We start from the raw sequence: 551,300 nt of genomic DNA, 5'->3' as shown, positions 1-551,300 counted from the left end.
AAGTTGAAGAAGAAGAGAAAAGAGAGAAGAAAGAAGTAAGAATAACTTATCTTTATAATATAAAAATAGAGAATTGCTACAATTATTCTTTCTAGTAATAAAGATCTGTTTTCTGCATGTATCTCTGATATAAATTATATGATAAATGTATACAAAGAATATCAATAGTATATGTATTGAATGAAGATAATATTACTATATAACACTGTAGTCATTTCTGTACATCTCTGAAAGCTGTTAATAGTTTCTTTATCACTTTATATTTAGTAAGTTAATAATATATTCTGATGCACTTCTTCTTTCATTATTATTATTATTATCATCATTATTATCATTATTATTATCATCATCATCATCATTATTATCATTATTATTATATTATTGCCTGTCTTCATCTCTCTTTCAATACTTATTAAAATTAATTATATTATCTCTCTTCAAATATTCTGTGATTCTGCGGATTATCAAGGTTAGACTGACTGTGTGACTGTGTCTGAAACCAGGACCAGATTTTTTATATTGTCTTATTACCAATTTGACTGATTTCATTACATGAATTTAACATTAGATAGTAGTCTCATACTGTTTCAGTGAGACTTACTGTCTACTCTTATCACATTTTTCAAATGAGATCATGATTTTTACTTCTCAATTTAAATTATTTTTATTGCTTTAAATAACTTTAAATCTTATTTAAGCATTATTAAAAAGTGTTACTTTTTAAAAAATTAAAAATAGTCTAAAAAAATCTTAAAATGTCTAAAAATAGTAACTTTATATCAAGAATGAGACTAAATAAAATTAAATGAGATCACTTTCTTATTTTTTTCAAGTCATGGTTTCATTTTAACATCTGATATATAGTCACTTTACATGTTTTTTTAATAGTCAGTCTCAGTGAGATTTACGCCAAGAAATGTATGAGATCAGATTAAATGAGATTAAATGTGAAATTCATAATCTCAGCAGCCAGTCTAATCAAGGTGCGTGAGCACTATCACAGATTGAAGAAAGAGAAGAAGAAGATGTTTAAGTACAGAGAGACAGATTACAAGACATATTATAATATCTTGAAGAGACTCTGTAAGAGAGTAAAATGATAATAATTTTAAGTAACACTTCTGATAGATTTAGACTGAACTAAGTATAGAAATAATACAGATGACACTGTCTGTAAGAGATTGAAAAAGAAGACAGTGAAGAGTCTTATACAGTAGTGATAAGATCAGAAGAAGTCTCAAGAATGATTTGAGATCAAGATAAAGAGATAGAGAAAGAAGAAGAGTATTACTATAAATAAGCAGTAGCAGAAGAAGATTAAGAAGATATTAAAATAAGAGATAAAGAAGTCAAAACTGATAAGTTCTTTATCAAGAGATAATGATTTTTGATAATACTTCTATTCTCTAATTGATGAGCAGAAGCTGATAGAGAAGAAGAGAATTAAGATCTTATTCAGATCTCAAATGCACTTCATGATTCAGAATATTGAGAAGACAGCTCTGCTCTTTGAGTATATTAATCTACTTACTGCTGAAATGAAACCTGAGACAGCAGACTAGAAAATGCAGGATTTTAAAGCACAGATTGATCTGACTGAGAGAAAGCAGTAGAAACTCTTCTCTGAGAAGACAGTAGTCAAAGATTTTGAGATGATTATTATCTCAGATAAGAAGAAGAAGAAGAAGAATAAGAATAAGAAGTAAATTATAAAAAATAATAAGAAGAATGAGAAAGAGAAGAAAGATAATAAGTAGAAAAAGTTTTTTTCTTTTTATATTAATTAGTTATAGTTCATAACTATTAGTTAATAATTAAAATTAATTTTGAGTTTTAAAAAATTATTATACAAGTTGTAATCAATTATCAATATCAGAAATAATATATATATATATATTTAACTATCATATCACTATAATATATAAGTTGTCAGGTCACGTGATCTGGCTTACTAATCCCTTCACCATATAACTTTTCACAAAGCTAGCAACCTTTCAATCACACAAGCTTTACATCTTTCACAGGTTATGAGACCCGTTTTGCGCAAAATCACTGCCAATTCAGGATTCCTTGTCAATATACTCATTATTTGAACTACTGCTTCATTTGATACACCCATCAGGAGTTAAAATCATCTTATTCTATCAGTATTGATGCATTTGAGATCTTGATAATCAATAATACTACTGCTCACTTAAAAAAGAGACTTGCAGAAAACACATCACATTTGCAAAAAAGCAAGAAAAAGAGAACAATATTGGCAAGGATTCAATAAATGAATATCAAGATGGCGGATTCAATACAATCTCACCCACATACACATTCGCGATCTCACATCCTTTCCACTGGATCAGTTGCAGTTGATGATGATGATTCTTCACACTCACGCTCTGCCAGTGGACATCCTCCTGGAGCCTTTGAAAGTTCCACTGGTGGACATTCTCCTGGAGCCTTTGAAAGCTCCATTGTCGAAACACCCTCTCAATTCGAAGCTGGTTTGAATACAGCTCCTGACACAGTCAGGCCGGCCCCCCGATCTACTCAACAGCTTGATGAAGCTGGTTCTCTTGATGAGAATATTGGACACCCAGATGTCTACCGTTCGGGCGGGGCAATATCAGACCAACAGATGGAACATCTCAAGATGACATTTGAGATAGAGAAGGAGAGGCGTAGAGTCCTAGAACTCGAACTACAACTGGAAAAACTCCGTCAACAGAGATCCTCTACGGATCGACCACAGGATGTCAACAATCATCCTGCCACCACCTCAACAGCTACAAAAGCTACAACACACAACCCGAAGGTCCTACTCAATGCAGCCTGCAAAGCGGCTGCGGCGATTCCTTCAGCGACACCAGGCCTACTGACTGCAGCCCATAAAGAGACTGCAGCGATTCCTGATCCATCAATTGATAATCTATTCATTGATGAGGAAATTTGATCTGAGTGTCCATTATTTCTTGTACCCCACTAATAATTGGTGGATTGACTATGATATCTCCGCGAGAATACCTACCCTTTTAGTGCAGAATACACTGAACTCCCTGGAACTCACAGTTGAATCTGATGATCCTCTGACATCTACAAGGGATATCACTATAGTGGGGGAAGCTTCAGTGAGGGACAGTCTTGAAGACCTACTCACTGATCCCGAGATTGCTGCACTTTCAATCCCGAAAAACCTCACGCGCGTCAAAGCTTTCATGGAATGGAAGTATTATTACAAGGCCTGTGTTAAAGAGGTCAACTGTTTGAAATATACACATTGGAAAGAGAATATAAAGAAGATAGAGGGATAGAGAGATAAAAAATGATATATATCATGACTGGTTTTTCATTGCTACACTTTTTCCAGTCATTTTTTATATCTGTACTTGATTTAAAGGCGAATTTTGTATATAGCATTGTGTATAGTTACTCTGGTGAGTGGGGGTGTCAGGTCACGTGATCTGGCTTACTAATCCCTTCACCATATAACTTTTCACAAAGCTAGTAATCTTTCAATCATACAAGCTTTACATCTTTCATATAAGTATCAACATTTTTTCAATATTAATATTTATAATATTAATATATTTTTAATAATATTATCTGATAATATAATTTGATAACACTCTCTTTTATAATATTAATATATTTCAAGAAATATAACAAAGATTAATCAAGATTGTTTATTTACTTTTATATATTAATAATATTCAATCTGAGTTAGTACTAAAATTATAACTAAGCTAAGAAAGAAGATTATTTTCTCTTATATTAATTCTTCTTATATATATCAGTAATCAGTTATTGAAAATAAATTATTATCTTTTTTAAATTATTATTATATTTTCTGAATTCACTTCTTTTACTTCTTTTACTTCTATTAAAGATTTATAAACTCTTTAAGAAATCACTGTAAATTACAAAGTCTATATTATTTATAATTTAACACAGAATACTCTCTTTCAATTATAATAAATAATCATTTCATTCTTTATATCTGATTCCAGGTCATGAAATTTATGAAAAACTCAACATAAACACTGAGATAAACTATGAAATAATTATTAATAGATTGTATTATAGATTACTGAAGAGTTATCTCTTTACTATAATTACTATAACTTTATTTAGAAATATTTATTATAAACTGATTATAACTCTGAAGAAATTTTCTAACATCTGAAGTCATCAGAATGCAGATAATAAAAGAAAAATAATTAGAAAATTACTACTGAGTTAGTAAGTTACTCTATCAGATAATGATTTTTAGTAATACTAACTTTCTAATTTAAAGAAAATCATGTGAAAATAATTATATATTAGTACTCTGATTTCACAACTCTTATCTGATAACTTCTGTGAATAATTACTTTATATATATATATCTCTGAATCTTTCTCTTTGATTAATTGAAAATTCTGAATTCTGAACACTTCTTCAAATACTTAATTTAAATCTTCATATTTTATATTAATTCTGTCTTCAGTTCAATCTTGAGATACACTATAAAGTTAATATATAATATCTAAAATCAGAGTTAAAGAATCATTGAAGAGTGTCTCTCACAGTGAATGTATAAACTAGTATAAACAATCTTACATTTATGAAAGTTATATATTATTATATTAATGAGAACTGAACTTATTAAGAGATATTAATTGAATTTAAATCATTGATCAGTAGTTATACTGAGAATTATATAATAGAGATATTAATGACTGTGATTGAAAATAACTATTAAGATATTAGTCTCAGTCTTCTTACAATTACAACTGATAATACTGTGAATAACTATACTATGATGAACAGCTTAGAGTAAAAATTGACTTTGTATTTCTGAAATGATAAACAAGATCATATTCTCTACATTGCTTATATAATTCAACTTGTGATACAAACACTGATAAAGAATCTTAACATTGAGATGAAGAATAATGAGATAACTGATTCTTGAGATGAGAATGAGATAAAAGTGATTACTCAAGTAACTTTTATATTCACTTTATAAAAGATAATATTTTTTAATAACACTTTTTAATATTGCTTTTTAATAATACTTTTTAATAATACTACTGTTAATTTTGAATAGATTGACTAATAATTTAAATATCACAGATTCAAAATATTATTAATATGATTTATATCTTCTCTAAATAACAATAATAATTTCATAATATTTAATAAATAAATAAATCAGTCACATCACTGAATATGATACAGAATATTAAAATACAGTGAAGTTTAATATATAAGATAACTATTTAAGCTCTTTAATTATATCAGATGATTAATCATTGAGTGTAATACTCTGATTGAGAAAAGATTTAGATATTGAAACTTTCTGATATAAAGTAAACTCAGTTGAAATATGTAATTGATTTACTGTTTCAGTTTTATAAGACAATAAAGACAGTCTCAATCACTTGTATATTAATACTGCAGTCAGTCTGATAAATGTATAACAGTTTATTTACTTATCTTAAGAAGCAGTTGAATCACTTAAAAAGAAATCCAGTCTGAGATAATGCTATAGTGCAGGCTATTATTACTGTAAGAGATAAACTAGTATATTACTACAGTAAAACTGAACAATCTTTTACAGAGTACTATGCTATAGCAGCTCTACTAGATCTCTTCTATCAAGTTAATATCTACACTTCTCAAGATTGAACAGAGAAGAAATGAGACTTGTATATTAAATTAATCTGAGACTATTACAATATCAACTATCAGAGATTTGAAAGAGCAGATGTTAGAGATATAAAGACAGTGAAATACAATTCTCTAATAAGTAATAATCTTTGATAATACTTCATTATTACATAGAACTATAATACTAACTTTGAAACAGAACTTATATACATTGATTACAACTGAAAATCAGATAAAACTATATATCTATAAAACTGAATTTAACTGCTATTTTCAAGATAATTCAATAAATTTACACATCAAATCAATTCTAGAGTTATGAAAAATTGTTAAGAGTACATATTTAACTGTTATACTGATAATATGTAATATTCTGATAATTTTATTAACAGAGGTAAGAATAAAGTGAAAGTTTAACTTAAGTTAAGATATTTATCACTATTTAGACTGACTGTGTGACCGTGTCTGAGATCAGGACCAGAATTTTTGATAGTCTTATTGCCAATTCAACAGATCTCATTACACGGTTCTAACATTAGATAGTAGTCTCATACTGTCTCAGTGAAACTTACTGTCTACTCTTGTCACATTTTTCAAATGAGATCATGATTTTCACTTCTCAATTTAAATTATTTTTATTGCTTTAAATAACTTTAAATCTCATTTGAGTGTTATCAAAAAGCATTACTTTTTAAAAAATTAAATATAGTCTAAAAAAAACCTTAAAATGTCTAAAAATAGTAACTTTATGCTAAGAATGAGACTAAATGAAATCAAATGAAATCACTTTCTCATTTTTTCCAAGTTATGATTTCATTTTGAGATCTGACATATAGTCACTTTACATGTTTATTTAATGATTAGTCCCAGCGGGATTCACGCCAAGAAATGTATGAGACCAGACTAAATGAAATCAAATGTGAAATTCATGATCTCAGCGGCCAGTCTATCACTATCACTGAGAATAATTATGTTACGCTCCCGGCCGCGCCAAGGCCCCGTTGCAGTTTCACACGGCTCATCACTTTCATACAGATGATTTCATCTTATCTGAACTGGTTTTCAATCACTCTATGACATTATTCAGATATATCATAGAAAGATTTAATTAATGAATATAAGAACCTCACTTCTATACAAGGTCAGTAGATTACTCTTTCTTAACAATGAGATACTGCTGAGATATTGCTTCAGCTATTCTCACTCATGAAATGAAAGAAGAGTATTTACTCATTGTCTATATAGAATAGCTAGATGCTGACTTCTCATTAAAGAAGTCAGTGATTCATTTTTCTTCTACTGAAATATATATAAGAGTTACTGTGTATCTTATACAATCTTCTTAGTATACTAAATATTATATCTGTGATATTCTCACAATAACTCTGTAGTCTATGAGCTCACTATTTAAGCAAGATAGTTAAACTTACTTATATAGCTTCTTAAATAACTATCTCTATATAATATCACTGACTAGTTATTACTTCAGTTTCATCATATTACAATTTGAATTGCTTGACCTGATTATATGTTTGAATCAGTCAAGCTTTAACAGACTGATATAATCTTATACATCTATGCTGAGACTGATCTGATCTCATTCTCTGAGAGAAATACTACATCATTCTCTAGAGTATATATATCTCTATCTCAGCAGAAATCTGAGATTTCTGAAATCACTGCATATTTTGATATAAGCTCTTCAATCACTCTGTCACTGCCGCGGCCTCTACACACCTACATCTATTATGAAGATAGAGAGATTAAGATCAGAGATTCACTGAGATATAAGAGAAATATCTTATCTGAATTTCACAGCTTTATCTGTATTCTTGAACAGAAATTTCACCTTAACCTGAGTCAGTATAATACTCATGAGATATGAGTAATATACACTGTTAATCTTCTTGAAAGTATCTCTACAACTACTTGAGTCATTAAAAAGAGAGAGCTTGAGTGTATTAATACTGTTATAACTTGAAAAGAATTCAAGAACTTTCTACTGAATCAAATTGAAGATCACTGCAATCACAGCTTCACAGTGATACAGCAGTTCAACTTATTATATTAATAAGATAATGAGAATTCTTCTGATTTCAATACAAGATTTGAAGAATATTGAGAGAAATTAACTGATGATTTGAATCAATTAAAAACACAGCTTTATCTCGTGAAGCTGACTTATAAGATGCAGACAATAATATCATAATATCAGAGTTCATTAATCAATTATACTGAGCTTGTTAACCTGACTTTCTGAATCTATTTAAATAATCAATTCTCTGAGAAAAAGACTAACAAGATCTCTTCTAAGTAATCAATAATGAGATCTAAATAATGCTGTGACAGCTTCAGTGTGAAGAAAGTAAAGAAGAATTTCAAGTATTCTGATTCTTCACTCACTGTGAAGAAATGTTAAAAAAGATTTAATAAAGATCTCTGTTTCAACTGTGAAGCTGATGATCACTATATCAGTGATTGTAAGAAATTGAAGAAGAGAAGAAATTAAGAAGATATCTTCTTAAAGTTAACTTCTCTTCTGACAAATGTATTCATGAAAGATAAAGAAGAGAAAGAAATAAAGAATTAATAATTCTCATATCTCTGAGTTTATATTATGATCACAATATATACTCTGAATGAGAAGATATCAGTGAGATATCTACTCAACTCTGAGATGAATGTTAACTTCATATTCTATTTCTTTTCTTTGATAAAGAGTTGAAAGAAGATAGATCTGTCAGATTATATGAAATTTATCAATGAAATAAAATATCATTATTTTGATATAATTCAAGTGAAGTGTGTGATCACAGACTTAGAAGAAATCTTTAAGCAGAGTAGTCTGCTTCTTTATACAGTTAATATTATAGATAAGAATGTCATTCTAGATCTTCTATGATTGAGAGAAAACAATTCTCTCATTGACTGAGTCACTTAGATGTGATGATATCATCTCACTAATGAAGAGATAGTGATAGAGAAATCTGAAGAGTTTTATCAGAAGAATCTTAAGAAAAAGATTGAGTTGATATACTGTGTAGCAGATGATTGAGACTTGAAAATAGATAAAGAAGTTATCACTCTCACTGCAAGATTAGCAGCAGTATCTGTTATTAAAGATAAATATATATAACATCTCTTTACAGATTTTAAGAATGTCTTTTCAGAAAGAGAAGTAGTGAAGTTTTCTAATATCAAGATATAATATAAGATTTGTCTTGAAGACAGTGTAATAGTGTAATTCAAAGGTTGCTTAAGCCAGCATATGATTACAGGCGTACGCCGGCTTCTTATATATTGTAATATCATACACTAAATTAATTAGCAGCTGCTATGGCCCCTTTACACTCATATGTGTATACTAGTAGTTCGGAAGCAGCCGTGTTATTATTCAACAGTCATACATTCTTCTGAATCACATCCTCTCTCACCAGATTCAGTCACACTCACATAATCATATCATACACTCTAGCTTCATGCAGATTAGCTCATCACTAGCATTTCACAATTATGTAATCTATCTCTGATTTGACTAGTGTTCTGTGTACACTCTCACAAAGAAACTTTCACTATATTACATCACTCATTTACTAACTTTTCTCATTCTTCAATCATCTTCTTCATCATTCTTATCATTAAATGTCATCATCATTCAAGATTTCTATCTCTTCTTCTATTCAACTCTTTCTATCTGTTCATCTATCACATTATACATATTTCTGACAATGACTTTCTGTTCTCACAATAAGTATCATTGTAGTGCTCATATCAGGCAGTTCATTAGTAGTAAGTATAATACATTGTGAAACATGATCAGAACTTGTTTATCTTCTAATGATTATCAGAATGACATATTATCATGAATAATACATCTTCTTCATCTTCTCATACACTCTCAACTGTTTCTTCTTCTCAGCAGATTTCTGATTGTGTTTTCTGGCATAATTTTGTGTGAATGCAGATGCTGATATATTTGTTTTTATTCATGTAGAATCTTCATATATTGACAGATTCACATCTGCTGATGATAGTGAACTCAATGTTGAATCATTGATTAAGAACCTGAAGAACATGATAATGAAGAAATTGTTCATGTCATATATGACTGAGTCTCTCATGTCTCTCTCTGTCTCTTCTGTTTCTTTCTCTGCTGCTCTCTCTCAAACTTCTACATCTGTCTCTGTATCTGATTCTCCCGCTCCTGCTACCTCTGTTCCTGTGACTCTCACTCTCACTACTTCTGCTCTCTCTGGTTTTATCATCTCTGCTTTCATTATCAGCTCTCCCTGTTTCAAGGAGATATTGTGTAGACTTGATGAATTATATTTCTCAGTATGTACACTCTTATTCTTCTTATCAATCTCTAGAACAATCTATTGTATGAAGACAGTATATGACACAACTATCTGAAGCTCAGTCACAGACACTGATTATTACATTTATTTTAAATATTTATGATAAGACAATTATTCATTCATCTCAGAGAATCATCTCTCTTCTTAACAGTGTTAAGATTATAAGTCTTTTTCTTTTTCATCTTTTCTTTCTGATACTGATTTTTCTGTTCTTAGAGAAAATTATTATGAGTTTTACTATGCATGAAGTCATAATGTTCACAGATATCAAGAAACTTTTTACAACTGTAAAGTTTAATATTACAGAGACATCTGCTCTGATGAATTTCTTTAGAATGATAGATTCATATCAGTCTATTCTCTAACATCTGTCATTCAACTTCATGATGCAGATGAAAGATATCTGTATTTTCAGAAACAGAAACATGAATGTTGTACTCTTTTACACTCACAGATGTGAGACTTATACATCTTGTCTGAGATATCATTGTGAGAATGAGCTGTTCATATACTGTGTTCTGCTTTCTGTATTCTCTCATGTCTCTCTCTCTCTTTCTGAGAAGTCTTGTGCATATTGTAATTACACATACAACTCTAAGATCAGTGAGTGTTTGTTTGATAACTATTCTCATCTCTGATTTTTCAATTTTCATATACTAATAATAGTTCTTAGTTACTCTGATATCAGAGACTATTCTAATCAAAGATGATAATACTGCAGAGACTACTCTCTCTCACTCTCAAGCTTCTCTCATCACTTTCTCTCTCTTCTCTGTAGAGAAGGTTGTGTGCATATCAGATTATAAGTGTTTAATCTCAGATAGCTTCTGCTGTCATTTATCTGATTCTGTGTCTTCTTCTTCTTCTATTTCTTTCATCTTCATTCTCTCTGTTCTGGCTTCTGATTCTGTAGATTCTGCACTCTTCTTCAATTTCTCTACATGTATGCGTGCGCATTTCTATATTGACATTTCAGTCAATCTTGTGATAAATGACATTAATGTTGTACACAGAGCAGTAGAGAAATCAGAGATATATACAGTATTGTTGCAAGAGCAGCTTGCAGCTCTCAAATCTCTTACAGATCTCAAGTTTTGAGATTTCCTTTATTTTTAATGTTTTTCAGATGATATGATGTTGAAAATAGATTAAACATGTAATGTATAAAAATGAATGAGATGTGTATAATAATATTTGTCTTTTATAGCTGACTCTTACAGTTGATGATCAATTCATTATTTCTATTCTTTTCTTACACTTTTTCTTTATCTGCTAGCTACTACTCTTATGTGACCTCTATATAGTACAGTATTCAGTGACTAGATTCAGCAGCTTTCATCTTTTATAATTCTGTCTCATGTATTATACTGTCTCTCTTCATCTGCTCAGATCACTACAGTGAACAGTCTATTGAAACTAATCTCATCTAATCTCTGAGTATTCTCAGAGATTGAGATGACTTGATTTCATGTGTTCACAGATGTTTCAGATAGTTCATTCTCTGTGATCTCTGCAATTGAACTGATATAAATAGTTAAATTCAACTCTGAATTTCTTTTTCTTCTGTGATCTGACTTATATATAAGTCTGTTACTTTGAGACTGCTCTTTATCACATTGCATCTACTGTCTACAGTGTGTTATTATATAATCATCTACAGTCTCATTACTTATTGAAGTATGACATTCATCTGATTTCTTCATTGCTTCTCATTCTTTTCTTATAATTATGAAAAGATTGAAATAAGTGAGATCATCTAATTTATAAGTATCTATGATTTCTCTTATCTTATGAGGCTTTTCAATTGTAAGTTTCTTCTTTTTCTGTAAGAATAAGTGCTCGCAGGCGATTATTCGGGTGTTTGCAGCTTGGTGTGATATGTACTGTTAACTACTAGAAGTGTTCACAGTAGAAAGATAAAATGTAGAGATCAAATGTATAATAGCATTCAAGCTGAGTTATGAATAGTATTTGTGAACTCCAGTCTATATAGTTGTGTGTAGCCAAGGGCTGCTAGCCCTATTGATTACACAAGAGATAGAAATAGAGATAAAGAATTCATGAGAAGTGAGATTTCTTACATATTCTCTCCTCTCTAAGGCTTTGTCTGTGAAGCCTTTCACTGAGTGACTTCATAGAATCAGCTCAGTACTGCAGTGATACTCACTAAAAACTCTTCATATCTATAAAAATCTCAGTGAGGAAAAATTCCTTGTTACTACAAAGAGAAAAGAGTCTGTCACTCAGTTTCTTATTCTGTGAGATTCTTTATAATCTATAGATTCTTCTCTAACTACTGCACAGATTCATCTTGCATCTTTTATATAGAAGAGTTTCAGTTGACTCTCAATCATTTTCATAAGATTCTTTGTATAATTATTATACAGATTCATCTCACAGATGAATCACTCTCTGTGAGATCATTCTTATTAAAGAGAAATATTTATGAGTTAATCTTTCACTCATTCTCACAAATCATTGTTCTTTGACACTGTAGAATTGTGAGGAATTTTTCATTCTTTCATTAACTCTGTAGAATTGTAGAATCAAGATGTCTACAGTCTGTAATCACTCTTTATAGTTATATAGAAAGATTCAGATCTGCAATTCACAATTACTCTTATTTACTAGAGTGATCTGACTGTTCTGCAGAATTACTTACAGTGTAAGTAAATCTCTCTAGAGTAGTATAAATATCTCAGATCTGTCTGCAGAATCTTATCTTCTTTTCTCTTTTTCTGTAACAGCTCTCATCTTTACAAACTATGAGTATTCTCATTCATTTATAAAGTGTTTTCACTCAGATAATAGAGAGAGAGTGTTTCTGACAATGTCTGTATATTGATTCAAAAACTTCTCAAGAATAAAAATTTTTCAATTTCAACATCTTTACAACAATATCTGACTGCTGCTGAGCTTCTCATGAGTGTCTCTGTGACTTCTCTGATCACTTTTTACTGACTGATGAAGCAGAGATGCTGCTGCTCATGATTACATCTTCACTTTCTTCAGCTCTGTCATCACACCTAATCTTCAGATCAGCAGTCAACTCTCTGCCTTCTTCAGATCAGTCTCTGACTTCAAGCAGCACAGTTTCTCTCTTTGCTGTAAGTCTTCTTATAAGTAATTTCTTACAGATTCTAGCTGACAGTTCTTGCAAAGCTCTCAGTGTTGTCAGTGTCTTCTGCAGTCTTATGAGTCTATGATCACTCTTCCTCTGCTCATACAATCACTGACCAGGCATATGTGAATATGTCTAGATTCTCTATCAATGGTTCTCGCACTGCAGCGCATTTCTGTAATCTTATTATCAATGAGAGATGAGTTTCTGAGTACCTGTAAAATCCAGGTAATTAAGACAATGCAAATGTCATGAATTTGTGACAGAAGTTAGTCTGAACAGATGAGTTCTCTCTCTGTGTCTTAATTGTTTTCAGGCTGAATACTTCAGTATAACTGAGAGAGCAGACACAGCTTCATGAGAGATATCTAATCACATATACAGATGACCAGCTCTCAAGACTCTGTCACAACTGCACATACTCTGATGTTCAGCTTCTCTGAAGTCTGTGCATTTCTGATGATCTTTGCATCAAATGCAACAATTGTCTGTATCACAGATATGATACTCTCTGCTTCTTTGAAGAAAGAAATTAGTAGTTATAAGAGAATTAAGTGTTACAAGTGTTAAGAGTGTGAATGTGAGTTTCCTTTATTAATCTCTAAATTGTGTTCACAGCTCTGTTTGTTTTCTGTTTTTTAACTTTAATAAGAATATGATTTCTTCTTTTCTTGTATACACTGCAGACTGTTCATTTCAGTAGAAACTCATTATCTTATAAACTAGAGTTTGCAAATGACAGTGTTAATGTCTTTATTACAATCAGATTCTTAGTGAAGACTGTGTCATTCTGACTTATCAGAATTTACAGTATAAAAGTCATGTCTCAGCTTCTGCAGATATCTTATCTGTCTGAATGATTCTTAAGTAAACTCATTCAGCTTGTCAGAATACTCTTATCACTGAACCTTGAATCAGAGCTCATAATCTCACTTCTCTGAGTTAATAATTTCTTTGATCTGATATTCTCTTTCACTCTCTAGTACTTCATGAATAGAGTGATGAGTCACAGAGTTCTCTTCTGAGAATTTCTTATATTCATGAAGTAAAGAGACATGAAAAATATTATATATCTACAACTCAGATGACAGTTTCAATCTATAGAACTACAAGCTAACTTTCTTCATAATCTTGTAAGACTCTGTCTATAAGAGATTCAGCTTCTTACTAGATCTCTGCATAATAATGTTTTCTAGACTCAGTCAGACTCTATTATCTTTCTTGAAACTCTTTGTAATATGCTTGAAGTCATAGTATCTCTTCTGATACTCTTAAGTCTTTCTCAAGAATTCACAGACTTTCTCCCAGATCTTCTGAATTCTCTCAGCCTGTTCACAGGCATTGCTACACTCTATAGTGTACTCTCACAGGTTCATCAAGATCATTCATGAATAAGTTTCAGTGAGTATCTCAAAGAGGATTTTATCTGTGCTGACATGTTTTAAGTTGTTGTATATGAACTCTGTAAGTGATAATCAATGCACTCAGTCATTCTGATTGTAATTAACAAAGCACTGTAGATACTGTTTTAATATACTTATCAGATATTCTATCTGATTATCTATCTGTTGATGAAAAGCTGTGCTTAGATCTTACAAGATCTTCAGTATAGTTATCAGATCAGATTAGAACTCTTCTGTAAAAATTAATTCTCTGTCTGAGATAATGTTCACAGATAATTCATGCAATCAGATTATATTGTAGACAAAGATATAAGTCAAATTCTTTGACTTCAAGTTCTTGCAGATGAGTATAAAGTGTGTTATCTTAATAAAGTAATTCACTATCATCAGCACACTGTCAAAACAGGCATCATATATGTTCTTGCTTTCAGAGAGACTTATAAGAGTATTCATTTCTAACTGTTTTCAAGGTTTCTGTGAGATGAGTAGAGAAGTAAGTTCTTTATATGATCTGAACTGCACTACTTATGAATTCTGATAAATAGTACAAGAATTCACTATCTTCTTTATAAGTTCTCATATCTTCAGTCAGAAGTATTTTCTTATAAACAACTCATGAGTTCTAGTATCTATAAAATAACCTGCTAGAGAAGAGTCATGATGTCTTTTAATAAGTTCTATGTATAGAAACTCATTCATAGATACATAAATCTGACTCTCTCTTTACAAGAGATTATTTAAGTCTCTTTAATTCTTTATTTCTGCAGAATTGATCTCTGCTGTGAGCAGTTTCTGAATATACTGAGTATATTCATTCTTCAGTTGCAGTTCAGATAATCTGAATAGAAGATTTTATAAAGACTTATACTCTGTTTCTTCTTACATCAGATCTTCTACAGTGCTTCTCAAAGCCTGCAAACTCTTCAGATTATAGATATTCTCTTCAAGAATTCTCACAGAGATTCTCAGAGTGTTGACTCTCAGTGTTATAGAGAGTAGTTATACAGACTTCTTCTCTCTCTCTTTCCTCTTCTCTTATAAGAGATTGAGAGACTCTTCTGTCAATCTCTTTACAACACTCAGTCTGAGCATCTTACAAAGTTTTTCTATCTTCTCTAGTCTCTCTATATCTGTTGTTCTGACTTTCTTAATATAGTCTGATCTGTAAGAGAGTTCATCTGCTGAGTTCTTAGTTCTCTTAATATATTCTATCTTGAATCAGAACTCACTCAGTCTCTGAGCTCAGTGAACCTGCTGTTGTGAGAGTTCCTTGATTGAAGTAAACTGTTATAAGCTATTATAATCAGTTCTAATAGTAATCACTGTTGTAAGACTCTCAAAGTAGTGATATCAGTGACAGAAGAATTTCACTATTATAAGAAGCTTCTGATTATGAATGTTATAGTTGATCTCTGCAGATTGCATCTTTTATGAGAAAAAGATCACTAAAACTCAGTTCTCATTTAGCTGTAGTTATAAGATTATTTCTAAAATCATAAAGAAGAAGACATCTGTCTTCAATCTGATTAAGAGTAAGAGATCAAAGTGAAACAGTATTACTATATCTATGAATATCTATTTCAATCTTATAAAGATCTTATAAGCTTCTGAGATAAGAAAGTTCTTGTAGTTCTCTCTTCTTAACAATCTTTTCATTCTTCATTTATAGAATGACTTCTTCTTATTTTCATTCTTCAGCATGTCTGTAAGAGTCAAGAAGATTCTTATGAATACAAAGATAAACTGTCTATAGAAATTCACAAAGCTCAGAAAGATTTGAATCTTATGAATACTAGTTAACTCTGATCATGATAGAATAGTCTTAACTCATGAAGATTTCATCTGAATACTATCTGCAGTAATTACATATTCTAGGAAATTAATCTGATAAGCACTGAAGTTACACTTTATAAGCTTAATATACAGTTCTGCTTTATCTAAGATCTTTAATATACTTCACACATGCTCAGTGTGTTCTTTCTTCTTCATAAAGTACATCATCATATCATTCAGATATATTATCATAAAGACATTCAGATATACATGAAGTGTTTTATTGATAAAAGACTGAAATATCACAGAAACATTAGTCAGATCAAAAGACACTATTAGATATTTAAACAATTTCAGTGCAGTTCTAAAGACAGTCTTTCATTCATTCTCAGACTGTATTCACAGTTATATATATACATTAATCACATTCAGTTGTGTGAATATGACAGCTCTTGTAAGACAGTTAATCACATTCTCAATCAGAGACAGAGAATAGCAGCTCTTTATTATCTTGAAGTTCAGATCACAGTAATCTACACATAATCTGAGATCTTTATTCTTCTTCTTTATAAATATTACAGAGACTTCTACAGAGATCTGTGAAGATTGAATAAAGTCATTCTTCAGATTCTTCTTCATATAGATTTATAAGACCTCTGTCTCATGATGAGAGAGCTTATAGATTGATTCTCAGAAGGATTTCTGCTCTTCTATCAAATCTATTATCAGATTCTTCTCACAGTGAGAGAGAAGCTCAGCTGTCTTTACTGAGCTGAATATCTCTGTAAGATCTCAGTATTTCTCTAGTATCTGAAGCTCAGTTTTCATAACTGTGAGATTCTCAGACACTTATAAAGTTATTACATAGATGAGCTTATCTTCTCTAATTAACTCTGCAGTATTAACTGATTCTATCTCTGTAAGTAAGTCTGTCAACACTGATTGAAAGTATAAACCTGACTTACAGACAGCTATGTGTGAATTGTGTCTTTAAAGTTATACAAGTCTCAAGTACATGTTATCTACAATGTCTGTGATAATCACAGTTTCTGTAAATCTTCTTCAGATTTCAGAGAGATCTTACAATTCAAAGATAACTCTTATGAGTCTCTCAGCTCTCAGATCTGAGTTCTCATATTCTGCTTATTATAAGAGCAGATTCTCAGTCTTCATCTTTCAGCTTATTCACTCTATAAGCTTTAGAGATATCACAGTGATCTGAGATTCTGAGTTCATCAATACTTTTCATGCTTACAGAGCAGCAGTATTATAATACAGTCTCTTCTCATAAGCAAGCATTTTCATCAGAAGAGTAACAGATTCAGGTATCAGCTTTAAGACTCTTAAGAAGGCTGTTACTGACTCTGTCTATGACTTCTTAAATTTCTATTTTAATTTGTTCAGACAGTTTGCACAGAGATGTTCTGATTTAGAATAGATAAAACAGAGTCTCTTTTTCTTAATCTCTCTGTTATACACTCTGTTTACAGAAGCTTGTGAAGCTCTCTCTCTCTGCTTAGTAGTCAGATATGAATCTCTCTATATCTTATCATCTTTTTCTGACAAATCTGTTCTCTGTTATTCTGACTCTTGTAGGGCCAGTCAGTGATCTACTCTCTGTAAGTCTGTGACTCTCACAGTGATTCACAAGTGATGAATGAAAGTCATCAGTTTCTTCAGAGTTAAGAACTTAGAGTCTTACTCAATGAGCTTGTTCTGTATATCTTTATTCAGTCTCTTCATGAATATTATCATTCAGATCTTATTTTAGAGCTCTGTTTTCACAGATCTCAATTCATATCATAATTTTATAAAGCACTGTAAGTAGTCTTCATCAGATTTCTCATCTCTTTTTCTAATATTGATAATCACAGTTCAGATATTCTCTATTCAGCTTGTAGAGTCTCTTAACTTATTCTCTAGATAAGTCTTAAGAATAGATCAGTGAGATCTCTCATAATCATTCTCTAGATAATTCAGTCAGTTCTTGACTTCAGTGTAATAGAGATCTGTCATTGTATAGATGACAGCTTCTTCATCTTTCATATCACATAGTCAGACTTGTGAGTCAATTTTAAATACAAACTTACAAAAGCTTTTATAGATTGTGATTTGATAAGTGATCTTAAGTGATTACAGCTTAAGAAAGTTTCTTTTCAGTTCACAGATATCTCTGAAGATCATGTCTAGAGACTTAGTTTGAGAGTGTTTACAGATAGTAAACATTTCTTATAGAAAAATAGCTTAATTCTGTAAAAGATGCTCAAGAATGTTCTTCACTGAGATTGATTTATTTATGAGTTCAGAGAATTCTTCTATCACAGATACAGAGAATGATGTTCTATGAGTGATTGATAAGTTCTCTGAAACTTCTTTTATAGAGATTATTCATGATTTGAGTGACTGCTTCTGAGTGTCTGCAGTAGAGTTCACAGAGATTGAAGTATGTATATTTCTAGTTCTTTCAGTTATAACAGATGATTACTGACTGACTGAGCTTGAAATATAAGAATAAGTGCTCACAGATGATTATTCAGATATTTGCAGCTTGACATGATATGTACTATTAACTACTAGAAGTGTTCATGATAGAAAGATAAAATGTAGAGATCAAATGTATAATAGCATTCAAGCTGAGTTGCAAATAGTATTCGCGAACTCCAGTCTATATAGTTGTGTGTAGCCAAGGGCCGCTAGCTCTATTGGTTACACGAGAGATAGGAATAGGGGTAAAGAATCCGCGAGGAGCGGGATTTCTTACATTTTCAATGCTGATAATAGTGCTGCAGATAATCATAATTCACTCAGATCTTGCATCTTTGCTTTCACAAGTTATAAATCATTGATTAAGTTGTATAAGACTCATCTCTCTGATTCTTTCAATGTGTATATTCTCAGAGAATGTGATTTAAGTATCTTATATAACTCAAACCATCTAGATTAAAACTTCTCAGAACTCTTATTATATATGAGAACTCATATTCTTATCTTGAGACTTAATTTCTTAACAAGTGAGTCTCATATTCTTTTCAACTGAATTGCTCAGTTCAGAAGTAACTTATTAGCTTTTATACATGCATAGCTGATTTCTTTCAATCTTGATTCTATGTTCATGACTGTTGTATCTGCAACTGCTACTGCTGTATCTGTAACTGCTGTTTCTGCTGCATCTGCAACTGTTGTATCTGTGCCTGTTGTGTCTGTGACTGTTGCATTCACAACTGCTGTTTTCTCTCACATCTTTTTCAAAGCATTCTCTGGGATGCGCGGATGCAATCCATACAACAGGTAGAATAATGAACACTTGAAGACTGCATGCTATTGAATCCGCATGATCAATAGCATCTGCCTGAGATATTCATCTTATAGTCTTATAGACTTGCTTACTAGATATTTCATTAGCATGTTACTTAAGATTTCATTCAAGTGTTTCATCTTTCTGTTCATCCGTGGATGATATGATGTTGTTCTACAATATCTTGTCTATAACTGACTCATGAAATACCTCATCACTTCTCTCACAAGATTTGTATTATTATCAGTTAGAATCTCATGTGGCATTTCATAGTTAATATAGATCTCATTGTGTAGAAACTTTACTATCATCTTCTCTGTTATCTCTGAAACTGCTTTCACAACTGACCAGTCAGTAGCATAATCAATAGCAGTGATTATTCATCAATTTTCATTTGATGTCTGTGATAATATGTCTATGAGATTCATCTCTCATTATTTAAATAATTGTATCATACACTTTATCTGATGTTGTGCTTTCTTGTGTTTCAACTCTTTCTTAGATTCTTTTGCAATCTGATAATTCAGGCACTTATGAGTGTATATCTGAATGTTCTCAGTCATGCTTGATCAGTATGCTCTTGATTCAAGTATATTCATAAGTTCAGAGCTTTCTAAGTGACTGAATTCCTTATATATATGAGTCATTAAGTTGTATCTAAATAAAGATTCTAGATAGAGAGCTTCTGTGTATTCTAGATCACAGTAAAGTATAACATCATTTTTCAATTTTCTCAGCTTGAAGTTCAGAAGTATCTCTTCTACTACTTTTATAAGATACTTATTATTCAACATCTTATCATTCTTCAAGTGAGAGATCATGACATTTACTTATTCTGATTTCTTGCATTTTCTCAGTGTATTTAATGTGAACATTTCTTATGTCTGATTTACAGAACTCTTATTCATGAAATCAGATCTGTAACTGATTATGTCAGATATCACTGTGTCTGATTTCTTTCAGTATTTGATATAAAGATTATACACTTGAAACTCTGAGATTTAACATACTAAGCATTTGAAAGGTTTTATCATTAATTATAGATAGATAAGGCTTTCATAATCTGTGATCATCATTGTCATATACTTATTGTCAATATATCTATCTTATAATATCAGTGCATGCTTGATCACTAGCAATTTCTTTTCATACACTGAATAATTGAGCTCAGTGTCTGATAGTTTTCTATCATTATACATCACTGAGTACAGCTTGTCATTCTTGCTCATCTGTAGAAGAGTACCTCTGATAGCTCATTCAGATATGTCTATCTCAATGTAGAAAGATTTATTATAATCTGATTGAATAAGCACTGAGAATATTATTATATATTCTCTCAGTGTGAGAAAAGTCTCTTTGCACACAGTATTTCAGATGATTGAACAAAACTTCTTCTTTCACAGATTTGTATTCATTTCTCTTAAGAGATCTGAGAGTGATGCAGATATTCATGTGAAATCCTTGATGAATCTGCAGTAGTATAAGATCAACTTAAGAAACTATTGTATATAATGTACATTTCTCAGCTGCAGTCAATTTGCTATGACATTCAATTTCTCTGAGATGAGATGTATACAGTCATCACTCACTATATATTCTATAAACTTCAATTCTTTCATTTCAAACACACACTTGATTGATTTGATATAGAGCTTATACTCTGTCAGAGTTATAAGCACTTTATCAAGATGCTTCAGATATTCATTATATGAGTTTGAAAAGACTAGAATGTTATCAAGATATATGAGACATGAGATCTTATTCTGTTTATAAAGAATCATATTCATCATTGTTTAAAAGATAACAGGTGCATTTATCAGACTGAATGATATTATCAGGAATTCAAACTTTTCTTATTGCATATTAAACATGATTCACAGAACTGACAGTTCATCTACACAGATCTGTCAGTATTCTGAGAGAAGATTAATCTTCAATAGATATCAGGTATTTCTGACTGTATTCAACTGTTGTTGAATTCATAGCAGTGAATATTCATTCTTGATTATAAGCTTATTAAGTGCTTGATAATCAATACACATCTGTCACTTCTCACTCATCTTTTTCATGAATAGAACTGGAAAGCCTCACATACTTGATGAGAATTGTATGAGACTATGTTCTAGAAGATCAGTGATCTGACACTTCTGTTCTTCAAGATATGTTTGTGACAGAGAATACACATTCTGATTGACTGGTTTTGCATTCTCTGTGTCAATCTCATGTACAAATCCTCATTTCAGCAGCAATTCTGATGAAAGATCTGTTTGAAAGATCTTTTCATACTTCTTCAGAAGCTTCTTTATACACTTATTCTTCTGTATATCTTTTATCTTGGTTTTCTCTGCTTTCAGGTTCTGTATGACATACAGAATGCTTTCAGATGAGATCTTATGAATTATTCTCTTTGCTTATTGATGTGTAAGCAGATTTAACTCTTCTATATCAGAAATATGAAATGTTCTTCTCATATCAGTTGATAGAATTGTATGAATCATTTTCTTTCTATCAGTCAACTGCATATGATATGTACATCATTGAATCTGCAGATTGAACCTTTGAAATTAATCAAGTCTGAGAATAAGATTGTATTTCATGTTCTGCAGCTCTCATGCTCAAATATAGTAAGATCATTCTCTGAAGTGCAAGAGAACTCTTACATTTATGAGTAATATCAAATATCAGTTATCAGATAATCTTATGCATCAGAGATTCTTCACTCAGTGAACTTCTTTCAATCTTCAGATTATATAATTATCAATATATTGTGTAGAAGCTTCTGTGTCTGCTAATACTTTTGCAGCTATCTCTCAATTCTTATTCAAGTGTCTCTTATACATTAACATTTCAGGTCTCAAGACATTGAGGTGAGTGTTCACTTCCTCACTTACATCTCAGTCAGAAGCCTGCTTTCTCTTGATATTTGCAGAATTCAGAGAGTCATCTAACACAGACATCTCTTTCACTTTGAAGACTTTTCATAGAATATCAGTGAGTGTCTCTGAGCTCACTGATTCTGCTAGTTTTTTAACTTTCTTACTTCTCTTGACTGCACATGCTGAGTGCAATCTTTTGTATCATGATTTTAATATCTGCAGTTGAAGCAAGCTTGATGCTTGTGACACTAAGATTTTCACTCAGAAGATCTCTTTTTCAGGAAATTCAGTGCTTTAATAATAACATTCAGATCTAGATTCATTATATCTGAGTGTGTGACTTGTGTTATAGAAGTCTGATTACTCATTCTCTGTTAAGATATACTCAATTGCAGTATTTTCTGTTGTAATTGACTTGCTTATTCTTATATAATGAGAATGTTATATACTTTCTTCACTGTGTCTGACTGTGAGGTTAAGCATTTTCATTCTGCTCTCAACTCAGATGTAAGATCATGAATAAAGATCTGTAAACAGAAAGATATTAAAAGCTCTTCATTCAATATGAGATAGTGTAAGCTAAAGTGTGTGAAGTATGATGTAAGATTACTCACTTATCTACACTCAGTGAAGCATTTATAACACTTATCTCATATATTCACTTTCTTAAAGTTGTACAAGATTCATTTGAAAAACTCATTTCATATTTATGAGAATGAATATTACTCTGAGTCTGTGAGATTTATCTTTTCATCAGTCATTTATAATGACTTTACTTTTCTGTGTAGAAATGCAGCAGATCTTAAAACTTATTAAAATTCTGTTAACTGTCTATCTGTGAGTTCACATTCAATCTGATAATATGATTATATCTGACTTAGTCAGCTGATTACAGCATCATTTTTTCAGTTATTATTAAAGCTTGATAGCTTCAGCAGATCTCTCAGCTTGATATATTTTATACTCAGATTCTCATTCTGCACAGCAGTCTCTGATAATGTGTATACTTCTGAAGAGATTGTGAACAATTATGATGAGATCTTCAGATTCAGTGTAGTTATCTGTCTGTGTAAACATTCAATCTTCTGCTGCAGATCTATGATCTGATTTTCTCTATTCTTATTAATGATGATAATTGTGTCAGTGAAGCTCTTCATAGTGAATACTTGATTCACAGTGAATACTAATTATTGTTTGACTTCTACCTCAGCCTGTCACTGTGTACACAAGGCCTCAATCTCATTTAGAATTCTTGTACATGTACAGAGCTTTGATTTCAGTTCAGCTATCTCAGCTGCTTTTCTTACTGCTTTAAGTAAACTCTCTGAGAGGTTCTGCATATCTTCTGATTCAGGTAGTAGAGAAGGGTGTTATTTATATCAGCTAGAAGAGGTATTCATTTCAGTGATTTCTTATTGATTATACAATGTCTATCATTATATTACTGTATCATTATATTGTTATATAATTTCTGTTATCATTGTATAACTTCAGTGATAATCATCTCTTTCTTTTATTTCTTTGAGTGAAGAGCAGTCTTCTTTGAATCTGGTTCACTGCTCTCATTTCTTTTTCTCATATCTCATCTATTCACATACATGACATTCATCTGAGTGTGAAGTTTTTCCTCAATAAGCAAAGCAGTATCAATCAGATGCTCTTTCACTCACTACTCTTTATACACTATCTTTTGAGACATTCTAGAACCACACTGGCATGATAACTACAAATCACTTCATAGACAGAATTATCACACTCTGAAGGAGCCTGCACTTCTCACTGGTTTTTAGGTATACTATCAGATGTAATTCAAAGATTGCTTAAGTCAGTGTATGATTACAGGCATATACTGGCTTCTTATATATTGTAATATCATATGTTAAATTAATTAGCGGCTGCTATGACCCCTTTACACTTGTACGTGTATGCTAGTAGTTCAGAAGTGGCTATGTTATTATTCAACAATTGTATGTTCTTCTGAATTATAATAGCACTGTACAGATCTCTTTATAACTTGTCTGTAAAGAAATTGAATATTCTGTATAAATATCTTGAAGAGATGTAATCAAAGAACTGAATACATTCATTAAAGAGTCTGACAGAGGCATCTATACTCTTTATACTCAAGAAGAATGATAGGTTATGTCTATGTGTAGACTACAGAGACCTTAATAAGATGATAGTTAAGAATCACTATTCATTACTATTAATTGATGAGATGATTGATCAATTATCTGAAGCAAAGATATTCTCAAAGATTGATATATAAAATATCTATCATAGAATCAGAGTTAACAAAGATGACATTTGAAAAACAGCTTTTTATATCAAGTACAGTAATTTTAAATATCTTGTTTTATCTTTTGATCTTTGTAATGCTTCAGTCATCTTTTAGATCTATATAAATGAGACACTGTGAGGCCTTATTGACATCTTTTATATAGTATATCTGAATGACATTCTAATCTTCTCAAAATTAGAGAAAGAACATGATACTCATGTTTAAGAAGTATTGAGTCACTTAAGACAGTATTAACTCTATATAAATACTGAAAAATGCTTGTTCTACATACAGAAGATTGATTTCTTAGATTATATTATTGAGATGAATGACATTTCAATGAACAGAAGTCAGGTCTCTGTTATTGAGAACTGATCAGTGCTGTGAACATACTATAAGATGCAGATGTTTCTAGAATTTGTAAATTTCTATAGATGATTTATCTATATATATTCACAGATTACTGTCTCTCTTACATATCTGTTAAAGAGAAGTGTGAAAGATAGGAAAATAAGACTGTTTACTCTCACTCAAGACACTGTGCAGATGTTTGTAAAATTGAAACAAGCTTTCACAGATGTTATAATACTGAATCACTTTAACTTCAACTTACTCAGTCAGTGTGAGACTGATATATCTGAGAATGAAATCTGTGAAATCTTTTTACAGTTGACACTGAAGATCTTTTAATATTGAAAGAATTAGAGAATAATTATCTCTGAAGAAATAGATAATGAATTGTCTGTAAGAGAAGACTTTTTTACAGAGTCTATAAGATACTGTAAATGAAGATCAGTGATCTTCTTCTTCAAGAAGTTATCACTTATGCAGAGAAGATATAATACTTATAATCAGAAGATGTTAGTAATTATTAAATTCTTTAAGATCTAGTGATATTATCTTCAGAGTAATAAGTACTCAGTGTAAGTTCTTACTAATTATGTAAATCTGTGTTACTTCTTAACAACAAAGAGCTTGATAGAATATTAAATCAGATGAGTGAAGCTGCTTTCAAAGTATGATTTCTATATCTGATATTATTCAGATTGACTTAACTCTGCTAACACATTATCTAGATAGTCTGATTATAATATTATTAATACAGAGAAGAATTCTATAAAAGAATCTCTATTATCACTGTAGAAGAAGCTGATTGTAGAGAGTTGAGATTCTCTGAAGCTTAGAAACAGCACTGAAGAGACAGCTGTGTGACTCAGTATAGAAGATGAAAGAAAATCTGAGTCTCTGCAGAGAACTGATACTGAAGATTATAAGCTTCTTATATTATATCTTATAATTATTGAATTAATAAAGAATGAAATGATCTACAATCTTTCAATCTGACTACTTTTAAAATTTATTAATAAGTTATAGAAGAGAAATACCTCTACTGCAGCTTGAATTCAGAAGTTAAAGAAGAAAGAATTCAGTTTGAACTTGAAAGAGACAGACTCTGAGTGAGACAATGTTACTAAGAAATCAAGTCACTGATAACTAGAAGAATGTAAACTTCTACTACTGAATAATTCAGTCTTTATCTCTCATAGCAGAGTGATGCATCAGAAGTTATTAAGAATTCATTATAATAATTCTTATACAGAATATTTCAGATTAGAGAAGACTGAGAAGCTTCTAAAATATAAATACATTTAAGATAAGCTTTAGACAGATATCAAAGAGTATATTGAAACTTACAATATCTGTTAAAAAATAAAGATCTTACAGTATAAGTAATACAGTGAGTTGATATCACTGCCTGTTTCAAAGAGCTTATAACAGAATCTATTAATAAATTTCATAGTTAATCTACTGAAGTTGATAAGAGTCAAAGAATATGACTCAATTTTAATTATTATTAACTGCTTTATAAAGATGATTAGATATATCTCTACTTATAAAAAGATTAAAGCCTCTGAATTGACTGATCTATTTTTAGATATTATTATTTATAATCATAATACTCTGAAATTATTAATAATAGATTAAGAATTTCTCTTCATTAGTAAATACTGATCAGCTTTTTACTATTATCTTATAATAAGATATCTTCTCAGTACTGCATTTTATCTACAGACAGATGATCAGACTGAATATCAGAATCAGATATTAGAATAGTATCTTTAAATATTCTATTTATATTATCAGAATAATTCACTTAAACATCTTCTAATCACTGAATTTGTATATAATAATATAAAGAATGCAATCTTAAAGATATTTTCTTTCTATACTTATTATAAATATAATTGTTCATTACTCAGTGACATTGTGAACAATGTTTCAAAGAGAGAGATAGATAGTCAGAATATTAGACAGATATAAAGAATAAAGTATTTCTCAGTACTAGAAGTAAAAGTGAGATTGACACTTTTAAATAAAATTTATAAGAAAACAGTGAAAAGTATTTATTATATTCAGAAGTAATAGATAAAATACTATAATTAAAAATATCTTTCAATGAAGTTCTCAATAGAGAATCAAGTACTACTTTTAACAAAGAATATTAAGATAATAAGACTGTGTAAGAAGCTCAGTGAGTGATGACTAGAATCTTTTCTAGTAATAAGAGTGATAAGTAAGTAGATATATAAGTTAAAATTACTTACAGAATTGAAATCAATTCATTCTATTTTTTATATTTTTTATTTGAAGCTTTATAAGTAATATTCTGAAGTGAAGCTGTCTTGATCAGATAGTATTAAGATTGAGAATGATACTGAATATCTTATAAAGAAAATATTGAATAAGTGAATATATTACAGTAAGCTTCAATATCTTATTAAATAAGAAGATTATTCATTATCAGAGAATTTATGAAAATTGCTTAAGTATTTGAAAAATACTGAGAAAGAGATTGTAAGCTATAAGATAACTAGTAGAGACTGTTTTATTACATATCAGAGATATTGAGTAAGAAATACTGCTTAAAACTTCTTATTTTTTCTTAAAGAATTTTTTTAGAGATAATCTTACAGTGATAAGCTGATATCTTATAGACTTTATAGTACTCTTCTTCTATCTTCTTTTAAAGAATTTTTTAGAAGTTTAATAAAACTATATAAGTGTAAAATTCCTGAAGCAGTTAGAGAAAAGAGATATTAAGAATTAATAAAAAGATTAATATTATTAATCTGCAGACTACTACTATTTTAATAGAGCTGTAGCTTATTAAAAAAATAAAAAGAGAGATCAGAATCTACTTATTAATAATTATACTCTTATCAAACTCATTCTTCACTGTTGAAGTCTCTGATATTAATATCTTTATCTGCTGAGAAGTTAGTGCTGCAGCACTGCAGAAGAGTATAAGAAATATATAAAAATATTAACTTATCAACTTATAAAGTATCTCAGTTATCTGCTTTAATTGAAGTAAGATTCTCTTTAATCAGTGATTAATCTCTACAGTGCTTTTAACAGCAGTACTGACTAACTTCTTCTTAGAATTAGTCATTCTGAGATGTTTTTTCATCTCAGAGATTCACACTTTCATCTTCTTTTACAGATGAGTAAGAGAAATCTTTTCAGTCTTGATAAAATTCATCAATACTTAGAGCTCTGAGATTCTTACTCTGTACTGCATTCTGAGCAGGGCTCAGATATGTCATGAGAGAGAAACTATGAATTGAGCTTCTCAGAGCTACTGTCTCTGAAATCAAGCTCTTCTCAAGTTTCTCTTCAAATGATCACACAGAGTCATACACTACTGTATTGACTGAGAGAGAGAGTGGTGTCACAATGATGATGAGAAGAATAGAAGATAGACTGAATGCAGACACACTGATCAGCAGAAGAAATGACATCTCACTACAAGGCATGGCAACTACTGCCACAGTTACAAGAGAAGCAGGAGAAGATGTGACAATAAAAGTGATGCTCTTGTGACTCATTGATGCTGCTGTCTTCAATCTGGCTTTCTTAGCAGTCACAGAGACTGCAGCTGCATCACAAAGACATTTATTACTCACTAGAAAATGTCAGAATAAGCTTCTTATTATCTCTCAAGAATGATGCTCTCATGCACTCACTATTGCAGATGAGAGAGAGGAAGAAAAATGTGTCACAGAGAAGAAGAATCTTTTCAAAAAAATCCTGTCACTACTGTTAACTTTGTCTCTAAAACACATCACTTTTGTAGAGAATTTTATATATAGAATGAAATATATTGAAAGATCTGTAAGTCACTTATTAATTACATTTTTCACATTTCAAATTAATATATAAGAAACTCACTTATCACATGTTTAATTTGAATGAAGATGAGAAAAGAAAGATCTATACAGTCAGCAGAAAAACTCATCTATTTCTTTATATCACACACAGTACATGTGCTGTCAATTGATTGATAATCATTACTATATAACAAAGATAATTCTTAATTCAGTAATCTTAAGAATATAGAGACTATACTCTTAAAGAGAAGAGTATTATCATACTCATAGTCATACTAAGACTCTGTTACAGTTTCACACAGCTTATCACTTTCATATAGATAATTTCATTCTGTTTAAACTAGTTTTCAATCACTCTATGATATTATTCAGATATATCATAGAAAGATCTGATTGATAAATATAAGAACTCTGCTTCTATATAAGATTAGCAGATTACTCTTTCTTGATAATAAGACACTGCTGAGGTATCACTTCAGCTATTCTTGCTTATGAAATGAGAGAAGAGTATTCACTCATTATCTATATAGAATAGCTAGATGCTGACTTCTCATTAAAGAAGTCAGTAATTTGTTTTTCTTCTACTGAAATATATACAAGAGTTACTGCATATCTTATATAATCTTCTTAGTATACTAAGTATTATATCTGTTATATTCTCACAATAACTCTGTAGTCTACAAGCTTGCTATTCAAGCAAGATAGTTAAGCTTACTTATACAGCTTCTTAAACAACTATCTCTATGTAATATCACTGACTAGTCACCGCTTCGGTTCCGCCATGTTACAAATTACAAGAAGAAATAATCAAGAAACTTATAATTATAAAATATAGAATTATCAGACAGTTTAATATCTCTGATCACAGTATATTAGAGAAGTGTAGTTTTCATGAGAAAGTAAAGAATAAACTTACACAAGAATGTATTTAGTTATTTAATGTGTTATTAATAATTATTATCAAATTCTGATTATATAAGCAATTACTGAATGAACTAAATGAGACTGAATTTAATCTTCAGTCTTAGTTTCATTCTGATTTTGAAAGAATGATTATCTTTTACAGTTTATTCTGAGAAATTACTCTCATTTCACTGATCTTGAATTAAATCTAGTCATTTTTCATGTCATTTCTCTCAGAAATGATTCATTTTCAGATTTTTTTAAGACTTGATTCTGATGAGACTCACATCAAGAAATGTATGAGATCAGATTAAATAAGATTAAATATGAAATTCATAATTTCAGTAATCAGTCTAACTGTAAGAGTCAGCTGTAAAAAACAAATATTATTATACATATCTCATTCATTTTCATACATTACATGTTTAATCTATTTTCAACATCACATCATTTGAAAAATGTCAAGAATAAAGAAAATCTCAAAACTCAAGATTTATAAGAAATTTGAGAGTTATAAGCTACTCTTATAATAACACTGTACATGTCTTCAATTCCTCTACTGCTCTGTATACAACATTAATGTTATTTATCACAAGATTGACTGAAATGTCAATATAGAAATGCATATACATATACATAGAAAAATTGAAGAAGAGTGCAGAATCTGCAGAATCAGAAGCTAGAATAGAAAGAGCAGAGATGAAAGAAATGAAAGAAGAAGAAGATACAGAACTGAATAAATAACAGTGAGAGTTACTCAGAACTGAATGCTTATAATCTGATATATATACAATCTTCTTCATAGAGAAGGAAGAGAAAGTAATGAAAGAAGTTTAAGAGTAGAAGAGAGTAGTCTCAGCAGTGTTATTATCTTCAATTAAAATGATCTCTGATACTGAAGCAACTAAGAACTATTATTAGTGTATAAAACTGTAAAGATAGAGATAACAATTATCAAATAAATATCTACTAGTCTTAGAATTGTACATGTAATTACAACACATACAAGACTTCTCAGAAAGAGAGAGAGAGACACAGAGAAATACAGAAAGCAGAATACAGTATGTGAATAACTCATTTTCATAACAATATCTTAGACAAGACATACAAGCCTCATGTCTGTAAGTGTAAAAGAGTATAACATTTATATTCTTATTTCTGAAAACACAGATATCTTTTATCTGTATCATAAAGTTGAATAACAGATATTAGAAAATAGACTGATATAAATCTATTATTCTGAAGAAATTTATCAGAGTAGATATTCTTATAATATTGAACTTTACAGTTGTAAAAAGTTTCTTAATATCTATAAATACTATAACTTCATGTATAATAAAACTCATAATAATTTTCTTTAAGAATAGAAAAATCAGCATCAGAAAGAAAAGATGAAAAAGAAAAAGACTTATAATCTTAATACTGTTAAGAGAGAGAATGATTCTCTGATATAAATGAATAATTATCTTATTATAAATATTTAAAATAAATATAATAATCAGTGTCTGTGACTGAGCTTTAGATAGTTATATTATATACAGTCTTTATACAATAAATTGTTCTAGAAGTTAATAAGAAGAGTGAGAGTGTATATACTGAGAAATATGATTTATTAAGTCTATACAACATCTTCTTGAAACAGGAAGAGCTGATAATGAAAGCAGAGATCACAGAATCAGAGAGAGTAGAAGTAGCAGAAGTAGAAATTACAGAAATAGAGATAGCAGAAGTAAGAGAATCAGACACAGAGATAGATATAGAAAATTAAGAGAAAGTGACAGAGAAAGAAACAGAGAGAGTAGAGAGAGATGTAAGAGACTCAGTCATACATAGTATAAGTAATTTCTTTATTATGATGTTCTTTAAGTTCTCAATCAATGATTTAATATTGAGATTACAATCATTGACAGATACAAATCTGTCAATATGTGAAGATTCTATATAAATTAAAATAAAACATCAGTATTTGCAGTTATATAAAATAATCAGAAAAATATAATCAGATACTGCTGAAGAAAAGAGAGTCAGAAATGTATAAAAAGATAAAGAAGATATACTATTTATAATAGTATATTCTAACAATTGTTAGAAGATAAACAAGTTCTGATTATATTTCATAATATATTACACTTACTGCTAATAAACTGCTTGATATAAGTACTATGAGAATGCTTGTTATAAGAACAGAGAGCTATTACTAGAAACATGTATAATGTAATAGATGAATAACAGATAGAAGATGTTGAACAGAAGAAGAGACAGAAATCTTGAATAAGATGATAATATTTAATAATGATAATAATAAAGAAGATAATTGAAGAATGAGAAAAGTTAGTGAATGAGTGATATAATATAGTAAAAGTTTCTTTATAAGAGTATACACAGAATGCTAGCTGAATCAGAAATAGATTACATAATTATAAATACTAGTAATGTACTAATCTGTATGAAGCTAGAATATATGTTATAATCATGTGAGTGTAACTGAATCTAGTGAGAGAGAATATGATTTGAAAGAATGTATAACTGCTGAATAATAACACAGCTGCTTCTGAACTTGCTTACAAATGTAAAGATGTTATAGCAGCCATCAATTAATTTAGTGTACAGTATATAAGAAGTCAGTGTACGTCTGTAATTATATACTGACTCAAGCAATCTTTGAATCACAATATACTGAAGATTATAATATCTTATAACTGAAGATTTTATCATTGTATAGTAATATAGACTGCTGTCTATCATGACTTTCATATTATACATGTTATTAATCACAGTAGATATAAGAATTGTATTCATTGTTATTTTCTGTTTAAATTATTATTATCTGATCTCTTCAAGCTTCTGTTTACAAATTTGAACAGAAGCTAATCTTTTCTCTGTTTTATTAAGATATTCTTGTAGTTATCTTCTGAATCTTTCTTCATTGCAATGTGATTGATGCAGATAGATACTGATTCATTCTTTGAATAAGAAGACACTGATCTTTCTCTTAATTGAAAAGGTATATAGATTAATTAATAGTTAAAAGTGATATGTTCTGATCAGTTATAGTTAATATATACTTTATATTAATATTGATCAGTGACTTCTTCAGAAGTGATCTCAGAAACTCAGAAGTCTATTTAAATAGTAAAGACTCTTACTTATGTATAGATATTTAAGTCTACTCAGTTCATAGTATCTGCATCATTATTATTATTTCTTAATACAGATGTATAAGTATAACATCTTCTATCACTGTTCTGTATACTCTTAAGCTTGATAAGACAGTTATTCAATATTTAGAGCTGTGTATGAAAGTCTTCATAAGTTAAGTCTTTATTTACACTTATGAGAGTCTGTAAGAGTTTAAAAGTTAACATCTTCTTAAGTATACTAATCTTTATTCAATTCTCTTAAAATTGATTATCTGCTTCTAATATTTTAATGTTAAAGTCAGAGATGAATGTTATAAGAGAAGTGTTTCTCTGTTAAGTACTCTGTAATTAATCTAATATCTTCTGTTACATAGCAGTGTCTTGAAACAGAATATCAAGATATTTCATGATATTATCAGATATTTGTAATACTGATTCATATACTTTTATTCATGAATAAAACTTCTGTTTCACATAATTCTTCAATTATTCATTGAATTATTAATCTTAATTAGTTAATAAAGTGATGATATCTTCATCTACACTCAGTTTCATAAGCATTTTCATTCTTTATAATGAGTAGAGAGTGAGATCAGAAGTATTGAAATATATAGAAGTATTTAAGTATTCTTTCAGTACTTTTGTATTTAATTCTGTAGATATTGAAATTACATAAGTTCTTTATTAAGTTAATTATTAAATCTCTTTATATTGAAGTTGTTAAGTTGCATGTATATTAGCTATCTATTACTATTATAATTTCAATATTACTCAGAGTTACTATAATTAGACTGACTATGTAACCGTGTCTGAAACCAGGACTAGATTTTTTGATAGTCTCATTATCAATTCAACTGATCTCATTACACAGTTTTAACATTAAATAGTAATCTCATACTGTCTCAGTGAGACTTACTGTCTACTCTTATCACATTTTTCAAATAAGATTATGATTTTCACTTCTCAATTTAAATTATTTTTATTGCTTTAAATGACTTTAAATCTCATTTAAGCATTACCAAAAAGTGTTACTTTTTAAAAAATTAAAAATAGTCTAAAAAAAACCTTAAAATGTCTAAAAATAGTAACTTTATATCAAGAATGTGACTAAATGAGATTAAATGAGATTACTTTCTCATTTTTTTCAAGTCATGGTTTCATTTTAAGATCTGATATATAGTCACTTTACATGTTTTTTTAATAGCTAGTCCCAGCGGGATTCACGCCAAGAAATGTATGAGATCAGATCAAATGAGATTAAACGTGAAATTCATGATTCTGACAGTCAGTCTAACTATAATATTACTTCTATACTTATATTTGAGAGTTCTCTTATATTATTATTAGACATGTTATTTGTTGAATATATAATATCTGTAAAATCTGAAGAAGTGTAATTATATAAATATCTTATATATTTGAGTGTCAAAACTCTTATATCTTTTACTGATATTCTCTTATAAAATCTTATTACAGAGTCAGAGTGACTGATAAGTAAGCTTCTATCTAAGAACTCAGTATCTGCTTTAACTGATTGTTTCTCTTTCTTATATATTGTTATGTGTTTGAATATCTCTCAATGAATAATTATTTCTAATGAGAAGATGATACATGAATAATTATTTCTAATAAGAAGATAATAAATGTTTTTCTAGTGTAAGAGACCTATACTGAATAGATTGATATAATATATAGATCTTATATAGCAAAGAGAAAAATGTTAAAGAAGGAAAAGAAAGAGAAAGTATGAGAATCAGCAATTAAAGTGAATATTTATACATGTATGTAATGATGTACACAGTGAAGCTTTAGAGTGAAAGAATATACATGTATTTATAGCAGCTGAGAATCAGTGATTGAGAATAACTAAGAATCAGAGTATATGCATTCAGAAGAATATAATTGAAGTGAATATTTATATATGTATGTGATAATGTACGTGGTAAAGCTTCAGAGTGAAAGAATATACATGTATTTATAGCAGCTGAGAATCAGTAATTAAGAATGAAGTGATAGAAATCTATAAAGTGTAACAGAATTGCAGTATACATTATCTGTAGTGTATGCTGATCACGTATTGTACATGTAAAAAGGTAAATCTTGTCTTATTCTTCAAGATGGAGATGAGCGGACACCTCTATATATATATATATACATGCTTGTTTGTTTATTGTGATTGACTTTTACAGAAGAAAGGAGTGAAAGCCTCAGAAAGAAAGAGATGAAAGCCTTAGAAAGAAAGAGATGAAAGTCATACAGAAGAAAGAGACAGAAGCCTTAGAAAGAGGCAGAAGCCTCAGAAAGAAAGAGATAAAAGCTTCAGAAAGAAGTAGAAGCCTCAGAAAGAAAGAGACAGAAGTCTTAGAAAGTAGTAAGAGTGAATATCACAGTCTCTCTGTCTGAAAAGAGATAAACATCTGAAAATGAGATGATGAAAAAAAAGCTAAACCTAATAAGAAATAAGTTAGGCATTTTTCAGATGCGGGTTAATATCCTTCTTATGTAAGAGATGAGTAAAGAAAGAGATTAAAACAATGAGATGATAATGACACAGTGATAAAGAGTCTGAGACAACAAGATGATAGATATTATAGAGAATCTTTGTCTTTCACAGATATTATACAGATATAATGAGATAATAATGAAACAAAGATAAAGAGTCTGAGATAACAAGATGATAGAAGTCATAAGAATGAATAAATAGATAAAAGATAAAGAACTGTAAAATGCAGAGTGAACATAAGTGAAAGAGAATAAGAAAATTGAGAATGATAAAGAGACAGATCTTCTGTTGAAAGACTGAGAGTGATATAAGTGAATAATCTGTAAGTATATAATGTGATCAGTTATCTCTCTCTTCTTATTTTTCTTTTCTCTTTCTTATTATCTTTTCATCATTATTCTCATTATTATAAAAAATTTTCATCAAAATTCAGAGAACTTGCAGCAATGAGTTTAAGAAAGATATTCAGAATATCAGATGTAAAAGAAGTGATTGATCAGATTAATCACCTTGATAGAAGTGACATAAGAAGAGTGTTAAAAAGATTATTTCAGTCATTGAGTCAGAAAGAGTGTAATGCTCTTCTTAAGACTACAGAGAAGACAAATGAAATTGAAGAGTTGAGATCTCATTCTTTAATATCTAAGATAGATTCAAGAAGTGATGAGGAAAAGATGATTATATCTTGTCATCAGTCAGCTAGATTACATGGCCAGAAAGCTGTGAATGAATCAGTGAAGAAATCTGAGAATGAAAGCTTAAAAGATTCAGATATGACTGTAGAGAGATTTAAATGAAAGTTTATCACATCATTCACTGAGCTGAAGAAGTTATAATCTTCAAATATATGTGAGTTCTCTGACAGAGATACAGATGTGAAGACAGCAACTGAAGATAAGATGAAGTTAATAGCTCAGATAGAAGTGAAAGTGAAGTCAGTGATGAAAGACATTCATGAGAAGAAAGATGAAAAGAAACTGAAGCTGACTGAAGCAGATAAATAGTGATGAAGAGATAGTTAAAAGCAATGTAGTATGTTAGAGAATAATGTGCTGAGAAGAATGAAGTGAAAGAGAGTTATTAAAGATGATCAGATATCTTAGCTGTGAGATGTGACTTATATACACTGTCTGTATCATGATGACAAAACTGATCTACACTTTCAAAAGAATGAAAAGCCAGCTCAGCTGAGTGTATCAATAATGCAGAATTCAACTGTAAAAGAACTTGTGAATACTGTGTCAATCATCAAAAGACTTGCAGAATACAGTGAGAAAATGTCATTTATAAACTGTGAATTTTTTATCCTGCTCAGTCAGCAGTTAATCAAGCAGCTGAAATGAATACTCACACAATGAAAGTTGCAGTGACAGATGATAAATGATGACTTGATTACTCTGAGAACAGTCAATCTCAAAGATTCAGCTAATTAGAATATTGTTATTCTTCAAACTCACAGAGAAGTAATCTTCATATCTTATCAGTCTTATACAGCAGATCACAGATGATTTGAAGAGTGTATGATTACTTCTTCAGATAATAACCAGACTTAGCAGAGACATAATACTTATATCAACTATCAGTGAGATAACAAGAGTGCCTGTTATTCTTTAAATTGTCATAGCTGGTACAGGTTTGGAAAAAATGCTGACAATCTGCTGTTTGAGAGAAGTATACTGAGATTTGAGAAGACTGTGAGTGCAGACAGAGATGACACTATCAAAGATAGTAATGCAGATGAAAATGATTTGATCTTTATCTCTGCTGAGAAGACACTCACTCTGTTGAAATGAAAGATCTTGAATTTGATTGCTCTGAAACCTATCAAGCATGTCTGAATTAGTGAGAAAGATACTAGTTCAACTTCTGTCAGAGTGATTAAGAATATCAAGATAAGCAGTGAGTGATAGTCATCAATTTTATCTTTCAGAGATTGAACTATTGACTGTATGACACAGAATCTGAAGATGTTGAAGCAGTCATCTAATCTTGATAAATATAATCTGAATATCATGCAGGCTGCTCAGAAGAAGTTAGACAAGATCAGAGAATTTACTAATATAATCTTAGCTGTAAATGACATCATCAATGACAATTGTTTCTTCAAGCTGTCTAGTGAGACATGCTTCAGTGATCTCATGAATGATAATCTGTCAGTGAATGTTACATTCTGAAATGCATGTCTTACTAAACAGAAGACAAAGCTGCAACATGAGCTTAAGAATAATTGATAAAAGACTTAAGATGAATGTAATAGATGAAAGATCTCTGATTTTACTTTTCTTTGTCCTGTTTTCTTCTTTTTTCTTTTTCTTCTGCAGTCAGTAATTAAAAATAGTGATAATGAATTTTCTTTTCTTTTCTTCTTTCTCTTTTTTTTCTTGTTACTTTTACTCATGATATTCTCTTTCTTATCTGTCTCTCTTAGGCTTGATGTGATCACCTGTGAGGTCTCTTGATTATGAAGACTTTGACAAGATCTGAAGTATTCTTCACAATCATATTGAGAGATTCTTAGATCAGATCTTCATATTCTCTTCACTTAATCTGAAGATATGTTTTTCTTCTCTCTGTACATTTACTGATGATCTTTTTGATTTCAAATTAAGACTGATTAGCTATAATAACTAACTCTGAGAATGAATGTTCAAGATCTGCAGAATGTAGAAGCATTTTTTCCAAATAAATAATAGAAATAACAGAGTGCATGTACTACTTGAAGAAAAGTAGTAGATAAAAGACAATATTGAAGACTTTTATAACAATCTTAAACAGATCAGTCTGCAGAGATAAGATCTTTGAAGATTCTTAAACAGTATATTCTTTTTCATTCTTGCAGGCCAGATTAAGAAAGACAAAGTTACTTATCTTGATAACTGATTGAGTGTGAGAGTGATTGAAGAATTCTGTCATTTTAATCTTTATAAGAGTGTATAAATCTAGAGTGTTCTGCTGTACAGTGTTATAAACTGTGATAAATTCAGCTACATCTGCTGAGACTTCTTTATTTCTCAGCAGCAGTCATCTCAGCTTGACTTCTGTGAGTAATTCAAATAAGAAGACTACTGCTGAGTGAGCAGCTACTGAGTTCAGAGCTCTTTTCACCTGATTAAGTAGAGTTCTTCAAGATGATTTGTACTTGTCTATGAGAAGCACTTGCAAGGTGATTTCAATAGTGAGATTGATTCACTCACTCTGATCATTTAAATGAGAATTGTAGATGATTATTATTCAGCTCTTAATTCTCATCTATTGAAGAATACTCTTTCAAAATTATGATGTGAATTTGAGATCTCTATCTGAGATAATGATCAGTGAGAGCTGTCAGTAGCAGACTACTTCTCTATAGAACTCTTTCACTTATTACAGAGTATCTCATTTCTCTTATCTGATGATCAGAATGATGACTTTCAAGAATTTGTCTGTGACTGTCAGTATTATGTTGCAGCTGTTACTTATCAGTAATTCTGTAATAAAATTAATTGATAGAATCTCAAATGATTCTTTCAGAGATGAGATGAGATGTGATTTCTCTCACTGAAAGTGATTGAGTGACTTAGACAGTTAATAATTGAGATAATATAAGATGTGATTGAGAATCTGTTTATAAGTGTGAGATAAGAAGAAGAATCAGTGTATAATATCTTCTATTCAATGAAGATCTGAGTGTTCAGTAGTATTATAACACATGCAGATAAGGTCTTCTATTAAGGTCTGTATAATACAGAGATGATCATTAACAAAGAATAGAAGACTGTCTTAAAGTGTGAATAAATGATATTTTCTCTCTTACATCACTTTATAATAGATCTTTCTCAAGATTGAATCAGCTAATAGATTCTTACACAATTGATCTTTGATATTATTTGAGAGAGTGATGTCTATGTTAAATACAGCAGTAATGAACTCATTCTTGATTTCATTGACTTACTGAGTGAGTGCTTGATGTATCTTTTCTTAATTATCTTACAGAATCTCTTCAGAATTATCTATGAGAGTGTGTAATTAAGAGAGAGTATTAACATTATGATATAAAGTGTCTTTGTGATAGCAGATTTTTATGCACAGAATATACATGCTAAGAATCAGAGCTTAATTTACTAATTAATTGCTTTGATGACCTGTGGCAGATGACTGAAGAATGAATATGAGTGTAATGTGATCAGTCACAATAATGAATTCACTGTCAAGGTATTAAGAAAGCTTTTTCAGAGCTCACATCAATCTTAAGCACTCTAATTCAATTGCTCAATATCATCTCTCTGCTGAGTTCAATCATCACAATAGAAATAGAATGAGTCTCTCAATCTCATCAGCACTCATCTGATGCAGCATGATCTCTATCTCATGCTATTTACTAGAATTCATGTACATGATGAATAGTTGCTTGAAGTCAGAGTATGCTCTTGTGAGAGTATTCATTAAGGCCTGTTTAACAGTATTGAAGAAGAGTTGAGCCTCTGTAAGTAGGACTTGAAATTGTGAGAATGCTTCAAACTCAATCAATTTGATTCTTGCTGTGTATAATGCTCTTTTCTGACCTGTTCAGAGGCTGTTATACAGCATTCTGATTTTGAGTGTTTTCAGTGCTTCTATCTTATCTGTGTAGAAGTTCATAAAGTCATAGTAGTAGTTGAAGAGGCTGATAACTCTCTTCAGCTCTCTGAGAGTTATAGAGAAGATCAGGTTCATGATAGCAGCTATCTTCTTCTTCTAAGTGAATATTTTCAGTCAGTCAATATGATGGCTCAGTAAACACATAGAGAGATAGATGAAATGATATTTGAATAAGAATATCATCACTTCAGATATCTTGAGAGCAGTGAATACTATCTGCATGTAATGAAGATGATCATTTAGTGAATGTGAGAAGATGATGATGTTATCAACATAGATCAAGACAAATTGTTACAAGAATTATATCAGTATCTCTTCTATACATTGCTGAAAGAATTCAGATAAGATTATCAATCTCATTATAGTAACTGTAAAGTGTTTAAGCCCTCAGTGCAGTGTGATGAAGATAGTTTTAAAGTGATCAGAATCTTCTATAAGCTGTTGAAAGAAGCTCTGATAGATATTCATTGATAAGAACACTATGAAACTGCTCAACAACTGCAGAATATTCTGCTATATTAATAAAGAATATACATTTGAAAGTAATCATAGATTGATCTTCTATAAGTTCACAATCACACACAGTTTCTTTTTATACTAGATCACAAACACAGAGAAAGTAATAGAATTCTTAGTCTCAAGAGAAACTCTCTCAATTCTCTTATTTTAAATAAGTGAGTTTAAGATTTGATCAGCTGCTTCTCAATTCCTCTATAAGAGAGAGTATGATTACTACTTCAGTCTGAAAAAATTATCTTTATTAATGAACTGTAGCAGTATCTTCACATTGTCTGAAAATAATCTCAGATTGAGACTAAAAAGTTTGTGATGTTGATCAATGATCTTCTGAATTATCTTATAATCACTCACTACTCAGTGATCTGATATCTGTGCTTTGACTCACTTAATAAGAGTGTCTGCTGTAAGAATCTGAAGAGAATTATCATAATCTTCTATATCTATCAATAGAAATAATTCTGCATGTGAGATAGAAAACAGAGATAACTTCTCAATTAAATTATTATTAACAACATTGATGTTCACAGTATAGATGATGATTCTTTTTTACTTTTATAACAGAGAAGAATTTCTATCTGCATGAATAGTGTTTCTGATAATCTTGACATTTATAGTATATTTTTCATGAAATATAATACACTTATTATGAACATTGATGATGACTCTCACTGATGATAATATATTATTTACTATAATTATATTGCATCTGAGATATTGCATCAGATGAAATTCACTCTTCAGATGAAAAAGAGTCTCATTATCTGTCTTTAGAGTGAGAGCTGTTAATATGAATAGGTTCAATTCATTTGTATCTGAATCAACTTCTTGAATGTGCACACATTGATTATATAACAGAGTAGCTGACTGACATCAGAGAAAGAATAAGCTTACTATCACTGCATTAATAAGCAATATATCCGCATCTGTATCAATACAAACTGAGAGATTGTCTCAGAGAGTATTAATAAGAATAATAAGAAAGATGTAGAGTAAGTACTGCAGTCTGCTAATATATTCTCAATCACTTATAAGAACATCACACACTGTGATAGTGTATATATCAGTATTAAACATACTCAGATAATTATCTGAGAGAGTGTCTGTGAATAAGACAGATCTCTCAGTGTCTAACTTATTATCTATTTTTTTAACTTACTATCAGAATCTAGACTGAGATCTAATTATAATAGATTATCATTCTCTTCTCTATTACTCTTTTATTCAACTTGATTTACTAGATTCTCTTTTCTAAGGCAGCAGTTGATGTAATAAGAGCTCTCACACACATAGCACTCTGCTGTGAGTGCTGGTGATTTGTTCTCTGCATGTCTAATCAGCAGTCTGCTCACTGTGAGAGTGCTCACAGAAGAAGTCACTGCAGAGTTCACAGCAGATACAGATAACTTGATAGTTTTCATATATAATCTAATTAAGAGAGTCTGATAAGAGTGATGATTATTATTTTAATTAATTTATCTGAAGTCTTATATATATTCAGTGAATTGAGTTCTTTGATCAGTTCAAGTATATTAGATAACTGACTCATTATCTCTAATTCTTCTTCAGAAGTTATTCAGACACTCAGTGAGAATAAGAAGTGTAATTAGAGATAGATTTAACTTCAACTCTTCTTATAGAAGTCTCTTCATTATTATAGAGTTGAAGATTGAGATGACTTATAGTAAGTTAATCTTTTATGAGATATACAGTGTTAATAGCAGCTCATCTGACTTCTTAAAGAAGAAATGCAGTTCTTGAGCTTTTATTCAGACTTTCTTCTCAGATAGCTGAAATTCTTGTCTTAGCTCACTGATTATGATGAGAAGAGAAGTGCTTATATTCTTTCTCATTTCTATAGATAGACTGTTGTGTCATTCTAATATCTGTTTCTTTAAATATAATGAAAAGATCTGAAGTACTGCATCTTCTCTCTTCTATATAATGATAAACTCTAGATAACTGATAAATGTCATTACATCTGCTTCTACTGAATTAAACAGTATAATATCACCTGCTCTCAGTCATGTCAGATGTTCTCATTTATCATCTTCAGTGTAGTAAACTATATCATCAATCTGCTATGAGAATGAACAGAATCTATTATCTAGCAGAAAGTTATTATAATTACAGATGAGACAGGTCTCTCTCTTTAAGAGTACTATAAGTACTTGCTCTCTGCAGACTCAATTCTCTTCTATATCATAGATGAAGCACAGAATATCTGTCTCTCATACAAAATTGAATCTATTTCTTATCATGTTTGAGTGATGAGTTCTGTCTCTGAATATATCTCACTCAGTATCACACAGCTCTCTTGAGATTGTGAGTGTCTGCAGGGCTCTAGAGAATGGTTTAAAGCCTTTATTAAATAAGATATTCAGTTGCTGAGAGAATTCAGTGAGAAGATTATTATTTTCAACTTGAATCAGTTGTTTCTACTGCTGTTAATTTTCATGCTGCTGCTCTTATCTCTGAGCAGTGAGTACTACTTTCTTTATACAGAAGTTGCTTCATATCTCTGTCAGTCAGCTTCTTTTATCTATTAAATACTGAAGATTGTTCTGAAGCTTGTTAACACACTCATTAATAAGAGTGATACACTTATTCAGCTGATTCTGCTACTGATTGAGTCAGTATTCACACTCATTCAGCTCACTTTCTCACTGAGTCAGCTGAGACTTCAGTTACTTCAACTTCTCAATTGTATCTAATACAGCAGCTTCATTGAGAGAGACATAACTCTGATTATTAAACTTAACATAGCTTGAAGCTATTGATTCTCTTTCTTTTATATACTTTATAGTCTCTGTATGAAAAGTCTGTAGTCAAGAATTAATAATATTCTTTCATTCTGTGATAGAAACTGAGTTAAGAATCATCTTAACATTATTATAATATCTGATAAACACTTTCATAAGAATATTCTCTGTCTTAATATGATTATATAATATGACTTAATTCTTGATACTATTATATTATTCATTTGTATTCTGTCAGATCTTTATGATTATAACAGTGTATTTCTTCACTATCATCTACAAGTAGACATGCTCAGTGTCAGATCTCTGAGCAGATTCACAGAAAGCTCACTTCTCAGCAGACTCATTCAGCTCAGTAGAGTAGAGCAGCTAATGAGAGCTGCTTCTAGTGAGATATTCATTCTGCTTCATTGCAGTGTGTAATAGATGTGTATAGAGTAAGTCTATTATAACTGAACTGATTATCAGCTACAGTGATGAAAAAAGATAGAGTAGTTAATCAGACTGATTATTAGTTAACTGAACTTTGTTATCTACAACTCAGATCAATCATCAGTATTGTATCTTCTTAAAGATAGAAAGAATGTAGAGAAACTAACCAGATTAATTATCAGTTAACTAAACTTTGTTATCTGTAATTCAGATCAATCATCAGTGTTATATCTTTTAAAGACAGAGTAGAATCTAAGAGAACTGAGAATCTTATTCTTAATGAGACATGCTATCAAATTATAGTATATATCATCTGTAGTGTATACTGATCATATATTATACATGTAAAAAGATAAATCTTGTCTTATTCTTCAAGATGAAGATGGGCGGACATCTCTATATATATATATATATATACTTATTTGTTTATTGTGATTGACTTTTACAGAAGAAAGAAGCAGAAGCCTCAGAAAGAAAGAGATGAAAGTCTTAGAAAGAAAGAGATGAAAGCTATACAGAAGAAAGAGATGAAAGTCTCAGAAAGAGATGAAAGTCTCAGAAAGAAAGAGACAGAAGTCTTAGAAAGAGACAGAAGTCTCAGAAAGAAAGAGATAAAAGTCTCAGAAAGTAGCAAGAGTGAATGTTACAAGAATAGTCTATATAATTAATCAGACACAGTCTACTACATTTAAAACAATAAAAATAATTTAAATTGAGAGGTGAAAATTATAATCTTATTTGAAAAATGTAATAAGAGTAGATAGTAAGTCTTACTGAGACAGTATAAAACTACTATATAATCTTAAAACTATGTAATAAGATTAGTTAAATTGATAATAAGACTATTAAATATTCTGATTCTGATCTCAGACACAGTTATATAATCAGTTCAATTATATCAAGCTGTAAATATCTGAATAATTGCTTATAAGTACTTATTTTTACAGTCTTTCACTAACATTCTCTTTGTGAGATCTTGTTACAGAGTCAGAGTGACTGATAAGTAAGCTTCTATTTAAAGACTCAGTGTTCACTTAACTGATTATTTATTTCTTTATTATTACATGTTATTACATATTTAAATATCTTTTCAATAAGTAATCATTTCTAATAAGAAGACAATTAACATTTTTCAAGTATAAGAAGTCTACACTGAATAGATTAGCATTAAGATATAGATCTTATATAATAAAAGTGAAAAATATTAGAGAAGAAAAATAAAAGAGAAAGTGTGAGAATCAGTGATCAGAGTGAATATTTATACACATATGAGATAGAGCTTTGAGGCGGAAGAATAGGAACTCCGTGGGTTCCTCAACTGAGAATCGGCGACCGAGAATCGGAGCTTTCAGCAGGAATTGGCCCGCTTCACTGCTGATCAGCAGATTTAGAGAAAATAAAATAGCTCTAGTAAAAAGTAAGAGTCTTTCTGAAAAAGGTGAACTACTCTTGTCAAAATATTGATGCAATGTTTCTTAAAAAGGAAAATGTGCTATTCAGGCTATAATCTGTAGAATAGTTGAAGGTTGTATTGATAGATCTATCTACAAAGAGCTTAATATAGTGGTTGGTCATGTGATCTAGGGAGATCGCCACAGCCAATAGCCGCAACGGCCGTAACGGCCAACAATCTGCGAGACAAAACGAGGTCGGGTGGGGCACTTAGCGAGGTCAACTTTTCTGCTTCCTGGCATACGAGGGGATAACAGCATATACACATCACTACTCTTCAATCTAGACCGATCACGCCTTAGGTTATTCTGCAGATAGATTCAATTTTTTCCCCAGCGAGTTCTTTAGTTTATTTATTATTCAGCTGGGGGGCGCTGTTCGAAACAGGTTCGTTCGTTCCGACATGCATCTTAGTTCTCTGGGAATTGGGAAAGGGAAGCACAGTTTTCTGTTTGAAGGGACGGTATTGGGTGTTGAGCATTGGATTGAGCATTGGGGCGTTTTGACTTGCATTATTCGGGGCGGGGAAAGGGATTTTGAAATAGACTGGATGGAGGCTTTTTCCTGCGGCAAGTGATATGTGGAATGACGTCGGGGGAGGGTGGGGGTGAGAGGATGGTTGGTTTTTTTTTTTTTTTTTTCTTATTTTCTTATTTTCTGGTACTTTTTTATTTTATTTTTTATTTATTTTATATACTAGCTTTTTTAGGATAGATATGAGGAGGAACTGAGCTAACAGTTATATATCTTACCATTGCAGGCTGTCGGATGTTCGATTTAGCAGGGATTCCGGTGTGTACAGGAGTGTTACGTCATCGAAGACGCATCAACAGATAATCCGGTCCGCCACGCAGTCCGCGGATCAAGGATAATCCGGGCGGCGGGCAGGGACTAGGGAGAGTTTTCTGCCGGCCCGGGGGCGGTTCGAGCCTTGTCTCTTGAGTTCTGGTTAAGTTGAGTGAGTTAGTTCAAGGTCAGGTCAACATCAATCAACGTCAGCCTTTGGCCTGGGGATAGATACACACTTGCAATCCATCATCTTGTGGCCGGCAGAGAGGCATCTGTTACTCTACCACTCTGTTTCTTTCCTCTCCCCTATTATCCTGATCAGCTGCTGCTTCCTCCTCTTCGTCCTTTCCCCCCCAACACCCTGGGTTCTGCAGGCTTTTACCGCCGTCCACGCCCCGGGTAGTCCACCGCTATCCCGGGTTGGGGCTAGTGTGGGTGTCGCTGCCTGTGTCTGTCTGTCTGTCTGCAACCACCGCCTGCGCTGCTCTTCTTGCTGCGGTACAATAAACATCCAGTCGAGTTCGCTCTGGCTGCAAAGACAACTACAGCCTATCGCTCTCTCCGCTCGTTCCCCTCCTTCACGACAACGACGCCAACTGCTACAACTGATATATCCCATTCCTCCTTCACACTCCCCTCTCTGCCTTGCCCCCTTTCCTCTCCTTTTCTCTCCTCTCCTCCCCCATCTTCTTCCCCCCTATCCCCTACATTCCCCTTGACTCGACTCTATTCTCTAGCGTCCCCAATTCCCCCCTCCCCCCTCCCCTTTACCCATCTCTCACCCCTTCCCCTCCTTCTCAAGGGGGCCCCGCTGGGGTGAAAAAATAACAAGGTAAAAAATAACAACAATCCTCCTCTAAATACCCGAAAAGTAACGAAACCTTGGGGAACATAATCGATCGAAAAAAGAGGACAGTTGATAAACCATGCCGGCGGAACTTTCCGCTGAGGCTATCATCGCCATGTCTCCCCACCCGGTCCTCGACAATCCCGGCGAGAACAACAAAAAAAATAATAACAGCAATAATATCGCCACCACCACTGCCTCCATGACCCCGCCTGCCAGCGCAGATGGCGAAAAGATCTCCTCCTCCTCGTCCGTTGATCATAATAATACCTCCCCCTCCTCCGCTTCATCGTCGACGTCCGAACTCTCAGACATGGAACTCGATTCCAATTCCAATTGCAATTCCAATTTAAATACCGGTGCCAATTCGAATACCGCCACGGTGCCCGAGTCGACGACGACGACGACAACTGCGGCAGATGAGATTCATCCCGATCATTATTATGGCGGTGGGAAGATTCCGGTTTTTAAACCTGTTAGTGCTTGCTTTCCCCATCTTCTCATATTTTTATATACATAGCGATAGGCAAGGGTGGCTAGCTTGGCTAGATAAATAATATCTGTACCATCCGTTCGATTTACGTTGCCATTATTTGCCCTCGAACTACATTATCGTCGGATGATAAAACGAATCGCCAGTGTTATAATATACGTGAAGGCTGACACCTTTGTTTCTGACGGATGATATATAGACAATGGACCAATTCCGCGATTTCTCTGCTTTTGTTCAGAAGGTCGATAGCTACGGCATGAAGTCTGGAGTCATCAAAATCATACCGCCAAAGGAATGGTGAGTTCCGCTTTTCATTCTCCTGTATTCTTGTTCCATTTTTATCTCATCTCCTTCTACTTCACCTTGCGTCTTTCCTATTCTTTATTAAAGGTCGGAAGTATCCAACGGGAGCTTCTCTGCAAATCGGGTGATTGGTTACGGGCCACTGCACGTGTCCGCACCTTGCTTGAACGTAGCTTTCCGCTGCTGTCACCAATTGGCTCTTTCCCGCTCCGACTCCGTCTCGATCCCGCCAATTACCCGTTTACACCTGAGTTTTCGAATCCTTCGCCCTACTGTCTCATTTCGAGATATGTTCGTGAGACTGTAACTGTATGCTAATTTCAATCTTAATAGGACCGATGCCCTTCCCTCCCTCGAAGAATCTGTCAAGACCATCCGGGTGAAAAATCCAATCATGCAGGAATTCCACGGGTCACATGGCACATTCACACAGGCGAATATCGAAAAACAGCGCTCTTATAATTTACCACAATGGAAATCGCTCTGCGAGGAGAGCAGTCACCAACCCCCAGCCCGGCGGGGCGAGCGACGGCGAAACCAGGAAAAGGTGAACCGCGGCGCTACGAACAAAGCACAGTCGAGATCCAACTCACAACGACGGAAACCTGGTCCCAAACCTAAGCGTGTGGAAGTGGATAAACCTATGGAGGAGTCTTCAGAGAACCATGTGGATAAATCAAAGCCGGAAAGCCCACCCACCCCTGTCTCTCCGGAATCGAAACCCGTAGAAACCAGAACAGAAATACTCAGTGATGGGGAGTCGCTGCCCGCTCCCAAACCGAAAGGAAGACAGCCCAAATCTGTCTCTGCCAGGAGAAAATACAACCGCGGCGATGCAGCCGATTACGTCGATGAAGAAGCCTTTCAAGATTTTGACTACCGTCTTTCTGGTACAGAGGAATTCACCCCTGAGCGATGTGAGGAACTGGAAACCGCCTATTGGAAATCCTTAATGTACAACAATCCCATGTACGGTGCGGATATGCCTGGATCCCTATTCGACGATAGCGTAACGTCGTGGAACGTGGCCAAATTACCCAATCTTCTTGATGTGCTTGGTCAGAAGGTTCCTGGAGTCAACACTGCTTATCTATATCTGGGCATGTGGAAGGCCACCTTCGCCTGGCACCTGGAGGATGTGGATCTGTATAGTATAAACTATATCCACTTTGGCGCCCCAAAGCAGTGGTACAGTATATCCCAGGAGGATATGGGAAAGTTCGAAGCGGCTATGAAGAGTGAGCTTCCAACCCTGCCTTGATATCTTATTTTTTTGTCTTTTTGCGGATTGGTTTATATGCAGCTCCTGCATCTCCCTTCGCTACAAAATTACTCTTGCTAATTAAGGCAAAACTAATGATGCAGGTGTCTGGCCATCGGATGCAAAGAACTGCGACCAGTTCCTTCGCCATAAGACTTACCTGATCTCGCCATCTCTTCTCAAGTCGCAATTTGGCATCTCCGTGAACAAGATGGTCCACTATGAGGGCGAGTTTGTCATAACTTATCCTTATGGGTACCATTCGGGATTCAATCTGGGCTACAACTGCGCTGAATCTGTGAACTTTGCGACCGAAAGCTGGCTGGACTATGCTCGGGTCGCGAAGAAGTGCCACTGCGAAGCTGATAGTGTCTGGATCGATATCGGTGAAATCGAACGAAAACTGCGGGGTGAATCAACACCAGAATACTATGACGAAATGGGGAGCGATCAGGATGAGATGGATATGGACGGGGTGTCGGATCTACTTACGCCCCCTCGTAGCGTTCCTGAAAAGTCTGGGACTCGAGTCAGGAAACGGAAACGGGAGGCCCAGGAATCGAAAGCTAAGCGGGCTAAATTGCATGTGACTGGTCCGAAGAAGATCCGCTGCGTGCTCTGTCCGAACAGCATGGATTACGAGGAACTTCTGGCGACGGAAGATGGTAAATCTCATGCTCATCGGAGGTGTGCCACTTACATCGAAGAGACGACAATCCTCAGGGACGATTCTGGCACTGAGGTTGTCTGTGACGTCGATAAAGTTCCCAAGGCCCGCCTGGGTTTGAAATGTTTGTTCTGTCGCGAAATCAACGGCGCATGCTTCCAGTGCATGCACGGAAAATGTACCAGAGCCTACCACCCCACCTGCGCTCTGCTTGCTGGTGTACAAGTGGAGTATGGAGCGGTTGCAGTGATGGCTGATGACGGCCTTGAATATTCCGTGCCCGGGGTTGATTTAAAATGCAAGTATCATCGACCGAAGAAGTATGCGTATATGCAAGGAGAGACGCTGGATTTGGACCCGAAGTTGACCCAGGTGGCGAGGAATATTCAGGCGGGGGAGTTGGTGCAGTTTCAGGCTGATAAGGAAATTAACGGGGCTGTTGTGCTTGAAAATCGACCAGTGGAGAGGTCCGTGCTTGTCAAGGTTTTGCCGAGAGGGTATGTTTGGAAATATTTTTCTGCTCCTTATTTGAAGAAGATGATGATCACGACAGACGATAGGTTCTTGGTGCTTGCTGCTAACATTCATTGTTTATTTATTAGTGATGTGATGGAATTGCCGTATAGATTTTTGCTCATAGTGAAAAAATCTTCGTTCCCCCCGCTCCCAGCCGGAATTAAACCCCTGCCATCCCACCTTGCGCGAAAACCAGACGCCAAGAAAGATTTGACTTCGTCCCTCCCGTCTCCCGGTACTCCATTTGGTGATGCGCGGTTTGTCTATCAATGGGGCGAGTTTATTTCCGCGAAGCCTCCGTTCAATTCATCTAGTACAAAAGTTGATCTATCAAAGCCCGAGCAAATATGGTATTATCTAGGGAAGTCGTCGACGGAGTGTCGTGCACAGTACACCGAAAACCCCGATAAGTTGTCGCACAATCCCCGGTCAAATTTTTTGGAGAGTGTAAAATCGCTCAATGCTCCCGTCGCGACAACTCATCACCACCCCTCGTATGCCCGCAATTACCCCTCCAGCCCATTTACAAGGCACCCAACCGCACCACAACGCCCCACAGTAACGTCTGTTTCAGTTTCGCAACCCACACAAACCGCAACGGCCAAACCACAACCCGTAAAATCGCCTACTGTTGCTACTACCACTACTACTGCTGCTGCTGCTGCTACTGCTTCCACCACCACCAATACTACCGCCAATATTGCCCATAATTTAATCAAGTCTCAACCAGTTAAATCTTCGCAATTCATATCCCAGTCGCCCACTTCACACCCAACCAACTCTCAACTGCCAATTGAAAAGTTACAACCGCCGGAACCTCATAATAATAACCATAAAATGTCAGTATGGGCTGGTGACATCACATCCCAGTTCACCATGGCCAGACGTCTTGTGGCTTCGATTACAGATCACGCCAACCTTCGCGCTGGATATACCATTGTCAATTCCGACTTTGTCGTCCAGACGCTTCTGGGACAGGCTGGTTCGGTACTTCCCAAGAATGGAATGGAAAAGCTCAAGACGGCAATGTCGGAATCTATGGTTAAGCCCAAAGGCAGCAATCAAAATATTAATAATAATAACACTAATAATAACGACGCTGACTGCGCGCCGTTGCAACCGTTAAACATGAAGGCAGATGAAGTAGATCACCTGCTACGGATGCTGCGGTTTGCTCTTATGAATCTCACCCCAAAGGGGACAACGGTAGCTGAAAAAAAGCCCCCGGAAGAAAAAGCCCTGCAGGAGGTACCTGTTAATGAACCCTGCGGTCCGCGGCCCAAGTTTGAAGGGAAGTATGCTTATCTCGACATGCAACGGCACCAGTCGGCTACGTGTACCAATCGCCATATGCGCCTGGGTTTGGGTTTTCATACTATCCTCGGCGGGAGTATAATCTAATTGGTGAGGTCTTTGCAGAGCCGAAACCGTCATTGGCTATTCAGTATTTTGACGGTCTTTCCCGGGAGGATAAGGAAAAGGTCATTGAGGCTTGTGGGGTGGATGTTACGGTTCCAAGAAGGAAGATACGCATGCAAGTACCGACTGTGGAGGAGCATTTGGCGCTTGACACTGGCCCCGGTAACCACAATAATCATCATGTTGGGGTCCTGGGTGTTGGCGTTTCCAGATTCGGACAACAACCATCTTCATTATCCTCGACGTCGTCATTCCCTGTCCCGTCGTCTCTAGATGCCATGACTCTCGACGATCCTCACCACCACCTCCACGGCCTCCACAACCACGCGCAAAACCACAACCACCTCTCCGTATTCGACATGCACATGTCCATGACCATGCCCCTCCCCGCCACTGCTGACTCCCCCGCTTCTGCCTCCGGTTGCTCGACCTTTGGCCGGCCCCCACTCCGTTACCAATCCCCACACGATTTCTCCCTCCACATCGAGCACGAATCCTCCATCCTCCCACGCCATCTCCAGCTGCATGACCACGACCTCTTCGGCGACCAACAGGCGAACCAGCGCTTCTGGCAGCGCAGCGTCGGGCCGTGGGTTGATGGCGATTGCGGCAATAGCGATGCAGGCGGTGGCGGGAAGTTGCCCGTTGATGGGCGCGAGAGGGATGACGAGCATAGACCGTTCTTCGGACCGCATGAGAGGCCGGCAGGGTTTGGGAGTGCTGGGAATGATTATGCGTCGTCGGACTTGGATATGGGGAGGGGTCCGGGATCGTTGCACAGTATGGATATGGCTGGGTTTGGGTTTGATGGGCCGGACGAGGGGGGAAGTCCTTGATTAAGGAATCGGGTTATTTTTGGTTTTGAAAACCACATCATCCGCTCCGCCCGGTGGTGTCCCGTTTACGTCTTTTGAACGACGTGCTAGCCCTCCTTGGCATATTGGAGCTCCGTTGCATGACGGTTTATGCGCAAACAAACGCTGTTTATGCGCCAGCGCTGCTTCATTCCTGTCTATGAGCGAGGCCCACTGATTCCGTCCTTGTCCCCGCGTCCGGATCCCCGCCAACCCATCCACTTTGCTTTCTCAATGGGAACGAGAATAACGACAACGAAAATAAAAATGAATTTATTGCCTATTTTGTTTGCCTTGCTTGCGTGCTTGCCTGGTTGCGTTTTTTGAGTCTTTTTCTCGCATGCTTCGTGGTGCTGCGCATATCATGATATGTTATGACATCTACTGATCTTCATCTACCCTGAGGTCCTTGGAACCCCGTTCCCTACACCCTTATTTAACTTGTTGCAATCCGGGGTTCTGCATCCTGCATTCTGCACTCTGCGCCGTGGGTGTTTGTTTGATTTGTTTGCCTCGTGTTGCTTCTTGCATATTACAATACTGAAAACGAAAATTCATGAGGGAAACAGAAAAAAAAATAAAATAAAAACACACATAATGTATAGATGATGCCTGCTTGTTTGGTTTCGCTCGTTCGTTTTTGACCCAAAAAAGAAACACTCACGACCGATATGATATGACCCTCCGTCCCCGCCCAATCTGTGTAATTCATTCCGCATTGTCGAATTTTTTACTTACTACCTGCTACACTCGCCCCTGATATTATGCCACGTTACACTATTCCATTTGCATGTGCTACGAAGCACTACGGACAATGGACAAATATCAGAAACAGCCATTCCACAGACATATATACATACATACAATGAGATGAGAAACGATTTTTGCCCCCCCTTGTTTTTAATGATCTTGGTATTTTTGAGATACGATTCTTTCTTTTCCCCGCTTCTTCGGTTTCCTTCGTGCTTGTGACATGGGGATGGACAGGTGTGAATGAATGGGGAAGAACGAGATAGGAAAGCAAAAAGTGGAAAATACAAAATATTCACTCTTCCCCCCCTCCCTCTTGCCCCCTACCCTTCTCAAAACGCTACAAATTCAACATTTAACACAACCCACACCTCATCGCCCCATTGCATCTCAACATAATTTCCGATTCTCCTCCTTATTACATCCCTGTTGTCTATGCGTACGATATTCCCCAAACAAAAGCTAGCTCTCTGAATTCGCTCTCCCCATCTCCACTTCTTGCCCCCTTCTCTCTCAGATGAGAAAGTTTTCTTAAAAAAATGTTTTTCCTTTTTTGGCCGTTTCTACCATTGCCCTATTGTTGCCTTAAAAGAAATAAGCTGTTTACTTGATATCCCAACCCCCGGCTCCTTTTTTGCCCTTTATTTGCGGTTTGGCCAGGTTTGGGGCATGGAGGTATGGGGGTGACAAAAGATAGGAAAAATGGACGACTGATTTGGCTGGTACCGCACTATGAGCTAGTTAGATAGATATTTGGCCGTTTTTTTCTTTCATTCTTTCTTTTTTTTTCAAAAAAAACATTCTCCTTTTTCATTTTTATTAACTATATGTATACCTTTTAGCTTAGTTAGCTTAAGAGGAAAAAGGAAGAAGGAAAAAGAAAAAGAAAAAGAAAGAAAAAGAAAAAAAGGGCGCCTGTTTCTTCAAGGCATTTATTTTATACTATTAATATTACTACTTTTCAAAAAAAAAAAAAAAAAAAAAAAAAAAAAAAAAAAAAAAAAAAAAAATATATATATATATATATATATATTTCTTGGTTCTTGGTTATTATTTTGTGCTTTTTTTAAAAAATATATATATAATATAATGTGTATATTTTCAGGTGATTTTTCACTTCAGTATTGGGGAGATTAACTGAAAATTTGTCAAAAAGAAGAGGCAGATTGATATATATATATATATCACGTAGGCAGTAACTGTGGTCAGAAACGGTGACTTCGTTAAACAGCTGTTGATATGCTGATTATCATTGTGTATACTGTCAATATTCATTCGTCAACAATGTCATGGCTTTTGCGTGAAGACACAAGGGAAAAATAAAAATAAAAAAAATTCAAAGGGGGGTTGGTTTATAAAGTGCTGAACATATATTTTTTCTCTTTTGCTATGTCCTCCATTCCCCCTTTCTTTTCTTTGCCTAATATGTAAACAGTCTGCACTGAGGAACTAAAAGATTATTTTAGCTGTCCGTTATCCATTAGATTTCAGAATTTCAGAAAGAAAGAGGTAACTAGGGGAGGGGCATATCATATCATCATCAGGGATAATCAGGGGAGCTTCATAGCTCTGCATCACCGATTTGATTCTCCACATACCTACCCTAACTACCCTACCGCCTTCGCCATTTCGACAATGAGCTACTTTTACATGAACGGCCAGTTATACTTTGGCACGCCACCGGCCCAACAACCTAGTGCGCAGCAGCCGATGATTCCCGGCCAGAACACGAATGCCTTCGGTAATCAGGGGCCCGTTGCGTATGGAAACCAAGTCCCCGCACAGTTCGTAGCTCCCGTGCCGTATAACGGTAGCGGTAGCGGTAGCGGTAGCGGAGTACAGCATCAACGATATGCACAACCACAACCACAATCACGTCCACGTCCACGTCCACGACCACCTCCACAGCCAAAACCACATCCAGAGGAGATCAAGCAGAGCATTTCGGCAGTCCATACCTTCTGGGCCAACCGCATGGCTACCACCTGCCACGTCTGCCGCAAGAAACTCATCACCCGCAGCTTCGACGTCGTAGCATGGATTAAGCGCTGGACCAGCGTCGCCGGGCGCAACCGCGACAAGGCAACCCTGATCTGCGCAGCGGAGTGCATGAGCTGTGGTGGTGATGGTGTCCTCACATGCCTGGGCTGCGGGAAAAAGCCGAACAAGGACGCTCCTGTGCGCAGTGTGCAGAGTTATTATATGCAGTGGTGCTGCCGGCTGGGCAGGATGTTTATCATCTGGGTCATGCTGGCGCGGTATGACTTGATGGAGATCGATATGCAGCATTCCGGCGCGGCGGCGGACGGGAAGGGAAATAACAATGCCGCCAGGATGGCCGGGACGCTTGATTCGCGGGGCGTGGGGTACGCGGCTGAGCGCTCGGGGAATTTCAGCCCGTTTATCAACTTGTATTATTCGGGTCCGCCGCCTGCGGTTCTTGAGCGGGCGATCGAGTTTAAGAGCGAGGATGCGAAGATGGACGGGGTTACGGAGATGATGGCGGGGATTGTGACGGAGCTGATCCCGACGTGGAACAATAGGGATTTACCGCCAGAGCTGCACGCGATGCTGCAGCTGACCATGCTCATTGATCGGGCGACGGATTTGCTGCGCAATGACTCCATTGAGGAGGTTAGCAAGCGTGCGGGGGTTTACTCGAGCGTGCTCTGCTTTGTACAGAGGATTGGCGAGCATCCTGAGCTTAGGGATCTTGTGCAGGGACAGCGGTACTGCAAGCTTAGCACCGCGGGCTTGCAGGCGATATGTGATGGTTTGGAGAAGGATTGGGAGAAGGCGCTGATATTGGGTGAGAAGATCCCGTCTCTGGCGGAGAGGCTGGAGCAGTTGGCGAAACAGAGCGAGATCATCCAGAGATACACTGCTACGAAGTGCATCAAGTCGACGCCGGAGGGGAAAGTGATGATGAAATTGTGTAACGAAATAACGGCTATTTATAAAGCGATCGGTGGATCTACAGGTGCAGGAGTTGCGCAACAGGGAGCAACGATGAAGAAAACGGAGTTATTCGCTGAGGAGAAATGGGTGAAGTTCCACAAGGAGCGTTGCCTCCTTCGAAACGATGCCGTGCTTCGGCATGAGAATAGTGTATTTGCGTCGGCCGCGGCTAAGTTGACTCTCTGCTCGCCGGGTCGCATGAAGAAGTTGGTCACCGATATTGCGGGCATGTCCACATCGTTGCCTCAGGGGATTTTTGTTCAGGTGGGCGAATCCCGGCCTGATGTGATGAGGTGTCTGATCATGGGCCATCCCGATACTCCTTACGCTTATGGTCTTTTCGAGTAAGTATAGTCATAAGAGCCATAGCGCTCTCTAGCCCTCTCCTTCCGCCCGCTTGATAATGCGCGTGCGCTGTGCTAATTCTTCGTGATGAATAGTTTTGATATATTCTGCGATGAGAACTATCCAAAACGACCGCCTTTAGTGCACTGCCGCACGGCTGTGAACCATGCGGGATTGAGTCCAAACCTCCACGACGATGGGAAAGGTACGTTCCAAGAAAAAGAAAAGAAAAAGCAATCTCCACCAAAATTGAATTTTCCTTTTTTTTCCCCCGCTGACATGACATGATACGCATATATTTAGTCTGCCTCTCACTGCTAGGGACCTGGAAAGAAGGCGACCAGGCCGCACAATGGCAGCCCGATAAATCAACCATCCTATCCGTCCTCATCAGCTTGCAGGCCATGGTCCTTTCCGAGGATCCGTACCGCCAGGAACCCGCCCACAGCGGCGAAGTAGGACCACAGGCTGACGCCCAGGCGCGCAAATATATCCTCGACTCCAGGCCGCTGAACGTCAAGTATGCAATGATTGACTGGTTCCGGGAGCCGGGCAAGCGCAACGGGATCTGGAAGGATGTCGTGCGGGCGCATTTCCGCATCAACAAGACGCAGATCTTGCAGAAGGTGAACGGGTGGGCGCGGGAGGATTCGAGGATTTCGAAGTGGCGTTCGTCCCAGCAGAGCACCAGAGCGTTCACGTTTCAGCAGAGGGTTTGGAACTTGCCGGGGGAGTTGAGGAGGGAGTTGGATAAGTTGGGTTAGGCTGAGGGATTCTGGGTGCCTTTTTCCTTTTTTTTTTTTTTTTTTTTTTTTGCCCCCTTTTCTTGCATGCTTCCTATTTGTTGTTCCTGCTCTTGTTCTCATTTTAAATGCTCAAAAGACATGGATCTGGTGCTAGGTTGGAGTGAAAAAGCTGCCCTCTAACTGGGATAGGAATTAGCTCTTGTTTGTGTTTTCCTATGTGAATAGTCAGCCACAATTATATTAATTGCAGTATAAACGGATTTTATGAACATCAGAAGGGTAGCAGTGTTTATCTGGAGATTTACCGTTGCGCACTTTTAATATATGGCAAGGCCGGATCATAGTCAGCAAAGGTCGCTTGACAAATGAACATCCTCAGTAGACAAACGGAAGCTGAACTAACTATGCCTCTGAACAGCCCGCTGGCCTCTCCATGTCTTCAAAAGGAGAGAGTTGAGTGGGATAGATGTTTCTTCCCAGCTTGAGCACTGAGCTATCTCCAGGATCACAGCAATCCCACTCATTCAAACCCACAAACATCCCTCTCGGTTTCAGCAACGACAAGAAAAGCCACCCGGCCCTAATCTCTTTGCCTATCTCATCAGCTCCCCAACCGGCCCGAGTTGGTGAGGGTCTTGGAGTCAGCCACATTTCCTTTCCTGGGACCAGCACGCCCTCTCCCATCTTAGCGCCCTCGGATGGCGTTGGTTTGGCTGGTGCTTATTAGTTACTGCTTAACGGTCAGTAGCGGAGACTCATGGCGTGATGGACACCGATCGTTCGAGATGGTAAACCTGGATAACGCCTCCAATGCAGGAGTATCGAAGCCTGTGTAGAAGAGGCTGCGAAGAGGCTGCGGTAGTTGAAGTCTCATAGCTCTCCTAGGTCATTTTTCAACTTTAACGTTAACTTATGATATAATCACCGAAAGGAGCCACTTATTTTTTGCCCCCGAATCTTGCTGTCCCGTTATTCTGATCTTAGTTTTGCAACATTGCAACGCAAACCACAGGGTGATGCTTTTTACAAGGAGACAGGCCTGTTCCTGCTGGGGATTGTGACTCCAAAACGGCTTTAATCAGCATCAAATCCTTGCGATGATCAAATAATTCAGCCCTTGCTTGACCCTTGCTCGCCCGATTTTCTTCGACTGGGACAAGGGACCAGCAGCTCCGTGCACCAAGTTAACTATCTGTTTTTGTTTTGGGTCTGTTTTAGTGCTATCTCGAGCTCTCGCTGCGTGCCTGCGACTGGAATACCTTGCCCGCTCCCTGCTTGCTCGTTGACCACCTCCAAGCTTGCAGCAATAAAGTAATATCTCCGACTCCATCAATCTGCAGCTGCCCCCCTCCCAGACAAAACATCTCTCCGTCTCGCTGCTGGATTCAACTGAGCTGCTCGAACCTCTGCCGTCTGGGTCTCTGGGCGGCCAACTCCAAGAACCACCCCCACCCTCCCGTCGCTCCACCAGACCTAACATCTGGCACATGCGGGGAAGGTATACGAGGCCCCCGGGTATTCTTTTTGCTCCACAGCTCGTTCTCTGGGGTTTGATATCGGTTCAAAAACAGGCTGATTCCCCCCTTTGCGACGAGATTCCTGCCCTTATTATTGTTGAACGCAGAAATTCTCGACATTCTGTCGCTTCATTTTTCGGAACCCCCTCCCTCCACCGTCTCCTTTTCCCTGATATTCAACTCCGGTCATATTAGGTATATTCCAGTTGCTACTAGAGTCTTGCCGATATGGAAGCAGGACAGGCCGATTCTGGCTCGGCGGATGCGAAGGCGGATGCTGCGCTGGAGAAAATGGGTTACAAAGGAGAATTGCCGCGACATCTGGGCATGATGAGTGTATTGGGATTGTATGTTTTGTTTGCTCTAACTATCACTGTTCTGATTTTTTTTTTTTTTTTTTTTTTTTTTTGGAAAATGATATCCCACAAGGTACATGGTGCCGGGGATTACAACACAAGCTAATAAAGGGGAATGAAAATATTCCCGTTGTGTGCAGGTCCTTTGCTATCATGGCCGCTCCATTCGGTCTAAGTACAACGCTATATATCAACCTGGTAGATGGACTCAGCGTCACTATCCTCTGGGGCTGGGTGTTTGTCACGCTCATCTCCATTGCCATTGCCGCATCCCTTGCTGAAATATGCTCGGTTTATCCTACAGCCGGTGGTGTATACTACTGGAGCGCAATGTTGTCCACAAAAGAATGGGCCCCGTTGATGTCATTTATCGACGGCTGGCTGACCCTTGTGGGCAATTGGACCGTCACTCTCAGCATCAATTTCTCAGGAGGCCAGTTAATTCTCAGCGCAATTTCGCTGTGGAGAGAGGATTTTGTCCCCAATGAGTGGCAGACTATCTTGATGTTCTGGGCTGTGATGCTGGTTTGCGCTTTGGTGAATGTGTTTGGGGCAAGGTATCTTGACCTCATCAACAAAGTCTGCATATACTGGACGGCGGCAAGCGTTGTGATCATCATGGTCACGTTGCTGTCGATGGCGAAGCAAAAGAACCATGCCAGCTTTGTGTTTGGGCACTTCGACGCTTCGACGAGCGGCTGGTCAGTACTTCTGATTTACTCCCCCGAAAATCTCCTTTAACAGCATTTAAACCGTCTCTTTCCAACCACCAATACTAATTGATCCCTCACACCAGGCCGAGCGGCTGGGCTTTCTTCGTCGGCTTACTCCAAGCCGCATACACCCTAACCGGCTACGGCATGGTAGCCGCAATGTGCGAAGAGACCCAAAACCCGCACCGCGAGGTGCCCAAGGCCATCGTGCTATCCGTCGTAGCAGCTGGTATCACCGGCCTCGCTTACATCCTCCCAGTCCTCTTCGTCCTCCCACCCGTCGAGCTGCTGCGGGCCGTCGCTAACGGCCAACCAATCGGTCTCCTCTTCAAGACCGTAACGGGTTCCGCAGCCGGCGGCTTCGGCCTCCTCTTCCTCATCCTGGGCATCCAGCTCTTTGCCGGAATCGGCGCCCTGACCGCCGCCAGCCGCTGCACGTACGCCTTTGCGCGCGACGGCGCGATCCCGGGCTCCAGGCTGTGGCGTAGGGTCAGCAAGCGCTTCGACGTGCCACTGTGGGGTCTTATATTGTCGACGCTCGTCGACTGTCTGCTGGGGCTGATATTTTTCGGCTCCAGCGCGGCGTTCAACTCGTTCACGGGGGTCGCGACCATCTGCCTTTCGGCGTCCTATGGGGTGCCGATTCTCGTCTCCGTCGTGCGCGGGCGGCAGAAGGTGCGCAACGCACCTTTCTCGCTGGGCAGGTTCGGGTACGCTATCAATATGGTGGCGGTGTCGTGGATTACGCTGGCGATTGCGCTGTTCTGCATGCCCATCTCCCTACCCGTGACGGCGTCGACGATGAATTATGCCAGCGTGGTGTTTGCGGGGTTTGCGACGATTAGTGTTTTTTGGTACTTTGTGCGGGCGCGCAAGGAGTTTACGGGCCCGCCTATCATGTTGGAGGGTGAAGATGTGAGGGAGAGTGCGGCTGTGATTCCGGAGAAGATTTCGCCGCATGTTGAGGAAGGGCCTGGGTCTGAGGCGCGGGATCAGGCAGATATGAAGACGGAATAGTACGCTAGGTTCCATCGATGGGGGTTTGATGACATTGGGTTTGACTGTTGGCTAGACGGCCGAATGCTTTCAGACGTGAGTTTTGATCAAACAGGTTCTATGTACGCATAGATCTTATCCAATTATGTATTTACCATTAATTAATGAACATCCCGCTGTACCTTTCATTGATCAATCATATGATGACGGCACCCCATAGCTCGAGCCACTGTCCATTCCATCCCTGTAGGGCTTCACTGTAGCTTGGTTCTTGAAATCTTCCATCCCATGTTAACGTCCCTGTGCGAAGCATACTTATGTAGAATAAAAAGAGGGCGGTATTTCAAGGATTTGATATTTACACCCAGAGTCAGGCTATTTATACCTGAAAAAAAAACCACTAACGTTACTTTTTTGTAGGTTTAGTGTATACACAGTCTTACATACAAAATTACTAGTGTTCCAGAGTAGACCTTGAAGTTGAGAAGAACTCTATGGTGTTTTACGTACTGTACAATTCTCTACATCTCTACGTAGTAATTCTCAGATTTAGAGCTGCCAGGTCTGAGCTCTTACCATCTAGCCACACCTGGCACTCATCTATATAGTGTGGCTTACTTGCTTGTCCCAACTTCTGAGCCTCTCAGACTCTCCACCTAGGCTATAAAACAGCTGACTTCTTGCTAGCCACACCTGGGATCTATCCTTATAGTGATGGCTCACCTGTGCCTGCTCCCAGCTCCAGAGTCTATCAGTACAATTCCTCTAACTGTAATAGTAAGTCTGAGATCTCTGGAGAAGCTCAGAAATCAGAGCAGGCAAGGTAGACACTATATATAGATGAGTGCCAGGTGTGGCTGGCAGGAGTCAGCTGTTTTATGATCTTTTTGATCTAGATAATATTATATTGTATGAACTGCAGGCACTGTACAGAATAGCTGAGGAAGAGAGAGACTGAGGGAACTACATTCAAAGACTGGTTATTTTGTGTGTAATATCATGTACACATTAAAAATATAAAAATAAATATCACCATCTCAAGCCCCTGCGTGCAATTCGGACGTAACCCTCAGATCCGGGACGCCACACTTGGCCTTATGCCAACTAGCCAGGTGTTCCGAAAGCGAACATGTGCAGATGAACAACCGTGGAATATCGTGCTGCCTGACAAGTCCAAAGGGGAATTTCCAGAAAGATAATATGTGTCTGTGTTCCGTATGCATGTATCCCCGCCGCAGTGTTCAGTTAGCATCCCCGGCTATGTAGTAGATTAACCAAAGCAAGGGGTAGCTGAGATGAGACCTCCCTCCTCAGAAACTTCCCCAGGAACTTTCTTTTCTATCGAGTTCCCGTTTTGGGAAATCCGAATCTCACATCGTTGGTTTGTTCTTGCAATGAACAACCGGCCAGAAACCGGCCACAAATGAGCAAGCAGTATCCCGGTTTCGGCGCCGCGCCTTTGATCAAACTTGCCCAATTGTTTTCAAACTTGGCGGCTTTTTGGTCGACATCAATATGCCCAATTGTTTTCAAACCTGGGGGGGGGGGGTGTCTTCTGGTCGGACCTCGGATAGCTCGTTTGGTAAGCTTGTTCGCTAAAAACTGACTTTGTCGTTAGCCGGCGAAACTACCCAGATAGCTCGCTCCAAGAGTCCTACTTCCGCAGGCAGGATGAGCTTCTTGCTTGGAACACGAGCTGCTACGCTGTAATAAATCCTGCTAAGGTGGTGGGTGAAGAATAATTCCGTGATAGTGTTCGCAGTGATGTCGTTTGCCCAGACGGCTGGCATCATATCATGCCCTGCGAGTTATAGTTAACCACTGAAGCTTTCGCACGCTGGGTATCATCAGCGTCTCGCCTTTTGCCGTATTCTGTTAAGAGGATCAATTGCTTTCAATTATGCTTCCTGCCATTTCACTCCGCACATTATCCTTCTATTCCACTCTGCCCCGCATAGTGCTCGAATATGTGGCCTTCTACTCCTCGAGAAAGTCTATTTCGTAAATAGACAGATGCCTAGCTAGGCAAGTTGTGGCTTGTCCGGGGATTATTTGTCTCTTGCAATTGTTGTTTTGCCCCTCAAGACCCCAGTGAAGTGCGGGGGGAAGATGGCGTTGGGCCGTTGTATTGTTGTCTATTCCTTTATCCGGGCGTGTTATGCAGGTGTAAGTTATCTATCCCGCCGGCCGGGAGAAACCAAAGCAGTATCTTGCTGTTTGGACTTTCTCTTCTTCTCACTCTCTCTCCCTTTCTCTCTCTCTACAATCTCCCTTTTTCATCAACATAGCTCCGGAGGGTATTATCATCAAGAGTAATACATACCAGTTTGCTACGTTAGCTAGCCTCTTATTGCACGCTGTGTGCTGTTCTTTCTCATCATCTTATCTTCTCAAACTCTCCCCCGATATTCCCTTCGTTGAATATCTCTCTATTTGACTGGCTCCCATAACCAAATCTACCTGGATATCAAGCACAATGTCTCCCACTGGACAGCGAGTTGCCCAGGTTGCTGGCATGCTGGGCGCCACAAAGTCTCCCGATGAGCTTCCCTGGAATCCTGATCATACAAAACTGCCCCTCCGCAAGAACCTGCCAAAGGTCCCCGGTGCGCCTGATGGTGCTGCTTGGGTCTGGGGCAAAAATGACTATGTGCGTGGAGCGCGCCTCTCTTTCTTAATTGGCACTTATATCAGATACCAAACACGGAGGACTGACATGCTGCGTTTTGTTTTGTTTTTTTTTTTTTTTGCGCCAAACAGATTGGTAGATTGAATCTGCTCACGCCAACCCGAGTCAAGGCTGCAGCCGACGAGATCAAGACGGGGGAGATTGTGCCTCTCAAGTATGCAGTTAAACCTCACCACTCGAATCAGAGCTTGATCCCTCTGCTGTCTAAGAGGAAATTCATATAGCTGACTGAACTTGTCATGTCACAGCCTTCCGTTGAACGTCCCGGAGCAGCCAGGATTTGGCCGCGAAAAATTTGTCCACTCTATCAAAGCCCTGGTCCCGGGAATTGCGTATGACGACAATTACCAGCTCAACACACAAAGTGGAACGCAGTGGGACGGCTTTAGACATGTATGTGCACTGCTTGTTATTTATATGTAATAGGTGCATTTAACACTAACATATGCATCGTGCACAGTTTGCTCACATCGCAACCCAAACATTTTACAATGGAGTAAGCAACACATTACTAGAAAGCCCCAAAGCAATGCAAATTCCTATTAACACGCCCTCCCCAGACAAAAGCAGACGATATCGTCGGCCCCAACGCCAATCACAACTGCAGCATCCACCACTGGGCAGAACACGGCATCGCCGGCCGCGGCGTCCTCCTCGACTACCGCTCCTACGCCAAAGCCAACAACATCACCTACGACCCATACACCCCGCACGCCATCACCTTCGAAGAACTCCAGAAATGTGGCAAGGCCCAGGGCATCGACATCCGCCCCGAATCGCAAGGCGGCGACATCAAAGTCGGCGATCTCCTCCTGATCCGCTCCGGGTTCGTGGAGGCGTACCACGAGCGCAGCCCGGAGGAACGCTCGCGACTCGCCCTGCGCGGACACGGGAAAGGGGATGGCCAGCCAGATGCCTCAGGCGAGGTCGAGCAGTATGCAGGCGTGGCGCAGGAAGACGCCATGCTCGATTGGTTGCACGACTGTTACTTCGCGGCTGTAGCGGGCGATGCGCCTGCGTTTGAGCGCTGGCCGACTCCCGTCGAGTACTACATGCATGAACATATCCTTGCGCTCTGGGGCATGCCGTTGGGGGAGATGTGGAATTTGGAGGCGTTGGCGGAGAAATGTCGTGAGAGGGGGCGGTATTACTTTTTCGTGACTAGTGCACCTGCGAACGTGAAGGGTATGTTACTTCTATTTTATTTTATTTTATTTTTTTGTTTTCATGACCCCCACATGCATGGCCCAATCTATCTCCCACCCCCAGCTTCTACCTGCATGCTCTTTTGCTCTATCATTTTTTTCTCTGGCTTTCACTCTACTAATCAACCCTCACTAGGCGGCGTTGGCTCCCACGCAAATGTAACCGCAATCTTCTAAATTAGAAATAGGAGGAAGAATGGAAATGGAAATGGAAAACAGAGCAAGGAGGGAGGCCCAGAGGTCAAGCGATTTAAGCACGGCGAAAGTGGAGTTGAATTTCATGGTAATGTTATTCTACATCTCAATTGGGGGGGTGGCAGTGTCCCTTTTTTTTCCTTTTTCTTTTCTTTTCTTTTCTTTTTTTCCCGGTTCGATATGGTATGCGATAATGTAGTAGCTAGGTACGACATACCTACAGTTCTTTTTTTAGCCTTTATGCAACGGTGTGTATTTTGCATTTGCATATGTAACTAGACTGGGTTGGCCGCAGTCGGCCGGCGGCCCTGTTGTATGTAGAATGCTTAAGTTACATATTGTGGATGATTGGTTGTATTACCATCTCTTGTTCTTTCTTCGCAACTTTGTTTTATGTTGCTGCGATACCTACTTCCACTGAGTCAGGACGAGATGTTGAAATATGTACGGAGTAGCGTGTTTCTATTTTGTTTCCCTGCGTTATGCGCTGTTCGAGCGAGTTTATTGATATTTAACAACTATATTTGTTCTCGTCGTATGAAAGGATCAAGGGCCGCAATGGATGATGCCCAAAAAGTCAAGCTTAGATCTCAAAGGGCAGGGTTATGCAGTAATTCTTAGAACTGTAGTAAGAAAAAAAAAAAGAAAAAAAGAAAAAAAAAAAAGAAAAAGAAAAAAAGAAGAAGAAGCTTCAAATGTAATTCTAGAATAACCTGTATGAACTATATATGATAACTGTGAAAGATATAATGCTTGATTGATTATATATAGTGAACACTAGCTACACAGAAGTTATATGATGTGAAAGAGCATGTGAGAAGATGAATAGACCTTACATCTTCACCCTCTGTTCAACAACACAAAACCACCTGCTACTCTCTCTTCTTATGAACATGGCTTTGTATCAGACAAATTGTCAGAAAAGAAGAGATCATCAATCTCTACAGTTACAGAGTAATAATGATGGCCTGTTTGTTCAGAAAAAACTACTACATAATTCTTATAAATATCTCTCTCAAAGATATCATCTCTGTGAGTAAATCAAGTCTTCAATAAGCTGTGAAATAATTACGAGTTCTATAAAATATCATTATAGATAATAGTTATATACAGCTGTCACTACAGCTATGTAATTCAACTAATAGTGTATAATAAGCTGAATTTCGTGCTTTTTTTTTTTATGAAGTGTGAATCATGAATAGTTTATCGGTGCATGTATATACTCTGTTTTGATACAGAGATTGATAACAGACTTGATTTACTCAGAGTCTAGATTGTCAGACAATACATACTGTATAAATAAGTGTAATTATCATTCTTCAAAATGAAAGAGTTTTGTATACTGAGTGACAACTTGGTTTGAGCTTATAAGGAAGTGATATGATTGTTTATAGTAGTAGGAACTTTGCCTTGGATCCAAAACTAGTAAACTCCTTGGCCAATGCTCAGACTGTCATAGACTATCTAAGGGTCACACAACTGGGCCTCACTACTGAAGAAACCAACAAAATGCCCAACACCACCAGTGGCGGTTATTCCTGGAGAGACATCAACAATGTTGGTGACTGGTCTGAATTCACCTACGCCCATGTTATGCAGCGCTATGGGAACTTGCTTCAGTCAGCACAGATTGCGGGCGAACCACTGCGAGCTAGTTTCCAGCATCTTGCATCTCAACTTGCAAATCTGCATCTTACTCCTATCACAATTGACATAGGTGATCCAGCGCAGATCATAGACAACTTCCAACCAGACATAGCATTTTTTCAAGCAGATAGCACACTTAACTCCTCCCCAAATCGCTGCCCGGGCGACCTGAAAGTGTCATGGAAATGAGCATCACACTGGGCAACGGCGTTATCTGCAGAAGATCGCAGGGAATATAAGCAGGTCCTGTCTCAGGTCAACTTTTACATGAAACAGCACAACGCGCGTTACGGCTTCGTCTTGACTGACACTGAGTTGGTACCGATTAAAAGGCTGGATGGGAATGGCAACCTGCTGGTGGCACAGCCTATATTGTGGGAAGCGAGAGGACAGGGACGCTTAACTATTCTTCTGGGACTGTGGTTTCTTGGGATGTTGGGGGTAGCGGATGATGACTGGCGGCTTTGATAAATAGTCTCGGGCTCGACAAGAGTTATAGAATTTCTGGGAGGGATTGCATTGCTAGTAGTACTTTGTATTTGGGCGGAGGCCCTTCTTTTGATCATCTGCCTGTGAAGCATGTTAGCCGCAGGGATAGGCAAGAAAATTAGTCGTCGGCCGCTCTGGGGAACTAACAAGCTTCACTCCAAAGCCTTTGACACACTCAGTTTCCTCCTTAATCCAGCCACGTTCCTTGTCTCCAAAGTATGTATTGCTAGGATAAGTGATGGCAACATCAAAATCAATCCAAACAACTCTCTCTGGGTCGCCCGGAATGATGAGAATGTTCTTAGGATAAGTATCGTTGTGTTCAATTAAAGTTGAATGAATGTGTTGGATGCTGATGACAGTTTTGTTCATACACTCTTTGCTGTAAGTAATACAGTTCATTATCAAGGGACTCAGTAGGTACTCGATCAAAATCGCACTTGGGAGACCATCGTCACGTTGAAAGGCATCAAGGTGGGGTGCAAAGCTAGTTGGGTTTAGAGAGAGTATAAAGCCGTAAAACTTTGGCACGTAGCCGCCATCACATATTCCAAATCGTTCCAGATTGCAATACGCCCTGATCTCGCAACGAGAGCGATTCAAATCACAAACACCATCACTGGCATATCCGGGATCGCCATTGTTATGGAACTAGATCAGTGTCAGAGTGATATAGGGTTAGGATCCACCCATGCGAAGGAACATACGACTTTCAGAACACGCGGCTTGCCGTTGTAGTGTACATGGAATATCGATGATGTCTCCGAAGCTTTCAGCTCTCTGATGAACTTTGTCTTCAAAGGGTCAATCTCAATCTTCAAGTCTTTATTGAATCCTGTCTCCTCCTGGTAGATACTGCCTGCTGGGCCAATCGCCATGATGAAAGTGAAGTAAAGGAGATGGCAGCTGTTAGAGCGTTTGGAATCCGGTGGCCACTTTCAGGGATGAAGACGAAAGATTCTGGAGGGTGAGATCGTGATGTGATGGAAGGAGGGAACAAGTTTTCTGCTTCCTGTCATTACGGCCGACAACCCACTAGCAGACCCTACGAAAAGCCTGGAGAAGGTAAACACGCCCCCGGCCCCTTGCCCCTTTTCCCCTACCTAGTTCCGTCTAGAACAAGTCTAATCGCGCGGCACTTACTACGCCACGGGGAGCAAAGCGGATCTTACTACTCGTAGAAGGTGACAAGCTTCATCGAGGCCTGAAGTACCTTCAGGAACAGATATGTGATTTGGAAGGCACTTCCAGTCGTGGATGGCGCAGTATTGCGAAGCGAGTGAGCTTTGGTGCGGGATTTTCCTTCTTCCTTATTTTCTAGCGACTCTCCTGCTTGAGTCTACCCCCAGGCAGAGTGGTTGGTGTTGGAGTGATGGTTGACAGATATGCCGATATAGCCATCACGTCGTCTTTCATGGTGGTACTCTGTTGAGCCTCGCCAGAATAAAATCCCCCTGAACTAATATCCCATGAGGTAGATGGATACCATGAGCCATATAAACAATCCCATTTGACCGAACGATAGCCAACGGCGCTTCCCTCAAGCTCTCAGAGTGTGGGTCAATTTGATCAAATGGTTCTCCTTGGGAGTCTTCTTTTGAGCTCTAGTAAGGTTGAAAGAGTCCGACGTTCATTTTCTCAAGGGATTGAACTGCCTTCGATTTGAAGCCCTTGGAATACAGCGACCAGGCTAGGTCCATTTCAGCCGGAATGAATATCTCTTCAAGCCTCCTATGATTCAGAAGCATCCAGCTTGTTTTGAACATGCGAAGTGTAAGTTCTCTGAGAATAAAATCTTTTTGAATCGCCAAGACCATTTGTTGGATGACAAGGCTGGAATCCTTGTTTGCCATTTCATTGCCTGATCGGTTGTGCTTGATTGCAGTGTGACATATATTTGAAAAGACTGAGCATAAATTGTCTTTTCAAAAGGAGCCTTCGATAGGTTCAAATCATTGTAGAAAGAGCTTCAAAGTTGAGTAGACTTGTAAGAATCAGGATGATAATCTCTGATGACAGAGTTGTAATGCAGCAGTCTGTTCCTTGAAAGGATTCGCATAGATTTAGAGAATCCATTGTTAGAGGTGGAAATCAGAGAACAGATGAGAAAGTAGTTAGTATACCTGGTCATGGTGGCAGCTTTATATCTTCAGCTATCTTGGCGCATGGCCATTGAACTTGGAGAATTATGCATTTTGATGAGCATCCTCCAAGGTAAAATACCCTTCCGTAAATTGAGTGGCAGCCTCTGTGGGAAGGTCAATAATTTATGAAAGGTTAGTTAAACCTAGGAGGCTAGGACCCAAGGACTAACTTTTCCATGGTTTCAAATCACGCTTATTACTTATAGTCTCATCATCAGTCCTTGGTTTCAGATACAGTCACAGCTAGTGTGTCTATCACACCTATCTTTTTGTTGCTATAGTTAGGCATCTGACTGCACACTACAATTATTTTCTTTTCTTCTTTCTTCTTCTTTTTTTTTATTTATTTATTTATTTATTTATTTATTTTTTTTTTTTGAGATATTTAAATCACCCGAAAATAGTGAATAACTACATAATGCAGAGCAGATTGAAAAAAAGTAATAAGAATGCATCAATTGATATATAATAAGAAATAAGATGATGTTCCATATTTTGAATGAAGTAAGTACTAGTTATATGTTATATGACAAGAATTCCCTGAATTGACAGCTTTTCTGTTTAAAACAGATCTCATAATCTGTGAGAGATATAATGCTTTGATTGATTATATATAGTGAATGTTAGCTATGCAGAAACTATGTATATGATGTGGAAGATTACATGAGAAGGCGGATAGGCCTGACAATAACAATAGCAAATTCCATGATATCTGGATTCCAGTACGGTTGCTTACCCACGTTTGCAAAAGCTCAACAAACGAAAAACATTATGATACCTCAGGTTTCACAACTTTGCCTTCCCAGTTTCCTCTTTCTCTTCCTCCCGAGCCTTCTTCGCCTGCCTCGTGGATTTCTCAATCCTATTTGGCCCGATAAATCCAAACAGATATGCACCAATCTTGCGCATTTGGATCTCTTCGGAGCCCTCCGTAATGCGATAGCGACGGAAATGACGGTATATGTGCTCAAACGGCTTGTGACGGGAGTAGCCGTTGCCGCCATGAATCTATTTTTTGTTTAAGAAGAAAAAAAATTTAAACCACGCGTGAGCAGTTCCCCTTTCAGGCAAACGCATCGCAAAGGGGTATTTATGAATATTATAATTATATTACTTACCTGAATAGCCCTATCCGCCGCCTGACAACACAACCGGTTCGCCCAGAAGTTACACATGGCCACCTTGTGCGTCAACCGCTTCTCAATCTCCACCCACGGCTTCTTGGACCCTGGCACGGGCGAGTCGATATGACCCCCACACTCCGCCGTGACCTGATCCATCTCCCACCCCGTGCGCAATATCAACAATCTCAACATCTCCACCTGCGTCATCAGCTCCACCACCTGGAACTGAATCGCCTGGTTATCCGAGAGCGTCTTTCCCTTGCCCCAAATCTCCCTCTCGTTGGCATACTCGATCGCCTTGTCGAGACAGAAGCGCGCAGCCCCGCACGAAGACGCCGCTTGCCGGATCCGGTTCTCGTGCACGAACGTCTGTGCGATCGCAAGACCCCTATCCAGCTCCCCCAGCACCGCAGAGCGCGGCACGAAGACGTCCTCTAGAGCCACCGTCGCGTGGTCCGTGGGCATGTTAAGCGTCCATTCGTAGCTGAGGATGTTGACGCCCGGTGTCTCGCGTGGCACGAGGAAGGCGGTGATCCCCCGTGCCGAGCCCGGGGCGCCGGACGTCCGCGCGAAGATGATCATGTGCGTACAGTTGTGCGCGCCCGTCTGCCACTTTTTGGCGCCGTTGATTACGAAGCCGTCCACGGCGTTGGCAGCGCCTGAACCTGCCGGGTATTCTCGCTGAACGGGACGGGCAGCTGTCTCCATGAAGGTGGCATCACTGCCGTGTTTGGGCTCTGTCAGGCCGAAGGTCGCGCGGAACTGACCCTTCAGGTGGGCGGGGATGAGCGTGCTGCGCTGCTCTTCGTTCCCAAAGTGGTGCAGCATGAGCACGATTGGGAAATTGCCGATGACGCTGTGTTCGTTTTGGAGGTCGTTTGCGAGAGAGACGCCGCCTCCATAGACTGGGTGCGAGGCTAGGTGGTAGCGGATAGCGCACATCCAGAGGTTTGTGTTCGGGTTAGCTTGCCCACCGTATATTTTGGGAAGGGAGAATCGGTAGAAGCCTTCTTGGTCAGAGAGTTTGCGTGCTTGGGCTAAGATATGAAAGGGGAGCATTAGTACTATGTTTGAATATGTAATAATAGTATTTGTTCCACAAGAAGTTATATCTTATAGGTGTTTGTCTAACCTAGTAACGCTTCCCATTCTTTACGTGGTAATCCTCCATTATCCCAATCAGTTCGTGCATGTTCTCGTCGATAGTCGAAGAAACGATTGTTATCCCTAGCATGCTGTAAGGGGAGGATGGTGTTCTCGATGAATTTGTCGAGGGAGGAAATGTAAGAAACCAGATCTGCCGGAAGATGGAAATTCATGCTGCTCTGAGATTGCGACATGATAATCAAACTACGTGGAAACAATTAAAGAAGTGAAGCTTTTGATCGGCGGCGACAGGTTTCCTAATGTTTATGTAGCAAAGATGAGCGAGGGCTAGTATGGGAAAATAAAATCTCAGAAGAAAATAGTATATTAGAGCCGCTAGTAAAAACAGAGAGTTAACAATAGAAGCACGTAATTATATCGTCGTCGTCATATCATCATTGCACTGGGAAGAGGCCTGTTATTGATAGCTTTGCCTGCCGCCGGAAACCGTCCCCCGCAAATTTAGGGCGATTGGAGCCGAGCCGAGTCTTGCTCCTCGGTGACGTTTCCGCTACTTCGGCTATCAGGGGCTAGCGCCAAGCGTTGTTGCTTGATATTTTTGAACCAAAACATTTGTTTCGAAGCAATTTCTTGAAAGACTTCTATGGCAAGATCGATGAATAATAGTAACAACTGGGGAAGACTCATCAATTATATTAATGAGCGGTTTGATCTGGATGTGCATGTATATGGTTCCTGTCAACAAGGGACAGGAAGTGATGATCTCAGCATTTAGAAAGAAAGTGACAACTGAAAGCATCGAATCCTTGAAACTCATCCTTGAAATTGTTCTGCAACTCATGGCTCTGGCTTGCTGCTATCAAAGTTCCCACACGTTTGCCTGTCAGGTCTCCATGCAGAAAACGAGTTGTGTCTATCCGGACAATGGCAGTCTGTCTCTTGGACGTTGTTGCCAAATAGCCGCTGAGAGCTTTGCGCTTATTTTGGTAGTTAGCCGCCAACAATCGCCAACCAATCAGGAGGAACTTTTTATAAACAAACCTTGAAACATCTTCTCCCTCCGTCAAAATACAGAGGGTTACAGTTGAATGTGGTGCAAAAACACTTGAACATGATGCTAACTTCAACTGGAAAACAGCTCAGCATGGGTTCGAACCCTTAAAACTACGGAGTACATACACTAGACACGTCTCACAGATCATCTTTATTTATAACACGTCATGATATTGATTTTTCATATTTCTCAAGACTCTAATTATTTCTAACTCTTTCTAATTCTAATTCCAATCTCTCCTCTAATCTCCAAGCCTCTAATCTAAACTAACTGAGTGTTGAGGGTTGAGAGGAGGGAAAGAGGGACAAGCGAGAATGTATTATTAGTAACTAATATTAAAGTACGGAGTAACTAACTTGAAACAAAATACAATACAAGCATGATGGATCTAATGTAACTAGTTATACTAGATGTATTCCCCTTTTTGCTTGCCAAGTGCTTTTTATATCAATACAGAACAGCCTCTTTCATCAACAAGATGAAAAAAGGCCAGCTCACCCTATCAAAAAGTGTTATTTGCATGTACTGGTGTGTTGCTCACATTATTCCCTATCACTTCTATACAGGACAAAACTTTACAACTTCCAAACCCGCAGTGATCACAAAATCTTTGACCAATCATCGCTAAGTTGACCCTTCATTCAATCTTTCCCAACCAAGCCTGTGCATCTTGTAGCTTCCTCCTCATTTTGAATACACAGGCCTAGCCATCTTGCAGAGAAAGGGATATGTAACATATGATCTTCTTTGCAGATGCTCCCCCCCCGGGGGAATCTCAGTAAGTGTCCTTTTGTCCAGTCAGCTATTTTTCACCTTGACTTGTATTAATTTAGAGAAGGAATGAAAAGGGCCCAATGGTTCCCTTCAATTTTTCCTCCAGTCAAAGAAGCGACCTGTGGCAAATGCCAGCAGAAATAGCCCTCCACTTGGGAAGCTTCATGGAGATGGATAGTTTAAATGCCTTGATACAGACACAAAAATGGTTCGCCAGCATCCTTCACACAATAACTCTATTTCTGCGGTTTAGGTCTCCAGATAATGAAGAGGTCAGTCATTCATGAAAATCCTGACTCTCCTGGCGGAGTTTTTACCACGGGATCTTTGAATGCCTTTCAAGATGGAAATCGGAATTTGTCACCATGCAATTATTGAAAATGGGAGGGCTCATGTTCAGTTGCATCCCTTACAAAGACCAAAACAAGGTATATTTCCTGAGGTATTATGCATGTGATGGCGGCAGCAGGCAATGTGGAAATGGTGGATTTATTTGTGAAGAATAATTACAACGTCACTGAAGAGGACGGGGAGGGACGGACGGCGATACACTGGGCCATTCCTGACAAGGCATGAAGCCGTGACTAGAATGCTTTTGAAGGCGGGCGCAAATCCTACCCACGCAGACGAAATGGGTTTAACACCCATCATGCTTCAAGTGAAAGTACATAAGTCCCAATCTATTCTCAACATATTGATTGAGTCAGCTCAGAAATCCGGTAATGATATTTTTGGAGAGAACTGTGAAGGGGAAACTGCATTGTATGTGGCCGCAAAACATGGGAATATTCGATGCGATGCAGCTATATCTTGACCTCAGGGCTGATGCCTTGAAAAAGGACTGTTTGGGCTATTATCCGCTGTTAAGGGCGATTGAGAGCATGTCCTTAAGCCTTACTCAACCTATAGTTAGTTCAAGCAATGGTGGGAACCTTTAGCGAAGTTTCAACACCAAATTCTCTGGATCAAACGCCTCTTCACTTTACAGTGGAGTTTTCGCTGGAGTGGCTAAATATTTAGTAGATTTCGCTTCTGGTCGCAGGAGTAGATATGGCCGTTGGCGATACGGATATTTAGGCAAACTGGCGTTTGCCTCGCTATCTCACAAAAAAGTAGCTGTAGTATTCTTAGCTTGTTGATTTGGCACGGAGCAAACCCTTATTACTCCCAGGGGAGGACGTGTTTTGAATCGCCAATAGAAATTATTTTCCGAAGAACATCACCTTCAAGGATCACGGGTCGACTCCGACTGCCTCCATCCATCTTTGATCAGACGTGGACTTTGGCGTGTGAAATGCAATCACATCTCGCGCTCCCGTCGTTTGAGGCAGAACACGAGGAATTTGCATCCAGCCATGTACGGTCATGCCATATTTAATAGCATTGAGAGCTACAGCTCCATGGCAGGCCTCGATTCCCACCAAACCGCGAACCAGTGAAACAACGGAAAGATTGATCCAGAATATCATCTGTGTGAACGCCAGCAGCCAGACTTTTAGCCAAAAGACACCCAAGGCTTCACTCCATTGCATTACGCTGCCTAGAGCGGAAAAAAGGGGGTTAACTACGGGGACATAATGTTTATTCCGCCAAGTACAGTGGGGGCCACAGCACACCCGCTCGAGGCTCAACGATGTCATTGAAGGGCTTCTCATTGCAGACCGTGCGGAGGATGCGCTAATAGTTACATGATGAGGATGGGGGGGTGTATGGCATTGATAGAGATCGTGAGGCAGAGACGTGCTAAAAGGTGTTTTTTTCTCTGCCTCGAACAGGAGCTGGTTATGGAGCAAAACCCTCCAAGTGAACCGTTCCAATGTCGGTTTACTGGGTGGCTTTTGCTATTACTTAACTACATACAAGTGCTTAAGTTAGGTCTTAAATAGTACGCGGGGAGGTAGATGGGTCGTTTTTCGGAGGGCCACCAATTTCAATCAAAGGTTCATAGCAAAAGGGCATGTAGAGACGATGACAGAAAAATGTGATCTCCGTTTTTGCTTCCCCAAGGTGACCCGTAATTTGCAAATATTTGTTCAGCAAACTGGTGGTGCTGGACAAAACGAAGTACAATTCTTTGAATCCTAAGTGAAATATTCTACCTATAACCATTTAACCATGCCGTCTACCACCCACGCCAGCTAAACCATACATCCTGCACTCTATCCCTCTCGGCACCTTCCAAGCTCGAATCCACCACCAGCACGTAGCTAAACCCAGCAATACAAATACAGCAATGATTCGGCCAGATGCGAATCTTCTCTCCAATCTTCAGCGGCCGCACATTATCCCGCGGGCCATGCCAGGCCAGAATCCCATGTTCCTGGCTGATGCGGTCCATGATCCACCCTTTCCGCTCCCCCTCGGGATCATACCACCCGGCCTCCGCCGTCCGCGTCCCCTCCCCGTCTTCCAGCCAGGGCGTCACGACGCCCCAACCGGGATAACTACGGCACGCTTCCCGCCCGAGACATAAGCTACCGCACGCGGCGAGGGCCTCTGGCTGCTTTCTGTGCGGATACAGACTGCCCACCTCTGCCAGGACGGTGATGGCGATGTCTGCGAAGGAGAGGTTGGATGAGGACGGGCGGGCGTGCGCGGCGAGCTGCTGCATGTCCAGCGTCACGTAGGCGCCGGCGTGCAGCTCGATGTCACACGAGGCCTTGGTGCGGTCAAGTAACTCCTTGACGCGCTTGGTGGTGGGATCAGGCGTCGCGGGGCCGCCGGTGGTGGTGGTGGTGGTGGTGGTGGTCGGGGTGAGGTTCTGGGCAGCGGTGGTGGTGGGCGTTGCCCCGACGGAGAGCAGGAAGCGGCGGCCAGCATATTTGCCCACGGTGCATGCGTGGGCGGCGGCGACCGCGGACCGCTCGACCTCCTGGGCCAGGTAGTCCATGGCTTCGTTCGTGCTGTCTGAGCTGTAGCTGTGGCCTAGGTGGCTGTAGAAGCCGCGCAGGGATATACCGGCGCTGCCATCGTGCTCGGCGGTGTGGATGGCTGCGAGGAGATCTTTGAATTGCTGCGAGTCTGGGGCGATGCCGGCTCTGTTGTTTCCCGTGTCGAGTTTGATGAAGACGCCGAGGGTGTCTGAGGTGAGGTCTCGGTATTGGGAGAGGAAAGGGATGATGTCTGGATCATCCACGAGCACGGATATGCTTGATTTCCCGAGCGATTTGCCGAGGGCTACCAGCCGTTTGAAGCAGGAGGGTTGAACGGGCAGACCATAGATGAGCTATGGAAGGGTATTAGAAAATTTAAATGTTCAAAACGCTGCAGAGAAGGTGGCCTTTTTTTTCTCCTCACGTCTGTAGATCTGCCGTTAACTTTGCATTCCTCCAGGTACGGCTGCAGCTGCTCAGCTTCTGCGAGCGTGGAAACCACCAGTCGAATGGGATCGCTCTTCTCCCCTACTTGGAACTTCGTGAGCTCTGTGGTCTGTTTGGGAAAGCATTCAGCCAGAAATTCCAATTTCTTATATATATGTATATGCCATGCAAACCTGCGTAAAAAGCCGATATCATATCTTGACAGCCATGTTATGGAATTGGATTCTTCTTCATGGTGGTAACATACCTTGTGAGTTTTAACATGAGAGCGGAAAAGAACGCCGAGGGCATCTGCAGCGTCGAGCATGAGCTGGCAATTCCTGCGCGCAACAGCGACATCTATAATGGCCGCTGGGCCGTCGATGTCGCGCAGCATCCGGCCAGCATACTGGGCTTTGAGGGCGTCGCGCGAGGCGTTGGGGTAGTTGGTCACGCCGGACATTGTGAGGAGATGGGATTAGATACAGCCGATGTCTTTTTCCTTTTTCCTTTTTCCTTTTTCCTCTTTTCTTTTCTTTTCTTTTCTTCTTTTTTTTTTTTTTTTTTTGTTTTTTATTTTTCTTCTTTCGTACAGTCTACAAGAATAATGAATTTTTATTTTGAATTGAGAGATTGGTGGTTGGTTGGCAGTTTTGTCTGCTTGATATAAAGAGGGGATGGTAAAGCAGCTAAAAGCTATGTCCGATGTGTCCGGCAATTCTGCCCCGCACCTGAGTTCAGCTGTATAATTTATAACTAATAAAAGTTAGTTAGGAGTTACAGGACTTGCTTGGATTAGAAAGAAAGAGAGGACTGACTGTCTGCCACAGAAGCTTGCTGTCGTCATATCATATCTCTATCTCGTAGTAATGTAATGTAGTTACTTACTTAACCCCCACGTCGTGCCCGCTGCGTGGGAGAGATTTAAACAGTTTCGTGATTCCCACTCGCCTTCTTCTCCTTGCCACTACTACTTGCCCCTCGTTCTGCCGACGAGGGATCATCGAACTCTCTTCTGCGCAAAAAAAAAAAAAAAAGAAGAAGGCTTTTTAAGAAACTATCCTCTCCAGCAGCCCATTATCCCTCATTGTCATTTCTGAATAGCCCTTTAGCACCATCCATTCTCCCTCCCTTGATCCATCCAAGCCATAAATAAAACATGGCATCCGCAAAGCAGGTCGTCCTGACCGACAAGGCCCCCGCGCCTATCCCCGTGCTGTCTCAGGGCATTGTTCACAACGGAATCGTATACTGCTCTGGCCAGGTGGGAATGGACCCGGCCACGGGCAAGCTGGTTGAGGGTACAGTTCAGGATAGAACCGTATGTTACTTGTTCTCTTCTTTCTCCTCTCTCCCTCCCCTCTATCTAATTGATAGTTGATTCATAAATTATTTTTTTGACCCCTCTCGCATCATCGACAACAACAATAGCTTGCGCGGGGGTTGGTTCGACTGACTGTACTGTACTGTATATTGCTAGGCACAAATATTCCGCAACCTGAGCGCTGTGCTGGAGAAAGCTGGCTCCAGCCTAGAGAAGGCCATCAAGGTCAACGTCTTCCTTGCCAACATGGAAGACTTTGCCGCCATGAATGAAATCTATGCCCAGTTCCTGAGCCAAGAGCCTAAGCCTGTAAGTGGTCTCTCTCTCTCTCTCTCTTATGTTTTGGGTTTCTTTTGTTTTCTTTTTAAAACAAAAAGCTGACGGAAATTCCTAGGTGCGAACCTGTGTGGCTGTTAAGGCACTCCCGCTGGGCACGGATGTTGAAATAGAGTGCTCTGCCTACATATAAAATGTGAACATTTTCCTTTTCTTTTCTTTCTTTTTTCTTTCTTTCACAGCGGGGGAAGAAAAGAAAAAAAAGAAAAGAAGAAACTGAAGCGGAAAGAAAAAAAGAAATATGAGATCACACGACCATATGTTTGTTTGGGAATTATTAATAATAATAGTTTCAATATCTGCAGTGCGCAAAATGCTTCTGTATTACCTAGTCAAGTGCTTTTTTTTTTTACTTGTTTGAATAACTTCATACGCTGTACTCCGTACTTACTCATGCTATCATGTCTCTAGGAAGGGAGGGAGAAGTTGGAAGCAGCGAGGAAAAAAAGGAGAGGGAAAGCTCCCGTGTTCAAACACGAGGGGAACTCGGCGACTAGTTAGTTAGCTGCAGCTTCAAACGTCTTCAACGTCTTTTAACGTCTTCAACACATAAAAATAACAACACACAATCAAAATCAATTGGCAGTTCTAAAAAGATGTCCGGTCCAGAACTTATTTTTCCTTCCAAGGATTCTCCATGTATTCCTCCATTCCTCCTCTGAACTCTTGAATATGTCATGCAGCTCCCATTCTATTCTCCCCTTCTCCCCCCGCACTGCCCATGCCCTGAACAAATGAGTGGTTATTATTCCCCATCATTCATCACCTATCTCTCTCTCCCAGGCTACACAAAGCTGAAACAAAAGCCTGCGCTTCCACAAGCTACGCAGTAGCTAGTTGTGCAACCACTAGTTAACCCTCTCCCCCATTTCCCCGCCACCCCCATATGCCCGCCAATAACAGCACCACCAGCAAACTCGCCTGATGGTTCGCCCACAATCCCTCACTAATTACTAGGCCCCGTCCAGCCACAAACGACCATAATTGGCGCGCTGGGGGAAAACTCCGCTACGCTGTTACCGCCGATGTGGGCTCGGGGCTTTTCCTGCCCACCAGCCAACCTGAACGGCGTGGGGGTCAGATATGTGCTTCCCCAGCCGTGGCAAATTGCATCGGGCATTTTCCCTATTTACATAATTTTCGGTCATCAGGAGACGGGCTTTTGGGGAGAGGGGAGGGATGGATGGGGGTTCTTTGAATCATAATGACATCCACATAGCCGGTCGGACCCATCATCCATCATATCATGCCATGCGGACTGAGTGACCCTTGGCTCCTTTTTTCCTTCAAACTTCCGTCGAACCCCTGATGGAAATAATGGCTCTTGATCAAGCACCCCCCTGATTCAACTCTCCATTATTCACTCCGGTTTTTTTTCTGGTAGTTAGATATCTCCTCAGTGAATCTGGTTCTACTATCTATTGCCGACTTTGTTTCCCCGGTTTTCTAGACTCGGCAGGAATTATCTGGTGGTTTGTCTTCCAACTTTCAACCTACTCATCTACTGTAACTACCTAGTCCTTACCTCAACCTCACCACTTCTCTCTCTCTCTCTCTCTCTCTCTTTTTTTTTTAACATTCGCTTTAAGGGACCACTTTCTCAACCACCCCCCATTCGTTCCCCTCCAATAGAGATCTTCTAAATCTCAACCCTCGTTTTCCAGCATCTTATATCCTTTTATAACAAAAATAAGAAAAATCGCAGACGATTGAAAACCTCTTTCCTCTGCGATTGTCAATATGTCTCCAATATCCACTCATAAAGAAACCCGCGAAAACGGCAGCGACCGACCCCATCGCCCACTGCAACCGGGCGTCTACGTGCCAACCGTATGCTTCTTCGAGGACGAAACAGAGGATCTCGATACGCAGGCAATCGGCAAACATGCCGTCAATCTAGCACAAGCTGGCGTGACCGGCCTGGCCGTCCACGGCTCAAACGGCGAGGCCGTCCATCTATCCAACGAGGAACGCATCACGGCCATCGAAACCACCCGCAAAGCACTAGATAGCGCCGGCTTCCCCAACATGCCTCTCATCGTCGGCTGTAGTGCACAATCGACCCGGGAAACGATCAGGCTCTGCCAGCAGGCCCATGCGGCCGGTGCTGATTACGCCCTGGTTCTCGCCGCGTCGTATTACAAGGCGCTCCTGCTGCCAGATTCGGTGCTGCAGTTCTTCCGTGACGTAGCGGATGCGTCCCCGCTGCCGATTATCATATACAATTACCCTCCGGCCGTTTCAGGGCTAGATTTGGACTCCGATACCATCATCGCGCTGAGCGAACATCCCAATATCATCGGGTGCAAATTCACCTGCGGCAACACGGGTAAATTGAACCGCGTTGCCGCCGCCCAAGGAAGCACCAACAACAGCAACAAATCCTCCCCAGCCCCCTTCCTATGTCTCGGTGGCTCAGGAGACTTTACGATACAAACGCTCATCAGCGGGGGATCAGGGATCATCGGCGGCATTGCCAACATTGCACCCAAGACGTGCGTGCAGGTAATGGATCTGTATGCGCAAGGGAAGCTGGCGGAAGCGCGCAGTGCGCAGGAGGTTTTGGCCCGGGGAGATTGGGCGGCTATTCAGGGGGGGGTGGTAGGGATTAAATCTGCGATGAAGTCGCACCTGGGGTACGGTGGGTTCGCGCGCAAGCCGCTGCCCAGACCGACGGAGTCGATGCAGGAAAGCTATAAAAGGGAGTTTAGGGAGCTTGTTGAGTATGAGCGCTCGTTATAACGGGGTTATTTACTCTGTTTTTTTGATTGGATTCCTCTTTTGTAACTAGTTTTCTTGTTTTTTTCCCCTTTTCTTTTGAGAGTTTGGAATTCCTCTTTATGTTTTAAAGCATATTTACGTGCGCCCAGTGGCATTCATTAACTCAGCATGTTGCATAAAATAAGATTCACGGCCTTTTTACTCAATTGGAAGTATTCTCCTATATGAGAAGGTATTATTTGATCTTCAGCCAATGACTCCTTTTCATTCTGAAATTTTTATACTTTAAGAATATCAAAAGTATAAATAAATAAATAAAATATAAAAAATAAAAAGAAAAAGAAACCACCCCCATTGAACACCCCAATCAATTCACCCCTTTGCCCGAACAATAATAACAAATGACCAGGGATAATATCAACCCAACCCGCATCCATTTTAAACAATTTTAGAAAACCTCGCCTATTTCCAAACGCGATGGAACTAGTCCTAGTCCCTGTAACTTACATAGTAACTAAACTTCCAAGAAAATTCCACCCGACCAATACGAATGCCGGCCCAGAACCCACACCCCCCCCCCCATTCCCCCCACGCACCCTAAGCAACCCCACGCACCCATCCCACGCCCGCAATCCACCAAGAATTCCCTTGCGCCCTCCTATCGGCATAGACAAGCCACACACGGCTAATCCATCGGCGTTCTGATGATGGGCTTGAGAATGGATAGGATAGGATGGCTGATTCAGGACTCGGTCGGGTTCGCTAAAGTATGTATGTATGTATGTATATGCACAGTACATCGCAGGAGAGAGAGAGCTAGGAGGGAGGGAAGGGGAGGGTGGGTGGGTTTACATTTACCGGCTGTGGGGGGATTTATGCAAGTATGGTTGGTATAGACTACATAGACTGTAGTATAGTACGATATGATATGCCAAGGTAGGTATGTAGTTGTAGGTCGTTCAAAGACACACCCAGTCAACCATCCAAGTCTCCAATATCATAATAGGCCACATGCAGTTGCTGAGAGACAGCCAGCCCCTGGACTTTTCATAGATAGTTGGTTAGCTGTTAAGTTAACTACCAAAGCGTCCTTGCACCACGCGCCGATTCGATCCATCACGTTTTCAAGAGAAATTCCGTCAAAAACTGAGCAACCCGAAAAGGAAAGTAAGTATTCTTTGCACACTCACTCACCCGCCGCCCTGTAAACATCCCAGTCCAGCACCAAGCGTACTGTGTACGTCCAAACCACCCCCCATCCCATCCCAAGAAGTGATCTTCATGCCCGCGGGGTCAACAAGTGAAGCGGCGCGCGCGCCGCTCGTCGTTCGGAGTTCTCCACTCCCTCTCTCACTCAAAAAACAAAAAAAAACCCTTCGATTCTGCAACAGAGAGGGAAGTTAGTGATGTAACCCGCAAACCCGCTCGGGTGGACTTATTGCCTGAAGGAGAAGCAGATACGACGTCGGGAAGGGAAGGGCAAGACTCAAGACTGTCAAGAATGTCAAGAATGTCAAGGCATGGGGGCAGACAATGAGCAGTTTATTTTTAGACTTATATTCCCTGGGAAGTTAGGGCTAGATTCCCAATTTGGTATTGACATACATAACTAAAGATCTACTGGCTGAAAGGTGAGACTCCCATGCGACGAAACTGCGTAGTTTTCCAGGTAATAATGTGAAAATTCTTGGAGTCAATCGGCTACAATCTTCTTCTTCTTCTTCTTCTTCTTCTTCTTCTGGCTTAATTTTCCCCTTGTTTTCTACCCGCAACGGTGGTTCTATACGCGGCGGAGGATAGCAAGCTCTAATACCCGTGGACACTACCTAAGCTTTCCTGAGAAATCAAACACTCTAACCCCCAATAACAAAAAGCTTAGCTCCCACAGTGTTTATACTAGTATTGATTGAGCTTCGCGATGGGTGTGAGATTTTGGACCGTGAACAGACAAGCAACCTCAAAAAACACATCACCGACATCCTGTGGCTGGTCACACGAAGCACGGGGGGGGGGGCTCGGCATATCCAACAGCGAGCAAGGCCAACAACTCCTTTAGCGCCGACAGCTTTAACCATCATGAACACATGAAAAGACCTGGCTGTGATTACATACCAAAGGGCCAAAGGCACACGCCATACATACATACATACCCCCCACGTCCTTTTGTCGGTGGGATGCCATGGGATTTGATCCAGTTCGTACGCCGATATTTTTGGAAATCGTGTTTGTTGCGAATGAACTTTTCGACATCTTTCCCCCAGAAATGTTTCCCCCACACTAGAGAAGGCGTGAACGCTGAATTTCAGCGTGGGGGGAGGAGGAGGAGGGGGGGAGGGGAACGGGAGGGGGAACCTCTGTCGCAGGGGCATATGTGAATCTGCAAAGTATGAAAGTTTTGGCTAGCTTCGCCGGGTAAGAGATGGATGCCCAACACTTGTTGTTGGTAATTGTCAGATCAAGCTGGGGGCCGAGAATCAGGGTACGCGAAGATTCACGAGCACAACATATGGATACATGATTATTTGGGGGTCGAGTGGGTTGCCAACTTGCCAGCAGCAGCGGTTCCACTACATACAGTATATGCTTTTGCATCAGCCAGCGAGCGGTCGGCCCGAGGCTGGAGAATCTTTTGGCTTTAATAACGTAGAGACTATCACGTCGTTTCATTGCCCTACCATCGACGCTGGGAAAATATCATTCTACTGTTCTAGGAATAAAAAGGAAAGAAAAAAAGGGAGATAGAAAGAAAAGAAACCGAATAGTGTGAACAAACAGAGCAAAAAGCAAAAAAACCAGGGAGAAAGAAAAAAAAGAAACAACCCACTTCCATCTCTGTCACAATGCCACCTCCATACCCGCTGCACGAATCCGTGGCCTCAAAAATCCACCCGGAATACGTCGCTTTCTATAACAAACACATCATCAACCAGGAACAGGTACATCTCCGGTCCGTTGCTGCCTCGCGCACTTCCGGCGTCCTAATACCAGGCGCTGGCCCATTGATACCAGTGGGAAAGCAAGAAGACATCGCCATTAAACGCAAGGAGAGCGAAGGCCCAGACGTGAACGTGCGATGCTTTACGCCGATCGCGGACAAGGCGCCGGAGGGCGGGTGGCCAGCGCTTGTTTACTTCCACGGCGGCGGATGGGTGCTTGGGAATATTGAGACGGAGAATGTTGTCTGTACGAACATTTGCGCCAGGGCGCAGTGTGTGGTTATTACTGTTGATTATAGGTTGGTCTTTTTCTTCGTTTCTTAATTGCGTGCGAGAATGATAGTACTTTTTTTTTTCTCTCTTTTTTTCTTTTTTTCTTTTTTTGTTATACTAAATCCCCGCTCGTCAGACTCGCTCCTGAAAACCCATTCCCCGCCGCCGTGCACGACTGCTGGGAAGCCCTCCTCTGGGCCTTGGCAGAGGGAGGCAAGCATCTTAACCTGAACACCTCGCGCATCGGCGTGGGAGGCTCCAGTGCAGGCGGCAACCTCGCCGCCGTTATGACGCATCGGGCCGTTGCACGCAACTTCTCCCCATTGAAAGTGCAGCTACTCAGCGTGCCCGTCATGGACAACACAGCCGACGTCAGCAACACCCCCTCCTACCGCGACTACGAGCACATCCCCGCACTCCCCGCCGCCAAAATGCTGTGGTATAGACACCACTATCTGCCCCAGAAATCAGAGTGGGCGAACCCGGAAGCCAGCCCGCTGTTTTATCCCGATGACTCGCCCACTTGGGCTAGCGTGGCGCCTGCAATCATCATGGTTGGGGAGCTTGATGTGCTGAGGAGCGAGGGAGAGAAGTATGCTGAGAAGTTGAAGAAGGCCGGCGTGCACTATGACCTGCATGTTATGGAGGGAATGCCTCATCCGTTCCTGGCGATGGATGGAGTGCTGCAGGCGGGCAAGGACTCGATTACATATATGGTGGAGGGTTGTAAGAAATTCCTATAAATTGGTCTTCTGCAGTTGGGAATACCCATTCCTCTATTGTTTTTGTTCAACTAGTTTCTAAAAATGCATTTTGCTGTCCCTTTCGCTTCTCCTGGGCCCCAAAGTGATGTGATTTGATGTCCCCAACCAGACCAATTGTTCTGTTAAGCTTTGGGGGGGCACATTTTTGGGCCGATGAGGCTGGCGAACTAAACGCATTGGCGTGATTATTGCTTTTTTTTTTTCAGCCAGTTCAGTTGCTCTCTCAATGGTAACTACGCTGCGTACAAGGACGCGGCAGCATTTTATATCCCCAGAACTAGCTCGCAAAACGAAACAGCAATATCAAAAAATAATCAAAAAATCTCCCTTGCTGAAAATTGCCTCGCTGGCACTTTTTCTTGTTCATGTCTAGAGAATAATGGGCTGCTCACAACCACATCCTTGAATTAAATAATGCAGATATATGGAACCGGTGTGGATTAGTTTTACCTCACACCCCAGTCCATTACAATAATAAGAGGCAGAGCGAGCGACGAGGGGAGTCTTACCGCCTGTGACCCCCAGCTAACAATATCACAAAGTAGACTGACTATCCAGAATGAAACATGCCATGCATACAGATTACATTCCGGCAAGTGTTCTCTTTTTTTTTTTTTTGTCTCCGTTCAATGATGAGGTTGTGATGAGGTAGGGTAGCATCAAAATGAATGCAGAATGATTTTTTTTTCTATATTTTTTCCCCTCCAAGATGGACACTGTTACAGTATATATATGCGGTATCCCAGTGCCCTGCATATGTTGACAATTGCTATCAATATAGTAGTAATTTTACTATCTTTTCTCTTTGAAGAAACCAGGTTAATTGATAGTACATTACATATATGTGTATGAACATGCATGAACAGAAGAAGATAAGAAGAGTGGGAGAAAGCTGTAGCAGATCTGCATGAGCGAGTCGGGTGGGATTCAATCTGGAAGTTGAGCAAGGAGTGAACATGGGCCTGACTGCAGATGCTTTTTATTTTATTTTATTTTATTTTATTTTATTATTTTTATTTTTATTTTTATAATATTTTATTTTTATTATGTTTAACTTTTATTCTTTTTCTTGTATGAATAAATATCATATCAATCCTTTGTCCATTTCTATCTCGAGTATACGGCGGAGTATAAAAATTAAGGCTTTCCAACCCCCAAGCAGCACCCCACGAAGCACTAAGCAAGCTCGGATCACTGGAGACAAGGCTCAAAATTTCTCAGCAGCAGGAGATTGTCGTGGAGGAGGTAAAACTCGACGGACGGAGTACTTTTTTTCTGGCGTTTTTCCCGTAAGGTTACTTGATGATGTTGGGCCACCTCGTTTCATTCTCTGCTGCCGAGCGTTCTTGGCCGCCAGGGAAGGGAAGAAGGAAGATTCAACTTCCACCACCACCGCGTGTTCTCCCCACACCAGCGCTAGCTAGGGCGCCCCCAGCTGTCTGGCCTCCAAAACGCGGAGTTGGATCCTGGTCTACGTTTCCCGCCGTCGCAGAAAACCGCTAGAAGCGCCCCGCTTGTCTGGGCGTACCAATCAAACCATTAGCCGGAGACATTGACTTCGCTGGTATCTTGTTTGAGGGAAACTGTTCGCCGAATAGCTCTTCTCCCCCGCAAACGGTACCACTCCAGGGGGAAAGTAAATTGACCGCCTGCCAGCGATACTCTCGGCTGGGGGGGAAGGGAGGGAAAATGGACCCCCAACATCTGCCTCTTCTCAGGTTTGGACGGGACGGGACTACGAAAGGTGGGCTGCATACTCCGTACATGATATGATACATGTGGCAACCTGGGCGTTTGACGGGCCTCGAAGCGCACAGCTAACTAACCCCCACGCCCGCCGTCATAGCTCTATCTCAGCTAGCTTTCAGCCTTCAGGATTTCTGATCAACAATATCTGACTGAGGAAGGGAAAGGAGAGAGAGTTTCCGCTCATCCACCTCGTTATCACCCAGCAGCTAGAGCGGAAGGGAGAGAGACTTATTCGCTTACGCTGCGAATCTCCTCGTGTGTCTGTCCAACACCATTGGATAGTAGCCTGGGAAAAAGGGTGTATCTTTCTCTCTCCTCGACCTAATTCCCCGTGAATAGGAAGCTTGGAAGATCGTAAGCTAGGGCGAAATAATCATCTGTCGCGTATATATAAATCCCCCCAGCTCTCCTCCCTTTTTTCTCAATCCTCGTGGCCTTTCAGAGTAACAACCTTGCTCTATATCTTTGCGAAGCAGAGGCATTGATCCCTGGCCATCAACTCCCCCACCTCCCCTCCCCCCTACATCCTTTGTCTTTCAGTCCCCCTTCAGCAAATAATTACCTAGCTACCGAACCACCGGTACAGGTTTATTATATTATTCAAAAGAGACTCACTCGTCCTTTTATCTGCCATTACAAAAACCCTATCCGGCATCAATCCGACATGACTTTGGATAAACCAGCAGCAGTCGACCACAAGACTGCGGTCGATGACATTTCCAAAGATGAGCTGGCTTACGAGTCCGCGGGCCAGCTAGAGAGGAACTCATCCCAGGGTGACGGGAAATACGATGAGACCACTGCGGTCATCACGGACCACAAGGCAGAGCGAGCTCTATGCAGGAAGTTTGATGTCCGCCTGATGCCTGTTTTGGCTATCATGTGTAAGTGAAAACGAAAAGAAAAAAGAAAAGAAAAGAATTCACCCCAGAGCGCAATGGCATCCGCGAACACTGTCGAGCTGACCATATTTGATTAGATCTATTCAATGCGCTAGATAAAGGCAACTTGGGCAATGCCCAGACCGATGGTTTGAGCACAGGTAAGGGGCAAAAAAAATCCCATTATCCGCCGCTCTGTCGGTTCCGTTGAAACACAAAAATCAGAAACTAACGGCTAGAGGAAAATAGATCTCAACTTCAAGGAGGGCCAATACAACCTTCTGCTCTCCATTTTCTTTGTCCCTTATGTGATCTTCGCTCCACCAGTTGCTATGCTGGGCAAAAAGTTCAACCCTGCCCGCGTTTTACCCATTCTTATGTTCACTTTCGGCTTAATGACTCTTCTCTCCGCCACCGCTAAGAACTTCAGCGGCATGTTCGCCCTGCGCTGGTTCCTTGGGATGGCAGAATCTGGCTTCTTCCCACTGGTGATCTACTATTTGACGACTTTCTACCGACGTGGTGAGCTCGCGCGTCGTCTCGCGCTCTTCTATGCGGCGTCCAACATCGCCAACGCCTTCTCGGGCCTGCTCTCCTTCGCCGTCTTCAGAATCGAAAATACCTCCCTGGAGGGCTGGCGCTATCTCTTCCTCATCGAAGGAGCCGCCAGTGTTATCTTTGCAGTCTTCGCATACTGGTACCTGCCCCTGAGCGCTGCCAAAGCGAAGTTCCTCAACGAGCAGGAAAAAGCCCTGGCCTTCCACCGCATCCAGGTCGATTCCAGTTCCGTCGTCGACGAGAAATTCAGCTTCCGCGAAGCAGTCCGCATCTTCAAGCAGCCGATCTCATATGCCTTCCTTGCCGTCGAGATCTGCCTGGGTATCCCCATCCAATCCGTCGCCCTCTTCATGCCCCAAATTATCCAGCGCCTGGGCTACTCCACCGTGAAAACGAACCTGTACACCGTCGCCCCCAACTGCACCGGCGCCGTGATGCTTCTCGTCCTCGCCTTCTCGTCCGACTTCGCCCGCATCCGCTTCCCCTTCATCGTCCTCGGCTTCGTCCTCACCTTCACCGGCTTCATCATCTACGCTGCCATCGACGACGTCCAGGCCCAGATCCAGGTGGCCTATTTCGCCTGCTTCATGATGACGTGGGGTACCTCTGCCCCCTCCGTGCTGCTGAGTACATGGTACAACAACAACATCGCGCACGAGGGCCGCCGCATGATGCTTACCTCCGTCGGAATCCCGCTCGCCAACGTCATGGGCATCGTCAGCAGCAACATCTTCCGGGAAAAGGACAAGCCCAAGTACGAGCCTGCGCTGATCACGACCGCGTCCTTTGGCGCCGCGGGCGCGCTCATCGTGGCCTGCCTGGGCTTTTACATGTTGTGGGATAATAAGCGCCGCGACCGCCGGCAGGGCTTCAGCATCAAGGCGCGGGATGTGTCGACGAAGAAGTTGAGAGATGGTCCGGCTTCGGAGGATTTCCGATGGTATCTGTGATTTGCTTCCTGGCTTGTTTTAACATTTTCTTTTTTCGTCTTTGAACTATTTTGATGGGGTTGATGGGTTGTCTTGTCCATATTGTTACTTCTCGTGCCGGGTTGGGTGGGTGGTTTATTCTATCTCTGATGATTCTCTGTTCTCCTATCGAGTCAGTTTTGAATCGCCCAGCGGCGTGGAGTGTCTTGGAGAGAGCTGCTTGACCTGTCAACGAAATTTTGCATCAAAACATCTGATTAGTACAGTATGTAGATGAACGTGGGCCGGCCCTTTTTAGGGGGTGGGATGGGATGGCTCAGCATTCTTAATTCAGTTTAATAAAAAATCAGCAGTCACTCACCCAATCGCTCTTTTGATCTTTTTTTTTTTTTTTTTTTTTTTTTTTTTTTTTTTTTTCCCATGACAGAACAAAAAGAATGTGAAAACAAACAAAAAAAATTCAAAATCATTTAAACCAGTATTCATTCAACAAACCAACCAACCCACTCGTGATAAATGGATCGCTAGAATCAACAAAGTCCAATTCTCAACACCAAAACTCAAAACACTATCCGGGCAATGAGAAGAGTAAGGAAACTCGGACGGGCTGGGAAAAAACCACCAGACAAGACAAGAGGAAACTAAAAGGTGAACAAACTGACATGTTCGCATCCTCCAAATACCTATACTATATGGCCCCCCCCCGAATCCAATCAACATCAAAATTGCGCCAGCTCCCAGACCATACATACATGTTTGTCCCACTGCCCCAAAACAAGGGGGGGGAAATTTTAAAAAAAAAAAAAAAAAAAAAAAAAAAAAAAAAAAAAAAAAAAAAAAAAAATTCAATCAGAGAACATCTATCTATCTCCCTCACCACCCTTCCTTATAAACAACCCCCCGAAAGATGACAAGATTTACTAACACATTTATTTTAAAATGCGAAATAAAGCAATCAATCCCACAAAACTCACACAAGGAGCCATCCATACAAAAAAAAGACAGAAGTGAGAAACCGCTCCCCTAAAAGGAAACCCAGCGACACCCATCCTCCACCACACCACGAGCAAACAAGAAAAAGAAAAGAAAAGAAGAAACAGCCGACCATTCACAAAAAGTCCTCCGGCCAGTCAAATTCCTGCTGGTGCTGCTTTACCTGCCCACGCCCCAACTGGCCCCCCATTTTCTCCCTCTGCATCTCCAGCCGCCGTCGCGCACTCGCGCCAAGCACGATATTGTGCGGCAGCGGCGGGACGGGTGGGATGTCGTCGGCATGGGCATGGGCATCGGCATCGGCATCGGCGGAATCGGTGTCATTTTGATGACTACGGTTGTGGTCGTGTCGCGGGCTGTTGCCGGTGCGGCGTGATTGGTATTTGGGAGGGGGAGCGTTGGTTGTGGTGCGCTGTGTGCTTGTAGGTGTGTCTGTGTCTGTGTCTGTGTCTGTGGTGGTGGTGCTGTTGTAGGTGTTGTGGGTAGGGGTAGGAGTAGGGTTCTTGGTTGGGAAAGTCGTCGAGGAGCGGCGGCGGCGGGGGGTTGTGGGTTTTGGGTTGGCAGGGTTGGGATTGGGTTGGTTATTGCTGTTATAGCGAGCGGCGGAAGCGGCGGAAGGGGAAGGGGTATTTTCCATGTGCGAAGAGGATGGGAAAGAGGACGATGGCGCGGATTTCTGGAGTCTGTGTTTTCGAGTTGCTGGGTTCCGTTTCGAGACTGACGAGGACTCGAGGGGCCTTGTATGCTCTTCTCCTCGTTCTTCCTCTCCTTCTTCTGGATATGAAACCGCGCCGTTATCGCAATGTTCCTTCCCGTGGATGTCCGATGCCAGTGTCGAATTGCTCGTGTGTCGCGAGCTTGTCGCAGGCGCTACGATCCTCCCTTTCCTCGTTTTCCTGAGTCTATGAGGCGACGTACTTTTATTTCTATCCTCTGCATCTAGAGCCCGAGGGCCTAGTGGTGTTGCGCCGGTAAACAACGTCCTATTCGTCGGCTTATCCGCCATCTGACCAAGCAATATCCGCTCGGAGGGTAGTGAGGGCAACGCGCCGGGGACAAATTTCTTCCTCTGTCCAACTTTGATCCCCTCGCGATGTGGGGGAGGTATGGGCGGCGCAGAATCGAGTTCTCCATCGTCCTCAGTTACATTCATGCTCGCACTGCCATTCGCGCTTGACATTGCGCTTGCACTTCTACTCCCATTCTTGCTCTCGTCGCCAATATCGACTAGTTCTCCCGACACCATACTCAACTGCCTCTTCGCCCGCTCCAGCTGACTTTCCAAATTACTAACCTTCTTCCTCAACTTCCGCTGCTTCTCCAGATGCCTGCGAGACACCTGTTTTCGAACATGTTTAGAGCTCTCATCCTCGCCATCATCATTGATAATAGCATTATTTTCCTTATCGATGGAATCTCCACGCTTCGGGGTTAACGGGAGATTGATATATGACGCAGCTTTACGCAAATCCTGAAACGAAGCGCGAATCGCCGATTTCGACGGGCTGAGGAGGTTATCCTTGCTGAAAGTAGAAGAAATGGAGCGAATGGGTTTATGTTTATGCTGTTGCCGAGGCGTTCGGGCGGCGAAGAACGGATGTTTTGATTTCTTGACGCTGCCCTTTTCCTGGCTTGGATGTCCCCTGTAACTTGCCGAGGTGCTTTTCACGGTGCCTTGGTACCCAGCAGCCTTAAGTTCTGCATACGCTTTCTCGGCCTGTACCTGGCGTTCTGCAAGGATTTCCTTGTGCGTTTTGGGACCAGTCGACACCGATGGAGTGGGGGCCTTCGTCACGTCCTGCGGCCCATTCCAGATCTCTGAAACATTATTCCACACGCCAAAGGGGTTAAATGCCGAGGCAATAGCTTGTCCGAATCTGAGGAGTCCAGATTGTTTCGCACTTGTTGTATCCGTGGCCACAGAGCTCATTGAAGTTGTAGTTGCAGTTGATGATGTATACGAATGGCCATATACCGGGCGGCTGCCGGACGTACTAATGCTCCCTCCAGTGCACTCTTCATCGTCACCAGTCATGTATCGGCCAATGGCATCATCTACATCCTCTCCAATGTAATTGCTGGGCGGCTTTTCACTGACGCGATCATTCATACTGCCCTCGAGGAATCGAGATCTGCGCTCTCCCTCCGCAGTGGCAGAAGCAGACTCAGTGGCAGAAGCAGAAACAGAAGCAGAAGCAGAGACGGAGCGATAACCATTCTGCGACTTGCCCTGAGACTGTCTCCGCCTCGAGCGCAGACGAGAGTTCGTCGAATCCTTCTTCCCGCTACCAGGGATCTGGCTGGGACTCACGTTGACTTCTCTGCTCTTCAACAACCATTCATTCGAGCGCATACGCTTTGGCGACGATTTAGAAGTGCCGTTGCCGTTGCCGTTCCCATTCCCATTTCCATACTGGGGTGCAGGAACTTCTAGAGTGTTGGTAGTAGCATCGTTTTCGATAGCATGCAACGGGCCCTTTGGGGTATCATCATGATCGTAGTGGTAGTGGTAGTCGTAGTCGTAGTTAAACACGAGACTGGTGTCATTATTTGCGCTGACTAGTTTGCGCTTTGCAGATGAGTTTCGCCCTGCAGAACCATTGGTAGCATCCGGACTAGTAGCTGCACGGCCAGTTCCGAGATGCCGTTCAACATAGCGGTGAGAGGGAGTTGAATAATAATGATGGTGTTGATCATTCTGCACGGGATGGGATGGATGGGCGTTAGCACAATATCAACAAATAAAATACAATAAATACCATACGAAAAACAAATCCACAAAATCAAATCAAAATCAAATCGAAATGAAATAAAATAAAAAATAAAAATAAAAACCCCACTCGGCCCAAACTTCCAAACTTCAGTGGGGAAAACAAAGGAAAAATAAAAATAAAAAGCTCCAGTTCAGAACCAGGCCAAGGATAGGAGAGGAGGATCCTTAGGAGGCTTTGAAATCCCCACGCCTTCGAATGGTTCCAGTAACGTTACCCCGGAATAAATCATAACATGGCCCGTTTGGGTTCAGACCAAACCATGGAAAGAAAGAAAGAAAGAAAGAAAAAAAACGAAAACCCCGCCAAACAAATCTAGACAGAAAAGTAAATAAATAAAAAATAAATAAAACCACCAACCTGCTCATCATCCCCGCGACCCCTCGCAGCCATAGGCGGGGAGTAGCGCATCTCTGCATGCAGTGCTGCACTTATCTGCTCCTGCTCCTGCTGCTGCTGCCCTGCATAATTCTTTGTCTCCGTAGGCCTGTTCTGATGGCTGCCGTCGTCCCATTGTCGTTCCTTACCCATAGCTGTGGCAGTTCGGCAAACAGACAGCACAAGCACAAGCACAAGCACAGAGACAGGGACAGAGACAGAGACAGAGACAAGAGTCAATCAATCAATGCCTTTGGTTATGCAGAGAGGGAGCAAACACACAGCTCTCATGGACAGGACCACCTTCATTCGCCACTGCGGCGAGGTTGCTGCTGGGTTGAATATAGTAGAGAGAGAGAGAGTGTGTGTATTTTTCCTTGGATGTTCGAACGTTGTCGAAGCGCAAACTTGTGGTGAGTGAAAAGACAAGAAAGGAGGATTTCGACGGAATATATCCCGTATGTTAGTTAAGTTAACTACTTCAAGAGGGAAAAAAAGGGAAGAGGTAACTAACTAACTAACTAATAAGAGGTGTGTGGGAAAAAAGGAAACAAAAGCGCGCTAGAAGATAACAAAAAAAGAATAAATAAAAATAGAAATTAGAAGTGCTGGAGCTGGTGCTGGCGCTGGTGCATGGAAAATGGAAAATGGAAAATCACCAAAGCCAGACAAGCCAAAAACAAGCATCGCGAGTCAGCAGCTGGCCAGGAAACAGAGAGAGAGTGTGTGTATGTGTGTATGTGTGTTATGTTATATAATATAATATAATATGTTATGTTATGATGCTAGTCTACAACCAATCACTAAGCAAGGACTGAAGAGTAAACAACCCCTCAATCACTACAACACTGGAAGAGCAGGCAGAAAAAGGCAAGCAATGAAAAGAGGTAATAACAGTCTCTCTCTCTCTCTCTCTCTCTCTCTCATACACATACATACACACACACCTACAGATTTACTGTGAGTGAAAAAGTGCATTCTTGTTGTTGTGTGTTGAGTTGCCTGGTGATGATGAAAATAAAAAACAACATCAAAAAACAACCCAATCTCATAGAACTATTTTTATTGATTCAAATTGTTAGTATTTCCTATTCTTCAGATGAAAGTGATTTGACTCAGTTATTATAACTACCTACTACAGAGTAGAGGCTAATAATAATAATAATAATAAATGATGAAATGAGGAATAAGATTGTGATAAGATTGTAATTGTGTAAATAATCTCTCTATATATTATAGAAAAACCAACTTTTCTGAGTAAAATACTCTGTAACATGACCTCACATAATATCACATGCACTTTATTAAAATGAATTCATCTGAACAGCCAGCTCTGCAGTCTGTACAGCTCTGATATTAATTTTCATTCTTTTCTTTACAGATGTTCTCTACTATATTTACATTCTTTATACTCTTCTCTACATTCATTTCAATCTATATATTCATTAATATACTTATTTCATGCACTGCTGCTCAGTGTGTAAGAATTCTCATTCTCTCAGTGTGTTTAAACAGTCTCAATTCAATGCATTATTTTATACATACTCTATGTACTATCAAGCTCAATATTATGCATATCAGTCATGTTCAGTTCAAATCTCTTATCTGTCATTAAGAGATATAGCTGCTTTTATACTTAACTTATAACAAGTTAAGCTGTCATACTGTAATACATATTATGAAGATTATTCATCTCATCTATTTCACACTGTCAATCATATCTTCAAGAACTGTAATAACTGTCAGACTCTTAATCATGAATATATCTGTAATATTAAACACTGTTATTTAGCAGCTACTGTAGCAGTTGCTGCAGCAGATAAGTCTGTTAATTATATACATGCAGATTTATTAGAGTAGTCAGCTCTCAATAATCTTAACACTTAAACTAGCTTAACTATCTCTGAATCAGCTGTTAATTCTTTAATCACTCACAGCTGCTAGTCTGTTCTCTACAGCTTTCACTTCTACATCTATCACTGTCAATTACTTAATTTTAACTGAATGAATATCTGCTACTCTGTCTATAGAGCTAAGCATTGAATTGATAAACATATATATAAGTTATTAAAGATTCTTTCAGTGTTTTTCATATACTGTGTAAGAGATACTGTAAGACTATTATCTGTTAAAGAACTCTTATCAGAGTTATATAAGCTGTTTAATAATAATATAACTGATACAAAGTATTTCTATAAGTATATTCAGAACTATAACTCTGCTCTAATATTTACATCTTTTAAGTATAAGCAGAATTTACATCTGAGTCATCTGACTACTGACAGCTCAGTGTTATTTTAAATACAGAGAGAACTCTATCATCTGTAAGAATTATTAGAGTCTGAGTCAGATAATAATATCTGTTTTATATAAATTTAAATTCATAATTTATAGTTTGATATAAATATTGTAAATGATGCAGACTCTGTTATATATTCTAATATATTTAATTATATCTATATTGCATTATTTACTGTTTATTCATTTACTTTTTCATATTCTTCTATTATATTATTAACTGCTAATATTTCTAAGATTAATTCTTTTATTCAGCTTTATCAGTCTGTATGAGAGATACTACAGAGTAGCTCTATTATATATATTAGTTTAAACTCTGTTATACAGCTAAAGATAGATAATAACTATCACTGTAAGAATCTATCTACTGTCTTAGAGATTATAGTTATTATACAGAATACTTCTAACAGTATCTATCATTTCTATATCATTCTTCTAACACTATAATAACTCAGTACTGACTTGAGTCTTACATGTATTAACTCTTATAGTTTATTATATCTTTTACTACATTACATTCTACTTTTTTCTTCAGAAGATCACAGCTGATATATTAATATAAATATACTTATATATCTCTCATCTGTCTGCAATGACTCTGATAATAATGTTGATAATACTATTAAGAATGAAGATGAGTATAGTAGCTATAGTCTGACTCTGTGTATATAATATATATATAATCTTTTTCAATGAGATGATGTTGATACTTCTCTTTTTCAGATCAGACATCTATTTCAGCAGTATTTAATTAATATCTATATAAATATTAATGAATAGCAGTTAAATTAAGTCTGTACTCATCAATCAGAAATCTGTGCAGATTAATATAGTGATATATATAATACTATACAGATAGATGATACAGACTGTAAGCAGCTTGACTATTATATAATATTATCTACTTCTCATACAGACAGTGAATATTTTATGTATAAACTGTTTCAGAATTCTATGATAATTGTTTTCAACTACAGATACTTAACTCTTTTCATTACATTCACAGCTAATTCTGAGTGAAAGAAGATTACTTATAAGTTACTCTCTGATCAGACTGCAGTGAATTATTCAGATTTAATTATATATATTTTTACAATGAAGGTTTTTCATTTTCTTGATATTCTTAAATCTGAACAGCTGTTCAGACTGATGTTAATCAGAGTATGAATAATTGAATATTAAAAATATAAACTATTTTATATATATCTATTAATCTGACTAGAGAACTCTGAGCAGTTTTTATAATCTGAGATAATTGATGAGATTATATCTGCAGAGCTGTTAAGCACTGCTGAGAATATAGACAGATTGAGTGAATTGATCTGTAAATTTATAATTCATGATTTATATAATACTGACAGAGTGAGCTTCTGTCACAAGAATGACAGATGTATAAAATATTTTCTTCAAGCTTTTCAGAGTGCTACAGCTGTTGAAGAGAATGACTATTCTCTATATAGATAGTAGTATAATTCATCTATCTTCTTCAAATATACTGTTAATAACAGTGAGATTGTAATTGACAACTGATGAGTTATTTCATACAATCTCTATCTTATCTGTATATATAAAGCTTATATAAATATTGAGATCTGTGTCTCTATTGAAGTTATTAAATATATTAATAAATACATCTATAAGAGCTTGAATTATACTACTCTTTATATCATTGACTTTAATGATGAGATTGATATTTAACTGTATAAGTATTATATCAGCTCAACTGAGACTGTATAATGTATATTTATATTCTATATACATCAGAAGTTTTCATCTATTGAGATGTTATCTATTCATCTATCAGACTGTCAGATGATTTACTTCTCTGAATCTGAATATGAAGATTATGAATATATGATTGATTATTTGATAAATAACATATTTAAGTTCATAATATTCTTTATCTACAACTGTTCATATTCAGATACTCAGTATCTCTATCAAGAATTTTCTCATTATTTTATTTAGAACAAATGTAACTGAAGATGAAAGAGCTGTGTGAAGAGAAGATCAGTTAATTATCTATCTTATCTTAGTTTATATAATGATGAGATATTCTTTTTACAGCTGCTTCTTATTAATATATATAATTCTCTGAGCTTTGAGACTCTGTGAACAGTGCATGATGTTTACTATTCTACATTTTATATAGTATGTCAGATACTTAATCTTCTGTATGATAATAATGAGTGAATTATTACATTTGAATCTGCTGTTATATTTACAACTGCTTACTATATACAGTCAGTATTCATCACTGCATTGATTCATGAGAATGTTACAGATTTATCTGCTCTCTGAGCATGTTTCTGTCATACTCTCTGTAATAATCTTTTACATCAACTGTATCAGATGAATTCAGACTGTATTAATAATACTTCTTCAGAAGATTTATATTATAACTATAGTCTATTTCTTATTCAGCAGCTTCTGCATGAGTTTAATAAAACTCTTACAGACTTCAATCTTTCTGTATGCAGCTCTGTATAAGATAATCTTATTAAAAACTGACTACTTTTTAAGAAGCAGAATTATAATCTTATAGAGAAAATCATCACTGTGAACACTCTACAGATGCAGTTGAATAATGATTAATATTATACATATAATTCAATTCTGACTGTAATAGAATTACAGTTATCTCACTATTTTATACAGAGTTTAGATAACACTGATAAAACATTTCTTTACAGAGCTCTCTATAGCTGTTTATATACAGATGAAAAAACAGTTCTTTATATAACTTTCTCTAGCATTGCAGCTGTTCTTTTATTATATAATAGAATAACTCACTCATGTTTTAGCATTCTGATTGAATTGAATGTAGATTCTGTATCAAAGATAACTATTCACAGTGAACTGAGCTGTCTACTGCAGACTGTGAATTTAATTATTTAAAATGAGCCTCTCATACAGTACTGCTATTATATGAAGATTGTTAATCATCTTCTTCAAGATTTACATTTATCAGATAAGCTTTTTAATGATATCTCTGTTATATTTAATAATAATTTTACACAGACTCTATCTATTATATTATATAATAGCTGTGCTGCAGTTATTACAGCTTATCTGCAGTGTTTATATATATAGCAGTAGTTAACTGTACTGTACTTGATAAGAAATATAAGACTTACTGTGAATAATAATAATATAATATTTATGAATTGACTTGATTAAATATCATATAATCTGAACTGTATTAACTGTATTAATCTTTCATTATATATTCATCAGACTGCTAACATCAGTATACTGTGTAAGAGAGTGTTTTCTACAGCTGAATTTAGAACTGCAGCAGTTCACTCTAATTACTTCAAAAGCTGTGTCATTCTCACTGTATTAAATCAGAATGTATTTCACATTAATGAATGAGTTATAACAGCTATATCAGAGAACATTTATATATTCTATACTGCAGATATAGCTTATACAGATAATCTGACTCTGAGCTGTAAGAAGTTCTTTTATAAATATCTGACTGTTATTAACTGTTCAACTCTGTCATTATCTATATTAAGATTGAAAGTGAGCACTTCTATTATACTTCTGTGTAATCTTCAGCTGTCTGAAGAGCTCTGTAATGATATAAGAATAATTATATAGCAGATAATAATCTGTTTACTTGAGATGAAGATTATATTCAGTATGTATAAGAGTTCAGTTCATATACTGCTGTGAATCAATCTACATACTTAATCTGTTAAGATTTCATTTAATATAACTCACTGTCAGTTTTCAGTCTGTTCATACTTTGTAATAACAATTAACAAGTCTCAGAGACAGTCTCTTTCTACTGTTGATATTAATTTCAGAAACTCTGTATTCTTATATAATCAGCTGTATATTGTACTTTCTCAAACTACAGATATCAGTCAGTTGACTGTTCTGCTGAATAAGAATAATAAGAGATATATATTAAATAAGATATATTCAGAGATTCTACAGTTTCTTAATTAATTCTTCTACTACTGCTGTTTTTTCTTCATTATCTACAGAATGTCATTTTCAGATATTAAAATAGAGGTCTTTGAATATGTAAAAAACTGTCATTTCAAATTGATACTAACTATTAAAAAAAAGAAAAAAGTAATAATATCTTATTAGACTCATACAGTCTGTTCATATCATTCTCTATTTTTCAAATTTTTTAATCTGTGATTCAAAGGTTGCTTAAGCCAGCGTACGATTACAGACGTACACCGGCTTCTTATATATTGTAATATTGTATGCTAAATTAATTAGTGATCACTATAACTCTCTTTACATTTATACACTAGTTTGAAAGCGGCTGTGTTATTATCTGACAGTTATACATTCTTTCAAATCACATTCTCTCTCACCAGATTCAGTCATGCTCATATAATCATATTATACACTCTAGCTTCATATAGATTAGCTCATTACTAGTGTTTCACAATTGTATAATCTATTTCTGATTCAGTTAGCATTCTGTGTACACTCTTACAAAGAAACTTTCACTATATTACATTACTTATTCACTAACTTTTTCTATTCTTCAACTATCTTCTTCATCATCATCATTATTAAACATTACTATCTCATTCAAGATTTCTACTTCTTCTTCTATTCAACTCTTTTCATCTGTTCATCTATCATATTATATGTGTTTCTGATGATGATCTCTCATTCTCATAACAAGCATCATCATAGTGCTTATATCAGACAGTTTGTTAGCAGTAAGTATAATATATTATGAAATGTATATGATCAGAACTTGTTTATCTTCTAATAATTGTCAGAATATACTACTATGAATAACACATCTTCTTCATCTTCTTATATACTTTCAATCTTTTTCTTCTCAGCAGGTTTCTGATTGTGTTTTCTGATATGATTTTGCATGAATGCAGATGCTGATATGTTGTTTTTATTTATATAGAATTCTCACATGTTGACAGATCTGTGTTTATCAGTGATAGTGAACTCAATGTTGAATCATTAATTAAGAACTTGAAGAATGTAATAATGAAGAAATTATCTGTGTTATATATAACTAAGTCTTCTGTGTCTCTCTCTGCTCTCTCTGTTTCTTTCTCTGCTGCTCTCTCTTAATCTTCTACACCTGCTTCTATGTCTGATTCTCCTGCTTCTACTACCTCTGTTTCTGTGACTCTCACTTCTGCTACTTCTGCTCCCTCTGATTTTGCCATCTCTGCTTTTGTTATCAGCTCTCCTCATTTCAAGAAGATGTTATATAGACTTAATGAATCATGTTTATCAGTGTGTATACTTTCACTCTTTCTATCAACTTCTAGAATAATTTATTGTATGAAGACTGTGTATAACATGACTATCTGAAGCTCAGTCACAGACACTGATTATTATGTTTGTTTTAAATATTCATAGTAAGAGAATTGTTCATTTATATCAGAGAATCATTTCTCTTCTCAATAGTGTTAAGATTATAAGTCTTTTTCTTTTCATCTTTTCTTTCTGATGCTGATTTTTCTGTTCTTAGAGAAAATTATTATAAGTTTTACTGTGCATGAAGTTGTGATATTCACAGATACTAAGAAACTTTTCATAACTATCAAATTTAATATTACAGGTATATCTACTCTAATGAATATCTTCAGAATGATTGATCTATATCAGTCTATTCTTTAGCATTTGTCATCTGACTTCATAGTGTAGATGAAGAATATCTGTGTTTTCAGAAATAAGAATACAGATATTATACTCTTTTACACTTATAGACATGAGACTCATACATCTTATCTGAGATGTTGTTATAAGAATGAGCTGTTCATATACTATGTTCTACTTCCTGTATTTCTCTGTGTCTCTCTCTCTCTTTCTGAGAAGTCTTGTGCATGTTGTAATTGTGTATACAACTCTAAGATCAGCAGATGTTTATTCAGTAACTGTTCTCATCTCTGATTTTGCAGTTTTCATATACTAATAATAGTTCTTAGTTGCTTCAGTGTCAGAGATCATTCTGATTGAAGATAATAATACTGCTGAGACTACTCTCTTCTACTCTTAAGCTTCTTTCATTACTTTCTCTCTCTCTTCTGTGAGAAAGATTGTGTGCATATCAGATCATAAGTATTTGACTCTGAGTGACTTTCACTGTCATTTATTCAGTTCTGTGTCTTCTTCTTCTTCTGTTTCTTTTATCTCTATTCTCTCTGCTCTGACTTCTGATTCTGTGAGTTCTGTACTCTTCTTCAATTTCTCTATACATACACATGCGCATTTCTATATTGGCATTCCAGTCAATCTTGTGATAAATGACATTAATGTTGTACACAGAGTGATAGAGGAATCAGAGACATGCACAGTATTGTTATAAGAGTAACTTACAGCTCTCAAATTTCTTACAGATCTTGAGTTTTGAGATTTTCTTTGTTTTTTGACATTTTTCAGATGATGTGATGTTGAAAATAGATTAAACATGTGATGTATGAAAATGAATAAGATATATATAATAATATTTATCTTTTACAGCTGACTCTTACAGTTGATAATCAATTTATTATTTCTTTTCTTTTCTTATACTTTTTCTTTATCTGCTAGTCATTACTCTTATATGATCTCTATATAATACAGTGTTTAATAACTAGGTTTAACAGCTTTCATCTTTTGTGATTCTGTCTCACACATTATACTGTCTCTCTTCACCTGCTCAGATCACTACAGTGAATAACTTATTGAAACTAATCTTACTCAATCTCTGAGTGTTCTCAGAGATTGAGATAGCTTGATCTCATGCATCTGTGAATGTTTCAGATAGTTCATTCTCTGTGATCTTCACAATTAAACTGATGTAAACAGTTAAATTCAACTCTGAATTTCTTTTTCTTCTGTGATCTGACTCACATGTAAGTCTGTCACTCTGAGACTGCTCTTTACTGTATTGTATCTGCTATCTGCAGTGTGTTATCATACAACTGACTACAGTCTCATCACTTATTAAAGTGTGATGTTCATCTGATTTCTTCATTTCTTTCCATTCTTTTCTTATAATTGTGAAAAGATTGAAATAAGTGAGATCATCTGATTCATAAGTGTCTATGATTTCTCTTACTTCATGAGACTTTTCAATTGTAAGTCTCTTCTTTTTCAATGCTGATAATAGTACTGTGAATAATTATAATTCACTCAGGTCTTGCATCTTTACTTTCATAAGTTATGAACTATTGATTAAGTTGTATAAGACTCATCTCTCTGATTCTTTCAATGTGCACATTTTCAGAGAATGTGATTTGAGTATTTTATATAGCTTAAATCATCTAGATTGAAACTTCTCAGAACTTTCATTGTATATGAGAACTTATGTTCTTATCTTGAGACTCAATTTCTTAACAAGTGAGTCTTGTATTCTTTTTGATTGAATTGCTTGGTTCAGAAGTAACTTATTAGCTTTTATATATATATGACTGATCTCTTTCAATCTTGATTCTGTGTCTGCAACTGTTGTTTCCTTCTTCATCTTTTTCAAAGCATTCTTCAGAATGCATGAATGCAATTCATATAATAGATAGAATGATAAACACTTGATAACTGCATACTGCCAGATTTGTGTGGCTAATAGCACCTATCTGAGATATTCATCTCATAATCTCATAGACTTGCTCACTAGATATTTTATCAGCATGTTGCTTAAGATTTCATTCAAGTGTTTCATCTTTCTGTTTGTCTGCAAATGATATGATGTTATTCTATAATGTCTTGTCTGTAACTGACTTATGAAATGCCTCACTACTTCTTCTACAAGATTCACACTGTTATCAGTTAGAATCTCATGCAGTATTTCATAGTTGATATAAATCTTATTATATAGAAACTTTATTATCATCTTCTCTATCATCTCTGAAACTGCTTTCACAACTGGCCAGTCAGTAGCATAGTCAATAGCAGTGATTATTCATCAATTTTCATTTAATATTCACAGCAATATGCCTATAAGATTCATCTCTCATTATTTGAACAGTTGTATTGTACACTTCATCTGATGTTATACTTTCTCATATTCTAATCCTTTCTTAGATTCTTTTATAACCTGATAATTCAGGCACTCATGAGTATATGCCTGAATATTCTCAGTCATACTTAATCAGTATACTCTTGATTTGAGTACACTCATAAGTTCATAGCTTTCTAAGTGACTGAATTCCTTGTGCATGTGAGCTATTAAGTTACATCTAAATAAAGATTCTAGATAGAGAGCTTCTGCATATTCTAGATTGTGATAAAGTATAACATTGTTTTTCAATTTCCTCAGCTTGAAGTTTGAAAGCATCTCTTCTACTACTTTCATGAGACACTTGTTATCCGACATCTTGTCATTCTTTAAGTGAGAGATTATAGTGTTCACTTATTCTGATTTCTTATATTCTCTCAGTATATTTAACATGAATGTTCCTTGTGTCTGATTCATAGAACTCTTATTCATGAAATCAGGTCTGTGATTGATTATATCAGATATCACTGCATCTGATCTCTTTCAGTATTTGATATGAAGATTATACACTTGAAACTCTGAGATTCAATGTGCTAAGCATTTGAAAGGTTTTATCATTGATTGTAGATAGACAAGGCTTTCATGATTCATGATTATCATTGTTGTATACCTGTTGTTGATATATTTATTTCACAATATCAGTATGTGCTTGATTACTAGTAATTCCTTTTCATACACTGAGTAATTGAGCTCAGTGTTCAATAGTTTTCTATCATCATACATCATCAGATGCAGCTTACTGTTCTTACTCATCTGTAGAAGAGTGTCTCTGATAGCCTATTTAAATGTATCTATCTCAATGTAGAAAGATTTATCACAATCTGATTGAATAAGCACTGAGAATATTATTACATATTTTCTCAGTGTGAGAAAAGCCTCTTTACACATGGCATTTCAGATAATTGAATGAAACTTCTTCTTTCACAGATTTGTATCTATTTCTCTTAAGAGATCTGAGAGTGATGCAGATATTCATGTGAAATTCTTGATAAATCTGTGATAATATGAGACTAACTCAAGAAACTGTTATACATGATGTATGTTTCTCAGTCATGATCAATTTACTATGACATTTAATTTCTCTGAGATGAGATATATACAGACATCACTCACTATATATTCTATGAACTTTAACTCTTTCATTTCAAACACACACTTGATTGATTTGATGTAGAGCTTATACTCTGTCAGAGTTATAAGCACTTTATTGAGATGCTTCAGATATTCATTGTATGAGTTTGAAAAGACTAGAATGTTATTGAGATATACAAGACATGAGATTTCATTCTATTTATGAAGAATTGTATTCATCATTGTTTGAAAGATAGCAGATATATTTATCAGACTGAATGATATTATCAGAAATTCAAACTTTCTTTATTACATATTAAACACAGTTCACAGAACTGATAGTTTGTTTACACAGATCTGTCAGTATTCTGAGAGAAGATTGATCTTTGATAGATATCAGGTGTTTCTGACTGTATTCAACTGTTGTTAAATTTATAATAGTGAATATTCATTCTTGATTATAAGCTTGTTGAGTGCTTGATAATTAATACACATCTGTCACTCTTCATCTGTCTTTTTCACAAATAGAACTGAAAAGCCTGACATGCTTGATGAGAGTTGTATGAGATCACATTCTAGAAGATCTGTGATCTGACACTTCTGTTCTTTGAGATGTATTTATGACAGAGAGTATGCATTCTGATTGACTGGTTTTGCATTCTCTGTGTCAATCTCATGTATGAATCCTCATTCTGATGACAATTCTCATGAAAGATCTGTTTAGAAGATCTTTCTATACTTCTTCAGAAGCTTCTTCATATACTTGTTCTTCTGTATATCTTTTATCTTGATTTTCTTCACTTCTGAGTTCTGTATGATATACAGAATGCTTTTAGATGAGGTCTTATAAATTGTTCTCTTTGCTTGTTAATGTGTAAGCAGATTTAATCCTTCTATATCAGAGACATGAAATGTCCTTCTCATATCAGTTGATAGAATTGTATGAACTGTTTTCTTTCTATCAGTTAACTGCATGTAGACTGGCCGCTGAGATCATGAATTTCACATTTGATTTCATTTGATCTGATTTCATACATTTCTTGGCGTGAATCCCGCTGGGACTGGCTATTAAAAAAACAGGTAAAGTGACTATATATCAGATCTTAAAATGAAACCATGACTTGAAAAAAATGAGAAAATGATCTCATTTGATCTCATTTAGTCTCATTCTTGACATAAAGTTACTATTTTTAGACATTTTAAGGTTTTTTTTAGACTATTTTTAATTTTTTAAAAAGTAACACTTTTTGATAACACTCAAATGAGATTTAAAGTCATTTAAAGCAATAAAAATAATTTAAATTGAGAAGTGGAAATCATAGTCTCATTTGAAAAATGTGACAAGAGTAGATAGTAAGTCTCACTGAGACAGTATGAGACTACTAACTAATGTTAAAACCGTGTAATGAAATCAGTCGAATTGGTAATGAAACTATCAAAAAATCTAGTTCTGGTCTCAGACACGTGTGATTCAAAGGTTGCTTAAGTCAGCGTATGATTACAGGCGTACGCCGGCTTCTTATATATTGTAATATCATACACTAATTTAATTAGCGGCCGCTATGGCCCCTTTACACTCATATGTGTATGCTAGTAGTTCGGAAGCGGCTGTGGTATTATCCGACAGTTGTATGTTCTTCTGAACCACATTCTCCCTCACCAGATGCAGTTACACCCACATGACCATGTTGTACACTCTAGCTTCATGCAGATTAGCTCATCACTAGTGTTTTATAATCATGTGATCTATTCCTGATTCAGCTAGCATTCTGTGTACACTCTTACAAAGAAACTTTCACTATATTACATCACTCATTCACTAACTTTTCTCATTCTTTAACTATCTTCTTCATTTCATCATCATTAAGCATCATCATTATTCAAGATTTCTATCTCTTCTTCTATTCAACTCTTTCTATCTGTTCATCTATTACATTGTATACATTTCTGACAATGACTCTCTGTTCTTATAACAAGTGTCATTGTAGTGCTCATACTGAGCAGTTTATTAGCAGTAAGTGTAATGTGTTGTGAAATGTAGTCAGAACTTGTTTATCTTCTAATAATCATCAGAATAATATATTATTATAAATGATGACACATCTTCTTCATCTTCTTATATACTCTTAACTGTTTCTTCTTCTCAGTGAGTTTCTAATTATGTTTTCTGACACAATTTTGCATGGATGCAGATACTGATATGTTTGTTTTTATTCATATAGAATCTTCATGTGTTGACAGATTCACATCTGCTGATGATAGTGAATCTGATATGAAATTCTTGATTGAGAACTTGAAGAACATGATAATAAAGAAATTGTCTGTGTCATATATAACTGAGTCTTCTGTATTCTCTCTTACTTCTTCTACTACTTCTTTCTCTGCTACTCTTCTCTCTGTCTCTTTCTCTGCTACTTCTCAATCTTCTACACTTGCTTCTATGTCTGATTCTCTCACTCTCACTATCTCTGTTCTCATGACTTCTACTTCTGCTACTTCTGATTTTACTATCTCTGTCTTCATTACTAGCTCTCTCTATTTCAAGAAGATATTGCATAGACTCAGTGAATCATATCTCTCAATATATATACTTCTACTCTTCTTACTAACTCTCAGAACAATTTATTATATAAAGACAGTGTACAATATAACTATCTAAAGCTCAGTCATGAACACTGATTATTATATTCATTTTAAATATTTATAATAAGATAATTATTCATTTATATCAGAGAATTATTCTCTCTCTCAACAGTGTTGAGATTGTAAGTCTTTTTCTTTTTCATCTTTTCTTTCTAACACTGATTTTTCTGTTCTTAGAAGAAATCATTATGAGTTTTACTGTGTATAAAGTCATGATATTCACAGACATCAAGGAACTTTTCACAACTATTAAATTCAATATTATAAGTATGTCTGCTCTGACTAATATCTTCAGAATAATTAATCTGTATCAGTCTATTCTCTGACAGTTGTTATCTGACTTCATGATACAGGTGAAGAATATCTGTGTTTTCAGAAACAGAAATATAAATGTTATACTCTTTTACATCTGCAGATATGAGGCTTGTATACCTTGTCTGAGATGTTATTATGAGAATGAGCTGTTTGCATGCTGTGTTCTGCTTCCTGCATTTCCCTGTGTTTCTCTCTCTCTTTCTGAGAAGCCTCATGTATGTTGTAATTATGTGTACAATTCTAAAATCAGTGAGTATTTATTCAGTAATTATTATCTCTGCTTTTGCAATTTTTGTATGCTAACAATGATTCTTAGTTACTTCAGTATCAGAGATTATTCTGATCAAAGATGACAATGCTGCTGAGACTACTCTCTTCTGCTTTTAAGCTTCTTCTATTGCTTTCTCTCTCTCTTCCTTCTCTGCTGAGAAGATTGTGTGCACATCAAGTCATAAGTATTCAGCTCTGAGTGACTCTCACTGTTATTCATTCAGTTCTGTATCTCTCTCTTCTGTTTCTTCTGCCTCTGTTCTTCCTGCTCTGACTCCTGGTTCTGCAGATCTCACACTCTTCTTCAATTTCTCTACATATACATATGCGCATTTCTATATTGATATTCCAGTCAATCTTGCAATAAATGACATTAATGTCATACACAGAGTGATAGAGGAATTGAAGATATACACAGTGTTGTTATAAGAGCAGCTTGCAGCTCTTGAATCTCTTGTAAATCTCAAGTTTTGAGATTTTCTTTGTTTTTGATGTTTTTCAGATAATGTGATGTTGAAAATAGATTAACATGTGATGTATGAAAATGAATAAGATGTGTATAATAATATTTGTCTTTTGTAGCTGACTCTTACAGTTGATGACTAATTCATCATTTCTTTTCTTACACTTTTTCTTTATCTACTAGTCACTACTCTTACACAACCTCTATATAATACAGTATTTGATGACTAGGTTCAGCAGCTTTCATCTTTTGTAATTCTGTCTCACACATTATACTGTCTCTCTTCACTCACTCAGATCACTACAGTGAATAGCTCATTGAAACTAATCTCATCTGATCTCTGAGCATCTTCAGAGATTGAGATGACTTAGTCTCATGCATTCACAGATATTTCAGATAGTTTGTTCTCTGTAATCTCTGTAATTGAACTGGTGTAAACAGTCAAATTTAACTCTGAATCTCTTTTTCTTCTATGATCTGACTCATGTACAAGTCTGCTACTTTGAGATCACTCTTTACTGTATTACATCTGCTATCTGCAGTGTGTTATCATACAATCAGCTACAGTCTCATCACTTATTGAAGTGTAATATTCATCTGATTTCTTCATTTCTTTTCATTCTTTTCTTATAATTGTGAAAAGATTGAAATAAGTGAGATTATCTGATTTGTAAGTGTCTATGATTTCTCTTACTTTGTAAGACTTTTCAATTGTAAGTTTCTTCTTTTTCAACACTGATGATAGTGCTGTAGATGATCATAATCTGCTCAGGTCTTACATCTTTGCTTTTATAAGTTGTAAATCATTGATTAAGTTGTATAAGATCTGTCTCTCTGATTCTTTCAATGCATACATTCTCAGAGAATGTGATTTGAGTATTTTATATGGCTCAAATTATCTAGATTGAAACTTCTCAGAACTCTCATTATATATAAGAACTCACATTCTTATCTTGAGACTCAATTTCTTAATAAGTGAGTCTCATATTCTTTTCAATTGAATTGCTCAGTTCAGAAGTAACTTATTAGCTTTTGCACATGCATGACTGATCTCTTTCAATCTTGATTCTGTGTTCATAACTGTTGTGTCTGCAACTGCTGCATCTGTAACTGCTGTTTCCTCTCTCATCTTTTTCAAAGCATTCTTCAGAATGCGCGGATGCAATTCATACAACAGGTAGAATGATGAATGCTTGATAACTGCATGCTGCTGAATTCATATGACTAATAGCGCCTGTCTGAGATATTCATTTCATAATCTCATAGACTTGCTCACTAGATATTTCATCAGCATATTGCTCAAGATTTCATTCAAGTGTTTTATCTTTTCATTTATTCATGAGTGATATAATGTTGTTCTACAATATCTTGTCTGTAACTGGCTCATAAAATGCCTCACTGCTTCTTCTACAAGATTCACACTGTTATCAGTTAGAATCTCACACAGCATTTCATAGTTGACATAGATCTCATCATGTAGAAACTTTGTCATCATCTTCTCTGTCACCTCTGAAACTGCTTTCATGACTGACCAGTCAGTAGTGTAATCAATAGCAGTGATTATTCATTGATTTTCATTTGATGTTCACAGTAATATGCCTATGAGGTTCATCTCCCATCATTTGAACAGTTGTATTGTACACTTCACCTGGTGTTACACTTTCTCACATTCTAATCCTTTCTTAGATTCTTTCACAACCTGGCAATTCAGGCACTTGTGAGCATATGCCTGGATGTTCTTAGTCATGCTTGGCCAGTATGCTCTTGATTCAAGTACATTCATGAGTTCAGGGCTTTCTAAGTGACTGAATTCCTTGTGCATGTGAGTCATCAAGTCATGTCAAAATGAAGATTCTAGATAGAAAGCTTCTGCATATTCTTGTAAGAATAAGTGCTCGCAGGCGATTATTCGGGTGTTTGCAGCTTGGCGTGATATGTACTGTTAACTACTAGAAGTGTTCACAGTAGAAAGATAAATGTAGAGGTCAAATGTATAATAGCATTCAAGCTGAGTTGTGAATAGTATTCGCGAACTCCAGTCTATATAGTTATGTGTAGCCAAGGGCCGCTAGCTCTATTGATTATGTGAGAGATAGAAATAGAGATAAAGAATCTGTGAGAAGCAGGATTTCTTACATATTCTCCTCTCTCTAAGACTTTATTCATGAAGCCTTTCACTGAGTGACTTCATAGTCAGCTCAGCACTGCAGTGATACTCACTAAAAATTCTTCACATCTATAAAAAATCTCAGTGAGGAAAAATCCCTTATTATCACAAAGAAAAAAGAGTCTGTCACTCAGTTTCTTATTTCATGAGATTCTTTATAATCTACAGATTCTTGTCTGACTATTATACAGATTCATCTCACATCTTTTATACAGAAGAGTTTCAGTTGACTCTTAATTATTTTCATGAGATTCTTGTGTAATTATTACACAGATTCATCTCACAGGTGAATCACTCTCTGTGAGATCATTCTCATTAAAGAGAAACATTTGTAAGTTAATCTTTTATTCATTCTTATAAATTATTGCTCTTTAACACTGTAGAATTATGAGAAATTTTTCATTCTTTCATCAACTCTGTAGAATTGTAGAATCAAGATGTTCACAGTCTGCAATCACTCTTTGTAGTCACATAGAAAGATTCAGATCTGTGATTCATAATCACTTTTATTTACTAGAGTGATCTGGCTGTTCTGTAAGATCACTCACAGTGTAAGCAAACCTCTCTAGAGTAGTATAAATATCCCAGATCTGTCTGCAGAACTTTATCTTCTTTTTTCTTTTTCTATAACAGCTTTCATTCTCATAAACTGTGAGTATCTTCATTCATCTGTAAAGTGTTTTCACTCAGATGACAGAGAGAGAGTGTTTCTGACAATATTCATATATTGATTCAAGAACTTCTCAAGAATAAAAATTTTTTCAATTTCAATATCTTTGCAAACAATGTCTGACTGTCACTAAGCTTCTCATGAGTGTCTCTGTGACTTCTCTGATCACTTTTTACTGACTGGTGAAGCAGGGGTGCTGCTGTTCACAACTGTGTCTTCACTCTCTTCAGCCCTGCCATCACACTCAATCTTCAGGCCAGTGGCTCACCTCATCTCTTTCTCAGACCAGTCTCTGGCTTCAAGCAGCACAGTTCCTCTCTTTGCTGTAAGTCTTCTCATAAGTAATTCCTTACAGACTCTAGCTGACAGTTCTTGTGAAGCTTCTGATGTTGCCAGTGCCTCCTGCGGCCCTGCAGGTCTACAACCATCTTCTCCCTGCCTGCACAATCTCTGACCAGGTATATGTGAATATGTCTAGGTTCTCTACCAATGATCCTCACGCCGCGGCGCATTTCTGCAATCCCATTGCCAATGGGAGATGAGTCCCCGGGTACCTGCAAAATTCAGGTAATTAAGGCAATGTGAATGTCATGAATTCATGACAGAAGTTGATCTGAGCAGATGAGCTCTCTCTCTGTGTCTTCATTGTTTTCAGGCTGAATACTTCAGCACAACTGAGAGAGCAGACACAGCTTTATGAGAGATATCTGATCACACACACAGATGACCAGTCTTCAAGATTCTGTTACAACTGCATGTACTCTGATGTTCAGCTTCTCTGAAGTCTGTGCATTTCTGATAATCTTCATGTCAAATGCAATAATTATCTGTACTGCAGATATGATACTCTCTACTTCTTTGAAGAGAAAAATTGATAGTTGTGAGAGAATTGAGTGTCACAGATGTTAATGATGTGAGTATGAGTTTTCTTTGTTTTTTCTTTATTGATCTCTAAATTGTATTCATAGCTCTGTTTATTTTCTTATTTTTTAGCTTTAATAAGAATATATTTTCTTCTTTTCTTACATATGCTGCAGACTGTTCATCTCAGTAGAAACTCATTATCTTATAGACTAGAATTTGCAAATGACAGTGTTAATATCTTTATTATAATCAGGTTCTTAGTGAAGACTGTGTTATTCTGACTTATCAGAATTCACAGTATGAAAGTCATATCTCAGCTTCTACAGATATCTTATCTGCTCAGATGATTCTCAAGTGAACTCATTCATCTTATCAGAATACTCTTGTCACTGAATCTTGAATCAGAGCTTATGATCTTGCTTCTCTGAGTTAATAATTTCTTTAATCTGATATTCTCTTTCACTCTCTAGTGCTTTGTGAACAGAGTAATAAGTCACAGAGTTCTCTTCTGAGAATTTCTTATATTCATGAAGTAAAGAGACATGAAAAACATTGTATATCTGTAACTCAGATGACAGTTTTAATCTGTAGAACTGTAAGCTAACTTTCTTCATAATCTTATAAGACTCTATCTGTAAGAGATTCAGCTTCTTACTAGATCTCTATATAATAATGTTTTCTAGACTCAGTCAGACTCTATCATCTTTCTTGAAACTTTTTATAATATACTTGAAGTTATAGTATCTCTTCTGATACTCTTGAGCCTTTCTCAAGAATTCACAGACTTTCTCTCAGATCTTCTGAATTCTCTCAGTCTGTTCACAGACATCATCACACTCTATAGTGTACTCTTGCAGATTCATCAAGATCATCTGCAGATGAGTCTCAGTGAGTATCTCAAAGAGAGTTTTACCTGTGCTGACATGTTTTGAGTTGTTGTATATGAACTTCATAAGTGATAATTAATACATTCAGTCATTCTGATTATAATTGACAAAGCACTGCAGATACTGTTTTAATATACTTATCAGATGTTCTGTCTGATCATCTGTCTGTTGATGAAAAGTCATGCTTAGATCTTGTGAGATCTTCAGTATAGTTATCAGATCAGATCAGAACTCTTCTGTGAAGATTGATTCTCTGTCTGAGATAATATTCACAGACAACTCATATAACTGAATCACATCACAGATGAAGATATGAGTCAAATTCTTTGACTTCAAGTTCTTGTAGATGAATATAAAGTGTGTTATCTTGATCAAGTAATTCACTATCATCAGCACACTGTTAAAGCAGGCATCATATATGTCCTTGCTTTCAGAGAGGCTCACAAGAACATTCATTTCTAGCTGTTCTCAAGGTTCTCACAGAATGAGTAGAGAAGTAAGTTCTTCATATAATCTGAACTGCACTACCCGCGAATTCTGACAAATAGCATAAGAATTCACTATCTTCTTCACAAGTTCTTGTATCTTTGATCAGAAGTATTTTCTTATGAGCAGCTTATAAGTTCTAGTATCTGTAAAATGATCTGTTAGAGAAAAGTCATGATGTCTTTTAATGAGTTCTACATATAAAAACTCATTCACAGGTATATAAATCTGACTCTCTCTTTATAAGAGGCTATTTAAGTCTCTTCAATTCTTTATTTCTGCAGGGTTGATCCCTGCTGTGAGTAGTTTCTGAATATACTGAGTATATTTATTCTTCAGTTGCAGTTCAGACAATCTGAATAGAAGATCTTATAAAGACTTATACTCTGTTTCTTCTTGCATCAGGTCTTTCACAGCACTTCTCAAAGCTCACAAACTCTTCAGATTATAGATACTCTCTTCAAGAATCCTTGCAGAGATTTCCAGAGTGTTGACTCTCAGTGTTATAGAGAGTAGTTGCACAGGCTTCTTTCCTTTCTCTCTTCTCTTCTCTCACAGGGGATTGAAAGACTCTTCAGTCAATCTCTTTACAACACTCAGTCTGAGCATCTTACAAAGCTTTTCTGTCTTCTCTAGTCTCTCTGTATCTGTTATTCTGGTCTTCTTAATATAGTCTGACCTGTGAGAGAGTCTGTTCACTGAGTTCTTAGTTCTCTTGATATGTTCTATCTTGAATCAGAACTCACTCAGTCTCTGAGCTCAGTGAACCTGTCACTGTGAGAGTTCCTTGATTGAAGCAAACTGTTGTAAGCTGTTATAATCAGTTCTAACAGTAATCACTGTTGTGAGGCTCTCAAAGTAGTGACATCAGTGATGAAAGAATTCCACTATCATGAGAAGCTTCTGATCATGAATGTCATAGTTGATCTCTGCAGGTTGCATCTTCTGCAAGAAAAAGGTCACTGAAACTCAGTTCTCATTTGACTGTAGTTATGAGACTATTTCTGAAATTGTAAAGAAGAAGACATCTGTCTCTAATCTGATTAAGAGTAAGGAATCAAAGTGGAACAGCATCACTGCATCTGCAAATGTCTGTTTCAATCTTGTAAAGACTCTGTAAGCTTCTGAAATAAGAAAGTTCTTACAGTTCTTCCTTCTTAACAATCTTTTCATTCTCTGTTTATGAAATGACTTCTTCTTATTTTCACTCTTCAGCATGTCTGTAAGAGCCAAGAAGATTCTCATGAATACAAAGATAAACTGTCTATAGAAATTCACAAAGTTCAGAAAGATCTGAATCTCATGAATACTAGTTAACTTCAGCTATGATAGAATAGTCTCAATCTGTAAAGATTTCATCTGAATATTATTCACAGTGATTACATATTCTAGGAAATTAATTCAGCAGACACTGAAGTTGCACTTTGTGAGCTTAATATACAGTTCTGTCTTATCTAAGACCTTCAACACACTTTGCACATGCTCAGTGTGTTCTTTCTTCTTCATAGAGTACATCATCACATTATTCAGATATATTATCATGAAGATATTCAGATATACACAAAGTATTTTATTGATGAAAGACTGAAATACTGTGAAGATATTAGTCAGACCAAAAGACATCACTAGATATTTAAACAATCTCAGTGCAGTTTTAAAGACAGTCTTTCATTTATTCTCAGACTGTATTCACAGCTGTGTATATACATTGATCACATTCAGTTGTGTGAATATGACAGCTCTCATGAGATGATTGATCACATTCTCAATCAGAGATAGAAGATAGTGACTCTTTATTATCTTGGAGTTCAGGTTGTGATAGTCTACATATAATCTGAGATCTTCATTCTTCTTCTTTACAAATATCACAGAGACTCTCACAGAGGTCTGTGAAGATCAGATAAAGTCATTCTTCAGATTCTTCTTTATATAGGTCTGTAAGACCTCTGTCTCATAGTAAGAGAGCTTATAGATTGATTCTCAGAAGAGTTTCTGTTCTTCTATTAAATCTATTATCAGATTCTTCTCACAGTGAGAAGAAAGCTCAGCTGCCTTAGCTGGGCTGAACACCTCTGTGAGATCTTGATATTTCTCTGATATCTGAAGCTCAGTTTTCATGATCATAAGATTCTCAGACACTTACAAAGTCATTATATAGATGAGCTTGTCTTCTCTAATCAACTCTGCAGCATCAACTGCTTCTATCTCTGTAAGTGAGTCTGTCAACACTGATCAGAAGTATAAACCTGACTCATGAATAGCTATGTGTGAATTGTGTCTTTGAAGTTATGTAAGTCTCAAATACATGTTATCTGTGATGTTCATGATAATCACAGTTTCTGCAAATCTTCTTCAGATTTCAGAGAGATCTTGCAATTCAAAGATGACTCTCACAAGTTTCTCAGCTCTCAGATCTGAGTTCTCACATCCTGCTTATTGCAAGAGCAGGTTCTCAGTCTTCACCTTTCAGCTTATTTGCTCTGTGAGCTTTAGAGACATCACAGTGACCTGGGATCCTGAGTCTATCAATGCTTTTCATGCTTGCAGGGCAGCAGCACCGCAGCACAGTCTCTCTCTGTGAGCAAGCATTTTCATTAAGAAAGCAACAGATTCAGATGTCAGCTTCAAGACTCTTAAGAAGGCTGTTACTGACTCTGTCTGTGACTTCTCAAATTCTTATTTTGATTTGTTCAGACAGTTTGCACAGAGATGTTCTGATTTAGAACAGATAAAGTAGAGTCTCTTTTTCTTGATCTCTCTATTATGTACTCTATTTACAGAAGCTTGTGAAGCTCTCTCTCTCTGCTTAATAGTCAGATACAAATCTCTCTGTGTCTTATCATCTTTTTCTGACAAATCTGTTCTCTGTTGTTCTGGCCCTTGTAGAGCTAGTCAATGATTCACTCTTCACAGGTCTGTGACTCTCACAGTGATCTGTAAGTGATGAATGAGAGTCATCAGTTTCTTCAGAGTTAAGAACTTAGAGTCTTGCTCAATGAGCTTGTTCTGCATGTCTTTATTCAGTCTCTTTATAAATATCATCATTCAGGTCTTATTTCAGAGCTCTGTTTTCACAGATCTCAATTCATATCACAATTCTATAAAGTGCTGTGAGTAGTCTTCATCAGATTTCTTACCTCTTTTTCTAATATTAATGATCACAGCTCAGGTGTTCTCTATTCAGCTCATGAAGTTTCTTAACTTATTCTCTAGATAGGTCTTGAGAACAGATCATCAGAATCTCTCATAATCATTCTCTAGATAATTCAGCCAGTTCTTGACTTCAGTGTAATAGAGGCCTGTCATTACATAGGTGACAGCTTCTTCATCTTTCATGTCACACAGCTGGGCTTGTGAGTCAATTTCAAATACAAACTTGCAAAAGCTTTTATAGATTGTGATTTGATAGATGGCCTTAAGTGATTGTAACTTGAGAAAGTTTCTTTTCAGTTCACAGGTGTCTCTGAAGATCATGTCTAGAGACTCAGTTTGAGGGTGTTTGCGGGCAGTAAGCATTTCTTGTAGAAAAATAGCTTAATTCTGCAGAAGATGCTCAAGAATGTTCTTTACTGAGATTGATTTGTTCATGAATTTGAAGAGTTTCTCTGTCACAGATGCAGAGAATGATGTTCTGTGAGTGATTGATAAGTTCTCTGAGACTTCTTTCACAGAGATTATTCATGATTCAGGTGACTGCTTCTGAGTGTCTGTAGTAGGGTTTACAGAGGTTGAAGTGTGTGAGTTTCTAGTTCTTTCAGTCATAATAAGTGGTTGCTGACTGACTGAGCTTGAAATGTAAGAATAAGTGCTTACAGGCGATTATTCAGGTGTTTGCAGCTTGATGTGATATATACTGTTAACTACTAGAAGTGTTCATGATAGAAAGATAAATGTAGGAATCAAATGTATAATAGCATTCAAGCTGAGTTATGAATAGTATTCGCGAACTCCAGTCTATATAGTTGTGTGTAGCCAAGGGCCGCTAGCCCTATTGGTTACGCGAGAGATAGGAATAGAGGTAAAGAATCCGCGAGGAGCGGGATTTCTTACAATTCTAGATTACAGTAAAGCATAATGTCATTTTTCTTTCTCAATTTCCTCAGCTTGAAGTTCAGAAGCATCTTTTCTACTACTTTTATAAGACACTTATCATCTGACATCTTATCATTCTTTAAGTGAGAGATCATGATGTTCATCTATTCTGATTTCTTGCATTCTCTCAGTGTGTTTAACATGAACATTTCTTGTGCCTGATTCACAGAACTCTCACTCATGAAATTGAGTCTGTGACTGATTGCATCAGATATCACTGTGTCTGATCTCTTTCAGTATTTAATATGAAGATTATACACTTAAAACTCTGAGATTCAACATACTAAGTGTTTAGAAGGTTTTATTATTGATTGTAGATAGATAAGACTTTCATGATCTGTGATTACTGTTGTTATATATCTGTTGTTGATATATCTATTTCATAACATCAGCATGTGCTTGATTGCTAGCAATTTCTTTTCATACACTGAGTAATTGAGCTCAGCATCTGATAGTTTTCTATCATCATATATCACTGAGTGCAGCTTGCCATTCTTACTCATCTGTAGAAGAGTATCTCTGATAGCTCATTCAGATGCATTCATCTCAATGTAGAAAGGTTTATCACAATCTGATTGAATAAGCACTGAGAATGTTGTTACACATTTTCTCAGTGTGAGAAAAGTCTCTTCACACACAGTATTTCAGATAATTGAATAAAACTTCTTCTTTCACAGATTTGTATTCATTTCTCTTAAGAGATCTGAGAGTGATGCAGATATTCATACAAAATTCTTAATGAATCTGCAGTAGTATGAGATCAACTTAAGAAACTGTTGTACATGATGTACATTTCTCAGCTGTGATCAATTCACTATAACATTTAATTTCTTCAGAATGAGATGTATACAGTCATCACTCACTACATGTTTCATGAACTTCAACTCTTTTATTTCAAACACACACTTGATTGATTTGATATAGAGCTTATACTCTGTCAGAGTTGTAAGCACTTCATCAAGATACTTCAGATATTCATTGTATGAGTTTGAAAAGACTAGAATATTATCAAGATATACAAGGTATGAGATTTCATTCTGTTTATGAAGAATTGTATTCATCATCATTTGAAAGATAACAGATGCATTTGTCAGACTGAATGATATTGCTAGGAATTTGAACTTCTCTCATTATATATTAAATATGGTTTGTGAGACTGACAGTTCATCTACACAGATCTGCCAGTATTCTGAGAGAAGATTAATTTTTAATAGATATCAGGCATTTTCAACTGTATTCAACTGTTATTGAATCTGTGACAGTGAATATTCATTCTTGATTGTAAGCTTGTTGAGTGCTTGATAATTGATACACATCTGTCACTCTTTATCTGTCTTTTTCATAAATAGAACTGAAAAGCCTCACACACTTGATAAGAGTTGTATGAGACTACATTTTAGAAGGTCAGTGATCTGATACTTCTGTTCTTCAAGATGTGTTTGTGACAGAGAGTATGCATTCTGATTGACTGATTTTGCATCCTCTGTGTCAATCTCATGTACAAATCCTCATTCTGACAGCAATTTCAGTGAAAGATCTGTTCAGAAGATCTTCTCATGCTTCTTCAGAAGCTTCTTCATACACTTATTCTCCCACATATTCTTTATCTTAGTTTTCTTCACTTTCAGGTTCTGTATGACATACAGAATGCTTTCAGATGAGATCTTATGAATCATTCTCTTTACTTATTAATGTATAAGCAGATTTAACCCTTCTATATCAGAGATGTGAAATGTTCTTCTCATATCAGTTGATAGAATTGTATGAACCATTTTCTTCCTATTGATCAACTGTATATAGCATATATGTCATTGAATCTGTGAATTGAACCTTTGAAACTAATCAAGTCTGAGAATAAGATTGTATTCCACATTCTACAGCTCTCGCGCTCAAATATAGCAAGATCATCCTTCAAAGTGCAAGGGAACTCTTACTCTTGCAGATGATATCAAATATTGATTATCAGATAATCTTATATGTCAGAGATTCTTCACTCAGCAGACCTCTTTCAATCTTCAGATTATATAATTATTAATATATTATGTAGAAGCTTCTGTGTCTGCTAACACTTTTACAGCCATCTCTCAATTCTTATTCAAGTGCTTTCTATACATTAACATTTCAGGCCTCAAGGCATTGAGATGAGTATTCACTTCATCCTTGCTCATATCTTATTCAGAAGCCTGTTTCTTCTTTGCATTCACAGAATTCAGAGAGTTATCTAACACAGACATCTCTTTCACTTTGAAGACTTTTCATAGAATATCAGTGAGTGTCTTCAAGCTCACTGATTCTGCTAGTTTTTTGACTTTCTTGCTTCTCTTGACTATGTATACTGAGTGTAATCTTTTGTATCATGATTTTAGTGTTCACAGTTAAAGCAAGCTTGATACTCACAATATCAAGATTTTCACTCAGAGAATTTCTTTTTCAGAGGATTCAGTACTTTAGCAATGATATTCAGATCTAGATTCATCATGTTCAGATATATGACTTGTGTTGTAGAAGTCTGATTATCTGTTCTTTACTGAGATATACTCAATTGCAGTATTTTCTATTACAATTGACTTACTTATTTCTGTATAATGAGAATGTTGTATGCTTCTTTCACTATATCTGATTGTAAGATTAAGCATTTTCATTCTGCTCTCAACTCAGATATAAGATCATGAATAAAGATCTGTAAACAGAAAGATGTTGAAAGCTCTTCATTTAATATGAGATAGTGTAAGCTGAAGTGTGTGAAGTACAATGTAAGATCACTCACTTATCTACACTCAGTGAAGCATTTATAACACTTGTCTCATATATTCACTTTCTCAAAGTTATACAAGATTCATTTGAAAAACTCATTTTATATTTATGAAAATGAATATCACTTCAGATCTGTGAGATTCATCTTTTCATCAGTTATTTATAATAACTTCACTTTTCTGTGTAGAAACACAGCAGATCTTAAGACTTGTTGAAATTCTGTTAGCTGCCTGTCTGTGAGTTTGTATTCAATTCAATAATATGATCATATCTGACTTAGCTAGCTGATTACAGCATTATTTTTTTAATTATCATTGAAGCTTGATAACTCTGACAGATCTTCTGACTTGATATATTTCATGCTTGAATTCTCATTCTGCACAGCAGTCTCTGATGATGTGTACACTTCTGAAGAGATTGTGAACAATCATGATAAGATCTTCAGGTTCAGTGTAGTCATCTGTCTGTATAAACATTCAATCTCTTGCTGCAGGTCTAAGATCTGGTTTTCTCTATTCTTATTAATGATAGTGATTATGTTGATGAAGCTCTTCATAGTGAATACTTAATCTGCAGTGAATACTAATTGTTGTTTGACTTCTGTCTCAGCCTGCCACTGCATATGCAAGGCCTTGATCTTATTTAGAATTCTTGTACATGTATAAAGCTTTGATTTCAGTTCAGCAGTTTCAGCTGTTTTTCTTACTACTTTGAGTAAACTCTCTGAGAGATTCTGCATATCTTCTGATTCAGATAGCAGAGAAGAATGTTGTTTGTATTAACTAGAGAAGATATTCATTTCAGTGGTTTCTGATTGATTGTACAATATCTATCATTATATCACTATATCACTGTATCATTATATTACTATATCATTCTATCACTATATTATTATATGATTTCTGTTATTATTATATGACTTCAGTGATGACCACTCTCTTCTTTTATCTCTTTGAGTGAAGAGTGATCTTCTTTGAATCTGATTCACTGCTCTCATTTCTTTTCTCACATCTCATTTGTTCACATACATGGCATTCATCTGAGTGTGGAGTTTTTCCTCAACAAGTGAAGCAGCAGCATCAATCAGATGCTCTTTCACTCACTGCTCTTTGTATACTATCTTTTGAGATGTTCTAGAACCACACTGGCATGATAACTATGAATCACTTTGTAGGTGAAATTATCACATTCTGAAGAAGTCTGCACTTCTCACTGGTTTTTAGACATGCTATCAGATGTGATTCAAAGATTGCTTAAGCCAGTGTATGATTACAGGTGTATGCTGGCTTCTTATATATTGTAATATCATACACTAATTTAATTAGCGGCCGCTATGGCCCCTTTACACTTGTACGCATACGCTAGTAGTTCGGAAGCGGCCGCGGTATTATCCGACGGTCGTACGTTCTTCCGAACCACACACGGTCACATGGTCAGTCTAACTGCATGTGACATGTATGTCATTGAATCTGCAGATTGAACCTTTGAAATTAATTGAGTCTGAGAATAAGATTGTATTTCATGTTCTACAGCTCTTATACTTAAATATAGTAAGATTATTCTCTGAAGTGCAAGAGAACTCTTACTTTTACAGGTGATATCAAATATTAATTATCAGATAATCTTATACATCAGAGATTCTTTACTCAGTGAATCTCTTTCAATCTTCAGATTATATAATTATTAATATATTATATAGAAGCTTCTGTGTCTACTAACACTTTTACAGCCATCTCTTGATTCTTATTCAAGTGCCTCTTATATATTAACATTTCAGGTCTTAAAGTATTGAGATAAGTATTCACTTCATTATTCTCATCTGCATCTCATTCAGAAGCCTGCTTCTTCTTTGCATTTGCAGAATTCAGAGAATCATCTAACACAGACATCTCTTTCACTTTGAAGACTTTTCATAGAATATCAGTGAGTGTCTCTGAGCTCACTGATTCTGCTAGTTTTTTGACTTTCTTACTTCTCTTGACTGTATGTGATTCGGAAGAACGTACGACCGTCGGATAATAACGCGGCCGCTTCCGAACTACTAGCGTACGCGTATGAGTGTAAAGGGGTCATAGCGGCCGCTAATTAATTTAGTGTATAATATTACAATATATAAGAAGCCAGTGTACATCTGTAATTATACACTGACTTAAGCAATCTTTGAATCACATCTGATAGCATGTCTAAAAATCAGTGAGAAGCACAGACTTCTTCAGAGCATGATAATTTCATCTATAAAGTAATTTGTAGTTATCATGCCAGTGTGATTCTAGAACATCTTAAAAGATAGTATATGAAGAACAGTGAGCAGAAGAGTATTCAATTGATACTGCTTTACTTATTAAGGGAAAACTTCATGCTCAGATGAATGCTACATATAAGACATGAACAGATGAGATGTGAGAAAGAAGATGAAAGCAGTGAATCAGATTCAAAGAAGTCTGCTCTCTACTTAAAAGAAGAATAAAAAGAGAGAGATGATTATCATCGAAGTCATATAATAATAACAGAAATTATATAATAATATAGTAATAATGATACAGTAATATAATAATAGACATTGTACAATTAATAAGAAATCACTGAAATGAATATCTTTTCTAGTTAATATAAACAACATTCTTCTCTGCTATCTGAACTGAAAGATATGCAGAACCTCTCAGAGAGTTTACTCAAAGTAGTAAGAAAAGTAACTGAGATTACTGAACTGAAATCAAAGCTCTGTACATGTACAAGAATTCTAAACAATATTGAGATCTTATGTACACAGTGACAGACTGAGACAGAAGTCAAATAACAATTGATATTCACTGTAAATCAAGTATTCACTATGAAGAGCTTCACTAACACAATCATCATTATTAATAAGAATAGAGAAAACCAGATCTTAGATCTGCAGTGAGAGATCAAATGTTTACATAGATAGATAACTACACTGAATCTGAAGATCTTATTATGATTATTCACAATCTCTTTAGAAGTATACATATTATCAAAGACTGCTGCACAGAATGAGAATCTGAGTATGAAATATATCAAGCTGAGAGATCTGCTGAAGTTATTAAGCTTCAATGATAACTGAAAAAATGATACTGTAATTAGCTGATTAAATTAAATACAATTATATTATCAGATCAAATATAAACTTACAGACAGACAGTTAACAGAATTTCAACAAGTTTTAAGATCTGCTGCATTTCTACATGAAAAAGTGAAGTCATTATAAATAGCTGATAAAAAGATGAATTTCACAGACTCAGAGTAATATTCATTCTCATAAACATGAAATAAGTTTTTCAAATGAATCTTGTACAACTTTGAGAAAGTGAATATATAAGACAAGTATTATAAACACTTCACTGAGTGTAGATAAGTGAGTAATCTTACATCATACTTCATACACTTCAGCTTATACTATCTTATATTGAATGAAAAGCTTTCAACATCTTTCTATTTACAGATCTTCATTCATAGTCTTATACTTAAGTTGAGAGTGAAATGAAAATGCTTAATCTCACAGTCAGACATAGTGAAGAAAGTATACAATATTCTCATTATATGAGAACAAGTGAGTCAATTGTGACAGAAAATACTGTAATCAAGTATATCTCAGTGAAGAATGAGTAATCAGACTTCTATAACATAAGTTACACACTCAGATGCAATGAATCTAGATCTGAATGTCATTGCTAAAGCACTGAATTCTCTGAAAAAGAGATTCTCTGAGTGAAAATCTTGATATTATAAGCATCAAGCTTGCTTCAACTGCAGATATTAAAATCATGATACAAAAGATTACACTCAGCATACACAGTCAAGAGAAGTAAGAGAGTTAAAAAACTAGCAGAATCAGTGAGCTTGAAGACACTCACTGATATTCTATGAAAAGTCTTTAAAGTGAAAGAGATGCTCATGTTAGATGACTCTCTGAATTCTGCAAACACAAAGAGAAAGCAGGCTTCTGACTGAGATGTAAGTGAGGAAGTGAACACTCATCTCAATGCCTTAAGACCTGAAATATTAATGTATAGAAGGCACTTAAATAAGAATCAAGAGATGACTGTAAAAGTATTAGTAAACATAGAAGCTTCTATACAATATATTAATGATTATATGATTTGAAGATTGAAAGAAGTCTGCTGAGTGAAGAATTTCTAATATATAAGATTATCTGATAACTGATATTTGATATCATCTGCAAGAGTAAGAGTTCCCTTGCACTTTGAAGAATAATCTTGCTATATTTAAGCGCGAGAGCTGTAGAACATGGAATACAATCTTATTCTCAGACTTAATTGATTTCAAAGATTCAATTCACAGATTCAATAATGTACATGTCATATATAGTTGACTGATAGAAAGAAAACAGTTCATACAATTCTATCAACTGATATGAGAAGAATATTTCATATCTCTGATATAGAAGAGTTAAATCTGCTTATATATTAACAAGTAAAGAGAATAATTCACAAGATCTCATCTGAAAGTATTCTGTATATCATATAAGATCTGAAAGTGAAGAAAATTAAGATAAAGAATATATGAGAGAACAAGTGTATGAAGAAGCTTCTGAAGAAGTATGAAAAGATCTTTTAAACAGATCTTTCATCAAAATTGTCACTGAAACAAGGATTTGTATATGAGATTGACACAGAGAATACAAAATCAGTCAATCAGAATGCATACTCTCTGTCACAAACACATCTCAAAGAATAGAAGTATCAGATCACTGATCTTCTAGAACATGATCTCATATAATTCTCATCAAGTGCATGAGGCTTTTCAGTTCTATTCATGAAAAAGGTGGGTGAGAAGTAGCAGATGTGTATCAATTATCAAGCACTTAACAAGCTTATAATCAAGAATGAATATTCACTGTCATGAATTCAATAACAGTTGAATACAGTTGAAAATGTCTGATATCTATTAAAAATCAATCTTCTCTCAGAATACTGACAGATCTGTGTAGATGAACTGTCAGTCTTATGAACTATATTTAATATGTAATAAGAAAAGTTCAAATTTCTAATAATACTATTTAATCTGATAAATGCACCTGTCATCTTTCAAATGATGATGAATATAATTCTTTATAAATAGAATGAAATCTCATATCTCATATATCTTGATAACATTCTAGTCTTCTTAAACTCATATAATGAACATCTGAAGCATTTTAATGAAGTGCTTATAACTCTGATAGAGTATAAGCTCTATATCAAATTAATCAAGTGTGTGTTTGAAATAAAAGAGTTGAAGTTTGTAGAATATGTAGTAAGTGATAGCTGTATATATCTCATCTCAGAGAAATTGAATGTCATAGTGAATTAGCTATGACTGAGAAATATATATTATATACAACAGTTTCTTGAGTTGATCTTATATTACTGCAGATTTATCAAGAATTTCATATAAATATCTATATCACTCTCAGATCTCTTAAGAGAAATAAATACAAATCTGTGAAAGAAGAAGTTTTATTCAATTATCTGAAATACTGTGTGTAAAGAGACTTTTCTTACACTGAGAGAATGTGTAATAACATTCTCAGTACTTATTTAATCAGATCATGATAAATCTTTCTACATTAAGATAGACACATTTGAATGAGCTATCAGAGACACTCTTCTACAGATGAGTAAGAACAGCAAGCTGTATTCAGTGACATATAATGATAGAAAACTATCAGACACTGAGCTCAATTACTCAGTGTATGAAAAGAAATTACTAGTAATCAAGCACATGCTGATGTTGTGAAATAGATATATCAACAACAGATATATAACAACAGTGATCATAGATTATAAAAGTCTCATCTATCTATAATTAATAATAAAATCTTTCAAATACTTAGCATATTAAATCTCAGAGTTTTAAGCATATAATTTTAATATTAAATACTGAAAGAGATTGAACACTGTGATATCTGATGCAATCAGTTACAGATCTGATTTCATAAGTGAGAGTTCTGTGAATCAGACACAAGAAACATTCACATTAAATATACTGAGAGAATGCAAGAAATCAGAATGAGTGAACATTATAATCTCTCACTTAGAGAATGATAAGATGTCAGATAATAAGTATCTCATGAGAGTAGTAGAAGAGATGCTTCTGAACTTCAAGCTGAGAAAATTGAAAAACAACATTATGCTTTACTGTGATCTAGAATATATAAAAGCTCTCTATCTAGAATCTTTATTTAGACACAACTTAATAACTCACATGCATAAGAAATTCAGTCACTTAGAAAGCTCTGAACTCATGAGTGTACTCAAATCAAGAGTATACTGATCAAGCATGACTGAGAACATTCAGATATACACTCATGAGTGCCTGAATTATCAGGTCATGAAAGAATCTAAGAAAGAGTTAGAATATGAGAAAGTACAACATCAGATAAAGTGTATAATACAACTGTTTAAATAATAAGAGATGAACCTCATAGACATATTACTGTGAATATCAAATGAAAATCAATGAATAATCACTGCTATTGATTACACTACTGACTGACTAGTTATGAAAGCAGTTTCAGAGACAATAGAGAAGATGATAATAAAGTTTCTATATAATAAGATCTATATTAACTATAGAATGCTGTGTGAGATTCTAACTGATAACAGTGCAAACCTTGTGAGAGAAGCAGTGAGGCATTTTATGAGTCAGTTACAGACAAGACATCATAGAACAATATCATATCATTCACAGATGAACAGAAAGATGAAACACTTGAATGAAATCTTGAACAACATGCTGATAAAATATCTAGTGAGCAAGCCTATAAGACTATGAGATAAATATCTCAGACAGGCACTATTGATCACGCGGATTCAACAGCATGCAGTCTTCAAGCATTCATCATTCTACCTGTTGTATGAATTGCATCCGCGCATTCTGGAGAATGCTTCAGAAAAGATGAGAGAGAGAGCAGTTGCAAATACAGTAGAAACAGCAGTTGCAGATACAGCAGGAACAGCAGTTGCAGATACAACAGTCACAGACACAGAATCAAGATTGAAAGAGATCAGCCACACATGTGCAAAAGCTAATAAGTTACTTCTGAACTGAGCAATTCAATTGAAAAGAATATGAGACTCACTAGTTAAGAAATCAAGTCTTAAGATGAGAACATGAGTTCTCATATACAATGAGAGTTCTGAGAAGTTTCAACCTAGGTGATTTAGACTATATAAAATACTTAAATCACATTCTCTGAGAATGTATATATTGAAAGAATCAGAGAGATGAGTCTTATACAACTTAATTAATAATTCATGACTTATAAAAGTAAAGATACAAGATCTGAGTAGATTATAATTATTCACAGCACTATTATCAGCATTAAAAAAGAAGAGACTTACAATTGAAAAGTCTCACAAAGTAAGAGAAATCATAGACACTTACAAATCAGATGATCTTACTTATTTCAATCTTTTCACAATTACAAGAAAAGAATGAGAAGAAATGAAGAAATCAGATGAACATCACACTTCAATAAGTGATGAGACTGTAGTCAGTTGTATGATAACACACTGCAGACAGTGAATGCAATATAGTAAAGAGTGATCTCAAAGCAGCAGACTTGCACATGAGTCAGATTACAGAAGAAAAAGAAATTCAGAGTTGAATTCAACTGTTTATATCAGTTCAATTGCAGAGATCACAGAGAATGAACTATCTGAAATATTCACAGACATGTAAGATCAAGCTATCTCAATCTCTGAGAACACTCAGAGATCAGATGAGATTAGTTTTAATGAGTTATTCACTGTAGTAATCTGAGCAGGTGAAGAGAGACAGTATAATATATGAGACAGAATCACAAAAGATAAAAGCTGTCAAACCTAGTCACTGAACACTGTATTATATAGAGGTTGTGTAAGAGTAGTAACTAGCAGATAAAGAAAAAGTGTAAGAAAAGAAATAATGAATTGATCATCAACTGTAAGAGTCAGCTGCAAAAGATAAATATTATCATACATATTTCATTCATTTTCATACATTACATGTTTAATCTATTTCCAACATCACATCATCTAAAAAACATCAAAAAAAAGGAAATCTCAAAACTCAAGATTTATAAGAGATTTGAGAGCTGCAAGCTGCTCTTATAATAATATTATATATGTCTCTGATTTCTCTACTGCTCTGTGTATAACATTAATGTCATTTATCACAAGATTGGCTGAAATGCCAATATAGAAATGTGTATGTGTACATGTAGAGAAATTGAAGAAGAGTGTAAGACTCACAGAATCAGAAGTCAAGAGAGAGAGAGTGAAGACAGAAGAAATGAAAGAGAGAGATATAGAACTGAATGAATAACAGAAGCTATCTGAGGCTGAACACTTATAACTCAGTGTACACACAGCCTTTCTCACAGAGAAGAGAGAGAAAGTAATAAAAGAAGCTTGAGAGTAGAAGAGAGTAGTCTCAGTGATATTATCATCTTCAATCAGAATGACCTCTGACATCAGAGTAACTAAGAACTATTATTAGTATATAAAAATTACAAAATCAGAGATGAGAATAGTTACTGAATAAACACTCATTGATCTTAGAGTTGTACATATAATTACAACATGCACAAGACTTCTCAGAAAGAGAGAGAGAGACATGAGAAAATGCAGAAAGTAGAACACAGTGTGTGAACAGCTCATTCTCACAATGACATCTCAGATAAGATGTATGAGTCTCATACTTATAGATGTAAAAGAGTACAATATCTGTATTTCTGTTTCTAAAAACACAGATATCTTTTATCTGCACTACAAAGTTAAATAACAGACATCAGAGAATAGACTGATACAGATCTATCATCTCAAAGAAATTTATTAGAGCAGATATTCTCACAATATTAAACTTTACAGTTATGAAAAGCTTCTTAATATCTGTGAACATCATAACTTTGTACATAGTAAAACTCATAACAATTTCTTCTAAGAACAGAAAAATCAGCATCAGAAAGAAAAGATGAAAAAGAAAAAAACTTACAATTTTAATACTGTTGAGAGAGAGAGTGATTCTCTGATATAAATGAATAATTGTCTTATCACAAATATTTAAAATAAATATAATAATCAGTGTCTGTGACTGAGCTTCAGATAGTCATGTTATACACTGTCTTTATATAATAAATTATTCTAGAGATCAGTAAGAAGAGCAGAAGTGTACACACTGAGAAATGTAATTTACTAAGTCTACACAACATCTCCTTGAAACAGGGAGAGCTGGTAACAAAAGCAGAGATGATAAAACCATAAGTGACAGAAGTGAAGATCGCGGGAACAGAGATAGTGAGAGTGAGAGAATCAGACACAGAAATAAGTGTAGAAGATTAAGAGAGAGCAGTAGAGAAAGAAGTAGCAGAAGAGATAGAGAGAGATATGAGAGACTCAGTTACATATAATACAGATAATTTCTTCATTATCACATTCTTCAAGTTCTTAATCAATGATTCAACATTGAGTTTACTATCATTAGTGAATGTGAATCTGTCAATGTGTGAAGATTCTATATAAATAAAAACAATATATCAGCATCTGTGTTCATGCAAAATCATGTTAGAAAACACAATCAGAAACCTGCTGAGAAGAGAAATAGTCAAGAGCATATAAGAAGATGAAGAGAGTGTATGAGAAGATGAAGAAGATATGTCATTTATAATAATACATTCTGATGATTGTTAGAGGATAAACAAGTTCTGATCATATTTCACAACATATTACACTTACTGCTAATGAACTGCCTGATATGAGTACTATAATAACACTTGTTATGAGAACAGAAGGCCATTGTCAGAAATATGTACAATATGATAGATAAACAGATAGAAAGAGATGAACAGAAGAAGGAATAGAAATCTTGAATAATATAGTAATATTCAATGATGATAATGATGAAGAAGATGATTGAAGAATGAGAAAAGTTAGTGAATAAGTAATATAATATAGTGAAAGTTTCTTTGTGAGAGTGTACACAGAATACTAGCTGAATCAGAAATAGATCACACAATTGTGAAATGCTAGTGGCAAGCTAATCTGCATGAAGCTAGAGTGTATGACATGATCACATAAGTGTGATCAAATCTAGTGAAAGAGAATGTGGTTCAGAAGAATGTACAACTGTCAGATAATAACATGACTGCTTTCAAACTACTAGCATACACATACAAGTGTAAAGAGGTCATAGCAGCCGCTAATTAATTTAGCGTACAATATTACAATATATAAGAAGCCGGCGTACGCCTGTAATCGTACGCTGGCTTAAGCAACCTTTGAATCACATGTACACACTGAGTGCAATCTTTTGCATCATGATTTTGATGTCTGCAGTTGAAGCAAGCTTGATACTCACAGTATCAAGATTTTCACTCAGAGAATCTCTTTTTCAGAGAATTTAATGCTTTAGCAATAGTATTCAGATCTAGATTCATCATGTCTGAGTGTGTGACTTGTGTTATAGAAGTCTGATTACTCATTCTTCACTGAGATATACTCAATTACAGTATTTTCTGTTATAATAGACTCACTTATTCTCATATAATGAGGATATTATATGCTTTCTTCACTGTGTCTGACTGTGAGATTAAGCATTTTCATTTCACTCTCAACTCAGATGTAAGATTATGAATGAAGATCTGTAAACAGAAAGATGTTGAAAGCTCTTCATTCAACATAAGATAGTATAAGCTGAAGTATATGAAGTATAATATAAGATTACTCACTTATCTACACTCAGTGAAGTATTTATAATACTTGTCTCATGTATTGTAAGAAATCTCACTTCTCATGAATTCTTTACCTCTATTTCTATCTCTTGTGTAATTAATAGAGCTAGCGGCTCTTGGCTATACACAACTATATAGACTGAAGTTCACAAATACTATTTATAACTCAGCTTGAATGCTATTATACATTTGATCTCTACATTTTATCTTTCTACTGTGAATACTTCTAGTAGTTAACAGTACATATCATATCAAGCTGCAAATACTTAAATAATCATCTGTGAGCACTTATTCTTACATTTCAAGCTCAGTTAGTCAGTAATCACTTATTATAACTGAAAGAACTAGAAACTTATATACTTCAATCTCTGTGAACTCTACTGCAGATATTCAGAAGCAGTCATCTGAATCATGAATAATCTCTATAAAAGAAGTCTCAGAGAACTTATTAATCACTCATAGAACATCATTCTTTACATCTGTGACAGAGAAATTCTCAGAACTTATAAATAAATCAATTTCAGTGAAGAACATTCTTGAACATCTCTCACAGAATCAAGCTATTTTTCTATAAGAAATGCTTACTGTCTGTAAACACTCTTGAATCAAGTCTCTAGATATAATCTTCAGAGACACTTATAAACTGAAAAGAAACTTTCTTAAGCTGTGATCACTTAAGATCACTTATCAAATCACAATCTATAAAAGCTTTTATAAGTTTATATTTGAAATTGACTCATAAGTCTGACTGTATAACATGAAAGATGAAGAAGCTGTTATTTATATAATAACAGATCTCTATTACACTGAAGTCAAGAACTGGCTGAACTATTTAGAGAATGATTATAAGAGATCTCACTGATCTGTTCTCAAGACCTATCTAGAGAATAAGTTAAGAGACTTTATAAGTCAGACAGAGAACACCTGAGCTGTGATTATTAATATTAGAAAAAGAGGTAAGAAATCTGATAAAGACTACTTATGATACTTCATGAAATTGTGATGTGAATTAAGACCTGTGAAAACAGGGCTCTGAAATAAGATCTGAATAATGATATTTATAAAGAGACTGAATAAAGATATACAGAATAAGCTCATTGAATAAGACTCTAAGCTCTTGACTCTGAAGAAACTGATGACTCTTATTCACTACTTATAAATCACTATGAGAGTCACAGATCTGCAGAGAGTGAATCATCAACTGACTCTGTGAGAATCAGAATAACAGAGAACAGATTTATTAGAAAAAGATGACAAGATACAGAGAGATTTGTATCTGACTGCTGAGCAGAGAGAAAGAGCTTCATAAGCTTCTATGAATAGAGTGTATAATAGAGAGACTAAGAAAAAGAAACTCTGCTTTATCTGTTTTAAATCAGAACATCTCTGTACAAACTGTCTGAATAAATTAAAATAAAAATTTAAGAAGTTATAGACAGAGTCAGTAACAGTCTTCTTAAGAGTCTTGAAGCTGACATCTGAATCTGTTACTTCTTCAATGAAAATGCTTACTTATAGAGAGAGATTATATCATAGTACTGCTGCTCTGTAAGTATGAGAAGTATTGATAAACTCAGAATCTCAGGTCACTGTAATGTCTCTAAAGCTCATGAAGTGAATGAGCTGAAAGATGAAAACTGAAAATCTGCTCTTATAATAAGCAGAGTATGAGAACTCAGATCTGAGAGCTGAGAAACTTATAAGAGTCATCTTTGAATTGCAAGATCTCTCTGAAATCTGAAGAAGATTTGCAGAAACTGTGATTATCATAGATATTGTAGATAATATATACTTAAAACTTATATGACTTCAAAGACATAATCTGTACATAGTTATCTATGAGTCAGGTTTATACTTCTGATCAGTGTTGACAGACTTACTTATAAAGATAGAATCAGTTAATACTATAGAGTTGATTAGAAAAGACAAGCTTATCTATATAATAACTTTGTAAGTGTCTAAGAATCTCACAGTTATAAAAACTGAGCTTCAGATATTAGAGAAATACTGAGATCTCACAGAGATATTCAGCTCAGTAAAGACAGCTGAGCTTCTCTCTCACTATGAAAAGAATCTGATAATAGATTTAATAGAAGAATAGAAACTCTTCTAAGAATCAATCTATAAGCTCTTTCATTATAAGACAGAGATCTTACAGATCTATATAAAGAAGAATCTGAAGAATGACTTCATTTAATCTTTACAGATCTTCATGAGAGCCTCTGTGATATTTATAAAGAAGAAGAATAAAGATCTCAGATTGTATATAGATTATCACAATTTGAACTTCAAGATAATAAAGAGCTGCTACTCTCTATCTCTGATTAAGAATGTGATTAACTGTCTCACAGAAGCTGTCATATTCATATAACTGAATATAATCAATGTATATACACAGCTGTAAATACAGTTTGAGAATGAATAAAAGACAGTCTTTAGAACTGCACTGAGATTATTTGAATATCTAGTGATGTCTTTTAATCTGACTAATATCTCTATAGTATTTCAGTCTTTCATTAATGAAACACTTCATGTATATATAAATGTCTTTATAATAATATATCTGAATGATATAGTGATGTACTCTATAAAGAAGAAAGAACACACTGAGCATGTGCAAAGTGTGTTGAAGATCTTAGATGAGGCAGAACTGTATATTAAGCTTATAAAGTGTAACTTCAGTATCTGTCAGATTAATTTCCTAGAATATGTAATTACTGTAGATAATATTCAGATGAAATCTTCATAAGTTAAGACTATTCTATTATAGTCAGAGTTAACTAGTATTTATGAGATTCAGATCTTTCTGAGCTTTGTGAATTTCTATAGATGATTTATCTTTATATTCATAAGAATCTTCTTAGTTCTTACAGACATACTGAAGAATGAAAATAAGAAGAAGTCATTCTGTAAACAGAGAATGAAAAGATTGTTAAGAAGAAAGAACTGTAAGAACTTTTTTATCTCAGAAGCTTGCAGAGCCTTTGTAAGATTGAAACAGATATTCACAGATACAGTAATACTGTTTCACTTTGATTTCTTACTCTTAATCAGATTGAAGACAGATGTCTTCTTCTTTATAATTTCAGAAATAGTCTTATAACTACAGTTAAATAAGAACTGAGTTTCAGTGATCTTTTTCTTATGAAAGATGTAACTTACAGAGATTAACTATGACATTTATAATCAGAAGCTTCTTATAATAGTGAAATTCTTTCATTACTGATATCACTACTTTAAGAGTCTTATAACAGTAATTACTGTTAGAACTGATTATAATAGCTTACAATAGTTTACTTTAATCAAGAAACTCTTACAACAGCAGATTCACTGAGCTCAGAGACTGAGTGAGTTCTGATTTAAGATAGAATATATCAAGAGAACTAAGAACTCAGCAGACAGATTCTCTTACAGATCAGATTATATTAAGAAGATCAGAGCAACAGACATAGAGAGACTAGAGAAGACAGAAAAGCTTTACAGAATGCTCAGACTGAGTGTTATAAAGAGATTGACTGAAGAGTCTCTCAATTCTCTGTGAGAGAAGAGAGAAGAGAAAGAGAAGAAGTCTGTACAACTACTCTCTATAATACTGAGAGTTAACACTCTGAGAATCTCTGTGAGAATTCTTGAAGAGAGTATCTATAATCTAAAGAATTTACAGGCTTTGAGAAGCACTGTGAAAGATCTGATGTAAGAAAAAACAGAGTATAAGTCTTTGTAAGATCTTCTATTCAGATTATCTGAACTGTAACTGAAGAATGAATATACTCAGTATATTTAAAAACTGCTTACAGCAGAGATTAACTCTGCAGAAATAAAGAATTAAAGAGACTTAAATAGTCTCTTATAAAGAGAGAGCTGAATTTATATATCTATGAATAAGTTTCTATATATAGAACTTATTAAAAGGCATCATAACTCTTCTCTAACAGATCATTTTACAGATACTAGAACTCATGAGTTACTTATAAGAAAATACTTCTAACTGAAGATGTGAGAACTTGTGAAGAAGATAGTGAATTCTTATACTATTTATCAGAATTCACAGATAGTGTAGTTCAGATTATATGAAGAACTTACTTCTCTATTCATTCTGTAGAAATCTTGAGAATAGCTAGAAATGAATATTCTTATAAGTCTCTCTGAAAGTAAGAACATATATAATGCCTGCTTTGACAGTGTGCTGATAATAGTGAATCACTTCATCAAGATAACATACTTTATACTCACTTATAAGAACTTAAAGTTAAAGAATTTAACTTATATCTTTATTCACAATGTGATCTGATTGCATGAGTTATCTGTAAACATTATCTCAGATAGAGAATTAATCTTTATAGAAGAGTTCTGATCTGATCTGATAACTATACTGAAGATCTTACAAGATCTAAGCATGACTTTTCATTAATAAACAGATAATCAGATAGAATATCTGATAAGTATATTGAAACAGTATCTACAGTGCTGTAATGTGACGGAACCGAAGCAGTGACTAGTCAGCAGTGTTATATAGAGATAGTTGTTTGAGAAGCTGTATAAGTGAGCTTGACTATCTTGCTTAAATAGTGAGCTTGTAGACTACAGAGTTATTACAAGAATATCACAGATATGATACTTAGTATACTAAGAAGATTGTATAAGATATGCAGTAACTCTTGTATATATTTCAGTAGAAGAAAAGATAAATTACTGACTTCTTTAATAAGAAGTCAGTATCTAGCTATTCTATATAAACAATGAGCAGATACTCTTCTCTCATTTCATGAGTGAGAATAGCTGAAGTGATACCTTAGCAGTGTCTTATTATTAAGAAAGAGTGATCTGCTGATTTTATATAGAAGCAGAGTTCTTATATTCATCAATTGAATCTTTCTATGATATATCTGAATAATATCATAGAGCAGTTGAAAACTGATTCAGTTGATCTGTGAGATGAATGAAATTATTCACATGAAAGTAATGAGCTGTATGAAACTGCAGTGAGGTCTTAACACAGTCAGAGACATGATAATACTCTTCTCTTTAAAAGCATAGTCTCAATGCTCTCAAGATTACTGAATTAGAAATTATCTTTGTTATATAGCAATGATTATCAACTGATTTGACAGCATATGTACTGCATATGATACAAAGAAATAGATGAGTTTTTCTGCTAACTGTGTAGATCTTTCTTTCTCATCTTCATTTAAATCAAACATGTGATAAGTGAGTTTCTTATATATTGATTTAAAATGTGAAAAACATAGTTAATAAGTGACTTACAGATCTTTCAACATATTCTATTCTATGTATGAAATTCTCTGTAAAAGTGATGTATTTTTAGAGACAAAGCTAACAGTAGTGACAGAATTTTTTAAAAAGATCTCTTCTCTTTATAAAATATTTTTCTTTTCTTTCTTCTCAATTGTAACAGTGAGTGCATGAAAGTATCATTCTTGAAGAATAATCAAGAGCTTATTCTGACATTTTCTAGTGAGTAAACATCTTTGTGGTGCGGCTGTGGTCTCTGTGGCTGTCAAGAAAGCCAGGTTGAAGGCAGCAGCATCAATGAGCCGCAGGAGCACTGCTTTCATTGTCACATCTCCTTCTGCTTCTCTTGCAGCCGCGGTGGTTCTGCCGGTCAGTGTGTCTGCATTCAGTCTGTTCCCTGCCCTCTTCATCACTGTTGCAACGCCGCCCCCCCCCTCAGTCAATACAGTGGTGTATGACCCCGTGTGGTCATTCAGAGAGGAACTCAGAGAGAGCTTGATTTCAGAGACAGTGACTCTGAGAAGCTCAATCTGTAGTTTCTCTTCTGCAGCATATCTGAGCCCTGCTCAGAATACTGCTGAGTTGAGTCTGCAGAGTTCTGCAGTTTCTTTATCTTCTCTCTATGAAGAGACTCTGATATAACTTCTGACTGACACTGCTACTTGTCCACACTGCATCAAGCAGCTGAAGAAGAGAAGGATTTTATATACTTATTTCTTCTCTCACTCTTATTATTTCTGTTATATCTGTAACAATAACTTCTATCTCTCTGTAAGTATTATCTCATAGAAAGATATTATATCAGCTCTGATAAGAAGTCTAAATACTCAAGTAGTACAGAGTAAGAGTCTCAGAGCTTCAAGTATTGATGAATTCTATTAAGACTGAGAAGATTCTTTTTACTTATTTATAAAAGAAGATGAAAGTGTGAATCTCTGAGATGAAAAAATATCTCAGAATAACTAATCTTAAGAAGAAATCAGCTGATACTGCTGTTAAAAGTACTATAGAGATTAATCACTGATTGAAGAGAATCTCACTTCAGTTAAAGTAGATAACTAAGATACTTTATAAGTTGATAAATTGATACTTTCAGTATCTCTTATACTCTTCTACAGTATGCTTCTCTGTAGTACTGCAGTGCTAACTTCTCAGTAGATAAAGATATTAGTACTGAAGACTTTAATAATGAAAAATAAGTTTGATAAGAGTATAATTATTGATAAGTAGACTCTGAGATTCTCTCTTTTTACTTTTTCAGCAGGCTGCAGTCTCACTAGAATAGTAGTAATCTACAGATTGATAATATTAATCTTTTTTATTAGTTTTAAATATCTCTTTTCTCTAATCACTTCAGAAATTTTACACTTGTGTAGTCTTATTAAACTTCTAAAAAAAACTCTTTGAGAGAAAATAGAAGAAGAGTACTACAGAGTCTATAAAATATCAGCTTATTATTATAAGATTATCTCTAAAAAATTCTTTAAGAAAAATGAGAAGTCTTAAGTAGTATTTCTTACTCAATGTTTCTGATATGTAATAGAGCAGTCTCTACTAGTTATCTTATAGCTTACAATCTCTTTCTCAGCATTTTTCAAATACTTAAGCAGTTCTTATAAATTCTCTGATGATAAATAATCTTCTTATTTAATAAGATATTGAACCTTGCTGTAATATATTCACTTATTCAATATTTTCTTTATAAGATATTTAATATCACTCTTAATCTTAATATTATCTGATCAAGATAACTTCACTCTGAAGTATTACTTATAGAGCTTTAAATAGAAAATGTGAAAAATAGAATGAATTGATTTCAATTCTGTAAGTAATTTTAACTCATATATCTATTTATTTATTACTCTTATTACTGAGAAAGATTCTAGTCATCACTCACTGAGCTTCTTATATAATCTTATTATCTTGATATTCTTTACTGAAAGTAGTACTTGATTCTCTATCAAGAACTTTATTAGAAGATGTTTTCAATTATAGTATTTTATCTATTACTTCTAAGTGCAGTGAATGCTTTTCACTGTCTTCTTATAAATTTTATTCAAAAGTTTTAATCTCACTTTTACTTTTAATACTGAGAAATACTCTATTCTCTATATCTATCTGATATTCTGACTATCTATTTCTCTCTTTGAAATATCATCTGCAATGTCACTGAGTAATAAAGAATTATATTCATAATAAGTATAGAAAGAAGATATCTTTAAAATTACATTCTTTACATTATTATATATAAATTCAGTAATTAAAAGATGTTTAAGTCAATTATTTTAATAATATAAATAGAATACTTAAAGATACTGTTCTAGTGTCTGATTCTGATATTCAGTCTGATTATCAGTCTGCAGATAAAATACAGTACTGAGAAGATATCTTATTATAAGATGATAGTAAAAAGCTGATCAGTACTTGCTAGTGAAGAGAGATTCTTAATCTGTTATTAATAATTTCAGAGCACTGTAATCATGAATAATAATATCTAAAAACAGATCAGTTAATTCAGAGGCTTTAATCTTTTTATAAGTAGAGATATATCTGATTATCTTTATAAAGCAGTCAATAATAATTAAAATTAAGTTATATTCTTTAACTCTTATCAACTTCAGCAGATCAACTATGAAATTCATCAATAGATTCTATTATAAGCTTTTTGAAATAGACAGTGATATTAACTTACTGTATTACTTATACTATAGAATCTTTATTCTTTGACAGATATTATAAGTTTTAATATACTCTTTGACATCTGCTCAGAGCTTGTTTCAAATATATTTATATTTTAGAAGTTTTTCAGTCTTCTCTAATCTGAAGTGTCTTATATAAGAATTATTATAATGAATTCTCAATAACTTCTGATACACTGCTCTGCTATAAGAGACAAAGACTGAATTATTCAGCAGTAGAAGTTCACATTCTTCTAGTTATCAGTGACTTAGTTTCTTAGCAGCACTGTCTCACTCAGAATCTGTCTCTTCTAAGTTTAAATCAGATTCTTTCTTCTTCAACTTTTGAATTTGAGCTGTAGTAGAGATATCTCTCTTCTATAATTTATTAATGAATTTCAAAAGTAGTTGAATTAAAAGATTATAGACTGTTTATTATTATTATTATTATTATTATTCTTCAATTATAGATGTATGCAGTCAGAGACTATGACATCTACCTGAGAACTTTAGTTCTCAGGGTTTTTTCTATGTCTGTAAAGTTAACTATTATACATTCATCAATTTCAGATATGCAAAATCAGAAAATTCCAGCCCAGAATACAAAAACTGTTTACAAATTGCAGTGTTTTAACATCTTTTGATACTTTGAAATCATTTGACAATATCATGACAAAAGAAAAGAGAAAAAGAACACAGTCTCAAAGATAGACACATTAAATAAATAGATAGAAAGAAATTGAAAGAAAAAGATAAAGAAAAAGATAAAGTAAAGAGAGACTATAACAAAACAAATTATTAAAAGAGAGTGTATAGCTGTTTTAACAGACTATATCTGATTTATTTCCTCCTCTTCATACTCAGATAATTCTGAATTTAGCCATTTTCTTGTAGCTGCTTGAGTTTCTGATAGAAAGTCTATTAAGTATTTAATTCCTGTCTCAGTTGAGAATAAGAATCTCATATTTAATTGATTTAGATCATACTTCTCTTTCAATCTGGCTCTGAGACTATTGTATAATGCACAGTGCATTACAATATGCTCAGGATTCTCATTTGTATTGCAGAATGAGCATTCTATTGAGTCAAATCTATCATCAAATCTTTGTATATAAGATTTGAAATAGCCATGTCCTAGTTTCAGCTGTATTATAGATGAGAATATTTTCTTTTTACATTTAATTGAACAAGATTTCCACTTGGGTTTTGTTTCAAATCTTGAATAATGTATACTCTTCTTTTGTTTCTGCCAGCTTTCATTCCACTTGTCTAAACAAGATTCTTTTATTTTTCTCTTTATAAAAGACCAGGACACAATTTTTTGAATAGATCTGCTTAATTCTGCACCCTTTTTTGCAGCTGAATCAGCCAGTTCATTACCATGAATATTCATGTGAGCAGGAACCCAGTGTAGATGAATTATCAGCTTTGATGTTCTTCTCTTTTGAATTTTCAAAACAGAGTTTAAGATCAGTTCAAGATTCATTTGATCATTATGAATCTGACTATTTCTAAGTCTTTTTAAAGCAGCTTGACTATCAGAGAATATTCATGCCTCTTTCAAACAATTTCCTCTTTTATGAGATTTTATTTCAATGAGTTTGAAAGCTTTCACTATTGCAAATAGTTCAGCATCAAAGACTTCACATTCAGAGCCTAGATTCCAGAAATCTGAGATAAAATTAATATTATCTTCAGTATAAGCAATGCCTGTGCCTAATCTATTCAAGTTCTCATTTTTTGAGCCATCTGAATAAACCAGAATAGAGTCTTTTATATTGATTGTAGAAATTCTCTTCAAATGCTGTTCATATTCTTTCTCTTTTGATAGTTCACTTATTTGTAAGTCTATAAGAGATTCAAGCTTTTCTCTCCAGGGAGATAACTTCTCATGATCAACTTTTTCAACATTTAAAGAAGAAAATTGATTTTTAATCAGAGAGCATAGTCTGTACAGTTGAGAAGGCATTTTCTTTGAAGAATTATTTTCATTCCAATCAAGAAATCTATTCCAATCCAGTTCATTTCCAGAGTTAATTGGTGGAAATGAAGAAGAGACTCTTTCTCTGATTATATGATTTGAGCTTATCTTTACAACTCTCAGAGCATAGTTCATACAGGCCTTTTCAAATCTAATAGCAGAAGGAGGAATTGAAGCTTCAATTTCCATTGCTTTAATAGGAGATGATTTGAATGCTCTCAGAATTCTTCTCAAGGCTCTGTTTTGCAGACTTTGAAAGAGTTCAGTGAAATTCTCTTGATTATTCCACCAAACTTGAACTCCATAATCAGCTACTGATGTGATACAGGCTATATATAACTGTCTCATAGCCTGAAAGGATAGACCTCTCTCTGTATTTGATAGTCTGATTATGTTGTTCAATAGTCTTTCTGCCTTGACAGTTCTTTGTTAAATGTGATATTTAAAATTCAACTTGGAGTTTAACCATACTCCTAACCATTTGACATTTACACTGAGTTTAATCTCTCTATTTAAAAGAGTTAGAGATAGTTCTTTCTCATTGAGTCTAGAAAAGAAATGAATTAACTCAGTTTTATCTATATCAAATTGAATTTGATTGATATCTGCTCTAACAAAGATTTCCTTTGCAGCTTCTTCAATTACTTTCAAATTCTCTTTGATAGTTTTTGAGCTGTAGACTAGACCAATATCATCCACATAACTCAGAGATTGCACTATTCTCATATTTCTATTTTTGAATAGATATGCAGTGTATATTGCAAATAAAATGGGTGAGATTGGAGATCCCTGTGGTACTCCTATTTTTATCTCAGTCTTGTCTTGTTTCATTCCATCAAAGAAGAGTTGTATAATTCTTTTAGATATAAAACAGTTAACCCATTTTATTAGAGAAAGTGGCAGTTTTAATATCTTCAATGTCTGAATTAACTTTGACTTTGAAACATGATCAAATGCTCCCTTTATATCAATAAAAACTGCAGTTGAGACCAGACCCTCATGCTTTGCTATTTGAATATCATGAACAACTGAGAGAACAGTGTCAATTGCAGAACACTGTTTTCTATCTCCCATTTGTTCACTGAATAAAAGAGAATCATCTATAGAGCTTATAAAAGATAGTCAAGTAGCTATTATCTTTTCTAAAACCTTTCCTAAACAGTTCAATAGAGATATTACTCTATATGACTTAGGAATTGAAGTTTTTCTATTAGGTTTTGCAAGAATCACTCCAGTGGCTTCTCTCCAGCATTCAGGATGATATTCATTTTTCAAGAGATTGAAAAAGAGCTCAAAATATTCATTCTTTAAGTAGGAATATGTATTTTGAATAATCAAGTGATTAATTGAATCAGGACCTGCAGCAGTTTTAACAGAACTTGAGAAGATAGCTGACTTTAATTCATCTTGTGTAAGATCAGGCCATTCCCAGTCATTTTCATCAATGTAGTTGAGAAGTGATATATTCTCTTCCTCTGAATCTGAATCTGAGTCTGATGAGTTCTGAAAGAGAATTCTCATGAAAGCTTGACATTTTTCCTCAAAAGAGTTTGCTGTATATGATTCATTCTGAAACTCATATTCTAAGGCTGGAAGTTTTGCTACACTTCTTGTTTTAGTATAGTTAAAAGCTTTAAAAATTTCCTTCCCTTGTGCTTCTTCAAGAAATTTATTCCAGCAGTCTGTTTTAGCTCTTTTGATATCTGAAAAATATTCATTTCTGACAGCTTTGAACTCTTCATCAGATATTACATCATTTTTCCAATCTCTTCTAGCAGTAGCTAATTCTTTCCTTTTAGATGAGATATTCTCATTCCACCAAGGTTTTGAATACTCAGAAGATTTTCTTTTTGAAATATTATCTCTAACACTTGTTAGAATAATAGATGTAATAAGCTTCACTCTATTCTCAAGCATTTCATTTGAGATATCTTGACCAGAATTCCAATATAGCTCATTCTGTCTTTCAGATTTTAGCAGTTTTATACTTTCTTCAACTGCTTTCCAATCAGCTTTTTCAAAGTTATACTGATTAGAGAGAAGAGGATTTTCACTCATTTGTTTTTCACTCAGTTCAATATCAAATTGAATAATCTCATGACCTGATCCTGATGTCTCATTTGAATCAATAAACCAGTTTACAAGTCTTCTTTCCATTAGATTTTGTGACATGAAGGTTAGATCTATAATAGACTTCTGTTTCATGCCTTTTCTAAAGAATGTTTGTTGATCAGACTTATTAACCAAATCTATTGAATGCTCAAAGGTTCATTCAATCAGATTATCAGCTCTCACTGCTCTCTTGCATTCTGAATTCCACCAGGGATGATGTGCATTGAAATCTCCTGCAATTATAGAGTTTCTTGATGAAGTTATGTTCAGAAATCCTCTATCAATTGTCCAGATATTGTTATTTTCCTTCAATGACTTTTCATTATAGATATTTATGAGCTGTATAGTATCAAACTCATTTTCTTTATCTATAATATCACCCACCAGAATATCAGGGTCAGACATGATATCAAATCTTAGATTAAATTGATATCTTGATCTCTTTCTTCCATAGATCACTACTCTTGACTTTATCTCAGACTTTTGAGGTAAAAAGCAGTAGTAGCTTGAATGAGAAATAACATATTTTTGCTCAGCATCAAAATTCGGCTCCTGAAGCAGTATAAAATCAACTTTTTATTCAAATGCAATTTGAAGACAAGAATAAATACAATTTGAGTTTCTATTCACATTATTTTGAATAAATGTGATTTTTGAAGAGTTTTTAAACTTTTTTTGTTGTTTTTGTTGTATATTCATACTAAAAGAGAGTAGAGTAGAATCTAATCACTATCATCAGATAGTAGATTATAACTGTTCTGAAAAGTAGAAATCTCAACTGCTTGCATTATATCTAGTTTATCACCAGAGTCATTTCTCAATTCTCTAATCTTAACAGGAGTTTGAGGATTCAAGTTCTGTTTACATTTAGCTGGAGAGTTGAAGTTTGAAGACTTAGATAGTTGAGAGTTTCTTCTTTTTGAGCTTGCAGTTGTGAGTTTACTGGCTTGACTCTTCTCTTCAGTTCTAGATTGACTTTGAGCTTCATCTTTTCTCCAGTTCTTTTGAGTTCTAGGAGCAAACATACATTCTTTTGAGCTAGATGCATGTTTTTCTTTGCAATTAGAGCACTTAAGCAGAGTGTGTTGACAAATTTCACCTCTTTTTGAGCATGTTTCACATTTATGCTCACTAGTTTTGTGATCTCTGGCACAGAATGCACATTTTGAGTCTCTAAAACATGAGATTGCAAAGTGTCCATATCTTTGACAGTTTGAACACTGTGTTTGAGCTTTGAGGTTCATCCTTGAGTCTTTGTATTCATGAACTCTCATTTTCAAACCTGCTACTCTTACTTCAGAGATCTTTGACTGTTCAAGTGTTTTTGTATATACTAGAACAGAGGCATTTCTCCTGCTTTGTCTGAACTCAATTGAATTTAGTCATACAGGCTCCTTTCTCAGTTGAATAGAGTTGTATTCTTCCAATTCATTTTTGAGAAGTAGCATTCCTTCTTCACAGTCAAAAATTTCAACTGGAATATCATGAAGAATGAATTTGCCCCACTTTTCATCTCTTTCAGATAGAATTGTTGTGTTTAACAAAGATTCTACTGCTGACTTCCAGAGATTCTCATTCTGAATAAGGAATTCAGCACTGAATTCAGGCATTGTAGTCAGAATGATGGAGTTTCCAAAGAATGATGGTTCAATTGAAGCTATAACTGGTTTTTGAACTTCAATATCAGTCATTAACTGAGAAAAGAACTGCTGGTTAATTTCATTTCTGATTCTGAAAATGAGATTTGAGTTTAGCTTGTTTCTTTGCAGAATGTCCTGGTTTGAGACTTTGAGAATAAGTCTTCTATTTCTGGAGATTTGGAAGTTTTTCTCTTTTTGCATTTTCTTTTCCACTTTTCTATGAATAGAGGCATGAGCAGTATTCTTCTCAGTTTTCTCAGAATTTTGAGCAGGTTTTGAGACAGTAGGTTTAGAGACAGCAGGTTTAGAGACAGCAGATTCAGCTGCTTGAGCATATGTTTTCTTCTGATTCAAAGAAGGAGAAGAAGAAGAAGTAGAAAAGAAAGAAGAGCAAACTGAAGAGTCAGTGATTGTATTAGAAATTTTCAAAGTTTTTTGAACTGTGTTTGAAATTCCAAGTTTGAACTTGATCACTTCCTGTAGTTGTCTAGTCTGAGCATGAAGAATTAACAGAACTTCTTCATTCATCTCACTCAGACACTGCTTTTCAAGAATTTTACTTGCTTTTTCAAGTTCCTGTATTTCAAGAACTTGTTGTTTCTCTATCTCTTCTTTCTTTCTTCTCTTCAGAATTTCAATCTCAGGAATAGCATTTGAGAAAGCATCTTTTTCCACATCAACTGAGTGTACTTTTGAACTCATTGTTCTTACTCAATGAAAAGTTGGTCAGACTAATTCAATTGAGATATTTATTAAACTCTTTTGAATTGAAAAGTTGGTCAGACTGTTTCAATTAAGAGGTTTCTAAGTCTGTTTTCAATTGAAAAGTTGGTCAGACTATTTCAAAAGAAGAATAAAAGACTTTTGTGTATAAAACACCTGATTTTTTTCACACTAGTTCAGTAACTAGGTTAGATTTTTGAAGAGAATCTAATAAACTAAAATTGATTTTTAAGATAAATCAATAAAATCTTTACAATCTCTTTCTTGGGATACAGTGAGGAAAAGTATGATATCAATTGATAGTAAACCAGATGATATGACAGTTTTTGAGAGAAAAACTGACAAAAAATAAATCAATTTTTTGAAGAGAAATTGATTAAAACTATTCAATTTTATTCTAAATTATTCAATTCTCCTCGCACAACAGGTGTGCAACTCAAATCAGTTAATAAAGAGTGTAAAAAAGAATTAAGTATTAATGAAAGCTCTTCAGCCACTGAAAAAGTAATTCTTACTTAAAAGAATATGAAATTATGACAGAAAACAACTCTGTTTTTAATTCTTTGTAAGAATATTGTGTAAAACCCAGAGAAAAACACCTTACTTTTTTAAGAGAAGTAAAAAACTATTTCTAAAATCTTTTTTTTGCATTAACTGCTGCAGAAGAATGAGATAGAAACTGCTAAGATATGCACTACTGTATACTCCCTACCAAGACTTTCCCTCTTCAGGGTCTTGATATTATAGAGAATATAAGTCTGTTTCTATATGATAATATAAATATTGCCAGCGGGATGTAGAGGAACTGGTTATTTATATCTCAAAATAGAAGACTTTGTCAATGATTATATCAATATAGAGTTAATTCTCAAATTCAATAGAAACCTAGTGTTGCTGTTCTCAATCCCTTGCAGAATCTATTGAATATTGAGGTATTAAAACTAGATTTAATATATCTCACTGTGCAGGGATCAAAGGCTCAGTCAGACCTTGGGGTATACTGATTTTATAGTTGTTGTGTCTGCCGATTATGTATTGAGTACAGTTGCTGAGGTATCTTTTTGTACTTTTCTGTCGGGGATGGGCCAGATTGAGAGGGGTGGTACGAGGGCGAGACTTGGCGTTGATGTTCAGATACACTGAAGACAGACCGCGGAGGTTGCACTTCAGAAGTGGCCGTTGGTTATGTGCTTGATATTATCGCCGAGGTATCTTTTTGTATTTTTCTGCCGGGGATGGGCCAGATTAGGAAGGGCGGTACAACGGTGGGACTTGGCGTTGGTGTTTTGGAACATCAAAGATGGACAGGGTTTTCGCGGAGGTCGCTCCTCAGATATCTCCACAACTACAGATCGGGGATCTTCCAAAATCGAGAAGATTGGTGCATATGGCTAGGTCTCTTCACCTTACAATTTGTATGGCACTTTGGCCCGGGGTTGTGGTGTGGTAGGGGAGAACGGGGGATACTCCCACACAGGAGTTTTGAACAACGTCCGGTTCACGTTTGGCTGGATAACTCCACCACCACACAGGGTATGCGGTCGGCGATGGGGTCAGAATGCTCGTATGATCGAGGGCTTTTCGATGGATCTATCGGCGGGTTCTTATTCGAAAAATCGAGCGAGTTCGTGGTGATTATAGACTGTTTCATTCTTTGTCAATTCAATGATTGTAAAATATAATATAAGAAACTCATGATCTTCAGTATCAGTTCTCTGCAGAGACTCAGATTCTCTTTCATCTTCTATACTGAGTCACACAGCTGTCTCTTCAGTGCTGTTTCTGAGCTTTAGAGAACTCTAACTCTCTGCAGCCAGCTTCTTCTGCAGTGATGATAGAGATTCTTTTGTAGAATTCTTCTCTGTATTAACAATATTATAATCAGACTATCTAGATAGTATATCAGCAGAGTTAAGCTGATCTGAACAGTATCAGATATAGAAATCATACTCTGAAAGCAGCTCTGCTCACCTGGCTTGACATTCTGTCAAGCTCTTTATTGTCAAGAAGTAACACAGATTTGCATGATCAGTGAGAACTTACACTGAGTATTTACTACTCTGAAGATAATTTGCGGAGCGAAGCGAAGCAAATATATGATGAAAACCCTGATCATTAAAAGTGAAGAATTTCCTTTTTGAGGTTCTTGGCGCGAATACAGCTCACTGATTGATGTAGAATTAAGTGAAGCGTAATTCTGTGACATTGCACTATTATATCATCTACTCTGTACAGATTCTTGAATAATAGATCATGCATCTCATCAACTATCTACTCTATACAGATTCTTGAATAGATAATGCATCTGATCAACCATCTCTCATAGATTCTCAAGAATGAATAATGTGTCAAAAGTCTGTGTTCACTGCTTGCAAAATCAGTCTCTTGATTAATTCATTCCTTTACAGTGTTCTACTACTTCTACAGCTGTCTGTCTTCAATATCACACTCAGAGAACTTAGATATTGTAATCTTCTCTCATTACATCTTTTCTATCACTGATTATCTCTTTACACTGTGTAGAACTGTAAATGAATATATATAGTGAAATCAGATTCTTCTACAGTGTCATGCCTCTGGCCGCGTCAAGGCCTCACTGCGGTTTCACACAGCTTATCACTTTTATACAGATGATTTCATTCATTCCACAGGTCATTCAAACCAGTTTCCAATCACTCTATGACATCATTCAGATATATTATAGAAAGATCTGATTGATGAATATGAGAACTCTGCTTCTATACAAGATCAGCAGATTACTCTTTCTTGATAATGAGATGTCACTGAGGTATCACTCCAGCTATTCTCACTCATGAAATGAGAGAAGAGTATCTGCTCATTGTTTATATAGAATAGCTAGATACTGACTTCTTATTAAAGAAGTCAGTAATTTATCTTTTCTTCTACTGAAATATATACAAGAGTTACTGCATATCTTATACAATCTTCTTAGTATACTAAGTATCATATCTGTGATATTCTTGTAATAACTCTGTAGTCTACAAGCTCACTATTTAAGCAAGATAGTCAAGCTCACTTATACAGCTTCTCAAACAACTATCTCTACATAACACTGCTGACTAGTCACTGCTTCGGTTTCATTACATTATATACAGTTACAGATTCTATGATAAATGAGTCTGAACTCTCTCTATTATTCTAGATATATTAATACTTTATATAATCAATAGTAGTCTCTTAAGTCTGTGAACAGTCTATTGAAATAGATATATTATCAGAGATTAAGTTTTATCACTATGAGATTCATAGTTCTGATGTATCTTCATTGACAGCAGTCTGTAAAAAGAAAACTATTATTCAAAGAGCTTACTGTATTATCAGATGTTCTCTATAATATCTCTTATTAACTTTATTCTTAACTCAATTAAGAAAACAGCTGCAGTCATTATCTTTGATAATTAATTTATCTCTTAGTTCTGCAGATCTCTCTTCAGTCTTTTATCAATCATCTATATTATCATTTAACTCATTCTCAAGTCAACCTTATTTCACTTTACAGATATGCTTTTACTACAGTTACAGTTCTATCTCTTCTATTAATAAGCTGTAAAATCAATCTTGCAGAGTCTTCTGTTTTGAGCTTAGCTCTGCAATGTCTTTGTACACAGAGGCTCGTATGCATTAAGATATTTTATCACTAGATCTTAAAGAATTTGACAATTACTAACATCTTCTGATCATGAGTATCATACCTTCTCTGCATAAGTAATAACTTCTTGAAGAAGAAGATCACTGATCTTCATTCACAGTGTCTTATAGACTCTGTGAAAAAGCCTTCTCTTACAGATAATTCATTGCCTGTTTTCTCAGAAATGATTATTCTCTGATTCTTTCAATATTAAAAGGCCTTCAGTGTCAACTGTGAAAAGATTTCACAGATCTCATTCTCAGATATATCAGTCTCACACTAACTGAGTAAGTCAGAGTTAAAGTGATTCAGTATTGTGACATCTGTAAAAGCTTGTTTCAATTCTGTAAACATCTGTGCAGTGTCTTGAATGAGAGTAAACAGTTCTATTTTCCTGTCTTTCACACTTCTCTTTAACAGATCTGTAAGAGGGACAGTAATCTGTGAATATGTATAGATAAATTGTCTGTAGAAATTCACAAATTCTAGAAACATCTGTATCTTGTGATATGTCTGTGATATTGATCAGTTCTCAATGACGAAGACCTGACTTCTATTCATTGAAATGCCATTCATCTCAATAATATAATCTAAGAAATCAATCTTCTGTATGTAGAATGAGCATTTTTCAGTGTTTGTATAGAGTTGATACTGTCTCAAGCAACTCAACACTTCTTGAACATGAATATCATGTTCTTTCTCTGTTTTTGAGAAGATTAGAATGTTGTTCAGATATACTATGCAGAAGATGTTAACAAGATCTCACAGTGTCTCATTTATATAGATCTGAAAGATGGCTGAAGTGTTACAAAGATTAAAAGATAAAACAAAATATTCAAAATTGCTGTACTTGGTATAAAAAGCTGTTTTTCAAACATTGTCTTCATTAACTCTGATTCTATGATAGACATTCTGTATATCAATCTTTGAGAACATCTTTACTTCAGATAATCAATTAATCATCTTATCAATCAATGATAATGAATAGTGATTCTTAACTGTTATCTTGTTAAGACCTCTGTAGTCTACACATAGACATAGTCTATCATTCTTCTTGAGTATAAAGAGTATAGATGCTTCTGCTAAACTCTTTGATAAATGTATTCAGTTCTTTGATTGTGCTTCTTCAAGATATTTGTGCAGAACATTCAATTTCTTTACAGATAAGTTGTAAAGAGGCCTGTATAACATCATTACACTGTCTTCAAGACAAATCTTATATCATATCTTGATATCAGAAAACTTCACTGCTTCTCTTTCTGAAAAGACATTCTTAAAATCTGTAAAGAGATGTTGTATATATCTGTCTTCAATGATGAATACTGCTGTTAATCTTATAGTAAGAATGATGACTTCTTCATCTGTTTTCAAGTCTCAATTATCTACTATACAGTATATTAACTCAATCTTTTTCTCAAGATTCTTTCAATGAAACTCTTCAGATTTCTCTATCACTGTCTCTTCATTAATGAGATAGTACTGTCATATCTGAGTGACTCAGTCAATGAGAGAATTGTTTTCTCTCAATCATAGAAGATATAGAATAACATTCTTATCTATGATATTGACTGTGTGAAGAAGCAGACTGCTCTTCTTAAAGATTTCTTCTGAGTCTGTGATCACACACTTTGCTTAAATTATATCAAAACAGTGATATTTCATTTCATCAGTAAATTTCACATGGTCTGACAGATCTATCTTCTTTCAACTCTTTATCAAAGAAAAGAAATAGAATATGAAGTTAATATTCACTTCAGAGTCAAGTAGACATCTCACTGATATCTTCTTATTCAGAGTATATATTATGATTATAACATGAACTCAGAGATGTGAAAATTGTCAATTCTTTTCTTTCTCTTCTTTATCTTTCACAGATACATTTGCTAGAAGAGAAGTTAACTTTAAGAAGATATCTTCTCAGTTTCTTTTCTTCTTCAGCTTCTTATAATCACTGATATAGTGATCATCAGCTCTGCAGTTGAAACAGAGATCTTTATTAAATCTTTTTTAATATTTCTTTACAGTGAGTGAAGAATCAGAATACTTAGAATTCTTCTTTACTTTCTCTGCACTGAAGCTGTTATAACACTGTTTAGATTCTGTTATTAATTACTTAGAAGAGATCTTATTAATCTTTTTCTCAGAGAATTAATTATTCAAATAGATCTGAGAAGTCAGATTGATAAGCTCAGTGTGATTGATTAATAAACTCTGATATTATAATATTATTATTCACACCTTGTGAGTCAGCTTTATGAGATAAAGCTGTATTTTTAATTGATTTAAATCATCAGTCAGTTTCTTTCAATATTCTTCAAATCTTATATTAAAATCAGAAGAATTCTCATTATCTTATTAATATAATAAGTTGAATCACTGTACTGCTGTGAAGTCATGATTGCAGTGATCTTTGATTTGATTCAGTAGAAAGTTCTTGAATTCTTCTCAAGTTATAACAGTATTAATACACTCAAGCTCTCTCTTCTTGATAACTCAGGTAGTTGCAGAGATGTCTTCAAGAAGGTTGACAGTGTATATTACTTATATCTTATGAGTATTATACTGACTCAGATTAAGGTGGAATTTCTGTTCAAGAGTACAGATAAAGCTGTGAAATTCAGATAAGATGTTTTTCTTATATCTCAGTGAATCTCTGATCTTAATCTCTCTATCTTCATAATAGATGTAGGTGTGTAGAGACCGCGGCAGTGACAGAGTGATTAAAGAGCTCATATCAAAATGTGCAGCAGGTTCAGAAATCTCAGATTTCTGTCAGAGTAGAGATGTATACACTCTAGAAAATAGTGTAGTATTTCTCTCAGAGAGTGAGATCAGATCAGTCTTAGTACAGATATATAAGATTATATCAGTCTGTTAGAGCTTGACTGATTCAAATATATAATTAGATTGAGTGATTTGAATTGTAATATGATGAAACTGAAGTGATGACTAGTCAGCAGTGTTATATAGAGATAGTTATTTAAGAAGCTGTATAAGTAAGCTTAACTATCTTACTTGAATAGTAAGCTCATAGACTATAGAATTATTGTGAGAATATCACAGATATAATACTTAGTATACTAAGAAGATTATATGAGACACACAGTAACTCTTGTATATATTTCAGTAGAAGAAAAGATGAATTACTGACTTCTTTGATAAAGAGTCAGCATCTAGCTATTCTATATAGACAATGAGCAGATACTCTTCTCTTATTTCATGAGTGAGAATAGTCAGAGTGATATCTCAGCAGTGTCTCATTGTCAAGAAAGAGTGATCTGCTGATCTCATATAGAAGTGAGGTTCTTATATTCATCAATCGGATCTTTCTATGATATATCTGAATGATGTCATAGGGCGGTTGGAAACCGGTTCGGTCAGCCTGCGGAATGGATGGAATCATCCGCATGGAAGCGATGAGCCGTATGAAACCGCAGCGGGGCCTTGGCGCGGCCAGGGGCGTGACAAGTGCTTTGTTAATTATAATCAGAATGACTGAGTGCATTGATTATTACTTATAGAGTTTATATACAACAACTCAAAGCATGTCAGTATAGATAAAACTCTCTTTGAAATACTCACTGAGACTCATCTGTGAATAATCTTAATAAACTTGCAAGAGTACACTATAGAGTGTGATGATATCTGTGAACAGATTAAGAGAATTCAGAAGATCTGAGAGAAAGCTCACAAATTCTTGAGAAAGACTTAAGAGTATCAGAAGAGATACTATAACTTCAAGTATATTATAAAGAGTTTTAAGAAAGATAATAGAGTCTAGCTAAGTTTAGAAAATATCATTATATAAAAATCTAGTAAGAAGCTAAATCTCTTATAAACAGAGTCTTATAAGATTATAAAGAAAGTTAGTTCACAGTTCTATAGATTAAAACTATCATCTAAGTTGTAGATATATAATGTTTTTCATATCTCTTTACTTTATAAATATAAGAAATTCTTAGAAGAGAATTCTGTAACTCATCACTCTGTCTATGAAGTACTAGAGAGTGAAAGAGAATATCAGATTAAAGAAATTATTGACTTAGAGAAATAAGATTACAAGCTCTGATTCAAGATTCAGTGATAAGAGTATTCTGATAAGATAAATAAGTTCACTTGAGAATTATTCAGATAGATAAGATATCTGCAGAAGCTGAGATATGACTTTCATACTATGAATTCTGATAAGTCAGAATGATGCAGTCTTTGCTAAGAACCTGATTATAATAAAGATATTAACACTGTTATTTACAAGCTCTAGTCTATAAGATGATAAGTTTCTACTGAGATGAACAGTTCACAGTGTTTGTAAGAGAAGAAGAAATCATATTCTCATTAAAAGCTAAAAAACAGAAAATAAACAGGGCTGTGAATACAATTTAGAGATTAATAAAGAAAAAATAAAGAAAATTCACACTCACACTCTTAATATCTATGACACTCAATCTTCTCACAACTATTAATTTTCTTCTTTAAAGAAACAGAGAGTATTATATCTGTAGTACAGATAATTGTTACATTTGATATAAAGACTGTCAGAAATGCACAGACTTCAGAGAAGCTGAATATCAGAGTATACACAGTTGCAGCAGAGCCTTGAGAACTGACTGTTTATATATGTGATCAGATATTTCTTACAAAGCTGTGTCTGCTCTTTCAGTTGTACTGAAGTTATTATTATTATTATTATTCTTCAATTATAGATGTATGCAGTCAGAGACTATGACATCTACCTGAGAACTTTAGTTCTCAGGGTTTTTTCTATGTCTGTAAAGTTAACTATTGTACATTCATCAATTTCAGATATGCAAAATCAGAAAATTCCAGCTCAGAATACAAAAACTGTTTACAAATTACAGTGTTTTAATATCTTTTGATACTTTGAAACCATTTGACAATATCATGACAAAAGAAAAGAGAGAAAGAACACAGTCTCAAAGATAGACACATTAAATAGATAGATAGAAAGAAATTGAAAGGAAAAGATACAGAAAAAGATAAAGTAAAGAGAGACTATAACAAAACAAATTATTAAAAGAGAGTGTATAGCTGTTTTAACAGACTATATCTGATTGATTTCCTTCTCTTCATATTCAGATAATTCTGAATTTAGCCATTTTCTTGTAGCTGCTTGAGTTTCTGATAGAAAGTCTATTAAGTATTTAATTCCTGTCTCAGTTGAGAATAAGAATCTCATATTTAATTGATTTAGATCATACTTCTCTTTCAATCTAGCTCTGAGACTATTGTATAATGCACAGTGTATTATAATATGCTCAGGGTTCTCATTTGTATTGCAGAATGAGCATTCTATTGAGTCAAATCTATCATCAAATCTTTGTATATAAGATTTGAAATAGCCATGTCCTAGTTTCAGCTGTATTATAGATGAGAATATTTTCTTTTTACATTTAATTGAACAAGATTTCCACTTGGGTTTTGTTTCAAATCTTGAATAATGTATACTCTTCTTTTGTTTCTGCCAGCTTTCATTTCACTTGTCTAAATAAGATTCTTTTATTTTTCTCTTTATAAAAGACCAGGACATAATTTTTTGAATAGATCTGCTTAATTCTGCACCCTTTTTTGCAGCTGAATCAGCCAATTCATTGCCATGAATATTCATATGAGCAGGAACTCAGTGCAGATGAATTCTCAGCTTTGATATTCTTCTCTTTTGAATTTTTAAAACAGTGTTTAAGATCAGTTCAAGATTCATTTGATCATTATAAATCTGACTATTTCTAAGTCTTTTTAAAGCAGCTTGACTATCAGAGAATATTCATACCTCTTTCAAACAATTTCCTCTTTTATGAGATTTTATTTCAATAAGTTTGAAAGCTTTCACTATTGCAAATAGTTCAGCATCAAAGACTTCACATTCAGAGCCTAGATTTCAGAAATCTGAGATAAAATTAATATTATCTTCAGTATAAGCAATGCCTGCATCTAATCTATTCAAGTTCTCATTTTTTGAGTCATCTGAATAAATCAGAATAGAGTCTTTTATATTGATTGTAGAAATTCTCTTCAAATGCTGTTCATATTCTTTCTCTTTTGATAGTTCACTTATTTGTAAGTCTATAAGAGATTCAAGCTTTTTTCTCCAGGGAGATAACTTCTCATGATCAACTTTTTCAATATTTAAAGAAGAAAATTGATTTTTAATCAGAGAGTATAGTCTGTACAGTTGAGAAGGCATTTTCTTTGAAGAATTATTTTCATTTCAATCAAGAAATCTATTTCAATCCAGTTCATTTCCAGAGTTAATTGATGAAAATGAAGAAGAGACTCTTTCTCTGATTATATGATTTGAGCTCATCTTTACAACTCTCAGAGCATAGTTCATACAGACCTTTTCAAATCTAATAGCAGGAGAAGGAATTGAAGCTTCAATTTCTATTGCTTTAATAGAAGATGATTTGAATGCTCTCAGAATTCTTCTCAAGACTCTGTTTTGCAGACTTTGAAAGAGTTCAGTTAAATTCTCTTGATTATTTCATCAAACTTGAACTTCATAATCAGCTACTGATGTAATACAGACTATATATAACTGTCTCATAGCCTGGAAGAATAGACCTCTCTCTGTATTTGATAGTCTGATTATGTTGTTCAATAGTCTTTCTGTCTTGACAGTTCTTTGTTGAATGTGATATTTAAAATTCAACTTGGAGTTTAATCATACTTCTAATCATTTGACATTTACACTGGATTTAATCTCTCTATTTAAAAGAGTTAGAGATAGTTCTTTCTCATTGAATCTAGAAAAGAAATGAATTAACTCAGTTTTATTCATATCAAATTGAATTTGATTGATATCTGCTCTAACAAAGATTTCCTTTACAGCTTCTTCAATTACTTTCAAATTCTCTTTGATAGTTTTTAAGCTATAGACTAGACCAATATCATTCACATAACTCAGAGATCACACTATTCTCATATTTCTATTCTTGAATAGATATGCAGTGTATATTGCAAATAAAATGAGTGAGATTGAAGACCTCTGTGATACTCCTATTTTTATCTCAGTCTTGTCTTATTTTATTTCATCAAAGAAGAGTTGTATAATTCTTTTAGATATAAAACAGTTAACTCATTTTATTAGAGAAAGTGGCAGTTTTAATATCTTCAATATCTGAATTAACTTTGACTTTGAAACATGATCAAATGCTTCTTTTATATCAATAAAAACTGCAGTTGAGACCAGACTCTCATGCTTTGCTATTTGAATATCATAAACAACTGAGAGAACAGTGTCAATTGCAGAACACTGTTTTCTATCTCTCATTTATTCACTGAATAAAAGAGAATCATCTATAGAGCTTATAAAAGATAGTTGAGTAGCTATTATCTTTTCTAAAACCTTTTCTAGACAGTTCAATAGAGATATTACTCTATATGACTTAGGAATTGAAGTTTTTCTATTAGGTTTTACAAGAATCACTCCAGTGGCTTCTCTCCAGCATTCAGAATGATATTCATTTTTCAAGAGATTGAAAAAGAGCTCAAAATATTCATTCTTTAAGTAGGAATATGTATTTTGAATAATCAAGTGATTAATTGAATCAGAACCTGCAGCAGTTTTAACAGAACTTGAGAAGATAGCTGACTCTAATTCATCTTGTATAAGATCAGGCCATTTCCAGTCATTTTCATCAATGTAGTTGAGAAGTGATATATTCTCTTCCTCTGAATCTGAATCTGAATCTGGTGAGTTCTGAAAGAGAATTCTCATGAAAGCTTGACATTTTTCCTCAAAAGAGTTTGCTGTATATGATTCATTCTGAAACTCATATTCTAGAGCTGGAAGTTTTGCTACACTTCTTGTTTTAGTATAGTTAAAAGCTTTAAAAACTTCCTTTTCTTATGCTTCTTCAAGAAATTTATTTCAGCAGTCTGTTTTAGCTCTTTTAATATCTGAAAAATACTCATTTCTGACAGCTTTGAACTCTTCATCAGATATTACATCATTCTTTCAATCTCTTCTAGCAGTAGCTAATTCTTTTCTTTTAGATGAGATATTCTCATTTCATCAAGATTTTGAATACTCAGAAGATTTTCTTTTTAAAATATTATCTCTAACACTTGTTAGAATAATAGATGTAATAAGCTTCACTCTATTCTTAAGCATTTCATTTGAGATATCTTGACCAGAATTTCAATATAGCTCATTCTGTCTTTTAGATTTTAACAGTTTTATACTTTCTTCAACTGCTTTTCAATCAGCTTTTTCAAAGTTATACTGATTAGAGAGAAGAGGATTTTCACTCATTTGTTTTTCACTCAGTTCAATATCAAATTGAATAATCTCATGATCTGATCCTGATGTCTCATTTGAATCAATAAACCAGTTTACAAGTCTTCTTTTCATTAGATTTTGTGATATGAATGTTAGATCTATAATAGACTTCTGTTTCATGTCTTTTCTAAAGAATGTTTATTGATCAGACTTATTAACCAAATCTATTGAATGCTCAAAGATTCATTCAATCAGATTATCAGCTCTCACTGCTCTCTTACATTCTGAATTTCACCAGAGATGATGTGCATTGAAATCTCCTGCAATTATAGAGTTTCTTGATGAAGTTATGTTCAGAAATCCTCTATCAATTGTCCAGATATTGTTATTTTTCTTCAATGACTTTTCATTATAGATATTTATAAGCTGTATAGTATCAAACTCATTTTCTTTATCTATAATATCACTCATCAGAATATCAGAGTCAGACATGATATCAAATCTTAGATTAAATTGATATCTTGATCTCTTTCTTTCATAGATCACTACTCTTGACTTTATCTCAGACTTTTGAGATAAAAAGCAGTAGTAGCTTGAATGAGAAATGATATATTTTTATTCAGCATCAAAATTCAGCTTCTGAAGCAGTATAAAATCAACTTTTTATTCAAATGCAATTTGAAGATAAGAATAAATGCAATTTGAGTTTCTATTCACATTATTTTGAATAAATGTGATTTTTGAAGAGTTTTTAAACTTTTTTTATTGTTTTTGTTGTATATTCATACTAAAAGAGAGTAGAGAAGAATCTAATCACTATTATCAGATAGTAGATTATAACTGTTCTGAAAAGTAGGAATCTCAACTGCTTGTATTATATCTAGTTTATCATCAGAGTCATTTCTCAATTCTCTAATCTTAACAGAAGTTTAAGGATTCAAATTCTGTTTACATTTCACTGGAGAATTGAAGTTTGAAGACTTAGATAATTGAGAGTTTCTTCTTTTTAAGCTTACAGTTGTGAGTTTACTGACTTGACTCTTCTCTTCAGTTCTAGATTGACTTTGAGCTTCATCTTTTCTTCAGTTCTTTTGAGTTCTAGGAGTAAATATACATTCTTTTGAGCTAGATGCATGTTTTTCTTTGCAATTAGAGCACTTAAGCAGAGTATGTTAACAAATTTCATCTCTTTTTAAGCATGTTTCATATTTATGCTCACTAGTTTTATGATCTCTGGCACAGAATGCACATTTTAAGTCTCTAAAACATGAGATTGCAAAGTGTTCATATCTTTGACAGTTTGAACACTGTGTTTGAGCTTTGAGATTCATTCTTGAGTCTTTGTATTCATGAACTCTCATTTTCAAACCTGCTACTCTTACTTCAGAGATCTTTGACTGTTCAAGTGTTTTTATATATACTAGAACAGAGGCATTTCTCCTGCTTTGTCTGAACTCAATTGAATTTAGTCATACAGACTTCTTTCTTAGTTGAATGAAGTTGTATTCTTTCAATTCATTTTTGAGAAGTAGCATTTCTTCTTCACAGTCAAAAATTTCAACTGAAATATTATAAAGAATGAATTTGTCTCACTTTTCATCTCTTTCAGATAGAATTATTGTGTTTAGCAAAGATTCTACTGCTGACTTTCAGAGATTCTCATTCTGAATAAGGAATTCAGCACTGAATTCAGGCATTGTAGTTAGAATGATGAAGTTTTCAAAGAATGATGACTCAATTGAAGCTATAACTGATTTTTGAACTTTAATATCAGTCATCAACTGAGAAAAGAACTGCTGATTAATTTCATTTCTGATTCTAAAAATGAGATTTGAGTTTAGCTTGTTTCTTTGTAGAATGTCCTGATTTGAGACTTTGAGAATAAGTCTTCTATTTCTGAAGATTTGAAAGTTTTTCTCTTTTTACATTTTCTTTTTCACTTTTCTATGAATAGAGGCATGAGCAGTATTCTTCTCAGTTTTCTCAGGATTTTGAGCAGGTTTTGAGACAGCAGGTTTAGAGACAGCAGATTCAGCTGCTTGAGCATATGTTTTCTTCTGATTCAAAGAAGAAGAAGAAGTAGAAAAAAAGAAAGAAGAAGAGTAAGATGAAGAGTCAGTGATTGTACTAGGAATTTTCAAGGTATTTTTAACTGTGTTTGAGATTCTAAGTTTGAACTTGATCACCTCCTGTAGTTGTCTAGCCTGAGTATGAAGAATTAACAGAACTTCTTCATTCATCTCACTCAGACACTGCTTTTCAAGAATCTTGCTTACTTTTTCAAGTTTCTGTATTTCAAGAACTTGTTGTTTCTCTATTTCTTCTTTCTTTCTTCTCTTCAGAATTTCAATCTCAGAAATAGCATTTGAGAAAGCATCTTTTTTCACATCAACTGAGTGTATTTTTGAACTCATTGTTTTCACTCAATGAAAAGTTGATCAGACTGTTTCAATTGAGATATTTCTAAGTCTGTTTTTAATTGAAAAGTTGGTCAGACTGTTTCAAAAGAAGAATAAAAGACTTTTGTGTATAAAACACCTGATTTTTTTCACACTAGTTCAGTAACTAGGTTAGATTTTTGAAGAGAATCTAATAAACTAAAATTGATTTTTAAGATAAATCAATAAAATCTTTACAATCTCTTTCTTGAAATACAGTGAGGAAAAGTATGATATCAATTGATAATAAATCAGATGATATGACAGTTTTTAAGAGAAAAACTGATAAAAAATAAATCAATTTTTTACAGAGAAATTGATTAAAACTATTCAATTTTATTCTAAATCATTCAATTCTTCTCACACAACAAGTGTGCAACTCAAATCAGTTAATAAAGAGTGTAAAAAAGAATTAAGTATTAATGAAAGCTCTTCAGTCACTGAAAAAGTAATTCTTACTTAAAAGAATATGAAATTATGACAGAAAACAACTCTGTTTTTAATTCTTTGTAAGAATATTATATAAAACTCAGAGAAAAACACCTTACTTTTTCAAGAGAAGTAAAAAACTATTTCTAAGATCTTTTTTTTGCATTAACTGCTGCAGAAGAATGAGATAGAAACTGCTAAGATATGCACTACTGTATACTCTCTATCAAGACTTTCCCTCTTCAGAGTCTTGATATTATAGAGAATATAAGTCTGTTTCTATATAATAATATAAATATTGTCAGTGAGATGTAGAGGAACTGGTTATTTATATCTTAAAATAGAAGACTTTGTCAATGATTATATCAATATAGAGTTAATTCTCAAATTCAATAGAAATCTAGTGTTACTGTTCTCAATTCCTTGCAGAATCTATTGAATATTAAGGTATTAAAACTAGATTTAATATATCTCACTGTGCAGGGATCAAAGACTCAGTCAGATCTTGAAGTATACTGATTTTATAGTTGTTGATGTGCTGTTGACTCATTATTCACTGATTATGTATTAAATGCTGTTGCTGAGGTATCTTTTTGTATTGTTCTGCTGGGGATGGGCCAGATTGAGAGGGGTAGTACAGGGGTGAGACTTGGTGTTGAAGTCTAGATACACTGGCGGTGGATCATGGAGATTGCACTTCAGAAGAGTCTGTTGATTATGTGCTTGATATTATCACTGAGGTATCTTTTTGTATTTTTCTGCCGGGGATGGGCCAGATTGGGAAGGGCGGTACGAGGGTGAGACTTGGCGTTGGTGTTTTGGAACATCAAAGATGAACAGGGTTTTCGCGGAGGTCGCTCCTCGGATATCTCCACAACTACAGGTCAGGGATCTTCCAAAATTGAGAAGATTGGTGCATATGGCTAGGTCACTTCACCTTACAATTTGTATGGCACTCTGGCCCGGGGTTGTGGTGTGGTAGGGGAGAACGGGGGATAATCCCACACAGGAGCTTCGAACAACGTCCGGTTCACATTTGGCTGGATAACTCCACCACCACACGGGGTATGCGGTCGGCGATGGGGTCAAAATGCTCGTATGATCGAGGGCTTTTCGATGGATCTATCGGCGGGTTCTTATTCGAAAAATCGAGCGAGTTCGTGGTGGAGCGGTTGCTTGGTAATATCTCTGTTAAACTATTTTGCAACAAAGTGTGTGTCAACTCAGCAGTATTCTGAGCAGAGCTCAGGTGGCTGCAGTCTCTACACACCTACATCTATCATAAAGATAGAGAGATTAAGATCAGAGATTTACTAAGATATAAGAGAAATATCTTATCTGAATTTCACGGCTTTATCTGTACTCTTGAACAGAAATTCTGCCTTAATCTGAGCTAGTATAATGGTCAAAGAACAATGATTTATAAGAATAAGTAAAAGATTAACTCATAAATGCTTCTCTTTGATAAGAATGATCTCACAGAGAGTGATTCATCTGTAAGATGAATCTGTGTAATAATCACACAAGAATCTTGTGAAAATAATTGAGAGTCAACTGAAATTCTTCTGTATGAAAGATATAAGATAAATCTGCATAATAATCAGAGAAGAATCTGTAAATTATAAAGAATCTTATAGAATAAGAAACTGAGTAACAGACTCTTTTCTCTTCACAGTAATAAGAGATTTTTTCTCACTGAGATTTTTTATAAATGTAAAGAATTTTTAGTGAGTATCACTGCAGTACTGAGCTGATTCTATAAAGTCACTCAGTGAAAGACTTCACAGATGAAGTCTTAGAGAGAGAGAGATATGTAAGAAATCTCACTTTTCATGAATTCTTTATCTCTATTTCTATCTTTTATATAATCAATAGAGCTAGCAGCTCTTGACTATATATAACTATATAGACTGAAGTTTATGAATACTATTCATAACTCAGCTTAAATACTATTATACATTTAATCTCTACATTTTATCTTTCTATCATATATACTTCTAGTAGTTAACAGTACATATCACACCAAGCTGTAAACACCTGAATAATCGCCTGCGAGCACTTATTCTTACATATGTTCACTTTCTCAAAGTTGTGCAAGATTCATTTGAAAAACTCATTTCATGTTTATAAGAATAAATATTGCTTCAGATCTGTGAGATTCATCTTTTCATTAGTCATTTATAATGACTTTACTTTTCTGTGTAGAAATGTAGCAGATCTTAAGACTTGTTAAAATTTCATTGACTGTCTGTCTGTGAGTTCATGTTTAATCTGATAATATAATTGCATCTGACTTAGTCAGCTGATTGCAGTATCATTTTTTCAGTTATTATTAAAGCTTAATAACTTCAGCAGATCTTCTAACTTGATATATTTCATACTCAGATTTTCATTCTGCACAGCAGTCTCTGATAGACTGGCCGCTGGGACCATGAATTTCATGTTTGATCCCATTTGATCTGATCCCATACATTTCTTGGCGTGAATCCCGCTGGGACTGGCTATCAAAAAAACAGGTAAAGTGACTATATATCAGATCTTAAAATGGAATCATGACTTGAAAAAAATAAGAAAGTGGTCTCATTTGGTCTCATTTAGTCTCATTCTTGATATAAAGTTACTATTTTTAGACATTTTAAGGTTTTTTTTAGACTATTTTTAATTTTTTAAAAAGTAACGCTTTTTGATAACACTCAAATGAGATTTAAAGTCATTTAAAGCAATAAAAATAATTTAAATTGAGAAGTGGAAATCATGGTCTCATTTGAAAAATGTGACAAGAGTAGACAGTAAGTTTCACTGAGACAGTATGAAACTACTATCTAATGTTAAAACCGTGTAATGGGAGCAGTTGAATTGATAATAAGACTATCAAAAAATCTGGTCCTGGTCTCAGACACGGTCACACGGTCAGTCTAGTCTCTGATAATGTGTATACTTCTGAAAAGATTGTGAACAATTGTGATAAGATCTTCAGATTCAGTGTAGTCATCTATCTGTATAAATATTTAATTTCTTACTGCAGATCTAAGATCTGGTTTTCTCTATTCTTATTAATGATGATAATTGTATTGATGAAGCTCTTCATAGTAAATACTTAATTCACAGTGAATGTCAATTATTATTTGACTTTCATCTCAGTCTGTCACTGTATATACAAGATCTCAATCTTGTTTAGAATTCTTATACATGTATAAAGCTTTGATTCTGATTTGATAATTTCAGCTGCTTTTCTTACTGCTTTAAGTAAACTCTCTGAGAGATTCTGTATATCTTTCAGTTCAGATAGCAGAGAAGAGTGTTATTTATATTAACTAGAGAAGATATTCATTTCAGTGATTTCTTGTTAATTGTATAATGTCTATCATTATATCATTATATGATTTCTGTTATTATTGTACAACTTCAGTGATAATCACTTCTCTCTTTTATCTCTTTAAGTGAAGAGTGATCTTCTTTGAATCTGATTCACTGCTCTTATCTCTTTTCTCACATTTCATCTATTTATATACATGATATTTATCTGAGTATGAAGTTTTTTCTTAATAAGTGAAGCAGTATCAATCAGATGCTCTTCTGCTCACTGCTCTTTATATACTATCTTTTGAGATGTTTTAGAATCACACTGACATGATAACTATGAATCACTTTGTAGATGAAATTATCACACTCTGAAGAAGTCTGTACTTCTCACTGATTTTTAGACATGCTATCAGATGTGATTCAAAGATTGCTTAAGTCAGTATATAATTACAGGTGTACACCGGCTTCTTATATATTGTAATATCATACACTAAATTAATTAGTGACCGCTATGGCCCCCTTTACATTCATACGCTAGTTCGGAAGCGGCCGCGTTATTATCCGACGGTCGTACGTTCTTCCGAACCACAAATCAGAGCTGTAATATCTGTGAAGATACTCTGTTAACTGAGCTGAGTTATCTGTAACAGATTCACAGTCTTACTCTGCTTTTTATATAAATACTTTATCTCTTTCTCTATTTTACAGAGCTGATGCATCTTCACTCACAGCTGTAATAACTTTAACTTCATAGTCTTACTATTACTTATCTCATCATTCTTCTCTTTATTCTTCAGAGCTATAAATATTATCTGTTTCTTTTTAATCAGATTGAATAACTCAGTTATCTGATCTGACTTTATACTGACAGTCTGCTTCTTTTTCTTTCTCTTTCTCTTCTTATTCTTCTCTGCAGTGATTATATTGACAGAAGTAGTGATCTACTGATTCTCTGTTATTTACATATCAGCATATATATTTTATATATACATTTTACTAATAAATTTATATACTGTAGAGATAATTCATTACTTATCAGACTATAAGCTACAGTGTTTACTCAGTGAATTATAATGATAATTTATACAGACTCTCTTCAATATACTGAAGATTATAATACACTTAATAAATAGACTGTGATTCTTCTCACATGAGCTGCACAGTGAGGTGATTTTAATATCATAGCTGTGAGTAAGTACTGATTCTATATTTATTACTCTTTTTAGCTGAGACTTAAAATTCTTCTCATACAGTACTATATTTCTCTTAGACTTTATCTCTTACAGCTGTGTAATAATTTTACTATTATTCTTAATAATCTGTTCTATCAGCAGCTGTAGCCTATATTCAGATATTTATATATTAACAGACTGCTGATGTGACTGCTGAGAAGCAGGTCTAGATGAGTTGATAGACTGCTGAGACTGCTGAGTCTCTAGAGCTTACTGAGCTTATTCTATACTATTATTAGCTGTAATTTCATCATTTCTGAGCTGTTTTTTTTTTGATTTTTTAATAGTTCTCTACTTATATTCAGTCATTTTATCTGCTTCAATGTTTTAAGAATTGATAGATGTAAATTATAACATTTCAAATGCTTACTATTTGATTGTAATTACTATATTCTCTACATGAGCTGTCTGATATTTAATTATACTTTACTTAGAGCTTCTACATTTACTCTACAACACTACTACAGTGTTATTCATTTTTTTCATCTATGTAATTATTCTCTATTAATATATTAACAGCTGTGAACTACATGAAATTCATCTATACAAGTCATATGCAGTTGTTCATATCTCATTTGTAATGTGGCGGAACCGAAGCAGTGACTAGTCAGCAGTGTCATGTAGAAGTAGTTGTTTGAAAAGCTGTATAAGTGAGCTTGACTATCTTGCTTGAATAGTGAGCTCATAGGCTACAAGGTTATTGCAAGAATATCACAGATATGATACTTAGTATACTAAGAAGATTGTATGAGACATGCAGTAACTCTTATATATATTTCAGTAGAAGAAAAAGATAAATCACTGACTTCTTTAATAAGAAGTCAGCATCTAGCTATTCTATATAGACAATGAGTGAATACTCTTCTCTTATTTCACAAGTGAGAATAGTCAGAGTGATATCTCAGTGATATCTCATTATTAAGAAAGAGTAATCTGCTGATCTTATATAGAAGTGAGATTCTTATACTCATCAATCAGATCTTTCTATGATATATTCATATAATATTATAGAGTGGTTGAAAACTGATTCAGACAGTCTATGAAATGAATGAAATCATCTGTATAAAAGTGATGAGCTGTGTGAAACTGCAATGAGGTCTTGATGTGACTGAGAGTGTGATAATACTCTCTTCTTTAAGAGTATAGTCTCTATACTCTCAAGATTACTGAATTAGAAATTATCTTTATTGTATAGCAACAGTTATCAATCAATTGACAGTGTATATACTGCATGTTATATAAAGAAATAGATGAGTTTTTCTGCTAACTGCATAGATCTTTCTTTTTTCATCTTTATTCAAATCAAATATATAATAAGTGAGTTTCTTATATATTGATTTGAAAGATAAAAAATGTAATTAATAAGTAACTTACAGATCTTTTAATATATTCTGTTCTATATATGAAATTCTCTGCAAAAGTGATGTATTTTAGAAGCAAAGCTAACAGTTATAACAGGATTTTTTTGAAAAGATCTCTTTTCTCTATGACACATTTTTCTCTTCTCTCTCTCATCTGCAATAGTGAGTGCATGAGAGTATTGTTCTTGAAGAACAATAGAGAGCTTATTCTGATATTTTCTAGTGAGTAAACATCTTTGTGATGTGATGATGACCTCTGTGACTGTCAAGAAAGTCAGATTGAAGATGATGATATCAATGAGCTGCAGAAGCACTACTCTCATTGTCACATCTTCTTCTACTTTTCTTACAGCTGTGACAGAAGTTGCTGTGTTCTGCAGTGAGGTATCATCTCTTCTGCTGACTGATGTGTCTGTGTTCAGTTCATTCTCTGTCTCTCTCACCGTCATTGTGACGCTGCTCTCTTCAATCAACACAGTGATGTATGACCCCATGTGATCATTCAGAGAGAATCTCAGAGAGAGCTTGATTTCAGAAACAGTGACTCTAAGAAGCTTAATTCATAGTTTCTCTTCTGTGGCGCGCCTGAGCCCTGCTCAGAATACTGCTGAGTTGAGTCTGCAGAATCCTGCAGTTTCTTCATCTTCTCTCTGTGAGAAGACTTCAGTGTAGTCTCTGATCAGCACTGCTACTTGTCTATACTGTGTTAAACAGCTGAAGAAGAGAAAGATTCTATATATCTGTCTCTTCTCTCACTTCTGTTATTTCTGTTGTGTCTGCAATAATAACTTCTATCTCTTTATAAGTATTATCTACTCTACAAGAAGATATTATGTCAGCTCTGACAAGAAGTTCAGATATCTAAGTAATACAGAGTGAGAATCTCAGAGCTTCAAGTATTAATAGATTCTATCAAGACTGAGAAGGTCTCTCTTACTCATCTATAAAAGAAGATAAAAGTGTGAATCTCTGAGATAAAAAAACATCTCAGAATAACTGATCTTAAGAAGAGATCAGCTAATATTACTGTTAAAAGTACTATAAAAATCAATCACTGATTAAAGAGAATCTCACTTCAGTTGAAGCAGATAACTGAGATACTTTGTAAGTTAATAAGTTAATACTTTCAGTATCTCTTATACTCTTCTACAGTATACTTCTCTACAGTGCTGCAGTACTAACTTCTCAGTAGATAAAGATACTGATACTGAAGACTTTAACAGTGAAGAATAAGTTTAATGAGAGTGTAATTATTAATAAGTAGACTCTGAGATTCTCTCTTTTTACTTTTTCAGTGAGCTGCAGTCTCATTAGATTAGCAGCAGTCTGTGAATTAATTAATATTAATCTTTTTATTGATTTTAAATATCTCTTTTCTCTAACTGCTTCAGAATTTTTACACTTATATAGTCTCATTAAACTCTTAAAAAACTCTTTGAGAGAAAATAGAAGAAGAGTGCTACAGAGTCTATAAGACACTGACTCATTACTGTGAGATTATCTCTAAAAAATTCTTTAAGAAAAATGAGAAGTCTCAAGCAGTATTTCTTACTTAATATCTCTGATATGTAACAGAGCAGTCTCTACTAGCTGTCTTATAGCTTACAATCTCTTTCTCAGCATTTTTCAAATGCTCAAGCAGTTCTCATGAATTCTCTGATAATGAATATTCTTCTCATTTTACAAGATATTGAAGCTTGCTGTAATATGTTTATTTATTCAATATTTTCTTTATAAGATATTCAGTATTACTCTTGATCTCAATATTATTCAGCTGAGACAGCTTCATCTCAGAGTATTACTTATAGAGCTTCAAATAGAAAATGTGAAAAACAGAATAAATTGATTTCAATTCTGTGAGTAATTTCAACTCATATATCTGCTTACTCATCACTCTTGTTACTGAGAAAGATTCTAGTCACTACTCACTGAGCTTCTTATATGATCTCATTGTCTTGATATTCTTTACTAAAAGTAGTACTTAATTCTCTATTAAGAACTTCATTGAAAGATGTTTTCAATTATAGTATTTTATCTACTGCTTCTGAGTACAGTGAATGCTTTTCACTGTCTTCTTATAAATTTTATTCAAAAGTTTCAATCTTGCTTTTACTTCTAATACTGAGAGATACTCTGTTCTCTGTATCTATCTGACATTCTGACTGTCTATCTCTCTCTTTGAAATGCTGTCCGCGATGTCACTGAGTAATGAAGAATTATATTCATAATAAGTATAGAAAGAAGATACTCTTAAGATTGCATTCTTTGCATTGTTATATATGAATTCAGTGATTAGAAGATGTTTGAGTTAATCATTCTAATAATATAAATAAAACACTTGAAGATGCTGTTCTAGTGTCTGATTCTGATGTTCAGTCTGATCATTGATCTGTGAATGAAATACAGTACTGAGAAAATGCCTTATTATAAGATAATAGTAAAAAGCTGATCAGTATTTGCTGATAAAGAGAGATTCTTAATCTATTATCAATGATTTCAGAGCACTGTGATCATGAATGATGATATCTAAAAACAGATCAGTTAATTCAGAGACTTTAATCTTTTTATAAGTAGAAATATATCTGATTATCTTTATGAAGTGATTAATAATGACTAAAATTAAGTCATATTCTTTGACTCTTATCAACTTCAGCAGATCAACTATGAAATTTATTAATAGATTCTGTTATGAGTTCTTTGAAACAGGCAGTGATATCAACTTGCTGTATTGCTTATATCACAGAATCTTTATTCTTTAACAGATATTATAAGTTTTAATATACTCTTTGACATCTGTTCAGAGCTTGTCTTAAATATATTTATATTTTAGAAGCTTCTCAGTCTTCTCTAACCTGAAGTGCTCTGTATGAAGATTATTATAATAAATTCTTAATAACTTCTGACACACTACTCTGCTATAAGAAATAAAGACTGAATTATTCAGCAGTAAAAGTTCACATTCTTCTAGTTATCAGTGACTTGATTCTTTAGCAGCATCACTCTGCTCAGAGCCTGTCTCTTTCAAGTTCAAACTGAACTCTTTCTTCTTTAACTTCTGAATTTAAGCTGCAGTAGAGATGTTCTTCTTCTACAACTTATCAATGAATTTCAAAAGTAGTCAGATTGAAAGATTGTAGACTGTTTTATTCTTTATCAATTCAATGATTGTAAGATATGATACAAGAAGCTCATAATCTTCAGTGTCAGTTCTCTGCAGAGACCTGAGTTCTCTTTCATCTTCTATACTGAGTCACGCAGCTGTCTCTTCAGCACTGTTTCTGAGCTTTAGAGAATCTCAACCCTCTGCAGCCAGCTTCTTCTGCAGTGATGACAGAGATTCTTTTGTAGAATTCTTCTTCATATTAATGATATTATAATCAGACTGTCTAGACAGTGTATTGATGAGATTAAGCTGACCTGAATAATATTAAATATAGAAATCATACTCTGAAAGCAGCTCTGCTTATCTGACTTGACATTCTGTCAAGCTCTTTGTTGTCAAGAAGTAATGCAGATTTGTATAATTAGTGAGAACTTACACTGAGTACTTACTACTCTGAAGATAATATTATCAGATCTTAAAGAATTCAATAATTACTAATATCTTCTAATTATGAGTATTATGTCTTCTCTATATAAGTGATAATTTCTTGAAGAAGAAGATCACTGATCTTCATTTACAGTGTCTTATAGACTCTGTGAAAAAGTCTTCTTTCACAGATAATTCATTGCCTGTTTTCTCAGAGATGATTATTCTCTGATTCTTTCAATGTTGAAAGGCCTTCAGTGTCAACTGTGAAAAGATTTCACAGATCTCATTCTCAGATATGTTAGTCTCATACTGACTGAGTAAGTTGAAATTAAAGTGATTCAGTATCATGATATCTGTGAAAGCTTGTTTCAATTCTACAAACATCTATATAATGTCTTGAGTGAGAATAAACAGTTCTGTTTTTCTGTCTTTCACACTTTTCTTCAACAGATCTGTAAGAAGAGCAGTAATTCATGAATATGCATAGATGAATCATCTGTAGAAATTTGCAAATTCTAGAAACATCTGCATCATATGATACATTCACAGTGCTGATCAGTTCTCAATGACAGAGACCTGGCTTCTGTTTATTGAAATGTTATTCATCTCAATAATATAATCTAAGAAATCAATCTTCTGCATGTAGAATGAGCATTTTTCAGTGTTTATATAGAGCTGATGCTATCTCAAGTAACTCAACACTTCTTGAATATGAGTATCATATTCTTTCTCTGATTTTGAGAAGATTAAAATGTTGTCTAGATATACTATGCAGAAGACATTAACAAGGCCCTGCAGTGTCTCATTTATATAGATCTGAAAGATAGCTGAAGTGTTATAGAGATCAAAAGATAAAACAAGATATTTAAAATTGCTGTACTTGATATAAAAAGCTGTTTTTCAAACATTGTCTTCATTAACTCTGATTCTATGATAGACATTCTATATATCAATCTTTAAGAACATCTTTGCTTCAGATAATTGATTGATTATCTCATTAATCAACAGTAATGAATAGTAATTCTTAACTATCATCTTATTGAGACCTCTGTAGTCTATATATAGATGTAGTCTATCATTCTTCTTGAGTATAAAGAGTATAGACATCTCTGCTGAACTCTTTGATGAATATATTCAGTTCTTTGATTACACTTCTTCAAGATATTTATACAGAACATTCAATTTCTTTACAGATAAGTTGTAAAGAGACCTGTACAGTGCTGTTACACTGTCTTCAAGATAAATCTTATATTATATCTTGATATCAGGAAACTTCACTACTTCTCTTTCTGAAAAGACATTCTTAAAATCTGTAAAGAGATGTTATGTATATCTGTCTTTAATAACAGATACTGCTGCTAATCTTGCAGTGAGAGTGATAACTTCTTCATCTATTCTCAAGTCTCAATTATCTGCTATATAGTATATCAACTCAATTTTTTTCTCAAGATTCTTCTGATGAAACTCTTCAGATTTCTCTATCACTGTCTCTTCATCAGTGAGATAATATTATCATATCTGAGTGACTCAGTCAATAAGAGAATTGTTTTCTCTTAATCACAGAAGATCTAGAATAATGTTCTCATCTATTATATTAACTATATAAAGAAGCAGACTGCTCTTCTTGAAGATTTCTTCAGAGTCTGTGATTATACACTTTGCTTAAATTATGTCAAAATAATAATATTTCATTTCATCAGTAAATTTTACATGATCTGATGAATCTATCTTCTTTCAATTCTTTATCAAAGAAAAGAAATAGAATATGAAATTAGTATTTACTCTGAAGTTAAGTAGACATCTCACTGATATCTTTTTATTTGAGATATGTATTATGATTGTAATATGAACTCAGAGATATAAGAATTATCAATTCTTTTCTTTCTCTTCTTTATCTTTCACAGATATATTTGCTAGAAGAGAAGTTAACTTTGAGAAGATATCTTCTCAGTTTCTTCTCTTCTTCAGTTTCTTACAATCACTGATATAGTGATTATCAGCTCTGCAGTTGAAACAGAGATTTTTATTAAATCTTTTTTAACATTTCTTCACAGTGAGTGAAGAATCAGAATACTTAGAATTCTTCTTTACTTTCTCTGCACTGAAGCTGTCATGATGTTATTTAGATTCTGTTGTTAATTACTTAGAAGAGGTCTTATTAGTCTTTTTCTCAGAGAATTAATTATTCAAATAGATTCAGAAAGCCAGGTTGACAAGCTTAATATAATTAGTTAATGAACTTTGATATTATAATATCATTGTTCACACCTTGTAAGTCAGCTTTGTAAGATAAAGCTGTGTTTTTAATTGATTCAAATTATCAGTTAATTTCTCTCAATATTCTTCAAATCTTACATTGAAATTGAAAGAATTCTTATCATCTTATTAATGTAATGAGTTGAATCACTATACTGCTGTGAAGTCATAGTTGCAGTGATCTTTAATTTGATTCAGTAGAAAGTTCTTGAATTCTTTCTAAGTTATAATAGTATTAATATGCTCAAGCTCTCTCTTCTTAATAACTCAAGTAGTCACAGAGATGTCTTTAAGAAGGTTGACAGCATATATTACTTATATCTTGTGAGTATTATACTAACTCAGATTAAGGTGGAATTTCTGTTCAAGAGTATAGATAAAGCTGTGAAATTCAGATAAGATATTTCTCTTATATTTTGAAGAATCTCTGATCTTAATCTCTCTATCTTCATGATAGATATAGGTGTGTAGAGGTCACAGCAGTTATAGAGCAGTTAAAGAGCTTATGTTAAAATGTGCAGTAAGTTCAGAAATCTCAGATTTCTGTCAGAGTAGAGATGTACATACTTGTAAGAATAAGTGCTCGCAGGCGATTATTCGGGTGTTTGCAGCTTGACGTGATATGTACTGTTAACTACTAGAAGTGTTCACAGTAGAAAGATAAATATAGAGATTAAATATATAATAGCATTTAAGCTGAGTTGTAAATAGTATTCATGAACTCCAGTCTATATAGTTGTATGTAGTCAAGGGCCGCTAGCTCTATTGATTACATGAGAGATAGAAATAGAGATAAAGAATTCATGAGAAGCAGAATTTCTTACATACTCTTCTCTCTCTAAGGCTTCATCTGTGAAGCCTTTCACTGAGTGACTTCATAGTCAGCTCAGCACTGCAGTGATACTCACTAAAAACCCTTTATATCTATAAAAAACATCAGTGAGGAAAAATTCCTTATTATTACAAAGAGAAAAGAGTCTGTCACTCAGTTTCTTATTTCATGAGATTCTTTGTAATCTACAGATTCTTCTCTGACTATTATACAGATTCATCTCACATCTTTCATATAGAAGAATTCTGGTTAACTCTCAATCATTTTCACAAGATTCTTATGTGATTATTACACAGATTCATCTTACAGATGAATCACTCTCTATGAGATCACTCTTATCAAAGAGAAATATTCATAAGTTAATCTTTTATTCATTCTCACAAATCATTGCTCTTTAACACTGTAGAATTGTGAGGAATTTTTCATTCTTTCACTAACTCTGTAGAATTGTAGAATCAAGATATTCACAGTCTGTAATTACTCTTTATAATCACATAGAAAGATTCAGATCTGTGATTCATAATCACTCTTATTTATTAGAGTGATCTGACTATTCTGTAAAATCACTCATAGTGTAAGCAAACCTCTCTAGAGTAATATAAATATCTTAAATCTATCTGCAGAATCTCATCTTCTTTTCTCTTTTTCTGTAACAGCTCTCATTCTTATAAACTGTGAGTATTCTCATTCATCTGTGAAGTGTTTTCACTCAGATGACAGAGAGAGAGTGTTTCTAACAGTGTCTATATATTGATTCAAGAACTTCTCAAGAATAAAAATTTTTTCAGTTTCAATCTCTTTATAAACAATGTCTGATTACTACTAAGCTTCTCATGAGTGTCTCTGCAACTTCTCTGATCACTTTTTACTGACTGATGAAGCAGAGATGTCACTGCTCATAATTATATCTTCATCTCTCTCAGCTCTGTCACTGCACTCAATCTTCAGGTCAGCAGCCAATCTTCTGTCTCTCTCAGATCAGTTTCTAGCTCTAAGCAGTGCAGTTCCTCTCTTTGCTGTAAGTCTTCTTATAAGTAATTTCTTACAGACTCTAGCTGACAGTTCTTATAAAGCTCTCAGTATTGTCAGTATCTTCTACAGCTCTGCAGATTTATAATCATCTTCTTTCTGTCTGCACAATCTCTGACCAGGTATATGTAAATATGTCTAGATTCTCTATCAATGATTCTCACACCACGGCGCATTTCTGCAATCTCATTGTCAATGAGAGATGAGTTCTCAGATACCTGTAAAATCTGAGTAATCAAGGTAATATGAATATCATGAATTTGCAATGAGAGTTAATCTGAGTAGATAAGTCTTCTCTCTGTATCTTCATTATTTTCAGACTGAATACTTCAGCATAACTGAGAGAGTGAACACAGCTTTATGAGAGATATCTGATTACATGTACAGATAATCAGTCTTCAAGACTCTGCTATAACTGTGTATACTCTGATATCTGACTTCTCTGAAGTCTGTGTATTTCTGACAGTCTTTATGTCAAATGCAATAATTATCTGTATCATAGATATAATACTCTCTGCTTCTTTGAAGAGAAAAATTGATAGTTATAAGAAGATTGAGTGTCATGAATATTAATAATATAAGTATGAGTTTTCTTTGTTTTTTCTTTATTAGTCTCTAAATTGCATTTACAGTCCTGTTTATTTTCTTGTTTTTTAGCTTTAATAAGAACATGTTTTCTTCTTCTCTTGTATACACTGCAGACTGTTCATCTCAGTAGAAACTCATTATCTTATAGACTAGAATTTACAAATGACAGTGTTAATATCTTTATTATAATCAGGTTCTTAGCAAAGATCACATTATTCTGACTTATCAGAATTTACAGTATGAAAGTCATGTCTCAGCTTCTGCAGATATCTTATCTATTTAAATGATTCTCAAGTGAACTCATTCACTTTGTCAGAATACTCTTGTTACTGAATCTTGAATCAGAGCTTATAATCTCACTTCTCTGAATTAATAATCTCTTTAATCTGATATTCTCTTTCACTCTCTAGTACTTCATGAATAGAGTGATGAGTCATAGAATTCTCTTCTGAAAATTTCTTATATTCACAGAGTAAAGAGATATGAAAAACATTGTATATTTATAACTTAGATAATAGTTTCAATCTATAGAACTATAAACTAACTTTCTTCATAATCTTATAAGACTCTGTCTATAAGAGATTCAGCTTCTTACTAGATCTCTGTATAATAATATTTTCTAGACTTAGTCAGACTCTATTATCTTTCTTGAAACTCTTTATAATATACTTGAAGTCATAGTATCTCTTCTGATACTCTTGAGTCTTTCTCAAGAATTCACAGACTTTCTTCTGAATCTTCTGAATTCTCTCAGTCTATTCACAGACATCATCACACTCTATAGTATACTCTCACAGATTTATCAAGATTATTCACAGATGAGTCTCAGTGAGTATTTTAAAGAGAATTTTATCTGTGCTGACATGTTTTGAGTTATTATATACAAACTCTGTGAGTGATAATTAATATACTTAGTTATTCTGATTATAATTGACAAAGTATCACAGATACTGTTTTAATATACTTATCAGATGTTCTGTCTGATCATCTGTCTATTAGTGAAAAGCTGTACTTAGATCTCATGAGATCTTCAGTATAGTTATCAGATCAGATCAGAACTCTTTTATAAAGATTAATTCTCTATCTGAGACAATGTTTACAGATAATTCATACAATCAGATCATATCACAGATGAAGATATAAATTAAATTCTTTAACTTCAAGTTCTTGTAAGTAAGTATAAAGTGTGTTATCTTGATAAAGTGATTCACTATCATCAGCACACTGTCAAAGCAGGTATTATATATATTCTTGCTTTCAGAGAGACTCATAAGAGCATTCATTTCTAGCTGTTTTCAAGATTCTCATGAGATGAGTAGAGAAGTAAGTTCTTTATATAGTCTGAACTATACTACTCATGAACTCTGATAAACAGTATAAGAATTCACTATCTTCTTCACAAGTTCTTACATCTTCAGTCAGAAGTATTTTCTTATAAGTAACTTATAAGTTCTAGTGTCTGTAAAATGACCTATTAGAGAAGAGTTATGATACCTTTTAATAAGTTCTATACATAGAAACTTATTCACAGGTATATAAATTCAGTTCTCTCTTTATAAGAGACTATTTAAGTCTCTTCAATTCTTTATTTCTGCAGAGTTAATCTCTGTTATGAGCAGTTTCTGAATATACTGAGTATATTCATTCTTCAGTTATAGTTTAGACAATCTGAATAGAAGATCTTATAAAGACTTATATTCTGTTTCTTCTTACATTAGGTCTTCTATAATGCTTCTCAAAGCTCACAAACTCTTCAGATTATAGATACTCTCTTCAAGAATTCTCATAGAGATTCTCAGAGTGTTGACTCTCAGTGTTGTAGAGAGTAGTTATACAGACTTCTTCTCTCTCTTCTCTCTCTTCTCTTACAGAGAATTGAGAGACTCTTCAGTTAATCTCTTTATAACACTTAGTCTAAGCATTCTGTGAAGCTTTTCTATCTTCTCTAATCTCTCTATATCTGTTGCTCTGGCCTTCTTAATATAGTCTGATCTGTAAGAGAGTCTGTCTGCTGAGTTCTTAGTTTTCTTAATATATTCTATCTTGAATCAGAACTCACTCAGTCTCTGAGCTTAGTAAATCTGTCACTGTAAGAGTTTCTTGATTGAAGTAAACTGTTATAAGCTGTTATAATCAGTTCTAATAGTAATCACTGTTACAAGGTTCTTGAAGTAGTGATATCAGTGATAGAAGAATTTTACTATTATAAGAAGCTTCTGATTATGAATGTCATAGTTAATCTTTATAAGTTACATCTTTCATAAGAAAAAGATCACTGAAACTCAGTTCTCATTTAACTATAGTTGTAAGACTATTTCTGAAATTGTAATGAAGAAGATATCTATCTCTAATCTAATTAAGAGTAAGAAATCAAAATGAAACAGCATCACTATATCTGTGAATATCTATTTTAATCTTGTAAAGACTCTGTGAGCTTCTGAGATAAGAAAGTTCTCACAGTTCTTTCTTCTTAATATTCTTTTCATTCTCTATTCATAGAATAACTTCTTCTTATTTTCATTCTTCAGTATATCTATAAGAGTCAAGAAGATTCTCATAAATACAAAGATAAACTGTCTATAGAAATTCACAAAGCTCAGAAAGATCTGAATCTTATAAATACTAGTTAACTTTAGTTATAATAGAATAGTCTCAATCTGTGAAGATTTCATCTGAATATCATTTATAATAATTATATATTCTAGAAAATTAATTCAGTAAGCACTGAAGTTGTACTTTATAAGTTTAATATACAGTTCTATCTCATCTAAGATCTTCAACACACTTTATACATGCTCAGTGTGTTCTTTCTTCTTCACAGAGTACACTATCACATCATTCAGATATATTATTATAAAGATATTCAGATATATATGAAGTATTTTATTAATGAAAGACTGAAATACTGTAAGAATATTAGTCAGATTAAAAGATATTACTAAATATTTAAACAATCTCAGTGCAGTTTTAAAGATAGTCTTTTATTCATTCTCAGACTGTATTCACAGTCATATATATATATTAATTACATTCAGTTATGTGAATATGATAGCTTTTATAAGACAGTTAATTACATTCTCAATCAGAGATAGAGAATAGCAGCTCTTTATTATCTTAGAGTTCAGATTATAATAGTCTATATACAATCTGAGATCTTTATTCTTCTTCTTTACAAATATCACAGAGACTTTCACAGAGATCTGTGAAGATTGAATAAAGTTATTCTTCAGATTCTTTTTCATATAGATCTGTAAAATCTCTGTCTTATAATAAGAGAGTTTATAGATTGATTCTCAGAAGAGTTTCTACTCTTCTATCAAATCTATTATCAGATTCTTCTTATGATGAGAAGAAAGCTCAGCTGTCTTAACTGAGCTAAATATCTCTGTAAGATCTCAGTATTTCTCTGATATCTGAAGCTCAGTTTTCATGACTGCAAGATTCTCAGACACTTGTAAAGTTATTATATAGATGAGCTTGTCTTCTCTAATCAACTCTGCAGTATTAACTATTTCTATCTTTATAAGTGAATCTGTCAACACTGATTGAAAGTATAAACCTGACTTATAAACAGCTATGTGTGAATTATGTCTTTGAAGTTATACAAGTCTTAAATACATATTATCTATAATATTTATAATAATTACAGTTTCTATAAATCTTCTTCAGATTTCAGAGAGATCTTGCAATTCAAAGATAACTCTTATAAGTTTCTCAGCTCTCAGATCTGAGTTCTCATACTCTGCTTATTATAAGAGTAGATTCTCAGTCTTCATCTTTCAGCTTATTCACTCTGCAAGCTTTAGAAACATTACAGTGATCTGAGATTCTGAGTTTATCAATACTTTTCATACTTATGAGATAGCAGTATCACAGTGCAGTCTCTTCTTATAAACAAGTATTTTCATTGAAAGAGTAACAGATTCAGATGTCAGCTTCAAGATTCTTAAGAAGACTGTTACTAACTCTGTCTATAACTTCTTAAATTTCTATTTTAATTTATTCAGATAGTTTATATAAAGATATTCTAATTTAGAATAGATGAAGTAGAGTCTCTTTTTCTTAATCTCTCTATTATATACTCTATTTATAAGAGCTTATGAAGCTCTCTCTCTTTACTTAGCAGTCAGATATAAATCTCTCTGTATCTTATTATCTTTTTCTAATAAATCTATTCTCTGTTATTCTGACTCTTACAGAGCTGATTGATAATTCATTCTCTATAAATCTGTGACTCTCACAGTGATCTGTAAGTGATGAATAAGAGTCATCAGTTTCTTCAGAGTCAAGAGCTTAGAGTCTTACTTAATGAGCTTATTCTATATATCTTTATTCAATTTCTTTATAAATATTATTATTCAGATCTTGTTTCAGAGCTCTGTTTTCACAGATTTTAATTCATATCATAATTTTATAAAGTATCATAAGTAGTCTTTATCAGATTTCTTATCTCTTTTTCTAATATTAATGATTACAGCTCAGATATTCTCTGTTCAGCTTATAAAGTCTCTTAACTTATTCTTTAAATAGATCTTGAGAATAGATTATCAGAATCTCTTATAATCATTCTCTAAATAGTTCAGCTAGTTCTTAACTTCAGTGTAATAGAGATCTGTTATTATATAGATAACAGCTTCTTCATCTTTCATATCACACAGTCAGGCTTATAAGTCAATTTTAAATACAAACTTGTAAAAGCTTTTATAGATTGTAATTCAATAGATAGTTTTAAGTAATTATAACTTAAGAAAGTTTCTTTTCAGTTCACAGATGTCTCTGAAGATTATATCTAGAGACTTAGTTTAAAAGTGTTTATAAATAGTAAGTATTTCTTATAGAAAAATAGCTTGATTCTATAGAAGATACTTAAGAATATTCTTCACTGAGATTGATTTATTTATGAGTTCAGAGAATTTCTCTATTATAGATATAGAGAATGATATTCTATGAGTGATTAATAAGTTCTCTGAGACTTCTTTTATAAAGATTATTCATAATTCAGATGACTGCTTCTGAGTGTCTGCAGTAGAATTCACAGAAATTGAAGTATATAAATTTCTAGTTCTTTTAGTTATAATAAGCAGTTGCTGACTGACTGAGCTTGAAATGTAAGAATAAGTACTCACAGATGATTATTCAGGTGTTTGCAGCTTGACATGATATGTACTGTTAACTACTAGAAGTGTTCACAGTAGAAAGATAAATATAGAGATTAAATGTATAATAGTATTTAAGCTGAGTTGTGAATAGTATTCATGAACTCCAGTTTATATAGTTGTGTGTAGTCAAGGGCCGCTAGCTCTATTAATTACATGAGAGATAGGAATAGAGGTAAAGAATCCGCGAGAAGCGGGATTTCTTACAATACTCTAGAGAATGATGTAGTGTTTCTCTCAGAGAATGAGATCAGATCAGTCTCAGTGCAGATATATAAGACTATATCAGTTAGTTAGAGCTTGACTGATTCAAATATGTAATCAGATTGAGTGATTTGAATTATAACATGATGAAACTGAAGTGATGACTAGTCAGTGATATTATATAGAAGTAGTTGTTTAAGAAGCTGTATAAGTGAGCTTGACTATCTTGCTTGAATAGTGAGCTCATAGACTATAAGATTATTATGAGAATATCACAGATATGATACTTAGTATACTAAGAAGATTGTATGAGATATACAGTAACTCTCATATATATTTCAGTAGAAGAAAAAGACAAATCACTGACTTCTTTAATAAGGAGCCAGTATCTAGCTATTCTATATAGACAATGGGTGGATATCCTTCTTCCATTCCATGAGTGAGAATAGCTGGAGTGATACCTCAGCGGCGCCTCATTGCCAAGGAAGAGTAATCTGCTGATCTTGTATAGAAGTGGGGTTCTCATACCCATCAATCGGATCTTCCTATGATACATCCGCATGATGTCATAGAGTGGTTGGAAACCGGTTCGGACGGCCTGCGGGATGGATGGAATCATCCGCATGGAAGCGATGAGCCGTGTGGAACCGCAACGGGGCCTTGGCGCGGCCGGGAGCGTGACATTGTTCTCTATTAATATATTAACAGCTGTGAACTACATGAAATTCATCTATACAAGTCATGTGCAGTTGTTCATATCTCATTACATTCATCTGAGAGATTAAACAGCGCGTTTTTCAAGCTGAATAAGCAAGCGCAAGCGAGCGATTGAGGCTTGTAATAATAATAATAATATAGTACAATACATACATAATACATAATGTTTGATTCCCTTGATAATAATGAACTATTTCTCTCAGCCCAGCCTATGCATGTATTAAAATAAATACCGCAACTCACTCAAACTATCAATAAACTACAAAGTTATGAATTGATTGGTGTATGTATATTTATTCCTTTTAAATAATATTTTCAAAATATATATATATATTTCATTTTATGTATTTTTTTTTTACCAAATCTCATTCATATACAATTTCATCTCTTTCTGAGAAAAGAGGAAGAAGAAGAAGATGAAGATGAGAAGAGAAGAGAAGAGAAATACCTGAGGAAAGAAATGAGGTGATAAAAAAAAATGATTGTTACCTTAGATAGAGTAAGTAGAGTAAGGTATACTTAGATAGTATGCAAGAAACAGCAGAACTTTGAGATGAGCTAGATAGATAGAGCCACGATAAGAGTAAATAACAAAATTAAAAGAAAAATTAAAGGAAATGGCAAGAGTAAATAAAAGACACCAGGTAGAAGTAGAAGATAAAAAAAAAAAAAAAAAAAAAAAAAAAAAAAAAAAAAAAAAAAAAAAAAAGGAACAATTAGCCCACATACCCGGGAGTCCCAGGTATGTACATTACAATGGCCTGCCGTGCTTTTTTTCCCCTCTCTTTTCGTCCAGTCCTCTCTCTCCCCATTCTCCCCATCTCTTCTCTCCAGATACAAGGCCTTCATAATTGCAAATAATGTAGATAAGAAACAGAAATTTGCCAATTTGCGATTATCATTGTGACGTGTGTGGGAGAGGGTGTGCGCGTTTGCCGGGTATGATGTATACATATATATATATATAGTGCGATGGAATATCCTCCACCACAAACGAGCGGGCGGGAGTAGGAGAGGCAAGGGGTTGGATAAGCAGGGGTAAAAAAAAATAACACAGACCAACAAATAGGAAACTGATAACTGATAGGAACAGAGCAAAGAAAATAAAGGCAAGGGAGGAAGAAAGGGGGGGGGGGGGGATATATGAACAGTTAAAACAGTGAGGGGAAGGGAAGAATACATGGCATGTGTGTGTGAAGAGAGAAAAAAAAAAATTGAACGAAGGAAACGGGGGGTGTTGGGGGAGGTGTGAAACACTGGAGTATATTTGAGATAAATAAAATGAAATAAAATGACAAGTAGATAAAAAGATAAAAGAAAGAGGAAGGAAGAAAGAAGGAAGGAGGTGGTATCCGACAGATTGGTTGTTAAGTTAAAAAATATAGAATGAAAAGCCGCGTAAGATGCAAAGATGCGAGATGGGTGTGGTAGAGGAGAGGGGAATAAAAGGCTAGCCGAGAGATCCGGATAGATTTGGGTTCGGATGGATTTGAGGGGGTTTGATCGATCTTGGGTTGATAAAGATACATATCATATCACCTTGGAAAGTTCAAAGGTGGCTTTTATAAATGATGTGGTGGTTGTTTCGAGTCGAGATAACGATTTCCGTCGGTAGTACCGGAGAAGGAAGCTGGAGAAGCGATTTCTGTGCCCATAATCGAACGACGATTTGGGTCATTTCCCTCTCTTATTCATTCCCCATCCATAGAACCCCCTCCCTCAATACAGCCAACTACCAACCCCCCCCCCCCCCTTTTTTTTTTTTTACTCAAGAAGAGGACACACCTCCGCCCGCCTAGGAACCAAATCCAAATCGCGCGGAGTATTAACCTCCTTCCCCTTCGAATTCGCCGACGCGCGGTGCTTCCACACCGTCCGCCCATCCGCCCGCCGGTACATCATCACCTCGTCGTCAGACCCGCCAGACGTCTCGCTGAGTTCGCCGCTGCCCCTTTCGTCGCCGGACATGACAGGCCGCTGGCCGTTGCGCAGGGGCTGGTGGTCGTGCTCGGAGGTGTCGCGGGTGCGCTTTGCGGGGCCGGGCTTCTCGTCCAGGACCCAGCCGCGGCGGGTGCGCGTGGCGCTGAAGATTGTGTCGTCGGCTTCGGCGGCGGGGTCGATTTCGACGGAGAGGCAGGATGGGGTTGGTGGGAGGATTGTTGGTTTGGCGGGAGTTCGGTGCGGGGTGGTTTGTGCTACTCCTGCTGAGGATGGGGGTGGTTGATGTTGATGTTGATGTTGATGTTGTTGTTGTTGTTGATGTTGTTGTTGTTGAGGAGGAGGAGCGTGGAGGAGTTGAGATGGTGGGTTATAAAGTTTTGGATCTGCGAGGCGTTGGTCGTAGGACATTTGCTGGTAGGGGGGGTGATCCATTGATGGGTTCATGGGCATAGAAGGCTTCGATTGGTCGTATACATCCGAGTGAGGGCTGGTAGGTGGGTACTGGGAATATTTTTGCCCGAGGGGGTCGTACTCTGAACCGCCAGAGATTTGTCGGGTATGTACGTAACCAAGATGGGGAGAAGGATAGGCAGTGGATGGTGCAGCGGGGTGTGCGGCGGCGGCGTGTAGTGGCGGGGGAGGAACGTGATATTGTGCATGGGCGCCAAAGGATAGAAGTAAGTGCGGAGCTGCGGTAGGGACAGGAGAGGGTTGCTGATGAGATGGATGATGGTAGCCGTACTCGGGACTCGGTTGGACCTGTGGTGGTGCTGTGGGGTATCTGTAAGGGTCGTCGATGGAGGCGTTGCTCGTCGAGCGTGGACGTTCGATAGGAGTTCCCGGGTATGGATCTGGGGTGGCCCTATGCCTGTCGTCGTAGGCACCATAGTCCTTGTTGGGTTTCGGTTCGCGACGACGCATACGAACATCGCGGCGGATCCGGACACGGCAACCTTGCTCTGCCACGATGCGACTCAACGTGGTACTCTCGGCCAGGCCAGGGAACTTCTTCGCGCTGTAAACGGTGAACGGGACGGATTTGACAACCAAACGGAAGTGGAGGAACTGATGCGGTGAACGGGGTTTCGACGGCGTGGACGGCACCAGATGGTGCTGCGGGTGGTGTGGTACTAGTCCACCTTTATCGGCATGCTTGGGTTCCTTCATTTCCTCATACAAGTTGAAGTTTAACCGGTACAGGCCCTCGTGACGGACGGAAAGATCAGGGAAGATGAAGTATCCCGCCTGGGTTGGTCGATCCAGATATGCAATGCCCGCAACGGGCACGCCTGTCAGCACGGGACAGGAAGGGGTCTGCGTCTGGACTCTGCCATGGGCAATTGGTCGTGCCCACTCGAGGGTCGCAAACAGAAAGAAGTTGGCATTGTAGCTAAAAGTGACATCTGTTTTGTGCTGATCATTTAGGTCTGATTCGTACACGCGCAATTCGACCACTGGCGGCGGGTCAACAGGTCGGCGGTCCGCAGAGGCTGGTGGAGATAGTCAGCATCCAACCGTTAATATTTTCGCAACATCTTTGACGACTCACATTTCGCTCCAGCACCACATGCTCTGGCGCGCTCAGGCTGCTGAATGACCTTGAGGTGGTAGGTGAGTTTTTTGCCCTCCTGGGTGACGCGAGACATGGTATGCTCGGTCTCGTTTGGAGGGTGTAGGATAGACGCCTTTGTAGCCATGACGGGCAAAAAGGAGTCTGCTATATATCAAACGAAAATATCCTATATGACCTGATTAGTTCTCTGACTTCCACAGACGAATGGTATAGAAATGAAGAATTGAAAAATCAATAAATGGACTTTTTTTTTTGACAAAATAATCATAATAATAATTGTCGATCCGATAATGAAGTATTCAAAGTGAAGATCGAGTACCAACCACTACCACATCCGCCAGAAAAGCAGCTGAACGATAAGTAGATTATCGATAGATGATAAAGACCGATTCAATGCGCTATCGGCTGTGAAGTGTTGTGCTATAATTGTCACAACGCCGACAGGGTCTGGATACAAGCAAGTAGAATTCAGGAGCGATGCAAACAGCGCATACGAAAGACGTTTGGGCGTGAACTTGAATGTGGTTGAATGTGGGGATGGCGGACAATAAGGAAATAGGGAGAACGAACGGATAACGGTCGGAATAGGATTTGGGATGTTTTATTATATTTTTTTTCTCCTTTTATTTTTCTTCTTTTCAATTATATTTTCCCGGCCCTTTTAATTCTCGAGCATGGTTTTTTTGTCGAGAGAGAGAGAGAGAGAGAATCAGATGATCATTTGCATCAGCGCACACAACAACAACTCGGGGTGGCTATGTTATGCTGTTGTTTGAATAGATTTTGTAGGAGTAGGAGTAGTTGTTAGTTGTAGTTTGTGTATTGTCGCTTGTGTTTTGGTCGTTGTTGTTGGATGTTCAAGAGACAGGATTGCCTGACATGGAGAAAAAGAAGGAGGTAGAAGAAAGTCTTCGGAACAAAAGAGAATGAATTGAAAAGAAGAAGAAGAAGAAGAAGAAGAAGAAGAATCAGAAGAAGAATACGACGACGACGAAGAAGCGACGGCGGCCCTGTCCTGTAAGTTACTTGTACCCGCCAGAATTGAGGGCGAACGAACAGGCCTACACAGTTAGTCCGTGCAAGCCTCCTGCTAGCTAGGTTCTAACTAGCCCCGGTCTCCCCTAGTAATAAAGCGCCGGCGCCGTAATAAGTTTACGGGTTTACGCGTTAAAGTGTCTAAAAAAGAGGAGAGAAGGAAGAGGAGAGAGGAAGAGGAGGGAGGAGAGAGGAGGAGGAGAGGAGAGGCGAAAGAAAGGGTCCAAGAGAGCTGGGATTCGCCTCTCGAATGCAGCTAAATCATGTCCGGCTGGAATGGAATACACCTAGTATCAAGCACTTATTATTTATATATAACTAAGTTTCATCTCAGCCTGTCTGGTCGATTCGATGCAAGGGGGGAAGGAAACAGAAGAAGGAAGCGGAAGAGAGCTCGGCAGCTGCTGATATTTTCAGAATAATTAATTCCTCATCATTTTTGTTGTTATCTTCTTGTATAGCTTGTCCTGCCTGCCTGTACGCAGTAACTACTCCATATGATGATAATATTCTGATTCTCCCATTTAATATCACTTTAATATCACGGGGTGATAATATTAATTAACATGATAAAAGATACTGTACCTGTATTAGAGTAGTAACAAAAAGAAGCGAACTAACAACATAAATTACAGGGACTTTATCCAAACCCAAATGTGAGACGTCGTCGCTTCCATCAATCAAACCACGTTTCTCATTTATTTAATATTATTCATATAACTAGTTAACTACACGGAGTACACACTTATTCTTCACAGCGTAGTTACATCTCGGTAAAGTATTCACGGTTCGGTTCCAAGCAAGTGGAGTTGGGGCATTCCAGATTCCAGCAACCCTTGTTTTTTTTCCTGTTTTTCCTTTTTTTCTTTTCTTTTTCCCTTTTTTCCCTTTTTTCCCTTTTTTCCCTTTTTTCCCTTTTTTTCCTTTTTTTTTTTTTTTTTTTTTTTTGCTCCGTCCCAAGGCCCCGGGTCCAACTTGTGCCACCGGCCGGTGCAACCTGTCCGACCGCGAACCAAAATCAACCGAACCGAACCATTCGTCACAATCAAAATCAAAAATCAAAATCAGCTTATTATTAATTATTTAGACTTCTTGTCCCGATTGCGCATACCATACCATACCTACCACCTCGCCTCGCCTGCAGGAAGCCCGGTCGGCGTTCCACTATGCCGTTTCTGTGCAACTACTCCGTAACTGGTTATTTTTCATTTCGCTGTTGGACCCATTATAATGATCACGGGGAAAAGAAGATGGGAAGACATTGGGATTTCTGTACATATATATTTAATATTATTATTGATATTATTTGATTAGAGAATACACAGAATATCCTCATCTTAGCAGAAGCGAGTATAACGGTAATAATAATGCTGATACGGTATATGGTATATATGCATGGCCACCCACCCCCCCCCTAGCCCTCCCTAGCCCGGACTGGACTGGACTCCGGAACCCACCACCCGCCAACCCGCCAACCCGTCCAACCCCCGTCCAACCCGTCCAGTCCGGCATCCGCCTTTCTCCTGACAACCCACACAACTATTTTATTATTAAGTCTGTTCACTGCTGGGGACTGGGCGCCGCCACACTGGGCCATACTGGGCCATATGGACCACACGGGACCACATCGGGCCACCACATCGGGCCACACCGGACATCTCTCCTTCCATGATTCGCCATGATTCGCCATGTCAGGTTATTACAACTTACAGCCACCGACGACACACTAGTAGTAGTAGTAAGTAAGTACCTACTACTGCGTAACTATGGAGTACTAGCTAGCATGGCTAACCCGACCTTACTCCGCACACATTCCCCCCCGTCACAAGGTCTGCCCACCACCCCGGGGGTAGGTATGGGTAGGTATGGGGGAAGCGGATGAAGTTGAACGTTGCTTGTGGGATTGTGGGATTGTGGGATTGTGGGATTGTGGGATTAAAAATAAAACCCCCCCCCTGCTACTCTACGCATTTCTATCTGACAAACTATTTTCTCCACACCACCCACCTAAAGTAAGGCTCTATTTATTATTGGATTTCTCCAGTGGGCTCTTCATTTCGAGAAGATCTCATACATATCGTCATTTATTATTATTGGTGTTACACATCAAAGATCGGAGGGTAGGGTTAGGGAAAAAAAAAAAAAAATTCAACCACCCCAATACACGCAGGATACGATATCCCACGGATCTCCCATTTAATAAATTTTACTACGGAGTAGTTAGTTAACTACAGCAACTCCAAGATTATTATTCTTGCTCACTCACAATCACTTTGTTTCCAGCCCTGTCAGCATTACAAAGAAAGTACTATGTATTAATATTGTTTGTTATGTATTTATTACGCAGTACAGTACTGTATTCCCTAGCTTCCTGTTCTTTTGTGGTTTTCTTTGTTCCCTTCCCATCCCATCCCATCCCATCGATCTTTTGCATTTTGCATTATCAGGGCTTGAATAAACTCTATCCTCTGCCGCTACAATTACGCTTGTATTAATATTTATTATTCCCCAGACACTACTGATAGGCAGAGAGCAACAATAATAAGATCCCATCACTCTCATTCATGCAGTGGCTTGTTTGATTCACCATGCTGCTGGGATGATGGGGGTTCATTGGGGGTAACTTAATCTTTTTCCTTTTTTATTGTTTTATTTTCGGTGCTTGTGCTTCTTATACCATACCATACCATACCATCCATACCTACGGAGTTATCTATCCTTCCAACTCCACTCCCCGCCTTGTCGAACGGTAAGGCAAGGTTACTACTGTAAGTAGGAGATATTAATTACTCTTCTTCTTCTTTCCCCCTCCAGAGAAACATATATTTCTATTCTTCTCTTCTCTTCTCTTCTCTTCTCGTTTATCTGATTCGAAACTGTCCGTGTGGACTCTCTCTGTACTGTACCTGCACTTACTTACCTAGCCTGTTTCGAACCTGGGGGGGGGGTATCATATGTTCTCCTTACCTAGGTATTGCATGCGCAATAATATTCTAATAATATTCTGTAGTTTATGTATGCACGTGTGCAGGGTGCCACATTCCTCACAAATGTTATGGAGGAAGAAGCTGAGCCAGCCTTTATTCTTGAATCTGGAAGAAGGCCATATATATATATGTATTTACAGATACCGCCCCCTCCCCCCCCCCCGCTTAGGGTTCCTTAACCGCGCGGGAAAAGTCGGTTGGAATGAGGATTTTTAAAAAAGGAAAAAAGGAAAAAAGAAGAATAGCAGAAGCAGGCAGGGAAGAGAGAGTATCTCTCTCTCTCTCTCTTTCTCTCTCTGTGTGTGTGTGTGTCCTTCCTCCCAACATGAAGTCAAAATTAGACAAATCTCCCACCTCTTCTCCTCCAACAAGGATCAAGGATCCGAAGCCAAGACGGCTCCACCTCACCTACGTACGTTCTTGAAACTCCTCAACACATAACTATGTAGTTTTCCATTATTATTATTATTATTATTCTTGTTTCTGATATGACATGGACCCCCCACCATCATCAAAAGCTGTACCGTACCGTGCAATGGCCGCCCGGCTCTTCTGTCGCGTTCTAGACTTAGAGCCAGGTCTTGGAGAACGGGAGAAACTGGAGAATTCCTTTTGTCTTTCTTGGCTTTAATTCTCATGTCAAGCTTGATTTGATTTGATTTGATGATTGATATATGTTGCCTGTTTTCACCTGGGTCTTTGGAACAGTGGAACCTGTTAAGAAGAGAGTGCCAGAAGAGATTTTAGAGAGAAAAGAGAGAGAGAGATCAGAGCCATGAGCAGTAACTAATCATTATCAGAATTTATTAGTTTATTCAGCACATGCAATATATACTAATTCATGTCTTCTGTCATCTTTACTCATTTTCATGTTTTTATATCACTAGTTGAATTTTTGATCAGAGTCTTGTAAACTTCTATATGCTCTTCTCACTCATCATGCACCCACCTCTCAGATTCAGTGCAGGAATTTACATCAAAAATTGTATGTTCAGCAATCACTCTGAAGAAGTTGTCTGGGTGATATGAGATATAGCTGAATCTGTGTAGATTGTGCTGCAAGCTGTGCATAACTATCATATATGTTAAAAAATAATCAGAGCATGATTCTGAGCAATCAATTTTGTCAAGTTACTGGTTTTCTCTGTAAATGTATGCAAAGAGTTGCTTGTTTGTTTCTTTCCTACATGCACCGTTGCTGAAATTAGTGCTGAATTATAAGCTAGAGAAACCCCGCTCTGCTCTCCTGTTATTGTCGTCCATGTTATATCTATAATACTATGTGTATATGTATGCACATGTATGTACATGTAACATCATGTAACATGTTTGTCATAACCGCGATCCGCACCCCCACTGCTCTGTTTTTAGGTCCGCGCTCTATTCCAAGCTGGCGGGTAAGTATGCAGCTTTGTGACGTCTGTTATTAGCACGGCTATGGAGTATACTCTGGCATAGGTGTGCTTTTATCTCGCGCAGAGAGAGAGAGAGAGAGAGAGAGAGAGAAAATGGAACAGGATATAGAGATGGGTTGGTAGAACCTTTTCATGTCAACCCAACCCGTACCTCGCACAAAGGAGGCAGATAGATAATCGGGCCATAGCGGGCCGCTTCCGTCCCGCTGGGGAACGATTTGATTTGGTGTCATCATTGCCGATGGATGGCCAAGCAAATACTCCGTACATCCATGTAATTATTATGTATACACAGTATGTTGGTAACCTCCTGTCCGAGTTTGGTTTGGATTGAAACGCACAGTTTGAGCCTGAGTGTTGGGTCCTTTTTGTAGGTTGCAAATGATGTGGCACGTTGCGATGTAGCTTCTTTCCTGAGCAATGCCTACAGCATCCGAGAGTTGCTGCCATGAGCAATTGATTGTAGCGGAGAACAAAAGGTGTTTTGTTTCTAGCGCGGTGATCGAAGCCAATGCCACTGGATTGGGATCTTTATCATCCCGAGAAACGTTGTCTCGGGAAAGGGATCCTGGCAAGATAGAACAAAATTTCAAATAAAACCGGGCCCCCCCCCCCCAGTAGTAGCCAGGACTGAACCAACCTCCTGGGATTTATTTTTTATTTCGCATAACACTAACCGCATCCACACCATATCTATATCGCCTTGATTCCGGCATTTATTCTGCTCAGTTAAAAGAGAGAAAGCAGAAGGAGGAACAGAAATGTACATCTTGCAGCAGCTCATGAATGCTTCATGAAGCCTCTCTATCCATGGGAATTTTCCCGCCTTGCGGGCGGGTGGAGTGGTTTTGGCCTCCGCTTCAACACAAAAGTTACCCAGCGAACTGGTGTTTTCTCACCTGCTTATTTTTCCTTTCTTTTCCTTTCTTTTCTTTTTTTTTTTTTTTGTCGCCTGGACACTCAAAAATGAGGCATGCATGCGCCGTATCACAGCCGAATATTTTAGCCACAGTGTGTGTGGCCTTGATGAGAGCGATTGGCTCAAGCAGACCAAGGCAGACAACAACATCAAAAATCCGTGCTTCAAGGAGAGACTTGGGCCAATTTTTCTCCTACAATGAATCAACATTATTACTACTGGACACTCTCCGCAAAATCGGCCGTGCCAAACAGGATCGCAGCAACAGGCTTGGGATGGATTGAGCTATGTATTGTCCCATTATCGGCTCTACACAATATATTGATATAACTACATGTTTCTATGAATTTAACAATTTTTCCCCGCTGATGTTTTGCCATACGACATGAGGAACCTTGCACGCCAACCTGGAAAATATGTAGACTACCTACTGCAGACTGTACTCCGTAGGCCGGCCTATGTCGTTCCCATGGAATGCTCCTACCCGCCCCCCGCCAAGCAGTCAAAAATCCGTTGAACTCAGCCTGTCGGAGGAAGAGATATCAAAATGGAGAGAAAATCGCCCTTGGCTGGCGGTTTATTTGGTGGGAATGCCATTGGCAAGCCGGCAGCGGTTGTGCCAGACCAGACCAGCCAGTGTGCTCTGTCTCATCTTATCTCTTTTCTCTCTGCCTACCAACACTTTTTTTTTTTTTTTTTTTTTTTTTTTTTGGGTGGGGGGGAAGGTGACCATGGAGACATCCCTTCAATTGGTGCTACATTGGATATTTATTGGAATATTTATTGCAAAAGAGTTCAGCACCTGTTGATATCAAGCAGTAAATCCACCCCCATTCATCAGAACCCGATGGTCCGAATCGAAATCTGTTGATGATGATCTCGTCCTACCCCATCCTTCAAAGTCTCACGGCCATTAGTCCAAACAACAATCTACACAGGAAAAGAGCAGAGCTCATAACAATGTTTTGGACATCTCTTGGATGAACCTTAAAAGTAGCAGGCGGATCCAATCGAGCTCCGTGTTGCGCCACAAGACATCGGAGAAACGCAGATCTAACGGCCTTTTGCTAAAGGACATATGTGTGGACGTTTCCCACAGATTTTCGTTTTCTTATTAAAATTAATCTGTGTCCATTCGTTACTGAGGCAAATTAATATATTTTTTTGTTGTCCTGCTCGCTGTGCTTTTTGAAAACTACATAATCCGTCCGGGGAAACCTCGGATATTGGAGAGCAAAATATCGCGGCCTCCTTATATTGATCTATCCGCGTTCCCAACCCCACAGGAACTGGATATTCCATGCAGATTAACCTCTACTACTGAGGCGATACCATTGAATTTAAATCCCCGGTTCAAAATAAGGCATCGAAGAAGCGACCACATCCCAAGGGCCGTTTCCGCAGTCCACGGAATCCACGGAGTCCGCGGTCGCCCGGGAACAGATAGGGGGAGACTGCAACTATCAGCCCAAAGGCGCATGAACAAATAAATACCCGCGAATCAGGATATATATTTATCTATCTAGTCGTTTTTGCAGTGTCGGTGCATTCTTTTCCTTTTGCTTCTGGCGCGCAATTTGAAGAGAAAAATTAAGAATGGCGGTTCAGGAGGCCAAGAGGTACGTACTGCACAACTACGCGTTTAGCAGTACCCCCGTAATTACTTACTCGCATCTATACCCATCTCCCCATCTACAGAACACTTTGCTTTCCAATAATTACGAGTTATCAAGTGTATGTATGCTAATGTTGAATTGGCAAAACTTAGTGAGCTTCACCAGGGCAAGAAGGAAACCAATGGCATCCAGCCGGATAGCACGACAAAAGACGCAGGGACATCCGCGAGCAAACTCGATGATGAAGCCGAGTTTGAATTTGGAGGTGTGTTGGGTGCGTGCGTCATAATGATTGGATCCCCCTTGATCATGTACTACATGTACATCGGGGCAACGTTCTACGACGGCCAATTTCCCTCCCGCGCAGAAGGTCAGAGCTTCAGGGAGTTCCTCGCACACCTCGTGGATCTCGTGTACACCCATGCGTTCCCGCATCGCAAAGCTTGGACGATATACTGGACATTGATGGTGCTGGAAGGCGCAGGTTATCTTCTGCTCCCTGGTGTGTATGGCAAGGGAAAGCGGCTGCCGCACTTGGGCGGCAAACAGCTTGACTATTACTGCTCAGCTATCTCGGCGTGGTACTTGACAATTGCAGTCGCTGTGGGTTTGCATGTATCAGGAACCTTCAAGCTGTATACTCTCATCGATGAATTCGGACCGATAATGAGCGTAGCGATCTGCTCTGGGATTCTGTTATCATTTGTTGCGTACTTCTCGGCCATCGCGAGAGGTGTGCAACATCGCATGACCGGATCTTTCTTTTACGATCTCTTCATGGGAGCAGAGCTCAATCCACGTTTGTTTGGACTGTTGGATATCAAAATGTTTCTCGAAGTCCGGATCCCGTGGTACTTCCTCTTCCTTTTCACCCTTGGGGCGGCTTTAAGGCAGTATGAACAGCTCGGATATGTGTCTGGAGAGGTCGGGTTCCTCCTCATGGCCCATTTCCTTTATGCAAATGCATGCGCAAAGGGTGAAGAACTCATCATCACCAGCTGGTATGTTCTCATCTGCGTTCCTTGACATTATTATGTCGCTTTATGTCAGCTAATGCATCTGGTTAGGGACATGTACCATGAGAAGCTTGGCTTCCTGCTGATCTTCTGGAATATGGCCGGCGTCCCAATGACGTACTGCCACTGCACAATATACCTCGCGCAAAACAATCCGTCAGACTACAACTGGGGGCCTTGGGCCTTGGCATTCCTCTATGCTTCGTATCTCTTTGTATATTGGGTGTGGGATACAGCTAATAGCCAGAAGAACGGATTCCGGGCGCGGGAACATGGTGTCGTGGTGAATCGCAAAACATTCCCGCAACTCCCATGGAAATTTGCCAAAAACCCACAATGTATCCGCACCAAGACAGGAGATTCTCTTTTATGCAGTGGATGGTGTAAGTGCCTTTTTCCTTCCCCCCCCCTTTTTTCCCCCCCAATCAGCTGCACATGCAATTTCAACTCACACGCGAATTTCTCAATAGTCGGACTGGCCCGCAAGTTGCATTACACCTGTGACTTCTATTTTGCTTTCTGCTGGGGCTTAATTACCGGGTTTAACTCGCCTTTCCCTTGGTTCTATCCGGTATTTTTCACCGTGATGATCATCCATCGGGCTCGAAGGAATATCCATCGCTGCCGCGCAAAATATGGCGCAGCTTGGGAGGAGTATGAACGCCGCGTTCCGTATCTATTTATTCCGGTAAGTAATCCAAAAACTCTGTTGGTGACATTAACTGAAGCTAATTTTTGGGCAAAGTATGTCATCTAAATGGCGGTATACACCCGGCTCAGAGCGAAGGTGAAGAATGGTATTCCATGGATGTTTTCAGCTGGCTTTACGTTGTTGTGGAAACCACGCGCAGGGAGGAGAACTGACAGCATTTGATGATTGTATCTTGATGATTGTATCTTGCCTTCGCTTTGAGTTGTTCATTTCATGTACTGTATGGAGGAAATGTTAATTAAATAATTCTATTAAAAGCGGTACACATACCGTTGATGGTTTTGAAAATGTCTCGAGAAGGGAAAGGGGAATTGTAAACTATAGTGATACATTGGAGGCGATTTATATATCGTTATACGCAGAAATTGAATCCAGGGTTTTTAGGCCATTGGCCCGACGTAAGAACTCGGTAGATTTGACATTCTGGTCCAATCCGGGGCACGCAGCAACACCTCATGGTTTGCCTGCAGCCATATCCCTTGAGCCCCCGGGGACCCCGGGGGGGGGGGGGGGGGGGGGTAATGGAACTTTGAGACCGCTACGCGGTTACGTAAGGTTCAAGCTGAGCATATCTGTCCCGGGCCTGTTCGTACCAAGGAAATCATTCAAAAAGACAGAAATATCAGCACTGTCCATGTTAAAATCGTGCATATCTTCTGGCCAGGGGATATCCGGGAAAGTGATCTGGGTCTGGCCATCCGTCATAAAAGGTAGTACAAGCGAGCCGTCGTCTTGGTGTTCGAGGCCGTTCAGGGTTAGTTGAGAATCAATCAAGGACTGGGCAATGGTGAGGAATGCTTTGCATATCTCGTAGAGATGTTGGGAGCCACGGGAAAGATCCTTAACCAGTTCAAGCGAGCCGACGGTTTCTTTGAGTAGGGAGAGCTCCTCTAAGTCTCCGGCGGCAATTGCGTGGGTGAAGACGATGACGAACGGGGTGAAGGAAGGGTAGAGAAGGATCCTAGTTACAGTTAATGGTCGTTTTTAGTACCTTGTATCTGGAAATTCAATTAAGGGCGGCTAACCAGGTTACGTATTCAGCCTGCTTGTGGCTTTTGCGTTCACTGAAGTAGGAAAAGCACTTTAGGTGACTCTGTAGACCGAGCTTGGCTGCCTCTAAACACTTGGAACTTATAGACATAGCATTCGGCGACATCTGGGCGCGGTATATGACGGTTAAAACTGAATAGGTGATGAATTCAGCGCAGGCCGCCATTCCCTGCAATGAATCCGCATAATAGCCACCACTGACGTCGATCTATAAATGTTATCAATAGGGAGCTACGGAGGACAGATGAGAGAGCGTAAGCTTGCATACCCTGAGGAGTTCATTTCGCACTTCAATCAGCTCGATAGACAACTGTTCCATCACCCGCATTTTTTCCTCCGGTGACGATTGCGATGCTGAAACAGAATATAGCCTGTCATACACTCGGCCCTGAATAGCTGAAAATTTAATGATCACATGAGCCATTAGATCCCAAGGGCTTTGATGGGGGTCAGTTGACGGTATGAATACTCCGCAATCGATATCATGGTCTTGAAAATGTGATGTGCGGCCAAGGTTAAGAGAGAGGTTTTTGTCGATCATGTACAATCTCCAGAAAACGTGTCGCTTCTCCTCCGCAACGGGGAAAGGATCGTTTTTCAATTCCGAATTGCTGTGATATCCCATGCTTTGACACATATCAAATGCGATTGACAGATATGTCCAGCAAAGCGGGTGATTTGATTCTTCTTGACACTTAATAACCTGTTTTGACGAGCGAACAATTAGCCAGGGCCTGGCAGCAAGGGAGTGTGAATGGGAACTTACCCCAATGAGCAGAGCCTGGACCTTTTCAAGGGTCGGGCCGACAAACATTTCGTAAGATTTCAAACCCTGCACAAAGCTTTTCTCACAAATGTCTGCATATAGGGTGCAATCAGATTGAGACAGCGAACTGTCCCCACTGTGCATGTAGTCCCGAATGATGAAATAAAGCAAACCATGCATAAGGGTAATTGACCCTGCGGTGATCGGTTCAGAAGGAAAGTAAACTTTCTGACATAGTTTTTCGATCTGGAGGTAATCTCTCCAAGAGTTGTTCACAAGAAAGAACGGCGGTTGCTCTGGATGTCATATTAGCTGCTCAAATTTTCTCTCCGGCGAGGTTTTAGGCTTCGTTCAAACCTTTGACTCTCCTGATGAGAGAAATTACGAAGGCCACCGGAGGCAGATTTAGATTCGATGCGGCTGTGCTTGCAGTTTCCGTCGATTCAGAAGAACGCGGAGATGGATGGTGCTTATCTAGGTTACTTTTTAGCGAGAGGAGGGCTCTATAGACGTTCTCGTCGAGTTTGCTCCCGGGGACTCTTGCAACGGATATATCTGCAGCCTTCTTGGCTAGCAACGTTGCACTACCAAAGGACGATTGTCCTTCAAATGCAGCTGTCGTTATCTCCAACGACGACTGGGTGGATATGGAGGGTGAATGATGGTCTAACGAATTCACAGAACCGGGGGCAGAACGATGTGACAACTCTTGAATGCTCTTTTCGACCGCAGAAAGGCGGTCTTCTATCAGCTCCCAGTTTCTCTCGCTGGCTTGGTTAATGCCGGAAGCCCCTGAAGCGGCATTCTGATGGCTGGCATGCTGGTTGGTTGGAGGAGCGCGAGGCCGTTCTGTTAGCCTTGAAGATGCGGCCTGGCAGGGGATGCCGAGTGTGCCGCAGCTGGAACATGGAATGGCTTTGTCACATTTGATCTGAATGAAAATGTTAGACCGACTCCAATTAGAACTCACTCCATTAGCTCCTTTGAAGGGCAGTTGGGTTCCCTCAACCTCATACGACCCTTGCGGTAAGACGCGTACTGAAATTAGAAATATCGCACCTTTCTCAGCCGACAATTTTCGCACTAAAACACAGAAGTTAGCAAATGTACAGCAGCCTCAAACATGAGTAACCAAAGGCCAATATTACCGCGCGGGCACGAAAGGAGCGCGAAGCTGAATTGGCTCCGTGTGACATTTCCAAAGCTTAGTATTGCCAAGATCCGATCGAGGCGGAGGGCAAAAAGTGATCGCTCGAGAGCTCGAGTTCGATGCTCAGGACGGATCTGTCTAGACTTTTACAAGAATAAAACGCATATGGCTAAATTTGTTATGCATAGTAGATATATGTAGATAATTTAAGCATGCGCGATTGAAATGTTGAAATATCCCCGGTCAACGCTAGGGACGACGTTGGGGCTTACCTCACGTGAACATGGCCGTTAGGGCAGCCACAGCGCATCAACTCAAGCGGCTAAGGTTCAGGGCCGTTATATGTGTACATGTACGGAGTACAAAGCCTGTAGCAAATATAATGAGCCTCCTGTTTACTGTAACAAAACCCCAAAATCAAGGGTACAGTACATCTCCTTAAACCCCTCTACTAAACATTGAATTTGTCATGAAACAGGGCTAGAATGCTCCAATCCCCGGTCATTCAAAGATATATATAATCTGCATAAATACGCTGTATATATATCCGCTCAAAACCACCCAGAATCTTCAGTTTCCTCTGCCTCCCTTCTTTTGAGACTTATCAACAATCTCTATCCACTGAGACTTCACCCCCCGATTAGCCAGCGCAGCTTCCACAAGTTTCCGATGATCGCCCTGAACCAACACACTCATCACCCCCTTCGCCGCTCCTACGGCTTGCGAAACGCTCGTGCTACTCGAGCACTTCTTCTGCAGCTCATCCGCCAACAGCTGCGGCGTGGCACCGAAAGGTTCTAAGCCGGTAATCTTGGTAACCACCTTTGAGCCCGTGCGCCGCTCGATGGTCACTGTGACTTTGGGTCCAGGGCCTGCCTTTGGCTTCACGTCGTGGAGCGTCTGGCCGGGCTTCAGCATGGCGTGATAAGGGGCGCAGAGCGAAGGGTCTTCGAGGAGGCGCCGGAGGATAGCATCACGTTGGATGGTGCCGCGTTTGAGAATTGCGAGATCATCGGCGGAGGAGGAGAGGATGGTGTTGCTGATGAATGGGTTGAGGGATATAATGCGTGGGTTCGTGGGGGAGATTATGGGAGGGTCTTGGGCTGTGAGATAATCGTTGAGTCGTTTTGAAACGTCAGCGGTCGTGTAGTAGTTATTCACATCGCTGTTCGACAACGGCGGGAATAAGACGGGGGTAAGTTTTCCGCTTGGTCGATATAGTGTTTTCACGGTGAATGACTGCCCCGTTGAAGAATCTTTGTCATTTCCTCCCAACGAAATAGATTTGGCAGCACTTTCTGAGCTATTCTTTTTGGGAAGTTTATATGGAACGAAATTGACAACTCGGGTGTCATCAAAATCCACATCCAAAATTATCGTCTCGCCGCCGCTGCGGTCTTTAGCTTTAACCAGCTTTTCCTTGTCAAGATGCTTGATGAATTTCTTCACATTCTTCCACGATGTCTTTTTAATATTATAAAATTGAGCTTGATGAGGTGAGAATATTGGTAGGAATGGCGTTATCAGGTTAGATATCAAGAAAGACGCTTGGATAGGTAATGCAATTCCATGGTGGGGTGTGGATGGGTTGTCAATTTTATGTTGGTAAAGGCAATAGAGGAATGCGTTGTGAAATACCGCCTCAATTTCTGCATAGCAGTTAGATTTCCATATCCGTATACCCGTGCAACAAAGCTGAGGAAAAAAAAAAAAAAAAAAAAAAAAAAAAAAAAACCCCATACCTTTGGTAGTCGGTTCCTCCAATTGTTCCTCTGGGATCGCGTTGTCTTCCTCCGCTTTATCCCCACCCAGCGATACACCGCCTTCTTCCTCACCGTCGACATCAACATCACCTTTCTCATCTTCCAACCTCAATTCTTCGAAATCCTTTTCCACTCTGGTGCCATCATCCAGCCAACCATCAATATGCTCCGGCGACGGCTGACCGGGTCTTCCCAGAGTACCCCAACTCCACAGCTCATCCCCTTCCCACGTCACCCCTTTAACAGCATGTCCCTTCGCCCCCTGCACCTGGCCTAGCCCAGCCACGTCGATTTCGCACACACCCACGAACGTCGGCACACTAGGCTTCGCCAAGCTCGCGACCGCGACTATTTCCCCCTTGACTGCCCGCTCAGGAAACGGTGGCCCATTGGCTAAGCCTGGAGTCATCAGATCTGCGCCCCCGTATAGCTTATCCATCACTAGACTTGGGGTATGCAATAAAGGGACGAGGCGCGGGTGGTGCCATAGTGTATAGACCGTAGGATATAGACGTCCATCAGTGCCTGCACCTTGCTCCGGGCGTACCCAGAGAATTCGCTCGTCGCCACCGTCAGCATGTGAACCGACATAGACCGTGCCCTGGACAGGAGTCAGGTCGGGTCCTGCGGTAGTCACAAACCGCGCGGACATGGTATTCTCTGGGAGAAGGGATTTGCGGAGCGCCGTAAGGCTGGTTGCGGCATCATTTTGCGGGACCTCAGGGTGTTCCTCTTTCGAAGGGGCAGCGGGGGTGGTGGGTATTTCGATTTTGAATTGTTGGATAATCTGGTCTGCTATCTTCCGCCGGTCAGAAGAGCGGAGAGGGGAGAGTGGTTTGAACTGTAGTTTTTCTATGTTAGCAAGGAAGACGTTCGGTGGTGCGGGCCAGAGCGTGATAATGGATGACCATGAGGGGTAGGCTTGAACAACTTACAGTGGGTTTCTTCTTGAACATGGCGAAAGGAAGGCTTTGTGTTCCGTTTTCACGTGGTTTGGGAGAGATGAGGGGAAATGAGAACGTTCAAACCGCGTTATAATTTCCCAAGCTTGACTATGCAAGCTGGTGAATTGTACTTCCTAGCAGCTATGGGCAGGGTTCACAAACAAAAACATTGGTGCTCTAGCGGGGGGGAAGGAAGCTTCCAAACAACAGAGTAGGGATGCTGACTCATGGGCGTCGTGGCTAGTAATGTAGCTGGCCGAAACTCCCCACTAGAAAGACTGAATCGAATGCAAAGAAATAACGGCAACGGGGAATTGATTGATTCTATTACTCAATGGAGCTGATTTGAAGAGATATATTCGAACAATAATTCTCGTTGTCGTATTCCCGTTATTACTCTAGCACCCGTTTCGATAACTACTACATCTACTTACAGATTACACGGGGATTAGGGTCTGGTTCCACACTCCACTATGATATAAGACGAAGTTGAGGGCTGAATCGGACCTGAATCAGACAGGGTAGCATAATGAAAATAGTTCTAGCTATATGCAGAAAGGCAAAACTCCAGCTAGTAAAAAGAATGGAAATCGTCGAAACACATTTAGATTCCGGCAAACACCTGTCAGCGACGACGGTTAAATTCGCGAGGATGAGGTCTTTGCAATCGTTTATTGTACCGCGCTGAACACCGTCCGGTGACTGTGGGTATGGCAGGCGCACTACTCGGGACGCTAGGAGTCGCATCGGGAGATAGTGTGACTATTGGCGTGATTGGCGTGACATCTGCCGTGGCAGTAGGGGAAGCTGACGGACTGGGAACTGGGGCTGAAGGCTCGCTTGGACCTGGGCCTTGATCATTTCCAGACTCTCCGCCATTGAACAGGACTGGACCAGGGATTTCATAACCGTTCAACGGATTGTAGATATTAATTTTGATACCAGGGTCGGTCGATTTGTAGAGGGTGGTTGCACGTTTTCCCTGCGGGTTGGCGGTTCCACTACCTGTGATTTTCAGATTGAAACATTGGGGGTAATTTTGGGCGCCATTATCTTCGTGTGCAGAATGAAGGGCAATGATCTCATGTCGGAGAACGTAATTTCCCGGGGCGATGGTCGAGGGAATAGTGAGTCTCCAAGTGTTGTTGTTCGCAATTAGATCGTCGGATGCCCATTTACCCGGAGTTTTGCTTCCGTCGACTAGGCCAGCTTCTTGGATTTTAAAGAATTCCAGGGAGGTTTTGTCAACCTTTGAGCAGTCCCCGTTGCAGTTGGCCAAGTAGTCAAGAACGGGGCCATGGTGGCTTTCTGGCCACTCCGTCCATTGCAATTCAATAGTGCTCCCCGCAGATACTTCCGCAGTTGCAGCTCCTGGCTGGGCGTCACGGTGGCAAATGATATTAGGGCTAGTATATGAACTTCCATCCACGAATCCATTGTCGGTTGCGGTAGTGGACCAGCCGGCAACGGCCGGTGGGTTTGGTATGTAAGGGTACTTGCCAATTAGGTAGCCTCCAATGCTAGAGAGGGTTAATATTTTTCTTTGAAGAGGATAAATCCGAAATCACATACTAGTTGCCATCAGCAAGAATTCCTGTAACCGTTCCATGGGCGTCAACAAGAGCGAGGGACGCAAGAGCCCAAATAAGGGCAGCAGGTTTGAAGATTGACATGATGTCAAGAGGGTGCTTGGGGCAGATGTAAAACGATTGACGTAAAACAAGTAAGAATCGAAAGATGGTGTGAGAGAGGAACTTAAAGCTTCAGTCAATGAGGCTTGTGAAGATCTAGATGCCAACCTGGGCGTGAAAAGAGTGTGGTAAAAAACGAAGAAAGTAAACACAGTTAATTGGAACGAAAAATTGAAACCTCTAAGATGAGCGGAAATAGGAGCTTTATATATCAGTAGATGGAGCAAACATCCGCCATCACGGGTTTTTGAATGGATCCGATACGGCATAAACCGTATCAAGAGTAAAAAAAAAGCCGAAGAAATGGCATTCACAAACGGCTATAGCGGGAGTCAGAACATCCAATTGGTGCCCTGGGAGTTTTCAGAGACGTCGTTTGGGTAAGCCCTCGGAGGATTGTGGTCAAAAACCCTGGGATGGGGATTTCCCCCTCCAACCACGATGCCTGTACTCCGTACATACATATCCCGAGCAGTTGGCGCCATCATTGACCGTTGGGAGAAAGTAAGAGGTCCCACATCAGCATGTTATGGGCCAGTGACAAGATACGGCCATCGATGTATCTGGACCACATCAAAAGAAACATAACATGAAACACTCGGAAACAGTTTACTCCGTACTAATGGGGTAGCTCATCCACATCGGACGGAGCTTCTTGAAACAGGGACCACGCTTTAAATCCCCATTGACTCGAAGAATAGGAGGAACGTGGGAGGCTTAGTGTTTCACGCCAACATGACTCGGCTTGCCCAGTGAAGAGGGAGAAGGAGGAATTAGCTGTTGCGCTTGCCGCTGGGCTGAGAAAATGGATCGTGCTGGAGTTCCAGTCCTCCTTAACGATGTACGGAGTAAGTTACAGCACGTTGAAATTCAGGGGTGGAGTGGATGAAGGAGGCTGAAACCAGCTGGTGTTCGGCCCGACCAATGATCCGCACATCGGCAAAGGCAATCCAATCCGTTATCGACAATAGGATACTCTACTCTATACTCATACCATGAAAAAGCGCATAGCTGTTCTACATCAAAATAACTCAGCCGTTGAGCTGGTTTAATTACCGCCGGTACAGACAGCTAACTTACTGGATTCCTCCAACTGTTTAAGGACGTGCCGTGCGGGTTCTAGGCTTATTAACAGTTGAGCCAACACTTGAGCATGCTCGCTCAACTAATCAACCGGGTCTTTTCAGGTTCAGCGCTTGCTGACGACAAGTCAGTGTTGTGGGTTTATTTGGATGCCGCACAGTTTGAAGCTGAGTTGAAGTCAACAAGCACGGAGATATAGCCTTTATCACCTGGCGCCTACCGAAACACAACATCCTCAGAAACTGCTCTGGTGTTAGCTGATACTACTTCTATTCTTCTTCATTTCTTCATTTCTCGCTTCTTTCAATTCTCTAGATGCAATTTGGCTATGGCGTTCCATTGGAATTACCTTGAGCATCTCTGAGCGAGATGGCTCACATAGATAATAATATTTCTGTGTGAACAAGGGCGGGCAAGCGTGACAGAGGTGCACTACTTCCAAAACTGCTGCGGCAGCCGTGCCTATTCTGTTGTTATGTTGTTCTGAAGGTGCGATGATGCTCTCATTACATATCATGAGAATCATATATCAATTGGACCGTTGGGCACACATCCTGTAGGCGACCCTCTGTTTGAAGCCTCCCGATTCAATCATTTGATATGAGGGTTCCACATATCAATAGTCTCTGATGGCTGACCGTTCCTTACTATTTCTATGAGCATAAAATGCGTTTATTTCATTCAGTTACTCGATTCGTCTTTCACTTCATTATCATTACCTCTGTCACAGCCGTGCCTCTTTTCAAAGACAGCAGGAAGCTCTGCGGGGGACCTTCTAGCATTCCCAACCTAGATTCCGAAGAATTGATACAAATTGATTTAGACCATGTTGCGAGCTCTTCGTTTTGGAATACCGGCAATCACAAGCCAGATAGCACCCTAGATGCAGATTCTGGGGGCACGCCTGGATACAGTCCGATTCAGGCGCACCTGGGCGAAGCTTTTCCTCCTCCAATAATCCCCTGGACCGCAGAAAATGCTGATAGGCTTTCGAAAGCCAACTCTAACAATACGGGACTCTACTATCGCGACCAAGTTGTAAATCTCACGACCTATCCATGGAGCACGATCGGCCGGGTTTCCTTCCAGCGCTTCAAAACCGATACGGGAGGGTGGTGTACGGGTTCCCTCGTGGGGAGGAATCTCATACTCACTGCCAGCCACTGCTTTCCGTGGGGGTATGGTCGAGATCGATGGATGAGATTTTCACCAGGGTATGGCAATGGCTCTGAGCCATATGGAAGCTCCTACATATCGCGATGCCGCGGGGTGAAAAATACATTCAACGTCACCGGAATTGACTATATCGTCTGCCAGCTGTGTGAAGCGCTTGGGGACCGGGCTGGTTGGATGGGTACAAGGTGGTGGAAGGATGCGGATTTCTACATGGATCGGTCATGGAGGAGTTCCGGATACCCGGCTGATGCGTTTCAGGGGGATGAGCAGATGCTTTTGGCGGATATTAGGCTTCTCGACGTTGATTTCCATGGGCGTCTTGGGAAGGAATTGGAGGCTAGAACGTTTGCCTCACCCGGCTGGTCTGGTGGACCGATGTGGGAGTATATTGATGGGCAGCCGACAATTGTGGGTGTTTGCAGTGGGGGAGAGAAGGATTGTAGTGAGGAGGTTGGCAGTTGTAATGGTATGGAAGACTCAAGTTCTTACCATGATGTCTCTGCAGGAGGGAAGCTTATGACCGATCTTGTCGCCTATGGTTTGGCCCATTGGGATTCTGCAGGCTATATGGAATGATCTCCTGCCGTGACTTACATACACTGCCGGTCCGGGTTAATGGCATCGGTTATGTTTCATGACTCAGTATAGTCATTGTTACTTAGCAAGGGTCAACTGTACTTACATCCCCGGTTTCCTAATTGGAACGTTTGTCCCTAGATTCCTTCGGCTTCTAACAATGAATTCGATTTTATTCTTTTTTGCCTTTTGCCTCTTTCTTCTCTACGCAAAGCAACCAACCAGTTTATGTAGTTTGTTTGGGCGTAGACGTGCCGTAGAGGGAAAGCTTCAAATCATTTTGCAAATTAGGTGTTTCTCTATGGTTAATAGATAATTAAAGATAAGATTTTATCAAGCATTAATCCCCAAGGTAAAATGGGAACTGCTCATCAGAACCTCGCAATAGCAAAAACATCACCCTTGCAGTGCCTGCTTCCCACTATCCTTCCTTCCCACCCTCAACTCACGGATGAGGATGCTGGATAGCAATCCCAACGCACTGAGGACGGTGATAACAATCCACACAGTCCTTATGACGCGTTCATACACACCAGTAATCGCCCTCCTTTCATCAACCACAAGCTCCAAATTCTTTAGTGAAGGGATAAAATTCACCGCTGCACTCCCATCACTAAGCGAGGAAAGCGCCTCGGGCAGAGGTAAAAGCCTCGCAACATCAACCGAGAACGCGTTCGAAAACACGCGTGAACCGAGCGAAACGCCCACGACTGCTCCGAGCTGGCGGGCGAAAATAAAATTGCCCATCGTGGCTTCGGTTTGTTGTTCGCCATCTGTTCGTTCTTGTAACGGGATACCTAGGGCAGGGAGCAGGATACCTAAGCCCATGGCGCCAAGGACTTGCAGACCAAGCCGGCTGGCCGTATTGGTTTTGCCATCGAGGAGGATTAGGATGCCGATGCCCAGCGTAGTGAGGAACCAGCCGGTCCATATGAAATAGTCATAATGGTGATGCAAATGCCTACTTGCGAAGGTAGTGGCCAATGCCATTACGGGGACGAGAACGGAGAGAGGTAGCATGTTGGTAGCTGCAGCGACGGGATTAAGCTGGACGGTGGCTTGGAGGTAAATCGGGATGAAGAAACTAGTTGAATACAAGACTGCGCCGTGCATGAAGGCTCCGAATAGACTGACAAATCCGCTCCTAGTAGTGAGGAGCCAATAGGGGAATATAGGTGTGCGGGCATAGCCTTCTCGGATGATAAATATGACTAGGAACAGGATGCCGAGGGCTAGGAGGACGACAGTTGCGATCGAGTCCCATTGGTCCTGTGAGCCAGTCCAGGTCACCCCCACGGTGAGAAGGCTGAGAGATGGTATAAAGAGGGCTATCGCGGGCCAATCGATTTGGCCAAGCTGGGACCGGAGGGGACATTTGATCGGTTTGAGTATGCGAAATATGAGGACAAGCATGATAGGGATTGCTAGGAGTGGTATGTTGATCCAGGGAATCCAACGCCAATCTACATATTCTGCAAAGGTAGCCCCGATCAAGGGACCTGATGCGAAGCCCGCTGCCCAGATAAAGCCGAAGATAGTTAAGTAGCGGCAGTGTTCTTCTGGCGTTGTGAAGTCTCCCAGAATGACCTCAGACAGTGTTTCTAGACTACCCGCGCCAAACCCTTGCAAAGCTCGACCAACGATAAGGACATATATGCTTTTAGAGAAGCCGGCTATGACGGAGCCAATAGAGGAGTATAGGAGGCACAGGTAAAGAATCTCCTTCCTCCCAAAAATACCGGACAGTCCCGTGTGAATTGGTTGGGATAATACGACCGTGAGGAGAAAAGATATTCCTACCCAGAATGACTGGCTGGTGCTGGCATTAAATTCTCGCGCAATAGTCTGAAAGGAAGAAGAGAATTAGAATTTCATGCTGTTCCCAGAGCGTAGTTTGTATGAGTATTATTTTATACGTACTGGAAGAGCAATAGGTAGACTAGTCGCATCCAGCGCACCGACAAAAGCCACTATTGCCAGAGTAAAAAATAAAAGTATAGATTCCCACTCATTTTTGCCCAGCTGCTGAGTTTCATCTAACGTTGACGGAGGAACATTACTCGGTATCGATGACAGAGGCGCAGGCGGTGCTAACTGCTGAGTAGGGTCATGCAGAGCAGGAAGCGGCGGAGTGATATTCCAACTAATTAGCTCCTGCGAGCATAACGACTCTTGAGACCTATTTGGAAGGGGGAAATCCTCAGGTCGGATCAACTCGTCTGTGCTCTCGTCCATGTCTTGCCGTACATATGTCGATACTTTTCAAGTTCTTATGAGAACTGGCGAGCGACATTCGATAGGATATATAAAAGTACATGAAGGGTGAAAGTGGAGCATTAGAATGTTGTGTCAAGCTCTTATTCAAGCTTTTTCTTCAAAGAGAGCTTGTAGGTAATGAAGGGACTAAAAATAAATTGGCAAACAGCCGTTCATCATTTGACTCGTTTGGTATATCTCTTTCTGATGTCGTAGACACTGTCCTGTTCGGCGCCTGTCATAGCAATTCCCGGCTGTGACACCACACTGGGAGCGTTCTCACAATCCCAGGATCGACTGGTGGAAACGCTCTTATCATAGTGTAGCTCAAAGACAGGGGAGGTCTTCGCTTGGGAGAACTTAAAGCCTTCGATTCGATCCACCCGAGCCTGCGTAATGCGCGTATATATGCGATGCAGCCCGGGATAAGCTAAACAAGCATAGCTTCTTTCTCCTGCTGTACTTACTGCTGGTTGCCGAAATAACGGCCACCTAGTCGCCATTGCGTGTGAAATGAGATAATCTCGGAGCCGCTAGGTCTATATCCGCAGCTATGCATATGTTTCAAAACATTGTGGCTTGTTGTCTTCCTACCTTCGATTGATTTTGCACCTTTCCCGATAATGGATAGCAAGCTTCTGCGTGTGAAGGCCCTGCTCTTCTGAAGCCTGGAGAACCAGGCGCCTCAAGTTCCGTTGCTGCACGCGCCGTAGAATGCGCATCGCCTCGTGGCAGACGGCAGACGGCAGGGAAACACAAGACGCAAACTAGTTTTAGACATCTCGGAATTTTTTTTCTAGTATGTAGCTTAGCTTTTGGTTGTGAAGCTGGGCCCCGGTAACTAGCTGGAGATAGCAGTCCCTGAAAAGAAAGCCCTCTTTTGCCTTGCCCCCTACTCGTTGACACTCCTAGTAGCCAAGGCAGTAACATACTGAGGGCTGTTAATAGCCTGAGTATGCTAAGGGTTAATTGCTGTCAGGCTCCAGTTCGACATTCCTAGAACTGGAAGTCTGATGTCAACATATCATGTTGAGCGATATAGAGGCAGGTTGAGCTGACCGACATTTTTTGAGCTAAATGACTAAAGCCCATCCTTCGAGAAACGGGAGAAAAACGTGGCAAGCTTGCAATTTGCACCTCTTATCGCGCCTGAGTCAGAGTGTTCTATGTTGAAACGGCTCCTGGCTGCTATTAATTTCCTTGATGTTAAGGAACTGGGCGTCGATAGAGCTGGTTTCGAACTCACCATGGTTCCTTAAACTTAGGACCTCGGGTTCCTGGGTTTAGTTAACTGAACCGAGGCGAACATATTGGATCTACCTCGAAAAAAGGAAGAAAGAAAAGACTGGAAACGTCCTCCTTTCCAAGAGACAGCAGTTGGGAAATGTAAGGTATCCTCACATGTTTAACAGCAGATTAGTAGCTTCACTCCACTATGTGCCTCCATAAAGGTTTGTAGAGTACAGTATATCCTAGCCCACGTTGCAGAATTGAACACAGTTCTGGATACCCGCAAATCGATATCGAAGGAATCCACACCTGCCAGACATGAAAGAGATTCCGTGGCCAGGGCTATCAGGTTCAACATCATAGTTCAGAGCATGGCATTCGCGCGATCAGGGGGTTAATCGTGCCAACCTAGTTGGCTTTGGGTGTTGTGACGGGGGCCAGGTTTCGACTTTCTTTTCTGATACGGAGTACTTATATCCATATCACTCTATAGATTTCGGGAAAGGTTTTTTCTACGGCTAGCTCAAGCTCACAATTTTGAACTGAATGTTGGGGTATTTTTCTGCTTCTGTATCCCGTACTGTACACACAACGTGCGCCGCACACGATTAGTTGGAATCCCCTCTATAGCAATGGAGAAACCACCACTTCCACAGGTAATACGAACTGAATCCTGGCTCGAAACAACGTAGCAGATTATCTCCGGCACTGATTAATCTGTATGGGTTCATGAGATGAAAACACAACGAACTAGGTAGTTCGGTTCTTGCATCGTGGGATTGGGCCAGCGCTGCATGGTCGCATACCCTGACAGAGAACTGTGTCAATTCCAGCTTCGAGATTTTGTTTTCTTTCTGGTTGGCTGGCCATCTGACAGGTCGCATTGGTTGGCTGCTGGTTGGTTCTTCAATCCCAGTGGTTGTGGGTTTATTTAATGGCGCTTGGGAGTTTGTTGGCGGCTGGTTGCCGTGGCATCGCTAGGGTTGCAGCGGTGGGGGAGAAGCCGAAGTGGTTTCTTGCGGATTTGCGATCGGTTTGAATCATGTTTCCTTCTTTTTTCTTTTTTTTTTCGGTTAATTTACTCAAAATACCTTGAAGGATCCGGAATAGGTTAACGACGTTTGCTTGATAATAATAAATGAGATTGCTGTAGATCGGGTTGAATAAACAACATTTCAGCGGAGTCTGAGCCCATCTGGCGACAAACAATCGCTCTCTTGAGTAACTACTTGGTAACTATGCCCGCTCCTTGTCACTATGTCTAACTATGGATAATAATATCATCCATCATGAGGCATTGCATCGATCGCATCCATCTATTTCCTATCTCATCGATCCCTACCATGATTACATTGCCTTTCCAGGCGATCCTCAACAGAAGCATGTATACTCCGTATATGTTTACGAGCTGACAGAACGCAAAGTCATCCATGCGAAGCCGAAGCGTATATCACCACCACTTTATACCCCAATCGATATCCCATTCGTACCCGATATAATATAAATCAATCGCTCCATCCCCGCGGGGTCCTTACCCGCCGATTCACGACGAAGAAGCAATGCGACTACAAACCCTCTCACTCCTCCCGCTGCTGCTCCTGACCCCAGCCGGCGCCGATAATACCAATTCAGACACCTTTCCCTTCTATCAACCGCAATTCAACGATAATACTAATACTAATACTAATACTAATAATAATAATAATAATAATAACAATGCAAACCTCATCCTCCTCGATAGCCGCAGGGCGAAGGAGGCCGCAGCACTGGCAAAGCGACAGGGGACTTGTCCAGCTGGATTCAACAGCTGTGCCCTCCTCGGTGCGCCGGAGGCATGCTGTCATCCCAAGGCTGTCTGCTCGCGCGACGATGCGAATATCATCGCCTGCTGTCCTAGCGGGGCGGCGTGTACGGGCCGTTTGTCGGGTGCGTATATACATACCACCCCCCCCCCCCCCATCATCTCCACTCCCTCCATTCTATACCTGACAATCCATATACAAACCACAACAGACTCCGCCCAAACCTCCTCCTCTGGCTTCATGTTCCCCCAACCCGGCACCTCAGCAACCACCACGCCCCCAACAGACCCCACCAGCACCCGCCCAGTAGTGCCCAACGCCCTCTTCCCCTTCCCCATCATCCCCACCACCTTCTCAAACCAGGACGCCTGCGTCTCCGCCTACACAGACTGCCAGGTGCAGTACTCCAGCTGCACGGCGTCGCTGGGCGGAGTGAATGGCGTGACGATTGGGGGTGCGGGCGGTATAACTGTACCAGGCGTGCAGCCGACGGCCGGGAATCCGGTATCCGTGTGCTCTAGTTTGAGCACGGAGGCGTGTCATGGGTTGCAGGTGGGGTATTGTACGGCGTTTAGGGATGGGGTGGGATCTGGGTGTGTTGCGGCGAGGGGCGGTGGTGGGTTGTTGTATGATATTGTGGTTGGGGTTGCGGTCGCGATTGCCGGGATGGTTGTTTAATATTTTTCTTTCTATATTTTGCTTTACATGACGATGGGTTTTGTTTATAGTTTTGTTCCTGATTATTTTAGCTTTTTTTTATTTTCAGTTTTTTTTCCCCATGTTCTGCTCTTTTACTCCTTCTTTTCATTATTGTCTCTTTCTCATCAGTGCTGAGAGCTAAGGATATATTACCATGGCTCCTGACGACAATTGTATATGTGAATATTTTATAGCTTCCAAGTGGAAATTCTTCAGTACTTACTGCCTTTGGCTACTTTCTATTTCCAACCTTTTGAATATCAGATAGTCCCAGTCCCAGTCAAATCATCCATATAAAATATATGTCCGGCTCTACCCAGTTCCTCCTGTTGTTTTGTATATGGACTCCGTATGTACATTACATATAACATTCATAGTTGGGCGCAGGAGGAGGTAACAAGGCCAGCCAGAAGATTCCTGCGTGCGGTAGGTTCCCTCTGCGGCCCGTGCTCCCGCGAAGTTTCCACAGCGCCCAGTCAGTCAGAGACTCAGAGTTTGCTGTTTACGCCAGGTTAGTTACATGTCAACCGTCAACCTTACCTTGGAACAAGACTTCTTGGAGGATAACGTTCTTATGTGATAGATTACACACAATATCCTCCAAGAATAATGTGGCACACGTGACTGCAGTTGCCGGAGCAATCATCAACAATGTCACCAACCTCACTTCATCAATATAGTAGTAGCGTTGAAGTCAATGAAGGGAGGAGGGAGACATTCTCCTATATTCTATGTACTCTACTCCGTACAGCCCACTTGCTTGCTGTCTCTGCCCTGGCATGTTCCCAGTGGCCATCTTTTTAGCTCCGACTGTCTCCAGGCCCTGGCATGGCAGGGTCCTATCAAGTTGACAATGCAAGCTCGCTTTCCCCGCCCGCCAGATGGCGCACCAGCAATTGACACAACACACAACCTCCACCGCCGGCGCATAGAACGAACGGTTGCGTCCGCAATCATCTAATTTCCCCTGTCATTTATCGCTCTTTTATTTATTTTCATTATTATGATAATCTCACTCCACTAATTATACGGAGTATAGGTTACTGGGGTTGGCTGTTGGTTTGAAAAAATCCGGGTGGTTGGGTTGGGTTAGCTACCACTACGCAGTAACTAAGCTTGGACGATGTGAAGGAAGAAATGGTGGCTGGGAGCGGACGAAAAGAAAAGGGCTGGGTCTTAGACAGGACAAGACAAGACAAGACAACTGATATCGCCCATCACTTTTTTATTTTTTTGTCTTCTGTATTGTTCCTTGATCTTGTTTTCTCTCTGTCTCTTTTTCTTTTCTTGTTTATATTTTCCTGGCTTCTATTGTTCGTTCTATTTGAACTGGTGTGTCCAGACTCAACCAAAGCGCATTGACAGCGAGAACTGAGGGAAACTGGATATCGATAAAACACCCCACCTCACCAATTATTTACCTTCACGATCTTCCTATAGCAGTTTGCCGCAGGAATTCTGTTCAGAAAGGCCCAGTTGGGTTGCTGGTTCTCTAAACCCAAGCTGTACTTGTACAGTGCTTGGTGAGAGAGACGACCATCATCTCATACTTTTTGCGCTTGCCTATACTTCTCGCAGATCCGGCCGCCAGCAGCAATGCGCCGCCTCAGGATATCTTCAGCGGCCTTAGCTATACTATCAATCCTCTCGCAATCACCTTCATTAACGACACACGCATTCCCATTCCCCCTACATTTCAACACCGGCCTCGCCAGTCGCGATTGCAAGCCCTGCGGCTTCTACGGCCAAGAGTGCTGCACCACTTCGCAAATCTGCACCACAAACGCCAACAACCAAGCCATCTGCATCGACTCCACCTCTGTCGGAAAACCCCGCGCTACGGAGGGTCAATGGGAAACATTCACAACCACATTCGTCCGCACAGACCTAGTCACCGTGACATCGGTGGGCAGCAGATTCATTGCCGCCCCGACCTCCAGCAGCCAGATCCAATGCCAACTCGAACTTGGTGAATCCGCCTGCGGCACCATCTGCTGCACGGCCGCTCAGGCATGCAAATCTGAAGGCCAATGCGTCGAGGCAGGAAGCTCCCCCTTCGATCCCACCGTAGGGCCTTCCCCCACCCCTCCCTCCAGACCAACCAGCTCGGGCGACGCAACCATCACCACCATGCCGACCGCAACCGTCCCCTTCCTCCCTCCAGTTGGCACAGACGGCAACCCGCTGCCACCGCCAGCAGCCTCGACGGGCGGCGGGGGACTCAGCGGTGGCGCCATCGCAGGCATCGTCATCGGTGTCATTTTCGGCGTCCTCCTCTTATTTCTCATCTGCTTGTCCGCGTGCGCCAAAGGCGCCATCGCGGCGATTCTGGCACTGCTGGGGCTGGGCAAGAAGAAAAGAGAGAGCGGCTCCAGTACGACACATTCGTTCTCCGATGGCGACGGGCGACCTGGCCGTACCTGGTTTGGGTACCGCCCATCCCGCCCGCCTCCAGCGCGGTACTCGAACTCGTACTCGTCTTACACTGAGAAGTCGAAGAAGTCCGGCCTGTTTGGTCTGGGGAAGTGGACGAGTATAGGGCTTGTTCTGGGCGCTCTGGCAATTTGTCTGGGGCTGCGGAGTAAGAAGAAGCAACAATCGCCCAGTTCAGGTTATTCCGATTCGTACTATTACTATGATTATAGTAGCAGCAGCAGCAGTAAGTGCCAATCTCTCACACTTGTTTAATCTGTTTATGTGTTTTATAGAGTTCCCCTTGATCCATGTGCTCACTGCTGTTGGTCTCCCTTTTTTTAGGTAGCTCACCACCGCCCAGATCAAAGCGGTCGAAGGTTCCTTCTTCAAGATCGAGGTCGAGGTCAACGAGGCATTGATGTTGCTCTCTCTCGCCACCTCTTTTCTACTCTCCCCCTTTCTCCGATTCTGAAGCTTTGCCCTGGATGAGAAACCTGTCCACCCCACCGCTGATCAAGTCGAGGTCCCTATAAATCTTCCCAAATAACCTCATGTGGAGATCCTTTGTCCCCTATTTCGTCTGTCTTTTTTCCTTCTCTTTCTATCTATTTCTTATGTTTGCCAAGGGAACGGAGTTTAGGCTTTCTTTGTTCCTCAATGATACAATGGGAGACGAATCACTATTAAATGTTATTTTTTATGAAACGACCTGTTCCGAATTTGATGTATATAATGTTGGGAACCCTCTTCTCTTGTTTCGTACTTTTTCTGCTGTTATGGAGGAGATCCTTTAAGGAGATAATGGATTATAGATATACGCCAGTTAATGGATTTGACGGTTTTATGAATCTATGGGATATGGGATGCTTGAGGATATGGGAAATAGGATTATGTATGTAACTATGGAGCTGGGATGGAGTAAATATATACGAGGTGTGAAATGATGCTGTATTGAAATCCTCCTAATATACGGAGTATAATAATCGCATGTAGCTCCGTGAAACCCCTAGCTAGGCGAAGGTTCAGGCGCTACTCGGATCATTAGTCATCCCGAGCCGAGTCAGCGCCGAGCTAGCCGCCGTGAGCCTCCCTGACCGTCACCGTCACCGTCACCGTCAGCATACGCTTCTTCACACCCAGCTTGCTGCTTCCCTAGCTTACACACCTCCAACCGACACCTATATATCCTTCGTCTACTTGCCATCCCAATCATCTCCCTTCCTCCCTTCACCCCCTGTCACCCCTAGGAGCGTCTCCTAAAAGCTACTCACTCGGGGACAAGCTCCCCAGGGTGGTGATATTTTCCCCCCTGCCCCGTTTTCGCAATGCTACAGGCTCAGTCCCAGCACGTCTTCTCGCACCAGCACGGACAGTATCCCCACACCGCCGCCGCCGCCGTCGCCACGGACGCTTCGTGGATCCAGCAACAACAGCAGCAGCAGCAGGCCTCCCACTATCAGCAACAGCAGCAACAGCAACAGCAACAACAGGCGCAGTCCCAGCAGCCCCATCCCCAATCATCCCTTGCTGCGCAGCAGCATGCTCAAGCGCAGGCCGCAGTTGCCGCTGCCGCTGTCGCCCAACACCAACATTACAGTCGTATAGCTCTAAATAATAGCAACAACAACAACGGCAGTAGCAGTAGTAGCAATAACCCTGCCGCTGGTGCAAATAATAGCCAGGTTACGCCGTCGTCAGGTGCGGATAGTGCAAGTGCTGCCGCCGGGGGTGCTGCAGGAAACATGGATGGCGGTATCAGCGAAGAGAACCGGAGGGTGCTCGTGTGGGTGGCAGAGCTTATGGATCCGGCTCGACGGGAGACGGCCCTGATGGAGTTGAGCAAGAAGCGGGAACAGGTGCCTGAGTTGGCGTTGATAATATGGCATTCGTTTGGTATGTATTTTTTAAAAATATATTCATGGATGGCGATTGATATTGTTTTGCTGCCTGTCTGGCTCGTTTGGTTATGTCTAATTCTATTTGGTTGAAAGTATACTGATTCGGGCTTTTCTTTTTTTCCGGCGTGTTTGGAACAGGTGTCATGACGTCTCTGCTACAGGAGATCATATCCGTCTACCCGCTATTAAATCCATCGCAGTTGACTGCTGCGGCTTCGAATAGGGTCTGCAATGCCCTTGCTCTCCTACAATGTGTGGCGTCGCACAATGAGACACGCACGCTTTTCTTGAATGGTACCAAATATCTTTCTTCTTCCCCTTTCCCACTCAAATAAAGACATCGTGAGAACCGCTTGCTGACTGGGCATATTCGAAATAGCCCATATCCCTCTCTTCCTCTATCCATTCCTCAACACGACCTCGAAATCCCGCCCCTTCGAATATCTCCGTCTAACCTCCCTTGGCGTGATTGGCGCCCTCGTGAAAAATGATTCGTCAGATGTTATAAACTTCCTCCTCACCACCGAAATCATCCCCCTCTGTCTCCGCATCATGGAGACAGGTTCGGAACTCAGCAAAACCGTTGCCATTTTCATTGTACAAAAGATCTTACTAGATGATATCGGCCTTGCATATATTTGTGCCACTTATGAACGTTTTTACGCTGTCGGGACTGTCCTCAGTAATATGGTCACCCAACTTGTCGAGCAGCAGACCGTTCGGTTACTCAAGCATGTTGTTCGTTGTTTTCTTCGGTATGTCGTTACCACCATCCTTTTTGTCATTTTCCCCCCCGTTTCACCCGCGCTTCTTGCACCCAATAATGGTTTTGCCGGTCTAACTCTAATATCCACTAGTCTGAGCGATAATAACCGCGCCCGCGAGGCCCTCCGCCAATGTCTTCCAGAACCACTTCGTGACGCAACTTTCTCATCAGTCCTTCGGGACGACGCAGCCACCAAACGTTGTCTAGCGCAACTTCTGATTAACCTATCTGATAATGTTGTCGACGGCGGCGCAACTGGGGCTACCATGTAAAATATCAAATATCAATATCTAAGGGAAAGCGAAAAAAGAAAGAACAGGACAAAACTTAATAAGAAAGGGTTTTTTTTTTCTATTCTTTCTCGATGTTTTTATATTCTTTTCTTTTTATATTCTAACTTTTTTTTTGTGCCGTTTCATTCCCGCCGCTGATGGTAGTGAACTATACATAACTCCTGATCTGATAATACTTACCTGCGGAACGAGAAAGACAGACGAAGGGGGCCAAAAACGGAAAAGATTGGAGAGGGATTCGAAGTGGTAATTAGGTAGCCCACAACAGACACCTAAAGAAAAACCGAGAGTGAGAGGGAGTTGATTCATTTACATCTCGGCGTAGATTATGCATAACAGGGCCAAGGCGGATGGGATATAAACAACAACAGCAGCAACAGGGCGAAACAGTGAGGGAAGCAAAACACAAGGAGCAAAATGAGAGGGCGGTGAGGAAAAAGTAACATTGTTTTTACAAGGGAAAACTGCAGAAGCATGCTATTCTATTTTCTTTTATTTTTCTTTTCTTTCTGATTTTATTTTGATTTTTATTTAAGTGAGATTTTTTATTAGTTTTCGATGAGAGATGAGACATTTTTGTAAATAGATATAAATATAAATAAGTGAATGCAATATATTTTAACTGAGTTGAAAAAAAGAATAATCTGATTTAACTTAATAATAAAATTTATTAACTAATTTAATCATGCTTTAAAATCATTTATAAACAAATTGTGTTTCACTGTTTTTAATATTGAAAAATTTTCAAACTATCTCTCTATTTATTAACTATAGAAAAACCAACTTTTCCTTATCTCAGCGGGCTCAGACCTCTGGCTCGGTTTGAACGGGTTGCAGCATTATTATTAACTAGTTAATCCGGCATGACACTAACCTACTTTTGATACAAGTCATGTGCTCAGAGCAATCCTCGCCAGAGAGTCTGAGAAGAAATGGTTCCATCTTTAATGGAGATTCCTGAGATTTACAAGGATTTTTCAGATTCTTCAACTTTGACTTTCTATTACTATATACTCACATATCTTTGAGATTTGAAAATCACCTTAGCTTATAGCTAAAGAGAAGAAGAATAGAAATATTTCTTTAATATTTCAAAAAAATCTATATTTAAGATAGATGTATACTCTTGAAAATGATCATATTTTTTGATCTCAGAATTTCTAAGAGCTTTTTTTTATATGAGAAATTGAATCAAAATTCCTGTGTTTAAAAACACACTGATCAACTTTGAGATGATACTTCTATTCTAAGAACTTGAGATATGAATATAAAAATCAGATACATCGCGAGAACATTGTTATTCTAAGGTTTCAAGATGATACAGAAATGATGAATCTATGAAGTTGAGTTGAAATTCTCTTTCATACTCAGAGTACTGAGCAAATCCTTCCTGTGTTGCTAACAATCAGAAATCATTTCTTCTCAGATGCTTCACAAGATATCATCACTCACATGACCTGATTTTACTATTTGAGTTAGCTTATTGCTTATTTGAGGTTAGCTCATAACATAATCATCAATTCAGTGTTAAAACAGTAATAAATATCTGGAGAAGCGTCTGAGCTTGCTGAGATAAACTTTTCCCATGTAAAAAACGCTGTAACAAGACATCACATGCATCTTATTAAAAATATTTGAATGTTGCTCTTCAGCTCATACAGCTCAGATCAATCTTCAAATCTTCATTCTTTTTTTCATTCTGCTCTTTTCATACATTCTCAGTATTTACATTCCTTATACTCTTCTCTATGTTCATTTTTGATCTCTGTGTTCATGGCATGCACTGCTACACTGTGTAAATGCTCTGTAACATCTCATGTGATGTCATGTGCATTTCTTTGAATTCATGAATGAAATTGAACAGCCGGCTCTGCAGCCTGTACAGCTCTGATTAATCTGATAATAGCGATAGAGGTGATACAGGGTGGAAGAGGGTGGTAGGGGTGGTAGAGGGAGTGAGAGGTGGAAGTGATAGAGGGAGTGAGGGGTGGAAGGGGTGGTAGGGGTGGTAAGGGGGGGGTCGGGAGAGAGGGTGGAAGTGATAGAGGGGGCTGCGCAAGCAGCAAAGCGAGCGTAAGCGAGCGTTTGATGCTTGTTGATGTGATTTAAAAATATATAAATTAATTCCACAGTGAATAACTTCTTGGAGGATAACGTTGTTGTGTTGTAATCTAACTACGCGAGTTACACTAAATGAATAGGTTGGGGTGGCACATGACTAGAGTAGGTGTAGTAATCACCAACACCCCCCCTTGCTACACCATGGCCTATGAGCCGCCACCCGAGGCCTCCCCCATCCTCAAATCTTTCAAAAATGCAATAATAATTAATTACATCAATCAGACCCTGATTTCCTCATTAGGAAAGGCATCCGTACGGCAATAACTGTAAAAATCAAGAAATACATGCAAAATCCATTGATCTGCTGTATCATCATTACTATTCAATCATTCCTTCTTCTCAATTTCCTGAATGTCAACCCTCTTGACAAATTCTTCAAATGCAGGCTTCATCAGTGACTTGATGAGCCTGTCAGCTATATTCACTGTAGAATCAACATGTTTCATCATGATTTCCTCTTTTTCAATCAAATCATGAAGAATATGATATCTAATCTTGATGTGATGCGATCTTCATGTTAAGGACTCCTCTTTTGCTAGATCAATTACTCCCTTATTGTCAACTTGTAGATGTGAGCATATTTTCACTTTTTCATCATTCATCAACTCAGCATCATATAACATATCATTCAATCAGATTATCTCACAAGCTGTCTCACTAGCTGCAATATATTCAGCTTCTGTAATTGATTTGATGATAGATGTCTGTCTCTGTGACTGCCATGAGATTGATGACCTGTTAATCAATATAATGTAGCTGATAGTCAATTTGTATTGAGGATCTGCCCTCACTCAGTTCAAATCACAGTATGTCACAGAACTCAGGCTCACATCACCAATCTCCTTTCTGTATAATATGCCATGATTTCTCATCTTCTTGACATAACATAGGACATGCTTCAACACTGCCCAACATGCCTTGTGCAGATGTGAGTTAAAATGTGAGAGATAGTTGACCGCGAATGCCAGGTCTGGCCGGCTGCTTGAGACTAAATATTGCAATGATTTCAATCCTTGATGATATCTTGTAGCTGTAAAGTCATCATTCAATCTCTCTCTCTCATCAGGTGAGAATTCCAGTTGTATGCTGGCTGCTATTGAGGTGTCAGTCAGATTCATCTTATTCATGCTGAAATCTTCAAGAATCTCCTCAATATAATGACTCTGTGTAACTGCTAGATCATCATTTCTCTGATATTTGATCTTCATCTCAAGATATGACTTGGTCTCTTTGACATTCTTTGTCTCAAATCTCTTTGCAATCTCTCTCAATACTCAGTCTAATTGCTGTTCTTGAGATTCTGTCACCTGATAATTATCAACATGCAATGTCAGATAGATCTTGCAGACAGAGTGATATAGAAATTCATCATTATAAGGTGATATCTTGAATTTCAATGTGATGAGATGTTTCATTGCTAGAAAATATCATATTCTCACAGCTTACTTCATTTCATATAGACTCTGACAGAGTAGTCTCATCAAGCCTTCTCTGTTATACTTAACATCTATAAGTAGTTGCATATAGATCATCTTGTTCTGTGATAGTATGTCATTCAAAAATGTGAATATATAGTCAATCAATTTGACCTTTCATTCTTTAGCAGTTGATATAGTAAATAGACTATGTGATGTAGGCCCTGATATCACTGCAGTATACAATCTTGTATAATAAATACTCTGCTGTTGCAAGAACTCTCTAATCACTCAGTGAGCTCTAAAGTGAATGATTTCTCTCTTATTGTTGAATTTCTGATCATATACTCATTTATCTGTAAGAATATTCATTTTCAGAGCCTTCTCAATGACAATATATGTCTTCTTCTGTTCAAATATCTTAATCTTCTTTTTCATTACTTCATGTTGTGGTTCGGAAGAACGTACAACCGTCGGATAATACCGCGGCTGCTTCCGAACTACTAGCGTACGCGTACAAGTGTAAAGGGGCCATAGCATACACTAATTAATTTAGCGTATGAGATTACAATATAAGAAGCTGGTGTACGCCTGTAATCATACACTGGCTTAAGCAACCTTTGAATCACATCTGATAGCATGTCTAAAAACTGGTGAGAAGTGCAGGCTCCTCCAGGGTGTGATAATTTCATCTACAAAGTGATTTGTAGTTATCATGCCAGTGTGGTCCTAGAACATCTCAAAAGATAGTGTACAAAGAGCAGTGAGCAGAAGAGCATCTGATTAATGCTGCTTTGCTTGTTGAGGGAAAACTTCATGCTCAGGCGAATGCCATGTATGAGACACAAACAGATGAGATGTGAGAAAGAGAATGAGAGTGATGAACCAGATTCAAAGAAGTCCACTCTCTACTCAAAAGAAGGATAAAAGGAAGAATGATCATCACTGAAGTTGTACAATGATAACAGAGTGATATAGCAATATAACAATATAGTAATATAATAATACAGTGATATAGTGATATAATGATACAGTGATAATGATAGACATCATACAATCAATGAGAAACCACTGAAATGAATACCTTTTCTAGCTGATACAAACAACACTCTTCTCTGCTACTTGAACTGGAAGGTATGCAGAACCTCTCAGAGGGTTTACTCAAAGCAGTAAGAAAAGCAGCTGAGATCACTGAATCAGAATCAAAGCTCTGTACATGTACAAGGATTCTAAATGAGATCAAGGCCTTGTGTACACAGTGGCAGGCCAAGGCAGAGGTCAAATAACAATTGACATTCACTGCAGATCAAGCATTCACTATGAAGAGCTTCACTGACATAATCATCATCATCAATAAGAATAGAGAAAACCAGATCTTAGATCTGCAGCAGGAGATTGAATGTTTACACAGACAGGTAACTACACTGAATCTGAAGATCTTATCATAATCATTCACAACCTCTTCAGAAGCATATACATCATCAGAGACTGCTGTGCAGAATGAGAATCTGAGTATGAAATACATCAAGTCAGAAGATCTGCTGAAGTCATCAAGCTTTAATGATGACTGAAAAAATGATGCTGCAATCAGCTGACTAAGTCAGATGCAATTATATTATCAGATTGAATGTGAACTTACAGACAGACAGTCAATGAAATTCTAACAAGTCTTAAGATCTGCTGTGTTTCTACACAGAAAAGTGAAGTCATTATAAATGACTGATAAAAAGATGAACCTCACAGACCTGAAGCAATATTCATTCTCATAAACATGAAATGAGTTTTCTAAGTGAATCTTGTACAACTTTGAGAAAGTGAACACACAAGACAAGCATTATAAACACTTCACTGAGTGTAGATAAGTAAGTGATCTTACATTATACTTCACACACTTCAGCTTACACTATCTTATATTGAATGAAGAGCTTTCAACATCTTTCTATTTACAGATCTTCATTCATGATCTTACACCTGAGTTGAGAGCAGAATGAAAATGCTTAATCTCACAGCCAGGCACAGTGAAGAAAGCATACAACATCCTCATTATACAGAAACAAGTGAGTCAATTGTGACAGAAAATACTGCAATCAAGTATGCTTCAGCAGAGAACAGATAATCAGACTTCTATGACACAAGTCATATATCTGAATATGATGAATCTAGATCTGAATACCATTACTAAAGCACTGAATCTCTCAAAAAAGAGATTCTCTGAATGAAAACCTTGATGTCACAAGCATCAAGCTTGTTTCAACTGCAGATATCAAAATCATGATGCAAAAGATTGCACTCAGTGTGCACAGTCAAAAAACTAGCAGAATCAGTGAGCTCAGAGACACTCACTGATATTCTATGAAAAGCCTTTAAAGTGAAAGAGATGCCTGTGTTAGATGACTCTCTGAATTCTATGAATGCAAAGAAGAAGCAGGCTTCTGACTGAGGTGTGAGTGAGGATGAAGTGAATGCTCATCTCAATGCCTTGAGGCCTGAAATGTTAATGTATAAGAGGCACTTAAGTAAGAATTGAGAGATAGCTGCAAAAGTGTTAGTAGACACAGAAGCTTCAATGCAATATATTAGTGATTATATAATCTGAAGATTGAAAGAGATCTGCTGAGTGAAGAATCCCTGATGCATAAGATTACCTGATAATCAATATTTGATATCACCTGCAAAAGTAAGAGTTCTCTTGCACTTCAGAGAATGATCTTGCTATATTTGAGCGTGAGAGCTGCAGAATGTGAAATACAACCTCATTCTCAGACTTGATTGATTTCAAAGGTTCAATCTGCAGATTCAATGACGTACATGTCATATGCAGTTGACTGATAGAAAGAAAATGATTCATACAATTCTATCAACTGATATGAGAAGGACATTTCACACTTCTGATATAGAAGGGTTAAATCTGCTTACACATTAACAAGTAAAGAGAATGATTTACAAGACCTCATCTGAAAGCATTCTGTATGTCATACAAGACCCGGAAGCGGAGGAAACCAAGATAAAAGATATGCAGAAGGATAAGTGTATGAAGAAGCTTCTGAAGAAGTATGAGAAGGTCTTCTGAACAGATCTTTCACTGAAATTGTCACTGGAACAAGGATTCGTACATGAGATTGACACAGAGGATGCAAAACCAGTCAATCAGAATGCATATCCTCTGTCACAAACACATCTTGAAGAACAGAAGTGTCAGATCACAGACCTTCTAGAATGTGGTCTTATACAACTCTCATCAAGTGTGTGAGGCTTTTCAGTTCTATTTGTGAAAAAGATGGGTGAAGAGTGATGGATGTGTATCAATTATTAAGCACTTAACAAGCTAATGATCAAGAATGAATATTCACTGTCACAGATTCAACAATAGTTGAATATGATTGAAAACACCTGATATCTATCAAAGATCAATCTTCTCTCAGAATACTGGCAGATCTGTATAGATGAACTGTCAGTCCTGTGAACTGCATTTAATACACAATGAGAGAAGTTCGAATTTCTAGTAATGTCATTCAGTCTGATAAATGCACTCATCATCTTTCAAACAATGATGAATACAATTCTTTATAAACAGAATGAAACCTCATGCCTCATATATCTCAATGACATTCTAGTCTTTTCAAACTCATACAATGAATATCTGAAGTATCTCAATGAAGTGCTTACAACTCTGGCAGAGTATAAGCTCTACATCAAATCAATCAAGTGTGTGTTTGAAATGAAAGAGTTGAAGTTCATGAAACATATAGTGAGTGATGACTGTATACACCTCATCTCAGAGAAATTGAATGTCATAGTGAATTGGCCGCAGCTGAGAAATATACATCATGTACAACAGTTTCTTGAGTTGGTCTCATACTACTGCAGATTCATCAAGGATTTCACATGAATATCTGCATCACTCTCAGATCTCTTAAGAGAAACAAATGCAAATCTGCAAAAGAAGAAGTTTCATTCAATCATCTGAAATGCTGTGTGTGAAGAGGCTTTTCTCACACTGAGAAAACATGTAATAACATTCTCAGTGCTTATTCAATCAGATCATGATAAACCTTTCTACATCAAGACAGATACATTTAAATGAGCTATCAGAGACACTCTTCTACAGATGAGTAAGAACAGCAAGCTGCACTCAGTGATGTATGATGGTAGAAAACTATCAGATGCTGAGCTCAATTACCCAGTGCATGAAAAGGAATTACTAGTGATCAAGCACACACTGGTGTTGTGAGATAGATATATCAATAACAGGCATACAACAACAGTGATCACAGATCATGAAAGTCTCATCTATCTACAATTAATAACAAAACCTTTCAAACATTTAGTATGTTGAATCTCAGAGTTTCAAGTGTATAATCTTCATATTAAATACTGAAAGGAATTGAATGCAGTGGTGTCAAATGCAATCAGTCACAGACCTGATTTCATGAATAAGAGTTCTGTAAACCAGGCACAAGGGACATTTGTGTTAAACATGCTGAGAGAATGCAAGGAATCAGAATGAGTGAATGTCATGATCTCTCACTTGAAGAATGACAAGGTGTCAGATGACAAGTGTCTTGTGAAAGTAGTAGAAGAGATGCTTCTGAACTTCAAGCTAGGGAAATTGAGAAATGAAAACAATGTTGTGTTTTACTGTGATCTAGAATATGCAGAAGCTCTCTATCTAGAACCTTCATTTAGATGTGACTTAGTGGCTCGCATGCACAAGGAATTCGGCCACTTAGAAAGCCCTGAACTCATGAATGTACTCAAATCAAGAGCATACTGGCCAAGCATGGCTGAGGATATCCAGGTGTATGCTCACAAGTGCCTGAATTGTCAGGTTGCAAAAGAATCTAAGAAAGGGTTAGAACACAAGAAAGTGCAACATCAGATGAAGTGTACAATACAATCATTCAAACAATGAGAGATGGATCTCATAGGCATATTGCCGCGAACATCAAATGGAAATTGATGGATAATCACTGCTATTGATTACACTACTGGCTGGCCAGTTGTGAAAGCAGTTCCAGAGGTGACAGAGAAGGTGATAGTGAAGTTTCTACACAATGAGATCTATGTCAACTATGGAATGCCGCGCGAGATTCTAACTGATAACAGTGCAAACCTTGTAGAAGAAGCAGTGAGGCATTTCATGAGTCAGTTACAGACAAGACATTGTAGAACAACATCATATCACTCACAGACAAATGAGAAGATGAAATGCTTGAATGAAATCTTGAGCAACATGCTGATGAAATATCTAGTGAGCAAGCCTACAAGATTATGAAATGAATATCTCAGGCAGGCACTATTAGTCATACAAATTCAGCAGCATGCAGTCACCAAGCATTCACCATTCTACCTGTTGTATGGATTGCATCCGCGCATCTCAGAGGATGCTTCAGAAAAGATGGGGGAGGAAACAGCAGTTACAGACACAGTAGTCACGGATGCAACAGTTGCAGATGCAGAACCAAGATTGAAAGAGATCAGCCACACACATGCAAAAGCTAACAAGTTACTTCTGAACTGAGCAATTCAATTGAAAAGAATACAAGACTCACTTGTTAAGGAATTGAGTCTTAAGATGGGAACATGAGTTCTCATACACAATAAGAGTTCTGAGAAGTTTCAATCTAGGTGGTTTAGATCATATAAAATACTCAAATCACATTCTCTGAGAATGTATGTATTGAAAGAATCAGAGGAACAGGTCTTATACAACTTAATCAATGATTCATAACTTGTGAAAGCAAAGATGCAAGACTTGAGTGAATTATGATCATCTGCAGCACTATCATCAGCATTGAAAAAGAAGGGACTTATAATTGAAAAGTCTTGTGAAGTAAGAGAAATCATAGACACTTACAAATCAGATAATCTCACTTATTCTGATCTTTCCACAATTACAAGAAAAGAATGAGAAGAAATGAAGAAATCAGACAAATATCACACTTCAATAAGTGATGAGACTGTAGCTGGTCATATAATAATATACTGCAGACAGCAGGTGCAACATGACAAAGAGCAGTCTCAAAGCAGCAGACTTGTATGTGAATCAGGTTGCAGAAGAAAAAGAAATTCAGAGTTGAATTTAACTGTTTACATCAGTTCAATTGTGAAGATCACAGAGGACAAACTATCTGAAATATCTGCAGACACATGAGACCAAGTCATCTTGACCTCTGAGAATGCTCAGAGATTGAGCAAGGTTAGTTTCAATGAGCTGTTTGCTGTAGTGATCTGAGCAGGTGAAGAGAGACAGTATAATGCATGAGACAGAATCACAAAAGATGAAAGCTGCTGAATCTAGTCACTGAACACTGTATTATATAGAGGTCGTATAAGAGTAGTGACTAGCAGATAGAGAAAAAGTGTAAGAAAAGAGATGATGAATTGATCATCAACTGTAAGAATCAGCTGCAAAAGACAAATGTTATTATACACATCTCATTCATTTTTATACATCATATATTTAATCTATTTCCAACATCACATCATCTGAAAAACATCAAAAACAAAGGAAATCTCAAAACTTGAGATCTGCAAGGGATTCAAGAGTTGCAAGCTGCTCTTATAATAATATCATGCATGTCTCTGATTCCTCTATCACTCTGCATACAACATTAATGTCATTGATTGCAAGATTGGCTGGAATGCCAATATAGGAATGCGCATGCATACACATAGAGAAATTGAAGAAGAGCATGGGACCCACAGGACCAGAAGTCAGAGCAGAGGGGACAAAGATGAAAGAAATAGAAGAAGAAGAAGGTGCAGAACTGAATGAACAATGAGAGCCACTCAGAGCTGAATGCTTATGACTCAGTGTGCACACAACCTTCTTCACAGAGAAGGGAGAAGAAGTGACAGAAGAAGCTTGAGAGTGAGAGAAGGTAGTCTTGATGATGTTGTCATCTTCAATTAAAATGGCCTCTGGTGCTGGAGCAACTAAGAACTATTATTAGCATATGAAACTGCAAAAACAGGGGTAACAATTACTGAATGAACACTCACTGGTCTTAGAATTGTACGTGTAATTACAACATGCACAAGGCTTCTCAGAAAGAGAGAGAGGGACATGAAGAAATGCAGGAAGCAGAATGCAGCATGTGAACAGCTCATTCTTATGATGACATCTCAGACAAGGTGTATGAGTCTCACACCCGCAGGTGTAAAAGAGTACAACATTCATATTCTCATTTCTGAAAACACAGATATCTTTTGCCTGCATTACAAAGTCAGACAACAGATATCAGAGAATAGACTGATACAGATCTATCATTCTGAAGGAATTTATCAGAGTGAATGTCTCTGTGATGTTGAACTTTACAGTTGTAAAAAGTTTCTTGATGTCTGTGAACATCATGACTTCATGCACAGTAAAACCCATAACAATTTTCCCTAAGAACAGGAAAATCAGCATCAGATCAAAAAGATGAAAAGAAAAAGACTTACAATTTCAACACTGTTGAGAAGAGGGGTGATTCTCTGATATGAATGAACAATTATCTCATCATGAATATTTAAAACAAACATAATAATCAGCATTCATGACTGAGCTTCAAATAGTCATGTTATATGCAGTCTTCATACAATAAATCATTCTGAGAGTTGACAAGAAGGGCGGGAGCATACATACTGAGAGATGTGATTCATTAAGCCTATGCAATATCTCCTTGAAACAGGGAGAGCTGATAACAAAAGCAGAGGCAGCAAAACCAGAAGTAGCAGGAGTGAGAATTGCGAGAACAGGGGTAGCAGGAGCAGGAGAACCAGACACAGAGGCAGGTGTAGAAGATTGAGAAGAAGTGGTGAAGAAAGGAACAGAGAGGGCAGAGAGAGATGTGAAAGACTCAGTCATACATGGCATGGGCAATTCCTTCATTATCACATTCTCCAAGTTCTCAATCAATGATTCAACATTGAGTTCACTATCATCAGCAGACACAGATCTGTCAACACATGAAGATTCTACACAAATAAAAATAAACATATCAGCATCTGCATCCATGCAAATTGTGCCAGAAAACATGATCAGAAACCTGCTGAGAGAGAAACAGTCAAGAGTGTACAAGGAGGTGAAGAGAGTGTACAAGGAGATGAAGAAGATGTGCCATTCATAGTAGTACATTCTGGCAATCATTAGAAGATAAACAAGTTCTGATCACATTTCACAACACATTACACTTACTGCTAACAAACTGCTCAGTATGAGCACTATGATGACACTTGTTGTGAGAACAGAGGGCCATTGCCAGAAACATGTACAATGTGATAGATGAACAGATAGAAAGAGTTAAACAGAAGAAGGAGTAGAAATCTTGAATGATGGTGGTGTTTGATGATGATGAAAGAGAGAAGATGATTGAAGAATGAGAAAAGTTAGTGAATGAGTGATGTAATATAGTGAAAGTTTCTTTGTGAGAGTGTACACAGAATGCTAGCTGAATCAGAGATAGGTCACACAATCATAAAACACTAGTGATGAGCTAATCTGCATGAAGCTAGAATATACAACATAGTCACATGAGTGTGACTGAATCTGATGAGAGAGGATGTGGTTCAGAAGAACATATGATCATTGAATAATACCGCAGCCGCTTCCGAACTACTAGCGTATGCATATGAGTGTAAAGGGGCCATAGCATACGCTAATTAATTTAGTGTATGAGATTACAATATAAGAAGCCGGCGTACGCCTGTAATCGTACGCTGACTTAAGCAACCTTTGAATCACAATGTTAATAGTCTCAGTCTGAGCTTCTCTTGACTTTCATCAGTGTAGTTGATTGATCTGTCAGAATACTTAGAACAGAATCATTCTCATTAATAAGATCTTCAGACTCTTCATTCATGACAAGCTGTGTCTTATTATCTAGAAGATAGATTGAATTAATTGCACTCTCTAAGTTCTCATTGACAATTATCTTTAAAATATCTGGCTTTTCCTTTGCTAGGTGTTATAGTAAGCAGTGCTGTCATTCTTCTCTGACATTCAGAATGTTCAATTTATTAGACAATTCATTGAATTCTCTCACTGTATTTACAGGTGTATTTGCATTCATGTCAAGAGCTTCATCAAATATGACATCTTATACAATCTCAAGACAACATGCAACAGAATCTCATACATGATATTGATGTAATTCTTAATATTCAATCAGCTGTCATTCTCTGCTGTCAGTTCTATCTGTGAGCTTATTCAACACTTTCAAATTCTTCTTGTAGACCTTGCACTCTCATCTCTGTATTCAATGAACAGAAGGTTGCACCTCAGTCCATACTTCAAAAGATGTAAGTGATGTTTCTTCCTTGCATTCAAATATCTTTGTTAATGTTGAGAATGTGTTGATCATCATGATTACAGCTTGTATTACTTCATCTCAAAGTTCTCTTTCTAATTCACTATTAAATAGTAGGCTTTGTATCTTTTCTGCAACTATTTGATTTGCATGTTCTGCTGAGTCATTCAATTGTGATGTGTCAGATGTAGTCATTTCATATGCTATTTCTTTGCTCTGACAGTAGACCTTAAGTTCTTGACTTTTGAACTCTTCTTCATCATCTCAGTGTAGAGTTTCAACTTGACATTGTGTAGTTGTCTCAATACCTGTGATGAAGTTCATTAATCTTACAGTAGATTCTCTCTTTCTCATCATAAGAATTGCTCATCTATAACAGGTTGTATCATCTGTTATACTTAATCAGTAGCTTACACCTCTTCTAGTGAGAGTGTTATTTCTGTTGAAAAGTGTTTTTCCACTCTCTGTCAGATCAATGAAGAATCTCATTATCAGCTTAACAGCTTGTGTCATAGATGCAAAGATTGAACATGTCATTTTTACCTGTACACAGATCTTGCAGAATGACAAAGCTCTGTCACTCTTTATTCTCATTTCTAGTTGTGAATCTGCTGCTATTTTTGTGATATTCATGAGATTCAGATGTTCTAGCTTTTAATGTCATTGCATCATTGTAAGTTTTATAATCTTTGTATCATTTCTTTCAGATAGTGCTAATATTGTGTCATTACTCTTTATCTGCAGTGTATTCACAGGTTCAAAATCATCATTGAGTATAGCAAATCAGATCAAGTCTCTGTATATAACTGACCTTTTCATCTCATAGATATCATTCTCATTTAATCTTGCTGTAAATGAGAATATGTGATTGAGAGACATAATCAACATAGCATGATTATTCTCATATATCAACTGCTTATAGGTATAACTCTGATGTATAAGCTTATTCATACTCATGAGATTCACTTCTAACTTCAGAACATAGCAGACATCATTTAATAGCATATTCATCTCTTTCACTGAAATCTTCATATCTTCTATAGCTGCAGCAGGAACCACTGTTCTGTCTATTATTTTCAACATTACTTTCATCTTCTGAGGTTTTGCCATGACAAGATCTCTGTGAGGTGTGATATAAGCACTTAATTCAGAGTCTAAAATCCAGGTATCTTTTTCTGTCTGATCACTTGCATAGACCTTTTCTTTGATGCAAAATACTTGCTTCATAACATTGTGAATAGAAGCAGTACCTGTATTCTCTGCATTCTTGTCTTTATTCTTATTTCTATTTGTATTGAAGTTTGAAGAATGTTTCTCAGAGTATTTCTTTCAACAGTCAGTCTGAATATGATCAATCTTTTGATAATGATAGCAGGTTCTCACATCATTATCTCTATGTTCAGATTTGAATTCAGTGTTCTTATTCTTGTCATTGTCTTTCTCTTTGTTCTTGTCTTTCTTATTCTTATCTTGCATGTTGTTGATAGAATTTCTAGATATATCAGTATTTGCTTTATTTGCAGCAGAGAGCTGCAAAAGAATATCATAGCACAGGTCTATAAAATCATTCTCTAAGAGTTGAGTATTATCTTTGTCAATTTGATTTATTCAATTTCTTATAAATGAGACTCAATCTCTGTTAACTTCTGTAAGCAGTCTGTTGAAAAACATGACATTCAGAATCTCATATTCTAGACAGATATAATCAGTTCTTATGACAATCAGATGTTCAATGAAAGCTCTGTCAGATTCTTTGCTTTTGAAGATTATTTTAATAAGCTCTTTAAATAAATGAGTTCTGTATACAGCAGACCTCTCAGAAAAGTTATTCTCTATAATAGTTTATAGAGCATAAGCTGATAATTTAAACTTCTTAAGTATAGTGAAATGAGTCTTAGTCTGTGAAGCAATTGCAGATCACATATAATTATATAATCAAAGATTGTGTTCTTTTCAGAAATGTTGCATATTCATAGTAACATTCTCATCAAAGCTATTATCTTTAAGAATATCATCAGTTTCAGACTGCTCTGCAGTCAAAAGAATTTTCTCTCTTCATATTGAGTAGTTAATGAATTCAGTGAGAATAATCAGTCTTTTAATAAGTCTTACTTAACTTCTGAATTCTTCAAGAACTTTTATTATAACAGATATCTTCTCTTTTCATTGAAGATATTCTATCAGATCTGCTCTCATCTCATCATCTGCAGAGTCATCTCTACTAGTCTTCATCTGCTCAATCTCATGCTAAAGTCTTGCAATTTCTAGTCTTATATGAGTCTTCTTACTTACTGAGCTATTATTGTTTCAGTCACTTGAGCTCTCTGCATTATCTGACATCTCACTGATAATGTCTTCAACTGAGTCTTTGTATACATTGAACTTATCAGACTGTTCTTCTGTGATGATTTCATTCAGCTCAAATGTCTCAGAAGCTGTCTTCTGATTTGTTATTGATATTGACAGTGATCTGTGATCTTGTGTTTGCTGCTCTGGCATTTTCTCATTTTTCTGTCTTGAAGGCATGTATTCTTTTGTTAAGTCAGACATCCCCCCAGATCTTAGATTAATCATGAGTTCAATCACTCAATAAATCATCTAGGCACGCTTGTAATGACGCGTGGAGATGTCAATTGCATGTTATTTTGCAGCTTTTCATTGTGTAGAGGGCTTCATAACCTCTTGGAGGATAACATTGTTGTGTTGTAATCTAACTACGCGAGTTACACTAAATGAATAGGTTGGGGTGGCACGTGACTAGGGTAGGTGTAGTAATCACCAACATAACTAGTTAACTACATGCTGCTGACCTCAGATATGACTAAGCATGTCCCAGACGCCTCTCGACATCAAAAAAATACGAAAAAAGCTCCGAGGCCGCATCTCGCCTATCCCCATCCCAACTTTTGGGTCTTTCCGTGTTTCTTGTATTTCCCATAGCTTCTATTATACATAGTCTTCTCTTCCATACAATTCCTTAACCAACATTTCTACGGTCCATAGACAAAAAACAGAGCTGGCAAAGGAAGGCAAAAAGTTGCTTGTGTTTCATCTTTCTTTTGTCCCTTTGCTTTATTTAGTTGATCCATTAGCTACCCTGCCCGCCGCGCCAGTTATCGACCACTATATACTCCCTCCCCCTAGCCTATCGATCCGCGCCGTCCTCTCTTCCCCCCCCATATAAGGACGAAACAAGATCGGCATTTCGCGTCAAACCATCTCATCAGTCGTTTGCCACTGCAAATTCCTGCAATGGTCTCGCGAAAACGTGCCAGGGAGGAGGCGGAGGAGCAGCAAAGTACCCGCGTTGACGCTAAAAGGAGCGAGCGGCTGCCGTCTTCGTCGTTGCAAGATGGGCAGGAACCTGGCCTGCTTCACCAACTGCGCAACATGTGGGAGTTCTCGAATCTCATGCAGTATATTTACACCTTTGGGAGGGTGGTGAAGATTACGGATGACATTGATATAGATGTGCGTGACTACATTCTCTCTACTTCGTTTTCAACTATCGATAATTACGGTCCTTTTAGATTCCTTATTTCTACCTCGCGCTCTATAATCCCTAGGTTGTTATTGGCAAGGAGGACACTTTTGCTGACATGTTTTATCTTCTTATATCGCTTTAGGGACTGGAAAACGAGTGTCTCAAGCCTGGGCCTTCAGCGAAACTTCTCGATATCGGCCTAGCTCTGCTGAAATTTGTCTCGTCCCATCGCGGACTCACGTATGGAATTCTCGCCCCTCCCCTCTCCGCTTCGCACAGACCGAAACTAACTAACTTTTCTTTGCTATTCCCGGGACTACAGATTGGAAAACTTCGAAGAGTATACGAGGAGGCAGTACCTAGCGAAAGCACCCTCCCGGAACCCGTTCGGTGACGCGGAACAGCCGATAAAGTTTAATGATCTAGATATTTTCCAGCGGATACGTATCTTGCAGCAATTATCGGTATGGACCTTTTGGAATCCAGATCGCATGCGCGAACGGATGCCGGAGCAGAAGGAAATGGAGCAGGTTCAATGGGTATGTACAAAGATCCTGGTTCCCCCACTCCCTCGCCCGTGAAACAGGCTGCAGGTTCTGAGTGAAGACTGATTGGGTTTTGAAAATAACAGCGCGTGGATGAAATTGGATATGATCGCGACGAGCGACTTTACTACGTGCTGGACGACAATAGACTATATCGTCGAACCGACCCTCCTATTCCCGCAGCGCGAGCCGCGAAACCAAAGGCCAACAGCAAAAGAGGGAGGGCACTAGCACGTGCTGCAAGGAAACGAAAGCTTTCAGGGCTGCAGGATGAGGAAGACGAAGAATCCAAAAATGAAACAAGTGGTGTCGCCAGGCAGGATTCCTCGTCGGGTGGCTATAAATGGGAATGCGTTGCGATCACTCTTGCTCAGTATAACGCCTTCCTGGATACGATTAGAAAGTCGAAAGATCCCAATGAAGAATTCCTTCGTGAACAGCTTATGGAGAATGTCATCCCCGTCATTGAGAAAGTGGAGGAAGCTCACCGGAGGAAAATTGAGCGAAGAGAGAAGGAACTCCTTAACATGCAGCTTATGGCCAATGCTAAGCGCTCTAGCCGAATTGCAGGCAAGCAAGAAAGGGAGCGTCAGGAAATGGAGGCAGCCGAGGCAGCACGCAAACGAGAAGCTGAGCGGATCGCGGAGCTTAAGGAGATAGAGAAACAGAAGAAGATTGAGAAGGAGCGTTTGTATCGAATGATGACGCGTGAACAGCGTCTTAAGGACCGCGAGGAGAAACGGAGACAGCACGAGGAGGAGCTGGCTAAGATAGGCGAGGAAGCGCAGAAGATTGAGAGTGGCGAGTCGAGGATGTCTGAGAGGCAATTGAAAGCTGAGATGGAAAAGCGCAAGAAGGACCTCGAGGCTTTGCAAAATGAGGAGCAGTGGATTTTTGATTGTTCAGGCTGTGGCGTGCATGGGGAGAATCTTGTTAGTTATTCTACTCTGCTGCTTTCATGATGTTTGTCGTTTCTAACATGTGATATACAGGATGATGGCTCCCATATTGTCGCTTGCGAGAAATGCAATGTTTGGCAACATATCAAATGCCTGGGAATCGCGCAGGATGAAGCTGAAAAAGACGATTTCCATTTCGTATGCCGTGACTGCAAGCGACGCATCGCGGAGGCGAATCTCCCTAAAATCCCACCGCTAAAGTTTCGCGTTGGTGTATCGTCCTCTCCGCCGTCTAGTAGTAAGCCAAAGGCCAATGGCGAGAAACGTAAGAGACAGGATACCTCTACCTCACCTTCAGCCAAGAAAACCAAACGCCCATCTACCTCTCCTGGACAGCTGCCTGCGACTCTGCCTCGGACTCGGATGGATCCCTTAACGAACGGCTATCCTTCCTCTCTCAACCAGGGACCGCTTCTACCACCCCCTCAAGCCAACACTCTACAGCCCGGCCAGCAAGCGTTACCGCCATCCCCACAACGTCCACCTCCGCAATCCATACAGAATGGTTTCTACCGTCTACCGCCTGTTCCTCAGCCGGTTTCAAATCATCTACCTCAATCAAACTCAACATTGGCTCCATCCCCTTTCCCTCCATCTAATATACCGTCAAGTGGCCTACCGCGACACCAACAAGCTCCTGGCCCTGCTCCGCAATTTCTTCATTACCAACCCCCTGGGCAGCATACCGTCTCAAAAACAAGCCCCTTCTCCTCTCAGCATCCCTCATCAACTTCGACCCAGGGAGGCACCGGTCGCTTCATCTCCCCCATCCAGAACCCCCCCACCATATCCCCAACCCAAGGAAACAGAGACGTTGGCCCTCTAGCCGGCTTCCCACCTTCCTCCACGATTCCAAACATCGGCCCTCCACTCCCCGTCGCCGCCTCGCCACATGTGAATAATAACGATTTTCAATCCCACACGCACACTACCTCCACCTCTCCCTACTCCACAACACAACCTGCATCTCGCCCCTCCCACTCCACAGCCACAACCACAAACGCCATCGTCACGCCATCCCGAGACACCTTCACCCATACCTCTCCCCCTCCCCAACACCAATATCACTCCCAAACCGCCCCTCCCACTTCAGGCTTAAGTCCCACAAAACAGCCCCCAGCACATCCGCAACCACCGCTCCCAACCACGACCACGACCACCTCCTCCCCCTTCTCCTCCTTCCGTACCTCCATAAGTACCACCGCTGCCACACCTACACAACCGCCCATCCTACCACCCGTTCAAAGACTCGAACCCAGTCCCAAGCTGATGGGCAGAGCATCGCCCGACGCCCCCATCCGTGCCCCTGTCAAGAGCATGACGCCTGAACAGGAGGATCGGAGGCGGAGGGAGGATGAACTGGCGGCAGCGGCGGTAAGGAACAGTCAGAGTGCTGGGAGTAGTCTGGGGCAGGCCCTGGCTCAGAGAGAGGGAGAGAACCACGTGCCTTCTTCTGAGGTAAAGAGTGAGGCTACAGGCCCTGGGATCCACCCGCAGGGTAGCTTTCTTGGTCCGCAATCTTAGCCCCAACGGGAAAGGTAGGAGGAGCAGCAAGGAGCTGGTTCTGCGGCGATGCAGGCGCAGTCGACGGAAACGGCGGGGGATAATCAGTGAGGTGGGTGGACGGCTGCGTCTGGTAGATATGGATATAAATATATTGATTGATACTGCACTGCACAGAATTCTAGGATAAGATTGGATAGAGGGAATACCGTCTTCTCCCTGTTTTTGTGCGCGAAACACTTTCCCGTTGTTTCCTGCATTTCTGTTGCATCATGTTGTTTCTTTTCCTCTCCCTCCTCCTCTTCCTTGCTATTTACTTTGTCTTGAAGATGGCGCCATCAGTGTGAATTTGAGGCGCTTTTAGTAGAAAAAGGACCCTCCGAGGGGAAATAATTAGTTGATCTTGACTCTTGACCTGAGGGGAATGCGGATTTCTATTTTATTTTGGATTTCTTTTATCTTGCTTTTTCATTTGGTGTCGCATGTCGCGATGGAAGAAACCTTATTTTATTTTATATTTTGGACTAAAAGTTCAATGTAAATCAACCTTTTCCCCACCCTTTTACATTTTCATTCACATGCTGCAGGGCAGAAAAGTGAAAAGTGAAAGCAGCATGCTAGATATGAATACATCCCGATACAGAGAATCTGCCCATCTCTCTTTCGCCGGCTATCTACCCATCGTTCACCCCCCTTTTTGTTGCCGTGAGCGGGGGAGAAACATCGCTCTCAGGGCCATTTATTCACTCACTTCGTGTCTTGATATGATCATCTCATGCAATCGTCTCGTCTCCCTTCCTGCGATTTTTTCCTCCCCATATTCTCTCACTGTTTCCGGGTCCCATTTTTTTTTTTTTTTTTTTTTTAATTTTGGTTTGTTTGGAAATAATATATATCTACTCTCGACATTTCTGGAATGGTTCGGGCCCCTTAATTACCAGCAAAAAAAGGCTAGGAGTGATTGAGCTCTTTTGCCCCAGTGTCCTACATATGAAATGTATACATTACACCTCATGTAACGTACAATCAGTCCATTTTTCTAGTAATGTTTATAAAGTGGGATGCAACGAAAAGGAGAGATATTAACTGAAGGGGCGCTTTCATTCTTCGGTCCGTGATATTATTTTCATAGTTGTAATTGGATTGGTAGGAGGTGTGGGATGGGTGGAGGAGTGAGGATGTATTTTGGCTTACTATATAGGCCTGAGTTTCATTTTGTGTGTATATATCGCTTTATGATTTACGATCTTGTCTAGAGATGGATGGTAAGACTGTTTCCGCATGATATTAACTGTTTGTTTTACCACTCTGTCTAATCTATTAGTTAACTATAAGTTTGCAAAAGGGCGATCCTTTTGAGATATCTATTGACTGCCAAAGGGGGAGTCGTTCTCTTTGCACGCTTCGTAGGTGGCGGCTGGGTATCTCACTCACTCACTGGGTTTATTTTTTGATACTCTTTGATTCCTTTTTCTTCATATTCATTTTAGCCTCACTCCCTCATCTGTATTTGTCAATATATGATTACTTAGTTTTAGCGGACTTCGCAAGCTAGTTTGTTCATTCTCATTTACTATTCCCACTCAGCTTTCACAAGCAATATAGGACTAGACTCTAGACTAGGTATGTATCGCCTCTTCCGTATTTGTTTGCTACTGAGAAACAGGCGGTGAAAAATGTAATGAAGGCAAGGTGGTATAGGCGACAAGAAGGGCCAGGAGCACACATGCCAATGCATGCACATGAAGTTCGAGAGACGAGGCACGAGGAGGAGGTAGGTCTACGCGGAATACATTTTGGGACTATCTTCTCGCTTCATTTTCAGGGATAATATACATCGGCGACGGCATTCGCCGCTTAATGTGAGGCGAGGGGCTTTTCTTCGGCGTGTCCTCTGCGCTCCATTCTCAATTAATTCCCTCTCACCTCCCCCCATCCAACCCCTTCTCCCTGCGTCTCGGTCTCCCCGAGCAAAGCTGATGTCCTCTGCTGTCCCTGTCCAAAATGGAAAAGCCCTCAAAAGCAAGATAAAGAGTGGTATGAACTATATATAAAAATCTTGGTTCATGTGAAAAAAAGGAAAACAAGCGCCAACTCCAAAAAGGAAGACGATGCGGACGGTTGGAAACACAGGCACACCATGCAGGTAACACAAGACTCGCTCGGCAAGCAACCGAGGGTTGGGCCTCTTCCCTGACAAATGGGATTGGGTCCGGGGATTTTATATCTGCCGACATCATGGCCGGCCATTAGGTGAAAATTCTATCGACGGCTGTACCACCAACGCGTGCAGGCCGGAAGTCCGAACGAAGCACGAAAGTGGGGAGCGCTCTGCTCTGTTGAGCTGGGCGAGCGGGGTGGCTCTCGGACAGGGAAAAGAGAAAAAAAATAATGTATAGGATAAAACTAGGGAACAGATAAATTTTGCAGCAGGATGAAGGGGAAAGATGAGGCAGAGCGCGAAGGAAAACTAATGCAGGCAACGGGAAAAAGATGCGCCTCGCAGAGCAGGGACAGGGGAACCTACCCAAATCCACAGGGAGGGAGGGGAAAGGAAAGCGTAGATATCGGGTATTTTTATTCTGGGCCTGTGTTACGTGCAGGATTTTGCATCATTCTTTTACCTTTCCCAATTGCCTCGAGAGCAATCGTGCTTCAAAATATGGTCACTTCCCGGGTATGTATTTATGGTTGCCTCGCATTTCCGTTTCTCCTTTTGAGTCACCTCAGAGCTGGGCCCCCTGTTGCGCCATCCACAAGGGGCTCCAACCCTTCTATCAGAGGTAAATGGATTAAAATATAGAAAGGCACCTCAGAGCTAGTTACGCGCGGTACCACCATAGCCAACGAGGTTGAAACACTGGCCATAGCGTGTGTGGGGCGGGGGCAAATATGTTTACCTTCTGTTGGCAGGAGATAACAGGGTGTTTGATAACTGTATAATATGTCTGGCGTCGTAAAATCGACAAGTTGGCTGTTGGTATCTCGGGCCCCAACCTTTGCGAAATAAGCCCAACAAATCCCATCGTTAGCTCGTGCTTTAACCCATACTCAAAAATATGAGAATAGGTAAATGGGGGGAGCTGAGGAGAGGGACTTTACCTATGTAGGTAAACACTGTGCCTCACTAGGCTCATTATTCCCCCGCAAATCGGTGTGCTACCGTTATAGAAAGCGCTCCCATAGCTCTTGAAAAAAATAGGCTTAGTTTCGGGCATTCCGCTCCTGAGTGGGTCTCTGTGTAGTTGTTTTTCGTGTTAGGATCTTCAAAATGGTAGTAAAAATCGATACGCAAGGTTGGGAGGGGTGGGGGGTAACAATTGGAAACCCAGAGCGCATCACTGTTTACGAGATTGAAAAGAGAAGGTCACTTTGAGCCCTGTGCTGCGGGGTTCACAAACCGTCAATGACATCAAGAGGAGGACTTCCCCTGTAAGATATAGCTCGCGTCAAGCTATTTTGGCATTATCCCTGGGGGGATAAAAAAGAAGGGGACTCGTTGGATATATCCCAACAGCTTCTCAGATCTCCCCTGGTGCGTATCATTTGTCGCCATCAAATGGTCATATGGTATCAATCGCTTTGCCTCAATCAGGTGCCCACACTGCTAGCACTCTATTAGGGTCCGGAGAGTAGTGAGATGGGTTATAATCCATCATAGCTGCGCTGTGATATGGTGTGGACCCTGTCAGCATTGTTGCTCGGGCGCCTCAGCGGGCAAGGCTCAACAAGCCCCGAGATTTAACCGCGGACTCGAAAAATAGATTCGCGACGCTGCCGCACCCAGGTCCGTGATAACCCTGTCACCCAGCTGGACACTAACCACAAGAGGAGACATTCCCTACCCGAAACGCGACTGTGAAGCCCAGGAGCACGCCAATCGGATGGGGCTTCTAGCGACTCGGAGCCAACTCGGGCAGAACTAGGATGTCGAAAAGCCCAGGGCGCGTACACACCTGGTGACTAAACGGACCCTTGAACCTAGTTGAAATGATACCCAACAGTGTTTCTCGACGCAGAGACCGTCGTCTAGTCTGTCTAGTCTGATATGATATTTGAGGAAGGGCCGTTTGGTGTTACTTCTCCCCAGCGCTCCACAGACGCTTGCCGAAGCCTCACCCTGGCTGGATATGTTGTGAACAGTGCTCGCTCACAGCTTTCTATTGTGAACGAACACCCACGCGCCCTGGCTGAGGAGGTTGGGGCACAAATCAATCATTTCTTTCATAACGTATCGCTGACTATTGAAGGTTGATATTAGGTAGCTAACGATGCTCTGCTTTCTCTTTGCAGGGGTCTGATATTCCTGGATGATATATTAGCCCTTGCTCTCCATAGTGAGTGATCTGAAATAAAATGCTACCCAGGCCATGCTTATTAGGGCATCCTTGGGCGAGTAAAGCAAGTAAACCTGGAGCAGTTCGATTTCCCAAGGGGAAGGGCGCTTCTCGTCAGCTCAATTGCCTTGGACAAACAGAAAGAGAAAGGGTACAATACAAGTAGCTGACGATATTCTCCCTTCCCTCCGAGTCTCACAATGTAACGACCATCTGGCCTAACTAGTTACTGCGTCACCACAAGTGCGCCCCTCTAAACTGGTGGTACGACATGTCCATATTATTATTATTAATAATGCTTCACCGTCGTTGAGGGAATCACTCAAACCAATCAAGTTTTCTCCATTCATCTTCCGCTCTCTCACCGCTTAGAAGGCACCTTTGGAAGGAAAGGCGTCTCTCTCCCCTCCCAGCATGAATCGCCACGTCTATCTATCTGTCCAAATGCATTGACTTGCAATCTTGCCTGCCTACTACATACATTCCAAAAAGCGTAAAGCGTTCAAGGGACGACTCTAGTCCGTCCTCGATCACTTGCATTTTGCCTAACCGTTACACAATCCAGTCGTTTGAGCATTCTCGAATGGAAAGAAAAGAAACGAAAACGAAGCCATAGCCATCGCGGGGATATTCCCGGGGGAGCGTCTTTTGGAATACCACGGAACTGATACATTAATTATTAGTAGTTGGGTTTGGGACTAGCAGCAAATCAAATAATTAGGTCCCGACTGTCTGGCGCAATTCAGGAAAAAAAAAAAAAAAAAGGGTTCGCTATTGTCGAGTCCAGGTTGCTGCTATTGTGATGTCGGGGTCGGGGACTCAGAAGGCGGGATGGAAAATCAAACGACGAGTAAATAACGCAGCTAGTTATTTCGCCCCCACCGAACCAGAAGAAACGCGTTTTTCTTTCGTCAGAAGGCAGAAGAGAAAATGCAAACTTTTTTTTTTTCTGGTCTTAGTTTCGAGTTATCATTATAATCCGATTGTTTGAATCAGCGGCACTTTATTGTGACAGAGCCTCGGGATCCCTCTCAAAAATTGAGGGGAAAATATCAAAAAAAAAAAAAAAAAAAAAAAAAAAAAAAAAAAAAAAGTAAAAACTCGGCTGTCCCAGTGATGCAGGAAGTAGTTAACTACTGGTAAAATGACAGCTTGCGTTTCGATCTGTTATTGCTTCTGTAAACAAAGTCTATCAGCAAAAAACGCTGTCTGCTAAGCTTTGTCTCTTACCAAGGATGTACTTTATTTAACTATTCTCCGTGCTCTGGCAAAAGGTGTGACATAATAAAACCAGTGGTTGCTAAGGTAAAAACTACAAGATTGTAGAATCAAATTAACTATGTACAGTATGTCGCGTCTTCCAGGGACGCGAAAATAGGAAGCAGTTTAAGTATAAGTTGTGCAAGAAGAAATAATTTTTAGTACGGAGCACATGAGGGCGTAATCACGGAGCTTCTTCTTTGCAATGCTATAGTTACTTGTTCCATATTCCTTGACCCTAGATGTGGATATATGAAAAAAAGGAAGAAGCAAACGGCTTATTATTAGCAGAACTTTTGAAGAATCAATAAGCAACGTAGATTCTCATGCCACCACCGCCGGATCTCGAAATCATTTTAGCCCATATTAAAATAAGGGGGAAAATATGCCGACGCCGACAAGGGGGACGATGCCCCTAGCAACCCCGTTGTACCCTAACTACCCCCGTGGAAGGGAGGAAGCCTGCAGTCCGTTTTAAAATCCCCAACCCCGGCTAATTCTTTCTCACATATCCCTACAAGACCGTAAAGAGTAACTTACCTCTGTACACTTCTCGCAAATGTCATCTACTCCCAAGTATCATATTTGGAATCTTTCAAGCGACTAATTTTCTCTAGAGTGAAATGTGCAATGTTTTGTATGTGCCGAGTGGGCGGCGAAGAGAGCATCTTGCGCTCTTCAGTGGAGAACAACTTTGGAGGGGCCATGGAAAAATAAGCCACGTATAACTAGTGCAGTAAGTTACGTACATATGGTACTCGACGGGTAGCATGTGCAATGTCTATAAAAAAGAAAACATGTACGGAGTACGCGCGGTTCAGATCCGGGGTTAGAGTGAAAACCAAAGAATTGACCACCTTTCTGTACTTGTTCTTCACCTCATTACGGAGTAGTATCTCCTAAAATTTGGATATTTAGGTAGAATTGAGGGAAATCACACAATTTTGATAGGTGCCTACAGATAGATCAAGGATCAAAAATACAAATTTCATTCCTCCGCTGCCAATGAAATGAGAGGAAGTTTTGAGTTCACAAGACTGCGTCGCTTGGCTCGCTACTCAACGCGGTCGGCAATGAAGGAACTTAATAATAAATGAAGAAGGAAAGAAAAGAAAAAAAAGAAAAAGAAAAAAAAAACCGAATCGATCAACAGATAACTACTATGAAAATGATCTATCATCTTTTTCTTCAAATCGCACACCTGTGTCGTTTCCTTTAAAATCCGATATCGGGGTATGTATTCCCGACACCAGAGCCCGCCCCCTCCCTCCCGTTGTCTCCTCAAGTCAATTCGCCAGGGCGATCTGTACGTAGCCGTGACACTCTCATTTGGAAAAGCAAATAGCGGAGATAGTTACAACCTGGACTCAAGGCCGCGATGTAGGTGGGAACCACAGAAGGCTCGATTAGAGTTGGCCACGCTAACTTAACATGGTAAAGCGCGGCGGGAGCGAGTCCCCGCTGATCCACGAAATCTCATTCGATCGATATTGGGGCGATCGTTTGATGCTTAGCAATGTTTAAATTTGATTTTTAATCTCTCTGTTGGAGGCTTATTAGAGCGCGGGGTGGTGTTGTGTAACATCTATCAGGGTTGTTGTGGTTGTGGTTGTTGTTGTTGTTTTTTTTGTCCCCTCCTACCCTACCTTCTTCTCTTGCAGCGATAACTCGCGCGAAGGGGGTTGAAGTGGTTGGGAAAAGGAAAAGGGAGCCAATGGGGACCAAGCTTTGGTGGCCTAAACATGAGTCAACCGTTGCTGCTGTGTAATTAGAACGAAGAAGTTAGGTGAGTAATTGCAGGAATGCGGAAGGATAAGAGGGTGAATCAGGCTCTGGGTGATGCTGTGTGGATCTGTCTCACAGGGCAGAAGCTAACAGGCCTATTCAAAATACTGTCAATGCGACTGACGTGCATGACACAAGCACACGACTATCCTTAGAATAGTGAGAATAGTGAGGAGCGGCAGGCCGTGGGGTCTCCGCTGTGGTCTGCCTGGCAAGGTGCAGACGTCATCTAAGTCGATCTTTGCAGGATGGGAGATTGTTGGATATGGGAGAAACTCGGTAAATCGGAGATCTTGCTGTCAACCAAGGCTGACATTATATTCGGGGTTGGAAGATGTTGCTAATTTCACGATTGCACCGAGGTTGTTAGGGTGTTAGGGATGTAGTAGTAGAAGGGCATGGATTTTGCAGGCATCTCTATTCAGGTAACCCCAGTGAGTATAGGGAGAGATAATGACATATTCCACGCAATAAGTGCAGGGGCAAGCTTTCGTAGCTTGTTACTCGATACACCATAATAAATCCCTGCATCTGGAAGGGTATCAAGCCGCTTGAGAGCAGTTATACACTAACAGATTTCTTTACTTTTAGTTTGAATTCCGGCGTAGCTGTGATAAGCCCATTGGCTTAGATCAATAGCAAACTGAAAAAGTAGTCACTGAAAATACTAGACCTGTTAACCTTGGTCTAGTAAAGGGGCAAACAATGTAAAGGCGGAATGGTGGAAACAAAAACTAATCCTGTAGAGCGGCGGCGAATTGGTCAGCCTACATACAGAATGTCATTGCCATGGGGTCACAAGCTTCTTTTCTTGCAATGCATCATGTTTTGTACTTAAATTGCAAGCCAGTGATTGTTCCAGGAAGCCAACGGATAGATGGGATATCCAACACATTGAAACTCTTGTGAAGTCATACAAAGTTTGATATTGCACTATTGAGATGAACCAAAGCGTTTCCGATGTGATTCTGCTGTAGTGAAGATGGCGAAAGGATAATATGCTCATCTGTCAAGTATAAAAGTTACTGCTGTTAAAGTGCATCTCTTTATCGGAGAAGTGCATTGGCTGCCGCCTTGATGCTCCAGCCAAAACTGCGGCGCAGATCAAGGAGCGACGAAGTTCCCACAGGGCGTCTGAGACGACCATGGCAAGTGACCAAAGGCGAATCAAACTTCAAGGCAAAAAAAAGCAAAGGAACCCCCCAAGTATAAGCATAAACCGCCACAGCAGGTGGTGGGTTGGTGGTGGGTTTGGATCCTCTTGTTAGAGAATCTTAGAGTAGCAGGGCCCGTGGTGTAGATTTCTTTTCTTTTTTCTGCGGGGTGATCTGTGTCAGAACTGAGAGATTTTCGGGAGGCTTAACTACTCTGTAACTTTAGGTACCGATATCCTCCTCCGTACGGAGTACATCCAGCCTGTGTCTCTATTTCTTTGATATTCCAACATCAACGTTCGTGTCTCAACTTGAAACACCCGCAAAATCCTTGTCAAGCTCACGTCTGTAAGACTACTGAGAGGCAACGTAAAACATCTAGAATACAACATGCCCTAGGTTCCGCCCTGATGCGCCTGGCAGAGCATATTCAAATCCCGGATGCTGAGCCGGTAGTTACTGACATAACTACACGTGTTGCTGGGTTCATGGATGTTATTTACTTTAGTTTGCCTGCCCCCCACCGCAGCCGTAAGAACAAGCAAGGATCAGGGGGGGAAATCTGGGATCTCCAACTAACTTCGGCGCGCGTCCAAAAGCCAACACCACCCATGAAGCCATGGGCGATGACGAATTTCTTAGACCCGGAAGAGCTTCTTCACTTTACAAAACCGAAAGGAGAAGTCTGTCTCCCTCCGTGAAAACCCCCGCATTCCTGATGTCTGAACCAGTTCCTCGATTGTTGCTTTTGGTAACTGATGTCCGAGACCTGCACGCTGGGAATCAAATCTTTCCTTGCAGCTGGAGCTATGGCGCCCTGTGTCTACCAGGGGGGGGTTAGGCTAAGAATCTGACAGTTCTATGAAGATAGGAACAACGATGCAGGGTTCCTCGGGCTCACAGCCCTAGTGGCAGATGTGTAGTGGGTAGGCAAATTCTCAACTTCCTGTATGTGCCAGGGATATATATTCATGAAGGGCCGAGAGGAAAGAAGGTTATCATGGTGAAGTTTTTTGAAGCTGCAGATATTCGATGTGCCCCATGCGAACTCACCCTGCCTAGTCGCGAGTCTGCCAACAAAAGTCGTGAGCCGTAAAAACTTATGTCCAAAGATATTGGCTCGGATAAAATAATGGATGATGTTGCAAAGCAGCTGCCGTATACAGTACAGGACATCCATTCTTCCGTTCAGATTTCTAGATATATCATATTACGCCTCCAGCAGCCGCGCGGCCTGTTGGCCTATTCAATACTAAAATAAGAGATAGCCAGTTTCCTAGCTTCTATTTTCCTCTGCGGCGGGACCAATAAATAATCACCAGCTGCTCTGTTGCTCTGTTAGCTGTATGGTTGATCACACCAGTTCCTGTAAGTTACTGGATGGAACTGCATGAGGGAGTTCATACTTGAAGATAAATAACCTTCGATTTTGGATGGAACACTTTCCATGCTTAATTATACTCTTTTTCTTTCCCCTTTCGGTGATATATTACTCACATCCCATTATTTCCTCGAGGGGGAGGAGGCGCCCGTTGGGGTTCTCAGAAAGTCTACTGATTAACAGCTACGAAGTATGTAGAGTGCGTAAATAAGCTATCTAGGTGCCTATATTAACAGGCTAGATGGGAAGTTATCGACAACCGAGCAGGACAAGCTTTAAAGTCAAGGTGTCCCTGCAGGCAGTGCTAAGTATTGGCCGCCACGCTTGAACAGCTGGGGCACTGTAGTGCAACGGCCTTATTGATGTCCTAGTAGGTCATGGAATCAAGGGGATAAAGTGCTGGAGGCGCTCGAGAAACGTTGGGGAAGCCTGTTCGTGGCTTTATTTATTCTCCCACCTGCTTTGGTTGTACAGTACTATAACCATGTAACATATAGATATATAATCCTCATATAGAACATAGTTCAACGTTATTCCATATAAAAAGCAGAATAGTTCGCATACCTCTACCGCGAAGATCATTATTCAGTAGAACTTCTTCATGCTCCCCTGCCTCCTCTATTGATCTGCGGCTATAAATAAATAATACAGCCATTGTCAGGAAATGCAGGGACTGTACATACATATATTCTAATAATGGCTGTGGATATGATAGGGATGGATAATCATGTAAATCACAATAGTTCATAGTTTTAAAAACATATGGCCGTTTCAATTAACTTCAATTAAGACATGGACCCAGATTCTATGGTAGGGATGTTCAATATCTGCAGCAGCAACCGAACTGTCCTTCTTAAAAGCACGGTACTGTACCTGACAACCTTCCACAACATCCGCATCCATACATATAGCTACGTATACATATTTGTGACTATATATGTCTCAGAATGCACTGGGTGTAGTCAAGTGTATGTATGTACGTAATGTACGTACGTACATACTTCTCTAACACTTCTTCTATGGGAGAAAGCATTCTCTAAAGTCACATATAGTTACTTGACCACCATATCTGTCTCTTAAAATAGATTTATTTTGTCTCCTGTGCCAGACGTACACAGGTTTTTTAGAATCCAGGGTACACAAGATAGATAAGGCACCAAGTATTCCATGTGTGCGTGAACTCCTGGTTGTCGCCCACACAGCAATGCATGGACGATACTTTTGGTACCATTATGTATACATGTATACATACAGGCACAGGCATTGATGGGCGAGTATCCATGGATATGCGGCATGGATCATGTGGCCCGGATGTATGTACAGTACACTAATCCGCAGTACGCTGTAGCTACAGATTTTACATTTTGCTAATCTCACAATACACGCTGGCGCTTCCCGGCCCTTGCTGAATGTTGTACATACATACATATACGTGCCACAGCTTTCTGGTATTTCTAACGACGACCCTGACTTTATTATAGCTCTGGCCACAAACTGTAATAATACTTTAGCATAATTAGCATAATGAAGGGTATCATAAAACTTAGAATGGAGCAAACAAGGAAGCGAACTGCAACGTGTACAATGAGTATTCACTATTGTCAGCTTCAGTTGCTGCTACGCCTGTGTTGATTTCTCGAGGAACTGCGCAAATATATATCGAAAAAGCAAGGAAGAAAGAAAGAAATTACAGGGAGCTTTTGGGTTCAAGCCGCACAACTGAGAATACCGTAGCGTGGATGCGGGATAATTTCTGGCTTTCCCCTCCCCCTCCCTCCCCCTCCCCCGGAAATAGACGCCGGTATCCCTCCTACCTCCCTCAGGTACCTAGCAACAAGCTGACCAGAGGTTGGCTTATCGCCCAGGTCAAGCAGCCGGAATAGATCAAGTCTGAGGTGTTTTCCGAATCAGAGTGTCTCAGATGGCCCATCCGGTGGGTTTCAGTATATCCCGCCGTGGGGATGCAAGGAAGGGGGCGCCTGTAATGTACATGTACATACGTTACATGTACATATTTTCCGCGCAATAGGATAGTAGAATCGGGAGCCAAATGCGGCGGGGGTCCCAGCCAACCTCCTCTGTTACCATGCCGTCTTAGGAGAAGAGAGAGCGAAAAAGTTCGCACAACCCCTAGCCACCTACAAGGGTGCTTAGAAGATATCCATCCATGTGTAGCTCTTCCGCAGAGGCAACCATGGCAAGTGACGTGAATCCGATGTAACCAGCTTGGCGCTGTGGGTAGGGTAGATGGGATGTCGAGTGGGGATATAGGGATGAATACTCCGTACTGAATGACGAAATACTCTCCTCAGTCTTACTTGCATAGCTGAACGCATGTTTGTGGAGTATGTGATTAAACAAATCAAACCCCACCAGCATCAGCGCAAAGATTAACATGACCTGGAGGTTACGATGTGACAGGAGCGTGACTTCTCTTCACAACCTTGCTCCTAGGATGAACTGTACCCTTGTCCAGAGCCCTGTCAAGCAGGGGCTGATTAGGTAGCTCAGACCAAAATTAACTGTTACTTGCTCCGCAGTCATGCGCGCGAATCGCCGCAAGCTCCTTTAGCCGGAAGAGGGAAACCATATAACGAACTAACAGAATGTTCAGTCAAGGATTGTATACGCACAGTACATAACATGGTCGGGGAGGAGCCGGTTCCGGGGGACCTAATTGAGGAGTGCATATTGTTCCGGCCAACGCGCGCTCCCATCTTGATGATGTGATGTCTTCGTTTCAAACGAGGGGAGGTAGTTAGTGTCTGTCCATCGACAATCGCTAACCTTCTAACAAATATCACCAAAAATGCCGACAGGAAAATGACACGGCGCAAGCAAGGAGCCTGTAATCCACGTACCGGGTAACTATCGTCCGTGAGCCACTCCGCCAAGAGGAAGGATGAGGGGTCTTCGTTTGGGAGTTTAGACTCATAAAAACAGCTTTTCGGTGTTTCTTTTGCAGCCAATGGTGGGGATTCATACTGTCCTGTCCGCATTTGTCAAGGGTCGAATAACAAGGGTTTGGGGGCCGCACAGATGAACACATTCTCTATATTTTTCCCGACGACTTCTCGCTAAAAAAGAAGGGGGAAAAAGGGCGAAAAGAGATAAAATTCGCGCCCAGCCATCATCCCATTAGACTTTGGGCAACTGGTGGGGAATGGCAGCTCACAGGGGTAAAAAATCGCGATGAGGGGTCGATTTTTTCGAGATGGAACCCTCAAAACGGAAAATTAAATAGAGAGGGTTAATCTAGATGAGCCCTGCAGTACATATCCCAGCGAACGGGTAATTGTGTATGTACATGTATGTATATACGTACAATGGCTCCTGAATTTTCATTGCCTATCTAGACAGGACGTTGACCTCGCTTGTCTTGAGTAATGATAGGGGGAAGTACGTTGGCAGTTTGCCTTCACCTCTCCTTTCCTTATCCCCACCCCCCGATACCCCGAAGGAAGAATACAATAGATCCCCTCCCATTTTTAGGTTTTTTTTTTTTTTTTTCCTTTTTTTTATAACTATAGTTAGTTATATATTTGGTCCGGGAATATAAATTTCTTTCCCATGCACGCCGCAATTAATTTGCAGGAAACTTCGGCGAAGGCGCTCGGAAAATTTTCGCGGTCAGTGGATCTCTTTTCTTCGCCGACATTGAACTAGTCGCACACTTGCTGAGTTGTCAAGAAGACATACTATGCGTAGAAATAACAACAATACATATAAAAGGGCCCAAGAAGGATTAGGGGAAAGCTGCAGGAACTGCGGATTAGCCCGAGTAGGTGCTTATGATGGTTAGATGATATATCCAGAGTCTTTGCACCGCCCCCAGCCCCCCCCCCCCTCCCCCAGAATACCTGGATGAGAAGCGGTATAAAAAAATAACAAATCTTGGCAGAGAGCTAAATACACGGTGATAGACGGAGCGTAGCGAAGGCGAGACAATTGGATTATTATTGGGTGTAACCGGACTAGACGACGTGGTGTGTGAAGCAGCTCAAGATACGACGCAGAGCTAATGTAGGCACGGTTCTCGAATTGTCGGCGACCAGGCCTGCCAAGCAACCACAGTCGCCGACATAACAAACAATTTTTAGGACGATGCAGGTGAAATTGGGGTACATGGAACAGAAGGACAGGAAGCACAGATTTACGCTGAATTTCCGGGAGGCAGGCCGAGTTATCTGCAGGTCCATGTCCTGAATCCTGATAATCTTTCTCTTTTTTTTTCACCCACGAACGCGATCTATCTTGTAGTTTGAAGAGCTCTCTGATTTATGAATGACTAAGCTGCCAAGTTCTCTGGCGGGGCGGAAGGTTGGACCGTCACTACGCTACTAGACTCAATGCAGTTTAGCGGGGTGATTGACATTGTCAGCCAATCACATGGCGCGGTTTGACCCGACAGTCTGGTCCAGCGCTCCCACGCCAAAACCGCGCCAAGATGACGAGCCGCAGACGTCACGTCGAGCCAAAAAAAGGCCATTTCGTACGACCAACCACAACGCAACCGCCTCCCACCCAAATACCGGACGAATACACCCCAATACGGGGCCCAGTTATCGACGGGACGGGGCTTTCAAATTAGGGCCAGTTGGAGGTTGCGGGCTTGGGTTGGTTTTTGCAGTCGGCGCCTCTTCGTCACCTGGGCCAATCAGACCCTGTCGTGTGAAGTAAGGTGTCTCCAGTGTGCTTTTATTCGCCAGACGCTGTTCTTCAACATCAGTGCGGGGGCGGCGGTGCGGGACTACAGACTTCTCTTCAGATGCCAGCCAGAGCACCGCGGGAGGCGAATGTTTTTTCCCGGCGACTATTGTTGGGGGTGGCCGGGCTGGTCCTTCAGCTGCTTTGGATCCTGCCTATCCAATTCTTACAGAGGCTACATGTATGTATATGTTGTGTGCACATCTACACCTCCTGCTAAGGACGGTGCAGGGAGGGAGGAACTTCTGCACATATATCTCGATAAGGAACCCCTTCTACAGCAATCGATGAAGCACCGACTACTCCGTACCGCAGTTGTGCGTTTCGAGTCAATAACTCACTAGATGCGCCTTTCGCCTATTCAGTAGTACATCTCCAGCTAACTTGGATATCTACTAAGGCGTCCAGACTTTTTGCACTGGAGCTACCATGTCTTGGCGATGTTCGATGTTCATCAATAGTGTATGATCTGCTACGTCTAGATCCCTTCCAAAAAGCAGGTTTTGTTACTCTGGACACGTTTAAAGTTCTCAACGCTCTGCGACTCCTCATTCAGAACCACTTTTCATTCGAGATAAGCGGCCCAGTTTGAGTCAATCCGCCACGATTCGTATCAGATCATCTCAGTTCCCTTTTCCCAGTGTGAATTTGGCCCGTTGGAAAGCGTGTCAATGGCATATATGTGTATGCCGCTTGGAATAGTTCTCTAATATATGAACCAATGCGCTGCTAGATCCGCTGGTCCGCTTCATTCAGTGCTTCGTCGATTTCTTTGGTGCAATCGATCACATTATGTGAAATTGGTGCTGCAGGGTCAAATGAAGAAAAGGAGCACTTGTCATGACAGGTTGACAGGTTCGGCTATTATTACAGGGGTTCTACACTTCCCGATGTATGCCGGGAGGGAAATAGAAAAAGGAATCAATAAGCAAAGAGCAACCTTCGCAAATTGCTATGACCTAATTCTATTTAACTTTTATCTTCAGTGAAGAGACAATCCGTGGACGTTTATAGAGTCGACATCATTAACTATTCCTACCTTACATGATACAACGACCGTGCCGTGCCAAATGTTTGTCGAGTATCTGAGTTGATGCTATCCTTAGATCTCTGGTGCATATCATAAACCTTGCACGAAACCCTGACCCTCGACCAGCTAGCGACCAATAATGGCTCAGCAAGCCCAACAAGTAAGTCTGGTGACTTGGTTTCGCACAACTACGCCACATCGTGATGAAATCCGTGGTGCATTCAACCCCCCAAGAAAACTCCCAGGTACGGGCATCTCTTCTCCAGTCCATGAACGAATGGCTCCTTCCAACTTACCCTAGGGTTGCTAACGCTATTATTATGTCAGGCCTCTGGATGCGGCACAGATCATAATTTGAACCCCGCAAAAATTAAGTTCAATTCGGGCTGGGCTTGTGGTCGCCGTGGATGATCTGATATCCGGTTTGATTTGAGTTCCTAACGGAGAATTCTTCCTTGAATCCCACACTGTCATTGGTGGTGTATTTTCTCCCTCTTGACATTTTCTCTGCTTTTCAGGCGGGCCCTTTTCCCCGTCTTCATGATCAACAAGCCGAAAAAAAAGAAAAAAAAAAAAAAAGGAATGTCTCATATCCACCTGCCACCTTCCGTGCTGCTTAGTGTAGTTCCCGAGACCCTCTCAGATATATCGCCGTCCAGAATCCCGTTCTAATAAGGTCTAAAATGACAGATGATCGCTCTGCTCCTACCTTCCCTTATTAGGTAGCTAGACACGACCAATTTTCAGATCTCCAGGTTGCAGAACAAGATACGAGAATCGAAGCCCACCCATTCCGCATCACAAAACCACCAGATGGGCAGGGGGGCGGAAACCACTTATACAGCGTAACGCATTTCACGAGGGAGAAACGGCTGATTTATTGAAAACTAAGCTGATAAATATTAATTACCGGACAGCCTGAGATACTAACCCTTACAGCAATGATACACGCTTACATTTGAGATAACCACCTGGCTATCCTGGTTCTATTGGCTTCGTTGGGCTCTCATTTCGCCAGAAAGCACATGACATGCCCAATATTCCTAGAGCTCCTCATGCCGATTCCACGGGCGCACAATGTTATATAGTGATGTACGCGAGTATATACGTGTATGCTTCTATCGCTAAGGATTATCCCTGTGAGAGAAAGCAGAAAACGATCCACGCTGCGAAGACGGAGAAAAATATGACGCGAAAGACGACCAAAACTCGAAAACTACATCGCCGTTGGCAGCTGGGATGTGAGATTGACTCTTCCTCGGGTAGAGTTTACGCTAGGCAAGCCACAAGGCGATCGCCCCAATACAGAACCGGTAAACTAAAAGTGCCCAGGCGCTCTTTTATTTATTTTATTTTCTATTTTACTTTCTGCGTCTCTTCCTTCTGGCTGTTTGCGACTTTGCTGCGAACCTGGCTAGTAAGGACTCTAAGGAGGGGGACAAGGGGAAATCATGGGCCGCCATCATTTGTGAACCATAGTTGAGCTTCCCTCAGCATCCCTGCCGCCGCCGCGGCCAATGCCTGTTGGTTTTAAGCCCCCCGTAAAAAGTTTAGGGGCGTGGCTTTTTGCGGCAAACAATATTCCTGGACCAACAGGAGAGGAGGCCGCTGCGGTTGGAGCAATAATTGTCTCTCCCTGCCTGCCGCTACTGATGCTGCTGCCAGTTGCCCTCCCACTCCTCGCCCACATCTGGGACCTTTCCCATCATCTCCCCACTACCCACAGAAATAAGAAAAATAAAAAATAAGGTCTGATGGAGTTATGGTTCGCCTTATGCTGCATCTGCTGGCCCTGCGTCTGCGGTTAGCATGGGTCAAACTCTGTCGTTAGTATATGGCAGAGCAGAGGGCAGGCATAAAACTGAAATAAGTACTCTGTATGGGACCCCCCCGGTTGGCTCAACTCGTCTGCTGCTGCACTGTAATGCGAATCAGTGTGGGTGTAAAACCAAGCAGCTCTTGTCGATCTATCTTTCCCATATCAAAACCACTGTGCACCACTTCTTCGCTCCTGATTAATAGCCAAGTACCACCATTCGATAGCCACACACACAACACACGTATGCCTTATATATTCTTAATATATTGCTTCTAGAACTCCAATCTCAAAATACTAATAACACTAAAAGGGTTGCCTCTCCCTTCATATATCCACCCACCCCCCCAACGTCGACGTTTTACCCAACATTTCCCCTCACAAGCTATACTCCCTCTACATCTACCCAAACTTCCCACCAACTGAGTAACAGATCCTATGTGAAACGGCAAGAAACAACAGAGTCATAAAACAAAACCGAAACGAACAGATAATCACAAAGGAGCTATTTCAGTATTCCTCACCTTTCTTGTCTTCAACAACAGAAACCATTTTGCTGCTTCCGTATGGTTAGTACAAAGATGCTTCTTCCTCAGCCCCCTCGATTCTTCCCCCCGCCCCTTCAAAACAAAGAATTGACGGAGGAAACATTTCCTTTCCTAAACCCCCACCAATCCATGCACACTAGTAGTACCTGCGCTGTTTCCTCTCGCTTTAAATGACAAGGTTCTGATTGCTAAACTTGTTTAAGTCAGCTCCCTAGCCTGTTGCGTGACTCTGAACCATTGCTCTTCCAGAATCTGTCAGATATTGATCTGAGCTGTTCCATACAAGAGCGGGTGACTGCAACAGCTTCATCTATAAGCGGTCTGAAGCTAGCAAGCTCCAATTTCTGTTCAGTATCTCTTCTTGTTCGACATTTGCCCTTTGCATCACTGTGCAAGGAAGGGCATAAAAAGTGGGCTAGAACGAGAGAACATCACAAAAATAACATTATCGCCAACTTTCTTTACCCCAATATAATCCACCTTTTCTAAAACAGCAACAACAAAAAAGACCTCCAGAAAAGCGCCAAAGCTACCGTTCTGGAGAACCGCTACCATACTCTACTCCGCTTTAACCAACCCCCTACTTGGCTATCCGCATCCGGAAGGATTTTCTGTCGGAGATAGTTGCAGAATTCGTCGCCTCCCTTCTCGCCAATCAGTCCTCCTTGCCCCTCCGTACCAAAAATAATCAGCTCCACGCCACTTCAGGGACCAGGTTTCAGTAAACCGGGACGGCTCGTTCTCTAATTAAGACGGAGCCATAGTCTCGATTCCACCAGAGAGAAAAGGTTGTGTAACGGTTCATCTTTTAAAAACCTCAGAGAGCTTGAGTTCTGGGGAATGCAATAACACCGCACGGCTCCACCCCACCAGAATACATAAAACTCCACATACCGGCTGAAAGCTGTTTAGTTAGGAATCTCGTCTCCCAACTTTCGTACCCATCCTACCACAAGCCTTTTGGTTCCTAGCTCTGCACTCTACCTTCAGCACCATTAGCTTGTGCAGTTGCTCATTTTAGCAGGATAGATTGGCCTGCAACGTCGTCGATATAGTTGCCCTGGAAAGCAAAACTGGAACTTCCACTCCATTCAACAAGCAAAGGTATTTCGAGCAAGAAATGTCAAATACCCATCCGCCGTCGCCTCCGCTGTCAATAGACGGAGAATTATCCCGCACCATCGGTGTCTGTTCAATCCAGCAAGCTGGGTTGCCATTCTTCCAAAACAGATTGCAAGTTGACAGCCTATACACGCAAATGACGCCATCTCCAACTTTGCAGTATACCCGTATTGAGGTTGACCCTCATCGAGAACCAATAATTGCTGTAAGTAACTCAATTGCCTCACTTTGGCCAGCAATCTGAAGTACTGCGCGTGTCTAACGATTCTCTAGGGTGATTATGGAGTTCTAGGCCCGTATAGAAACGGAGATGAGGTTGTTTATCCCCAAACGGTAAGCTCTGAGCAGCGGCGCTGAATTTGATTTTGCTTAATGCTAACCAACATGCCATAGGCACCTTTGCGCACACCGGAATCACCCTTGGGTTCGCCGAACCGAACTGTTTCGCGTCCTGCCTCTGGCCGCACTAACAAGACGCGCGTGCGGAGGATCGTAAGGATGCGAAAACGAAATGTTGCCAAGCGGGGTGGCCCTGACGAAATTCTTGTGCCGCGGCCGTTAAGTGAATTGACAAAGGGGATGCGAATCCCGGTGCGAAATATGGAGCTCCATGTGATGCGATCCACAGAACAACGCCAAAAGGAGGTGGAGAAGAAAAATGGCAAGATCGCACGGCCGATGAATTCATTTATGTTGTATCGCTCAGCATATGCGGAAGCAACAAAGGAATGGTGTGCTCAGAACAATCATCAGGTAGTCTCGCGAGTAGCTGGTTTGAGTTGGCCGAAGGAGCCCAAGGAAGTAAGAGACTACTACGAGCGACTGGCCAACATTGAACGAGACAACCATGATAAAGCCCACCCGAATTACAAGTTCGCTCCAAACAAAAGTGCGAACACCCCCAAGAAGAAAAAGGCATTGACCATGAAGGAAGAAGAGCATAGCGATGTCAGTGACCATGGTATCACAATGGCTCCATCGTATCAAAATCCAGTGAGACATGTGTCTGGCGCTTCATTCCAAGATGGCAGCTTCCGAAGCCGCACTCCCACTCCCATTGATCGCGACAGCTCATACGACAGCCGTCAGGGAACGCCATTCGAACAAATTGGGGATGTGTATCTGAACGGTGACATGAACCGATCATCATGGCAAATGTCGAACCCTGGCAGGCCGCATCCTGGCATGTTCTCTCCTCCCGAACAACAACATTATTATCAACCATCCATCCACCAAAGCACCCTAGGCCCTAATATCGAAGACGTGACCTTCAAAAAGATGGGCGTTCCAGGCATGCAGTATGACGGACCAGTAGCTTTAGCCGGTCTTCCAGGCAACGCACACCCAGACTTGCTCCAACAGCAGCCGCTCCCACAATCAAGGACACCAGTCTCGCTCAACGTGTTACAAGTCGATCCCCAACTTTTCGAATTCGATGGTCAACCTAATCTGTCCTCCAGCGATGGAACCAGCTACGAGGGTCCGATCGACATGTGGCAAATGCCTAACGTAGAGCAACAATTTGCCCGGAGTGGCCTTCCTAGCCAGGAAGACGAACGATATATTTCACAATCCGGTTTCCATCCCGGTCTACAACAACCCATGGATGGGCGAGAGGTGTGGAATGAAAACCAAGTTGATGCTGGCGGACAATTTGAAGACTGGATCAGTACTGGTCCTCCATTTGAGTACGGTAACAGCCAGCAAAAGCATCTTTGAAAATTGTTTCTCCCTTTTCCGTGCTTTCCCCATATTATATTTTATGGGGTGGCCATGGTAGATGCGGGCAATGTTAATAGATCTCGTGTTTTTCTTCATCCTCGAATCCCCACCTTCCATTCTGCCGATGTACTTGTTTACTGCATTTTTATTCTCCCATCTTTTTTTTCACTTAAGTTTCTCATCAATTCTCGAGGCGCCAATATGGGTCTGGCTTCTCTTCAAGTTCTTGAATATTATGTGGAACCTTCTGGCGTTGAAGAGGTCGTGTCGGCTATTTGATTGATTCCTCCCCTCTTTCTTTCTTTGTCTTCCAACTTCAATTTTGACGCACGTTATGTTCACTGACTGGGCGGATTGACTGTTTGATATTTTATTTTTATTTCGCGGTGTTTATTTCTTCGATGCCGATTTTATTACTTACTGCTTGGGTCCATTTTTCTTAATTACAGGCGGTTGGGCGAGAAACAATTTGGACAGGTCATTATTGGGATCTCAATATCATGCGTAAAAGGCATGTACTGTACTGTAGCTTATTATTAATTAGTGCTAATGCGGTTAATCGAGTATCATAATTCCAAACGTCTAAGCCTGGTAGCACCGCGTCTTTTCTTTCAATGGCAACGCAGTCTTGAGATCTCCTAGTTTTGATAATAGGGGGAACTGGTGCGTGCAACGGACGTTCCTTTTTCCCTTTCCCTGCGATTACACTTCATCAGCCGGCACATTTCAGCAGACATAATATATTTCCCAATAATAGCACACGCTAGAATGAAGGGTTTACCTTTCCTCCTGCTACGTAGCAAGTCAGGGGAAGGACATTTGCCTGCAGTGGGCAGTCGTCATTCAGATAAAGAAGTGTTTGAAACCTGCAACAGGCTACATATGCCATGTTGCAGAAGTGAAGTCAAAATAGAAACATAGAACAAAAGAATGGCAAAGACATGCTAAAAATGATGAATGTAGATAATGATAATAAAATGGGGATAAAGAACGCCCGACTGACTGGAAACGCAAAGAAGTTGCTTCCATTGTGATTCTTGAATGTGGAGGTGGAGTAGTTACGGAGTAAATAAGTGCGGCTCCCGACTGCTGGCTTTTGGCTGGAGAGGAGGGTCTTGGCACCAGAACCAGGGAATCAACCACCACCGCATCGCAAAACTATGCAGCCCCGAAAAACCCCAGACCACAACCCCAGGATGTCCGTAAGAGCTACGTGAGATATCCCAACAACCTATATACAGCTCCTATTGTTCTACACACTAGAATATAGAAGCATTCCCCTGCAGAAAGCAGGTCGATAGCTGCATAAGTTGCCCGTAGCGGTTCAGGACCCCGAACCATTTTTGGAACCTAAACCCCGAAATACCGAATTTGAGCACAATGTACGGAGACCTGGGTAACAAACTGGTAAGAAAGCCATTCTATGTGCGAAAAGTCATGTAATTTCCCACTATCTGCATATCCAGAGAGAAAGCAGCCCCGCGCTGTATGCTAATTCGATCAAATTCTGAGACTATCAGGTCCAACATGCCAAGCGCATGCAATCCCTCTCCCACCTACCACCATACCAGACAGAAATGGTACGCTCGGTGGCGCGCGAGGTCCGCGAATTGGATAAAGATGTAGCGCGTATCTTGGAGCCCTTCGAAGGCACATTCAACCCGTCCGAGAACCACGCGACCGCCTGCGCTCTGCTCGTGCATCATTTGTCGATGCGACGGAATAAAAGATGCCTGCTTGCCTACCACCGCGCACGTGCGGAGAAACTGGAAGAGTTCTGCTGGCAGGGTCGTGATGTGCTAGATGAGCAGATGCAGCAAGGTGGTACGGGTGCTCAGAGTAGTGGTGGCCATGCAAATTCCCTGAGTCCCGAGGAAATGGAGTACTTTCGCCACTACAGTGATATGCTTGCGGCGTATAAGGGACAATGGATTGATATTGACTTGACGGGTAGCCTGGAGCCGCCAAAGGATCTGTTCATTGACGTGCGCGTGCTTAAGGATGCGGGTGAGATTCAGACTGAGTATGGGTAAGTGCAGCGTCCTTATCATTCCGTACTACTCTGGAGCATGATAATTGCCTCGAGAGAAATTGAATTTTGGGAAGGAGCCCGAGCTGAGGCCTTCGCATTATGCTCTTTTTCCGTTTACTAAAATTTTGGCCTTTGGCAACAGTGCTATTACGTTGACGAAAAACAGCCAGTTCTATGTCCGGCTGGGCGACGTTGAACGGCTCATTGCACAGGGATATCTTCAACGATTGAGTTAACATGTAGGACTGCAAGCTATGCATTCCCGAGGACGCATTATTTTACCTGTCCTTACTACCCTAGAGGTGGATACAAGAACATTCACAAACCTCGCTCGGAGACAAGGCTTACCCCTGGGCACTTATCTGATTTCCCCGGGAAGATCTAACATCCCATTCGGTTCCTGTAGTTCGATTCACGCGCAACTACCTTACGAAGTGGCATTCCGGTGCTGCCGCCCTAGCTACTCCCGCGTCTGTTTAAGGCGGCAGATTTAGAAATGGCATGGGAAGGCATATTTGCAGATTCCTACCAAGCTCTACTACCGAAGCATTCTGCCAATTTTTGAATCATATCATTCTATTAGGAATAAACGTGAAATAAGCAGCGAACCTTTTTGTCGACACAAGAACCAACATTGCTTGCAGGGAAGGCTATGTCAAAGCATGCGGAAAGGAGGTTTAGTCGATTGGGTTCAATCGCATTGAGCTGCGCATGGTTCTAATAACGTTAAAGTGATTCATCTAGTATAGTATACGATTTGATATTAATTTACCCCAAATTGGCCAAAAACCTTATTCCTTCTCTTCACTTCAAAAATTGATTTTGCTCCTGGTAGGTACACGACTCAAACATTTTCGACGGAAATCAGACTAGGCTCTATGAAGTGAAGTAAAGGGTTAGTTCATTCCATACATTATACATATCTCCGCAACGCACGCAATGGAATCGCTTCCCTTCAGGACCCTTGCCTACAACATCTTGCATTTACCAGATATACCTCATCCCCTTCAGTTCACAGAGCCAAGGTTCGCGAAAATTTCCCGCTCAAGACTTAAGGGAACTAAACAGGCAACAACTTTCCTACACAGGGTTTCTCGCCACCAAAACGGAGAGTGAGGTTAGGTAAAAAAGAAAAGTAAACAAAATGGGGAGCCTCAATGCTGCACAGCTGCGCTCCGGTATACAAAGCTCTGACCACATGGGGGTTTTAAGCTTTTGTGGTTAGTTACAACAATTTAAGCTTAAAAAGTTTATTTAGCTAGGGCCTGCTGTCAGAGATAGATTCACGGAGTATCGCCGTATAACTTAAGTGTTTTAACATTCTCCTCTGAATCAATGATAATGTTTGTCAATTTTTTATCTGAATCCACTTGCTTTCAATGTGATTTGCCTCTCATTTGCAAGACAGGGGTTACTCGCAGTTATGACATCATAGATATGTGAAAACATCACAACCCCATGAACTCATTATGTAGAAACAAAGAACAGGAACTGCTAAAAATTAATGGAGACAGTACTAAATAACTGTCTATCTAAAATTTGCCTTCTCTCAGTATGTAATTAAAGTGGTTCAGTTCATGTTAATCAGAACCTCAAACATTGACTGGCATGTATACATTTACCAAGTGGTTTTGATCTCAAATTCTGTCATAGACATGAGAACATTGAGACATTGGTCTTAGGTAGTTAACAGGGGGTCAAAATTAAGTATTCGCATGCAATGCCATTGCCACGGGATTAGGAAACGCTGAAATAAACTATTTTAGGCCGCGAAACATCGGTTCATCACCCCACATTCACCTGTTTTCTTTATTGTTTAAGAAAAAGCAGAAAGGAAAGTAAAGCTTCCCCGTCGTCCCTCAACTTCAAAACACCAAAATAAGGAGACAAAGGCTCTTTCAATATGGGTAGTTAAAACTGAATTATTCTCACGAAGTATTCTGTAAATTCAAACATATTGAAGTGTGAAATATTTGTCAACTTTTAGCTTGCTCGTCTTCTCTGACAGCGGAGAAATAGCCCCTGTCGCATGGCACCCTGCAGCTGCAGGGAGCTAGCTGCCAGATTTGCCTCTCCAAGATGCACTAGGGCAAAGCAGCTTCTATTTGTAAATAAAGTACTTCATCTGCTGGAGAAAAGCTTATCACAACACGCTGCCTTTTCTGCTGGCCCACATCCGTGGGAATTTTAGAAGGTAGAAGCCATGTAGCAATGACTAAATTTCTACAATAAAGTTCTTTAAAGTATCTGATCTTTTACCAGAAATTTCAAGCAGCAACGGAATGGTTATTTTTTTGCATTAGCTTTTTCTTTTTTAGTTTGGCGGCGGGGCAAAACCGAGGTGGAGCGGACAGATTCCAGACCAAGATTTACAGCTTTTGCTTTTCGATGACTGACAACACCAATAACAGCAAGATTCTACCTTTCCCACGTCGCGAATTTGTTCGACTCCTTCCAGTTGGCGCAGCCTTGACGACAATCTCCCGTCGGTCGAGCCCCTTGACGACCTCTAAATCTCTAGGAAACTTGTTACGGGTTAACTTTACTGCTCCTCCGTGCTCCTACGACACATGTTCCGTCGTTTCTTCCAATCGTACTCGAGGGAAGTAGACTGGTTTCCCAGCCTCACGGATGTATTCGGAGCAAAGTTAAAATAGTGATCAGGTTTTGTGCAATTTATTGTCCGGTTCCTGGATGCCGGAAACGCGCCTGGCGGGGTGAGACCGCAATATGACGTCTGACAATGCGGGAATGCGGCGACGAGCTTCGCAGTCTTCAACCCAACCACATCCACGAGAAGTACAGGAGGGTTTGATGCGTACACAAATAGACGAAAGAAGCGACAATATCCCTGTCTCCACGAATAATCCCCCTAATGGCTCTCAATCAAACCATGGGGAGGAGGGCAACTCTCTTCCCCCGATGTCGTACTCCACATCTTGCAACGAGAGAACACCTCTCCGGTCGTTTTATCACCGATCCTTTCGAGGGTCTTTAGGTGAGCTTCACTCTTTTCTTTACTAACAATCGCTTGTCTCAGATATCGTACTAAACTATTTGGTTTTATGTTGCAGATGCCGGTCAATATTCATCTCATGGCGTTCGAGAAAAAACGGCGGAATTGGCGTCACTGGCGTTATCTCACGGGGAGCGAAATCGTACCAACTCCCCTTACCTAGAGCTACAAATGAGCATGCCAAATAATTTTGACATGTTTGTTGATGGTCAGCGTGATAACAATAGGTCGCCCAGGAACCTATGTCAACCGGGGCGGATCGAAGAAGTCTCTGAACCACAGTCTCCAACAGGGGCTTCTCACCCGTCTCCAAAATATAACACTTCCGCCCTTACTACGATGATCCGTGATGCTCTACCGAGTAGAAGTGATCATGGTGTGAGTGAAGAGCTCATCCCGGAAGATTTCTCGCACTCGGCTCTCACGTTATCGCGCGATTCAACAGTGCCAGATGCAGAACGAACTGCGCTTCTCCTTAATGCATCTCGAACTAAGAGTCGGGATTACGGCACAGCCCCAGCTGATGTTGAAGGCCAAATCACGACACATAAGCCTTTTGATAGATTCCGTGTCATATGCAGAAGGGGAGGTGCCTGGTGCCGTGGTCTGAACCCAAAAGCCTGGGACAGGGAAATAATATGGCAGAAAGCAATAGTTCACCCTACCACGTTTCTCCCGGCCGTATTTCTAGGCCTTCTACTCAATATTCTGGATGCCCTCTCTTACGGAATGATTCTTTTCCCTCTTGGTGAGCCGCTATTCGCTCACCTCGCCCCGGATGGCATTTCTATGTTCTACGTCAGTACGATTGTTTCTCAGCTTGTATACTCATGTGGCGGTTCGATTTTCAAAGGAGGCGTTGGCTCTGAAATGATTGAGGTGGTTCCCTTTTTTCATAAAATGGCGTTTATCATACTCAATAGGGTTGGCAAGGAGAATGAGAAAGCAGTGCTGGCGACGACCATCCTATCCTACGCCATCAGCTCTGTGCTAACAGGATCTATCTTCTTCCTTATGGGAGCATTCAAACTCGGATCATTAATTGGGTTCTTTCCCCGTCATATTTTAATCGGATGCATCGGTGGAGTTGGGTGGTTTCTTGTCGCTACAGGGGTTGAGGTATCTGCACGTCTATCCGGCAGCCTCGAATATAACCTCGACACATTAGGAAGGCTTTTCCAGCTTGATACGATTTTTCTTTGGACACTACCTCTTGTCGGCGCTATTGGTTTGCTTGTGATAAAGCGATTCGTCAAGTCTAATTTTCTTGTCGGTGGTTATTTCGTATCTATCGGTGTTATCTTTTATTTTGCCAAGTTTAGTTTCAACATCCCGTTAGAGACCTTGCGGGACCGTGGCTGGGTTTTCGACGCTCCATCCTCGTCCGAACCGTGGTACCATTTCTATACCCTATATGGTGAGGATAACTACTATTCACCCTCTCGAAGCTCGAAGTCTACCTAGATGATGACGTAGCTAACAATCGTTAAGACTTTTCTGTTGTCAATTGGCCAGCGCTTGCTGAAACTATTCCGGCTATGTTGGCATTGACATTTTTCGGCGTTCTACATGTACCCATCAACGTCCCCGCTCTAGGTATCTCGACTGGCGAAGACAACTTGAACGTTGATAGAGAGCTTGTCGCACACGGTATATCTAACGCAGTGTCAGGCTTCTTTGGCAGCATTCAGGTAAGTGAAGGTGGTGGGCGTGGTCTGGTATACCCCATCGAAGCTTTACTAATTCCATATAGAATTACCTCGTGTATACAAATAGTTTACTCTTTATCGGCAGTGGCGGTAATAGTCGTCTGGCGGGCGTGATGTTGGCCGTCGCCACATTTGGCATCATGCTTGTGGGGCCGGGAATAATTGGATATATCCCGATAGTGGTCGTCGGTGCACTTATCTACATGCTTGGAATAGAACTAATGGAAGAGGCACTGGTGGGGACTTGGGGAAAGCTACACACACTGGAATACATTACTGTAAGTCTGTTTTTCTAGCAATGCTTTTCTACACAGTACGATTCTATGTCGCGTTCGCGTCTATTTACTGATTGGCGTGCGATAGGTGATAATAATAGTTGTTACTATGGGAGCATGGGACTTTGTGATTGGAATAGTCATCGGTATAATCCTCGCCTGTGTAAATTTCGTCCTCCAAACGTCCCAGAAGTCCGCGATAACAGCAACGTATTCCGGCCAGGTAGCCATATCTACTGTGAGGCGGCATCCTTTACATGTCAGGTTCCTCAAGGACGCTGGTAAACAGACTTTTGTTATTAAGCTTGCAGGCTTTCTATTTTTCGGCACAATTGTGAGCGTGGAGAACCGTGTCCGGGGCTTGATCGAGGAGAAGACGTTCAGGGACCAACCTATACGCTTTCTTATTCTTGATCTTAAACGTGTCAATGGATTGGATTTTTCCGCCGCCGAGGCTTTCACGCGATTAAACAGGATCCTCTGGAAACGGAGGGTGCATATGATTATCTGTGGTATTGACGTGGAAGGCGAGGTTGGGAAAAGCTTGCAGAATGTCGGTCTCTTTGGAAAGGAGAACGAGGTGGAGATATTCGAAACCCTAAACTCTGCATTGGAGTATTGTGAAAATGAACTGCTGAAGGTCCTATATCAACGCAACGTCAGTATGACAGGGACTGACGACCGCACTCCTCCTCGATTTTGGGGTAAGTTCATGGAAACTCAAAGGCATAGCTTTAATAGAAAAAATCTATATCTAACATGAACGAAAACCAGAGGTATCCCAGCCTCAACCTCATATACCCCCAGATACACTATTCAACTCTCCCCGAGGCCACTACCTCCACGAAGTAGCAACAACAACCCTCCGCGAAGAAGAAGCCAACCCCCTCTCCGGCCGCACCACCTCCCAAAACTGGTCCTCCTTCCAACAACCCCTCCCCCTCCTCCTCCAAACATTCCACGGCCTAACCCAAAAAAACGAAGACTTCTGGTTCCCCGCCTGCACCTACTTCACACGCGAAGTCTTCCCTGCCGACTCGGTCCTCTACCGCGAAGGCGAGGCAGCAACAAACTTCTACCTCCTTGAATCGGGCATGCTGCGGGCTGAATACGAGACGCCGCAGGGTAACTATTTCGAGCTCATCGTTGCTGGACGGCCGTGTGGCGAGTTACCGTTTTTCGGCGAGACGCGGCGCACGGCTACGGTCAGGGCGGAGAGGGATTGTGCCGTGTGGCGCCTTGGTAGTGAGGGGTGGAGGGTGTTGAGACGGGAGGAGCCGATGTTGGCGCTGGAGTTGATGAAGGTGTGCTTTAAGCTAACGTCGGAGAGGATGGAGAGTATCACTGCGTGAGTCCATTTCTCTCTTTTTTTTTTTTTAATTCTGTGGTGTTTTTCGCTTCTATAGCGTGTGTGATTTTTCAGGTTAACGAAGCTAATCGTCCAACCATAGATACGTCCTCACGACTGCCTAGTCAGCCAGCGTCATCCAGGTGTATTTATTTATCGTTTGTATTTTATATGCATAGAGAGGGTAGGTTGCGTCGTGTACCACTCATTGATTTTCTTTTGCTTTCACGGACGTGCTACATGGAAACCCTGCCGGGGCATGTAACTTAATGTATGTACGGAGTACGGATTATGTATTTACAAATTACGAACTGTACACATCTTTAGCAAGTGTATTCTTACCAATGGAATGTGTTTAAATGGAAGGGGGAAGGAAGGTGAGGGAATATCTCTATACCCCCAATGGTAATAGTATCTATAAATCAAATCGGTTAAAGCCCTATTAGATAACCAATGAGTAGTGGTAGGAAGACGGTGAAGCAGAACCAAACGAAAATGATGCCACTGAGTTCTTGATGTTACGTTTATACAGAGAGGCAGGCTTCAGCGATCTTCACACGAATACTTAGTAGTTGTAATCTCTAGAATCATTTAGCAATAAGCAAATAATAAAGGGATCTTGATTTTTCGCTCTTCTCTTAGTTTGCTCTTCTTCGTTTTCGTCTTGATCTCATTTTTCAAATTTATTAAAAAACAAAAAAAAGGTAATAATAATAATAGATACAATTTAAAAAAAGCATACAGGGAGAAGGGTAAGAAGAGAGAGATAGGGGGAAAGAACAAACTGAAGAAGATAAAAAACCTAAAACCTCCTGTCTGATGCACGCGTGAGATACAAGATGTTTAAGACGGCAACAACCATACCCCCTGGCTTGTGAAGAATTGCAGTACAGAAAAAACAGTGAAATAAGGAACAAGAAAAAAGAAGAAAAAACCGTCCAAAGTATCCGATCAAGGGCGCCTGCAAGTGTTATGTTTTGTGTGTCTTTGATTCGTGGATAGCTTTTATAGTAACATTATCATCCCTATGGGGTCGTCGTGAGAATTCCAGCAATCGCACGGGGCTGGGGTAAATAGATGGATATGACAGCATAAGTGAAGCCGAAGAGCAAGAGGGAAAAGGAGGGGTGCAAAAACTCAGATTAAAAAGCATCTCAAAGAGCAGAAAGGATGTTTGACTGTCTGTTCGTCCCAAAGGGCATGGCAACAACGCGTAGCAAGGAGCTGATAATTTTCAGCTTCAAGGGATCTACTCTTCCTCACTTTCTTCCGAGTCATCTTCGTCGTCGCTGGTCTCAGGCATTTCGACGGATTGTACTGTTGAAAAGGATATTGTTAGTAATTAATATTTCTGATGAAAGCGAATAGGAGGATATTAAAGGTAACATACTAGGTTGTGAGTAACCTCCTCTACCGCCACCGCCACCACCCTGGAAGCGGGAGATGGTGCCCTCAATACTATTGATCCGTGCTTCCTGCTCATACTTGCTCATAGGCTTATTCTTCTTGGGCTTCGGTGGAGCCACAACGGGAACAGGTTCGGGTTCCGGCTCATCAATTTCCATAGCCGCTGGTGCATGTTTCTTCACGAATCTTAGAAGCACAAGGAGAACCTCGTTGGGTAGCTCGTCGATATCAAGTTCAATTTCCGCTTCTTTGGTATCCTGAGCATCATCCTCAAAGTCAGTTTATGTTGTAAAGAGCAATTCGAAATGTCAAATAAAGTGCGTACCTTTAATCCAGGGACATTTGACTGAATAATTTTAAGCGCCTCGGTCATTCTCTTTTCAGGCAAGCTGCTAATACCGTGAGAAATAATTTGCTTTTCGCGATACGTAACCCAATGCTGCTTCTCAGGCTTGCTGGATTTCGAAGCGCTCTTCTTATCCCTCTTCCCAGACGAGCCTCCCGTTGTGCCAGAACCCTTCTTACTGTCCTTCTTGCCAGATTTGGATTTGCCCGATTTCTTCGAGCTACTGGGTGGGGTCTTTTTCTTCTTTTGAGTAATTGCCTCTACTTGCTTAGACATCTCCGCAATTTGTTTCTGAAGTTGATTTAATTTCTCCTGGTCATTGTCCTCCTCACTATCCTCACCCTCTGATTCACTACCGTTTTCTGACGTGCCAGCGCTTTGGTGGCCAGAGGATGGTTCATGAGCTTCGATCCATCGACGCTTCTGGCTCCATTTGTTATCGAAGACCTCCTCCAAACTCTTCCCAGCATTGTAGGTCGGATCGCCAGGGATGTTGAACTTGTAGCAATTTTTGAATATTAAACGGATGTCAGCCTCCATCTCCTTGGCATTCTCGTACTGGCCGGTTTGCAGCCTGGTTTGGACAGTTTGTAAATCCATGGGTTTCTTAATTATACTGTGGTATGTCGGAATATTCAAGGCCACTGGGTCAACGGGGTAATAGAACGGAAGGGCGATGGGTTCATGTTTCTTTTTATGGAGCTCGTCTAGTACCTCCTGACAGAACTTCAGTTCCCACTGATATTTCTTCTTCTTGGGCTTTGCGCTGTAGGGTAGATCGCGATTTTTTGGAGGGTGGATAGAACGTTTTGGCCGCCCATCCGCGGTGGTGGAATCGCGGCGGATGAGAGGCAAACCCTCGGGTCCAAGCGCAAACGTTGTTGTGGGTGACGCCGCATTTGTCGGTCGCGCATTGTTTCCAACCGCTCTTGAGTCACGTCGAGCAGGTTGAGTTTTTGTGGGCGCAGTAGCCACTTTCTTGGCCTTCTTTTGAGCAGGGCTTGTTTCCACTTCATCTGGGCCAGGCAGTTTGGCCAAATGGCGCTCGAAGTTCTGCTTGAGTCTCAGGCCTTCCACGCTAACCATATGCTCCGGTCCATTGAAGGTAACGGAGTTGTCAATCATCAAGTCGAAATCAGAAATAACTGCAGCGAGCGAAGCATAGGACCCTGATTTCAATTTCTCTTCAATGGTTCGCAAATCCATGGGCTGTTTAATAATAAGCGGGTAGTTTGGGATATTCAGCTTAACAGGGTCTACCGGTTCACGGAAAAATCGGGAATCATGTACACGCTTCAAACCCTGAATGCATCGGACCAAGAATTTCAACTGTTTTGTGGTGAGAGGGGCTTCTGACCGCAACGAATCACTGCCTGCACCCGCTGGTACCGGTGGCAATTCGGGAACTTTAAACTCTGGCACAGCAGGTGCAGCATCACCTGCAGTATCATCCTTCTTACTTCGCTTTGGGGCCGGTTCCTCATCCATATCCTCATCCCTCTCCCGCGTTACCTTAGTGGGAGACACAGGAGGGGCATCTACCATCTCCTGGTCTGGTTGGAGTTGTGCTGCGACCGGTGCTGGCATGACAGGCTCAGGTTTTGGCTCTTCTGATTTTGGTGCTTGTGATTCAATGGAGCCGGTGGTTGCAGGAGGAGATAGTTGTGAAGTTTGGGAAAGAGATGGCATGTTAGTTTGGGTAGGGGCTGTTTGAGAAGGGATAGTTGCAGTTTCGGGAACAGGGGGAGGAGGAGGGGTGGGAACATCTGAGGAAGCGGGTGCTTCTTCCCTTTGAGCTGGCAGTGACGGTTGCTGTTCATTCGTAGAAGACGGGAGAGATTCATTCGTTGACCCAGCAGCTTCTTTCGACGTTGCGTCTACGGGGAAAGGCTCAGTTTCTACTTGTGATTCTTTCGGTTGGGCACTCGTGGTTGAAGACGCTTGCGCGCTGGCAAGCTCAGAAGAAGCTTGAGGAAGTTCATCCAAATCCATGGATTCCTTCGCAGCAACAGGGGTCGTTTCTGGTTTCAAGGCAGCTGCCTCTTTCTCCGGTTGTGTGGCTGGCAAATCTAAATCTACCTCTGGCGTAGTCTGTGACCCAGGATTTGTCGACACTTGAACGTCTGCTGGTGGAGCTGTAGCTATTTCTTGACTTAGTGGTGATTTGGGGCGGGATGCTTCGAGTGGAGAAAGGGGAGAAGCAGTATCGGCAGCCTCAACTTTAGTGGTGCCCACCACCCCATTACCGTTTACTACCGGCGAAAGAGGTTTGTTTTCATCTGTAGCAGCAGGCTCCTTGACTACCTGGGCTTCAGAAGACATGGTTTCAGAAAGCCTCACGGCAACTGTTTTCGTTTCTAGAGTCGGGTTACCACTATTGTTTTGGTAGGTTACGGCAGTTAGCCTGAATGATCCCGCCACGTCTCTAAAGCATTCATGGCAGCAGTACAAAGAGGTATATACGGGATATATAATAGAATAGATAGATACAAAGCAAAATATAGAAACAGATATAGGTAGAGAGAGAGGGAGAGTACTCACCCAAATAAGTTCGCATCAAGAGAAACCTGATCAACAACGGGAGGTTGCTGGGGCTTGCTCTCCGCGACAGCAGTGTCTGGGGGAGGAGTTGCCATGACCATCAGCGACGATCACGTGAGGCAACACAGGGGGTGATAGATGAAGGGTAAACACGCGCGCGCCCTGGCCCGCCGGGAAATCCGAGCACCAGAGAAAGGAGAGGGCGGGATAGAGTCCGTCTTGGATGAAGAGGATAGACAGGACGTATTAACGCGTCACGGAGCAAATAGAGTAGACCAATTGAGAGAATGCGCGACTCTGGTAAGCTTGGCTGGCTGGGCGGGAAATCTGATATTAATCCCGACTTTTGATCTTGTTGTTTTGTTTTTGGGCCACAAAGCTATGGGTCGATGTCCCCTATCTCTAATCTAAGTCAGAATATTATATTAGACTAGACGCGACAGAGTTATGGTCAGAGCCATGCGTGGATAAAAGAGACGTTGTATGTATGAGAAAGCAGCCGGCAGCAGCAAAAGAAAATCAAGTAATATCCACTAGATATTAGTAAACACAGGGTACAATGATTGAGAAAAGAATAATTTCCCACAACAATGTCTGCTTTTCTGTTGCGTGATTTGTTGTTGACAGTGGTTTCAATAGGGGGTGGTTGGCGAGACAGTAGTGCCAAAGAGGGGGGGAAGCAGAAAAGGAAGAAGAAGAAGCAGAGCGAAGGATGCGCAATTTATATTGCCAAGAAAGTTGACGGGAAAGCTTGTGGCCACGTGGAAAGATGACTAAGCAACAGGCAGCGGAACAGAGCAGAGCTGCTGGAGAGCGAGGTAAAAGAGTGCAGGTGATTGGCTAGGAATGAAGGAGGGAAGAGAGGAACACTCCGTGCACTGACAAAAAGCCAGCGGAAAAAAAAGGTGATGCGGAGAATCCCGCTGCTAACCAGAAAAGGACAAGGCAGGAGCGGAAAAAGCTACCTAGGTAACTGGTAGGGAATGTACTGTACATGTACGGAGTACATATCAGATGACAAAGAGACTGGAGAGTACAGGAGGCTAGGAATCATATGGGACGTGCATGTAAGTGTGTGTATGAAGTGTCCAAGTTATACAAAAATTATTATGCCCTAGAATTATTCACGGGGCAGCACTTAGAGGAATACAGTCTCACAACAACAAGGCAAGTCAGGGTGGTCGGCCTTGCAGCTGGGCAAATAAAAAAATACAGGCCAACTAGGAAGTGGCAATAAGCGGTAGAAGACAAGGGGCAATAATACGAACCGAATTGATAAATCTGACAGTGCAGAAAGGCCGTGCGCGTAAGGATACAAGCCGCGTTTCTAGGGTTGGGCTGGGTTGGTGAGCAGACGAAAGCGTGGCGATAAGGGAGATAAAGTGCGTGACGGGAAGACGCGAGGCGAGGAGGCGAGCAAAAAGAGAGACTGAGGAAACAGAGGGGATGCTAGAATCCTTAAGTACGGGCAGTCCTCTCGCTGCCAGTCCGTGCCAGGGAACCAGAGCAGTCTGTCCCGCTAGCCTCGGATGACGCTACTAAAGGCGGCGATCCTTGTTGATGCCATTCTGCCCGCGTTGATTGGCTGCCACGCGTCATCCTGGTCTTGGCGTATGTTCTCATTGGCTATAGTGCCCTCCCCTTTCCGAATCACACGCCCCACCATCCCTGTTCATATTGTAATTTTGCTCTGCTTTTCGGTATTTTGGTTACATTCTGTTTGCTGCTTCTGGCCTGTTTTCAAGGCTTCAACGCCGAAACAAAACCGCTGATACAAACACAGAACAAAAGTTACCGCCTTGCCACAGCCACAAAATAGATGACTGTATCACTGACTGTTCTCTGTATTGACGTAATAAACATGTCCTGCAAACCCCCCGTCCAGTCCATGACATGCATCCTTGATACACACATAATATTGTTTTTTTAGGCAGCGCAAAATTGATCAATTTAAGATGTGATACATACACAATATTTAACATTCCATGCATGTTTCTTGTCAGAAATAAACCACAAGGAGGCGACAGGATTGTGCAATCCAGGAAAACCTGGAATTACCTAGGTATTCCCCCCATGCGGAATAATAATAATAGAACAGTCTGCAATTAGGGCTTAGCCGGTACCTTTTTTCCTGCTTTTGATTTCCTAGGGTTTAACCCCGACACTTCTCCGTTTTTGACTACTCCGTATAGAAATAATATAATAATGCCGTGCGGGCAGGTCGCCAAATTCGTATGCCAAGATTTTTGGCGGAAAATCAAGTGCCTGGCCAACCAATGAAATTCGTCCACTGGCTGTTCGCAAACTTCCATGCTTACTTAATACGCGAACTAACAGGAGGCTACCCGCCTTGGAAGCGCGTCCTTCTTCCGCTCTATATCCGCCCGCTGTGCCTGTTGCTTCATCCTTTATTCATCCTCCTCTTGGAGCAAGGCAGACCTTTAACCTGTCCCAGCCTGAAACACTGCTGCAGAAACTGCGTATCATTGGGAGTGGAGAGGCTGATTTATACAGAATATATCAAATCATTCCCGAAATTGTTATCAGAACCTGGGAGGTCAATGAGCAGTACTCAATCCACAACATCTATATATTCAGCGCTCAGATACCGGTGGAACTTGATTTCCAACACTTAAAAATCATTTCACTCTATATGTGAATGAGTAATTTTTGTTCACCTCTCTTCATTTCTCTTTTCTTTCAGAAACAGGCAACCCCTTGCAGATACTCTAGGGTAGTTACACTTGCACTTACACATATACCCACCTTCACCCACACTTGCCCACACATTCAGTCATGTCACAGTTGATCAACCTGAAAGACAAAAAAAAAAGACAAAAATCCAGCAACAGCACCAATCATGCATCCTGCAATGTCTCCATCCCATCATGGCTGCCACGCTGCAATCTAAACATAGATAACTAGGGATTGATTACATCACCAAATGCAGGTGGTCTGGCCCACTTACCTAGGCACCTAGGTACCCCCAACGGAGCTTTTTGAGCGATGTGTGTGTCTGCGCAGAGAAATCTTTATCCTATGAGGATATCCTTGGAACCTCTGCGTTTGTGTGCGTGTGAGGCCACCTCCTCCTCCCCGCCCCAGCGTCAGGTTTCATGGGCCGTGGGATGCTGATGATAGTTTCAATTTCCCCGAAACTTCCTCTTATATTCTCTTGTCCTGGCAAAAAAAGGATAAATTTATCCTTGGACTGTTTTACCTTGCTCCCCGTGATTAATATACGCTGGAGGTTTACTGGCCCGTCCTTCTAGGTCTGTAAACTTTGTCAACCATTGGCTTTTCAGGGAGTGATTTCGCAGTGTCATTTCACTCGGAGCATGAAATTTGAATGGGTGGTTGATGTTCTTTTTGTTCTTCCTTTCATTCCTTTGTTCAATGAATCCTGAATGAACAAAATTTTACAATTCATATGATACATTATCATCTGTCTTGAAACTAATGGCTTCTGAACATTCACAATCATATCAGATGGGGCGTTTTTCCCCTCTATTCATTTGATTCCTTAGTGAGGATGGAATGAAGGCAACTTGCTGTTGAGCGACAGGAAGGCCAAAGATATTCAGCTTTTTGGAAACATTTTGTTAGGATATCAGGAGATTGATAAGAATTAACAGGATGTCTGTGGCAGGTAATATGAGCGAGAACTGGTTGCTGCACGGATAGGGTGGCCGCCTGAAACAGCGAAAGGTGAGGACGTCGCAGGAGCTAGCATTTACCTGCCCACCTGGCATAACCACAGGAAACAGGAAATGACTAGTATTTAACTCCTGCTTGGCTTCTACTCGCTTATCCTTCTCTCCTTTCCATTCGCGAGGCAAAAGAAGCTTCCACAAAGGCAACAATATCATCAATGCCTTCCGGCTCCCTTATCCGGTGTCCTTCATTATCCGCTCCAGAGTGTTCGACCCAATCCACATGCAGCCCGATTTTGGTTTAAGTTTCGACATGCCTGTCGACCTAGTTCAACATCAATCCACGCATCGTCTGTTCCGTGCAATAATAGAATAGGCGTAGACAACATTCTTTCAACGCTGGGCTGTGGTGATCGCTTGAGTTCCCTCGCATGCAATGATATCAAGAAGGAATTTTGGGACCATACAACCAACTTTCATTCCTCGCTGAGGCAATGGTCGCATCCAGAGGAATTTTCGAAGATAAGTGAACATTAAAGTCATTCGTAGAAGGATAACCTATCATTCAATCACTAATCAGCTTGAGTCAAGACTCCACTTTCTCTCTTGCCATACCAGACACATTCGGCCGGAGAGGAAAAGCTTAGGGTTGGGTACATTGCATAGACATTCGGTCATGAGCACGTATTAAATAGCAGCGACCAACAAGCTTGGTATCATCTAATCAAAGGCACAGTCCAACTTTCCCAGTCATTGATGAGAGCAATGTTGCTAAGGCAAATGTAATGTAGTGTACTTGGTAATTAATCTCTATGAAGGGGTCGGCCTCGGAATAACCTTTCTGTCCCTGGCGGCATTCTGACTAATCTGGTCTATTACTTGGCGCTAACCTCGATCCGGCCAGGCGCGATATTTTTCAGCATCAACTTTTTTTCACACAAGCAAAACATCCAAACGCGGGAAGTACATGTGTTGAGAGAGAGGAATATAAAGAGAGAGAAAGAAAAGAGAGTTTTGCCAGGCGGCCGGATTCAAACATCCCATCCACTCCACCGTATAACCCCGGTACAGCTCCCGACAAATTTGCGGATCTGCACATTCCGCTACTCTCCTCCCCCTCTCCGCCTCCTTCAATCCCTTACCGCATCTCCCCCTCGACATATCTAATATAAAAACCATGGGGACCAAGAAGGGCTCAAGAGGCCCCGTGTCGAAAATCTCCTCGGCCGCAGCTCCATCAGCATCACCCTCACCTCTCTCTGCAAATAAATCTTCCATCCTCCGCTCCGCATTCTCCCCATCCGAGTATCAACTGGCGCTTTTTGCATCTGTCATCCAGGGCCTTGACTCGCAGCATCTCCGCGTGCATGAGATAGGTTCGGGCCGTCTACATTGCGAGCATGCAGTGAATCCAAGAGAAGCCATCACTTCGCTGGATTGGGGGTACTATGGTGATTCTCATCAGGGCAGAGATCGCGATCAACATACGAAGAAGAAACGCAAGCGCAGCTCATCTGGGGTAAATGGCATTGTCAATGCTGATGGCGATAATGCGAGCAATGTGGCTATTGCCTTTGGTACAAGTTCGTCTGATATTCGAATGTACTCGCCCGCTGAAGATAGGATCGTTGGGACTCTTTCGGGCGGACATGAAAAGGGTATTAGGGATTTTAAGTTCACGGTGAACAATCCGGGGGCTGAAGGGTGGAGTATTGGTGGCGACGGGAAGCTTGTGCAGTGGGATCTAAAAGCTGGCCGGAGTATACGGTATGCTATGACTTCTTTCAATTTCAATTTCCGTTGTTCGTCTCCTGCTGGCAACTGAAAAAATTGCTTTCTCTAACAACGTATGTTTCTTTAGAGTCATTTCTCTGCCGTCAGCTTCTGTCTCTGCGCTTGCGCGGCCCGTTCCATCCAATCCTCCTATCCTATGTGCTTCACAAACGCCGTATCTAATAGGCCTTGAAGGCACTGATGGTGTGGTCTCGTTCAGTGCCATGAAAAACTCCATCCATACACTAATACCGTCTTCCACTGATCTTGGAAATCTCTCAGAGCAATTCCTTGCTTCTGATTCTGACCGTTACATCAACATCTTTGATATCCAGAAAAAGAAAATCGCAAATACTCTAGTGGCTGAGAGCGACATAGATCAATTGGCGTTCTATTCGGCCCCTCAGAAGGGCGGCCAGGGTAAGGATAGTAAGGAATCTACAAGATCAGATCAATTGCAAAGACAGTTTCTTGCTGTAGTTACGCAGAATGGTGTCATCGAATTGTTTTCTAAACCCTTTCACCAACTCCAGTCTGCCGGTTCCGCGCACAGTCTGAAGCCGCGAGGAAAAGCAATGACACGCCGTGCGGAAGCTGTAATTAAGATTGTCAGACCTGATAAATCTCGAACAGTGGTACCTGTCGCTTCGGTTAGCTTCCAGGGACCTGATTTGGTCGTTGCATGGGCTGAAGGCGGTGTTAACCTGGTGTTTGAAAGGATACGTTGGCAAGACGAGGATACAGAAGAACTCGTGTTCCAGGGAGAGAAGGAAATTATGCGCGGCAAGTCCGCATCCATGCTTGGATCCGGAATGATGAATGGAGTCAAGAATGTTGGTAGGACTCAAGTGGATGAGTCCCATGCAGTTGTGGAACAAGGCGGGGTTGCAGAAGGAATCCCCATGGAAGAGGAGGGCGAGAAACAGAGAACCCACATTCCAGTCCCCAGTGATGATGAGGAAGAAGCCTCTGATGAAGAGGATGAAGATGAGGACATGGAGGAAGAAAAAGAAGACCCCGCACAACCCAAACACGCGTCAGAGCCCGCAAAAACACAAGAGCAACAGGAAGATATCGACATGGTGGACGCCGACGCAGAAGAAGGTGGCGAGCCCTCCTTCGGCGAACTTGTCCGCGCCCACGCCGCCGAACCCATCGACGTCGAAGCAGAGCTCGACGACGCAAACGCAGATATAGACGCCCACACCCGCGCCCTTACCTCTACAGCCAACAAGTCCAACACCGCTCTCCAGCTCCCCACCGGCCTCTCTCTCTCCACCGTCCTCTCCCAAGCTCTCACGACGAACGACAACTCCCTTCTGGAATCCTGCTTCCACACCACAGACATGAACATCGTCCGCGCCACGATCCAGCGCATGAATTCGTCGCTCGCTGCCACCCTGCTCCAGAAGCTCGCTGAGCGCCTCTCCAGCCGCCCTGGCCGCTACGGCCACCTGCTCGTCTGGGTGCAGTGGACATGCATTGCGCATGGCGGCTCGATTGCGGGGAGGCCGGAGGTGCTGCGCAAGATTACCGCGCTGTTTAAGGTGATGGATCAGCGGTCGGCGAGTTTGCCGTCTCTTCTGTTGTTGAAGGGGAAGTTGGATATGCTTGATGCGCAGCTGGGTCTTAGGCAGAATCTGCAGCGAGCTGCTGGTCCTGGTGGTCGTGGCCGTGGCGCCGGCACGGTGGGTTCTGAGGAAGATGATGAAGATGATGTTATTTATGTTGAAGGCGAGGAGGATTTGGTGGATAGTGAGGATGAAGATGGAGATGGACTCAGACGCATTAAGGGCACTGCTGCCGCTGGTGGTGTGGCTGCGAAACGAGGCGTGCTCGGTGCGGGTCTCGGCGATGGAGAGGAAGAGGATGATGAGGACATGCCCTTAGCTATTAACGGAGTGGCATCCGATGAGGAGGAGGAGGATGGTGAAGAGGAGGAGAGCGAGGACGAGGAGGTAGAGTTATTTGATGATGAGGCAGAGGAATCTGAGGATGGAGAAGGTGCCGGTGGGGAAGATGATGAGGAAGACGATGAAGACGACGAGGATGAAGGGAGTAGCATGGCGGACTTTATTGCGGGTTCTGAGGAGGATGAGTCTATTGATCTTGCTCCTACTTCGTCGAAAAAAGGGAAGTTAAAACATGGAAAATCGCGAAGATAGATGCATAGAGATTATTTTTTGTACTTTGTTTCTTCCCTGTTGTTACCTCACCCATTTGTTTTCTATTCATCCTGTTTCAGGTATTTTTTTTTTATTTCTTTGGGCTTTTTATAAACACGGTCCATTAAAATTTGGTTCTTCGTTCAAGTTTTGCTGGCAGTTGACTAGCTCCCACTCTGCATGTACGTAACTGGTCTTTGGCTCCTTAGTATCCTATCGTGCCTCTCTAGGTATGAGATTTTACTTATATAATTTCGAAATAAATATAAACCTAACTCTGATAAATAGTCTGTTTCCAACTCCTTCACAGCGTTTAAAAGTAGGTGGTTCAGTCTAACCCGGAAAATTTGAAGATATATTTATTTTAACCCACACTCTAATTCTCACCCGGTGCTAACTACAAGACAAAAAGAGGGAGAATGAAAACGACCCGAAAATTGATAAGAATAACATTGATTCCATAACCATCTATACCGGAGCCATTAGCCATAGAGAATCTAAGCTAAGAATGCAGAAAATAATAAGTCCACCCAAGAACGCTGAATCTAGGAATGACTAAGGATTAGTCGGCAGGATAGAGAAGGCCCCAACCTAACAAGACACGTTCAAATCCTAGGGCTTCAAAGAAGAAAAAGTGAGCGGAAAAAACAGGGTATGACTTCACAGCGACCCCGCCGTCTAGGGGAACAAACAAAACGCGATATGGGGTATTTATCTAATAACCTCGCTTCCTTCCCGGTCAATCCCCTCCAAACTCTCCAGTATAGGACTCCCGCCCAACTGACCAGTGGCCCCAGCCGTACTCTTCTGTGACCCACTCCAGACCTCATGGAACTTGACGCACTCGTCGCTAGAGGCCACTATGATGCATCCCTCTTCTGCAGTACGGGACCACCACGTACCGCCTTCCCGATACGCGACACGTGGTCTTGTTATCGGGCTGCTAGCGACTATTGTAGAAGTAGTATTTACGGAAGAGCCAGTAGAATTAGATCGGTTAGAACCATCTCCCGTCGCGGGGTTGTGGGGTGCTGCTATGACTGTAGAGCTCGACGATGAGGTCGAAGGTACACGTTCATCCGCACCAGTGTGGGTCATATCATTGGGACCTCCGGGATAGCTGATCGCCCACAAGGCACGACCACAATCATGCGAGTTGTCAAGGTCCGTGCTACCAGCTACACCATCAGGAGCTGGGCTCCAGGGGATAGCTACCACTTCCTGACAACTGGGCCATGCGAAAACAGCTACACGGAACGGGTGTTCCGGTTGCGCATATCCAAACGTGGCTGCGATCTCCCGCCGTGTCTTGCTCCAAATGAGGCTTGTCACCTGAGCATGGACGTTGATCGTGGCGAGGCAGGCTCCTGATCCTGTATGGAAGAAATGGATGCAACGATCATTTGACCCACCCCCTGTGGCCAAAAGTGATGGCTGCCAAGGCGCAAAAGCGATTGCCTTCACCGCGGCAGAGTGGTGAAATTTGTATTTCTGTCGGTTGGCTGGTATAAAAATAGTCTGATGCTGCCTAGATCCTAAAAATCCAGCTTGTCTTGGGGCGGAGTCCTGTGCAACTCCAGAGGAAGGCGCACTACTGAGTGCATGGGGTATGGAAAACTGATTGAGCCGGCCCCAGTCGAAGATACGATTTAAATTCGAATGATAAGGGAAACGGGAAAGACTGCCGCGAGCTTGGGGCGATGCTGGTGGATTTGTCGTCTCTACGGAGGAGCTGGGTTGTCCATTTCTGTCACTCTTGCCTAGAATATCCGGAATATCAAACAAGAGGCAAGCGTTATCATTGCCTCCGGTTGCAAGATATTTACCATCAGGGGACCACACCATGCCGCATATTTGCTGGGTGTGCGCAGAGATCTTTGCAATCAACGTTGTCGCTCCGTTCCACCCATGGCGATCTCTTGTTTTCGAATCTGGCCATTCTACAGAATAATACCACACGTTACCTGCATCGTCTCCAACAACCAAATCCTCGGTATCAACAACCAATCCTTGAAACCTGGTTGACTGTCTTTTGGTTGTGACTTGTTTAAATGAGACGCAGGAAACAGCAGTCCGTTGGTAAAATTCAAATCGAACATCAGTATCGAAAGTGCTCCAAAGCGAAACTTGACCACCGTGTCGACCAATAGCCAAAATGCTTTTACCCCCTTGAGGTGAAGAAAAGGAAAGAGAAGTCACATAGTTTGAAGCAAGATGAGGCGCCAATGGTGGGTATTGCACGCCGAGAATCTCTGACCAGAGGTACACACGGCTACTCAGTCCAACGGCCAGCAGGCGAGCAGTATACGAATACGCGAGGGTAGAACAGTAGAAATCGTCACGCAGAAGAGGGGCATCGAGAACCCGGAAAGGCGTCGATGGAACTGCAGATCGTGCTGGTTTGGACGTACTTTTGTGCACTACTATTTTTGTCGAGTTAATGAGAGTCAATTAGAATGCGCCTGTCTCCTCGGATACAATCTTATATTCTTCCATAAATATTTTCGGGAAAATGTGAGATGCGAGATATCAAAAGGGAATGGGATGATGCGACAGGTCCTCCAGGAGACGTATAATATCCGTAAATATGATGCATGTAAGTCGAGCTGTTAAGAGAAAAAAAAAAAAAAAAAAAAAAAAAAAAAAAAAAAAAAAAAAAAGAGGAAATAAAATCAAAAGAATTGGGGATGCCGGTAAGATATTGTGGAAACAGAGGCACACAATACTCACATGTATTGCTATTTGCTCGTATCCAGCTACTATGCTTCCACACGTAAGGAGAGTACTTCTCAAGTTGAGCGGCTTCTGCGAGATATCCCGGATCCATAAACAGGGAAGGGTCCCCAAAATTCAGGACTTTATTTGCCTGGTCGATATCTAAAGCGGTTGCAAGGCGAGATTCGTGACGTTTGAGGTGCTGAATATGCGTGTCCTTGTCCAGAAAGTTTGCAATGTACATCGGGGCATTCGTCCCGGTTGAAATAAGCCCTCCGCGGCCATTGTCGACACCCACGGGTGCACGTCCGGTTGCAGCGGCTGTGCCTCCCACATTCCAAACCGCCCCGGCGCTGATCTGGCGCTGGTTTCCGCGGCCAGCCGGCCTGTCATTCCTTGCGTAAACTGACGTGTCGCTAACATGTCGCGGTAAGTGATGAGGAGTATCTCTACGGTCCGACGATCGACTTGACCTAGAGAGACCAGCACGTCTCCTTGGCTGGTATGGAGCAAACGGGTCTGCTCTAGGGTCTCGTCGCCGTAGCAGTTTCTCTCCTGGAGAAAGCAAACGCGGATTTTTGCTTAAGCGGAATGCAGGTACATCTGTAGCATAAGGCTCACGAGCTGGGATAAAGCGGTCTGGAGACAAGAACCTCTTGCGAGCAACTGGTGATGGACTTCTGATTAAGCTCCGCCTTCTCTCAAGTGTGTTGAGTAAGCCGGAGCGGACTGGGCTGTGATCTACCTCGACACCGTCTGGTTTCTTCCCTTGGCTGAAGTAGCTATCACTTAAGGGGCTAGTGATATTGCGGCTGGATCCAGGACTGGTAATTGATTCTAGAGTGGGCGAAGGAGAGGAGTCTACATTAACCTGAGACGAAGTGGGAGAAGACGAACCCAACGATTGGGCTTCTGGGGAAGACGCTGTGGAGGCTGGCCCAGATATTGTTTGTTCAACAGGAGAATCAGGGACGAGAGTTAAGGAGAGACTGTCGCCATTCCTGCTAGAGCTTAACTCTTCTAGTGACTGGCATCTCGAGAGCATTGCTGCCGCCCAGGCAGAGGGGCGCCGGCTGGCTCCACCATCAAATCACTACGTGAAATGCGATGTGATTGATAATAAAAGCAGCGATGGCGACAAAGAAAGACAATATGTACAGCATTAAAGATGGTGTGATAGTTTCCTGTAGCTAACAATGCTAGTTAGTAGTATGTCTGTGGAATTTGTTGACCTGTGCAGCGTAAAGCGGGAGTAGTTATGGGAGGATATGAGGTGGATCGAGCTGCCAACCGGGCAATGCCCCTTCTGCCATCCGTCTTCTGACAATAGCTTCTTGCGCTTCGTCCTCCATTGTAGCTGCTTGTTACTGCGCGGTATTTGCCTTGTTCCTGGTTAGTTCCTGGAATATTTTATGTTGTGTGTTGTTTGTTTGAGGTTGAGATGAGGCTGAAGTTGGACGGCGATGGATGAATGAGGGAAGTCGTCGCGGAGGACAGTCACGTGCTGATAGCGAGTTGCGGCTGGCCGATAAGGGAGAGTCAACTGCTGGCAATTTCCTCCTGCTTGTTCCCATCCACTGGATCTATATCTATATAGTATGTCAGGGTTAATATATACAGAATATACCGGATATTAAATTATATATTTATCATGGCAAGTGTAGGTTTTCCCTAATTTTCCTCACCTCGCGTCTTCCAGCTAACCTCGAAATGGTTTTTGACTAGCATGGAGTCCCACGTTATGACACTTCCAGACAAAGGACGGAGGGAGCGCGGCAGAAAGAGCTCCAGAAGATACGGGCATATAATGAACTTGTCCGGATCGTGAATTCACAGGTAAACGCTCACTTGATTGTAGATACGGAAGACAATGCATAACCAAACATACTGACACTGTCAACTAGAGAGCAGAGCGCAATTTCAGTACAGAGGCCTTGAACAAAACTTCAGAACTGCTCACTACCAATCCAGAATATTATACGATATGGAATACGCGGCGCCTAATACTGCAGCATCAGTTTTCTATGGCTACGTCTTCTACAGATGGAGGAAATAGCGATGACCAAATCAGGAACATTATCAAATCCGATCTTCAATTTCTGTTCCCCCTTCTTCGGGGGTATCCCAAGTGCTACTGGATCTGGAATCACCGCCTCTGGGATCTAGAGCAAACCACGCTCCTGCTTCCGGCTTCTGTCTCCCGTAGTTTCTGGCAGGAGGAACTTGCGCTCGTGGGCAAAATGCTCAGCCTGGATAGTAGGAACTTCCACGGTTGGGGATACCGTCGACAAGTCATATCGGCACTCGAAGAGTTGGCTTCCAACGATGATGCAAAAGAAGGTAAAAATGACAGCGCACCGGCACCGAAAAGCATGGTAAAGGCTGAACTCGACTACACAACCAAGATGATTGGTACTAATCTATCCAATTTCTCCGCCTGGCATAATCGAACGCAACTTATTTTACGGCTGCTGGATGAACAGGCAGCTAGCAGTGAGGAACGGCAGAGGATGTTGGATAATGGTAAGCCAATCTACTCATCGAACGAACTGGGTTTATACAATTCATTAGATTGCGTTGATTATTAACACAGGACACCACTCAACCCTTCTTGTGGGACACTTAGAGCTGAAATTGATCCATCGGGCTTTAATCGATCCATATGACCAGTCGCTGTGGTTCTACCACCAGAATCTGATGTGCACTTTTGACCCACCGCTGGCTTCGGGAACGATGGCACCAAATCTTACGGATGCTGAGCGGTTAAAATATCTTGAGAACGAGGTTGAGGCTATTACTGAGATGTTGGACGGAGAGGAAGACTGCAAGTGGATTTATCAGGCTCTCATTAACTGTGGCGCGATTATTTCTCGCGTCGAAGGGGGGATGTCGACGGAAATGAAACAGCGAATTTCTAGATGGGTATGTGAGCTAAAAAGGCTTGACCCACTGAGGCAAGGGAGGTGGCTGGATCTGGAGGCCTCATTGAGCCTGTAAAAGCGGCGATGTTTCATGATACACCAAAACACACAAGGTAACTACTGTACATACATTCCACTGCATCTCCGCTGGATGGAATGCGTGGTATTGGATTTATTTTTTTATTTTTTTATTTTTTTTAAAAAAAAAAAAAAGTTTTAGACGTGTGTTTCATGGGCCGAATAAATCGATAATCTGCATCTAGGTGCAATGTATGTCCAGTGTTGAAGATTTAAGTTTCCGGGCCGCCGGATCCAATCAAAACCAAACCAATAGTTAACCAACGGCTTTGGGACACCTCTAGATTGTTGTTATGTGTGCGCATTTGTATACATTCTCCTATTATCCAGACTGGACAATTGTTCGACCTTTGGGGACAAAGAGAGCGGCAACAAGGCCAAACAGATGTACTCGATCTCCAACTGTTGGTAGTGGTTAAGTAAACTCACTCACTCACTCACTCACTCACACAAATACACACACACATGCAGTTGTTTCAATATAATAATAAAATAGGTTAGCCAACATTATCTTGCCGGTTGAGGCTCCGAGGAATCTGATGCATGTTCCCGATCGAGTAAATTACAGCGTGGGCGCCTTGTGAAAGATACATATATATATATATATATATATACCCGCCCCTGGATAACTACCAGTTTAGAGGTACACACACTTGGGCAATCTGATTTTCGAAAAAACAGACGAAGTAAACGTACAGCATGGGTATATTTTGACAGAGACACAGTTTCAAAACAATAATATATCGCGAGGCGACCAGGACTTCGGCTTCAACAGGTGGCCAATATCGTAAGACCAAGCCTCTCTCAGACTAGGCCATTGTTCCTTAATTGCAGATGTTTCAAGATGCCTCCGTCCCTCGTCGTCACTCTCCCGCCATACGATACGCTGAAGACACAGTAGTAGTAAGTTAGCTAGTAGAACAATGGATGGTTTGACTGCTGCTCTGTCGTAAGTCAAGTCGAGTTGGAGAAAACGCCGCCGCCGCCGCCGCCGCTGCTGCTGCTGCTGCTGCAATGTTCCAACAACCCAACATCAAACAACTCCTCACCACCACCACCACCACACAACAGTCTATCTAAATAGTCTAATAACCACGTCGTTCCATTTCAAGCACCGTGCCTGGCGATCTTCGCTTTTTCTGCTGCTTTTCTTTTTTGTGCTCATCCCATTTCTTCTTCTTCTTCTTCTTCTTCTTCTTCTTCTTCTTCTTCCTTTCTGTGTTCACTTCCCTCTTGACTGATCTGATTGATTGATTATTGCTGAAACGCAATTTCTCGAAAGCACCGCCCGCCTTGTGCAGTATTTAAAATAAATAGTACCCGAAGGCTATTTTTTGGGTTGTTCTCATACGCAAACCAACCATTCCATTCCTCCTTAATATACCTGTCCATGTGGAGTTAATTTTAGTTCATCTTTCTTACCCCATCCCATCCGCTGTACTAAGAATTTAATTTATCCAATCTGGTCGAAACAAAACTGTCTATGGACTCCGCCTTCTCTACTTCTTAGCAAGGCTTAAATATTGTGAACGACCGACATCTGCTACACTACATGCACACGACCAGCCATGGTATCCAGCAGCGCGGAGAATACGGACTATGAAGCTGTGGGCTACAATTCCCCCTCTCTCTCCCTCCCAATTGCCCGTTTATCCGTTTATGCTCCTGTTAAACAACTAAAATAGAATAGAATAATTGCTCATTATAATATTCGTCTGTAGGATGCCTTCGAAGACGCACAAGATACTGCTGCACAACGTCCCGAATCCCCTATTCCCCAAAGCGCTACCCGCTCTCTAACCGACCGTCGACCTTCCAATGGATCTCTGACCACCCCGCGCGCCACCACCCACCCTCCCTTGCCCATACCAGAGATGAAACCGAGTGGCCAGGATGATACGCTCTCACCAGTATCTCCTGTGGGAGGTGACGAGACCCCGAAGAAACAGAAACCTGCAAAATCACCCCTATTAACTGCTCACCGCCTCTCCACAACGTCTCTCGATGAAATCAATTTAGCTGCGCCAAAGGAAGGGGACGAGGACGAGAAAACGCAACAGCCATCCTCAGACTCGTCAACTGGCCCTCCCCCCCTTCCCTCGAGAGACTCCCAGAAGCAAACTGGCCGCCTACAAGGTTTCTCCGCTTCCCTCCCGTCCGTACCGTGGGGACCCCCGCCATCAACCAAACATCAACCACCCACAACCCAATTAGCGAATCCACCCCAACCCTCCCGGAAACTTACTAGTCCGTTTTCCTGGCTTTCGCGGGCTAGTACGGGCGGTAAAGATGTAAAACCCTCCTCCGGGTCTGTGGATAGCCGGAGAAACACAGCGGCTTCGATATCGACAGTGGGTAGCAATCCTGAGTTGCTGGCCCGGTTACAGGAAGGCAGTGATGGGGATTCCGCGAGCCTGGATTCGAGGAGGCAATTGCGGAACAGCTTGAGAGACCAATTCAAGCAGCTAAGAATGCGGAACGAGGGTGTTTCTGATGAAGCAGCTAGTGTCACCTCTGGCCAGGATGATGGCCGAACCAGCGTCATTGGGAGTCCAGCAAGCGGATCGGATAGGGGTGAAACTGGGCTTGCTGCTCCATCTGCTTCATCCCCTGTGGCAACATCCCCAGGTCTGCCTCCAACCGTCAATCCGAACCTAGCTCCTGGCACCGTCTCTGGTATATCCTCCTCCGCAACCGATGCCTCGGCTCCTGTTGATTGGGAGCTATGGCAACATATCGTCAACCTGGGGCCGGAGGCCCTTAAAGGATCCAATGCCGAAGAGTTGAATGCTGCTATCAAGAGAGGTATTCCGCAAACGATCCGTGGAGTTATTTGGCAAGTTCTTGCGGACAGTAGGAATCCCGAATTGGAGGATGTGTATAGAGAACTCCTAGCGCGGGGCACGGAAAAGGATCGAGATCGCTACTGGAGCATCAGCTCTGCCATAACTCTTAGCGGCCAAGGGAATGGAGTGTCCAAGGATAAAGAGAAGGAATCACTCACCTCTTCCCGGTCCTCAGTTGATTCCGGCCGTTCGAGTCCCACAGCTAACTCAACCAATGGCGTCGTCTCTCCCCTTTCAATACCGGAAAAGGATTCGGAAACGGTATTAAAAGCACAGGCAAGTCTCGAAGCCGCTCGGAAGAAAAAATCAAAGGAGGATGCCATCGCTCTTCAGAAACTGGAGAAGGCTATCAGGCGGGACCTGGGGTCGAGGACAAGTTACTCGAAATACTTCTTATCACAGCGCAACCAGGATGGTTTGTTTGGACTCTGCAAAGCCTATGCACTATACGATGAAGGGGTGGGCTATGCTCAAGGGATGAACTTCATTGTTATGCCTTTATTATTTAATGTAAGTGCTCATTGGTTTTCATTCCGGCGAGGTATGATTTGTGACGTATTATCATTCTAACATGGGATAATAACAAAACTAGATGGATGAGGGTGAAGCATTTACTCTTTTGGTTAAGTTAATGAACAAGTACCGCTTACGAGATATGTTCATCCAAGACATGCCAGGGCTTCACATGCGCTTGTACCAGTTCGAGCGCTTACTAGAGGATCTGGAACCTGCCCTGGCTTGTCATCTACGTCGACGTGGAGTTACTCCCCAGCTCTATGCGACGCAGTGGTTTCTGACATTGTTTGCATACCGATTCCCGCTACAACTTGTCCTCCGCATCTATGATTTGATCTTCGAAGAAGGGCTAGAGCCCACAATCCTCAGATTCGCTGTCGCGATCATGCAGCGGAATACCGAGGCATTGCTAGAGATGAACGATATGACTTCGCTGACTAATTTCCTAAAAGAAAAATTATTCGACGTCTATATCGACCAACAACCTTCTGCAAGTTCGATTCTCGAGTCCGGTTTCTTCGGCAGCTCTGGTTCCTCGGACAAAGAGGTCTATCGTGCTGATCTTATGGTCCAAGATGCATGCGCTGTCAAGCTTTCGAATGACATGATCAAAACGTATACTGCAGAGTGGGAAGAGAAGGTCCGCGTGGAAAAGGAACAGGCTGCTGAGCTTGAAGGGTTAAGACACACTGTCGCAACACAGGCTGCTCGCATCCGCTTGCTTGAAGAGCGCGCGGAGAAGTCGGACACAGAACATGTGCAGCTTGCGTCCGAACTAGTTCGCCTCAAGGTGGAGAATGAGGAGCTCAGGGATGCCAATGAAAGTTACAAGGTTGAGGTTCAGGAGCTGAAGATTGTTATTGACCGACAACCTGCCGAGTTGGAAGAAACGCTGAGGACCGAGATGGATCGGATTATGAAGCGGAATATTGAGGTGCAGAACGAGAATAGGGCGATGGAGGAGCAAATGGCTGAGATGGAGAAGGATCTGGTTGATACGAAACTGAAGTGGGCGGAGGTAAGAAATCCCTCTTTTTCCCCCGCCTTTCATTCAATTTTTTTTTCTTTCATTCTTTTACTTTAGTTTCTTGTTCTTCTTTCCTACTAACCAGCTATACACATTTATTGTTGTAGATGTCCGAAGAACATGAAAGCCTCAAGCAAAAGTGGGTTGACCTACGAAAGGCCCTTGGTTAATAACGGGGAAACCGAAAGTCAAATATCTAGTCCCCCTACCCTACCCCTTCCCTCCCTCCTTAGCGATACCACTTGCATTGTACCCAAACTTTCTCATTTTATTACCCTTTGCACATCCACCACGGCTTCATAATTTTGCATCCTATCAACCGTCAACATAAATACATACGTTCATAGATAACAGTAACAAATACCTGCTTCCATCTGCAACACCACCGCGTCACACCAACCACAACAACCATGAGCTACGCAGAATCGCTGACCATTGCACGGTACCGGTACGAATTATTCCAACATGTGTGCATTTCTTCAGAATATTTTTTGAACAATCAATTGTTAAGACTTCCCAGTCTTCTCCGGGTTTTGCTCCTCATTCCTCCTTCTTTCCCTACCATGTTAACACTTTTTTAATGATGTCTTGCAATGCGATCCTTATGCTCTTCCTTCTTGGTTCTTTTATGTTTAAAGCCGAGTCTGGATTTTTTTCCTGTCTGCCTTTTGCCGTCTCCAAATAATTACGGAAGTAGCGGGGCCCGTTGGATGCGTTGGATCGATCTACTTACGCACTCGGTACATTACCTTCTCAACTGAACACCCACCACACCCTTACAGGTAGCCCATCAGCGATTTTTATTTTCTTCACTGCCATGTAGTTTTGTATGCTTGTATGTTATTCTACGTTCGTCTATGTCATGTCATCCATCCATCCATCCTGTTTCTACTTCTTCAAGTGCTTTCCTTCTTTCAATTCCACTCTCCTTTTTTTTTTTTTTTTTTTTTGTTATCTACAGTGTCTTGCTTATATCTCCCTACATTCGTTCTCCTCTATGATATTAGTAACTTGCTATTTGAAAGATTTTTGAGACGGAGTATTCATGCCGTATGTTCCTCTTTTATTTTCCTCTTTGTATTTCTCTGTACAGGCGCTTCTCTGCGCTTGTCCTACGACTTACTGCATGCACTATTCGGCAGCCACGTTCGGTCATGCACACCGTCGTGCATAAGCGGGGATATGGGGCCAGTGTTGCCCTCAATGACACCACCTAGATGCAGATGGAAGAATTGAGAAAAGGGGATTCGAAGAGAGGAGGTTAAATAAACACTTGTCGGAGTTGGAAATACAGTACCATGATGCTCTTGCTCTTGTCTCTAGATTTCCAAGACAGCTCGTACATTTATTCCCTACCGATCGTTCCTTCGCAAACCACTCGCTGTTTCTACGGAACCCACAACCAACAAGGACACACACGTGAAAAGCTGAAAATCGAAAATTGACCCTACTCAAAGGTTCCCTCTAGCCGCCTGCTCCCTCTCAAATGCCTCAAACAAACTCTTAAAATTCCCCGCACCAAACCCATCAAAATTATTCCGCTGAATCACCTCCAAAAACACCGTCGGCCGATCCAGCACATGCTTCGTGAATATCTGCAGTAGGTACCCTTGCTCGTCGAAATCTATCAAGATGTTCAGCGCCTGCAGTGAATCTATGCTTTCTTTGATGACTAGGCTTCCCCCTTTATTGCCGTCCGTGTTCCCGGCACCGATGGCAGCGAGGCGAGTGCGCATCGCATCATAATATGTTGTGGGCACGGATAGAAACTCTACGCCCCTTTTGCGCAAATTGGTTACAGTGCTGATGATGTCGTGGGTGCGGAAGGCGATATGTTGCACCCCTGAGCCGTTGTAGTAGTCGACGAATCTGTGGATATTAATATATTGATACTCATTTTTGCCTATGGATGAAATGGATATTGGATATTATTGGGCATGATTTTTTCTTACTCTTCAATTTGTGATTTCTTCTTGCCCACTGCTGGCTCGTTCAGGGGCATTTTGATGACTTCGTTAGGTGATGCGACGACGATGGAGCGCATGGCGGAATAGTCGGAGCACATGGTTTTATCGTCGACGGTCCAGTACCGGTGGAAGTCAAGACAGTCTTCGTAGCTAATATATCCGGTTAGCTGCCGCGTTCTGTCCTTTTCGCTCTCCTCAAAACTAAACTGATATATATTGGGATTTCATCGTACAATTTCACTGCCTTGTCCAGCCCATTCCACGGCTGATTCCCAACACAGTGGTCAATTTCAATAAACTCAACAGCAGGCAAGAGCTCGTTGATCGCGTCCCCCTTTTCCACTTGCACATATCCAGGCATGAAGCATCCCCTATAGCGGTCCCTGTTAACCAGGGTATGTGTCGTGTCCCCATACGATTTGATCGTAGCCAGCTCTATCTTCCCACTCCCGGGCTCCTCGCCCCGGATGATCGTAGGTCTCAGCACAGAAACCGCGCCATGAGCCACAGCCCTCTCCCACTTGGACCTAACGTTCGCATTGACCTGAAAAGCAACATCCTTTACCCCGTCCCCATGCTTTTCCAAATGAGCATGGATTTCATCAAGCAAGACTTTCTCCTCGTCGGAGATCCCAAAGCTGCTTGTTTCATCCTCTGCCAATTTCCCGCAGACGGGAGAGGTCATGACAAAAGTAGCACTGCCATTCGAGATGACATATGAGGCCACGGTGCGCGATCCTGTCTCCGGGCCGCGATATGCGATTTGGTTAAAGCCCAGGCGAGTGATGAAATATGACGCTGCCTGTTTCGCATTCCCCACGTACCAAGTGATATGGTCGAAACCGTAGTACTCCGGACCCAATATGGAGGGAAAAATTTCACCATTTTCGGTGCCTGTGGTATCGAAACTCAGGGAGCGGGTCATGTTTGGGAGAGAATTGTATTTTCAAAAAAGGGTATTTTTATTTTATTTTATTCTTTTTTCTTGATAGAGGTATCTATTGCGGCACAATTGGGAAGATCAATGTCACTAGAACTTCGACCGGATGTGTTCGGGAACACCCCTCGTTTTATGGACGGATTAAAGCGGGCTTTTGGGATGGTAGGTATGATGGCGGGATTGGTGTCAATAGGAACTGCGCGAAGAACACGAGGCATATCTAGGAATTTTCATTTGAGAAAATGCAGGGGAGGAAACCACGCACATGCCTAATATAGACAGAACATTCATTGAATGTAGGCACAAGTTTTCTTTTTGGATATTTCGAGCCAGCAAAGCTGCTAAATGAAATGCCGGGGCTGTTGTGAAGACGCTGAGAGAAGGATGCCCGGATCTCTCCTTCAACAAACCTCGTACATGTATGTATGTACATGTACATGCATATCCAGCCCTGCAAGTTTGAAAATGTTCAGTATATAGTGGTATAGCGATTCCTTCTGTCCTACACTCGCAAACTTTGTTCAAAGGAAGCGAGGTTGACGATTGAGAAAGTCAAAACCTTCGCGCTTACAAACATTCCAGCCAGCTCGGGTGGGCGTTTGTTGCAGCCATCCACGACACATATCAACCAAACAGCCCTGTTTTATGTATGAATAGACCCTCTTGCAAATCTTTTCTTCACCCACTGCAGGACTAGGTTATTCTTCCTGGCCTGAAAGAGCGGTGAGCGGTGAGAATTAAGATTGTCGCAAATGAGATTGCATTGCATTCTGGTCCGGACATGAATCTGTTGGGCAGGTTTTATTGGAAAGGAAACAGGTTGAATTGAGGGATTCGGAGAATAGAACTATATTTGTATATACATACAGGTTGTAGCACACTTAAAAAAAAAAAAAAAAACGAATCGTCATGCATATAAGTAACACTGCACATAAAGATTGCCGCCTGGGGACCGTTATGAATGTAACCTGAGCATCGTAATCATAATCATCACCATCATCTACCCTGAACAAACCCGTCCGCTACCGTAGCCTACTCATCTGAAGAAACCGGCTCCGGCCTTGACGAGAATATGATCTTGTGCCTGATCACATCGACAATCTCCAATTCATCACAGCTATCACATTCCTCATCATCTGAACACTCAGCATCCAATATCCCCTCCGCCCGCAATCTTGCCTTCGTCCTCCTCCCCTTCATGCCGCCCGCCGTGCTCTCCTGACTCGTCTCCTCAACCCGTTGGATAGCCGCCAAGGGCCTCGGAAGTTTCTTGACCTCCCCTGTAAGCCGCTGGTGCCGGCCGACGTATAGATAGACACGCTTCATCCAGGAGCTATCATTTGGATCATTGTCTGCGGCGTCATTGTAGTCCGGGAATATCAGGCGGCCAATGGGTGTCCTATACTGCTTTGGCGAATCGGCGAGTCCGCTGGACTCAAGATCCATGTTGAGGGTATCTGAGTCATTGGCCGCACATGGGTCTGGTAGGTTTATTGTGCCCTGCATCTCTAGTATTGCGAGTCCAGAAGGTGTTTGGAGGAGTTGTGGGAGCGGGTTGTTGGGCTTCTCTGACTTCGCGCCTCGTTCAGATGGCGGATGAAGGCGAACTGTTGGCATGGTGTGTAATTGATATGAGGATATATTGATATGAGGATATACGACACGAAGCCCCGGTTTTATGGAGAAAGAAGTAGAGTAGCTTATTCTGCTGCTGGTATCCTTAGGGATCTTATCTCTCGATATATGACGACGCAGTGTTTTTCTTCTTCCTGTGCTCGAAATGAACAAGATATCTCGGGACTTTTTCGTAGTTTAGATCTATGACGTCGACTTGTGCCAAACATGACAAACTGAAAAGTTTCGGAGATCTGCCAAGACTAACTAGCTAACTACCGAGGTAAGATATTCAAGACCGACCTGGGTCGCTTGGAAGGATTATGGAGTACTTATTACAGAATACACAATTAATTGATATACTTTGAATATACGGAAGTACAATTGCAATAATGGATAGGTAAAGGATCTGATCATACCCTTTGTATTAAAAAATAGTGGACATGTATAAATAAGACAGGCAGTCACAATGAATCTGCCCCGGGAAGCATTGGAAGATTCGCACCTTGAATTGGAGGGACAGGAGTAACTAAAACACCCCAAATCCACTAAGATCATCAAAGCATCTCATAGATAATGTTCTTTAGTTTTAGAAAGACAGCAACCTAAATATAACCTAGCTGCCACAGGAATGAAGAACACCCTCACAGAGAAATCCAGTCAGACAAGTTAACACCCCTTGGTCTGGAGGCGAGAGGTTTTGTAGTCAAGAGAGAGAATATGGATATAGCTCCTTGAACAAAATGCTGCTTACTGAAAATGAATTATGGGTCTATATCACAGAATATTTTTCTTCACTTCAGGTTCCCAGGACTTTTGTGTCAAAAAAACAGTTGTTCGCCTTTCAAATATCAACAAATGAAAGTCATTCAACTTTAATTCAGTAGTACCCTTCTCTTTCGCTAGACTTTCGTTTTTGGAATTGGAGCCTCCCAGCTCTTGTTTCTTGAGAAGCAGCGGGTCGGTCAGAAAGGGCGAATACAATCTTCAGTGATTAAGCAAGGGTTAGATCAGAAAAACAGCAAACATGGCCCTCCAACCTCTACTACTCTTTAACAGCCGCCTTATGAGCCATCGAAAGGCAGAGCTATCCAAAGAATTCGACTCTGTAAATTTCCTGAACCTTCTTCTATCACGGGCGAGATATGGGCCTTAGGCATCCATTAATAGAACCAGAAGGAAACATCCAGATACAACGCGGCGTTCTTGGATTGAATATCAGACATTGCCTATAAAGTAGGCAAGGCTTTCCTCCCACCTCCCCAATTTTCAAGCTCTGAGCCACGGCTCTTGTGTGCTCGGGAACAGTCAAGTTTAAGGTACGGGGACAGGTCCCATGGGCATTATATCAGGTTGCAGAAGCTAACGGCGAATATTGATATGCAGTTTCCCATAGCCCAGAATTAAATGGGCAGCGTTCGAACCCAACTTAACAACCTCAACACCAACCCTTCGACCGCTGTAAATCGCTCCCATCATCGCCGGACTGAAGACGCCAACGCGGCAATCATGAGCCATACGGCATCTCAAACATGGTTGTCAACCGAAACAAGAGAATTCGAAGCCTGGGTGAGGGTCCGGAATACGATGATGTACGTCGCGCCAAAATCCCCCTTTACGCCAAGGACCTTTGGGGCATGGATTTCCCATAGGCTCGCGTGGATGGAGGAGAAGCATAGTCGTCTTTTACGCCAAGCTCTCAGAAGAGCGATTGAAAGGGGACGGTGCGAGCCGGTCCAAGTGGGTCCGGTCCTTGGAGGAAAGAAGTTACCAGACGGGCTGGCCTTGGTTCTCGCCAGAGAGACCATTTGGGTGCCTCGGAGGGCCTATCCCAGTATTCGTGACTTGGCACCTTGGCCTAGCTACGAGGAGTTCAAGCACGAGGGCGATGACCGGAGCAAATCTGGCTATTGTCGATTTCCTCCATTGCCCCGTGGCCATGGGAACGAGACCGTCAACTGGAAACAGCGTATGCCAGTAAAGCAGCATCGATTCGACGAAGTCGGCCGACCGGCCTTAGGCGCAGGGAGTGTCCGCCTTCAGTATCTTGAAGGTGAGATCCTGAGGCTTGTTGGTAACGCGTTATTGGCCGAACTGGGCTGGTTGAAACGGTCATATTACTGCATGGAGGAGATTGACAGTGGAGGGTTCGAATGGTTGTAGGAATGGAGGCAGAAACAGAGAACTTTTCTCAGAGCACAGAATATCTTCCTAACCTGAAGAATATCTCTCACCGCCACTCCAATATTCTGTCCGCGGAATAATAAGGAGTTGCCCTGGAATAGAACGAAAAAGACCGTAAATATCCTGTGCATTTGTTCGTACGGATGGTGGTTTCACAGTTTGAACCTTAAGGGCTTTTTTTTCAAAACATTTTGTGAGAAGCGTTGGGAAGTTTCGACGATTTCATCTCCATTTTCTCAGCAGGGACGTCGGAAGTTTAGCAGTGTCCAGCCAGGTTTTTTGGTGAAATTTATCATGTTTACTTGCAGTAAATCAACTTATTCCGTGTTACTCCATAGCCTTCCTGGTCAGAGTGGCCTTTCCAAATAGTGTTGAAGCGCTCGACAAAGGGAACCCCATCTCAATACATCCATACCACCTCAATGATTCCACACATCTCGAAACCAAGAAAAGTACAGTGCTGTGGTCGCTGGACTCGTTAATCCTGGCCTGAGCTTCGGTTTGACATGTTCCCTAGAGGGGTCTTGTTCCATATTAATGTGCAATCCAGCCAGCTTTTTGCACGACCCGGGTGAGCCGCACCATAACAAAAATGGCTTTTGGACAAGGGCGTCTCCATTTGAAGGTATCCAAAGGATCAAAAATTGGGAAAGGGTTAATCAACCCTTCCTAGAGGGATTGCAGGCATTCTCAAGTTCCTTCAAGCCTCGAATACCATCGTCAACAGCGTTGGTGGCAACACCAGCAGGCTTGTTGAATTTCCCATAGCGTAGTTCACTTAATTCCCCCACGGTAGAACTAAGTTCTGCGAATATACGCGCAGCTTCGGCATCTGCAGCTTCAATTTCCTGTTCCATCGATGAGCAAGCTTTTCCCATCTCTGGCAGAATGGACGCCAATGTGTGCAAATCTTCGGGGGAAATTGCAGGCTCTCTTTGACCGAAAAGCTGGATATCCATCTCCATTTCTAGTTTATCGGTTTTGTCCATCCCACTTACACCGGTAAGTTGCTTTGCATTTCTCAGTTCTTCTCTTTGTCTCTCGCCTCTCTGAATTTCTCTGTCGATATTTTCCCTGACGAGATCAAGATCCTGAGAGCGGATATGTTGTAATTCTCGATATAGGACCCTTATCTGCGGGTGGGACCGGAGATGCCTGGGGAATAACTCTGTGAATTTGCTCAAAGAGATGAGGGTGGGTAGAGGAGATGGGGAGAGAAGGAAATTTGACAATATTGACACTTCGGAAGGGGCCATGATGGGTGAATGGCGAGGATAATAGTGAAATCCCAGGCAGTTCCCGAACACAACTCCAACGGGGCCGAATTTACTTCCAACTTTTATCCCAACATAAATTGTGCAGTTCAGTTCTTGATAACCAGCAATAGAACAATCCAAACGCGCATAGATCTGAAGCCCAGAAAAGAACAGATAACACCAGTTAGTATTTTATCTTAGGAAAACGTAAGAAAGCCAGTTAAATGCCTTCCTTTGAATAGTGCATTGCGTTGTTGTCTCTCCTCTCCTTCGCGCTCTTAGGAAGAACTTGGGGGGGGGTTGTTGGTTTGACGTTTGCTGCGGACGCTGACATAATATCCGAGTCATCAACGCGGTTTAGGGCAAAGTTACAGGGTCGTAACGCCCGATACAGGGTAGGTAACTAATACCGGCGCGCGTTGGCTACGAAAAGATTCTCAAGGGGAGCAGCAAAAGGTGAAAGAAAGGTGTACGGAGTAACTTACTCCGTAGTTATATATAATAATAATAAAGGGTCCGTCTTGTCCGTCTTGTCCTCGTTCGGTTGAATATCCAAATATCCAGACATTTCTCTCTCTGAGCCACCGCAGCAAGAAAGAAGCCACACCTCCGCCTGTTGGTTTGATTCTTCCTCTGCCGGCCATCGTTCTCTCACAACAGAACTGTCAATACGAACATTTTGGAATCCTTCTTTTTGGGGTTGCCCTGCTACGTGGTGGTTGCTCCTCTTCCCGTGCTGACGTTTTCCACCCTGTTTCGTAGCTGCTTGTCTATCTGATTGAGGCATTAGTAGCGTTAACTGATCCTGTTTCTGAATTTGCAACAGTGTTTATTATTGCCTTTCATTTGTCCTTTGTCGCAGTGGTTTATTTTTTTGCTTTCGCGAGTGTGGCCAAATACCCCAGCTTGCTACGTACCCCAGTCCTTTCATCCGTTCTCGGGCTGCAGGACCCAGTATAGAAGAGGCTGTTGAGAACTGCAAAACTAGCCACTGAAGCGGGTATACTTTTGTTGCTGTACTACCTACTGTCATGGCGCCAGCAAATCACCCGATTTATCATAAAGATGAGAAGGTTTTCTGCTTCCATCATGAGATTCTCTACGAGGCGAAGATCCTTGAGGTCAGATTGACCGATCCAGATGACAGGAAAAGCCCTTACGAGTATCGGGTCCACTACAAGGGCTGGAAGAATACGTATGCACCCCTGTCTATCTTGCTTTTTTGAGATGAAGGCAGTTTTTTTGTGCCGTCTTGTCTTTCTGGATGCATAGCTAACACGAATGTGACAGGTGGGATGATTGGGTTTTACAAGACCGCTTACGCAAAGCAACTGAAGAGAACAGGGAACTTGCTGCTACGCTCCGTCGTGATGTGGAAGCTTCGATGCGGCAGCGGACTAAACAGTCGTCCGCGAAAAGGCGCCGTGGCTCCGACATGAGCTCGAATCGAAATAGCGAAGAAAGGCATTCATCCACCCCTGCCAGAGGCACCAAGCGATCAAGAGATGCGGAAATTGAAAAGGTATGTAGCCCATCTTTACCTTTCATGCTACTTAAGAGATACTGTTTCGATTTCGCTGTGAAAGTCACCCATATCATATTTTCGGTATTGCCTGGAATCAGCCAAACCAACAATTTATGTGACGTGTTGACTGATGATTTGCCACAGGAGGAACATTTTAATGCGCGCCCATCAATAAGGATAGTGATGCCTGATACTCTGAAGGCACTTCTCGTGGATGATTGGGAAAACATCACGAAGAACATGCAGCTGGTACCGCTTCCTGCAAAAGTCCCAGTGAACAAAATTCTGGATACATATTTTGAAGAGGAAAAAGTCAAGAGAACTTCACAGGCACAAGTGGATGTGCTGGAAGAAGTGTTATCTGGCGTGAGAGAATACTTCGATAAATGCCTTGGCCGACTATTGCTATACAGTTTTGAAAGAGAGCAATATCACATCCTGCAGAAGAAATGGGAATCTGCGGCCGAAGGTTTCGTGGACAAGGGACCTTGCGATGTATATGGAGCGGAACATCTAGCCAGATTATTCGGTAAGACTTTCTGTTCATTTTATCAACTAAGCTAACCCTGCGCCGCTACCAAAATATTCCAATGCTGTTTTCCAGTCTACCTATATATGCAAACTAGAACTGACACGTATTTCATTTCTTTTCACAGCCTCGTTACCTGAGCTTCTCGCGCAGACAAACCTAGGCCAAGAGTCCACAAACCGTCTGCGTGAAGAATTATCCAAGCTCGCGATATGGCTAAGTAGGAACTCTGAAAAAATGTTTGCGACCAAATATAAGAGCCCCGGCAACGAATATATCGACAAAGCAAAGGGCATTTCAAACCCGGATGCTCCCGGAACTGCGACGTCCCGCCTCTTTTAATCCTGTTCCTTATTTTATATATATATTTTTTCATACAATTTGGAATTTGCACGCTATCGCTGCGTTTTTACGGAGAGGGAACTTGCAAGTCGATGCCTCCCTCACAATGGAAGAATGACCCCTAGCATTACTCTCAATATCCTGCGTTCAAATTCCGATATGTAAGCAGGTTTTATGATCGTTTTACTGGGATGGCGAGATATGAAAACCCTAATATGTTGCATCTTGGATGTTTTGCCATTTTGTTTCGAAAGAATCCAAGCAAAGCGCAGGGAATTGTGAAAAGATGGCAGTTCGCCCAGGCACGTGTGATCAAAAGGGCACCGTGAGGCACAATTTCTATCCTTTCTTTCAACGCCCTTTTCCTAGTTTTTCAATCAGGCTTTGCTATTCACTCGATATTTTTATTTAATCCTTTACTTTCCCTTTGCTTTCCCTTCGCGTTCGCTTTGCCTTCGTATTTTTCCCCCGTGGTTTTTATTGGCGTTTTTAGGTTTATATATTATATATTCGATGCAAGATCGAGGTGTGGAAACTTCAGGGTAGCTCATTTTTTCTTTGACAACTCACGGAAGAAAACTCTCCCTCCCCTCCTTCCTTGATTTTATGTTTTTCTGTGCGAATGGACGATTTTCATTACGACAACTTTAAGTTAAATGAACATTGATCTATATTGGTATGATTGGGGCTTCAACACAATCACCCTACACAAACCATCCAGGCAAAATAATGCCATGGGAACGGTAGAGGCAGCGCGTAAGACAGAATTGTAAACCACAAAATAAACCCTGAGTATAACAACCGGCTTCTCATCGCAAACTTGCACATACGAGAAGACAAAATCTTAAAACCGCGAAACACGGAAAATGTAGCACTCAGTGCCAAACATGGATTGGGTGCGCACGAACGTCCCCGGACACAACGACGCAAGTCTTACTTGACTTGCTTACCACCACCACCTCCCCCTCCTCCACCGCCTACACTCGTATCCACAAGGACCGGCGTCTGCTCCGCCTTCGACACAACCACAATCCTCGCATCCTCAACCGCGCAGCGCGCAATCCGCTTCAACTCCGCTTTCCAATCCGCCTCCCTCCACTTCTCCCACAGGTTCAGCCCTTCCTGCGACCGGATGCTCAGCGTATCATACCCTTGCTTGATGATCTGGTGGACTTCGCGCGGACTGAGATTTTTCTTCTTGCCGGTGGCGAGGATTTCGGTGCTGGTGGTTGGGGAGGTGGGTGTTTGTGTTGCTGTTTTTGTGTCCTTGGGTTTATCGGCGAGGAAGAGGAGGGAGTGGAAGTGGGAGGCGACGCTGATGAGGGTGTCTATTGAGGGTGTGGCGGAGTCAGTGGAGGCTGAGAGGGCTGCTGGTGAGGAGGAGGAAAGGGAGCGTTCGTATGTATCTTTGAAGCGGGCGAGGATGGGTCCTGTCTCGACGACCTTGTAAAATAGGTCGTCATAGGACGCCGGGTCTGGGAGGAAGGTGTCGCCAGCGGATATGCAAAAGGCGATTAGATCAATCAGGGAGGTGGCGAGGTTGTGGATTTGAGGGTTTGAGGTGAGGTCCTTGGCGTAAGTCGTCATGAAACGGGTGAGGGTGAGCAGGGTCCGCCAGAGCTCGGACCAGTGATATGCGAGACGTGTTTGGTTTGAGGAGACATAAGTAAGGAGACGGAGAAGGATGGAGATTGTGTGACTGTTCAAGTCAATGAGTTAGTATATAACTGTGTTGTGGCTAAATATCCGAGGCTGGTTGGGATACGCACCAATATAAGGCGACGTCGAGTTCCCTGCGGAGGTTATGGTTAATAGTATCTATCATGATGTCGAAGATGACGGTTGCGAGGATCCTTTCTCCCTGTATCAAGGGAAGGTAAGGTGCTCGTTGGCGACAAAGCCGTATAGGGCGCTTCATCTCCTCGCTACAGATCTGTTTACATAGAAACGGCTCTTCCACGAGTATGCGAAGTGAAAACAAGGTAGTCTCCGCATAAAGAGTAACTCTTGGCGATCGATATGCATGTTGGAGGAGATACGAGGTAAGTGAGAGGAAACTTGAAAACGGTGATTCTTCAGAGCGCTTTTCTGGCATGAATGAGACAAAACTGAAAGCAAACAGCTTATTCGCATTGATGAAATCGTATATCGCAAGTAATATAGTCGCTTCGGGGCAGGGACTTTAGGTTTGTCAGAAAACCCCTGTCCTCGGTAGTACGTGTTGTAGGAGAACCAAAAAAGAATATACTTACAGAACTCCAAAGCGTGCTTTAGCCTCTTCCGGAGTCAACGGCGTCTTAGCTCTGCGACTAGGCGCCAGAACCCCAAGGCCAAAGAAGGCCAAGGTTGAACTCAAGTTCCAACCCTCAGGAAGATCATCCTGGACGGCAACGTACCCGTTCCGCAAGGCAGTGCATGTCGCACCAGCTCCATTGACTATTTTCTGAATGGTTGATTCATTTACAAAGTCATCAAGTCGTAGCTGGTACGGGTTCTGGAATTCAAACTTGTTGTAGTTTGATAGAAGCCCTAGAAGCACAAATGGTTCAAAGATTTGAGTGCGGGTATCTGAATCATGCACAAACTATAAGTAATCTGCAGTCAGCATATATGGATTAGAAGATTTGGAGCCTATATATATAAGAAGCCTTTGTCGAACCTTCATCAGGGCTGGAAAAATATCCCTATGCATAAAATAGGATATAAGACTTGTTTTATACCCGCCGCTGGTCATTGATATCGCGGCTTCAACAGCCTTAATACGGATCTCGGCTATTTTAACGTGAGGTAATCAGCCGGGTTCTTATTATATGATAAAGCATAATGATTGAGTTTTTCGCATGTAATATCATACAGGTGGCTCCATTACGTATGATCCCGTCCAGGGCAGCGACAAAGTCAGCGATAACATGGTCGACTTCGTCAATGCCAGCGAGAACAGTGATGATATCAGAACTCGGGTTGGTGTACTTCTTAGTTAAGACGCCACCTAAGAGAGTTGTCAAGGTCTGTTTTGTGAAGCTCTCAGTAAGTCTTTTTAGGCGGGTCATTCAGAATGCAGCCAGGCTAACCTCTAGAGCCTGTAGATTTGATGGAGATTTTCCAGAAGCTGCCTCCTTTACGGCCCTGGAGAACAGCTGTTGAGTGTGAAACTAGGGGTTATGTTAGTCAAGTCCTCAACGATTATGTACGTGAATATGCAAATAGGCACATACGTGGATTTGCAAGATTTCATCAGGACTGATACCGTCCAGTATCTGGCTCAGGCGGACCCTCTCCGGTGGGAGAAGAAAGAACTCTCTCCAGAAACCTTCTGACGGTTCCGCATATTCAGGATTCTGTAAATCATTTGTCAGCAGATTCGGCTACAGTGGCTATGAATAATAACAGCTGGAACATACAAGAAATAGAGTTTCGTATAGCTTGACGATCTTTGGCTGGAAGGTGTCCGGTCTGGATTGCTGCGTCAGAGGAGAAGCTTCCATGATTTTTGGGGAAGAGGATGCCCGACGGTTGTGTATTGTCAACGTCTATTAATGGTGAACGAATAAGATCCAGGGAATCGAATGGCGTTCATTATCCCCAGGAGCAGAGCGCTCAACCGCGGAGTTGGTGGTAACAAGCCTCGAAATACCCGCTTTGTCAGCATTAGCCGCGCGATAACCAACTGGCGTCATTTGTGCCACACCACCTCGCCACACACATGCCCCAGCCACCAACCAGAATGCGTTGAAACCCAACCATGCTGATTGGTGGATTTGGGCTGAAGATCATTAGTCACCCGCCCCCGGACCGTCTTATGCCGAGTCCCTTTTTGTCTGATGCTGCATTTATAAGTTGAACCTAAAACCCCCTTCACTTCCCATCCCAACAAGCTGACCTCCAAGGACACATTTCTACCATAAACCAGGTCTCATTTTCCATACTCGCTCACTCCCTTGTACCAACATCCCTTTTGGGGCTGTATATACCTTATAGACTACTGCCAATTCGTCTTCTACTGCAACCATGTCGTTCTGTTCGAGTCTTCACCCTCCAGTGACATCATCTGGCCTGCTCAGATCAGTCACCACCAAGTTGGCTCGACGACGAGCATGTCATCTTAGCCTCCGATCGTTCTCCTCACACGGCTCATCTAATTATTCCTCGAAACGAAAATTACAGACCGCAACCGCCTATCAACCCTACTCTCTTCCAGACTCTTTTCCCCCGCCCGCCCGGAATTCGGGTAGCGCCTCTGAATCCTCAATCACTGTCAAGAATCCTGTGCTCAGCAAATGGCAATCAAAATCAAATAGTCAACCACAGCCACAACAACCTAAGAGCGATGAATCCGTCAAAGAGACGAGTACAACCAGTTCCTCTGAAACCGAGGCCCAAAAGTCAAAACCAACATCTCCCTCATCACCATCAACCTCCGCCTCCGCCTCCGCAACTGCAACCGCCACTCCTGCAGCGCCTGCGCAATCTGAAACACCCAAAAAACCGCGCCGCGTGAGCAGACTGAAAGCCCGCAAAATCGCCATGCACATCACTCCCGAAGCTATTGTACATTTACGACGTCTAACCGACCAGCCGGATCCGAAGCTAGTTCGAGTTGGCGTAAAGAATAGAGGATGCTCAGGCTTATCTTACCATCTGGAATACGTGGATAAAGCCGCGCCATTTGATGAGGTGGTGGAGCAAGACGGAGTTAGGATCTTGATTGACAGCAAAGCTTTGTTCAGCATAATTGGTAGCGAGATGGACTGGCAGGAGGACAGCCTGGCTAGCCGGTTTGTGTTTAGGAATCCTAATATCAGTAAGTATTCTTGCTCCTCTTTCGTCTCAAGTTTCGATACAAACATGTATGTATATAGAGCCATTTTACTGACAGGTGTTGTTGCGACAGAGGACGAATGCGGCTGCGGTGAATCATTCATGGTGTAAACGCTAGTTGCAACCAAAGATTTCTCTTCTCTTACGTATTGGGATTTTGTTTTATAGGTGCATGCACGGGCGTTATATATATCTCCCGAGTGGATTAATATCCGGAAATTGGATTTGAGATCTTTTCTTTGCTGTTTTAAGTCTTATGATAGCCTTTGATATTTTTGTTTATACATATATGCACTTTTTGAATATACCCGTCTCCACTACCTGCACATCTCGTTCTAGAGAAATTCTTCCGCTCTCCCCCTTCTTATTTCTTTTCTTTATTTATTAATTGAAAGCCAAACTAACATGGTTGAGGTTCGCGACATATATATATATATATATATATACGGCTAATGTGGAACAATTCTGTGGGATGGATGGTTAATCTCTTGATATTGGGAGGAGCTAGCTACGCTACTATTAGCGCAATATCATTAGTGTAGTTAACAACTAAAGCTCTTAGCTAAATTCTATATAATTTGATTTGTTGATACAGATTTACTACATATAGGATCTTGGTTATAGCACTTGATCGACTCCAGAAGTGCAACCCCATTCAAACATATCAACCGTTTCTCACTTACGGAAAAAGCTCCCAATTAGGAGGAGGGTGATACACTGCCTAATCGGTTATCTTGGCTCATCTACCTCCTCAACACCCATTGTAAGGTGGAGGAGAAGAAGAACAAGGACTAGTAGAAGAAGCCGGCTGCCACTACTCCCACTAAGGCATTGGACCATCGCCCGCGTCCGGAGAAGGATGACGATGATGGCAAAGAGGACAGGAAGTCATCTAGCACCAAATGATAGGCAATTTGATGACGTTGCACCGTCTTGAGCGCTCTGACCCAGAAGAGGCCAAGAAAGTGTATTTCTTTCAATTCATAGTCCTTTACCAGCTTAACAAAGGGCTATCAGACTGTGTCAAGATGGACACTGGGTGTGTGGATATTTTCAGTTACAACTACATTGTTGTTCCGATTAATGAAAATATTCATTGGTATATGGCGATCATATGCAATTTGCCAAATTCAACCGATGAGACAACCTCCCCTGTTGATGTTTCAAGCACCAAGGAAAATGGTTCTCAGTAGGCTGACATCATCATTTTTGATTCCCTGGGAAGCCGGCGAAGTGAAACTATAAGAATTCTTCAGGAATATGTTATAGAGGAAGGCAAGTCGAAACGATCACTTATCATCAACAGCAAAAACATAGAAGGTATGGCTGCGAAAGGCATACCACAGCAGTCTAATACATTCAACTGTGGCCTTTACCTTTTGGCATATCTTGAGAAATCCATTCAAAACCCGGGTGATTTTGTTACCAAGCTCCTTCATAAGAGAACGAATGAGGATGTTGACCGGTCAATGTTGAGATCTGATCTATTTCGCCAGCGCCTCCAAGTTGTCTTACCGGCTTTATACAAGGAGCAAGATGGCGAAGATGGCATGGATGCTGAGCGACTGTTGATTGTTGATACCGAGCCACTGAATAATATCCTGCTGTGTGGATGAACTGGCACCGCGCCATGGGACGATGCTTCCACTTTGAGTGGCTTTAAAAGACTGAGGACCTCAAGGCGTGTTGCAGGCTTCTTCCTCCAAACTTGGCTAGGATTCCCACAGTTATACAATGACGGCGCGCCGCTATACCGTGACATGACAAATGCAGACCGCTGCATGTCCTAGATAGTTTCTCCAATCCACCTAAAAGCCTTAATTTGCGATTGAATCGCAATGGTCAGGACCGCACTCGGCGATGGCATTAGTGGAGATTACAGGTGCGAACAGTAAAAAACCATTCCGGACATTTGTCATTATTTACCAGCAATATCATCCTACCGCAAAGGACTTCTCGCCGCCATCCCTGAAAACACCTATGACCAATCTCCTGCAACAACATATTTAACAATTGAGTTGTCTTTTACAGGTTGGGATCAACTCATTTTCTTGGTTTTATCATGGTCCTAGGAGCTGAAACACGAAACCCAGTCATGATATGTGCGCCACATCCGCTTGCGTCAATGAAGGGTGGAAATTTTTTTTGGGCTGTACAACGTCGAGGTTTGTTGTCGCTATTCTTGACTTGTTTTTTCGAGGAACTACCCCTGCCATGGTTATTACTCGACCATGTGGGGAAACAGAGGCATGGGAAAAAGCGGAGGAGCCTGGCTCACTCCTGGTCTGTCCTGAACCACCACTTCCTCACTACCATCGGCGGGTAGGGGTCGAGCATTTATACCCGCTCTGGAACTTCCAGGGTATCCTTTCCTGGTCAGCCCGATCAAATTGGACATATCCCTTGCGAGAGAGGTCTGGCCTGGTGGGGGTGGTGGGCACGGGAGAGGAGTGATGCTAGGCCGGCGGTGGGGGTGGCAGGAGCCGCGAGAGCCCCGGACCGTCATTCCTAAAGTAGAAACCATCAAACCCCTCCCCCCCCCCCGTTAGAGGAGGCGGGGAAGCGTGATGGAGCAAGGACTCAGGAGAGAGGGAGGGGGGCTGGCGGGGGCGATGAGAGGGAGGGGCTAATACATGTCAGTCTCCAATTATTAATTAATATCTTATGTTAGACTTACGGCGAACCAAGAGGCAAGCGGGCAGCAGCTGCAAGGACATGAGCTTCGCTGCTGGGAAAGCAGGGGGTTCCAACGAACAAACGCATCCATGCCGGACATCAGCGCTCGCCTCCAACACGTCCACCATTGCCGCCATCATGCTTTGGCTTCGAAGTCTGTGGATTTGGCCCTACGGGTCAATGATCTCTGCCTGGTTTGCATTTTCTCTTTGCAGTGGGTGCCTCCAGTGCCCCTGCACCTCTACCTTCCCTTGCCCTCTGGCATCGCGCCACGGCCTCGAACGATTCTATCTGCCGATAGGGTCCATATCTTCATGATATACCAAGTGAGAATGTGGTAGCTGACGGAGTTTCTAGGTGCCCTCTTGTTTCTCAGATCCTCTTGTCGCCATCCTGGTCGACGTTCGCTCTTTTTGGACTGCGCAATCTGGGAATACTGCGCTGTACCGCGAGATCATGGGTCTTTGAGTCGTCGAGTTAATGGGATCTTTCGAGAACTACCTGGAGAAGGAGGGTTTCTTTGCCACGTTGGCCGACGAGGAAGTGCGGATATGCTGGCCCTAGTTTCTGGAAGTTTTGTTACCGCTTCCGCGAATACGCCTGCCCCTGCCCCTCACTCTGTGCTCTCGGTGTTTGTGTCTCGTCCTGACGCAATCTCAACTCCCCTCGCGCCCGCATACGCGCTTCTGCCTGGCTTCGTCCCGGTACCTGCAAACTCGAAGTACAGACCAGACCCCCCTGCCCCAGCTATGCCGTCGGCGGAGGTGATCGAGCTAGGCATCGCGATGCAGGCGGCGAGCCCACCTCCGCAGTTCCTTTATGAGATGGAACCCCACGAGTTTTGTTACCGCTGTGTCTGGAAGATGGAGAAGTACCCTCCCACTGAACCCTGCGTGTTGGGCGGCCGGCGCTATAAGTGTGCTCATTGCAGCAAGGCTTGCCAACCAAGTGGACCATTTTCTTCCTATGCTCGGTTTTTAGGGTGTGGTTTAGATCCCCACCTCCTCCACTCACCCCGCCGTCAAGGCCGTGTTTGTTGCTTGGGAGTAAATATTTATATAGCTTGGGACCGGCGGTTATTTTACCGTGCCTCGAATTCCTGTAGATCTTCTTGAGCACCTTCAGGATCCTCCTCAATCTTTTGCCAGGAATCCCTCGCTTGGACTCCAGCCTTTCCATAGTTACGAGATATTGAACCTTTTCATAGTATTTGTGTTTATCCAGGATCTTCTCAACTTCCTATTGGGGCAACGCCACCGAGGCGGCCACTGCTACAAGGTCAATTTGATTTCTCCGCAGTAGAGGGAGGGCAATAGGCTGCGTAGATAAACAATACGTGCTTTCAATTATCCATGACACATCACTAGAAACTCGACAAATATTAATTTCAGTAACTTGCTTCGTATAAGGCCTCTCATCTGGCCGAGTTATTTGCCACCCACGGAGTTGAGATAAATATATTGTCACGTGATTATATACACGCTCAGCCAGTGCGCGCTTCATCGGCATGAACCGATCTACAACTTTATAGGATAATAAATGACGAATCGTCATGGTTGAGAGTGAAGAAAAAAAAATATCCAACAAGAAAAGAATATGACTCCACCAACGCAAATGCATCAGAAACTACCACCAAAGTAAAAACAATTAAACAACGCCTCCGACGAAACGAAACAAACAATGACAGACCACTTCTCCCTCCTGAGTCTCACAATCCGCTTCTCCTCCTCAATCCCAGACGTCCTCCTCGAAATCCCCGACCCAGCCCACCTGACAGCCGCAGGCCTCAAACAGCTCATACGCCAACGACTCCCGCATGATCTCTCCACACACCGCCTCCGCCTCATATATGCCGGCAAAGCTCTCGACGATGCCTCCTCGCTCGCCTCCTCGCTAAACATCGCCGCTACCCTACCTAGGATTAGGGATGAGATCACCTCGTTCCCGGTACCGGATTCCTTCTCTCGCGCAGGAGATGGAAGGGGTGGTGGTGGTAATGGGAGTGGGAAAGACAAGGGCAAAGCACCCGTGCGGGACCCCCCCGCGCCACGACTACGGACCTACATTCACTGCTCGATTGGTGATATTATCCTCTCCCCAAAGGAGTTAGAGGCTGAGGCGCAGCTGGCGCGTGTAGCGGAGGAAAATGATAGTGCAAAATGGGAAGGCAAGGGGTCGGACGGGTCATCCACTCGGCTAAAACCTTCGTCTGCCGCTTCATCCTCCGCCTCCGCCTCCAACATCCTACCCCCACCACGATCGTCGACATCGGGCAGTTTTGCAACTTCTACTTCCGCAACCGCACCACGTGGTACCACCTCGCTCTCGCTTTCGCCCTCCTCCGCTACTGATCACGTCCAATCTTCATTAACCGCCAGCCGCCCACCACCCAACGCGCCCGGTCCCAGGGGCTTCGACCGCCTGCTAGATGCAGGCTTCACAGCGGCAGAAGTCTCCGCGCTGCGCTCGCAGTTTCTCGCCCTCCAGTCACTCTCGCATACGCCGGATACGATGCCGTCCGGCGCAGAGCTACGACGGCTAGAAGATATATGGATGGACGAGGGAGGTTCTGCGGGCTCTGTGGAAGGAGAAGGTGGCGGCGGCGCGGGGGCGGCTGGGGGCGGTGGTAGTGCGGGGATTGCCAATTATGGAGTCGGCTCAACGTCGGGGGCGGCGGGGCCACTGGATGATATGTTGTGGGGATCTGTGATGGGGTTCTTTTGGCCTGTGGGGTGTGGGCTGTGGTTGTTGAGGGAGCAAGGGGTTTGGAGTTGGAGGAAAGGGTTGGCGGTTTTTGTGGGGATTGTGGTTAATTTCGGCTTTGGGGTTGTGAGGTTTTTGAATTGAGGGTCGTTGAATTGCATTATGTTTATCCGTAAATGTTTTTTGGTTTTGTGTTTTATAGCGCTTTTGTTTAATCCCTTTGGTTTTGGCTGGAGCCATGACTGGATATGTACTCCGTAGATGATAGATGATAAAGCATTAGATACCCACGCATCTAGCATAGTTTTAGCTCATAATGAATTCATAACATTAATATATCGTGTGGCGGGTTGTCTCCATCAGAATCCGCTCATCTGGTACGTAAAAGGGAAAACCAACAGGGCTATAGTAGGAGTAGGGAATACCCGTATCATACAAAATCGCAAATGAATCAGTAGTGATATATAAAATGACTGGGACAAGTGGGAAAGCAGCAAAACAAGGAGACAGTTCGCCCAAAACACCGCAACAAAACACGTGCAACCATGTATCCCAAAGGAGAACGCTCAGTGGAACTTGCTATATACAACCGCAATGATAAGAAGGACTAATACGGTTATTATGGCGATGGTTATCACCCGATTCGTAGCCATCCTATTCACACAAAAATCAGTTACGCCTACGGCCAACATGTATTTAATTGTGCTCAAAATTGAGGGTGTACTACCTACGGGCCATCCCCCTCAGCGTCTTTACACTGCGATCCACGTAGCCTTCGCTCTCCAGTAAACCAGCTCTGGTGTGTTCGATGGTCTGCCGCTGGACGTATAGATCGGCTAGGGTGTTCCGTCCAATATCTTCTGTCTCCTGCGCTACTCTCTGGCTATCTCTCAGGCGAGCAGAGCTCCGCTCTAGCCGTTCTGTACCAGATAGTAACTGCTGTCTTTGCTCCAGGTGGTGGTCATTTATCCCGTTAGGTTCATCTGTGTATCGGTCGCCAAAGAGCGCTCTGCGGTCATCAGAGAGGGACTTAAGTTGGCGCTTGACGTCGTCGATATCTGTAACGAAGTTGCGGAAACGGGCGTTCACTTTCGAACGGGTTGCGGAGGGGATATTCTCTTTCTCTATCCGCATTTGATCTATCTATACGTTTTGAGGGGGCTCGTGTGTGAGTAAATTTGTTTGTCATCCGGAGATCCGGGACAGACAGCGACTGATGATTAGGTCACGAAGTCACAGGACGGGGGCTAAGGGAGTAGGTATGAAATAAATTTACCAGTTCAGTGGCCTCCTCTAACGCCCTCTCTGCTTGTTTGATGGCCAATTTCCTTTCCTCTCCTTGCGATTCAGCGATCTGATCGAGTTTCTGATTCAGGTCTGCCTGGACGAGCTTAAGCTCAGCTTCATAGCTACTGAACAGCTCTGAGCCGGAATCTGTCTCGAGGGGCCTGGCCATTGCTTATATATCTCGAATGCGAAACGGAATATCTCGTAGGAAGTGCTGGTAGACGCGGCTATGACGGATGCCAGACAGATGGGTGGATTGGTTTGTTCCTTCCTTGTTGTTGTATAGGCGAAGTTTAGGATGGCTAGGAGATGTTGAAGCGTTTGAAGCTTAATTACTGTCGATTCCAGATCCCCCAGGCTCCTAGATTAATGACTGGCTTCTGCGGGATTGTATATAGATGTGGTGGTATACTTGTTGAGTTGGAGACTTGCGAGTTGGGAGATGAACCAACCCCAGCCACGCCAAGAAGGGTAACTAAATAAATAGGCGACGACATAAATACATAAAACTACTTCTGCAAACGACTAAAAATTGGTTGACTATCCTGTATTTAAAAGTACCTCTGAATCTAGCCGCACGTGATCCTACTTCCATCCATCTGCCCGGCCTGGAACCTTTGCAACATCCAGACATGAGACAGCTAGAACGGTGTTTGGAACGTGCGATGCAATCTCTTGCTACAATATCCTGTAACTACTTACGGAGTACAGAAGTAGAGAGAGAGATCAGTGTATTTCGGTCTATTACTAATTAGAGTAATATATAGTTATACTATTCCTCCACCTTCCCCTTCACGAGACGTTGCGCGCCGGAGCATCTTTACCACAAGTCGTCGAGACATACCAATGCCTTTCCATATGATAGAACTTATCTGCACTTTAGCCTGGCGATATTGCGCGATTGCAGTGTTTGTATTCGTCGCATAGATTGTCCTTGGTTCGCCAATACGGAGAGCGTCAAATTTTGCTGAATCCGGCACGAATCTTGTCCAATGGCCAACCAGTCAGCCATATTATATTGCTGGCAACACTAATGATATTTCTGGATGTGATCTTTCGTTTATTCCGATACCTGCCGAGCACATCACAATGACTTCCAAGAAAGTTGCCATTGTTGGCGGGGGTTGTTCCGGTCTTGCTGCCTTCTGGGCCTTGAAAGACTCAGGGCATGAAGTCCATATTTTCGAATCCGGGAGCAGATTTGGAGGTCCTACGCATTTAGTACAGTACGAGCAGAGAGGAAAGACTATTGGGATTGATACAGGACTTGTTTATTTCAAGCCTTCCACTTCACGTTAGTTTGCTTCCGTACCTTGAGCCTTCCTTGTCTTAGGAGCTTACTTGGGAGGCCAGCAAATCTATATGCATTGCTGCAGGAGCTACAGATACCTTGCCACGACATAGAATTCTCAATCGCTTCGACCCAGCTCGGGGATTTATTTGAATGGAGAACAGCATCCCCCTTCGCAATTCTTTCCCGAAACCTGTTCCGGTTGGATATGTGGAGGATGTTGATTGATGTTGTGAGATTCAATCATTTTGCCCTGGATTCATTAAGGGGTGAACAACCTGTCAAAAGACAAAGGTCGCGAAAATGGAAAAATATCCAGCAACCTTACCAACATGAGCAATCCCAGAAGAGCATCGGCGCATATCTGGCCACCGAGGGATATTCGAATTCTTTCCGCGATAATTACATAATTCCACTTATTGCAGTTTTATGGAACGTCCATAATGCAAGGGATGCACTGGAGCTTCCAATAGCGCTACTTCTACGTTTCATGGCGAACTGTGATATTCTCCGGAGCTCACTATGGTGGTCAGAGTGGATGATTGTAGCAGGAGGCAAAGCTGATTTCGCGGCAGCAACCACCAATATCTCAGCTACTGAGAGAGTCCATTTCAATACGACAATCAAATCAGTTAAAACAAGTGATAGACTCGGTTGGTTGGCAGTGCAAGGGGAGCAAGGCCGAACGGAATATTTCAATCATGTCATCATTGCGACGTCTGCCCATAACGCTTTAAACCTGATATCCGCGGATGCGACTGATGAAGAGGTCCGGGCGTTGAGCGGATTCCAAACAGCGAGTTCTATCGCAATCCTACATTCCGACACGGCGGTAAGTTCCAACTCTTCCCCCTTTTGCGTCCACATGTCCGAGCTTGGACCGTGCCAATCGACATTTTGCTCCGAAACGAGTTTATCTTTCATTCCACACATTTAGCTAAAGATGCTATTCGCCATCGATAGTTGATGCCGAAGCGAAAACGTGTGTGGGCCGCCTTTAACCTCATTACAAAATCCTCCCAGCGCAACCCCCCCGACACCAGTCAATTCTGCACCTCCTTTCACATAAATCGGCTGCAAGGACTCTCGGAAGAAATCTTCGGCCCCGTCCTCATAACTCACAATCCCATATCTCCTCCCCACCCACTCCGCGTTCAGGGGATATGGGAATACTCGCGTTTTACGTTCAATAACCGAGCGTTGAGATCACACAAGTTGCTCCAACGGATCCAAAATACGCGCGGGATTAGTTACTGTGGTCCGTGGACTGGATACGGGCGGTACGAGGATGCGGTCCGCAGTGCGTTTCAAGTAGCTGTGGACCACTTGGGAGCTGAATTGCCGTTCGGGGTCTTGGGTGATGACCCCTTTCTTCCTTCTTACCCAGACGCTATGGAATGGTCGCAGGTCGAGGCTTTGGCCAAACGGGAAAGGCTAGCTAGGTTTCTTGTTAGGTTTCTGTTGGTAATTTACTGGTTTTTGGGGATTGTGAGGCGGGTGGTGCTTTATTTTCATCGGGCTTGGGAGAGGGGGGACAAGACGAGAAGAGAATAAAGGCGCGGCAGTGGAAGATACCCAACGTGAGAGTATATCGGGCCCTGGCTGTCACTTGTCTCAACTGCAACAGGGCCGTATAGAGAGATTTCAGAAGTAATTTCCTTGAGAAGGGTTGGTCTTCGTGTATTAGATTTATTATGTTTTATTTTGACCATCTAGAATCCCTTCTTTTACTTTCCCACCACCCTCGCATAATTATGGAATAACATATATAAAAGAACTTATTATGGGACAAAGAAAGGGGAGAAAATTCTCAGCCTTGTCCAAGTTAAAAAGAATTGTAGGCTAAAACAAACTTGTCGGTACAACATCGAAAAGCAAATAAGATATCACATCACATCATATTAGTATAAAAAAATAAAATTGAAAAATCACGAAATAAACCCAGCAGCACCCCCACCCGAAACAATCCCCGCACTTCTCCTCGCATCAATAAACAGATCCTCACACTCCGCAATATCCGCTTCCTCAATCCCGCTAGCCCTCCCACTTACCCGCGCCAGGATGCTCGCCGGCGTCAGCAGCTGCAAAGCATAACGCAAACTCACCTTACTTCCGTGCGCCGCGACTCTTTCCAGCGCCGGCTCGCTAATGGTCAAGCCCTCTGTCTTGGCCCGCAGGCGCACGATGGTTTTTATTTCTTCGGGGTTATAGGCGTGGGTGGGGATTATGAGGAGGCGGGCGAGGAGGTCTGGTGGGATTCCGTGGGCAGCGACAATGTCGCCTGTGCCGCGTACGACGGTGTTGCCGCGGTTCGAGGCTAGGATTACAATGGGTGAGATGGAGGATTCGAGGGCGCGGTTCAGGTAGGTGAAGCATTCTATGTCAAGCATGTGGACCTGCGGAAGGGAATGATTGTTAGTCTGGATGGTTTCTTTTCTTTTCTTTTCTTTTCTTTTCTTTTCTTTTTTTTTTTTTTTACTCGTTTTGGGTATTTCATTGGGGCGGAAAGGTAAAACTTACTTCATCGATGAATAAAACGCCAGGAACCAATTCGGCAACCCCTTGGTCAATATATCGGTTTACAACCTTGTTGATTTCCTGACGCAGTTTGTCTGTGATTTCCGTCTTTTTGGGTTTCATGAGCTGACCCATCATGCTCATCACATCTTGCCCACCTTGGGGTCTGGCATTGGCAATATCCAAGTCATGGAGCGTGACGTCTTGTACGATCTCCTTCTTCTTGTGGACGTCGCCCTTCGGGACAGGAACGTATTCCTCAGCCTCTAGATCAAACTCGGTGGCATAGGCGTCAGATCGTCCAACACGCTTGCACGCGCCAGTGTTAGCTTCGATGTATATGACGTCGCCAACGGCTACTCTTTCTTTCTGGATCGCTTCGTAGATGCTAGGGTCGAGTCGCAGCTTTTTCGTCCCTCTGTAAGATTTGAGTCCGATTATTAGATGGCTTATCGTCCTTCCGTAGCCTCCCAATGGGTTTTCTGCTTCCTCTGGAGTAAGTTCTGTTACTTCTCCTTCGTATACCTCCTTTGTCTCGCGTACCCGTAGTCCTACGCAGAGAAAAGTTAGCTCAAAAACCAAAAAGTAATTTATCATGGAAATTATGCAAAAGTTATTACCGATTGCCCTTCGAAAGTTCTCCATGAGAGCTTCGGTCTTCTTGACCTCCGCTGAGAAAACTTCACTTCCCACGATGGGACAAAAAGGTACTTTGGTGCCCAATTCTTGCGACACAGCCAGCGCCAGGGCGGTTTTACCGGTTCCCGGCCCGCCCGCAAGCAGGACTGCTCGCCCTGCTATTTTCTTCGCTCTTATCATATCGACCACTACACCACAAGCCTGGGAGAAATACCGCAGTGTTACGGCTGGCAAAACAAAAAAAGTTCGACACGGAAATGGTCAAAGAAGATTCCAAACTCACCTCTCTCGCGGCAGCCTGTCCAACAAAACCAGCACTAGTAGGTTCAGCAGTGCCATCGGGCCGTAATCCTAAGCCTTTTATATGGGTGTGCGCTGCCGTTCTGTTCTCGCGCGAATTTCCTTTGACCTCACTGATCTGAACCATGGTGGTAGAGGTCTCTGCTGAGCGCAGATGAGCTGATGGTTAGGAGCAATCACAAGGTTGAGAATAATTGGCAATCACAAAATTAAAAGGGTCGTGGATAGTCCGTGGTCAGAGTTGCAAATAAAGACGACAGTTATTTGAAGCTTCCTCGCGCTATTTGCTTCTGGATGGTTTTGCGGCCTGGAGCAATCGATTAACTAAGTTAGTCTGGCTTAGCTAAACAAAACTGTAGAATGACGCTAGTCCGAATGAACCCTAGCGCCGAAAGTTGCAAAAGTCGCTCCAAAGCAACCATCATTCAGTCCTGAATATTCAATGCCGACAGACCGTTGTCAATCGATCTCACCCATAGCAATACTCTTTGCCTACAGCCGTTGACCTCCTAGACCTTATCCGGTTCGTGGGAGTGTAGCCGCACATCCAGTCAGTTCTCCCACTCCACTGCCATGCTTGGGCTTTAGCACAGCATGGTCGCGACAATGTCTCTCCACACGACCAAACCATTCGCTCTCTCCGCCTCCCGCCCTTCATCCTTCCTCCAAGCATTCCGCAATCTCTTCTGGACACCAACTCGCTCCCTATATGTTGCTACAAACCCACCCAAGTCAATTCCAGAATATCCCTACGGCCCCGCCCGATTCTACAAACAATCAAACACAGGTCTCTACGGCGGCTCTAGAATCCAATTCGGAAACAAAATCTCCAAGGGCCGAAATAAGGGAAAGACAAGACGGACATGGAAACCCAACATTCGCCACGAAGAACTCTATAGCGAAGCCCTAGGGAAGACTTTAAAGCTCAAAGTCCAGCATCGCGTGCTGAGAACAATTAAGAAGGTGGGGGGCTTGGACCAGTACCTCTTAGGCGATAAACCGGCTAGGATAAAGGAATTGGGTGTTTTCGGGTGGAATCTGCGGTGGAAAGTGATGCGGTCAAAGGCAATGAAGGAGAAATTTGAGCAGGAACAAAGGGAACTAGAATTGAAGGCTGCTGCAGAATTGGAATCCGCCGGACAGGAAAAGATAGCTGTGCCGCGGAGCTCAGAGTAGTCGAGCGGAAATTTTCAATTTGGATGGGAATGGATGTGTGCCTTTGAGTTGATTGATGTGTCGGGAGGGTATCTGAGTCTAGGTTTATCTTATCTGTTCAACTGGTGTAAATCGTCAGCCTTGCGCTCTGGTGGTGGCAGGATGGGGCGGTAGATGGCTGGAAGATATCTCGCACTGATTGTTCACACACTTACCCCTGCTTACAATGGGATGTATATTAGACTATGTATTTTTTGATGTCGTGGTAATCAATTAATTTCTTTCTTCTCCAAAATGTGAGCGTCCAATCCTAGATGACTACCGCATCTGCGCCCCTTGGGTGGCACGCAAATTTCACATATGTGCTAGTACTTTACAAAATTAACTTTACAATACCAGAAAGCGTAGTCTCGCGTATTCGTGTGCAGTCCATCCTCGGTTTCAAGACTGGGATCCTTGGAATGCTGCATGGCTAGCTGGAGATGATGTTCTTCGAATGTCTCAGATATTCGGATAATATTTGACAATATATATAACCCTGACAAGATGCCATAAAACTGCTTGCCCTCTCGTGGCGCACAACTCAGGTAAAGCAAATTGGAATCAATAAACATATAATAACTAGAAAACCTCTGAACACACCACATCAATTATTATACAGCTCCAGTAGTCCAAAACATTCTGCTGGATAGAGAGCGGAGAATCTTGTTGTTCCGCCCCGAGGCCCGTCTTCATCTCGCATCCTCAAATTATTATGCAAGCGCGAAGCTCTTAACAACGGCCCAGAGACCAGGGAAAAAAAAAAAGAACCACATGTCAAAGTCTTCCAAGAGGAGGGTTTGATTACTGTTGTCTCCCAGCATCCCCGTAGCTGGGGGAAGGAGTTTGAATTTCAGGAATTTTAAAATATACAGAAGATGCAGTTCGCCCTACCCCCGCGCAAGCCTTCGCATAATGTCTCGTACACGCGCCTCTCACACACCTCCACTCGCCGCAAGTTGAAAGTAGCTGCTGTATTGGCAGTTGTTGCTTTCTCGTTCTTTTTCTTGCTCTCTCGCCTTTTCTCCTCTTCTTCGTCTCTTGCGTCTTCGGGAGAGGTCATACCAACCGGGGAGACGAATATAGTAATTGTCACGGTTTTGGATGAGGAGAAATTCAGTGACAAGTATATTCAACGCATTAAGCATAATCGGGAAGATTATGCTAAGCGTCATGGTAAGAATAATGCAAGAAGCTCTTTGGCAGTGAATTACAACGTGCTAATAAGGAGATAAACAAACAGGCTACACAAACTTTTTCGCCAGTACAAGAGAATACCTTCCCTACCTAGACGGCGCTCCTCGCAGCTGGGCCTTAGTCCCTGCCCTCCGCCATGCCTACACTTTGTATCCGAAGGCATCCCATTTCTTCCATATTTCGCCGCATGCCGTCATCATGAACCCTTCCCTCTCCCTGACTTCCCATATCCTCGATTACAAGCGGCTGGAATTCCTTATGATCAAAGATAAACCCGTAGTGCCGCCGAGTAGCGTCATCAAGACATTTAGTCACCTAAAAGCAAAAGACGTGGACTTCATCATCAGCCAAGATGCGGAAAATCTGTGCCCTGGTAGCATGATCCTGCGGCGAACAGACTGGACTCGCTACTTTCTGGATGCGTGGTTTGACCCCTTATACCGCAGTTATAACTTTGCAAAAGCGGAAACCCATGCTCTGGTGAGTGTTCATATTGCCATGTATCTGTGAAATCCAACCCGCAAACGCTTCCGCAACCATAACTACTCTTTTACTAACCCTCTTTTCTTTCCCATCATAGGATCATATCATCCAATGGCACCCCACCCTCCTCGCAAAATTAGCGCTGATCCCACAACGTATTCTCAATTCTTATACGACGGATTCTCCTTCCTTAATGCCAGACAGCCTGTTCAACGACGGAGACTTTATCGTTCGGTTTTTGGGTTGCGATGCCCCTGAACCCAAAAAGACTTGCGAGCAGCAGATGGAGATCTTTTGGACGAAATGGGCCCGGGAGACAAGTAACGCGAATAGATGAGTGTAAAATTTTCTCCTCTTCTCTTTCTATTTCCTTGCTTTGAAGAATGTACTCTGTATGTCCATGAAAAATGCTGGCTTTTTCCTATTATCTAAATAATATCTGTCGTCCATTGGGCATCTTTTTCCCTTTCCCTTTTTTCCCTTTTCTTTTTTTTTTTCTTCTTTTTCTTTTCTGTTCGTTTCATTTCATTTACATATTTGAGTTTTCATGATTGGTTTAGAATTTTACATAAAGATGGAAGGAGCTCAGGATTCAGATCTAGAACTGCTGAATGGCTGTATCCTGGAGAAATTTTTTGCTCTTATGTATTTCTAAGGTAGTTTGCTACTCTTTTATTCTGTCTACTCTTTTAGACTACTATATTCTACAAGAACCTTAAGCCACCGCCGTGGTTAACTAGTAACGCTAGATATCCTCTATATACCTACCGTCCATCCGGTTAGCTGGCACTACCCTATCCTATAGTGATCAAACATCATAAGGCATACTGTACGGCCCAACCTTACTGTATACGTGTGAACGCTTGCTATAAGATAGCGCCTGGTACCATCCACCTTTGTGACTAGGTGGCTTACATCTAACCCCCCTTCAGGTTTGGAACCAGCAACTGGCGCATCGCACGATGTATAATACCTACCTAGAAGGCCAAGGCATTGGACACGAGGTTAGTATTTCAAATTTCTAGAGTAGAACCAGATACTCGCACCACGAATTAGCCCGGTTCCAGGCCTCTTATCCCCTGGCGCCTCTCTCTCGCCCCTTCTCTTATGTCCTGTTTTTTTCCTTTTTACCCTCTCTCCACACTCCTTTCTTCTCTTTTCATTTACTTTCTTTACCCCAGATATCTCGCTGTCCTGGGCCTGACAACCCCCAACAGGGTCTAACACCCTGCAGCAATCTGTGCCCACCTGTAATGGCACCACAAGCAAAACCTCCAGGAAGGAGGATAATTTGTACATATAATGTAGATAGGCATAGGCAACTAGACTCCGTCTGGCGGTAGACTAGCTACCGTGCTGGCGCGCCTGATACCCCTAGGGAGGTTTTGTGACCGCGGCGGACTGATTAGTCAGCCCCTGACGGTTAACTACTTAGTTTCTCTCTCTTGCACTTTCTTTATAACCTCACGTATACCGGATTTTACCTGGGCAAATAATATCTCACCTACAGTGACCAGCAAAATACCAGAAACACCTCGCGCGACCCACCCTAAAGTACGCCGATTATGGGGCATTATCCACAAATATCTGAGATTGTTCTCTGAGTCTTATTGTCGCTGGGTCGGGGCTACTTTTGATAATCAGATTGCTCAGCTTCCATTTGGGCTGATTCTGAAGTGGTCTGATGGTACTCGGTTAGAAGAAGTCTTGACAATGTAGGTCGCCAGAAGAGCAGGTCTCCCAGTTCCGAAGGTGATCTGCTATGGAGACCATCCAGATACTCCGCATGCTCCAGTATCAATTCTGATGACTCGTATCCCCGGCGATGAACTTGGTCGAGTTTACAAAATCCCAAGTGACACTGAGCGAGATTCGATCCAATTGCAATTAAACGGTTATTTAGAAGCAATCCGGAGATGGAAAAGTCCATGGGGGGAGAACAGAATTTGCTCTTTGATGAACACAGCTATTAGGAGCGTTCGCGTACCTAATCATCTCATTGGCCCTTTTGAGTCAGAACAAAAGTTCAATGAATACATGAATACCTCCGGAGCACTGCTTGGTCAGGGGGATTCCCATCAGAAACAGAATACAACAACGCACTTGATTGTGCTAGAAAAGTAGATTCAATGCCTCATCGTATCGTTTTCACGCACGGCGACCTCAAGCACCATAACATCGCTGTACAAAATGGACAAATTACAGGCTTTTTGGACTGGGAGTCAGCAGGCTGGTGTCCTGAATATCGGGACTTTACCACAGCCCTCAGGTTCATTCCGAAAGGTTACTGGTGGTACAACTTTGTGATAAGGCTTGGGGGCAGCTCATACATGGCAGAACTGGATTGTTGAACAGGCGTTGACTTCTCTAACAGTTGATTCATATTCCGGTGACATAGAATTGAGAAGGGCAACAGGGTGCATATCACCAAAAGCCAACTTGTCGAAGAAATTCTGGCTTATCTAGCGGCCATGGAAGTGACGGGTTGCAGGTTCGAAGCACGACCAGCTTGATAAAACTTGGTGGCCGTAGATGTGAGAGCAGCTGCCTTTTGAATGAGTCTGCCTGCTGGCTCTCTGAATATCTATGAATGTCAGAGAGTTTGAAGGCACCCAAGGAAAGGGATCTGTAACATCCGCAAATGTTCTTCGCAGTAAAAAAACCCAAACCAAGTCAAATATTTTGAACACATTCATTTTTTCTGATAGAGTTGCCTAGGGTGAGTTTATCCAAATTTCCAAAACCCATTCAAATGTCTTGCATCATTCCTGTGGTGTCCGGCATACTGAGACCCGCCACAGGCATAGAATTTCGATTGCAAGCCACTAAGTAGATAATGATTGAGAAAATCGCTGTATCTACCTGGCACCAAAGGGTTTCACAGACATTCCAGGATGCTATTTACGGCAGCCTATCATTATCTACTACAAACAATATCTAGCCGTTCTACACCATCTACTTCCCGACCTCGAAGGATAGGTAAATAGTAAAAAATGTCCGGTTTGCCCCCAATAATCTATCCACGGATGATACAATGTTCTATCTATATCACACAACCCAACGGTTTTGCATAAAATGGATGAAAGCGAATAAACTATGTTTCACGAATGAAACGAATGAGAGATAAATTTACAAACATTACTTCAACTAGTTATAGTACATCTGTTCGCAAATTGATCTTCCCCGGCTAATAAAACAGGATTGTTTCACGTTGCATAATATACACCGACGCCGAACACATATTTTTTTTATGGATTAAGAAAGGTTGTTACCCGAAGACAAAGGACAGGCCTCCTGCTGACCAATGTCACAATCCGAGCCTGCATTAAACTCAATCATGGCCACCTCGTCCTGTCCCACCGACAAACACCACGCCGTCCAACCCCTTGCTGCTATCCCCAGACAATGGTCGACTGATTTGATCCCGCGTCTAGGTAGCCAGTCGACAGCGTTAGTACCACCACCCACAAGCGGAAAGCACCAAGCTCAGACAATGCCCGGCAGCATGGCGAACCGCTTCTTCTTATACTTGTCACCAAACTCTTTGCGATACGAGCGCTCCTTCTGTTTCGCCCAGGTAATCATGGGCGCACACGCAACAATGATAAAGAGCACCACGCTCCAACTCAACCCGCTGACCAGATACATACCGACCCATGCAATTACCTCGAATAGGTAATTGGGGCACGTCACCCAGTTAAACCCGAAGCCATGCGGGATGCCCCGTTCGCTCGTGCCGGGCCGTCGGAGGTTTCGGAGCACTATATGTGCATTTAGATTTGCTAGTTGGCCGAAGGCGAATAAAGCTAGGCCAGTGTAGAGTAGGAATGGGTTTGCAGATTCAATCGTTGTAGATGCGGCATTGGAGGTTGGTGCGTAGACCCAGTAGGCGACGTTAAGACCTGAGAGGACCCAGTAGTGCGCGCTATTGCGGATGACGAAGACTGCGGGCATGGTTGCGCGGCCGAAGCGGTGGAGGAAGGCTGTTTCTAGTTCGCGTTTCACAAAGTGGAGGAGAATGAGGGCGCAGAACAGAAGTTGGTAATTGGTAACTTGGGGAGGATTAGGGGTGCGATAGATTTTGGAGCGCATGGACTGCATGAGGAATATTGGGTGGATGAGGAGTGGGCCGAAATATTCAATCAGGTAGACGGTTCGCCAGCCGAGTTGGACTCCTGGATATGATGTCAGAGAGATAATTCTCGCGGGGAATATGTATACGTATTGAGCATCCTAAGATGGTAGAGTGAGAATGCAAGAGGGAACAAGGGAACTGAGGTAATGCGGACCTAGATCTTTTATGTAGATGGTGCTCTGATTTCGGAGGCCGGTGGAGTGTACAGTGGCATCGCTGTTGTTGCGGATGACACTCCCATCGCTGGCCTTGGTGACCCTAATGCGGTGTATGGAAAGCCCGCATCGCGACGCGATGGTGTTATATAGCTCTGACCCAGTTGCGTTGGGCTCGATTGACAGCTCTTGAGGAAGTTTGGCGATTGGATTGCCTGTCGAGAAGGTGATTGATTATATTGTTAGCTTTTGATACGCTTCTATAACTTTTGGATATATGGGCGTGTAAGGATATATCAAACTTCGGGGTACCCTCTAAGTTTGAACACACCTCGCGGCTTGATGCTGAGAGTGATATTTGAAGCCATTGGAATACAGTCTCCTTCAAGTGATCAATGAATCAACCAGAAATCGTACTCTCTTGGCCTGACAGTGCTTGCCTGAGACTGGGAACATCAACGAGTTGGAAGGTTACTCGGTTCCCGAGTTCAAGTTGGCCCCAGCCAGTAACTAACCTTAAGGGAAAGAGTTCACGTGATGGACCCAGTTCTGCTTGGCGGCTCTCGAGGCATCCTAATCCGGTTACGGCAGTCCTGGAGCTCATTGCCAGTTTTATACGGATAGCGCAACATATTATGAGGTTCTCTAAAGCTTTTGAGTCTAACAAGTGGAGGAGGTAATTCAGTGTTAGATTCATGCACCCAGTGGTGATCTCATTGTCATCTCCTTTGTCATCCAATCTGTTGGCAGGGATAGATAGAGCTGTGGCATGACATGGAGGGGATGGGCCTGGATAGGATATTTCCTTGATTCGTTATTGGGTGAAGGCAATGATAGCTTCATCGTTATCCAGCAAACCAAGACGATATCTGGTGACTGCAAGGGAGCCCAGTTGCCGAACAGTATGCCTGGTGAGCGGCATTAGCAACTAGAAGTGGAGTGCATAACTATATCTTCCCTTCACACCTTACATCTTGCTTCTTGAAGCAAAGCACGGAACATTGCTGATTCAAATACTGTGACATCCGAAAAACGTATGGCACACAGCGTCAGGTTAACGATCTCAAGGGCAAGAGGTTTTGTACCGACACAAGCGGGGTTGTGCCCGACGTTGGTAGGCAACCGCTCAGCTCAGACTTGTTCTACTTATTTATAGACTAACTTCCATGGATTGTTGACATTACAGCTCGAAGGAGCGTACCAATGAATTGCCCACATTGCTTCCCAGCCAGCCATAGAAGATGACCAAACAATCGCTCACTGATTAATCTGATGAACTGAGTTCGCCCAGCAAACGGATAGCGCTCTAAGTGAGGTTAAACTGGCATTTAACGACTTCAATACCCGAAACACCTGGGCAGGGGACAGTTGCCCCCAATTTAGCGGCTGAAAGAAGGGACCACCACAGCCTTGGATCCTTGGTTGCATCTTATTAAACCCTGAACATGATTTTGCGCCTTCGTTGTCCTCGTATTTAATAGCCTCCTTTTCTTTTCTTTTCTTTCTTTTTTTTCCTTCCTGTTTTGGGATATCTTTTAGCCTCTTTCATTCAGCCTGGTGGGTGAGACGAACCTCCTGCCGTCGCTGACAGCCGCAACTGATGGACTCTGTGCCCATGACGCAGGCGGGGAAATCGCAAATCTGGCCCAGATATGCTTGTACGCAAAACTCCAACCAACTTAGCACCTAGTAAGCTCAAGGGATTGTGCATATCCCAGGCCTGCATTCCTTCCGCCAATCCCGGATTCAAACTGGCGATGACAAACGGGATCTGCGTGCGTCTGGAACCGCCAGCCCTGGATCGTCCGATGGTGGATCTATCTAGTAGACCCGCTGTCAGCCTCGCCATCAAGGAAACAGGATTCACTCGTTCTGGAGTGCGAATGTCAAATTTCCACTGTATAAATGGATCAACGAGTTCCATATCGTTGATTCGTGTGTGTTCTTTGATTTCCTTAGACGAATAGCTCTGCTTCCCTGTCTCTGTGCTCCCGCGGTATTTGGTGACTGAGATCAGGACCTTTTGTGTTGCTTTCTAAAATCGGATCACGTCCCTATTTGCTCGTCTGATCCAGTGGTTGCTCATATTTCGGTAAGTCATGCAATGTCTAACCATTATCTTCGCTGCCGTGCTATTGCCGCTCATTTGCTGCGGTTCATGTCTTCAGAAGCATCATCATGAGCCCCTATGTGTGGAGAGTGCATTGTAATACCATGTCTCAATGCCCTGATAAAACCTTTATCTCTGGCTTCATGTGCTAGGGTGACCATATGACACATGTCGCTTGGAAGAAACTTAGAAGCCCTCATATACCTGCTTTTGTTAGGCGTTCAGATAGCTTCCATCACCACCATCACCATGACTCTAGGATTGAAGCAGTGGGTAGCTAACATCTGCATCAGAACTCTAATCTTCCCTATCGTTGCCGCTGTGAAGATAACGTCGAGAATGACGGGATCTTCTGGGAACGGTTCTCTCCGCGAAGAGATAGAAGATGGCGTGTCAAAACTTAGTCAACTCATCCGCGCTTCGTTGCGGCCGCTGCCTACCCGAACTGGGGATGGAAGTTATATTGACGAAACGCCGCCTGAACCGACTTTAATCGATGACCTGAAGAAAGTCGGCATTAAAGATCTCGATACGCTGGTTGATGTTGTTCGAAATGCTGCGACGGGAGAACCAGTCAATGATAAGGATTATATCATGGAGAGGGTCATCCAGGTAAGGCACAGCCGCCAAACGAATAGTTGCCTCCAGAGATTCATTCTGGATATTTAGCTCGCTTCCTCGTTGCCCTCCAGATCACCAAATGCAGATAGGTTGAGCAACTCTCTTCTCTCTTTGCTTTGGAACGATCTAAAGCATCCGCCGTTGTCGTAGGTATCTATTCGAAACCTTTCCAGAGGATTTTTTTTTTTTTTTTTTTTTTTTTGACGGATTATATGTAGTTATCTCGGCGAAAAGTATGTTTATCGACAGGCAGATGGTTCACACAATGTAATTTGGTATCCATTACCTGAACATTTCGGCATTCGAAGCTAAATGAGATACAGAACATCCTTTGGCCACAAATCGGAGTTGCAGGTTCTTCATATGCGAGGACTGTGCCATCGAAGTCCGTTCAACCAGCAGTGCTCCCAGACCCGGGGACCCTTTTCGATAGTCTGTTGGTTCGGAAACAGTTCAAAGCTCATCCTAATAAAATATCGAGCATGCTATTTTACCTGGCCTCTATTATTATTCATGGTAAGTTATTATTATCTGTGTCAATGATTTTTAGGGTGCTTACATAGCAGCAGACCTATTCCGCACTGACCGTGGTGACTATACACGTTCCCTTACTTCCTCTTATCTTGACCTTGCTCCGCTCTACGGGAGCAACCAGGAAGAACAGAATACAGTCCGATCCTTCAAGGATGGGAAGTTGAAGCCGGACTGCTTTTCCGAGACGAGAATTTTAGGGTTTCCACCCGGTGTTGGCGTGCTTCTCATAATGTTCAACCGTTTCCATAACCATGTGGTTGAAAATCTGGCTTTAATCAACCAAGACGATCGCTTCTCGAAGCCAGCTGAGTCGAGTGGGAAAGCATACGCCAAGTACGATAACGACCTTTTCCAAACTGGCCGTTTGATTACATGTGGGCTGTACATAAATATTATCCTGAAAGATTATGTGCGCACGATTCTAAATATCAACCGGACGGACAGTGATTGGAGCCTCGACCCTCGTTCTGAATCTATGAGAGGCCTTTTCGGTACTGAGATCGATGAAGCAGGTGGGAACCAAGTTTCCGCAGAATTTAATTTGGTATATCGGTGGCACTCCTGCGTTTCGGAACGTGATGACAAATGGACTCAAGACGCCTATAGAGAGCTATTCGGCGATGATACGGACCCGAACAAAGTAAGCCTATCTGATTTCCTAAGGGTTCTCGGCAAATGGGAAGCTGGAATTCCGAACGATCCTCTAAAGCGACCATTTGCCAAACTCACCCGTGGATCAAACGGTTTATTCGACGATGACGACTTAACCAAAATTCTCACGGAGAGCATTGAGGATTGTGCAGGGCCGTTTGGCGCTTCACAAATTCCCGCTGTCTTCAGAGCGGTTGAAATTCTTGGGATTAAGCAAGCACGCTCTTGGAGACTTTCAAGCCTCAACGAGTTCCGCAAATATTTCAATCTCAAACCTCACGAAACTTTCGAGGATATCAACTCTGACCCATATATCGCTGACCAACTCAAGCATTTGTACGACCATCCCGACAATGTCGAACTCTACCCTGGGCTCATTGTCGAAGAAGCTAAAGAAGCCTTGTTACCGGGAAGTGGCCTATGTGCTAGTTTTACTATATCTCGGGCAATTCTTTCCGACGCTGTTGCTCTGGTACGAGGTGACCGCTTCTATACTGTGGATTATACTCCAAAGAATTTAACAAACTGGGGCTTTAATGAAGCAAATTTTGACAACACCGTTGACCAAGGGCACGTATTCTATAAATTGTTCCTCCGGACATTCCCCAGTCACTTCAAGCCGAATTCAATTTACGCCCACTTTCCCTTAGTGGTGCCTGATGAAAACAGAGAAATCCTTACAACGCTGGATTTTGCCAGCAAATACTCATGGGACAAACCGGCGAGGATTCCCCATCCAACCATGATCGAATCGTATGCTGCATGCGACGCGATCCTTAAAAACCAAAAAGATTTCAAGGTTACATGGGGCGAGGCAATTGAGTTTCTGATGCACAAGGAGCGCAATTCGTTTGGTAGAGACTTCATGCTTTCTGGAGATGAGCCACCCAATGCGGCCTCCAGGCAGATGATGGGGAAAGCCTTATATCATGGCGAATGGGAGGCGGAGGTTAAAAAGTTCTATGAACATATTACGCTCAAACTACTACTCGAAAAATCGTACAAGATTGCTGGAGTCAATCAAGTGGACATTGTGCGAGACGTCGCCAACATCGCCCAGGTACATTTTGCCGCGAGCGTCTTTTCACTTCCACTCAAGACAGCAGATAACTCACGCGGTATATACACCGAAGCCGAACTTTATATGATCATGGCGCTTGTGTTCACTTGCATCTTCTTCGACGCGGACCCTGCAAAGAGTTTCCCTCTTCGCCAGGGAGCTCGGAACGTTACGCAACAGCTTGGAGATATTGTCATGTTAAATGTGCAGCTGATCAAGCAAACTGGATTCCTCACGAGTGTTGCTGAACGATTGTATGGAAACGATATCCTGATGGAGTATGGGGTCCATATGATTCGCCGCTTACTCGATACCGGCCTACCTCCTGAGGAGATCGTTTGGACACATATGCTTCCAACAGCAGGTGGTATGGTAGCAAATCAGGCGCAATTATTTTCTCAATGTCTCGATTACTTTTTATCAGAGGAAGGGTCTGTCCACTTGCCAGAGATCCATCGATTGTCCAAGTTGGATACCGCTGAGGCTGATGACCTTCTTTTGAAATAGTAAGTTATCTTCCCATCAAGGTCGCCGTGTTTTGTTGCGCCTAGCTGTGTATTAATTAGGTTATAGTTTCCTCGAGGGAACTAGGCTTCGATCAACGGTGGGCCTGTATAGAGAGGTTGTCACCAAGTCAACTATCAAGGACGGCCTAAAAGTGTTGAACTTGGAACCTGGAGATCGTGTTGCGTGTAACCTGGTAAGACAAAAGCAACCTGAGATCCATTGAAATTATGATGCTCATCGTTTTGATTTAGGTCAAGGCATCTATGGATCCGAAGAAGTTCCCTGAACCCAATAAAGTTGACTTGACGCGGGATATTGACTCGTATATCCATTTCGGACAGGGCCCTCATAAGTGCTTGGGGTTTAATATCTGCATCACCGGACTAACGGCGATGCTAAAAACGGTAGGCAAGCTGGAGAACCTGCGACGAGTACCAGGTCCCCAAGGGGAGCTCAGGAGGATCCCAGGGCCTGGTGGCATTAGCAAGTATTTAGTGCCGGATTATACTGGCTACTTTCCCTTCCCAACAACCATGAAGGTACAGTGGGATGAGGAACTACCACCATGTGTGGGTTAAGATCTCGTCAAATCATGTTTGGCCATTTTACGTTCCGGGCGCTTTGCAGCTTTATTCTTCTCGGGTATTTGTATGTATCTTTTAGCTCTTGAATAATGAAGGGCTTAAGTTATCAGCAAACTTTATCATCTGCTCATTCTGGGATGGACGTAATCGCATAACTGTTCACCATGCCGTGTGCTGGCACAAAAATACGACCGCAACACTGGTGGAAGTTCAGAAGCAAGAGGGTGGTTAGTAATGCCGTTTTGCCTAGGAAAGTTGGTTTGGGGGCGATGAAGTCATCCCACTTGGTGTAATAATGGGTGATTGGACCATCTTCATTCTGAGCTTCGTAGAAGTTCGAAGTCCCATATCGATTCGCGGGCAAAGATGCGATATGAACAAGGGTCTTGAGTATATATCAACAACAACACAGCATCCAGCGTCTCACAGATGATGTGTCAGGCAAACCGAGATGAGGTGCGTGGAAGTTTAGTACAGCAAGTTTACCGCCGAGAAGCTCCGTTCTGTGTATTTACCCGCGTAATTTTACGCGGTGACAAACAAGGCAATAATAATTTTGGCAAACCAACATCCAACCGACGACTCCTAACAACGCCCAACAAACATCTCTTCTTCACTCCATCGCCACGATCCCCTCTACCATCAAGCCTAGGCTCAGAGTCAGTGACTTCGTAATTAGGATAAAGTGCTCAAGCTTCTGGGAATACGACCTGCACTCGTTCTCCCCCTGCTCACAATTTGGGCTTGTCTTTACCCGTCACGTTTGGCCCATACCTGACTGAACCTGATCGATTGTCACCTTTGCTCTCTAACCGACCCGATCGACCTGAGCTATCTACTCAACGCATCAGATTCTTGCTTCTTAAGTCAGTATCTTATCCAGAGACCACTAACAGCAGGTCCGCAAATCAAGGATACAAGCCCCTAAATAGACCCCCCTCCTCAGTCAACCTTGTGGCGACGCAAGGCCGGTCAAGCAACACTTCTAGCGGAGCTTCTCGACCTCTACCACCACCAGGCTCCTGGTAGTGCGCAACCTCCCATGGTGGACTACAGAGCTATATTCTAATATGGGGAGAATAAAGAAGGTGGCGGGCCTTAAACATGAGGCTACAATCGTAAGTTGTATTCGCCTTGTCGTTTTTATATCATTTTCCTTCTTACCTCAGGTTCCCCACCATATCAATTTTATACCCGGCGGGTACGGGTATTGGAAATCTTGATTTGAGTAGGGGCACTTCTTTTTTATACTAATATCTTTTTCATTCTCTATAGTCTCCCGCCTTAGCTACCTTCGTTCAACAAACCACTAGCGTTGACATTCCGGAACTTCCTTCACATCTCTTGACCTTCCCTCGCCGATGGCCGTTCCCCCGAGGCGATCTCTATCATTGGATTGTAGTGCTGAACCGGTTTGATGCGATCCTTCAACAAGTGGTGGAAAAGTATGACCTCCATTTAGGCCCACAGACGAAGCCTTTTGGCCGCTTGGTTCTTCACGATGCATGCGTCTCCGCCGGTATTGCAGCAACGACCCAAGAGTCTGAAGCACATCTGGACAAGCTTGGCTTTGGGCCTGAAGGAGATCGAGAGTTAGTCGAGGCTCTCCTATCGTTCTCAAGACTGCTGCTGGAGAAATGCGGCAATCGGAGCCTATACAGCAGCAGCGATCGCTTGAATGACTTCTTGAATACCACGTCACTTTCCCTTCTTCAGAGTACGCTCCGTCTTGGTGTCAGCTTGGCCCAGCGATACTTTTCCAGACAACGACAATCGAATAGTACTCATTTCCATCAGAGCTTACTTGCCACACACTACAATATTGAATTGGAGCGTGTTCAGAAGCTTGCTGCGCCGTTTCCCAAACCTGCCCCTGCTAAGCCAACTGATAGTTCATCTATTATTAGCCTTAAGGGAAAAGAAAAGGCCACCCAGGTGCAGGTTGGCCGTCGGAGTTCCGTCACCAAATGCAATGCGAATGATCTAATTGCCCTTACTAAGGAGCCGTCTGATGCCTCGGAGCCCAATGGGATCCCTGCTCTGGCCTGGGAGGAATGGGCTAGTATTAGCATGTCGTATTACACGCCCTTTTCGGACACTGCTGAAGTTACCACTTTGGCAGGAGCCGGGAGCACCCCGAATCCCCAGCATGCCCCCGCGACCCCGACTCCTTTGCGTAGAGCTTCTACTCACCCCAGCTCAAGATTGAGTAGAAGTTCAGCAACGGATGATTCACCAACCGCTCCACTAACCAGCTCTCCAATCTATAAATACGAGGAAACAAATAGAGGAATTAAAAATCTAGAGATCCCAAGCTCGACGATAGTAACCACGAGTATTGAGGAAGTTTTGCAAACGCATCTGGAGGAACTTCCAAACGACGCCTCGAAGTATGAGTTGCTACAACGACTTCGTGTTGCATATGCTCTTGCAACTTCCGCAGAGACCAGGCGTCAGATTCTTGCCATTAGAGTCCTTGCAGTCACAAACTTGGCATACATTTATCCGGAAACTCTCTTCCAGCAAAAGGTCCTTAATCATGATTCTGATATTCCGAAGCGGCTGCAACTTGCCTATCAGCTTGCCGAGTTTGTGCACCTCGGTGTCGCAGGTGATATTACCGCTTCAACGCTTAATCAGACCTTCGCGCTCAACTGTCTCGACGCTCTGGCAAAACATAAATCCCGTTCTGCGGATGTTTGCGCGGCCCTTAGCGTGAATGTTAACCACGGAATTCTCATGTTTCTCACGCGCAAGGCTGTTGCAGACCTGGCCATCGAGGAGAACGCGGACGACCCACCTGAAGCTGACGACTGGAGAGAGACTCTGTTTGCACTCCTTCGAACTCTTCCAAATGCTGGCACGCGAACTCCGGAGACTCTCGTGGCGGCCGGATTGATTCCTCTGTTTGTCGACATCTTGAACCTCCGGACGGATAAAGCAAGAAAAATATATCCCCGAGTGATGGAATTCTTGGATACTTTTGTTCATTCTGTTCGAGATGCGTTGGCAACATTGGCTGGAGCCAAGGGTTTCCATGCGATTTCAGATCTAATCTCTTTCGAGACAAAAACGTCGTTCGATTCGGTGGCTAAGGATGCGGGAATTCCGGCACATTTTAAGACGCCCTCCATCGATTACCAGATTCCCTACTTCCAGCAGCAATCCCTGAGGTGGTTATTCAAGTTTGTCAACCATGTAATGCAACATAATAGTGGTGGATTTGAGCGTCTACTTCGGAATCTCATCGATTCGCCTCCACTTCTAACGGCTCTTCGTTTGGTCCTGGAAAACGCCCGTGTCTACGGGTCCCATGTATGGAGTGGCGCAGTGAACATTATGAGCCATTTCATACATAACGAGCCAACCAGCTACGCTGTTATTGCCGAAGCTGGGTTGAGCAAGAGCCTCCTCGAAGCAGTGACTGGCCGGCCCGTGCCGAGCGATACAACAGATGTCAACACTGCCGCTAGTGATATTGAGAACAGTGATCATGCCCCAGCCGAAACCCGACCCCTGTTTATTCCAGCCCGTGCAGAAGCCGGCGATCATGAGACTCTCAAGTCTAAGATTGTCAGGGCTCCGGATCGCAAGCTTGCTGAAGCAATTTTGCCTTCAACCGAAGCTATCGTATGTATCCCCCAAGCATTCGGGGCTATCTGTCTGAACCAAGGAGGTCTAGAGTTATTCCGAAAGTCAGATGCCCTTGAAAGCTTCTTTGATATATTCGAAAGTCCAGAGCACGTGAAATGCATGAAGAATGATTCGAATCTTGTTCGTGTTTTGGGTGGCTCATTCGACGAACTCGTTCGACATCACCCCCCTTTGAAGTCTGCGGTTATGAGTGCTGTTCTGCTCATGGTTGCTCGCGTAGCCCAACATTGCAAATCCAAAGCATCTGAACCTGGACTTGGTGCGAAGCTCTGGACTGAAGGAGAAGATGGAAAGCTTTCCATAGCTGGGGGAGCTTCTTCATTGCTTGGTGATATTGGCTCTGCTTTCACTTATACTCTTGGTAATCAGCAACCCCCTTCAGAGGCAGAGCCAGCGGGGCCAACAGAACCAGCAGATTCTGAGATGAGGAGTGTCACAACGACTCCCGGGGATGGAAACGCGTTGACACCTGCGAAGAAGCCGGAAAATGGCGATTTCAAGGACCTTGATGCGCATGGGCTTTCTGTTCCCAACTACATGTTCCCTGTTGTGAAATTCCTAAATGCTTTTTTCGAGAACCACACTATCTGCGCCAGTTTTATCGAGGCAGGAGGGGTGGAGTATGTCCTTGATTTTGCCACCCTTCAGAGCCTGCCATTCGATTTCCATAACACGGAAGCGAGTCAGCAGCTAGCACAAGTAATCCACTATATGGTTGAGGTGAAGCCTCACCTTGTGCTTCCTTCGCTTCTGAAACGGACCCAGGATGCAGTTGATCGTTTAGCTCCGTTTTGGCGACAGTCTAGTCAAACAGGATTTTTTGCTCCTTTGACAAACCCATCGAAGCAAACCGAGGATACTGCCGAAACTCCAGGATCCGAAGATGTGAAGGCTAAGGGGGCCTATTACACAAAACATCTCGTCGCAGTCCATACTCTTACAGATATCCTCCGCGAAGCATATACACCGCCGATCTACCCAACCCGTCCTAGCCAGCAGACATCTCCGTTTGTCCAGGTAAATTTAGCTGATAAATATGTTGCTCTTGTCAAGCGACTTGGGTCCTTGCATTCGGCTTGTGTCTGGGAAGAAATCTTGCTGCAGAAGGATATGCCAGAATCTTGGAATGAAGCCACTAGAGTTCCTGGATATGGGTTTGATGGAGAGGAAGAAATTGAACCGCTAAGTACTTTACCCGTAGATGATGTATCAGAGCCTGGGGATGTGGCCACTGAAGATGCAACTGGAACAACTGTTGCTGGAACGGACCCTGCCCATGGACTTCCCAACGGCGAGACCACACGTCGAAGCGCGGTTACTCAAACCTCTGTTAGCTCAGAGAGGGGTGCGACATTTAGGAATGTGAAAACTCTCCGTTACCTGCTCAGTTCTCTACCATCCTCTATAACTGGTTTCTTCCAACTTTTGGGTCATGGTCTCATCAGCAAACGGCGAATGGATAACTATCAACGGCAAAAGGCCGGCAACGTTGCTGATGCGATTGCTTCGATGATTCTGGAGCAATTGAACCTTGACGCGCCTAAGAAAACAACCTGTGTAAAAGACCGGTTTTCGTATCTCATAGTCATATTGTCGTCGTTCTCTCAGTTACTATTTGATAGTACGCTTTTCCCCCGTCCAACATCCTTTCTTTTTATTTTTTCTATTCGTGAAAAATGCAACTAACTTACTTGTAGCTACCGCTGAGCGTCCACATTCTCATTGCCTGACGATCATTCTATCGGCTTTCAAGAAGCTAAATGGGATCCAGACAATGAAAGGTTTGTGTGGTTTATTCCTGAATGAGATTAAGAACCTTGGCCCTCAAGCTGGGCAGGATAGTACTTCAAAAGATGTTCCTGCACGTCTGGCATCTGCTTATGGAGGGATTAAGATTATTCTTAATTTCTTTTCCGAGATGACATCTGCTCAATATATTATCGACTCTACCCAGACTCAGGCAATGGCCAGCACCGGCGGGGACCGTGACCGTCCTGACTATTTTCTTCCAGCGCAATTCTTGGTTGAACTTCGAATGGAGGTCATACCAATGGTGCAAGAAATGTGGAGTTCCGGGTTTGTGGAAGAAGCGTCGAGCTCTATTCTGAAATCTCTGATTGACATTCTCCGCTCTGTCCTTGAAGGAGAATATGAAACGGGAGCCTTCCGTCGTGGTGAAAGCCTTCCTGCCGTTTCAGCGGCGACTCCAAGAACCTTCACGTGCCATAGGGAGCGTCTGTCCACACTAAAAGAAAATGGTCATGACGAAAATCTTGCCCGAGAGGCCCTCTACCGCTGTAATAACAGCGCGCCCGCTGCCGAAGAGTACTGTGCCAGCCAGAAGGGTCTCCGCCCACCACCTAGGAGCCCAGTCCCTTCTCATGAACTAGAGCAAGCGACAAGTAGTAGTCCCTCGCTCCGTGACAGCATCTTTACCAACCTTAGCACCTCGCAACCGCCATCAGACGGCACTCAGATTTTGTCTGCAACCCCATTCGATATCGCCTCATTGTTTCCCCACCTTACCCAACCAAGTCCAAACGTCGAGGAACGTGGAACAAACCAAGCAGAGAGTGCAGCAACTCAAGCTGCCCAGAGTGAGGATACAACGAGTACTGGTGGGCTGCTCGCAATGAGCATTGATAATATTCTTAACGATCAGGGAGGATCCCCGGCTGAAGAGAGGAGCATGTCTGCTCAGCGCGCGGAGACCGCTCCTCAACCTCCACCAACTAGCCAACCGGCTCCTTCTCCAAAGCGGCGGGAGGTAGTAACTGTTGAAGACCTGGACAGTGAACGTGATAACGTCCGAACCAACCTCATTGAACGATGTCTCGATGTATTGAATGGTCATCACGACATAACTTTTGAGCTCGCCGATCTTATTGGGTCTGCAACCGCCAGGCTCCCTGACCCGGTCAATTTTCGTCGGGAGGTTGGTGAAACGTTGATGCATTTCCTGATATCTCTCCAGATGGAAGAAAATTTCCAATCATCAGGAAAGAAAATAGCGGCGTACGCTGGCTTGTTAGCCTTGGTACTGCAAGATAAGGATGTGTATGAAGCCACTCTTGAAGAGTTGAAGGAAAATTTCTCGAACCTGCTTGGCTTTATCCAAATCCCATCCTCTTCCGCTGAAAAGCCTACTGATGAATCATGTCCGTGGATTCCGCAAGTTTTGCTCATTCTTGAAAGAGTCCTTTCCGATGACGTAACGCCACCTTTAATTCGGTGGAACCCACCAAGTCCCGATGGGTCTGCCGGACCAGAAGAGCTAGCACAGCTTGAGGAACCAGTTATTCCGTTTTCTGACAAGATGGAGCTTTTCGAAACAATGGTTGATATTCTCCCTCGAATTGGCAAGGACGAAACACTCGCGCTGTCTGTTTCTCGCATGCTCGTCATCTTGACCCGTGAAAGGGATATTGCCGTACGGCTAGGAGAAAAGCGCAACCTTCAACGCCTGTTTGTCATGATCAAGCAATTAGCTAGTGGTTCAGATGACAGACTTCAGAATACATTTATGCTGATCTTGAGACATATAATTGAAGATAACGATACCGTTCGTCAAATAATGAGAAGTGAAATTGTTGCTGGTTTCGAAAGTCGATCACCACGTCAGACGGACACCACAGGATATGTGCGCCAATTCGCCCATCTTATATTGAGGAACCCGATACTATTTGTGGAGGTTACGAATGAGAAATTAAAACTACAGCGGTACGACTCACACCAACGACCACAACTCCTGGTCCTGAAATCCGAAGCAAATGATGCGGCTTCTCGGCGAGATCAGGGCCATTCTAGCCAGGAGGACAATGAAGGTTCTAAGAAGCCAGAGTCTGCCGGACCTCATACTGAACCTCAAGATGGGCAGCCAGCTGAAGGCAAGGAAGCTAGGGAGGACAAGGAGGGTAAGGAAGGTAAAGATGGCAAGGAGAAGTGTAAATCAACTGAGCTCAAGGCGCCCGTTGTTGAAAATCCTGATGGGGTGATCCACTACCTGCTCTCCGAATTACTCTCTTATCGCGATGTCGACGACAAGGAACCACCCGCAGAATCTACAGAGAAATCACTACCCCGCACAGAGTCTCAAAGCGATGTAGAAATGGCAAGTGGACCAGCGTCGCCAACTTCATCTACTTCGGGGACACAGACTAGCAAGACTCCCAAGAAGACTGAAAAGCCTCAATTTAAGGCAGACGAGCATCCAATCTACATTTACCGCTGTTTCCTATTACAGTGTCTAACTGAGCTTTTGTCCTCATATAACCGAACAAAAGTGGAGTTCATCAATTTTTCGCGCAAAGCTGACCCCTTCGCCACGACCCCTTCGAAGCCACGCTCCGGTGTTTTGAACTATTTACTGAACTCGCTAGTTCCTATCGGGACACTGGATCATGGAGAATCTATCCCGTTCAAAAAGCGGGTCAATACGTCTAATTGGGCGATGCGGGTGATAGTTGCCCTCTGCACCAAGACGGGAGAGTTTGGCGGGCCATCCAGACGTCGCACTGTTGTAAATGACGACAACGAACCTGAGCTCCTATTTGTCCGCAAGTTTGTCCTCGAGCATGCCCTGAAATCCTACAAAGATGCCAATGCTTCGACTGAACCTCTTGATGCGAAATATGCCCGACTTCTTAGTTTAGCCGATCTATTTGATAAGATGCTCTCAGGGGGCACAAGTGGAGATGGCACCACGCATTTTCCTTCGTCTACTCGGCAGGTTGCGAAAACTATGTTTGAAAAGAATTTCATTTCAGCCTTTACAGCGTCTATATCCGATATAGATTTGAATTTCCCTCCAGCAAAGAGGGCTGTTAAATACATTCTTCGACCGCTGAACAAACTAACACAAACTGCAGTCTTGTTGAGTGAAACATCAAGCATTCCAACCATGCCAGGGCAAACCGATGAAGATGATGATATATCCTCGGCGACCTCTGTATCGGATATGGAAGATGAGCGGGAAGAAACCCCCGATCTTTTCCGACATTCTACGCTTGGCATGTTCGAACCAAACCATGAGGAGGGTACTACTAGCGAAGAGGACTCGGAGGACGATGAAGAGATGTACGATGACGAGTATGATGAAGAAATGGATTATGAAGAGGATATGCCGGAAAACGATGGAGAGGTCGTTAGTGACGAAGATGAAGAGGATATGGACGAGCGAGGGCCTATTGAAGGTTTGCCTGGGGATTCCGGTATGGATATTGAAGTCCTCATCGAAGGAGATGACGATGACGACGACGATGATGACGATGACGATGATGACGACGACGATGAGGACGATGAAGATGACGACGAGGACGAAGAAGGTTCGTCGGCCATGGACGATGACTTGATCGCGGGTGAAATCACTGGAGACAATGACAACGACAGCCTCCAGGATGGAGACGAAGGTGAATGGGAAAGTGAAGATATCTCGGACAATGATGAGGAGGAAGACGGTATGAATCAACTAGAGAACGAACTGGGTGATTTTGCTCAAGGAGACCACGGGTCTAACTTGCAAAATGTGTTACGGATTCTAGGGGAGCAAAATAGAAACCGCCTTGATATTCACCGTCTTGAATTAGATATAGGAATGGGAGAAGAACTTCATGACGACCTGATGGACGACGAAATGCAGGATGACCAAGGTAAGATTCTCATTCTTCCCACTCCTAACTGTTTGCGATGTCCTCTTACGATTTCCATAGACGAGGATGACGAAATTGATGAGCTGGAAGGGTTGGACGAAGTGGACGACGATGAAGACCTGATCCAGACCTTCGGTATGATATTATTTTTCTCATGTTATTTGTGTTATTTTTTGCCTTTTATGTTTACTTTTGAAAGGGAGTTCTTGCTGATAATATATGATACAGATTTCGATCACGCAGGCCAATTTATGTTGCATGACACTGATGCATCAATGGATCACCGCCACGCGCCTCATGGTCGATTCCGTGGAATCCCTCCCCCTCCATGGAGCATGTTTTCTGGAGGCCTGGGAAATCGTCACGGTATCGTACCTATCCAGGGTTATAGAACCCATCGGAATCAAATTCCCTCACGTGGAAATGACGATGGGAGCAATCCACTGCTACGTCGTAACGACCGCCCTACGGACGTTGCGCCTGGAGCTAGAGGTCCTCCCGAAGCTTTGAGTGATTGGGTCCATGCAATTGATCCTAACCACCAAGGGCGTCTTCTCTCGATGGATAGCCCGGTTACATTCATGAACGCAATTATGCAAGCTCTCGGTCAAGGTGGCGGTGGTTTTGGTGTGGTTAGCCGACCAGAAGGAGTCCGTGTTCGTCTTGACCAGCGTCCTATTTTCACCAGTCGTATCCAGGATTTGTTTGGCGTTAGTCGACCCCAAGCGACCACTAGACGTCCTCGTGACGATCCTTATCAAGCGGTCACATTTGTCCTATCGACAACCTCGACTCGTTGGCAAGAAGAAGCACGACTCTTGTTTAATAATTCGTACTTGGAGAAAGCCCAGCGGGTTGTAAATTCCCTCCTTAAAGTTCTTGTTCCCCCGGCTATTGAAGAAGAAAAAGTTAGACAAAAGCAATTGGAGGAAGAGCTTAAGCGACGAGAGGAGGAGAGAATCGAGCGAGAGCGTCAAGAACAACTCGCGAAGGATGAAGCTGAGCGGGAGAGAAAACGGAAGGAGGAGGAAGAGGAAGCGTTAAGGCGTCAAGAAGAAGCTGAGAGAGCCGAGAGAGCCGCTGAAGAAAGTGCACAGCAAGCCGCTGAACATCCTGAAGGAGAGCCTATGGACGGTGTGCAGCCTACTGAACCAACACAAGAACAAGCCGCTGCTCCAGGCGAGGGCGAGGCTGCGGCGGCCGGCCCTTCCGAACCTGCGCCCCGGGTTCACACCACAATCCGCGGTCGCCAACTTGACATTACTGGAATGGATATTGACCCAGAATATTTAGAAGCACTTCCTGAAGACATCCGTGAAGAGGTCATAATGCAGCAACTCACTGAGCAAAGATCACAGGCTGCTGCATCCGGCGAAGAGCCAAGCGAGATAAACCCGGAGTTTTTGGAAGCGTTACCCCCTGATATCCGTGATGAAATTCTGCAACAGGAGGTCGCTGATCGTCGACGACGTGAGCGAGAGGCTGCCCGTCGAAATGCAGCTGCAAGTGGTGGCGCAGCTGCTCCGGATGATATGGATCCTGCCAGCTTCATTGCTACGTTGGATCCTTCCCTAAGACAAACCGTACTCGCTGATCAACCCGAAGAAATTCTTGCATCTCTTGGTCCTGAATTTGTCTCGGAAGCGCGCGCTCTCACGGGGCGAAGACTTGCTCAGTTTGCCGATATAGGCAGGCTAGACCAGCGATCGCGACCTGACGCTGCTCAACGTGACCATGGAGCCAAAAAACCTCAACGCCGTCAAATTGTCCAGATGCTCGACAAGGCTGGCGTAGCTACCCTCCTCCGTCTCATGTTCATGCCTCTGCAGGGAAATGCACGGCATCATATCAATGACATCCTTCATAACGTCTGCCAAAACCGCCAAAATCGTTCTGAGGTGCTAAGTCTCCTGCTTCTGATTCTCCAAGATGGAAGCGCGGACGTTTCTGCTGTCGAGCGCAGTTTTGCTCATTTGTCGCTGCGTGCTAAGACCCCAACAGCGGCGCAGCGGACCCCACAGTTGAAGCGAACGTTGTCATTGCCAGTTCCTGGTGCCAATAATGACGTCACGCCTTTGGTTGTGATTCAACAGTGCTTGGGAGCCCTATCTTTCCTCACGCAATACAATCCCCATATCGCATGGTTTTTCCTCACGGAGCACGACACAGCGGCGTCCCTCAAAATGAAAGCGCTGAGGAAAGGAAAAGGCAAAGAAAATAGAGCCTCTAAGTTCGCGCTCAACTCACTCCTGTCCCTGCTTGATCGCAAGTCGATCATGGATAGCCCAAGTTGCATGGAACAGCTCTCAAGCCTTCTCAGTAGCATCACTCAGCCATTAACGCTCCTCCTACGAAAAGACAAGGAACGGCATGAGAAAGAAACCAAGGAGAAAGAAGCCAAGGAGAAAGAGGCCAAGGAGAAAGAAGCGGAACGCACCGAAGCCACTGCTGAAAGTACACAATCTGCGCAACCCACCGAGGCTCCTCCCCAGGAAACTGAGGGCACTCGTACTGCCGATGAGACTGCTCCGCATAGTGATACAACGATGGCTGATGCTGGACCCACAGAGCAAGGTCAAGATCGTGCTGAAGGTCAAGAAGAAGCGAGTGGGTCATCTATTGAAGAAAAGGCAGAACCTTCAAAACTGGCTGAGGAAGAGAAGCAGAAGAAGCCTCGTATCCCTGAGCCTCCTGTGGTACCAGAACACAATCTTCAATTAGTTGTCCGCATCCTTGCTGCCCGAGAATGTAATGGCAAAACTTTCCGAGAGACCCTTTCGACCATCAACAATCTCTCCGCTATCCCTGGAGCCAAGGAAGTGTTTGGTAAAGAATTGATTGCCCAGACACAAGCTCTAAGTAATTCAATACTGGGTGATCTTGGCGAACTTCTTCCCCATATTAACCAAGCGGAGACTGGTATCGAGGTGCAGGGCATGGCGCTTTCCAAATTCTCTCCTGCTAGTTCGGATCAAGCCAAATTACTCCGGGCCTTGACTGCCCTTGATTATCTATTTGACCCAAATAGGCTTGACAAGGAGAAGTACAGCGAGCCCGAGTCGTCTAATAATGAGGATGTTTTGAAGATACTCTATGAAGGTACCACATTCGGACCTCTGTGGGCGAAGTTAAGTGAGTGTTTGCATTCTATTCGACAGAAAGAAAGCATGCTCAATGTGGCCACGATACTTCTGCCACTCATCGAATCACTTATGGTTGTATGCAAGAACACCACGTTGAAAGATGCTCCTCTCTCAAGACATGGACGGGAATATTCCGTTTCTAGTCCCCCACCCGAGTCTGGAATGGAAGCCTTATTCTTCAACTTTACGGAAGAGCACCGCAAGATTCTCAATGAGCTTGTCCGTCAGAATCCTAAGCTCATGAGCGGCACGTTCTCTCTTCTCGTCAAGAACCCTAAGGTATTGGAGTTTGATAATAAGCGCAACTACTTCACACGTCGGATACATTCGCGTGGCAGTGAAATCAGACATCCCCATCCTCCTTTGCAACTCTCTGTTCGCCGAGACCAAGTTTTTCTGGATTCCTTCAAATCTCTCTACTTCAAGACTGCCAACGAAATGAAATACGGCAAATTGAATATTAGGTTCCATGGCGAAGAAGGTGTTGATGCCGGCGGGGTCACTCGTGAATGGTTTCAGGTTCTAGCACGTGGCATGTTCAACCCCAACTATGCCCTATTCATCCCTGTGGCTTCTGATCGCACAACATTCCATCCAAATCGCCTCAGTGGAGTGAATCAGGAACATTTGATGTTCTTCAAATTCATCGGAAGAATCATCGGCAAAGCTCTATACGAAGGACGTGTGCTTGATTGCCATTTTAGTCGAGCCGTCTACAAGCGTATCCTCGGCAAGTCTGTTTCTATCAAAGATATGGAAACACTCGACCTCGATTATTACAAGTCTTTGCTGTGGATGTTGGAGAATGACATTACTGACATTCTTACTGAAAACTTCTCCGTCGAGTCTGATGATTTTGGCGAGAAGCAGACAATTGATTTGGTTGAGAATGGTCGCAATATCCCAGTCACACAGGAGAATAAGGAAGAATATGTACAACGCGTGGTTGAATATCGCCTTGTTGGCTCTGTCAAGGACCAGCTGGACAACTTCTTGAAAGGTGAGAAACTATCGTCATACAACAAGTGCAGTTTTGGGTGTATTTGAACAGACGACTAATGTCTATTTTTTTTACAGGATTCCACGACATTATCCCTGCCGATCTTATTGCTATATTCAACGAACAAGAACTAGAGCTCTTGATTTCCGGGCTTCCCGAAATTGACGTAGATGACTGGAAGAATAATTCTGAATATCATAATTACTCCGCATCCTCACCTCAGATCCAATGGTTCTGGCGTGCAGTACGATCATTTGACAAGGAAGAACGTGCGAAACTTCTTCAATTCGTCACTGGTACTAGTAAAGTCCCGCTCAATGGCTTCAAAGAGCTTGAGGGTATGAATGGCTTCAGCAAATTCAACATTCACCGAGACTATGGGAATAAGGACAGGCTGCCTAGTTCCCATACATGCTTTAACCGTAAGTGTAATTCCATTGTTCTCACAAGTTTGGTATGAACATCTATCAGCTAACTTTGGATGCAACAGAGCTCGACTTGCCTGAGTATGACAGCTATGAAACCCTACGGCAGCGGCTTTACACAGCAATGACTGCAGGCAGTGAATATTTTGGTTTCGCGTAGAGGGAGCAAAATTGTGTACTTGTCGTGAATTTTTGTGTTTTCTGTTGTTATTTATTTCCCTTCTGATTTTTTTTTTTTTTTTTTCCCAGCCTCTTTCTTTCCAAAATCCCCTAACCACAGATATATCTTTGTCATTTCCATTTTATGACCTATGCACTATGCATTTGTTTATTCAAAGCATCTGGCGGCGCGCTCACCTTGATATTTTGTTTTGTCACTTTTGTTTTGTTCACTTTCTGTGTTTTTTTACCCTGATTCCAAACTGTACACTCGAACGGCACGGGTATTCGATTTGTTCTATATCGGAGGGGAATGGACGGGATAGGGGAGACTGTACTTCCAGTTTTTCTTTTCTTTATACTCCAGGTAACGGGGACCACGTTTCACTTTTCTCTGTCAAGATTGAGCAGGGATGCAGTCTAGCAACGGAGGAGAGGAGGTCGCCAGCCGGAGTGCAGGCCAGCTGCCGTGTCTACTTTCGCTCATTGCTGTTGATAGCCACCGCTCAATCTATCCCCTTGACATCCATGTATCTAGCTTAGCACTCTTAGAATTAAAAGTAGAGATCTCTTCCATGTTTTGCCTATTGAATTTGACATTCAAGAGATGTCGGCTAAGTTACCGAATCGGGCGCTTGCTAGTCGGTATCACGCCAAGACCCGGCAGCAGCAGAAATAGAGTTTTCCCGTGAACTCGGCGGGAAAAAAAAGATAGGCGGCATCAAACGGCCTTCAACCACCACAAACCTAGCTATATATGTTTCGACCTCTCCCTGGAACTCTTCTCTCTCGTGCAGAGGCCCTCTGGTTCTGATATCACACATAGGGGCAAAGGCCATACTTGTTCCTTGAACTTTTTTTTCAGATTTCCCTTTCAAGTCTGCGGCAAAGTGTGAGAGACCGAGCCTACTTACTATAGCTACTCACAAAATGGCGACGAATTCTATCAAGCTCTTGACGGGCAATAGCCATCCTGAGCTTGCTCAGCTCGTTGCGGATAGGTATGTCTGTTCATTTTCGCTATCCATCTGTGTACTTTCTTTTCTTTTTTCGTTTTAGTGAAGTATCGGAGAATATAACCCCCCGCCGCTGCCTCTGATATTTTATTTCTATCGCATTTGTTTTATACTCACTTAAAATTTCTTGAGGCTTATGTTTTATTGATTGATCGCCTTTCTTTTTTCTTGCTTATATGTTGCCCCTGCGTGAAGCGAACTTGGTGACAGTATGTGTATATGGACTAGGACGTTCTATCCCTTACTCCCAGTCCGTCGGAGCTGCGCTGAGAGATGCCCAGTCACTGATCTTACTTTTGGTATTTAAGTTTGCGGAATGGTCTATTTTTTGCTTTAACTCCTCTTGCAAATGGAATATCTTTTACTGACTGATTATTCGATGCGGCTCTGTGAGGGGCTTGCTACCCTCATATCCGCTGCTTGAGTGCCTGCCGGCAGACTTGGTATTGAATTGACCAGGGTTATGGTCCTACAATATTCCAATCAGGAGACTAGCGTGACGATTGGGGAGAGTGTGAGAGATGAAGACGGTATTTATCCCTTTTCCAGACTTCGGGGGGTGTACCTTTCCCACTCCGTTGGAAGACGTACTTCCCAGAATAGTGCCTCTCATGAGACGCAATACTATCCGCCCATTTTGCGGGTTATTTGCAATGCCATGGAAAGCAAATAGCTAGTGAACTAGTAGATACTGACCTTATGATAGTGTTCATTCTACAATCCACCCGTCCAAATGATATCAATGACGGACTCATGGAACTCCTCATCATGATTAATGCCTGCAAAACTGCCTCTGCGAGACGAATCACAGCCGTAATCCCCAATTTCCCCTACGCCCGCCAGGATAAGAAAGACAAGAGCCGTGCACCAATCACTGCAAAGCTTATGGCAAACATGCTACAGACAGCAGGCTGCAACCACGTCATCACCATGGACCTCCACGCAAGTCAGATTCAAGGTTTTTTCAACGTGCCTGTAGACAACCTCTATGCAGAGCCAAGTATGCTACGATGGATCCGACAGAATCTCAACGTTGCCAACTGCGTAATCGTCTCTCCTGATGCCGGCGGTGCAAAGCGCGCCACTGCCATCGCTGACCGTCTCGATCTCCAATTCGCGCTCATCCACAAGGAGCGCGCAAGGCCCAACGAGGTCTCACGCATGGTCCTAGTCGGCAACGTCAAGGATAAAATCGCCATCATCGTCGATGACATGGCTGATACCTGCGGCACGCTTGTGAAAGCAGCCAGCACGATAATGGAGCATGGTGCCAAGGAAGTCGTTGCAATTGTCACACACGGCATCCTAAGCGGCAAGGCGATCGAGACCCTCAATAACAGCCAACTGACGCGTATTGTGGTTACTAACACTGTTCCGCATCAGGAGAAGAAGGAACAGTGCGATCGCTTGGAGACCATCGATATTAGCCCGACGCTTGCTGAGGCATGCCGGAGAACGCACAACGGCGAGTCTGTTAGCTTTTTGTTTTCGCATGCAGTGTCATAGCACCCCTTTCCCATGGCTTTTGGTTGGTTTGGTTGGTCATTCTTTTTGAGGGTTTACTTTTGTCATGTTGGTGTTATCTATTGCTTCTTTTTATTTATTTTTCCAGTAATACTTCCCACTGTTAATATATGCCCACCTGAGTTATGTTGATAATTACGGCATCAGCCACAACAGCAGCCAGATCAGCGCTCACAGAACAACATAAGCAGGCGTTTTTTATGTTATACGCACTTTTCTTGTTTTTGTTTCTTCATTTCCCGCTGGGCCTACGAGTGGTGGCGGACATCCTGTCTTTCTGTTCCATATTTCAGCCGTCCACCCCTTCCCACCCAACAACCACGAATACCCACAGCATCTCATGAAGTCCATTGGTTCCCCTTTGATGCCTCAAGGACGCCCGTACGATATATCATAGCAATTATACTGCCCCACAAAAAAGGACATGACCACAATATCTCAATTAAAATGGACTATGGGAAAAGGAATGAATACGAATAACTCAAGTCACGAAGTAGCGAACCGGCGCCTTTTGAGCTCTGAGGCTTTTCCGAAAGATGCAAGCTTACGGAACCTATGGAATCAGCGGAAAAGCCGTTTACAGACCATGGTAACGGATTAGTTGGGCCATAATATGATTTATATATTACTAGAATGAGTTGCGCGGGCAACCTAGATCATAGAGATCAGAAAGCAAGAGCTTGATGAAGAACAAGCTTCATCTAACAACAACCTCTTCACAACCGGATAGCAAATCATCCCTCCACACAACATTAATATATTTTAATGATTTCATCAAAAAAATGCTTTCGACACTGATTTTCGTCATATATTGACTTCATTTCTCTCTATTTCTACTCCTACATCTAACTTGTCTTTGTTGCCAAGTTCGAAACTCCTACTCATGATACCACACCCGGATGTCTTGCACTAGCCAGGGCCAGAATGCCTAGGTATCTCCCAGCCAGAATATGAGCGTTCCCAGAAAGTTCACGAGTCTCTGACACTGGATTCCTGCTACCCACTCTATCGAGATTTGACATCTGGTAAAATCGCGAAAAGGCGGACGCCTTAAAAAAGTACATTGGCAATGATGGCCGTATAGTGTAGTTTTATGTAGTAACAGTGATCTCCTTTTCTTTCGCTTCCAATAGTTGAAATTTCCGGATTGATTTTGGCTCCGTAAGCTCTGCCTCGCGTTGGTAGGAAAGGGAGCTGTAAACAGTGTAACACCGTGCAATTCGGTTAGATGTGTTCAAGCGTGCCACAACGAAGATGCGGTATGCATATGTGGAACGGGCGCTTTCCAGGATGTCGACGTACGAATCGAAGTATCTAGTTGTCAATAGAAGGATTTGGCGGAAACCTAAAAAGAAGTTTTGGATTTTTTGTGACGTCCCTTTTGCACCAATGGGGACCAGAGGAAAGGAAGAAAAAGTGAAAATACTATAACATGCTTTCCTTAGTAGAAGAAAAAAGAGAAAAAGGAGAAAAAAAAAAACAGAACAATTCCCATTTGTGTATTGATTGATTTGCCCAATCCCACCACGCCATCTCATCATCAAGCATCATCCCTCGAGTACTTGGTTTTCGTCTATCGAGTTCAAACACATGGAAAAACGACTCCCACGCCCACTTCAACCTCCCCTGTCTCCGCTTGGAAGACCCGTCAAGACACCTTCTCTCCTTGACCCCCGAGCTACCATTACTTCCGCATCGACGACGCTCTTCGCTTTCGGAGTTCCACACGCTTGGCCTTCTCCTCCTGAACACGGGCAGCCAGAAGCTTGGCGTAGTCGTTACTAGATTACCAGGAAAATATAATATATTAGTATATTTTCACACGAGAGTTCATTTTCATCACCTCCATCTAGCCGCGGTGCGCTAGAAACCAGAGTGCAGGATAGGGTGTCCAGCTTACGCTTGTTCCTTGGCAGCCTCAGCCCGGCGGCGCTTGAGGGCGATCCGCTGGCGCTTGCGTTGGAGGCGCTGAGGGGTGACGAGACGTTGAATCTTGGGGGCCTTGGTGTATTCCTTTCCGTTCTTGCCGGTAACGGTGCGGCGGATGACGAATTTTCTTACATCATCCTTCTTGTCGAGACCGAAGAAGCTGCGGATCTTGGTGGCACGCTTGGGGCCAAGTCGTTTGGGGTTGACGACATCTGTGAGGCCGGGTAGTTCGCCTTCGCCCTGCTTGACGATGCTGAGGGCCAGAACACTGAGGTCGAAATTGGTAATGGCTGGAAGTCGTGCATTTGACGCGTTAGATTTTTATTTTCGTTGTTCTCACAGGGAGCAGGGAATGGATAATTATATACCTCCGCGAACACTCTTGCGTTTTCTCTCTCCCGTTCGGCGGGGGCGGTAGCAGCTGTTTATTCAGATTAGTATACTGAAGCTCCTTGAAATCTCAAATATGGCTTGGGAATATTACCTGTGTCCATCGCTGAGGAGCAGTCTAACACGGGTTGGGACCAAAACTGCAGCGAAAAATATGTTATCAGTTTCCAACTTTTCATCCCCTGGGCTCCAGTTATCCCGTTCTAGGTCGAATCAAAACGTACCACCCTGCTTCATGGGGAAACCTATTCAGCTCAACACAAGTTAGCAAACCAATTCCGATATATATATATATATAAATTCCAAAATCTTCTTCCCCCCAGAGTGTATTTCGTTTCCGCCCGTACCTTGCTTGTCATTTCCACCAGTGATTCTGAACAAATATCCTTTGAATTCATCCCCCAGAGAATCGCCGGGAATCTATAAAACACCATCACAAAAAGAATCAGCACAAGAGCCCAATTCAAAATAAAATCCCCCCAACCCCCGGATGACATTCCGCCTGTAGGAACGCCGTAAGGGAAGAGGATGCGGAGGTAGAGGGAATTGCTGACTTCGGCTCCCATGCGCTTCTCCATGAACGGCCGGAGTTTGCGTTCATCGTCAATCTCGATCAGTTTCTGGGACCCATTGGCTGGGTAGGATATGTTGAGCTTCATCTTGACGAAGGTTCCGCGGTCAAGACGGGAGGCGCAAATTTGTCGGTCGGTCGGAAGGTTGAGGTCGTCGTCGTCGAGCGTTCTGGATACCAAATCTTTTGTGGTGGGTTTTGCTGGTTGTAGCGAATTTGCTGACTGTGGGAGGTTGACTAAGCGACGCTTAACCGCAATGGGATGGTCAAATTATATAAGCAGCCCTATCCGCCAAGATTAGTCGTTTTGGGCTAGTAAGCACATGATATCAACCGAGCCTCTAGAAAACTGTATAGCATAGCTCTCCTTAATTTAGTCGCGACGCGAGCTATTATTGAGACAATAAAATATATAAATATCTACTTTCTCTCTAAGACAAGTGCAACTCGTTTCTGTACTAATTTTACAGGACATCTCTAAGAGACCATGAAGGACATTGCTTTTTTCCTCTAGTCTTGCCAGAGACCGACGATTACTTTTATCCCTCCTTTCAATTATACCATAATATAGGCATCCCACCTGATCACATTCTGGTATCAGTCTCAATTGACCTGTTGAGTTCTAGCAGTAGTAACTAGTGTACTCCGTACATAGGTAAATAAACCAGCAGCAAAAGCACACGACTTTTCAGGGATGCGGAGCGAGCGGTTGATAGAGATTTGGAGAACCTTAAAAGATTGGAGTTAACTAACATCTTAGGCTACTCCAGGCCCTATTTTAGGGTGAGTGGCTGTCGTTCTTGGCATCTCACTTAGCTGGCTTTAACTAACTACCTCCAACTAACTAACAACATGTATGTACAGCGGTGTTCAAGAAGTCATCAGTGCACCAGGGGCTCAGCGCTAAGAGTCTCACTTCTTCTCTTCTTGATTCTTCCATCATTCAACACAAGCATCAAACGCTCGCTTACGCTCGCTTTGCTGCTTGCGCAGCCCCCTCTACCACTTCCACCCTCTACCTCTACCCCCCCCTTACCACCCCTATCACCATCATCAGATTAATCAGAGCTGTACAGGCCGCAGAGCCTGCTGTTCAATCCCATGAATTCAAAGGGGTGCATGTGACATCATGTGAGGTCATGTTACAGGGCATTTAGCAGCACATGCCATGAACACAGAGATCAAAAATGAACATAGAGAAGAGTATAAGGAATGTAAATACTGTAGAGAATGTATGAAAAGAGCAGAATGAAAAAAAAGAATGAAGATTTGAAGATTGATCTGAGCTGTATGAGCCAGAGAGCAGAGCTAAGCATTCAAATTTTGTGAGATGGTTAATCTTCTATTCATTATCAGAGGAGCTAGCTACATTATTTTACATATGAGAGATCATGTGTAGGCGGAGCAATTGCTAGGACAATGCCACTGAGCAAAATTGATAGATAGAACAGATGATTTGATTTATATAAAACTCTGATTTGAATTCTATAGAGAATCTCTGAGCTATTATAAGACTAATTACACAGAGATTGAAGACTGTGATCAAGACTAAGAATGAATTAATTAAATATTAAAGAAGAAGATGTATGTAGATATTTTCTATTAATTCTAGCTATCTAAATCATATATACTCCGTACGCTGTATAAAGATATAATGGGTGAGTACTCTGTAGAATAGATATTATTGATGCCGAGCCCCTAAGTTAGTAGTTAACTACAGTACACAGATTTTCTGGACACTACTGTAAGTTACTGTAACTAGTTACATCCTAGCCAAAAAGAACATCAACTGCAGAATTCTTCTGGAACCTCTCTTTAGATCAAGACTGAGTGACAACCATCCATGTTGCATGATGTTTGAATGCTCTTAGCAAGCTACAAAATAGAAGCCATTCATCTTGAGCTTCTACAAAAAATCTGGCCCAATCAAGACTTTTTTAACTTTCAAAGTGATCATCTCTCTCATTCACAGAGCAGTTCTCAACAACCATTTTGTTTCCTGCTTCATTTATTCCATCCGGTGGGAATATTTTTTTCCCTCATGATTTAATTCATAATTGCTCATGGTCTACAAACTCTCTTGCTGTTCATTGGGCCAAATTCAAATCCCCAACTGGTCATCAAAAGCTGTCTCAAACCTCTTCCCCACTCCCGCGGCTAGGATTATGGGACATGCACTGGCTAAGAGTAGCATCAGTTAGTTCCTTTCTTTTATCTGTCAGGCTCCGTAATTCCTTTTAGACATGCGTTTTCAAACAGCTCTCATACGCTGGGCCAACAAGCAGGATACACTATGCAGCATGCTCTACCCTTTGTGGCTGGTGCATTTTTCCAGGACCAACCCTTCTCCTCCCGGAAGACCCAGTTCGAACCGATTCGCTTAGAGGTTGGCTGTTTCTGGTGGTTCGTGGGGTGATAATAGTAATGAGAAGATACGACAAGATTTGCGCTACGGAAGAGTGTACCAAATGGCTTTCTTGCGAGGTACGAATTCGACTTCTTGATCGTTGCGCATCATTATTTATCATTGTTATTCCGGATGCGTTAGTCACGGGCTAAATTTAGGTTGCTTTCCTTTAGATCTTTGGTCTCCACGGGAATATGGCGGAGCATCATCTTACTCCGGTGCTGGAACTGACATTGACGAACATCAAAGGGTGTCAAACACTAGCTGGGCTAGATCGCTGGTTGCAGACCTGATCCAACCCGCCGTTGGATGATGGAGGAGAAAGTAAATTACATATTACATTGAAATTACCAGGCTATCGAAAGAAGACACGGCAGGAGTTCACTATCCTCGCCATATCGGTTACCATCCAGGATACTTGGGCGATTATTCGGGCAAGCGTACAACTTGCGAAAGAGTTCGTTCGACCGAGCGTAAGTTCCATATTCAACTAACTCTCAGTCAGGGGAGGTAAATAAATCACAAATGACATGAAGTTGATCCTTTTGTCAGCGGCAAATGCGGCATATATTTCTGCATTCACAGGAGCGGAAACGTTGGTCGATATACCTTATTGAAACCAACTCTGGCATCCCTAACCTGGCATGCCAGTGACATCAGTGGGCTAATTGACCGAGATCGAATCTTATGGTAAAAAGGGCATGGTTTGGGCCAAGCTTATCCAGGCATGCGAACCTCGCAGGGAATTATTATTCCGGGGCCAGGAAAATTCTTTCTCGGTAGTTATGGAAAACAATCCTCTTTAGGTAATTATGAGACTAAGCCCTTGAGATTAACTACCTGCGAGCCGAGGTTATTGGACGCACTCAGAGGATTATGCTAAATATTTATCCATAGCAATGAGATGCATCTTGGGCCAACAGCACGAAGGCTGTTAGTCGGGATTATTTGACGCTGTTAATACCCTGTAGCTCTACCAAGAAGACCCCTCGGACTCATGAGCCCTTGTCCCAACCGCATCCTAGGATAAGTTGCCAACCGCCTAAGGAAAACCCTTTGCAGAATCCGCAAACGACGCAAAAGCGGGCCCATCTCATTCAAGAACCCCTTCCCGCTCAGCGTAGGAAATCATCCGGGATCCATCGCTGCATGTCTTATTACGTGATGTGATCGCGGCCGGTTTGGGATACCTGGATAATCGTTTTTGTTCTCAATCAGCTCGCCTAATTTCATTGTCGCCAGAGCAGACATTTTAAGATTTAAGATCGAAGTTGGACACTTGGAGAATGAAATGAGAAGTGATGAATCGGCAAAGACAATTTCATAAACATAACAAATCCTCCTACCACCTCTATGTTTTCAAGAGCTTCCGAAGCTCCATGCTCTTTGTTGATAAAGTCGACGAAAAATGACGCGCATCTGCTCCATTATTTGTACCACTCTCCCCTAATATCACTCTCACTTCCTGTTGTCCTGCGCTCTCCACTAGTCAAATGCGGTCTATCCAATGACCCTTTGTAAATTCTCTTCGTTGGAATCAGCAATTCTTCATCGCATTGTTGCAGCTCCGGCTTGGTTGGATGTCTCAGCTCAAATCACCTCTGCAGTTTTCCGCTTTCATCAGTGAACCTGGGGACAAAGGAACCAAAACAATAGCTTAAGTTTATGGAGGAGAGTACGGACAACCACGCTGCCTGTTCTTTGCAGACTACAGCCCAACGACTTCGATTGTTTGCAACTGTTGGGTTGCGCAAACTAGAAACAAAGAAGAGCGACTCTTAGAATAAACCAAACGTCCGTTTTGCTAACAACAAAGGATTTGACGCTCGTGAAGCGTCCCTATTCGCCACGTTCAAGCTTAATTTCTTACAGAAAACAATTCGTCCATTCGGAGTACAAGAGCTCAAGCTATGTGCTTTCATTCTCTCTCGTTCATCGTGTCTTCTCCGTACCGCTTCGATAATATCTTGATATCTATTTTTCTTCTTCCTTCGCTATCTTCTTTTTCACCCTTTACTTTCCTTTCCTTTCGTTTCTTTCTACGTTTTCTTTTCTCTCGTTTATTTTCCCTTGCTCTAACGCTCATTCATGTCTTGGGATCGAGTTCTTCCAAAACCCCCCGCTCTATACTATGATCCCATCGGACGTGATTTTCCGACGCGGACCAGCACCCCAGTGGACCATCAAATTATGATAGACAAATTCTCCAAAATTGCGGATGAAGAGAGTTGTCACCAATCGGTCGGTCTGGAGAGCAGAGCCCTGGGAGCTTCTCTCTTAAGAGCCACAATCCCAAGTCCCGAAACTTCCGTATTGGCTGAGGTCCCACCCCTAATATCACCAATTGCCCGAAAGAGACCTTGTTCCTTAATCACATCCGAGGCTGCAAGACAGGAGCGATCCGCATCTTCAAGCTCCTCAAAATCCACATCATCGAAAGAATCATCCAGCCTGCAGTTTTGCCTCTGTCAGCCCGATCCCAAAATCCCTCGCCCGAGAAATGGTCTGTTGGTTTTGATTTCTTTGTCATAAATTACGTTTCTTTTGGCATAAGAAGGGGCGGAACATGTATTCCGCATTATCTTCCACTTTGATTCGATATGTTGGTTTAACTGTGTTAATATGTTAATTCCCCGTTCATTAGCTTTCATTCTTTTCCGCCAACATTTCCAAGCCTCTGTCGTTGCCCAAAATCCTGGCCTTGCAAACCCCGACATATCGAAGATCATAGGTGAAAAGTGGAGGACTCTTCCTGTAGAGTCGAAGCAAGATTGGAAGAATCTGGCTGAGGTGAGAAATTCGAAATTCTTATTTTCGTTGATAGTTTCCCAATTATAAAGTAAAATGCAAAGGCAAAGGGACAGGTTCTGATAGTGGACTAGGAAGAAAAAGCTCGGCATCAGCAGCAGTACCCGGATTATCGATACCAACCTCGCCGCTACGGCAGAAATGGTAGCAATAATGCCGGGAATAGCTCAGGGATTAGCAACAACCCAACCGGTGCTTCTGTATGCAACAGATGTGGCGGGCGTGTCATGAATCCTCCATCTACTCCGAACACACCATTTACCTCGTCCGGCCCAAGTCCGGTATCTTCCACCTCGTCCTCGAGTCAGCCAATTCAGTCTGCGCAACGAAATTTTCAGGAGCGACGGTCTAGGGATGATATTGGGCTCCCAAGCCCTATCCAAGTAACAAGAAGTATGGATCGCCGAGTGGCTGTCCGTAGCCAACTACGTGAAGAGCTTATACCACTGTCACCTGACTTCAAACGACGTCGTTTCAATGGGAATGGTATATATGTTCCCGTGGTGCGTGATATGAGTCCCGAGTACCCTTATTCACCTCGAAGAACATCCCTTCCACGGCCCGATAGTTTGTATCCCAGAGCTCCTTATTCATCAGGAGTTACTCCACCTGGTCGACCTTACCGGCATGGTTCAACTCAGCAACCACCTCTCGACCATAGTCTGACGTTGCCACCGCTTCAGACAATGTCTCTTTCGCAGCAAAACCAAACCAATGTTGAGGCCAAGGTGATGAACATATCGTATCTCAGCAAGATCAAGGTTCTCGCACGAATTTCTCCTCCGGTGAGGTCGTGCGTTTCCAAGGGCAGCTCGATCAGACGGGGAGCTTTAGTGGCAGTCGAAGGACAAGCGCAAGAATCTGTCCAGCAGATGATCCAGCATCTGGAAACTACCTTATTGAAGGATGGCAAGAACGTTGCCCGAATTTTTAAAGGGCCAGAAGCAACCACGCAACAATTCAACAGTGACAAGTCAGGAGATTCCCGGGATCCAACAGTCCAATATCTCGAAACAATATCCGCCTGGCACACAATATCCAAGGAAATTGTGTCTTTTATCAACGGGACGCCAGAGTCTTCGTCAATGCCGACTGGGCTGGATGAGCCAGCCTCTGGCATATCCCCTCAATCCATCGTCCCAAAAACAGCCCAACTCCGCATTGGCTCTCCAGATGGATTTTCCCCTCCCTCTGCGCCAACACCGGCGCCCACACCCACATCCGTGTCCGTACCGGCAACCGCGATGCCTGCAGAATCGGAATCACCGTTCCACATTGCCCTTGTACCCGGCTACCAGCTAACGACGGCTGATCTTCACGCATGTTCCACGCCCATCAACGACTTTTACACTCCCACCGACCATTGGCAATGGATGGCCTCGCTTTGGCGCGGGTGCGCTGGTCCTGATGTCACCGTATTAATACGAGACTGCGATAAAGAAGAGCTAGACAAAATCGGCAGCAACTCGGTTGAAAATTTTGAGGAAGCTCGAACTCTAGTTGTGCGGCGGTTAGCTAATTCGGCGCAGGGGGTTGAAGGGAGGGTGTTGAGGGAGGTGGGATTTGAGGTTGAGAAATTTTTGAGGAAGTAATGTGTTTTTTATTTTAATATACTATTTTATTGACAACACTAGGCATTATTGATTCTACCTGGGTGACTTATTAATCACGCAGACAGCCGAGATCTAATTGCCTCTTTTTCCCTGCCCATCGGTTATCTCGATTTCCTTCTCCCACCCGGCGCCTTCATTTATCAGTGTTTCCAAAAATCCCAAGACTGCTTTCTGCATGCAAATGTGCATCGTTTTCTCCAATGTTTTCTCAATGGTTTTCGCTATGCAGTAATTACTTTTTTCTCCCCTTTGTTCCCCTGTAAACAGAACGGCATAATTTACTAGGTGTGGGGCCCTGGATTTGCAGGATCATTTGTTTTAATTTTTTTCTTACCTCCATCCATCAGATCAGTTCTCTCATTTATCTCCTGAGCATTGCGACCCTTGATGGCTAATTCGTTAGAATCTCTTGGTTCGACCGCTTTTCCTCATCTCCTTTTCCTCCTTGTATTTGTAGACTACTGCGGCAAAAGAGCTCAGTCACCACCAGCGCACTGCTGGTAGAAGGGCCGATCAACCCGGGACCCCCAACAGTATTGTGGCCTGACTCCTGTGATGTTCTTGTGGTTGGTGTTATATAACTCTGCAATTATTACTATTAACTAGTAGTAAAATACAGAGAATCTAAAAGTTAAAACAATTCCTTACACACTGTACAAAATCTACACGAGGTCTAGACTCTTTTATTCTGCCCAAGGCGGTGAGGTCGGCATTCACTCTTGCAGGCAGCCCTAACTGCTGTCAGCAACAGCTCGCTGACAAGCCGCAGTTGACATGACTAACAGAACAACACATCCGCTCCCCGCTAGGTGATGTTAATTGAAGACAAGGGACAGTATGTTGGACGTTTCTCTTTTCTCTCAACTTATCCGATTGGAGCGTCCATAACATGGCTCCGTTCCGTTGACTCAGGACCCCTTCTCAAACTCCTCGCAAGGCCGCTGATGAGCCCATAATCGACGAAGATTTTCAAACTGTGTCTGGCTTCTCTTCTGTCATACTGACCAGAAATGAACTTCTCTGGCATTGATCCAGTTTTGCCAACAAATGGCTTGTCACAGGTAGGTGTATCCAATAGCTACTGAGCCTTAAAAAAATTCATATTGATGTTTATCAAATGAACAGGATTCTCCGCTTGCACAACAGCTCCAATCTGCGATTGCAGATATCCTACCTGATGAGCTGGCTGCGCCATCATCGTCTTCATCTACTCAATCGAGGGCCACATCCCCTTCCGCACCCTCCGTTACTTCGTCATTCGGATCATCCCCGCCTACACCACACCACCCTGTCACTAATTTGACCCTAGAAAAGGAGAATTTACTGGGTGACTTGAACCACTTTATTCCCGTGGGGATTTTACAAAGATGCGATGAGCTAGACAATAATCACGAACCCAGAGTTATAGACCAAGAATCGGTATCTCCCTACCCCAGCGCTGCGCTCTCGCAGCTGGAGCAAAATAATTGGATTCGAACTTCTATTTGCCGCAATAAGAAATTTGCTGGGTGGAGTGCTATACGTATTTATGTTCTTCCCGATGACATTGGTAGGAAACACATCCACCGATCCAGCGGGGTGTTAAGGGGATGTTTGAAAGTAGTGATGTCAAAGGTGGATACATCGGCGACGGCATGGGAAGGTAATTTCGATCCCTATGCACAACCAGCGCCGAGATCCACGGAGGTAGAGTCATTGTTTTATATCTTTAATACTCTCGAATCACCAACCCCTGATATTGACAAAGTTTCCGACCCTCATGCAAGAGCTGCGATCGAAGAGGTTCTTTGGAAAGAAGGGGACTACGTTGGCGGATCTGATGAAGACACTGGTGTTATTGGCCTGAAAACTCCCTTGTATGCTTATCAGCGCCGTTCAGCAGCGTATATGATTCAAAGAGAGTCCGAGCCAGCACAAATGCTGGACCCTCGTTTACAAGCACTGCATGGCCCAACTGGACAACCTTATTATTATGATAAAGAAGAAGGAAACATTCTTCATGAGAAACGGCTCTACTCGGAGGCGTGTGGCGGTAAGGCCCTGGTTCGCCGTCTCCTTTTTTTTTTGGTGTGTTGGAGACCTACTCACTCATAGAACGTACAGGAATTTTGGCGGAAACGATGGGCTACGGCAAAACTCTGATATGTTTGGCCGTTATACTTGCAACGAGGGGCCATTTCCCTCGCATTCCAATTCACTGTATGGAAGGCCTTCACCCCGTTCGTGAGAAAACAGCATCATTACTTGAAATGGCTGCAGCAACCGCAGGGCGTTTCTCCCTCCCGTGGAAGTCGTACTTTGAGCGGTTGGAGGCTTCGGGAATGCATTTTGAAAAATGCATATCAGCCTGTGAATCCAATCGTGGGAGCTACGCAATACTTAGGCCACCTCAGAGGTATAAAAGCCGAGAAGTTGCACTGAAAGTGACACCTACCAAATTACGGCTGTGTTCTGGAACCCTTATCGTCGTACCGCCAAACTTGGTTGACCACTGGTTAAGTGAAATTGACAAGCATACGCAGGGTCTGAAGGTACTTGTTCTCCGGGACAGTCGCCGTGCGACTCCTCCTCCAGAGAAATTGCTTGAATATGATATTCTTCTATTTTCAAAGTCACGTTTCGAAAAGGAAGCTGGTGGTGGTGGACGTTCTTCAGGTTTTGCACCAGAACCGCGGAAAGCTTCCCCATTGAAACGTCTACATTGGCTTCGCATCATAGTCGATGAAGGTCATAATTTTGCTGCCAAAGGTGCACGAACCACGGCCGTCCATGCACTTAGTCAACTGCACGTTGAGCGACGTTGGGTTGTTTCAGGTACCCCTTCACGTGGCCTATATGGCATTGAAGTTGCCCTAGCCTCACAGGAGAGTGTGGAAGGAGGATGTGAGAAACAAGGAGATGCCTCATCCATTTTGCAGGCTCGAAAAATGTCAACCAATGTCATGGAAGAAGAGCTAAAGAACATAGATAAACTCCGGTCAATTGTTGTTGACTTTCTTGCCTTGAAGCCTTGGTCAAACTCAAGAGCAGAAGACCCAGCCAGCTGGGCAAAGTATATCAAACCTGTTGGGCTGGATGGGAATCGCAGAACTTCTCCGTCCCTCCGATCTACGCTTCAATCACTTGTGGTCCGGCATCGAGCCGAGGACGTAAACAGGGATCTAACGTTGCCTAAGCTGCATAACAAGGTGACTTACTTGGAGCCAACTTTCTATGACAAAATGTCTTTGAACCTTTTCATATTCACACTTACGGTCAATGCAATCACCTCTGAGCGGACAGGTGAAGATTACATGTTCCATCCCAAGAATCGCAAACATTTAGCTGTCCTCATTAGCAATCTGAGACAAGCTGGTTTCTGGGCCGGTTTCGAGAAAAATGAGGTACAAAAGTCGGTAGATTTTGCCCGGGAGTATCTCGGGAAGAACACTCACAGGATTGATGCAGGCGATAAAAGGCGACTGAGTGAGGCAATTATCGTCACCGAAAAGGCAATAAACTGCAAGTCTTGGGATGCTCTTAGTAAGTTTACTGAGTTGGGGATTTTTCTGGATGAGTTCCCAGATCATGCACGCGCCGAATGGGCAATTGATGCCAGCAATGGACATTCTGAGCCCTTACTCCTTGGGATCTCACAAGCCAGACATGCACAAAGGTTTGTCGCTTCACACCTTTGTGCTTTTGACCCTTCTGAAGGTATCGCTGGCGCCGGAATCCGGGCGCGAAGTCAAATGAAGGAGCGAGGGAATGTGCCTGATAAAAAGCCCAATGATAACCTTGTTCACCGGCCAAAACCTGAAGGAATTGAAATTTCGCTGTCGAAGAAATCATTCTCTCTGGGCCGCGTCAAGAGACTTTCTCCCGAATCACCCCTCAATAAAACTAAGCTAGTTGCTACTGCGTCAGCCAAACTCACGTATTTACTAGATAAGGTGCTTGAATTTCAGGAACAGGAGAAAATCATTATTTTCTATGAAGGGAATAACACGGGCTTCTACATTGCAGAAGGACTTGAAATTCTCGGTGTCGAATTCCGAATTTATGCAAATACTTTGAAAACGCAGACCCGATCGGAGTATCTCTCACTGTTTAACGAAACGGAAACCGTACGGGTCCTACTTATGGACCTTCGTCAAGCCTCCCACGGTCTTCATATCGCGTGCGCCTCCCGAGTTTTCATCGTAAATCCAATTTGGGATCCAAACATTGAAAGCCAAGCAATCAAACGAGCTCACCGCATCTCGCAGACCAAGCCTGTTTATGTGGAGACCCTTGTTCTTAAAGGTACGCTCGAAGACAGGATGCTTCGGCGACGGAAACAGATGTCAACTACCGAATTGCGGCATGCGGAGAAAGATCCCCTAGATGACCAGACGATGAGCAGCATTATTCAAAATGAAGAGGTCATCCCTATCCCCGAAACCGATGCTTCTGAAAGACCTGCATACCTGAAAATACCCGTCGGTTTTTTTGATCGACATACCTTACCCATTCCTGACGATTACCAGGAGGTTGAGCATGTATCGCCAGTCTCGTTGCCACATTCCCCATCAGCACCGGCGCCTGTTAAAGTAGCGACTCCCACTAAGAAAAGCAAACCTTCCAACGATTTCCCTTGGCTAGAATCAGATGTCCAGTCGTCATCGAATTCTAGTCCAAACATACGTAAAAAGAGACGTTTGAACGGGCATTTGGAGACTATGAATGGTATTATTATGGAGGCTCCTCGGACCAGAACACCACCCTCCCGCCGCGATCCAGTCCCGCAAGTTGTGCTTCATACTAATTAAGGCGCATCTCCGGCTGATAACACTCACGCTTTTCCTGTATTGTATGATGGCCCAAGTGATACAGCTGAGGATCTGCCTCGTTCTGAGGAGGATCCTGAGTCACACCTTTTCGAAAATTTATTACCTCTGCGCTGGCTTCTTTATTAACTCAGAGCTCTTGCTTAAACTAGCGTGTCGGTTCTTGTTTCACTATTACGTTTTTTTTTCTTTTGTTTTAAACTCTGCCTGGGGTGCGGCAGCTGGACGACTCGTCCTGGCGTTAGGTGGTGTTCTGGATGTGGATATGGATATGGATATGGGTATGTATGGGTAAGGTATGGGTATGGTTATGGACATGGATCTGAATCCGAATATGGAATCTGAGTTCTAGGACTTTGAAGCCAATCATGGTGGCAGCGCAAAGTGGGGGGCTGATATTTCTCAAGTTTAAATACTACCATATATTTCCCATTGTACCGCACTACGGCAGCCTATATATAATATAGTGACATTTGGGTCAAATGGATATTTTTTGAGTATTATTTTATACTAGTGTTACCATCGCACATTGGTTCTAATCAATGCATGTAACGATAGTTATCTATGTGTATCTTGACCTTACTTACAATGCTTTATTAAACGCGTGGATACAGGAGAAATCCCCTAAATAGTAATTGTATTAGCTGTGGCTTCCGCAACAAGATTAACCGACAACATCCAAATCTTAACATGGACTCCAGTATGGTCGGGAAGACATAACTACCTGCACTCCTCATATTCAGTCAGAAGCAAAGTATGCTAATTTCCAAGCTCTCATCAGTCAAAAGATTCCCATATTGGTCTATTGCTTAACCTTGAAATCTCTAGCGACATGCTATAGCCCATATATGTAGTTACCCCGCCGACATCCAACGTCAAGCAAAACATGACCTCCTCAGAACACACTGGAAACGAAGCTGCACCAGGCCAACCCGCTCACAGACAAACAATTGTCGTAGGGATATCTGGACCATCGTCGAGCGGGAAAACGACCCTTGCCCGCCTACTTCGGACTGTGTTCACACCAGATTCAAAACTTGGAGGCGGCGCTGGGAATGCAGTTTCGGGAGCAATTGAGAACAAGGAGGCGGAGAGAGCGGACAGGGACAGGGTTAAGGATAAAGAAGCCCTGATGGTGTTTATCGTCCATGAAGATGATTTTTATAAACCAGATGATCAGTATGTGCTGTTTCACCCGTACCCCCTCCCGACTTGCATCAACATGGGAAATTGGGACCTAGATTTACCCTCACATACGCATGTACTGTACAATGGACTAACAATAGTTGAATGCACTGTACATCTCGGCATACAGAATACCAATGACAACCACCTCATCGGGAAAACGTGTGCAGGACTGGGATACCATCGACGCACTTGACATTCGACAACTGGTGTCTGTACTCTCCTACGTACGCTCCCATGGCATTCTACCACCCCGGTTAAAAAGCAAAGAGGACCTCAATGAAGTTACAGATTCGGATGTTGGAGAGGACACGATTCGTCGCATTCAAGATGACGTTGCGCGGAGGATGGAATGCATACTCTCAACAAAATCTGGGAACAATTCATTGCCCTTATCACTCGCGTTTCTAGAAGGATTTCTGCTCTACGCGCCACCGGATGATGAGGAACATCCCCTTCGGGCCGTGCATGATAATATACATGTGCCCTTGTTTCTGCCTGCTACGTACTCTTTACTGAAGGAGCGGCGGGAGAGTAGAACGGGATATGTTACTATTGGCCCTGCACCTACGCCGAAGTCGGATGAAGATAGTAATAATAAAGATGGATCTACAAAGTCAAGTCCAGATGTCATTGGAGATATTGAAAACGATGAGCCCATGCCACACCAGAATTTCTGGACGGATCCACCCGGGTACGTTGATGATATCGTTTGGCCGCGGTATATAGCCGACCATCGGTGGCTCTTGCTTCGTGACCCGGGTGTGGAGAGGAGTGAGAATGAATTGAAAAAGGCTGTAGGAGAAGGCGAGTATATCAAGGAGGATGCTGGAGTTTTGGTGGCGCCAGGAAAAGGAGGGGCTGATATCACGGAGTTGTTGGAGTGGGCCGTGAGAGAGGTGTTGAGTGTGGTTGAGCGGGAGGTGAGGGCACGTTAAATGACTATATACTTGTTGGAAATTCAAATAGACGGAGAGTAAGTTACGGATTATATTATATTGTTCTGAATATGGTTAGAGAATTTGTTGAGGGTGTTCTAGGAGTGTTTTTACGAGCGTTGATGGCAGTTGGAACGGCCGCAGTGAGGCTGATTTGGAGCCTCTAGCAGAAGTCCCCGACATTGCCGATGTTGCGATCGCCGATCTACGGTCTCTAGAGGCTTGGGCTTTGAACCTGTTTCTGGAGGTTTTTGATCGAATCCAAACCCAGAACCCCAGAGGATGCCCACCAGCCCACTGTCTGCAAAACATATCAACATTTTGCTAAAGCTAGAGGATTCACGATCAGCTCCCGTCACCAAACGTTAGAGAGCCAAATACTTCCTGAAGGGAACGCAGAGCTCGAGAAGGAGATGGAAAAAAAAAAAAAAAAAAAAAAAAAAAAAAAAAAAAAAAAAAAACTGCTGCTAAGCCTAGCGCTAAGCTCAAGCTAAATATTTAAGGAAAAGGGGCAACGCCGACAAGTTGAACCAACGAAAATCTTCATCAGCTCGTATTGAGAAGACCAGAATCGGAGGTGATGACCAACGACAACCGCGTTTCTCAATTTTCCAAGGCTGTTCATTTTTTTTATTTTATATTTTGCAAAGTTTTCATTTCTCTCCATCATTATGTTTCCGATTCCTGCTTCAGCCCTAGCGCGTGGGAATTTTATATTCCCTACAGATAATCAGCATTCAAAATGGGTACACCGCGAAATCTCTCACTACAAACAGCCGCAACACTGATTCTACTACTTTTCAGCAATCAGATCCACGCTCAGCAGGAAGATAGGCGCCCTCTCTCCTCCCCTGATGTAGGATGGCGAATCACGACCGTATCTGGGAGCAAGTCTGCTAGTATGCTCAATCTAACCCGACCTTTATATCGAGGGGTATATATGACTCGAAACAACTAACACGGTGATAGTGCGCGTGGTCTGTGATCATGAAGACACCTTCACGAAGTCGGGTAGCTATTACACTTGCTGCCCAGCATCTGCGACGACTCCCTGTTTGCTCCCGACAACTTGTTCTGGCAACACCCTTCTATTCCCAGGGGCCAAGACGCGGGACTGGTATGTACAATATCCATTCCCATGTCTAAACAACGGCAGTTCCCTAGAAATCGTATAGCCGGTATTTCGTTCTGATTTTGTATCTGGCAACAGTAAGAACAATATATGCGCATCGCTTCTTATATACGAAAGCGCACCATCTCAAAATCTGCTCGGAACGCAGCTGGTCTGCAGGTATGATCAGCTCGGGGATAACACTCCGTGGAGTGTGTATAGGAATTTTCCAGACACTACTACATCTGGTACGTAGATACTAGTATTTGTTGTTCCTAAAATACTAGATCCGAACTGGACTGTGAGAATTGACATTTTCTTGTTACGGTCCAAGCTACCCAATCCACAAAGACGAACGCATCACCCGCTCCCACAGCCAGACCACCAATCATGACAGACCCAGGCAACCCCCCCGAAACCCCATCCACCAGTAGCAGCAATAAGATCTGGATAGCTGGCGTGGTCGTTGGGGTAATAGCCCTTGGCTGCCTTATTGGGTTGCTGGGCTTCTGCATTGCCCGTCGCAGATTACAAAAACGGCCGACATTATCCAAAGACGATGACATGGTTCCTGTTAACACGCCCTCTGTTGATGATAAGGATTATATGTATAAAGCTTACCAGGGAGCGGAGCTACATAACCACGATCGAGCGGAACTTCATTTTGACCAGAGACCGGTGGAACTAAGTCATTACGGGAGTAATGTGGTCGAAATGCCGACACAGCATGATCGGCACTTTGTGGCGGAATTAGACGGGGCGCCGGTACGGCGGTGATATCATCTATATTTACTTTCTGCCACCTTTGTGTCCCTACTTCTATGATATTCACATGAGAGGAGTTTTTGGAATATAGATCGAGATGGAACGGTGGTTATAAATGAGTTAGATTGTCTGCAAAGGTAGACTCAAAGATGGACAAAATGTATTGGATTAAAAGCAATAGAGCTAATATATGTAAAGCTGGGCCTTTCTCGCACTCCTGGATGTCTTAGCACAGCGGAAATCAAGGCCTGGAATTCAGGTATACTCCGTGCAATGTATGTATGTACTCTGTATCTGGGATTGGAAACTAGCTCAAACCGCGTAAACCTAACCGACCTGACCCTCGATTAGGTAATATCTCGCCTTGGCATTGACCAACAGCAAAAAGTTCAATCTTCGTGAATAGTGCTGACAAAGTAAAATACTCCGCGAGCCGAAGTCAATAGGAAATAGAAAAGAAAAAGTGAAAATGAGAAGAAGAGCGTGAGCGGAGCTGATTGGTTGCGGGCTTCTTCTTCCTCTCATGCGATCAACGGGCTGCCTGAAGTTCGTTGGCTGATAGTTCCTGCGCACTCATGCGGCTGACAGGTCGCCAATCGATCAACATCTCGACCCGTTGCATTCCTCTCGTGATTTAGGTTGAATTGCTAACAGTCTGTGTTCGTTTGACGATGCTCTCTCATAAGGGGACGAGGCTTTTTGGCGTGGTCGCCTTCTTTGCCATCTTCCTTTTGATCCTGTCCAGCACGCCCTCAACCCAGCTGCGGGAAGTAAAGGAGAAGGCGGGCGCCTACGTCGAGAAAGTCCCAAGACCAAGCCTCCCAAATATACCGAAATTCCCGAAGCTTCCAAGTCTTCCAGACCTTCCAGACCTCAATAACCTCCGTTTATCCTTCAGTCCTCCTACCCACAAGCCTCCAGAACAGACGAACAGCACCAGCGGGGAGTCGAAGTGGTTCAGTGACTGGAAATGGCTGAATCCATTTTCATCTCTCGTAACTTTGGACGAAAACCGCTCTGTCCTCCCGCCATTGGCCTCTAGGCGGCCAGTATTCACTTACTACAATACCAAGAGCAGGAAGCAGAAAGGTGAAGCTGAGGCGGATAGACAGCTACTTCTGACCTGGCGCCGCGCGTGGTGGGCGAAAGGATTTCATCCTATCGTGCTGGGACCGTCGGAGGCAATGAACAACCCTAGATATCAAGCGGTCAAGGCGAAGGAGTTGGGTCCGGAACTTGAGGAAGATTTTATGAAATGGCTCGCATGGGGGAGTATTGATACCGGTATTCTTGTGGATTGGAAATGTTTCCCCATGGCCGAATACGATGACAGCTTATTTGCCTCTCTTCGAAGAGGAACTGCTCCGGAGTACATTACTCGATTAGAGAATTTGGGCACGTGCCTATTTTCAGGCGAACGGGGTCGTGTAAACGATGCTATAGAAGCTGCGCTGGAAAGGAAAAATTTGAAGGATGCGACTGATATGATTGATGTGGTGCCGGATACGCTCTTCAGGGTCGAGAAGTCGACCAGCCTTGCTTACTATGAGCCTGGCCTTGTTGCCCGTCGGTACTCCCCCATTTCGGAGAAGATCAATGAGAACCCGGCGGTTGGCAAACTTGCTTTGGTCGATCTAATCAACCTACACCTACAAACCACATTCCAAAATACATTCGACTCGGGAATCTCAGTCATGAAGCCGTTTCCTGAAATAACATCGGTTCTCGTGAACCCGGCTGTCAAACTGGCCGGCTTGCTTACTCAGTGCGCACCCTCCATAATCCAAGTGACTTGTCCACCTAATAATCTGGCGTGTACCCCTTGCGCAAAAAATGCATTAAAAATATTGCAACCTAGCGGCTACATTAACAACTCCGCAGTCTATACCATCGGCGTCCTCCCTCATCCCTATACATTGCTAAGTCTACATAGGGGCTCCGATAATATCACTGTCTCTTACATCCGTCGCGAGACTGACCGTGACACGTGGCTCATAGAGGCTACGAAAATGCTTCTTGGTACAAGCGTTGACGGCTACTCCCGTGTGGTTCCGTTCAAAAGCATCGTTGCAGGGCGTCATGGAATTTCCCGAAGCCTGTGGTTTACTGTGGAGTCATTCCCCGCCAACTCCAAGGAAAGCACGCTACCATCAGAAACCATTGATGATCTAGACTGGCATTTCGGCTTTCGTATACCGCGTGAGACACCGCGTGAAAAAGACAGCCCGCAGAAAACTCTCATGGAGGATTTCCCCGGGGGTGATGAGGTAAAAATCAAGACGGAGTTTGATTTGATTGGGAAGGCAAGAGGGGTTTTGAAGAGCTCTAAGAAGGAGGACAAAATGATTAGGAGTGTTTCGGAGGCGTGGAACCTGGCGGACACGGAGGTTTGGCGGTTTGTCCGCGCTTTTAGGTATGTATTGTATTGACTCCGCCATCTTCACCCCCTGTGTTCAGCCCTAGGTTTCATATATATATATATATATATATTTTGTTCATCTTCTCTGCATACTTATTAATTTTCGTTTACAGAGCTAGAAGCGTCGTCGAGAGGAAAAAGTGGGAGGAGGAAGAGAAGTGGTTTGCGGGATCATAGCCGAAAGAAATATCTACGTATGCGACACATTTACCAACGATCTACTTCCTATTATATACATTCCTCTTTCGACAATAATGTGTATTTGTTTTGACTTTATATTTTTCTCTTGTATTTATATATGCTTGGTTTCTTCGTCTTGGGCCTTGGGCCCCCTTCCCGACGATGTATATTCAAATTTTTTGTACTTAATATAGAATTTTGGATAGAATTCAAGCCTATGAGATGAGCGCGAGCTTGTAGCTCCAGGAATGGCAAGCAGGTTTATGTCTATTTCCCTTTCGTTTATATTAGCTGGCGGTCTGCCGCCGGCCGGCCGGCTTTCGGCTCTGTGAGACGCTTTTCCGCTACCCGATACTCTTTGCTTTTTCTTTCTTCTTTTCCTCATCTTTCCATTGCTAGCTTGATTGCAGGCTGTTGGCTGACACCATTCTCTGCTTTGGTTAACCCTGATCAGTTGGGGGAAGGTTGGGTTCGTAATTTTTTACCCGCCGCTAACATCGAAAGAGCAAAGGTAAATTCTTTTCTCTCCTCCCACTCCCCCTGCAATGTTGACGTGACGTCATTTTAGTCTTTCCATCTGCGGGTAATCACGTGGCCCGGAGCCGGCCTTCAGCAGCCGCTATGTTCATTTCCCCGGACTGTGGCGATCCCCGCCTGGGTAAGTTAAGTTACCTGGCGCAGGTTAGTCGGCTGGCGGCTTGTCTTATTAAGAGCAGCACTGCACTGTAATTATCGAGTCCCACTACGCGGGGTAACTTCTGCGGGGGAATGTAGAAGAATTTTCAAACACAATATGTAGAATATTTGCAAAAATACTGCTTACTTGTTTTTCTGAATAACTACTGAAATGAAGTAGTCTGTGAGGGTTTTATTTGCATTGTTCATTTTTCATTTTTCATGATTCTGAATACATTGCAGCATCTGATTCATAATATTGATCAGTCTGCTCATTTCTAGAAGTGCATGAGTATGAGTCTAACTGAGTATCTAATCTGTAAACAAACATAAACACTATTGAATTTTCTGAGACATCTACAAAGAGTTCAATTACAGTCACTGTCTCTCAGCTAGAGTCTTATAAAAAAAAAAAAATTTAACTACTTACTATATTGCTAACAAACACTCAAATTGAGCATTATATCCTCATGGGAGGCATCACAAGAGAACAAAATAGAAGAAAAGAAAAGAGAAGAGAAGGAAACAGGGGTAGTTTAGCTATTCAAGCTCAAAAATCCTCCTGTGTCCTCCTTGACATCCTTTTTGTATGTTCACAGTTGTTGTAAGATAGACCATTTCACCATCTCTTCTCTTCCCGGATTCAGCTCGATCCTCTACCACCGAACTGTCCGGAGTAAGAAAGAAAGAACCTGGCTATGGAAGAACATGGCGGATATCGCTCCGGGCAACTCAGTTACCACGATTTCAGTAAAGTGCGTATTTTTTTTGTTTTTTTGTTTTTTTTTTTTTTTTTTTTTTTTTTTTTTTTTTTTTTTTTTTTTTTGGGCGTCGAAATATAGCTGTGGTCGCTGCTCGCCAGGTCGCAGGATTCAGTAGCCGTAACTAGAGGTTGACATGGAGCAAGTTTGCAATAGCGGCTTGGTAGCCTGGACACGCAGTCCAATCTGAAGTCGAAGGATGATATCAGATTCAGTGGTTTTTGAGCTGGGCAGTTCGGAGCCTGAGCTCCTCGCTCAGTACATCAAGAACTGGCTCGGGTGCGGTTTTATAAACCGGGTGACGAACACTGGCGACGACACCGTATTTATCCTTGCGAGCCAGGTACTCTCACTCCTTCATGGAGTTTGACTTTTGACAGCTAGGTTAGCAATGCTCAGAGCTCGCACAAGGGCCAGAAATTGGAAACATTGTACTGTATATGTAGCTGACTCTCTCAATCATAACTAGAACTGTTCGATTCCAACGGCAATGGTAAGCTTGACGATGGCTAGAGATATACATATATATTGGCCTTGGAAATGCTGCTGCTCCAGAGTAAGGGATTCAGCCCCTTAAATTTATTATCAAAATAAAATTAATATTTACCCTGTAATTTATATATTAGAAGTCATTTACTATAGACATTTAATTTCTATATAAATATTCTAGGTGTTGTGAGGTATTAAATGTGTTGATGAGTGATGAGTATCACCAGTTCTGCAGTCACGGTGGATAACTAACTTACAGTATTTACATCGTACTCCTAGATATTCAAATAATTTTTTGCAATACTTAATCCATAGTTATGACGTAACTTTATTATTATTAGAGTAGTTAGTTAAATCTTACAGATAATAATACTACAAATTTGTACCGAGTAGGTACAATATTTATTTAGTGGTTAGAATAACGATTCCATCCATCCACATAGAGCTAAATATGCTAAAAGCAGCGGCAAACCCCACCCCATCTTCTCCCAAGGAGCAAAATGATTGAGTACAGCACGTCCCCCTCCTCACTCTTGGACGGGTTCCAATATCACTCCTTGATGGCTGGCGCGGTTCCTTAACTTACCTGCATATTTCGATATCTACTTTGCTTTGCACTCTTACGAAGCTTCCAGCCATCGCGCACAAAGCTATGACCTAGCTGGTCTTACACTCTCCCGACGCGATGACCATATATATACCCTACGACGTAAACGTGTACACATCATCTACGCACATAAACAAATACTACGACCATCCTTTTGTTCAGGATCGAATGAAGCTTCCCCCTATTTACAGTCAGGAAAAGCAAGAAACATGGCTCCTGCTATCCTCCAGCTCCCCGACTCCTCCAGAGTCCTAAAGCAGACCCCTACACTAGCCGCCGTAACAGAGAAATATGACAGTTCTCTCCGATTTTATCTCAACGGATCAAAGGTTGTGCTGGAAAATGCCGATCCTGAGGTCACCTTGTTGGAATATCTTAGGGGCATCGGGCTGACGGGGACCAAACTGGGATGCGCAGAGGGCGGGTGCGGTGCTTGTACAGTGGTATGTACAGGTGATGTTTATATAATATCTCCTCTTGGATGGCATATGTTAATGTTAACGGGCTGTGCCTTTCCAGGTGATCTCGCAACTGAACCCCACGACCAAGCAAATATACCATGCATCCGTCAACGCCTGCCTATCACCGCTTGTCAGTGTGGATGGGAAACATGTCATCACAGTGGAGGGGATTGGAGATGTGAAAAGCCCGCATGCCGTTCAACAAAGAATCGCTGTGGCGAATGGTAGCCAGTGTGGGTTTTGTACGCCGGGTATTGTCATGGTAAGATGTTATAACTCCCCTTTTTTGGTTGATAAAAAGGGTTACGCATGCCCTCTACTGCGCTCTACGTGCTGTGGCTTTTAATCGCATTCACTAAATAATTCATATTTTGGATAACTAGAGTTTATATGCTCTGCTACGTAATGACCCCGCTCCGTCGGAACATGCAATCGAAGAAGCATTCGATGGCAATCTTTGTCGGTGTACTGGATACCGCTCCATCCTCGACGCCGCCCAGTCATTTTCTTGTAGGAAAGCAAGTGCCAACGGCGGGCCAGGTTGTTGCATGGAAAAGAAACAATCGGGAGGTTGTTGTATGGATAAGGATAAGGCGTCAACAAATGGTGAGATCAGTAATGACGACAGTGTCGCAATCGAGAAGTCCTTCGATGCGCCGGATTTCATCCCCTATAAACCCGATACTGAGTTGATTTTCCCTCCGTCGTTACAAAAGTATGAGTTTAAACCGTTGGCCTTTGGAAACAAGAAAAAACGCTGGTACCGTCCTGTCACCGTGCAGCAGTTATTGGAGATCAAGGACGCTTGTCCATCTGCCAAGATTATTGGGGGGAGCACGGAGACACAGATTGAGGTCAAGTTCAAGGCCATGCAATATGTCGACTCAGTATATGTTGGCGATATTCCAGAGTTGAAACAGTACGTTTTCAAGGACGATTGCTTGGAATTGGGTGCGAATGTCACCTTGACGGATTTGGAGGCTATTTGCGATGAAGCGGTTAAGAGATATGGACAAAATAAGGGCCAGGTGTTTGCTGCAATCAAGAAACAAATCAAGTACTTTGCTGGAAGGCAGATTCGCAATGTTGCCTCGCCAGCAGGAAATATCACAACTGCTTCACCGATATCCGACCTAAATCCAGTTTTCGTTGCAACTGACACGGTCCTAGTTGCAAAATCTCTAGAGGGAGATACGGAGATTCCGATGGGAGAATTTTTCAAGGGATATCGAGCTACGGCTTTGGCAGCCAACTCTATCGTTGCATCGTTGCGGATCCCCGTAGGCCAGGAATCTCGGGAATATCTCCGGGCGTACAAGCAGGCAAAAAGAAAGGATGATGATATCGCCATTGTCAATGCTGCTTTGCGGGTCTCGCTCTCGGATTCAAATATCGTGACAAGTGCGAACCTAGTATACGGCGGCATGGCCCCAACCACCGTCCCTGCTAGGCAAGCACAAACTTTCCTTGTCGGAAAGGACTGGGCTGATCCCGCCACACTTGAAGGTGTAATGAATGCTTTGGAAATGGATTTTGATCTTCCATCCTCAGTTCCGGGTGGGATGCCAACATACAGGAAAACTCTTGCGCTGGGGTTCTTCTATCGGTTTTACCACGATGTGCTCTCCAGTATCCAGGGGAACACCACCACGGTCGACAACGAAGCGGTCCCAGAAATCGAACGAGAAATATCCTCTGGTCAGAAAGATCATGCAGCTACCAAGTCATATGAAAAGCGCATTTTGGGAAAGGAGGTACCCCATGTCGCTGCTCTGAAGCAGACTACAGGTCAAGCCCAATACACAGATGACATCCCCCCTCAGCACAACGAACTCTACGGGTGCCTTGTCCTTTCCACAAAGCCTCGGGCAAAATTATTAAGCGTCGATTTCAGCCCTGCTTTGGATATCTCAGGTGTAATCGACTACGTCGATCACACCAGCCTGCCGAACCCAGAAGCAAATTGGTGGGGCCATCCAAGAGCTGATGAGGTATTTTTTGCCGTCGATGAGGTTTTCACAGCTGGTCAGCCCATTGGGATGGTTCTTGCTACGTCCGCACGATTGGCCGAAGCGGGTTCACGAGCTGTCAAGGTTGAGTATGAAGAGTTACCTGCCATTCTGACCATTGAGCAAGCGATTGAAGCAAACTCGTTTTATGACCATCATAATCCTTATATTAAGCGTGGTGACACAGAGGCTGCCTTCGCCACAGCGGATCATGTTTTCACTGGCGTCTCAAGAATGGGCGGGCAGGAGCATTTCTATCTTGAGACCCAGGCGTGCGTGGCTATTCCCAAGCCAGAGGATGGGGAGATGGAGATTTGGAGTAGTACGCAAAACCCTAACGAAACGTGAGTTCGTCTTCTTTTCTTGTAATTTCTAGGAGATATTTTAGAATGAACTTATTAACAATTTGCATAGGCAAGAGTATGTGGCCCAGGTCACTGGGGTTGCATCTAACAAGGTTGTATCGAGAGTCAAACGACTTGGCGGTGGGTTCGGAGGGAAAGAATCTAGATCGGTTCAGCTGGCTGGTATCTGCGCAGTGGCTGCCTCCAAATCTAAGCGCCCCGTTCGTTGCATGTTGAATCGTGATGAGGATATTCTGACATCCGGTCAACGACATCCGTTTCTCTGCCACTGGAAAGTCGGTGTTTCAAAAGAAGGAAAGCTATTGGCGCTGGATGCCGATGTTTATGCTAACGCGGGCCATACCCAAGACCTGTCTGCTGCGGTGGTTGATCGATGTTTATCGCACATTGATGGTGTCTATAACATTCCTAACGTTCATGTACGTGGGCATGTCTGCCGTACAAATACGGTGTCCAACACTGCATTCCGCGGCTTCGGTGGACCCCAAGGCCTATTTTTCGCTGAGACATACATGTCAGAGATCGCGGATCATCTGAACATCCCCGTGGAAAAGCTTCAGGAGATAAACATGTACAGTCGAGGGGACAAGACGCATTTCAATCAGGTTCTCAATGCCGATTGGTACGTGCCTCTCATGTACCAGCAGGTTCTGGACGAGTCGGATTATGCTTCCCGTCGCGCAGCGGTTACGGAATATAACCGAACTCACAAATGGTCCAAAAGAGGCCTTGCTATTGTTCCAACAAAATTCGGTATATCGTACACTGCCCTATTCTTGAACCAGGCTGGTGCGTTGGTGCATTTGTATAATGATGGTAGTGTCCTTGTTGCTCACGGCGGCACCGAAATGGGCCAAGGCCTGCATACCAAAATGGTCATGATCGCAGCAGAGGCACTTGGTGTTCCTCAGTCCGACGTCTTCATCTCTGAAACGGCTACCAACACCGTGGCTAATGCATCTCCCACGGCAGCCTCCGCAAGCTCTGACCTCAACGGCTATGCAGTCTTTAATGCCTGCGAACAGCTCAACCAGCGCCTCCAACCATACAGGGAAAAAATGCCCGACGCGACGATGAAACAGCTAGTCAAAGCAGCGTATCTTGACAGAGTAAATCTCACTGCAAACGGTTTCTACAAGACGCCCGACATAGGCTATACGTGGGGCGAGAACAAGGGCCTGATGTTCTACTACTTCACCCAAGGAGTTACGGCAGCTGAAGTCCAGATCGATACGTTAACAGGCGACTGGACGCCGCTGCGCGCAGATATAAAAATGGACGTGGGACGGAGTATAAACCCAGCTATCGACTACGGACAGATCGAAGGTGCCTTCATCCAAGGCCAGGGCCTCTTCACGACAGAAGAGAGCCTCTGGCACCGGGCCTCGGGCCAGATTTTCACCCGTGGACCGGGCACGTATAAAATCCCCGGCTTCAGAGACATACCGCAGGTGTTCAATGTGAGTTTGCTCAAGGATGTGCAATGGGAGAATCTCCGGACCATCCAGCGATCCAGGGGGGTTGGCGAACCGCCGCTTTTCATGGGTAGTGCTGTCTTCTTCGCGATACGGGATGCGCTGAAGGCGGCACGGAAACAATGGGGGGTTGACGAGGTGCTTAGCTTGAAGAGTCCGGCGACGCCGGAGAGGATTCGGATTAGTTGTTGCGATCCGATTGTGGAAAGGAGTCGGGTGAAGGATCAGGGTGATGGATTTTTTGTTTCCATTTGAACCACGGTTGAAGAATATTTATATATATATAACGCTGATTACGCAGGGGATTTTAACTCCGTGATAGGGGGTTTTTCATAATTTTTTTCCTTCTCTTCTTTCTGTCAATAATGAAATGAAACTGTAGGAGGATCAATGTTGTGTTTATTATAATCTACCTAGTGAGGTTCTCTATATAGAATGTGAGACATGGGAGTGCAGTAGCTGGGGCAAACTATCAACAGAAATTATCTATGATATAATGAGCTAGGGAATGAATGATAAGATGCCTAGTTCTGATGATCATAATCGAATAACTTGTCCCGCCACAACCCATTTGCCTAAATTGGTTAGTTAGGGTAGGCGGAGTTTACTCTTTTGACTTTCGACAGACAGCCACATCTATGTACGGACTGGACGGACTATGTACTACTAACTTACACAATTCAAGCCCTGTACGGAGTACATCTGTACAGAGATTCGAGGGTTGAAAGGCGTACGTACTACGGATCTGGTATGCCTCTAGTTCCTTTCCATAGGGCAGACCCTTTAAAACCTTTGTCCCCTTTGCGAGTTAGGGCATTCGCATTGTAGGTAACATTCCCGTTGAGTGGGGGCCTCGGGAAACACTGATATCAACTTATTTTAGTGCAGTATCCATACCATAGTCGTCCATACTACTCCGTACGGGTTTGCACTCTGCAACCAAGCCCGCCCGGTCTTTATCGCTAGGGGGTGTTTAGACCGCAAACCTGGGGAGACAAGCAGCTGGATACACCAACTCCGCCAGACTTTTACACTTCTACCAACCCACCCTGCATCGAATTGGCGGGGGTGGCTCAAGCTTCTCTCTCTGTTTCTCTGTCTTTATCTCTGGGAAAACTGCTGCTCTCTCCTGGCATACACGAGTGTACTCGCTGTCCATAGAGATTTTGCCGTGGGCAAAATCTTCGACTCCCAATGTCTACATATCCCAACTGACGATGTCGTTCTGGTTTTTGTTGCCTTCCATGTATTAGTACTGCATTATTCTGGATTTTAAGCACTCTCTCCCCTCTGGGATTCGAGCAACTTCGCCACGGCCGCCTTATCGAGATTCGAAGTCGCCACGATTTCATAGGGGGAAGCGCGCTCTCGCGTTCTCTTCTCGTGACTTGACAGGCTGTTTATTGGAAGAACATGGCTCCAGAAAGCCATGTGCAAGCTTTGGTGGTAATCACGGTCTTCCCAGCCATAAGCCTTGCCCTGTATTTTCTCCAGGTATTTGTTGAAGAATTGGGGATGGGGTGAGTGCGCCCAAATACTAAGCAAACCCATTCTCTCTATATAGTTGGCCCTCAGTCGCTATTATGCATATTTCTGGCAAACTAATACTTATGTGATATTGCCGATAGATGATATGTTTGTGATAATTGCAGTGGTATGGATGGAAACCTTTCCCATCCCAAGAAAGAATGACTTTTCACCATCTAACTGAAGAAAATCTAGGTTCTAGCGATAGGGATGTGTGCGACCAGTTGGGGTGTAAGTCATGCTTTGCCTATGGCTCTCCTCTGCTGCTTCTCTCTCCTCCTTTTCTTTTTTTCCGTTTACAGGCCCCAGATTAGATTCTATCGTCCCTCTAACTTGCAGGTATAGATACGATTCACACCAAGCAGGGGTATCCACCTGAATATTTTCCACCAGGGCGCGTCCCATACACCATTAAGGGCAAGCAGTACAACCTTGCAAATCAACTCCTCTATTTTCCTATTCTCACCTGCGTGAGGGCATCTATCTTTGCTTTCATCCTCAGTCTGAGAGGCCTTCTCAAGTACGTCGTACTAACGCTTCGTATCTTGTTCGTTGTCAACCTTTGCGCGGGGATCGCTATCTTCCTTGCCAATCTATTCCAGTGCAGACCTGTACAGTATGCTTGGGATTCGGAGGAAATGGATCGTAATGCTCAGCAAGCTGCTGGGGCTGATGAAAATGGGATGAAAGATGGAAAGCTGGTCAAGGGGGGAACTTGTCTCCCGCAGAGAGGCTTTTTTCTAACAATGGCACTGATTACAATAATCCTGGATGCCTGGCTTTTGTCTATTCCATCAGCTATCGTATGGGGGATAAACATGACAAGGAGGCAGAAATTTATGGTTGTGATTGTATTGAGCATTGGAGCTGTGTATGTTATCCTTCTTACCCGATTGATCCCAACTGCTGAATCATTTTGCCTCAGTGACAAATTCTCACAGTGGTCCCTTTCTTAAACCACTATGCAATTCCAGAAATCAAAACCAGCTAACTCGTTACCTCTTCTTACCTTTCTTCCGCTAGTGTGACAGCCTTTTCAATCGTACGCGCTGTAATAGTCGTTGAGAACTTTTCCAAAACCCCCAGGGAACAAATATACGATACCAAATACACATACGCCAACATAGAAACAAACTGTGCAATCTGGTCCGCAGCAACCCCAGCATTAAAATCGCTTATTGCACGACTATTTCCCCGATGGTGGGAAACACGGAGGACACCATATCCCACGTCCTCTAACCAGCTACCACACGCCTCAAGTCTTCAAACCTCAACCACCCCGCTCGCAGGCAGCTGGAAAGGATCTCAAGTTGCATCCAGCAATGATCCCCAGTCCCACCCACTGGACTCCCTACCTCCATTAAGGCGCAGCGACGACAGCGAGGCAGAGCTGCGGCGCTTCGAGTACGACACGAAGGTTTCGACCTTGTTCCGCACGGGACAAAACTATATATATTCCTGAGGACCAGTCGTCGAACGGGGCGATGGCGATACATTCTAGTTCCTCTAACAGGCGTCGCCCCACTCGAAGCTGGCGCCGCCGTCGCCGACGAATAGGAGCCATTTTGGCTCAATCTCAACGCAGGGTGATGGGGGAAAGGAAGAGGGGTGGCCGCTATCCCCTTCGCCTACTCCAACGCCAGTCGTGCAGGGAGCGGTATCGTCTTCCTTACAATCTCGGGGGTGGGAAGGGGGGTAGGTGCCCGCCGGGGCGGGATGGGTAGATTTGGACTCTGTATATGTTGTGATTTATTAGCAAGCGGGCTGGTTTTACGGCTTTGGAATGTTCTGTACATGTAAACGCAGTGTCAAATGTTTTTATTTTAGCCTATATATATTCCCCAAATTATAAATTAATTATATGACCATGGATGGCACAACAAGAGCAAACCCCTTCAAGACCTAAAATCGAAAAATAAATACAACGAAGGACAAAAAAGAGATGTAGACTACATTTTTCATTTTTCATTTTTTATATATTTTTTTTCTTCTATGTAGCTAGCTCCTACAAGATAACAACAAAACCCATCCTGGCCCATCAAATATAGGAGTCCTCTCCTGTGCGGCCGCGATAAAACCCTTTCAGTATAGAGAGTTGAGAAAACCAAAAATAAACATATCGGGCAATGGTGTTCATCCTGAGGAGGTGAAAGGATGTTTTCTGTTGAAGTGCAGAAGTGTAGAAGTGTAGGAAGAAGAGGCGTAGTAAGAAGGGAGGCTGGAAAAGCCTTTGGATGGACAGTTATGTAGCGGGCTCCCAGTCTCCCACCATTGTCAATGCATAGTGCATCATAACAAGATCATGGGGGACCCAAATGATTTCAAAAAAAAAAAAAAAAAAAGAGAGAGAGAGAGAGAGAAGGGGAGAGAGAAGGGGTGTGTGCGCGTGCGAAAAGCAAAGAAGAAAAACTTCGCTGGAGGATGCCGCCTATCGCTTCAAATAGTAATAAGTAAAGGGGGAAGGGGACATCGAGGGTAGATTTGTTCGATATTTAGATGATTACTTCGTAGAAGTCAGGGAGAATGAGGAAGAGCGGGTAGAATAATGCTTTACAAAAAGAGAGAGACGCCGATATCTACATATGCAAGTTTACATGCTCTTAAAAATATTTCAAAAAGAAAAGAACCAACCACACGGAAAAGAAAAAGAAAATAAATAAATCTGAAAATACGGAGATGGCTTCATCTCTTGACATCATTCACATACTCAACCTCCCCATAGCTGCTCTCACGCGAATGGCCTCCACCATCCCTTCTCAACTCCCGCTGGCCCGCAAACCCCAGCTTCTGCTCCTGATAATAATCCTCTGCATCATGAGCCCGATTGAAGCCTTGTCCAGGAGAGTCGTGCCTTGTGCTGCATACCGGTGCAGATCTATCTACCATTCCAGGATGAACATGGGTTGGAGTTGCAAGAGGAATGTCACTGAAACCCGCCGCGTCTCTGGGCAAGGTGTCAGGGTGGGGGAATTCAGAGTCACCATTTCCGTCGCCGCGGGTCTTGTCAGGGCCGAACCAGAGCGTAAGTGCTCGAATGATCGCCATCAGAAGAACGGCAAACCATATGGATATGATGACACCGGATATGATGGCTTCGGTTCGGATGCCAGATTCTACAGAGTCTGTGACGCGCTGGACCACCTCTCCGATCTTGTCGGCAGTCTTATCGCCCGGGTTCGCGATGAAACTGTCTGCGGTTGAATCATTGTCCCCGGCGAGCTTCTCGATGGCACCTAGGGAAAAAGTGTCCTTGGGCATGTTGGGGAAATCCACGTGGGCATGTTCAGATACCCAAGTCAGACCCTTCTGAATTCCCTCGATCTTCAGGCCAATGAGGCAGTGCAGGACGTCCTTGATTGGTTCGTAGAGGATCGTGCCACCAAAGGTTCTATTGAGGAGGTTGCTGGTTTCGTCGACGAAGATGTTGAGGGTATTGTTAACTGACCCTGTGGTTTGGTTTACCCAACCAAAGACCTTTTGGTTAATATCGTTGTTCGTATCGTCGATGACGCGGTTGGTGCCGATAGCCCACTGTTCGGAGGCATTATTAAGGGCAAAAACGACTTTCTCAGCAAACTTGCTGACGTGGTCTGTGAGGCCGGGAACTTCATTTTTCACGGCCCTCAGGAGAATGGCTTGGCAGGCGCATGAGAAGAGTCCGGCAACACCTAGGGAGAGTAGGAAAAGTGCTGGTGGAGAGGTTACGTAGGCAACGATCCATCGCACAAGCACCTGCCTACGGGGTGCACTGAACCGGCTTGCGGCTTTTAGGCCAGCTGTTGAGGCGAAGGGTCGCGAAACGATGTAGACGACATCCATAGGGTCATGAGCATCTCTTCGCACCAAGGATGATCGTTCTTTCATACCGTGCCAGGCTCGTATTTCACGATACGCCATTGGGACGCAGACCAGTATCGCGCCGACCACTAATACGCCAATGAATATTTTCTTGGCCGTTCCTATAAATGACGCCAATTTGTTGAAGAATGAATGGATACCATCGTCGTCATTGCAAAAGCTGAGCTGCTCCTTCGGGGGTACTGGGAATACGGAGCGGTCAAATTTATATTCGTCGATTTCGTCTCTGATGAGTTTTTTCACAAGTTCGAATGGCGTGCGGAGGGCATTGTTTGTAAAATTGTTGACCTCCTCAAAATTCGGGATTTTTTCTTTCAACTTATCTAGGTCATCAGTCAAAGAGTCTGGTAGTGACAAATCTTCTAGCTCCTTGATGGGCCCACTGAGGTCGACTTTAGGAATATCGGCGCCCAAAAGGTTGATGGTATTCCGAAAGCCGTTAAGTGCATTCTCTACGAAATCGACTCCATCGCTGATTCCCTCTCCGATCTTACCAACTATATCATCAAGGAACTCAGTTGCCTTTTTCAGAACCTCGATGGCAGCATTCATCATTCCAGCAACAACCAGCGTGATAAGGCAGACGTATGTTGAGGTCATGACGTTGACGAAGAAAACAAATATTTCTTCAACTCCGGTAATAGTAAGTTCTAGCATCGACATAAGTCCGTTAACCGCTTTCTCAACGCCTGACGCGGTCAGTTCATTTACACCCCTTGACATATAATGAGGCATTGAGGCCATAGCGCTGCCCACGGATTCCACGCTTGAGCAAGCAGATAAGGCTTCTCTCTTTGCGGAGGTCAGGTTCCCATCCAGTGAGCCGATGGCAATGAGTACCCGAGCGAGAATAAGCAACAACAGTATGGTCCATCGGTTGAACCAAATTTGTGATAACCGAGATCGTAGTCCAAGATAAGGAGTAATGGCGCCTGGGGGTGGTGATGGCCGGTAGCCATTTTCGAATGTATTAGGATCCTGCTCGCCGTACGGAGGTAGACCAGGGGTTCGTGACCGTGGAATGAATCGTGAGAATTTCATGATAGTTAGGTTAAACGGCCTCAAATCGTAGGCAGGTTACGACCAGCGCTGTGTATATTGGTTGAGAAGTAAGCGGTTCCAAAGAGAGGTGGTTGGAGGTACTCTGTTTAAGAGATATGAGGAAACTTCAAGATAGAAGAAAGACAATATTAAAGAAAGAAAAATTAAAAGAAGAAGGATCCCATTACGGAGGGAAAAAAAGAAGGGAGATACACAAGAAGTGAAGGAACAGTAGAATATAGTGGAAGTCTATCAAAAGATTATTCCCGAAGCGATTCGAGATGGGTATTGTTGTCTATTCAGGTTTATTGAATGGGCCAGCCAAAAATGAAAACAAAAGAAATCCGTTAAAGGAAGAAAAACAGTGCAACCCTCAAAGACAATGAGGAAAGGAAGAGAATGCTTTTGTTAAAAATTTGTTGTGAATACCAACACAGAGGGGCAGTCAACAAACCATATATTGGAAGACTGCCAAACAAAACTGTGGTGGAGCGAGCACTGTAGGCACCGTTACAAGCCGTAGGTGACTCCCCACAGAGCTCCTGGCAAGGGCAAGAAAGCAAGCTCAGTGGTGACAAGCATTCTTTATTTCGCCGTAGGCACCCTGCGAGCAAATCAGTAGCCACCATATTGTTTTGAAACACATTTGAAGTGTCTGAAGAATCGAACGTTCTCAAGCATGCGCCGGCTGCTAGTGGCCAGTTCTGGCTGCAAGGCGGCGGTCCCAAAAATACCAGAGACTTGTTGGCGCCAATGCTAGAGCGGGCGCAAAATATTCCCACCAGACCAATCGTAAGTTGGGGATCTGACATGCTTGGGCATATCTGCGACCAGAGGTTTCTGTCTCCATTTCATAGCCAGGCGCCAAAAGTTGATACCCGATTCTATTTTGCCCTGAAACGCACACAGCGCGTACAGCGACAGCAACACAATAAGCCTTGAAATATATGGGATTTCCCATGATAGAAAGCGGAGTTTCAGGATATTTCCAGTTTCCGACGGGATTTCTAGTCCTTTGTCACTGGCCCAGGTGAATAGCCGCTCAATGGCTATTCTTATTCTCTGGTCGTGGGGGTCGTTGTCGTTGTTTGTTCATGTATGAATCGTTTCAGGAAATTCACGGCGTCCAATGAAGCGGGAAGTGCCAAGTGATTATATAATCACGGCGGCTCAAAATTAAACTCAGCCGATGATGTCATGGGGTGTGGGTACCAAAACGCCATTGGCTATGTATATAATTGATATATCATTCTTCCATCAACAGTATATAGTAGCTACATGTACACAGCACAGTTGAAATACAAAAGAAAAGCAGAAAATGGGGGAAGATGTGGGAAAAGTACAAGGATAGAATTAACTCCAGCAGTCATAAAAAATAAGTTACTATATTAAAACCCATATCCGCCAAGTTGAGCTATCCGTTGAAAATCTTCATTTTTGTTTTTGGCCCAAATAGGAAAGAAAACGTGATAAGACGAAAGGAATACAGTAAAACTGGAAGTGAACAAATTGACGTAAAGGAATATGAAGGGACATTTGCGGAAATTTAGATCGACGACAGCATGCTTCACGCGTGCTCCACGATTTTGCGGATGCCGGGAATCAGATGTTAATGGGGGGTAGGGGGTATCGCAACGGAGGTAAAAGTGCTTAGGCACATTTTACCCACTTATAGAACGAGGAACCTTGCCTGGCAATGAGCCTATGAGACCCCAGGAGGGCCAGGCGGCTCAGACTGACCAGGTGGAGCTTGCGTGCCTTGTTGCTGTGCCTGTTGTTGCATGGCAGCGTACCACCAAGCAACATAGTTTTGATAACCTCCCCACTGAGCATAAGGGTCCTCCCCTCCGCTAGATTGAGAGGGGGGTTGCTGAGCGGGAGGTTGTGTGGCTTGTCTGTTCTGATCCTGGAAGTCCTGGTAATGCGGCTGCGTCTGGCGCTGCTGTGGTCTGGCATATCGGTCGCCATACGAGTCATCTCGCCGTTGAGGTTGTTGAGAACGAGATTTGTATTCCTGAGCAAGGAGTTAAGTCAATACCGTTCACTGAAATTATATGGGATTCCGGATGGGTTTGTTTTCTCTTCTTCTCTGTTGCTACTTACTGCACTGTCGATTTTCTCCATGATCATTCTCTTTGCCTCTTCGATGGCGCCCCGGCTCCCAACCAAAGTCACTTCCCGATCAGCATCACGGCCTACCGGGGACTGAATATTGATTCTGCAACCAGAAATGGCCTGCATTTCTTTAATTGTATCTCCGCCTGTATTGGATTTGTTAACAACAGAAACAACTGGGGAGACTAAAACAAGGCTGTAACAATACCTTTTCCAATAATCATTCCAACTGCATCTGGCGGAATAAACATCATATCGTTGATCTTCTCCCCGCCGGGCCCACCTCCAGATGGATCTCCACCAAATGGTGGACGTGTTTCGCGCTGTGTCGGGTTCGCAAGCTGTCGAGTATCACTCTCGACGATTTCGAGAATCATATTCTTTGCTCGCTCCGTAGCCTCAGGAGACCCTATCAAATTGACCGGGCGAAGCCCGTTAATGCTTTTATTCTCATTTACGATATTCACATGGCACCCGCTTCGCTCTTGGAGGTCTCTAATAGTCTCGCCTCCTCGGCCGATAATAAGCCCAACCGTCCGGTCAGGAACCATGATCCGTACGGCATCCTCGTCGTCCTGGGAAGGCTGACTCGCAGCTTTAGGTGGCATGTGGCCTGGGCGGTCTGCCCTAGCACCGGATCGCGACGCACTACTCTCACTGATAATGCGCGTGATTTCCGCTTTCGCATCACCTCTGGCGGCCCTGCTTCCTGTGATTTTGCAAGGCCTGACTGTACTGCTGGGGTCAGCATTATCCAAAAACTGTATCCTCGTTCCAGTTTCCGATTCGATTCTCCGCAAACTCTCGCCCTGGCGCCCGATGATTAGGCCAACCAAGCTAGACTCAACGCTAATGGTTTCGATATTTTCGTCCATACTGCCCGGTCTGCGACCTTGTGGAGGAGCCCGGTCATTTGCTCCCCAATATTGTCTCGACGATGGTTGTGGGGAGTACGATTCCTGTCCCCGCCCGCCTGGGCGGGGCGAGAACGAACGCTCCCGTGTATAACCACGCTCACTCGTACTAGCGCGCCTATCAGCGCGACGCTCATCGCGATACGGATTGTAATTATCACGGAACGTATCACGCGTAATTCGCGGAGGGCTTCTTTGTGGAGATTGCGAACGATGATAGGATCGTGGGTCGCGTCGTGAATCTACTTCCCGAGGAGCCCCGGACAGGGTCCTGGGTCAGCAAAAAGGGACACAACTGGCTCACAGAACAAGGGGGAATGCAACTACAACAACAGAAGACCGGAACCTATATGCGCAATATCATACCTCTGTTTGGGTCGTGTACAATGCCTTTCTCGGCAGCAATCCCTCGCGCTTTGGCAATTGCGTCTGCGATGCTAACTGAGCCGGTGTTAACAGGTTTGGCGCCGCTGATATCTAAACTCCCGGTATTATCAGGGGGTGGTAAAGAGTAATTGGCTACGTTTGCTGATGTCGCTGAGTGGTGGTAGCTTCCTGGGTATGTGTTTAAGGGCATTTGCCCTGGTTGAGGAGAGGATGTATTTCCAGCGGCGCTCGTAGACTGGTGGGCAGCTAGCACGAAAAGTAAGGCAAAGGTAAGCAGATTGTCCGAGTCAAAAAAGCAAAAGCAAAAAAGAACGAGGATAAGACTATCACTCCGACGAAGATGACACTGGAATACCTAAGGCTGCCAGAATCTGGGAAATATTCTGCTGGTCACCCATGATCGCATGCCGTTCGAAAACTGGTGATGCAGGGGCAGCGGATGGCGAAGAGGTGGAAATATTTTGCAGGAACGTAGTATCAATTTGGGCCACCAATCGCGCATGCAAATGTAGACTGCTAGTCAAATTAATACTCGAAACAAGCGACCGGATCGGTGACTCTTCCGCAGATTCGGTGTAACTGGTCTCTCTGTCGTCTGTCGTCTGTCCCTATCATGTTTTTTTCTCCGTCTCTCGAGGGGAGAAAGACGACTGGTCGATGCCAAACTCAAAGGAGCTTAGCGCGCAGTACAAGCTCGGCACAAAGAAAGCATCAGGGAGAAGAAATAGGGTCGAAGAGGCAAGAATTTGAAGTAAGAGAGCCACAGGTAATCAGGTTAAAAATGCTAAGGTATCTTCTGTAAGAAGTCACCTGTCTAGACAAATATTCTATATAACTAGCTATTTAAAAAATATACCGAGATGTTGTTAGAATCGCTTGTAGATTTAAGTTTCTCAAAATTCTCAAGTCCCACGACTACATAGATCCCGAAAATAATTTCTATCCGAAATCATGAACGGATGATGTACTTCTTAAGTCCACGTAAACGCTCCTTTGCAGTCTCCAAAACGTCATCATTTTTGCACACAGCAAATCTCAGATAATCCTCAGCGATATGGGCGTTGGTGTCCGTATAGAATTCTGTCGGTGGGATAGCCGCAACCCCAACCTCTTGAATAAGGAACCAGGACAGTTTGAAATCGCGGGGGCGGTTTGCAACATGTGGAGGAAACGGGTAATTTTCCGGAAGCTTGACGGCAGCCATGTTTACAAGGACAAAATAGCCCCCCTCCGGGTCAGAATACTAATGCGGGGAAATATTAGTATCAAGGAGCTGCTGAGCTGTTGAATCCCAATGTATATCACAACGGACGAATCCCAAACTTACAGGAATACCAAGCTCATCAAACACTTCGCAGAACTTGTCCATTTTTGCTCTCATTTCTGCTCTACTTTTGTCCCAGAATCCAACTTCGTCTGCTTTCTCAAAACCAACGGCTGCGGCTGCTTGCAATGGTGCAACACTACTATAACAAATCCTAGTATGTGCTGCTGAAACATATTTTATAAGATGCTCGGGACCAATTAAGTAGCCTACTCTCCAGCCGGTTGCGTAGAAATTCTTTCCTGCCGACCCGACTGTCAGCGTGAGCGCGGCGACCTCGGGAGACAAGGTGGCCATGCGCGTAAATGGGACGTAGTAAAGGCGATCATAAACTTCATCAGAGAGTATTATGATGTTGTGCTTAACACAGAGCGCAGCTACTTTTTCAAGCTCCGCGCGCGAAAAGACTTTACCGACTGGGTTATGGCTGTATATGGTATTAAAAAGGATTCTCATATATGTCCGGCGGAAATACATTGACATACGGAGTGTTAAGAACCTAGTTAGAAGGGTCAGAAATGAAAGGAATAAAAACCTGGAAAATCATCGGCAGGGGCGATGGGCAATATCACAAACGTACAATCATTCTCGTTTTGGAGTTGATAGTTCTTTCGAGTTCATCGAAATCTATTGTCCATTCCGCAGCCGAAGAAGTCCTCGATGCTCCATCTTTGGGAGGGTGTAGAGGAACATATCTTATTGTCCCTCCGGGCATCTCAATATTGCTTATATATCTATTAAAGAGTCAGTGTCCAGGAGCGGTGTCAATGTGGGGATGGGGCTGGGGAGGAAGAGCGCACTGATCGAAGAACGGCTCAAAAATAATCACTTCATCTCCTTCTTCAATAAATCCCATGAAGGCGCTCAACATGCCTATATATTTACCTATTAGCTTGTCTTTTACTTCAATTTCAGACGGGAGTTAGTGAAGTCTAACCCTCATTGGCGCCGGTAGTGATTGTCACTTCTGTGTCAGGGTTGAGTTCTCGACCAAAGAAAGGAGAATATGCAGCAGCAATGGCTTTCCTGAGCCGTGGAACACCCTATTTAAGTATTAATTTGGACATTCCAAAGCACAGAAAACCTAAAATTAATGAATTTGGAAAGGACCTTTGTGGGCGCATATTGATTGCATTCGACCTTGTCCAGGGCATCTTTTGCTGCATCGATGACAAACTTGGGGGGATTATAACCACTGGAGCGAGGATTTTTGAAGCCTCCATAAGTTTCAATTCAAATTACGGGTGATCCCCAGTACAGCCCCAAGCGCATACTCACAAAAACCCTTGACCCATATTTACAATGGGTTGAACTGGTGACGCAGCCGCAGCTTCATTGACAATTGACCTAGGAATGACAGTGAGTAGAAAATTCCCCAGAGACATCCAGCCGATCAGGTGTACAATACCAGACATCTTGTCTCTGTCCTGCAACCCGGTTCGCTGGGCGAAAAGGATCCTGCCGTGCTTCGGCTGAAGACATCCCTCGAATTGCTGCTCTGGAGATTGGGGAGGACTGTGAGCAACCTATGTTTTGGAGTGAATGTATGGAGTGGCGTGCAGGTGCAGAGAACATTGCCCACCAAGGGGTTAAACATTCGAACACAGGCCCTTACGAAAGCAAGCAACTAGCAAGCCTACACACAATATCAACAAGGACAAAAGGTATCAAGCTCAAATATATCATTATTTGAGCTGACGCTTGGATAGCATGGGAAGCCTGGGCAGAGGGAGCCGGGATTATGATAGTCCGGAAGATTAGTCATCAACCTTTCAACGTCAACGCGTTCCACGCCGAGCATCTCTTTCACTCCAAGCGTCCCGATACAGACGGATCTTTGATCAACTCTCCTGCATGTTTGATAGTCACAACAAGCTGGCATACCTGTGAATTACCCGGGCAGGGCTGTGGGGCATTTTCAATTATGGTCAAATGTCCAATTTGCGAAAAGTTCGTGAAAGAAACCAAGATCAACTCCCACCTTGACTCCGATTGCCAAAGCTTCGTTGACGTCGACTCAAGCCAAACAACTGATGGCTCTTCTCAAGGAGCTCAAACAACTCTTCCTGTCTCGTCATTTTTCCAGAACTCCGTAAGAAAGGCGGCTCCTCTACCAATATCGAAAATAGACGGCCTGGCAACATCTCCTACACCGACCCAAAGTCTCAAGAGGAAGCGATCGTTCGCGGATCACGGTGGTCCGCAGCAAGATCTAGACCGACCTAGAAATGCTAAGCCGGATTTTTTGGAGGACGGTGGCTGCACGACTAAGCGGAACCGGACGTCTAATGCACTTAAAAATGCAGCTCCGCTAGCGGAACGTATGCGTCCACAGACATTAGACGACGTTTGCGGACAGGAGCTTGTTGGGCCATCAGGGGTGCTTCGTGGGCTCATTGAACAGGACCGGGTACCAAGCATGATACTTTGGGGTGGTGCTGGAACAGGGAAGACGACTATTGCGCGCGTCATTGCAAAGATGGTCGGCAGCAGATTTGTGGAAATCAACAGCACCAACTCTGGAATCGCTGAATGGAAGAAGCTATTTGCTGAAGCAAAGAATGAGCTCAGTTTGTCTGGGAAGAAAACCATCCTTTTTTGTGACGAGATCCACCGATTTTCCAAATCGCAGCAGGATGTTTTCCTTGGCCCTGTTGAGAGTGGTCAAATAACGTTCATTGGCGCTACCACCGAGAATCCTTCGTCCAGGATCCAAAATGCTCTGTTGTCGCGATGCCGCACGTTTACTCTCGCGAAACTCACAGTCGAGAATATCGTTTCGATACTTAATCGCGCGCTGGAAGTCGAAGGCTCCAATTATTCTCCCTCTCCTCTAGTAGACGACGAGCTAATTAAGTATCTCGCCGCCTTTGCTGATGGGGATGCTCGAATATCCCTCAACTTATTGGAGCTCACAATGGACCTGTCGCGCCGTGAAGGAATGACTAAGGAGGATCTTAAAAAGTCTTTAACAAAAACACTCGTCTACGATCGGGTCGGTGACCAACATTATGACACTATATCCGCATTCCACAAGTCCATTCGGGGCAACGACCCTGATGCCGCTCTCTATTATCTGGCGCGAATGATTCAATCCGGGGAAGACCCACTTTACATCGCTCGACGGCTAATCGTAGTTGCTTCTGAGGATATTGGACTGGCCGATAATACGATGCTGACGCTTGCAACCTCTGCGTATACCGCAGTGGAGAAAATTGGCATGCCTGAAGCTCGCATTAACCTCGCTCATGCGACGGTCGCCTTGGCTTTATCTAAGAAGAGCACAAGGGCCTATCGGGGCCTTGGCAACGCGCTAGCAGTGTTAGAAGAACCCGGGATGGCTGGCTTGCCAATTCCCATCCATTTAAGAAATGCCCCGACAAAGTTGATGAAAGAAATGGGGTATGGGAAGGAATACAAATATAATCCGAACTATGTTGATGGAAAAGTGGCCCAAGTCTATCTTCCTGAAAAGTTGCTTGGCAAGAAATTTTTAGAAGATCACGATCTTGGACTTCAGGTAGATACAGACCTCTCTGATAGCTTTGAATACTAATATATGGTCATAGCCAGGGCATGAGAGTAAATGATGGATAGAAGTGTTTGCGATCTACATTTAACCCAGGCACTAACATTGGCAAACCATATGAGGTCATCTTCATAATCTTTGTCATGCTTTCATCCCAGCTCCACGAAATTGTTGCCAAAACAAAGAACTACGGTCTGTATTCTGCTAGACGGGGCCGATGAGCAACCTACTGTAGGTTGATGCTGTTTGCTTTAGATATTTCAATAATCCCTACGACCGCCGTGGTTCGCGCAAGGGCAAACGTCGTACCCACCGACGGTGCTAGAAGTCGACATGGCTTCTCCTTCCCAGCAATATACTCACCGCCGCATGCTTTAACCTGAGTTTCTATTAATACCATTGTTTGTCGTATACTTAGTCTTCAAATTGTTCCTTTTATTTTATCCTTTTTTCAGTTTGAACGTTGTTTAGATCAAAGAACGACAAGATGATCGGGTTCAACAATGAGTTTCATCGTCAGCCGTACCACCAAGCCAATTTGGCCCCCAACTCTCCTTAACCGTCGCTGAGGCCCAGAATCATTTACCCTTCCGCCAGCAGTAGCAGGTGAGTAATTGGGGGCATTATTGCCATTTTATCTCGTTTGAATTTGTTCAGCGCTTTAGCGATCCGTGATCTCATCCACCTACGTCCAGGTTACACTAACATGCCCCGCCACGGTACAAGATTGCTAGTTCGCAATCTCCACCTACTCCTGAAGTGGATGAATCTATATCGTACCAAGCCTCATTGGAGGGCCATAGATTTTTCTAGGATACACCCAGGCGGGTAGAAAATCGGGAATCCTGGTCCGGTCCAGGCCAGTCGAAATACATGCGGATGCAACTGTAGTGGTTCCCGCCCGTACAGTGTAGTGGTAGACCTCCTGGTGAGATCATAACAATCCATCCCAACTGAGAACACGTTGCTATTTCCCGTGGGAAATATAATACTTTCGTGAGAGCTAACAAACAATTGAAAGAGTCCAGGACCTGGTTGACAAGTTCCAACTTTGTGGTACAGAACCCGTCGGCACAGGTCATTTTATATATTCGACGTCACCAACCGGATCCGTCTGGTTTGGTGCTACTGGATCCAATACATTCAGATTTGCCACAGAGCCATTTTCACCTCCCGAGGGCAGAGAAAGGTCGATTGCTCACCAGCATAGGTCGGGCGATTCCTTTTCCACCGCTGCACCATGCTGACCGTCGCAGCGAGCATTATGACATTTTTCTGATGGCAACGAACATTTTCCCCTCTGTTTCATTCCTTATTAGCATTACATGTACCGGGCTCCATATATTATCTACATACTATGATGTAGTAAAAACTACATCCGTGGATCTACTAGTTTCTCTCGCCAAACTCATCTCCCAACTTACCGATGATTTCAGTTCAAACTTATGCACCACACTGCGACCGTCAAGATCAAAGCCGATTCCTCAGAATATCAATATTGCCGTTAACGTATACCATCAGACCCTAGTTTCTTTGCAGCACTTTCAGCCAGGTGGCGTGATTCAAGAGATATTTTCGGGTATATTAGCCCCAAGTACCGTCTAGCCTTTCGTTGATAGAACGCCTTTTATCTGCGGGCCACTTTTTCAATCGTCGTACGGCAATACCTCCTTTTGGTTCCTAATTCCTTTAACGTAGCAATTTATCTTCTCAGTGGAGACAAGGAGTCGGTTTCAAAAGTGATTGAGTGCGGTTGCTTCGTCTGGCATCCAAGATCCAAAATTTACTCTCTCACAATTGCTCACTTGCCATGATCAGGAGAACCCTCTGGTGAAGGTTCCTGTCATGTGCCCTTCGCATGTACAAATAATGACCCTTCGTCATCCCCGTGATAAGGCTTGCGATCCCCTTCCGATGTCGATGTCGAACCTCCAGGCATCGAACCTGCGACTAGCGGGAGCTCTCGACAACAGATTCTAGGAGCGATGGACTCCTCATCGTGCACTTGTGTGGATGATGATCGCCCAGACTCCTTTAGCTTCGAACAAGAGCTCTCCGTAGAAATATATTTCAAAACAGACGAATTTATTCGATACCTTGAGGCGGGCTAAAGGGGGGCTATCAGTTGATTCTGGTAGCTTAGGCAAGGCCAGTCCTCGCCTTCAAACTACCGGAGACGTCTGACAACGTCGCTTGAACAAGTCAAAATATCTACGAAAACATTTCAATGTTTATTTAGACTTCATTCCCTTTCGTTACATACCCAGGCATCAGCCGTGGCTGGACCACAGGCCATGCCGACATACCTCGAATACGCACATAGACTATTTGCATTCCCATTTATCTACTTGATCCTGATGAGTGGGCTCTCTTCCCTTTATTATCATGTTTTCTTACGTCCCACTTACAGAGCTTGCATCTCCGCGATATGCCATGCAGTCTTCCCTCCTTTTCTCGTTGATCTCATCGCATTTCTATCCTTTGTCTCTCTCTTACTTGCTGCGCTTTTTGAGCCCTGTCCGCAGAGGTTTACGGTACAATAACGGTTTACGGGATGCTATTATGGTAAAATATCGGTAAATCGGGTATATACATGGAGCAGCATGGGTATCGGGGAGACTTTACCTTTGTATATTACGTATACTTTCGTCAGGGTGTTTTCTTTTTGTTTTTACCACATATCGCATTGCATACCAGCTTCATAGCACTTGGGACAAGTTCCCGCACATAATAGATGGAGAGAATAGTTTACTTTTCTTCACTTATTACTATCCGACTAAAAATATATGCCTACCCAAGATGCCTTTTTTTATTCTACTTCTTCGGAGTTGAGCATAACATCACGTGCACTCGCGTCGACCGCGGCTGCATCTCAAAATGCGCAAAAAAAGTAACCACCAAAGCCTCATATAGTTCCATGTCTTACACAAACAAGACATAGAATCTCCATTCCCACATCGACAAACCTCCATCAACCAATAAATCGTCATTATACCTCAAACGCTCACTTTTTCATGGTGTCCATTGCGTTTTTCAACCGCTCCAAATCCTCACCGCCATCAGCCAAAAAGAGTAAACAATAAATACCATTAGATGGCCTCCTCTTCCGCACATCCTTCGTTCCCGCCGCGATCATCCTACGTCGGCGGGAAACTCCCCGACAGATCTTTGGGCAATAACCACCTCCCATTTGGTGCTTCAGTTCTCTCGCGACGGGATCGGGGAGACTTTACGGGCGGGGATGGCAGCCTTTCAAAATCAGCGCCGGCCCCGCCAGCACATGCACAACAAAACCTACATCAACAGCATGCACAAACCAATAACAACCCACTCAATGAGTTGACGGAGGAACAGAGGGAGGAAATCAACGAAGCTGTAAGCAAAAATGACTAGCCACGAAACCACCCACCTCGATCCCTCCACCCGCTAATGAGTAATCATCAAATTCAGTTTACCCTCTTCGACCTCGACCGCGACCGCCATCTCGACTACCACGAGCTCCGCGTCGCCCTTCGCGCACTAGGCTTCACCCTCTCCAAACCCGACCTCATCTCCCTCCTAACAACCTACGGCGTCCCACGCAATTCACAACAATCATCACAACCACCCTCGGCACAACAGCAACGGGTAGCGGGCCAGCGGGGTGGCCCCAACCCGGAGCAGCCCCCACATCCATCCAGCCTCCTCATGCCCCTCTCCGCCTTCCAGACGCTCACTGCGCGCAAGATACTAGAGCGGGACCCTCGCGAAGAGATTCTTAGGGCCTTCGAGCTGTTTGATGAAGGCGGGAAGGGGTTTATTGATCTGGAGGACTTGAGGCGGGTGGCGAGGGAGTTGGGGGAGACGGGGTTAGAGGAAGAGGAGTTGAGGGCTATGATTGAGGAGTTTGATTTGGAAGGTGTGGGAGGGGTGACGAGGGAGGGATTTGTGGGAATTTGTTTACAGTGAACATTATTTCTTTTATTTTTTGGGGGGTGTTGCGGTTGGATTTTTATGTTTCTGTTGTTGGGGCTGTGTGCTTCTTCGTCTTTTGACTTGCTTACTATGTATGTAGGGTTTTGGATGCGGAGTTTCTCTTACCTGTTTCATTTTAATATTACTTCTTTCCTTGTTGTATATGGTCCTCCTTGCCTTGGGCGACATCCCACGTCTCGCCTCTGATGCGTTCTCTACACTTCCTATTATTGTATGGCTATTATTGTATGGCTGGTGAAAGCCTGCTGCACCGGTGCATTCATCGATAGTCGCGGCCCGCGGGTCTAGGCCGGCATTTCCAGGGTGATCATCGATCATCCCCATCACCTCAAGGATGGGGAGCCTACGACCTACAGCTGATGTGAGATCAAACTGGAACACAAGATGCAAGTGCAGAGCCATGCAAGGATGGTCCACCAGGTGGATACATAGGCCGCAAAGGAGGGAGGATCGGTGGGCGGTTGAATCGGCTTGATTTGATCACACATACACATACATATACAATATACAATCATTGGGAGCAATCACGAGCTTGGTGCACTAGCAGGCTGGCACCATTATTAAGGAAAATCAGCTAGGCCCCAAGAGATACAATACACCAAATTCATGGCCAATGGGACTCATTCAGCAGGAGAATGCCGTAAGAATACAATCAACCTTGGGTATACGTGAATTTCGGCCGTTGAGCACGGAAGGGAAATGCCCCAGAGAATGGGTGGGCAGATAGGGGTCAGGGGTCAGGGAACCCTTTCGAGGAACCTGAGTAGCACGGATGCATGATATCATGTATATCAGGGTCTCTCAACCACCACCTCTCTAATTGCGTTCCAAAGCGTCTAGGTCGGACATTAAATGGAGAAGAAGGGAAGAAGGAAGGAAAGGAGGAAGGAAAGATTCAATTGCAAATGTCAATTCTTCGGGAGCGAGTGCCCCGGGGGTATCAAACTATTGGAAGGTTGCAGGATTAACATGAAATTTCATGGATATCCTAGGGGATATAAACCATAAGATCTGTGAGACTTTCGAAACGGGGCCCTTCGGACTATTATCTCTAAGAGCGAAATATCAGTCTGATATATTTTATGTGCTGAGAATATACGGATTAGTAGATAGAGTAATTCTCAGTGCTAGGCTCCCCCACCACCAGCCCACTCTGATACTCTGGTGGTAGAGGGGCCGAACACACCTAGAGGCCCGACGCTCATAGTATAAAAGTGTGTATAGTGATTAGTACTATTAAGAGTGTTAGATCATCTTTCTGTATATTGTTCTAAATCTGACCACTGGATTCACAATACTCCGTACAAAAACCCCAACAATGGGTATTGGTCCCAAAATCAAAGCCAATGATTTCCAGAAAAGAAAAGAAAAAGAAAAAGAAAAGAAAAAGAAAAAGAAAAAAAGAAGAAAAAAAGAAGACTGAGGACCTGGAAAACAAACAAAAATAGCAACGAAAAAAAAAAAAAAAAAACTGGAATCATTCAATGTATAACTCTGAATCAATATATGTGTACATTACAATGATATATATGTGAGACTGAATCAATATTCATACCAACCGCCCGTGGGAACATAAAACGGGGTTTGGCAAAAGAAAGGGGCAAAAAGATGGAAACCATATGCAAGTCAGGGATGTGGGTGTGTATGTACCTATATGAGTGGTGAAATAGCAGACAGGACGTAAATGGTAAGTTGCAGCAGCCGCCAGAAAGGACAAACTAACAAAATTACAAAAATGTGAGAAAAGCAAAAATATGCATTTGCCGGATTGTGAGAAAAGGAAAAAAAAAAGAAAAAAAAAATTGAACATGATAAGAACATCAGGAAATGCAAGGGCGACACCGGTACAAATGAACAAGTGGGGAAAACGCCATACACCCCGCAAAGAAATTAGGCTAATACAGAAATTTAAACAAAAATCTAGTGGCCGTTATGCATATCGAACTGACGGCATCCTTCCACGGGCCGCTGCTGTGCTTCCGTATGCTGGTGGTGGAAACGGTGGTTCGATAGGGGGAACACCTGGACCCCCCGGGCCCGGGCCTCTTTGTGGGGGGTATGGCATGAAAGGATCTACCGGTTTGGGCTGCCTGAATCCTGGGATCCCTCGTGGCGGCGGAGAAAACACAGCGCCCTGGGTCATCGGGGCCATAGCCTTCCGGTGTCGAGGTCGTCGACATCGTCCTATTATGCAGCTGAATATGGAGAGGAGGATCAGGCCGCCAAGGCCGGCTGCAAGACCGATAACGAGGGTCCTATTGTTATCGATCCAAGACCTGAACGTAGAACCCTCGCAGACACCCTAGTTGGAAGGAATACGTTAGTATGTATGGAAAATCGTTGGACGAGCGAGTGTTAGATGATAGTACTTACGTTTTTACACCGTCCACCAGAGGCACAGGGCGTTCCGTCAAGGAAGTTCTGCCTGAGTGATGAGCAGGTGTTACGGGGAAGTGATGGAGAAGAACACGCTAAGATACATGTCTGGTCGTCGCAGGCAAATGTGTCGTTCCCGTCGAGAAGACTACCCATCAAGGTTCGGCATTGATGATCTCTGCTCGTGCATTGTCCGCTAGCACAGGCAAGACCATTCCCACAATCCTTGCCATTAGGCGCGCTTTCATCTGCAGGGCAATTCCCCGAATTGCCGGTACACTTTTCCTCCGGATCACAAGGGCCAGTGCTAGGCCGGCAAACAGTGTCACTGGATTGGAACTGGCAATTATTGCAACAGTCCTCGTTTGAATCGTCACAGACCGCACCGTCTTTGAATTTGCATGTTTGGGCATCACAGCAAGGGTTGTCTTTGCATGAAGCTTCTCCACCGCAATCACAGTCCTCACCTTCTTCCACGATCCCATTGCCGCACTGGCTTCCCGAGATTGTCACCACGCCACGGTTATTCACGAGACAATCTGACCGCACGCTATTTCGCCCCATGCTCGAGCAAATATTTCCGACGGTACAAGATGAGAATTGCGTGATACCCCGGCGGGAGGTGGGATTCATGATGAATCTTTCATTTGCGTCACAGGAATTTCGGGACAAAGGGCAGCATTGAGAAGTAAGTGATTGCGACTGCGCGCATAGAGACGCATCGCAATCATGGACAGCTCCAAAAGTGTGTCCAACTTCATGACTTTAGAACAAAAAATAGTTAGCTATGCATCTCAGATTGCAAACTGAAATGGATAGGAAGCACTTACGCGAATACTTGCCACTCGTTTGTTGTGCGGGCGACCACATTAGCTCCTGTTACAACTTGCGACGAGCTGTTACCCGGATCCGGATTACCACGGACTTCACTGTTGCACAACTGCCCGAGCCAAGCAAGCCCAACTTCGGCGCTAGTCCTACAGTTGGTCATAAGGGTCCAAAAGGCAAGGTCGTCGTGTTGCCGCCCACGCCAAGCCGAGAACAGGTTGAGCCGTTGACTAAGGGTATGACCATTGCTGCCATCACCGCAGGCGGCATTCCATGCGGATGTAGCTGGAGGAGTGGCAGGACACTCTGCTGGGACAACAGTCAGATTTTTCAGGCCGAGGGAGATGTTGAAGGTGTCCTCATAGAGTTGGGATGCAGAATTGACGACAGTTATAATGTTTTCTCTCGCTTCCTGGTTCTGTGAATCGAAGGACTGAATGTAAGAACAATCAGCCGCCACCCCAATCAAAGCAACCTTCCTTGTGGATGGACAGCCTGCAGTGCTTCCAATACTTGATACCAAATTCACCCCGCCAGCATTCCCACCTTCTCCTGGCACGTCGAATTGTCGTCGATTCAAGCCGAAGATATAGTCCAATGACATGGGACTCCAGGGGCTGGTGTCCTGCTCGGCAGCTCCGCGGAAAATGGGGTGCTCAGGGTTCGAGTTAAACGGTAGATCATCAGCTTGACAGGAACGAACTTCGACCGAAGATCGTTTAGTAACATCATCATCTTCCATTAGATGGCCCATATCAGAGTCCCGGAAGACTATCATATATTCCGCGGTAGTGTCGTCCACATTCTTGTCGAGCACGTGTTTTGATTGGGTATAACTTGATCTCAGTAGAATATTATGGTGGTCGTGATTGACCGTAAACGCCCCTTCAAAAAGAGGGTTGGGTCCATCTTGTTTGATAGTCACACGGGCCCAACCCACCCGCTCCCAGTTTCCATCTCCAACTTGAATCCAGGACCAGCCTCTGAATACCTTGTGATCTCGTCGCTTTATGAATTCTGATCTCTCAACATTTCCAGCTTGGTCAACGAAATGCACCTGTGCGCCGTCGGGAAGTATATCATGATTAGGTTCCAAGCTAAGCTTTAACCGCTGTTGTCTCTTATGGAGTTCGAAAGTAATATCAAAATGTGACAGTGCATTTACTCGATGGGATGGGGTATGGATAACAGGTTGTTCGACTAAGGAAATATAGGCGATGTGATCTCGTTTTTCGGAGCGTGCTGGACGGCAGAGGAGAGGCATTGTTAGCATCGTACAGTATTTCAAAACGAACACCCAGCGGGATTGAATATAGGATGGAGCGTACCATCAACATTAGAAACAAGAATTGCTAGGACACTGGTTAACAATGGAACCAGTCCACCGAAAAATCGCATATCGAGAGGAATCGGGCGCTACGACTCAAAGGCCGTGCCAAAGATGGTCAGAACGACTTGTCGATCAATAAAAGCGTTCCTCTCAGCACCCTTTGGATCGAGAACAGCAAAGAAAATACGAGATAAATATGGCAAAGCCCGCCAAGAGGACAAAAACTGAAGCCCCGAAAAAAGGTGAAATGAAAATGATAACGGGATGTGAATATTTGTTTTCCCAGGGCTGAACAAGTTCGATGTCAACAGGAGAAAAGAGGCGGAATACAGATATTCAAGAGATGCGGTCAGAGGGGGCCAAGGAGAGCAGCCACAGGCGCCGCCTGCCCAGTGGGGCAGCCACGAAAATCGCAGAAAGTAGCGCTGTAGAGAAAAGCCAAAAGTGCTGAGGTGGGACCAATGATGACTGGTGGTTTAACGGGGTGTAACGTTATCCTTGCAAACGCGCAGGCTGAGGAGGGAGTACCGAATCCAAGGCCTTGACTAGATCGATTTATTCTTGTCTCAAAGCGAGCTTATGGATGTAATAATATTATTTCTATGTTGTCATAAAAAATCCAGCATCCGGGAGTCCCGCGCGACTGTGTAAAACTGTCTATAATGTGTGATTATGAGTTCTATGTTCCCAGAACAAAACTGTGTCGTGCAAGTTGCTTGCCCTTGTTATCGATTCTTATTGTATTTTTGTTCCCTTCTACAGAGTAAATAAAAAAGAGGGAAAAGGACTTCGCGTCCGACAGGTCTCGGCGAACCCGGGAGCAGGATCGATCGGTCTCTTTCTGTCAAGGTGCGGAATCACATGGGGCTTGTTCCGGGTTTTCGATTTTGCCGCAAAAACTTGCTGATCAAGATCCGATGAACTAGAGAGCTTGCGTTGAAAGTCTCTGGTTGCCCGAGTGTGGCGCAGCCCGTGGAGCGTGTCTTGTAGGAGGGCTACGTAATGTAGTTAATGGATGGATGCCTTGGCGGAAGCGGCGATAATGGAGAAAAGAAGAGGCGGGGCAATTGTGTTTGGAATCCTGGAAGAGAGGGAGACTTTTGGCATTCAGAGAGAACGAGCGAGGACGGAGAAATAGGACGCAGTCCTCAGGTAGAGAGAACAGAACGAGAGGAGGAAGATGGAGAGAAAAAGAGAGCGACGGACGTTGGGCCTGTTGAAAATTGAAAACCAAACCGGTGAGGTGAGGCTGAAACGCGGAGGCCCAGACTTGCGGTCCACTTTCGATCACGTGCTAAATAAAATTAGATACGCTAGTCACAATTCGCGGGGCTATCCTGGCCCAGCAAACATTAGTAATATATGTTCTAGATATAGTGACAGGTACATTTTAAATGGGGTAACTACTGTATTGTGGAGTTTGACTTATTATTCCAAATACAGAGTTATTACTGCGTAGACAGAATAATATTAATTAATTAAATCTCTACTCCGTACTCGCTGCATTATCTGCTCCATACAATCTCTTTGATGCACAGCTCTGGAATTGAACATAGGTATGGAAACAATTAATTAATTAATTGGAACCTCATAACTAATTATTACCATGACAAAGCATTCCAGAGTTATAACACCCATCCTATACCTATTTCATCAACATACTTCACAATAGAAAGTTTCTTGTATCCGATAAGCTCATCCTGACCGAAGAAGAATCCACGGATGTAACTTGCTGGCTAGGTAATCTTGGAAGATGCAATACTGGCCACCCAGTGTACAACCGCCTAACTACGGGCTAGGTTACCTTAGATAGGGTAACGGTTAAAGGCATGGATTGGCGGTGACATTCAACGGCCCTGGGCATGAACCATGGGTAATGTACTTACTCTACCTACTGCAGAGTATTTGAAAGCGATTGATTAATTAGTTAATGAACCAAGATCCAAACAAAAGAAAAGAGTGGTTTGTGGTTCAAAAGGAGGGGAATCTCTGCAGAATCCCTGAGACGCAGATTATCGTCCCAAGCTCTCATCAATATATGAAACTTTTTTCTTCCCTGGAATCTTTTCATTTTTCCTCTCTTTTTATTTTTGTATTCGTATTCTCTCCTCTGCTAAGTACTATGCTACTCAAGCCCTTATTAATATTCTTTGTGTGAGAGCCACATCTATAATGCCCACATTTCCCATGTCCTTCGCCCTATTTATTGTCCAGGGGCTATTTATATTTCAGTAAGTGTATTGGATCAGAAGTGTCCATAACGAAATATCTAAGGGGGGACTTGTTTTTCTGTAAGCGCTTGCTTCTGTTCCAGGACCAGAAAGGGGATTGGATTCAATATTGGACTGGACAGTGAAGAAATATCTTTGGGTAATTTGTAAATAACTGGATAATTCCTGAATATATACATATTCTTAACATCAGAGCAGTATAATAATAACCAATCATACTTGCTAAAAGGAGATGTAAATGTAAATGTAAATGTAAAATATAAATATAAAATAAAAATAAAAATAAGAAGATTACACGAGTATGTTCTGATACTTTCAAGAGATGTGTAATTCCTGCAACTAACATAAGTACCGTACAACTGACACAAATGATGTTTTGCAACTTCTCCATCTCTCATCACTTTTTATAGAACATCACCAACTCAAGAATCACCTGCTCTGAGCTCTGCAACTTGCTTCTGCTTGAAAAAGATTTGGAGCATAAATTTAAGGGTGGTGTTCATGTCTACAAAATATACTGATAGAAGTGTTTTCAAAAAAAAAAAAAAAAAAAAAGGGGGGGGGCTAACATACAGAGTTGGAAATCAAATAAGTTGGAAAAAAAAACTCAGGTAGTCCGGTCTTTTATTTTAGTGATCAATTAGGGACAAACAGAATGATACACCTCATGTGCCCGGAGGGCGAAATGAGGCATCAGCGCTCCGCAGATGGCACATTCGGTCATCATGGCATCGCCGTTACCTAGTATATCTATATCTCCTTCGTCTCCTTCGCTATCCCACATGTCATCAGGATCAGCAGCATCACCACCGCCATCATCGTCGTTGTTGCCAATGGTAGTAGACTCAACCGTTTCCCCTCCTAGTAACCCGCCATCATCCCCATCCCCATCCCCATCCCCATCTTCACCCCTCCACTCCCTCAACACCCTCTTCTGACTCCGAAACATCCTCCCAATATCCCTCCCGGCACCACCCTTCCCACCCACCCCCGCAACCATAACCATATTCGTCACCGCAATGTTCATAACGCATATCTTCCCCGCGCCCGATTTCTCAGGGTGCAATCTACGAAAGAGCGGCAGGATGGTTTCGTTCACGAGGCGCATGGCTAGAGGGTCTATCGTTGGTACTACCATGGCTTCGTGAACTCCAGCACGGGGTTTGTCATCGTTGTCGTTGTCGTTGGTTTCGAGATGAGTATGATTACGATTATTGTTAGTAGTAGCAGGAGTAATAGTAGTTGTAGTAGTAGTAGTAGTAGTAGTAGTAGTAGTAGTAGTCGTAGTAGTAGTTGCAGTATTAAGCAGCGAAGAGAATATATATGTCGGCATAGGACAGGACCTAGACACCCGTCCCGCGCTGAAATCGCGTGCCCCGTCCGGGAGCGGGGGCAGGCGGATGCGTGTAGATAGCCGTAATGTGCGCGGGTGCGCAAGCCAGCGTCTCTTTGTCGATTTCCCTCTTCTACTCTTCTCCGGCCGCTCTGGCTCTGACTGTACACAGTCACCATCACAATCATCCCCATCCTCTTCTCCCTCAACCTCCTCAGTCAAGTCCACAACCATCCGTCTAAGAAGGCTCCCCGCCAGCGCCACCAGCTCCCCCCTGACCACATCCAACCCTTCCAACCGCCCATCCCCATACGAATCCTCAATGCTAATCTGCGTAGGGACAGCCCTGGCCCCCGCAACGGGGCTAGGGTCGATGCCATGGAGCAAGCCCCAGATCTTCATTCCGATATCCTTGGGCAATGCCCCGCTACCGACGCCCCCACCGCTACCACTACTAGTGCTAGAAGAAAGTAATAATAATTCATTCAGCGTCAGCGGGCCCATGTTCGGATGTAAGCGGACATCTTTCACGGTGACGTAGTCAGCTTTTGACAGCTGTTCATATATACCTGATGAAAGCTCGCGGCCAAGAACATGTCTACGGATCTTCTGGGCGATTTTGAAGCCGATGCCAGGTATAGCGCTGATATCATGGGCGTCGAGGAAGCGGATGATGTTGCTCTGTTGTTGGGCATGTTTTTCATCATAATCATCATCGTCGCCGTCGTCATGGTCAAAGTAAGCATCATCGTCATCATTGGTGGAATTATAGGGGGGTAGGAGAGTTGTCTGGTTCCGCGGCTTGTGGACATTTCCTGCAAGCTTTGCGAGGAGCTTGGAGGTAGAGATGCCCACCGTGGCTGTGTAGCTTTTGTGTTCCTCGAGTTGGTGACGGATGTAGCTGGCTAGATGTGAGCCCAGGATTAGGCGTTGGAGTAGTTGTAAGTTGGCATTGGCATTGGCATTGTTGCTATTGGGTGAGAACGGGTGTGTCTGAGAGTCTGATGTGGCAGATGGGGCTGAGCCATTGAGAGAAGTATGAGGGGTTTGGCCGGAAGGGGGATATGAAGGCCCCGACACTGTCCGCGCATCGTATGCAAAGCCCTGGGTTGGGTCTGTCTTGTCAAGATGGAAAAAGGAGCTGGATAGGTCATTGTGGTTGAGAAGGTCGATGTTGTAGTCTACCAGGGAGGTGACATCCAAAAATACCTGCGTAGACCACCCATCAATAATCCTTTCTCATCAGAAACGTATGTATCCTCAATGGAACAAGCCAAAAGAAAAAAAAGCGCATAAAACAATGTGGACACCAATCAAATTCCACTTTCCAGTAAACATCCGTATTAAGCAAAACAACTATCCAGGATGATGGATGGATATAAAACTCACCTCATCAAACCCCAACCTCTCCACCCTCCCACCCCAACCCGAAACAAACCCCCTTAAAAACGAATAGATCTCCTTACTTGCATCACGGAATTTGGTCAAATCCTCGCCCGGCACGATGACCACATCCGGACACACCTTCTTAGCTTCCTTGATCAGTTGCAACTTGCGTAAGCCGCGACGGCGAGCCTCATAGTTGCAGGTAACGACAATCTGCTTCTGCTGGACGGCCAGCGGCAGTGATTTCAGGGCGGGATTTTCCGCTTCGAAAACGGAGGCGTAGAAACAATCATAATCCTAGTGTGTTTTTGGAGAAAGAGTTTCGTAAGAAAATGTACTTGGTTAAATTGGATTTTTTTCCCTTCTTTTTCTGATTTGGGTAAATCAATACATGCACACATGTCAGTTCGCATTGCCCCGGAACTGCGTGATAAATGGCAATGAGGTACAAGTTTCTGATTAACTTATTCTCGGCTTTTTAACGAGCCGTGTTGAAACATATAGACAGAGGTAGGGGAGGGGAATTTTAAGCTTGTCTCTTCTGCACAAGAGAGAAGCTAAAATCCGAAGCAGCTCAAAAGAGAGGAAGAGGGGAATCAAGGAGAGGAAAATAAAATAAAACCTAACGCACGAAAGACATGTATATTAAATTTTTCCAATAGCGAAGAAGAGAAATGAAACGAAAACTGCAGGGACCTACTAACAAAGTGCAAGATAATCCTACTATCATCTCTGCGCAGCGAGACGGCATTCTGTTTTTTTCGGAAGAGGTTTGCCATGACTGGAATTTTCTCTCCTGTTCTTCTTTATTTTTCCTTTATTTTTCTTTTTCTTTTTTTTTTTTTTCTTTTTCCTTTCTTTTTCTTTTTCTCTTTCTTTTTTTTGTCTACCCTCGGATATAGACCAGGATAGCAAAAGAAAGAGAGGGCAAAAACCAACCAGCCCCGGCCCAATAAAATTGCGAGACGGAAAAAAGGAGGCAGCACTTCCTACCTAGACAAGATGGCTCCTGTCCATCTGCATATGGATAAATCGCCGAAAAAACAGCCTCGGGATGGGGTGGGATATTTTCTCATTGGCTGTGACTGCGTTGAAAGAGAAAACGTGGGGTGGCAATTGAGTAAGCAAGGGTTAGGGGGGAAGTTCAAGTTTGTTAATCATGCAAGTATCTACGGAGTACTATGTACACCGCCGTTGGGATGGAATGCAGGGTTACCTGGAGACAAAGGGAGTCTCGGCAAACACCCGCAGATGGATGTCTGATGATGGGCAGAGGAGGATGATGAAGATGAAGAAGATTAGGGTTTAGAAGAGAAGGACTTGGGATGTTCTGCGAGGCAAAGGATAGCGGAAAGGGTTTGTTTCACGCTAATAATAGCGCGGGCGCTTGGAGAGAGAGACAGATAGAGATACTATGCGTAGAGAGCGAGCGGAGGATCAGGAGGACAAGGTAGCGGAGCGGACGATGCACGTCGCGGAGGAAAAGTCTAGATGGGGAAGATTCTCACTCCAGGCTTCTCTGCAGCCTGTACAGTATACAGAGTAGAGTAGTATGTACAGTAAAGCCAAAAAGAGGATGACTCTGCCGACGGTTGGGAGATCACAGGCAGGGGAGGGGGTTTGAGGGAAGAGCAGTAGTGTACAGCGTAAGTGGCTGCAGTAGAGTAGTTAGGTAGCAGGGATAACTACGCTCGCTGTACGACGCTTATAGTTAAAAAGCTGCTCTACCAACTTTCACATACTCCACTGGATTTGATTTCCCGTGAGATGCAAGAGAGGACGGAGTAATGTTAGCGGTATCTTGAGATGTTGGTCTTACAGACGATATGATATGATATGATATGATATTGATATGATATGATGTTTGGTGGTGGCTTAGGGCAAAATTCCTAGGTAGGCAATCCACTTTCCCGATCAGGGATGGACAGCAGTGCCACACTGTGGCTGACGACAAGTGGCTGAATGCAAATCGCCACGTGACCCTGAGCGAAAAAATAGTTAAAATTATACACAGCAATAATGAAGTCAAGGGGTTCCATTTATTCTTCGCGACTAGTAATCTAGTAATAATACATAGTAGATGGCAATTCCTAATATTTTGCTGGGCTGGCGATGGCAAGATGTATATTTCTGTGTGTGAAGTTGGGCCGGCCTGGTGGGAGCTACGCCGAGATACTTTTAGAAGGCGGAGTTTGCTGGGGGCTACGCTGCTAGTGCTGAGAAGCAGATGTACCACGATGTACCGTACCGGATCGTCGCGGCCAAGATGGTTCAGTTGTATTTTTAGCGTGGAACGAGAGACACAATACTAAGAAAGAAAGAAAATACAATAATGACACAATTATTAATGGACGGGAAATTGGTTGAGCTCAAGATAATAAATAATAATAGAGATTATTCGACAGTTTGGAAAAGAAGTGGCCGCATAATCAAGTCAGGTCTTGTCTATCTGTCCAGCAGAAGTTTGTATGTAGTATGTATTTTTATATATTTTTATATTTATTAACTATATTGATGACTTTTTCTTGGATATTTATAGCAGCGCCCATCGCAACGTTTGTTTCTATTCGGAGAGCGATCTGCCTTGAACAAAATATCCTCCAGCAAGCCGCCAGGCCTTGGATGTTCCAGGTTCCGGATGATGCTCCACTTGCTGCGCTAACAGCCACAGTAACTTATAATAATAATAGTAAGAAGTACGGGGAGTCGCCTGTACTCCGTACTGTGCGCAGCGTAGTTCCTCTGTACGGAGGGATGGTTATGCGAATATTGTAGTATGTAGTTAGTTATTAGTGGTTGAAACTCAATCAAAGTGCGAAGAAGAGAGACAAGACCGCGGGCGATAAATAGTTAATATTATTCTGAAACAATAGAATCACCATGCCGAATAGCGAATAGACAGGTAGAGAGAGAGAGAGAGAGAGACACCAGAACAAACAGTGGATATTGTATCTTAAATTGCCTGTTCTCCCTTCCAAGCCATAATAATAATTAATATAATAATGTAAAGTAGTTACTACTTGTAACTAACTTAATTATTATTATTGCTGAACAGATAGATGTTTCTGTTCTGTTTCTGTTGCTGCTGCTGCTGCAAGCCCTCCCTCGTTCCATCACATCCGATCACGAACTAAGAGCCAACACTGATACGATACGGACGGTTAAATAAAAACCTCTGCCAGAGACCCCTCCTTGTCTATTCATTCCTCTTCTGCTATCTTCTCTCTCCTCTTCTCTCTTCTCTTCTCAAACTTGTCCATCTATCTATCTATCTGTCTATCTATCTTGGATCTATCCGTATATCCTCGTGAAGCCGTACGTATCGTATCATCGACTCTCCTCCGCCCTCCTCTCCCCGCTCAGCCTCCCAGCATCTATCCAATATCCATCTAAATCTCGGGTTTTATCTTCCCCCACCCTACAGACCTCGGGGTTTGGGATTAAGAATAGGCCACTTATTAACACCCAAGGGAGTAGTCTAGGACTGGTCGGTCCCTCTCCCACAAAGCGCCATCGCGGCCGTCGTGGTCTTCATCAAAATATCGCCATACAGCCATACAACCATCAAACAAAACTCCTCCATCACTCCCGAAACGGCCATAGCAGCTGACGAACCTTTTCTCTTCGCACATACATACAGACGGTCTCTGTTATTTTTATCCTCGCGCCTCTGTCGTCACCCGCTTATTGCTATTATTATTATTATTGTTGTTGTTGTTGTTGTTGTTGTTGCCATTTGTTAACTTATTCTCCTGCCTGCTACTGGTCTGCCGTCCGCCTTATTTACCTTCTAATATGGCCCCAGCTTACGACAGACCTTAGTCGCAAAACAAGGGGAACAAAAACTGAAAAAGAATTATACAGATAAAAAAGAAGAAAGAAGAGAAAAGAAAAGAGAAAGAAAAGAAAAAGAAAAGGAAAGGAAAAGAGAGAGAAAAGGGAAAGAAGCTGCAGATCCCCTGCTATACATTCATACGACCTGAACTGCCATCATGGCGCAATAGAAACAGCTCCCCTCTCGCAACAAAAGACACCATGCTTATTCCTAGCCCAATTGCTATCTCTCCCCTTGTACACTTCCTCCATGCCTCCGTCGGTGTGGACAGCTTCTCTTGAGCCTGAACAGGGTGTCCTCGCCTCGCTCTCCCACTGGATATCCTCCCTCTTCAAAATGCTCGCCATTTCTCTTAACCCAAAGCCGCCTCATATCCAATCCCCAGACTCGGATGATTCTCCGCCAGACGATGCTTCGACCCGCTCTGAGTCTATAAACTCTTTCACTCCCGCTCCTCCCCCGCCTCCAGCCGCCTCGACTTCCGTCTCATCTTCTCCTTTGCCGCCGCCGCAGCAGGAATCGCAAACACCTCCCGATACGCTTGTGAAGCCACCCGTCCCCCCTCCGATATCTACCAGCACAAGCCATGCCTCCTCCAACGGTAGCAGACGGCCAAAGCTATCACTCCAGACCTCGTCACTTCCAATGACCTTTGGCAAATCTACAACGGCGCTTTCTCTAGCCCTTTCAGCAGGCTGTTCACAGTCCCCCACAGTACGGAATACATTTAGCAATGCTTACGACGGATTTAGACGCCCGCCATCCTCATCAACAACTGGCGCCTCGTCCCCAAAATGCTCCTCCCGCGCTGGAAAACGAACTTCGTCTTACCTGTGCAGCTACCAAGGAGTGGATGACGAAATCCCTTACAAACTTCCACTAGGGCTACGAAGTATTCTGCGCAACTCCCCGCTTCTTACGTCCGCATCGCTACGACGGGCCCCGCTCGCTGCGCAAGGTAGTAATGGCTCTGTCAATGGACATAGCGGACGCAGGGTGTTCTTCCCTGCGAAAAGACAGGTCAAATATCGCTGTCCGCTCGACGAGGAAATTAAGACCACCCGCTATACTGCCAAGCATTCAGATCTCCTATCCCTAGATTCTCCATCTGGACCCTCAGATGTCTACACGTCATCAGACGAGAGTGAAGAGTCAGACTCATCTCCATCGCAACCCCGTTCTTCCAGCTTTTCAGATGACGACGAACCCATTGCGCCGCCTCCCGCGGAAGAAAATACGAGGAACAATATTATCGACCGCAACGCTAGTGAAGACGGTGGCGGTGCTGTTAAAAATAACAACCCATCCCCGGCCGCCGTCGAGCGCCCACGGACCGCTAAGCGGAAACATTCCACAAGCGAGCGACAAATCAGAGCAGTAGCGCTTCGAGACGATCTAGCCAGTTCCGGCAGCAGCGCATATGGCTACCGCGATGACACTCCCAAAACTTCCCTCCTCCACCAGCGACGGAAGCGTCAGCGCAAATGGAGATGGACCCTGGGGCCGATTGAAAACGGAACCGCGCAGCAAGTTAATGATATTAATACCAACTCCAGTAACAGCCCGGATCCCGACGTGGCAGCGACGGTGACGGTGCCGGACCTGGCAACTTCCGTGACTGCATCGAATTCTGCGCCTGAACCAAAATTAATGGCCGTTCCCACGTTGAGATGCCCGTCACCAAAGCGGCGGCCAAGCCCGCTGGTAAACACTACTACTCACCCATGCATAGACCCACTCGCGCCGCCACAGGATGGTTTTCCCCAGGGTCCCATGTGTGACATTCTGCATGAAGCTTCCTCCCTGCCCCTACCTGAGAGTCTGGGATCAAGCCCTTTTCCTTGACCGAAACACCAGCTGGAAAAAACAAAGAGGGAAATTGCCGCACGGTGGGATTCCCCCTATACTACCGACCTATGCAAAATTGCATATCTTGGCATTACACATACACACCGACATTACCTATGCACCTATATACTAACATTACAAGCGCCTGCATTGCATTTTGCATTACTCTACCAACGAAAGCTTTCTATATACCCCATCTAATCTATTTCCGCCTTCATTCCCCATCGTTTATTTTAGCGTTGATTTACGGCAACGTTCTATTTTTGGGATAGGGGACCGGGATTCTGAACGAGCCTGGACAACACGAGCCAACGAAGCAAACGAAAACCGAGAACGAAACGGATGAATTGTTTAAAATAAAAAAAGGAATATACCACTATACACTATCGAGCGCGGAGTGTTCTTTTCTTCTCTTGTTTTCTACTTTTACTCTACTTTTACTTTTACTTTTTATTTTTTTCTTTTCCTGAGAAAGAACCTTACTTCTGTACCTTATTTCGTCCACCTTCGTCCAACGAGGCGCCGGATACACGAATGGATATACGAACTAGGATGAGGTACTCCGCTACATGCTATGCGCTATCGTCATATCAAGGCCAAGGCGCGCTGGCACTGAGCGATACAGAACACCAAAATTTCCGTCTATAGATGCAGTAGGTCTAGGGGCTTGGTGGGCTGCGGGCTGATTTCGCGATGGCAGCGGAGGGGAGGATGGGTATAGCGGGGAAGACGAATCTGAATACACAACCATATCCCTATCCCTATCCCTACCATCATCATCTAACCTCCGTCCATCTACTTCTCGCTGCGCTGGTTCGAATGAAGAAGGAAAGAAGGGAAGCACCAGTTGACCGGCCGGTTGCATGAAACAAACCAAAAAAAAAACCCCACCTATCTTCCTCCAGCCGCCAGCTCTCTACAAACCACCCAATCATCCAATATCCAAATAAAGCCCGTCGGTAATAATAGTTTTCATGGCTTCTAACATTGGTTATCACTCTCCGCGAATCCACACGATTTGATTCTCCACTTTTTTCTTCTTTTCTTTTTTTTTTCTTTGCCCTGTGCTGTGCGTCGAGCTCCAGCCTCCAGCTGGAGAAAAAGGAAAACTTGGCCCACGGTTGTCAGTTTCTATATTTAGTCGCGCAACTGCCTCTACTCAATACACTTACTAGCTTCCCCACCCCAACCTTTACAAGGACTGAACCGCCCGACTCGTTTATCGTCCCCGTTTCTCTTCTCTTTTATTTATTTTAATTTATATATACACAATTTTATTTTTAGGCTTTTTATGCTATCTATTTTGCTATTTCGATTTACTATTTTATATATCTTCTTCTTCCCTTCTTATATTAAAACCCCTGTTTTTAAACCCGCTTTCTTCTTTTCTACATACATTTCTTCTCTTCTCTTCTTATTTACTTGTTTACTTTTTCCATATGACTTCCCACGTATTTACGGAGCTACTGAGCGAACGTTTTTTTCTTCCTCTATTCGCCTTTTAGCGTTGATGCATGGACTTTTATTTTTTGGGATATACACCTATGAGCGGGCAATGTACGCATTATGCGCAAGCAGTATGATGGACGGGACAGGGGTTCATAGTAAAAACCATCATATCATAAGTTAGTTATATACTATTATTACCCTTTTGATATACGGAGTTTATATATATATATCTTTCTTTTCTTTTCTTTTCTTCTTTCAGCCCTCTTCTCAATTCGAGGTGGATTGATCATCATTAGTGTTTCCGGCAACAGCAACTCTGTTTTTCAATATTAATAAGTTCCCCAGAGTGTTCCATTTAAAGCTCGCGCAACCCAACCCTCTAGTTAGTTAGTGTATTAAGTATCACAGTATAGTTGTGATACCTATGGCCCCCACACCTACGGAGTACTCTATAGAAGCTATTGAAATTGGCATGCATCTTGTAGTCGTTAGCTAGTTAAATACTAGCTTGCTTGTTGGGTTTCGGAGGAGGGGGGGGGGGGGGGGGGGGGGGGGGGGTTAAAAAGGGCCCCCCCCCCCCCCCCCCCCTTTTTTTTTTTTTTTTTTTTTTTTTTTTTTTTTTTTTTTTTTTTTCCCCTCCCACACCAAAAAAAAGGGTTTTTTTTTAAAAAGGGGAAGAAATTACCCCCCCCCCCCCCCCTCCAAACTGTAATAATAGTCCTCTCTTCTCCTCCCCATCGTTCACCTCCAAACTTTGCGACCCCCCTTCCGTTTCCCCAACGGGGGTGGGGGGGGAAAAAAAAATCCCCCCCCCGTGGGAAAGCGCGTCAATTGTGCCGGAGCCGGGGGGCATTCATAGTTAATCCCTTTTCTCAGCTATACATTTGGGGGGAAAAAAAAAAAAAAAAACCCACAGGGGCCCCGGGGGGGGGGGGGGAGGTTCCTCTGTGTAGGCCACTGACTGGGCAGAAGAGCTCCATCACCACCAACCAGGCTTAAAACTGGTAGTTAAGGGGGCCGAACCATTTGTATCAACATCCTTCTTATTTCAGTCAGCTGCCTATTCAGGAAGGCGGGGGCGGATTACCATTCGATTGACTCTAGCCCGAGCGCCGGATAGATATTATCTCCCCAGTTGCTAAGGGGGTCGGGGGAGCTACGTGCTGTACATAGCTAGCGGGCTGGAAGGATCACACAGGGCATAGCATAGGAAGGTAGCTTGGGGGGCCAAAGTGTGGAGAAGATGGGGAAAATTCATAGAGAATATATTTCGCGTGTGTGGTGGGCGGATGAGCCCTCGGTAAATTTAATATTTGACAAATTGATAGATATTATTGGAAATCGTAACGTGATAGAAGGATTAAAATAGGTACAGTACATATGGAAGGGGATAAAAAAAGAAAGGGGAAAAATAAAATAAAATCATTGCATGAAATGCAAGAGTTCAAGTAGGATAAACGAATATTTCCCACTATTAGCGAAACTGCAGTAGTTAACTGTAACCGTAATCCTCCCATTAACCGCCTACCTCTGTCTCGACACTAGGTTCCCTCCCCGTCAGCCCGCCCGTAAACTTCTTTTTAACCTTCTTCAGGGCGAAAGAAGCCTCATCCTTCGCAAACGCCGCGTTACGCGCTGGCTTCCACTGCATAATTCCCCTCTGCTTGCGATGCTCAGTCCGTTTATTTGCCTTGTTCCCGATGCGTTGCGCACGCTGCTCGTTGGTCTCTAACGATCTTCGATTGGTATCCGTGGTGGTGAACGAATCGGCCTCGTCCGCGTCAGTTCCGGATTGGTGATGATGCTCACTGTGGTCGTCGACGGCGTTTTCATTGATATCATCGCGTGCATGTTCAGGAAGATTTTGCTCCCGGCTGTTTGTTGCATAACCTGAATCCTGTCTCAAAGACCCTGAGTGGGAAGCCTCCGCGCCCTTCCGTTCCTCGCCTTGCATAGACGACACTGAAAACCGCACATGGTCCTCGACGCCTATGTCAACGAGGTTACGTCGTTGGTGATCGGCAAGCTCATGGGGATCAGTGCCGAATGCCTCGTTCCAATCGACCCCGTCGGCAGTAATCCAGCGTTTTTGCTCGTCCGCACTTGCTGCTCGGAGGATATCACGCTCTTGGAGGAGAGACTTGTCATGCAACTCTTTGATGGAGTCTGGTAATTCTCTTGAAACAGTTTGACTCCGTACTCCTTCGGATATGCATGCTTCCCACGTCTCAAATGTTTCACGGGAGTCGTTATCCTGAACAAAACGGCGGTGGCTTTCATCAATACCCGGGGTGAATTTGGCTTTGAACCGAAGACGCCCTATGATGGTAAGGTCTTCCAGGCCTGGAACTTGTTTCTGTTGCCAGTTTTCTTCAGTGATATAGTTCTGCGTCAGGCGCGCTTCGTTCTTTGTGTTCCAGATCGGGATATCGACGTCCGTGTCTTCGTTATCAATGCATTGATGAAGCCAGAAGACGGCGCAGCCCGGCTTATCCCCTTTGTGCAGCTCGAAAATGATTCCAGACCTATGTCTATGTTTGACTGGTAGGTGGATCCGATCTTTCAGCTCTTGAGAGCTGGTGTCGAAGTACATGCCCTTGCCGCCCTCAAGAGTACCGCACGCTCGTCGGGGTAGCGTACCAATACTCCCACTTGTTCGTACCCTTAGTTTGGCATGACGATGATAATCCAGGGCGGTAATGCGATCTGATGTAATCTGGAAAGACCCGACGTTCCAACCGAGAAGAGGAGGCGGCAACCTTGTTTCGACACTTCTGAACAAAAGAGAAATTCGAATACGTCCGAAGCCAATGCCTCCATCCAATGGATACCAACGGGTTACTTGGGAACTGGTTTGTAAAATAGCAGACAGTTTAAGGGGCACAACACCTAGAATTGGATCATGTTCCCGGTGTCTTTGGTCCCGGACCGTAATGGTAACAATCGCGGATCTCCAATCTCGCACAAACTTTTCTGTTCCTGTATTGAATATGGGTTTGCTGCTTACAGCTTTTGCTCTGGTGCGGTAAATCTGGATCCCAAACGGTTAGAATACGAAGAGATCAAAGTTAAGCACAGCAAGGAAGGCGACGACATACAAGCTCATCGTTCAAAAGGATTGTACAGTAACTAGTTGGAAGTTGCTTTCCTTCTTCATCTGTACTTTCTCCATATGGTTTTGCGGGTTCGTACTCCCTATTACTGCTTCGGCCGTTCGCAAAACTCCCTTTAATGTTTGCTAGGTCCAAATTAACGATTTGGTGAATGACAACACTGCAAATACCACTTGGCCAAAGCGGATCTGGAGGTGTATGGGTGACAGCATAAGCTTCATCAGTGTCAATAGTACCCTTCTCATCTTGCAGTGCTGCATCATCCTTCATTGTCGCAGGTAGATTTGGATCCCTCCCATCGGTCCGAAGAGCCGGTCGGAATTGCGGTTTCCCGAAGTATCCTACCTCCCAAACAAGCTCCCCAGGCATCTCAGAGCCAATATCCATCCCTTGAAGCTTGGAAGTTAGCTGGTACATCTTTCCCGGGTGCTTCAACATCTTCTGTATGGAAATTTCGACTTTTCCAACAATATCATCAGCAGTATTGCGATCAGAATCCCATAGCTCGACACTGAGCTGTTCGTCGGCCTTAATGAGCTCTGGTGTCACTAGAAGGGCGGCTGACTCTTCCCATACTGGATTGAGATCATCGGTGATGACTCTGGTACAATACATCGGCTTTCCGTATTTTGAAAAAGATAGATTGATGTAAGGGTCGCTACCTCCACCGTCGGTGCCTCGTTTATCCTGTTTGCTAAGGCCTGTGGCTCTGTGTATCCTGACCCACATAATTCCTAGTGCCAGAGTATCCTTTTGTATGGTATCTCCTTGTAGTAGCATGCGTAGATCCATACACATCGATTTTGGCGCAACATACATGCTCGCAGCAGTTTTGATGGCGTAGTTCACAAAATTGGAGATCAGCGGCAAATTGAGGATATTTACTCCTCTCTTGACCATTGGGACGCAACCGGCCCGGACATGAGGGACTCCCATCAAGCTGAATGTCAAGGTTTTAGCGAAGGGCGGGTCAGGAGTCATCTGTAATCGAAGCCTCACAGTGCCAATGAGCTGGATTAATTCGGTGAAAACTGGCAGTGGAACCCCGAAAAGTCCCTTGATACCCAGGTAAAATACCAAAAGCATATGCATATTGGCAGCCTTCGAGGAAGAGCTTGTACCGCTTGGTTTAGCGTGGTAAGCAAACGAGCATTCGAGGTTGTAATGGGAGCCTCCTTCCTCATCAGCAGCAGCTTCTTGAGCAGATTTTGTCTCCTTGTTGTATTCATGCGCTGCGTTTTTGAGGTCCTCCACTTGGCTATCTGGGAGTGCTCGCAAGCTGAGGATCCGAAATGGGTTCGATCCTTGGTCGATCTCAGCCACACGGACATTCTCGATTATTCCCGGTACGGAAGCCTGCATAATATCCTCGATAGTATCTGCTACGCTTGCGAACATGTCTGGATTTAGGAGACCCCAGACTATTGACAGAAACGTATTCATCCATTCAACTGACTCTGGAATTAAATTCACTGTGGCCTTGAATAAGATCAGTAATAACTCAATATACCATACCTGACTAGAATTACATACCGTTTCCCCGCGACGTTGTTCGCTGCTCCATTCCATATCTCGTCCTTTGCGGATGATATCCTGCATCCACAGCCATACTCCAGAGGTAATACAGATAGCGAGAGGAATGAGCCCTTTGAGTGAGCCACCGATCAATTTACCCGGAATCACAATACCACAAAAAATACACAGAGAAAGCACCGTCCCACGTCTTTCCAAAGCCTGGTACATTGGCTCATAGCTGACTGATGGAGTAGGATGAAACAAGATGTTGGTTTTCTCTCCATGGATTGGCACATCAGATGTAGTGCCTTCGGCAATAGGATCTGGCGGTGAGACGAGGTCTTGAATTCGTTTGTATTCTCGCAAATCTTGGGTGGGCTCTGTTTTAATAGGCTAAACTTCACAATAAGTTATTGAACCCGGGATCAATGAATTTGGTGTTGAACATACCGTCTCCTTCCCCAGATTTGCATTGGGTACGGAAAGCTTTTAAAGAGAGTCGTTAGTTGTGGCCTTGCAGAAAGTGGAAGATAGAAAATACCTGTGGCTCTTTAACTGTGGCCATGAATTCATCTCCAACGTCATCAATCTCAACTTCTCTTCCAGTTGTCGGGTCTATTACTTTGCGCCCACGTTTCCTCGGCTGCAAAGGGGTATGGGCTGTCACTTCCGTATCCTCATCTTGTTCGCCATTTTGCTTCTGCTTATCCTGTCCCCTTTTTTGCTTGAGCTTCGCCGCTTCATCAATTTGCCTATCCCTCTCCTCCTTTTCCTGGTCCAAGTTACGCAGGAATTTTTGGACTGTGGGAATCGGATTGTTTGCGCCCCAATGCCCACCAGGGTACCTTTGAGTTTCACTTGTCATATTGACTGGCAAAGCTAATTGATAGAATGCAGAACAGAAACGCGTGATCGGCTGCTGGACGAGAAGTGGTTATCAGGACTCGTCCTCGACCTCATCAGAGAAGAAGGTCAAATAATCCAGCTAACATCTATAAGGAAGAGGCTAGCCCAAAATATAGTCTTGATAAATAATATCGAATTGGCGCCATTGAAGCTTTTCTGGTAGCAGAGACGTCATCGTGGCGATTTTAGAATAGCCTTGTGGGATCCAAGGTTTACTACCGCCATCAATTGGTACAGCCCTTTTAATTAGTATAGGGACCAGTAAGGTATCAATCTGCCGCACCAATTCAAAACAATAGCCAGGATTCCTTGCATCCAACCCAAGTGACGACGTTCATGGCGATCAAATCCGGGGACGGGTTTCTGGTTAGGGTTCTTGACCCACGTGACAAAATGTCCACTTCAGCGTCATCGGCTGAATCCCAATCTGAGCCTGATATTGAATAGTTACATTACCTGCGCACAAGTTTATATCGATGGATATAGGTATTGCACCCACCTATAGGAAGCAAACAGATTCTAGAGAGCAGAAGATCCACTTCCAATTCTCCCTCCCTGATGCAGAAGGGAAAACCGGTACCAGCCAAACGCTTCCCTGGCAAAGACTTCTTCCCTGTCTGGTTTGGTCGTCAGGCGGACATTATGTGATTATCACGCCATTAGCGTGGATGCCAAACCGTTCTGGAATTTCAAGCATTGGGGTAATATCTAAAGCTGAATGAAAAAGTTCAGAAAGGTTTCTTAGGAATCGATTCAATTCCTTTAAGAATAATGGAGGTCTTGACACATGGAGGAGCCTATCCCTGTTCTTGCAATGAGAAAGATATATCAGATTGCATAACTTAGGTAGACCTACAGAACATCGCATTGCTGTCAACAGCACGGACTAGAGTATGAGTAAATATTCAAGCGTGTAGTTTGAACTTGTCCAGAGGTTGGTTATGTAGAAAGAGCTTGGAGTTGATCGCTCTTGGCAGCGTCCACGGGTATTTGGAAGTAACTAACTTATCATGTGACCTCAGTAGCATGATGCCAAGTAGGTATCGACGATGAGCTTTGTTGGAACATCTCACCAAAATTCGTAAGACATCGAAAGACGAGCTGACTTTTAAATAATATCCGGACCTATATACCCTACTTACCAACCACAATGTCAGCAACAGAGGAATCGCCAGCCCAGCGGGCAGCTCGCCTCCGGCGTGAACGCCGCGAAGCTAAAATTAGAGCAGATGGTTCTGCGAGGCTCGACAAGATCACCAGTCTCAGTGGACGGACACCTGCAAACAGTAAGATATATATCATCTCGCGCCTGAAAGTGTCAGTTCGTGGGTTTTAACTTCTAACTCAATTGAATAGCATTGAGGGAGGATTCTCCCGCCTCACTTTCCGATTCTACCCCAACCCCCGAACACCGCCCACATGCACCGCCGAAATCCATTTCCCCTCTACCTCCATCGCCCAATGTCGAAGATCAGACTCCCGAAGGTCTCAAAGCACAGGAAGAGTATCTGCGGGCTCTTTTACGCTCACAACAGCCTTTGGACCAACAGACTCCTGAGCAAAACCCAGCGGCTTTGCTAAGCAGCTTATTAGCTGGAGGACCAGCTGGCAGCGATACCTTCCCTGGCGGCGGAGAAGGCCCAGCGTTTAATCTAGCCGATATTGCTTCCGGCTTTGGTGTTCCACCATACCTAGCCAAATTCTTCTTTGGCGGGAATTCGCAACCTGCTTCGCCGGCGGAGCAACGGATTACATCCATTTGGAAACTCGTACATGTGGTGTTCTCTCTAGCAATGGGCATATATTTACTCAGTCTGTTCCGGTCCTCTGTTTTGACCTTCGGACCGAATCCTCCGCCTCCTGCAACTGCCCAAAATCCGTTTGTACTGTTCTTGACTGGGGAGGTTGTGTTGTGTGGAACGAGAGTTTTGACACGAGCTAGAGACGGCGAACTCAAGAATGCACGGGCTTGGATACAGATTCTGAGAGAGCTCGTGAGGGATGGGAGAATTGCAGTGTTTGTCCTTGGTGCTGGGATGTGGTTGTTTGGTGAAGAGAAGTCTGAAGATAAGTCATGATGTTTATACGGCCATAATGCGAAATGTCTAAATATTTTTACGAACCAAATGCTAGCCTCTGGGCGATTTTAACAGGAATATGGATGAATATCCAGCCCCCTGTTTACGGAGTAGTTTTATCCACTTCCTAAGCAGAAGAAAAATCTCCCGCGTCATTTCACTCGATCTAGCACACCCTGGATTCTGGTGCTTTTATCCTATTTTTAGATCCGGAGAGGGCGAATTCTCGGGAGCTCTGGGAATACATCAGTCACATGTTGCAAAATAATGTAGGCCGTGCACCCCAGAAAATTATTAGAAAATGAGTTCCTTGTGAGCGTTCTTTGCACGCATGTAAATTCCAAATCAGGTTAGTGACATCTCATTGTGACTCTCATAGGCGACAAGCTAGATAACTATGCACCCTCCACTTATCTCAGCAGGCTCAGACGGTCAGACCTCTATTCTGCTCAGTTGCAGATATTACCTGAGTAATTCAGCATGACAGTATATCTGGGGAAAAATTATATATTTTCAGAGAATATTGATATTATATAACTTTGAATTTCAATTTCTATCATTTCTGTATTTAAAAAAATATAAATTAACTTTGAAATAATACTTCATATATAAGAAATAAAAATATGAAAATAAAAAAATTAATATTATTAAAAATATTGATTTCTCTAGATTTTAAAATAATACAGAAATAATGAATAGATAAAGTTAAATTACTACTCTCACTCTGAGTCACTCATAATTAAGATATAGAGTAAATTATTTCTATATTTCTGAAAGTCTGAAACTGTTCTTTCTCAGATGCTATGTGTAGTAGTTTTGTATTTTTGATCTATTTGAGTTTAGCTTATTGTCTATTTAGGTTTAGTTTCAAATAGTGACGTGACTAATCATCAATTAAAACAGCAATGAGCTGCACAGTGGCTGAGCTTGCTGATCATTACAGAGTAAGTTTCCAAGAATATCTAGAGATTATCCAATTTATAAACACCAAGATCTGACTTTACAAGCTCTTTGGATAGTGCAATTTAAATAATTACATGGTGGTTATTAAAACCCAGCTTGTACGTGGCAACTTAGCAGTTAAGGATTTTATGTGCGCCAATGTGCGCGCAGCTCTTGCAAAAATCCCTCTAATGGTCTCGCCTGTCCAGTGTCATCATCATGCCTAGCCTCAAGGTCTACCCTAAGGCACACGTCAATGATACGGGGACCTTCGTTTCCCATATCGACGGAACGGGCTAAGTCATAACCCTTCGCTTACCCCTTCTCTTACCCCATCGTGGGGTAAGCGAAGGCACGTGTATAACTTTTCCTGCTGAGTATTAATTGAAGTTTAACGGTACCCTACCCGCACCTTCACAACTTGGGTTAATTTTGAGAACATTCCTGGGCAGCAGATGAATGACGTCGGGCGTGGTCCTTAGATCGCAATATAAGTGGTCCACGGACCCAGGATCTGGAATCAACTTGTCCATCCCATGTAGTCCGACTGAGACTTCTGGAATGATAACGGAATGCCCAGGCACGATGCTCAACTGACCCTCTCCGCCCCGATGCTTTTGTCGGACGGCTACCCCAGGCAGATCGGATCAGAACTAGCGGACCTATCATACAAATCATATAGATCTGGGAGAGCATTCATTAACTACGGTAGCTAGATGGGTCTTGGGCCAACACGGTCGTGAAAATATGTAGCTCACTGGTCCATATCAAGATTACTCACAACTCTTCAGAGAGGATGGGCTTCTATTGGGCAATGTAACCGCTTGTTTCGCCCCAGAGGTTTGATCTAAATAGCCTAAATAGCTTCACAGGTACAGCACGTTGAAATATCCCTCTTGAAATCGATTGGCTCCAATGGCCACTCAAAGCATTCGCGAGGAGCTGGAAGAGAGGAGATTGGTGCAGATACCAACCAGGCACTCCCTTCTGGGAGTTTGTAGAAAACCCGGATGATATAGCTTTTTGAAATCATATATTTGCATTGTGTCAATGTTCACAGAGTGCTATTTTTAGGAGTCATTGAGGCTCCGTAGCTAGCGTGTGTTGGGTGCGGTGCTTCTATGGATTTGATGCTTGGCGCAATGAAATCATCAAACCTCTGAAGTGCAACTAATCATGATGGAGGCAAAACTATAGCACCCACGAGTCAAGCAAACTCCTTTTCTGTGGGTGCTGCCTACTAATACCTCGTCAGCTTTGTCTTACTTCGCTTGATGCTAGCTAGGGTCTGACACATGATGGAATTCAATATCTGCCTGCTTTCCTGGTTGCTCACTGTCCAGCAGCAGCACAGATCCACTCAGGACACCAGGGAAACTCTCTCTGAAAAGTTCCAGCCACAAATCACTCGGGATATTACAAAAAATACCTTTTACACAGCGAATATTGTAGGAGGATCAATGTTATTGTCTTATAATCTAGCTAGCGATTAATTACAAGATTCAGACTCTAGTTTCCTGATTAGGAGGAATAGGCGCCTGTACAGCAGTAATTGTAAAATTCAATGCACAGCACACGAATGTTCCCCCCATCTCTGTATTTCCATTACAACAACCCTGAACTCTGAAATCATTTGCTCCAACTTAGGAGCTTCCCCCCATTCTATATAGAGAATGTAGAATAGCAATGAACTTGACAATAGTAGTATTACCTCAACTAGGGGCTTCAAACAACAGGTATTCTCAACTCGAGAATCCGAATTTGACAATTTTTCTTGCTCCAACTAGGAGCTTCAGGTAATGATCACCTCAGCTAGAGAGTGTGATGACAATGAACTTTGACAATGATATTTATTACCCCAGCTAGTGATTCTGAACAGCAGTTATCTCAATTAGAGACTCTGAACAATGAGTATCCCCAACTAGAGAATTCAGACAATGATTTTTCTTGACTCTTTTGATCTAGCCATCGTGGCTGATTTCCCTTGGTCATGGGAATCAGGTGTCTCTGTTAGAGGACTTCCAATTGCCTCATCTTTGAGGACTTTCAATGCCTCACGTTCAAGGTCTTTCTGGTGCCTCTGCTGCGGACTTTCCACTATTGTAGGACTCACAGAACCAACCTCTAGGCTTGAGGAAGAGCAGAATAGCGTGTTTGGCAATGCTTTAGAATGGATAGCAACAAGGGTCTCATAACCTGGAGGAGGATCAACATTATTGTATAATGTGGGACACGTGACTGCAGCAAGTTAGCCGGAGCAACTACCAACAGATAGTTATTTCAAGACTTGGCTTACGATATCAACCCGGTCTAACAGATGCCATGATTCGATGGTTGTGCTAGATCCCGCAGAAACTGCGGGGAGTGTGGAGTAACGCTCCCAGACGAGGGGATAGGGTGGCGCGCTACTAAAACGCTCTAGCGTCTTTTCTCCTTCTCGAATGCTTCCATAAGGTTAGGCGCGCCGACAGGAGAACATGGAGGACAATCATGGGCAACTACGCAGGTTGCACTTAGACGGCTCATCAAGAAGCTGGAGCTTGGTCGGGTGTATCATCAAGCTTCATCCCGTCCCTCTTGGGAGTCTTGGACCACAGCACAGTGTCTAAACCCTGACTTGGACGTTTGTTTAGGACGCAAGTCCGTGGTATGATCAAGGTTGCCCGGGATATACTATGAAACGGAGAGGGAAATACGGCTCTTCTAGTTTCCCCCGGCTGAGATTTCATGTGCATGTCTACATCTCAATTTTCTGAATGAAAGCGACTACAGGAACCCATGCACATGAGTATAACCAGACAGCCTCCCACAAGAACCCCACAATGCTGCCAGCCGGGTATCATCCATCTGTCCGTAGAAGACAATTGAGCTAACCGAACGTAAACAGGTTGTATCGAATACAGTCTTATGAAATGGTTTGTAACGGTTCTCGTCCTGTACCCTAGTGGCCGACAATGAGCAACAATCGCCCAAGCCACACCTTGGGACGGCCTTTGTCCAAATTTAATAGTGCAGGAAACCCACCAACTTTGCATCTGTAAGAGGCAATGCCGCGAGTATGGGTTGGATCAGGTCGGCTGGGATTTCTTGGAATGAAATTAAACAACGAATAGCCGCGTGTCTTCCACTTCCCCCAGCCCTCCCTGCAAGCGCTATGTTTCAACCTGCCTCGGCCTCCCCTTTCCCTTAAAAATGTGGCAAGCAGCCTCACTTGCAAGGTTCATTCCCCATCTTCTCCGCTAGTCACTGTAGCCAGCTTGGTTTGAGCAGTGCGAGCCCCTCCAAAGCTTATGCCACAGCGCGCTAAAAACGGCATCGGGGAGAAATAAGCATTTTGGAATATCAGGCCGAGAAAATCGGACCGCGAGGAGGCTTTTGGATGGTTGTTATTTATTGTGAATTGTTGCCCACCGCTTGAGGTATGTAACTCTCGTACATGTACGGGTACAGTACATTTCGGGAATGGTGATCAATATCGAGTCGGAAACTCCAGGATTCTAGACAACCCCTTGATTTCACAGCGGACACCGATATGCGGGTGGATATGCTTCCATGAGCAACCACACAACAGCACAAACAAGTACAGTACCCGACCATTCCCCGTTTGTATTTTGGGATATCCAGCTAGGGATTCGACGAGGCTAGCAAATTCGATCAAAACATCGCCCCACCCCTGCATTATTTTTGGTTTCTCCCACGACAATGAATGGCAAACAGACCAGGGAGGTCTGCAATATCTCACTCAGCCAGGGAACATCAGCATGCCTACCAATAACCGTTTGGTCGAGTCGCAGAAGTTTTCCTGCAAACTTCGCAAGCTCCCCGATGCAATTGTCATTCGCGCAGCCTTGGCGAAGAATATGATCGGGCCCGCAGGCCACTAGCACTGCTACTCAGCAACGACTTGTATGCTGCCGTCGCATGGTAATGCCTGGGGAAAATTTTGTGGAGGAGGGTAGAGTAAGTTTTGGTTTTTTTTTTTTTTTTTTTTTTTTTTTTTTTTTTGCTTCCTCAGCTTCATAGAATGTCCCACGATAGATAGGGCATCATATCTTGATATATTTGACTTCTTTTCACTTTTTTCTCTGGTTTTTTTTCTCTGGTTTTTTTTTCTCCCTTGGCCTCTTATTTTAGGTAGGACAATGACGAACTCTTGGAACTGGATGTGGCCCCTCGGCTAAAAACCAAAAACCAGGGGCGGCGCAGAACACAAAGCCCAATCGCATCATCCCGCCTAGTGCATCTGCATGTACTCCGTACATGTACAAATGCTGCCCTGTCGCTAGCCCGTACCCCGCCAAGGTCATCGTGCCATGGGCCATGAGCCACGGCTGATTCTTATCGGGCGAAATGCTTGATATGCGTTGCGTACACGGTACGATGATATCCCCCAAAATCACCGATACCGGGCAAGAATGCCAAGCGGTTATCACAACCACCAAACGTTTTTGATGGTGGGGCATAGAGGCTAGTTAACCTCTTTTTTTTTTCCCTTTTTTCCCTTTTTTCCCTTTTTTTTTTTTATTTTTTCTCTTTTTAATTTTTTGGTATCTATCGACGTTGCTGAGCTTGCTGCTGCCGTCCGTCCAACATATGCACTGGGAAGGCCAAGCTGTAGATTGCTTGCATTGAAAATTTTCAATTCCATTTTCCCGCTGCTGTGTATGTACTCCGTACTCCATACAAAGTAACCATCGATTGTACCCGACGGCCCGTCCCCCCCCTAAATAAGCTTCCTCGTCAGGGGTTCACCATGAACAAATTTACATGCCTGGGGAGCCCGGAAATAACTCGGAGAACGGGCGAACAGCAGGGATTGGACTCCGTACTAGGTGCTACAGTGCTTCACAGTAACTCTGTACACCCGCCTGTGCTGTTGTGCCAACTGAAAGTATAGTATATGGCTACAAAAGATCACTCTGGGATATGTGGATATGTGGAGGATCGTCGCCATTGGAGATGGTCTTCGGGTGTTTCTGCTCCATAGGATTCTCATCTTTTCAACCATCACTCGCTGATGGGGACAGCACAGCAACCTGGCCGGCGGTGTCTCGCTGTTTGATGGGAGGGAGCACGACAGGCAGCATATAGCATGGTGGGACAGGGACACGGTATCGGGTGTATTGTAAATTACCTGACCAACGTAACTTATAATTTCTTTTTTTTTTTCAATTTTCTCCCTCCAAGAATAAGTTACAAGCAACCCTGTCACGTAATGTTCGGTACGTACAGTCCAAGCTTCCCTCCGCCTACTTACCCCCCGGGCAAAGTTACAATAATACATGTCGCCAGTTTCCTCCTTTTATACCACCGCTGGTCCTCCCTCTCGATTCGAGCGCCGGCTTCTTCTTCTCCCCTTTCTACGACTCGACCTCTGTCTCTTCTGTCTCACCCTTCAATCTTCGACTTACAATCTCCCCTCTCCCCTCTTCCCTCTTCCCTCTCTCCTCCTCTCCTCTCCTCTCCTCCTCTCCTCTCTCCTCCTCTCCTTTTTCCCCTTCTCCTCTCTCTCCTCTCTTGCGACCGATCCTGTGTTTACACTTTTGCGCATTTCGTACCCCGCATTCCCGGTCAACCGGAAATCACTAGTATATCTACCCTCCAAGCCCACGGCATACTTTATACAGTCGATTCGGGAATTTCTAATAACATTTGGCCGCAATGTCTGATGGTCCCATTACGCCGCCTAAGGCGCCAGTAGTAAGTGATTGCCCCTTTACTCAATGGACCGGCAAACTGCAGTTTTCGACCTGGGGGATAGATCAGAAAATAATACTAATTGCCTGTTCCCCGACGCAGGTTGTTGAAGCCCACGAGGTTGACACTTTCCATGTCCCCCAAGCTTTTGTCGAGAACCATCCTACGAGAACCCATCTAAAGGACCTGGACGAGTATAAGAAGCTCTATGAAGAATCGATCCGTGACCCGCATACTTTTTGGGCACGGCTGGCCCGTGAGCTCATTACATTCGAAAAGGATTTCGACACCACCCGCAACGGCTCCTTTGAAGGCGGAGACGTTGCGTGGTTCCTTGGTGGGCGTTTGAACGCGTCGTACAATTGCGTCGACCGCCATGCTATCAAGGATCCCAACAAGGTGGCTATCATTTACGAGGCGGATGAACCCAATGAAGGTCGCACTATTACATATGGCGAGCTCCTGAAGGAAGTTTCCCGGATGGCCTGGGTGCTGAAGCAGGCTGGTGTTAGAAAGGGGGATACCGTGGCCATTTACTTGCCTATGATTCCCGAGGCCGTGATTGCGTTCATGGCGTGTATTCGTATTGGTGCGGTTCACTCCGTCGTTTTTGCTGGGTTCTCCTCGGATTCTCTCCGCGACCGCGTCTTGGATGCCAAGTCGAAAGTTGTCATTACCACAGACGAGGGGAAGCGTGGTGGGAAGCTGATTGGGACCAAGAAGATTGTTGACGAGGCCCTCAGTCAATGCCCGGATGTCACAAACTGCATTGTGTACAAGAGGACGGGCGCTGATGTGCCGTGGACGAAGGGCCGAGATTTGTGGTGGCATGAGGAGGTCGAGAAGTATCCCAACTACATTCCCCCTGAGTCAATGAACTCGGAGGATCCTCTCTTCCTCCTGTACACATCCGGTTCGACTGGGAAGCCCAAGGGTCTGATGCACACGACAGCTGGTTATTTGGTTGGCGCGGCCGCAACTGGCAAATATGTGTTTGATATTCATGACTCAGACCGCTTCTTCTGCGGTGGTGATGTTGGTTGGATTACGGGGCACACCTATGTCGTATATGCTCCTCTGCTTCTTGGATGTGCAACTCTGGTGTTTGAGAGCACGCCGGCATATCCTAACTTCTCCCGTTATTGGGATGTTATTGAGAAGCACAAGGTGACCCAGTTCTATGTTGCCCCAACTGCTCTGAGACTTCTGAAGCGTGCTGGAAATGACTACATCCACCACAAGCTCAAGAGTCTCCGTATTTTGGGTTCTGTTGGCGAACCAATTGCGGCCGAGGTGTGGAAATGGTATTTCGAGGTCGTTGGAAGGGAAGAGTGTCATCTTATTGACGTATGTTTTGGCAAAAATCCAGTGTTGATGAAAAGTATTCCTAGCCTTGATTTAAGCATTCAATTCTAACATTGAAGAAAATAGACATACTGGCAAACTGAGACCGGCTCCCACGTTATTACACCCCTGGGTGGCATCACGCCAACGAAACCTGGCAGTGCTTCGCTCCCCTTCTTCGGCATTGAACCTGCCATCATTGACCCGGTATCGGGAGAGGAAATCAAAGGTAACGACGTTGAAGGTGTCCTAGCCATTAAACAGCCATGGCCCAGTATGGCCCGCACAGTCTGGGGTGGCCACAAGAGATATATGGACACGTATTTCAATGTCTACAAGGGCTTTTACGTAAGTCATATATAAGAAGGAGATCTTCCACGGTAACAACCCTTGCTGACGATTCATTTTAGTTCACTGGCGATGGTGCTGGACGTGATCTTGACGGATACTACTGGATCCGAGGCCGTGTTGACGACGTTGTCAACGTTTCTGGCCACCGTCTGTCAACTGCAGAGATTGAAGCTGCTCTTATTGAACACTGTGAGTCGGCTTGGAACCAAAGATCGCAACAATGGCATTTTAAGCTAGAACAAACATGCTGATAAATAATTCCTTCCAAAATAGCTGCTGTGGCTGAAGCGGCTGTCGTCGGTATTGCGGATGAACTCACCGGACAAGCCGTCAACGCCTTTGTCGCCCTGAAGGCCAGCAGCGACAATGTCGAACAACTCCACAAGGATCTTATCATGCAAGTTCGCAAATCGATTGGGCCATTTGCTGCTCCCAAGGCTGTATTCATCGTTGATGACCTGCCGAAGACTCGAAGTGGTAAGATCATGCGACGAATCTTGAGAAAGATTCTTAGCGGTGAGGAGGATAGCTTGGGTGATATCTCGACTGTAAGTCCCTCTATCTTTCCTTCTTTTTTTTTTTTTTTTTTTTTTTTTTTTTTTTTTTTTTTTTTGGGGGGGGGGGGGGGGCGGCTTGTGAAGGGAATACTAATCGGAGTTACTTTAGCTATCCGACCCAAGTGTTGTTGCGAAAATCATCGATACTTACCATGCTTCAAAGAAGAAGAAGGGTATTTCTTTTGTTTTCCAAAATCATGAAAATAAAAATAAAATGAATGAATAAAGCGAAAGATATACCCGCGGACACGCCGTAAAACGAATAAATGATGGGGGAGTATTGGAGTGCCACAGAAGGGAACTAAAAGGGGCCCCAAACCAACACAAAACACCAACGGAGATAGATGGCAGTTTTTTAGTATTATACACCTCCCTGTCCTTGCTTGGTTGTATTGAAGCCACCTGCTATTATTGCTTTTGTGCTATTTTTTTTATTTTTATATTTTTTATCGCGAAAAGCCTGAATTGCGTGCCCCACCGATTTTATCTTTCCCTGTTACGATTCTTATTAGATATGTATGGTTAGGCATGTGGTTAGAAGTTGACCTTGTTTAGTTGGTCATGGTTTTTAGGCATTCCCTAGCCCATTGTCGCGTGGACTGAGCGTGAAGAGTCGCCTTGTCCTGTCCGTAGGTGGTCATGATCTTCTGAGTCTTATGTTCACGTGTGTATTATGATTCATCGATAGATTACAATGGAGACCTGGTCCAGTATATTTATTTATTTACAGCGAACTATGATTATTATATTTGATATCGGACATGCATCTGCCAAGGAAGATACATGGCTGAATGCTGCCTAGCGCCGACACGCTGTCGATTTTAGGCATAGCCGCGTCACCTGACCCGAGCCTCCTTACCTCAAACAGCCAGCTAAGCGATGCGCCCGCTGTTGCCGCAAACTCGCGTGTTTGCCTTCTTCACCCGAACAAACGTCTATCCTCAACCTCAGCTTCACCCACCAGCTTCACCCTTCACCACCTCCCCCGCCTTCGTCTTTTTTTTCCTTCTCCACAGCTGTGGCAAAGTCACAAATCCCCTCGACTCCTCTTTATTTAATCTTGCTAAATCGCATTTTCTTTCTACTCTCTTCTATGATCTTTGTTGCTCTCCATCAAAACACAGAGTTTTCGCCCCTTCTCCGCGTTTCAGCATCATCGCATCTGCTTTGCTTCGAGTCGTGAACTATATTTCGCCTCCAAGCCCATCCCTCCCAGGCTAAAACCTAACGACTCTTTAATATATCTACCTTCGATAACCAGCTTCGACCCGTTTTAATCGTTTATGGATCGGCCCTGTTGACGTGGCGGAGAACTGATATTGTTCTTCCTGTAAAAGCGAAATTGCGCAGTTAAGTTATAGAGAGAGAGAGACACCTAAAGCCAGTCAGTGTTTCGTCATGGCTTTCAACACAGGCTCCTCCTTCGGAGGGTTTGGGACGGGAAATCAGCAGCAGGGAACTGGATTTGGATCCGGAACAGGATTCGGTGGCTCTTCGACTGGAACTGGTAGGTTATATGCCTCTTCCTCCACTCCCTTTGTTTGCCATTTTGCTTTACCCTCGACTTCTTCTCACCTTCCCTTCCCTTACTTTCCCTTTTCAATGCCCTTTTTCTTTTCTTTGGTGGATACGGAATCTCTACTTCGGCGAAACTTTGGCGGCAACTTCCCCGGATCTTGGTTCTTCCCCTCTCGTCTTTCGACTTATGTCGACAAGGATGAACCCCCGGACGCCGCTGGAACGCCATGGAAAGGAAGAGGGAAAAAAAAACCAAGAAAGCAAGAAACAGAAATTAAGCAACCAGATGTCCGTCTGACGCGATTTTACCAATCGTCTAGGCTTCGGAACAACATCGTCCCCCTTCGGCGGCACAGGAAATACAGGCAGTGCGTTTGGAAGCACTTCTGGCGGCTTCGGCTCAGGAGGAGGTACGTCGTTACCAGTCTACCCGATACTCGACGTAGATTTTTTATGTTTCTTGAGCTCTGTCTTTGGCAAACCAAATCAGCCTTCTTTGACTTTCTCCGGTCCATGCCAAAAATGGCCGCGCAAAACCCAAAAGTGTGATTTTGCATATTGTTGCTTGTTTCGAACGCTATCCTTCTGGGCGAACCATCCAGGATTGGTCAAAGTACATTCCTTGAAATATCTGGCACAATCTCGGCGTGGACTCACTTATCTTGTCGAGGATGATGCCGCTTTGATCTTGGTGTTTCCGAAGGATAGCCTTTTCCCTACATTTTACCGCTTGTCCACCAATATATATATTACGAATATGTGTTTGCTGGCCTTGCGATCTTCCTCTGCTTCATATTTTATTCAAATGGACACTGTGAACTGACCCCGTCTTCTTTTTCCTCTTCTCCAGGATTCGGCACGAACACTGCACAATCAAATCCTATGTTCGGATCGCAAAATAAAGGATTTGGAGCTGGAACTACAACCACCGGTGGCAATCTTTTCGGAGCGTCCAGCACACCTAGTACGACGTTTGGCGGTTCAGGCTTTGGAAGTGGAGGAACGGGATTTGGAGGCACTGCTACTGGGACCACTGGCACCGGCGTTTTTGGGAGTACCCAGCAACAGCCACAGCAAACCGGATTTGGGAGCGCTGGCCAGGGAAGTTCTATGTTTGGTGGAACTGCAACCGGAGGAACTGCTTTTGGGCAAGCTGGTTCTGCATTTGGCGCGAGTGGTACTGCTTTGAGTGGTGCTGTTCCACCTGCCGAGGGCACAGCAAATCCTCCATTCAGCGCATACACGGAAAAGGATCAGGGTTCCAGCATTACCAGTCATTACCAAACCATAAGCGCGATGGCGCCATATTCCAAGTATTCCTTTGAGGTATGCTTTTTTTGGGCGATTTTTCCGCTTTTCCTACTTGCTGCTTCCAGTTACTAACTAGGAAATAGGAACTTCGAGTTGCTGATTACCAACACGGGCGGAGATATGGCACCACCACTGGACAGACGGGATTTGGATCCTCTGCTTTTGGGGGGTTCGGGCAACAACAACAACAACCACCAACTACCGGAGCATTTGGCGCCTCGACAACAACCACCCCTTTTGGAGCTGCTGCTACGACTGCTCCAACCGGATTCGGGCAAACTCAGACAACTGGCTTCGGCACCGGTACATCCAACCCACTATTCGGTGCATCGAAACCAGCCACTTCATTATTCGGCGCAGCCACCACATCGCAACCTAGCGGATTTGGTACCACAGCAACAACCGGAGGCTTCGGCTCAACGAGTAACCTGAGCGGTGCAACGCTTTTCGGAAGCGGCACCCAACAAAATAGACCCGCTTTCGGTGGCACAGGAAGCGCGTTTGGCGGATTTGGGCAACAGGGTACAACTACAACTAGCGCTTCGCCATTTGGCGGTACAACGGCCACGGCCCCCGCTTTTGGGCAGCAGCAAGGCCAACAGCAGACGACCGGTACCGGCTTCGGATTCGGACAAACTCAAGCCCAAACCCCAAGTAAACCCTTATTCGGAGGATTTGGAGGCACAACCACCCAGCAACAGCAACCAAGCACGAACCCATTTGGTGGCGCAACTACCGGCACCTCTGGGTTATTCGGTCAGACTGCCCAACAACAGCCTCAACAAGGTACATCCCTTTTCGGAAATACCGCCAATCAACAAACTGGCACCACCAGTCTCTTTGGAGGTGGTAATCAGCAGCAGCAACAGCAGGAACAGAAACCAAGCCTATTTGGTAATTTAAACGCTGGGCAGACCACCACGGGAACTACCCCCTTTTCAGGCTTCGGGGCCCAAAATACACAACAAGCTGGCACAAGCCTCTTTGGAAGCCAAGCTCAACAACAGCAGAAGCCAAGCCTCTTCGGAGGTTCCACTACGCAGCCTGCTTTTGGACAAACCGCCAATGCTACAGGCGGTGGCACCAGTTTGTTTAACTTGGGAGGAGCGGGCCAGCCTCAGCAGCAGCAGCAACAACAACAGCCTGTTGGAGGCTTCGGAAGCAGCTTGCTAAACCAGTCGCAGCAACCTCAACAACAGCAGGCTACTGGTTTGCAGGCTTCTCTTCTTGACGGAAATCCGTACGGTAGTCAGTCGATATTTTCCGGTCTGCCACCTCCAAATGCCCCATCGCCAGGCCCATTGGCTACTCCGTTGTCTGCTACCATCCGCCAAAAACAGCGAACACCCTTGCCAGTTTACAAAATTTCACCTAGTGCTGCCAATCGTCTCATCACACCGCCAACTCGTCAAGGTTATGGGTTTTCTTACTCCACTTATGGCACACCATCCAGCAGCTATAGTACTCCGAGTGCTTTGAGCAGTAGCCTCCTTGGTGGAAGTTTACGTGGCGGCAGTCTTGGACGTAGCTTCAACAAAAGCATGTCCACTAGTAATCTCCGGAAAACCTTCGATGGCAGTACGGATAGCATCTTGTCCCCTGGCGCATTCTCAGCTGGAACCTCACGATACTCGAATGCAAATCTCAAACGGCTTACCATTGATCGTAGCCTTCGAACTGACTTGTTCTCGCGTTCCACCCAGTCGCCTTCTCTTACCAACGGCGAGGATCAAGGATCAAGCAAGCTCAAGAAGAAAGTTAGCTTTGATTCTCAAACTACTGGCGGAGATTCTGGAGCTGAGGCCGATGGTTCTGTTGTTCGTGTTGAGACTGAGAGCCCTGAACCGACTGCAGAGGAGCTGGGCTTCTTGCGCTCATCTCGAAAGCAACCCGCTGGAGTAAATGGAACAAATGGCACGGTCAAGGATGTGAATGGCGTCAACGGAGCTGCCAGCAATGTACCTGAAATGGAACAGGTTCGAGGCAATGAGCTTTCTATTGTTCCCGAGGGGCGTGAGCAAGATGGCGCAGCTGTTTCGCCCCCTGGTGAAGTTCCTGCCAAGGCTCCCGGTGGTGATCCCAAACCTGGGGAATACTGGATGAAGCCTACTCGATCTGAACTTAGCAAGTTACCCCGAGAACAGCAGAAACGCTTTGTTGGCTTTACTGTCGGGCGTGCGGGCTGTGGTTCTGTCACTTTCGATGAGCCTGTGGATCTTACTACTGTTGATCTCGACTCACTGTTCGATAAGTTTATTAAAATTGGCACCCGGTCAATTACAGTTTACCCCGATGACGTGACTAAACCACCTCGAGGCAAAGGCCTAAATGTCCCTTCCACCCTACGAATTGAAAACTCCTGGCCTAGAGGTAGGGATAAGAAAGCCCCGTCGCACATGACGAGCGGCCCAACCTTCGATAGACATGTCGAACGATTAAAGAGAGTTACGAATACCGAGTTTATCGCCTATGAGAAGCTTACTGGAACCTGGGTGTTTAAAGTGCCTCATTTCACGACTTATGGCCTAGATTATGATGACGATGATGATGAAGGTGAGAACTTTGATCAAAGCACTTTGAGTGCGCCTCCTCCTGACACTCCTACTCCAAAGGCTCAAACCCAAACTCCCACACAGTCGTCCTTCGCAAACTCTGAGTTCGATTCCACCATCTCTCTCAACGAGTCGTACATGGATGATTCCACAACCGGAATGGAGGACGATACGTTTGAGTTCAAGAAACGGAAGCTTGTTCCTGGGGCGTTTCTTGGCCAGGGCGGGAATGATGGGGGAATGGAGGATCAAGCGATGGATACCGATGAGGAGGAACTGGACCAGGACTCTTTTTTAGATGACGACCGTTCCAGCGCATCCCGTTCTGAAACCGGCAGTCTCGAGCAAACCAATAGTCAAGATGGTACGGAATTAGAAGGCCTATCCGAAGACGACAATGAACTGGATGTGACAATGGTCGGTGCCTTTCCTGCACCTGATCATTCCATGGAGCAGATGATGCACAGCAGTCCCTTGAAGCCCACTACTACTTTTCAGCGACCAGATCAGCAACATGGATCTCCGTCTCAGGCGCACCTTGACTTAGGCGGAAACTGGGCCGAGCAGTTGCAACGAACCATTAGCCCCCGAAAGCAAAATCGACAGGCACTTCGTGAAATTCAAGGAAATGTGTTCACAGACCTAAATAATGAAGACGGTGGTAGTACCCCAACGAAATCTACCAGACCCGCTCGGGAAACTGCAGGCTTCGCGACAAGCATAGATCTTATGAATTCGCTATTTCCACAGGCAAAAAGTAGTGGTGGACAGGGGAGACCGCATAAGGATGCGAAGGCTAAGGGTTTCCAGGTTTGAACTCCCTTCTTTACTGATGTTTGTTAATTTGAAATTTTTTTCTCTTTCTTCGTTTGTTGTGTTTTTTCACCCTTCCTCTCGACTTGGCGACAAAATTGTATTTATGTATCCTTCCCCTTTGTTTTTTGGATATTATTTTGCGTTCTGCTTCTTCGTACCTAGGTAGTAAATCGAATTGAAGAAATCGATATGCTGAATCCTCTCTCTTTTTTACTTTCTAGTGGCCTTATCCGAAACAATCCAAAACAGTTGGCGGTAATGTCAAGGACATGTCTGAGAACGATATTATGTTCCATAACTCCTTTAAGCCCAAGTTTGGTTGTATGGATAACCTTATTTGCCCGAGAATTCCTGGCTCCATTGGTCGATCCGAGGCGCCGTGGAACCAAGCAGGCGCTCTTTCTTCTGATGGGAGAACCATTGTGCTCCATAAATATGACCAACCAACTTCAGTATGTGATAGATAGCCTATGATATCCAATTTGGTGATGTGTACCCCTGCTGATTTATAATGCGTTTAGCCCCCAAGTACCTTAGATGAACAAAAATCCAGAACCAACATCCTCGTTATTGATAACGTACCTTTTGCCCGATTGTCCAAGGCAGATTTTTCCGCTTTGGCGGACACTGTCAGAGATAATTCCCCAGCGGGCGATTTAGAGAGACAAGTTTGGCAACTTGCCAATGTTCTCTTCAACGACGACATTCACGATGATATATCGGCTGGGGTTCCCAAAAATTTGCGCCATCAATATCTCCATCGTATCAAGAAAGACAGACTTAGTCGGCTCTGGCAATCTATCATACGTGACCGACATTCCAACGAAATTGCCAATATCGAGTCTCCTGAAGAGCGTGCAATTGCTTACCTTTGCTCCAATCGCATTGATGAAGCTTGCAAAACTCTTGTGGAAAGTAGAAACCTTCATCTAGCGACCCTCATCCCGCAAATTGGCCGCAATAGCACAGTGCGCCGTGATATGCAAGAGCAGATCGAATCATGGCGTAAACATAATGTTTATTCTGAAATGACCGAGCCCATTCGAGCCCTTTATGAGTTGCTTGCTGGAAATTGCTTGCGGAGTGATGGAAAACCTGGTGGCGCCCTTGAGGATAGAGCGTCAACTTTTTACCTGTCTGAGCGCTTCGAGCTTGACTGGATCCAGGCGTTCGGGCTTCGGCTCTGGTACGGTATTGACGAAGGGGCTTCTATCGAGGCTGCCGTAGAGCTATTTCACCACGATATTACCCATGGAAATGAGCCAGCATACCCCTTTTCAGCTGTATCTGGAGATTCTAGTCGTGATGACCCTCTCGAGTCTCCTCTATGGGTTATGCTGAAATCATTCACGGCGGTCGTGGGCCGGCAGGAAAATCGCAAAATTCCGCCAATCCATCTGCCTGAAGCAATTTTGCCAGACGCGCTTTCCGGCACCCCCCTGCGTAATCGGTTTTCGTTCCAGCTATTCCATCACTTACAGGCGTTGATGGGACATCTTGATGCAGCGGTCATCAACGAAGCTCGAGGGGATCAGTTAACATGGGATTATGCCTGGGAGCTCGCAGCGCTCGAACAATTCCCTTCAAGCATCTTCGTCCTAGAACATCTCCTAAACTCCTCCCAGCGAGAACGTAGCATTAAAGAGCTCCTCTCTCGCTTTGCCGCATGGCTTCCTGTCCGCACTTTCGACGATGGAACCCCAAACCCCTTGTGGAATTATATCGTAGGCGACCTCCAAGTCCCCACCAGCTGGATCTGGGTAGCCAAGGCACTATATGCCCGAGCCCAGTGCGATCCGTCGAGCGAAGTGCAGTACCTCATTAACGCGAAACACTGGAACGAAGCACATGAGACATTCCGCCGGCTCGTCGGGCCCAGGACGGTCATTGAGCGTGACTATGCGACGCTTGGAACATTGCTTTCTGGATTTGGCGAGTCTCCTGAGCGCAAGGTGCGGGGTTGGGTTACTGGTGGAGCCATCTATGATGACTTCTTGCATCTGATCACGGCCAAGGGTGCACGACGTGAGCCGTCGCGGTTGAAGAGGTTGGTTTCTGCTCTGGCGGCTTTGGGGCTCAAGATGGAGAGTGAGAAGGGTAGGGATATGGATAAGGATGAGAATAGGGATTCACCATCGTCCGCCTCTGTTAGTTTGGAGGAGACGGTGGCATTTAGGGAGATTAGCCATGTTGTGGCTGGGTGGTGTGCAAGGGACACTAGAAGTGTGAGTTTTCTCTCTCCGCGCTCCTTTTTTTTTCGTTTCGTGTTTTTTGTTTTGCACAAGTGGGAAAATAACGGCGAACTAACCTTATATATTCAGACTATCGAGCCCTCAGCTATTCTCAATTTGCTGCTGACACAGGATACTCGACTCTTGCACACAGCGGAGATGAGCAGGCGGTATTACAATATAATCATGGCCACTGCCCACTGAGCGGTTTCTGTTCGACTTATGGAACAGCAGGAATTAATGTGAAATGGGTACATGCCATAAAGGTTTTTTTTCTTTTTTTGCTTCTTATTGGCAAGCGGGATGTTTTGATAGATTGGTTGTTTTCACAGATGGATTGATGGATATTTTACTTTCTTGTGATTCTATGAAAGTCTGTACGCTTGGTTGGCAAATGCATTATTGCCTTCGGCTTGTTCTATTATTTATAAAATCTGTAGTTATTTTTAATATTTTTCTCTCAAGCATGTGCTTTTTGAATTAGATAGTTCTATAACCATAAGTTGGTTTCTGTTCACTGCTCTAGAACGTGGTTAGAAATGAGAGAGAGTAATCGGTATCGGGAGAGGTTACACCTTAACTGACCATTCTGGGACCAAGTAGATCTATCTATATATTTATTTCACTAACTCCCCTGTCATAGGGCGCTTCACCACAATGTTATTTCACACAATGGGTTTCTCAAGTTCAATGTGCAAGTGAATTTATTGTGGAGCGCCGCGTAGGCACCGTTGGCATTGCTGGCACACAGGCACGATTAGCCAACTCTCTCTCCTCCTATCTTGAAATTTGTCCTGCACGCTGCGCTCCATCCCAAGTTCTGAGTGAGCCTGGGCTGAAAAAGAAAGGTGGTGATATCTACAAGAAATGAAGAGTGAAACCATCTGAGAATATGAGTATCTTTTGTACTTCTTTTAGCCTTCGGTATCAAAAAAAGGCAGGAACTTGTTAGGGTAAATGAGAAAGGGAAACTGAAATGCGCAGATAAGCGAGCAGAATAAAAAAATGAGAAAAAATGAAAAATGAAGAAGAAAAATGAAGAAGAAATGTATAGCACAAGCACAAATAAAGGAAAATATCTAGTCAAAAGTGGGAGGTGCATCTCCTTCCAGTGAAGTAGTGAACGGGACATTCATCTCCTAGTCGAGTAGTGAAGAGGTGGTGATAATGTTTATCCATAGCAAAAAGCGCTCTCCCATTACCACTGCTCTCGTTCACGGAGATGCTTCAAGCTAAACCTAACCCTCGTTCCCCCTCCAGGAACCCAAGCCACTATAAGTATATATTACATTTACATACGTCCTTTATTTTTATTGACCAGGAGAAATGAGCTTCCCCTCCACACGCGCCTGTGGGTCCCAACCGCCAGCAAATGCCTGCTTGCCACCATGTTCCTGCTCATACTTGCGTATTCTAGCCTCGAGCTCTGGTCTGAAATGACGAATCAGGCCTTGGATGGGCCACGCGAAAGCCTCGCCGAGAGCGCAGATGGTATGGCCTTCAACCTGCTTCGTGAGCTCCTGAAGCATGTCGATTTCCCGTTCGCGAGCCTGGCCGCTCTCGAAACGCTTCATCATCTGGTAGGTCCACTTGCTTCCCTCGCGGCAGGGTGTGCATTGGCCGCAGCTCTCGTGCTTGTAGAATGCGGACAGGCGCGAGATGGCGGCCACAACGTCGGTGGATTTATCCATGACGATCACGGCTGCGGTCCCAAGGCCGGATTGCGCGTCCTTGAGAGCGTCGAAGTCCATCAGTTGGTCATCACAAACGTGCTTCGGAAGGATTGGAGTCGATGACCCGCCTGGAATAACGGCGAGGAGGTTATCCCATCCCCCTCGCACACCACCGCAGTGGCGTTCAATAAGCTCGCGGAGTGGGATGGACATTTCCTCTTCAACGGTGCATGGGTTGTTGACGTGCCCGGAGATACAGAATAGTTTGGTTCCCTGATTTCGCTCACGCCCGAACGAGGCGAACCATTTACCTCCACGACGGCAGATGGTTGGCGCCACAGCAACCGTTTCAACGTTGGCGACTGTGCTGGGGCAACCGAAGAGACCGACGGCAGCCGGGAAAGGGGGCTTCAGGCGGGGTTTTCCGGCCTTTCCTTCAAGGGACTCGATCAAGGAAGTTTCCTCGCCGCAGATATAAGCGCCCATTCCCCGGTGAAGATAGACGTCGAAATCATAACCGGACCCGCAGGCGTTCTTGCCGATCAAACCAGCCTGGTAAGCTTCCTGGATGGCGCGCTGTACAGAGGTAGCCTCGTTGTAGAATTCGCCACGGATATAGATGTAGGCGGCGGTAGCATTCATCGCACGTCCAGCCACGAGACAGCCCTCGATAAGCTTATGAGGATCCTTTCGCATAATTTCTCGGTCTTTGCAAGTCCCCGGTTCGCCCTCGTCAGCATTCACAACAAGGTATCTAGGCTTATTATCTTTATCCCAGTCCTTGAAGTTCATAAAAGACTACAAATATCACCGATTGAAACGTGCGATTGGGTCAGCATAACGCACCACCGGTATACAGCACTATGCACCGCAAAGTTCGGCGATTCAAAGTCCACGTACCCATTTCAAACCAGAAGGGAAACCAGCACCACCTCTACCTCTTAGCCCGGATGCCTTAATCTCCGAAATAATCTGAAAAGCCATCAGTTCGCAAGTCCTTGAAAACGCCTAAAGCACTCCAGTTCTACAACCCCGGAAAACGCATACCCAGTCATGTCCCTTCAACATAATTTCCTTCGTTTTATACCAATCGCCGAACTTCATCGCCGTTTTCAAGTCCGCGCCATGATTGCCATACAGGTTTTGGAATATCCGGTCCTGGTCTTTCAGGCCACCGTATGCCCGGGGAGGCGGTGTTGCAGTTGCATCTTGGACAGTAGCAAGGCCTCGGTGTTGCTGCTGGTTTCGTCGAGGTTGTCGGGCGGCCTGGGATGAAGCGAGGTAGGAGGATGAGGTTGCTGCCGTGTGAAGTGTGCGAGGAGTAAGGTGGGAGAAGGAGTGTGTAGAGGGAGCCGCCGCCCGAGAGATCATGATGCCTCCTTGTGCTCTCCAATTGAGCCGATAACAATGCGGGGGAAATTGGAGGGAGAAGGAATTGACGGGAGGGAGAAGAGATGGCGGTTGTTGGACGTTGTTTTGCCGTTTCGTTCTGGGTGAATTTGGCTGATGGAAACTCGGGATGGGGTTACTTTTGCGGCGGATGTGATTGGTGCAGTCGAGTCACGTGGGTGCAGCTTAGTCACCGCTACTTCGGCTGCGGCAATTTTGGGAAGCGGGTAGCAACCTTAAATTGGGGAGGATTGATGTCTGAAAACATGGTGGGCGTTATTGTCATTGATATAAATTTGAATTGAAGGTTCAATGGGAATTGGCTAAGGGGAAATCAAATCCAGAAGCTCAAGATGACGTCATGGAATTTAAAAAAGAAAAATAGATCAAAATCCAGTAAGAAATAACTCTGTAAACAACAAAACAGCGACACAGCTAAAATCCAACACCGGGGAAGCAAAATATGCACAAGAGGAAATAATGAGGAAGGTATATACAATATATGTTGTACAGAGTCAAACCACTTGTCTCAACCAATGGAATGGAGGAGAAATATAATCGGCTTTCTTTTTGGGTTTATAATGAGTAACGGGTAACAGGGAAGGGGGATAGCAGGGAAGTACATGATGGAAAAGCCAGCATCTTGGGGATGGGGACAAAACGCCTCTTAAAACAACACCCATAAGCAAAAGATTAAGAAAAAAAGAGAAACGAAACGAAACGGCAAAAAAAGAAAAAGAAAAAGAAGAAAAAGAAAAAGAAAAAGAAAGAAAGAAAGAAAGAAAGAAAGAAAGAAAAAACAGGGGCGGAATGCATCAAACGCGTAAGACAGTCATATATGCCAAAAGGAAATGGATCATTATTTCCTTCCCGGTACCAAAATCTCTACAAGGCCATCATCCTCCTCGCCATCGCTGCTGTCATGTCGATCTTCTGAGCCATGCAGAATATCAACACCGGCACCCCGGAACCTAGACCCCGATGCACTACTACCAAAGGGTACGCTTCCGAAGAAGTTGGAATAAGCCAACGGCTCTCCAACCAGCGTCTCGTCCTCCTCGTCGGAGTAAGCTGAGACAAGCTCCGCATTAGGCCCGATTATATCACCCATCTCATCCGCGTCTTCATCATCTACCTCTAACGGAAGTCGAACTTTCCGTTGTACCGCTTCTTCGGTCGACGGGTCGTCGCCGTCGTCGGACGAGTTGGACGAATACGAGTGAACTTGGGGAAAGTTAGACAGGAAAGATGGAGGGGATGACGGCCCTCCGTATGTCGCAAAGGGGGAAGTAAATGGGTCGTAAGGCGACGTATTTCCCACTGCTGACGAGTCAAATCCCTCATTCCTCTGCGCGTGCGATCCGAAGCTATCTAGGATAGATTGAAGGCCAAAACCGTAGTTCACTGATTGGCCACTGTTGCTTGAAGAGGGAGCTTCAGTCTGCTTAGAAATGTCGCCCGAGGAAGGCGATGAAATGGCGGCTTCAGCCCGTTCCTTTTGAGCTGCTAAGCGTGCGGCTAGTTGAAGTCGAGCTCGGGATGGTGGAATGTTCAAAGGCGCAGGCGGTGATAGCATGGGGATCGGTTGGCTTGTCGCATGGGAGCTTTCCTGTAAGGTTAAATAGAATTGGTTAGCGATAATGCACAACGGAAGTTAGGTGTTGCTTAATGCTCCTGTTCCTTCAGAAATACAACCCGGGCGCTAAAAATAAAAGTAGAGAAGCGAAGTTAGGGTAACCATCAGTATACTATCCTTAATCAAATCCTCAAGACTTGAGTACCAACAATTAGAGAATTTTTGTTGTAAGGATTTGGGAAATAGGATGAGAAAAGATCAGAGTAATCAACAACCACCTAATGTAGCCAGAAGAAGTATCTGATCCAATGGGAACAAAGATAATTGTGGTATGAAGGTCTAGGAATGGCGAGCAAGCAGCCTTGGTGTCTATACATATTTGAGATAGCGCCTTGTGCAAAAATATGGAGCCTTAAGAATGAAAATAAAATCGCTCGATATAAACGACCGTGAACGACCTCATGCCAAGGTGCCATACAATGTGCCATGGAGGCTACAAAAGTACAGTAGTAGCCCATATGTCACCAACACACCGCTCCAAAACATCGAGTTCGGCAGCATGAAACGAGGTTTGTTGGTAAAAGGTTGCCATCATCGGTCGGTCATATCAATGTCCTGAAAGAAAGATTTACCCACATTATCAGAGCCGCTCTCTGCGCTAGTTGAGGGGCCTTTTCTCGCACCATCTTCATATTCTGGGTCCTCCATTTCTTCATCCTCGTCATCGCTCGAGCTTCCAAATCCACTGAGCAAGGAGGGGCCGCCAATTCCGCCGAAAAACGCACCACCCGAGGCACTACCTTGATTAACAATGTCCAACCCTTCGAATGTTGCACCGGGGGCCCCTCCGTTCAAACCGGCGTTGGCTAAGGCCGTTGAGGCCGTGAATCCCTGTGAGGCGTTGACTGCATTAAGGACCGCCTGTCGATGGCCAATGGACATATCGGGCCTAACACCCCCCAAAATTGCGTTATCCCGTTCTCTGGTTTCAGACAGAGTTCGTTCCACATAATCAATCCAATCAGGGTGGAGGACATTCTCCATTACCGTCGCAGACAACAATTCAGGAGGATGGCGTTCGCTGAACTTTACGACTTCCTCTGCGATGAGAGTTAGATGGCCCATGTATCCTAATCTCATGTTTTTCGTCCGTTGTGCTTCGTCACTTCGACGTTGGCCCTGAACAATCTGTTCCGTGATATGGCCCGATTCGAATAGGTCAATGGCTAAGGACCGGTTGAAGCCACGATCCATCGGGCCGTTGAATACTTGTTGAACAACATCATATACCACGTTATGGAGGAAGTTGTTCCATGCAAATCGGAAAAAGAATGACTGTTGCAGTAAGTTAGCTACTATACTGTCATGTATCAAATCCGAATTAGACTGTACATGTACCTACCAGTATCGTGGGTATGACTTTATGTTCTACAAACATTATCTTCAGATAATCCCCTACCACTGGCTGACCGTCGGTATCTATTTGGATATGTGGGTGTGCAACGTTCTCTCCAGCATCGCCCATTGTTATCGACGGGGTTAGAGAACTAGTTACGCCACTATTATCGAAGGTAGTTGAAGTTTCCACCTTCCCGTCAGTCCCTTCCTGGCCAGGTGGTTGTGTTTCCCCTTTTGGCGGAGAGTCTTTTGCGGCGAATAGCGGTGCAGGTGTATCCTCTAGGTGCGGAGATAGCAATGAATCCAGTTCATGATCTCCTTGACTACCACCTTGTTTTTCCGAAAGTTGACCTTCGGGCAGGCCAAGAGTGGGAACTTCAGTCCGAGGGGAGGAGGCATGCTTCTCATTAGGGCTATGCTGTTGTTCGGCGTCAATCTTGAAGCTTTCAACTTTTTGGGTGAGGATGGATGCGGTAGGTGATAAAGGGTCGTTAGCTTGAGATGGAGAAAGAGGCTGAATAACCTTTGCATCCAGGGAGGTCCCTTGTTCCGGTGGGGTTAGCGGTTCATCTACAAAGTCATCGCTAATGCCTAATTTAGGTGCATGTGGTGGGATACTTGTAAACGGTTCAGGCCCAGCTTTCGCGTTGTTTTCCCCTTCAGCCTTCTCGTCGAAATCATCCTTGACATCGTCTATCAATACTCCGGATGAAGCAACATCTTCGAAACCATCCTCTTCACCAGCCTGAGACGCGTCAAGCCGTTTGATATCCTCAGGCGAGCCGGAACCAAGTGCAGATGGGGAGATACCATTTGCGAACTCATTCGTGTTGTCAGCATATTCAAAACCCGAGTCATCCTCACCGTGGGTGAAGACACCTTGTGCTCGTAGACGTTCACGCTCTGCATCACGTTTCCTGATATATTCATCGCTTCCAATTTCATTCAATAAACCCATATTACTACAATGGAGAAGTTCGGCCATTAGTTCGCACGTCTTGAATCTGTCAAACCCCAAGGGTTCAATACTAGTTCCCCAGGCGCTGTCGAGACGGGGTCTTTCAACAACTTTGTGCTGACCACCTTCGTTCACTGTGTGTTGTGAACTGAGTATCAGGTTCATAAAACCAGGCACATTCTTCGCAAACATGCGCAAGAGAGTCCCAAGGTATATAGGATCATGAATCGTTGGGGGTGAGTCCGGGCCACCAGCATTTTCCGGGTCGTAATCAGAGTTGTTCTTGCGGATCACTTCAATAACAATCCCAACTCCGACAGTAAGCGGGTTTCCACCCTTTAACATTGAAGATATTAGAACTTCCACGCAGGGCTGGGAAACTAGTTGGCGCGTCAAGCTGTTGGGTCCGATACAAGACTGGTCATTTTGCGCCGCGTTGGCAGAAATTGTGATGATTGCTTTCAAAAAATCACCGGCGGATGTCTGAGTCGAAGAGGTATGCTCCGTTGAGAGGCAAGACAACAGGGATGGTATCAGGTCCTGTGATTGCAGCCACTAAATTTGAAACGGTTAGTTAGGTTAGTTCTATTCTGGGCGGGTGTGCAATGGAACAATGCTGCTCACCTCAACAACGCCCTGGCCACCCTCCATCCTTTCAAGGCTTATAATCTTCAGAAGCAAATCCATAATCATTGGGTTATCCACATGTCGAAGGAGCGTGGGCACTACACCATCTAAAGACTTGATGAAAGCGAGCATTTCTTCTGTCTTTTTTTCAAGAAGAACTTCATTCACCTTGGTAAAGTACCCGGATTGGAGTGGATCAAGCGGCGCTTCCCTCCACAAGAAGCGCCAGAAGTCCCGCAGATATCCTTCATTGAGCATCATCGATTCTATGATCGACCAGGAGTTGGACGACAAGATTTCGCAAGCAATGTAGCAATATTTCAAACGTGACTTCTCCGCATTTTCTAGCTCTTCGATGTCGAGACCGGAACTTAAACGAGTGGGATTATCGTCGGCGTGCTCTTGTCCCTCTTCCTTGGCTTTCTCCGATGAATCCGCAGTCACTGCCGCCTCTTGACCTTCCGCTGATTCTCCCTCCCTATCCCTCTCCTTTTCTTCTTGCGCACCGTCATCGTGGTCATCTTCGTCATCTATCAGACTGGGCGAAATTACGTAGTCGAGCAATCGTTTCAAGACATTATCGTCACGTAGATATTCTATGAGTTTTGTATTATGCTGTTTGAGCTCTTGCATAAGCTCCGACTCATCGAGAACTTCCTCGAGGGAGACATCTGGCTTCTCAAGGAGGGTATCGATGGCGGAGATATTTGCATATCCGCCAAAACGCCAGAACATGATGAGTTATAATTATACCAGAGACAAAAACGGGAACGATACTTCATTGACGTCAGGGAAAATGCGAGGTGATGTGTCGGCGACTTCTCTATTTTTTGAAACTTTTTCTTTTTCTTTTGATCCCCAAGTATGCTTCTGAATCCGAGAATCTATGCGCAAATGTTGCTATCCGCAAAATAACGATAATTTTGCAAAGTATCAAGCACGGGATGCGAGGTGTACAGAGGGAGATATGGGTATTATGGTGGCACTAAGATCGTGGGGAATTTCGAGGATATCGTAAACGTGTTGGATAGGAATAGAGCATAGAAATATGGACGAGGCGGCCATGCGCTATGCAAAAATGGTATATCGGTATACGAACAGGGCGCATGGGAAAGAGGTGTGGTTGAAGATGCAAGGGGGGCGGGCTATTTAGGATGCTGACGTGAATGGGGGGAAATGGGGGGGGGTTGTTGAAGAAATGGCTGCATGCATGTGCCGGAAGAAGGGTAGCAACGTACCTTCGAATAAGAGAATGACGATGAAGATGAACAAGAATAAATAATTAAAAGTAGCCTTGCCTATAGAGCTAAGGCCAGCAAGAGTCAAGAACGGGAGGTTGGTATCGTGTGAGCGGATGGATGGTGAGGTGAGGTCGGCAAGTGGCAGTTGTGAGATGTGCTGGCGTTGGCGTGGGTGAGGCTCAGTCCAAATTTTCTGCCAAATATTGAGATGACGGACCACACCGCCGCGCAAAGCAAATATTTTAACTCCTACTGCAACGACAACAACAACCACAAGAGTGAATACAATTCTGTCACTGGGCACAGCGGAGAAGGATAGGTGCGAAATTAAACAGATATCGTATTCTGTATACATTGCTACTAAGGCCTGGTTGATATTCGGCTACATCATGTCTGTCTGTCATGTAACCACCAACCGCTGTCTAGACCAAACTTCCACAGCGCAAACCGCTTCGGAACAGGGTCCTACAAAATCCCTTTCTTCCGCATGAACCAAATGATCCCTTGAAAAAACAAACTTTTGTTGCGGCTCCCAGCGGATTGGCTTTTGAAGCCAACTTAATGTGATACTAGTTGTCATCTTGATCGAAATCAAGGACCAAGTGGGATTTTTTTAAGATTTGTATTCATAAAGCTAGTTGCAAACCCAATGTTGAACTCTTCTTTAATGAGAAACAACAAATGAAAAACATATAAATTCCTGCTTTCTCTTGCGATTTCTTCCACGTTGAGACGGATCCGTTTGGCGTTTGATCCATGGCTTGGCAGGAGTCATGTGATCCGGCCCTGACATCAGTTGATCGCCAGGCATCATCGGTTCAGATGAAGGATAATAGATAATGATATCTTCTTCCGATGCAGTAACAGGTTGGACAGGACAGCATGTGCCAAATCCAAATTTTTTGCAATAAACTTCATTTCCACTTATATCCATCCCTCCAAAGCTATAACCTACGTTAGTAGATTCCTTCAGCCATCCCTACCTACCTTTCCCCTTTCCATCCCTCAATACCCCACCACCTCTCCAAACACCAATAGCAGCGGCCACATAAACACCAAACAACCAGCCATGAACCGGCTATTTGGTACCAAGACCTCTGCTCCGAGACCGACACTCGATTCCGCAATCTCAAATGTGCGTTTCTTCCTTTCCCGCCACCCAACCCTACCACCCTTTTCGGAAGTGCCACCGAATTGTAAACACTTATTAAAACCAACTAACAGGTCGACAACCGCGTCGCAAGCATAGACGTCAAACTCGCCGCCCTAAATGCAGAACTATCCTCCTACCAATCGCGAATGGCCAAAATGCGTGACGGGCCTGGGAAGAATGCTATGCGTCAAAAAGCGCTGAAGGTCCTACAACGGCGCAAGCAATACGAAGCCCAGCGCGACCAACTCTCTCAACAGTCATGGAATATGGAACAAGCAGGTATGATGCAGGATAATCTGAAAAACGTTATGACGACTGTGGACGCGATGAAGACCACGACCAAGACACTCAAGCAGCAATATGGCAAGGTGGACATCGACCAGATCGAGCGGATGCAGGATGAGATGCAGGATTTGATGGAGATTGGGAATGAGATTCAGGAGAGCATCAGCCGCGCATATGACGTGCCGGAGGACGTGGATGAGGCTGAGCTTGATGCGGAGTTGGAGGCGCTTGGGGAGGAGTCGATGTTTGAAAATGTCCTGGGTGAGGATGCGATGCCGGCGTTTCTGCAGGATGAGGTTGGGCCGCCACAGTTTGTGGATGAACCGCCTGAGGAAGGGAAGGTTAAAGAGGCTGCTGGATGAGATGGCTATGTCTGGTCTGTTTCACCTTTCTGGAAAGAGACTTCAGTACCCTCTTCCCCGTCCATGACCTGGTTTTAAATTGTGCTTTGTGTTATTCCGAGCCTTGCTTCAACGGTTTTTTTTTTTTTTTTTTTTTTTTTTTTTTTTTTTTTTTTTTTTTTTTTTTTTTTTTTTTGATAGCATTATGCTTCTTTGGCGTTCAGATTACTTACCTCTCTTTTGACGCGTTTCAAAATTATGCGGGATGTGGTTTAAGTGGGAAACCATCTTTAAGTCAGGAACTCACACATACCTTCATACCACTATTGTAGTGGAATTCAGTGGAATACCTGGTTCTCATTTCGTTAAGTGGCACTCCTAGATATAAATAATACGTATCCAACCTTGTTCCAGCTATATGAGGGTTTTATTAATGCAATAGACATGGCTCATTTCACTCCCGCTCCCTAGAGCCCACGCTGGGTACCTAGGTAGCTCAATTGTCAATCTTCAAGCTTCTACGCCGCCATCTAGAGACATCTGGATGATCTGTAAGTTCTGGTATTCCAAGGCACTCTCTTTCATAAGATTAGGAGGACCAGTTTAAGACACATATTCGATATATAAAAGCGTTCTGACACATGAGCAACAAGTCCAATTAACCACCACCCCATTACTTGGGCAACTCAAGTCAATAGAAATACGGTTTGGATTTTGACTGTTACTGGACTAAATGAGCCGTTAGAGATGGAGCATGTTTATTGGAAAGGGGACGCACGAAAAAGGCCCGTCTATCTCGTCCCACTTAAAAAAGATATTCAGAACAAGCTACTTGTGCTATTATGTATGCATGCTTGAAATTCGTCTGTTGTTTGTCTGACTGTCTGCCGCCGAAATCTCCAAGTAGTCCCGAGCAGCAGATATATTAGGTCTATTGGCTATCTAAGCGCGTAACGCGTTAAAGGCGGAAGAATCCTTGCCAGGATCCGGTTGCTGGATGGAAGAAATGCTGCTAAGAACGTAGCATACCAAACAACAGATAGTTACTGAGGTCAGAGAATTATTGGTGACCACTCATTTAATCTTGATATCGGATTCAATCACGCCTCTGCATTTCCTATGTATGCGTTGTTTCTCCACGCAGGCTTTTGTTGTGCGCTAAGTCCGCCGCCGCCGCCGCCAGCTGTTATCGGGGTTTGCCCTCAGTTGCTGCAGCAACGCCGGAACACATGTTTCTTCCGTCATCATAATGAAGCCCATCCTTGAACACCGCTCACCGATTCATTTATTATTGTCATGGGGGTCCTTAATATTTGTTAATTTCCTGTTCTGTTGACTATTGTGTTTCTTACTTTGACTTCCTTGCGTCTGCCTTCAAGAGGATGAAGCATTGATGGTCGAGTTTTCCCATAGCTGCCTCCATTCGGACACAGTTGCGGGCTTGTTTACTTGAACCTCTTCTTCCTTCTCATTATCAATCGTGTAAATATCTAGATTACAGATATTGCATTCCATTTCTGCTTCATTATAGCTTCATTTATCGTGTGCTACTAGATATTGTCTAAAGCGGAGTAAGTTAACACCAGCATATCCAATGCCTGTCTTGTTTACATTGTGCCCCCAATACTAATATCATTCATTGTACAGGACCCCGTGAAGACGCAGAATGGCGGCCTCCATGCAAAACGCGGGCATTTTTGTTGACGAGGACTCGAGCCAACCAAGGGCTTCGGGCCTGAGGTCCATTTTCCCCTCAAAAGCTCACAAGAGGAATCATTCAGCCGGTAGTGCCCCTCAAAACAAGCATGCGGGCATGCCCCCTCCCATGTTACCTCTCGACCATCCACACTCCCATATGCAGCGACCGTTGTCTGAAATATCCCATAATCGCGATGCCCCAAATAGCCCCCGTTCCCGTCACAAAACCCCTGAGGGCACGCTGGATTATAGTCTACATAAGAAAACTAAGAGCTCCGTATCATTGAGGTCACTTATGAAGGATTTCACATCACCTAACAAACCTCCATCCCCAGAGGTAACCTCTCGGGAAAAGAAGGCAAAAAAGACAAAATCTTCTACTAGTTTGTCGGCGATTTTCAGAAGGTCCCAACGTGAACGTAAGGAAGATACTTCCAACAAACAGCAAAAAGACAAGGAAAATATGAATCCTCCTCAGTCACCTGGCGCAGAAATTTCGCCAGTATGGACTCATTTCCGAAGCCCATATCAAGAGCATCAACCAGACCAGGGTAGCAACCGCTATCTGCCACAGAGAGGACGAACCTTAGACGAAGAAATGTCGCTGTATACTCCTAGGGGATACTCGCCATCCAAGCAGAGGAATTTTCACGGCCATCAACTACCGTCTCTAACGAAACGCCCTGATACAAAGGCAAGGCCGAAGTCAGAATATATATTACCCGGTTCTTCATCCTTTAGAGATATGCTAGCCTCCGTGCAACGTTCAGGAGCTTCCAGAGAACAACAGTGGCAGAAAGGAGGCAATAGCCGCACAGCAAATCACGTTCGTCGCGGATCTCCACCGGGATACGCGTTGGAGGAGCGGCGGGAATCGGGTGGAAAGCGTGGGTCTCGGGTGTTAGCAGCTATCACAGCATTCAACGCGAAGGAAAAGGAGACCGAGCCACAGAAACCCTTACACCCAGAAGGGATCGATGGAGCTTTCGAAGCACTTCTGGTAAGATAGACGTTCCGAGAATGAGACAATGATAATGATCTTCTAACTGTTTCATTTGCGGGGAAAAAAGGATTCTCGGAATATTCCTCATAACATGCGCGATAAGATGCGCTCTTTGGATGCGAGTATCAAAGCTGATTTCATACGGAAGCATCATCTTGATCTTTGCACGGCTGGTTCATCAAACCCTACCAACGATAGAAACTCATCGAGTGGTTCTGCGGACGGGAGAAAGGGTTCTAACGGTAAGGGATCCAGATCCCGATCCCGAAACCGTCCATTTTCAATTTCAAAACCGGACATATCCTCGCCTAAAAAGAGCAATGAGAACATGGCTGCTCATAAGCGTCCAAAGTCCGTTGATTTATCTCGGCCCGTATCTTCTAGAGGCCTATCTAGTTCAAGCTCAACGACAGGGCTAGCGCCTCAGGTGCAGCCAGACCATACAGCTGATCCCACTGACTTTGTTCACTACCTTCGAGAGGTTCAGAAGCCAGAGATAGTGGAAGTGGGCAAGCTACACAAACTCAGAATACTTTTGAGAAATGAGACAGTGGCATGGGTTGACGCCTTTATCTCGCATGGAGGAATGGATGAAATCATTGAACTTTTGTACCGGATCCTCAAAGTGGAGTGGCGGTGCGTATTTTACCATCCCTTGAAAATAATATCTGATCTTTTGAAAATGCTCACTTACATTTTTCATAGGGAGGAACACGAAGACGCCCTTTTACACGAAACCCTTCTCTGTTTGAAAGCACTTTGCACGACATCATTGGCTCTCCGTCATCTTTCGTCGGTCGAGTCTGTGCTATTTCCAACGCTTTTGCATATGCTCTTCGATGAAGAGAAGAAAGGCCCAAGCGAATTCACAACCCGGGGTATTGTTCTTAGCCTGCTTTTCACCCACCTTTCGTCCGCATCTCCCGACAATCTAGTGCCTCGGGCAAAAACGATCCTAGCGTATATGCGGGATCCGACTCCACCAGAGGAATCCCAGCCGTTGAACTTCATTGCAAGTATTTATCAACCGCGTCCGTATCGGGTGTGGTGTAAGGAAGTCAGTAATGTGACTAAGGAGGTATTTTGGATATTCCTCCATCACCTCAATGTTATTCCTGTCGCAAAAGCTACAGGGGTTGATTCTGAACCCTACGGGAAACGCTATTTCCCCCCTCCTCGGCCCCCAGTCCCCGCTGCCCCTTATGTTGGTGGGGTCGAATGGGATGCCACCAACTATATCGCAAACCATCTCGATCTGATGAATGGTTTACTTGCAGCTTTGCCCACTGCTAGTGAGCGCAATAATCTACGAGCCGAACTTCAGGCCTCCGGCTTTGAGAAAGTGATGGGTGCCAGCCTACGCACTTGTAAGGAGAAATTCTACTCCTCTGTGCACGATTCACTCCGTCTTTGGGTTGCCGCGGCAGCAGAAGACGGGTGGGAGTTCCAATACGTCCGCGAAGGTCCACCCCGGGGTGTTTCGGAGTCTGCCCCCAGAAGCCCCATCAGGGCTACCCCGGGGTCTCCGAAAAAGCGTGCAGGGCTAGTGAGCGACGAACCACCCAAGTTAGATCTCGCAGGTGGTCTTGAACGTGAAGCGGGCGAAACTAGTGACGGTTGGCTGTGACTTCTTTTATCTCCTGGATAAAAAAGCCCACATTTTCATGCTGTGGTGTCTTCATATTTCGGGTTCTGGACTCCAATTACGACCCTTTTCCTTTGTATATTTTTCTTTTCTTTTTCTTTTTTTTTTTTTTTTTCCCTCATTGTCTACGGCGTTTTGGTTTTTGGATGGTGACTTCTCTTTTCAATTTGAATTTCTCCCGCTAATGACTAGCAGAGCTCCCTTTATGTTTTGGTATGCTGCTTTTGCATATGGGAATGATGTTGATGAACAAACGCACCGCACAAATTACATGTCATGCCTTCTTCTTGTCAGGAGGCATCAATGAGTGATGAATGAATGGAATATTTAATGACATTCCAATTCTTCTAACGTGACTGTTTATGTTTGATATCCTGCTTCTCTTTTTGAGTTCTATTACCCCTTCCCTGATACTTTTTATAAATATCATCATATTCTTAACCGTATAAGGGAATAGGTCCTTACTTAAACCTCTTATTTATTTAGCTGCACCCGTCAAACAAACCTCTGTCAATTGATCTCGTGTGTTCTAGATATAGTCCAGTTGAGCAACTCTGTTCCTTCCATCTAGGCGGCAGAGTAAGTAGCGCTCTCTGAAGAGCTCTGTACACTAGTTCAATTCCCAAAAATCTAGAGCGAGCTGCAGTAAAAGAAAACGCATTCCGCGGCATTCAAGTGGATGCGCAAAGTTTCCTTAAGCCCCGCATTCCCGGCAGTCATGAATACCTCATCCATTTGGCGGAGAACCGTTGAGGGCTGGCGGTCGACTTGTTGGTCGGATTCACGCCCTTCCAGATCCTTCAACATTATTATTATTATTATTATTACCTGCCATCGTCCTGCCGAGGTGTGGAGGTGGTTCAACAAAGTTAAAAATAGAGGGGGGAATCGACAGATACGATAGTGGGAATGATTACATTCTCGCCAGTACGGAGTATAGTATGCACGTTTGTTGAGTTCTAACTGTAGTTATATCCAAGGTAGATAGATATCAGCTGACATTTAACGACAACATTCGTGGACACGACAAACCTGTCAGTACCCAGAGCAAATGTCGCCGCCATAACGAGCTAGAGAATGGGGTCCTTTTGCTCGTGAGTCTTGCTTCTATCGAAGTGCAAGGGGGAGCATAAATTAATTCCCTATCTCGGGCAAAAATGTCACAGACAATGCCCGGTGCTGATGCCAGCCGCTACATTATTGGAGTCAGTCGCTTGTTGTTAGTCGCAAGCCGCCACCACCGCCGGCCACTCAGATGTCGTGTAACTAGTTAGTTAGTTACCTCATAGCTGGGGATTGAGCCAGCTTTCCAAGACGCTATTTTAAATCCTCCGGATTTCCTGCATCGGTCTTGACACTTTAACTGGGATAGCTGCGTTTTGGACTTTTCCGTGCATCGTCGCGTGGCTGCTTTGTCCGTCCCTAGCATAGTATGCAATGCAACTTGGGCTACCACCGACCGCACTGCATGAATCAAATGTCAGGGCCTCTTCCTCGCTCATTTGCACACGGCCTCATGCCCCTAGTGCAAGGAAAATTGCCTGTGAAACAACCCAAGCAGTCAGTCAGGGTCAGCATAATTTATTTTTCTTTTTTTGGAATTCTTTCGGAACTATACGACGGCTCCACCCCGCATTTTGCTAGGTTGTGACAAGGTTAAGAATTAAGGCTTAACTTTCGAGCTAGCCTCCACGTTACTGAGTGTCAAGTGCTCTGCAAATCCCTGCATCCATTTCCCGAATTCGATCTCGAAGTTGAGGAATGTTCACCTCGGAAGCAGGGCATTGGACTCGCGCTAGCATACAACTTCTCCTTTACCATGAAAATAATATGGGACCCGATACATTTCCCCCTATCATCTCTGGGGTAAAACGCCATTCCATCACTCCATATGCCGCTCATTGGCCGTAGCCAGAATCGAGAAGCTGAGCAGACGAAGACACCGGCCTGCCACCAACCTTGTCCCTCGGCGCCCTATTCTCGCAACGACCTCTCCTTGGCTGGTTAGGAGATGCTGTTTCTACAAAAGCGGGGGTTGTAATACCTGCATGTTGCCAACCAAGGCATGAGCATTTCTTCGGCTCTTTCTATCGTTTGCGGAATGTTTGGTCACCGTAAAATCAATGGTTTAAAAGCATTGCTGTCGCTCATATCCGAAACTGGCCATGCCTTGGACAATGAGTTGGAAACAAACATCAGAGCATCTCGAACTTTCACGAGAAGGGTTGTCCACTCAAGCGTATCCCCCTTTACCAACTTGGTATTCCCCTATCATACTGTTTTCTAGCCTTTGCCTCTTGAATTGAACATTTTCGCAACTTGGCTCCAATTGTTGAAACAAATATGGCTCAAGCTTCTGAGGTGGACCACGAGAAGCGTGAGGATAGTTCTTCTAGGGAAGAGCAAATCGAGATTGCCGGGGCGGATGCCGATGAAGCCATAGCAGCCAATGAGAAAGCCTTGATACGCAAAGTCGACTGGCGGCTACTTCCCATCCTAGGAGCCTTGTATGCCATTGCGCTAATCGACCGTGTCAATGTATGATTCCCCTTTTATCATCGGTTTTCATTTTTGATACCGCTTGCTTGAGCAGGATGATAACCACTTTCTTTCACAGATATCGAATGCCCGCGTGGCCGGGATGCACAAGGAGCTGGAACTTTACATAGGCTCACGATATACCATTGCCTTGCTTGTGTTCTTCATTCCGTACTTCCTTTTCGAGGTAGGTCATACAAAAGGAAAAATTTTTACTTTTTTTTTTTTTTTTTTTTTTTTTTTTTTTTTTTTTTTTTTTTTTCTTTTGATGCTTCCCCGTACAAGAATAACACCGCTAATCCTGCTATTTGGTGATCTGTAGCTCCCTTCGAATATCGTCCTTCGAAAGGTTGGAAGTGCCAACTGGCTTGCCTTCATTGCCTTCGCATGGGGGTCTTTCATGTTGGGTCAGGTGCGTGGCTAGCTTCGATATTTCAATTTTTGAACTTTGTATTAACTTTTTTCTAGGGGTTCGTGAACAGCTATGAAGCTCTTACTGCGCTGCGCTTCCTCTTGGGGTTCTTCGAAGCTGGTATACCTCCATACGCTCAACCATTGACATGAACAGACATTGTGGCTAACCTTGGCAATTTTTCATAGGATTTTTCCCTGGCTGCGTGTACCTGATCTCTTGTTGGTACGTTCGGTATGAGATGCAAACACGGTTCGTATACCTCGTTTTCTACCCTAGAAAAACTCGAAGGCCGACATAAATGCTTACTCCGTGCTAGACTTGCCGCATTCTACCTATTTTCCGTCCTTGTTGGAGGCTTCTCCTCTATTCTCGCATATGGCCTCATGCAAATGGAAGGGCTACAAGGCTACCTTGGCTGGAGATGGATTTTCGTAAGCCTTATGAAGAAATTCGGGACTAAATCCCATGAGGACCAGCTAACTCTAGATATGCATCAGATCATTGAGGGTCTTATCACTCAAGTGGTGGGAATCGTTTCGTGGTTCCTTATCATTGATTTCCCGGACAAGGCTCAAAAGACAGGTTTCCTGACGGAACGGGAAGCCGATTTTATCAAAAACCGCATCGAGAAAGATCGGGCTGATGCCTTGAACGACCCTCTAACCTGGGCGAAGTTTGGAGAGCATCTGAAGGATGGGAAGCTCTGGGCCTTGTAAGTATTCAGGCAGAACGTATCTAAAGACACAAATATTCGCTAACCGACCGACCTACAGTGCTTTCATGTTTATGTCAACTACAACCCCTGCGTGAGTTTCCGCTGTATGGATGGGAGGGAAGACTGGATAGACATTCTAACCGTGTTCTTTTAGATACGCTTTTGCCTATTTCTCACCAGCCATCATTCAGGTAAGACACATAACCAGAACACACTACCTGGTTTACCCGTCCAAGCTCACAAAATATAATTTGGCAGGGCATGGGATATAGCGGCGGCATCGCAAATCTCCTCTCCGCACCGCCCGTAATCTTCGCAGTTATCTCTGCCTACTCCTTTGCCTTGTTGGGGGATAAGTACCGCCTTCGTGCCCCCATCATCGCTGCGCAATGCATCATCGGCATCGTCGGCCTTATGATCACCGCCTACCACCCCAAATCCGGTGTTCGCTACCTTGGCATATTCCTCGGCACCGCCGGGTGTCAAGGAAATATTCCTGCCATCCTCGCCTACCAATCTAACAATATCCGCATGCAGTCGAAGAGATCTGTTGGAAGTGCACTGCAGATTGGGTTTGGCGCGATCGGGGGCATTATTGCCTCGACGACGTTCCGTGAGGTGGATGCCCCCAAGTTTGTTCCCGGCCTGTGGACAACGACCGGCTTGCAGCTCCTCGTTCTGGCGTTGTTGGCTTGTACAACTTTCCATTTCTGGCGCAGAAATAAGCACGTTGATGCAGGGACTGCGATGAAGCCGATTGAAGGGCTCGAGGGCTTTAAATATACGCTGTGAGCAAAGGGATTTGATTTGTTGATGATTTACATAAGGCTTACAGTGGGAATATGACTTTCCTGGGAGGATAAATTACTAGCTATTTACGTCTACTTATACCAATAATATCCAGAAGTTATTATTGGATTTTATTATTGATTTAATCGGAGATACCAGATGCAATCCTCCATGTTCCAGCATGCTCAACATCAACCAGAGCTCTCTATCCTATCCTCTCTCATGCTCATCTCATACCTAAACCAAGAATGAAAAGATATCTCGTACACTTCATGCCCAAGCAAAACGAAACAAGATTCTAAACTAATGTACATACAAAACCCACTCTACCCAAGGTAAATTACCCCGCTGAGGAGTTCCCCCGCAAAAGGGTCCCCTCCCGCCATAAACCCCGCAACGTATATTTTTAGAGCTTTATCCTCACGGAAGAGTTCACTTGTAAGTGAAAGTGGAGGGATGGGGTTCGTACACCCGAATTTACCAATCTTGTCGTCTCTTGGAGCGTATGCCATGACGCAACACGCCAAAATCGAGAGAGACCAGGATTGCAAGAACTTAACTGACCTTCCTGGAGATGGATGTGGGTTGGGTTGTTGACTAGATTCCAAGCTTCTAGGAGCTCAGCCAGCCAGTTCTGTGTACAGCCAGATCGTCTTAAATACATGAAATAAAATAAAATAAAATAAAGGGAAAAAAAATAGCAAGTTATATCTGACTTTAGTTCACATTTGGATAGGCCATACATATTCCATCCATATCAAAGCAGAAATTTCTATACGTTGCGGTGTCTTCAAAGATCAAGAATTAACTCTGTCAATTCCTCACCATCTATGTCCATGTACTCACGTCCATACATACGGAGTAGTGCAGCAAAGGACTGTCTGTACCTCCTAGCCGAATAAGAGCCGGCTATCATCCGAGCTTGTTCGTAGCGTGAGGAGAAAGGCGGCTAACTAACTAGTTAACTTACCAAGGCAAGCAGCGCTGTTCCCGCTATAATGTGGGGTTTCGCAAGCGATGTTCTCAAGTAATGATTAATAATACTCTATAGCTAGTTAGTAGACTCTTCGAGCCTCACCTTCGTCCTTACATCGTGGGGTTGGATACGAGCCGTATAGGTAAGCGAGTGTGAAGACGGGAAGTTTGTCCCACATCAATATCAACATTTAGTAAGTTAGACGAGGCTTCATTATTATTCGCTCCAGCCCACATACTTTTCACACAAAGTCCAGTCAGCAGTCCATTGGCTACGGAGTACAGCGTGGCTCTGGCTCCGGAATTCTCTTGGGATGAGTGAAGCTGCTGAGCCCGTACAAAGAGTCCCATCACAGTAAGGAAAGAAATATTTTCGACCTAGTGGTCAGTTGGCGACATCCATGTTTTTGGATTAAGTTGCTTATTTTTAGTCGGATAATATATATGTAGGGAGATTGAACACCGTTAGCCAGGCTTCCCAGATCAAAAGGTGAATTTTTAAACCCCTATTCCAAGGATACGTCACTATATATACATGTTTTTTCCCCTCAAATATCTATTAATACATATGGACGTCCCTTCCGCTCAACTCCTATATAATATCTAGGAGCAACTCTCAAGAGTCACTTTTAGCGGCCTTTGGAGTAGGCGTGGTAGGCTCCTTTTGAAAAGAAGGTGGGGAAGAAGTTGATAGCAGACCCTGCAAGAATTGATGAACATAATCTCGGATCTATTGCAGAAATCCGCAAGGGATTTCGGTTAGTTATCAATTGTACAATTGTACGGATGGATCATGGACTAGAAACAAAGAAGGGATACATAGATACACTAACCGGTTGAAACGGATTAACCTTCTCCCCTAAATCCATGAACATAACACAATATACCAAAACGTCTAATCCGGCCGGCCCCCAAGAGGAGTTAGGTCAGCATATATTTTTTCTATTCCACAGTTTCATTCCCACGATGTACAAGAGAGCCCCATAGAGCCTTTCTTATAACTTGTAGATGTTGAGGAGACGGGGAGCATACATCCAATAATCGCCCACTGTACCAACTTCGTCCACTTCGTCCATGTAGGCCGCGCCCACTTTAGCTTTGCCCGCCGCCTGTATTTCCGCTCTAATCTGAACTGCTGCTTTGGTGATAGCTTCGACATATCTGGTGGCCATATTCGCTTTGCGCGGTGTGGGTTTATGTATACCGTTGATGGGTTCTCGCTATTGATGTTGCTACTGCTGCTGCTGGCGGTTGGGGTTGAGCTATCATCTGGGCGATTGGTGGATTCAAGTGAGGGTGACGTTGAAGTTGAGGTATTAAATGCGCACTTTTGTATGGAGAGGAGAGTCGGGGGTATGGCGGGGGAGGAAGGGGAGGAGGAGGGTTGGCCGCTTGGCCATCTGGTGGAGAGTGAACGACATAGGTACGGCGTTGAAATATAGGAGCTCTATATTGGAGCGAGTTAGTTCCATGTATCTAAACAAATATATATGTTTGTGCTAAGAACGTGTATACCGCTCTGCTATTGAGGAGGGGCCGACTCCATCTTGGGATATTGAGGCTTGACCGGGCGGATATTTGTGTCGCAAAGCCTGTGGTCGCTCGGGTGGCTAGACCCGGCGCTCTTGCAATTGACATTGCAAAGTTATATATTCCAATTAACCACCAGAATACGCTATGGCTTCAAGTTTAAGCGTAGACGTGTAAAGACAAAGATCACTAAAAGCGGTTGTACAGCAAAACGTTCAAAGATCTGACGTTGAATTCCAGGCCCTAAACAGCTCGGCGGGTCTTGGCACGATGCTTCCTAGGCCAAACGCTTCAGGAGCCTCTAGTAGGTGTCTAGTTCTGCGCCGTACAGGATGGCGGGTTCAAATCATTTGGATTATTAAACGACTGATGGGCATATATCCATCGGGTAAATAAGATACTCTGCAATGACATTGTACATACATGCATCATCCAGACTTACCCTGCGCGCAGCAACCGGCTTGCCGCGATGCGAAGATTGGTCTATCTAGAAGATACTTTCAGATATTATATGATGAATTCGCACTTCCACTAGCCCTTATATTGACAGGGTTTAAAATATAAACATAGTTGATCATGTGCCAGTGAAGAGTAGTCAAGGAAAACAGATCTCAAATTAGCAGCTTTGTTCCTCAAGTGCTACTGGAAAAATTCAATGAAACCCTCTTTCAAAGTTGCATGTGCTACATTTTTTTTTTTTTTTTCAGAATACATTGAACAAGCGTCACATGAAAGGCCAAATATTCCCTCCCACATTTTCATATTTTTACAAGGGCAAACTGAATAACAAACCTTAAAACATTGATCTTCGGATTAATCTCTGGTTAGGGGTGGAGCGGGATTTCTGTCCCAACAGCAGAATGTTAAGATGCATATCATAAAAGTGCACAGCAATCACTTATAGAGAGCTAGGATGAAATGCAGAGAGAATGAGTGGCCGAAGCTGGGCACTGGCTTACTGTGTTTATTCAACATCATCATTGCAAGAATTCATCCATTTCAGCTGCTTGAAATAACAATTTCATTCTCCTGATAATAATTCCTGGTGAGAGAAAGCGCAAATTTTCACATGTTAGGGCTTGCGGCTAAATGTGATTAGTTACATAACTGGTCACGTGCAACTTTAACAGCTGGAACAACTATGATCCGAAGAGCCTCGGCATTCCCCAGTGTGATCAAAGACATGGGACACGGCGGATATAAAATAAACCATCCCACTCGTAACTCTCTTCCTCTGGTTTCTGGTTTTTCCTTGTTTTCAATTTCTCCTGTTCCTTCTTCATCTCCTTATACTCTTACTTTGATCCTTTTAATCTGTTATTTTGAACCTCCTTCTACAATATACTCACCATGTCTCAAGGTATGTGATCATCTCCATATGTACGCCTACGTCACTGTGCCGCCTCCAAAAGCTGACATGGACAACCTCCTCGTAGCATCACAACGTCTCTCACAGGTCACTTCGCACCTTTCCGGCAAGGGCGGAGTCTCGACTATCACCTCTAAGCACCCGGATGATATTGTCGTGACCTGCGCCCTTCGAACTGCCATCACCAAGGGTGGCAGGGGTGGCTTCAAGGACACTCCCGCATCCGACCTCCTGGCCGGTGTATTCAAGTCCTTAATTGAGAAATCCAAGATTGACCCTTCTCTGGTCGAAGATATTGCCGTTGGCTCTGTCTTGCCTCCAGGAGGAGGAGCTACTGAGTTCCGTGCTGCCGCTCTGGTTGCCGGGTTCCCCGAAACAGCAGCTGTCAAGGCTCTTAACAGACAATGCTCGAGCGGGCTCCAGGCCATTATTGATATTGCAAATGCCATCAAATGCGGCATGATTGATGTTGGCATTGGCGCTGGTGTCGAGAGCATGTCTCAACAATATGGGTAAGTTGCTCTTGCTTTAGTAGCACACCTTGTGTATAAAACGATACCCCCTGAAGTAAATCAAAGGAACGTTGACTAAAACCATCCCTCAGCCCCGGTGCCGTCTCCGAATTCTCCGAATTGCTCGAAAGCCATGAAGAAGCCGCCAACTGCAAAGTGCCCATGGGTGTCCTCTCCGAACAAATGGCGAAGGACCGCAACATCACCCGCGTCGAGCAGGACGCTTTCGCCGCCACCTCCTACCAAAAGGCCATCAAGGCTCAGGAGGCCGGCCTCTTCGATGAAGAAATCGCCCCACAGACAGTCAAATTCGTCGACCCAAAGACAGAGAAGGAATCCACCATCACCGTCTCCCGTGACGATGGCGTGCGCGCCGGCATCACTGCCGAATCGCTCTCCAAGATCCGCCCCGCATTCGCAAAGGACGGCAGCATCCACGCTGGTAACTCGTCACAGATCTCCGACGGTGCTGCTGCCGTCTTGCTCATGAAGCGCTCCACCGCAGAGCGTCTGGGTCAGAAGATCATCGGCAAGTACGTCACTGCCAGCGTCGTCGGCGTCAAGCCACTCCTCATGGGCATTGGACCGTGGGCAGCCATCCCCGTTGCGCTAGAGAAGGCGGGTTTGTCCAAGGACGACGTCGATATTTATGAGATTAACGAGGCGTTTGCGTCGCAGTGTGTGTGGTGCGTGAAGGAGTTGGGATTGCCCCTGGAGAAGATTAATCCCAAGGGCGGTGCTATTGCCTTTGGACACCCGCTTGGCTGCACGGGCTCTAGACAGGTCAGCACGCTCCTGACGGAACTGAGGAGAACGGGGAAGAAGATTGGTGTCACTAGCATGTGTGTTGGTACTGGAATGGGTATGGCCGCTGTCTGGGTTGCGGAGTAAGTTTTGCTGGTTATAGATAACGATTTTAAAAAGGGGGAATTCGTTGGCTAGCGCCTAGCGGTCATGCGGGTTCTTCCAATGCATTCCAGGTACCTTTTTCTTATGTTCATTTTCCTAGAGATGGTTAGAGCCAAACTGCTCATCATTGCTCATCATTGCTCATCATTGCTCATCATTGCTCATCATTGCTCATTCATGTTCTTCCTTTTCACTCTCGCACTTTCTGTTATACAGCTATTCTTATGGGTTGATGTATGAGTATATACAGTTATTTATTTATTCATTTATATATTTTTCAATTTTCGGTTTATTTAGAATTTGAAGACCATCATAGTAAGATGGAATGATCCAGACTATGCCTACATCCTACTAAGGAACTACAATACTAATAGACTGGCCGCCGGGACCATGGACATGTTTGATCTCATGTCTGGTCCCATACAATTCTTGGGTGTGAATCTCATCGGGACTGACCTACACTTAAAATTCGAAAAGTGACCACTTTTCAAAGCACAGAATGGGACCATGGCTAAGTTGTAATAGGAAAGTGGTCATATTATATATCATTCTGTCCCATTCTTAGCATAAAACTACTACTTTAAGAAATTTTCGGACTTCTTTTTGTACTATCTAAAAAAAATTTAATTAATAAGTAACAATTTTTGATAAATCATAACACTCCAATGATATTTAAAGTAATTTAAAGTAATAAAAGATCAGGCATTGAAACATAAAATTCATGGTCCCATTTGATGAATGTGACTAGGACTAGATAGAGGTCCTGGTATCCGTGACCGGGAACAATCAAAATAAATTGAGAAAGGGACTATGGAACATTTGGTCCTGGTCCCAGGCACGGCCACACGGCCGGTCTAAATATTTACTGATAAACACTTGAGAACTATCTCATATGTGCGTTATTGCAGAAAACTATATACAAACCCCCAACCAAGACCTCCAGCAGATATGTTCATGAAAAAGAGAAAAAAGATATGAGAGCACAACAAAATACTTCAGTACTTCAGGTTACTTAGTTGAATGCATGCTGCGATGCTTTTCAAAAGCATCGAAGACATTTGCTCCATTCAGTACATCTTCCTTGACCTTCTCATCCGCCGCAGCAAGTTTGGGCACCAAGGCCAGTACTTCGTCGAGGAGTTCAGCGGGAATCACCGCAGTTCCTTCAAGGGGGTCACAAAACGCGATGTCGCCCTGGGAAAGAGATTATGATTATATTATGATTTTAGGAAAAAAGGAAGAGTATTCCCTACCGGAGAAACCGTCACCCCGCTTATATTCACCGGCACATTTCGAACACCCGGTTTGGCCTCTGCGCTGGTGCCAACGGTGGATGTTGCGCGGGCCCAGATCTGTTATTATTTGCTGTTAGCTGAGGCTTCATAATTGTTTTAGGACCAGACTGCATTAAAATAGAGATGGATTATATTTTCATATTAGCATAAAAAAACTAGGGGGCTTTCCACACTTACCTGGAGCTGTGTACTCCGCAACTCAGCCAGGTCCCGCACTCGGCCATCCACAACCACACCCTTCACTCCCAGGACTTTCATTCGCGCTGCCATTATGCCGCCGACATTGGCGCAATATTGGCCTGCTGGCTGTTCGATAAATACGACAGTACCAGGCTGGGCGCAGTCCACCCAGTGGTGGCGCGGTGGGAAGCTGTGCTCCTTTGATGGTGATGTATCTTCAGGGACAGGATCATCTTTAGGTATGAATTTGAAGGTAGACACCGGGGCGATTATTTTGGGTTGGTTTTCGAAGTTGATCCGCGAAGGGGAGAAGGGGACTTTTTTCGTAGAATTATTGATTTAGTTATTCTGATAGGTATGAATAACGAACTTCCTCTTCCTTCCCTTTTGAGCCAATGAATAACAACTTCAATGGGAGATGCATTTGAACTGATAAACCCGATATGGTCTTCTAGCATCATTGAAATTCGGCATGGAAATCTGGGAGTGTGCAGTACAAAGGCGCGCTCACCAAGATCAGCGAGGAATCCCGCCCGAGCAATTTGACCATTTGGTACTTTTTGGATTTTCAGAAGAGCGTCTGAAACCTTCCGGTTGAAGTGAGTCTCGAGCTACCACATGGTTGCACGGGATAAATTTATATAGAAAATTACATACATCACAAACCGAATACTCCTGCAGAGCATTTAACTTCGCCTCGAGCGATTCTGATGTCATACTGCGCAGCGGGGGAGGGATTGATCGGTTGATATCAACGGACTAAATATCAGACCAGGAACCACACTAACTTCGAAAAGACTTGGGGGAACAAATTTCAACACAGGCGGGCGGTGGTAGTTAGTAGGGTCCTGATCTATGGGACAATGTTCAGGAGATATGCAACTGTCGTTGTTCTTTTCTATTCCCATCTCAAGGGCATCGGAGGAGCATTTCTTGTATGTATATAATGTTGAGCGATGCAGAAGTCGTAGGAAAGTTAGTAGTAGGTAGTTAGTGTGTGTTATGAGTTGTTCTGCGAGACAGACATTGATTGTTATTGTTATTGATTAATAATTAACTATTCTCAGATACGACAAAGAGGGGGGCATTCGTTTGGGTGGGTTCAAAACAAGGATTACAATATGTCATCGGAATATTCCTAGTTATAAATCATTGAGAGGTTTCAATCTAGACTAGGCCTTTGCTTTAAGAATCGATCTTTATTCTCCCTCCCTTTTCTGAAGGTGATTTCTCAACGCCACCCAAGAAACAACTAACTAATAAATAAATAAACGAAAGTACGAGGCCCCGCGAGGCCGTTGTGGATTATTTAACTAGCGATTAGCGCTGTTTAAATATTTGAACGGAATGAGCACCGCGACATGGAATATTTACCTCCAACAATTATTAATATTTATGCTAAAATAAAAGCGCCTGAGGGAACCGGTCTTCTGAGTCTCTTGGATATCAAATTATTTTAATATATAGATATATTGTGGAATTAATAAACTGGACCTACGGAACTCAATTCACACGCATAATATGGCCTCTGAACACCCTACCTATACCCGCGAACAACTCGCCAAGTATCTCATCTTTATCTACAACTGTCCAGTAGACCAAGGGTTGACCAAGCTGTCTGAGCTTGAAGAACTTGTCCAAAGGGACCCTCTGACGGCATTGACTGTGCTCCAACAACGACAGCTCGCCACCGTAGCGTTTTCCAATATCGTTTTGCATTACTCCCAACACAACACCATCTCGCTGGACCCTGACCATCTGTTTCATAAACTTATAGAGCGCGGTCTAGGTGGCTATTGCTTGGAAAACACAGGACTCCTGGCCATAGTGATCCGTTCGCTGGGATATCAGTTTTATACTACTGCGGGAAGAGTGAGCAAGGGTTACGATTCGCCTTCCGCTGCTAGTCAATTTCATGGATGGTGAGGAATTCTGAGAAAAATAAAGAGTGTCCCCGACATGAGCTAGACGAGAAAGGGGAGAGAAAGGATCAACTGGAAATTATCCAGACCCCTTTCTGTTGTGATATAAGTTAATAACTTGATTGGTATATGCAGGGGCCACATGATACTAGTCGTGGCTATTGATGGGAAGAAGTACATGGTAAGTCTCTACTCCTCTTGTGCTCGAGAGACATTTCTACAGTACGGGACAGTGCTTAATGATTGCGGCATTAGGTGGATGTTGGATTTGGTCCCAATGGTCCCACCCGCCCTCTCTTGCTAGAGGAGGATAAACCCGCCACGACCTTCGCCCCCGCGCAAATGAGGGTGGTCAAAAGCAATATCAGCGCAAATGTGGACCGTAGCCAACGGCTCTGGATGTACCAAACAAGGCCAGACCTAGAAAGCGATTGGAGAGACGCCTACTGCTTCTACAACATTGAATTCCTGCCACAAGACTACGAGATCCTGAACTTCTGGACGAGCCAACACCCCACCAGCACCTTTAAGCAGAAATTCATCTGCACCAAATTTCTTCTCAGTGAAGCGGAGGACGACATCATCGGGACCCTGGCGTTAACAGGAGTTGATGTAAAGCAAAATATCAACGGCAATGTCGAGAAGATCGCGATTCTAAATTCTGAAGCCGATAGAGTTTCTGCATTGGAAAAATGGTTTAATGTACATCTCCATCCAATGGAGGTTCGAGGAATCAAGGGTTCGGTGGTGGAAATTCAGACATCGACATAAACAAGACGAGACCACACTGCTAATGCTCCTCTTCAAATGCAGAATACGACTGTCTTTCCTCATTTGATCTTGTAACGTAACAAATATGTGTAGTTATGGCAAAGTATAAAGCGGAAAAAAGGAATTTCTTTTAGAAAAATCGTCTCTCGGTCTAGTTATATGGTCAGCTCTGGTTACCTCGAGGAGAAAAAAAAGGACAACTGCAGTATCCCTTCCTTACCTTCCATGGATTGTTAACCTCGAATCCCACCGGCGCTTCATGGTTATTATCCTGCCCTCTAAATATCCCCGTGATCCGCTGGTCCCGTTCCATCACTAAAGAATGTCAGTCTTCGCTATCCGGCGGAGATTGTGCGCATACGTACTTTGCTGTGAAAAGGTCAGCGAATTATCCTATCAATGGATCGCAAAACGAAAACATACCTTATCCCACATATCTATACCCCGTCTTGGGTTTTTTCTTCCGTTTGAATAGTACTTCACTGTCGACAACCCGAACCCAGTGACACCGAACATCTAAGAGTGGTGAAGTGAGTATCCGTTCTCCGGTAAGTGTCAATGGAGGGTAGAACCTACCACCACGATAATCCCGTAAGGGAGAAGGGCTTCAAACGGAACGCCCATCGTTGTAGAATGCGCTTCAAGACGATAATAAAAGGAAATATAAGACCCAGCCCCTCCTGAGAAGCCGCAATTGCACAAAGAAACGCGGAATTGAGAAGATGTGTTGCAGCCGGGATGGATGGAATGACGATGGTTTAGAGTGAGCCAAATGGAGTTTAGCGCTCAAAAGGCTTGGCGTTTGGTGAGTAAGCAAAATTCGTCAAGCCAGACCTCACCCAGCCAAGAGGGGGCTCACAGAGATAGAGCATCAGCTGGCAAAAGAGCAGACTGAGGAATGAGCCGGCTGTGATTTACGCGTCCGGTCGTTAGGTGCCGTAAGTACTACTGTGCGCTTTTTCTCTGGTGTTCTTTCTTCCCAGTTCCCAGCGCGTTTTCCCGACAATCCGCGTGCAACCTCAATGAAACTTCCAACTAACATATACCGCCATGACTTTCAGAAACTTTGATTTACTACTTATAGCCTTGATCGCATGGTCGGTTTTTACGCAGACTGGTGGTTTATAGATCTCGTTGATTGTGGCCCACGGCGTTGCTTCAGACACCCGCATCTCCACCGCTGGGGGCGCAAGCCTCCGTCACAGAGGCCTCCTATTTTCTTTGACGACATATAAAAAAAAAACAAGCTGTGCAGTCATCTGCCGACCCGAGCAGAGTGGCCCAATGGTCTAAGCGCATCGTCAATCTGGCGACTGCAGTAGCTTATACCATGGCGGCGACTGTGCCGGCCGCATACGGAAATACTAGCATCGATCGACAGCCAGACCTAGTGGATAGTGACCAAGATGCCGAGGGCGATGAGGATGATGAGTTCTATCCAAGTCTCCCCCAAACGGCGCCTACGATACCACAGGAAAATGTCGATATTCCTTCAAACCTTGGGAAAGACGTGGAGACAATCACAGCGAGTGAAAACGAGGCGAATAGAGAAGATGGCGCTGGGGGAGTGGATAATCCTGAGGCGGACCATAAGGATGACATTGCCAATATAGATGGGGTTGCCGACGCGGATAGGGATGGAGACGAAGAGACTGAGGCTATCGGAGCGGTGAAATTTCCAGATGGCGATGCCAAATCTGACAGTGATGGTGAGGATGATGACCCGAATGACCCGGATGTCGAATTCGAAAACGAATCCAACGGAGTCAAGGCAGATTCCGATGACGATTCCTCTGAAGGATCGGAAGCAGATGAGGAGTGGGAGGCCGAAAGTAATGACGTGGAAGATGCAGAAGCAGATGCATCAAATCCCAACAATTGCATGTAAGTTTAAAAATACGCATCCATAAGCAAGCAAATAATTGCTAATTACATACAGAGTCTGTGGCCAAGACGAAGAACACGATCCCAGCGAAGAGTTCGAAGAATATTTGTCATGTGCTGTTTGTCGTGATCATTGTAAGTTTCGATAGGTTTAAAAAGCTTGGCTCGTGCCCCTGACGAAATTGTGGAGTTTGAGGCTAATCTATCGGCCCATAGGTCACCGCCAATGTGCGCGAGAACGAGGAGCTTTAATTAACGACGAAGGTATTTAAATTTTTTAAAAAGGAAGAAGAAAAAGAAAAAGAAAAAGAAAAAAAGAAAAAAAGAAAAATCTCTTCTCTCATCTCTGCACTTTTAGCTCCTTGAACAATATAACTAACTTGTGAAATTTATTAGATGCTGAAGATTGGAGGTGTCCTGGCTGTGTTAGAAGCAAACTAGAACCTGATAAACCTGAAGAGACGCCATCCCGGCGAAAATCAGGCACATCAAACATTGCACGAGATCTACTACCCGCTCATAGCGAAGCTTTAGGGCCGGAGTCCCATTCTATTTTCAGCTCGTTAATAGTCGACGATGATCCCCTGGATGGCTCTAGGTCGCTTCGGAAGCGGAGGGCATTCGACGAGGGTCCAGAAGCGACTACGGTTACCCAGAAACGACAAAAGAAAACGCCCACCAGATTCGAGGGGATGATTCCCACTCCTCTGCCCAGGAATATGAAAGCAGTACAAGCGTTGATCGAAAATTCTGCAGAGAGCACCCTTACTGCCCGCCAGTCGAGATCACGACGAACGCGCAAAACCGAAAAGCCCCTTTGTAATGTTGTTCAGCGTCAGCCAGGAAAGATCATTCTTTCATTTCACCTAAATAGTACAAAGTTAAACAAAATCTTGAGCTCCCGGCCAAAACTAAAAGTCTCAAGACGAAGACGTCCGAAGCCACCGCCAGCGGTTGAACCGCCCCAGCCTCATTTTCACCCCATCCCCCCCGCGACATACAGCGCTCCCTTTTACGCCTTCCACGATCGAGAAAACGATGAGCTCAAATCGAAACCCTACGGGGGAATCTTATCAGAAGCTGACGCTGACACGTCAAAGACACTCCCCCTTGCTGCAGATCGAGAGAAGTTCGAGGCCGCTCGTCAAAAAGCCGAAGAAGAATGGAGACAGAAAATGGCTGCTGTCGACCAGTCCGGTGACCCAGCACCACGTGCCTCACAAAAGATCTCTGGTCCACCAAGCAAAATAAAATACATCAGCTTTGGTGGCTACGAGATTGAAACGTGGTATGCTGCGCCTTATCCAGAAGAATACAGTAGAAACCGTGTGCTCTACATCTGCGAATTCTGTCTCAAATACATGAATTCGGCGTTTGTTGCCTGGCGCCACAAACTGAAATGCCCGGCGAAACACCCTCCGGGGGATGAAATATACCGAGACGGATCGGTGGCTGTTTTCGAAGTTGATGGTCGCAAGAACCCCGTATACTGCCAAAACCTTTGCTTGCTTGCGAAACTCTTCCTAGGATCCAAAACGCTGTACTACGACGTCGAACCGTTCCTCTTCTATGTCATGACAGAATATGATGAGTTAGGTTGCCACTTCGTTGGCTACTTCAGCAAGGAGAAGAGGCCCAGCTCATCAAATAATGTGTCATGCATCTTAACCCTCCCCATCCACCAGCGGAAAGGTTATGGCAATCTCCTGATAGACTTCTCCTATCTCCTAACGAGGGTGGAACGGAAAACAGGGTCACCAGAAAAACCACTCTCAGATCTGGGTCTAGTATCATACCGCAATTATTGGCGTCTGGTCTTATCATACCAGCTGCGAAATCAAAAGTCTCCCGTCAGTATTGCCGAGCTGTCAGAGCGCACCGGGATGACAGCAGATGACATCGTGTCAGGCTTGGAGGGATTGCGGGCCCTCGTACGGGATCCCCAAACAAAAACGTACGCCCTGCGACTGAATTATGCCTATTTCGAGGAATATATTCGAAACTGGGAGAAGAAAAATTACGTACGGCTCAATCCAGATGCACTTGTCTGGACTCCCTACCTTATGGGTCGCAGCAACCAGTCACACTATGACCGAGCACCGCTACATACCGTTGCCCCGCGCGATGAGCCCGATGTGGACGGCGATCTGGATATGGAAGGCAACAGCGATAGCAATATGTATACCAACCGAGCAGAAAATGTGAATGGTGATACAAGGAGCATGCAAGATGGTCTCGTCAACGGACACCGCCAAGCCAGATACGCATCGCCCCCTTTTGAACCCCCTGGACCGCCATCAATGAGTGTGATGCACTTCGATGACCATTCGTCAAGGCAAACAAACGGCGCCAGAACCCCGTCAGCGTCGTCCATGATACAGAATCCAGCAGCTGGAATCCCGCCCACGCGGTTCGAAATATTTCCCCCCATCCAAGGAACAGTTGTCAAACGTCGACCAGGTCGGCCATTCGGCTCAACTCGTGCTAATAAGTTCAAAGGACGCACGACTACAGCCACTGCTCCCACTACCGCACGAACAAGTGGCCGCAGTACTCCAAAGCGAACCGCCAGCCAGGCTACGGGCACTCCGACACCTTCGAGTCGAACAAGTGGCCTCCGAAGGGGGCGAAGTAGCAGGCTCCTTGACGCTAATGATGCTAATGAAACTATGGGTGATGGTATTGAAAGCAGGGAGGACGGTGAACTTGAGCAATTGGAGAAGCCGGAGCTCGAATCTGCCGAGATAGAGACGAGCGCTATGGAGATTGGTGCCAGGGCTACATCTGAGTCGCTTGGCGGTTCGAGTAGCAAGGGCAGGGCTACCGGCGCTCTCGAGAATGGCAACACGAATGTCGACAAAGTTGCCTACGCTATCACACCATCTCGAGTCAACAAAGGCAATAAGTCCCATGCGACGGATTTGGATATGGTGGACCATGAAGGTGCCCAGGAAGCTAACCAGGGGGCTGACAGCAATCACCAGTCGATCGATGGCATTGATGAAGATACCTGAGAATAACTTTCGACATCCCTTCCCTTGTCGACGATGGAGGCTGTTTCTCTACTCGAATCAGCGATATATCTGATATTTCTGAATGTCATAACGTTGCTGGAGCTTATCACCATTCGTTCTGACTTTTCTTAGGGCGCAATAAGGAGTTTTACGTTGGTTCATGTGGAGGTTATGGGCATGTTCAATGATATTCTCCTTTATTTCCTTTTATACCACTGTTTTATTTTTATTTTTTATTTTTTCTCTGTGATTTCAGGCTCATTTCCCCTCCAGTTACCGGAATCATATCATTCTGTTTTTCTTCTGAAATGCACGCCCATTTTCCCATTTCGGGTTTCGCACCTAAAATCGTCATTGGCGTCTCGTTTTGTGACATTCGCCGCACAATTCATCCGGTCTGCTATTCCGCCTACGACCCTTAAACCGATCTTCTCCTCCATGCACTTCTGTCACCCCTATCTTGTAACAGACACATATCTCACTATCCTCTGTACTTTATTATTATCATTAACTGGTCCTAGTTTACATCAATTTTGAGCCAATGGGATATTTTGGCACGTGGAATAATTTCGACGCATCCATCTCTCTCTCTCTCTCTGCTCGCTGCTTGTTCTTGGTTTCAGGCCAACTCCGTTGGTCTTTAGTGGCAGCTAATGATGTTACGTTAATACAGGCTCTAATAGTTGACCCCCACATATAGGTAGCAAAGTAATCTAGCACAGCATTACTCTTCTGTTCCTCGTACCTGCGTCTCGAGCTACCAAGTTACCAGGGTTCCATGCTCGTAGCCTTCCCTCTGTTTGTGCGTGCGATAATCTTGTCACGAAAGTTTCTTTTGCTCACTCGAGGGCTTGCATCCTTCCATTATTTGATATGCCGAAGTCATTTTTACATTTTTACTTCTTTCTCCCTTTTTGTTTGAAACCCCATGCGGGGTTTAAGGTTTGGCTTAATCTTCAAGTTCCAAGATCTAGCAAACAGGTTTTGATATATATATACCCATACACATGAACCGAACCCCAGTTAGCCAATGGCGGGAAGGGTCCAGAGTTTAATCGCTTACGCCTATGATTAATTATCCAGGAGACAACCGGTCGGTCCTTGAGAAGGTCCTGAGAATGTCCTGCGTCATGGGTAGAATACACAGGAGGCTGTGTGGATTTGTAGAGTAGATAAGATGTGCATAGAGTTCTGTATAACTATATTTTGTGAATGGCAGGAAGCCGGAATCAGGCGGGATGATTGACTTCTTCGCACTGCCCTTAAATGTCCCACACACACACACACACACGCACACACACACACACCTTTTTGTAATAAACACCCGGGACATTCCGCACACGTAATGTACTTACTTGACTTGACACGATAAGAGAATGTCGCCATCACTTATTCATTTGTTTCAGGGGCTTATCCCTTATCTGATCTGAGTGGTTTGTGAGAAATGTTCAAATAAGAGTCAAGTCCACAATTATTCTGCGCCTATGGAAAAAAGTCCTGTTGGGAGGCTCGTTGACATCCAAGAGTGGCTGGATGGTGTAGTTGGTTATCACGTATCGCTCACATTCCTTGGTCTGCAAAGCGCAAGCTTAGTCAGCATACCACATGTGCCGATAAGGTCCTGGGATCGAACCCCAGTCTAGTCATTTATTTCTTTTAGTTCTTTATTTTTTTTTTTGATTTCTTTTCTTTTCTTTTCTTTTGTCACATTTCATATTATATGATTTTTTTCTCTATCAGATCATATTTTGCAATAAGGAACCTCATGAGCGGTAACGGACTATTCTCGACGCTTTCACATCATTGGATGCGATTTGGGTTGAAAGGGGGGCAAGAGTCGGAAAGCGAGACAAAGAAATGATGATGGGGGTTGGATTTTAGCGAATGAGCGTCAGCAACAAACCTGTAGTTAAGTTGTAAGCAACTATTTATTTAACAAATGAATGATATTCAAATAATGGGAAGAAAAAACCCCACCCCCCTTTTATGTCCAGAAAAATGACCATCCCAACATTGAACAAAGAAAATGGAGTGGAGGAATGCGTTCTCTTCTCTGTTGCCGCCCTGCATGGTCCTGCGAGGCTAACTACTGGAAAATTCCGACTAGTTATTATTACCTAACTGCTGCTGTTGTGCTGCTGTTGTGCTGCCAGACTGGAGATGTATCTTCCAACCGAGCACATTAGGCGCATGCGGGATCAGATCAAGATCCTGTAGTTATTTAGTTATCTGTCATTGCCCTTTAGAGGCAGTTTTGTTTCTTGACAGCTGACGGAAAAGTGATATATATCTTCCCCTCCCCTCTTTTTCCGTGCATACATACTGCGTTGTTGACAAAAACTCTTCATATCAAAAATCCCTATTCCCGACGAATAAGAATAATATAACGATACACACAAAGAATCAACAGAACACTTATAAGCTCCTGGGCGTTAGTCAATATCCTGGTTGACTCCCACCCAACCTAACCATATCTGCATCGACAGCCAAACCACAGTTCGGTCGAGCTATCCGAGGAAGCCTGAATCATAGTTATTCCGTGGGGGGGGTTTCTCCCTGCGTCTTGTTACCCATGGTATTCTCCCGTCGCTAGGAACTCAGGCTTCTTATTCGCCCTGTTCTAACTAAATAAGTTTTGGGCTGTTGGGATCTTCACCGATTTTTCTGCTAATGCAGAGCACTGGGCATCGCGCATGTTTGCTTTTTTATCCGCTTTTTTACATTCGCGCGTACGGATGGAACTACGACGGTTGTGTGGGTAGTTATTATTATTGAGTATAGCCGGATATATCCGATAGGAGGAATCACTCAAGAGATCTCTAGAAGCAGTACAGATTTAGATTGCTGCCATTTATTTTATACCTGCCCAAAATCGGGTATATAAAGATGCTGTAGCATCAGGACACCTTTACGCTGCGTATTTAGCACGGTGGAGAAGTGACGTTTTTTAACGCCAGCTAGGAGGAATATCTCGTACTCAGCTTCCTCGGGAGCATTTGCTTGCTGCATCATCAAGATCAAGTCCATCATTTCTCCGCACCAACGAGATAATTGCCCGGATAAACTCCCCTTTCTGCTGCAGTGTGGTGATCTGCTGATCAGGAGCTGGTGAGATACAATATCCAGTACGCCGAGCCTTTGCAAGATTAGCGCCAAAAGCGCGTATATAGGAAGGGGACATCACCTATCCCTACCCTACCATGAAGAAATTTCGATTCATTAAATGTTTTATATCAGCCTTGGCTTTCGGAGAAGTCGAGGATTCCCTGTTTAGAAACTGAAACATACTGAAGCTTGAAATCAGCGGGGCAACAATATAAAAAATCCCCGCTATTTCATTGCCTGTAGGATCGACTGGGAACCTGCGTGGTTAATTCTCAGCTGCCATCTAGAAAGCCCTCCAAGCCTATAGAAACATTCTACATCATTTAAGTTGTCTTGTTGTTTGAGCCAGCGAGAGGGGGGCATCGTGGCCAGACCAGACCTGGTCCAATTAGCTCAGGAATCCCAGTTGAACTGAATAAAAAAAACAACTCAACAATGTAAGGACCAAGATATTATGTTTGAGTTATTCATCCGTACCTGGACCTGAAGGAAGTCTTGCATTGAGGAGTGCTTTTTCGTGCATCTGGCTACTTAAAAGCTCCGCCGCGTACACTTTTTTTTTGCTGCCATTATTGGGACGCGGTGGACATTCTCTAACCTCTGATCCTGGTAAACTCACCAAGTTTTACTTATTAGTATCCGGTCGACTACTAACTAAGCTTCACCGTGGACCAGGTTTGAGGACTGGGCTACGTCTGCGAGACCTAAGCGAGACAAGGAGTCAATAATTTTCAGAATAGAGCTTGCTCGATTGTTTCGTCAATCTGAGTGTGAGATATTATTATAAGGGAGTGAAGACTTCGCTTCTCGGCTCTCTCTCTCTGCTCTCTTTTCTTCTTTTATTCAACTTTGCGCTATTCCAGCCAACGTAGCTTTCCGGCATTTCACAGAGATGTCGTGTCCGTTTGTCGAGCAACGATATCGTAAATACCAATGTCTCATACTGATGTTTTGTAAAGAAGGGAAAACAAGTATTTTCTTCCCGTGTATCTATCCAACGGGAGTGCAGGACATCCGAAAATAATTAAACAAGTATTATGAGTCGGAAAACGGCAATGCATTGTGCATTTGTATTATATACACATTTCTCCAGTCTGAACGGGTTTAAATCGCTCCAGCCGGCCTCAGACCATAATAGTTTCCCTTCTAGTAATTTGGGACGAATATCCAAATATATTGTGTGAAGAGAACTTCGGCGTGGTGGGGGAGCTAAACCGTCATGCCCTTGTGTGGAGGAAGTCCTCCGTAAAGGTCATTCATCGCAAAACTTCCAAGGTTGCGGTCGTTGTCACCCACCATCAGCTTTATTATTAGCTTCGAAGTATTAAGTTAAGTTAGTTGGTCCAAACGGCCGAACATGCTTGAGAGAAGAATCCACAATTGCCATCGTTCCAGATTTCTCTTTTCCACCCACCCTCAGAGAAAGCAGGATTGGCCAAGCCGACGGCGCCGAAGATGGGGTCTCCATTGACTTTTAAGTTCAAGGGTCGGAGAAAGCAAGCAAAGAGGTTAATAAGATGCTCGCTAGCTCAATTCTGGAGGTTCAAAAGGGGATTTATGTACACCCACCCGCTAAAAGTGAAGCTGAGACAGCTTATTGATTCACAAAGAAACTGCCTCTCTGTTGAAAATCATAGAAATATAATCAATAGTAGAATTATATATTCCCAATCAATTCTGCAAGTCTCTCTGCAAGTCTCTCTGCAAGTCTCTCTGCACGCTTCTTCTCTATGACATTTCTCTTTGAGCTCTCTGAATCTCTGCTGTTAGCTCACAGATCTGTTGTTCATGGTTTTTATAGTTATTATTAGTTATACGAAGCGTAGAGCTGCCAGGACCTAGCCCCCTAACCACCAGCCAAAACGACCCCGGCACCCACCTACGCTGTATATAGCAGTAGGGGGCTTGCTTGCACCGATTCAATCATTCTATTCACTACTGAGTTTAAGAATCATTAATAGACAATTTTTTGAAGCAATCTCTGCTTGCAACTGATAATGAGAGCTTCTCTATTTCAACTCTATTGTTTTATAATGTGCAGCAGACAGAACAGGCAGTTTTGAAGGATTCTTGAGCAGATGAGGATTATTTGAGAGATATAGAGATTGTAGATTTGATGCAGAGAGAGGCCTCTGGGACTAGAGTGAAATGTTGATTTTTTAGTCACTATTTTCATTCTTTTGAGGGGCCCTAGGCTAGAGCAGAATGTTGATTTTTGAATCACCACTTTTACCTATGTCCATACTATACTATGCATATAAGATTTCCAGTTATTTAATATAACTACTACATAATTAATGGAAAGTCAATTACTGAGCCATGTCTATTCTAAATCAGCAGGGGTGTAACTACTCCGTAGTTAACTATCAATTATGGCGGTGTATGTATAAATTCCTGTTCAAAGCCACCAGCAGGTAGCACCGCCAAGGTATTGTTAACAATATAGTCAAGGTTGAGGGAAAAAGCAAAAGAGCAGGGCTGGGAATGATTGTTATCATGCTTCCAGGCAGACATGCACTCATTGGTCAGTCGGTCTTTGGGGGGGGGTGGGGGAGGGGGTTTCTTGAAATGAAAGCGGGTGTGTCATTGATACACTGCCATCAACATGCTCAATGATGGGATTTGCATTCAATAAAGGGCAATTGGCCCATACGGTCCATTTTCTCGATTCTTCATGTCGACAATCTGTTTTGAAATCACCGGGCAAAGCATGACGGGAGGAAATGATGATGTTGGTCAGCCCGAAACGACTGGGTTCGAGTTTAAAAAAAAAAAAAAAAAAAAAAAAAAAAAAAAAAAAAAAGAGAGAGAGAGAGAGAAGGAGAAATAAAAAAATTTCACAAATTTCGCACGAGGGGGTCCGATAAATCGGCCCAATTAGAAAACTCAGAACCACATGGTCATTTTGGCATTTTGGCTGTTTTCGAACTCGAATATGTATCTATCTCATCAGGAAGGAGTCGCCTGATATCTAACCTGACTGACAGTTTGTACTGCGTATACGTTGAGAAGCTCCTCTAAGCCCTAGGTTAGGCCTGGTTACGAATCTGCAAGTGTTGCGGGTCGATCCCAAGATAGGAGACCTGTCAGTTGCAACGGATCCATGGATTCGTATAAGGTAGAAGCATGTTTAATTATTATGTATCCACGGATTTGGCGACCTCAGATATCTGTTCAAGGCTGTGATAAGGAGTTATTGAGACTCATTCTGGCGCTGGCAAAAGGTTGAAATAATCATAGATGTTGGCTTTTAAAAAACGGGTTTTCATCCTTGATAGATTTGAGGAAATAATTTATTCACCTACATTGCTTGGAAGCTTGAGTCTTTTCCCGCTAATTTTCCGGTAGGTAAAGGTGCAGGATGACGGACGGAGAGTTCCACAGACTGACTTTATTGAGCGGCGATGAATGGGCCGTTTATCACACGATCTTGTGACCGATACTCGCGGTCTAACGACCAATACACATTGTCTTAGCGGAATGATGGTGACTTCATGAGGTCAAAGCAGGTCTTAGAGCAGGGCGGCCTTGGGCCCCTAGCCAAAGTCCTTAAAAGGGGTCTGGGAGACAAATTGAAGTGAGTTCGTGAATACACGCTGAGGGTTATATCCATCTTAAAATCTCTATCGCAAGCACATTCGTTGTTTCCATACACGCACTGTACTCTGTTTATAACTGAATAGAAAGAGGGTACAGAGTATAGAACACTAGAGTAGTAATGTTTGGAGATCATGACTATCGGCAGAGGCCTTCGCCTACATCATTCGAAAATGTACAGACTGTAGACTTGTCGTAGCTGTAGGAAACCGGCATTTGTCTTTGGCCCCTTTCGGGAGGTGGGTGACACAGGATTCGTTGGGCTGATTCATCGGAGTTCTGTGAATATGCCGATGGGTTTGACTAGCCACAAACTCGATGATATTCGAAATGGATGCAGTCGCTGCTTGGGTATGATTGGCTGTTGGACTCTACTAGCTGTAGCCTGCAGGCCAGTCTGACAAGGTGAGGCTGCTCCTTTTCCATCAACCCCCCATCGCTGGATCTAATTTTTTGGCTGAGATGGACAACCTTTCTCCACTACCAGCTGTCAACAGGCTAACATCTTAGGAGCGCTCCATGCTCCGTTTTGTGATTGCGCTTGCACACATCGAATTTGGGAGGCGGATGATGCGAAGCGCGAAACGATAATTGCGAAGAAATTAGAACACATTCGCGCTCCGTTGATCTATGGATCTGCAATGGCCAAAGGTATTCTGTTCGACGCTTAGGTTCTGAAACCTGTTTCGGCCATGCTTTCGGCTTCTTGGAACTCATGCCTTCTGGGCTCGAGTGTCTGGCATGGTGGAGGCACTAATTGTCCTGGGTCCGGGAGCTTCACGGTTCCAGCACAATAGTGAAGACCCATCTGAAATTACCACGCGAAACTAACCAGCAGTTCCCGGGCGCCATCTCCATTCCGACCCAAGTTCATCGTCTCGATGTGGATAATCGTGTAGAGCTTAAAGAGATTTCTCCGACCGGACAGGACGATTATTCGTGATCCTTTCGTTGGCATGTTTACGAGCCGAGCGGCAATGCCAAGAGTGCGGTACATGTCGAAACGTCAATGCAAGGCAGCTCAAGCAGTCGGTATGTAACTTGGTTTTGGCCCTCCAGAACATTGGAAATACACAGTCGATGATGCCAATAATAGTGACCCTCATAGATCACTTGAAAATAGTATGCGCTCTCGCTTTGCAGGACTCGCTGAACGTCGATTATGAGGAAGGGGCAGCAGCCTTGTTTGCGCTCGAGCCGCCAAGCTACACAACAGCGCGCGCTCTGTTTGTGCTCAAGCTTCCTAGCATCGTATTGGTGTCATTCGTATTTTATTATTGACAACTCTGTGGACTCAGAACATTATTATTCATTAATAATTACTTACAGCTCCCAAGGTAACTAGCATGAGGTCCAGCGCAATGCCATGCCCCTCGAGTTTGAAAGTCTCTCTTTTAGTCAAATAATTCCAGAGGGTGTGTTCGCGGCCAACTCAACCCGAATTTCAAGCTAAAGCCTGTGCTTTGAGATATCACTCGTCCCTGGACCGCATCTTCACTGGGAAATGTGATGTGATCTGCCCAATAAGATGTGATTTCCTGCATCTGGCCGATCCTTTTCGTCGATGTTTCCAAGCCCCAATGAACAGGGGTCTGGAGCATTGACTTCATTCCCATACTGCAAGGCCAGTAAGGAGCCAACATGTACTGTACATACATAGAGGAATGATTCTGTCTTGCCTTGCCGACCGTTCGCCCTGACCAACAGTGGACATTATTGGAGCCGTCGTCTCCTGCATGCAATTCCTCCCGCCGTACTCCGTACAGAGTACTCAATGAGTAGTAGCCGTCTCTTTTTTCTTTGCCAACACGACGCCCTTGTTTCTCGAAACCGCCATTCTGTGTCGGAAATAGATGTTCGCGTTTTAGGCACGGATCGACAGCCAAACAACAATCATTGGGGGGAGGTGGAGTTAATTGACAAACAGAGCTTCTTTGTTGAATGGTTTTGCAAGCCGTAGGATATATCATTTCCATCTGCACAGTTCCCCTAGTTGTATGAGCTTCCATTCCAGAGTCTGGAGTTTGCTTTCCACCAGCGTTACACTCTCTTGATCTCTCAATCCATCAGGAGCGTTGTCTGTGAGTTCCGAGAGAAGAGAAAACTTGTCCGAGGCCGCAGATTCACAGGATCGCTGCAGGGTGGCTAATGCTCTTTGTATCAAGTGTCCCGCCACATTTCGCAGATCTTGGGGAGATTGGTTTCTCCGTTATATGAATACAAAAATCTTACCCTGTGCTGGTCAATTGGCGACGATCTTGGATGTGTTCACGTTTGCCGTCCGTTGTCTGTTGTCCGTTGACGGGTATTACCTTGTGAAGTGTCGTAGACTCGTGTGTGCGTGATCAAGAGCTCCCATTATTGTTAAACAGTTTCCCCTCTCGGACATTCCCTTTTAACCCCCCCCCCCTAATCCCTAATTGTTCAGCCGGTTCTCACCGCAAACCATACTGCCTTCCACTACGACGGTGACGACACGATAACGACTCCGGATTGTTAGAGTCTGCAACTGGCTCATCGATTTCATTTATTTTTCGCGCTCGAATTTGCCAGGGAAATGATATTAGGAGGTGTGTCGATCCAGGTACAAGATACTACAGCGGGATGCGGACAAGCCCCTTTACCAGATTCATTTTAGACTTGTTTCTGCTTCCACGATCCACGATACGAAGAGTTCCCCACGTACCAGAAGAGATAAGCATTGTCTATACCAAGGTTTGACTTCTCCCTGGCGCCCGTCGAGTGGCAACCGCGCGCACTCGCAGCGCTTGCACGCATTGTCAGTTGTACCTTATCGACATGAGGCTCAACAAGCACCGGGAATGTTAATCAGTCTATAGGATATTCCTAGACGACCACCACTACCTATCTGCTGCAAACGGACGGCATTCGGCTAGTTGTCGAGCAGGATTGCCTCGAAGACAACTCCCCCAACGAGACCCTCCTTTATCCCGTTAGGGTTCTAGGCAGTGTCGACCGTTGAACTCAAATATACCGGGCAGTCCAGATCGGATCCTTGGTTCGTCCACAACCTTCTCACGATTGCAAGCGCGGCCAGGATAGAAACTACGGTACGAAGTGTGTGTCAACGCATCATAGCTGGGAGTCGAGTTCGGGAACCCGTCTTCAGCTCTTCTGTGACGTTTTGCTTGTTTCTGTTTCTCCCTCCCGTGGCTGTTCCAGTGGAGTCGCAGGGCTGTTAGGCTCTTCAGAAGTTCAGAACAACTGCAAGGGCGGTTCACTCCACTTTGCTCCGATCCAAACAAGGGCACCATACTCGGTCAAGTCGTTACGAAGATCTTTTTCGTCCGGGAGACCGCTATTAGCGAGGGAACAAACACTAGGTAATAATAGTACCCCCAGAGACTCCTTGGTGGGCACTGGTAGTGAAGCGAATTAAGCAATATTGCCGCTTGGCCAGGCTCCGCTCCCACATTAAGCGCAAAGGTTTTCTGACGACACTACCACTCGACTATACCTTCACTTTCGACGGTACTGATTTATCCCGCAGGCTCTCCCTACTCATGATATAACGCTTAATATTCTTCCCCTCCAACCCAGGCACTATTACCCGTTTATCTTTATAGTCGACCTCCTTTCGATCTAGGTGTAGACTTGGGAAGAACCCACTACCAAGTGCCATTCTTAACCCTAGGTACGCCCTACAAGGATCATTATACCAATCCTTGGGTCTTACGAACCATTTCGCGTGGAGGAGAGCTAAAGTGTTCCCTGGATATTTTTACAAGCCAACACTCGCAACACTCTGATATTCATGAGCGCACCGACATTTCCAGAGGACCCTGTTACACAGCGGCCGGCTCTTCAAAGGTGCGTTGTTCTGTTCTCCGTTTGTTAACGTATCTACACAGAAAAATTCCGCTGACATTCCTGCGCGTGTTAGTGCGGACTTTCGGCTTACGGTTCGCCAGAATCCGGAGCGGGCCCGTGTAGCAGGAGGGAAGGAGAAAGGTGACTTGATCATTTCCCATTCCGAGTAATTCTCTTCTCATTTGTGAACTGAGGACTGATGGTCTTTTCTATTTTCGTTCTTTTCGTTTGCGCAGAACGCAAGCCGGTGGATCCTCCGCCTATAATCCAGCTGAAGATAGATGAAACAAAGGACCCTGGGCAGTAAGGCTCCCGTGCGACGAAGCTTAAGAGGTATAATTGCTTACAGCGCGTCCAGGAACTACCTACAAAGTCCGTTTTACTTTATGTGCTGCACCCTGTACAATGCGACAGAGGATACGCCGGCGACCACAGCTCAATCTACGGCGCTCGCGGGGACTTTAGTGTCTTCACTCCATCGGCTCAAGGACACCGATAATATGGGTTAGTGCTACCCCGAGACATTTTCTAGCGTTTGTTGGTATCTGACATAGGTGTCCTTAGAAGGCGGTTTTTTCGTCTTCGGTGACCTTTCCGTTAAGATTGAAGGGGAGTTTAGGCTGAAATTTAACCTGTTTGAGATGCGAGAGTATGATCCACGTGGAATCCGTATTTCTATCATGACTGCTGACCTTGTTGACAGGGTTAAGAGATGTGGTGGCACGAGAGATGAGGTCGTTTACATAAAATCAATCCTTTCCAAACCATTCACTGGTGGGTTATTACTTGAAGGCGATTGCTTTAGTGCAAATGCTAATTTTGAATAGTGTCCCCCCCAAAGAACTTTCCTGGGATGGCCGAGTCTACATGGCTTTCAAGGTCTTTTGCAGACCAAGGGGTTAAGCTGAGAATTCGGAAGGAGGCTCGTACGCTTCTGTGAGTTCTGTTCTCGCGGTATTCAGTAGAAAGGTAGCTGATTTGGAATAGCAAGCGCCCAATGCCTCGAGCGGAGCCAGAATATCCTGCTCCACTGGCGCAGCCTCGTTCACCAGAGCGCCCCGGCGCGTCGAGTCAGCAGATCGGAGCTGCTTACCAGCCAAGCCGAGATTACCCCTTTTACAATGGACCCGAAGCCAAGCGTTCACGAAGCTCCGTTGACATGAGTGGTCGAGGTTTGTATGAAGGTGATGCTCGCTACCAGTACCAGCCGCACGCGACGAATCCATACCAAAATCAGGCGTACCAACAGGGCATGATGCAAGGGTATACAACTGCTGGCACTGGGGTATCTGACTACCCCATTCGACAGGCACCGCAAGGATCCACCCCAACGCCTTTTGGTTTCGCTGACGAATCTATGGGATCTATCCGCTCCCCTGGAGCGGGTGGGTACATGGGGCAACCACGGTATCAGTCTTACTCGGGTGCGCAGATGCCATACAATCTTTCTTCTTCCGCACAGATGTCGCAAATGGGCGAATCCACCCCAGGCCGGACCGGCCAGGCAGCAAATATGGGGGGAATCGTTTCTGGTCAGTCTTTCAGTCAACCCGCAGGACACATGCAGAGTCCTTCTCAAGTGAGACAAACCGGTTCTGCCTACCCACAGGGGCACTCACCTGAATCATCTACTCTCTAGGTTCCGCCGGCATGGGGATGATGCCCCAAATGTACCAACGATCTCAGTACCAACCTTCAGGCTCAACCATCCTACCTCCTCTGCAGTCGAACCGGCAAGTAGCTCCGTCGAATAGTAACGGCAATCCGCGAGCGTACTACGATCCATCCTTGCAAGGAACTCCACCAATTCTCCCCTCTCAGCCGGGTCCCTCGACCAATGGCGAGAGATACGGGAGTGACAGTCAGGCTGCTTTCGATGCTCCTGGCTCGTCTACCACAACGCAGCAATAACGTACTCTCTACGAATATCGTGTGATCGACTGTTTATATTATATATATTTTTTTATCCCGCGCTTTCATTTCGGCTTATGATTCTTCCTTGTATTCTGACATGATATTTCTCCATTTCCATACTCGTTCGTTTGGATAGACTTGCACGGGAGGTGTCAATGGAAGGGGGGGAGTGAACGGGTCCGGTTCGGAACACTATAGCCATACCTGGTGCCTAAGGGACATACAGGTCTTATTTTTATGCTATTTTTTTTTTCTTTTCACTGGGGGTTTCATAAAAAATTGCATCATTCCTTGGTTCCTTCTTGTACAGTATGTTATATATTTTTTCTCTTTTTGCAGTGGGGCATTCCTTTCCTTCATATAAAAGTAGTTTATTGGACGCCCTTTTCCGTTTCTCTTGCTATGCTTTCTTGTTTGTCTTGTTTGGAGCTTGCGGTGCATTCTCAAAACTATAGGCTGTTAAACGTGGGGCTGGCAGTTCTTAACGGTAAAGGCGTGGACTTTTAGAGAACCGGGATCTCAGGATACAGGGCAATTAAAATGATAACTTAATAGGGTCTTCTCTAGTTCATAATGGTATAGGAGTCAACTAATGTATCTCTGACCTCATCTAGTTCTTTGTTGAGATTCAATCAATTTAGGGGCTTTAATGCACGGTGATTTTAAGGTATAATATAAAACAAGAATGCCTGTTCTTATTTTGTTTTGATAATGGCAGGGATTCCCGCCCCTTAATAACGACATGAACATGATGCACCAGAGCTCGTTCGTTCCATCGCAGAAGATTAGAGCTATGATTGCATGCCTTACAAGGCTGTAACTGTAACGGAAGCTATCCAGCATACACCAACAACACGAACAACATAGACAACATAGACAACATACCTTGATGTAATAATATATGTGTTTGTTTGTGTGTGTAGCCTCCCAGGGCGTTGTTTCCCCAGTGCACCCAACACTGTGTGCTGTGTGCTGTGTTGTTGTGTTAAAACAACGTCGAGCTTGCCGCGCTTTTTAGATTTTTTTAGATTTTTTTTTTAATTTTTTATCAACACTCAGTCTCAGTCTTCGGAATTTATTCCCAAGTCCCACCCATCTTCGCTTTCATCCTCCCCCTTTATGTCTCTCGATTGTGTCGTTTTGTTACGGTTTCAAGTTCAGCTCTCGTTTTACAGGTGTCCTATGGGGTGACTGAGATCCAACGACCAACGCTATTATTGCCGCCATTCAAAACTGCAGTAAGGAGGGTTAGTAGGTGGCCCAGGCACCCGGTTTCATGATATTGGAACGATGGCATCAGAATCTATCCTTCAGCCGGTGATCAATCGTATCGATTTGAGTGGTGAGTGGGATGGTAACCCGAGTAGCCAAGTTGCGTTACACGCGAAGATCGAGGTAAGATATTGCCGGATACACCCCCCATTTTTTTTGGCCTTGGACCACTGTTTCCTTGATAGCTCCTCATCAAATTATATCAACAAGTGCTTTATGCCTGGATTCAATCTGATACATGGGGAAAAAAGTTCGTGTCCGCACCAAATACTAGGTTACGTCTGCTTGACCTGAGCAATGATGGTGTTGAGCTGCTACAATTTGATGGACCAGCTAAGCTACTGGAGGCCAGTCGTCTTCCCCATCATCTGGAGGAGATATCCGATGAAAAATCTATCAACTTGTCAGGGGTGAGCTGCAGGAGGAGTATGGAGTGCTCCGATATTTTAAAGAGAATTACGAGTGAGGGAACTGAGTCTCTAAATGAAACGCCACGGACCTTATACCGGAAGGGGATGGAATTATCCCCACCTCCTACAAAAAGAAGGCTGTTCCCCCCTAGCCCAACAAGCACTCTCAGCCGACTGCCTTCGTTTGGTGAGCTGGTGCTAGCGCTCGAAAAAGAATCTGTGTATAGCCGCGATGGCGAAGATGACGGCTACGATGGTGGGGCTAGCAGGAGCACTGATATATCGGCAACAGATATTTCAGAAAGTAGTGACACTAATTCCGGTGTCCAAAGTCTCGATACCGCTCGTGCAATAAATGGTGATCTGGTTTTTGAGATGGAGGCCATGTTAGCAGATCTGAAGGGTGGCATGAATGGTCCTGATGGGTTTGGAGGCCTTCCGATAACAGGCTTGTATGGCACTGAAAAAGAAATCAAGGTTACTGATACATGTGACCAAGAGACATCCTTATTCTCTTCGCCTACCAAGACCCCAAAGCCTCAGAAACGGATAGTGAGCAGGATACCCGTTAAAGCACAGCGGCTAGCAAAATCTTCTAGTCCCTCTGAAGAGTTATCACACTCGTCGGAGTCTGGAGGTAATTTTAGAGATATGTCTGATTCGCCTTCCAAGACAATGAGTCCTCCATCTGATATATTTCCTGTTCCGGGAAATGAATCGCCTTCTCCTATACCTTCCACCCCCAGAAACGAACAGTTCTCGCCAGTGAAGCTACCGAATACGCTACCCGCTGATTCGAATAAACATTGGGTTGATCAGGAGTCAGAGTCACCGCAATCACCCACTAGAAAATTTTCATATGGCGCAGTGAGACAAGTTCCTCCTCTCTTTGACCGCTTCTTCCCGCAGCCTGATCTGACGGGTTCCCGCCGCAACATCCGGGGTCCTTGGCAAAGTGACGTCGGAATTACCACCCAAGAAAAAGAGAGTGGTCAAAAAGATAATGATAAGTCGGTGTACGTTTCAACTTGGCTCAAGACAAACGAGGGTAATGGAATATTAAAGGAGTACTCTCAATCTCGATCCTTGCACCCCACTAGATACTCGACAGAACACGCGAAAGGCCATAAAGAGAACACTCCAGCAAGTGAAAAGAGTGATTCTCAAAGCACGGGCATACTGGACCAGAGCCAGGCTCAAAAGCCAATCACGTTGCCGAGTCCTTCCACATCATCCCAACTGAGCATGCCATGGAATTCGGCGGAAGAATTGGCAAAGAAATGCGACTTGGGACAGCACCTCCACATGGAATCCGTTATTCCAGCCCCAGAGCTCGCCATAGTAGAAGAACTCGGCAGAGATTTTTATATTTTATCCCCAGAAACCTCTGTCCCAACGGCTTATACTATTGGATTCGATTTGAAAGTAAAACTAGGCCCCCTGCAGCCGGGCGGCTGGCAACTTCTGAAGATACCCGGTTTACCAATCGAAAAACAAGGAGGTAAAGGGACTGTTAAGTTAGCCATCCTCCACGGTTCAGTTAATAAGAAGTTGGATTGCGGAGCTAGAGGTTTACTGAGCGTGGCTCCCGACGGCGCGGGTTTTATTGCGGACTTCGATATCGCTGAACCATTTGCTTTATCGATGCGAGCTGTAGAACTGCTGACAAGCGAGTCGCGCGATAACCGTATCTTGAACCATGAAGTAAGAATGGTTTTGAGGTGTCACCCGAGAGCTCGTACGAGAGCTGTTGTGGAGTACACAGCGGTTTGCGCGTTGTCTCTTTACCAGAAAATTCTCTGTGCCGATGAGGGCTTCATTCCAGTTATTATCAGCGATGGACCCGGGGGTGATTTCGAATGGACAATGGAGAAGGGTAGCAGGGACTTCCGTGTGGGCAAAAGGACCGCAAACGCTGCTGATATTGGGACAACGAGAATAAGGATTTTCTGTAAGGAAGATGAGCTCGATGGGTGTTTTCGTATAACCTGGGAAGTCCCCTACGGGGCATCAATTTCGCAAACTTGGGTGCCGAAACTGTTTTTTGAGAAACCAGCGACCCAGACAGAGTATGCGCCATTGCTCCGTAGTCAGCTGCAAATGGAAACTCTAGGAAATCCGGTCTTGAAGGAGGAAACGGAGTCTGGGGAAAACGCTCTAGAGAAAGCTGGGAGCAAATGGGAGCAAGATGACCTGGAAGATCTGGGTTATTTGGGGTTACCGACATTTGAAACGGAAAGCATGCCTTATTGGTGTGTACATCAGCTGGTTCGAGTAGTCCTTTTCTCCATGGCCATTATGCAGGAATTAAGTGACTTGGTTCAGATTTATGTCGCGCGTGTTCCACTGGGCTCGATGAAAATAATCCTACTATCCGTGGTCGTGGTCCTCGTTACTCAACATCTTGGGCCTCCAAGTATTGAAAGCCAAATCAGTCCACAAGAGTGCCTTGGACCACTTTGTCCACGAAGCTATGTTCAGGTCGAGCGCCCCCTCGGTAGTTTCAACTGGTTTGCTCGGGAGAAGGCGTCCGTCGTTGACAGAGGTCTGTTGGGGCATATTTTCAATGCTGTTAATGGGAGGGAGGTAACTTTTATGGATAGCGAGAATGTTAGGAACGTTGAGAATGCAAGGAGCGTCGAGAATGATGCAGGAGAGCGAGGGGATATGCAAACCAAGGCAGCTCAAGCTCAAATTGTTCGGGAAGCTGGTCCCGCTCCACGAATAGGGACTGAAGATAGATATGACCCTACCCGAATTTCGACCCAAACGAAATTGAAGAATAATGATGGCAGTAGTGGCACAGCCTCGGAGCCCACTACAACCAGCACAGCCGTTGTGGCGCCAAAGAAAGTGTCTCTGCGGGATCGGATTGATATGTTTTTTGGCTGGGATGGGCTGCTGGAATGATTGACTAGATAGGGATTGACTAGATAGGGGCCCCCTAAATCATCATTATGAGGGCTTATGTGGCATTCTCAAGTTTGAAGATTGTCTTCTCATTATCATGGGATTAATAATAATATTAAAATCCTGTACAGTCACTCTCTGTCTCTGTAACTGTTTAATAGTAAACAGCTATATATGTCTATCTCTACTATAAGCTCGTGCAACTGCTTCTCTGTTATAGTCTCAAACATTTCTAATTATCTCTCAAAGTATATTATTATAAAAAAGATTTTTCTCATCTCATCATTTTTCTGCATTCACAGAATCACAGTTTCATAAGATTTTAATGCAATTGAGTTCAGATCAGAGAAATAAACTGATATAATCTCTAGAGAAGATTTTATATTAAAGATTTTAAAAAATCTCTATTACAGTATACTCTAAAACTTCATCTTACATCAATTTCAAATCAAAATTCATATATTTATTCATGAATAGAAAAGACTATATATTTAATAGAATATTTAAAAGATTAATCTACTATTCTCTTGTCTAAAGATGATGATAATTAGCGCTATATCTTACTGTCTTAATATAGTCAAGAGAAAAGCTAAATTAGTGACTTTCAGTGAATAAGCAGAAAAATAGTAGAAAATTTCACTAATTATGTTATTATCTTCAAGATAAGAGAATATTGAATATTATAATATTATAAATTTTACTGATTATTTCTCAATTCTTTTCTTATAATAGATATAATCTCTTTATAATTTCACTAAAGAATTCTTAGAATAATTTTTTTTTTCTTTAAATTTTATCTATTATATAGATAGAATTCAGCTTTTTTTCTATTTTATAAGTTACTTAGATTTAATCTAAGTTCTATCAGTTCAAAGAATAATTGATTACTAGTTAAAAATTTAATATTAATAATTTAATACTTACTAAAATTAAATAGTATGACTGTATAAACTTATATTGATAAAGAGAATTTTTATATAATTACTTCACAAAAATAATCTCTTCTCTATAATACTTATACTAGATATTTTTTATTAATCTCAAGATGAAAAATAGTTAATATTACACATTTTATATAATATTTAATAGTTGATTCTGAAAAACTATAATGAACTCTTCTATTTTATTCATCTATTTGTTATTGAATTGACTAGAATAGTTACTGTTCAGTGTCAGTCAGTATATTTTTTAAAAGCAGCTATTTTCAAGTTTACAGATATATTAAATTTTCCAATAAATTATCTCAAGATAATTAAATATTCTCATAGATTTATTTAAAACTGTGAAGAAGAAGAATATCTCAATATCAATCACAACTTCACAAGTCAATTATTTTATAAAAAATAAAACGGTAGGCCCAGGGGCCGGGGCAGGCCGCAGGCGCCGGCAAGCCACCACAAACAAATAAGGATGGGTGCCGGGCGCGGCTGGCAAGCAGCCAGTTGTCTTATGGTCTTTTTGGCCTAGTGGTTAGAGCCCGGACCCGGCAGCTCATATAACCAATGACACAATATATTAAATATAATAGAAGCTCTCTTTACGTACGCTGAAGAGAGATATTTGAAGATGTTACTTCCAGAATGATGATGAGCATGCCACTAAAATATTAGGGTTTACCATATGGAAACTTGGCTGTGCCATACTAATGGTACAAGAGAGTAAGGTAGAACGGAAGAAGTATTTCTCAATAGGGATACTCGGCTTTTCGGCGTAATGGAGGTTAATACGTATTCGTCTTTTTTAGTCTGTTCGATTGTTTAAACGTTCCGCTAGGTTGGACGAATGATTTGTTATGCGGACAAAGGCCAGTGGATAGTGTGTCTTGGCAGGCCTTCCACTGACATCACACAGCGCTGGGGAACCTTTGGCAAGAAATAATAATGAGCTCATTCCAGGGGGTTGAGCAATTTTTAAGTTTTTAAGGTTCTAGGTCTTCCTTTGATGGGATTGATGCGTCGTTTATTATGTATGCTGCGTATGGCATCAGCCTCTGTGTATGTTTCATAATGTAGGCAGGCCAAGGGGACAGGCAGCGGCACCTCACCTCGTCAGGGCAAAGTTTGCATGCCATCATCATCATTTAATTACAGTCCGTACTCCGTACGTGTTCGTTAGTTAAATAATCTATATGGACGTGTCCTTTTTGTCGAGAAGAGCCAATATCGGGGATTCAAGCTGTGTCTTCCCCGCACTAACATAATAATAATAATAATACTTCGTATATACGTAGTAGTTAGTATTGGCTATTCTGAATAACAGACCCATTGGAGCTGACTCGACCCTGGTAGAAATAGTTAGATTGATTTCTCGGAAAGGTTGAACCTTCTCCGGAGGCTTAAAAAAGGAGGCTCAAACAAGCGACAACAAGCTAGTGGAAGCTATGGAGAGCGTCATGTGATGTATGCTATGGAGTGTTTGTTTTTGTTTGTTCCCCTCAGAACGCTTCACATCATCTCATCTTGTTTACGGATTATCCAGACTACTAACTATGCAATCATATCTTACAAGTCCAGCGTGCTCCAATCTATGAGGTTTAAGGGCCGCACAAAATATGTAGCAGCGGGCAAGGTCACAGAAATATAGAACGCGTAAGTAAATCTTTCGAATAACCAGACTGAAACTAAAGTAAAACTATAGGGTGTACGGGGTACTTGTACATACATCGCGTATATCTCATCCCCCGGAATCCGCTTGCCAGCGTGCCAAGGTCCATCCTTTGGTTCGATAGCCTGTATCAATCTGCTGCGTCTTATGTATTTCCAGGTGATAAAAACTACGCACGACGCCGTACGGCCGGCCGTGTGGACAGCAGCTTGTTTCTGCAGACCATCCACTCCCCAATCCCACCAGACCAGCCGTCTGGCCACGAGCACACCGGTGCACAACTCAACCGCTTCGGGGCCTGTTCCCCAGTTCCTTTTGTTTCTCTCTTCTTTTTTGTATTATCGGCACAGAGCAGCCCACCCCGCCCCCATTTCCCCTCCCTCCCGCCTCTTTCCCATTCTCCCCCTCCACCCAGAGAAATAAGAATGGGTTTCTTCCCCCCAAGCACCAGACCGTGATAGCTCTCTTTTCATCACCACGTCTCCTCTCTATCCTACCAGCACCTTATTGTCGCCATCGTTATCGTCATCGTCTTCCCTCACCCTCGCCTCCTGAGCCAGCTAGTTGCCGCTGGAACGAAAACGGTGGAATACCCGGAGCTGGTCATCGATTGAGTTGACAAGGAAGGGCTCTCATCAATTAAGTGATTAAGTACGCTCTGCATGTAGTTATTATTATTGCTTTGCTCGCTGGTTATTCTTTGCGTTCTGTTTGCCGCTTTCAAAATTCCCCTTCCCCCGGCCGAGGGCGTTGAGTGGGTTAGACAAAGCATACCTGGCCCCGCTACATTCAAAACCCCATTATCATCACCACGCAAAATGAACGATGGTAGATGATGGCGAATCAATGATTTGCAATAATCATATACCCCGCCCTTAGGATGCGACTCGTTCCCTGTTACACCTCCCTCCAAGCCATTGCTTGTGCGATTGGGGAAGTTAGAAGGTCGCATTTTGCCTAGATATCCCATTTCTATATTTCTCTTCGGCGTACATCTGTCCTCTTCGTGCTCCTGGGCATTGATTGGCAGTGTAACTGGTTTCTTTCCATCTGCAGAAACTGCCCTTACCTCACCGTTTTCCCACCCATTTCTAAGGCAGAGCTAGAGGCTAGGCCAAGTTTTGGCGTCCACAAGATTTCCAGTTGTTTATGGAAAGTCAGCTATCTTATATCTTTGTGATTTGGTGCATTGCTTTCCAGCGCAGCAGCTCGCCCTCTCGCATTACCCCCCCACACCCTTCAGGCAGCCTTATCTTTTTACTTGTACTCTGCAGGTATATAAGGAAGCACCCGAAAGTCATATTCCCTCCCCCCTCTGGGCGCGGGACTACTTGCTTTGCTTGGCTGTGAAACAGGCGGCAAAAAAAAAAAAAAAAAAAAAAAAAAAAAAAAAAAAAAAAAAGCACCAGTTCTTTGGTCCCCTTCACAGCATATTTATTTCAATTTCCGGTTTCCCGCCGCGCTGTTGATTTACATCCCGGCTGCTGGCTCTTTCCATTTCCTATCTGCTTGGTGGAGACTCGCCCTTCTTCTTCTAAGGAAAAGAAACACAGATTTATATCACAAACACCCAAAAGGAAACCCTTTTCATGAATGTTGACACTTTTCATAACTGGAAACTAATTCATAAATTATAGCTTGACTTCGTTTTTTTTTAACGCTGCTGCATCGTTAGGTTTTTCAGCTCAGTCTAGCCATACCCACGAGACCAATTGGCTTTCAGGAGAGCTTCAAAACTTACGGCGTAATAACACTGTTATTTTCCAAAGTGGATACAAATTTCGGCTGTGTCGAGCTTAGAAATACTCCTCACTTTCTAGTCGTTGCGATTATCATTCCTCCCGGGAGGTGAAACCCGACCTCTTGAGCGTCTCCACGAACAATCACATCTACCTCGAGCCCTGTTACCCTAAGTCGCTGAGGGGAATCCACGTGTGAAAGAACTTTCTATTTGTTTTGGTTACGATGACTGCAAACGGTGCAATCCAAGTTTCTCAAACTCCAGACGGTATACTATTTCCCCCTGACTTTCACATTTCTATGCTATCCTGTGGCAAAAAGGCTATTGTCAGGACGTTACTTTTCTATGCTAGATCAGCGCCCTTTTTCCCAGATCCATCGTTGGGCATTTGTTAAATGTTCTACGTTTTTCATACCCTCCGCATTTATTGGGGGAATCGAAGCTAACCTCGTTCCTTTCCCATTCTAGACGTTTATCGAGTTGCCCTATTGAAAAACAGACAATGGGCAACCAAAACCGCAATGGACGACCCAGCCCTCTTCCCCAAACTAGCAACGGGTCAACACCCAGAAATCCTCTGGATCGGCTGCTCCGACTCTAGATGCCCTGAAACAGCCATCCTCGGCCTGCAACCCGGCGACGTCTTCGTCCACCGTAACATCGCCAACGTAATCCATTACAACGACATGAGCTCCTCCTCCGTCATCGAATACGCAGTCGTGTATCTGCAAGTCAAGCACATCGTGTTATGCGGCCACACATCTTGCGGTGGCATTTCCGCCGCGCTCGCGAATAAGCGGCTAGGCATCCTGGATACCTGGCTCATGCCCCTCCGCCACCTTCGCGAGCAGAACATAGGGCTCCTCAATAGTCTGAGTTCCCAAGAGGCAGCGCAGAAGCTGGCGGAGATCAATGTGCGCCAGGGCCTGCGCACGCTGAAGGAAAATAGTGTCGTCCTGGATGCGATTGAGGAGCGCGGGCTGGAGCTTCATGGGGTTTTGTATGATGTTGCGAATGGGATTTTAAGGGAGTTGGATACAGACGAGCCGAAAGATGTTATCCATGCGCGGATTCACTCCTTCAAGACATTTAAGACTGAGGCTGTGCGTTAGGGGGGAAACTGTTCAGCGAAGGCTGGGAGGCTTTGGTTTGACTTTGAGGTTTTTTAATCTGTTTTCTTTTCATCTGCGGGCCCCCTTTTTACCCCTTGGGTTGGAATTTTTCATATTTGGTGTTGATAGGAATGGTTTCGGCTTTGGGATTTTTCTACTATTTCTTTTCAATTTCTTTTTCAAATTTTTTTTTTTATGATGCTGGCTTAAATCTCGAAAAACAAAACAAACTCCAACCAGTTATTTCTATAAGAGAAGCTTGATCATGATTATAGTTGAATATAATGTAATTCACATAAACATCTTTTCATTCTATCAAATCAAGTTTCAAATATTTGGTAAAGAAATGTTTTAATCTTGATTTAAATTATTCTGATCATTTCTCACTCATCTGTGATAAACTCTCATACTACTGGCGCACTCTCACCATCATCTCCTACTCTTGATCAGTGACTGACTGAGTGTATAGAGCTTTGATGACATGTGTATCTGTGTTTTTTTTTGGGGGGGGGGGGGGGGGGATTATAGCAAGCGGGAATGAGCTGTATATGCACAAAGGGGTCGTGGGGACAAAAAATGTCATACGTCAATTTGATCAAAATAATTTATTTCCCCCCCCCCAAATTCGCTACGATGCCGTATAATAAGTGGACTTTCCAAGTTCCAATGATCAGTCCAATATAATAGCATGTAGCGTGAGAAGGAGGGAAATAAAATAAAATAAAAGCACGTATAGAAAGAGAATGGACGAGGTATTAGCAAAGCTCAAAGCTCAACATGCGCTGATGGAACGTAGCGTTGTTGTTGATGTTGCTCTGCTACAAGATAAAACTGGAGAGCTTTCAGATAGGCAGTAAGTACCAACTCGAACGCTGAGAAAAAAATGAAAAACGAACGCTGGTGGTATGTATGTGTGTACACATACATGCATACATGGCTTTGATAATCTATTAAGAGCATTGGGTTGTATATACGTGGCGATTTGTTGTGACCTCGCTATGAAAAACGGGCCGCTGCTTAGCACTCAATATTGGTCTGTAGCTGCCGTTGGTAGATCAAGATCAAGTCTACCATAAATGTATTTTCGGTTTGTTAAAAAAAAGTTGGCCTCCCTTTTCCCATCAACTGGCAAAAATAAGCAATTTTTTAAGAATGATTGTAAACGTAACCCCCGCGCGTGGTACATGCACACGACACGTACACAGCGGAACGGGTAAGAGGCCTACAAACTTCCTCAGGGTCAGCTTTTTGACATGGTTCCTCGCTCCCTCTTTCCATGCGAAGCTAGCCTGACGGGGACACGAAGTCCAGTGATTTATCAAGAAGTCCACAGAGAACGCGACCGCAATCTGCTTCTAATTCCTGACCATCTCTGGCATAGGTGACGTCGTGGTTTTCATTGTAAGGGTTTTTAAGATGTCCAACATATTTGAACATTGTTTCCACGGTATTGTACCAGGTGATTCTGAACGGTGGACCGAGCGGCAAGCCAGGTCTTTTGAACCAACTCGGGGTCGTAACGCCTGGATCCCCGGGACGAGTGTCCATCCGTGCCTGTAAGCAAGGGTTAGTTGAGGATTTTACGTTAAAGAGGGTCCGAGAAGGCTTCATTTTCATACATAACCCTGGAATGCCCCGCTCTGGTTCACAGAAAAGACAAGCACCACATGACGAGAATTATCGAAAGCTTCAGCAAATTTCTCCACGTTTTTTAGTTGTGTTGCCCAAGTTCCCTAGCCAGAGTTTGTCAGAGGTTCATCTTTTTACTCATAAGTCAAGTAGCTTCGGATAAAAAGAGGTAGGGATAATGACGCATACTTCAATTTTGGCTGTATTGACCATATCATATGCAACGCACTTGATCAAGAAGTAACTGACGTCTGAGTCGACACGTTAATAAATCAACCATTGGCCAAGAAGGGCTTCATATTGTTTAGGGAACACACCTCCTACCACTAGGCCCAACTCTTCAGACCCTTTCACTCCACTATATGAATAAACTCCACGAGTCGAACCTGCACTGAACCCCCCGCGACCGCGTCCGCGGCCACGAGCCAATCCACGACCACGACCACGGCCACGGCCACGGCCTCGCCAAAAGGCAGATTCGCCCCGGCCTTCATGTGAATCCACCTGGTCCTCATCTGGTTGCTGTTGAGAATTTTGAATGAAAGGATCAGTGTTTTTGCCCCAATTACCAGAGGCCTGATCAGTGAACTTCTTATCTTCTCCAAGCACGGAGTTATCACCATTAGGGGATTTATGGTCTTTGATCATGTTCATGCGGTCTTTATTCATGAAGATTGGGACTGCTTCTGGATATTTTGTCAGTTTTTGTCTCAAGTGCACAATCCCTTCATTCGTGATTTTCTTGCTGGCGACCAACCTTCTTCGCTATGTAACACACCCTTTGGGTTGCCGTTGTATTGAGTCCGCACCATTTTCTCCACTCTTTCATGCGGCTGAGCACCACTTTCAAAATCAGAGAACTGCCTTTTTGAGAGTTTGCCAGAGGAGGCATGGTTGGATATATGCTCATCAGACACTCCTGAGTTTAATTCTCTTTCGGTATCGTCAGGTTTTGGTGTGATAGACTTGGTGTTGATCCTGGGAATGAACCGAGGAGGAGGCATGGAAGGAGATGCCTGCGGATCATGGCCTAACGAATCAAAGGAATGACTGCGAGCAATTGAATAAGAACCCCGGTCGCTGCTTTTGGCCAAAGCGTCACGTTCCTGTAGCTCTTCTCTCATAAGCTCCTCCTTCTCACGCTCCAAAGCAGTTAGTCGCTTGAAGCGATGTAGCTTTCCACGACGATAATTTTCATCATAGTAACCAGTGTACTCAAGCCATTCGCGGAGCTCTTCAACTTCATTGGATTGTAACTTGGAGAACTCATTATTAGCTTCCCAGCTAGCTAGCATTTCAGAAGGCGGATGTCTATCCGGGTTGCAGTCAGACGTGGGAGGTGAGCCATTGCTTCGGTAAACAGAACGAGTCGGGAGTTGCCTTGGTGGTCCATATACACGTGACTTTGGATTAGGGCTGTCTGCCATAGGCCTGGGTGGTTCATACACACGTCGCTCTGGATATGATTTGTGCTCAGATCGCGAATATTGCCCTGACATGGACTTCAAATCCTTATGGGGAGTAACATCGATGTTGTCCGCAACACTTGATCCCGCTGTTTCGCTTACGGCAGGAGTGTAGCTGACCTTCTGGCCATCAAATCCCAGTTTGGGGCTTGGTTCATGTGTACTTTGATGTCTGTGAGCGTTGGAATTTGTTGCTGGAGAACTGTTTTCGTCTGAAAGAATAGAAGCCCGTTGGAGAGTACTAGCATATTCACCACTAAGGTGGCCCTTAGCAGTTGATTTGGAAGCATTCGCTGCTGCTGACACTCTACCCTCGGCGAGCAAACCATCAATATCCTCGGCTGAAGCTACCTGGCCGGGATGAGACTTTTGGTGTTCAACTGCACCCATCCTCCCAGCGTAGCTTTCACCTTTACCTTGACTCTCAACACTTTGATCAACCGCGGATCTCTTTGCGCGTTGCGGTTGATTAGAGGCAGAATTTGAGCCTTGAGCCATAGAAGCCTGAGTCCCCGAGCTCCCTCGTGCAACGTCTGGTTTTCCAGGATTCTCCCCACGACTTGCAGCTCGCTTCTGGGATATTGATGCCAATGCTTCTGCACGCTTTTTTTGTAAAAGCTCTAGTTCACTAGAGAGTTCATCTGACCTTGCTTGATTCTCATTATTTGCAGGGACATCTTGTTGACCATCATAAGTGAGATATGAATGAGGCTGAGACGTGTCGTTACGGCAACCTCCCCCTGCTCCTCCACCCACTTCTCCTCCACCGGGTGTGTATGGTGTTGCACCCTGCCATGGTTGACTGAACTGGGAATTTGATTGAAACAAATGGCCTGGCCCGACTAGAGAGTTACTGAGTTCAGATATCCTCTCATCCAACTGTGCACCGAAATTAGGATACTTGTTGTTTGTATCATTGTTTGCCATTTTGAAGGATAGATGCAAGCAGTGATATGAGATTTTGGCTTGCGCTTTGAGCTTTGGGCTTGGTTGGGCAAGGGAAACAAAACTGATAAACGGGAAATGAGTCGATAGTGGGAAAAGAAAAAGAAAAACCAAACAAGTGAGGCAAACGAACGTAGATAGATGAGATGATAAATTTACAAGGAAAGGAGAGAAATCCCACAGAGCTAATACAAGGAGTGAGGGAATCTGCAGAGTTGTCGTTTGATGCGATATGCCGAGTTTGGGCAAAACCACCACGCGCCAAGAGCCGCATCTTGTCAGCCCCATCACGTGTGATTCTTTAGGATAGTTACAAGCTTGTGAAAACATTACGATCTGCGCACTACAATCATTTAGGCACGTTCCAATGTACGGATCATTTGCGGTTAGATATGGATAGAAAAGTTTAGAATTTAAAATATATGACGATAAAATACTAAAACAACGGATATGAGATCCCCTACGCTAATGTCATTGATCCCTCCCAAATAGAAAAAAAGAAGGGAAAAAAAAGACCGCTCGACAAGCCATGATGAGTTTACGGAAAATACATTGAAATACAGAATACAAAATAGGGACAGAAAATTCGCCTTGGAAACTCAAGTCGCCGCCGGTCCCTTCATACCAAGCAAATTGCTTAATCTACGCCACCGCTTGCCTTTTGACTGCTGCTCCGGTTTACCCTGCCCGATGTAAACAGTGGCTGCACTCGACAAAGCATCGTTCTGGCTATCTTCCCCATAGGAGTACCGAGGAGGCGGAAGGCTATTTTCTGGGCTTAGATATTGTCCACGGTCACCTCTGGATCTGCGCCTGGACCCCCGCCTCTTTTGCGTTTGCTTGGCAATTGTCAAGCTTTCGGCATGCAAGGGGCTTTGCGTATCATGGCTGGGGACATCTTTCACGTCATCGACTAGTCTATTTTCCTTCCTCTGAGGTACTGTTCGTCGGGGAGAGGCGGATTTCTTTGAATTTTCGTTTAATGTCTTTGCGCGGTGGATCAGACCTGGGCCTCCCAGTAGTAGTCGGCCCCCGGTGAACGGGAAGCTTTTACTCCTCGTGCTGTCATCTACTGTACCTACTTTCTCTGTATCGTTTCTCGAATTTTGTGCTAATTGTGACCGTTGTTGTTGTTGTTGTTGCTGCTGCTGTTGTTGTGAAGAGGAAGAAATAGAAGTTCTAGGACCGGCAGTCGTCGGTGTTGTAGGGAGTACGTCTGCGTAAAGGGGAGTCTGAGGCCACCCTTCTCGGAATGCAACCCAAACTCCACTGACGACAATGAGCGTACGGAGGTGATCATCGGTTTCAATTAAAGGCGGATCACTATAATCGTTGGTCTGCGGTGGAGTGGTTGCGGCGGCTAAGTGTGGGCCTTTGGGAGAGGCTGGGGACGATGACCTTTGAGTTTGAGCGGAAAAGAGAGGGTATTTATCAAGAATATCAATTCCCTGGCGGGACATCCACGCTAAAACTGGGTGTCGACGGGTGTTGGGGTCGATTATACTGAATGTAAACCGCTTGCCATCGTCGAAAGTGTTGTCCGCACCATTGCTGGATCCAGAAACCCGACGACTTCCCGCCTTTCCCCGTAATACCCAACGGGCACATCTTTGCTCTCCACTCTCCGTAGTCCCTGTAAACTCATAACCGCCAGAGGGAAGATGGGAAACCTCCCAACGGCTCCCCTGCTGTAGAGATATTTCTGCCATCGCGCCCGCTTTCCCACTGTCTTTGCGATGGTGACATACTGTCGCAACCACGTCTCTGTCATTCTGCGGATCGTCATCGGAGGAAACACTCCTATCATCCTCAGCACCAGCCTGCTCATAAGCGTCGCTGGTTACGAGTAGGAGGTCGTTCGCAGACGGGCTGTCCTTTCCCCTATATCTGCATGGGAATTTTCTAGGTCCGGAACAAATGGTAGATGATAGAACATCAATAGTAGGTATAGGTCGGGATATGTGCGATACTCTGTGCAGCTGAAGTAGCAATTTGGGCCGGAGTCCTAGACGTTTGCGACGGGTGCTAGGTGGTGGATGCGCGAAGCTAAAGGACGACTTTGTCCGGTGCTGCAGCTGCTTTTTCGTATCTATAGCTGAAGCCTCCCGCGCTCGACTATGCAGACCAATGTTAGTGGGATCTGCTGGAACATAGTCTTCATCAATCGATAAACGAGGTGTTGTAAGCGGCGACGTAGTGGTCGATGTTTGGATCATCACTGGCTGCGGAACTCCAGAATTCCAGCGGTTCTTGGTAGACGACACAAAGCCCAACGGAAAAATCACAGCAGCAGATCGCGAAAGAAGAGAGGCGGTCGGTGGAGAGTTCTCCTGGTTCGAAAACTCGTGCGTCTGGGCCGCCGTCGCGTCTGCTGTCGAGTCTAGATTGACAAACATGACTCAAAATGAAATAAGGGAGCAATGATGACCCCTACCAGGGGGCCATCGAACTGGCTGATTTAATTTTCCAAGCAAGTTTGACGGTAGCAAATTTCTTTGAAGCCCCGGATATTTCAGGATCCCGTGTGGAACGGGAGGGCTTGCTGGACGGCCACGATGTTTCCCGAGGTTTCACGGGGCTGGTATATATCCTCCACCTGACAATCAATGATACACAGGAAAAGTGCTGTGGTAGTTGGATGCGAAAAATTACCCAGCAACAAATCCAACAACAAATGTGGGAGAAATTGACAGTAGCTCAATCCTGAATCCTCTAACAAACGAGGATCGCTTTTAAGACCAGGAGACCCTTCGAGTTGTCAGCCCTGGCCACTGGGCGGTGGTTAGCCGTATATCAGCCTCTTCCTTCTCAGGCCTTTCTTGCAAAACTCTACTCCGTAGAGTGCTTTTGAACACGCAGGTATAGGCCTATGCTCTGTAACGTTGGCTACGCTCGGATCAGTGCGAAGGTAGCTAATTGTTCTTGTGTAAGGCGGGACAAGCTGTGGGTGCCCCGCGCCGCCATACGAGCAAAAAAAGTACCTTATGGGCTTCGTGGGGGATTAATATTAACTTCGAAGGAGCTCTTATCTAGTCTTTAGAGCTTGCAGGCGGAGAATTTGGAACACTGATCTAGTTGAGAAAAGGAGATCCTTTTTTGCTAATAATAATAAAACATGACAAGAGAAAGAAGTTAAGACGGGAAATCAAGGAATATGGGAATATTGTCAACCTACTTACACACAGTTTTAATTATAACCTAAACAAGCGGTGATATATATAATAATCCTGCCCACTGCCCAGCCTCCGCCATGAGACCAAAAAAAAGGCAGGCGGCGGAATATTAGAGAGAGACAAGGCTTTTAGGTCGAGGGCGGAGTCTAAACTAGCCGAGTACGATGGATGATCGGAGGATGAACTTCGATGGCGAGCCGACACCGAATACGGCGCGGCGAACGGGGATGACAACTGGACAAGCTCTCATATTATTAGTTACAGGCTGTATTCTTTCTAATAACAGTCGCCGCCCGTTTGCCTGACAGCCTTAACGCCTTTTGCCATCCGCCGCCCTCCACAAAACCACGACTTAATTCGAATCCAGTGGCATCTGGGGCATGCTGGAATTTGAAGATATTTTCCAGGATTTCTAGCAAGATTCCGGCAGCCCGGGTGTCACTATTATTGGCGAATATGAGGGATGCCAGCTACTTGCCCAGTGCAATTCTCTTTTTTTTTCAAAAGTAACTACGGCTTACTGAGGAATGAATCTGCCTTCAGCACAAATTTATGAGTTGTCACCGACATCATGCATAATTTGGCTGTCAGCCATGCGCCAGTGGATCCGTCCGGACCAGGGATCAGAGGCAAGCCGACACTTCCAAGGTTGGTAAGCCCTTGCTGTGATTCAGCCATTATTTCATCACTCATGCGCCTCAAGCAAGATTTTGCAAGGCTAGCGTCTTGTCTGTGACAAACACGGCTGCCTCCGGGAAGGATGGAAACGAGTTGTTCCCTTGAAAAAATATATATATAGCAAATGGGAAACCAGAGAGAGTAGTGAGAGGAGCGCTTGGAAACAGTATAAAATAAGAAAAATTTAGTAGAAAAAGAAGAAAAAGAACGAAAAAATATCGACGCGAGCAGGATTCGAACCTACGCCCCCGAAGGGAAGAGATAAGGATAGTTAAAGACATTCGTCGTCAGTTCTAGTCTCTCGCGTTAACCACTCCGCCATCGCGCCCATTTCTGATGGGGTGTTCGACGCTTGAGGATTCTACATGGCCCAGATGATCATGTTCAACGAATAACTGCATCCTTCCTCACAGGCGTGGCCCATGTAGAGCATGCATTATTTATTCCCCATGCTGCTGTGGAATAACTATAATCTACTTCTGCTCTCTGTGCCTATCTAATTTATTCATATGACTGGTCTCACTGCCTACATCAATAATCAATGCGTGGAGTGCTTACTCCGGAGAATTCTATATTGTGATGCCCGTGGCAGGGGAGAAAGTCGTGCTCACAGTACGTGAGAGGAATAAAAGTTTCGTGAGTGTACATATTATCTTGGAGAGTAACGTTATTGTGTGTAATCTATCTAAGGTGAGACTAGACTGACTGTGTGACCGTGTCTGAGACCAGGATCAAACTTTACAGTTATCATGTTGCCTAAAAGCATTACTTCTGATCATGATTTATATTTATTATATTAATTCTAAATAGACTGGCCGGCGGGATCATGAATTTCACATTTAGTCTCATTTGATCTGATTCTATACATTTCTTGACATGAGTCTCATCAGAATCAAGCCTTAAAAAAATCTGAAAATGAATCATTTCTGAGAGAAATGATATGAAAAATGACTAGATTTAATTCAAGAACAGTGAAATAAGAGTAATTTCTCAGAATAAACTGTGAAAGATAATCATTCTTTCAAAATCAGAATAAGACTGAGACTGAAAATTAAAATCAGTCTCATTCAATTTATTCAGTGATTGCTTATATAATCAGAATTTGATAATGATTATTAATAACACTTATGAAATAACTAAATACATTCTTATACAAGTTTATTCTTCTCATGAAAACTACACTTTTCTGATATACTATGATTAGAGATATTAAACTATCTGATAATTTCATGTTTTATAATCATAAGTTTCTTGATTATTTCTTCTTATAATTGTCTCTGATAATAGTAATAAATATCTTAACTTAAGTTAAACTTTCACTTCATTCTCATCTCTATTTAGACTGATTGTGTAACTGTGTCTGAGATCAGAATCAGATTTTTTAATAGTCTCATTATTAATTTAACTGATTTCATTACACAGTTTTAACATTAGATAGTAGTCTCATACTGTCTCAGTGAAACTTACTGTCTACTCTTATCACATTTTTCAAATGAGACCATGATTTCCACTTCTTAATTCAAATTATTTTTATTGCTTTAAATGACTTTAAATCTCATTTGAGTATTACCAAAAAGTGTTACTTTTTAAAAAATTAAAAATAGTCTAAAAAAAACCTTAAAATGTCTAAAAATAGTAACTTTATGCTAAGAATGAGACTAAATGAGATTAAATAAGACTACTTTCTCATTTTTTTCAAGTCATGGTCTCATTTTAAAATCTGATATATAGTCACTTTGCATGTTTTTTTGATAGCCAGTCTCAGTGAGATTCACGCCAAGAAATGTATGAGATCAGATCAAATGAGATCAAACGTGAAATTCATGATTCTGACAGCCAGTCTATCTCTGTTAATGAAATTATTAGAATATTATATATTATCAGTATAATAGTTGAATATATACTCTTAATAATTTTTTATAACTCTAAAATTGATTTAATATATAAATTCATTAAATTATCTTAAAGATAGCAGTTAAATTCAGTTTTATAAGTATATAGTTTTATCTGATTTTCAGTTATAATTAATATATATAAGTTCTATTTCAAAGTTAGTATTATAGTTCTATAAGATATAAAGTATTATTAAAGATTATTATTTACTAGAGAATTGTATTTCACTGTCTTCACATTTTAAATATTTACTTATTTAAATTTCTGATAGTTGATATTATAGTAGTCTCAGACTAATTTAATATATAAGTCTTATTTCTTCTCTATTTAATCTTGAGAAGTGTAGATATTAACTTAATAGAAGAGATCTAGTAGAGTTACTATAGTATAGTACTCTGTAAAAGATTGTTCAGTTTTACTATAGTAATATATCAGTTTATTTCTTATAGTAATAATAGTCTGTGCTATAGTATTATTTCAGACTGAATTTCTTTTTAAGTAATTTAACTGCTTCTTAAAATAAGTAAATAAACTGTTATATATTTATCAGACTGACTGCAGTATTAATATATAAGTAATTAAAACTATCTTTATTATTTTATAAAACTGAAACAGTAAATTAATTATATATTTTAACTAAGTTTACTTTATATTAGAAAGTTTTAATATCTGAATCTTTTCTCAATTAGAGTATTATATTCAATAATTAATTATCTGATATAATTAAAGAGTCTGAACAGTTATTTTATATATTAAACTTTACTATATTTTAATATTTTATATTATATTCAGTGATATGACTGATTTATTTATTTATTAAATATTATGAAATTGTTATTAGTATTTAGAGAAGATATAAATTATATTAATAATATTTTAAATCTGTAATATTTAAATTATTAATCAATCTATTCAAAATTAATAGTAATATTATTAAAAAGTATTATTAAAAAATAATATTAAAAAGTATTATTAAAAAATATTATCTTTTATAAAGTGAATATAAAAGTTACTTAAGTAATTACTTTTATCTTATTCTTATTTCAAGAATCAGTCATCTTATTATTCTTTATCTTAATATTAAGATTCTTTATCAGTATTTATATTATAAGTTGAATTATATAAGTAATATAGAGAATATAATCTTATTTATTATTCTAGAAATACAAAGTTAATTTTTACTTTAAGCTCTTTATCATAGTATAGTTATTCACAGTATTATCAGTTATAATTATAAGAAGACTAAGATTAATATCTTAATAGTTATTTTTAATCATAGTTATTAATATCTCTATTATATAATTCTCAGTATAACTACTGATTAATGATTTAAATTCAATTAATATCTCTTAATAAGTTCAGTTCTTATTAATATAATAATATATAACTCTTATAAATGTAAGATTATTTATACTAGTTTATATATTCACTGTGAGAGATACTTTTTGATGATTCTTTAACTCTGATTCTAGATATTATATATTGACTTTATAGTGTATTTCAAGATTGAACTGAAGACAGAATTAATATAGAATATGAAGATTTAAATTAAGCATTTAAAGAAGTGTTCAGAATTCAGAGTTTTTAATTAATTGAAGAAAAAGATTCAGAGATATATATATATAAAGTAATTATTTACAGAAGTTATCAGATAAGAGTTATGAAATCAGAGTACTGATATATAATTGTTTTCACATAATTTTCTTTAAATTAGAAAGTGAGTGTTACTAAAAATTATTATCTAATAGAGTAATTTATCAACTCAGTAGTAATCTTCTAATTATTTTTCTTTTATTATCTACATTCTGATAACTTCAGATATTGAGAAATTTCTTTAGAGTTATAATCAGTTTATAATGAATATTTCTGAATAAAGTTACAGTAATTGTAGTAAAGAGATAACTTCTCAGTAATCTGTTATTATTATTATTATTATTCTTTAATTATAGATGTATGCAGTCAGAGACTATGACATCTATCTGAGAACTAAAAGTTCTCAGAGTTTTTCCTATATCTATACAGTTAACTATTATACATTCATCAATTTCAGATATGCAAAATCAGAAAATTCCACCTCAGAATATAAAAACTGTTTATAAATTACAGTATTTTAACATCATCTCATACTTTGAAACCATTTGACAATATCATGACAAAGGAAAAGAGAACACAGTCTTAAAGATAGACACATTAAATAGATAGACAGAAAGAAATTGAAAGGAAAAGATAAAGTAAAGAAAGACTGTAATAAAACAAATTATTAAAAGATAGTATATAGCTGTTTTAACAGACTATATCTGATTGATTTCCTCCTCTTCATATTCAGATAATTCTGAATTTAGCCATTTTCTTGTAGCTGCTTGAGTTTCTGATAGAAAGTCTATTAAATATTTAATTCCTGTCTCAGTTGAGAATAAGAATCTCATATTTAATTGATTTAGATCATACTTCTCTTTCAATCTGACTCTGAGACTATTGTATAACACACAGTGTATTATAATATGCTCAGAATTCTTCTTTGCATTGCAGAATGAGCATTCTATTGAATCAAATCTATCATCAAATCTTTGTATATAAGATTTGAAATAGCCATGTTCTAATTTCAGCTGTATTATATATGAGAATATTTTCTTTTTACATTTAATTGAACAAGATTTTCACTTGAGTTTTGTTTCAAATCTTGAATAATGTATACTCTTCTTTTATTTCTGCCAGCTTTCATTTCACTTGTCTAAACAAGATTCTTTTATTTTCCTCTTTATAAAAGATCAGAACATAATTTTTTGAACAGATCTGCTTAATTCTGAATCTTTTTTTGCAGCTGAATCAGTCAATTCATTATCATGAATATTCATATGAGCAGGAACTCAGTGCAGATGAATTATCAGCTTTAATATTCTTCTCTTTTGAATTTTTAAAATGAAGTTTATGATCAGTTCAAGATTCATTTGATCATTATAAATCTGACTATTTCTAAGTCTTTTTAAAGCAGCTTGACTATCAGAGAATATTTATATCTCTTTCAAACTATTTTCTCTTTTATAAGATTTTATTTCAATAAGTTTGAAAGCTTTCACTATTGCAAATAATTCAGCATCAAAGACTTCAGATTCACAGCCTAAATTTCAGAAATCTGAGATAAAATTAATATTATCTTCAGTATAAGCAATGCCTGCATCTAATCTATTTAAATTCTCATTTTTTGAGTCATCTGAATAAATCAGAATAGAGTCTTTTATATTGATTGTAGAAATTCTCTTTAAATGCTGTTCATATTCTTTCTCTTTAGATAGTTCACTTATTTGCAAGTCTATAAGAGATTCAAGCTTTTCTCTTCAGAAAGATAACTTCTCATAATCAACTTTTTCAACATTTAAAGAAGAAAACTGATTTTTAATCAATGAGTATAGTTTGTACAGTTGAGAAGGCATTTTCTTTGAAGAATTATTTTCATTTCAATCAAGAAATCTATTTCAATTCAGTTTATTTCCAGAGTTAACTGATTCAGTAATCTGTAATACAATCTGTTAATAATTATTTCATAGATCATCTCAGTGCTTCTATTGAGTTTTTTATAAATTTTATAACCTGAAATCAGATGTGAAAAATGAAGTGATTATTTATTATAATTAAAAGAGAGTATTCTGTGTTAAATTATAAATAACATAGACTTTGTGATTTACAGTAATTTCTTGAAGAGTTTATGAATCTTCAATAGAAGTAAAAGAAGTGAAAGAAGTGAATTTAAAAGATATAATAATAATTTAAAAAAGATAATAATTTATTTTCAATAACTGATCACTGATATGTGTAAGAAGAATTAATATAAGAGAAAATAATCTTATTTCTTAACTTAGTTATAATTTTAGTATTAACTCAGATTGAATATCATTGATATATAAAAGTAAATAAACAGTCTTGATTAATCTCTGTTATATTACTTGAAATATATTAATATTATAAAAGAGAGTGTTATTAAATTACATTATCAAATAATATTATTAAAAATATATTAATATTATAAATATCAATGTTGAAAAAATATTAATACTTATACATTATAGTGATTTGTGAATCATGATAGTTAAATATATATATATATATATATCATTTCTGACTTGATTACAACTTGTACAATAATTTTTGAAAACTCAAAATCAATTTTAATTATTAATAATTATGAACTTAAACTTATAATTAACTAATATAAAAAGAAAAAAATCTACTTCTTCTCTTTCTTATTCTTCTTATTATTCTTTATAATTTACTTCTCATTCTTCTTCTTCTTCTTCTTCTTCTTATCTGAGATGATAATTATCTTAAAATCTCTCTTCACTGTCTTCTTAGAGAAGAGTTTCTACTGCTTCTTCTCAGTTAGATCAATCTGTATCTTAAAATTCTGTATTTTCTAGTCTGCTGTCTTGAGTTTCATCTCAGCAGTAAGTAGATTAGCATGCTTAGAGAGCAGAACTGTCTTCTCAATATTCTGAATTATGAAGTGTATTTAAGATCTGAATAAGATCTTAATTCTCTTCTTCTCTGCCAGCTTCTGCTAATTAATTAGAGAATAGAAGTATTATCAAAAATTATTATCTTTTAATAAATAAAAAACTTATCAGTTTTAACTTCTTTATCTCTCACTTTAACATCTTCTTAATCTTCTTTTACTACTGCTTATTTATAGTAATACTCTTCTTCTCTCTCTCTCTTTTTATCTTGAACTTAAATCATTCTCAGAACTTCTTCTGATTTCATTACTACTGTATAAAACTCTTCACTATCTTCTTCTTCAATCTCTTACAGATGATGTTATTCATATTATTTCTATACTTAGTTCAGTCTAAATCTATCAGAAGTGTTACTTAAAATTATTATTATTCTACTCTTTTACAGAGTCTCTTCAAGGTATTATAATATGTCTTACAATCTGTTTTCTCTTACTTAAATACCTTCTTCTTCTCTCTCTTTAATCTGTGATGATACTCACACATCTTGATAGTCTGCAGAACCGCAGAATATTTGAAGAGAAATAACATGATTAATTTCAGTGAGTATTGAAAAGAAGTAAAGACAGAAGAGATAGTCAGAAATAATATAATAATAATAATAATAATAATAATAATAATAATGATAATAATAATAATAATAGTAATGATATTAATAATGATAATAATAATGATGATAATAATAATAATAATAATAATGAAAGAGAGAGTGCATTGAAATATATTACTAACTTATTAAATATAAAGAGATAAAGAAAATATTAACAGCTGTAAGAATAAGTGCTCACAGGCGATTATTCAGATGTTTGCAGCTTGGCGTGATATGTACTATTAACTACTAGAAGTATTCATGATAGAAAGATAAAATATAGAAATCAAATGTATAATAGCATTTAAGCTGAGTTATGAATAGTATTTGTGAACTTCAGTCTATATAGTTATATGTAGTCAAGAGCCACTAGCTCTATTAATTACATAAGAGATAGAAATAGAGATAAAGAATCTGTGAGAAGTGAGATTTCTTACATACTTTTCTCTCTCTAAGACTTATTATTATTATTATTATTATTATTCTTCAATTATAGATGTATGCAGTCAGAGACTATGACATCTACCTGAGAACTTTAGTTCTCAGGGTTTTTTCTATGTCTGTAAAGTTAACTATTATACATTCATCAATTTCAGATATGCAAAATCAGAAAATTTCAGCTCAGAATACAAAAACTGTTTACAAATTGCAGTGTTTTAACATCATCTCATACTTTGAAACCATTTGACAATATCATGACAAAGGAAAAGAGAACACAGTCTTAAAGATAGACACATTAAATAGATAGACAGAAAGAAATTGAAAGGAAAAGATAAAGTAAAGAAAGACTGTAATAAAACAAATTATTAAAAGATAGTATATAGCTGTTTTAACAGACTATATCTGATTGATTTCCTCCTCTTCATATTCAGATAATTCTGAATTTAGCCATTTTCTTGTAGCTGCTTGAGTTTCTGATAGAAAGTCTATTAAGTATTTAATTCCTGTCTCAGTTGAGAATAAGAATCTTATATTTAATTGATTTAAATCATACTTCTCTTTCAATCTGACTCTGAGACTATTGTATAACACACAGTGTATTATAATATGCTCAGAATTCTTCTTTGCATTGCAGAATGAGCATTCTATTGAGTCAAATCTATCATCAAATCTTTGTATATAAGATTTGAAATAGTCATGTTCTAGTTTCAGCTGTATTATAGATGAGAATATTTTCTTTTTACATTTAATTGAACAAGATTTTCACTTGGGTTTTGTTTCAAATCTTGAATAATGTATACTCTTCTTTTGTTTCTGCCAGCTTTCATTTCACTTGTCTAAACAAGATTCTTTTATTTTTCTCTTTATAAAAGACTAGAGTATAACTTTTTGAATAGATCTGCTTAATTCTGCACCCTTTTTTACAGCTGAATCAGCCAATTCATTGCCATGAATATTCATATAAGCAGGAACTCAGTGTAAATGAATTATCAGCTTTGATGTTCTTCTCTTTTGAATTTTCAAAACAGAGTTTAAGATCAGTTCAAGATTCATTTGATCATTATGAATATGACTATTTCTAAGTCTTTTCAAAGCAGCTTGACTATCAGAGAATATTCATGTCTCTTTCAAACTATTTCCTCTTTTATGAGATTTTATTTCTATGAGTTTGAAAGCTTTCACTATTACAAATAGTTCAGCATCAAAGACTTCAGATTCACAGTCTAGATTTCAGAAATCTGAGATAAAATTGATATTATCTTCAGTATAAGTAATGCCTGTATCTAATCTACTCAGATTCTCATTCTTTGAGTCATCTGAATAAATCAGAATAGAGTCTTTTATATTGATTGTAGAAATTCTCTTCAAATACTGTTCATATTCTTTCTCTTTTAATAGTTCACTTATTTGTAAGTCTATAAGAGATTCAAGCTTTTCTCTTCAGAGAGATAACTTCTCATGATTCACTTTTTCAACATTTAAAGAAGAAAATTGATTTTTAATCAGAGAGCATAGTCTGTAAAGTTGAGAAGACATTTTCTTTGAAGAATCATTTTCATTTTAATCAAGAAATCTATTTCAATCCAGTTCATTTCCAGAGTTAATTGATGAAAATGAAGACAAGACTCTTTCTCTGATTATATGATTTAAGCTCATCTTTATAACTCTCAGAGTATAGTTCATACAGGCCTTTTCAAATCTAATAGCAGAAGAAGAAATTGAAGCTTCAATTTTCATTGCTTTAATAGAAGATGATTTGAATGCTCTCAGAATTCTTCTCAAGACTCTGTTTTGCAGACTTTGAAAGAGTTCAGTGAAATTCTCTTGATTATTTCATCAAACTTGAACTTCATAATCAGCTACTGATGTAATACAGGCTATATATAACTGTCTCATAGCCTGGAAGAATAGACCTCTCTCTGTATTTGATAGTCTGATTATGTTGTTCAATAGTCTTTCTGCCTTGACAGTTCTTTGTTAAATGTGATATTTAAAGTTCAACTTAGAGTTTAATCATACTTCTAATCATTTGACATTTACACTGGGTTTAATCTCTCTATTTAAAAGAGATAGAGACAGTTCTTTCTCATTGAATCTAGAAAAGAAATGAATTAACTCAGTTTTATTCATATTAAATTGAATTTGATTGATATCTGCTTTAACAAAGATTTTCTTTGCAGCTTCTTCAATCACTTTCAAATTCTCTTTGATAGTTTTTGAGCTGTAGACTAGATCAATATCATTCATATAACTTGAAGATCTCACTATTCTCATATTTCTATTCTTGAATAGATATGCAGTGTATATTACAAATAAAATGAGTGAGATTGAAGATTCTTGTGATACTTCTATTTTTATCTCAGTCTTATCTTGTTTCATTCCATCAAAGAAAAGTTGTATAATTCTTTTAGATATAAAACAGTTAACTCATTTTATTAGAGAAAGTGACAGTTTTAACATCTTCAATATCTGAATTAGCTTTGACTTTGAAACATGATCAAATGCTTCTTTTATATTAATAAAAACTGCAGTTGAGACCAGATCTTCATGCTTTGCTATTTGAATATCATGAACAACTGAGAGAACAGTGTCAATTGTAGAACACTGTTTTCTATCCCTCATTTATTCACTGAATAAAAGAGAATTACTGACAGAGCTTATAAAAGATAGTTGAGTAGCTATTATCTTTTCTAAAACCTTTTCTAGACAGTTCAATAGAGATATTACTCTATATGACTTAGAAATTGAAGTTATTCTATTAGGCTTTGCAAGAATCACTTCAGTGGCTTCTCTCCAGCATTCAGAATGATATTCATTTTTCAAGAGATTGAAAAAGAGCTCAAAATATTCATTCTTTAAGTAGAAGTATGTATTTTGAATAATCAAGTGATTAATTGAATCAGGTCCTGCGGCAGTCTTAACTGAACTTGAGAAAATAGCTGACTCTAATTCATCTTGAGTAAGATCAGGCCATTCTCAGTCATTTTCATCAATATAGTTAAGAAGTGATATATTCTCTTCCTCTGAATCTGAATCTGATGAGTATTGAAAGAGAGTTCTTATAAAAGCTTGACATTTTTTCTCAAAAGAGTTTGCTGTATATGATTCATTCTGAAACTCATATTCTAAGGTTGAAAGTTTTGCTACACTTCTTGTTTTAGTATAGTTAAAAGCTTTAAAAACTTCCTTCTCTTGTGCTTCTTCAAGAAATTTATTTCAGCAGTCTGTTTTAGCTTTTTTAATATCTGAAAAATATTCATTTCTGACAGCTTTGAACTCTTTATCAGATATTACATCATTCTTTCAATCTCTTCTAGCAGTAGCTAATTCTTTTCTTTTAGATGAGATATTCTCATTTCATCAAGGTTTTGAATACTCAGAAGATCTTCTTTTTAAAATATTATCTCTAACACTTGTTAGAATAATAGATGTAATAAGCTTCACTCTATTCTCAAGTATTTCATTTGAGATATCTTGATCAGAATTCCAATATAGCTTATTCTATCTTTCAGATTTTAACAGTTTTATGCTTTCTTCAACTGCTTTTCAATCAGCTTTTTCAAAGTTAAACTGATTAGAGAGAAGAGGATTTTCACTCATTTGTTTTTCACTCAGTTCAATCTTAAATTGAATAATCTCATGATCTGATTCTGATGTCTCATTTGAATCAATAAATCAGTTTACAAGTCTTCTTTTCATTAGATTTTATGACATGAAGATTAGATCTATAATAGATTTCTGTTTCATATCTTTTCTAAAGAATGTTTGTTGATCAGACTTATTAACCAAATCTATTGAATGCTCAAAGGTTCATTCAACTAGATTATCAGCTCTCACTACTCTCTTACATTCTGAATTTCATCAGAGATGATGTGTATTGAAATCTCCTGCAATTATAGAGTTTCTTGATGGAGTTATATTCAGAAATTCTCTATCAATTGTTCAGATATTGTTATTTTTCTTCAATGACTTTTCATTATAGATATTTATAAGCTGTATAGTATCAAACTCATTTTCTTTATCTATAATATCACTCACCAGAATATCAGAGTTGAACATGATATCAAATCTTAGATTAAATTGATATCTTGATCTCTTTCTTTCATAGATCACTACTCTTGACTTTATCTCAGACTTTTGAGATAAAAAGCAGTAGTAGCTTGAATGAGAAATGATATATTTTTACTCAGCATCAAAATTCGGCTCCTGAAGCAGTATAAAATCAACTTTTTATTCAAATGCAATTTGAAGACAAGAATAAATGCAATTTGAGTTTCTATTCACATTATTTTGAATAAATGTGATTTTTGAAGAGTTTTTAAACTTTTTTGTTGTTTTTGTTGTATATTCATACTAAAAGAGAGAAGAGTAGAATCTAATCACTATCATCAGATAGTAGATTATAACTATTCTTAAAAGTAGAAATCTCAACTGCTTGCATTATATCTAGTTTATCATCAGAGTCATTTCTCAATTCTCTAATCTTAACAGAAGTTTGAGGATTCAAATTCTATTTACATTTAGCTGAAGAATTAGAGTTTGAAGATTTAGATAGTTGAGAGTTTCTTCTTTTTAAGCTTGTAGTTGTAAGTCTACTGACTTGACTCTTCTCTTCAGTTCTAGATTGACTTTGAGCTTCATCTTTTCTCCAGTTCTTTTGAGTTCTAGAAGTAAATATACATTCTTTTGAGCTAGATACATGTTTTTCTTTGCAATTAGAGCACTTAAGCAGAGTATGTTGACAAATTTCATCTCTTTTTGAGCATGTTTCACATTTATGCTCACTAGTTTTATGATCTCTGGCACAGAATGCACATTTTGAGTCTCTAAAACATGAGATTGCAAAGTGTTCATATCTTTGACCATTTGAACACTGTGTTTGAGCTTTGAGATTCATTCTTGAGTCTTTGTATTCATGAACTCTCATTTTCAAACCTGTTACTCTTACTTCAGAGATCTTTGACTGTTCAAGTATTTTTATATATACTAGAACAGAGGCATTTCTCCTGCTTTGTCTGAACTCAATTGAATTTAGTCATACAGGCTCCTTTCTCAGTTGAATAGAGTTATATTCTTTCAATTCATTTTTGAGAAGTAGCATTTCTTCTTCACAGTCAAAAATTTTAACTGAAATATCATGAAGAATGAATTTATCTCACTTTTCATCTCTTTCAGATAGAATTGTTATGTTTAACAAAGATTCTACTGCTGACTTTCAGAGATTCTCATTCTGAATAAGGAATTCAGCACTGAATTCAGGCATTGTAGTCAGAATGATGGAGTTTTCAAAGAATAATGACTCAATTGAAGCTATAACTGATTTTTAAACTTCAATATCAGTCATCAACTGAGAAAAGAACTGCTGATTAATTTCATTTCTGATTCTAAAAATGAGATTTGAGTTTAGCTTGTTTCTTTGCAGAATGTTCTGATTTGAGACTTTGAGAATAAGTCTTCTATTTCTGAAGATTTGAAAGTTTTTCTCTTTTTACATTTTCTTTTTCACTTTTCTATGAATAGGGGCATGAGCAGTATTCTTCTCAGTTTTCTCAGGATTTTGAGCAGGTTTTGAGACAGCAGGTTTAGAGATAGCAGATTCAGCTGCTTGAGCATATGTTTTCTTCTGATTCAAAGAAGAAGAAGAAGTAGGAAAAAAGAATGAAGAAGAGCAAGATGAAGAGTCAGTGATTATACTAGAAATTTTCAATGTTTTTTGAACTGTGTTTGAGATTTCAAGTTTGAACTTAATCATCTCCTGTAGTTGTCTAGTCTGAGTATGAAGAATTAACAGAACTTCTTCATTCATCTCACTCAGACACTGCTTTTCAAGAATCTTGCTTACTTTTTCAAGTTTCTATATTTCAAGAACTTGTTGTTTCTCTATTTCTTCTTTCTTTCTTCTCTTCAGAATTTCAATCTCAGGAATAGCATTTGAGAAAGCATCTTTTTTCACATCAACTGAGTGTATTTTTGAACTCATTGTTTTCACTCAATGAAAAGTTGGTCAGACTGTTTCAATTGAGATATTTCTAAGTCTGTTTTGAATTGAAAAGTTGATCAGACTGTTTCAAAAGAAGAATAAAAGACTTTTATGTATAAAACACCTGATTTTTTTCACACTAGTTCAGTAACTAGATTAGATTTTTGAAGAGAATCTAATAAACTAAAATTGATTTTTGAGATAAATCAATAAAATCTTTACAATCTCTTTCTTGAGATACAGTGAGGAAAAGTATGATATCAATTGATAATAAATCAGATAATATGACAGTTTTTGAGAGAAAAACTGATAAAAAATAAATCAATTTTTTGCAGAGAAATTGATTAAAACTATTTAATTTTATTCTAAATTATTCAATTCTCCTCACACAACAAGTGTGCAACTCAAATCAGTTAATAAAGAGTGTAAAAAAGAATTAAGTATTAATGAAAGCTCTTCAGCCACTGAAAAAGTAATTCTTACTTAAAAGAATATGAAATTATGACAGAAAACAGCTCTGTTTTTAATTCTTTGTAAGAATATTGTGTAAAACCCAGAGAAAAACACCTTACTTTTTCAAGAGAAGTAAAAAACTATTTCTAAGATCTTTTTTTTATGTATTGACTGCTGTAGAAGAATGAGATAGAAACTGCTAAGATATGCACTATTGTATACTCTCTATCAAGACTTTCCCTCTTCAGAGTCTTGATATTATAGAGAATATAAGTCTGTTTCTATATGATAATATAAATATTGCCAGCGGGATGTAGAGGAACTGGTTATTTATATCTCAAAATAGAAGACTTTGTCAATGATTATATCAATATAGAGTTAATTCTCAAATTCAATAGAAATCTAGTGTTGCTGTTCTCAATCCCTTGCAGAATCTATTGAATATTGAGATATTAAAACTAGATTTAATATATCTCACTGTGCAGGGATCAAAGGCTCAGTCAGACCTTGGGGTATACTGATTTTATAGTTGTTGGTGTGCTGTTGACTCGTTGTCTGTTGATTATGTGCTTGATATTATCGCCGAGGTATCGTTTTGTATTTTTCTGCTGGGGATGGGCCAGATTGGGAAGGGTGGTACAAGGGTGGGACTTGGCGTTGGTGTTTTGGAACATCAAAGATGGACAGGGTTTTCGCGGAGGTCGCTCCTCAGATATCTCCACAACTACAGATCGGGGATCTTCCAAAATCGAGAAGATTGGTGCATGCGGCTAGGTCTCTTCACCTTACAATTTGTATGGCAATTTGGCCCGGGGTTGTGGTGTGGTAGGGGAGAATGGGGGATAATCCCACGCAGGAGTTCCGAACGACGTCTGGTTCACATTTGGCTGGATAACTCCACCACCACACGGGGTATGCGGTCGGCGATGGGGTCAAAATGCTCGTATGATCGAGGGCTTTTCGATGGATCTATCGGCGGGTTCTTATTCGAAAAATCGAGCGAGTTCGTGGTGGAGCGGTTGGCGTTGTCTGTTACTTAGTTTCTTATTTCATGAGATTCTTTATAGTCTACAGATTCTTCTCTGACTATTATACAGATTCATCTCATATCTTTCATACAGAAGAATTTCAGTTAACTCTTAATTATTTTCATAAGATTCTTGTGTAATCATCACATAGATTCATCTCACAGATGAATCACTCTCTGTAAGATTACTCTTATTAAAGAGAAGTATTCATGAGTTGATCTTTCACTCATTCTTATAAATCATTGTTCTTTGACACTGTAGAATTATGAGGAATTTTTCATTCTTTTATCAACTCTGTAGAATTGTAGAATCAAGATGTTTATAATCTGTAATCACTCTTTATAGTCACATAGAAAGATTCAGATCTGCAATTCATAATCACTCTTGTTTACTAGAGTGATCTGACTGTTTTATAGAATCACTCATAGTATAAGTAAATCTCTCTAGAGTAGTATAAATATCTCAGATCTGTTTATAAAATCTTATCTTCTTTTTTCTTTTTCTATAACAGCTCTCATTCTTATAAACTGTGAGTATTCTTATTCATTCATGAAGTGTTTTCATTCAGATGATAGAGAGAGAGTATTTCTAACAATGTTTATATATTAATTCAAGAACTTCTCAAGAATAAAAATTTTTCAATTTTAACATCTTTATAAATAATATCTGACTGCTACTGAGCTTCTTATAAGTATCTCTGTGACTTCTCTGATCACTTTTTATCAGCTGATGAAGTAGAGACACTGCTGCTTATAACTGTATCTTCACTCTTTTCAGCTCTGTCACTGTACTCAATCTTCAGATCAGTGATCAATTTCATGCCTCTCTCAGATCAGTTTCTAACTTCAAGCAGTGTAGTTCTCTTCTTTACTGTAAGTCTTCTTATAAGTAATTTCTTACAGACTCTAGCTGACAGTTCTTGCAAAGCTCTCAGTGTTATCAGTGTCTTCTACAGTCTCACAGACCTACAATCATTTCTTCTCTACTCACACAATCTCTGATCAGATATATACAAATATATCTAGATTTCTTATCAATGATTCTTACACTGCAGCACATTTTCACAATCTCATTATTAATGAGAGATGAGTTCTCAGATACCTGTAAAATTCAGATAATCAAGATAATGTAAATATCATGAATTTATAACAGAAGTTAATCTGAGTAGATGAGCTCTCTCTCTACATCTTAATTATTTTCAGACTGAATACTTCAGTATAACTGAGAAAGCAGATATAGCTTTGTAAGAAGTATCTTATTATATATACAGACAGTCAGTCTTTAAGACTCTACTGCAACTGTATATACTCTGATATTCAGCTTCTCTGAAGTCTGTGCATTTCTGACAGTCTTCATATTAAATATAACAATTGTCTGTATCATAGATATGATACTCTCTGCTTCTTTAAAGAGAGAAATTGATAGTTATAAGAGAGTTAAGTGTCACAGATATTAAAAATGTGAGTTTAAGTTTTCTTATTTTTTTCTTTATTAATCTCTAAATTATGTTTATAACTCTGTTTTTATTTCTTATTTTTTAGCTTTAATAAGAGTATGATTTCTTCTTTTCTTATATACACTGCAGACTGTTTATCTCAGTAGAAACTCATTATCTTATAGACTAGAATTTGTAAATAACAGTATTAATATCTTTATTACAATCAGATTCTTAGTGAAGACTACATTATTCTAACTTATCAGAATTCACAGTATAAAAGTCATGTCTTAACTTCTGTAGATATCTTATCTGCTCAGATAATTCTTAAGTAAACTTATTCATCTTATCAGAATATTCTTATTACTGAATCTTAAATCAGAGCTTATAATCTCACTTCTCTGAGTTAATAATCTCTTTAATCTGATATTCTCTTTCACTCTCTAGTATTTCACAGATAGAGTGATGAGTCACAGAATTCTCTTCTAAGAATTTCTTATATTCACAGAGTAAAGAGACATGAAAAATATTGTATATTTATAACTCAGATAACAGTTTCAATCTGTAGAACTGTAAGTTAACTTTCTTCATAATTTTATAAGACTCTGTTCACAAGAGATTCAGCTTCTTATTAGATCTTTATATGATGATATTTTCTAGACTCAGTCAGACTCTATCATCTTTCTTAAAACTCTTTATAATATACTTGAAGTTATAGTATCTCTTCTGATACTCTTGAGTCTTTCTCAAGAATTTATGAGCTTTCTCTCAGATCTTCTGAATTCTCTCAGCTCATTCACAGACATTATCACACTCTATAGTGTACTCTCATGAGTTCATCAAGATTATTCACAGATAAGTCTTAATGAGTATCTCAAAGAGAGTTTTATCTATGCTGATATACTTTAAGTTGTTATATATAAACTCTGTAAATAATAATCAATGCACTCAGTCATTCTAATTGTAATTAATAAAGCACTACAGATACTGTTTTAATATACTTATCAGATATTCTATCTGATTATCTATCTATTGATGAAAAGTCATACTTAGATCTCATAAGATTTTCAGTATAGTTATCAGATCAGACTAGAACTCTTCTATAAAGATTAATTCTTTATCTGAGACAATGTTCATAGATAACTCATACAATCAAATCACATTGTGAACAAAGATGTGAGTTAAATCCTTTGACTTCAAGTTCTTATAGATGAATATAAAGTGTGTTATCTTGATAAAGTAATTCACTATTATCAGCACACTATTAAAGCAGGTATTATATATATTCTTGCTTTCAGAGAGGCTCATAAGAGCATTCATTTCTAGCTATTCTCAAGATTTCTGTGAGATGAATAGAGAAGTAAGTTCTTCATATGATCTGAATCACACTATCTGTGAATTCTGATAAACAGTATAAGAATTCACTATCTTTTTTACAAGTTCTTACATCTTTAGTTAGAAGTATTTTCTTATGAGTAACTTATGAGTTCTAGTATCTGTAAAATAACTCATTAGAGAAGAGTTATAATATCTTTTAATAAGTTCTATACATAGAAACTTATTCACAGATATATAAATTCAGCTCTCTCTTTATAAGAGATTATTTAAGTCTCTTTAATTCTTTATTTCTATAGAATTAATCTCTGTTATGAGTAGTTTCTGAATATACTGAGTATATTTATTCTTTAATTACAGTTCAGACAATCTGAATAGAAGATCTTATAAAGACTTATACTCTGTTTTCTCTTATATCAGATCTTTTACAGTACTTCTCAAAGTCTGCAAACTTTTCAGATTATAGATACTCTCTTCAAGAATTCTCACAGAGATCTTCAGAGTATTAACTCTCAGTGTTATAGAAAGTAGTTGTATAGACTTCTTCTCTCTCTTCTCTCTCTTCTCTTACAGAGAATTGAGAGACTTTTCAGTCAATCTCTTTATAATACTTAGTTTAAGCATTTTATAAAGCTTTTCTATCTTCTCTAGTCTCTCTGTATCTGTTATTCTGATCTTCTTAATATAGTCTGATCTATAAGAGAGTTTATTCACTGAGTTCTTAGTTCTCTTAATATGTTCTATCTTAAATCAGAACTTACTCAGTCTCTGAGCTCAGTAAATCTATCACTGTGAGAGTTTCTTGATTGAAGTAAACTGTTATAAGCTGTCATAATCAGTTCTAACAGTAATTACTGTTATAAGACTCTTAAAGTAGTGATATTAGTGATGAAAGAATTTCACTATTATAAGAAGCTTCTAATTATAAATATTATAGTTAATCTTCATAAGTTATATCTTCTATGAGAAAAAGATCACTGAAACTCAGTTCTCATTTAACTGTAGTTATAAGACTATTTCTGAAATTATAAAGAAGAAAATATCTGTCTTCAATCTAATTAAGAGTAAGAGATTAAAGTGAAATAATATCACTGTATTTATAAATATCTATTTCAATCTTACAAAGACTCTGTGAGCTTCTAAGATAAGAAAGTTCTCACAGTTCTCTCTTCTTAACAATCTTTTCATTCTCTATTCATAGAATGACTTCTTCTTATTTTCACTCTTCAGCATGTCTGTAAGAGTTAAAAAGATTCTTACAAATACAAAGATAAATTATCTATAGAAATTCACAAAGCTCAGAAAGATCTGAATCTTATAAATACTAGTTAACTTCAGTTATAATAGAATAGTCTTAACTTACAAAGATTTTATCTGAATATCATCTGTAGTAATTATATATTTTAGAAAATTAATTCAGCAGATACTGAAGTTGCACTTTATAAGCTTAATATACAGTTCTGTCTCATCTAAGATCTTTAATACACTTTACACATGCTCAGTATATTCTTTCTTCTTTATAAAGTACATTATTATATCATTCAGATATATTATTACAAAGACATTCAGATATACATGAAGTGTTTTATTAATAAAAGACTGAAATATTACAGAGATATTAGTCAGATCAAAAGACATTACTAGATATTTAAATAATCTCAGTGCAGTTCTAAAGACAGTCTTTCATTTATTTTCAGACTGTATTCACAGCTGTGTATATATATTAATCATATTCAGTTGTGTGAATATGATAGCTTCTATGAGACAGTTGATTATATTCTCAATCAGAGATAGAGAATAGCAGCTCTTTATTATCTTAAAGTTCAGATTATAGTAGTTTATATATAATCTGAGATCTTTATTCTTCTTCTTTATAAATATCACAGAGGCTTCTGTGAAGATCTGTGAAGATTAGATAAAGTTATTCTTCAGATTCTTCTTTACATAGATTTACAAGATCTCTGTCTTATAATGAGAGAGCTTATAGATTGATTCTTAGAAGAATTTCTATTCTTCTATTAAATCTATTATCAGATTCTTCTTATGATGAGAAGAAAGCTCAGCTGTCTTTACTGAGCTGAATATCTCTGTAAGATCTCAGTATTTCTCTGATATCTGAAGCTCAGTTTTCATGACTGCAAGGTTTTCAGACACTTATAAAGTCATTATATAGATAAACTTATCTTCTCTAATTAACTCTACAGTATTAACTGATTCTATCTTTATAAGTGAGTCTGTTAATACTGATCAGAAGTATAAACCTGACTCACAGACAGCTATGTATAAATTATGTCTTTGAAGTTATATAAGTCTTAAGTATATATTATCTATGATATCTGTAATAATCACAGTTTCTGTAAATCTTCTTCAAATTTCAGAGAGATCTTGTAATTCAAAGATGATTCTTATAAGTCTCTCAGCTCTCAGATCTGAGTTCTTATACTCTGCTTATTATAAGAGCAGATTCTCAGTTTTCATCTTTCAGTCTATTCACTTTACAAGCTTTAGAGACACTACAGTGACCTGAGATTCTGAGTTTATCAATACTTCTTATACTTATGAGATAGTAGTACTGCAGCACAGTCTCTCTCTACAAGCAAGCATTTTCATTGAGAGAGTAACAGATTCAGATATCAGCTTCAAGACTCTTAAGAAGACTGTTACTAACTCTGTCTGTGACTTCTCAAATTTCTATTTTAATTTATTCAGACAGTTTGTATAAAGATATTCTGATTTAGAATAGATGAAGCAGAGTTTCTTTTTCTTAATCTCTCTGTTATACACTCTATTTACAGAAGCTTGTGAAGCTCTTTCTCTCTGCTCAGCAGTCAGATATGAATCTCTCTATATCTTATTATCTTTTTCTAATAAATCTGTTCTCTGTTGTTCTAGCTCTTATAGAGCTGATCAATGATTCACTCTTCACAGGTCTGTGACTCTCACAGTGATCTGTAAGTGATAAATGAGAGTTATCAGTTTCTTCAGAGTTAAGAACTTAGAGTCTTACTTAATGAGCTTATTCTACATGTCTTTATTCAGTCTCTTTATAAACATTATTATTCAGATCTTATTTCAGAGCTCTGTTTTCACAGATCTTAATTCATATCATAATTTTATAAAGTACTGTGAGTAGTTTTCATCAGATTTCTCATCTCTTTTTCTAATATTAATAATTATGATTCAGGTATTCTCTGTCTGACTTATGAAGTTTCTCAACTTATTCTCTAGATAGATCTTGAGAACAGATTAGTAAGATCTCTTATAATTATTCTCTAGATAATTCAGTCAGTTCTTGACTTCAGTGTAATAGAGATCTGTCATTGTATAGATGACAGCTTCTTTATCTTTCATATTACACAGTCAGACTTGTGAGTCAATTTCAAATACAAACTTATAAAAGCTTTTATAGCTTGTAATTTAATAAGTGATCTTAAGTGATTATAACTTAAGAAAGTTTCTTTTCAGTTTGCAGGTGTTTCTGAAGATTATATTTAGAGACTCAGTTCAAGAGTGTTTACAGATAGTAAGCATTTCTTGTAGAAAAATAACTTGATTCTGTAAAAGATACTCAAGAATGTTCTTCACTGAAATTAATTTATTCATAGATTTAGAGAGTTTCTCTGTCACAGATATAAAGAATGATGTTTTATAGATAATTAATAAGTTTTCTGAGACTTCTTTTATAAGAGTTATTTATAATTCAGATGACTGCTTCTGAGTGTCTGCAGTAGAGTTCACAGAGATTGAAGTATATAAGTTTCTAGTTCTTTCAGTTATAATAGACAGTTGCTGACTGACTGAGCTTGAAATGTAAGAATAAGTACTTACAGACAATTATTCAGATGTTTGCAGCTTGATATAATATGTACTGTTAACTACTAGAAGTATTTATAATAGAAAGATAAAATATAGAGATTAAATATATAATAGTATTTAAGCTGAGTTATGAATAGTATTCATGAACTTCAGTCTATATAGTTATATGTAGCCAAGAGCCGCTAGCCCTATTGATTATGTGAGAGATAGAAATAGAGGTAAAGAATCCGCGAGGAGCGGGATTTCTTACAACAGCTTTCAGAGATATATAGAAACAGCTACAGTGTTATATAGTAATATCATCTTCATTTAATACATACAGTGTTGATATTCTTTGTATACAGTTATTATATAATCTATATCAGAGATACATGTAGAAAACAGATCTTTATTACTAAAGAGAATAATTATAGTAATTCTCTATTTTTATATTATAAAGATAAGTTATTCTTATTTCTTTCTTCTCTCTTTTCTCTTCTTCTTCAACTCATCACTAAGTTCAAGCTGGTATGAAAACTATTAAAACACTCTTAGAAACTCTCAAGTTGAAGAGTATAGACTAATTAAATTTTAAATACAGAAGAATTAAATTATATTTAATATTACTAATTATTCATCTTCTTTTAATAAAATCACAGTTATATCTTTTCTTCTCCTTCTCTCAAATGAAATATAACTTATAAAAAGTGAGTATTATATCAGATTATAATAATTAACACAGTCTTAGCACACAGAGCTAGACTGGCCGCTGAGATTATAAATTTCATATTTAATCTCATTTGATCTGATCTTATACATTTTTTAATGTGAATCTCACTGAGACTGACTATTAAAAAAACATGCAAAGTGACTATATATCAGATCTTAAAATGAAATCATGACTTGAAAAAAATGAGAAAGTGATCTCATTTGATCTCATTTAGTCTCATTCTTAACATAAAGTTACTATTTTTAGACATTTTAAGGTTTTTTTTAGACTATTTTTAATTTTTCAAAAAGTTGAGATTTAAAGTCATTTAAAGCAATAAAAATAATTTAAATTGAGAAGTGAAAATCATGATCTCATTTAAAAAATATGATAAGAGTAGACAGTAAGTCTCACTGAGACAGTATAAAACTACTATTTAATGTTAAAACTGTGTAATAAGATCAGTTAAATTGATAATAAGACTATTAAAAAATCTGATTCTGATCTCAGACACAGTCATATAATCAGTTTACACAGAGCTGTATATATACAGTATGTACTGAACTGAGAGACTGTGTAAGTTACAAATCAGTATCAGCATTTCAGAGAGAGTTATATAGTATGAGAAAGTCACAATTCTTAATCATATATATAGAGAATGAATTGTTGTAGTAAGTACATGTATATTATATAAAAGTAATACTTTTTAATAATACTCAGTCTCTGATATTATAAATAGAGTCTCTCTGTAAGATCTGTTTTTATTAAAAGTTAGAGAATCTTATATTTCTTAAAATTATCTTCACTTATCTTATCTATGAAATTAATGAGAGAAATCATTGATTTCAGTATTCTATTCTTAATATTATTTAAGTAATAGCAGAGTTCACTCTGATCACACTTTTTAAGTGTATATTTTCTAAATATTCACATTTATATAGATATATACTGATTATTTATTAGATAATGTTAAAATAATAATTTATTATAACTATGTTACTCTCACTGTAAGAGATATATAATTAATAATAAATATTATAAAGACTCTGAAAAGTAAGTATTTTAAAGATGTTATAGCTCTGTAATCTTGATTTTTTTTATTTTTATTTTTTATTTTCTTCTTTTTCTTTTATTTTTTTTTCTTTTTCTGTTTTTTTATTCATTCTGATTTTTCTTGTTTTTATTTTATTTTTTATTTTTATTTTTTTTTTATATTTTATATTTTTTTTATAATTAAAATTATATGAATTATAATCTATATTTAGAAAAGTAATGATATTTAATAATACTCTCTATTAAATTTTCAATAAATAAGTACTATATTATGATATTATATAAATAAGAAGTGATTTCATAATCTCATTTAATATTATTCTCAATAATGAGATCAGAATAAAAATGTAACTAAGAATTTAAATATATTCTTTATTTAAGACTAGATTTTTATTTGAAAAGTGAATCTGAGACCTTTAATATTTAAAATAATATGATTTGAAATTAATGTAATGAATATAAATTATGATCAGAAGTAATACTTTTAGATAATATAATAACTATAAAGTTTAATTCTTGTTTCAGACACAGTTACACAGTCAGTCTAATTCTAAATCATATTATTTCAAATATTAAAGATCTCAGATTCACTTTTTAAATAAAAATCTAATCTTAGATAAAGAATATATTTAAATTCTTAATTATATTTTCATTCTAATCTTATTATTAAGAATAATATTAAATAAGATTATAAAATTATTACTTACTTATCTCTCTATATATTATAGAAAAATTAACTTTTCCGAGTAAAATACTCTGTAACATGACCTCACGTGACATCACATGCATCTTATTAAAAATTCATGAATATGTAGTAATATCTGTTAATTGTATCACTCTATCTACTCTTTATTATTATTATCATCTCTAATGTCTTATAGCACTCTCTATTACTTTTACTTTATATCTCTATTCTTATCTTATCACTTACTTTTATTATCTCTATCATCTCTATTATCTCTACTCTTTCTATTATTATTACTATCTCTACTGTCTCATAGTACTCTCTATTACTTTCACTCTCTATCTCTATTCTTATTTTATTATTCTATTTCTCTCTTATCATCTCTATTAGACTGACCGTGTGATCGTATCTGGGACCAGAATCAGATTTTTTGATAGTCTCATTATCAATTCAACTGATCTCATTACACAGTTTTAACATTAGATAGTAGTCTCATACTGTCTCAGTGAGACTTACTGTCTACTCTTGTCACATTTTTCAAATGAGATCATGATTTTCACTTCTCAATTTAAATTATTTTTATTGCTTTAAATGACTTTAAATCTCATTTGAGCATTATCAAAAAGTGTTACTTTTTAAAAAATTAAAAATAGTCTAAAAAAAACCTTAAAATGTCTAAAAATAGTAACTTTATGTCAAGAATAGAACTAAATGAAATCAAATAGAATCACTTTCTCATTTTTTTCAAGTCATGGTTTCATTTTAAGATCTGATATATAGTCACTTTACATGTTTTTTTGATAGCCAGTCCCAGCGGAATTCACACCAAGAAATGTATGAGATCAGATCAAATGAGATTAAACGTGAAATTTATAGTCTCAGCAGTCAGTCTAATCTCTATTATCTCTTTTACTTCTATTATCTCTATTATCTCTCTCTATCATCTTTTTCACTCTCTAATCTCTCTATTATCATTATTATCTCTACTACTCTATAGTCTCTTCTATTACTTTTACTATCTCTACTTCTCTCTTACTATCTCTATTATATTTTAATCTCTATATTTATAGTATATACTACTAAATACTTTATAATAAAATCTTATGTGATGTCATATATATCTCTTTAAATTCATGAATAAGATTGAATAGCTGACTCTATAATCTGTACAGCTCTGATTAATCTGATAATAGTGATAGAGATGATACAGAGTGAAAGAGAGTAGTAGAAGAAGTAGAGATAATAATAATAATAATGATAAGAGAGTAGAGAGTGAAAGAGATGAAAAGAGTGATAACAGTGAGTAGAGATAGAGAATAAAAGTGATAAAGAAGATTATGAAGTGATAGAGATAATAATGATAATAGAGAAAGATTACGAAGTAATAGAGACAGTGATGATGATAGAGAGAGTAGAGAGTGAAAGAGATGAAAGAGATAAAAGAGATGAAAGAAGTGAAAGAGATGATAAGAAATAATAAGAGAAGAGTAGAGAGTGATCTGAAGAAAGAGTAAAAGTAATAGAGAGGCAGTGAGACAGTAGAGACAGTGATAATGATAGAGAGAGTGAAGAGTAAGAAGTGAAAGAGATAGAAGAAGTAATAGAGATAATACAGAGTAATACAGAGTAGACTGACTGTGTGACCGTGTCTGAGACCAGGATCAAACTTTACAGTTGTCATGTTGTCTAAAAGCATTACTCCTGGTCATGATTTGTGTTTATCACATTGATTTCAAATTCCATTATTTCAAATATTAAAGATCTCAGATTCACTTTTCAAATAAAAATCTAGTCTCAGATAAAGAATATGTTTGAATTCTTAGTCACATTTTCATTCTAATCTTATTATTGAAAATGGCATCAAATAAGATTATGAAATCATTTCTCACTTACATAATATCATAACATAGTGCTCATTTGTTGAAAATTCAATAGAGAGTGTTATCAAATATCATTACTTTTCTGAACACAGATTATAATCAATATCATTTTAATTAAAAAAAAAATGTAAAATACAAAAAATAACAAAAAAACAAAGAATAAAACAACAAGAAAAAATCACAACAAAAAAAAAAAAAAAAAAAAAAAAAAGAGAAAGAAAAAAAGAAGAGAAAGAAAAAGACAGAAAGAGAAAGAAAAATTAAAAAAAAAAGAAAAGAAAAAGAAAAAAATAAAAAATAAAAATAAAAAAAAATCAAGATTGCAGAGCTGCAGCATTCTTAAAATACTTATTTCTCAGAGTCTTTACAATATTTATTATCAACTATGTATCTCTCACAGTGAGAGTAACATGACTGTGATGAGTCATTGTCTTAACATTATCTAATAAATAATCAGTATATATCTGTAACATGGCGGAACCGAAGCGGTGGCTAGTCAGCAGTGTCACGTAGAGATAGTTGTTTTGAGAAGCTGTATAAGTGAGCTTGACTATCTTGCTTGAATAGTGAGCTTATAGACTACAGGGTTATTGCGAGAATATCACAAATATGATACTTAGTATACTAAGAAGATTGTATAAGACACACAGTAACTCTTGTATATATTTCAGTAGAAGTAAAATGAATCACTGACTTCTTTGATAAGAAGCCAGCATCTAGCTATTCTATATAGATAATGAGCAGATATTCTTCTCTCATTTCATAAGTGAGAATAGCTGAAGTGATATCTCAGTGACATCTTATTATTAAGAAAGAGTAATCTGCTGATCTTGTATAAAAGCAGAGTTCTTATATTCATTAATCAGATCTTTCTATGATACATCTGAATAATGTCATAGAGTAGTTGAAAACTGGTTTGAATGAAATGAAATTATTCATATGAAAGTGATAAGCTGTGTGAAACTGCAATGAGATCTTGACATAGCTGAAAGTATGACAATGCTCTTCTCTTTAAGAGCATAGTCTCTATACTCTCAAGATTATCAGATTAAAAATTATCTTTGTTGTATAGTAACAGTTATCAACTGATTGACAGCACATGTGCTGTATATAATATAAAGAAATAGATGAGTTCTTCTACTGACTGTGTAGATCTTTCTTTTTTCATCTTTATTCAAATCAAATGTGTGATAAGTGAGTTCCTTATATATCAATTTGAAATGTGAAAAACATAGTTAACAAGTGACTTACAGATCTTTCAACATATTTCATTCTATATATGAAATTCTCTACAAAAGTGATGTATTTTAGAGACAAAGCTAACAGTAGTGACAGGATTTTTTTCAAAAAGATTTTCTCTTTTTATGACACATTTTTCTCTTCTCTTCCTCATCTGTAATAGTGAGTGTATGAGAGTATCATTCTTGAAGAACAGTAGAGAGCTTATTCTGACATTTTTTAGTGAGTAAATGTCTTCATGATGTGGCAGCGGCCTTCATGACTGTCAAGAAAGCCAGGTTGAAGATGATGATGTCAATGAGCTGTGGGAGTATCACTTTCATTGTCACACCTTCTTCTGCTTCTCTTACAGCTGCAGCAGTTCTGTCAGTTGATGCATCTGCATTCAGTCTGTCCTCTGCCCTCTTCACCGCTGTTGCAACGCTGCCCCCCCTCTCAGCTAATACAGTGATGTATAACCCTGTGTGATCATTCAGAGAGAAACTCAGGAAGAGCTTGATTTCAGAGACAGTGACTTCAAGAAGCTCAATCTGTAGTTTCTCTCTCACACATCTGAGTCCTGCTTGAGATGCTGCTGAGTTGAGTCTGCAGAATCTCACAGTTTCTTCATCTTCTCTCTGTGAGAAGGCTTCAGTGCAGTCTCTGATCAGCATCACTACTTATCTGCACTGTGTTAAGCAGCTGAAGAAAGAGAGGATTTTATATACTCATCTCTTCTCTCACTTCTGTTATTTCTATTATGTCTGCAACAACAACTCCTGTCTCTCTATAAGTATTATTTCACAGAAAGATGTCATGTCAGCTCTGATAAGAAGTCTAGATGTTCAAGCAGTACAGAGCAAGAATCTCAGAGCTTTAAGTATTGACAGATTTTATCAAGACTGAGAAGATCCCTCTTGCTCATCTGCAAAAGAAGATGAAAGTATGAATCTCTGAGATGAAAAAACACCTCAGAATAACTGATCTTAAGAAGAGATCAGTCAGTATCATCATTGAAAGCACTGCAGAGATTAATCACTGATTAAAGAGAATCTCACTTCAATTGAAGTAGATAACTGAGATGCTTTATAAGTTGATAAGTTGATATTTCATGCATTTCTTCTGCTCTTCTGTGATGCTGCAGCACTAACTTCTCAGCAGATAAAGATGCTAATGCTGAAGACTTCAATGATAAAGAATGAGTTTGATGAGAGTGTGATTATTAATGAGTAGACTCTGATCTCTCTTTTTACTTTTTCAGTGAGCTGTGACCTTATTAGAATAGCAGTGATCTGTGAATTGATAATATTAATCTTTTTATTAATTTCAAATATCTCTTTTCTTTTAATCACTTCAGAAATGTTACACTTGTGTAGTCTTATTAAACTTCTAAAAACTCTTTGAGAGAAAATAGAAGAAGAGTGCTACAGAGTCTATAAGATGCTGACTCATCATTATAAGATTATCTCTAAAAAATCCTTTAAGAAAAATGAGAAGTCTTAAGCAGTATTTCTTGTTCAATGTCTCTGATGTGTAACAGAGCAGTCTCTACTAGTTATCTCATAGATTGCAATCTCTTTCTCAGCATTTTTCAAATACTCAAGCAGTTCTCATAAATTCTCTGATAATGAATAACTCTCTCATTTAATAAGATATTGAAGCTTACTGTAATATATTCACTTATTCAATATTTTCTTTATAAGATATTCAGTATCACTCTCAATCTTGATATTATTCAGTCAAGACAGCTCCATCTCAGAATATTGCTTATAGAACTTCAAATAGAAAATGTGAAAAACAGATTGAATTAATTTCAATTCTGTGAGTAATTTCAACTCATATATCTGCTTACTCATCACTCTTATTACTGAGAAAGATTCTAGTCACTACTCACTGAGCTTCTTATATAATCTTATTATCTTGATATTCTTTGCTGAAAGTAGTACTTGATTCTCTATCAAGAACTTCATTAAAAGATGTTTTTAATTATAGTATTTCATCTATCACTTCTGAGTGCAGTGAATGCTTTTCACTGTCTTCTTATGAATTTTGTTCAAAAGTTTCAATCTCACTTTTACTTCTAATACTGAGAGATACTTTATTCTCTGTATCTATCTGATATTCTAACTGTCTATTCTCTTCTTTGAAACATCATTCATGATGTCACTGAATAATGAAGAATTATATTCATAATAAGCATAGAAAGAAGATATCTTTAAGATTGCATTCTTTGCATTATTATATATGAATTCAGCAGTCAGAAGATGTTTAAGTCAATTATTCTGATAATATAAACAGAATACTCAAAGATACTGTTCTAGTGTCTGATTCTAGTGTTCAGTCTGATCATCAGTCTGTGAATAAAATGCAGTACTGAGAAGATGTCTTATTATAAGATGATAGTAAAAAGCTGATCAGTACTTGCTGATAAAGAGAGATTCTTAATCTGTTATCAATGATTTCAGAGTACTGTGATCATGAATGATGATATCTAAAAACAGATCAGTCAATTCAGAGGCTTTAATCTTTTTATAAGTAGAAATATATCTGATCATCTTTATGAAGTGATCAACAATGATTAAAATTGAGTCATATTCTTTAACTCTTATTGACTTTGACAGATCAACTATGAAATTCATTGATAGATTCTGTTATAAGCTCTTTGAAACAGGCAGTGACATCAACTCACTGTATTACTTATATCACAGAATCTTTATTCTTTAACAGATATTATAAGTCTCAACATACTCTTTGACATCTGCTTAAAGCTTGTCTTAAGTGTATTTATGTTTTAGAAGCTTCTCAGTCTTCTCTAACTCAAAGTGCTTTATATAAGAATCATTATAATGAATTCTCAATAACTTCTGATACATCACTCTGCTATGAGAGATGAAGACTGAATTATTCAGCAGTAGAAGTTCATATTCTTCTAGTTATCAGTGACTTGATTTCTTAGCAGCACTGCCCTACTCAGAATCTGTCTCTTTTAAGTTTAAACTGAACTCTTTCTTCTTCAACTTCTGAATTTAAGCTGCAGTAGAGATATCCCTCTTCTATAACTTATCAATGAATTTCAAAAGTAGTCAGATTGAAAGATTGTAGACTGTTTTATTCTTTGTCAATTCAATGATTATAAGATATGATATGAGAAGCTTATAATCTTCAGTATCAGTTTCTCATAAGAACTCAGGTTCTCTTTTATCTTCTATACTGAGTCACACAGCTGTCTCTTCAGTGCTGTTTCTGAGCTTTAGAGAATCTCAACCTTCTGCAGCCAGCTTCTTCTGCAGTGATAACAGAGGTTCTTTTATAGAATTCTTCTCTGTATCAATGATATTATAATCAGGTTATCTAGATAGTGTGTTGATAAGATTAAGCTGATCTGAACAGTATCAGATATAGAAATCATACTCTGAAAGCAGCTTCACTCATCTGACTTGATGTTCTGTCAAGCTCTTTGTTGTCAAGAAATAACACAGATTTGTATGATCAGTGAGAACTTACACTGAGTATCTACTACTCTGAAGATAATGTTATCAGATCTTAAAGAATTTAACAATTGCTAACATCTTCTGATCATAAGTATTATACCTTCTCTGCATAAGTAATAACTTCTTGAAGAAGAAGGTCACTGATCTTTATTCACAGTGTCTTATAGACTCTGTGAAAAAGTCTTCTCTCACAGACAATTCATTGCCTGTTTTCTCAGAGATAATTATTCTCTGATTCTTTCAATATTGAAAGGTCTTCAGTGTTAACTGTGAAAAGATTTCACAGACTTCATTCTCAGATACATCAGTCTCACACTGACTGAGTAAGTTGAGATTAAAGTGATTCAGCATCATAGCATCTGTGAAAGCTTGTTTCAATTCTGCAAACACCTGCACAGTATCTTGAGTGAGAATAAATAATCCTGTTTTCCTGTCTTTCACACTTCTCTTTAACAGATCTGTAAGAGGGGCAGTAATCTATGAATATGCATAGATGAATTGTCTGTAGAAATTCATAAATTCTAGAAACATCTGCATCTCACAGTATGTTCACAGCACTGACCAGTTCTCAATGACAGAGACTCAGCTTCTGTTCATTGAAATGTCATTCATCTCAATAATATAATCTAAGAAATCAATCTTCTGCATGTAGAATGAGCATTTTTCAGTGTTTGTATAGAGTTGATACTGTCTCAAGTGACTTAACACTTCTTAAACATGAGTATTGTGTTCTTTCTCTATTTTTGAGAAGATTAGAATGTTATTCAAGTATACTATACAGAAGATGTCAACAAGGCCCTGCAGTATCTCATTTATATAGATCTGAAAGATGACTGAAGTGTTACAGAGATTAAAAGATAAAACAAGATATTTAAAATTACTGTACTTGATACAAAAGGCTGTTTTTCAAATGTTGTCTTCATTAACCCTGATTCTATGATAGATATCTTATATATCAATCTTTGAGAACATCTTTGCTTCAGATAATCAATCAATCATCTCATCAATCAATAGTAATGAATAGTAATTCTTAACTGTCATTTTGTTAAGACCTCTGTAGTCTACACATAGATGTAGTCTATCATTCTTCTTGAGTATAAAGAGTATAGATGTCTCTGTCAGACTCTTTGATAAATATATTCAGTTCTTTGATTGCACTTCTTCAAGATATTTATACAGAATATTCAACTTCTTTACAGACAAGTTATAAAGAGGCCTGTACAGTATTATTACATTATCTTCAAGACAAATCTTGTATCACATCTTGATATCAGGAAACTTCACTGCTTCTCTTTTTAAAAAGACATTCTTAAAATCTATAAAGAGACATTATATATGTTCATCTTCAATGATGAATACTGCTACTAATCTTGTAGTGAGAATGATAGCTTCTTTATCTATCTTCAAGTCTCAATCACCTGCTATACAGTATATTAACTCAATTCTTTTCTCAAGATTCTTCTGATGAAACTCTTCAGATTTCTCTATCACTGTCTCTTCATCAGTGAGGCAGTATCATCACATCTGAGTAACTCAGTCAATAAGAGAATTGTTTTCTCTCAATTATGAAAGATCTAGAATAATGTTCTCATCTATGATGTTGACTGTGTGAAGAAGTAGACTGCTTTTCTTAAAGATTTCTTCAGAGTCTATGATCACACACTTCACTTGAATTATGCTAAAATGATGACATTTCATTTCATCAGTAAATTTTATATAATCTGACAGATCTATCTTCTTTCAACTCTTTATCAAAGAAAAGAAATAGAATATGAAGTTAATATCTATCTCAGAGTCAAGTAGGCATCTCACTGATATCTTCTCATTCAGAGTATACATTGTGATTGTAATATAAACTCAGAGATATGAGAATTATCAATTCTTCTCTTTCTCTTCTTTATCTTCTGCAGATACATTTATCAGAAGAGAAGTTAACTTTGAGAAGATGTCTCTTCAGTTTCTTCTCTTTTTCAGCTTCTTACAATCACTGATATAGTAATCATCAGCTTCACAGTTGAAACAGAGATCTTTATTAAATCTTTTTTAATATTTCTTCATAGTGAGTGAAGAATCAGAATACTTGAAATTCTTCTTTACTTTCTTCACACTGAAGCTGTTATGATGCTGTTTAAATTCTATCATTGATTGCTTAGAAGAAGTCTTATTAATCTTTTTCTTGAAGAATTGATTATTCAAATAGATCTGAGAAGTCAGATTGACAAGCTCAGTGTAATTGATTAATGAACTCTGATATTATAATATTATTATCTGCACCTTATGAGTCAGCTTTGTGAGATAAAGCTGTGTTTTTAATTAATTCAAATCATCAGTTAGTTTCTCTTAATATTCTTCAAATCTTGTATTGAAATTGAAAGGATTCTCATCATTCTGTTGATGTAATGAGTTGAACTGCTGCACTGCTGTGAAGTCATAGTTGCAGTGATCTTCAATTTGATTCAGTAGAAAGTTCTTGAATTCTTCTCAAGTCATGACAGTATTGATACACTCAAGCTCTCTCTTCTTGATGACTTAAGTAGTTGCAGAGATATCTTCAAGAAGATTAGCAGCATATATTACTCATATCTCATGAGTATTATACTGGCTCAGATTAAGGTGGAATTTTCATTCAAGAGTACAGATAAAGCTGTGGAATTCAGACAAGATATTTTCCTTATATCTCAGTGAGTCTCTGATCTTAATCTCTCTATCTCCATGATAGATGTAGGTGTGTAGAGGTCACAGCAGTGGCAGAGCAGTTGAAGAGCTTATGTCAAAATATGCAGCAGGTTCAGAAATCTCAGATTCCTGCTGAGATAGAGATATACACACTCTAGGAAATGATGTAGTGTTTCTCTCAGAGAGTGGAATCAGATCAGTCTCAGCACAGGTGTGTGAGATCATATCAGTCTGTTAGAGCTTGACTGATTCAAACATGTAATCAGGTTAAGCAATTTGAATTGTAATGTGATGAAACTGAAGCAGTGACTAGTCAGTGATATCACATAGAAATAGTTGTTTTAAGAAGCTGTATAAGTGAGCTTGACTATCTTGCTTGAATAGTGAGCTTGTAGACTACAGGATTATTATGAGAATATCACAGATATGATACTTAGTATACTAAGAAGATTGTATGAGGCACACAGTAACTCTTATATATATTTCAGTAGAAGTAAAATGAATCACTGACTTCTTTGATGAGGAGTCAGCATCTAGCTATTCTATATAGACAATGAGCAGATACTCTTCTCTCATTTCATGAGTGAGAATAGCCAGAGCAATACCTCAGCAGCGCCTCATTGTCAAGAAAGAGTAATCTGCTGACCTTGTATAAAAGCAGAGTTCTCATATTCATCAATCGGATCTTCCTATGATACATCCGAATGATGTCATAGAGTGGTTGGAAACTGGTTCAGACGGGATGAAATCATCCGCATGGAAGTGATGGGCCGTGTGGAACCGCAACGGGGCCTTGGCGCGGCCGGAAGCGTGACAATATCTATATAAATGTGAATAATTAGAAAATATACACTTAAAAAGTGTGGCCAGGATGAACTCTGCTGTCACTTGAATGACATCAAGGACAGAATGCTGAAATTGATGATTTCTCTCATTGATTTCACAGACAAGGCATGTGAAGATGATCTTGAGAAATATAAGATTTCCTGACTTCTGATAGAAATGAATCTCACAGAGAGACTCTATTTTCATCATATCAGAGACTGAGTATTACTAAAAAGTGTTACTTCAATACACATGCACTTACTATGGTAATTCATTCTCTGTGTATGTAACTGAGAGTTGCAGCTTTCTCATGCTGCACAGCTCTCTCTGAGATGCTGCTGCTGGTTTGCAATTCATGCAGTCTCTCAGTCCAGCACATGCTGTGTATATACAGCCCTGCATACTGAGACTGTGTTGGTCATTATAATCTGACATGGTACTCGCTTTTCACGGGCCATGTTTCATTTGATTGAGAGAGAGGGGGGGACACAACTGCTGTTTTATTTGAGAGGAAATGAGTAATTAAATCTGTAGAAGATAATTTGATTTCTTCTGTATTTGAAATTTAATTAGTCTATACTCTTCAATTTGAGGGTTTCTGAGAGTGTTTTAATAGTTTTCATATCAGCTTGGAATTAGTGATTGATTGAAGAAGAGAAAAGAGAGAAGAAAGAAATGAGAATAACTTATTTTTATAATATGAAAATAGAGAATTGCTGTAATCATTTGTTCTAGTAACAAAGATCTGTTTTCTGCATGTATCTCTGATACAGATTATATGATAACTGTATACAAAGAATATCAACAGTGTATGCATTGAATGAAGATAATATTGCTATACAACACTGTAGCTGTTTCTGTACATCACTGAAAGCTGTTAATATTTTCTTTGAGTCTCTTTATATTTAATAAGTTAGTAATATATTTCAATGTACTCTCTCTTTCATCATCATTATTATCATCATCATCATTATCATTATTATTATTATTATCATCATCACTATCACTATCATTATTATTATCATCATTATCATCATCATTATTATTATTATTATTACTATTATCATATCATTTCTGACTGCCTCTTCTGCCTTTACCTCTCTTTAACACTCACTGAAACCAATCATGTTATTCCTCTTCAAATATTCTGTGGTTCTGTGAATCATCAAGGCGCGTGAGCACTATCACAGATTGAAGAAAGAGAAGAAGAAGGTGTTTAAGTAAGAGAAGACAGATTGTAAGACATGTTATGATGTCTTGAAGAGACTCTGTAAGAAAGTAGAATAATAACAATTTTAAGTAACACTTCTGATAGATTTAGACTGAACTAAGTATAGAAATAATATGAATGACACTACCTGTGAGAGATTGAAGAAGAAGACAGTGAAGAGTCTCATACAGTAGCAGTGAGATCAGAAGAAGTCTCAAGAATAATTTGAAGTTAAGATAAAGAGAGAGAGAGAGAAGAAGAGTGTTACTGTAAATAAGTAGTGATAGAAGAAGATTGAGAGAATATTGAAGTGAGAGACAAAGAAGTTAAAACTGATAAGTTTTTTATTTATTGAGAGATAATGATTTTTAGTAATACTTCTGTTCTCTAATTGATTAGCAGAAGCTGGCAGAGAAGAAGAGAATTGAGGTCTTGTTCAGGTCTCAAATGTGCTTCATGATTCAGAATATTGAGAAGACAGCCCTGCTCTCTGAGTATGTCAATCTGCTTACTGCTGAAGTAGAACCTGAGACAGCAGATCAGAAAATGCAGGATTTTGAGGCACAGGTTGACCTGACTGAGAAAGAGCAGTGAGAACTCTTCTCTGAGAAGGCAGTGAAGAGAGATTTTAAGATGATTATCATCTCAGATGAGAAGAAGAAGAAGAAGAAGAAGAATAAGAAGTGAATTATAAAGAATGATAAGAAGAATGAGAAAGAGAAGAAAGATGATGAGTAGAAAAAGTTTTTTTCTTTTTATATTAGTTAGTTTAGTTGTAAGTTCATAATTATTAATAATTGAAATTAATTTTAAGTTTTTAAAAATTATTGTACAAGTTGTAATCAAGTCAGGAACAATATATATATATATATATATATTTAACTATCATGATTCACAAATCACTATAATGTATAAGTATCAACATTTTTTCAGCATTGATATTCACAATATTAATATATTTTTAATGATATTATCTGATAATGTAATTTAGTAACACTCTCTTTCACAATATTAATATATTTCAAGAAATATGACAGAGATTAATCAAGATTGTTTATTTACTTTTATACATTGATAATATTCAATCTGAGTTAGTACTAAAATTATAACTAAGCTAAGAAACAAGATTATTTTCTCTTATATTAATTCTTCTTACACACATCAGTGATCAGTTATTGAAAATAAATTATTATCTTTCTCAAATTATTATCATATCTTCTGAATTCACTTCTTTTACTTCTATTGAAGATTCACAAACTCTTTAAGAAATCACTGTGAATTACAAAGTCTATATTATTTACAATTCAACACAGAATGCTCTCTTTCAATCATGATAAATAATTACTTCATTCTTCATATCTGATTTCAGGTCATGAAATTTATGAAAAACTCAACATAAACATTGAGATGAACTATAGAATAATTATCAATAGATTATATTATAGATTACTGAAGAGTCATCTCTCTGCTACAATCACTGTAACTTCATTCAGAAACATTTATTATAAACTGATTATAACTCTGAAGAAATTTCCTGACATCTGAAGTCATCAGAATGCAGACAATAAAAGAAAAATAATCAGAAAATTACTACTGAGCTGATAAGTTACTCTACTAGATAATGATTTTTGATAATACTAACTTTCTAATTTGAAGAAAATTATATGAAAATGACTCTGTATCAGTACTCTGATTTCACAACTCTTATCTGATAACTTCTGTGAATAATTACTTCACATGTGTATATCTCTGAATCTTTCTCTTTGATCAATTGAAAACCCTGAATTCTGAACACTTCTTCAAATGCTTAATTCAAATCTTCATATTTCACATCAATCCTGTCTTCAGTTCAACCTCAAGACACACTACAAAGTCAATATACAACATCTAGAATCAGAGTTAAAGAATCATTGAAGAGTGTCTCTCACAGTGAATGTATGAACTAGTACAAACAATCTTACATTTATGAGAGTTACATGTTATTACATTGATGAGAACTGAACTTATTGAGAGACATTAATTGAATTTGAATCATTGATCAGTAGTTATACTGAGGATTATATAACAGAGATATTAATGACTGTGATTAAAAATGACTATTGAAATATTAGTCTCAGTCTTCTTATAATTATAACTGATAATACTGTGAATAACTACACTATGATGAAGAGCTTGAAGTAAAAATTGACTTTGCATTTCTGAAATAATAAACAAGGTCATATTCTCTGCATTGCTCATGTGATTCAACTTGTGATGTAAACACTGATAAAGAATCTTAACATTGAGATGAAGAATAATGAGATGACTGATTCTTGAGATGAGAATGAGATGAAAGTGATTACTCAAGTAACTTTTGTATTTACTTTGCAAAAGATAATGTTTTTTGATAACACTTTTTAATATTGCTTTTTGATAATACTTTTTAGTAACACTACTGTTAATTTTGAATAGATTGACTAATAATTTAAATATCATAGATTTGAAACATTGCTAATGTGATTTGTATCTCTTCTAAACAATAACAATAATTTCATGATATTCAATAAATAAATAAATCAGTCACATCACTGAATATGATACAGAATGTTAGAATATGATGAAGTTCAATATATGAGATGACTGTTCAGACTCTTTAATTACATCAGGTGATTGATCATTGAGTGCAACACTCTGATTGAGAAAAGATTCAGATATTGAAACTTTCTGATATGAAGTAGACTCAGTTGAAATATGTGATTGATTTACTGTTTCAGTTTTATAAGATAATAAAGACAGTCTCAATCACTTGTACATCAATGCTGCAGTCAGCCTGGTGAGTGTATAACAGTTTATTTACTTATCTTAAGAAGCAGTTGAATCACTTAAAAAGAAATTCAGTCTGAGATGATGCTATAGTGCAGGCTATTGTTACTGTAAGAAATAAACTGACATATTACTACAGCAAAATGAAACAATCTTTTGCAGAGTACTATGCTATAGTAGCTCTACTAGATCTCTTCTGTTGAGTTAACATCTACACTTCTCAAGATTGAACAGAGAAGAAATGAGACTTATATGTTAAATTAGTCTGAGACTACTACAATGCTAACTATCAGAGATTTGAATGAGCAGATGTTCAAGATGTGAAGACAGTGAAATACAATTCTCTAGTAAGTAACAATCTTTGATAACACTTCATATCACATAGAACTATAATACTAACTTTGAAACAGAACTTGCATACATTGATTGCAACTGAAAATCAGGCAAAACTACATACTTGTAAAACTGAATTTGATTACTATCTTCAAGATGATTCAATGAATTTACATATCAAATCAATTCTAGAGTTATGAAAAATTGTTGAGAGTATATATTCAACTGTTGCACTGATGACATGTGATATTCTGACAATTTCATTGATAGAGGTGAGAATGAAGTGAAAGTTCAACTTAAGTTGAGATATTTATCACTATTACTGAGAACAATTACAAGGAGAAACAATCAAGAAACTCATGATTGTAAAATATGAAATTATCAGACAGTTTAATACCTCTGATCATAGTATATCAGAGAAGTGTAGTTTTCATGAGAAAGTGAAGAATAAACTTACACAAGAATGTATTTAGTTGTTTCATGAGTGTTATCAATAATCATTATCAAATTCTGATTATATAAGCAATCACTGAATGAACTGAATGAGACTGATTTTGATCTTCAGTCTCAGTCTCATTCTGATTTTGAAAGAATGATCATCTTTCACAGTTTATTCTGGAAAATTACTCTCATTTCACTGTTCTTGAATTAAATCTGGTCATTTTTCACGCCATTTCTCTCAGAAATGGTTCATTTTCAGATTTTTTTAAGGCTTGATTCTGGTGGGACTCACGTCAAGAAATGTATGGAATCAGATTAAATGAAACTAAATGTGAAATTCATGGTCCCGGCGGCCAGTCTAATACAGAGTGAAAGAGAGTGATAGAAGAAGAGAGTAATAGAGATAATTAGACTGACTATATAACTGTGTCTGAGATCAGAATCAGATTTTTTAATAGTCTTATTATTAATTTAACTGATTTCATTACACAGTTTTAACATTAGATAGTAGTTTCATACTGTCTCAGTGAGACTTACTGTCTACTCTTATCACATTTTTCAAATAAGATCATGATTTTCACTTCTCAATTTAAATTATTTTTATTGCTTTAAATGACTTTAAATCTCATTTAAGCATTATCAAAAAGCATTACTTTTTAAAAAATTAAAAATAGTCTAAAAAAAACCTTAAAATGTCGAAAAATAGTAACTTTATGTCAAGAATGAGATTAAATGAGATCAAATGAGATCACTTTCTTATTTTTTTCAAGTCATGATTTCATTTTAAGATCTGATATATAGTCACTTTGCATGTTTTTTTGATAGTCAGTTTCAGCAGAATTCATGTCAAGAAATGTATGAGATCAGATTAAATGAGATTAAATATAAAATTCATGATCTCAGCAGTCAGTCTAGAGACAGTAGAGAGAGTGATAATAGAGATAATAGAAATGATAGAGATGATAGAGATGATAGAGATAATAGAGATAATAGAGATAATAGAAATAATAGAAGTCATAGAGATGATAGAGATAATAATAATCATAGAGAGAGTAGAGAGTAAGAGATAATAAAGAGAGAGTAGAGAGTGATTAAGAGAAAGAGTGAAAGTAATAGAGAGAGCTGCGTAGGCAGAAAAGTGAGTATAAGTGAGTATTTAATACTTGTATAATATTATAATATAGTACTTATTTATTAAAAATTTAATAAAGAATATTACTAAATATTATTACTTTTCTAAATATAGATTATAATTTATATAATTTTAATTATAAAAATAATATAAAATATAAAAAAAATAAAAAAAAAAGAGAGAGAAAGAAAAAAAAAGAAAAGAAAAAGAAAAAAATAAAAAATAAAAAGAAAAAAAATTAAGATTATAAAATTATAGTATTTTTAAAATACTTACTTTTCAGAGTCTTTATAATATTTATTATTAACTATATATTTCTTATAATAAGAGTAATACAGCTGAGATAAGTTATTATCTTAATATTATCTAATAAATAATTAGTATATATCTGTATAAATATGAATAATTAGAAAATATATACTTAAAAAGTATAATCAGAGTGAACTCTGATATTACTTAAATAATATTAAGAATAGAATACTGAAATCAATAATTTCTCTTATTAATTTCATAGATAAAATATATAAAGATAATTTTATAAAATATAAAATCTCTTAACTTCTGATAAAAATGAATCTGTAAGAAATCCCGCTTCTCATGAATTCTTTACCTCTATTTCTATCTCTCATGTAATCAATAGAGCTAGCGGCTCTTGACTACACACAACTATATAGACTGAAGTTCATGAATACTATTCATAACTCAGCTTGAATACTATTATACATTTAATCTCTACATTTTATCTTTCTACTGTGAATACTTCTAGTAGTTAACAGTACATATCACATCAAGCTGTAAACACCTGAATAATCACCTGTGAGTACTTATTCTTACATTTCAAGCTCAGTCAGTCAGCAATCATCTGTTATGACTGAAAGAACTAGAAACTCATGTGCTTCAATCTCTGTGAACTCTACTGCAGACACTCAGAAGCAGTTATCTGAACTATGAATAATCTCTGTAAAAGAAGTTTCAGAGAACTTACTAATCACTCATAAGTAGACTGACTGTGTGACTGTGTCTGAGACCAGAATCAAACTTTACAGTTATTATATTGTCTAAAAGCATTACTTCTGATTATAATTTGTATTCATTATATTGATTTCAAATCACATTATTTCAAATATTAAAGATCTCAGATTCACTTTTCAAATAAAAATCTAGTTCTGAATAAAGAATATATTTAAATTCTTAGTCACATTTTCATTCTGATCTCATTATTGAGAATGACATTAAATGAGATTATGAAATCACTTCTCACTTACATAATATCATAACATAGTGCTTATTTGTTGAAAATTCAACAGAAAGTGTTATTAAATATTATTACTTTTCTAAACACAGATCATAATTCATATAATTTTAATTATGAAAAAAAATATAAAAATATAAAAAAAAAACAAAAAACAAAAAACAAAATAAAAACAAGAAAAAATCAGAATAAATAAAAAAAAAAGAGAAAGAAAAAAAAAAGAAAAGAAAAAGAAAAAAGAAAAATAAAATAAAAAATCAAGATTACAGAGTCACAGTATCTTTAAAAATACTTCCTCTTCAGAGTCTTTACAAATATTCATCAATCAACTGTATATCTCTTCACAGTGAGAGTAACACAGCTGTGATGAGTTTATTATCTTTAATATCATCTAATAAAATAATCCAGTATATATCTGTATAAATGTGAAATATTTAGAAAATATACACTTAAAAAGTGTGGTCAGGGTGAAACTCTGCTGTCACTTGAATGATATCAAGAGCAGAATGCTGGAATCAATGATTTCTCTCATTGATTTCACAGACAAGGCAGATGAAGATGATCTTAAGAAATATAAGATTCTCTGACTTCTGATAAAAACAGATCTCATGAAGAGACTCTATTTTCATAATATCAGAGACTGAGTGTTACTAAAAAGTGTTACTTTCATGCAATGCACATGTACTTACTGTGATAATTCACTCTCTGTACATGTGACTGAGAGTTGCAGCTTTCTCACACTACACAGCTCTCTCTGAAATACTGGCACTGATTTGCAACTCATGCAGTCTCTCAGTTCAGTACATACTGTGTGTATACAGCTCTGTGTGCTGAGATCATGTTGATCATTATAGTCTGACATGGTACTCACTTTTCACAGGCCATGTTTTATTTGAGAAGAGGGGGAGAAAGACTCAACTGTGGTTTTATTAGAAGAGAATGAATAATTAGTAATATTGAATATAATTTGATTCTTCTGCATTTAAAATTTGATTAGTCTATACTCTTTAATTTGAGAGTTTCTAGAAGTGTTTTAATAGTTTTCATATCAGCTTAGATTTAGTGATGAGTTGAAGAAGAAGAGAAAAGAGAGAAGAAAGAAATGAGAATAACTTATCTTTATAATATGAAAACAGAGAATTACTGCAATCATTCTCTCTAGTAACAAAGATCTGTTTTCTGCATGTATCTCTGATAGAGATTATATAATAACTGTATATAAAGAATATCAACACTGTATGTATTGAATAAAGATGATGTTACTATATAACACTGTAGCTATTTCTATATATCTCTGAAAGCTGTTAATATTTTCTTTGTCTCTTTATATTTGATAAGTCAGTAATATATTTCAATGCACTTCTTCTTTCATTATCATTATCATCATCATCATTATCATCATCATCATTATCATTACTATCATTATCATTATTAACATTATTACTATTATTACTATCATTATCATTATCATCATCATTATCATCATCATCATCATTATATTATTTCTGACTGTCTCTTCTGTCTTCATCTCTCTTCAACACTTACTGAAATCAATCATGTCATCTCTCTTTAAATATTCTGCGGTTCTGTGAATCATCAAGGCGCGTGAGCATCATCACAGATTGAAGAGAGAGAAGAAGAAGATGTTTAAGTAAGAGAAGACTGATTGTAAGGCATATTATAATGCCTTGAAGAGACTCTGTAAGAGAGTAGAATGATAATGATTTTAAGTAATACTTCTGATAGATTTAGACTGAACTAAGTATAGAAATAATATGAATAGTGCTGCCTGTGAGAGATTGAAGAAGAAGATAGTGAAGAGTCTCATACAGCAGTGATGAAATCAGAAGAAGTTCTGAGAATGATTTGAGTTCAAGATGAAGAGAGAGAGAGAGAAGAAGAGTGTTACTGTAAATAAGTAACAGCAGAAGAAGATTGAGAAGATATTAAAGTGAGAGATAAAGAAGTCAAAACTAGTAAGTTTTTTATTTATTAAGAGATAACAATTTTTAATAACACTTCTGTTCTCTAATTGATTAGCAGAAGCTGACAGAGAAGAAGAGAATTAAGGCCTTGTTCAGATCTCAAATACACTTCATGATTCAGAACATTGAGAAGACAGCTCTGCTCTCTGAGCATGTTAATCTACTTACTGCTGAGGTGAAACCTGAGACAGCAGATCAGAAAATGCAGGATTTTGAGACACAGATTGACCTGACTGAGAAGAAGCAGTGAGAACCCTTCTCTGAAAAGGCAGTGAAGAGAGATTTTGAGATGATTATCACCTCAGATGAGAAGAAGGAGAAGAAGAAGAAGAAGAAGAAGAAGAAGAATGAGAAGTGAATTGTGAAGAATGATAAGAAGAATGAGAAAGAGAAGAAGTAGATTTTTTTCTTTTTATATTAGTTAGTTATAAGTTTAAGTTTTTAATTATTAATAATTAAAATTGATTTTGAGTTTTCAAAAATTATTGTACAAGTTGTAATCAAGTCAGGAATGATATATATATATATATATATTTAACTATCATGATTCACAAATCACTATAATGTATAAGTATCAACATTTTTTCAATATTGATATTCATAATATTAATATATTTTTAATAATATCATCTGATAATGTAATTTGATAATACTCTCTTTTACAATATTAATATATTTCAAGAAATATGACAGAGATTAATCAAGATTATTTGTTTACTTTTATACATCAATGATATTCAATCTGAGTTAGTACTAAAATTATAACTAAGCTAAGAAATAAGATTATTTTCTCTTATATTAATTCTTCTTACACACATCAGTGATCAGTTATTGAAAATAAATTATCATCTTTCTTAAATTATTATCATATCTTTTGAATTCACTTCTTTCACTTCTTTTACTTCTATTGAAGATTTATAAACTCTTTAAGAAATCACTGTGAATCACAAAGTCTATGTTATTTACAATTCAACACAGAATGCTCTCTTTTAATCATAATAGATGATCACTTTATTCTTCACATCTGATTTCAGATCACAAAATTTATGAAAAACTCAACACAAATACTGAGATAATCTATGAAATAATTATCAACAGATTGTATTGTAGATTACTGAAGAGTCATCTCTCTACTGCAATCACTGCAACTTCATTCAGAAACATTCATTATAAACTGATCATAACTCTGAAGAAATTTCCTGATATCTGAAGTTATCAGAATGCAGATAATAAAAGAAAAATAATCAGAAAATTACTACTGAGCTGGTAAGTTACTCTATCAGATAATGATTTTTAATAATACTAACTTTCTAATTTGAAGAAAATTATGTGAAAATAATCATGTATCAGTACTCTGATTTCACAACTCTCATCTGATAACTTCTGTGAATAATTACTTTATATGTGTATATCTCTGAATCTTTCTCTTTGATCAATTGAAAATTCTGAATTCTGAACACTTCTTCAAATGCTTAATTCAAATCTTCATATTTCATATTGATTCTGTCTTCAGTTCAACCTTGAGACACACTACAAAGTCAATATACAATATCTAGAATCAGAGTTGAAGAATCATTGAAGAGTATCTCTCACAGTGAATGTATAAACTAGTATAAACAATCTTACATTTATAAGAGTTACATGTTATTACATTGATGAGAACTGAACTTATTAAGAGACATTAATTGAATTTGAATCATTGATCAGTAGTTATACTGGGGATTATATAATAGAGATATTAATGACTGTGATTAAAAATGACTATTAAGATATTAGTCTCAGTCTTCTTGTAATTACAACTGACAATGCTGTGAATAACTACACTATGATGAAGAGCTTGAAGCAAAAATTGACTTTGTATTTCTGAAATGATAAACAAGGTCATATTCTCTGTATTGCTTATGTGATTTAACTTGTGATGCAAACACTGATAAAGAATCTTAACATTGAGATGAAGAATAATGAGATGACTGATTCTTGAGATAAGAATGAGATGAAAGTGATTACTCAAGTAACTTTTGCATCTACTTTACAAAAGATAATGTTTTTTGACAACACTTTTTAATATTGCTTTTTAATAACACTTTTTGATAATGCTACTGTTAATTTTGAATAGATTGACTAATAATTTAAATATCACAGATTTGAAACATTGCTAATGTGATTTGTATCTTCTCTAAATAATAACAATAATTTCATGATATTCAATAAATAAACAAATCAGTTACATCACTGAATATGATACAGAATGTTAGAATATGATGAAGTTCAATATATAAGATAACTGTTCAGACTCTTTGATTGTGTCAGATAATTGATCATTGAGTGCAACACTCTGATTGAGAAAAGATTCAGATATTGAAACTTTCTGATATGAAGTGAACTCAGTTAAAATATATGATTAATTTACTGTTTCAGTTTTATAAGACAATAAAGACAGTCTCAATCACTTATACATCAATACTGCAGTCAGTCTGATGAGTGTATAACAGTTTATTTACTCATCTTGAGAAGCAGTTGAATCACTCAAAAAGAAATTCAGTCTGAGATAATACTATAGTGCAGGCTATTATTGCTGCAAGGGATAAACTGGTATATTACTACAGCAAAACTGAACAATCTTTTGCAGAGTACTATGCTATAGTAGCTCTACTAGATCTCTTCTATTTAGTTAATATCTACACTTCTCAAGATTGAACAGAGAAGAAATGAGACTCATATATCAAATTAGTCTGAGACTACTACAATGTTAACTATCAGAGATTTGAATAAGCAGATGTTTGAGATATGAAGACAGTGAAATACAATTCTCTAGTAAGTAATGATCTTTGATAATACTTCATATTTCATAGAACTATAATACTAACTTTGAAACAGAACTTGCATACATTGATTGCAACTGAAAATCAGGCAAAACTACATGCTTGTAAAACTGAATTTGATCACTATCTTCAAGATGATCTGATAAATTTACACATCAAATTAATTCTAGAGTTATGAAAAATTATTAAGAGTATATATTCAACTGTTGCACTGATGACATGTGATATTCTGACAATTCTATTGACAGAGGTGAGAATGAAGTGAAAGTTCAACTCAAGTTGAGATATTTATCACTATCACTGAGAATAATTACAAGAAGAAACAATCAAGAAACTCATGATTGTAAAATATGAAATTATCAGATGATTTAATATCTCTGATCACAGTATATCAGAGAAGTGTAGTTTTCATAAGAAAGTGAAGAATAAACTTGCACAAGAATGTATTTAGTTATTTCATGAGTGTTATCAATAATTGTTATCAAATTCTGATTATATAAGCAATCACTGAATGAACTGAATAAGACTGATTTTGATCTTCAGTCTCAGTTTCATTCTGATTTTAGAAGAATGATTATCTTTCACAGTTTATTCTGAGAAATTACTTTCATTTCACTGTTCTTGAATTAAATCTGATCATTTTTCACATCATTTCTCTCAGAAATGGTTCATTTTCAGATTTTTTTGAGGCTTGGTCCTGATGGGACTCACATCAAGAAATGTATGAGATCAGATCAAATGAGATCAAATGTGAAATTCATGATTCTGCCGGCCAGTCTACTCATGAGACATTACTCTCTGCATCTGTGACAGAGAAACCCTCTGAACTCATAAATAAATCAATCTCAGTGAAGAATATTCTTGAGTATCTTCTGCAGAATTAAGCTATTTTTCTACAAGAAATACTTACTGCCTGTAAACACTCTCAAATCAAGTCTCTAGACATGATCTTCAGAGACATCTGTAAACTGAAAAGAAACTTTCTTAAGCTGTGATCACTTAAGATCACTTATTGAATCACAATCTATAAAAGCTTTTATGAGTTTACATTTGAAATTGACTCACAAGCCTGACTGTGTGATATGAAAGATAAAGAAGCTGTCATCTATATAATAACAGATCTTTATTACACTGAAGTCAAGGACTGGCTGAACTATCTAGAGAATAATTATAAGAGATTCTACTAGTTCATTCTCAAGATCTATCTAGAGAACAAGTTGAGAAACTCTGTAAGCTGAATAGAGAATATCTGAGTCATAATCATTAACATTAGAAAAAGAGGTGAGAAATCTGATGAAAACTACTCACAGTGCTTCATGAAATTATGATATGAATTAGAGTTTGTGAAAATAGAGTTCTGAAACAAGACCTGAATAATGATGTTTATAAAGAGACTGAATAAAGACATGTAGAATAAGATCATTGAGCAAGACTCTAAGTTCTTAACTCTGAAGAAACTGATGACTCTTATTCATTGCTTATGAATCACTGTGAGAGTCACAGACCTGTAGAGAGTGAATCATCAATCAGCTCTGTGAGAATCAGAATAACAGAGAACAGATTTATCAGAAAAAGATGATAAGATATAGAGAGATTTATGTCTGACTACTGAGTAGAGAGAGAGAGCTTTATAAGCTTCTGTGAACAGAGTGTATAACAGAGAGATTAAGAAAAAGAGACTCTGCTTTATCTGTTCTAAATCAGAACATCTCTGTGCAAACTATTCAGACAAATTAAAATAGAAATTTGAGAAGTCATGAACAGAGTCAGTAACAGCCTTCTTAAGAGTCTTGAAGCTGACATCTGAATCTGTTACTTCTCTGATGAAAATGCTTGCTTACAGAGAGAGACTGCATCATAGTACTGCTGCTCTACAAGTATAAGAAGCATTGATAAACTCAGAATCTCAGATCACTGTAATGTTTCTAAAGCTCACAGAGTGAATAAGCTGAAAGATGAAAACTGAGAATCTGCTCTTGTAATAAGCAGAGCATGAGAACTCAGATCTGAGAACTGAGAAACTCATAAGAGTCATCTTTGAATTGCAAGATCTCTCTGAAATCTGAAGAAGATTTGCAGAAACTGTGATTATCACAGACATCACAGATAACATATACTTGAGACTTATATAACTTTAAAGACACAATTCACACATAGCTGTCTGTGAGTCAGATTTATACTTCTAATCAGTGTTGACAGACTCACTTACAGAGATAAAATCAGTTAATGCTGCAGAGTTGATTAGAGAAGATAAGCTCATCTATATAATGACTTTGCAAGTGTCTGAGAACCTTGTGATCATGAAAACTGAGCTTCAGATATCAGAGAAATACTGAGATCTCACAGAGATATTCAGCTCAGTAAAGGTAGCTGAGCTTCTTTCTCACTGTGAGAAGAATCTGATAATAGATTTGATAGAAGAGTAGAAACTCTTCTGAGAATCAATTTATAAGCTCTCTTATTATAAGACAGAGATCTTACAGATCTATATAAAGAAGAATCTGAAGAATGACTTTATCTAATCTTCACAGATCTTCACAGAAGCCTCTGTGATGTTCATAAAGAAGAAGAATAAAGATCTCAGATTATGTATAGACTATTATAATCTGAACTTCAAGATAACAAAGAGCTGCTACTTTCTATCTCTGATTGAGAATGTGATCAACTGTCTCATGAGAGCTGTTATATTCACACAACTGAATGTAATTAATATATATACACAGCTGTAAATACAGTCTGAGAATGAATAAAAGACTGTCTTTAGAACTACACTGAGATTGTTTAAATATCTAGTGATGTCTTTTAATCTGACTAATGTCTCTGTAGTATTTCAGTCTTTCATCAATAAAACACTTTGTATATATCTGAATATCTTCATAATAATATATCTGAACAATGTGATGATGTACTTCATGAAGAAGAAAGAACATACTGAGCATATACAAAGCATGTTGAAGATCTTAGATGAGACAGAACTGTATATTAAGCTTATGAAGTGCAACTTCAGTACTCACTGAATTAATTTTCTAGAATATATAATCACTGCAGATGATATTCAGATGAAATCTTCACAGATTAAGACTATTCTATTATAATCAGAGTTAACTAGTATTCATGAGATTCAGATCTTTCTGAGCTTTGTGAATTTCTATAGATAATTTATCTTTGTATTTATAAGAATCTTCTTGATTCTTACAGACATGCTGAAGAATGAAAATAAGAAGAAGTCATTTTATAAATAGAGAATGAAAAGATTATTAAGAAGAGAGAACTGTAAGAACTTTCTTATCTCAGAAGCTTACAAGGTCTTTGTAAGATTAAAATAGATATTCATAAATGCAGTGATGCTGTTCTACTTTAATTTCTTACTCTTAATCAGATTGAAGACAGATATCTTCTTCTTTATAATTTCAGAAATAGTCTTATAACTACAGTTAAATGAGAACTGAGTTTCAGTGATCTTTTTCTCACAGAAGATACAACTCATAGAGATTAACTATGACATTCATAATCAGAAGCTTCTTACAATAGTGAAATTCTTCTATCACTGATATCACTACTTTGAGAGCCTTATAACAGTGATTACTGTTAGAACTGATTATAACAGCTTATAATAGTTTACTTCAATTAAGAAACTCTTGCAGTGATAAATTCACTGAGCTCAGAGACTGAGTGAGTTCTGATTCAAGATAGAATATATTAAGAGAACTAAGAACTCAGTGAACAGATTCTCTCACAGATCAGACTACATTAAGAAGATCAGAGTGACAGACACAGAGAAACTAGAGAAGACAGAAAAGCTTTATAAAATGCTCAGACTGAGTGTTATAAAGAGATTAACTGAAGAGTCTCTCAATTCTTTATAAGAGAAGAAAGAGAAGAGAGAGAAGAAGCCTGTATAACTACTCTCTATAACACTGAGAGTCAACACTCTGAGAATCTTTATAAGAATTCTTGAAGAGAGTATCTATAATCTGAAGAGTTTGCAGGCTTTAAGAAGCACTATGAAAGATCTGATGTAAGAAAAAACAGAGTATAAGTCTTTATAAGATCTTCTATTCAGATTGTCTGAACTGTAACTGAAGAATGAATATACTCAGTATATTCAGAAACTGCTCACAGCAGGGACTAATTCTGCAGAAATAAAGAATTAAAGAGACTTAAATAATCTCTTATAAAGAGAGAGCTGAATTTATGTGCCTGTAAATGAGTTTCTATATATAGAACTTATCAAAAGATATCATGACTCTTCTCTAGCAGATTATTTTATAGACACTAGAACTTATAAGTTACTCATAAGAAAATACTTCTGACTGAAGATGTAAGAACTTATGAAGAAGATAGTGAATTCTTATACTGTTTATCAGAATTTATAGATAGTGTAATTCAGATTATATGAAGAACTTACTTCTCTACTCATTTCATAGAAACCTTGAGAATAGCTAGAAATGAATACTCTTATAAGTCTTCTGAAAAGCAAGAACATATATAATATCTGCTTTGACAGTGTGCTGATGATAGTGAATTACTTTATTAAAATAGCACACTTTATACTCATCTGTAAGAACTTGAAGTTAAAGAATTTAACTTATATCTTCATCTGTGATGTGATCTGATTGTATGAATTATCTGTGAATATTGTCTCAGACAGAGAATTAATCTTCATAGAAGAGTTCTAGTCTGATCTGATGACTATACTGAAGATCTCATAAGATCTAAGCACAGCTTTTTATTAACAGACAGACAGTCAGATAGAACATCTGATGAGTATATTAAAACAGTATCTGCAGTGCTTTGTTAATTACAATCAGAATGACTGAGTGTATTGATTATTACTCACAGAGTTTATATACAACAACTTAAAGCATGTCAGCACAGATAAAACTCTCTTTGAGATGCTCACTAAGACTCATTCATGAATAATCTTGATAGACTCATGAGAGTACACTATAGAGTGTGATGATGCCTGTGAACAGGCTGAGAGAATTCAGGAGATTCAGAAGAAAGTCTGTGAATTCTTGAGAAAGACTCAAGAGTATCAGAAGAGATACTATGACTTTAAGCATATTATAAAGAGTTTCAAGAAAGATGATAGAGTCTGACTGAGTCTAGAAAATATCATCACACAGAGATCTAGTAAGAAGCTGAATCTCTTACAGACAGAGTCTTATAAGATTGTAAAGAAAGTTAGTTTACAGTTCTATAGATTGAAACTGTTATCTGAGTTACAGATATATAATATTTTTTATATCTCTTTACTCTGTAAATATAAGAAATTCTTAGAAGAGAATTCTGTGACTCATCACTCTGTCTGTGAAGTACTAGAGAGTGAAAGAGAATATCAGGTTAAAGAGATTGTTAACTCAGAGAAGTAAGATTACAAGCTCTGATTCAAGATTCAGTGATAAAAATATTCTGATAAGATAAATGAGTTCACTTAGAAATCATTCAGACAGATAAGATATCTGTAGAAGCTGAGACATGACTTTCATACTATGAATTCTGATAAGTCAGAATAACACAGTCTTTACTAAGAACCTGATTATAATAAAGATATTAACACTGTCATTTGTGAACTCTAGTCTATAAGATAATGAGTTTCTACTGAGATAAACAGTCTGTGGCATATACAAGAAAAGAAGAAATTATGTTCTCATTAAAGCTAAAAAACAAGAAAATAAACAGGGCTATGAACACAATTTGAAGGCTAACAAAGAAAAAACAAAGAAAACTCAAATTCACACTCAATTCCTCTCATAACTATCAATTTCCTTCTTCAAAGAAGCAGGGAGCATCATGCCTGTGATACAGACAATTGTTGCATTTGGCGTGAAGGCCGCCAGAAATGCACAGACTTCAGAGAAGTCAGACATCAGAGTACATGCAGTTGCAGCAGAATCTTGAGAGCTGACTGTCTGTGCATGTGATCAGATACTTCTTGTGAAGCTGTATCTGCTTCTTCAGTTGTGCTGAAGTATTCAGTCTGAAAATAATTGAGATATGAAGAGAGAGCTCATCTGCTCAAACTAACTTTTATCACAAATTCATAGCATTCACATTGTCTTGATTACTCAGATTTTACAGATATCTGGAAACTCATCTCTCATTGACAATGAGATTGTGAAAATGCGCCGCGGCGCGAGGATCATTGATAGAGAACCTAGGCATATTTGCATATACCTGGTCAGAGATTGTGTGAGCAGAGAGAGAATGATCATAGATCTGCAGAACTGCAGAAGACACTGATAACACTGAGAGCTTTATAAGAACTGTTAACTAGAGTCTGTAAGAAATTACTTATGAGAAGACTTACAGTAAAGAAGAGAACTGCACTACTTAAAGTCAGAGACTGATCTGAAGAAGAAATGAGATGAGCTGCTGGCCTGAAGATCAGATGCAGTGACAGAGCTGAAGAAAATGAAGACACAGTTATGAACAGCAACATCCCTGCTTCATCAGCCAGTAAAAAGCAATTAGAGAAGTTATAAGAACACTTATAAGAAGCTTAGTAATAATCAGACATTGTTGTAAAGATATTGAAATTAAAAAATTTTTATTCTTGAGAAGTTCTTGAATCAATACACAGATATTGTCAGAAACACTCTCTCTCTGTTATCTGAGTGAAAACACTTTACAGATGAATGAAAATACTCACAGTTTATGAGAATGAGAGCTGTTATAGAAAAAGAGAAAAGAAGATGAGATTTTATAAACAGATCTGAGATATTTATACTACTCTAGAGAGATTTACTTGCACTGTGAGTGATTCTACAGAATAGTCAGATCACTCTAGTAAACAAGAGTGATTATGAATCACAGGTCTGAATCTTTCTATGTGACTATAAAGAGTGATTGCAGACTGTGAATATCTTGATTCTACAATTTTACAGAGTTGATAAAAGAATGGAAAATTCCTCACAATTCTACAGTGTCAAAGAACAATGATTCACAAGAATAAGTGAAAGATTAACTCATGAATATTTCTCTTTGATGAGAGTGATCTCACAGAGAGTGATTCATCTGTGAGATGAATCTGTGTAATGATCACATAAGAACCTTGTGAAAATGATTGAGAGTCAACTGAAACTCTTCTGTATGAAAGATGCAAGATGAATCTGTGTGATGATTACACAAGAATCTCATGAAAATGATTGAGAGTCAACTGAAACTCTTCTGTATGAAAGATGTGAGATGAATCTGTGTGATAATCAGAGAAGAATCTGTAGATTACAAAGAATCTTACAGAATAAGAAACTAAGTGACAGACTCTTTTCTCTTCATAGTAACAAGGAATTTTTCCTCACTGAGATTTTTTATAGATGTAAAGAGTTTTTAGTGAGTATCACTGCAGTGCTGAGCTGATTCTATGAAGTCACTCAGTGAAAGGCTTCACAGACAAAGTCTTAGAGAGAGAGAAGTATGTAAGAAATTCTGCTTCTTACAGATTCTTTACTTCTATTTCTATCTCTTATATAATTAATAGAGCTAGCAGCTCTTGACTACATATAACTATATAGACTGAAGTTCACAAATACTATTCATAACTCAGCTTGAATACTATTATACATTTAACCTCTACATTTTATCTTCCTATCATGAATACTTCTAGTAGTTAACAGTACATATCACGCCAAGCTGCAAACACTCGAATAATCGCCTGCGAGCACTTATTCTTACAACATATTCACATATGCCTGGTCAGAGATTGTGCAGGTAGAGAGAGAGTGATCATAGACTTACAGAGCTGCAGAAGACACTGATAACACTGAGAGCTTTGTAAGAACTGTCAGCTAGAATCTGTAAGAAATTACTTATAAGAAGACTTACAGTAAAGAGAGAAACTGTACTACTTAAAGTCAGAGACTGGTCTGAGAAAGACATGAGATGAGCTGCTGGCCTGAAGATTAGATACAGTGATAAGACTGAGAAGAATGAAGATGCAGTTATGAGCAGCAGTATTTCTGCTTCATCAGCTGATAAAAAGTGATTAGAGAAGTCATGAAGATGCTTATAAGAAGCTCAGCAGTAGTCAGACATCATTTGTAAAGATATTGAAATTGAAAAATTTTCATTCTTGAGAAGTTCTTGAATTAATATGCAGACATTGTCAGAAACACTCTCTCTCTATGCCCCGGTGGCCGAATGGTTAATGCGGCCACCCGGTAGCACCTTGGCGTGGGAAACCAAGGCGCGTGGGTTCGAAACCCGCAGGGGATACATTAAATCCGGAACTCAAGCACCTCAGGTTTCTAATAAATACAGAGGTGTACAAATCGCTCCAATGAATTGCTCTATGTTCCTGGGCTGGGAAGTTATTATCGCATGTATCTAATTGTCACTCCTTTGTATTTCCTATGTTCTTGTTATCTTGGCGTGGTCTCAACACCTGTATTTCCTCCTGTATAACCAACACTTGACCTGTATTTAATATCACGCAAGGACTCATCATAAGCTCCGCTTGCATATGAGTATAATGAAAGAATAATAATAATAATAATAATAACTCTCTCTCTATCATCTGAGTGAAAACACTTCACAGATGAATGAGAATACTCACAGTTTATAGAGATAAAAGCTGTTATAGAAAAAGAGAAAAGAAGATGAGATTTCACAGACAGATCTGAGATATTTATACTACTTTAGAGAGATTTACTTACACTGTGAGTGATTCTGTAGAACAGTCAGATTACTCTAGTAAATAAAAGTGATTATGAATTACAGATCTGAATCTTTCTATATAACTATAAAAAGTGATTGCAGACTGCAGATATCTTAATTCTACAATTCTACAGAGTTGATAAAAGAATGAAAAATTTCTCATAATTCTACAGTGTTAAAGAACAATGATTTACAAGAATAAGTGAAAGATTAACTCATAAATACTTCTCTTTAATAAGAGTGATCTTACAGAGAGTAATTCATCTGTGAGATGAATCTGTATAATAATTACATAAGAATCTTGTAAAAATAATTAAGAGTTAATCAGAACTCTTCTATATGAAAGATATGAAATGAATCTGTGTAATAGTCAGAGAAGAATCTGTAAATTATAAAGAATCTTATAGAATAAGAAACTGAGTGACAGACTCTTTTCTCTTTACAGTAATAAGGAATTTTTTCTCACTAAGATTTTTTATAGATGTGAAGAGTTTTTAATGAGTATTACTGCAGTACTGAGCTGATTCTATAAAGTCACTCAGTGAAAGACTTCATGAACAAAGTCTTAGAGAGAGAAGAGTATGTAAGAAATTCTACTTCTCACAGATTCTTTATCTCTATTTCTATCTCTTATATAATCAATAGAGCTAGTAGCTCTTGACTACACACAACTATATAGACTGAAGTTCATGACTACTATTTATAACTCAGCTTAAATGCTATTATACATTTAATTCCTACATTTTATCTTTCTACTGTGAATACTTCTAGTAGTTAACAGTACATATCACGCCAAGCTGTGATTCAAAGATTGCTTAAGCCAAAGGTTGCTTAAGCCAGCGTACGATTACAGATGTACGCCGGCTTCTTATATATTGAATCTCGTACGCTAAATTAATTAGTGGCCGCTAAAGCTCTCTTTACATTCATATGCTAGTAGTTCAGAAGCAGCCACACTATTATCTGACAGTTATACATTCTTCTGAACCATATCCTCCCTTATCAGATTCAGTCACGCTCACATGACCATGTCATACACTCTAGCTTCATGCGGATTAGCTCGCCACTAGTGTTTTATGATTGTGTGATCTATCTCTGATTCGGCTAGTGTCTCATGTACACTCTCACAAAGAAACTTCTACTATATTACATCACTCATTCACTAACTTTTCTCATTCTTCAATTATCATCTTCATCATCATCATCATCAAATGTCATTATTATCTCAGATTTCTATCTCTTCTTCTGTTCAACTCTTTCTATCTGTTCATCTATCACATTGTACATGTTTCTAGCAATGATCTCCTGTTCTCATAATAAGTGTCATTGTAGTGCTCATATCAAGCAGTTCATTAGCAGTAAGTGTAACATGTTATGAAATGTGATCAGAACTTGTTTATCTTCTAATAATCATCAGAATAATATATTATCATGAATGACACATCTTCTTCATCTTCTTATATGCCTCTGACTGTTTTCTTCAGTGAGTTTCTAATCATGTTTTCTGGCATGATTTTGTGTGAACACAGATGCTGATGTTTATTTTTATTCATGTAGAATCTTCACATATTAACAGATCTGTGTCTGCTGATGATAGTGAACTCAATGTTGAATTATTGATTGAGAATCTGAAGAACATGATAATGAAGAAATTATCTGTGTCATGTATGACTGAGTCTTCTACATTCTTTCTTGCCTCTTCTGCTGCTTCTTTCTCTGCTGCTTTCTTCTCTGTCTCTTTCTCTGCTGCTTCTCAATCTTCTACACTTATCTCTGTGTCTGATTCTCTCACTTCTGCTACCCCTGTTCCTGTGATCTCTACTTCTGCTACTTCTGGTTTTGCTATCTCTGCCTTCATTACTAGCTCTCCTCATTTCAAGAAGATGTTGCATAGGCTCAGTGAATCATGTTTCTCAGTGTGTATACTTCTGCTCTTCTTGTTAATCTCTAGAATGATTTATTGTATGAAGATGATATATAACATAACTATCTGAAGCTTGGTCACAGACACTGATTATTATATTCATTTTAAATATTTATGATAAGAGAATTATTCATTTATATCAGAGAATTGTCCCTCTTTTCAACAGTGTTAAGATTGTAAGTCTTTTTCTTTTTATCTTTTCTTTCTGATACTGATTTTTCTGTTCTTAGAGAAAATCATTATGAGTTTTACTGTGTACAAAGTTGTGATGTTTACAGATACTAAGAAACTTTTCACAACTGTAAAGTTCAATATTGTGAGAATATCTGCTCTGATAAATTTCTTTAAGATGATAGATCTGTATCAGTCTATTCTTTAATATCTGTCATCTGACTTCATGATGCAGGCAAAAGATATTCATGTTTTCAGAAACAGAAACATGAATGTTATACTCTTTTACATCTGTGAGTGTGAGGCTTGTATGCCTTGTCTGA

The 551,300-nt window shown here is 41.2% G+C and overlaps 100 protein-coding genes, 2 non-coding genes and 1 pseudogene across 127 annotated transcripts; 61 read left to right on the top strand and 42 right to left on the bottom strand.

Annotated features, from left to right (window-relative positions):
- Positions 1 to 2,219: 2,219 nt before the first annotated feature.
- Positions 2,220 to 2,960, top strand: BDCG_17752 (uncharacterized protein). The gene has a single exon (XM_045426823.1). The coding sequence runs from the start codon at positions 2,276 to 2,278 to the stop codon at positions 2,942 to 2,944; it is 669 nt and encodes a 222-aa protein (XP_045282475.1). The 5' UTR covers positions 2,220 to 2,275; the 3' UTR covers positions 2,945 to 2,960.
- A 42,281-nt stretch (positions 2,961 to 45,241) lies between these two features.
- BDCG_08258 (jumonji family transcription factor) lies at positions 45,242 to 54,263 on the top strand. Its single transcript, XM_045424034.1, has 6 exons — positions 45,242 to 45,865; positions 46,008 to 47,358; positions 47,576 to 47,673; positions 48,013 to 48,917; positions 49,045 to 50,104; positions 50,210 to 54,263. Exons 2-6 carry the CDS (start codon positions 46,963 to 46,965, stop codon positions 51,522 to 51,524), a joined length of 3,774 nt encoding a protein of 1,257 aa, XP_045272844.1. The 5' UTR covers positions 45,242 to 45,865; positions 46,008 to 46,962; the 3' UTR covers positions 51,525 to 54,263.
- Positions 54,264 to 54,781: 518 nt separating this feature from the next.
- Positions 54,782 to 57,478, top strand: BDCG_08257 (uncharacterized protein; the record flags this gene model as incomplete). The annotated part of the gene is made up of 3 exons (XM_045424033.1): positions 54,782 to 56,448; positions 56,545 to 56,654; positions 56,753 to 57,478. 3 exons carry the CDS (start codon positions 54,782 to 54,784, stop codon positions 57,211 to 57,213), a joined length of 2,238 nt encoding a protein of 745 aa, XP_045272843.1. The 3' UTR covers positions 57,214 to 57,478.
- Positions 57,479 to 57,603: 125 nt separating this feature from the next.
- BDCG_08256 (GABA permease) lies at positions 57,604 to 61,264 on the top strand. The gene is made up of 3 exons (XM_045424032.1): positions 57,604 to 59,059; positions 59,209 to 59,769; positions 59,865 to 61,264. Exons 1-3 carry the CDS (start codon positions 58,941 to 58,943, stop codon positions 60,796 to 60,798), a joined length of 1,614 nt encoding a protein of 537 aa, XP_045272842.1. The 5' UTR covers positions 57,604 to 58,940; the 3' UTR covers positions 60,799 to 61,264.
- Positions 61,265 to 62,023: 759 nt separating this feature from the next.
- On the top strand, positions 62,024 to 65,460 carry BDCG_08255 (uncharacterized protein). Its single transcript, XM_045424031.1, has 6 exons — positions 62,024 to 63,427; positions 63,538 to 63,620; positions 63,715 to 63,859; positions 63,927 to 63,962; positions 64,027 to 64,651; positions 64,808 to 65,460. The coding sequence occupies exons 1-6, from the start codon at positions 63,254 to 63,256 to the stop codon at positions 64,846 to 64,848; spliced, it is 1,104 nt and encodes a 367-aa protein (XP_045272841.1). The 5' UTR covers positions 62,024 to 63,253; the 3' UTR covers positions 64,849 to 65,460.
- Positions 65,461 to 69,725: 4,265 nt separating this feature from the next.
- On the bottom strand, positions 69,726 to 72,345 carry BDCG_08253 (acyl-CoA dehydrogenase). Its single transcript, XM_045424030.1, has 3 exons — positions 71,403 to 72,345; positions 70,265 to 71,307; positions 69,726 to 70,154 (listed from the first exon to the last, which is right to left on the bottom strand). The coding sequence occupies exons 1-3, from the start codon at positions 71,608 to 71,610 to the stop codon at positions 69,933 to 69,935; spliced, it is 1,473 nt and encodes a 490-aa protein (XP_045272840.1). The 5' UTR covers positions 71,611 to 72,345; the 3' UTR covers positions 69,726 to 69,932.
- Positions 72,346 to 74,853: 2,508 nt separating this feature from the next.
- Positions 74,854 to 78,479, bottom strand: BDCG_08251 (D-serine ammonia-lyase DSD1). The gene is made up of 4 exons (XM_045424029.1): positions 77,323 to 78,479; positions 76,773 to 77,260; positions 76,503 to 76,634; positions 74,854 to 76,431 (listed from the first exon to the last, which is right to left on the bottom strand). Exons 2-4 carry the CDS (start codon positions 76,965 to 76,967, stop codon positions 75,328 to 75,330), a joined length of 1,431 nt encoding a protein of 476 aa, XP_045272839.1. The 5' UTR covers positions 76,968 to 77,260; positions 77,323 to 78,479; the 3' UTR covers positions 74,854 to 75,327.
- On the top strand, positions 77,321 to 78,928 carry BDCG_08250 (endoribonuclease L-PSP). The gene is made up of 3 exons (XM_045424028.1): positions 77,321 to 77,825; positions 77,985 to 78,137; positions 78,223 to 78,928. The coding sequence occupies exons 1-3, from the start codon at positions 77,664 to 77,666 to the stop codon at positions 78,295 to 78,297; spliced, it is 390 nt and encodes a 129-aa protein (XP_045272838.1). The 5' UTR covers positions 77,321 to 77,663; the 3' UTR covers positions 78,298 to 78,928.
- A 1-nt stretch (position 78,929) lies between these two features.
- BDCG_08249 (dihydrodipicolinate synthetase) lies at positions 78,930 to 81,146 on the top strand. Its single transcript, XM_045424027.1, has one exon. The coding sequence runs from the start codon at positions 79,905 to 79,907 to the stop codon at positions 80,904 to 80,906; it is 1,002 nt and encodes a 333-aa protein (XP_045272837.1). The 5' UTR covers positions 78,930 to 79,904; the 3' UTR covers positions 80,907 to 81,146.
- Positions 81,147 to 82,542: 1,396 nt separating this feature from the next.
- On the top strand, positions 82,543 to 85,271 carry BDCG_08247 (triacylglycerol lipase). The gene is made up of 2 exons (XM_045424026.1): positions 82,543 to 84,120; positions 84,231 to 85,271. The coding sequence occupies exons 1-2, from the start codon at positions 83,726 to 83,728 to the stop codon at positions 84,835 to 84,837; spliced, it is 1,002 nt and encodes a 333-aa protein (XP_045272836.1). The 5' UTR covers positions 82,543 to 83,725; the 3' UTR covers positions 84,838 to 85,271.
- A 681-nt stretch (positions 85,272 to 85,952) lies between these two features.
- BDCG_08245 (nuclear RNA binding protein) lies at positions 85,953 to 93,839 on the bottom strand. Its single transcript, XM_045424024.1, has 2 exons — positions 93,100 to 93,839; positions 85,953 to 92,666 (listed from the first exon to the last, which is right to left on the bottom strand). Exons 1-2 carry the CDS (start codon positions 93,268 to 93,270, stop codon positions 90,084 to 90,086), a joined length of 2,754 nt encoding a protein of 917 aa, XP_045272834.1. The 5' UTR covers positions 93,271 to 93,839; the 3' UTR covers positions 85,953 to 90,083.
- Positions 85,966 to 89,353, top strand: BDCG_08246 (MFS transporter). The gene is made up of 3 exons (XM_045424025.1): positions 85,966 to 87,491; positions 87,587 to 87,649; positions 87,738 to 89,353. The coding sequence occupies exons 1-3, from the start codon at positions 87,272 to 87,274 to the stop codon at positions 88,994 to 88,996; spliced, it is 1,542 nt and encodes a 513-aa protein (XP_045272835.1). The 5' UTR covers positions 85,966 to 87,271; the 3' UTR covers positions 88,997 to 89,353.
- Positions 93,840 to 143,565: 49,726 nt separating the features above from the next.
- Positions 143,566 to 145,421, bottom strand: BDCG_17751 (uncharacterized protein; the record flags this gene model as incomplete). Its single annotated transcript, XM_045426822.1, has 5 exons — positions 144,880 to 145,421; positions 144,232 to 144,828; positions 144,126 to 144,153; positions 143,871 to 144,016; positions 143,566 to 143,844 (listed from the first exon to the last, which is right to left on the bottom strand). Exons 1-5 carry the CDS (start codon positions 145,183 to 145,185, stop codon positions 143,566 to 143,568), a joined length of 1,356 nt encoding a protein of 451 aa, XP_045282474.1. The 5' UTR covers positions 145,186 to 145,421.
- A 936-nt stretch (positions 145,422 to 146,357) lies between these two features.
- Positions 146,358 to 146,841, top strand: BDCG_08244 (uncharacterized protein). Its single transcript, XM_045424023.1, has one exon. The coding sequence runs from the start codon at positions 146,392 to 146,394 to the stop codon at positions 146,599 to 146,601; it is 210 nt and encodes a 69-aa protein (XP_045272833.1). The 5' UTR covers positions 146,358 to 146,391; the 3' UTR covers positions 146,602 to 146,841.
- A 35,089-nt stretch (positions 146,842 to 181,930) lies between these two features.
- Positions 181,931 to 183,809, bottom strand: BDCG_08242 (sexual development activator VeA; the record flags this gene model as incomplete). The annotated part of the gene is made up of 2 exons (XM_045424022.1): positions 181,931 to 183,602; positions 183,662 to 183,809. 2 exons carry the CDS (start codon positions 183,807 to 183,809, stop codon positions 181,936 to 181,938), a joined length of 1,815 nt encoding a protein of 604 aa, XP_045272832.1. The 3' UTR covers positions 181,931 to 181,935.
- A 6,950-nt stretch (positions 183,810 to 190,759) lies between these two features.
- On the top strand, positions 190,760 to 193,894 carry BDCG_08240 (delta24(24(1))-sterol reductase). The gene is made up of 5 exons (XM_045424021.1): positions 190,760 to 191,660; positions 191,810 to 192,658; positions 192,725 to 193,056; positions 193,144 to 193,361; positions 193,419 to 193,894. Exons 1-5 carry the CDS (start codon positions 191,638 to 191,640, stop codon positions 193,428 to 193,430), a joined length of 1,434 nt encoding a protein of 477 aa, XP_045272831.1. The 5' UTR covers positions 190,760 to 191,637; the 3' UTR covers positions 193,431 to 193,894.
- Positions 193,895 to 193,931: 37 nt separating this feature from the next.
- On the bottom strand, positions 193,932 to 196,397 carry BDCG_08239 (C6 transcription factor; the record flags this gene model as incomplete). The annotated part of the gene is made up of 7 exons (XM_045424020.1): positions 193,932 to 194,346; positions 194,411 to 194,643; positions 194,704 to 195,138; positions 195,202 to 195,497; positions 195,559 to 196,132; positions 196,261 to 196,284; positions 196,350 to 196,397. The coding sequence occupies 7 exons, from the start codon at positions 196,395 to 196,397 to the stop codon at positions 193,932 to 193,934; spliced, it is 2,025 nt and encodes a 674-aa protein (XP_045272830.1).
- Positions 196,398 to 196,921: 524 nt separating this feature from the next.
- On the bottom strand, positions 196,922 to 199,070 carry BDCG_08238 (RNA binding protein Ligatin/Tma64; the record flags this gene model as incomplete). The annotated part of the gene is made up of 3 exons (XM_045424019.1): positions 196,922 to 198,000; positions 198,094 to 198,955; positions 199,050 to 199,070. The coding sequence occupies 3 exons, from the start codon at positions 199,068 to 199,070 to the stop codon at positions 196,922 to 196,924; spliced, it is 1,962 nt and encodes a 653-aa protein (XP_045272829.1).
- A 210-nt stretch (positions 199,071 to 199,280) lies between these two features.
- BDCG_08237 (murein transglycosylase) lies at positions 199,281 to 201,616 on the bottom strand. Its single transcript, XM_045424018.1, has 2 exons — positions 200,631 to 201,616; positions 199,281 to 200,578 (listed from the first exon to the last, which is right to left on the bottom strand). Exons 1-2 carry the CDS (start codon positions 200,729 to 200,731, stop codon positions 199,684 to 199,686), a joined length of 996 nt encoding a protein of 331 aa, XP_045272828.1. The 5' UTR covers positions 200,732 to 201,616; the 3' UTR covers positions 199,281 to 199,683.
- On the top strand, positions 201,614 to 203,959 carry BDCG_08236 (uncharacterized protein). Its single transcript, XM_045424017.1, has one exon. The coding sequence runs from the start codon at positions 202,499 to 202,501 to the stop codon at positions 203,582 to 203,584; it is 1,086 nt and encodes a 361-aa protein (XP_045272827.1). The 5' UTR covers positions 201,614 to 202,498; the 3' UTR covers positions 203,585 to 203,959.
- Positions 203,875 to 205,884, bottom strand: BDCG_08235 (MFS transporter). The gene is made up of 2 exons (XM_045424016.1): positions 205,505 to 205,884; positions 203,875 to 205,429 (listed from the first exon to the last, which is right to left on the bottom strand). Exons 1-2 carry the CDS (start codon positions 205,817 to 205,819, stop codon positions 203,981 to 203,983), a joined length of 1,764 nt encoding a protein of 587 aa, XP_045272826.1. The 5' UTR covers positions 205,820 to 205,884; the 3' UTR covers positions 203,875 to 203,980.
- A 23-nt stretch (positions 205,885 to 205,907) lies between these two features.
- BDCG_08234 (uncharacterized protein) lies at positions 205,908 to 206,586 on the bottom strand. Its single transcript, XM_045424015.1, has one exon. It carries the CDS (start codon positions 206,341 to 206,343, stop codon positions 206,017 to 206,019), a length of 327 nt encoding a protein of 108 aa, XP_045272825.1. The 5' UTR covers positions 206,344 to 206,586; the 3' UTR covers positions 205,908 to 206,016.
- An 896-nt stretch (positions 206,587 to 207,482) lies between these two features.
- Positions 207,483 to 209,898, top strand: BDCG_08233. 2 transcript variants are annotated; one of them, XM_045424013.1, is made up of 3 exons: positions 207,483 to 208,302; positions 208,495 to 208,996; positions 209,084 to 209,898. In XM_045424013.1, the coding sequence occupies exons 2-3, from the start codon at positions 208,630 to 208,632 to the stop codon at positions 209,548 to 209,550; spliced, it is 834 nt and encodes a 277-aa protein (XP_045272824.1). In that variant the 5' UTR covers positions 207,483 to 208,302; positions 208,495 to 208,629; the 3' UTR covers positions 209,551 to 209,898. The 2 variants fall into 2 exon arrangements, with proteins under 2 accessions (XP_045272824.1, XP_045282473.1); XM_045424014.1 differs by having other exon boundaries at positions 208,031 to 208,302; positions 208,365 to 208,996.
- A 1,269-nt stretch (positions 209,899 to 211,167) lies between these two features.
- On the top strand, positions 211,168 to 212,405 carry BDCG_08232 (uncharacterized protein; the record flags this gene model as incomplete). Its single annotated transcript, XM_045424012.1, has 2 exons — positions 211,168 to 212,230; positions 212,329 to 212,405. The coding sequence occupies 2 exons, from the start codon at positions 211,168 to 211,170 to the stop codon at positions 212,403 to 212,405; spliced, it is 1,140 nt and encodes a 379-aa protein (XP_045272823.1).
- A 594-nt stretch (positions 212,406 to 212,999) lies between these two features.
- BDCG_08231 lies at positions 213,000 to 215,586 on the top strand. Of its 2 annotated transcripts, XM_045424011.1 has the most exons (5): positions 213,000 to 213,879; positions 214,023 to 214,178; positions 214,264 to 214,639; positions 214,742 to 214,990; positions 215,088 to 215,586. In XM_045424011.1, the coding sequence occupies exons 1-4, from the start codon at positions 213,312 to 213,314 to the stop codon at positions 214,920 to 214,922; spliced, it is 1,281 nt and encodes a 426-aa protein (XP_045282472.1). In that variant the 5' UTR covers positions 213,000 to 213,311; the 3' UTR covers positions 214,923 to 214,990; positions 215,088 to 215,586. The 2 variants fall into 2 exon arrangements, with proteins under 2 accessions (XP_045282472.1, XP_045282471.1); XM_045424010.1 differs by having other exon boundaries at positions 214,742 to 215,586.
- Positions 215,587 to 230,563: 14,977 nt separating this feature from the next.
- BDCG_08230 (DNA-directed RNA polymerase) lies at positions 230,564 to 235,311 on the top strand. Its single transcript, XM_045424009.1, has 5 exons — positions 230,564 to 231,243; positions 231,399 to 231,496; positions 231,579 to 231,795; positions 231,888 to 232,733; positions 232,794 to 235,311. Exons 1-5 carry the CDS (start codon positions 231,025 to 231,027, stop codon positions 234,282 to 234,284), a joined length of 2,871 nt encoding a protein of 956 aa, XP_045272822.1. The 5' UTR covers positions 230,564 to 231,024; the 3' UTR covers positions 234,285 to 235,311.
- Positions 235,312 to 246,754: 11,443 nt separating this feature from the next.
- On the bottom strand, positions 246,755 to 247,619 carry BDCG_08227 (uncharacterized protein). Its single transcript, XM_045424008.1, has 2 exons — positions 247,042 to 247,619; positions 246,755 to 246,913 (listed from the first exon to the last, which is right to left on the bottom strand). The coding sequence occupies exons 1-2, from the start codon at positions 247,177 to 247,179 to the stop codon at positions 246,854 to 246,856; spliced, it is 198 nt and encodes a 65-aa protein (XP_045272821.1). The 5' UTR covers positions 247,180 to 247,619; the 3' UTR covers positions 246,755 to 246,853.
- Positions 247,620 to 248,569: 950 nt separating this feature from the next.
- BDCG_08226 (uncharacterized protein) lies at positions 248,570 to 249,479 on the top strand (the record flags this gene model as incomplete). Its single annotated transcript, XM_045424007.1, has 2 exons — positions 248,570 to 248,856; positions 249,296 to 249,479. The coding sequence occupies 2 exons, from the start codon at positions 248,570 to 248,572 to the stop codon at positions 249,477 to 249,479; spliced, it is 471 nt and encodes a 156-aa protein (XP_045272820.1).
- A 3,922-nt stretch (positions 249,480 to 253,401) lies between these two features.
- On the top strand, positions 253,402 to 255,122 carry BDCG_08225 (HMG box protein; the record flags this gene model as incomplete). The annotated part of the gene is made up of 3 exons (XM_045424006.1): positions 253,402 to 253,608; positions 253,677 to 253,736; positions 253,797 to 255,122. The coding sequence occupies 3 exons, from the start codon at positions 253,402 to 253,404 to the stop codon at positions 255,120 to 255,122; spliced, it is 1,593 nt and encodes a 530-aa protein (XP_045272819.1).
- Positions 255,123 to 256,270: 1,148 nt separating this feature from the next.
- BDCG_08224 (DNA replication complex GINS protein PSF1) lies at positions 256,271 to 258,499 on the top strand. Of its 3 annotated transcripts, none has more exons than XM_045424004.1 (4): positions 256,274 to 256,532; positions 256,646 to 257,154; positions 257,300 to 257,396; positions 257,564 to 258,483. In XM_045424004.1, exons 1-3 carry the CDS (start codon positions 256,506 to 256,508, stop codon positions 257,391 to 257,393), a joined length of 630 nt encoding a protein of 209 aa, XP_045282470.1. In that variant the 5' UTR covers positions 256,274 to 256,505; the 3' UTR covers positions 257,394 to 257,396; positions 257,564 to 258,483. The 3 variants fall into 3 exon arrangements, with proteins under 3 accessions (XP_045282469.1, XP_045282470.1, XP_045272818.1); XM_045424005.1 differs by having other exon boundaries at positions 257,300 to 258,052; positions 258,246 to 258,483; XM_045424003.1 differs by having other exon boundaries at positions 256,271 to 256,532; positions 257,300 to 258,499.
- Positions 258,500 to 259,337: 838 nt separating this feature from the next.
- On the top strand, positions 259,338 to 264,135 carry BDCG_08223 (sulfate transporter). Its single transcript, XM_045424002.1, has 7 exons — positions 259,338 to 260,155; positions 260,232 to 261,590; positions 261,665 to 261,864; positions 261,927 to 262,160; positions 262,246 to 262,861; positions 262,932 to 263,505; positions 263,609 to 264,135. Exons 1-7 carry the CDS (start codon positions 259,888 to 259,890, stop codon positions 263,628 to 263,630), a joined length of 3,273 nt encoding a protein of 1,090 aa, XP_045272817.1. The 5' UTR covers positions 259,338 to 259,887; the 3' UTR covers positions 263,631 to 264,135.
- On the bottom strand, positions 263,874 to 269,266 carry BDCG_08222. Of its 2 annotated transcripts, XM_045424001.1 has the most exons (5): positions 269,068 to 269,225; positions 267,800 to 268,201; positions 265,238 to 267,632; positions 264,896 to 265,169; positions 263,954 to 264,822 (listed from the first exon to the last, which is right to left on the bottom strand). In XM_045424001.1, the coding sequence occupies exons 2-5, from the start codon at positions 267,898 to 267,900 to the stop codon at positions 264,755 to 264,757; spliced, it is 2,838 nt and encodes a 945-aa protein (XP_045282468.1). In that variant the 5' UTR covers positions 267,901 to 268,201; positions 269,068 to 269,225; the 3' UTR covers positions 263,954 to 264,754. The 2 variants fall into 2 exon arrangements, with proteins under 2 accessions (XP_045282467.1, XP_045282468.1); XM_045424000.1 differs by having other exon boundaries at positions 263,874 to 264,822; positions 267,800 to 269,266.
- Positions 269,267 to 271,979: 2,713 nt separating this feature from the next.
- BDCG_08221 (U3 small nucleolar RNA-associated protein 5) lies at positions 271,980 to 275,724 on the top strand. Its single transcript, XM_045423999.1, has 3 exons — positions 271,980 to 272,182; positions 272,244 to 273,219; positions 273,314 to 275,724. Exons 2-3 carry the CDS (start codon positions 272,630 to 272,632, stop codon positions 275,388 to 275,390), a joined length of 2,667 nt encoding a protein of 888 aa, XP_045272816.1. The 5' UTR covers positions 271,980 to 272,182; positions 272,244 to 272,629; the 3' UTR covers positions 275,391 to 275,724.
- On the bottom strand, positions 275,618 to 279,558 carry BDCG_08220. 2 transcript variants are annotated; one of them, XM_045423997.1, is made up of 2 exons: positions 278,121 to 279,558; positions 275,618 to 277,813 (listed from the first exon to the last, which is right to left on the bottom strand). In XM_045423997.1, the coding sequence occupies exons 1-2, from the start codon at positions 279,148 to 279,150 to the stop codon at positions 276,102 to 276,104; spliced, it is 2,742 nt and encodes a 913-aa protein (XP_045272815.1). In that variant the 5' UTR covers positions 279,151 to 279,558; the 3' UTR covers positions 275,618 to 276,101. The 2 variants fall into 2 exon arrangements, with proteins under 2 accessions (XP_045272815.1, XP_045282466.1); XM_045423998.1 differs by having other exon boundaries at positions 275,618 to 277,810.
- A 110-nt stretch (positions 279,559 to 279,668) lies between these two features.
- BDCG_08219 (geranylgeranyl transferase type-2 subunit beta) lies at positions 279,669 to 281,607 on the top strand. Its single transcript, XM_045423996.1, has 4 exons — positions 279,669 to 279,765; positions 279,831 to 279,941; positions 280,010 to 280,628; positions 280,732 to 281,607. Exons 1-4 carry the CDS (start codon positions 279,757 to 279,759, stop codon positions 281,100 to 281,102), a joined length of 1,110 nt encoding a protein of 369 aa, XP_045272814.1. The 5' UTR covers positions 279,669 to 279,756; the 3' UTR covers positions 281,103 to 281,607.
- Positions 281,608 to 281,848: 241 nt separating this feature from the next.
- Positions 281,849 to 289,310, top strand: BDCG_08218 (GTPase activating protein). Its single transcript, XM_045423995.1, has 4 exons — positions 281,849 to 282,711; positions 282,826 to 284,460; positions 284,543 to 285,484; positions 285,601 to 289,310. The coding sequence occupies exons 1-4, from the start codon at positions 282,673 to 282,675 to the stop codon at positions 285,661 to 285,663; spliced, it is 2,679 nt and encodes an 892-aa protein (XP_045272813.1). The 5' UTR covers positions 281,849 to 282,672; the 3' UTR covers positions 285,664 to 289,310.
- Positions 286,423 to 289,181, bottom strand: BDCG_08217. 2 transcript variants are annotated; one of them, XM_045423994.1, is made up of 4 exons: positions 288,666 to 289,181; positions 287,694 to 288,551; positions 287,446 to 287,610; positions 286,439 to 287,362 (listed from the first exon to the last, which is right to left on the bottom strand). In XM_045423994.1, exons 2-4 carry the CDS (start codon positions 288,383 to 288,385, stop codon positions 286,945 to 286,947), a joined length of 1,275 nt encoding a protein of 424 aa, XP_045282465.1. In that variant the 5' UTR covers positions 288,386 to 288,551; positions 288,666 to 289,181; the 3' UTR covers positions 286,439 to 286,944. The 2 variants fall into 2 exon arrangements, with proteins under 2 accessions (XP_045272812.1, XP_045282465.1); XM_045423993.1 differs by having other exon boundaries at positions 286,423 to 287,362; positions 287,694 to 289,181.
- BDCG_08216 (sister chromatid cohesion protein Ctf8) lies at positions 289,202 to 290,216 on the bottom strand. The gene has a single exon (XM_045423992.1). The coding sequence runs from the start codon at positions 290,015 to 290,017 to the stop codon at positions 289,433 to 289,435; it is 585 nt and encodes a 194-aa protein (XP_045272811.1). The 5' UTR covers positions 290,018 to 290,216; the 3' UTR covers positions 289,202 to 289,432.
- Positions 290,217 to 290,225: 9 nt separating this feature from the next.
- On the bottom strand, positions 290,226 to 293,717 carry BDCG_08214 (uncharacterized protein). Its single transcript, XM_045423990.1, has one exon. It carries the CDS (start codon positions 293,452 to 293,454, stop codon positions 292,858 to 292,860), a length of 597 nt encoding a protein of 198 aa, XP_045272809.1. The 5' UTR covers positions 293,455 to 293,717; the 3' UTR covers positions 290,226 to 292,857.
- Positions 291,316 to 292,603, top strand: BDCG_08215 (uncharacterized protein). Its single transcript, XM_045423991.1, has 2 exons — positions 291,316 to 291,333; positions 291,401 to 292,603. The coding sequence occupies exon 2, from the start codon at positions 291,422 to 291,424 to the stop codon at positions 292,175 to 292,177; it is 756 nt and encodes a 251-aa protein (XP_045272810.1). The 5' UTR covers positions 291,316 to 291,333; positions 291,401 to 291,421; the 3' UTR covers positions 292,178 to 292,603.
- Positions 293,718 to 293,806: 89 nt separating the features above from the next.
- BDCG_08213 lies at positions 293,807 to 297,697 on the top strand. Of its 2 annotated transcripts, none has more exons than XM_045423989.1 (4): positions 293,807 to 294,649; positions 294,745 to 294,976; positions 295,124 to 295,508; positions 295,636 to 297,697. In XM_045423989.1, the coding sequence occupies exons 1-4, from the start codon at positions 294,486 to 294,488 to the stop codon at positions 295,848 to 295,850; spliced, it is 996 nt and encodes a 331-aa protein (XP_045272808.1). In that variant the 5' UTR covers positions 293,807 to 294,485; the 3' UTR covers positions 295,851 to 297,697. The 2 variants fall into 2 exon arrangements, with proteins under 2 accessions (XP_045272808.1, XP_045282464.1); XM_045423988.1 differs by having other exon boundaries at positions 294,745 to 295,060.
- BDCG_08212 (uncharacterized protein) lies at positions 295,285 to 299,457 on the bottom strand. Its single transcript, XM_045423987.1, has 8 exons — positions 299,252 to 299,457; positions 299,066 to 299,188; positions 298,922 to 299,002; positions 298,705 to 298,858; positions 298,510 to 298,622; positions 298,103 to 298,434; positions 297,620 to 298,030; positions 295,285 to 297,549 (listed from the first exon to the last, which is right to left on the bottom strand). The coding sequence occupies exons 1-8, from the start codon at positions 299,333 to 299,335 to the stop codon at positions 296,784 to 296,786; spliced, it is 2,064 nt and encodes a 687-aa protein (XP_045272807.1). The 5' UTR covers positions 299,336 to 299,457; the 3' UTR covers positions 295,285 to 296,783.
- On the top strand, positions 298,725 to 301,264 carry BDCG_08211 (iron-binding protein iscA). The gene is made up of 4 exons (XM_045423986.1): positions 298,725 to 298,877; positions 298,937 to 299,037; positions 299,185 to 300,651; positions 300,742 to 301,264. Exons 3-4 carry the CDS (start codon positions 299,859 to 299,861, stop codon positions 300,777 to 300,779), a joined length of 831 nt encoding a protein of 276 aa, XP_045272806.1. The 5' UTR covers positions 298,725 to 298,877; positions 298,937 to 299,037; positions 299,185 to 299,858; the 3' UTR covers positions 300,780 to 301,264.
- BDCG_08207 (vesicle transport through interaction with t-SNAREs 1) lies at positions 301,135 to 307,842 on the bottom strand. Of its 3 annotated transcripts, XM_045423981.1 has the most exons (5): positions 307,324 to 307,842; positions 306,775 to 307,190; positions 303,346 to 306,701; positions 302,947 to 303,294; positions 301,135 to 302,871 (listed from the first exon to the last, which is right to left on the bottom strand). In XM_045423981.1, exons 1-3 carry the CDS (start codon positions 307,501 to 307,503, stop codon positions 306,614 to 306,616), a joined length of 684 nt encoding a protein of 227 aa, XP_045282463.1. In that variant the 5' UTR covers positions 307,504 to 307,842; the 3' UTR covers positions 301,135 to 302,871; positions 302,947 to 303,294; positions 303,346 to 306,613. The 3 variants fall into 3 exon arrangements, with proteins under 3 accessions (XP_045282463.1, XP_045282462.1, XP_045272802.1); XM_045423980.1 differs by having other exon boundaries at positions 301,135 to 303,294; XM_045423982.1 differs by having other exon boundaries at positions 301,135 to 303,294; positions 306,779 to 307,190.
- On the top strand, positions 301,350 to 302,514 carry BDCG_08210 (ubiquitin-like-specific protease 2). Its single transcript, XM_045423985.1, has 2 exons — positions 301,350 to 301,850; positions 301,938 to 302,514. Exons 1-2 carry the CDS (start codon positions 301,571 to 301,573, stop codon positions 302,282 to 302,284), a joined length of 627 nt encoding a protein of 208 aa, XP_045272805.1. The 5' UTR covers positions 301,350 to 301,570; the 3' UTR covers positions 302,285 to 302,514.
- On the top strand, positions 303,333 to 304,476 carry BDCG_08209 (uncharacterized protein; the record flags this gene model as incomplete). The annotated part of the gene is made up of 2 exons (XM_045423984.1): positions 303,333 to 303,558; positions 303,702 to 304,476. 2 exons carry the CDS (start codon positions 303,333 to 303,335, stop codon positions 304,457 to 304,459), a joined length of 984 nt encoding a protein of 327 aa, XP_045272804.1. The 3' UTR covers positions 304,460 to 304,476.
- On the top strand, positions 304,831 to 306,535 carry BDCG_08208 (uncharacterized protein). The gene has a single exon (XM_045423983.1). It carries the CDS (start codon positions 305,025 to 305,027, stop codon positions 306,189 to 306,191), a length of 1,167 nt encoding a protein of 388 aa, XP_045272803.1. The 5' UTR covers positions 304,831 to 305,024; the 3' UTR covers positions 306,192 to 306,535.
- A 76-nt stretch (positions 307,843 to 307,918) lies between the features above and the next one.
- On the top strand, positions 307,919 to 310,565 carry BDCG_08206 (the record flags this gene model as incomplete). 2 transcript variants are annotated; one of them, XM_045423978.1, is made up of 3 exons in its annotated part: positions 308,424 to 308,628; positions 308,688 to 309,457; positions 309,589 to 310,179. In XM_045423978.1, the coding sequence occupies 3 exons, from the start codon at positions 308,424 to 308,426 to the stop codon at positions 310,177 to 310,179; spliced, it is 1,566 nt and encodes a 521-aa protein (XP_045272801.1). The 2 variants fall into 2 exon arrangements, with proteins under 2 accessions (XP_045282461.1, XP_045272801.1); XM_045423979.1 differs by having other exon boundaries at positions 307,919 to 309,457; positions 309,589 to 310,565.
- BDCG_08205 (RuvB-like helicase 1) lies at positions 310,269 to 313,667 on the bottom strand. The gene is made up of 5 exons (XM_045423977.1): positions 313,452 to 313,667; positions 312,065 to 313,358; positions 311,763 to 311,982; positions 311,146 to 311,693; positions 310,269 to 311,021 (listed from the first exon to the last, which is right to left on the bottom strand). Exons 2-5 carry the CDS (start codon positions 312,206 to 312,208, stop codon positions 310,554 to 310,556), a joined length of 1,380 nt encoding a protein of 459 aa, XP_045272800.1. The 5' UTR covers positions 312,209 to 313,358; positions 313,452 to 313,667; the 3' UTR covers positions 310,269 to 310,553.
- Positions 312,454 to 313,634, top strand: BDCG_08204 (50S ribosomal protein L24). The gene has a single exon (XM_045423976.1). It carries the CDS (start codon positions 312,676 to 312,678, stop codon positions 313,255 to 313,257), a length of 582 nt encoding a protein of 193 aa, XP_045272799.1. The 5' UTR covers positions 312,454 to 312,675; the 3' UTR covers positions 313,258 to 313,634.
- A 49-nt stretch (positions 313,668 to 313,716) lies between the features above and the next one.
- BDCG_08203 (mannan polymerase II complex MNN11 subunit) lies at positions 313,717 to 316,360 on the top strand. The gene is made up of 3 exons (XM_045423975.1): positions 313,717 to 314,451; positions 314,519 to 314,952; positions 315,053 to 316,360. Exons 1-3 carry the CDS (start codon positions 314,154 to 314,156, stop codon positions 315,290 to 315,292), a joined length of 972 nt encoding a protein of 323 aa, XP_045272798.1. The 5' UTR covers positions 313,717 to 314,153; the 3' UTR covers positions 315,293 to 316,360.
- A 401-nt stretch (positions 316,361 to 316,761) lies between these two features.
- BDCG_17750 (uncharacterized protein) lies at positions 316,762 to 317,079 on the top strand (the record flags this gene model as incomplete). Its single annotated transcript, XM_045426821.1, has 1 exon — positions 316,762 to 317,079. One exon carries the CDS (start codon positions 316,762 to 316,764, stop codon positions 317,077 to 317,079), a length of 318 nt encoding a protein of 105 aa, XP_045282460.1.
- A 5-nt stretch (positions 317,080 to 317,084) lies between these two features.
- On the top strand, positions 317,085 to 317,306 carry BDCG_17749 (uncharacterized protein; the record flags this gene model as incomplete). The annotated part of the gene is made up of 1 exon (XM_045426820.1): positions 317,085 to 317,306. The coding sequence occupies one exon, from the start codon at positions 317,085 to 317,087 to the stop codon at positions 317,304 to 317,306; it is 222 nt and encodes a 73-aa protein (XP_045282459.1).
- A 362-nt stretch (positions 317,307 to 317,668) lies between these two features.
- Positions 317,669 to 323,183, bottom strand: BDCG_08202 (enoyl reductase). Its single transcript, XM_045423974.1, has 4 exons — positions 322,536 to 323,183; positions 319,577 to 322,477; positions 319,245 to 319,460; positions 317,669 to 319,130 (listed from the first exon to the last, which is right to left on the bottom strand). Exons 2-4 carry the CDS (start codon positions 319,611 to 319,613, stop codon positions 318,442 to 318,444), a joined length of 942 nt encoding a protein of 313 aa, XP_045272797.1. The 5' UTR covers positions 319,614 to 322,477; positions 322,536 to 323,183; the 3' UTR covers positions 317,669 to 318,441.
- Positions 319,864 to 325,570, top strand: BDCG_08201 (oxidoreductase). Its single transcript, XM_045423973.1, has 9 exons — positions 319,864 to 320,359; positions 320,432 to 321,337; positions 321,649 to 321,967; positions 322,025 to 322,122; positions 322,195 to 322,243; positions 322,300 to 322,492; positions 322,546 to 324,727; positions 324,795 to 324,921; positions 324,980 to 325,570. The coding sequence occupies exons 3-9, from the start codon at positions 321,695 to 321,697 to the stop codon at positions 325,304 to 325,306; spliced, it is 3,249 nt and encodes a 1,082-aa protein (XP_045272796.1). The 5' UTR covers positions 319,864 to 320,359; positions 320,432 to 321,337; positions 321,649 to 321,694; the 3' UTR covers positions 325,307 to 325,570.
- A 12-nt stretch (positions 325,571 to 325,582) lies between these two features.
- BDCG_08200 lies at positions 325,583 to 339,919 on the top strand (the record flags this gene model as incomplete). 2 transcript variants are annotated; one of them, XM_045423972.1, is made up of 8 exons in its annotated part: positions 325,583 to 326,430; positions 326,588 to 330,587; positions 330,664 to 334,422; positions 334,507 to 334,614; positions 334,675 to 334,749; positions 334,843 to 338,757; positions 338,835 to 339,179; positions 339,248 to 339,919. In XM_045423972.1, the coding sequence occupies 8 exons, from the start codon at positions 326,383 to 326,385 to the stop codon at positions 339,340 to 339,342; spliced, it is 12,345 nt and encodes a 4,114-aa protein (XP_045282457.1). The 2 variants fall into 2 exon arrangements, with proteins under 2 accessions (XP_045282457.1, XP_045282458.1); XM_045423971.1 differs by having other exon boundaries at positions 326,383 to 326,430; positions 330,664 to 334,614; positions 339,248 to 339,342.
- A 67-nt stretch (positions 339,920 to 339,986) lies between these two features.
- Positions 339,987 to 343,177, top strand: BDCG_08199 (ribose-phosphate pyrophosphokinase 3). The gene is made up of 3 exons (XM_045423970.1): positions 339,987 to 340,342; positions 340,796 to 340,887; positions 341,064 to 343,177. Exons 1-3 carry the CDS (start codon positions 340,272 to 340,274, stop codon positions 341,861 to 341,863), a joined length of 963 nt encoding a protein of 320 aa, XP_045272795.1. The 5' UTR covers positions 339,987 to 340,271; the 3' UTR covers positions 341,864 to 343,177.
- BDCG_08198 (40S ribosomal protein S6) lies at positions 342,446 to 344,990 on the bottom strand. The gene is made up of 7 exons (XM_045423969.1): positions 344,755 to 344,990; positions 344,548 to 344,620; positions 344,425 to 344,445; positions 344,295 to 344,340; positions 344,179 to 344,231; positions 343,782 to 344,100; positions 342,446 to 343,662 (listed from the first exon to the last, which is right to left on the bottom strand). The coding sequence occupies exons 1-7, from the start codon at positions 344,857 to 344,859 to the stop codon at positions 343,566 to 343,568; spliced, it is 714 nt and encodes a 237-aa protein (XP_045272794.1). The 5' UTR covers positions 344,860 to 344,990; the 3' UTR covers positions 342,446 to 343,565.
- Positions 344,991 to 346,834: 1,844 nt separating this feature from the next.
- On the top strand, positions 346,835 to 347,471 carry BDCG_08197 (uncharacterized protein; the record flags this gene model as incomplete). The annotated part of the gene is made up of 3 exons (XM_045423968.1): positions 346,835 to 346,967; positions 347,107 to 347,255; positions 347,352 to 347,471. 3 exons carry the CDS (start codon positions 346,835 to 346,837, stop codon positions 347,469 to 347,471), a joined length of 402 nt encoding a protein of 133 aa, XP_045272793.1.
- A 1,795-nt stretch (positions 347,472 to 349,266) lies between these two features.
- Positions 349,267 to 351,578, top strand: BDCG_08196 (HMG box transcriptional regulator; the record flags this gene model as incomplete). Its single annotated transcript, XM_045423967.1, has 3 exons — positions 349,267 to 349,681; positions 349,823 to 349,968; positions 350,061 to 351,578. The coding sequence occupies 3 exons, from the start codon at positions 349,267 to 349,269 to the stop codon at positions 351,576 to 351,578; spliced, it is 2,079 nt and encodes a 692-aa protein (XP_045272792.1).
- Positions 351,579 to 352,306: 728 nt separating this feature from the next.
- BDCG_08195 (SNF2 family helicase) lies at positions 352,307 to 356,902 on the top strand. Its single transcript, XM_045423966.1, has 3 exons — positions 352,307 to 352,660; positions 352,725 to 353,631; positions 353,703 to 356,902. Exons 1-3 carry the CDS (start codon positions 352,610 to 352,612, stop codon positions 356,387 to 356,389), a joined length of 3,645 nt encoding a protein of 1,214 aa, XP_045272791.1. The 5' UTR covers positions 352,307 to 352,609; the 3' UTR covers positions 356,390 to 356,902.
- Positions 356,903 to 357,293: 391 nt separating this feature from the next.
- On the top strand, positions 357,294 to 360,418 carry BDCG_17748 (ribosylnicotinamide kinase; the record flags this gene model as incomplete). The annotated part of the gene is made up of 7 exons (XM_045426819.1): positions 357,294 to 357,586; positions 357,723 to 358,525; positions 359,021 to 359,203; positions 359,265 to 359,429; positions 359,500 to 359,647; positions 359,741 to 359,889; positions 359,976 to 360,418. 7 exons carry the CDS (start codon positions 357,294 to 357,296, stop codon positions 360,416 to 360,418), a joined length of 2,184 nt encoding a protein of 727 aa, XP_045282456.1.
- Positions 360,419 to 360,738: 320 nt separating this feature from the next.
- Positions 360,739 to 364,927, top strand: BDCG_08192 (uncharacterized protein). Its single transcript, XM_045423965.1, has 5 exons — positions 360,739 to 362,819; positions 362,939 to 363,516; positions 363,574 to 364,435; positions 364,609 to 364,825; positions 364,911 to 364,927. The coding sequence occupies exons 1-2, from the start codon at positions 361,078 to 361,080 to the stop codon at positions 363,000 to 363,002; spliced, it is 1,806 nt and encodes a 601-aa protein (XP_045272790.1). The 5' UTR covers positions 360,739 to 361,077; the 3' UTR covers positions 363,003 to 363,516; positions 363,574 to 364,435; positions 364,609 to 364,825; positions 364,911 to 364,927.
- An 819-nt stretch (positions 364,928 to 365,746) lies between these two features.
- BDCG_17747 (xanthine dehydrogenase HxA) lies at positions 365,747 to 372,836 on the top strand (the record flags this gene model as incomplete). Its single annotated transcript, XM_045426818.1, has 8 exons — positions 365,747 to 365,980; positions 366,057 to 366,260; positions 366,382 to 368,351; positions 368,422 to 369,985; positions 370,731 to 370,816; positions 371,577 to 371,605; positions 371,720 to 372,245; positions 372,398 to 372,836. The coding sequence occupies 8 exons, from the start codon at positions 365,747 to 365,749 to the stop codon at positions 372,834 to 372,836; spliced, it is 5,052 nt and encodes a 1,683-aa protein (XP_045282455.1).
- Positions 372,837 to 373,375: 539 nt separating this feature from the next.
- BDCG_08189 (plasma membrane fusion protein PRM1) lies at positions 373,376 to 377,367 on the bottom strand. Its single transcript, XM_045423964.1, has one exon. The coding sequence runs from the start codon at positions 376,271 to 376,273 to the stop codon at positions 374,057 to 374,059; it is 2,217 nt and encodes a 738-aa protein (XP_045272789.1). The 5' UTR covers positions 376,274 to 377,367; the 3' UTR covers positions 373,376 to 374,056.
- A 128-nt stretch (positions 377,368 to 377,495) lies between these two features.
- On the bottom strand, positions 377,496 to 380,342 carry BDCG_08188 (uncharacterized protein). Its single transcript, XM_045423963.1, has 5 exons — positions 380,045 to 380,342; positions 379,669 to 379,935; positions 378,597 to 379,544; positions 378,377 to 378,534; positions 377,496 to 378,287 (listed from the first exon to the last, which is right to left on the bottom strand). Exons 1-5 carry the CDS (start codon positions 380,085 to 380,087, stop codon positions 377,976 to 377,978), a joined length of 1,728 nt encoding a protein of 575 aa, XP_045272788.1. The 5' UTR covers positions 380,088 to 380,342; the 3' UTR covers positions 377,496 to 377,975.
- Positions 380,343 to 380,390: 48 nt separating this feature from the next.
- BDCG_08187 (kynurenine aminotransferase) lies at positions 380,391 to 383,116 on the bottom strand. Its single transcript, XM_045423962.1, has 10 exons — positions 382,898 to 383,116; positions 382,422 to 382,732; positions 382,292 to 382,360; positions 382,124 to 382,208; positions 381,951 to 382,056; positions 381,814 to 381,886; positions 381,594 to 381,747; positions 381,499 to 381,512; positions 381,017 to 381,440; positions 380,391 to 380,932 (listed from the first exon to the last, which is right to left on the bottom strand). The coding sequence occupies exons 2-10, from the start codon at positions 382,586 to 382,588 to the stop codon at positions 380,639 to 380,641; spliced, it is 1,386 nt and encodes a 461-aa protein (XP_045272787.1). The 5' UTR covers positions 382,589 to 382,732; positions 382,898 to 383,116; the 3' UTR covers positions 380,391 to 380,638.
- Positions 382,938 to 384,569, top strand: BDCG_08186 (ATPase; the record flags this gene model as incomplete). The annotated part of the gene is made up of 1 exon (XM_045423961.1): positions 382,938 to 384,569. The coding sequence occupies one exon, from the start codon at positions 382,938 to 382,940 to the stop codon at positions 384,567 to 384,569; it is 1,632 nt and encodes a 543-aa protein (XP_045272786.1).
- Positions 384,570 to 387,635: 3,066 nt separating this feature from the next.
- On the top strand, positions 387,636 to 388,490 carry BDCG_08184 (cell division control protein Cdc31; the record flags this gene model as incomplete). The annotated part of the gene is made up of 2 exons (XM_045423960.1): positions 387,636 to 387,917; positions 387,993 to 388,490. The coding sequence occupies 2 exons, from the start codon at positions 387,636 to 387,638 to the stop codon at positions 388,488 to 388,490; spliced, it is 780 nt and encodes a 259-aa protein (XP_045272785.1).
- Positions 388,491 to 389,800: 1,310 nt separating this feature from the next.
- On the bottom strand, positions 389,801 to 394,356 carry BDCG_08183 (ADAM protease ADM-B). Its single transcript, XM_045423959.1, has 4 exons — positions 393,050 to 394,356; positions 391,724 to 392,963; positions 390,891 to 391,656; positions 389,801 to 390,819 (listed from the first exon to the last, which is right to left on the bottom strand). Exons 1-4 carry the CDS (start codon positions 393,117 to 393,119, stop codon positions 390,448 to 390,450), a joined length of 2,448 nt encoding a protein of 815 aa, XP_045272784.1. The 5' UTR covers positions 393,120 to 394,356; the 3' UTR covers positions 389,801 to 390,447.
- A 1,460-nt stretch (positions 394,357 to 395,816) lies between these two features.
- On the bottom strand, positions 395,817 to 399,892 carry BDCG_08181. 2 transcript variants are annotated; one of them, XM_045423958.1, is made up of 3 exons: positions 398,702 to 399,892; positions 398,005 to 398,298; positions 395,817 to 397,824 (listed from the first exon to the last, which is right to left on the bottom strand). In XM_045423958.1, exons 1-3 carry the CDS (start codon positions 398,750 to 398,752, stop codon positions 395,923 to 395,925), a joined length of 2,247 nt encoding a protein of 748 aa, XP_045282454.1. In that variant the 5' UTR covers positions 398,753 to 399,892; the 3' UTR covers positions 395,817 to 395,922. The 2 variants fall into 2 exon arrangements, with proteins under 2 accessions (XP_045282454.1, XP_045282453.1); XM_045423957.1 differs by having other exon boundaries at positions 398,706 to 399,892.
- A 153-nt stretch (positions 399,893 to 400,045) lies between these two features.
- BDCG_08179 lies at positions 400,046 to 405,676 on the top strand. Of its 2 annotated transcripts, none has more exons than XM_045423955.1 (2): positions 400,046 to 400,467; positions 400,541 to 405,676. In XM_045423955.1, exon 2 carries the CDS (start codon positions 402,086 to 402,088, stop codon positions 403,679 to 403,681), a length of 1,596 nt encoding a protein of 531 aa, XP_045272783.1. In that variant the 5' UTR covers positions 400,046 to 400,467; positions 400,541 to 402,085; the 3' UTR covers positions 403,682 to 405,676. The 2 variants fall into 2 exon arrangements, with proteins under 2 accessions (XP_045272783.1, XP_045282452.1); XM_045423956.1 differs by lacking the exon at positions 400,046 to 400,467 and having other exon boundaries at positions 400,577 to 401,316; positions 401,479 to 405,347.
- Positions 405,677 to 406,051: 375 nt separating this feature from the next.
- BDCG_08178 (C2 domain-containing protein) lies at positions 406,052 to 412,932 on the bottom strand. Its single transcript, XM_045423954.1, has 7 exons — positions 412,051 to 412,932; positions 411,167 to 411,976; positions 410,303 to 411,100; positions 410,212 to 410,247; positions 409,780 to 410,154; positions 408,232 to 409,725; positions 406,052 to 408,164 (listed from the first exon to the last, which is right to left on the bottom strand). The coding sequence occupies exons 3-7, from the start codon at positions 410,624 to 410,626 to the stop codon at positions 406,650 to 406,652; spliced, it is 3,744 nt and encodes a 1,247-aa protein (XP_045272782.1). The 5' UTR covers positions 410,627 to 411,100; positions 411,167 to 411,976; positions 412,051 to 412,932; the 3' UTR covers positions 406,052 to 406,649.
- BDCG_08177 (uncharacterized protein) lies at positions 411,662 to 413,310 on the top strand. Its single transcript, XM_045423953.1, has 2 exons — positions 411,662 to 411,953; positions 412,024 to 413,310. The coding sequence occupies exons 1-2, from the start codon at positions 411,818 to 411,820 to the stop codon at positions 412,743 to 412,745; spliced, it is 858 nt and encodes a 285-aa protein (XP_045272781.1). The 5' UTR covers positions 411,662 to 411,817; the 3' UTR covers positions 412,746 to 413,310.
- A 1,750-nt stretch (positions 413,311 to 415,060) lies between these two features.
- Positions 415,061 to 418,057, bottom strand: BDCG_08175 (uncharacterized protein). The gene is made up of 2 exons (XM_045423952.1): positions 415,993 to 418,057; positions 415,061 to 415,925 (listed from the first exon to the last, which is right to left on the bottom strand). Exons 1-2 carry the CDS (start codon positions 416,009 to 416,011, stop codon positions 415,618 to 415,620), a joined length of 327 nt encoding a protein of 108 aa, XP_045272780.1. The 5' UTR covers positions 416,012 to 418,057; the 3' UTR covers positions 415,061 to 415,617.
- Positions 418,058 to 418,226: 169 nt separating this feature from the next.
- On the top strand, positions 418,227 to 422,509 carry BDCG_08174 (acetyl-coenzyme A synthetase). Its single transcript, XM_045423951.1, has 6 exons — positions 418,227 to 419,387; positions 419,487 to 420,731; positions 420,816 to 421,076; positions 421,139 to 421,268; positions 421,353 to 421,627; positions 421,746 to 422,509. The coding sequence occupies exons 1-6, from the start codon at positions 419,349 to 419,351 to the stop codon at positions 421,860 to 421,862; spliced, it is 2,067 nt and encodes a 688-aa protein (XP_045272779.1). The 5' UTR covers positions 418,227 to 419,348; the 3' UTR covers positions 421,863 to 422,509.
- A 13-nt stretch (positions 422,510 to 422,522) lies between these two features.
- Positions 422,523 to 430,739, top strand: BDCG_08173. 2 transcript variants are annotated; one of them, XM_045423949.1, is made up of 7 exons: positions 422,523 to 423,143; positions 423,475 to 423,564; positions 424,005 to 424,480; positions 424,549 to 427,827; positions 428,055 to 428,285; positions 428,355 to 430,058; positions 430,155 to 430,739. In XM_045423949.1, the coding sequence occupies exons 1-7, from the start codon at positions 423,035 to 423,037 to the stop codon at positions 430,266 to 430,268; spliced, it is 6,003 nt and encodes a 2,000-aa protein (XP_045272778.1). In that variant the 5' UTR covers positions 422,523 to 423,034; the 3' UTR covers positions 430,269 to 430,739. The 2 variants fall into 2 exon arrangements, with proteins under 2 accessions (XP_045272778.1, XP_045282451.1); XM_045423950.1 differs by lacking the exon at positions 423,475 to 423,564 and having other exon boundaries at positions 422,540 to 423,143; positions 430,155 to 430,717.
- On the bottom strand, positions 430,513 to 433,888 carry BDCG_08172 (NADH-ubiquinone oxidoreductase 51 kDa subunit, mitochondrial). Its single transcript, XM_045423948.1, has 3 exons — positions 432,785 to 433,888; positions 432,638 to 432,709; positions 430,513 to 432,535 (listed from the first exon to the last, which is right to left on the bottom strand). The coding sequence occupies exons 1-3, from the start codon at positions 433,106 to 433,108 to the stop codon at positions 431,375 to 431,377; spliced, it is 1,557 nt and encodes a 518-aa protein (XP_045272777.1). The 5' UTR covers positions 433,109 to 433,888; the 3' UTR covers positions 430,513 to 431,374.
- Positions 433,889 to 433,895: 7 nt separating this feature from the next.
- Positions 433,896 to 439,581, bottom strand: BDCG_08170. Of its 2 annotated transcripts, XM_045423947.1 has the most exons (4): positions 437,683 to 439,581; positions 436,105 to 437,613; positions 435,386 to 436,037; positions 433,896 to 435,317 (listed from the first exon to the last, which is right to left on the bottom strand). In XM_045423947.1, the coding sequence occupies exons 1-4, from the start codon at positions 438,418 to 438,420 to the stop codon at positions 435,310 to 435,312; spliced, it is 2,907 nt and encodes a 968-aa protein (XP_045282450.1). In that variant the 5' UTR covers positions 438,421 to 439,581; the 3' UTR covers positions 433,896 to 435,309. The 2 variants fall into 2 exon arrangements, with proteins under 2 accessions (XP_045282450.1, XP_045272776.1); XM_045423946.1 differs by having other exon boundaries at positions 433,896 to 436,037.
- Positions 439,204 to 441,377, top strand: BDCG_08168. 2 transcript variants are annotated; one of them, XM_045423944.1, is made up of 2 exons: positions 439,204 to 440,061; positions 440,151 to 441,377. In XM_045423944.1, the coding sequence occupies exons 1-2, from the start codon at positions 439,996 to 439,998 to the stop codon at positions 440,724 to 440,726; spliced, it is 642 nt and encodes a 213-aa protein (XP_045272775.1). In that variant the 5' UTR covers positions 439,204 to 439,995; the 3' UTR covers positions 440,727 to 441,377. The 2 variants fall into 2 exon arrangements, with proteins under 2 accessions (XP_045272775.1, XP_045282449.1); XM_045423945.1 differs by having other exon boundaries at positions 439,650 to 440,061; positions 440,176 to 440,843.
- Positions 441,378 to 441,575: 198 nt separating this feature from the next.
- Positions 441,576 to 445,817, top strand: BDCG_08167 (GTPase binding protein Rid1). Its single transcript, XM_045423943.1, has 4 exons — positions 441,576 to 442,276; positions 442,353 to 443,403; positions 443,474 to 444,042; positions 444,112 to 445,817. The coding sequence occupies exons 2-4, from the start codon at positions 442,372 to 442,374 to the stop codon at positions 445,031 to 445,033; spliced, it is 2,523 nt and encodes an 840-aa protein (XP_045272774.1). The 5' UTR covers positions 441,576 to 442,276; positions 442,353 to 442,371; the 3' UTR covers positions 445,034 to 445,817.
- Positions 445,818 to 446,016: 199 nt separating this feature from the next.
- Positions 446,017 to 449,834, top strand: BDCG_08165. Of its 2 annotated transcripts, XM_045423942.1 has the most exons (11): positions 446,017 to 446,145; positions 446,218 to 447,589; positions 447,669 to 447,776; positions 447,912 to 448,001; positions 448,058 to 448,121; positions 448,190 to 448,253; positions 448,321 to 448,435; positions 448,502 to 448,716; positions 448,778 to 448,810; positions 448,874 to 448,910; positions 448,978 to 449,834. In XM_045423942.1, exons 2-11 carry the CDS (start codon positions 447,395 to 447,397, stop codon positions 449,509 to 449,511), a joined length of 1,455 nt encoding a protein of 484 aa, XP_045282448.1. In that variant the 5' UTR covers positions 446,017 to 446,145; positions 446,218 to 447,394; the 3' UTR covers positions 449,512 to 449,834. The 2 variants fall into 2 exon arrangements, with proteins under 2 accessions (XP_045282448.1, XP_045282447.1); XM_045423941.1 differs by having other exon boundaries at positions 446,017 to 447,589.
- Positions 449,835 to 450,206: 372 nt separating this feature from the next.
- Positions 450,207 to 452,499, bottom strand: BDCG_08164 (uncharacterized protein). Its single transcript, XM_045423940.1, has 4 exons — positions 451,999 to 452,499; positions 451,516 to 451,930; positions 451,317 to 451,378; positions 450,207 to 451,213 (listed from the first exon to the last, which is right to left on the bottom strand). Exons 1-4 carry the CDS (start codon positions 452,119 to 452,121, stop codon positions 451,100 to 451,102), a joined length of 714 nt encoding a protein of 237 aa, XP_045272773.1. The 5' UTR covers positions 452,122 to 452,499; the 3' UTR covers positions 450,207 to 451,099.
- A 252-nt stretch (positions 452,500 to 452,751) lies between these two features.
- On the top strand, positions 452,752 to 455,436 carry BDCG_08163 (acetyl-CoA acyltransferase). The gene is made up of 4 exons (XM_045423939.1): positions 452,752 to 453,058; positions 453,113 to 453,373; positions 453,450 to 453,894; positions 453,987 to 455,436. The coding sequence occupies exons 2-4, from the start codon at positions 453,364 to 453,366 to the stop codon at positions 454,783 to 454,785; spliced, it is 1,254 nt and encodes a 417-aa protein (XP_045272772.1). The 5' UTR covers positions 452,752 to 453,058; positions 453,113 to 453,363; the 3' UTR covers positions 454,786 to 455,436.
- BDCG_08162 (DlpA domain-containing protein) lies at positions 455,435 to 457,576 on the bottom strand. Its single transcript, XM_045423938.1, has 5 exons — positions 456,936 to 457,576; positions 456,790 to 456,865; positions 456,276 to 456,595; positions 456,057 to 456,155; positions 455,435 to 455,997 (listed from the first exon to the last, which is right to left on the bottom strand). The coding sequence occupies exons 1-5, from the start codon at positions 456,993 to 456,995 to the stop codon at positions 455,812 to 455,814; spliced, it is 741 nt and encodes a 246-aa protein (XP_045272771.1). The 5' UTR covers positions 456,996 to 457,576; the 3' UTR covers positions 455,435 to 455,811.
- On the top strand, positions 457,425 to 459,220 carry BDCG_08161 (N-acetyltransferase). Its single transcript, XM_045423937.1, has 3 exons — positions 457,425 to 458,200; positions 458,336 to 458,381; positions 458,456 to 459,220. Exons 1-3 carry the CDS (start codon positions 457,800 to 457,802, stop codon positions 458,969 to 458,971), a joined length of 963 nt encoding a protein of 320 aa, XP_045272770.1. The 5' UTR covers positions 457,425 to 457,799; the 3' UTR covers positions 458,972 to 459,220.
- Positions 459,221 to 459,744: 524 nt separating this feature from the next.
- On the top strand, positions 459,745 to 466,019 carry BDCG_08159. Of its 2 annotated transcripts, XM_045423936.1 has the most exons (6): positions 459,745 to 459,909; positions 460,033 to 460,855; positions 460,911 to 460,990; positions 461,072 to 461,119; positions 461,252 to 465,785; positions 465,977 to 466,019. In XM_045423936.1, the coding sequence occupies exons 2-5, from the start codon at positions 460,302 to 460,304 to the stop codon at positions 463,867 to 463,869; spliced, it is 3,300 nt and encodes a 1,099-aa protein (XP_045282446.1). In that variant the 5' UTR covers positions 459,745 to 459,909; positions 460,033 to 460,301; the 3' UTR covers positions 463,870 to 465,785; positions 465,977 to 466,019. The 2 variants fall into 2 exon arrangements, with proteins under 2 accessions (XP_045282446.1, XP_045272769.1); XM_045423935.1 differs by having other exon boundaries at positions 461,252 to 466,019.
- BDCG_17746 lies at positions 465,397 to 465,515 on the top strand. The gene has a single exon. It is a non-coding gene; the product is annotated as a tRNA-Val (tRNA).
- Positions 466,020 to 466,514: 495 nt separating the features above from the next.
- Positions 466,515 to 467,031, bottom strand: BDCG_17745 (uncharacterized protein). The gene has a single exon (XM_045426817.1). The coding sequence runs from the start codon at positions 466,897 to 466,899 to the stop codon at positions 466,726 to 466,728; it is 174 nt and encodes a 57-aa protein (XP_045282445.1). The 5' UTR covers positions 466,900 to 467,031; the 3' UTR covers positions 466,515 to 466,725.
- Positions 467,032 to 471,069: 4,038 nt separating this feature from the next.
- BDCG_08158 (uncharacterized protein) lies at positions 471,070 to 471,568 on the bottom strand (the record flags this gene model as incomplete). The annotated part of the gene is made up of 2 exons (XM_045423934.1): positions 471,070 to 471,324; positions 471,404 to 471,568. The coding sequence occupies 2 exons, from the start codon at positions 471,566 to 471,568 to the stop codon at positions 471,070 to 471,072; spliced, it is 420 nt and encodes a 139-aa protein (XP_045272768.1).
- Positions 471,569 to 471,965: 397 nt separating this feature from the next.
- On the bottom strand, positions 471,966 to 472,580 carry BDCG_08157 (uncharacterized protein; the record flags this gene model as incomplete). The annotated part of the gene is made up of 1 exon (XM_045423933.1): positions 471,966 to 472,580. The coding sequence occupies one exon, from the start codon at positions 472,578 to 472,580 to the stop codon at positions 471,966 to 471,968; it is 615 nt and encodes a 204-aa protein (XP_045272767.1).
- Positions 472,581 to 472,998: 418 nt separating this feature from the next.
- Positions 472,999 to 477,005, top strand: BDCG_08155 (VosA protein). Of its 6 annotated transcripts, XM_045423932.1 has the most exons (10): positions 473,689 to 474,226; positions 474,321 to 474,402; positions 474,476 to 474,543; positions 474,639 to 474,705; positions 474,761 to 474,906; positions 474,970 to 475,051; positions 475,106 to 475,176; positions 475,230 to 475,338; positions 475,390 to 475,981; positions 476,042 to 476,976. In XM_045423932.1, exons 2-10 carry the CDS (start codon positions 474,347 to 474,349, stop codon positions 476,060 to 476,062), a joined length of 1,212 nt encoding a protein of 403 aa, XP_045282438.1. In that variant the 5' UTR covers positions 473,689 to 474,226; positions 474,321 to 474,346; the 3' UTR covers positions 476,063 to 476,976. The 6 variants fall into 6 exon arrangements, with proteins under 6 accessions (XP_045282440.1, XP_045282442.1, XP_045272766.1 ...); XM_045423928.1 differs by adding an exon at positions 472,999 to 473,286 and having other exon boundaries at positions 473,412 to 474,402; positions 474,967 to 475,051; positions 475,390 to 477,005; XM_045423930.1 differs by adding an exon at positions 473,275 to 473,350 and having other exon boundaries at positions 473,412 to 474,402; positions 474,967 to 475,051; positions 475,390 to 476,976.
- Positions 473,526 to 473,846, bottom strand: BDCG_17744 (uncharacterized protein; the record flags this gene model as incomplete). Its single annotated transcript, XM_045426816.1, has 1 exon — positions 473,526 to 473,846. One exon carries the CDS (start codon positions 473,844 to 473,846, stop codon positions 473,526 to 473,528), a length of 321 nt encoding a protein of 106 aa, XP_045282444.1.
- Positions 474,044 to 474,214, bottom strand: BDCG_17743 (uncharacterized protein; the record flags this gene model as incomplete). Its single annotated transcript, XM_045426815.1, has 1 exon — positions 474,044 to 474,214. One exon carries the CDS (start codon positions 474,212 to 474,214, stop codon positions 474,044 to 474,046), a length of 171 nt encoding a protein of 56 aa, XP_045282443.1.
- A 601-nt stretch (positions 477,006 to 477,606) lies between the features above and the next one.
- Positions 477,607 to 481,416, top strand: BDCG_08154 (uncharacterized protein; the record flags this gene model as incomplete). Its single annotated transcript, XM_045423926.1, has 2 exons — positions 477,607 to 477,711; positions 477,774 to 481,416. 2 exons carry the CDS (start codon positions 477,607 to 477,609, stop codon positions 480,906 to 480,908), a joined length of 3,240 nt encoding a protein of 1,079 aa, XP_045272765.1. The 3' UTR covers positions 480,909 to 481,416.
- Positions 481,417 to 486,508: 5,092 nt separating this feature from the next.
- On the bottom strand, positions 486,509 to 490,626 carry BDCG_08152 (uncharacterized protein). Its single transcript, XM_045423925.1, has 5 exons — positions 488,752 to 490,626; positions 488,312 to 488,680; positions 488,184 to 488,245; positions 487,985 to 488,098; positions 486,509 to 487,919 (listed from the first exon to the last, which is right to left on the bottom strand). The coding sequence occupies exons 1-5, from the start codon at positions 490,385 to 490,387 to the stop codon at positions 487,650 to 487,652; spliced, it is 2,451 nt and encodes an 816-aa protein (XP_045272764.1). The 5' UTR covers positions 490,388 to 490,626; the 3' UTR covers positions 486,509 to 487,649.
- A 378-nt stretch (positions 490,627 to 491,004) lies between these two features.
- BDCG_08151 (uncharacterized protein) lies at positions 491,005 to 492,801 on the bottom strand (the record flags this gene model as incomplete). Its single annotated transcript, XM_045423924.1, has 1 exon — positions 491,005 to 492,801. The coding sequence occupies one exon, from the start codon at positions 492,799 to 492,801 to the stop codon at positions 491,005 to 491,007; it is 1,797 nt and encodes a 598-aa protein (XP_045272763.1).
- Positions 492,802 to 493,832: 1,031 nt separating this feature from the next.
- BDCG_08150 (uncharacterized protein) lies at positions 493,833 to 494,256 on the bottom strand (the record flags this gene model as incomplete). Its single annotated transcript, XM_045423923.1, has 2 exons — positions 493,833 to 493,990; positions 494,100 to 494,256. 2 exons carry the CDS (start codon positions 494,254 to 494,256, stop codon positions 493,833 to 493,835), a joined length of 315 nt encoding a protein of 104 aa, XP_045272762.1.
- Positions 494,257 to 494,475: 219 nt separating this feature from the next.
- On the bottom strand, positions 494,476 to 494,584 carry BDCG_17742. Its single transcript has one exon. It is a non-coding gene; the product is annotated as a tRNA-Ser (tRNA).
- Positions 494,585 to 508,165: 13,581 nt separating this feature from the next.
- On the top strand, positions 508,166 to 509,157 carry BDCG_17741 (uncharacterized protein; the record flags this gene model as incomplete). The annotated part of the gene is made up of 2 exons (XM_045426814.1): positions 508,166 to 508,197; positions 508,647 to 509,157. The coding sequence occupies 2 exons, from the start codon at positions 508,166 to 508,168 to the stop codon at positions 509,155 to 509,157; spliced, it is 543 nt and encodes a 180-aa protein (XP_045282437.1).
- Positions 509,158 to 521,512: 12,355 nt separating this feature from the next.
- On the bottom strand, positions 521,513 to 521,929 carry BDCG_08149 (uncharacterized protein; the record flags this gene model as incomplete). The annotated part of the gene is made up of 1 exon (XM_045423922.1): positions 521,513 to 521,929. The coding sequence occupies one exon, from the start codon at positions 521,927 to 521,929 to the stop codon at positions 521,513 to 521,515; it is 417 nt and encodes a 138-aa protein (XP_045272761.1).
- A 15,365-nt stretch (positions 521,930 to 537,294) lies between these two features.
- Positions 537,295 to 537,652, top strand: BDCG_17740 (uncharacterized protein; the record flags this gene model as incomplete). Its single annotated transcript, XM_045426813.1, has 2 exons — positions 537,295 to 537,327; positions 537,461 to 537,652. 2 exons carry the CDS (start codon positions 537,295 to 537,297, stop codon positions 537,650 to 537,652), a joined length of 225 nt encoding a protein of 74 aa, XP_045282436.1.
- Positions 537,653 to 548,352: 10,700 nt separating this feature from the next.
- Positions 548,353 to 548,441, top strand: BDCG_17739 (annotated as a pseudogene). Its single transcript has one exon. The product of its transcript is annotated as a tRNA-OTHER (tRNA).
- Positions 548,442 to 551,300: the final 2,859 nt, after the last annotated feature.

Source organism: Blastomyces dermatitidis (assembly GCF_000003525.1).
Source record: "Blastomyces dermatitidis ER-3 genomic scaffold supercont1.10, whole genome shotgun sequence".
NCBI classification, from domain to species: Eukaryota; Fungi; Ascomycota; class Eurotiomycetes; order Onygenales; family Ajellomycetaceae; genus Blastomyces; species Blastomyces dermatitidis.
This window is presented reverse-complemented; position numbering and strand designations above follow the sequence as displayed.

Coding starts and splice junctions, on each gene's coding strand:
- BDCG_08244 (XM_045424023.1), top strand. CDS start 146,392: ATGTGCTTGATATTATCGCCGAGGTATCTTTTTGTATTTTTCTGCCGG.
- BDCG_08251 (XM_045424029.1), bottom strand. CDS start 76,967: ATGTCCGGCGTGACCAACTACCCCAACGCCTCGCGCGACGCCCTCAAA. Junction 76,635..76,772: donor CTCATGTTAAAACTCACAAG/GTATGTTACCAC, acceptor TTTCCCAAACAG/ACCACAGAGCTCACGAAGTT. Junction 76,432..76,502: donor TTAACGGCAGATCTACAGAC/GTGAGGAGAAAA, acceptor ACCCTTCCATAG/CTCATCTATGGTCTGCCCGT.
- BDCG_08201 (XM_045423973.1), top strand. CDS start 321,695: ATGACGGGATCTTCTGGGAACGGTTCTCTCCGCGAAGAGATAGAAGAT. Junction 321,968..322,024: donor TCATGGAGAGGGTCATCCAG/GTAAGGCACAGC, acceptor CTGGATATTTAG/CTCGCTTCCTCGTTGCCCTC. Junction 324,922..324,979: donor ATCGTGTTGCGTGTAACCTG/GTAAGACAAAAG, acceptor GTTTTGATTTAG/GTCAAGGCATCTATGGATCC.
- BDCG_08179 (XM_045423955.1), top strand. CDS start 402,086: ATGCCTCCGTCGGTGTGGACAGCTTCTCTTGAGCCTGAACAGGGTGTC.
- BDCG_08217 (XM_045423993.1), bottom strand. CDS start 288,385: ATGACCCGCTCCCTGAGTTTCGATACCACAGGCACCGAAAATGGTGAA. Junction 287,611..287,693: donor CTGGACAAGGCAGTGAAATT/GTACGATGAAAT, acceptor CGGATATATTAG/CTACGAAGACTGTCTTGACT. Junction 287,363..287,445: donor AAGAAATCACAAATTGAAGA/GTAAGAAAAAAT, acceptor TAATATCCACAG/ATTCGTCGACTACTACAACG.
- BDCG_08178 (XM_045423954.1), bottom strand. CDS start 410,626: ATGACAAGTGAAACTCAAAGGTACCCTGGTGGGCATTGGGGCGCAAAC. Junction 410,248..410,302: donor CCACAGTTAAAGAGCCACAG/GTATTTTCTATC, acceptor TCTCTTTAAAAG/CTTTCCGTACCCAATGCAAA. Junction 409,726..409,779: donor AACAACGTCGCGGGGAAACG/GTATGTAATTCT, acceptor ATCTTATTCAAG/GCCACAGTGAATTTAATTCC.
- BDCG_08247 (XM_045424026.1), top strand. CDS start 83,726: ATGCCACCTCCATACCCGCTGCACGAATCCGTGGCCTCAAAAATCCAC. Junction 84,121..84,230: donor GTTATTACTGTTGATTATAG/GTTGGTCTTTTT, acceptor CCCGCTCGTCAG/ACTCGCTCCTGAAAACCCAT.
- BDCG_08227 (XM_045424008.1), bottom strand. CDS start 247,179: ATGCGGACAGGACAGTATGAATCCCCACCATTGGCTGCAAAAGAAACA. Junction 246,914..247,041: donor TCACGGACGATAGTTACCCG/GTACGTGGATTA, acceptor TTTGAAACGAAG/ACATCACATCATCAAGATGG.
- BDCG_08172 (XM_045423948.1), bottom strand. CDS start 433,108: ATGATCTCTCGGGCGGCGGCTCCCTCTACACACTCCTTCTCCCACCTT. Junction 432,710..432,784: donor TGTTGAAGGGACATGACTGG/GTATGCGTTTTC, acceptor ATGGCTTTTCAG/ATTATTTCGGAGATTAAGGC. Junction 432,536..432,637: donor TCCCTTCTGGTTTGAAATGG/GTACGTGGACTT, acceptor TGATATTTGTAG/TCTTTTATGAACTTCAAGGA.
- BDCG_08211 (XM_045423986.1), top strand. CDS start 299,859: ATGTCGTTCTGTTCGAGTCTTCACCCTCCAGTGACATCATCTGGCCTG. Junction 300,652..300,741: donor GTTTAGGAATCCTAATATCA/GTAAGTATTCTT, acceptor TTGTTGCGACAG/AGGACGAATGCGGCTGCGGT.
- BDCG_08163 (XM_045423939.1), top strand. Junction 453,895..453,986: donor AGCATGTCTCAACAATATGG/GTAAGTTGCTCT, acceptor ACCATCCCTCAG/CCCCGGTGCCGTCTCCGAAT.
- BDCG_08161 (XM_045423937.1), top strand. CDS start 457,800: ATGGCCTCTGAACACCCTACCTATACCCGCGAACAACTCGCCAAGTAT. Junction 458,201..458,335: donor GCTAGTCAATTTCATGGATG/GTGAGGAATTCT, acceptor TGGTATATGCAG/GGGCCACATGATACTAGTCG. Junction 458,382..458,455: donor TTGATGGGAAGAAGTACATG/GTAAGTCTCTAC, acceptor TTGCGGCATTAG/GTGGATGTTGGATTTGGTCC.
- BDCG_08233 (XM_045424013.1), top strand. CDS start 208,630: ATGCGACTACAAACCCTCTCACTCCTCCCGCTGCTGCTCCTGACCCCA. Junction 208,997..209,083: donor GTGTACGGGCCGTTTGTCGG/GTGCGTATATAC, acceptor AAACCACAACAG/ACTCCGCCCAAACCTCCTCC.
- BDCG_08168 (XM_045423944.1), top strand. CDS start 439,996: ATGAACCGGCTATTTGGTACCAAGACCTCTGCTCCGAGACCGACACTC. Junction 440,062..440,150: donor TCGATTCCGCAATCTCAAAT/GTGCGTTTCTTC, acceptor ACCAACTAACAG/GTCGACAACCGCGTCGCAAG.
- BDCG_08223 (XM_045424002.1), top strand. CDS start 259,888: ATGACGTCTGACAATGCGGGAATGCGGCGACGAGCTTCGCAGTCTTCA. Junction 261,591..261,664: donor CCATTTCTATACCCTATATG/GTGAGGATAACT, acceptor ACAATCGTTAAG/ACTTTTCTGTTGTCAATTGG. Junction 262,862..262,931: donor CACTCCTCCTCGATTTTGGG/GTAAGTTCATGG, acceptor AACGAAAACCAG/AGGTATCCCAGCCTCAACCT.
- BDCG_08258 (XM_045424034.1), top strand. CDS start 46,963: ATGCCGGCGGAACTTTCCGCTGAGGCTATCATCGCCATGTCTCCCCAC. Junction 47,359..47,575: donor AGATTCCGGTTTTTAAACCT/GTTAGTGCTTGC, acceptor GATGATATATAG/ACAATGGACCAATTCCGCGA. Junction 50,105..50,209: donor GTCAAGGTTTTGCCGAGAGG/GTATGTTTGGAA, acceptor TTTATTTATTAG/TGATGTGATGGAATTGCCGT.
- BDCG_08250 (XM_045424028.1), top strand. CDS start 77,664: ATGGCATCCGCAAAGCAGGTCGTCCTGACCGACAAGGCCCCCGCGCCT. Junction 77,826..77,984: donor GTACAGTTCAGGATAGAACC/GTATGTTACTTG, acceptor GTATATTGCTAG/GCACAAATATTCCGCAACCT. Junction 78,138..78,222: donor TGAGCCAAGAGCCTAAGCCT/GTAAGTGGTCTC, acceptor GGAAATTCCTAG/GTGCGAACCTGTGTGGCTGT.
- BDCG_08237 (XM_045424018.1), bottom strand. CDS start 200,731: ATGTCAATCTTCAAACCTGCTGCCCTTATTTGGGCTCTTGCGTCCCTC. Junction 200,579..200,630: donor ATTCTTGCTGATGGCAACTA/GTATGTGATTTC, acceptor AACCCTCTCTAG/CATTGGAGGCTACCTAATTG.
- BDCG_08256 (XM_045424032.1), top strand. CDS start 58,941: ATGGAAGCAGGACAGGCCGATTCTGGCTCGGCGGATGCGAAGGCGGAT. Junction 59,060..59,208: donor ATGATGAGTGTATTGGGATT/GTATGTTTTGTT, acceptor CGTTGTGTGCAG/GTCCTTTGCTATCATGGCCG. Junction 59,770..59,864: donor GACGCTTCGACGAGCGGCTG/GTCAGTACTTCT, acceptor CCCTCACACCAG/GCCGAGCGGCTGGGCTTTCT.
- BDCG_08222 (XM_045424000.1), bottom strand. CDS start 267,900: ATGGTCATGGCAACTCCTCCCCCAGACACTGCTGTCGCGGAGAGCAAG. Junction 265,170..265,237: donor CAAATGTCCCTGGATTAAAG/GTACGCACTTTA, acceptor GATGATGCTCAG/GATACCAAAGAAGCGGAAAT. Junction 264,823..264,895: donor AGGAGGTTACTCACAACCTA/GTATGTTACCTT, acceptor CCTTTTCAACAG/TACAATCCGTCGAAATGCCT.
- BDCG_08195 (XM_045423966.1), top strand. CDS start 352,610: ATGAACTTCTCTGGCATTGATCCAGTTTTGCCAACAAATGGCTTGTCA. Junction 352,661..352,724: donor CAACAAATGGCTTGTCACAG/GTAGGTGTATCC, acceptor TCAAATGAACAG/GATTCTCCGCTTGCACAACA. Junction 353,632..353,702: donor CTACTCGGAGGCGTGTGGCG/GTAAGGCCCTGG, acceptor TAGAACGTACAG/GAATTTTGGCGGAAACGATG.
- BDCG_08234 (XM_045424015.1), bottom strand. CDS start 206,343: ATGGCGACTAGGTGGCCGTTATTTCGGCAACCAGCAGTAAGTACAGCA.
- BDCG_08231 (XM_045424011.1), top strand. CDS start 213,312: ATGCTACAGGCTCAGTCCCAGCACGTCTTCTCGCACCAGCACGGACAG. Junction 213,880..214,022: donor GATAATATGGCATTCGTTTG/GTATGTATTTTT, acceptor TGTTTGGAACAG/GTGTCATGACGTCTCTGCTA. Junction 214,179..214,263: donor ACGCACGCTTTTCTTGAATG/GTACCAAATATC, acceptor TATTCGAAATAG/CCCATATCCCTCTCTTCCTC.
- BDCG_08187 (XM_045423962.1), bottom strand. CDS start 382,588: ATGTTCTCTGCACCTGCACGCCACTCCATACATTCACTCCAAAACATA. Junction 382,361..382,421: donor GGACAGAGACAAGATGTCTG/GTATTGTACACC, acceptor TGTCATTCCTAG/GTCAATTGTCAATGAAGCTG. Junction 381,887..381,950: donor CACTACCGGCGCCAATGAGG/GTTAGACTTCAC, acceptor GTAAATATATAG/GCATGTTGAGCGCCTTCATG.
- BDCG_08189 (XM_045423964.1), bottom strand. CDS start 376,273: ATGAAATTCTCACGATTCATTCCACGGTCACGAACCCCTGGTCTACCT.
- BDCG_08170 (XM_045423946.1), bottom strand. CDS start 438,420: ATGTTCTGGCGTTTTGGCGGATATGCAAATATCTCCGCCATCGATACC. Junction 437,614..437,682: donor GTGGCCAGGGCGTTGTTGAG/GTGAGCAGCATT, acceptor TTTCAAATTTAG/TGGCTGCAATCACAGGACCT. Junction 436,038..436,104: donor AAGTCATACCCACGATACTG/GTAGGTACATGT, acceptor TTACTGCAACAG/TCATTCTTTTTCCGATTTGC.
- BDCG_08224 (XM_045424003.1), top strand. CDS start 256,506: ATGTACGGAGACCTGGGTAACAAACTG. Junction 256,533..256,645: donor GAGACCTGGGTAACAAACTG/GTAAGAAAGCCA, acceptor TGAGACTATCAG/GTCCAACATGCCAAGCGCAT. Junction 257,155..257,299: donor GAGATTCAGACTGAGTATGG/GTAAGTGCAGCG, acceptor CTTTGGCAACAG/TGCTATTACGTTGACGAAAA.
- BDCG_08245 (XM_045424024.1), bottom strand. CDS start 93,270: ATGGGTAAGGAACGACAATGGGACGACGGCAGCCATCAGAACAGGCCT. Junction 92,667..93,099: donor GTCGCGGGGATGATGAGCAG/GTTGGTGGTTTT, acceptor CATCCCGTGCAG/AATGATCAACACCATCATTA.
- BDCG_08246 (XM_045424025.1), top strand. CDS start 87,272: ATGACTTTGGATAAACCAGCAGCAGTCGACCACAAGACTGCGGTCGAT. Junction 87,492..87,586: donor GCCTGTTTTGGCTATCATGT/GTAAGTGAAAAC, acceptor ATATTTGATTAG/ATCTATTCAATGCGCTAGAT. Junction 87,650..87,737: donor GACCGATGGTTTGAGCACAG/GTAAGGGGCAAA, acceptor AGAGGAAAATAG/ATCTCAACTTCAAGGAGGGC.
- BDCG_08253 (XM_045424030.1), bottom strand. CDS start 71,610: ATGTCGCAATCTCAGAGCAGCATGAATTTCCATCTTCCGGCAGATCTG. Junction 71,308..71,402: donor AGAATGGGAAGCGTTACTAG/GTTAGACAAACA, acceptor TTCATATCTTAG/CCCAAGCACGCAAACTCTCT. Junction 70,155..70,264: donor CGGCGGATAGGGCTATTCAG/GTAAGTAATATA, acceptor AACAAAAAATAG/ATTCATGGCGGCAACGGCTA.
- BDCG_08152 (XM_045423925.1), bottom strand. CDS start 490,387: ATGGCAAACAATGATACAAACAACAAGTATCCTAATTTCGGTGCACAG. Junction 488,246..488,311: donor GTTGGGCCTAGTGGTAGGAG/GTGTGTTCCCTA, acceptor GTGTCGACTCAG/ACGTCAGTTACTTCTTGATC. Junction 487,920..487,984: donor GCGGGGCATTCCAGGGTTAT/GTATGAAAATGA, acceptor CCTTGCTTACAG/GCACGGATGGACACTCGTCC.
- BDCG_08235 (XM_045424016.1), bottom strand. CDS start 205,819: ATGGACGAGAGCACAGACGAGTTGATCCGACCTGAGGATTTCCCCCTT. Junction 205,430..205,504: donor GTCTACCTATTGCTCTTCCA/GTACGTATAAAA, acceptor TCTTCCTTTCAG/ACTATTGCGCGAGAATTTAA.
- BDCG_08202 (XM_045423974.1), bottom strand. CDS start 319,613: ATGGCTTCAAATATCACTCTCAGCATCAAGCCGCGAG. Junction 319,461..319,576: donor TCTCAGCATCAAGCCGCGAG/GTGTGTTCAAAC, acceptor CCTTCTCGACAG/GCAATCCAATCGCCAAACTT. Junction 319,131..319,244: donor CATCTACATAAAAGATCTAG/GTCCGCATTACC, acceptor CATCATATCCAG/GAGTCCAACTCGGCTGGCGA.
- BDCG_08173 (XM_045423949.1), top strand. CDS start 423,035: ATGGCTTTCAACACAGGCTCCTCCTTCGGAGGGTTTGGGACGGGAAAT. Junction 423,144..423,474: donor TGGCTCTTCGACTGGAACTG/GTAGGTTATATG, acceptor CCAATCGTCTAG/GCTTCGGAACAACATCGTCC. Junction 423,565..424,004: donor CGGCTTCGGCTCAGGAGGAG/GTACGTCGTTAC, acceptor CCTCTTCTCCAG/GATTCGGCACGAACACTGCA.
- BDCG_08192 (XM_045423965.1), top strand. CDS start 361,078: ATGCTCTCTCATAAGGGGACGAGGCTTTTTGGCGTGGTCGCCTTCTTT. Junction 362,820..362,938: donor CGGTTTGTCCGCGCTTTTAG/GTATGTATTGTA, acceptor TTTCGTTTACAG/AGCTAGAAGCGTCGTCGAGA.
- BDCG_08230 (XM_045424009.1), top strand. CDS start 231,025: ATGGTCTCGCGAAAACGTGCCAGGGAGGAGGCGGAGGAGCAGCAAAGT. Junction 231,796..231,887: donor AAATGGAGCAGGTTCAATGG/GTATGTACAAAG, acceptor TGAAAATAACAG/CGCGTGGATGAAATTGGATA. Junction 232,734..232,793: donor GCGTGCATGGGGAGAATCTT/GTTAGTTATTCT, acceptor TGTGATATACAG/GATGATGGCTCCCATATTGT.
- BDCG_08240 (XM_045424021.1), top strand. CDS start 191,638: ATGGCGGTTCAGGAGGCCAAGAG. Junction 191,661..191,809: donor GCGGTTCAGGAGGCCAAGAG/GTACGTACTGCA, acceptor GGCAAAACTTAG/TGAGCTTCACCAGGGCAAGA. Junction 192,659..192,724: donor GAACTCATCATCACCAGCTG/GTATGTTCTCAT, acceptor GCATCTGGTTAG/GGACATGTACCATGAGAAGC.
- BDCG_08218 (XM_045423995.1), top strand. CDS start 282,673: ATGGTATCCAGCAGCGCGGAGAATACGGACTATGAAGCT. Junction 282,712..282,825: donor AGAATACGGACTATGAAGCT/GTGGGCTACAAT, acceptor ATTCGTCTGTAG/GATGCCTTCGAAGACGCACA. Junction 284,461..284,542: donor TTATGCCTTTATTATTTAAT/GTAAGTGCTCAT, acceptor TAACAAAACTAG/ATGGATGAGGGTGAAGCATT.
- BDCG_08181 (XM_045423957.1), bottom strand. CDS start 398,780: ATGGCAAACCTCTTCCGAAAAAAACAGAATGCCGTCTCGCTGCGCAGA. Junction 398,299..398,705: donor GTAGGATTATCTTGCACTTT/GTTAGTAGGTCC, acceptor AAAACACACTAG/GATTATGATTGTTTCTACGC. Junction 397,825..398,004: donor AGAGGTTGGGGTTTGATGAG/GTGAGTTTTATA, acceptor TGGTCTACGCAG/GTATTTTTGGATGTCACCTC.
- BDCG_08167 (XM_045423943.1), top strand. CDS start 442,372: ATGGCGGCCTCCATGCAAAACGCGGGCATTTTTGTTGACGAGGACTCG. Junction 443,404..443,473: donor GAGCTTTCGAAGCACTTCTG/GTAAGATAGACG, acceptor CGGGGAAAAAAG/GATTCTCGGAATATTCCTCA. Junction 444,043..444,111: donor ATCCTCAAAGTGGAGTGGCG/GTGCGTATTTTA, acceptor CATTTTTCATAG/GGAGGAACACGAAGACGCCC.
- BDCG_08215 (XM_045423991.1), top strand. CDS start 291,422: ATGGGCAGCGTTCGAACCCAACTTAACAACCTCAACACCAACCCTTCG.
- BDCG_08177 (XM_045423953.1), top strand. CDS start 411,818: ATGTCAGCAACAGAGGAATCGCCAGCCCAGCGGGCAGCTCGCCTCCGG. Junction 411,954..412,023: donor TGGACGGACACCTGCAAACA/GTAAGATATATA, acceptor TCAATTGAATAG/CATTGAGGGAGGATTCTCCC.
- BDCG_08212 (XM_045423987.1), bottom strand. CDS start 299,335: ATGGAAGCTTCTCCTCTGACGCAGCAATCCAGACCGGACACCTTCCAG. Junction 298,623..298,704: donor CATACGTAATGGAGCCACCT/GTATGATATTAC, acceptor ACGTTAAAATAG/CCGAGATCCGTATTAAGGCT. Junction 298,031..298,102: donor AAAGCACGCTTTGGAGTTCT/GTAAGTATATTC, acceptor ACAAACCTAAAG/TCCCTGCCCCGAAGCGACTA.
- BDCG_08220 (XM_045423997.1), bottom strand. CDS start 279,150: ATGCTCTCGAGATGCCAGTCACTAGAAGAGTTAAGCTCTAGCAGGAAT. Junction 277,814..278,120: donor ACGAGCAAATAGCAATACAT/GTGAGTATTGTG, acceptor CGACAAAAATAG/TAGTGCACAAAAGTACGTCC.
- BDCG_08164 (XM_045423940.1), bottom strand. CDS start 452,121: ATGTCAATTGCAAGAGCGCCGGGTCTAGCCACCCGAGCGACCACAGGC. Junction 451,379..451,515: donor ACAGTGGGCGATTATTGGAT/GTATGCTCCCCG, acceptor CGGCCGGATTAG/ACGTTTTGGTATATTGTGTT. Junction 451,214..451,316: donor AGGTTAATCCGTTTCAACCG/GTTAGTGTATCT, acceptor TTTCTGCAATAG/ATCCGAGATTATGTTCATCA.
- BDCG_08219 (XM_045423996.1), top strand. Junction 279,942..280,009: donor TCCGGATCGTGAATTCACAG/GTAAACGCTCAC, acceptor ACTGTCAACTAG/AGAGCAGAGCGCAATTTCAG. Junction 280,629..280,731: donor GCAGAGGATGTTGGATAATG/GTAAGCCAATCT, acceptor TGGGACACTTAG/AGCTGAAATTGATCCATCGG.
- BDCG_17752 (XM_045426823.1), top strand. CDS start 2,276: ATGAATATCAAGATGGCGGATTCAATACAATCTCACCCACATACACAT.
- BDCG_08199 (XM_045423970.1), top strand. CDS start 340,272: ATGGCGACGAATTCTATCAAGCTCTTGACGGGCAATAGCCATCCTGAG. Junction 340,343..340,795: donor GCTCAGCTCGTTGCGGATAG/GTATGTCTGTTC, acceptor GCCTGCCGGCAG/ACTTGGTATTGAATTGACCA. Junction 340,888..341,063: donor GAGTGTGAGAGATGAAGACG/GTATTTATCCCT, acceptor ACCTTATGATAG/TGTTCATTCTACAATCCACC.
- BDCG_08155 (XM_045423927.1), top strand. CDS start 474,347: ATGAGCGCACCGACATTTCCAGAGGACCCTGTTACACAGCGGCCGGCT. Junction 475,052..475,105: donor AACCTGTTTGAGATGCGAGA/GTATGATCCACG, acceptor CCTTGTTGACAG/GGTTAAGAGATGTGGTGGCA. Junction 475,339..475,389: donor AAGGAGGCTCGTACGCTTCT/GTGAGTTCTGTT, acceptor GATTTGGAATAG/CAAGCGCCCAATGCCTCGAG.
- BDCG_08203 (XM_045423975.1), top strand. CDS start 314,154: ATGCAGTTCGCCCTACCCCCGCGCAAGCCTTCGCATAATGTCTCGTAC. Junction 314,452..314,518: donor AGATTATGCTAAGCGTCATG/GTAAGAATAATG, acceptor ATAAACAAACAG/GCTACACAAACTTTTTCGCC. Junction 314,953..315,052: donor AAGCGGAAACCCATGCTCTG/GTGAGTGTTCAT, acceptor TTCCCATCATAG/GATCATATCATCCAATGGCA.
- BDCG_08255 (XM_045424031.1), top strand. CDS start 63,254: ATGTCTCCCACTGGACAGCGAGTTGCCCAGGTTGCTGGCATGCTGGGC. Junction 63,428..63,537: donor TCTGGGGCAAAAATGACTAT/GTGCGTGGAGCG, acceptor TGCGCCAAACAG/ATTGGTAGATTGAATCTGCT. Junction 63,963..64,026: donor CCCAAACATTTTACAATGGA/GTAAGCAACACA, acceptor CGCCCTCCCCAG/ACAAAAGCAGACGATATCGT.
- BDCG_08249 (XM_045424027.1), top strand. CDS start 79,905: ATGTCTCCAATATCCACTCATAAAGAAACCCGCGAAAACGGCAGCGAC.
- BDCG_08221 (XM_045423999.1), top strand. CDS start 272,630: ATGGGGACCAAGAAGGGCTCAAGAGGCCCCGTGTCGAAAATCTCCTCG. Junction 273,220..273,313: donor AAAGCTGGCCGGAGTATACG/GTATGCTATGAC, acceptor ATGTTTCTTTAG/AGTCATTTCTCTGCCGTCAG.
- BDCG_08183 (XM_045423959.1), bottom strand. CDS start 393,119: ATGCGATTTTTCGGTGGACTGGTTCCATTGTTAACCAGTGTCCTAGCA. Junction 391,657..391,723: donor AACGAGTGGCAAGTATTCGC/GTAAGTGCTTCC, acceptor TTTGTTCTAAAG/TCATGAAGTTGGACACACTT. Junction 390,820..390,890: donor CTGGTGGACGGTGTAAAAAC/GTAAGTACTATC, acceptor CCTTCCAACTAG/GGTGTCTGCGAGGGTTCTAC.
- BDCG_08216 (XM_045423992.1), bottom strand. CDS start 290,017: ATGCCAACAGTTCGCCTTCATCCGCCATCTGAACGAGGCGCGAAGTCA.
- BDCG_08208 (XM_045423983.1), top strand. CDS start 305,025: ATGACAGACCACTTCTCCCTCCTGAGTCTCACAATCCGCTTCTCCTCC.
- BDCG_08204 (XM_045423976.1), top strand. CDS start 312,676: ATGGTCGCGACAATGTCTCTCCACACGACCAAACCATTCGCTCTCTCC.
- BDCG_08236 (XM_045424017.1), top strand. CDS start 202,499: ATGCGTTTATTTCATTCAGTTACTCGATTCGTCTTTCACTTCATTATC.
- BDCG_08165 (XM_045423942.1), top strand. CDS start 447,395: ATGGCTCAAGCTTCTGAGGTGGACCACGAGAAGCGTGAGGATAGTTCT. Junction 448,002..448,057: donor GGTCTTTCATGTTGGGTCAG/GTGCGTGGCTAG, acceptor ACTTTTTTCTAG/GGGTTCGTGAACAGCTATGA. Junction 448,436..448,501: donor TTGGCTGGAGATGGATTTTC/GTAAGCCTTATG, acceptor GATATGCATCAG/ATCATTGAGGGTCTTATCAC.
- BDCG_08162 (XM_045423938.1), bottom strand. CDS start 456,995: ATGACATCAGAATCGCTCGAGGCGAAGTTAAATGCTCTGCAGGAGTAT. Junction 456,866..456,935: donor AGGAGTATTCGGTTTGTGAT/GTATGTAATTTT, acceptor TTCAACCGGAAG/GTTTCAGACGCTCTTCTGAA. Junction 456,156..456,275: donor TGCGGAGTACACAGCTCCAG/GTAAGTGTGGAA, acceptor AAATAATAACAG/ATCTGGGCCCGCGCAACATC.
- BDCG_08207 (XM_045423980.1), bottom strand. CDS start 307,503: ATGGCCAGGCCCCTCGAGACAGATTCCGGCTCAGAGCTGTTCAGTAGC. Junction 307,191..307,323: donor TAGAGGAGGCCACTGAACTG/GTAAATTTATTT, acceptor CAAAACGTATAG/ATAGATCAAATGCGGATAGA. Junction 306,702..306,774: donor CTGAGGGGGATGGCCCGTAG/GTAGTACACCCT, acceptor TTGTGTGAATAG/GATGGCTACGAATCGGGTGA.
- BDCG_17745 (XM_045426817.1), bottom strand. CDS start 466,899: ATGATGGACTTGATCTTGATGATGCAGCAAGCAAATGCTCCCGAGGAA.
- BDCG_08205 (XM_045423977.1), bottom strand. CDS start 312,208: ATGGTTCAGATCAGTGAGGTCAAAGGAAATTCGCGCGAGAACAGAACG. Junction 311,694..311,762: donor GAACTTTCGAAGGGCAATCG/GTAATAACTTTT, acceptor TTCTCTGCGTAG/GACTACGGGTACGCGAGACA. Junction 311,022..311,145: donor GCGTTTTATTCATCGATGAA/GTAAGTTTTACC, acceptor TCCCTTCCGCAG/GTCCACATGCTTGACATAGA.
- BDCG_08210 (XM_045423985.1), top strand. CDS start 301,571: ATGATAGGCAATTTGATGACGTTGCACCGTCTTGAGCGCTCTGACCCA. Junction 301,851..301,937: donor TTCAAGCACCAAGGAAAATG/GTTCTCAGTAGG, acceptor AATATGTTATAG/AGGAAGGCAAGTCGAAACGA.
- BDCG_08198 (XM_045423969.1), bottom strand. CDS start 344,859: ATGAAGCTCAACATATCCTACCCAGCCAATGGGTCCCAGAAACTGATC. Junction 344,101..344,178: donor ACGCAAGAGTGTTCGCGGAG/GTATATAATTAT, acceptor CACGACTTCCAG/CCATTACCAATTTCGACCTC. Junction 343,663..343,781: donor GAGGCTGCCAAGGAACAAGC/GTAAGCTGGACA, acceptor CTGGTAATCTAG/TAACGACTACGCCAAGCTTC.
- BDCG_08188 (XM_045423963.1), bottom strand. CDS start 380,087: ATGGGTGACCAGCAGAATATTTCCCAGATTCTGGCAGCCTTAG. Junction 379,936..380,044: donor CCAGATTCTGGCAGCCTTAG/GTATTCCAGTGT, acceptor TTTTCGTGCTAG/CTGCCCACCAGTCTACGAGC. Junction 379,545..379,668: donor TGTACACGACCCAAACAGAG/GTATGATATTGC, acceptor CTCGGGAAGTAG/ATTCACGACGCGACCCACGA.
- BDCG_08214 (XM_045423990.1), bottom strand. CDS start 293,454: ATGGCCCCTTCCGAAGTGTCAATATTGTCAAATTTCCTTCTCTCCCCA.
- BDCG_08159 (XM_045423936.1), top strand. CDS start 460,302: ATGGCGGCGACTGTGCCGGCCGCATACGGAAATACTAGCATCGATCGA. Junction 460,991..461,071: donor TGCTGTTTGTCGTGATCATT/GTAAGTTTCGAT, acceptor ATCGGCCCATAG/GTCACCGCCAATGTGCGCGA. Junction 461,120..461,251: donor AGCTTTAATTAACGACGAAG/GTATTTAAATTT, acceptor GAAATTTATTAG/ATGCTGAAGATTGGAGGTGT.
- BDCG_08213 (XM_045423988.1), top strand. CDS start 294,486: ATGGCGCCAGCAAATCACCCGATTTATCATAAAGATGAGAAGGTTTTC. Junction 294,650..294,744: donor TACAAGGGCTGGAAGAATAC/GTATGCACCCCT, acceptor CGAATGTGACAG/GTGGGATGATTGGGTTTTAC. Junction 295,061..295,123: donor TCACCCATATCATATTTTCG/GTATTGCCTGGA, acceptor GATTTGCCACAG/GAGGAACATTTTAATGCGCG.
- BDCG_08174 (XM_045423951.1), top strand. CDS start 419,349: ATGTCTGATGGTCCCATTACGCCGCCTAAGGCGCCAGTA. Junction 421,269..421,352: donor AGCTGCTCTTATTGAACACT/GTGAGTCGGCTT, acceptor CTTCCAAAATAG/CTGCTGTGGCTGAAGCGGCT. Junction 421,628..421,745: donor GCTTGGGTGATATCTCGACT/GTAAGTCCCTCT, acceptor GAGTTACTTTAG/CTATCCGACCCAAGTGTTGT.